Source organism: Pristis pectinata, chromosome 1 (genome assembly GCF_009764475.1).
Source record: "Pristis pectinata isolate sPriPec2 chromosome 1, sPriPec2.1.pri, whole genome shotgun sequence".
Classification (NCBI taxonomy): Eukaryota; Metazoa; Chordata; class Chondrichthyes; order Rhinopristiformes; family Pristidae; genus Pristis; species Pristis pectinata.
Window position 1 is genome coordinate 49,185 of NC_067405.1, and position 437,834 is coordinate 487,018.

At 45.2% G+C, this 437,834-nt stretch overlaps 4 protein-coding genes across 8 annotated transcripts; 2 read left to right on the forward strand and 2 right to left on the reverse strand.

Moving 5' to 3' along the window:
* Nucleotides 1–29,433: 29,433 nt before the first annotated feature.
* tmem169b (transmembrane protein 169b) lies at nt 29,434–55,536 on the reverse strand. The gene is made up of 3 exons (XM_052025980.1): nt 55,484–55,536; nt 41,218–41,607; nt 29,434–30,882 (listed from the first exon to the last, which is right to left on the reverse strand). The coding sequence occupies exons 2-3, from the start codon at nt 41,486–41,488 to the stop codon at nt 30,260–30,262; spliced, it is 894 nt and encodes a 297-aa protein (XP_051881940.1). The 5' UTR covers nt 41,489–41,607; nt 55,484–55,536; the 3' UTR covers nt 29,434–30,259.
* xrcc5 (X-ray repair complementing defective repair in Chinese hamster cells 5) lies at nt 55,515–252,717 on the forward strand. 5 transcript variants are annotated; one of them, XM_052025894.1, is made up of 22 exons: nt 55,591–55,723; nt 58,611–58,722; nt 75,445–75,558; nt 84,297–84,480; nt 88,960–89,008; nt 112,724–112,846; nt 129,398–129,574; nt 137,420–137,534; nt 141,752–141,890; nt 145,819–145,931; nt 148,919–148,981; nt 153,649–153,786; nt 154,083–154,173; nt 160,766–160,893; nt 165,823–166,019; nt 177,923–178,007; nt 186,197–186,266; nt 219,444–219,553; nt 229,590–229,685; nt 243,799–243,866; nt 250,514–250,582; nt 252,513–252,717. In XM_052025894.1, exons 2-19 carry the CDS (start codon nt 58,693–58,695, stop codon nt 229,674–229,676), a joined length of 2,013 nt encoding a protein of 670 aa, XP_051881854.1. In that variant the 5' UTR covers nt 55,591–55,723; nt 58,611–58,692; the 3' UTR covers nt 229,677–229,685; nt 243,799–243,866; nt 250,514–250,582; nt 252,513–252,717. The 5 variants fall into 5 exon arrangements, with proteins under 5 accessions (XP_051881863.1, XP_051881873.1, XP_051881854.1 ...); XM_052025903.1 differs by lacking the exon at nt 58,611–58,722 and having other exon boundaries at nt 55,515–55,723; XM_052025875.1 differs by lacking the exons at nt 55,591–55,723; nt 58,611–58,722 and adding an exon at nt 61,174–61,499.
* Nucleotides 252,718–285,745: 33,028 nt separating this feature from the next.
* On the reverse strand, nt 285,746–355,716 carry LOC127575824 (E3 ubiquitin-protein ligase MARCHF4-like). Its single transcript, XM_052025967.1, has 4 exons — nt 354,574–355,716; nt 343,698–343,853; nt 306,161–306,353; nt 285,746–286,365 (listed from the first exon to the last, which is right to left on the reverse strand). The coding sequence occupies exons 1-4, from the start codon at nt 354,958–354,960 to the stop codon at nt 286,043–286,045; spliced, it is 1,059 nt and encodes a 352-aa protein (XP_051881927.1). The 5' UTR covers nt 354,961–355,716; the 3' UTR covers nt 285,746–286,042.
* An 11,847-nt stretch (nt 355,717–367,563) lies between these two features.
* smarcal1 (SWI/SNF related, matrix associated, actin dependent regulator of chromatin, subfamily a-like 1) lies at nt 367,564–429,119 on the forward strand. Its single transcript, XM_052025861.1, has 15 exons — nt 367,564–368,170; nt 374,087–374,137; nt 382,723–382,998; nt 384,248–384,298; nt 389,216–389,399; nt 389,938–390,088; nt 390,455–390,616; nt 391,975–392,040; nt 397,432–397,572; nt 398,561–398,779; nt 408,941–409,011; nt 412,410–412,512; nt 423,145–423,327; nt 423,803–423,903; nt 428,967–429,119. Exons 1-15 carry the CDS (start codon nt 367,633–367,635, stop codon nt 429,073–429,075), a joined length of 2,406 nt encoding a protein of 801 aa, XP_051881821.1. The 5' UTR covers nt 367,564–367,632; the 3' UTR covers nt 429,076–429,119.
* The last annotated feature ends 8,715 nt before the right edge of the window (nt 429,120–437,834 follow it).

The following is a 437,834-nucleotide window of genomic DNA, read 5'->3' on the forward strand; positions in this document are numbered from 1 at the left end:
AGGAGTACAAGGCTAAAAGGAAGGAACTTAAGAAAGAGATTAGGAGAGCTGGAAAGTGACATGAGAAGGCCTTGGCGGGCAGGATTAAGGAAAACCCCAAGGCGTTCTGAAAGTATGTGAAGAGTAAGAGGATGAGATGCGAAAGAATAGGGCCTATCAAGTGCAGCAGTGGGAAAGTGTATATGGATCCAGAAGAAATAGCGGAGGTACTTAATGAATACTTTACATCAGTATTCACCATGGTAAAGATCTGGGGGATTGCAGTGGGGACTTGCAGTGGCCTCAAAAGCTTGAGCATGTGGATATTAGAAAAGATGTGGTGATGAAACTTTTGGAAAGCATCAAGTTAGATAAGTCGCCGGGACTGGATGAGATGTACCCCAAGTTGCTGTGGGAGGCAAGGGAGGAGATTGCAGAGACTCTGATGATGATCCTTGAATCGTCAATGGAGACGGAAGAGGTTCCAGAAGATTGGAGGGTTGCTGATGTTGTTCCCTTGTTCAAGAAGGGGAGTAGGGATAGCCCAGGTAATTATAGACTGTTGAGTCTTACCTCAGTGGTTGGTAAGCTGATGGAGAAGATCCTGAGAGGCAGGATTTATGAACATTTGGAGAGGTATCATATGATTAGAAATAGTCAGCATGGCTTTGTCAAGGGCAGGTCCTGCTTTACGAACCTGATTGAATTTTTTGAGGATGTGACTAAACACATCAATGAAGGGAGAGCAGTAGATGTAGTGTATATGGATTTCAGCAAGGCGTTTGATAAGCTACCCCATGCGAGGCTTATGGAGAAGGTGAGGAGACATGGGATCCAAGGGGACATTGCAGTGTGGATCCAGAACTGGCTGGCCCACAGAAGGCAAAGAGTGGTTGTTGAAGGGTTGTATTCTGAGTGGAGGTCAGTGACCAGTGGTGTACCTCAGGGATCTGTACTGGGACCCTTACTCTTTGTGGTTTTTATAAATGACCTGGATGAGGAAGTGGAGGGGTGGGTTAGTAAATTTGCGGATGACATGAAAGTTGGGGGTGTTGTGGATAGTTTGGAGGGCTGTCAGAGGTTACAGAGGGACATAGATAGGATGAAGAGTAGGACTGAGAAGTGGCAGATGCAGTTCAACCCAGATAAGTGTGAAGTGGTTCATTTTGGTAGGTCAAATATGTTGGCGGAATATAGTATTAATGGTCGGACTCTTGGCAGTGTGGAGGATCAGAGGGATCTTGGGGTCTGAGTCCATAGGACGCTCAAAGCGGCTGCGCAGGTTGACTCTGTGGTTAAGAAGGCATATGGTGTATTGTCCTTCATCAATTGGGGGATTGAATTTAGGAGCCGTGAGGTATTGTTGCAGTTATATAGGTCCCTGGTCAGACCCCACTTGGAGTATTGTGCTTAATTCTGGTCGCCTCACTACAGGAAAGAGGTGGAAGCCATAAAGAGGGTGCAGAGGAGATTTACAAGGATGCTGCCTGGAATGCGGAGCATGCCTTATGAAAGCAGGTTGAGGGAACTCGGTCTTTTCTCCTTGGAGAGACGGAGGATGAACGGGGACCTGATAGAGGTGTATAAGATGATGAGAGGTATTGATGGGGTAGATAGTCGGAGGCTTTTCCCCAGGGCTGAATTGGTGGCTACAAGAGGACATAGGTTTAAGGTGCTCGGGAGCAGATATAGAGGAGATGTCAGGGGTAAGTTTTTTCCTCAGAGAGTGGTGAGTGTGTGGAATGGGCTGCCGGAAACGGTGGTGGAGGCAGATATGATAGGGTCTTTCAAGAGACTGTTAGATAGGTACATGAAGCTGAGTAAAATAGAGGGCTATGGGTAAGCCTAGTAATTTCTAGGGTAGGGACATGTTCGGCACAGCTTTGTGGGCCGAAGGGCCTGAATTGTGCTGTTGTTTTTCTATGTTCTATGTTACCATAGAACCATAGGACAGTACAGCACAATGCAGGCCCTTCAGCCTACCATGTTGTGCCAACCTTTAAACCACGCCTAAGGCGATCTAACCCCCTTCCTCCCACATATCCCCCTATTTTAAATTCCTCCATGTGCTTATCTGACAATCTCTTGAACTTGACCAACGTATCTGCCTCCACCACCACCCCAGGCAGCGCATTCCATGCCCCAACCACTCTCTGGGTGAAAAACCTCCCTCTGATAACTCCCTTGAACTTCTCACCCATTACTTTAAAACCATGCCCTCTTGTATTGAGCATTGGTGCCCTGGGAAAGAGGCGCTGGCTGTCCACTCTATCTATTCCTCTTAATATTTTGTATACCTCTGTCATGTCTCCTCTCATCCTCCTTCTCTCCAAAGAGTAAAGCCGTAGCTCCCTTAGTCTCTCCTCATAATGCATACTCTCTAAACTAGGCAGCATCTTGGTAAATCTCCTCTGCACCCTTTCCAATGCTTCCACATCATCCCTATAATGAGGTGACCAGAACTGGACACAGTACTCCAAGTGTGGTCTCACCAGAGTTTTGTAGAGCTGCATCATTACCTTGTGGCTTTTAACTCAATCCCATGACTTATGAAAGCTAACATCCCATAAGCTTTCTTAACTACCCTATCCACCTGTGAGGCAACTTTCAGTGATCTGTGGATATGAATCCCCAGATCCCTCTGCTCCTTCACACTCCCCAGAATCCTGCCATTAACCTTGTACTCCGCCTTGGAGTTTGTCCTTCCAAAGTGTACCACCTCACACCTCTCCAGATTGAACTCCATCTACCACTTGTCAGCCCAGCTCTACATCCTATCAATATCCCTCTTCAAGCTTCGACATTCCTCCACACTATCCACAATACCACCGACCTTTGTGTTGTCTGCAAACTTGCCAACCCACCCTTCTACCCTCTCATCCAAGTCATTAATAAATACCACGAAAAGTCGAGGTCTCAGAACTGATCCTTGTGGGACACCACTAGTCACAGCCTTCCAATCTGAATGCGCTCCCTCCACCACAACCCTCTGCTTTCTACAGGCAAACTAATTCTGAAGCCACAGGGCCAAGCCTCCCTGGATCCCATGCCCTCTGACCTTCTGAAGAAGCCTACCATGTGGAACCTTGTCAAACGCCTTACTAAAATCCATGTAGACCACATCTATTGCACTACCCTCATCAATCTTCCTGGTCACCTCCTCAAAAATCCTTATCAGACTTGTGAAACATGATCTTCCCTTCACAAAGCCATGCTGGCTGTCCCTAATCAGTCCATGATTCTCTAAATGCTCATAGATCCTATCTCTTAGAATCCTCTCCAACAGCTTGCCCACCACAGATGTAAGGCTCACTGGTCTGTAATTCCCTGGACTATCCTTACTACCTTTTTTGAATAAGGGGACAACATTTGCCACCCTCCAATCCTCCGGTACCATTCCCATGGACAAGGAGGACTCAAAGATCCTAGCCAATGGTTCGGCAATCTCCTCCCTCGCCTCGCAGAGCAGCCTGGGGAATATTCCGTCAGGTCTCGGGGACTTATCTGTCCTAATATTTTCTAACAGCTTCAACACATCCTCTCTCTTTATATCTACATGCTCTAAAACATTACCCTTACCAACACTGTCCTCAGCGTCATCAAGACCCTGAAGAGAAGTATTCATTGAGAACCTCACCCACTTCCACAGATTCCAGGCACAGCTTCCCACCTTAGTCTTTAATCGGTCCTACCTTTACACTCGTCATCCTTCTGCTCTTCACGTACATGAAAAAAGCCTTGGGATTCTTTTAACTCTACTCGCCAAAGCCTTTTCATGTCTCCTTCTTGAACTCCTTAGCCCCTTCTTCAGTTCCTTCCTTGCTACTCTATATTCCTCATGAGCCTTATCTGATCCTTGCTGCTTACACCTTATGCATGCTGCCTTCTTCCTAACTAGTTGTTCCACCTCTCTTGTCACCCATGGTTCCTTCACCCTGCCATTCTTTCTCTGCCTCACCGGGACAAATTTATCCCTAACATCCTGCAAGAGATCCCTGAACAACGACCACATCTCCAGAGTACATTTCCCTTCAAAAATGTCATCCTAATTTACCCTCCCAAGTTCTAGCCTCATAGACTCATAATTTGACTTTCCCCAATTAAATATTTTCCTGTTCTCTTTGCTCCTATCCTTGTCCATGACAATGCTAGAGGTTAGGGAGCGGTGGTCACTGTCCCCCAAATGCTCACCCACCGATAGATCTGTCACCTGTCCTGGTTCATTACCTAATACTAGATCTAATATGGCATCCCCTCTAGTCGGCCTGTCAACATACAGTGACAGGAATCCGTCCTGGACACACTGAACAAACTCTGCCCCATCTAAACCTTTGGCACTAAGCAGGTGCCAATCAATATTTGGGAAGTTGAAGTCTCCCATGATAACAACCCTGTTATTCTTGCACCTTTCCAAAATCTGCCTCCCAATCTGCTCCTCAGTATCCCTGCTGGTACTGAGGGGCCTATAGAATACTCCCAGTAGAGTAACTGCTCCTTTCTTATTCCTAACTTCCACCCATACTGACTCTAGAGAGGATCCTTCTACATTATCCACCCTTTCTGCAGCTGTCATAGTATCCCTGACCAGTAATGCCACCCTCCTCCTCTTCTCCCCCCTCCCTATCCCTTTTAAAACACTCCATTCCTGCCCTGGTGACAGCCAAGTCTCTGCAAAAGCCACAATATCATAGTCCCATGTACTTATCCAAGTTCTCAGTTCATCACCCTTATTCCTGATACTTCTTGCATTTAAGTAAATGCACTTTAGCCCATCTACCTTTCTACTTTTATACCCTGTACTCTGCTTCTCCTTCCTCAAAGCCTCTCTACATGTTAGATCTGACTTTTCCACATCCACTTCTTCCTCTGACCTACCCCTCTGGTTCCCATCCCCCTCGTAAACTAGTTTAAACCCTTCCAAACCACCTGGGCAAACCTGCCTGTGGATATTGGCCCCTCTTGGTTTCAGGAACCCATCCTCTCTGTACAGATCCCACCTTCTCCAGAAGAGATCCCAATGATCCGAAAATCAAAAACCTTCCCTTCTGCACCAACTCCTCAGCCACGCATTTATCTGCCATCTCCTCCTATTCCTACCTTCACTATCGCATGGCACTGGCAGCAATCCCGAGATTGCTACCCTTGAGGTCCTGTTCTTCAGCCTTCTGCCTAGCTCCCTAAACTCACTTTTCAGAACCTCATCCCTCTTCCTAACTATGTCATTGGTACCAACATGTACCACGACTTCTGGCTGTTCTCCCTCACTCTCAAGAATACTGTGGACCCAATCAGAGACATCCCGGACCCTGGCACCTGGGAGGCAACGTACCATCTGGGATTCATGGTCACTTCCACAGAACCTAATTCTATACATGCAATGACTCATCTGGGCGAGGAGGGAATGGTGGGAGTGGCACTACAAACCTGGTGGCACCCTAATCTGAGGAAGGAGGCACAAAGAAGGGCACAAGAATGTAATATTTGCCAGAAAAATAATCCTGGTAAAGCAGTTAAGTGGCTTCTGGGTAAGACAAGAATGCCTACGGGCCCATTTGAGTGCATACAGATTGATTTTATAGAATTGCCTGGAGTGCAGGGCTACAAGTACTGTCTTGTTATCATTGATCTTTTTAGTAGATGGACAGAGGCAATACCAACAGCAAACGCCACAGCAGAAGCGACGGTAGGAATCATACTGCAGGAAATAATACCTTGGTTTGGGCTCCCAACCATTGATAGTTCAGACAACGGGCCACATTTTACTGCCAAAGTAGATAGAACATAGAACAACTACAGCACAATTCAGGCCCTTCGACCCACAAAGCTGTGCCGAACATGTCCCTACCCTAGAAATTACTAAGCTTACCCATAGCCCTCTAGTTTACTCAGCTCCATATATCTAACAATCCCTTGAAAGACCCTATCATATCCGCCTCCACCACTGTTTCCGGCAGCCCATTCCACGCACTCACCACTCTCTGAGTAAAAAACTTACCCCTGACATCTCCTCTATATCTACTCCCGAGCACCTTAAACCTATGTCCTCTTGTGGCCACCATTTCAGCCCTGGGGAAAAGCCTCCGACTATCTACCCCATCAATACCTCTCATCATCTTATACACCTCTATCAGGTCCCCCCTCATCCTCCGTCTCTCCAAGGAGGAAAGGACGAGTTCCCTCAACCTGCTTTCATAAGGCATGCTCCGCATTCCAGGCAGCATCCTTGTAAATCTCCTCTGCACCCTCTCTATGGCTTCCACCTCTTTCCTGTAGTGAGGCAACCAGAACTGAGCACAATACTCCAAGTGGGGTCTGACCAGGGACCTATATAGCTGCAACAATACCTCACGGCTCCTAAATTCAGTAGATGAGGATTACCCCGCATATTAGCAGTTATTTGGAAGACCGCTGCACACACCTTGGGCTGCAGATAAAAATATAGAAGTGTGTCTCAACCTACATGCCCTTAGTGAAAGGATGATTAGTTATGTACAAAAACTACCCAAAGTTCTTGAGACTCTACACTCGCAGGTACATAACACTCAGAGAAAAGTTAAAGGACAACCACAGAGGATACATCATTCTGATTGTAAGAGGATTGGACCTAGGAAAGGACACCATGCCATGACAGAGGACAAGCAAGACCCCTGATGAGACTTCTAAGTGGCGAGAATGGACAATTTGTTTTGGGCATCCTTGTAATGAATACCTTGATGCAAGGGGGAACGTGTTCAAACCATGTAGCTAAACGGGAGTGGCATGACAATACTTATCTACGCATGTCCTTAATGTATGCATGTACCAACTTATCGTTGTCAGAGGATCCTTGTGGTAGCAATACCCTTTAATGACTCTGAACATAAGGCATGGAAGTGTCACTCTAACAGGACCCAGAGAAGCATCGGGACACAGGCATGTCAGCCTGTGGCACACATATTTACTAAGTGGTATAAGCCCAAATATAATCAGTCCAGAGAGCCCCTGCATTTTACACTGACCAAGTTTACCAAGGGAGGAACATGTGTGGAATATCACCCATTTAGCAAACCACATCAAGGAACAAATAACTGAGGTACAGGAAATAGGAGAACAGTTTCTCAATTGCAATTCCCCAAGACCATCTTGGTGTCCTTTTAAGGGATGTTGGACAACATTTATCCAGGGTATATGCGTCCTCGCTGTTGTTTTGTTGATAATATTGCTTTTACAGTGCTTTTGTATGCTACACTCCTGTCTTAAGTTAAATTTGCTCCAAGTGGTTATCATGGAATGATAAAAGGAGGGAATGTAAAAGTAACTGAGAATGTAAGGGTTAATGTTGTTCAGCTTGTTGCGGCCTAACTATAGTTGAGATGCAAGATGTCCAAGTGTCTTGTGTAAATCAAAGAAGTAGTTAGTTGAAGGAATATCCTGTCTTTGTGATAAGTGGTTATCCTTGGAGTCTAGAGCAGTCTGTGACTTTAGATTGTAACATGATTAACTGCTGCTGAGTTACAGAGTGCTTAAAGATAAAGAAAAATAATGGATAATGAGGCAAAGAATAAATCATTCTAATTAAGCAAAAATAAATCGTTAGAATAGCTTGGTGTGTGAAACTTAGCATGTAGGCTTCTTTGTTTTAAGTATAAAAGGGGGACCCTGGCGTTGGATCTTTGAGTGAGCCTAATACAGAGCTCAGGTTACACTGTTTACTCTTTCTCTGTATCCCTCACTCCTGCTAGCATTAAAAATAATAAAACATTAATTGTAAGTTCTTTGGTTCTGCAGTTGTCTGATTTATTACAGAGCGCGGGTTGACTTTTACACACCACCCTTTCTGTAAAAAGACAGCTCCCCCAAACTTTCCTCCACTCACCTTAAATGGATGTCTTCTGGTATTGGCCATTGCTTCCCTGGGGAAAAGGTGCTGGCTGTCCACTCTATCTATGCCTCTCATAATCTAATACACCTCCATCAAATCGCCTCTCATCCTCACTAAAGAGAAAAGCCCTACTTTGCCCAACTTCCTCAAAAGACATGTTCTCCAATCCAGGCAGCATCCTGATAAATCTCCTCTGCACCCTCTCTAAAGATTCCACATCCTTCCTACAATGAGGCAACCAGAACTGAACACAATACTCCAAGTGTGGACTATCCAGAGTTTTATGGAGCTGCAACATTACCTCGCAGATCTTGAACTAAATCTCCTGACTAATGAAGGCCAGCACACCATATGCCTTCTTAACCACCCTATCAACTTGTCTGGCAACCTTGAGGGATCTATGAACATGGATCCCAAGATCCCTCTGTTCCTCCACACTGCTAAGAGTCCTGCCATTAACTTTGTATTCTGCCTTCAAATTCGATCTCCCAAAGTATATCACTTCACACTTCTCCGGGTTGAACTCCATCTGCCACTTCTCATGAGGTCTGCATCCTATCACTGTCATGTTGTAATCTACAGCAACCTTCTACACCATCCACAACACCACCAACCTTTGTGTCATCAGCAAACTTACTCACCCACCCTTCCACATCCTCATCCAAGTCATTTATACAAATCATAAAGAGCAGGGGACCCAGAACAGATCCTTGCAGAACAGCACTGGTCACCGACCTCCAGGCAGAATATGCTCCATCGACCACCACCCTCTGCCTTGTGTGGGCAAGACAGTTCAGAATCTGTAGACAAGTCTCCATGGATCCCATGCTTCATGACTTTCTGGATGAGCCTACCATGGGGAACCTTGTCAAACCCCTTACTAAAGTCCAACTACACCACATCCACTGCTCTACTTTCACCAATTTGTTTTGTCACCACTTTGAAAAACTAAGTTAGGCTCATGAGGAATGACCTGCCCCTCACAGGCATAAGTTCCCTCCTTTGTCCTTACTAACTCACCCATCTACATTTTCATCCAGGTCATGGAGTCAAAGAGTGAAACAGCACAGAAATAGGCCCATCGGTCCAACTGGTCCATGCCGACCAAGATGCCCCATCCAAGCAACTCCCATTTGCCAGCATTTGGCCCATAACCTTACAAACTTTCCTATTCATGCACGTGTCCAACTGTCTTTTATTTTACTTGCCTCAACCACTTCCTCTGGCAGTTCATTCCACATACATACCACCCTTTGTGTAAAAAAGTTACCCCTCAAGTTCCCCTCTTACTTTAAACCTATGCTCTATAGTTTTTTGTTCCCCAACCCTTGGAAAAAGACATTCACCTATGGTCTTCATGATTATGTACACCTCTATAAGATCATAGAACATAGAGCAGTACAGCATGAGCAAAAAGGTGCATCCAGCTGCAACTCCTGGCAAACGGTGTTAGGGAACTGGAGCTGGAGCTGGATGAACTTCGGATCATTCGGGAGGTGGAGGCAGACATAGATAGAGGAGTTTCAGGGAGATAGTTACACCTAAAAGTCAGGAGGCAGGTAGCTGGGTGACTGTTAGGAAAGGGAAGGGGATTAGGCAGAAGGAGCAGAGCAACCTTGTGGCCGTTCCCATCTACAATAACTAGATCCTGTTCAAATCAACAAATCCTGTCAAGAATTTTATTCTTCTTTATACTAATCAGAATCCCCTGAGGATCCTACATCAACGTATGAATTTTTAAGAGATCTGAAGATTCCCCAACTATCTTTAAATGAACGTTCTACATTAGATGCTCCCATTTCGGAGGAAGAAATAAAGAAAGTAATATTTTCAATGAACTCGGGTAAAGCACCCGGCCCTGATGGATATACAGCTGAATTTTTAAAATCCTTTTCTGATATTCTTGTTCCCTGGTTAGCCAAAATTTTTAAAGATGTCCTATCAGTGGTTAAACTACCACAATCTTTCTATGAAGCAACTATTTCTTTAATTCTTAAAAAGGATAAAGATCCCACTGATTGTGCATCTTATAGACCTATTTCTTTATTAAATGTAGGTTCAAAAATATTTTCCAAAATATTGGCCTTTAAGAGTGGAAAAGGTTCTCGTGTCTGAAGACCAGACAGGATTTATTCAGAATCATTATTTACATTTTAATATCAGGAGATTAATGAATATTATATATACCCCTTCATCCCAAATTCCAGAATGTGTTATTTCACTAGATGCTGAAAAGGCATTTGACAGAGTCGAATGGGAATATCTATTCACTACACTTCAAAAATTTAATTTTAGCCCTAAATTTATATCTGTGATTAAAATGATTTATTATACACCTATGGCTTCAATACTTACTAATAATCAAAGATCTCCTTTGTTTAGGCTTTTTCCAGGTACTAGACAAGGTTGCCCATTAAGCCCTTTATTATTTGATATTGCTTTAGAACCCTTGGCTATTGCACTTTGGGACTCTTCAAATGTATGTGGCATTACTCGCGGACAGAAGATTCATAAGATATCTCTCTATGCCGATGACCTGTTACTTTATATTTTTAATCCGGACGAATCTATCCCCGCAGTACTATCACTACTAGATCAGTTTAGTGTTTTTTCTGGCTATAGATTAAATCTTAATAAGAGTGAATTTTTTCCTTTGAATATGCAAACTCCAATTTATAGCCAATTACCTCTTAGATTGGTAACTGACTATTTTATGTATTTAGGTGTTAAAATTACCAAGAAACATAAGGATGTGGCGACTCACCGTCTAGTTGGGCGAACCGGCTCGGCAGTCGGGTCGCGCGGCGTCGGAGCGACGAGGCCCAAGATGGCGGCGGGCCTCGTCTTTCCGAGCGACGGGGAGAACCCGCGCGCGGCAAAGTCCTGATGACGTAGGACTTATGTCATTGCTGTTTTTTTGGGCGGGAACATTCTCCCTTAAAGGGCCCGCGGAAGGCGGGAAAATAAACCAGTTCTGTTTGGCAATCCTCTGAGTAGAGTCTTGTTTTATTCCGCGGTAGCAACCACTACAAGGACTTATTTAAAGCTAATCTATTGCCTTTAATTGACCATGTTAAACAATTATTTACTAAGTGGTCTCCACTGTCTTTATCATTGGTAGGCCGAATTAATACGATTAAGATGAATATTTTACCAAAATTTTTATATTTATTTCAAGCGATTCCAACTTTTGTCCCGAAATCTTTTTTTGACACTATTGAATCTAAAATTCTTTCATATATTTGGCAGAATAAAAACCCAAGGTTAAGTAAGAAGTATTTACAAAAATTAAAAAAGGATGGTGGTTTGGCCTTGCCTAACTTTAGATTATTGTTACGGACTCAGTGAAAGTCCCTTTAAGATAGAGAGTGTGTATGTATGTGTGTGTGGGGCGTGCTTACGTCAATAGAAGATAAAGGACGTAATGACGTTGTTGAAGAAGTCAGAAGGAGAAGAAGAAGAAGAGAGAGAGAGAAGGGAGAGAGACACCAGCCTGCTTGTTTTCTCTGTCGATGGATGAGAAACAATAACTGTGTTTGCCACTGAAATCCATGTATGGAAGTTGGAAGTAATCTGGTGGAGTTCACTTTGTTGCTGACCTGTAGAAGGAAACAGGTACTTGTGTGTGGACGACCACGATTCGGATGCTTTTCGGGGTGAGGAAGTCACTACCGAGTAAACACTGAAGTGTCGTTTGGGTTCCATCGTGGAACATTTGGATTTCGTATTTACTCTCTCTATGTTTCTCTACGTCTACGTCTTATCTTCAGACAACGGTGGTTGTTGAAGAAGCCCTTGCTCATGTTTCACCTTATGGCTTGCGGAACTGAACTTTAAGAACCATTCCGGAACTGGGAGTTTTGGACTTTGTCACACACACACACACGACGAGTTTAGTTTTGGGGTTAACGTTCGAGGTTTAACATTTTTGAATTCTAACATACTAGCATTTTTACTTTTATTTTATGTATTATCATAAGTAGTGATTAATAAAATAGTTTTTAACACTAAATCATGCTCAGTGTGTTTCTTTTGTTGCTGGTTTGTGACAAAATACTGTTGGGCAATTAATATTAGATATTTAATTTTTTGGTTACAAGATTCTGATGTAATTCAATGCCCAAAATGGGTATGCCTTAAGCACCAATCAGTTCTTGACTTTTCATTAGTTTCTATTTTATGTGCGTCACTCCCTTTTGCACTTACCAAGTTAAGAAACATACGACTAACCCAATTGTCAAACATACAATACGAATATGGTTTCAATTTTGTAAATTTTTTGGACTGAATAAATTTAATTTGTCAAGTCCCATTCAATCTAATTTTTTCTTTCATCCATCTAGAGTTGACTCAGCTTTTTCCATATGGAAAAGGAAGGGAATAGTATGTTTTCGGGATCTATTCATTGATAACTGTTTTTCATCTTTTGAACAATTGTCTGATAAATATAATTTGCCTAGATCACACTTCTTTCGATATTTGCAGATTAGAAATTTTTTAAAAACTACTATACACTTTTTTCCAACACCTTACAAAATTGAAACTACAGAAAAAATTTTAGGTCTTAATCCTTATCAGAAGGGCTTGATAGCAATAATTTATGATTTAATTATGAAAATACGTCTAGAATCATTAGACAAAATTAAGAATGAATGGGAAAGTGAACTCCAGACATCTTCACCTATAGAGACTTGGAAGAAAATTCTTCATTTAGTCAACACATCTTCAATGTGTGCCAGACACTCGTTGATACAGTTTAAGGTAGTCCACAGGACCCATATGTCCAAAGATAAGTTAGCTCGTTTTTATAACCATATAAATCCTATATGTGATAGATGTAAATCGAATGTGGCTTCTTTGACACATATGTTTTGGTCCTGTCCTCTTCTGGAAAAATATTGGAAAGACATTTTTAACATTATTTCAAACGTATTGAAGATTGATTTACAACCTCACCCTATCACTGCAATTTTTGGATTACCAAGGATAGAGTCTGGCCATTTATCTGCTTCCACTAACCGTATGATTGCTTTTGTTACATTAATGGCCAAACGATCAATTTTGCTTAAATGGAAGGATCCAATACCCCCTACTACTTTTCAATGGTTTTCTCAAACTATATCATGTTTAAACTTGGAAAAAATTAGGAGTGGTACTGTTGATCCTTCGCTTAAATTTGAAGATATTTGGAGTCCATTTATTCAATATTTTCACATGATGTAGTTCCCCTTTCAATAACTTTCCAACTTGGAGGAATGGACTTGACGACATAATATTGCTCTGTTTCTACTGAGAAATTTTAGCCCAGTTATTTTTTATCTTTTTTTTTGTTGTTTGTTTTTTTTTGTTTAGTTTATATTGTTTATAATTTTTTTATTGATTTGGGTTTTTTTTGTTAAATTTATATAATAAATCTTTTTCTTTCCTTTATTTTATATTATATTCATTTACTAAGAGATCGTTGGGTCTACAGATTTTTTTTATATTTTATTGTTCTTTATGATTACATATGCTATGATTGTTATCCTGATCTCTTTGTATTACATGTACAAATATTGATGATATATATCAATCTGTATTAATCTGAAAACTAATAAAAAGATTGAAAAAGAAAGAACAATAAGTATATTGTTCTGGATACTGCTGAAGGGGACGACCTACCAGGGACAAGTTGTAGTGGTCGAGTCTCTGGCACTGAGATGGGACCCTCATCTCAGAAAGGAGGGAGGGTAAAGAGGAGAGCAGTAGTGATAGGGGATTCGATAGTTAGGGGGACAGATAGGAGATTCTGTGGGAGAGATCGAGAATCCCGGATGGTCTGTTGCCTCCCTGGTGTCAGGGTCCGTGATATCTCAGATCGAGTTCTTGATATTCTCAGGAGGGAGGGTGAGCAGCCAGATGTCGTGGTCCATGTTGGGACCAATGACGTGCATAGGAAGAAGGAGGAGGTCCTGCAAAGATAGTTTAGGGAATTAGGTGCAAAGTTAAAAGACAGGACCTCCAAGGTTGCAATCTCAGGATTGCTACCAGTGCCACGTGCTAGTGAGGCTAGAAATAGAAGGATCATGCAGCTAAATATGTGGCTAAAGAATTGGTGAAGGAGGGAGGCCTTCAGGTTTCTGGATAATTGGGCTTTGTTCCAGGGAAGGTGGGATCTGTTCCGAAGGGACGATTTACACCTGAACTGGAAGGGGACTAAGGTACTTGCGGGTAGGTTTGCTAGTGCTGCTCCGGTGGGTTTAAAGTAGATTTGCAGGGGGAGGGGAACCAGAGTGTTAGAGAAGAAAGTGAGGAGGAAAATGATCGTGCAAGGTCTGCAGGTATGGACAGAAATCAAAGGTTTGTATATGATAGTAATGTTCTCAGGTGCATCTATTTCAATGCAAGGAGTATTGTAGGTAAAGCAGATGAGCTTAGGGCGTGGATTGGCACGTGCGAGTACGATGTTATTGCTATTAGTGAGACATGGTTGAAGGGGGGGCAGGACTGGCAGCTTAATGTTCCGGGCTTCCGTTGTTTCAGACGAGATAGAGGGGGAGGGATGAAAGGGGGAGGAGTGGCATTACTGGTCAGGGAACAGATCACGGCTGTGCGTAGACAGGACAACCTGGAGGGCTCGTCTACAGAGGCCATATGGGTGGAGCTGAGGAACAGGAAAGCTGTGGCCACACTAATAGGGTTGTATTATAGACTGCCCAGAGAGAATTGGGGGAACAAATCTGTAGGGAGATAGCAGACCGATGTAAGAAACAGAAAGTTGTGATAGTAGGAGATTTTAACTTTCCACATATTGACTAGGACTCCCACACTGTGAAAGGGCTGGATGGCTTGGAATTTGTCAAATGTGTTCAGGAAGGTTTTCTAAATCAGTATGTAGAGGGACCAACGAGAGACAATGCAATACTTGATCTCCTATTAGGGAACAAGGCAGGTCAGGTGACAGAAGTATGTGTAGGTGAACATTTTGGGTCCAGTGACCATAATGCAATTAGTTTCAAGATAATTATGGATAAGGATAGGTCTGGTCCTCGAGTGGAGGTTCTAAATTGGAGAAAGGCCAATTTTGTGGAAATGAGAAAGGATCTAGGTAGGGTGGATTGGGATAAGTTATTTTCTGGCAAGGATGTGCTCAGTAAATGGAAAGCCTTCAAAGACGAAATTTTGAGAGTGCAGAGTTTGTATGTCCCTGTCAGGATTAAAGGAAAGGGTAACAAGCAGAGGGAACCTTGGTTTTCAAGGGATATTGGTGAGCTGGTTAAGAAAAAGAAAGAGGTGTATAGCAGGTATAGGCAACTCGGAACGGATGATGTACTTGAAGAGTATAGGAAATGTAAGAAAATACTGAAAAAGGAAATCAGGAAGGCAAAAAGAAGACCTGCGGCTGCTTTGGCAGCTAATGTGAAGGTAAACCCAAAGGGTTTCTACAGGTATATTAAGAGCAAAATGATAGTAAGAGACAGAATTGGTCCCCTAGAAGATCAGAGTGGTCGTATATGTGTGGAGTCTCAGGAGATGGGGGAGGTCTTAAACAGTTTTTTTGCATCAGTATTTACTCAGAAAACTGGCAGCGTGGATATGGAAGGAAGGGAAACAAACACAAGTGTCATGGAACATACAGAGATTAAAAAGGAGGAGGTACTTGATGCTTTACAGTGAATAAAGGTGGATAAATCCCCCGGGCCTGACAAGATATTTCCTCAGACCTTGAGAGAGACTAGTGTAGAAATTGCAGGGGCCCTGGCAGATATATTTTAAATGTCCTTAGCCACGGGTGCGGTGCAGATGACTGGAGGATAGCTCATGTTGTTCCATTGTTTAAGAAAGGCTCGAAGAGTAAACCAGGTAATTACAGGCCAGTGAGCCTAACATCAGTAGTGGGTAAATTTTTGGAAGGTGTTGTGAGAGATAGGACATATAAGTATTTGGACAGCGAAGGGTTGATGAAGGATAGTCAGCATGGCTTTGTGCGTGGTAGATTGTGTTTAACGAATCTTGTGCAGTTTTTTGAGGAGGTCACTAAGAAAGTAGATGAAGGTAAGGCTGTGGATGTTGTCTACATGGACTTTAGTAAGGCCTTTGACAAGGTCTCACATGGGATATTAGTTCAGAAGGTTCAATCAATGGGTATCCATGGAACGGTTGTAAACTGGATTTGAAATTGGCTGAGTGGGAGAAGACAGAGAGTGGTTGTGATGGTTGTTTCTCAGATTGGAGGCCTGTGACTAGTGGTGTGCCTCAGGGATCTGTGTTGGGGCCATTCTTGTTTGTTGTATATATCAATGATCTAGAAGATAATGTGGTAAATTGGATTAGTAAGTTTGCGGATGACATTAAGATTGGAGGTGTAGTGGACAGCGAGGAAGGCTTTCAAAGCTTGCAGAGGGATCTGGACCAAATGGAAAAATGGTCCAGAAAATGGCAGATGGAATTTAATGCAGACAAGTGTGAGGTGTTGCATTTTGGGAGGACAAATTAAGGGAGGACATACACAGTAAATGGTAGGGCACTGAGGAGTGCGGAGGAACAAAGGGATCTGGGAGTTCAGATACAGAATTCCCTGAAAGTAGAGTCACAGGAAGACAGGGTTGTAAAAAAGGCTTTTGGCATCCTGGCATTTATAAATCAAAGTATTGAGTATAGGAGTTGGAATGTTTTGGTGAGGTTGTATAAGTCATTGGTGAGACCAAATTTAGAATATTGTATGCAGTTCTGGTCGCCAAACTACAGGAAGGATGTCAGTAAGATTGAAAGAGCGCAGAGGAGATTTACAAGAATGTTGCCGGGTCTTCAGGAGTTGAGTTACAGGGAAAGACTGAGCATGTTAGGTCTTTATACCTTGGAGCGGAGAAGAATGAGGGGAGATATGATAGAGGTTTACAAAATGATGAGGGGCATAGAGAAAGTTAATGCAAGTAGGCTCTTTACACCTAGATTAGGAGAGATAAGTACGAGAGGACATGGCTTTAGGGTGAAAGGGGAAAGGTTTAGGGGGAACATTAGAGGGAACTTCTTCACTCAAAGAGTGATGGGGGTGTGGAATGGGCTGCCATCTGATGTGGTAAATGTGGGCTCACTTAACTTTTCAGAGTAAATTAGATAGATACATGGACAAGAAAGGTCTGGAGGGGTATGGGCTGGGGGCAGGTAAATGGGACTAGCAGAATAATGTTTCAGCACAGACTAGAGGGGCCGAATGGCCTGTTTTCTGTGTTGTAGTTTTCTATGGTTCTATGGTTCTTGCATAGGAACAGGCCCTTTGGCCCACAATGTTGACAGGGATGTTAAGAAGATGTATGGTGTGTTGCCCTTTGTTAGTTGGGGTTTTGAGTTCAAGAGCTGTGAGGTAATGTTGCAGCTCTATAAAACTCTGGTTACACCACACTTGGAGTATTGTGTTCAGTTCTGGTCACCTCATTATAGGAAGGATGTGGAAGCTTTGGAGAAGGTGCAGAGGAGATTTACCAGGATGTTGCCTGGATTGGAGAGCATGTCTTATGAGAACAGGTTGAATGAGCTAGGGTTTTTCTCTTTGGAGTGAAGGAGGGTGAGAGGTGATTAGATAGAGGTGTACAAGACAATAAGAGGCACATAGATCGAGTGGACAGTCAGAGACATTTCCCCAGGTTGAAAATGGCTAACACGGGGCATAATTTTATGGTGATTGGAGGTAGCTATAGGGGGGATGTCAGTGGTAAGTTTTTTACCCAGAGAGTGGTGGGTGTGTGGAACGCACTGCCGGCAGAGGTGGTGGAGGCAGATACATTATGGACATTTAAGAGACTCTTGGATAGGCACATGAATGATAGAAAAATGGAGGGCTATGTGGGATGGAAGGGTTAGATAGATCTTAGAGCAGGATAAAATGTGGACACAACATTGTGGGCCGAAGGTCCTGTCCTGTGTTCTGTGTTGTGTAAAAAAACTTTGCCCTGCACACCTCCTTTGAATTTACCCCCTCTCACCTTAAATGCATGCCCTCTGCTAATAGATACTTCAACCCTGCGAGAAAGATACCGGCTAGCTAATCTACGTATGCCTCTCATAATCTTATAAACTTCAGTCAGGTCTCCCCTCAGCCTCTGCCACTCCAGAATAAACAACCCAAGTTTGTCCAACCTGTTTCTTATCACACATGTCCTCTAACCCAGGCAGCATCCTGGTAAACCTCTTCTGCACCCTCTCCAAAGCCTTAACATCCCTCCTGTAATGGGGTGACCAGAATTGAATGCAATACTCTAGAATGGCCTAACTGGAGTTTTATAAAGCTGTAAAATAACTTCCCGACTCTTGATCTCAAATCCTCGACTAATAAAAGCAAGTATGCCATACACCTTTTTTTAACTACCCTATCAACCTGTGTAGCCATTTTCAGGGAGCACAGTAGTGTAGCAGTTAACGTAATGCTATTATAGCACCAGCAATCCAAGTTCAATTCTGGCTGCTGACTGTAATGAGTTCGTATGTTCTCCTCGTGACTGCGTGGGTTTCCTCCAGGTGCTCCGGTTTCCTCCCACATTCCAAAGATGTCCGGGTTAGGAAGTTGTCGGCATACTATGTTGGCACCGGAAGCATGGCGACACTTGCGGGCTGCCCCCAGAACATTCTACCAAAGGTGCATTTCACTGTGTGTTTCGATGCATATGTGACTAATAAAGAAATCTTATCTATGGACTTGAACCCCAAGATCCCTCTGCACATCAACAGTGTTAAGGGTCTTTCCATTCCTAGCTTGTCCAACCTCTCCCTATAACTCAGTCCCTGAAATACTGGGAATATCGTTGTAAATCTTTCTTGCACCTTTTCCAGTTTAATAACATCTTTTGTTTAGCAGGGAGAGAAAAAGTGAACACAATACTCCAAGTGTGGCTTCAGCGGCATCTTGTACAACCACACCATGGCCCCCCAGCTCCTCTAGTCAATGCCCCAACTGACGAAGGCCAGCATGCCAAAAGCCTTCTTCGTCCTGTCTCCCTGTGACTCCACTTTCAGGGAACTATGTACTTGAACTCCAAGGTCCTTCTGTTCTACAACACTCCCCAGGGCCCTTCCATTCACTGTGAAAGTCCTACCTGGATTTGACTTTCCAAAATCTAACACCTCACACTTATCCAAATTAAACTCCATATGCCATTCCTCAGCTTGCTTACTCAGCTGATTGAAATCCCCCCATAATTTTTTATAACCTTCGTCACTGTCCACTATATCACCTATTTTAGAGAAACAAAGGACTGCAGATGCTGGAATCCAGATGAAAAACACTATGAGCAGCGGCCTGAAAAGCTTGAGCATGTAGATATTAGAAAAGAGGTGGTGCTGAAACTTATGGAAAGCATCAAGTTAGATACGTCGCCGGGACCAGATGAGATGTACCCCAGGTTGCTGTGGGAGGCGAGGGAGGAGATTGCGGAGCCTCTGACAATGATCCTTGCATCATCGATGGAGACAGGAGAGGTTCAGGAAGATTGGAGGGTTGCGGATGTTGTTCCCTTGTTCAAGAAGGGGAGTAGGGATAGCCCAGGTAATTATAGACAGTTGAGTCTCACCTCAGTGGTTGGTAAGCTGATGGAGAAGATCCTGAGAGGCAGGATTTATGAACATTTGGAGAGGTATCATATGATTAGGAATAGTCAGCATGGCTTTGTCAAGGGCAGGTCCTGTCTTATGAGCCTGATTGAATTTTTTGAGGATGTGACTAAGCACATCGATGAAGGGAGAGCAGTAGATGTAGTGTATATGGATTTCAGCAAGGCGTTTGATAAGGTACCCCATGCGAGGCTTATGGAGAAGGTGAGGAGACATGGGATCCAAGGGGACATTGCAGTGTGGATCCAGAACTGGCTGGCCCACAGAAGGCAAAGAGTGGTTGTTGAAGGGTCGTATTCTGCATGGAGGTTGGTGACCAGTGGTGTACCTCAGGGATCTGTACTGGGACCCTTACTCTTTGTGATTTTTATAAATGACCTGGATGAGGAAGTGGAGGGGTGGGTTAGTAAGTCTGTGGATGACACAGTTGGGGGTGTTGTGGATAGTTTGGAGGGCTATCAGAGGTTACAGAGGGACACAGATAGGATGCAGAGTTGGGCTGAGAAATGGCAGATGCAGTTCAACCCAGATAAGTGTGAAGTGGTTCATTTTGGTAGGTCAAATATGATGGCAGAATATAATATTAATGGTAGGACTCTTGGCAGTGTGGAGGATCAGAGGTATCTTGGGGTCCGAGTCCATCGGATGCTCAAAGCGGCTGCGCAGGTTGACTCTGTGGTTAAGAAGGCATATGGTGTATTGTCTTTCATCAATCGTGGAATTGAATTTAGGAGCCGTGAGGTATTGTTGCAGCTATATAGGTCCCTGGTCAGACGCCACTTGGAGTATTGTACTCAGTTCTGGTCGCCTCACTACAGGAAAGATGTGGAAGCCATAGAGAGGGTGCAGAGGAGATTTACAAGGATGCTGCCTGGAATGCGGAGCGTGCCTTATGAAAGCAGGTTGAGGGAACTCGGCCTTTTCTCCTTGGAGAGACGGAGGATGAGCGGGGACCTGATAGAGGTGTATAAGATGATGAGAGGTATTGATGGGGTAGATAGTCAGAGGCTTTTCCCCAGGGCTGAAATGGTGGCCACAAGAGGACATAGGTTTAAGGTGCTGGGGATCAGATATAGAGGAGATGTCAGGGGTAAGTTTTTTCCTCAGAGAGTGGTGAGTGCGTGGAATGGGCTGCCGGAAACGATGGTGGAGGCAGATACGATAGGGTCTTTCAAGAGACTGTTAGAAAGGTACATGGAGCTGAGTAAAATAGAGGGCTATGGGTAAGCCTAGTAATTTCTAGGGTAGGGACATGTTCGGCACAGCTTTGTGGGCCGAAGGGCCTGAATTGTGCTGTAGTTTTTCTATGTTCTATGACGCTGGAGGAACTCAGCAGGCCAGGCAGCATCCAGGAAAAGAGTGCAGAAAAAATTTACAAGGATTTTGCCAGGGCAAGAGGGCCTGAGTTACAGGGAGAGGTTGACCAGGCTCAGTCTTTATACCTTGGAACATTGGAGAATGAGGAGTGACTTTATAGAAATGTTTAAAATTATGGGAGGCATAGAAAGGTGGATGGTAACAGTCTTTTCCCCAGGGTAGGGGAGTCCAAAACTAGGGGGCATAGATTTAGGGTGAGAGGGGAAAGATTTAAAAGGGACCTGAGGGGCAACTTTTTCACACAGAGGGTGATGAGTATATGGAATGAGCTGCCAGTGGAAGTGGTTGAGACAGGTACAACAGTATCACTTAAGAAACATTTGGATAGGTACATGCAGGGGTGAAGTTTAGAGGGATATAGGCCAAATGCAGGAAATTGGGACATATTGGGTGGGCGCTGTACTCGGCATGGACATTGGGCTGAAGGGTCTACATCCATGCTGTATTGCTTTATGACTCTAACTGAGGTCCCAGTACTGATCCCTGTGGAACACCACTGTCATGGACCCTCAGCTCGGTAACATGCTTCCACCTTTACCCTATTTGTTCTATGGGCAAGCCAATTCTGAATCCAAGCTATAAAGTCATCTTGATTAAGTCATCCTGTGCATCTTAACTTTCTGGATCAGCCTGCTATGAGGCACCTCGTCAAATGCTGACACTCAAGTCCATGTCGACAAAATCCACTGCCCTACCCTCATCAATTACCTTTATCACTTTCTCAAAAAACTTAATCTAGTTGGTAAGACATGACCTGCCCCGCACAAAGCCTTGCTGAGTGTCCCAAGTCACATGTGCATAAATCCTGTCCTTAAGAATTCCCTCCAGTAGCTTCCCTTCCACTGATGTGAGGCTCACCAGCCTATAATTTCCTGAATTATTCCTATTTCACTTTTTTGAACAAAGGAACAACACTGGCTACTCTTCAGTCCTCCAGGACCTCCCCTATTGCTCATGAGGACACAAAGATCTTCGTCATGGCCCCAGCAATCTTCTGTCTTGCCTCTTTCAATTACTTGGGATATATTCCATCAGGCCCTGGGGACATACACCTTGATGCTCTTCAAAAGACTGAGTATCACCTCCTTCTTGATCTAAAAATGCCCTAGCACATTAGCATGCTCCACACTACTCTCATTATCTGCCGTTACATGGAACAGTACAGCACAGGAGCAAGCCCTTCGGCCCATGATTGAACACAATGCCAAATTAAACAAAATCTCTTCTGCCTATACATGATCCATATCCCTCCAATCCCTGCATGTTCATCTGTCGAAGCGCCTCTTAAATGCCAATATCGTATCTGCTTCAACCACTACACCTGGATTCCAGGCACCTACCACACTCTGTATAAAAAAACTTGAGTGGTTATGTACATGCTTTTCATGCATGTATAAAATGCCTTAAAATTCTCTTTAATCCTATTTGCCAAAGACATTTCATGCTTTCTTTTAGCCCTCCTAATTCTCTGTTTAAGTTCTCTCCTGTTTCCTTTATATTCCTCAAAGGCCCTCTCTGATTTCAGCTTCCTTAACCTTTCATATGCTTCTTTTTCCTTTTTGACTAAATTTGCATCATCTGTTGTCATCCAAGGTTCCCTTAACTTGCCATCCTTATCTTTCTTTCTGATAGGAACATGTTGATCCTGAATTCTGACCAGCTAGTATTTTGTCTAAGTTCCAACTCTCTAACTGCTCCTATTCACTCATTTACCAAATAACTCTATGTACAGCTTATTCCCTTGATCACCCCAGTTTTACCGTATCAGAGACATATGCCTTCCCCACCCTCCCTGTAGCTTTTTTTGTCCCGCACTAGGTTCAAGAACAGCTACTTCCCTTCAACCAACTGGCAAAACCCTAATCACTGCAGCTTTGCAACTCTATGGTATTAGCTCTATGATTACTTTGCACTAAAATGGGCTTTGTTTTTTTGTTCTCATTGTGTTGTTTCTTGTAAAAATTGTATATAATTTATGTTTAATTGATGTTTTTCTTGTGAATTCTGTTTATATAGTACGATGTCCCTGTGATGCTGCTGCAAGTAAGTTTTTCATTGCACCTTCCCACTTCTGATGAAGGATCTTTGACCTGAAATGTTAATTCTGTTTCTCTTCCCACAGATGGAGCCTAACCTGCAGAGAAAAGCAAGCATATTAAAAAAGATATTACATGTGAGGGTTAAGCCCACTTGACATCATCCTCCATCAACCCATTGCAGCTGCATTTGTCTACATTAGCAGTAACAGGAGTGACAACTGGATTCTTAGAGATAAGATCTATGGGCATTTGGAGAATCGTGGTCTGATCAGGGACAGCCAGCATGGCTTTGTGAAGGGCAGATCATGTCTCACAAGCCTGATAGTGTTCTTTGAGCAGGTGACCAGACAGATTGATGAGGGTAGTGCAGTAGATGTGGTCTACATGGATTTTAGTAAGGCATTTGACAAGGTTCCACATGGTAAGCTTCTTCAGAAGATCAGATGGCATGGGATCCAGGGAGGCTTGGCTGTGTGGATTCAGAATTAGTTTGCCTGTAGAAAGCAGAGGGTTGTGGTGGAGGGAGTGCATTCAGATTGGAGGGCTGTGACTAGTGGTGTCCCACAAGGATCAGTTCTGGGACCTCTACTTTTCGTGATTTTTATTAATGACTTGGATGAGGGGGTAGAAGGGTGGGTTGGCAAGTTTGCAGATGACACAAAAGTTGGTGGTGTTGTGGAGGGTGTAGATTGATAGGACGCAGAGCTGGGCTGAGAAGTGGCAGATGGAGTTCAATCCGGAGATGTGTGAGGTGGTACACTTTGGAAGGACGAATTCCAAGGCAGAGTACAAAGTTAATGGCAGGATTCTGGGTAGTGCGGAGGAGTAGAGGGATGGGGGGGTCCATATCCACAGATCCCTGAAAGTTGCCTTACGGGTGGATAGGGTAGTTAAGAAAGCTTATGGGGTGTTAGCTTTCATAAGTTGAGGGATCGAGTTTAAGAGCCGCGAGGTAATGATGCAGCTCAATAAAACTCTGGTTAGACCACATTTAGATTACTGTGTCCAGTACATTGGTCAAATTCAAGAGATTACTAGATAAGCATATGGAGGAATTTAAAATAGAGGGATATGTAGGAGGAAGGGTTTAGATAGACTTAGGTGTGGTTTGAAGGTCAGCACAACATTGTGGGCCAAAGGACCTATATTGTGCTGTACTGTTCTATGTTCTATAATACTTGCGGAGTTGGCAATACTTAATTTAAGGCCTTTGATTACCATTGTAAAGAGATCAGGCGACAATTCCCCTGCCTGATGCATCACACAATCTTGGGTCCAATTCATCAACTCTGTGCCAAAGGTCCTTGAGCTACAGATATTTACTGATGGTAATCGTGGATCATGATGATTTCCATCAATTCTCACATATTCCTGCCTCAATACATGACCTGCTTTCCCATGTCTATTTAGTTGTCCAATGCCTTTCTTCCCTTTCCTTTATTGTCTTTCCCCCTTTTCTCTCTACAACTCTTACTGCTCCCCTCTCTCATTCTGTCTTCCTTTTGATCTCTAACTTTCTACCACTGTTTCTTCCTCTTTCCGTAAAGATTGAAAGTGTTTAAGTTAAATCTGAACCTGGAGTCTGAAATCTGAGCAAAGCAAATTACAAGGGCATAAGACGTGAGTTAACCAGGGTAGATTGGAAAGCTACTTTAACAGGTATGACCAACAATGATTGAGTTTTGAAGAATTAATACATAGTTGAAATGGTTGCAAGAAGTGCAGGACTGTTAGTCCAGGGTATAGAAGCTTCAGGTATAACCAGAGAAGTTTTCTATACAGCCAGCCATCCACAGAACACCTTCTACAAGTGCCGCACTGCCAGCCACCACTCAGCAAATGACCAGAAAATTTGTGTTACAGCTGTGTATACACTGCTGGACAATGACACTGCCACAATTAGTACTGGTTAAAAAACAATTAGAAAGGGGAAAATTGTAATTGTAACCAGAAGGTGCGTTCTTCACTGTAAACCAAGAAAATGTTGTACCAGGTGATGGTTCCATAGCAAAAAGACACAACAAAAGACAACAGACCATGTGGGGATGCTACGTTAGTGCCAGAAGCGTGGCGACACTTGCGGGCTGCCCCCAGAACACTCTACGCAAAAATGCATTTCACTGTGTGTTTCGATGTACATGTGACCAATAAAGATATCTTATCTCTTATCTTATGGTGGAGACCATCATTGTAAAGATGAGAGAGGATGTCTGAGAGGGTCTTCAAATGACACCATTAGTGTAGAGCTTAGTGTAGAGAAATAAAAAAGGGAAATCACTTTGCTGGGGGTGTGCTACAGGCCTCCTGTTAGTTGGTTGGATATAGAAGAGCAGATATGGAGGCAAATCACAGAGAGATGCAAAAGCGATAAGATTACAGGAGTAGAGAAATTCAATTTCTTCCGTGTTAACTGAGATTGCTGAAGTGTTAAAGGATTATCCAGGTTAGAATTTTTAAAGTGCATTCAGGAGAGCTTTTTGAGCTAAATATTTGGATGACCTTATGACAGAAGGGGAAGCATCTATTGATACTAATCCCATTTACAAGTACTTGGTCTTCAACTTTGTGTCTGGGCAATTTAAGTGCTTGTTCAGATCCTCTTTAAATGCTTGTGAGAATTCCTGCCTCCACCAGAGTCAGATGCTGGGTATTCTGCAGTGAGTGACTCATCTCCTGAGATTCCAAGGAGTTGCTACGATCCACAAGACACAAGTCAGGAGTGTGATGGAATACTCTTCACCAGTCTGGATAAATACAGTGCCACAACCATCAAGAAACTTGGCACCATCCGGGACAAAGCAGTCTGTATGACCAATACTCCTTGAACCATTCTGAACATTCATTCTCTCCATTAATGGCAGTGACTGCAGTGTGTATCTTCCACAAAATGCACTTCAGTTACTCACCCTAACTCCTCCGACAGCACCGCCCAAACTGCTGAACCTTACCACAAGGCCAAGGGCAGCAGGTGCAACACCACGACCAGCGTCATCTTGACTTGGACGTATAAGACCATAAGACATAGGAGCAGAATTGGGCCATTCAGCCAATTGAGTCTGCTCTGCCATTCCATGATGGCTGTTTTATTTTTTTCCCTCTCAACCCCATTCTCCTGCCTTCTCCCATTCAAGAATCAAGAACCTGCCAACCCCTGCTTTAAATATATCCAGTGACTTGGCCTCCACAGCCATCTGTGGCAATGAATTCCACAGATTTACCACACTCTGGAAAAAAATTCCTCCTCATCTCAGTTCAATAGGGATGTCCTTTTATTCTGAGGTGGTGCCCTCTGGTCCGAGACTCTCCACCACTGGAAACATCCTCTCCACATGCACTCTATCCAAGCCTTTCAATATTCAGTAGATTTCAATGAGATCTCCTCTCTTTCTTCTAAACTCCAGCAAGTACAGGCCCAGAGCCATCAAACGCTCCTCAAAATTAACCCTTTCACTTCCAGAATCATTCTCATAAACCTCCTCTGGGCCATCTCCAATGCCAGCACATCCTTCCTTAGATCTGCAGCCTAGAACTACTCACAATACTCCAAATGTGGTCTGACCAACAACTTATAAAGCCTCAGCATTACATGCTTGCTTTTATATTCTAGTCCTTTCGAAATTAATGCCAACATTGCATTTGCCTTCCTTACTACTGACTCAACCTGCAAGTTAACCTTTAGGGAATCCTTCACTAGGACCCCCAAGCCCCTTTGCATCTCCGATTTCTGAATTCTCTTCCCATTTAAAAAAGTCTACACCTTTATTCCTTCTACCAAAGTGCATGACCATACACTTCTCTATGCTGTATTCCATATGCCACTTCTTTGTCCATTCTCCCAACCTGTCCAAGTCCTTCTGCAGATCTCTGTTTCCTCAATACCACCTGCCCCTCCACCTATCTTTGTATCATCCGCAAACTTGGCCACAAAGCTATTAAGTCCATCATCCAGATGATTAACATATAACATGAAAAGTAGCGGACCTAACACTGACCCCTGAGGAACACCACTAGTAACTGGTGGCCAACCAGAAAAGACCCCCTTTATTCCCACTCTTTGCCTTCTGCCAGTCAGCCAATCTTCTATCCATGCTAGTACCTCTCCTGTAATACCATGGGCTCCTATCTTGTTTAGCAGCCTCATGTGTGGCACCTTGTCAAAGGCCTTTGAAAATCCAAGTGAACATCCACTGACTCACCTTAATCTACCTTGCCTGTTACTTTCTCAAAAAATTCCAACAGATTTTTCAGGCAAGATTTCCCCGGAAGGAAACCATGCTGACTTCAGCCTATTTCATCATGTGCTTCCAAGTACCCCAAAACCTCATCCTTAATAATGGACTCTAAAATCTTAGCAAACACTGAAGTCAGGTGAACCGGCCTATAATGTGCTGTCTTTTGCCTTGCTCCCTTCTTAAAGAGTGGGGTGACATTTGTGATTTTCCAGTCCTCTGGAACCATTCCTGAACCAAATGATTCTTGAAAGATCACTCCCAATGCCTCCACAATCTCTTCAGCTACTGGTAGGCTCGACCACAAGCTGCTCTAAAAAGTCATCTCGTAAGCATTCTACAAATTCCCTCTTGGGATCCAGTGCCAACCTGATTTTCCCAGTCTATCTGCATATCAAAGTCCCCCATGACCACTGAAACATTGCCTCTCTTACCTGCCTTTTTTTAATCTCTTGTTGTAATTTGTACCCAACATCCTGGCAACTATTCAGAGGCCTGTGTATAACTCCCATCAGGGTCTTTTTACTCTTGCAGTTTCTTAACTCTACCCACAAGGATTCTACATCTTCTGATCCTATATCACTTCTTGCTAAGGATTTGAATTCATTTTTTACCAACAGAGCGATTTCACTCCCTCTTCCCACCTGTCTGTCTTTTTGATAGGACGTGTATCCTTGGATGTTATCTTCTTTCAGCCACTTTTGTGATGGCTACAAAGTGCCAATTTCTAACTGTGCTATAAGCTCATCTACCTTGTTTCATTTACTGAGTGCATTCAAATATAACACCTTCAGTCCTGTATTCACCACCCCTCTTCTCAATGCCATCATTAATTTATTATAATGGATTATATCATCATATGATGCCATGATTATTTGCTGTTGGGCCTAAATCCCAGAGTCCCCTCCCCAACAACACTGTGCAAGTGCCAGAGGAATGTAGCATTTCAATGTAGAAACTCACCATCACCTTCTCAAGGGTAATTCAGGATGGGAACTAAATGGTGGCTTTACCAGCAACACCCAGATCCCAAAATTCAATTACAAAAAAAATACAGCAGGGAAGGTTAATGAGCACATCAGATCCATGCTGGCCAAAGTTAGGTTACTCTCATTTCTTAATTCTCAACCCACAGCTTTGTTGGTTATGTCTAACTGTTTAAAACATTCCTGGATGAACCTGCAAGGGTCCTGACCCGAAACGTTGACCGCCTGCTTTTCTCCACAGATGCTGCCTGGCCTGCTGAGTTCCTCGAGCATCATTGTGTTTTTCATCTAGATATCTTCAGTCCTATATTTCTCCAATGTTTCAAATGTGATGAGTTTCTGCCTTCACCACTCTTCCAGGCAGAGAGTGCTAAATCTTCACCACTCATCAGATGTAAATGAACTTTCATCAAATCCCATTAAAAAATTTACAGATGATCTTAAGTCTCTGTCCACTTGTTATCAACCTCTCTACTGAGAGAAATAGATACTTCCTGTCACCTTGCCTTTATAATTTAGCAAGCAACAAGTAATATAATTTTACAGAATCTTAGGGCTGATGACTTACCTAGTGTGGTGGAAGGTAACTATGCCAGACTTTAATTTCTGTGATGTATTATCAAATTAAACCCAAATCAAGCTTTGATAGTATATGAATGAAGCTTCTATGTACATGCTGTTGTCTTTACTCTGTTATGAACTCAGTGAAAGTCCCTTTAAGATAGAGAGTGTGTGTGTATGTGTGTGGGGCATGCTTACGTCAATAGAAGATAAAGGACGTAATGACGTCGTTGAAGAAGTAAGAAGGAGAGAGAGAGAAGGGAGAGAGACACCAGCCTGCTTGTTTTCTCTATCGATGGATGAGAAATAATAACTGTGTTTGCCACTGAAATCCATGTATGGAAGTTGGAAGTAATCCGGTGGAGTTCACTTTGTTGCTGACCTGTAGAAGGAAACAGGTATTTGTGTGTGGACGACCACGGTTCGGATGCTTTTCGGGGTGAGGAAGTCACTACCGAGTAAACACTGAAGTGTCGTTTGGGTTCCATCGTGGAACATTTGGATTTCGTATGTACTCTCTCTCTGTTTTTCTACATCTACATCTTATCTTCAGACAACGGTGGTTGTTGAAGAAGCCCTTGCTCATGTTTCACCTTATGGCTTGCGGAACTGAACTTTAAGAACCATTCCGGAACTGGGAGTTTTGGACTTTGTCACACACACACACACGAAGAGTTTAGTTTTGGGGTTAACGTTCGAGGTTTAACATTTTTGAATTCTAACATACTAACATTTTTACTTTTATTTTACGTATTATCATAAGTAGTGATTAATAAAATAGTTTTTAACACTGAATCATGCTCAGTGTGTTTCTTTTGTTGCTGGTTTGTGACAACTCCATGATCTGTTATCCAATGACATGAATGAAATTAATTAACAGTTAATACATACATGATACTTTTAATGTATAAAAATGATCCAAAATGCTCAGTGCCAGAGTTTGAATGTTCAAGGCTTTGAGGTTGCATATGAATGGTATTGCAAATCTTTACCTTATTATATTTACAGAAACCATACAAAATCTGTCACTGGACATGCCCATTTTTCATCCTGCTGATATATCCAGATCAACGTGAAATAAAATGATAGTGCAACAGATGTTAAATCTCCCTTAAATTTGTCTTAGAGCATGTACCGAACACTGTATACTTAACTTGCAGTATTGACTGAAGCCTTTTATCAATTAAACAGTAAACAATGTTCATTTATGTTTTACTTGAGAGTGCTAAAAGATATCTAAGCTACATTTAAAAAAATGGTAAGCACTCAGATTATCAATGTTAAAATAAATAAATAAATAAATAGTGTCCAATGCCCATAATTTCAATCTGTCCCCAAACCATCATTTACACCTTCCTTCCATGGTGAAGGTTATTTGTAAGAAAGGCACAGTTCCGACTAGGGGAGATAGTTTGTTTCATTGAACTGCATATTAGAGGGAAATGACAACTCGGGTATTAGGCTCACTGTGATTTAACTCAGACGAGTCTTGCAAATGTATAAATAGTTCAAATTAGTCACATGCATGTAATCTAAAAGTAATTCCAAGCAAAGTCTGAATTGAAGGGAATATTCTGCATTCATTTTGTTTCTTCTCATAATCTTCAGCAGCTTCATGAGGAAGCTTCCTTCTTTAAGCACCGGCTAAACAGCAGAAGTTTGCTCTCCTGCTGGTGCTGGTTTCCCTGACAAGCTACCTGAAACATTGTCAGACTCAAGTAGCTCTACAACGCTATACGGGGAGCAATCCTCCAGTCCAAGTTTTCCAGACAGCCAGCCACAGAAGCCCTTCTCCAAGTCCCGCACTGCCAGCCACCACTCAGCAAATGACCAGGAAATTTGTGTTATGGCTGTGTATACACTGATGGACAATGACACTGCCACAATTAGAACTGGATAAAAAACAATTAGAAAGGGGCAAATTGTAATCTTATGCCAAAAGGTGCGTTCTTCATTGTAAACCAAGAAAATGTTATACCAGGTGATGGTTCCATAGTAAAAGGACATGACAAAAGACAACAGGAAGACCACTGGAGAACATAGCAGGCTCCAGAACACAACATGAGGACCCCAGTATAGTCCAACATCACATGGCTGTTTCTTCCTTTCTTCCTCTGGCTGTGGGGTCTCCTTGGACTTGGCTAGTTCCTGGAGCTCCTTCTCTGTTAGTGTCACATGGATATCCACCATCTGTCCCTTCTTCTTCCCCCGGGTGATTGTGCCAGTTAGTGTCACATATCTGCTGTCAGCAGGCAAGCTCCAGCCACCTATTCAGCAAAAGTTTTTTTTTAATAAAATCAGTCGCATAACGTAAACATTTACTCATCTCTCATTTTTAACCTCAGATGGTGATAATATGCACGCCAATGTTTTTTTGAAGTATTCCTTCAGTGATGGTAAGCTAGAAGCAATGGAGGTCAAAATTTACACTCAAAACTGGCCCTTCAGCTAACTTGTCCATGCCAACCAAGGTGCCTTCCTCAGCTCATCCCACTTGCCTACATTTGGCCCTTAACTCTCTACTCCTTTCCAATGCATGTAACTGTCTAAACATGTATTTTAAACACTGCAATTGTACCCATGTCTACCACTTCCTCTGGCAGTTTTTTCCATTTCCACACTTCACCCTGTGTGAAAAACTTGCCCCTCAGGTCCCCTTTAAATCTTTTACCTCTCAACTTAAACCTATGCCCTCTAGTTTTAGAGCCCCCTAGAAAGAATGTGACCATCCACCTTATCTATGCCCCTCATGATTTTATAAACCTCTACAAGGTCACCTTTCAGCCTCCTTTGCTTCAGGGCACCAGTCCCAGCCTGCAACATCTCTCCTCATAACTCAAGGGAGTCCAAGCAGCATCCTCGTGAATCTTTCCTGCACTCTCTCAAGCTTAATCACGTCCTTCCTGTAGCATGGCGACCAGAACTGCTCAAAATACTCCAAGCGCATTCTCACCAACATCTTGTACAGATGCAATATGATATCCAAACTCTGGTATTCACTGCTTTGACCAATGAAGGCAAGTGTGCTATACACCTTCTTCACCACTGTGTCACCACCTTCAGGGAATGATGTACTTGTTCCTCTAAGTCTCTGTTTAACAACACTCCCCGGGGCCCTGTCGTTCACTTTGTATGTCTTGCCTGGTTTAACTTCCCAAAATGCATCACTTTGCACTTGTCAGAGTTAAATTCCATCCGCCATTTGTTGTTATCCTCCTGAATCTGGAATACTCCCCCAATTTTATTCTGATGTATTTATAAAAATTGTGAAGAGATTCCAGCACTGATATTTGTTGAACTGTACTTACAAAATTATGCCTCCCTGAATATCCTTTACCACTTCTCTCTTCTTGACTTTATGCCAACAGCTATTCACTTTGCTCTTTGCTGCCTGATGGGATTAAATAGGTTAAATTGAGATGAACTGTTTCCATTATTGGATAGCTCAAGGACCAGTGAACAAATATTTCAGGTGATTGGCAAGAGATCTGGAGCTGATGCAAGGGATGGGTTACAATGGAACTTGAGAGGGACCAATGTCCTTGTTGGCAGGTTTGCTGGAGCTGCTGGGGAGGGTTTAAACTAGGTTGACAGGGGATGGGAACCAGAGTGTTAGGTCAGATGATGGAGCAGTTGGTGTAAAGGTGGATGCAATGTGCAGAGAGACTGTGAGGAAGGATAGGCAGTGGATAGGGCATAAACACAGTCAGTTGGATGGGTTGAAATGTGCTTACTTTAATGCAAGAAGTATTAAGAATAAGGGTGATGAACTCAAAAGCACGGATACGTACGTGGAATTACGATGTTGTGGCCATTACAGAGACTTGGCTGTCGCAAGAGCAGGATTGGCTGCTTTATGTTCCAGGGTTTAAATGTTTCAAAAGTGATAGGGAGGGAGGTAAGAGGGGGGAGTGGCATTGCTAATCAGGGATAGTGTCACAGCTGCAGAAAGGTAGGACGTCGTGGAGGGATTGTGCACTGAATCAGTGTGGGTATAAGTCAGAAACAGGAAGGGGGCAATCATTCCACTGGGAGTATTCTATTGGCCCCCCATAGCCACCGGGACACTGAGGAACAGGTAAGTAGGTAGATTGTGGAAAGGTGCAAAAATAACAGGGTTGTTGTCAACTTCCCTGATATTGATTGTCACCTCCTTAGTGCAAAAGGTTTTGATGGGACAGAATTTGTTAGGCTCACTAGAGGAGAGGTCATACCGGATCTAGTACTAGGCAATGAACCTGGTCAAGTGACAGACCTTTCAGTGGGCGAGCATTTCGGAGATAGTGACCACAATTCCCTGACCTTTAGTATAGCCATGGATAAGGATAGGAGCAGACGATATGGAAAAGTATTTAATTGGGGGAGGGGGAATTATGATGCTATTAGGCAGGACTGTGGGAGCATAAATTGAGAAGATGCTCTCAAGGAAATGCACAGCAGAAATGCAGAGGTTGTTAAGGGAATATTTGCATGAGGCTCTGGATAGGTTTGTCCCACTGAGACAGGGAAAGGATGGCAGGGTAAAGGAACCACAGTTGACAAGAGAGGTGAAACATTTAGTCAAGAGGAAGAAGGAACCATACAAGGTTTAGAAAGCAAAAATCAGGCAGGGCTCTTGAGAATTCTCAGGTAGCTTAAGGTGGTACTTAGGAGAGCTAGAAGGGGAATGAGAAGGCCTTGGTGAGTAGAATTAAGAAAAACCCCAGGACATTCTGCACAAACGTGAAGAAGAGGAGGATGACTAGAGCGAGGGTAGGATCACTCAGGCATAAATGGCGAAACATTCCTGGAGGTGGAGGAGGTAGGGGAAGTCCTTAATGAATACTTTGCTTCAGTGTTCATTTGGGAGAGCGACTCTGACGAAAGTGAGGTTAGAGTAGAACAAGCTAATGTGCTGGAGCATGTCAAGGTTAAGAAAGAGGTAGTGTTGGAGCTTCTTCAAAACATTAGGATAGATAATTCCTCGGGGCTGGACAGGATATGCCCAAGGTCACTATGGGAAGTGAGGGAAGAGATTGCTGGGGCGTTGATGATGATAGCTGCATCCTCCCTGGCCATAGGAATGGTTCTAGAGGATTGGAAGATTGCAAATGTTCCCTTGTTCAAGAAATGTAATAGAGATAATCCAGGGAATTTTAGACCAGTGAGTCTTACGTCAGTGGTGGACAAGCTATTGGAGAAGATTCTTTGGGACAGAATTTACGAGCACTTGGAAAAGCATAGTCTTATTAGGGATAGTCAGCATGGCTTTGTGAGGGGCAAGTCGTGCCTCATGAGCCTAATTGAGTTTTTTTGAGGAGGTGACAAATAGATGAAGGTAAAGTGATGGATGTGGTGTATATGGATTTTAGTAATGCGTTTCACAAGGTTCCATGGTAGGCTCATCCATAAAGTTATGAGGCATGGGATCCATGGAGACTTGGCTGCATAGATTCATAATTGGCTTGCCCACAGAAGGGAGAAGGTGGTTGCAGATGGTGAGTGTTCTGCCTGGAGCTCGGTGACTAGTGGTGTTTTGCAGGGATCTGTTCTGGGACGAAGTGATGGGTTCGTAAGTTTGCAGATGACATGAAGGTTGGAGGTATTGTGGATACTGTAGAAGGTTGCCGTAGGTTACAACGGGATATAGACAGGGTGCAGAGTTGGGTGGAGAAGTGGCAGCTGGAGTTCAATCTGGAAAAGTGTGAAGTGAGACTAACCGGTCGATAGTTTCCATGATTATCGCTATTTCCCTTCTTAAACAGTATTAGCTACTTGCCGGACCTCAACCTGTAGCAAGGGAGGACACAAAGATCTTGATCAAGGGCTGAGCAATCTCATTTCTTGCCTCTCTCAATAACCTGGGTTATACCCCATCAGGCCCAAGGGAGTTATCCACCTCAATGTTCTTCAAGAGACCAACACTACCTCGTTCTTTGTCTCAAAATGCCCCAGCATACTAGCATGCTCCACACCAATCCCATATCCTTCTCCTTGGTAAATACTGATGCAAAGTACCCATTTAGGCCCTTGCCCACATCCTCCATCTCCAAGCACACGTTCCCTCCGTTATCCTTGAGTGGTCCAACCCGATCCCTAGTTATCCTCTTGTTCTTAATGTATGTATAGAAAGCCTTGGGATTCTCTTAATCCAACTTGCCAAGAACTTTTCATGGCCCCTCCTGGCTCTCCTAATTCATTTGTGTTCTTTTCTAGCTTCCTTATAATTCACAAGGGTTCTGTTTGATTTTAGCTTCCTAAACCTTACATATGCTTCCTTTTTCTTCTTGACTACATTCACCACCTCTCTCATAATCCAAGGTTCCCTTACCTTGCGATCCTTGCCCTTCCATCTTACTGGAACATACCAGTCCTGAACTCTGATCAACTGTTTTTTTTAAACAACAACTCCCATATGTCAGTTTCTCTTATCACAAAGTTTTGTTTTAGACTACCCTACCTTGGGAAAAAGAATATGACTATCTGCACTGTCTATGCCCCTCAATTTTATAGACCTCTTTAGGTCACCCCTCAGCCTCCTTCACTCTAGGAAAAACAGTCCCAGCTTATCCAATCTTTTTTTTAAAAATCACTCAAGCCCTCCAATCCAGGCAACATCCTTGTGAATTTTTTTCTGCACTTTCTCTAGCTTGATCACATCCTTCCCAGAGCACTGCAAGCAGAACTACACATAATACTCCAAAGTGCAGTCTAACCAACATTTATACAACATGATGTCCCAACTCCTATACTGACTTCCATACCTGATGAAGGCAAACGTGCCATACGTCTTCTTCACCACCCCGTCTACCTGCATCGCAACTTTTAGGAAACTATGTACTTGTACCCGTAGGTTTCTCTGTTCAACAGCACTCCCCAGGGCCCTTCCATTCACTGTGCATGTCCAGGCTTGGTTCAACAGACCAACCTACCTCATCTTGGCCCTTGCACTTTACTTATCTACCTGCATTGCACTTTCTTTGTAACTGCAACACTATATCACGAGATCACAAGGCAAAGGAGCAGAAGCAGGCCATTCGGCGCACTGAGTCTGCTCCATGAGCTAAACTAAAACTATTCCTATCTAGCCCCAATTTCCAGCCTTATTCCCATATCCCTTGATACATTGACTAATTAGATACCTATCAATCTCCTCCTGAAACACCAATGATTGGGCCTTCACAGCTGTATGTGGCAAAGAATTCCATAATTTTACTACCTTCTGGCTAAAGAAATTTCTCCTCATTTCTGTTTTAAACCAGTACCCTCTAATTCTAAGATTGTGCCCTCTAGTCCTGGACTCACCCACCAAGGGAAACAGCTTAACCACATCTACTTTGTCCAGTCCTTTCAACATTCTAAATGTTTCTATGAGGTCCCCTCTCATTCTTCTGTACTCCAGTGAGTGAAGAGCCGACAAACGCTCATCATAAGTAAGCCCTTTCATACCGGGAATCATCCTCGTAAATCTTTTCTGAACCCTCTCCAACATCAGTACATCCTTCCTAAGGGGCCCAAAACTGCATACAGTATTCCAAATGAGGCCTCACCAGTGCCCCATAGAGCCTCATCAGCACTTCCTTACTTTTATATATTATATCTTTTGAAATGAATGCCAACATAGTATTCGCTTTCTTTACCACTGACCCGAACTGGTGGTTAACCTTTAGGGTATCCTGCACGAGTACCCCCAAGTCCCTTTGTACTTCTGTACTTTGTATTTTCTCCCCATCTAGATAATAATCTGCCCGTTTATTTCTTTTTCCAAAGTGTACAACGGCACATTTCTCAACATTGAATCTCATCTGCCATTACTTTGCCCGTTCTCCTAAACTATCGAAGTCTCTCTGCAACCTTCCTGTTTCTTCAATGCTCCCTACTCCTCCACCTATCTTGGTGTCGTCTGCAAACTCAGCCACAAAACCATTTACTCCATAATCCAAATCATTAATGTACAAAGTAAAAAGAAGTGGCCCCAACACTGACCCCTGTGGAACACCACCAGTAACCAGTAGCCAAGCAGAATAGGATCCCTTTATTCCCACCCTTTGCTTTCTGCCAACCAGCCAATGCTCCACCCATTCTGTTATCCTACCTGTAATTCCATGACCTCTCATCTTATTAATCAGTCTCTTGTGTGGCACCTTGTCGAAGGCCTTTTGAAAGTCTAAATACACAACATCCACAGCCTCTCCCTTATCCACCCTACCTGAGATTTCCTCAAAAAACTCTAATAGGTTGGTCAGGTAGGACCTTCCCTTCATGAAACCATGCTGGCTTGGACCTATCTTGCCTTGCACCTCCAGGTATTCCATAACCTCATCTTTGAGGATCGATTCCAATAACTTTCCCACCACTGATGTCAGACTAATAGGTCTGTAATTTCCTTTATGCTGCCTCCCACCTTTCTTATACAGCGGAACTACTTTTGTGACCCTCCAGTCCTCCGGAACCATGCCGGAGTCTACTGATTCCTGGAAAATTATCACCAATGCCTCTGCAATCTCTAAAGCCACCTCCTTCAGAACCCGGCGGTACACCTCATCCAGTCCGGGAGACTTATCTGTCTTTAGTTTATTTAGCTTCCCTAGCACCTTCTCTCTAGTAATCTTAACTGAACTCATTTCTATCCCGAGACCCTTGACTCTCAGGTATATTGCTGATGTCCTCCACAGTGAAGACCGATGCAAAATACTCATTTAGTTCCTCTGCCATCTCTTTGTTATCCATTATAATCTCCCCCTGCACCGTTTTCAATTGGTCCTATATCAATCCATGTCTTTCTCTTCATATATTTAAAAAAGCTCTTAGTATCTTTTTGAATGTTATCTGCCAACTTCCTTTCATAATTCATCTTTTCTTTCCTAATGACCTTTTTAGTTTCTTTCTGTAAGTTTTTAAAAGTTTCCCAGTCTTCTGTTTTCCCACTAATCTTTGCTTCCTTGTATGCCCTCCCTTTTGCTTTTATTTTAGCTTTCACCTCTCTCGTTATCCACATTTGTGCCATTTTTCCATTCATAATCTTTTTTCTTGGAATATATCTATCCTGCATTTTCCTTATTTCTTGCAGAAATTCCATCCATTTCTGCTCTGCCGTCCCTGCAACTAGCTTACTCTCCCAATCAATTTGGGCCAGTTCCTCTCTCATGCCACTGTAATTTCCTTTGTTCCACTGAAATATTGACACATCTGATAACAGCTTCTCCTTTTCAATTTAAAACTGAACTCAATCATATTGTGATTGCTAGTTCTTAATGGTTCCTTTACCTTTAGTTCCCTAATCACCTCCAGTTCGTTACACAGCACCCAATCCAAAACAGCCGATCCCCTGGTGGGCTCATCAACAAGTTGCTCCAAAAAGCAATCCCGTAGACATTCCACAAACTCGTTCTCCTGAGATCCACTGCCTTCCTGGCTTTCACAATCCACCTTCATGTTAAAATCCCCCATAATTATCTTGATGTTGACACTTCTATTTCTAGCTGTAACTTATAGTTCACATCCCAGCTGCTGTTAGGGGGCCGAAATATAACTGCTACTATTGTCCTTTTACCCTTGCCATTTCTTAGCTCCACCCATAAGGATTCCACTTCTTCTGACCCTATGTCCCTTCTCTCTATTGATTTTATATTATTACTAACCATCAGGGCCACACCACCCTCTCTGCCTATCCACCTATCTTTCCTATACACTGTGATCCCCTGGACGTTCAGTTCCCAATCACATCCGTCATTAAGCCATGACTCGTTAATTGCCACAATGTCATATTTTTGAATCTGTAGCTGTGCCACTAGGTTATCCACTTTATTTCTAATGCTACATGCGTTTAAATATAGTACATTCAGACCAGTATCTGCTACCAGACTTAAGGACAGCTTCTACCCCACTGTGATAAGACTATTGAATGGTTCCCTTATACAATGAGATGCACTATGACCTCATGATCTACCTTGTTGTGACCTTGCACCTTATTGCACTGCACTTTCTCTGTAGCTGTGACACTTTACTCTGTACTGTTATTGTTTTTACCTGTACTACATCAATGCACTCTGTACTAACTCAATGTAACTGCACTGTGTAATGAATTGACCTGTACGATTGGTTTGTAAGACAAGCTTTTCACTGTACCTTGGTACAAGTGACAATAATAAACCAATACCAATTTCGCTGTATATCTATTGTTCAGCAATTATCCTGTCTTTTCATCTGCTTGTCCTTCTTTCCATCTTCACTGCACACTGTATATTCTGCATTCTGTTTTCTTTTTACTACCTTAGTATAATTATGTCTGGGATGATCTGTCTGGATGGCACACAAAACAAAAGCCTTTCAGTTTATCTCAGTGAATATGACAATAATAAACCAATACTCTCCGCCCCCCAGTTGTACACTTACTCACCTCATCCCTCTGTCAAATTAGTTCAAACTCTTCCCAACAGCACAAGCAAACCTCCCAAAAAGAATATTGGTCCTATTCTGGTTCAGAAACAACCCATCCTGCTTGTACAGTTCCAACGTCCAAATGATCCAAAAATTTAAAGCCCTCCAACGCCCCTACAACCATCCCTTTCATCATTTAGTCTGAGGAAGAGAAAAATGGTTCCAAATTTCATATTTTATACTTAAGTAAGAGCACTCGAGGGAATGAAAACAGAGAGCTAGCCAAATGGGTAAATTAGGTTAAGGGACTGGTCAATTGAGATGCTGTAGCATACTAGGAATGAGATTTTTCAGAATACACAGAAAAGATGAATTCTAACAAGAAAGAAAAATTCCAAAGATACCTGCAATTAACTAAAAACTGTTTAAGATAGTATCAGACTTAAAGGAAAAATACATAATTGTGTAAAAATAGGTGACAGGTCAGAAGATGGAGAGAATACAAGTAGCAACAATGATAAGATAACATAGAACAGTAGAGCACAGAACCAGGCCCTTTGGCCCATGATGTCTGTACTGACCACGATGCCAATTTAAACTAATCCAAACTGCCTCACATGATCTAAATCCCTCCATCCTTAGCCTGTTCACATGTCTGTCTAAATGCCTCTTAAACGTTGCTACTGTATCTGCTTCCCCACCTCCCCTGGCAGCAGGTTCCAGGCACCTATCACTCTCTGTATAAAAGAACTTAGCTTGCAAATCTCCTTAAACTGTCTCCCTCTTTCCTTAAATCTATGCCCTATAGAATTTGACATCAATGCTTTTCATAATTTTATATACCATCAGGACCAAAAAGTTAGTAATGTTGGAAAAATTAGAATAAAAGGCAAAGTTATCAAGAAATGCAAGAACTGTTAAGAGTTTGAAAAGATATTTAAAGAGAATTAAAGTAAGCTTTGGTCCTATGGAAAGTGAAACTGGGAATTAATTACAAATAATAGAGTTGGCAGATGAATTAAACAGGTATTTTGCATCAGTCATCAATGGTTATCACAGGGAATATGAGGGACATTCCAGAAATAGCTGTAAATCGGGAATTGTAAGGAAGGGAAGAACTTCCTTGAATGATGGGCCAAGGGACCAAATATATCATTGCTAAGTTTTTTTGTAGGAATAGTGATTGTTTATGCAGACTCGATGGGTTGAAGGGCCTGGTTCCGTGCTGTATCACACTGGGACTCGAAGATACAAAGAAAGGTTGGAAAACTGTCAATAACAGGACATGAGGAGACTAAAAATACGTACAGACAGGCGAAGCGAATGGTTAAAGATTGGTAAGTGGAATATATTGTGTGAAAATGTGAAGCTGCCCAATAACAGCTTTCAATCCTATTAATTTCTCATGTACCTGTCTTTACTTTCCTCTAAAGCCTCCTTTTTTGATTCCACAGCATATTCTCCTCCACAAAAGCAGAACTAAAGTATTTCGTTGATTTGTCATTTCTTTGTTCCCCATAAATTCTCCCATTTCTGACAGTGAGGGACCTACATTTGTTTTCATTCTCTTTTTCTTTTTATAGACTTGCAGAAGCTTTTACTGTAAACTTGTATTGCTTGCAAGTTTACTCTCATACTCTACTTTTCTTCTCTTGACCCAACACTTGCTTTTCTTTTGCTGAAGTTTAAACTGCTCCCAATCCTCAGACCTGCTATGTAACATATGTAAAAGAAACTGAAATATAAACTTGAGTTAGGAGATATTGGAAACACTAGTACCACCCCTGTACATTAGTACAACTCCACTCTTTGAGCTTGAAGGAATCCTTTATCTCTTGTGCAGGCAGATGAACCATTTAGTTTCAGATTTGAACAAAAGGTGGAACTGTTTTGACAATCCACATTCCATCACTAGTACACAGTTTGCCTACAGTGTATCCAAGTTTAAATCCGCAACTCTGACTTGGGATACTAAATCTGCTAAATTGAGACCCGACTCCACAATTTCTTGTTTTTAGCTGGGCAAGTGGAGGTTTAGACTTGGGTGTAACACTCACTCTGACTCACACTGGCTCACAGAGAAGAATGACTACATGACCCCAGCAAAAGTCACCCTACCCAATGGCTGTGAATCAAACACCAGCAAGAAAATAATGGGAACAGAAAGTAATGAAAAAGTAATCAGGAACATTTGAAGTTTGGAGTTGTGGGGCCATCCTGTGGTAATCATATATCTCTTGTACCTTCTGCAACTGGAGGACACAGAAAGTTTGTCCCTTCTTCAGTGTTCTTGGCTGTGGTATCTGAATCTTGCTGGTCTTCCTCAATTTTCTCGCTCCCAGTGCGGTAGATTATAATTGACTCTGGCCTTGGCTCCTTTTTCCTCTTTTTTTTCCGCTCCAAGGTAAATTCACCATCTTTCTCAAAAATGCCAGCTATATGACCAGCTTTGTGTGGGGAGCCTTGATGTGTTACCTGAGCTGCTTGCTCCATGCCAATGTTGTTTTGAGGCATTTTGGTGTGTATTTGTTGAACAGTGTTCACTTTACGCTGGAGATGTTTCTGCTTCTGACAGTCCACCCACAATCTCCTCTCCACTTGCCTTGGACACAGAACTCCTGTTATTAAAACATCTAACACACAAAACAATTATTAAATTCAGTATGAAAAATAACAAAACATAAACAACAGCTTGAAGTTCCTCCCTTTCTCTTGGCACAGGGAACTTCAAAAAATAGCAGAGAATCAGCTGCCATCCTTGCTCAGCTATCAGCCGTCATTCTTCAGCAGGATGGCACTTAGCACTGATGACCCAGCAATGAGGTAGAGAAAGGGGGGGGGGGGGGGGGGTTTGCCCCTTCCTCATCTGGCTGGGAGAGATGCAGACCCAATACTGAATCTTATTTTACGGAATGAGGATGGGAAAGTGGTGCAAATGTCTGTGGAGGAATCCTCTGCAAACTGTAACCACAATTCTGTAATCTTCAAGGTGGTCATGGAAAGAGACAAGGTTGGACCTAGAGTTACAGTCTTAAACTAGGGGAAGTCTTGATTTCATTACTATAACCCAAGGAAAGTAGATTGGGACCAGTTGCTAGAAGGAAAAACAACATCTTATAAGTAGGAGGCACTTAAAAGCAAAATAGTAGGAGCTTGGAGGCAGCATGTCCCCACAAGGGTAACAAGCAAAGATGATAAGATTAGGAAGCGTTTGAAAGGTATGGGAAATTGTTATCAAGTGAGTCCTTTGAGGATAAAGGAGATCTCTTAAGAGAGTGGTTATGAGTCAAAAAGGGGACATGAAGTGGCCCAGGCCAACAGAATTAAAAAGAATTGCAAAACCTTTGATGAATATATTAGAGGCAAGATAGTAGTTAGGGAGAGAATACGTCGCCTGAGGGACCAAAAGGGAAGCCTGTATGTGGGGCAAGGAGATATGTGTGGCATCCTGAATAAATACTTCATCTCAGTATTCACCAGGGAGAAGGATAGGGAGAATGGAGAGTTAGAGGAGGTGAACACAGATAGCTTGGAACATTAGAAAATCAGGAGGGCAATTTGGAAATCAGGAGGGCAAAAAGAGGGTATGAGATGGATCTGGCAAGCAGGGTTAGGGAAAATCCCAAAAGATTCTACAGGCATATTAAGAGTAAAAGGGTGGCTAGGGAGAGAACAGGTCCCTTAAAGATCAGCAAGGCTGTCTGTGTATGGATGGACAAGATTTTATAGAAAATAGAACATTACAGCGCAGTACAGGCCCTTCGGCCCACGATGTTGTGCCGACATTTTATCCTGCTCTAAGATCTATCTAACCCTTCCCTCCCACATAGCCCTCCATTTTTCTATTATTCATGTGGCGATCTAAGAGTCTCTTAAATGTCCCTAGTGTATCTGCCTCCACAACCTCTGCCGGCAGTGCATTCCATGCAGCCACCACTCTGTGTAAAAAAAAACTGACCTCTGACATCCCCCATACCTTCCTCCAATCATGTTAGCCATTTTTGCCCTGGGAGTAAGTCTCTGACTGTCCATTCGATCTATGCCTCTTATCATCTTGTACACCTCTATCAAGTCACCTCTCATCCTCCTTTGCTCCAAAGAGAAAAGCCCTAGCTCACTCAACCTATCCTCATGAGACATGCTCTCCAATCCAGGCAGCATCCTGGTAAATCTCCTCTGCACCCTCTCTAAAGCTTCCACATCCTTCCAATAATGAGGTGACCAGAACTGAACACAATACTCCAAGTGTGGTCTAACCAAACTTCTATAGAGCTGCAACGTTACCTGGCGGCTCTTGAACTCAATATCCCAACTAATGAAGGCCAACACACCATAAACCTTCTTAACAACCCTATCAAACTGCGTGGCAAGCTTAAGGGATCTATGGACATGGATCCTAAGATGCCTCTGTTCCTCCACACTGTCAAGAGTCCTGCCATTAACCTTGTATTCTGCTTTCAAATTCAATCTTCAAAAGTGTATAATTTCATACTTTTCCGGATTGAACTCCATCTTCCACTTCTCAGCCCAGCTCTGCATCCTATCAATGTCCTGTTGTAACCTACAGCAACCTTCCACACTATCCACAACACCACCAACCTTTGTCAGCAGCAAACTTACTAACCCACCCTTCAACATCCTCATTCAAGTCATTTATAAAAGTCACAAAGAGAATGGGACCCAGAACAGATCCCTGCGGAACACCACTGGTCACCGACCTCCAGGCAGAACATGCTCCATCTACCACCACCCTCTGTCTTCTATGGGCGAGCCAACTCTGAATCCACACAGCCAAATTTCCCTGGATCCCATGCCTCCTGACTTTCTGAATGAGCCTTCCATAAGGAACCTTATCAAACACCTTACTAAAATCCATGTACACCACATTCACTGCTCTACCTTCATCAATGTACTTTGTCACATCCTCAATTCAATCAGGTTCATGAAGCATGACCTGCCCTTCACAAAGTCATGCTTGACTGTCCCTAATCAGCCTATGCTTCCCCAAATGCCCAAAATCCCTGTCTATAAGAATCTTCTCCAGTAATTTGCCCACCACTGAAGTAAGACTCACTGGTCTGAAATTCCCAGGGTTATCCCTACTCCACTTCTTAAACAAAGGAACAACATTTGCCACCCTCCAATCATCTGGCACTACTCCTGTGGCCAGTGAGGACGCAAAGATCATCATCAAAGGCGCAGCAATCTCTTCCCTCGCTTTCCATAATAGCCTTGGATATATCCCTTCCAGCCCCAGTGACTTATCTATCCTAATGTTTTTCAATAGTTCCAGCACATCCTCTTTCCTCATGTCGACATGCCTTAGCGTATCAGCCTGTTGTACACCATCCTCACAAATGTCAAGGTCTCTCTCACTGGTGAATACTGAAGCAAAGTATTCATTAAGGACTTCCCCTACCTATTTTGACTTCAGGCACGTTTCCTCTTTTATCCCTGATCGGGATAAGTCACTCTAGTCATCCTCCTATTCTTCACATACATGTACAATGCCTTGGGATTTTCCTTAATCCTACTCACCAAGGCCTTCTCATACCCCCCCACCCAGCTCAGGAGAGTCCTAAGTCCATTCTTAAGGTCCCTCCTGGCTACCTTGTAACTCTCCAGAGCCCTGTTTGATCTTTGCTTTCTAAGCCTTAAGTAAGCTTCTTTCTTCCTCTTGACAAGATATTCTACATCTCTTGTCAACCATGGATCCTTCCCTCTACCTACCTTACCCTGCCACACTGGGACAAACCTATCCAGTATCCCATGCAAGTACTCCCTAAACAACTTCCACATTTCGTGCACTTCCCCAAGAACATCTGTTCCCAATTTAAGCTCCCGCCTAATAGCATCACAATTCCCCCTCTCCCAATTAAATACTTTCCCATATCATCTGCTCCTAACCCTCTCCAAGGGTATGGAAAAGGTCGAGGAGCTATGGTCACTGTCTCCAAAATGCTCTCCCACCGAGAGATCTGAAATCCAGTTAGGCTCATTGCCTAGTTGCAGGTCCAGTATGGCCTCCTCTAGTTGGCCTGTCCACATACTGTGTCAGGAATCCTTTAGACACACGAAACAAACTCTGCCCTATCTATCCCCTTTACACTTAGGAGGTGCCAATCAATATTTGGGAACGTTGAAATCAGCCATGACAACAACCCTGTTATTTTTGTACCTCTCCAAAATCTACCTCCCGATCTGCTCCTTGGTGTCTCTGCTGCTATTGGGTGGGGTCTGTAGAATATCCCAATAGAGTGATCGCTCCCTTCCTGTTTCTGACTTCCACCCACACTGACTCAGTAGACGATCCCTCCAGGACATCCTCCCTTTCTCCAGCTGTGATACTGTTCCTGATCAGCAAAGCCACTCCCCCAACTCTTTTACTTCTGTCCCTGCCCCTTTTGAAACATCAAAACCCTGGAACATCCAGCAGCCATTCCTGCCCTAGTGACAGCCAAGTCTCCGTAACGGCCACAATGTTGTAGTTCCATGTATTTATCGATCCTGTAAGTTCATCACCCTTGTTCCTGATACTTCTTGCATTAAAGTAGACACACTTCAGCCCACCCAACTGACTGCAATTTTGCCCTTTCAACTGCCTATCCTTCATCATAGTCTTTCTGCACGCTGCATCTAATTGTACACTAAATGCACCAATTAATGAATATTTCTCATCAGTTTTTACTGTGGACAAAGATATCTTTATTAGCCACATGTACATCGAAACACACAGTAAAATACATCTTTTGTGTCAAGTGTTCTGGGGGTAGCCCGCAAGTGTTGTCACGCTTCTGGCGCCAACATAGAATGCCCACAACTTCCTAACCTGCATGTCTTTGGAACGTGGGAGGAAAACGGAGCACCCGGAGGAAACCCACGCAGACACGGGGAGAATGTACAAGCTCCTTACAGTGTTGCATTTGGGGAAGTCAATTCCGGCCGGAATTGAACCCAGGTTGTTGGCGGTGTAATAGCATTATGCTAACCGCTACACTACCATGCCTGCCTTAATGACTGATGGTAAAGAAATGAGGGAAATAAGTGATGATGTCTTCGACCACAAACAAATTACCTTAAAGTGCATTACAGTGGACAAATCCCCAGAGCCTGGCTGAGTGCATCCTCAGACCTTGTGGGAAGCGAGGGAAGAAATTGCAGAGGCCCTTGCAGAGGTACTTATTTCATCTTTAGCCACAGGTGAAGTTCTGGAACACTGGAGGGTGGCTGATGTTGTACCATTATTTAAGAAAGGCAGCAAAGACAAGCTAGGTGAATGTTGTGTATATGGACTTTAGCAAGGGCTTTGACAAGGTGCCACATGTCAGGCTAATCTGGAAGGTTAGATCACATGGGATCCAGGGAGAGATAGCTAATTGGATTCATAATTGGATCTATGGTAGGAAGCAGAAAATGATGATCGAAAGTGGTTTCTTGGACTGGAGGCTTGTGACTCGTGCTGTGCCACAGGGGTTGGTGCTGTGGCTTTATTGTTCATTATTTATATAAACGATTTGTATGTACATGTACAAAGCGTTGTTAGTAAGTTGCAGATGATATTAAAATCGATGGAAACGTAGACAGTGAAGAAGGTTATCAAAACTACAGGGGGGATCTTGATCAGCTAGGTAATTGGGCCCAGGATTGGCAAATGTCTTTCAACTCAGATAAGTGCCAAGTGTTGCATTTGGGGAAGTCAAACCAGGGTAGGACTTTTATAGTGCATTGTCGGTCTCTGGGGAGCATTGTGGAACAGAGGGACCTTGGACTACAAGTACATCGTTCACCAGAAGCAGCAGAGTTAGGCAGGTTGGTGAAGGAGTCTTGCATGCTGGCCTTCATTAGTCAGGACATCAAGTATTGGAATCAGGATGTTATGTTGCAGTTGTACAAGATGTTGGTGAGATTGCACTTGGAGTATTGTGTACAGTTTTTATTGCCCTGTTATGGGAAAGACATTAAATGGGAAAGAGTGCAGAGAAGATTTATAAGGATGCTGCTAGCACTCGAAGGGCTGAGTAAAAGGGAGGTTGGGAGGGCTAGGACTTTATTCCTTGGAATGTAGGGGTTTGGGGTTGGCCTTTTAGAGGTGTATAAAATCATGAGGGGTACATATAGGGTGAACAGACATAGTCTTCCCTCAGAGAAGGGGAACAAAAAACTAGAGGACATAGGTTTAAGATAGGAAGTGAAAGATTTAAAAGAGACCCGAGGGGCAACTTCTTCATGCAGAGGGTGGTGCGTATCTAGAATGAGCTGCCAGAGAAAGTGATTGAAGCAGGTACAATAACAACATTTAAAGGACATTTGGATAAGTTCATGGATAGGAGGGGTTTAGAGGGATATGGGCCAAATGCAGGCAAATGGTACTAGCACCATGGTCAGCATTGACAATTTGGGCTGAAGGGCCTATTTCTATGTTGTATTACTCTATAACACTGAGTGCGTATCAGGAAAGACAATGCAAGTTAGAGACATCGATGCACATCAATCTGGTCAAATCCCCAGGACTAATGAAATCTATACCAGAGTATTATGGGAAACAAGGGAGGAGATTTCTGGGGCTCTGGCAGAGATTTTTGCATCATCTTTTGCCATAGGTGAGGTACTGGAAGACTGGAGAGTAGCCAATGTTATTCTCACATTCAAGAAAGGTGGTAGAGCTAAGCCAGGAAACTACGCCAGTGGGCCTATGCTAGTAGGAGGGAAATATTGGAAAAAAATTCTTAGTGATTCTAGTTAAGATTACTTAGAAAGGCAGGGACTGATTTGGGGGAATCAGCATGGTTTTGTGCATGGGAAATCCTGCCTTACAAATCTGATTGTTTTTTTTTGAGGTTACTGATAAAATTGATGAAAGCAAGGTGGTAGGTAGGCAGGCATGGTATACATGGGCTTTATCAAGGCTTTTGACAAGGTCTTGCACAGTAGGCTGGTCCAGAAAGTTAGGGCACATGGGACCCAAAGTGTTTTGGCAAATTGGATACAAAATTGGCTTGATGATAGGAGGCAGAGGGTATGGTGGAGGGTTGTTTTTTTGACTGGAAGTCTGCGATCAGTGGTGTACCGCAGGAATTGGTGTTGGGTCCTTTGTTGTTTGTAATATCTGAGAATATCCATGGTCTGAAAAGCTGATGACACAAATATTGTAGATAGTGAGGATGGTTGCCTAAGGATAAAGATGAACATAATCAGCTGTAAAGTTAGGTGAAACAGTGGCAGATGGAATTTTATTCAGACAAGTGTGACGTAATGTATTTTGGCCAGACATAAAGAGTAAACTATAGGGACCTTGTAGTGCAACTTCATACCTCCCTGAAAATGGCAGCACAGGTGGATAGGCTAGTGAGGAAGGCATTTAGCTTGGCCGATTTCATTGGCAGGGGTATTGAGTATAAGAGTTGGGCTATCATGCTGCAGCTGTACAGGACATTGGTTAGGCCACACTTGGAACTTTGTGTGCAGTTCTGGTCACCACAACACGGAAAGGATAAGGTAGCACTAGAAAAAGTGCAGAAGAGATTCACTAGTATTTTGACTGCAATGGCAGGCTTCAATTATAAAGAGATATTAGATTGACTGGGATTGTTCTCAGTGGAGTGCAGGAGGATGAGGGGTCACCTGATCAAGATTTATAAATTTATAAGGGGCACAGGTATGGTACTGAGTTACAGTCCTTTTCCCAAGGGTAGGGGAGATTAAAACTAGAAGATACAGCTTTAAGGTGAGAGCGGAATTACTTAAAGGAGATCTGAAGGGCAAGTTTTTCTACACAGAGGCTGGTGGGTATATGCAACAAGCTGCCAGAGGTGGTGGTAGAGGCAGGCACAATCACAGTGTTTGTAAAGCATTTGTACAGGGTATATAGATAGGAAAGAAATCGAAGGATATGGGCCAAATGCAAAAAAAAAATGGGATTAGCACAGAAGGGTATCTCAGTCGGTGTGGACAAGTCAGGCTGAGGGCCTCTTTCTGTGCTACATGACTCTATTTCATCCAGCCTTGGGGCCGATGATCTTGTGAGATGTAATTGGTCTGCTGACACTCTGAAATCTCCACAGGTAGTTTATTGTGGTTGCTGCTTTCCTTCCTCTCAAATAGATGCTGACTTCCTAACTCAGGGCTGTGTGCACTCCCCTCACAAGCCCACACACACTTTGCCTCTACTGAGTCTCTCACTCTACTTTCCAGATCTTGGGAACACCTACATCTTCCAGTTTTGATCCAAGATGCATCCTTCCAGCACCTATAGTTTGAACCCCATAAAGAATTTTGGGATTCACTTATATCATCTCAATCTTCTAAACTCAGAGCAACATAAGCTCAGTCACAAACTCACAGAATCTGTGAAACTTACAACAATGAACACACTCAATTGGTCAAAAATTGAATAAATTAATCCCATTCCCCTGCTCTTGGTCCACTGTCTTAGTTATAGCTCTTCAAATTCTTACCTCAATACTTTTTAAATGTTGTGAAGGCTTCTGTCGTCACCACCCTATCAGGCAGTGAGTTCCAGATCCCTATTGGTTGTTGAATCAGAGAAAATTCTTGAAATCAGATGCCATTTGGCTATATTCTAAATAAATGCTTCTCATTGGTATTCACCAGGGAGAAGGATGTGGAGACTGCATATGTTGTAATCTGGAGCAAAGAACAAACTGCTGGAAGAACTCAGCAGGTCAAGCAGCATCTGTGGAGGCAAAGGCATTGTCAATGTTTCAGGTCAAGACCCTGCATCAGGACTGAGTGTTAATGGGAAGATAGCTAGCCTATATAAGGGAGAGGGATACATGAGACAGATGCTTGTAGGTGACAGGTGAAATCAGATGGAGGTGGGGTGGGGGGAATGGGCAGGAAGAGCCTGTTGGGGGACAGTAAAGGGCGGGGGGGGGGCGTGGTGAAGTGTTGAGACAGATATTGGTAGGTCATAGAGCAATACAACACAGATACAGGCCCTTGAGCCCAACCAGTCCACGCTGGCCACAGTCCCCACCCAGATAGGCCCAATTTCCTGCGTTCGGCCCATATCCCTCTAAGCACTTATCCGAGTGCTTCTTAAACATAAAACAATACAGCACAGCACAGGACCTTAGGCCCAAGATGTAGTGCCGACATTTTATCCTATTCTAAGATCTACCTAACCCTTCCCTCACACATAGCCCTCCATTTTTCTATCATTCATGTGTCCCTAAATGTATCTGCCTCCACCACCTCTGCCAGCAGTGCGTTCCATGCAGCTGCCACTCTGTGTAAAAAAAACTTACCTCTGACATCCCCCTATACCTTCCTCCAATCACCTTAAAGTTATGCCTCCTCACGTTAGCCATTTTCACCCTGGGGAAAAGTCTCTGACTGTCCACTCGACCCTTGCCTCTTATCACCTTGTACACCTCTATCAAGTCACCTCTCATCCTCCTTTGCTCCAAAGTGAAAAGCCCCAGCTCACTCAACCTACCTCATAAGACATACTCTCCAATCCAGGTAGCATCCTGGTAAATCTCCTCTGCACCCTCTCTAAAGCTTCCACATCCTTCCTATAATGTGGCGATCAGAATTGAACACAATACTCCAAGTGTGGTCTAACCAGTTTTTTTAGAACTGTAACATTAGCTGTCGGCTCTTGAACTCAATACCCCGACTAATGAAGGCCAACACACCATATGCCTTCTTAACAACCCTATCAACCTGCGCGGCAAGCTGGAGGGATCTATGGACGTGGACCCCAAGATCTCTCTGTTCATCCACAAGAGTCCTGCCATTAACCTTGTATTCTGCCATCAAATTTGATCTTCACACTTTGCCAGGTTGAACTCCATCTGCCATTCTCAGCCCAGATCTGCATCCTCTCAATGTCCTGTTGTAACCTACAGCAAACTTCTACACTATCCACAACACCACCAACCTTCGGGTGATTTGCAACCTTACTAACCCACTCTTCCACATCCTCATCCAAGTCATTTATAAAAATCACAAAGAACCGGGGACCCAGAACAAATCCCTGCAGAACACCACCTCCAGGTAGAATACTCTCCATTCTAAAACCACCCTCTATGGGCGAGCCAATTCTGAATCCACACAGCCAAGTTTCCCTGGATCCCATGTCTCCTGACTTTCTGAATGAACCTTCCACTTCGAACAATATCAACCACCTTACTGAAATCCATATACACCAAATCCACTGCTCGACTTTCATCAATGTGCTTTGTCACATCCTCAAATAATTCAATCAGGCTTGTGAGGCACAACCTGCCCCTCACAAAGCCATGCTGACTGTCCCTAATCAGCCTATGCTTCTCCAAATGCGGTGATTTTGGGAAATCAGACCACCAGGCTGTGCTCCTCCTCCCTGCATACAAACAGAAACTGACACAGGAGGATCTGGTACGGAGAGTCATGCAGTGCTGGTCTGAGGAAACAGATGAGCTCCTACATGACTGCTTTGAGACAGTGGACTGGTCCATGTTCAAAGACTCAGCTGCCAGCCTTGATGAGTATGCCACCACCATCACAGACTTGATCAGCAAGTGTGTGGCGGACTGTGTACCAAAGAAGACAATACGGGTGTTCCCAAACAGAAAACCATGGATGAACCAAGAGATCCACTCCCTACTGAAGGCGAGGACTGCTGCACACAAATCTGGTGATCCTGATCTGTACAAGAAATCGAGGTATGACCTTCGGAAAGCTATCAGGGATGCTAAGAGGCAATACCGACTCAAAATAGAGTAACTGACCAGCTGTCAATTATGGCAGGGCTTACATGCCATAACAGGCTACAAGACGGAGTTGGGCTGCATAGCTAACAACAGCACATCCCTTCCAGATGAACTTAATGCATTCTATGCGCGTTTTGAGCAGAAGGGAAGTGGATTGTCACCATCCACACTGACAGCCACCAATGAAGCTGAACCTGTGATCACAGTGGAGGACGTAAGATCAGTCCTCTGGAGAGTGAACACGAGGAAAGCACCTGGCCCAGATGGCGTCCCTGGCTGTGTGCTCAGATCTTGTGCTGATCAGCTGGCAGAAGTATTTGCGGACATATTTAACCTCTCCCTGCTTCACACTCAGGTTCCCACCTGTTTTAAGAAGACTACCATCATCCCGGTACCGAAGAAAAGCAAGGTAACATGCCTCAATGACTACCAACCAGTGGCTCTGACATCCACCACCATGAAGTGCTTTGAGAGGTTGGTCATGGCACGCATCAACTCTAGCCTACCAGACAACCTGGACCCATTGCAATTCACCTGTCGCCGAAACAGGTGTACAGTGGATGCCATCTCCCTGGCCCTGCACTCAGCTCTGGAGCATTTGGACAGTAAAGACACCTACGTTAGACTATTGTTTATTGACTACAGCTCTGCCTTCAATACAATAATCCCAAGTAAGCTTGTCACCAAACTCTGAGACCTAGGACTCAACACCTCCCTCTGTAACTGGATCCTTGGCTTTCTAACAAACAGACCACAATCAGTGAGGATAGGCAGCAATACCTCCGGCACAATTGTTCTCAACACTGGTGCCCCACAAGGCTGTGTCCTCAGCCCTCTACTCTACTCCCTGTACACTCATGACTGTGTGGCCAGATTCTGCTCTAACTCCATCTACAAGTTTGCAGATGATACCACTGTTGTAGTTTGTATCTCAAACAGCGATGAGTCGGAATACAGGAAGGAGATAGAGAGCTTAGTGGAATGGTGTCATGACAACAACCTTGCCCTCAATGTCAACAAAAGAGCTGGTCTTTGACTTCAGGAAAGGGGGCGGTGTACATGCACCTGTCTACATCAATGGTGCTGAGGTCAAGAGGGTTGAGAGCTTCAAGTTCTTGGGAATGAACATCACCAACAGCCTGTTCTGGTCAAATCACGTAGAAGCCATGGCCAAGAAAGCTCACCAGCACCTCTACTTCCTCAGGAGGCTAAAGAAATTTGGTTTGTCCTCTTTGACTCTCACCAACTTTTACAGATGCACCATAGAAAGCATCCTATCTGGATGTATCATGGCTTGGTACAGCAATTGCTCTGGCCAGGACCACAAGAATCTGCAGAGTTGTGGACACAGCCCAGCGCATTACGGACACCAGCCTCCCCTCCTTGGACTCTGTCTTTACCTCTCACTGTCTTGGTGAAACAGCCAGCATAATCAAAGACCTCACCCACCCAGGACATTCTCTCTTCTCTCCTCTTCCATCGGGTAGAAGATACAGGAGCCTGAAGGCATGTACCACCAGACTTAAGGACAGCTTCTACCCCACTGTGATAAGACTATTGAACAGTTCCCTTATACAACGAGATGGACTATGACCTCACAATCTACCTTGTTGTAACGTCACACCTTATTGCAATGCACTTTCTCTGTAGCTATGACACTTTACTCTGTACTGTTATTGTTTTTACCTGTACTACATCAATGCACTCTGTACTGACTCAATGTAACTGCTTTGTGTAATGAATTGACCTGTACGATCGGTTTGTAAGACAAGCTTTTCGCTGTACCTTGGTACAAGTGACAATAATAAAGCAATACCAATACCAAATGCTCATAAATCCTATCTTGAAGAATCTTCTCCAGTAATTTGCCCACCACTGAAGTAAGACCCACTGGTGTGAAATTCCCAGGGTTATCGCTATTTCCTTTCTAGAACAAAGGAACAACATAGAGAAATGGAGGGCTACATGGGAGGGAAGGGTTAGATCGATCTTAGAGCAGGATAAAATGTTGGCACAACATCATGGGCTGAAGGGCCTGTACTGTGCTGTAATATTCTATGTTCCATATGTCACCTGCCAATCACCTGGCACTACTCCTGTGGCCAGTGAGGATGCAAAGATCATTGCCAAAGGTGCAGCAATCTCTTCCCTCGCTTCCCGTAATAACATTGAATATATCCTTTCTGGCCCTGGTGACTTATCTATCCTAATGTTTTTCAAAAGTTCCAGCACATTGTCTTTCTTCACGTTGACATGCTCTAGCGTATCATCAGCTTGTTGTACGCCATTCTCACAAACGTCAAGGTCTCTCTCACTGGTGAATACTGAAGCAAAGTATTCATTAAGGACCTCCCCTCCCTCTTCCAACTCCAGGCACGTTTCCTCTTTTACCCCTGATCGGTCCTACCCTCACTTGAGTCATCCTCTTATTCTTCACATATGTGTAGAATGCCTTTTCCTTAATCCTACTCACCAAGTCCTTCTCATGCTCCCTTCTAGCTCTCCTAAGTCCATTCTTAAGCTCCCTCCTGGCTACCTTCTAACTCTCCAGAGCCCTGTCTGATCCTTGCCTTCTAAACCTTAGATAAGCTTCTTTCTTCCTCTTGACAAGATATTATATGTCTCTTGTCAACCATAGTTCCTTCACTCCACCATCCTTACCCTACCTTAAGTGATACTATTGTACCTGCGTCAACCACTTCCTCTGGCAAGTTTTGGACTCCCCTACCCTGAGGAAAAGATTGTTACCATCTGTCACACTTACCTATATTGAAATTTATTTGCCACTCCTCACCCCCCCCACCAATTGATCAACATCCCCCTGCAATCCATGATAACTTTCTTCACTAGCAACAACACGTCCTAATTTTGTGTAATCCACAAATTTAGCAATCAAGCCTCATGCATTTGCATCCAAATCATTTATATCAATAATGAACAACAAGGAACGCAACACAGACCCCTGCGGCACACTGCTAGTCATTGGCCTCCACTCCAAAAAACATGATTAGTAAAATTGCAGATGACACCAAAATTGGTGGTACAGTGGACAGTGAAGGTCACCTAAGACTGCAATGAGATCGCGATGAACTGGGGAAGTGGGCCAAGGCATAGCAGATGGAATTTAACTCTTGAACCAGGACTCACCAGTCCCAAGGTGTGGGCCATTCAGGATAGAGGTGAGAAGACATTGCTTGACCGGTGGTGGGGTGGGGTGGGGTGGAGGGTTGTCAAAACTAGATAATTCTCTAACCAAAGAGGCTGTGAGGACTCTGCCATTGAACACATTCAAGGAAAAGAGCGCCACATCTTTAGGTAATGCCAGGGATACGGAATTAAATAAGATAAATTACAACTGGAAAGTGGGGCTGTAGTGAAAAATAAGTTACGTTGTTGTTCAGTGGCACAACGTTGGTATAGACGGGTAGTTTATAACACAGTGGGCTGAAGGGCCTGTTCCTGTTCCCCGCCTCCTAGTTCCATTCCTTATCTTCCTCTCTCGCTCTTTCTTTACCGCGCATCGGCCCCAGCCCCCGGCTCACACCCCCCAACCACTCTGCCTTCACCCCGGCCCCGCCCCCACTCCACAGCCTTTACCCCGGCCCCCCTGCCCCCACTGCCCCCACTCCACCCTACCCCACTCCACAGCTCCCCCGGCCCCCCTGCCCCCACTCCACAGCCTTTACCCCGGCCCCCCTGCCCCCACTGCCCCCACTCCACCCTACCCCACTCCACAGCTCCCCCGGCCCCCCTGCCCCCACTCCACCCTACCCCACTCCACAGCCTTTACCTCGGGCACCGGCCACATCCCGTTCACTTACAGCGCGGCCGCGACAACTTCGGGGTCAGTGCGTCACATCCGGGTAGCGGAGCCGGAAGGCGCCGCCGAGTGGGCGGGTGTGGCCGTGCGGCGTCTCTCTGCACCATCCCGTGTCCGTGTAATACCGGAGTCCTGTGTCTCCGCAGCACCGGTCTCCCTGTCTCAACACCAATTCCGCCCACTGCAAAGAGCATGGCGCCGTCAGCCAAGGTACTTTTACAGCAACAAGGGATTGGAGTGATCGGTACAGAGAAGGCGCGGGAAGCGGTTGAGGCAGTCGGGTTTGTATGTGGGCTGTTGGGGGGGAGGCTGTGGGGGGGGAGGGGTGGGTCTGTGGGCTGTAGGGGGGTGGGGCTGTTGTGGGGGGGAGTCTGTGGGCTGTGGGGAGGGGTGGGTCTGTGGTCTGTTTGGGGGGGCTGTGGGGGGGTGGGTCTGTGGTCTGTTTGGGTAGTCTGTGGGCTGTTGGGGGGGAGGCTGTGGGGGGGGGGGATGTCTGTGAGCGGGTGGGTGGTGGTGCAGGTTTGTGTGAGCGGTTGGGTGAGAACATAGAACAATACAGCACAGGAACAGACCCTTTGGCCCACGGTGTTGTGCCGATTAAAGTAAATTAGTAATCAATGCCCAACTAAAGTAATCCTGCCGACACAATTATCCATATCCTTGCGTGTTCCACACATTCATGTGCCTCTTTAAGAGCCTCTTGAATGCTCCTATCATATTTGCCTCCACCACCACTCCAGACACCCACCACTTTCTGTGTAAAGTAAAATCTTGCCCCACACATCTCCTTTGAATTTACCCCCCCCTCACCTTAAATGCATGCCCTCTGGTATTTGACATTTGAGCCCTGGGGAAAAGATACTGGCTGTCTGTGCCTCTCATAATCTTATAAACCTCAATCAGATCTCCCCTAAGACTCCACCGCTCCAGAGAAAACAACCCAAGTTTGTCCAAACTCTACTTAAAGCACATGTCCTCAATCCCAGGCAGCATCCTTGTAAACCTCTTCTGCACCCCCTCCAAAGCCTCCACATTCTTCCTATAATAGGGTGACCAGAACTGAATACAATACTCCAGATGCGCCAAAACTAGAGTTTTATAAAGCTGCCGCATAACTCCCTGACTCTTGAACTCAGTGCATTGACTGATAAAGGCAAGCATGCCATATGCTGCCTTTACCACACTATCAACCTGTGTAGCCAATTTTTGGGAGCTATGAACTTGGACCCCAAGATTGCTCTGCTCATCAACACTTACTGTTCTTGCTGTTAACAGTGTACCGTCTCTTTACATTTGATCTCCCAAACGCAACACACCACATTTGGCCAGGTTAAGCGTTTAGCTTAACACTATTACAGCGCCAGTGACCCAGGTTCAATTCCGGCCACTGTCTGTAAGGAGTTTGTACGTTCTCCCTGTGTCTGCGTGGGTTTCTTCCGGGTGCTCTGTTTTCTTCCCACACTCCAAAGACGAACGGGTTAGGAAGTTGTGAGCATGCTACGTTGGCGCCGGAAGTGTGGTGACACTTGCGGGCTACCCCGGAACACGCTATGCAAAAGATGCATTTCACTCTGTGTTTCAATGTACATGTGAGTAATGAAGATTTTAATCTTAAACTCCATCTGCCATTTCTCTGCCCATATCTGCAACTGATCTATATCCCGCTGTATCCTTTGCCAGTCTTCTATGCTATCCACAACACCACCAATCTTCGTATTACCTGTAGCTCAGGTAATCACCTGTGAAAGGGTGTTATTAAGCTAGAGAGGGTGCAGACATGATTCACCAGCATGTTTCCGGGACTAGAGGGCTTCAGTTAAATGGAGAGACTGGATCGGCTGGGAATATTTTTCCCTGGAGTGAAGGAGGCTGAGGGGTGACTTTGTAGAGGTTTATAAAACATGAGGGGCACAGATAAGCTGCATGGACACAATCTTTTTGCCAGAGTATGGAAGTCTAACACCAGATGGCATTGGTTTAAGGTGAGAGGGGAAAGACTTGAAGGGGAAATGAGGGGCAGATTTTTCACAAGGAGGGCGGTGAGTATATGGAATGAACTGCCAGAGGAAGTGGTAGATGCAGGTACAATTGCAATGTTTAAAAGACATTTGAACAGGTTCATGGAAATTAAAAGATTAGAGGGATATGGGCCCAATGCAGGCAAATGGGACCAGCTGAAGAAGGCATCTTGGTTGGCATGGACAAGATGGACCGAAGGGCCTGTTTCCATGCTAAATAAATTTATGACTTTATTTATGAAACTTACTCACCCACTTGTCTACGTTTCCTGGTCATTTCTATACAGTATATCACAAACAACAGAGGTCCCAGTACGGATCCCTGTGGAATACCACTAGAAACAGACCTCCAACCAGAATAAGTCCCGTCGACCTCTACCCTCTATGGGCAAGCCAGTTCTGAATCCAATTTGCCAATTCACTGTGGATTCCATGCATCTTAATCTTCTGGATGAGCTTCCCATGAGGAACCTTGTCAAACCCCTTACTAAAATCCGTGTAGACAACTTCCCTACCACCGACATGAGACTCACCGGTCCATAGAGCACAGAACAGGCCCTTCTGCCCACAATGTTGTGCCGACATAGCTAATCCCTTCTACCTACAGAATGCCTATATCCCTCCATTTTCCTCACATTCCTGTGCCCATCCAAGCCCCTCTTAAAAGCCCCCAATGAATTTGCCTCCACCAGCCTATCAGGCAATGCATTCCAGGCATCCACCACTCTCTGAGTAAAAAAACATACCCCTGATGTCTGTTCTGATCCTACCCTCTCTCACCTTAAATGCATATAGTTTCCAGGATTATCCCTGTTTCCCTTCTTAAATAATGGAACAACGTTAGCTGCTCACCAGTCCTCCGGGACCTCACCTGTGGCTAGAGAGGTCACAAAGATATTGGTCAAGGCCCCAGCAATTTCATCTCTTGCCTCTCTCAATAACCTGGGGTATATCCCAACAGACCCTGGGGACTTCTCCACTTTAATGTTCTTTAAGAGGCCCAACACTACCTCCTCCTTTATCTCAAAATGCCCTAGCAAATTAGCATGCTCTGTACTGATCTCCATATTCTCTACCAGGGCAAGAGATCACTGCAGATGCTGGAATCTAGATAAAGAAACAACAAGATGCTGGAGGAACTCAGCAGGCCAGGCAGTGTCCATGGAGAAAAGCAGATGGTCAACATTTCAGGTCAGGCCCCTTCTTCGACTGAAGATAGGGAAAGGGGAAGCCCAGTATTTGTGTTGGGGGGGGTGGTGGGGGGAAGAAACAGGTCAGTGATAGGTTGACAAAAGAAGGGAGGTGGGGTGGGCACAAGGTGGTGATGGGTTGATGCAGGTAAGAGATAGTGATAGGCAGGTGTGGAGGAGGAGGAGGGGAGAGCAGATCCACTGGGGGATGGGTCAAAGGTGTGAAGGCAGGCACCCCATGGGGAGAGGGGAGGGAAAAAAGTAGGTGAGAAAAAAGAGAGAGAGAGAGAGGCTAGGAAAGGAAAGAAGAAGCATGGTGGGGATGGAGGCGTGAATTCGGTGTTCATGCCATGAGACTGGTGTTTTGCCAGTAATTTTCACCCGGTTCTCCAATTCACTTGGACTATTTCTGATATCTCTCTCTTCTTTCTCGATCTCTCCATCTCAGGAGATTCTTTATCCACTGACATCAACAAACCCACTAAGACCCACAGCCACCTTGATTACAACTCCTCTCACCCTGTCTTTTCCAAGGACGCTATCCCTTCCTCTAAATTTCTCTGCCTTCACCGCATCTGCTCCCATGAAGAGGCTTCCACTCCAGGACATCTGAGATGTCCAACTTCTTTACGAAATGTGGCTTCCCCCCTACTGTGGTCGAGAGAGCTTGCACCTGCATCTCTGCCATTTCCCGCACCTCTGCTCTCACCTCACCCCTGCCAGACCCAACAGTGATAGGGTCCCCCTTGTCCTTCACATGTCATCCTATCAGCCTACGTATGCAACACAACATTCTCCGCCACTTCCGCCATCTCCAACGGAACCCCACCACCAAGCATATCTTCCCCTCCCCACCCCTTTCTGCCTTTCGCAGGGACTGCTCTCTGCGACACCCTAGTTCACCTCCCCCTCCCCACGCATCCTGCTCCCACGCCGGTGACTTTCCACTGTCCCCACCATAGCTGTAACACCTGTCCCTAAACCACCTTCATCCAGGGACCCAAACAGTCCTTTCAGGTGAGACATAAATTTACCTGCACCTCCCTTAATGTCATCGACTGCATTTCGTGCTCCAATTGTGGCTTCCTCTACATTGGTGAGACCAATGCAGACGAGGTGACCATTTCGTGGAGCACGTGCACTCCATCCGTAACCATGATCTGCATCTCTCTGTTGCCAGTCACTTCAACTCCCCCTCTGACTTCAGCACTGATATCTCAGTCCTCGGCCTCCTCCACTGCTAGATGTCCAAACGCAAACTGGTGGAACATCACCTCATTTTCTGTCTTGGGACCTTACAGCCTAATGGCATGAGCATCGAATTCTCCCACTTTAAGTAAACCCAACATCCCCCCCCATGCCTCTTTTCTTTCCTTCCCTAGCCCATCTCTCTTTTTCTCCTCGCCTTTTTTTCCTCCCTTCCGTCCATGGGGCACCTGCCTCCATACCATCCCTTGGTGGATCTGCTCTCCCCTCCTCCCCCACATCTGCCTGTCACTCTCTTACCTGCATCTACCTGTTACCACCTTGTGCCCACCCCACCTCCTCTCTTTTGTCCACCTATCACTGGTCTGTTTTTTCTCTGTATATTAGGCTTCCCCTTTTCCTATCTTCAGTCCTGAAGAAGGGTCCTGACCCGAAACATTGACCGTCTGTTTTTCTCCACAGATGTTGTCTGGCCTACTGAGCTCCTCCAGCATCTTGTTGTTTTTTCATCCCTATCCTCCATGTCCTTCTCCTTGGATGCAAAGTACTCTTTTAGGACCTCACCCACATTCTCCACCTCCAAGCACAGGTTCCCTCCTTTATCCTTGAGTGGTCCTACTGGCTCCCTAATTCCCTTCTTGAGTTCCTTTCTGCCTTCTTTATAATCCTCAAGGGCTCAGTTTGATCTTAGCTTCCTAAGCCTTCCTATTAAAATTTTCCCCTGTAGGGACTAGCTACACTATTATAGAATAAAAACATGGAGTCTGTTGCTTGGAGTCAGAAGTTGATTGCTCGACAGGGGCCCGGTGCGCCTTTTAATACCGAAACTCGTCCCGTGCTTCAGTTCCCATGCTGATGTCACGCGCGGGTCACCTGACCTTCCCACGTGTGGGCTTTCCTAGCCCAACGATGGAGTTCTTCTCCACCAAGAGGGCCCCGCGCTACCTTGGGTCGGGGCCTCCGACGCTCGCGATCTCGGGAGCCAGTTCAATACCGGTAAGGTGAGTTGCCGCATAACTCCCCCCCCCAAAACCAGCGATACCGTCGCGAAAAGCAGAATTAAATAAACTATGACTTGGGTGGCCTGCCCCTGCGTCAAGCTCGCTGGACCACTACCGGTTGGTCCAGGTCTAAATGAGCCGGCTTCAGCCAGTCAATTGTAAAAACCTCCTTGCGCCCTCCCCCCCCCCCCCCCCAGTGTCCAGCACAAACGTAGACCCATTGTTCTTGACGACCCAGAATGGCCCTTCGTACGGCTGCTGCAGCGGTGTTCGGTGCATGCCCCTCCTGACAAAGACAAACTTACGGTCTTGGAGGGATGTCAGCATACGGGTCAGGGCCTGTCCGTGTCGCAAGGTATATGAAGACGAAGTCAAGGTCACGCCCGACCGCGTCCATCAGTCGTTGGAAGGACAGAGCAGCATTCTTGAGGCCAAAGGGCATCCAGACAAATTCAAAGAGGCTGAAAGGTGTGATCAGCGCTGTCTTTGCAATGTCGTCCGGATGCACCGGGATCTGGTGATAGCTGCGGATGAGGTCGACCTTGGGGGAAAAAATGAACCTCCTGTGCAGGTTGGCAGCGAAGTCTTGAATATGCGGCATGGGGTACTGGTCCGGGGTAATTATGTCGTTCAGGCGTCGGTAATCGCCGCAGGGTCACCAACCTCCGGCTACCTTGGGGACCATGTGTAGCGGAGAGGCCCGTGGGCTGTCCAACCTGCGGATGATCCCCAACTCCTCCATCCTCTTGAATTCCTCCTTCGCGAGGCGGAGCTCGTCCGGGGGTAGCTGTCAGGTGTGGGTGTGGAGGGGTGGGTCCTGGGTGGGGATGTGATGCTGGATGCCGTGCTTGGGCAAAGTGGCGGAGAACTGGGGCGTTAGTACAGATGGGAACTCTGCCAGGACCCTGGCGAACTTGTTGGTCGACATGATGACGGAGTCGAGGTGTGGGGCCGGTAGCTTGGCCTCACCCAACGAGAATGTTTGGAAGGTCCTGGCATGTACCAAACGCTTACCCCGCAGGTCAACCAGCAGACTGTTGGCGCGAAGGAAACCTGCCTCGAGGAGTGGTTGCGCAACGGTAGCCAGGGTTAGAGTCGCCACACCCCTCTCACCTTAAACTTATGCCCTCTAGTTCTTGATTCTCTTGGTAAAAAGACTGTGCACATTGTCTATGTCCCTCATAACTCCATACACCTCTCTAAGATCATCTCTCATTCTTCTATGCTCCAATGAAGAAAGTCCCAACCTGCTTAACCTTTCTGCATAATTCAGTCACTCGAGACCTGGCAATGTCCTTATAAATCTCCTCTGCACTCTTTCCAGCTTAATGGCATCTTTCCTATAGCAGAGTGACCAAAACTGACCACAATATTTCAAATGCAGCCTCACCAATGTCTTCTACAGCTGCAACATAACATCCCAGCCTCTATACTCACTGCCCTGACAGATGAAGGCCAGTGTATCAAAAGCTGCCTTCACCACCCTGTTTACTTGCAACGCCACTTTCTGGGAACTATGAGCTTGTACTCGTTGGTCCCTACTGTTCACTGGATAGAGTCATATAGTTATACAGCATGGAAACAGGCCCTTCGGCCTAACTCATGTATGCCAACCTAGACAGAGTCCCAGTCATACAGGAGGGAAACAGACCCTTTGGCCCAAGTGGTCCATGCCGACCAAGATTCCAATCTCAGCTAGTTCCATTTGCCCACATTTGGCCCATATCGCTAAACCTTTCCTATGAACGCACCTGTCCAATGTTGTTAAATGTTTTAAAAGTTGTTAATGTACTTGCCTCAACCACTTCTTCTGGGAGCTCATTCCATCTACTGGAAAAGGTTGCCCCTCGGGTTGCTATTAAATCTCTCCCTTAACCTATGCCCTCTAGATTCTCCAACCTTGGGGAAAAAGACTGTGCATTGACACTGTTTTTGCCCCTCATGATTTTATACACCTCTATAAGATCACCCCTCATTCTCCTCTACTCCAGTGAAAAAGTCCCAACATGCTTAACATGTCTCGAGTGACTGAATTATGGAGAGCTGGCAACATCCTCTTAAATCTTCACTGCACTCTTTCCAGCTTAATGACATCTTTCCTATAGCATGGTGACCAAAACTGAACACAATATTTCAAATGTGGCTTCACCAACGTCTTCTACAACTGCAACATAACATCCCAGCCTCTATTCTTACTACCCTGACTGATGAAGGCCAGCATGCCGAAAGTCACCTTCACCACCCTGTCTACCTGCGACGCAACTTTCAGGAAACCATGTACCTGTCCTTGTAGGTCCCTCTTTCTACAATCCCCAGGGTCCTACTGTTCACTGTGAACACTACCCAGGGCCCTGCCATTGACTGTGAATGTCCTACCCTGATTTGTCTTTGCAAAATGCAACACCCTGCACTTATCTGAATTAAATTCCATTTGCCTTTCCTCATCCCACTTACCCAGCTGATCAAGATCCATCTGCAAATCCTGATAACCATCTTCACTGTCGATGACACCATCTATTGTAGTGTCATCTGCTAACTTACCAGCCATGCCTTGTATCTATCCAAGCTACACACAAGATGCTGGAGGAATTCAGTGGGTCAGGTTGCATCAATGGAGAGAAACGGACAGTCACCGTTTCAGGTTGAGACCCTTCATCTTGTTCCAGATTCCAGCATTTGCAGTCTCTTGTGTCTCCATCTATCCAAGCTAGTCCCATTTGGCCTGTATTGCTCTAAACCTTTTCCTTGCATGTACCTGTCTAAATGTTTTTTAAACATTGTAATTGTACCTGCCTTTACAGTTTCCTCTAGCAGCTCATTCCATATACCCACCATCCTCTGTGAGAAAGTTTCCCCTTGGGTCCCTTTTAAACCTTTCCCCTCTTCCCTCTATGTCCTCTAGTTTTAGACTTCTCTACTCTGGGTAAAAGACTGTGATCATCCATCTTATCTACACCCCTCATTATTTTATATACCTGTACAAGGTTACCCCTCAGCCTCCTGTGACCCCCACCTTTCAGCCCACTAAGGTATCAAAAACCTCCTTTATTTGTGGAGACCTACTAGAATTTCACCTTGCTGAATCTTCCAACTACAAAGTCTGTTTTCTTTGTGAATACCAATGAGAAATATTCATTGAGGACCTCGCCTATGCACAGATTGCTCCTGTTGTCCCTAATGTACCCTACTCCTTGTTTTTTTTGCCCTTACGATACTTGAAAATTGCCTTTGCGTTTACCTTAATCCTGTCTGCCAGTGATATTTTGCTGCCTTAATTTAGTTTTCTAGCGCCCCTGTACACTGTATACAATTGAGAGCCCTCCCTGTCTTTAGTTCTCTATATATGACATGTGCTTTTTTCCCTCTTTATCCAACTCTCAATCTTCCTTGACATCCAGGGATCCTTGTACTTTGACTTTCCCTTGAATTTCATCCTTACAGAAATATGTTGGCTCTGAATTGGTAAATTCACTATTTCTCCTTTGAATTCATCCAACAGTACAGATGTAGAAGCAGCCAGTCTACCTTTGCCAGGTCTTATCTTAATTTAATGAAATTGGCCTTCCCCTTGTTTAAGATCTTTATTCTTAGCCCATCTCTATATTTTTTATTAATCACTTTGAAATATAAGGAGTTATGGTTACTATCTCCCAGGGCACCAATGCTCAAAACGAGAGGACATGGCTTTAAGGTATTGGGTGGGAAGTTCAAGGGATATGTCAGAGGGAGATTTTTCACCCAGAGAGTGGTTGGTGCGTGGAATGCGCTGTCTGGGGTGGTGGTGGAGGCTGATACATTGTTAGATAAGCATATGGAGGAATTTAAGTTAGAGGGATATGTGCGAGGAAGGGGTTAGATAGTCTTAGGTGTGGTTCGAAGGGCGGCACAACATGGTGGGCTGAAGGGCTTGTATTGTGCTGTATTGTTCTATGGTTCTATCTCAAAAATGCTCAACAACTGACACTCCCTCCACTTGACTACCTATATTCCCCAAGGTAATACCCCTTCCCTCATTGGTCGATCTGTATACTGTGCCAGAAAGCTCCCCTGGACACACTCAAAACATCTGCCTCCTTGGTTTTTTTTTTGCTAAGGCAATCCTAATTAATATTTAGGAAACTGAAATTCCCTAGTACTGTAATCTGTTATTACTATATTGCTCTGCTGTTTGACTAGATATGTCCCTTTATTTCCAGTTGACTGTTAGGAGGTCTGTCATACACCCCCAGCAAAGTAACAAAAGATTTTTGTTCCTAATCCCCAGCAATATGGTCTTGTTTGAGGGGCCTTCTAGGATATTCTCCCTCAACATTTTTGGTATTGAATTGGTGTCTTTGTACCAGACTAATTAAATGAGTAATTAATAGCCTAACTAAACTAATCCCTTCTGCCTACACAAGGTTCATATTCCTCCATTCTCTGCACATTTATGTGCCTATCTAAGGGCCTCTTAGACACCTCTGTCATTTGCCTAAATCCATCACCCCTGGCAGTGCATTTCAGGCACCCACTATTCTGTGTATGTAAAAAAAAGTGCCCAACACATCTCCATTGGAATTGGTTTATTGTTGTCACATGTACCGAGGTACAGTGAAAAGCTTGTCTTCCATACCTTTCATTCAGATCAGTTCATTACACATTGCATTGAGGTAGATGGGCTCTTGACCCACAATAACCGGGTAGATTGTGAGGTCAAGAGTCCATCTTGGCGTACTAGGGAACTGTTCAATAGTCTTATAACAGTGGGGTAGAAGCTGTCCTTGAGCCTGATGTTACCTGCTATCTGGCTTTTGTATCTTCTGCCTAATAGGAGGGGGAAGAAGAGAGAATGACTGGGGTCTTTGATTATGTTGGCTGCTTTACCAAGGCAGCAAGAAGTATAGGCAGAGTCCATGGAGGGGAAGGCTGGTTTCTGTGATGTGCTGAGCTGTATCCATAACTCTCTGCAGTTTCATGCAGTCATGAGCAGAGCAGTTGCCATACCAAGCCGTGATGCGTCCAGATAGAATGTTTTATATGGTGCATTGATAAAAATTGGTGAGGGTCGATGGGGACATGCCAAATTTCTTTAGCTTCCTGAGGAAGTGGAGGTGCTGGTGAGCTTTCTTGGTTGTGGTGTCTAGTGGTTGGGCCAGGACAGGCTATTGGTTATCACTCCTTGGAACTTGAAGGTCTCAACCTTCTCAACCTCAGCACTGTTGATTTGCCCCCTTGTCACCTTAAATGCATGCCCTCTAGTATTAGATGTTTCGACCCTGGTGTGCTTCTCATAATGTTATAAACTTCTATCAGATCTCCCCTCCAATCCATGCAGCATCCTGATAAACCTCTTCTGCACCCACTCCAAAGCCTGCACATCCTTCCTTTAATGTGTCCATCAGAATTGAATGCAGTACTCCAGGCAGCTGCAGGTGTTTGGTAGTTGTTATGGTCGTGGTGGGCCAAAGGCCTGCTTATGTACTCTCTAACTCTCTGAATGCTCAAAAGCACAAGGAAATAGTAAGAATAGGCCACCTATCCCTCAGGTCTGCCCCACAATTCAATATAATCATGGGTGATCTACGCTGGCTTCATCTGGCTTCTGTGCCAGTTCTCCATTGCTCTCATTTCCGCAATTCTTCAAAAATCTATCTACCTCCACCTTAAATACTTCTAATGATCGAGCTTCCACAATTCTCTGGTGTAGAGAATTCCAGAGGTTCACCACCCTCTGCAAAAAGAAATTGCTGCACACCTGTTTGAAATGACCAGCCCCTTATCTTGTTGCCACGTCCCCTCATTTGGTATTCTCCCACGAGAGAAAACATTTCAACATCTACTCTCACTTACTCCCTCAAGATCTTGTATGCTTAGAACAAAGAACAGTATAGCACAGGAAGAGGCCCTTTGGCCCACGATGTATCTGCTGAGCATGGTGCCAAATTAAGCCAATTCCTTCTGTCTGCGCATGATCCATCTCTGTCCATTTCCTGCATATTCATGTCTTATCTTAACTATCTAAAAGTCTCTTGAATGTTGTTATTGTATCTGCTTCAATATGGTCACCCTCATTCTTCTAAGCTCCAAAGAGTATAGCCGTGGTTTGTTTTTTGAGCTAAACAGGTTGGGTCTGTTGTGTGATCATATGGCGTGAGGTTGTAACGTTAGACCCACCAAACCTCCTTTGCACACTTTATGTAGGAGAGTATAGTCTGTGGTGTTTTTCTAGTATATATGAGATTGCACAATGTATAATTTATGAATACATAGATTCTAAATATGTGAAACTTAGTTGTGATTTCTATGAACCATCTATGACATATTTTTCTATAGTTTTTTGTTTATAAAATAAAGATGTTTTGTGATGCTTAATGGCACAGCAGTACAAGAGTTGATGCTGCTACCTCTGCTCCAGAGACCATGGTTTGATTCTGACCTTGAGTGTTGGCTGTGTGGAGTTTGCACATTCTTCCTGTGGGCACATAGCTTTCATGTAAATTAATTTGGTAAATTGGTTTATTATTGTCACATGTACTGAGGTACAGTGATAAACTTGTCTTGCATACTGTCCATATAGGTGCATTACAACAGTGCATTGAAGTAGTACAAGGTAAAACAATAGCAGTAAATAAGTTTATTTTTTTTAACTGTAACAGAATGAAGTGTTACAGTTACAGAGTGCAGTGCGGGTAGACCACAAGGTGCAAGGCCATAACGAGGTAGATTATGAGGTCAAGAGGAGAGGCTGTGCTTGATTTGGTGTTGGGAAATGAACCTGGTCAGGTGTCAGATCTCTCAGTAGGTGAACATTTTGGTGATAGTGATCATAATTCTATCTCCTTTACGTTGGCACTGGAGAGAGATAGGAACAGACAGACTAGAAAGGCGTTTACTTGGAGTAAAGGGAATTATGAGGCTCTCAGGCAGGAAATTGGAAGATTAGATTGGGAACAGATGTTCTCAGGGAAAAGTACAGAAAAAACGTGGCAAATATTCAGGGGATATTTGTGTGGAGTTCTGCATAGGCATGTCCAATGAGATAGGGGAGTCACGAGAGGATACAGGAACTGTGGTGTACAAAGGCTATAATAAATCTAGTCAAAAGGAAAAGAAAAGCTTACAAAAGGTACAAAGAGCTAGGTAGTGTTAGAGATCTGGAAGAGTATAAGGCTAATAGGAAGGAGTTTAAGAAGGAGATTAGGAGAGCCAGAAGGGGGCATGAGAAGGCCTTGGCGGGCAGAATTAAGGAAAACCCCAAGGCATTCTACAAGTATGTGAAGAGCAAGAGGGTAAGATGTGAAAGAATAGGGCCTATCAAGTGCAGTAGTGGGAAAGTGTGTATGAATCCGGAAGAAATGGCAGATGTACTTAATGAATACTTTACATCAGTATTCACTACGGAAAAAGATCTGGGGGATTGTAGTGGGGACTTGCAGCAGGCTGAAAAGTTTGAGCATGTAGAATTAGGAAAGAGGAGGTGCTGAAACTTTTGGAAAGCATCAAGTTGGATAAGTCACCGGGACTGGATGAGATGTACCCCAGGCTGTTGTGGGAGGCGATGGAAGAGATTGTGGAGCCTCTGACAATGATTTTTGCATCGTCGATGGAGACGGGAGAGGTTCCGGAAGATTGGAGGGTTGTGGATGTTGTTCCCTTATTCAAGAAAGAGAGTAGGGATAGCTCAGGGAATTATAGACCAGTGAGTCTCACCTCAGTGGTTGGTAAGCTAATGGAAAAAATCCTGAGAGGCGGGATTTATGAACATTTGGAGAAGTATAATATGTTTAGAAATAGTCAGCATGGCTTTATCAAGGGCAGGTCCTGCCTTACGAGCCTGATTTAATTTTTTGAGGATGTGACTAAACACATCGATGAAGGGAGAGCAGTAGATGTAGTGCATATGGATTTCAGCAAAGCGTTTGATGAGGTACCCCATGCAAGGCTTATTGAGAAAGTAAGGAGGCACGGGATCCAAGGGGGCATTGCAGTGTGGATTCAGAACTGGCTGGCCCACAGAAGGCAAGGAGTGGTTGTTGAAGGGTCGTATTCTGCATGGAGGTCGGTGACCAGTGGTGTACCTCAGGGATCTGTACTGGGACCCTTACTCTTTGTGATTTTTATAAATGACCTGGATGAGGAAGTGGAGGGGTGGGTTAGTAAGTCTGTGGATGACACAGTTGGGGGTGTTGTGGATAGTTTGGAGGGCTGTCAGAGGTTACAGAGGGACATAGATAGGATGCAGAGTTGGGCTGAGAAGTGGCAGATGCAGTTCAACCCAGTTAAGTGTGAAGTGGTTCATTTTGGTAGGTCAGATATGATGGCAGAATATAGTCTTAATGGTAGGACTCTTGGCAGTGTGGAGGATTAGAGGGATCTTGGGGTCCGAGTCCATAGGACGCTCAAAGCGGCTGTGCAGGTTGACTCTGTGGTTAAGAAGGCATATGGTGTATGGTCCTTCATCAATCGTGGAATTGAATTTAGGAGCCGAGAGGTATCATTGCAGCTATATAGGTCCCTGGTCACACCCCACTTGGAATACTGTGCTCAGTTCTGGTCACCTCACTACAGGAAAGATGTGGAAGCCATAGAAAGGGTGCAGAGGAGATTTACAAGGATGCTGCCTGGAATGCAGAGCATGACTTATGAAAGTAGGTTGAGGGAACTCGGCCTTTTCTCCATGGAGCAACAGAGAATGACCTGATAGAGGTATATAAGATGATCAGCGGTATTGATCGGGTAGATGGTCAGAGGCTTTTCCCCAGGGCTGAAATGGTGGCCACAAGAGGACATAGGTTTAAGGTGCTGGGGAGGAGGTATAGGGGAGATGTCAGGGGTAAGTTTTTTTACTCAGAGAGTGGTGAGTGCGTGGAATGGGCTGCCGGCAACAGTGGTGGAGGTGGATACGATAGGGTCTTTTAAGAGACTTGGATAGGTACATGGAGCTGAGAAGAATAGAGGGCTATGGGTAAGCCTAGTAATTTCTCGGGTAGGGACATGTTCGGCACAGCTTTGTGGGCCGGAGGGCCTGAATTGTGCTGTAGTTTCTCTATGTTTCTATCTTATCGTACTAAGAGACTGCTTAATGGTCTTTTAACAGTGGGATAGAAGCTGTTCTAGAGCCTGGTGGTATGTGCTTTCAGGCTTTTGTATCTTCTGCCTAATCGGAGGGGGAAAAGAGAGAATGACTGAGGTCTTTGATTATGTTGGCTGCTTTACTAAGGCAGCAAGAAGTGAAGGCAGAGTCCATGGAGGGGAAGGCTGGTTTCCATGATGTGCTGAGCTGTGTCCATAACTCGCTGCAGTTTCTTGCGGCAGAGCAGTTGCCATACCAAGCCATGATGCATCCAGATAGGATGCTTTCTATGGTGCATCGATAAAAATTGGTGAGGATTGACAGGGACAAGCCAAATTTCTTTAGCCTCCTGAGGAAGCAGAGGCACTGGTGAGCTTTCTTGGCCATGGCTGTTTTCATAGAGTCTTTTAGCACAAAAACAGGCCTTTCAGCCCACCATGTCTATGTTGACCTTTTTGCCCATCTGCACCAATCCCAATTGCCTGCATTATGATCCTTCTCTGCCTTGACAAGTTTGAGGCATTTCCTCCCAAATGCCAGTATGTGCTGATTGGCAGGTTAATTGTCCACTGTAACTTACCCTTTCATGTAGGTATATGACCAAAGAGGGAGAATCTAAAATTGGATGTATCGGTATTACAGTTGAGTAAAGGTAACTACAGAGGCATGAGAGAGGAAATGGCCAAAGTTGATTGGAAGTGGACCCTAGCAGGGATGACAGTGGAGCAGTAATAGTGGGAGTTTCTGGGAGTAATTTGGAAGATGCAGGATCATTTCATCCCTAAGAAGAAGTATTCTAAAGGGATGATGAGGTAACCATGGCTGATGAGGGAAGTTAAAGACAGCATAAAAGCAAAAGAGAGGGCATACAATATTGCAAAAATTCATGGGAAACTAGAGGATTGGGAAGCTTTTAAAAACCAACAGAAGGCAACTAAGAAAGCAATAAGAGGAGAAAAGATGAAATTTGAATGTAAGCTAGCTAATAATATAAAAGAGGATACCAAAAGTTTTTTGAGATGTATAAAGAGTAAAAGAAAGGGCAAGAATGGCCTTTGACAAGGTGCCACATATGAGGCTGCTAAAAAAGATAGGAGCCCATGCTATTACAGGAAAGGTACTAGCATGGATAAAAGATTGGCTGACTGACAGAAGGCAAAGAGTGGGAATAAAGGAGGCCTTTTCTGGTTGGCTGCTGGTGATTAGTGTTGTTCCTCGGGTTGGTGTTGGGTCTGCTACTTTTCACGTTATTTGTTAATGATCTGGACAACTGAATTGATGGCTTGTGGCCAAGTTTGCAGATGAAACAGAGATAAGTGGAGGGGCAGGTACTGATGGGGAAGCAGGGTGTCTGCAGAAGGACTTGGACAGGTTGGGAGAATGGGCAAAGAAGTGACAGATGGAATGCAGCATAGGGAAGTGTATGGTCATGCATCTTGGTAGAAGGAAAAATTGCGTAGACTATTTTCTAAATGGGGAAAGAATGCAGAAATTGGAGGTGCAAAGGGACTTGGGAATCCTAGTGCAGGATTCCCCAAAGGTTAACTTGCAGGTTGAGTTGGTAGTAAGGAAGACAAGTGCAATGTTAGCATTCATTTCAAGAGGACTAGAGTATAAAAGCAAGGATATAATGCTTGGTCAGACCACATTTGGAGTATTGTGAGTTTTGGGCCCCATATCTAAGGAAGGATGTGCTGGTGTTGGAGAGGGTCCAGAGGAGGTTCACCAGAATGATCATGGGTATGAAAGGGTTAATGTATGAGGAGCGTTTGATGTCTCTGGGCCTGCGGTTGCTGGTGGTGGGGTGGGGGTGGGGTCCTCACTGAAACGTACTGAATTTTGAAAGGTCTGGATAGAATGGACGTGGAGAGGATGTTTCCAGTAGTGGAACAGTTTAAGACCAGAGGGCACAGCCTCAGAATAGAAGGACGTCCCTTTAGAACAGAGATGAGGGGGAATTTCTTTTTCCAGACGGTGGAGAATCTGTGGAATTCATTGCCACAGATGGCTGTGGAGGCCAAGTCATTGGGTATATTTAAAGCGGAGGTTGATAGGTTCTTGATTAGTAAAAGTATCGAAGGTTATGGTGTGAAAGATAGCTGGGAACGCAAGGGTTAACAACTGGCAGTGTAAGAGTTAATAGTATGCTTCATAGTTTGCTTCTCATAGTCAGTGGGTTCCCAGAGTACAGAATGATCTCAGGCATGGTGTGATATTAGTTTTGTTTAGTTTTAAGGCCAGGTACAAGTGGGAAAGAAGTAGTTTTTTTAGACATATCTTGTTATGCTAGAAACTTTATGTAAACAATTGCCTGTGTAAGTGTAACTTCCCACCTAGCTTTCCCACGAAAACGAGTATAAAGATATGCTGTAACCGAGTCTTCTTTGAGGATCTATTACTGAGCTAGGGTTACATTGTTTACTCTTCCTCTGTATTCCCCCACTCCCACTAGCATTTATCGTAAGTTCTTTGCTTCTGCTGTTGTCTGATTCTTCAGAATCAGAATCGACTTTAACATTGGCATAGTGAGTAGCACTCGAAAGGGGCCTTTCCGCCTTGGTGCCAATTTCTTACGCTCCCAATTTCTTATCAAGACGTAATATCCAGGCTGGATTCTCGATTCCTCTGTGTTGTCCTCTTTCTCTGAGCGTTACGAACCTGTGAATGTAGAATCTTAAGAACATCAGTTAATTTCTGTACATAAGTAATCATTCTCTCACTAAGGGCATGAAAGTCAAGACATGCATATATGTTTTTATCTGCAGCCCATGGTGTGTGCAGCGGTTTTCCAAATAATACTTCTGCTGGAGTTAGTCCTGTACTAGTATGTGATGTAGTTCGTATTTCAAAGAGGGCCAAAGGCAGTACCTTCAGCCAATTTAATCCTGTCTCCTCAGTTAATTTGGCCAATTTATTCTTTAGTGTACCATTTACTCTCTCCACAATCCCAGCTGCCTGTGGATGATGGGTGCAGTGAAATTGTTGCTTTATTTTGAAATGTTGGCATAACTCCTCATTTATCTTAGCAGTAAAATGTGGTCCATTGTCTGAACTAATAACGGTAGGAAACCCAAATAGGGGTATTATTTCCCGTAGTATAATTCCTACTGTCGCTTCTGCTGTGGCATTTGCTGTTGGTATTGCTTCTATCCATCTGCTAAAAAGATCAATAATAACAAGACAGTACTTGTAACCCTGCACTCTTGGCAATTCTATAAAATCAATCTATATGCATTCAAAAGGACCCGTAGGCATTTTCCTCCTACCTGGAGGACACTTAACTGCTTTACCAGGATTATTTTTCTGGCAAATATTACATTCTTGTGCCTTTCTTTGTGCCTCCTTCCTCAGTTTGGGGTGCCACCAGGTTTGTAGTGCCACTCCCACCATTCCCTCTCTGCCCAAATGAGTCATTGCATGTATATAATTCAGTAAAGTAGGTAAAAATGCATCTGGTACACAAACTTGTCCGGCAGGGGTGTGTCAGGATTTCTAGTGCACCCCTGCTGTTTCCATAGTTCAATTTGATTTGCAGGGGCGTCCCTCTGAAGTTTCACTACACTCCCCATGTCAGGCAGGGCCATTCTATTCAAGAGTTGTTTGCTTTCGTCTGAATAAACGGTAGGGGTCCCTAGATAGCAGTGGCCTTCGCGATTGTATCCGTGTAGGCATTTCCCAGGGAAATGGGATCTTGGTCTTTAGTGTGTGCATCACACTTAATTATTGCTAGGTGGGACGGTTTGGACAGGGATGCCAGGAGGTTTGAAATAAACAAAGCATTCTTAATTGGAGTGCCTGATGAAATCAAAGATCCACGATGCTGCTATAATGCACCAAAGCCGTGGGCAACCCCAAAGGTATATCGCGAAACTGTGTAAATGTTAAGGGAAATACCATTTCCTTTGATGCAGGCACGTGTTAAAGCAAAAAGCTCAGCTCGTTGTGCAGAGAGAGGATGTTGAAATGCTGCGGCTTCTATTACTTTATCAGTTCCCTGTACGATTGAATAACCAGATCGTCGCCGGCCTTGGTCGTCTAGAAAGGATGAGCTATCTACAAACCAGGTTACGGCTCCATCAATCAGATAGTCCTTTAAATCCTCATGAGCTGAAGTTAGAAGATGATTTCTCTGTAGACAATTATGATCAGGCTCCGAGATCTCTGAAGGTGGCTGTGTCAGAAAAGAAGCTGGATTAACAGTTACACAGTTGTGGAAGGTCAAGTATGGATTGGCCAACGGGGAGACCTTGTATCTCCCTAATTGTGCTTGAGTCAAGTGACGAGATTGTTCTGATATCATCAGGGCAGCGACTGAATGTTGTGTGTGAACCTGAACTGGCTGGTGTAGGGTAGTATTAGCAGCTGCAGAAACAATGTCATGTAAAGCCGGTAAAATTTGTGTACACGGAGGCATTCCTTGTGCCATGGTCCAGTTTGACAGAAAAATAGGCTACAGGTCTCCGGACATCACCATGATATTGGGTAAGCATAGCTGGAGTGCACCTTTGCGTAACTGTAACGTAAAGTTGGAATGGACGGTCATAGAGAGGTCGTCCAAGCGCAGGAGCAGAGCGCAAGGCTCCTTTCAACTCCTCAAACACTGTGAGCTGTTGAGTAGAAAGAGTAAAGTGCTGTGGCGCATTAATGGAGGCCAGAGGGGAAAGTTCCTTAGTCAACGTCGCTACGTTAGGAATCCACTGTTGACAGAAATTTACCAACCCCCAAAAAAGGCTGGCATTTGTTTCAGTGTTTGAGGGGCAGGGTAATTAATGATGGGGGTAATGCAAGCTGGAGTGAGTTTTCTTTCTGTGGCACTTAACATGATTCCCAAGAATTTTACCTCCTCTTTACCCTGCGTTACCTTCCGTCAGGGAATGATATATCCCCATTCATGCAAGCGACTCAGTATCTTTGTCATTCATCTCTTTGTCCGGTCTGGCCAGCAACAGGTCATCCACATATTGAATGACAGTGGAACCACCAGGAAGAGTTAGTGATGTCAGCTGTTCCCGAAGGGTCTGTGAGAACAATGTAGGTGAATCAGTAAAGCCTTGCAGAAGTTGCGTCCATGTATATTGCTGTCCCTCATAAGTGACTATGAGAAGCATACTATGAAGCATACAATTAACTCTTATGCTGCCAGTCGTTAACCCTCGCGTTCCCAGTTATCTTTCACAATGGGGAGAAGGCAGGAGAATGGGGTTGAAAGGGAAAAATAAATCAGCAATGATCAAATAGCAGAGTGGATTCGATGGGCCGAATGGCATAATTCTGTTCCTATGTCTTCTCGTCTTAAAAGAATTAAAGGAGCATGTGAGAGAGAATGAGCTGCAGGGAAATAATGAGACGGGGAATGCTCTGTTTATAGTCACCATGGACTGAATGGGTTGAATGGTACACTTCTGTGTTGTAAAAAGTAAGTAAAGTAATTTTGTTTTTAAAGAAGTATTTGCTGTTCTTGCAGAGTGCCGTCGTTCTGTGCTGGGATGTGGGACGTACAATGAGCATGGCGTTACCAGGGGAAGAATCTTCATTTGAACAAGCAAAGAAAGTTGTGCTGCTGTTTATCCAACGTCAAGTAAATAATTTTACTATGTATAATTTTTCCACTTTTCTCAATTTCTCGTTTATGGTAAAGTTACGAGGGGACCAGCTTTATTCCTATTCCTTGCCCAAGGGCTGAGACATTTTGCATCTTGTAGGTTTTGGAAATGCTCACTATAAAGCTATATTGACCTCACTGCCTGGATTGAAACACGTAGATTGCACAGCATGGCCTATGTAACAATCCAAGTCTTCACAAGAGGAGATGATGCAAACATTCAAATGTTGATATTGAGGAAGAATGGATGCAATGAGCCAGATGAAGCTTAGAGCTCGAGATGTAATGGGTCTTTATTCAGCACAAGCAAATTCGCAAGAAAGAGTAGGTGAAAGAATCTCCCTGAACTCAAAGTACATCATGTTTTTATACATTTTACCTACAAAGGTAATAGCAAGTAATTAAATACAATTTCAGTGGACAAATGATTGCATAGAATTATACAGTAAATCAAAATTTAAAATAAACTACAGGTGCTGGAAATCTGAAAATAAAACAAAGTGGTGGAGAAACTCAGCAGGTCAGCCAGCATCTGTGGAAAGAGAACCAGTCAATGTTTTGAGGCTATGACCCTTCATCTGAAATGGAAAAGAGAGAAAGTTTTCAGTAGGAGAAGAGGTACATGGAACATTACAACACAGAACAGGCCCTTTGGCCCACGATGTTGTGCTGACATTTTATCCTGCTCTAATATCTATCTAACCCTGCCCTCCCACATAGCCTTCCATTTTTCTATCATTCATGTGGTATCTAAGAGTCTCTTAAATGTCCTTAATGTATCTGCTCCCACAACCTCTGCTGGCAGTGTATTCTGCGAACCCACCACTCTCTGTAAAACAAAAAAAACTTACCTCTGACATCCCCCATATACCTTCCTCCAATCACCTTAAAATTATGCCTCCTCGTGTGAGCCATTTCCGCCCTGGGAAAAAGTTTGACTGTACACTAGATCTATGCCTCTTATCATCTTGTACACCCCTATCAAGTCACCTCTCATCCTCCTTCACTCCAAAGGGAAAAGCCCGAGCTCACTCAACCTATTGTCCTAAGACATGCTCTCCAATCCAGGCAGCATCCTGGTAAATCTCCTTTGCACCCTCTCTAAAGCTTCCACATCCTTCTGATAATGAGGCAACCAGAACTGAACACAATACTCCAAGTGTGGTCTAACCAGAGTTCTATAGAGCTGCAACATTAGCTGGGGGCTCTTGAACTCAGTACCCCAACTAATGAAGGCCAACACACCATACCCCTTCTTAACAACCCTAACAACCTGCGCAGATAGGGGAGGGGTGTTCTTTTTTGTCTTAATGGCTCCTATACTTTAAACTTCTATGGCTGCTGTTACCTAACAAAGTATTAGAATGGTAAGCAAAGTGAGGAAGAACATGTTAAAGAATCTAGCATCATTAAGGGTGGATAAATCTTCAGGCTGGATAAAATGTATCCAATGGTCTTCAAAGAAACATGAGGAAGTAGTACAGGCTCTGGCTATCACTTTACTGACTTATATAGCTGCTAGCTGGTTTGCATGTTTGATGTAGTTTGTGTGGGCTTCAGCAAGACTTCAAATGGCAGTATGATTAGGAAAGTAAAAGTCTATGAAATTCCAGGGAAAGTGGCAAGTAAAATTAAAAATTATGGCTCAGTAAGTTATCATGAATGATAATGGTTAGATAAGTACAAGAGGACATGGCTTTAGGGTGAAAGGGGAAAGGTTTAGGGGGAACATTAGAGGGAACTTCTTCACTCAAAGAATGGTGGGAGTGTGGAATGGGCTGCCATCTGATGTGGTAAATGCAGGCTTGGTCTTAACTTTTAAGAGTAAATTAGATAGATACATGGATGAGAGAGGTCTGGAGGGGTATGGGCTGGGGGCAGGTAAATGGGACTGGCAGAATAATGTTTTGGCACAGACTAGAAGGGCCAAATGGCCTGTTTTCTGTGCTGTAGTTTTCTATGGTTCTCTGGTTTCTATAGTGGGAGTTTGAGTGATTGGGGGTACATGTGCAGTGGGGTTCCATTATCAGTTTATTAGTTTCTAGGGGGCTATTGTGTTAAATTAATTGAAAGAAGGATAGAGGGGAGTTGAGAAGAAAACTGTCGCCCCCAGTGACTGGTGAGGGTCTGAAACTCTGTGGCTAAGAGGTGGTGGAGGCAGAAATGCTCAAAGTACTGGATGAACACTTGTAGGATCATAAGATGCAAGTCTCTGGTCCAAGAGCTACAAAGCAGAAGGAACATAAATGACTCCATTAATGGGTGGTATGTATATAGAACAGAACAGTACAGCACAGGCCCTTCAGACCGTGATGTCTGACCAGATCATGAAGCCAAATTAAATTAAACCTATCTGCCTGCATGTGATCTGTATCCTTCCAGTACCTTCATGGTGTGTGTCTAAGTGCCTCTTAAATGCCATATTGTGTCTGCTTCTACCACAATCCCTGGCAGCGCATTCCAGGCACCCACCATTCTGTGTTTTCAAAAAAAAAAATTACCCCCCACATCTCCTCTAAACTTTCCCCCTCTCATCTTAAAGCTATGTCCTCTGTATTTGATATTTCTACCATGGGAAAAAGATTCTATCTATGCCTCTCAAATTTTATAAATTTTTATCAGGTCTTTCCTCAACCTCCAACGTCCAAACACCTTTTAAACATTGTAATATTATGATTCAGTAATTCATTCCACTCACTGTTGCCCCTGTTCCTGTAAATTTTACCTTTTTAAACATTATCCTATTTTTTTTTGCAAGTTCCCTGTTGAATTTATTTGTCTCCACTTGTGCTGGAAAATACAATCCATGAGCTGCCAATGTTATGCATGACCTAACTTATGGAAGTCCTATTTGAAGCAAGTTCTCTCGTACATTTTTTTAAAGCATCTTTCAAGCTAAGAATAGTACTAACAAAATGTTTCATGGTATTAGTGACTGGACACAGTATATTTTCCATAAGTTTTATTATGTGTGTGGTGTTAGTCTGTTCATTGAATGAAATGAAAGAATTGCAGCAAGTGTATGTGGTGTGAAACAAGATGGGTTACTATAGAAAGCAGACTTTTCTGACTTGTAGATAAATCAACTTGCAGACAGTTCTTATTAACGGATCCCTTATGTAACCTGAGGGCTGATGGTACTGCTGAATTTGGTATTTCACAGTTATTTAGGGATGGTTTCTACGTAAAAGAACATAGAGTGCAGAAGCTGTGGTAGCAATAGAGGGAGTGCAGAAAAGATTCACCAGGATTTTGCCTGGAATGGAGGGCAGTAGTTAATAAAGAGAGGTTGGATAGGCTGGGTTTATTCTCACTGAAATACAGGAGGCTAAGGGATTATAGAGGTTTATAAAATCATGAAGGGCATAGCTAGAGGAGATAGTCAGTGTCTTTTTCCCATGGCAGGTCAGTCTAAGAGTACAAAGCATAAGTTTAAGGTGAGAGAGGAGAAATTTAAAGGCGTTCTGAGGTACAAGTATTTCAACACAGTGGTGGTTATCTGGAATGAGCCAGAAGAGGTGGCAGAGGCGGAGACAATTTGAACGTTTGAAATGTGTTTGGACAGGTGGAATTGGAATTGGTTTATTATTATCACTTGTACTGAGGTACAGTGAAAAGCTTATCTTGCATACCATTTATATAGATCAATTCATTACCCGGTGCATTGAGGTAGTTCAAAGTGAAACAATCAAGAATGCAGAGTAAAGTGTGACATGAATGATAGAAAATAGGGGGCTATGTGGGAGGGAAGGGTTAGATGGATCTTAGAGCAGGATAATATGTTGGCACAACATTGTGGGCTGAAGGGCCTATACTGTTCTGTACTGTTCTATGTTCTATAGAGAAAGTGCAGTGCAGGTAGACAATAAGGTGCAAGGTCATAATGAGGTATATTGTGAGGTCAAGAGTCCATTTTAGCGTACTAGGGAACTGTTCAATAGTCTTATAACAACGGGATAGAAACTGTCCTTGAGCCTGGTGGTAAGTGCTTTCAGGCTTTTGTATCTTCTGCCTGATGGAAGAGGGGGGAAGAGAGAATGTCCCAGGTGGGTGGGATCTTTGATTATGCCGGCTGCTTTACCGAGGCAGCAAGAAGTATAGACCATGGAGGGGAGGCTAGTTTCTGTGATGTGCCGAGCTGTGTCCACAACTCCCTGCAGTTTCTTGCTGTCCCAGGCAGAGCAGTTGCCGTACCAAGCTGTGATGCATCCAGATAGGACGTTTTCTATGGTGCATCGATAAAAGTTGGTGTCAAGGGGGACATGCCAAATTTCGTTGGCCTCCTGAGGAAGTAGAGGTGCTAGTGAGCTTTCTTGGCCATGGCGTCACTGTGGTTGGACCAGGACAGGCTATTGGTGATGTTCACTCCTTGGAACTTTAAGCTCTGGACCTCAGCACTGTTGATGTAGACAAGAGCATGTACACCACCCCCCTTCCTGAAGTCAATGATCAGCTCTTTTGTTTTGCTAACATTGAGGGAAAGGTTGTTGTCATGACACCATGTCACTAAGCTCTCTAGCTCCTTCCTGTACTCTGACTCAATGTTATTTGCCCCACTACAGTGGTATCATCTGCAAACTTGTTGATGCCGTTCGAGCAGAATCTGGCCCTGCAGTCATGAGTGTACAGGGAGTAGAGTAGAGTAGAGGGGCTGAGGACACAGCCCTATGGGGCACCAGTGTTGAGAATAATTGTGCAGGAGGTGTTGCTGCCTATCCTTACTGATGGCGATCTATTGGTCAGAAAGTTAAGGATCCAGTTGCAGAGGGAGGTGTTGAGTCCCAGGTCTTGAAGTTTCGTGATGAGTTTGCTTGTAATTATAGGATAGAAGGTGGAGCTGTAGTCAATAAACAATAGTCTAACGTAGGTATCTTTACTGTCTAGATGCTCCAGAGATAGGTGCTTGGATAGGAAAGGTGTAGAGGGAGATGGGCCTAACACAGGCAAGTGGGACTAGCATAGATAGGCATCACAGTTGGCATATACCAGGTGGGTTGAAAGAGCCCATCTTATGCTGCATGATTCTATGATTTAATGTCAGTATAACATTTCAGTGAGGTTTTCTATAACTTTTCTAAACATACTGATGCAATCATGGTTCCATCATGCTCTTCCATTGAAACATCTTCCACTTCACTCAATTCTTTCAAAACAAGGCAGGTACTGATCAATTCTTGAAAAATCAAAAATTGTAGATGCTGGAAATCTGAAATAAAAGATGGAAAACCCTGGAAGCACTCAATAGGTCAGTCTGTGTCTGGAAAGAGAAACAGTTCATGTTTCAGAACTGGGAAGGAGAGTTTTGGCTGAGCTTTTCTTTCTATTTGTATAGTCTGGCCTGTTTGGCACGTCCCACAGCCTTAAAATTAGCTGCATATTACACACACCAAAAGCATTATCTGCTACTTACCTGCCATGTTGTCATTTTGTTTCCTTAGTTTTCAGATCTAGGTCCATTTATTCCATTTAAATGTGAACCAATCGATATCATTGATAAGATAAAATTTCTTTATTAGTCACGTGTACATTGAAACAGACAGTGAAATGCATCTTTTGCATAGTGTGTTCTGGGGGCAGCCTGCAAGTGTTGCCACGCTTCTGGTGCCAACATAGCATGCCCACAACTTCCTAACCCATACGTCTTTGGAATGTGGGAGGAAACTGAAGCACCCGGAGGAAACCCACGCAGACACGAGGAGGATGTACGAACTCCTTACAGACAGCAGCTGGAATTGAACCTGGGTCACTGGCACTGTAAATCGTTACGCTAACCACTACACTACTGTGCCTGCTGGCTCAGTGTGGACTCAGCATGAATCAGCATGGAAACAAGCTCTTTGGCCCAAGATGCCGACCAAAGTTGCCCACCTAAGCTAGTCCCATTTTCCTGCACTTAGCCCTTATCCGTGTAAACCTTTCCTGTCGACATACGCATTCCAAGCTCTTTTGTCAAGATTGTAATTGTACCCACTTCTACCATTTCCTCTGGCAGCTTGTTTCACATATTCTTCACCCTCTGTGTGGATGAAGTTGCATCTCAGGTCCTCTTTAAATCTTTCTCCTCAACTTAAATCTATGTCGTCTTATTTTAGACTCCCCTACCTTGGGGTGGGGTGGTTGGGGAAACACTGTCATTTCATCTTATCTATGCCCCTCATGATTTTATGTACCTCTATAAGGTTACTCCTCAGCCTCCTAAAGAAAAGGCTCAGCCAATCCAGTCTCCTTATAACTCAAGCCCTCCAGTCCTGGTAACATCCTTGTGAATCTTTTCTGCATCCTTTCCAGGTTAGAGATATCCTTCTCATAGCTAGGTGATCAGAGCTGCACACAATACTCCAAGTGTGGCCTAATCAACATCTTGTACAGTTGTAGCATGATGTCTCAACTCTTGTACTCAAGTGCCCTGACTGATGAAAGCAAGCATGCCAAACACCACCTTTACCACCCTATCTATCCATGTCATTACTTTCAGGGAACTATGTACTTGTACCCCTTTGTCTCTCTGTTCTACAACATGCTCTAGGGGCCCGCCATTTACTGTGCAAGCCCTGCCTAGTTTAAATTACCAAAATGCAACACTTTGCATTTGTCCAAGTTAAATTTCATCTGTTCTTCGGTCCTCTTTCCCAGTGTGTACTTAGTACTTCCAATCTGATTCCAAATTTATTCATATATTTCGTAGGTTCCCTTTAAATCTTTCCACTTTAACTTAAACCTATGCCCTCTAGTTTTAGATTCCCATACCCTGGGAAAAAGACTCTATCTACTCAATCTATGTCCCTCACAAATTTATAAACCTTAATAACGTAACCCCTCATCCCCCTTTTGCTTCAGGTAAAACAGACCCAATCTATTCAATCTCTCTTTAAAACTCAAAACCTTCAGTCCAGGCAACATCCTTTTGAATCTTTTCTTTACTCTTTTTAGCGTAAATAAATCCTCCCGAAAGTGTGGTGACTAGAACTGTAGATTACTTGACATTTTTCCACATAGTCATCGAGTAATGCAGCTTGGAAATAGGCCTTCCAGCACAACTTCTCCATGACGACATGGTGCCCATCAAGCTGGTCTCATTTGCCCATATCCCTCCAAACCCCTCTTGTCCATGTATTTGTGCAAATGCCTTTTGAATGTTGTTATTGTACCTGCCTCAACCACTTTCTCTAGCAGCTCATTGCATATTCGCACCACTCTCTGTGAGGAGGTTGCCCCTTGGGTCCCTTTTAAATCTTTCACCTTTCACCTCAAACCTGTTCCCTCTGGTTTTTAATTCCCCTTCCCTGGGAAAAAGACTGCATTCAGCTTACATAAAGCTATCATTATCTTATAAACCTGAGTGGTCACGCCTCAATCTTCTACATTCCAAAGAATAAAGTCCTAGCCTGCCCAACCTTTCCCTATAACTGAGGAACTCGAGTCCTGCAGAATCCTCAAATCTTCTCTGCACTGTTTCAAGTTTAATGATGAATTTCAAGTTTAATGACGAACAGGGTGACCAAAACTGTACACTATACTCCAAATATGGTCTCACCAGTGTCTTGTACAACGGCAACGTAATGTCCCAACTCTTATACTCAGTGTCCTGACTGATGAAGGCCAGAATGGCAAATGCTGCCTTCACTACCCTACCTAGCTGTGACGTTTCCAGCAAACTATGTACTTGTGCTCCGAGATCTCTCTGTTCCACAACACTCCCCAGGGCCCAATCATTCACAGTACAAGTCCTATCCCGATTTGAGTTCCCAAAATACAACACTTGTCAGTTATCCGAATTGAAAGCCATTTGCCAATCCTCGGCCCACTTACCTAGCTGATCAAGAGTCCCCTGTAATTTTTGATAATCTTCTTCACTGTCCATAATACCACCTAAAACTAGAGGGCACAGATCTGCAAACTTAATAACCATGCTTATACATGTCCATTCAAATCCTTAATGTAACTAATGAACAACAAAGTTCCCAGCACTGACCCATATGGCACACCACCAGTCACAGGCCTCCAGTCCGAGCAATAACCTTCCACCATCATTCTCTATTTCCTATCATCAAACCAGTTATGTATCTAATTAGCTATCTCTTCCTGGATCCCATGTGATCTAACCTTCTAGACTAGCCTGCCATGAGGGACTTTGTCAAAGGCCTTGCTGAAGTCCATATGCACAACATCCACTGTCCTATCCTTGTCTATCCTCTCGTTACCTCTTTGAACAGAATCACATTGAACTGAATCAGTGACCAACCTGCCTATACTGCTTGTCTTGTCCTCTAGCAGCCTTTCATGACCCCTTTAACAGTTTACTTTGTTCCAAATTTAACTGCAAAGTGATATTTTATTCCCTTTGGCCCCAAGTCCTGATCATGTGCAGGTATGTAATAAATAAGTAATGTTCTCTAGAGGGCAAAGTGTCATAGAGTAATATAGCAAGATAACAGGCCCTTCGGCCCAACATCCATGCCGACCATGGTGCCCACCAATCTAGTCCCATGTTTGGCCCATATCCCTCTCAACCCTCCTATCCATGTACTTATCCGAATGTCTTTATAAGACTTGTCAATTCTGTCATTCCAACAGAGATTTCAACCATTTCTCTATTGACTTGTTCGACTGAATCCTGGGTAAATTTTGAATCGTCCATAAAAACAAACTAATAAAAATTGCTAAGCTTCTGTATGCTGTGCGGTTTAACCAGTCTTTGTGGTTTTTTGCTCTAGGTTTTTGCTGAGAGTAAAGATGAGACAGCTTTAGTCCTATTTGGGACTGATGGAACCTCTAACCCTCTTGCGACATCAGACCAGTACCAGCATATTATTGTGCACAGAGGCCTGATGATCCCTGATTTTGACCTCTTGGAAGATGTTCACAGCGGCATCAAGGCAAGTGATGATCAAGCTGACTGTATCCTTTTAGCCAAGGTTGCATGAAGAAAGTGAGCACAAAAGTATCCAAAGGCATTTATATTATTGAGGAACACCATTATATTACACAGACAGACATCGGTCATTGATGGAAGGAGAAATATTTTGACAAATCTATGAAATGAGGAAAAGCCACAGAATGGTAACCATTGGAGATTTGGATTACAATGATGTGGAGAAATGGAAGTGGAGTTAACCCTAACTTGTGGGCCTTTCCTATTCTTTTCCATCACTATCTTAAAAATTATAGAATTATGGTCACTAGAGCCAAAGTGCTTCCTGACTGCCACTTCAGTTATTTGCCCTGTGTCATTCTCTGAGAGGAGGTCCAGTATTTCACCCTCCTGAGTTGGGCCTATATATATTGACTTCCACTGGGTTGCTTAGCAATATGGAAGGTTTTGCTTTGCAATAGGTGTGCCCACTTGATTGACAAATAGGGAAACTCAAGAAGGACGGATGGCTTTATCAAGTGGTTTGTTTGTCTTTCAATAATAGATTCCCAGCAGCTATGGGAGCTGCTGCTGGCAGGACATCAGAAGATCTTCCTCAATGACAGTAACTCCACTGTGTTCAAAATTTACTAACCTTGGCATTGGGTACATCCAGCAATTACCAGCTTACCATGTCAAATGTTCTAATTTTCCACAGCTTGCCTTTTTGCAGCTTTGTTAACCTTTCACATTGTGGCTTTCTAATACCATAGATTTTGCTCAAAGCACACGACCCTACTCACTTAACATGTCCCATCAGGATTATATGCTGTTTAGAAATTCCTTTTTGAGGCATTCTGTTTGTGTCATAGAATTGTAAGATTATGAGGGGCATAGATAGGGCAGATAGTCACATTCTTTTTCCCAGGGTAGGCGAATCTAAGGGCAAAGGTTTAAGATGAGAGGGCAGAAATTTAAAGGAAATCTGAGGGCAAGTTATTCACACAAAGGATGGTGGTCCTCTGAAATGAGCTGTTGGAAGTGGTGGTAGAGAAAGATACAATTACCATGTTTAAAAGGCATTTGGAGTGGTATTTAGGAAAGACACTAAGGGAATTCTCAAGTCTCCTACGCCTCACCAGACAACATCGTGGTGAATCTCCTTTGTGCTCTTTCCAATGTAATCACATCCTTCCTATAGTGTGGTGACCTGAACTGCATACAGAACTCCAGTTGTGGCCCAACTAATGTTTAGAACCATAGAACACAAAACAGGCCCTTCGGCCCACCATGTTGTGCCGTCCATCAAACCACCCTCACACTATCTAACCCTTTCCTCCCGCATATCCCTCTATCTCACATTCCTCCATATGCCTATCCAACAAACTCTTGAACCTGTCCAATGTATCTGCCTCCACCACCACCCCAGGCAGTGCATTCCATGCACCAACCACTCTCTGGGTGAAAAGCCTCCCCCTGACATCTCCCCTGAACCTCCCACCCATAACCTTAAAGCCATGCCCTCTTGTCTTGAGCAATGGTGCCCTGGGAAGGAGGCAGTGACTGTCTACTCTATCTATTCCTCTCAATATTTTATATACCTCTATCATGTTTCCTCTCATCCTCCTCCTTTCCAGTGAATAAAGCCCTAGCACCTTAAGCCTCTCCTCATATTCCATACACTCTAATCCAGGCAGCATCCTGGTAAATCTCCTCTGCACCCTCTCCAACGCCTCCACATCCTTCCTATAATGCGACGACCAGAACTGAACACAGTACTCTAAGTGTGGTCTAACTAGAGTTTTGTAAAGCTTCATCATCACTTCGCGGCTCTTAAACTCAATCCCACGATTTATGAAAGCTAACATCCCATAGGCCTTCTTAACTGCTCTATCCACCTGTGAGGCAACTTTCAGTGAACTGTGAATATGAACCCCCCAGATCCCTCTGCTTCTCTACACTGCCAAGTACCTTGCCATTTACCTTGTACTCTGCCCTGGAGTTTGTCCTTGCAAAGTGTACCACCTCACACTTCTCCGGATTGAACTCCATCTGCCACTTGTCAGCCCAGCTCTGCATCCTATCAATATCCCTCTGTAAGCTCCAACAGCCCTCCACACTATCCACAACACCGCCGATCTTAGTGTCGTCCGCAAACTTACTAACCCAGCCTTCCACCCCCTCATCTAAGTCATCTATAAATATCACAAAAAGTAGAGGTCCCAGAACCGATCCCTGCAGGACACCACTAGTCACTGCCCTCCAATCCGAGGGCACTCCTTCCACCACAACCCTCTGCTTTCTACAGGCAAGCCAATTCCTAATCCACACAGCCAAGCTTCCCTGGATCCCTTGGCCTTTGACCTTCTGAAGAAGCCTACCATGAGGAACCTTATCAAACGCCTTACTAAAATCCATATAGACCACATCCACTGCACTACCCTCATCAGTCCTCCTCGTCAAAGAACTCTATCAGGCTTGTGAGGCAAGATCTTCCCTTCACAAAGCCATGCTGGCTGTCCCTAATTAGTCCATGATTCTCTAGGTGTTCATAGATCCTATCCCTTAGAATCCTTTCTAATAGCTTACCCACCACTCACGGGTCTATAATTCCCTGGACTATCCCTACTACCTTTTTTGAAGAAGGGGACAACATTCGCCACCCTCCAATCCTCCGACACCATGCCCATGGATAACGAGGACTCAAAGATCCTTACCAGCGGTTCAACAAACTCTTCCCTCGCCTCTCAAAGCAGCCTGGGGAAAATCCCGTCAGGCCCCGGAGATTTATCTGTCTTGATATTATTTAACAACTTCAACACATCCTCTCTTGATATCTACAACCTCGAGAACATTACCCTTACCAGCACTCCCTTCCGCGTCATCAAGACCCCTCTCCTTGGTGAATACCGAAGAGAAGTATTCATTGAGAACTTCTCCCTCTTCTGCCGCCTCCAGGCACATTCTCCCACCTTTGTCTTTAATCGGACCTACCTTTACCCTAGCCATCCTCCTACCCTTCACGTACATGAAATAGTTAAAATAGGTCTGTCATGACATCACTGTTATATTTACTCTCAGCAAAAGAAATATCCAAGATATAAAAATAAAGTGCTGGAAACACTAGGGGGTGGTTGGGGGGAACAGTTAATGTTGTCTGAGACACTTCGGCAGAACTGGGAAAGAGTTTTATGTTGCAGTGAAGGTGGGGAGGGATGGATAGGATTAAGGGAATATCTCTTGATGGGGGATGCTAAATGGGTTAATGTGGCAAATAGATGCGGATTTTTTTTCCTGTTGTGTGTTGCTATTCACAGTGCTGTGGTACATGCCCTAGGTTAGGCAGTAATAATGGAGAGAGAAAAACTCAGCCAAAATTACAGATGGATGACTTAGAGCAGAAAGAGCCAGTTCTGATGCACTCAGAGGGGGAAAAAAAGCAAGTTACCTGAAAGTGGAGAATTTGGTAGTGAATCTGGAAGACTGTAACGAACCCAGATGGAAGGTGAAGTCTTGTTCTTCAAGCTTGCTTTGGGCCTCATTGTAACAGAGCAGGAGACAACAGACACAAAGGTCAGAGTGAGAATGGGGTGGACAAGTTAAATAGAACACAGGTGCTCTGCAAAGTAATCACCAAATATGCATTTTGTTTCTCCATTGTAGAGGAGACCACATTTTGAACTGTGTAGTGCTTGGGTCCTTGTTTGTTGAGAATGGAAGATGTGAAAGATCAGCTGTTGCATCTCCTGAGGTTGCAAGCATCTTGGACACCTTTTAACTACCTTATCAACCTGACCTGTTACCTTCAGGGATCCTTAGACATGACATCAAGGTCTCTCTGTTCCTCAGTATTTCTATGATCCTGCGAATCATTGTGTACATAAGTTCTCCCCAAATGCATTATCTCACATTTTTCAGGGTTAAATTCCATGTGCAATAACTTGGGCTATTTCACCAACGTGTCAATATCATCCAAGGGGTGCAGGTACAAGGTCCCTTGAAAGTGGCAATGTATACAGTGGTGAAAAAGGCATTTGGCATGCTTGCATTCATCAGTAAGGATACTCAGGACAGGAGTTGGGACACCATGTTACAACCATACAAGGCCTTGATAAGGCCACATTTGGAGTACTGCGTACAGTTCTGGTCGTCCTGCCATATGAAGAATGTAATTAAACTGGATAGGGTACTGAAAGGATTTACATTACAGGGCCTGGAGAGTTGAGTTGTAAGGAGAGGCTGGATTGGTTAGGACCTATTTTCTCAGTAGCATATGAGGCTGAGGGGTGATCTTTTTGAGACTTATAAAATCCCCTCCCTCACCCCCTCCCCCCCCCCGCCCAAAAGCGTCCTTATCTTCTGTTGTCATAACCACGCCAACACACACACACCACTATGCTCTATCTTAAAGGGATATTCACCAATAGTAACCTAGTCCGTAACAATAAGATACAGTTACTGAATAGATGATATAATGTAAAGCTAAATTTATTTTTGTTGATGCTTGAACCTTAACTCTCCTCCAGTTCTCGATGCCCTAATTGTCTGCATGGACTTGCTTCAGAAACAGACCTTGTAAGTATTCACGCAATTTGTTGGTTATATTGGATTTGATGATGGGCTGGAGAAATTAACATTAGGAACAGAAACAGGATTAGGTTACATGAGCTCGTATACCTGCTCCACCGTTCACAATGTTAAAGCTAATACCATTGCCCATCCGCTTTCCTGCTGGATCACAACAGCTGATTCTCTTGGTGTCCAAAAATCTTTTTGATATCTATTTTAGTTATCAAAAAGACAACTTTGATATCTGAGCATACGTAACTGAGCATCTACAAACTTCTGAAGTAGAGAATTCAAGGTGTCATTGGGGAATCACTTTGGGACCAGTGACCATAGTTCTATCAGTTTTAAATTAGTTATGGAAAGGGACCAATCTGGTTCATAATTAAAATTCTAAATTGGGCAATACAAATTTTGACAGTATCAGACAGGAATTTATCAAAAGATTGAAGTAGGTTGTTTGCAGACAAATGGACATTTGGCAAATGAGAGGCTTTTAAAAGTGAGATAGAGAGTTTAAGATATGCATTTTGCTTTTAGAGTATCATACTCATACAGCGCGGAAACTGGCCCTTCAGCCCAATTGATCCATGCTAACCAAGATACCCATCCAAGCCAGTCTCATTTGCCAGCATTTGGCTCATAACCTTTTAAATCTTTCCAATCCATATACCTGTCTTATAAAGTTATTGTACCTGACTCAACCACCTGCTCTGGAAGCTCCACATAGATACCACCCTTTGTGTAACAAAAAAAGTTGCCCCGCGATTTCCTATTAAATCCTTCCCCTCATACCTTAAACCTATACCCTCTAGTTCTTGATTCCCCAACCCTGGGAAAGGGAGTGAGTGCATTCACCCTATCTATGCCCCTCATGATTTTATGCACCTCTTTAAGATCACCTCACTCCCCTACGCTTCAAGGAATAAAGTCCTAGCCTGTCCAACCTCTCCCTATAACTCCGTCCCTCAAGTCCTGGCAACATCTTGTAATTTTTTTCTGCACTCTTTCCAGTTTAATAACATCTTTCCTATACCATGGTGACCAAAACTGAACACAGTACTCCAAATGTGGCCTCACCAGCGTCCTTTGCAACCGCACCATGACCTCACAACTTTTATACTCAATGTCCGGACTTCCAAAGGCCAGCATGCCAAAAGCCACCTTCACCACCCTGTCTACCTGTGATTCCACTTTCAGGGAACCATGTACTTGTACTCCAAAGTCCCTCTGTCCTGCAACACTCCCCAGGGACATGCCATTCACTGTGAAAGTCCTACTTGGATTTGACTTTCCAAAATCCAACATCTCGCACTTATCCAAATTAAACGCCATTTGCCATTCCTCAGCCCACTGTAATCTTTGATAACCTTCTTCATTGTCCAACTACTTTAGTATCATCTGCAAACTTACTCGCCAGAGGTTTAGAAAGACAGGGCTCTGGAGAGTTACAAGGTAGCCAGGAGGGAGCTTAAGAGTGGATTTAGGAGAGCTAGAAGGGGGCATGAAAAGTCCTTGGCGAGTAGGATCGAGGAAAACCCCAAGGCATTCCACAGGTATGTGAAGAATAAGACTATGACTAGAGTGAGAGTAGGACCGATCAGGGATAAAAGAGGAAACGTGCTTGGAATTGGAAGAGGTAGGGGAGGTCCTTAATGAATACTTTGCTTCAGTATTCAGTAGAGAGAGAGAGGGAGATCTTGATGTTTGTGAGGATGACGTACAGCTGACTGACACACTAGGGCATGTTGACATGAGGAAAGAGGATGTGCTGGAACTATTGAAAAACATTAGGATAGATATGTCACCAGGGCCAGACGGGATATATCCAAGGATAGTATGGGAAGCTAGGGAAGAGATTGCTGCGCCTTTGGCGACGATCTTTGCATGCTCACTGGCCCTAGAAGTAGTGCCAGATGATTGGAGGGTGGCAAATGTTGTTCCTTTGTTTAAGAAACGGAGTAGGGATAACCCTGGGAATTACAGACCAGTGAGTCTTCCTTCAGTGGTGGGCAAATTACTGGAGAAGATTCTTAGAGACATGATTCATAGGCATTTAGAGAAGCATAGGCTGATGAGGGACACTCAGCATGGCTTTGTGAGGGTTGGGTCGTGCCTCACGAGGCTGATTGAATTCTTTGAGGATGTGACAAAGCTCATTGATGAAGGTAGAGCAGTAGATGGATTTTAGTAAGGCATTTGATAAGGTTTCTCATGGAAGGCTTATTCAGAGAGTCAGGTGGCATGGGATCCAGAGAAACTTGGCTGTGGAATCAGAATTGGCTCACCCATAGAAAAGAGAGGATCTATTCTGGGACCCCTGCTCTGTGATTTTTATAAATGACTTGGATGAGGATGTGGAAGGGTGGGTTAGTAAGTTTGCTGATGATACAAAGGTTGGTGGTGTTGATAGGGCAGAAGGTTGCTGTAGATTACAACAGGACATTGATAGAACCATAGATCAATACAGCACAGAAAACAGGCCATTTGACCCTTAAGGTCTGTGCCAAAACGTTATTCCTCTAGTCCCACTTCCCTGCACCCAGTCCATAACCCTCCAGATCTCTCCCGTCCATATATCTATCCAATTTGTTCTTAAAGCTTAAGAGTGAGCCTGCATTTACTACATCAGATGGCAGCCCGTTCCACACTCCCACCACTGAGTGAAGAAGTTCCCCCTAATATTCCCCCTAAAGCCATGTGCTCTTGTACTTATCTCATCTAATCTAGGTAGAAAGAGCCTACTCGCATTAACTCTGTCTATGCCCCTCATAATTTTGTAAACTTCTATCAAATCTCCCCTCATTCTTCTACGCTCCAAGGAATAAAGTCCTAACATGCTCAATCTTTCCCTGTAACTCAACTCCTGAAGACCCGGCAACATTCTAGTAAATCTCCTCTGCACTCTTTCAATCTTACTGATATCCTTCCTATAGTTAGGTGACCAGAACTGCACACAATACTCCAAATTTGGCCTCACCAGTGACTTATACAACCTTACCATAACATCCCAACTCCTATACTCAATACTTCGATTTATGAGTGCCAGGATGCCAAAAGCCACCTTTATAACCCTGTCTACCTATGACGCCACTTTCAGGGAGTTATGTATCTGAACTCCCAGATCTCTTTGTTCCTCCTCACTCCTCAGTGCCCTACCATTTACTGTGTATGTCCTACCTTGATTTGTCCTTCCAAAATGCAACACCCCACACTTGTCTGCATTAAATTCCATCTGCCATTTTCTGGCCCATTCTTCCAGTTGGTTCAGATCCTTCTGCAAGCTTTGAAATCCTTCCTCGCTGCCCACTATGCCTCCAATCTTAAGGTCATCAGCAAACTTGCTAATCCAATTTACTACATTATCATCTAGATCATTGATATAGACAACAAACAACAATGGCCCCAGCACAGATCCCTGAGGCACACCATTAGTCACAGGCCTCCAGTCTGAGAAACAATCGTCCACTACCGCTCTCTGTCTTCTCCCACACAGCCAATTTCGAATCCAGTTTACAACCTTTCCATGGATACCTAGTGACTGAACCTTCTGAACTAACCTCCCATGTGGGACCTTGTCAAAGGCCTTACTAAAGTCCATGTATACAACATCCACAGCCTTTCCTTCATCTACTTTCTTGGTAACCTACTCAAAAAACTCTACAAGGTTCATTAAACACCATCTACCATGCACAAAACCATGCTGATTATCCTTAATCAGCCCTTTGTTATCCAAATACTTGTATGTCCTATCTCTCAGAACACCTTCCAATAACTTACCTACTACTGATGTCAGGCTCACTGGCCTGTAATTACCTGGTTTACTTTTGGATCCTTTTTTAAACAACGGAACAATATGAGCTACCCTCCAGTCCTCCGGCACTGCACCCGTGTCTAAGGACATTTTAAATATATTTGCCAGGACCCCTGCAATTTCTACACCAGTCTCTCTCAAGGTCCGAGGAAATATCTTGTCAGGCCCGGGGGATTTATCTACCTTTATTCGCTGTAAGGCAGCAAGCACCTCCTCCTCTTTATGTTCCATAACCCTACTGCTTATTTCCCTTCCTACTATATCCCCTATGCCCATTTCCTGAGTAAATACTGATGCAAAAAAACTATTTAAGATCTCCCCCATCTCCTGAGGCTCCACATATAGATGTCCACTCTGATCTTCTAGGGGACCAATTTTGTCCCTTACTATCCTTTTACTCTTCATATACTTGTAGAAACCCTTTGGGTTTACCTTTACATTATCTGCCAAAGCAGCCTCATGTCTTTTTGCCTTCCTGATTTCCTTTTTTAGTATTTTCTTACATTTTCTATACTCTTCAAGTACCTCATTTGTTCCTAGTTGCCTATACCTGCTATACACCTCTTTTTTTCTTAACCAGAGCACCAATATCTTTTGAAAACCAAGGTTCCCTATGCTTGTTAACTTTGCCTTTTAATCCTGGCAGGAACATGCAAACTGCACTCTCAAAATTTCACCTTTGAAGGCCTTCCACTGACTGAACACATCCTTACCAGAAAATAACTTATCCCAATCCACTTTTCCTAGATCCTTTCTCATTTCCACCAAATTGGCCTTTCTCCAATTTAGAACCTCAACCCGAGGACCAGACCTGTCCTTATCCATAAGTAACTTGAAACTAATGACATTATGGTCACTGGACCCAAAATGCTCACCTACGCATACTTCTGTCACCTGACCTGTCTGGTTCCCTAATAAGAGATCAAGTATTGCATTCTCTCTTGTTGGTACCTCTATATATAGATTTAGAAAACTTTCCTGAACACATTTGACAAATTCTAAGCCATCCAGCCCTTTCACAGTGTGGGAGTCTCAGTCAATATGTGGAAAGTTAAAATCCCCTACTATTACAACTTTCTGTTTCTTGCATCGGTTTGCTATCTCCCTACAGATTTGTTCCTCCAATTCTCTCTGACTATTGGGTGGTCTATAATACAACCCTATTAGTGTGGCCACACCTTTCCTGTTCCTCAGCTCCACCCAAATGGCCTTTGTTGACGAGCCCTCTGGGCTGTCCTGTCTACTCACAGCTGTGATATTTTCCCTGACTATTAATGCCACTCCTCCCTCTTTCATCCCTCCCCCTCTATCACATCTGAAACAACAGAATCCTGGAACATTATGCTGCCAGTCCTGCCCCTCCTTCAACCAGGTCTTACTAATAGCAATAATGTCGTAATCCCACGTGCCAATCCACGCCCTAAGCTCATCTGCTTTACCTACAATACTCCTTGCATTGAAATAGATGCACCTTAGAACATTTCCATCACGTACAAACCTTTTGTTTCTGTCTATACCTGCAGTCCTCGCATGTCCATTATCTTCCTCCACCTCACTATCTGCTCTAACACTCCGGTTCCCCTCCCCCTGCAAATCTAGTTTAAACCCCCCGGAGTAGCACTATCAAACCTACCCGCAAGTATGTTAGTCCCCCTCCAGTTCAGGTGCAAACTGTCCTGTCGGAACAGGTCCCACCTTCCCTGGAACAAGACCCAATTGAAGCCCTCCCTCCTGCACCATCTCCTTAGCCGTGTATTTAGCTGTATGATCCTCCTATTTCTAGCCTCACTAGCACGTGGCATGGGTAGCAATCCTGAGATTGCAACCCTGGAGGTCCTGTCCTTCAACTTTGCACCTAATTCTCTAAATTCTCTCTGCAGGACCTCCTCCTCCTTCCTATCCACGTCATTGGTCCCTACATGGACCATGACATCTGGCTGTTCACCCTCCCTCCTAAGAGTATCGAGAGCACGATCTGAGATATCGCGGACCCTGGCACCAGGGAGGCAACAGGCCATCTGGGATTCTCGATGTCTCCCACAGAACCTCCTATCTGTCCCCCGGCTATCGAATCCCCTATCACTACTGCTCTCCTTTTTTCCCTCCTTCCTTTCTGAGCTGAGGGTACTGTCTCGGTTCCAGAGACGTGACCACTACATCTTGTCCCTGGTAGGTCGTCCCCACCAACAGTATCCAAAACGGTGTACTTATTGTTGAAGGGAACGGCCACAGGGGTGCTCTGCTCTTTCTGTCTATACCCCTTCCCTTTCCTGACAGTCACCCAGCTACCTGTCTCTTGACTTTTAGGGGTGACTATCTCCCTGAAACTCCTGTCTACATCTTCCTCTCGAATGATCTGAAGTTCATCCACCTCTTGCTCCAGCTCCCTAACTCGGTTTGTTAGGAGCTGCAGGATAGGATGCAGAGCTGGCTCAGAAGTGGCTGATGGAGTTCAACCCGGATAAGTGTGAAGTGATACACTTCGGGAGATCGAATTTGAAGGCAGAATACAAGGTTAATGGCAGGACTCCTAGCAGTGTGGAGGAACAGAGGGATCTTGGGGTCCACATCCATAGATCCCTCAAGGTTGCCACGCATGTTGATAGGGTTGTTAAGACGATGTATGGAGTGTTGGCCTTCATTAGTTGGGGTATTGAGATCAAGAGCTGTGAGGTGATGTTGCAGCTCTATAGTACTCTAGTCACACCACACTTGGAGTATTGTGTTCATTTCTGGTTGCCTCATTATAGGAAGGATATGGAAGCTAGAGGGTGCAGAGGAGATTTACCAGGATGTTGTCTGCATTAGGGAGTAGGTCTTATGATAGGTTGAGTGAGCTAGGGCTTTTCTCTTTGGAGAGGAGGATGAGAGGTGACTTGATAGAGGGGTACAAGATGATAAGGGGTATAGACCGCGTGGACAGTCAGACTTTTTCCCAGGGCAACAATGGCTAATACAAGGGGACATAATTTTAAGGTGATGGATGCGTGGAATGCACTGCCATCAGAGGTTGTGGGGGCAGATACATTTGGGACATTTAAGACACTCTTAGATAGACACATGAATGATAGAAAAATAGGGGGCTATGTAGGAGGGAAGGGTTAGATAGATCTTAGAGCAGGATAACATGTCGGCACAAATTTGTGGGCTGAAAGGTCTGTACTGTGCTGTCGTGTTCTATGTTATCTGCTGCTCAGTGTCCCGATAGCTATTTGGGAGCTTACAGAATACTTCCAATAGAGTGAAGACGAGGGTGGTGGTTGAAGGGACCTGTTCGGGCTGGAGGCCTGTGAGTAGTGGTATTCTGCAGGGATCTGCACTGGGAACTCTGCTGTTTGTGATGTACATAAATCACCTGGATGGATGGGTTAGTAAGTTTGCAGACGACACCAAGATTGTTGGAGTTGTGAATAGTGTAGAAGACTGGCAAGGGATACAGTGTGATATAGATCAATTGCAGATGTGGGCAGAGAAATGGCAGATGGAGTTTAACCTGGATAAATGTGAGGTGTTGTCAAGAGACAGTACACTCTTAAGGGTAAGACCTTTAACAGTGTTGAAGAGCAGAGACACCTTGGGGTGCAAGTCCATGGCTCATTGAAAGTGGCTACACAGGTAGATAGGGTGGTTAAGGAGACTTATGGAATACTTGTTTTTATTAATCGAGGTATTGAGTATAGGAGTCAAGAAGTTATGATCATCTCTTCAGAACTCTGGTTAGGCCACATTTAGAGTATTGCATGCAATTCTGGTCACCTCACTACAGGAAGGATGTCGAGGCTTTAGAGGGGGTGCAGAGGAGGTTTACTGGGATGCTGCCTGGATTAGAGGGCATGTGCTATCAGGAGAGGCTGGACAGACTTGGGCTCTTTTCTCTGGAGTGGCAGAGGCTGAGGGGTGATCTGTTGGAAGTGTAAAAAAAATTATGAGGGGCACAGATAGGGTGGACAAGCAATATCTTTTTCCCCATTACTGAGCGATTCAATACCAGAGGGCATGCATTTAAGATGAGTGGGTAGGTTCAGAACAGACGTGAGGGGTATGTTTTTTTACTGAGAGTGGTGGATGCCTGAAATGTGTTGCCTGATTGGAGGCAAATTCATTGGGGGTTTTTAAGAGGGGCTTGGATGGGCACATGAATGAGAAGAAAATGGAGGGATATGGGTATTCTTTAGGTAGAAGGGATTAGCTATGTCGGCACAACATTGTGGGCAGAAGGACCTGTTCTGTGCTGTACTGTTCTATAGAAACATAGAAAACTTACAGCACAATTCAGTTCCTTTGGCCCACAAAGCTGTGCCAAACATGTCCCTACTTTAGAAATTACTAGGCTTACCCATAGCCCTCTATTTTTCTAAGCTCCATGTACCTATCCAAAAGTCTCTTAAAAGACCCTATCATATCCGGCTACACCACCGTTGCCAACAGCCCGTTCCACACATTCACCTGAGTAAAAAACCTACCCTTGACATCGCCTCTGTACCTACTCCCCAGCACCTTAAACCTGTGTCCTCTTGTGGCAACCATTTCAGCCCTGGGAAAAAGCCTCTGACTATCCACACGATCAATGCCTCTCATCATCTTATACACCTCTATCAGGTCTCCCCTCATCCTCCATCGCTTCAAGGAGAAAAGGCCAAGTTCCCTCAACCTGTTTTCATAAGGCATGCTCCCTAATCCAGGCAGCATCCTTGCAAATCTCCTCTGCACCCTTTCTATGGCTTCCACATCCTTCCTGTAATGAGGTGACTAGAACTGAGCACAGTTCTCCAAGTGGGGTCTGACCATGGTCCTGTACAGCTACAACATTGTTCTATGATTGCTCCCTTCCTGTTTCTGACTTCCACCCACACTGACTCAGTAGATGATCCTTCTTTGATGTCCTCCCTTCTATCAGCTGTGATATTATCTCTGATTAGCAATGCCAACCCACCCCTTCTACCCCCTTCCTATCCCTTTTGAAACATCTAAACCCCAGAACCTCAAGCAGCCACTCTTGCCCTTGTGACGGCCGAGTCTCTGTAACGGCCACAACGTCATAATTTCATGTAATGATCCATGCTCTTAAGTTCATCAATCTTACTCTTAACACTTCTCACATTACAGTAAATACATGTCAACCCATCTAATTGATTGCATTTATGCCCCGTCACCTGCCTATCCTTCCTTACCTTTTCTGTACACATTGCATCGACTTCTGCACCAACTGATCCATCCTCTAATCTGATGCTCCTGTTCCCATCCCCCTGCCAAATTAGTTTAAACCCTCCCCAATAGCTCTAGCAAACCTGCCCGCAAGGACATTTGTCCCTCTCCAATTTAGGTGTAACCTGTCCTTTTTGTACAGGTCATACCTACCCCAGAAGAGATCCCAACTCTTTAACCACTCATAAGTCTGCCATACCTTCCTATTCTCTCCCTCCCTGGTGTGTGGCACAGGCAGCAATCCAGAGATTACTACCCTTGAGGTCCTGCTTTTTAGCTTTCTTCCTCACTCCCAATACTCGCTCTTCAGGACCTCATCCCTTATCTTACCTATGTCGTTGGTGCCAATGTGCATCACGACTTTGGCTCCTCCCCTCTCCCCCCTTAAGAATTCTGTGCACGCGATCTGAGATGTCCCTGACCCTGGCACCTGGGAGGCAACATACTATCTGGGAGTCCCGTTCTTGTCCACAGAATCTTCTATCTGTCCCCCAAACCAATGAATCCCCTATCACTATTGCACTCCTCTTCCTTCCCCTTCCCTTCTGAGCCACAGCATTGTGGGCTGAAGGGCCTGTTCCTGTGCTGTACTGTTCAATGATCAGAACTGTGCACAATACTCCAAGTGCAGTCGAACCATGCTTTTGTAAATTTGCAATACAGCAGGAGCCTTGGACAACCTCCCTCACTATCTAGAGCACCATTAACTTGTGTCTTCCGCAAACTTAATCTTACCTCCTACCTTCACATCCAAGTTGTTAATAAATATATTAGTCCTAGCACCAATACCTGAAGCACACAACAGATGACAGATTTCCAATTTACAAAGCAGTCTTCCACAACTACCCTCTGCTTCATATTGCAAAGCCAATTTTGGATCCAATTATCCAGCCCACAACTGTGAAGGGTCTTCAACCTGAAATATTAACACTGTTTCTCTACGTAGAGGTGCAGCCTGACCTGCTGCACATTTTCAGTTTTTCCACTTTAAATTTCCAGCCTTTGCAGATTTTTGATTTTCATGAGAGAATTCCCCTGTACAAAGCTATGCTGACCATTACTGATCAGCCCTCATCTTTTCAAATGTACATAAATTCTATCCATTAGAATTTTCTGCAATAATTTCCATATGTCTCACTACCCTACAGTTGCCTGACTTTCCTGCTGCTCTGGGTGGAAGGGAATCCTGAGGCATTCTACACATACATTGGTATTGGTTTATTATTGTCACTTGTACTAAGGTACAGTGAAAAGCTTGTCTTACAAACAGATCGTACAGGTCAATTCATTACACAGTGCAGTTACATTGAGTCTGTACAGAGTGCATTGATGCAGTACAGGTAAAAACAATAACAGTACAGAGTAAAGTGTCACAGCTGCAGAGAAAGTGCAGTGCAATAAGGTGCAAAGTCACAGCAAGGTAGATTGTGAGGTCATAGTGCATCTCATTGTATAAGGGAACCATTCAATAGTCTTATCACAGTGGGGTAGAAGCTATCCTTAAGTCTGGTGGTATGTGCTCTCAGGTTCCTGTATCTCCTACCCGATGGAAAAGAAAATGTCCTGGGTGGGTGGGGTCTTTGATTATGCTGGCTGCTTCACCAAGACAACGAGAGGTAAAGACAGAGTCCAAGGAGGGGAGGCTGGTGTCTGTGATGTGCTGGGCTGTGTCCACAACTCTCTGCAGTTTCTTGCAGTCCTGGGCAGAGCAGTTGCCATACATCCAGATAGGATGCTTTCTGTGGTGCATTGGTAAAAGTTAGTGACAGTTAAAGGGGACAAACCAAATTTTCTTAGCCTCCTGAGGAAGTAGAGGTACTGGTGAGCTTTCTTGGCTGTAGCATCTGTGATTTGACCAGGACAGGCTGTTGGTGATGTTCACTCCCAGGAACTTGAAGCTCTCAACCCTCTCGACCTCAGCACCATTGATACAGACAGGTGCATGTACACTGCCCCCTTTCCTGAAGTCAATGACCAGCTCTTTTGTTTTGTTGACATTGAGGGCAAGGTTGTTGTCATGACACCATTCCACTAAGTGCTCTTTCTCCTTCCTGTACTCTGACTTATTGCTGTTTGAGATACGGCCTACAACGGTGGTATCATCTGCAAACTTGTACATGGAGTTAGAGCAGTCTGGCCACACAGTCATGAGTGTATAGGGAGTAGAGTAGAGGGCAGAGGATGCAGCCTTGTGGGGCACCAATGTTGAGAATAATTGTGCCGGAGGTATTGTTGCTTATCCTCACTGATTGCAGTCTGTTGGTTAGAAAGTCAAGAGCTTGAGGATAACTAGGGAGAGGGTAGGACCACTCAAGGATAAAGGAGGCAGAGGATGTGGGCGATATCCTAAATGTCTCCTTTGCATCACTGTTTACCAAGGAGAAGGATGTAGCAGATAGTAAGATCAGAGTGGAGCATGCTAAGAGATTTTGTGATTAGGAAAGAGTTAGTGTTGGATCTCTTGAAAAACATTAAGGGCATGATGAGATATACTCCAGGTTAGTGAGAGATGAGATAATTGAAGCCTTGAATCAAGATCTTTGTATCTTTGCTAGCCACAGGAGTGGTGCTGGAGGTCTGGCGGGTAGCTAATGTTGTTCCTTCCTTCAAGAGGGAAATAGGGATAATCCTGTATATTATAGACCAGCGAGTCTCACGTCAGTGGAAGGGAAACTAGTGGAGAGGATTCTTCGGAATAGGATTTATGAGCATTTTGAAAAGCATGGTCTAATTAGGGACAGTTGGCATGGCTTTGTGCAGCATAGGTCATGTCTGACTGATCTGATTGAGTTTTGAGATGACAAAAGTAGTTCACAAGATCACAAGATAAGGGAGCAGAAGCAGGCCATTCGGCCCATCGAGTCTGCTCCAAGGAAAAGGGAAAAAGAAATGGGGTGGGAAAAAAGAGAGAAAAAAAACTATTCTAATCCCATTTGCCAGCCTTATGGCCATATCCCTTGATACCCTGACTATTTAGATATCTGTCTATCTCCTCCTTGAATACCCCCACTGATCTGGCCTCCACTGCTGTGTGTGGCAAGGAGTTCCACAATTTCACCACCCTCTGGGTAAAGAAACTTCTCCTCATCTGTCTTGAAACTGTACCCTCTAATTCTAAGATTGTGCCCTCTGGTCCTGGACACGCCCACCAAGGGAAACAGCCTAGCCACATCTACTCTATCCTTACCTGTCAACATTTTAAATGTCGCTACGAGGTCCCCTCTCATCCTTCTGTACTCCAGCGAGTACAGTCCAAGAGCCGACAAACGCTCATCATACTTAAGCCCTTTCATTCCTGGAATCATTCTCGTAAATCTCCTCTGAACCCTCTCCAACGTCAGCACATCCTTCCTAAGATGCGGGGCCCAAAACTGCGCACAGTATTCCAAATGAGGCCTCACTAGCGCCCCGTAGAGCCTCATCAACACTTCCTTACTTTTATACACTATACCTCGAGATGAATGCCAACATAGCATTCGCTTTCTTAACCACCGATCCAACCTGGTGGTTAACTTTTAAGGTATCTTGTACGAGTACCCCCAAGTCCCTTTGTACTACCGCACTATCAATCTTCTCTCCTTCTAGATAATAATCTACCCGCTTATTTCTACTTCCAAAGTGTACAACTGCACATTTCTCAACATTGAATCTCATCTGCCATTTCCTTGCCCATTCTCCTGAACTGTCTAGGTCCCTCTGCATTCTTTCTATTTCCTCTATGCTCCCTACTCCTCCACTTATCTTGGTGTCATCCGCAAACTTAGCCACACAACCATTTATTCCATCATCCAAATCATTGATGTACAAGGTAAAAAGGAGAGGCCCCAACACCGACCCTTGCGGCACACCACTAGTAACCGGTAACCAACCAGAACTAGATCCTTTTATTTCCACCCTTTGCTTCCTGCCAACCAGCCAATTCTCCACCCATTTTGCTACCCTGCCCATAATTCCATGACCTCTCATCTTATTAATCAGTCTCTTGTGCAGCACCTTATCGAAGGCCTTTTGAAAGTCTAAATACACAACATCTACCGCCTCTCCCTTATCCACCCTACCTGTGATTTCTTCAAAAAACTCCAATAGGTTGGTCAGACAGGACCTCCCCTTCACAAAACCATGTTGACTAGGTCCTATCTTGCCTTGCGCCTCTAGGTATTCGGTAACCTCCTCCTTGAGGATAGACTCCAATAATTTTCCCACCACTGACGTCAGACTAATAGGTCTGTAATTGCCCTTGTGCTGCCTCCCACCTTTCTTATACAACAGAACTACATTCGCTACCCTCCAGTCCTCCGGAACCATGCCAGAATCTATCGATTCCTGAAAAATAATCGCCAACGCCTCCGCTATCTCCACAGCCACCTCCTTCAGAACCCGGGGATGCACCTCATCTGGTCCGGGAGACTTATCAGCCTTAAGCCCCTTTAGTTTTCCAAGCACCTTCTCCCTATTAATCTCAATTGAACTCAGCTCCAATTCGTGAGACTCCTGACTAATGGGCACATTGCTTATGTCCTCCACGGTGAAGACCGATGCAAAATATTCATTCAATTCCCTTGCCATCTCACTATCATCCATTATAATACCTCCTGCACCGTTATCAATTGGTCCTATGTCAACCCGTGTCTCTTTTATTCCTTATGTATTTAAAAAAACTCTTAATCCTTCCGAATGTTGTCCGCCAGCTTCCTTTCGTAACTCATCTTTGCTTTCCTAATGACCTTCTTAGTTTCTCTCTGCAGATTTTTAAAATTGTTCCAATCTTCTGTTTTCCCACTAATTTTTGCTACTTTGTACGCCGCCCCTTTTGCTTTTATTTTATCCTTCACCTCCCTCGTTATCCACATCTGTGCCTTTTTTCCATTCAAAACCTTCTTTTTTCTTGGAATATATCTGTCCTGCATTGTCCTTATTTCCTGTAGAAATTTCTTCCATTTTTCCTCTGCCGTCCCTTCAGCTAACTTACTCCTCCAATCAATTTGGGCCAACTCATCTCTCATACCTTTGTAATTTCCCTTATTCCACTGAAATATCGATACACCAGTTATCAGCTTCTCCTTCTCAAACTTGAAACTAAACTCAATCATATTGTGATCACTTGTTCCCAGTGGTTCCTTTACCTTTAGTTCCCTAATCACCTCGGGTTCACTACACAGCACCCAATCCAAAACAGCCGATCCCCTGGTGGGCTCCTCAATAAGTTGCTCCAGAAAAACATCCCTTAGACATTCCACAAACTCACTCTCCTGAGTACTACCACCTTGCTGCATTTCCCAGTCCACCTTCATGTTAAAATCCCCCATAATTATCTTCACATTGTCACTCTGACATGCTTTTTCTATCTCAATCTGCAATTTATGGTCCACTTCCTGACTGCTGTTCGGGGGCCTATATATGACTGCTATTATTGTTCTTTTACCCTTGCTATTTCTCAGCTCCACCCATAAGGATTCCACCTCCTCTGACCCAATGTCCTTCCTTTCTATTGATTTTATATCGCTACTAACCATCATGGCCACACCTCCCCCTCTGCCTACCCTCCTATCCTTCCTATATACTGTATACCCCTTGACATTCAGTTCCCAATCACATCCATCATGAAGCCACGACTCAGTGATTGCAACGATGTCATATTTATTAACCTGTAGTTGTGCCACTAGGTCATCTACTTTATTCCTGATGCTACGTGCATTTAAATATAGTATGTTTAGACTGGTATCTGCTATTGATTTTATTGTACCTCTATTGATCAGCAGATTATCCTGACTTTCTACCTGTCCATCCTTCTTACTATCTTCGCTACCTACTATCTTAGACATGTTCGTGTAGACCTCATCCCCTATCCTAACATTCGGTATCCGAATATCCTCATCCCCGATCCTAACATTCTGTATCCTAACATCCGAATTTGTTGTACTTCTATTATTCAGTAAATTATCCTGACTTATCACCTGCCTGTCATTCTTGCCATCCTCAATGGATTCGTTTCTATACACTTTCTCCCTCACCTTAGCATCTTGTAACCTAGCATCCTGGTTACCATCCCCCTGCCAGATCAGTTTAAACCCTCCCCTACAACTAAATTAAACATTCCCGCCAGGATATTGGACCCTTTGGAGTTTAGATGCAACCCATCCTTAGCAAATAGGTCTTGCCTCCCCCAAAAAAGGTCCCAGGTATCCAAGAATCTGAAGCCCTGCCCCTTGCACCAGTCATTCAGCCACGCATTTAACTGCCAGAGCTTTCTATTCTTCCTGTCATTGATACGCGACACGGGTAGTAGTCCTGAGATTACTACCCTTGAGGTCCTACTTTTCAACCTTCTCCCTAATGCCTTGTATTCCTCCTTCATGGAGTTGATGGAGGTAGAGCAGTGGATGTTGCAGATATGGATTTCAATAAGACATTCAATGAGGTCCTGCATGGTAGGGTCATTCAGAAAATTAGGATGCATGGGATCCACAATGACTTGGCTGATTGGATCCAAAGTTGGCTTGCCCATGGAATTCAGGGTAGCAGTGGATGGGTCTTATTCTGGATGGAGATCTGATTGGTGTTCCTCCACAGGAATCTGTACTGGCACCTCTGTTGTTTGTCATATATATGTGTGTATGTATGTGTATATGACTTGGATGAAAATATGGTAGGATGAGCGAGTCTGCAGACAGCATGAAGTTTGGTGGCATTGCATAGAAGATTGCCAAAGGATACAGAGGGATCAGTTTAGAAACATAGAAAATCTACAGCACAATAGAGGCCTTTCGGAATACCTCTCAGGATCTTCTTCATCAACTTACCAACCACTAAAGTAATACTCACTGGTCTATAATTTCCTGGGCTATCTCTACTCTAGAAGAGTAAAGGAACAACATCTGCAACCCTCCAATTCTCCAGAACCTGTCCTGTCCCCATTGATGATGCAAAGATCATCGCCTGAGGCTCTGCAATCTCCTCCCTCACCTCCCACAGTAGCCTGGGGTACATCTCATCCGGTGCCAGCAACTTATCCAACTTGATGCTTTCCAAAAGCTCCAGCACATCCTCTTTCTTAATATCTACATGCTCAAGCTTTTCAGTCTGCTGCAAGTCATCACTACAATCACGAAGATCCTTTTCCGTAGTGAATACTGATGTAAAGTGGTCATTAAGTACCTCTGCCATTTCCTCTGGATCCACAGACACTTTCCTACTGTTGCACTTGATGGGTCCTATTCTTTCACATCTCATCCTCTTGCTCTTCACATACTGTAAAATGCCTTGGGGTTTACATTAATCCTGCACACCAAGGCCTTCTCAATGCCCCTTCTGGCTCTCCTGTTATGTACCAGCAACCTAGAAACACAGCGAGCCACGTATAAATGTTAATAAGACACATGGGCTAGGAAGTTGTGGGCATGCTCTGTTGGTGCCGGAAGTGTGGCAACACTTGTGGGCTGCCCCCAGAACACTATGCAAAAAGATGTATTTCACTGTGTGTTTCGATGTACGTGTGACTAATAAAGGGCTCTTATATTGTTGCACTTGATAGGTCCTATTCTTTTGCATCTTATCCTCTTGCTCTTCACATACTTCTAGAATGCCTTGGGGTTTTCCTTAATCCTGCCTGCCAAGGCCTTCTCATGCCCCCTTCTGGCTCTCCTAATCTCCTTAAGCTCCTTCCCATTAGCCTTATACTCTTCCAGATCTCTAACATTACCTAGCTCTCTGTACCTTTTGTAAGCTTTTCTTTTCCTTTGACTAGATTTATTACAGCCTTTGTACACCACTGTTCCTGTATCCTATTGTAACTTTGTCTCATTGGAACATGCCTATGCAGAACTCCACACAAATATCCCCTGAATATTTGCCACATTTCTTCTGTACTTTTCCCTGAGAACATCTGTTCCCAATTTAAGCTTCCAATTTCTTGCCTGAGAGCCTCAATTCCCTTTACTCCGACTAAACACCTTTCTCGTCTGTCTTCCTATCTCTCCAATGCTATTGTAAAGGAGATAAAATTATGATCACTATCTCCAAAATGCTCTCGCACTGAGAGATCGGACACTTGACCAAGTTCATTTCCTAATACCAAATCAAGCACAGCTTCTCCTCTTGTACACTTATCTACATATTGTGTCAAGAATCCTTCCTGAACACACTTAAACTCCACCCCTTCTAGGCCCCTTGCTGTATGGAGATGCAAATCAATATTTGGGAAATTAAAATCTCCCATCACAACAACTCTTATTATCACTCCTTTGTACGATCTGTTTCCCTTTCTGCTCCTCGATATCCCTGTTACTATTGGGCAGCCTATAAAAAACACCCAGTAAAGTTATTGAGCCCTTCCTGTTCCTAACCTCCACCCACAGAGACTCTGTAGACAGTCCCTCCATAACGTCCACCTTTTCTGCAGCCGTGACACTCCCTCTCCTCTTTTGCCCCCTTCCCTGTCCTTTCTGAAAAATCTAAAACCTGGCACTTGAAGTAACCGTTCCTGTCCCTGAGCCATCCAAGTCTCCATAATGGCCACCACATCATAGCTCCAAGTACTGATCCATGCTCCAAGCTCATCCGCCTTGTTCACAATACTCCTTGCGTTAAAATAGACACATCTCAAACTGTCGGTCTGAGCACGTCTCTTCTCTATCACCTTCCTATCCTCCCTCTCGTACTGTCTACAAGCTTTCTGTTTGTGAGAGAAACACCTCTTCCCCAGTCTCTCCAGTTTGGAACCCTCCCAACAATTCTAGTTTAAACTCTCCCCAGTAGCCTTAGCAAACCTCCCCGCCAGGATATTGGTCCCCCTGGGATTCAAGTGTAACCCGTCCTTTTTGTACAGGTTATACCTGCCCGAAAAGAGGCCCCAATTATCCAGAAATCTGAATCCCTGCCCCTTACTCCAATCCCTCAGCCACACATTTAACCTCCACCTCATTCCATTCCTATACTCAGTGTCATGTGGCACAGGCAGTAATCCCGAAATTACTACCTTTGTGGTCCTGCTTCTCAACTTCCTTCCTAACTCCCTATAGTCTTTTTCAGGACCTCATCCCTTTTCCTACCTATGTCATCAGTACCAATATGTACCTCAACCTCTGGCTGTTCCCTTCCTCTGCAGGATATCTTGGACGTGATCTGAAACATCCTGGACCCTGGCACCTGGGAGGCAAACTACCTTCCAAGTTTTCTTCCTGCATCCACAGAATTGCCTGGCTGCCCCCCTAACTAGAGAGTCCCCTATCACTACTGCCCTCTTCTTTCCCTCCCCTTCTGAGCCACAGGGCCTGATTCTGTGCCAGAGGCACTGCCACTGTTGCTTCCCCCAGGTAGGCTGTCTCCCCCAACAGTACTCAAACAGGAGTACCTATTGTCAAGGGGTACAGCCACAGGAGTACTTGCTAGTACCTCTCTTGCCCTTCCCCCTCTTGTTGTTGACCCACTTGCCTGTCTCCTGTGGCCCCGGTGTAACCACCTGCCTATAACTCCTATCACCTCCTCATTCTCTGACCATACGAAAGTCATCAAGCTGCATCTCCAGGTCTGTAACACGGTCCCTTAGGAGCTGCAGCTTGACACACCAGGTGCAGATGTGGCAGTCCTGGAGGCTGGGAGACTCCAGGACCTCCCACATCCAACACCAAGCACAGGAAACCACACTCATACTACTTCCTTTCCTCAAATCACCTTCCTCGCCTTGCCCCATTACGGCCAAAGCCCAATCACTGCTACCTCTCACTCAGCCGCCCGCTCCGAATGCTGCCCGCTGGATATGGTGGTCTTCTTTCTAAACAGTTTGCGCGCTGCCAACTGACGTCATGCGGCTGCGCAGTCTATCCCCGAACTGTTAGAAAAAACTTTTTGGAAGCCTCGGCTGATTCCGATTGCTCGCCTCTCACTCCCGATACTTATAGAATGTCCTGGAGTTCTCCTTAATCTTGCCAAGGATATTTTATGGAGTCAGAGCTATAAACCACGGAAAGAGGCCCTTTGGCAGAACTCGTCCATGCTCTCCTGCCAGATACTGACTAGCTACATTCCCACAAAAAAGGATAAGTGAATTGAAGGCAGAGCTCTCTGGATGAGAAAGATGGAGAAGATAATGACAGAAAAGGTGTTTGCCAGATGAGTAACTCTGAGACTAAGGCTGAATGTAGTAATATGAGAGGGAACGTGAAAGCAAAAAACAGAATGAGAGCAGAGTAAAGACTCATTCAACAGGTTCCAAGATGACAGGTTTTCTGTACGAGGAGATGGAGTAAAATAGGGAAATGAAGTATGAAAAATTGTATATTGCAGTGTTCACCAATCTCAACAGTCCCTTCTGGATTCCCTTGGGTTTAGAAGATGTCATTGACACTTATAAAACTCTTACAGGGTTCAGCAGGCTGGAGGCAGGGAGGATGGTTCTCCTAGGTGAGTAGATCAGAACCAGGAGCCAGAGTCTCAGAAAAAAAGCATAGGACACTTCATAGAATCAGAACAGTACAGGACAATATAGGCCCTTCGGCCCACAATGTTGTGCCGACCTTTAAACCTCGCCTAAGACTAAGCCCTTCCCCCCAACATATCCCTCTATTTTAAATTCCTCCATGTGCATATCTAGTAATCTCTTGAATTTGACCAATGTACCTGCCTCCATCACTGCCCCAGGCAACATATTTCATGCCCCAACTACTCTGGGTAAAAAACCTTCCTCTGATATCTCCCCACCCATTACTTTAAGGCCATGCCCTCTTGTATTGAGCATTGGTACCCTGGGAAAGAGGCACTGGCTGTCCACTCTATCTATTCCTCTTACTATTTTGTATACCTCTATCATGTCTCCTCTCATCCTCCTTTTCTCCAAAGAGTAAAGCCATAGCTCCCTTAGTCTCTCCTCATAATCCATACTCTCTAAACCAGGCAGCATCCTGGTAAATCTCCTCTGCACCCTTTCCAACGCTTCCACATCCTTCCTATAATGAGGCGACCAGAACTGGACACAGTACTCCAAGTGTGGTCTAATCAGAGTTTTGTAGAGCTGTATCATTACCTCGTGGCTCTTAAACTCAATCCCACGACTTATGAATGCTAACATGCCATCAGCTTTCTTAACTACCCTATCCACCTGTGAGGCAACTTTCAGGGACTTGTGACAACAACCTTTCCCTCAGTGTCAAGTAAACAAAAGAGCTGGTCATCAACTTCAGGAAAGGGGGCAGTGTACAGGCACCTGTCTACATCAATGGTGCTGAGGTCGAGAGGGTTGAGAGTTTCAAGTTCCTGGTTGTGAACATCAACAGCCTGTCCTGGTCAAGTCACGTAGATGCCACAGCCAAGAAAGCTCACCAGCACCTCTACTTCCTCAGGAGGCTAAAGAAATTTGGTTTGTCCCCTTTGACTCTCACCAACTTTTACTGATGCCCCATAGAAAGTGTCCAATCTGGATGTATCACGGCTTGCTACGGCAACAGCTCTGCCCAGGACCGCAAGAAGCTGCAGAGAGTTGTGGACACAGCCCAGCGCATCACAGACACCAGCCTCCCCTCCTTGGACTCTCATTGTCTTGGTGTAGCAGCCAGCATAATCAAAGATCCCACCCACCTGGGACATTCTCTCTTCTCTCCTCTTCCATCGGGCAGAAGATACCACCAGACTCAAGGACAACTTCTACCCCACTGTGATAAGACTATGGACTGGTTCTGTTATACAATGAGATGGACTATGACCTCATGATCTACCTTGTTGTGACCTTGCACCTTATTGCACTGCACTCTCTGTAGCTGGGACACTTTACTCTGTATTATTACTGTTTTTACCTGTACTACATCAATGCACTCTGTACTAACTCAATGTAACTGCACTGTAATGAATTGACCTGTACGATCGGTTTGTAAGACAAGCTTTTCACTGTACCTCAGTACAAGTGACAATAGTAAACCAATACCAATATGGACCCCCTCCCCCACCAGATCCCTCTGCTCCTTCACACAACCCAGAATTCTGCCATTAACTTTGTACTCTGCCTTTGAGTTTGTCCATCCAAAGTATAGCACCTCACACTTCTCCCGATTGAACTCCATCTGCCACTTCTCAGCCCAGCTCTGCATCCTATCAATGTCCCTCTGCAATCTTTGACAATACTCTGTACTATCCACACCACCACGATCCTTGGTGTCGTCTGCAAACTTGCTAACCCACCCTTCTACCCCCTCTTCCAAGTCATTAGTAAAAATCACGAAAAGCAGATGTCTCAGAACAGATCCTTGTGGGACACTGCTAGTCACAGCCCTCCAATCTGAATTCACTCCCTCCACCACAACCCTCTGCTTTCTACAGGCAAGCCAATTCTGAATCCACATGGCCAAGCTTCCCTGGATCCCATACCCTCTGACCTTCTGAAGAAGCCTACCATGTGGAATCTTGTCAAATGCCTTAGTAAAATCCATGTAGACCACATCTACTGCACTACCCTCAATCTGTCTGGTCACCTCCTCAAAGAACCCTATCAGGCTTGTGAGACACGATCTGCCCTTCAAAGCTATGCTGGCTGTCCCTAATCAGACCATGATTCTCTAGATGCCCATAGATCCTATCTCTAAGAATCTTTACCAACAGCTTGCCCACCACTGACGCAAGGCTCACTGGTCTATAATTCCCTGAACTATTTATACTACTTTTTTTTGAATAAGGGGACAACATCTGCCATCCTCCAATACCATTCCCGTGGACAACGAGGACTCAAAGATCCTAGTCAAAGGTTCAACAATCTCCTCCCCTCGCCTCACAGAGCACCTGAGGAATATTCTGTCAGTTTCTGGGGACTTATAGACAATAGGAGCAGAAGTAGACCATTCGGCCCTTCGAGTCTACACCACCATTTTGAGATCATGGCTGATCCTCAACAATCAATATCCTGTTCCTGCCTTGTCCCCATATCCCTTGATTCCCCTATGTATAAGAAACCTATCTAGCTCCTTCTTGAAAGTGCCCAGAGAATTGGCCTCCACTGCCCTGAGGCAGTGCATGCCACAAATTCACAACCCTCTGGGAGAAGTTTTTCCTCACCTCTGTCCTAAATGGCCTAGCCCTTATTCTTAAATCATGCCCCCTGGTCCTGGACTTCCCCAACATCTGGAACATATTTTCTGTCTATCTTGTCCAATCCCTTAATAATCCTGTATGTTTCAATCAGATCCCCTTTCAATCTTCTCAATTCCAGCGTGTACAATCCCAGTCTCTCCAACCTCTCAGCATAAGACAGTCCCGACCTCCCCGGAATTAACCTCGTAAACCTACGCTGCACGCCCTCTATAGCCAGGATATCCTTCCTTAACCCTGGAGACCAAAACTGTACACAATACTCCAGGAGTGGTCTCACCAGGGCCCTGTACAAATGCAAAAGAATCTCTTTGCTTTTGTACTCAATTTCTCTTGTAATATAGATGTTCTATACATCTGTCCTAATATTTTCTAAGTTCCAACACATCCTCTTGATATTAAGATGCTCTCGAACATTAGCCTTACCAACACTGTCCTCAGTGTCAAGGCCCCTCTCCTTTGTGAATACTGAAAAGTATTCATTGAGGAACTCATCCACTTCCACAGCTTCCAGGCACATTTTCCCACCTGTGTCTAATTGGTCCTACCTTTCCTCCTGTCATCCTTCATCATTCTGTCATCATTTAGGATTGATTGAAGAGAAATTTCTTTATGCAGAGGATGGTGAATCTTGGTAGTTTTCTCATCCAGGCAGTCATGGAGTCTCAATCATTGAGTTCATTCAAAATAGTGATTGATAGATTGCTGGATGTTAAGGGAATCAAGGGATTTGGGATAGTGAAGGTAAGTTTTAAGGTGATTGGACCAAGGTATAAGGGGGATGTCAGAGGTATGTTTTTTTTGCAGAGTGGTGGGTGTGTGGAATGTCCTGTCGGCAGAGGTTGTGGGGGCAGATACATTAGGGACCTTTAAGAGACTCTTAGATAGCCCTCCATTTCTCTTATTCATGTGGCTATGTGGGAGGAAGAGTTACATAGATATTAGAGCAAGGTAAAATGTCAGCCCAACATCATGGGCTGAAGGGCCTGTACTGTGCTGTAATGTCCTATGTTCTATAAGAGGCTCTTAGATAGGCACATCAATATGCAGAATGGAGGGATATGAACCATGTGTGGGCAGAATGGATTAGTGTATTTCAGTGTCATGAGCTTAATTAGTTTGGCACATTATGGGCTGAAGGGCCTGTTCTTGTGCTGTTCTACAAGATGTGTCTTGATGAATAGCAGAGTGTACTCAAAGGGCCAAATGGTCTACTTCAGCTCCTATTTGCTACGTTCTCATTGGTGACTATGTTTTCAGCCACTTAGAGCCGTTTAATTTTTGGATTTTATACAAAGCAGTTATGTTGAGAATTTTGGCTCTCCCACCACTGGCTCTGGAATAATATTAAATTAAAATTAAATTTTATTTACAGCATGGTAACAGGCCCTTCTGGCCCAACGAGTCCGCGCTGCCCATTTTAAACCCAAATTAACCTACCTGTATGTCTTTGCAATGTGGGAGGAAACCAGAGCACCTGGAGGAAACCCACACAGACATGGGAGAACATACAAACTCCTTATAGACAGCGATGGGAATTGAACCCCGATCGCTGGCGCTGTAATAGTGTCATGCTAACCGCAATGCTACCGTGCCGCCCAGGAGAATGTTACTATTTGTTTAATGTTATTGCCTTTCAGGGGGAAGAAGTATGAGAAATTACACATTGCAGTGTTCACCGATCTGAGCAGTCCTTTCAGTTCCGACCAGTTGGATGTCATTATAGACAACATGAAAAGAGCTGGAATCACACTGCAATTCTTGTGAGTGCGAATCCCCATTCATTTCAGCTCTAGGGTAGGCTTGATCCTTGTCAAGATTGGTCTAGAACTTAATGGAAAGTGAAAGGCAATATGCTTAGTATTTGTGAACATTCCACATTCTTCACTAGTCTCTCTCAAGGTCAGAGGAAAAATCTTGTCAGGCCCTGGGGATTTAGCTACCTTTATTCGCTGTAAAGCATCAAGTACCTCCTCCTTTTTAATCTCTATATGTTCCATGACACTAGTGCTCGTTTCCCTTCCTTCCATATCCACGATGCCAGTTTCATGAGTAAATACTGATACAAAAAAAACTGTGCAAGACCTCCCCCATCTCCTGAGGCTCCACACATACGACCACTCTGATCTTCTAGGGGACCAATTCTGTCTCTTACTATCCTTTTGCTCTTAATATACCTGTAGAAACCCTTTGGGTTTACCTTCACATTATCTGCCAAAGCAGCCTCATGTCTTTTTGCCTCCCTGATTTCCTTTTAGTATTTTCTTACATTTCCTATACTCTTCAAGTACCTCATCTGTTCCTAGTTGCCTATACCTGCTATACACCTCTTTCTTAACCAGCTCACCAATATCCCTTGAAAACCAAGGTTCCCTATGCTTGTTACCCTTTCCTTTAATCCTGACAGGAACATACAAACTCTGCACTCTCAATTTCATCTTTGAAGGCTTTCCATTTACTGAGCACATCCTTGCCAGAAAATAACTTATCCCAATCCACCCTACCTAGATCCTTTCTCATTTTCACAAAATTTGCCTTTCTCCAATTTAGAACCTCCACTCGAGGACCAGACCTATCCTTATCCATAATTATCTTGAAACTAATTGCATTATGGTCACTGGACCCAAAATGCTCACCTACACATACCTGTCACCTGACCTGCCTTGTTCCCTAATAGGAGATCGAGTATTGCATTGTCTCTCATTGGTACCTCTATATTGATTTAGAAAACCTTCCTGAACACATTTGACAAATTCCAAGCCATCCAGCCCTTTCACAGTGTGGGAGTCCTAGTCAATATGTGGAAAGTTAAAATCCCCAACTATTACAACTTCCTGTTTCTTACATCGGTCTGCTATCTCCCTACAGATTTGTTCCTCCAATCTCTGATTATTGGGCAGTCTATAATACAACCCTATTAGTGTGGCCACACCTTTGCTGTTGTTCAGCTCCACCCATATGGCCTCTGTAGATGAGCCCTCTGGGCTGTCCTGTCTACACACAGCTGTGATCTGTTCCCTGACCAGTAATGCCACTCCTCCCCCTTTCATCCCTCCCCCACTATCTCATCTGAAACAATGGAAGCCCGGAACATTAAGCTGCCAGTCCTGCCCCTCCTTCAACCATGTCTCACTAATAACAATATCATAATCCCACATGCCAATCCACGCCCCAAGCTCATCTGCCTTACCTACGATACTCCTTGCATTGAAATAGATGCACCCGAGAACATTACTATCATGTACAAACCTTTGATTTCTGTCCATACCTGCAGACCTCACACGATCATTTTCCTCCTCACTTTCTTCTCCAACACTCTGGTTACCCTCCCCCATGCAAATCTAGTTTAAACCCACCAGAGCAGCACTAGCAAACCTACCTGCAAGTATGTTAGTCCCCTTCCAGTTCAGGTGTAAACCGTCCCTTCGGAACAGATCCCACCTTCCCTGGAACAAAGCCCAATTATCCAGAAACCTGAAGCCCTCCCTTCTGCACCAACTCCTTAGCCACGTATTTAGCTGCATGATCCTCCTATTTCTAGCCTCACTAGCACGTGGCACTGGTAGCAATCCTGAGATTGCAGCCTTGGAGGTCCTGTCCTTCAACTTTGCACCTAATTCTCTAAACTCTTTGCAGGACCTCCTCCCTTTCCCTATCCACATTATTGGACCACGACATCTGGCTGCTCACCCTCCCTCCTGAGAATATCGAGAACTCGATCTGAGATATCACGGACCCTGGCACCAGGGAGGCAACAGACCATCCGGGATTCTCGATCTCCCACAGAATCTCCTATCTGTCCCCCTAACTATCGAATCCCCTATCACTACTGCTCTCCTCTTTACCTTCCCTCCCATCTGAGATGAGGATCCCGCCTCAGTGCCAGAGACTCGACCACTACAACTTGTTCCTGGTAGGTCGTCCCCACCAGCAGTATCCAGAACAGTATACTTACTGTTGATGGGAATGGCCACAGGGGTGCTCTGCTCCTTCTGCCTAATCCCCTTCCCTTTCCTAACAGTCACCCAGCTACCTGCCTCCTGACTTTTAGGTGTAACTATCTCCTTGAAACTCCTATCTATGTCTGCCTCTACCTCCCGAATGATCTGAAGTTCATCCAGTTCCAGTTCCCTAACACGGTTTGCCAGGAGCTGCAGCTGGATGCACCTTTTACAGGTGTAGTCATCAGGGATGAGCATCCTGTCCCTAACTTCCCACATATTGTATTCGGAGTACACAACTGCCCTAGCTGCTGCCTTCATTGCCCAATCCGACTTTAATTAGCTTAAAGGAACTTACCAGCCTTACCTCTCAGGATGCTAGCTCTTCCTCAGCCTCTGCTCGCCAAAGCCTCTTGAGCCCAAGCCTCAAGGCTCCACTCCTACCCTGAGCCACTCACACACTGGCCATTCCTCTTAGTTACCCCTCCTGATATTCTACTTAAATATTTATCACAGATAACAGGTAATCTTACTTTTGCCTACCTACCAGCTACTCACCTACCTTACCCCTTTTTGCCGAAGCCCCTTGAGCCAAAGCCCAGAACACTCTGCTCCCACTCACTCCACTGCCCACTCTGACGCTGCCACTCTATAGGCGGTTGGCTTTTTAAACTGCCCACGCCGTTCCTGCGCAGTCCAGCCCCCACTCGACCACTAAAAACTTTTAAAACACTTATAAAAAAAATACTAACCCTAGTAAAAACTAAGCCTTATACTTATAATGCATGATAAAGAGATGGCAGAGGAACTCAATGAGTATTTTGCAACAGTCTTCACTGTGGAGGACATCAGCAATATACCAGTTAGTCAGGGGTCTCAAGGAATGGAACTGAGTTAAGATTACTAGAGAGAAGGTGCTAGGAAAACTAAATGGACTAAAGACTGATTAGTCTCCCGGACCAGATGAGGTGCATCCCCGGGTTCTGAAGGAGGTGGCTTTAGAGATAGTGGAGACACTGGTGATAATTTTCCAGGAATTGATAGACTCCGGCATGGATCCGGAGGACTGGAGGGTTGCAAATGTAGTTCCGCTGTATAAGAAAGGTGGGAAGGAAATTACAGACCTATTAGTCTGATGTTGGTGGTGGGAAAGTTATTAGAATCAATCCTCAAGGATGAGGCTATGGAATACCTAGAGGTGCAAGGCAAGATAGGTCCAAGCCAACATGGTTTCATGAAGGGAAGATCCTGCTTGACCAACCTATTGGAGTTTTTTTTGAAGAAATCACAGGTAGGGTGGGTAAGGGAGAGGCGGTAGATGTTGTGTATTTAGACTTTCAAAAGGCCTTCGACAAGGTGCCGCACAAGAGACTGATTAATAAGATGAGAGGTCATGGAATTACAAGTAGGATAACAGAATGGGCAGAGCATTGGCTGGTTGGCAGAAAGCAAAGGGTGGGAATAAAAGGATCCTGTTCTGATTGGCTACTGGTTACTAGTGGTGTTCTGCAGGGGTCGGTGTTGGGGCCACTTCTTTTTACCCTGTACATTAACGATTTGGATGGTGGAGTAAATGGTTTTGGGGCTAAGTTTACAGATGACACGAAGATAGGTGGAGGAGTAGAGAGTATTGAGACAGGAAGGTTGCAGAGAGACCTAGATAGTTTAGGAGAATGGGCAAGGAAATGGCAGATGAGATTCAATGTTGAGAAATGTGCAGTTGTACACTTTGGAAACAGAAATAAACGGGCAGATTATTATCTAGAAGGGGAGAAAATTCAAAGTACAAAGGGACTTGGGGGGTACTCGTGCAGGACACCCTAAATGTTAACCACCAGGTTGGATCGGTGGTAAAGAAAGCGAATGCTATGTTGGCATTCATTTTGAGAGGTATAGTGTATAAAAGTAAGGAAGTGTTGATGAGGCTCTACGGCACACTAGTGAGGCCTCATTTGGAATACTGTGTACAGTTTTGAGCCCCATATCTTAGGAAGAATGTGCTGATGTTGGAGAGGGTTCAGAGGAAATTTAAGAGGATGATTCCTGGAATGAAAGGGCTTACATATGATGAGTGTTTGTCGGCTCTTGGACTGTACTCACTGGAGTACAGAAGAATGAGAGGGGACTTCCTAGAAACATTTAAAATGTTGCAAGGACTAGACAGAGTAGATGTGGCCAAGCTGTTTCCCTTGGTGGGAGTCCAGGACCAGAGGGCACAATCTTAGAATTAGAGGGTACAGGATTAAAACAGAAGAAATTTCTTTAGCCAGAGGGTAGTGAATTTATTGAATTCCTTGCCACGTACAGCAGTGGAGGCTAGATCATTGGGGGCGTTTGAGGAGATAGATAGATAGATATCTAAGTAGTAAAGGTATCAAGGGATATGGGGAAAAGGCCAGAAAATGGGGTTAGAATAGTTTTTTTCCTCTCATTGACCCCCCCCCCCATTTCTCTTTTCCCCCCCTTTTCTTTGGAGCAGACTCGATGGGCTGAATGGCCTACTTCTGCTCCCTTGTCTTGTGATTGCATGCCCACAAGTTCGAAACCCGTATGTCTTTTGGAATGTGGGAGGAAACTGGAGTACCCGAAGGAAACACGCGCAGACACGGAGAGAATGTACAAACTCCTTACAGACAGTGGCCGGAATTGAACCTGGGTCGTTGCCGCTGTAATAGCATTATGCTAACTGCTACACATAATATTCAACATTACTTTCAATGATTAGCATATTAACATTGCACTCAAGTGACCAGAATACCTGAGAAATTCAGTTGTCAGAAATATTGGGGGAGAAATTAGTTTTTGGTTTTGGCCAGATAGGTCACTACCTGGAGAACACAGGACACTACAGCACAGTGTAAGCCCTTCAGCCCACAATGTTGTGCCGACATTTTATCCTGCTCTAAGATATATCTAACCCTTCTCTCCCACTTAGCCCCCTGTTTTTCTCTTATCATTCATCTGTCTGAGACTCTTAAATGTCCCTAATATATCTGCCCCCACAACCTCTGCCAGCAGTGTGTTCCATGCACCCACCACTAAAAAACTTACCCCTGATATCCCCCTTATACTTTCCTCCAATCACCTTGAAATTATGTCCCCTAGTGTTAGCTGTTGTCACCCTGGGAAAAAGTCTGACTGTACACTCAATCGACACCTCTTATCATCTTGTATGCCTCTCATCCTCTCTCCAAAGAGAAAAGCCCAAGCTCGCTCAACCTATCCTCATAAGACATGCTCTCCAATCCAGGCAACCTCCTGGTAAATCTCCTGTGCACCCTCTCTAAAGCTTCCACATCCTTTCTGTAAGGAGGCGACCAGAACTGAGCACAATACTCCAAGTGTGGTCTGACCAGAGTTCTATAGAGCTGCAGCATCATCTCGCAGCTCTTGAAGGCCAACACTCTAGACACCTTAACAACCCTATGGACCTGCGTTGCAATCTTGAAGGATCTATGGACGTGGACCTCAAGATCCCTCTGTTCCTCCACACTGCTAAGAGTCCTGCCATTAACATTGAATTTGAAGGCAATACAATCTCCCCAAGTGTATCACTTCACACTTATCCAGGTTGAACTCCATCTGCCACTTCTCAGCCCAGCTCTGCATTCTGTCAATATCCTGTCGTAATCTACAGCTACCTTCTGCACTCTCCACAAAACCGCCAACCTTTGTATCATCAGAAAACTTACTAACCCACCATTCCACATCCTCATCTAAGTAATTTATAAAAATCACAAAGAGCAGGAGTCCCAGAACAGATCCCTGCAGAACACCACTGGTCACCGGCTGCCAGGCAGAATATGCTCCATCTACCACCACCTTCTGTCTTCTATGAGCAAGCCAATTCTGAATCCACACAGCCAAGTTTCCCTGGATCCCATGCCTCCTGACTTTCTGAATAAGCCTTCCATGAGGAACCTTATCACATGCCTTACTAAAATCCATGTACACCACATCCACTGCTCTACCTTCAATGTGCTTTGTCACATCCTCAAAGAATTCAATCAGGCTTGAGGCACAACCTGCCCCTCACAAAGCTATGCTGACTGTCCCTAATCAGCCTATGCTTCTCTAAATGCCCATAAATCCTGTCTAAGAATCTTCTCTAGTAATTTACCCACCACTGACATAAGACTCACTGGTCTGTAATTCCCAGGGTTATCCCTACTTCCTTTCGTAAACAAAGGAACGACATTTGCAACTCTCCAATCATCTTGCATTACTCCTGTGGCCAGTGAGGATGCAAAGATAGTCACCAAAGGCACAGCAATCTCTTCCCTTAGCTTCCCGTAATAACCTTGGATATATCCCGTACGACCCTGGTGACTTATCTATCCTAATGTTTTTCAATAGTTCCAGCACATTCTCTTTCCTCACAGCGACATGCTGTAGCATATCAGTCTGTCGTATGCCATCCCTCACAAATGTCAAGGTCTCTCTGGTGAGTACAGAAGCAAAGTATTAAGGACCTGCCCTACCTCTTCCAAGTTCAGGCACATGTTTTCTCTTCTATCCCTGATTGGTCCTACCCTCACTCTAGGCATCCTCTTATTCTTCACGTGTAGAATGCCTTTAGGTTTTCCTTGATCCTACTTGCCAATGACTTATCATGCCCCCTTCTAGCTCTAAGTCCATTCTTAAGCTCCCTCCTGGCTCCAGAGTACTGTCTGAACCATGCTTTCTGAACCTTGGGTAAGCTTCTTTCTTCCCCTTGACAAGATATTCTATGTCTTGTGTCAACCACTGTTCCTTCACTCTACCGTCCTTACCCTGCCTCAATGAGACAAACCTATCCAGATCCCCATGCAAGTATTCCTTAAACAACCTCCACATTTCTGCTGTGCATTTGCCCAAGAACATCTGTTCCCACTTTAGGCTCCAAAGTTCCTGCCGAATAGGATCATAATTCCCCCTCCCCTAGTTAAATACTTCCCCATATTGTCTGCTCCTATCCCACTCCAAGGCTACTGTAAAGGTCAAGGTGTTATGGTCACTATCTCCAAAATGCTCTCCCACCAAGAAATCTGAAACCTGATCAGGCTCATTGCCTAGTACCAGGTCCAGTATTGCCTCTCCTCTAGTCGGCCTGTCCACATACCGTCATGAATCCTTCCAAGAGCACAGAACAAACTCCGTCCCGTCTATCCCCTTTACTCTAAGGTGGTGCCAGTCAATATCAGGGAAGTTGAAATCACAGATGACAACCCTGGTATCTTTGCACCTCTCCAAAATCTGCCTCCCGATCTGCTCCTCAGCATCTGCGCTACTACTGGGGGAAGGTCTGTAGAATACTCCCAATAGTGATTGCTCCCTTCCTGTTTCTGACTTCCTCCTACACTGACTCAGTGGATGATTCCTCCAGGACATCCTCCCTTTCTACAGCTGTGACACTGTCCCTGATCAGCAAAGCCACTCCCCCACCTCTTACCTCCATCCCTTTTGAAACATTGAAACCCTGGAATATGCAGCAGCCATTCCTGCCCTGGTGACAGCCAAGTCTCTGTAATGGCCACCATGTCATAGTTCCATGTACTTACCCACGCTTTAAGTTCATCACCCTTGTTCCTGATATTTCTTGCATTGAAGTAGACACTTCAGCCCATCCAACTGACTGCAATTTTGCCCTTTCAAATGCCTATCCTTCTTCAGTCTTTCTACACTCTGCATCTACTTGTACAGTAAATGAACCAAGCTCTGACCTATCACCCTGGTTTCCATCCCCGTCAAACTAGTTTAAACCCTCCCCAATGGTTCCAGCAAACCTGCACGCAAGAATATTGGTCCTCCTCCAGTTCAGGTGTAACCCATCCCTTTTGTACAGATCATACCTTCCCCAGAAGAGATCCCAATGATCAACAAATCTGAAACCCTGCCCCCTGCACCAGTTTCTCTGGCACGTGGCACAGGCAGCAATCCAGAGATTACTACCATTGAGGTCCTGCTTTTCTGCTTCCTATCTAACTCCCTATATTCCCTCTTCAGGACCTCATCTCTTTTCCTACCTATATCATTGGTACCAATATGTACCACGACCTCCGGTTGTTCACCCTCCCCCTTCAGAATGCTGTGGACCTGATCAGAGACATCCCTGACCCTGGCACCAGGGAGGCAACATAGCATCCAGGAGTCTCTTTCATGTCCACAGAATCTCCTGTCTGCCCCCCTTACTATGGAATCCCCCATCACTACTGCTCTCCTCTTCTCCCCCTTCCATTGTGCACCACACAACCAGGCTTAGTGTCAGAGACGTGGTCACTGTGGCTTTCCCCTGGTAGGGAAATTTGATCCAAATTTCAGAAGTCAGGCACAAGTAGTGGTAGATGCTTCCCATCAATTTGACACTAATGACCTAATTACTCCCCCAACGTGCTGTATCATTTCTTGGTCATTTTAAAATGCAGTATATGGTAGATTTTTTTTTTAAAAACTTCTTCACTGGGAGTAATTATTCCTACAATAACATGAAGGCACTTTTTCTTCTGGTTTCATTGCTAACCTTGTTATGAATACAGATTGAGATCTACACAAACATTGTCACATTTAATCAAAAAGGTCTTTCGAGATTTCAATATTTGGGGGTGTAGTAAAAGGGCAACATTCCATAAATGTTACCATACCACACTACAATATGAACTGACACATTATGTACAAGACTGAAATTCTTTCAAAGTGAAACGACCGTCTTCAGTGAGGGAGTGCAACACTTCAATGAAAGAAAATAATGTGCAAAATATGTTGATGAAAATGTCAGCTAGAAAGTTGGGCAGAGCAATGACCTTAAGACATTTACATTAACGATTTGGAAGAGGGGACCGAGTGTAGTGCATCTTAAGTTTGTTGGTGACACTAAATTGAGTGGAAAAGCAAATTGTGCAGAGGATGTGGAGAGTCTGCAGAGAGATAGATAGGTTAAGTGAGTGGGCAAGGGTCTGGCAGATGGAGTACAATGTTGGTAAAGGCAAGGTCATCCACTTTGAAAGGAAAAATAGAAGATCCGATTATTATTTAAATGGTGAAAGATTGCAGCATGCTGTTGTGTAGGGGGACTTGAGAATGATTGTGAATAAATTGCAAAGGGTTGGTTTGCAGGTGCAACAGGTTATCAAGGTGGCAAATGGAATGTTGGCCTTCATTGCTAGAAGGATTGAATTTCAGATTAGGGAGGTTATGCTGCAATTGTACAGGGTACTGGTGATGCTGCTCCTGGAGTTGTGTGTGCAGTTCTGGTCTCCTTACTTGAGGAAAGATATACTGGCTTTGGTGGCCCTGCAGTGGAGGTTCACCAGATTGATTCCAGAGATGAAGGGGTTAGTATATGAGGAGAAAGTGAGTTATCTGGGACTATACTTGCTGGAATTCAGAGAATGAGAGGGGATCTTATTAGAAAGATCAGGATGAGGGTAGACCTGAGAGGTATACAAGATGAGAGGTATTGATTGGGTAGATAGTCAGAGGCTTTTCCCCAGGGCTGAAATGGTGGACACAAGAGGACATAGGTTTAAGGTGCTGATTCGTAGGTATAGAGGAGATGTCAGGGGTAACTTTTTTTTAAACTCAGTGGTGAGTGTGTGGAATAGGCTGCCGGCAACAGTGGTGGAGGCGGATACGATAGGGTCTTTTAAGACACTGTTAGATAGGTACATGGAGTTGAGAAAACTAGAGGGCTATGGGTAAGCCTAGTAATTTCTAGGGTAGGGACATGTTCGGCACAGCTTTGTGGGCCAAAGGGCCTGAATTGTGCTGTAGCTTTTCTATGTTCTATACATAAAATTATGAAAGGGATAGATAAGGTAGGGGCAGGAAGGTTGTTTCCACTGGTAGGTGAGATTAGAACTGGGGGACATGGCCTCAAGATTTGGGGAATAGATTTAAGACAGATGAGGAGAAACTCCATTATGAGAGGAGTGAATCTGTGGAATTCTTTGCTCAGTGAAGCAGTAGAGGCTACCTCAAAATATGTTTAAGACAGTTAGAATTTTGCATGGTAGGGGAAATTAAGGGTTGTGGGGAAAAGGCAGATAGGTGGACCCAGGTCCACAGCTAGATCAGCCATGATCTTACTGATGGCCTACTCCTGTTCTTTTTTCTTAAGTTGTCAGAGCAGAATTAAGCCGTTAGGCCCATTGTGTCTACTCCACCATTCAATCATGTGGATTTTTTTTTTAAACCCCATTCTCCTTCCATGTAGACAACATGCACAGCTCCACCTTCATCAATCACCCTCGTCACCTTGTCAAAAAAACTCAAGTTAGTAAGGCACAACTTGCCCTGCACCAAGCCATGTTGACTGCCCTTAATTAGGCCATAGTTTTCCAATGCTCATAAATCCTATCCTTAAGTATTCCCTCCAGTAACTTCCCTACCACAGACATGAGACTCACCAGTCTATAGTGACCAGGATCATCCCAGTTTCCTTTCTTGAATAATGGAACAATATTAGCTACTCACCAGTCCTCTGGAACCTCATCTATGGCTAGAGAGGACACAAGGCTATTGGTCAAGGCCCCAGCAATAATGTGGGGACATCCACATTAATGCTTTTAAAGGAGGTAGTGTCAGGTCTCTTAATCTCAAAATGCCCAAGCATATTAGCATGCTCCACACTGATCTCTGTAGCCTCCATGTTCTTCTCCTTGGTAAGTACTGATGCAAAGTACTCAAGGACTTCATCCACCACCTCTGCTTCCAAGCATGTGTTCCCTCTAACCTTGAGTGGTCCTACCCTCTCCCTGTTTATCCTCTTGCTCTTGATGTACAATGGCATGCAAAAGTTTGGACACCCCAGTCAAAATTTCTGTTACTGTGAATAGCTAAGTGAGTAAAAGATGACCTGATTTCCAAAAGGCATAAAGTTAAAAATGACACATTTCTTTAATATTTTAAGCAAGATTAATTTCCATTGTCACAAACCAGCAACAAAAGAAACACACTGAGCATGATTCAGTGTTAAAAACTATTTTATTAATCACTACTTATGATAATACGTAAAATAAAAATGTTAGTATGTTAGAATTCAAAAATGTTAAACCTCGAACGTTAACCCCAAAACTAAACTCTTCGTGTGTGTGTGTGAGACAAAGTCCAAAACTCCCAGTTCCTGAATGGTTCTTAAAGTTCAGTTCCGCAAGCCATAAGGTGTAACATGAGCAAGGGCTTCTTCAACAACCACCGTTGTCTGAAGATAAGATGTAGATGTAGAAAAACATAGAGAGAGTACATACGAAATCCAAATGTTCCACGATGGAACCCAAACGACACTTCAGTGTTTACTCGGTAGTGACTTCCTCACCCCGAAAAGCATCCGAACCGTGGTCGTCCACACACAAATACCTGTTTCCTTCTACAGGTCAGCAACAAAGTGAACTCCACCGGATTACTTCCAACTTCCATACATGGATTTCAGTGGCAAACACAGTTATTGTTTCTCATCCATCGATAGAGAAAACAAGCAGGCTGGTGTCTCTCTCCCTTCTCTCTCCTTCTTCTGACTTCTTCAACAACGTCATTACGTCCTTTATCTTCTATTGACGTAAGCACGCCCCACACACACACTCTTTATCTTAAAGGGACTTTCACCGAGTCCATAACACCATCTTTTCCTTTTTTGTTATTTTGACACTGTAAAAGGGCCCCAAGCAAAAGTTTGGGTACCCTGCATGGTCAGTACTTAGTAATATCTCCTTTGGCAACTATCACAGCTTGTAAACACTCTGTAGCCAGCTAAGAGTCTTTCAATTCTTGTTTGGGGGATTTTCACCCCGTTCTTCCTTGCAAAAGGCTTCTAGTTCTGAGAGATTCTCAGGCTCTTTCATGCACTGCTCTGAGGTCTATCCACAGATTTGCGATGATTTTTAGGTTGTGGGACTGAGGCCCATGGTAAAACCTTCAGCTTGTGGCTCTTGAGGTAGTCCATTGTGGATTGAGGTGTTTAGGATCATTATGCTGTTGTAGAAGCCATCCTTTTCATCAGCTTTTTTTTTAAAAAACAGACTGATGTTTGCTTCCAGAATTTGCTGGTATTTAATTGAATTCATTCTTCCCTCTACCAGTGAGATGTTCCCTGTGCCACTGGCTGCAACACAAACCCAAAGCATGATCGATCCACCCCCATGCTTAACAGTTGGAGAGGTATTCTTTTCATGAAATTCTGCACCCTTTTCTCTCCAAACTTTCCTGTGTCCTCACCACAAAATTCAGTGTCAGAAGTTTACAAAGGAACATCTAAACAAGCCTGATGCATTTTAGAAACAAGTCCTGTGGACTGATGAAGTTAAAATAGAGTGTTTTGGCCAATGAGCAAAGGTATGTTTGGAGAAAAAAGGGTGCAGAATTTCATGAAAAGAACACCTCTCCAACTGTTAAGCATGGGGGTGGATTGATCATGCTTTGGGTTTGTGTTGCAGCCAGTGGCACAGGGAACATTTCACTGGTAGAGGGAAGGATGAATTCAATTAAATACCAAGCAAATTCTGGAAGCAAACATCACAGTCTGTAAAAAGGCTGAAGATGAAAGAGGAGGGCTTCTACAAGATAACAATCCTAAACACACCTCAAAATCCACAATGGACTACCTCAAGAGGCACAAGCTGTAGGTTTTTCCATGGCCCTCAGTCCCCCAGCCTAAACATCATTGGAAATCTGTGGACAGACCTCAAAAGAACAGTGCATGCAAGATGGCCCAAGAATCTCACAGAACTAGAAGCCTTTTGCAAGAATGGGTGAAAATCCCTCAAACAAGAATTGAGACTCAGCTGGCTACAGAGTGTTTACAAGCTGTGATACTTGCCAAAGGGTGACACTAAGTACTGACCATGCAGGGTGCCCAAACTTTTGCTTGGGCCCTTTTCCTTTATTTTGAAACTGTAGAAGAGGGAAATAAAGTAAATCTTGTTTAAAATATTAAAGAAGTGTCATCTTTAACTTTATACCTTTTGGAAATCAGGTCATCTTTTACTCACTTAGCTACTCACAGTTTTGACCAGGAGTGCCCAAACTTTTGCATGCCACTGTATGTCTAGAATGCCTTGGGATTCTTTGATCCTTCTTGCCAAGGACTTTTCATGGCCCTTCCTGGCTTTCCTAATTCCCTTTATTTTCCTTTCTGGCTTCTTTGTAATCTTCAAGTGCTCTGTTTGATCTTAACTTTGAGCTTTACATAACTTTTCCTTTTTCCTGAGTAAATTCATGACATCAGAAGTTCTCTTACTCTGCCACTCTTGTCCTTCCTACAGGAAGAAACCTGTCCTGTACTCCGTAGTTGGTCTTTAAACACCCTCCACATGTCAGATGTGGACTTGCCCAAAAACAGCTGTTCCCAATTAATTTTCTAGTTCCTGCCTAATACACCTGTAATTTGTCCTGCTCCAATTTAATACTCCCTCAAGATCCATACTTATCCTGATCTATATCTATCTTAAAACTTGAGTTGTGGTCACTGTTCTCCCACTGAAAGGTCGGTCAGCTTGGCCTGTTACTCAACACCAGGTCTTGTATGGCCCCACCTCTTGTTGAACTATCAACAAATTGATTTAAGAAACTGTCCTGGATGCACCAAACAAACTCTGCCCTCTAAACCTCTTGTACTAAGGAGGTCCCAGTTTATACAAGGGAAGTTGAAGTCCCCCCACGACAACAATTAGTTTTACACCTTTCCCCAATGTCCCGGTGGCTATTGGGGGTGGGGGGGGGGTGTTACGAACCAGCAGCAAAAGAAATACACTGAGTCATGATTCAGAGTTAAAACTACTAATAACTACTTATGATAATAAGAAAAATAAAAGTAAAAATGTTAAACCTTGAACATTAACCCCAAAACTAAACTCGTCATGTGTGTGTGGCAAAGTCCCAAACTCCAAGTTCAGGAATGGTTCTTAAAGTTCAGTTCCACAAGCCATAAGGTGAAACATGAGGAAAGGTTTCAACAACCACCATTGTCTGAAGATAAAGTGTAGATGTAGAGAACAGAGTAATTACAAAATCCAAATGTTCCACAATGGAACCCAAATGACACCTCAGTGTTTACTTGGTAGTGACTTCCTCACCCCAAAAAGCATCTGAATCGTGGTTGTCCACACAAATACCCATTTCCTTCTACAGGTCAGCAACAAAGTGAACTCCACCAGATTACTCCCAATAATCCATATGTGGATTGTAGTGACAGTTATTGTTTCTCATCCATCAATAGAACTAGCAGGCTGGTGTCTCTCTTTTCTCTCTCCCCTGACTGACTTCAACAATGTCATTAAGTCCTTTATCTTCTGTTGATGTAGAAACATAGAAAAACTACAGCACAATTCAGGCCCTTCAGCCCACAAAGCTGTGCTGAACATGTCCCTACCCTAGAAGTTACTAGGCTTACCCATAACCCTCTATTTTACTCAGCTCCATGTTCCTATCTAACAGGATCTTGAAAGACCCTATTGTATCAGCCTCCACCACCATTTCTGGCAGCCCATTCCACGCACTCACCACTGAGTAGAAAAAAAACTTACCCTTGATATCTCTATATCTGCTCCCCAGCACCTTAAACCTATGTCCTCTTGTGGCCACCAATTTAGCTCTGGGGAAAAAGCCTCCATCTACCCTATCAATACCTCTCATCATCTTATATACCTCTATCAGGTCCCCCCTCATCCTCCAAAGGCCGAGCTCCCTCAACCTGCTTTCATAAGGTATGCTCCGCATTCCACGCAGCATCCTTGTAAATCTCCTCTGCACACTCTGTGGCTTCCACATCTTTCCTGTAGTGAGGTGACCAGAACTGAGCACAATACCCAGGTCTGACCAGGGACCTATATAGCTGCAATAATACCTCTCAGCTCCTGAATTCAATTCCCCGATTGATGAAGGACAATACACCATATGCCTTCTTAACCAGAGTCAACCTGCGCAGCCGCTTTGAGCGTCCTATGGACTTGGACCAAGATCCCTCTGATCCTCCACACTGCCAAGAGTCCTACCATTAAGACTATATTCTGTCAACATATTTGACCTACCAAAGTGAACCACTTCACACTTATCTGGGTTGAACTGCATCTGCCACTTCTCAGCCCAGCTTTGCATCCTATCTATGTCCCTCTAACTTCTGACAGCCCTCCAAACTATCCACAACACCCCCAACCTTCATGTCATCTGCAAACTTACTAACCCACCCCTCCACTTCCTCATCCAGGTCATTTATATAAAAAAACCAAAGAGCAAGGGTCCCAGTACAGATCCCTGAGGTACACCACTGGTCACTGACCTCCACTCAGAATATGACCCTTCAACAACCACTTTGCCTTCTGTGGGCCACCCAGTTCTGGATCCACATTGCAAAGTCCCCTTGGATCCCATGTCTCCTCACCTTCTCCATAAGCCTTGCATGGGATACCTTATCAAACACTTTGCTGAAATCCATATACACTACATCTACTGCTCTCCCTTCATTGAAACTTTTTTTGAGAATGTGACTAAGCACATCAATCAGTGTAAGCACGCCGCTATGCTTTATCTTAGAGACATTTACCCAGTCCATAACAGGGGTCTGTAGTATATTCCCATCAGTGATTGCATTTTTCTTTTTTTGAGTTCTACTCATTTTGACTCTGGATGAGCCTTCCATTATGTGCCCTCTGATTGCAGCTGTGATATTGTCCCTGATTGGTAGTGCAGCTTATGTCTGTTATGGCCACAATGTCATATTTCCATGTACTGATCCATGCTCTATGTTCGTCACCCTTACCCATAATACTCCAAGCATTCAAGTACACACACTTCAACCTGTGTCCTATCATGTCTATTACTTTGCTCCTGCCTGTAACTGGAGGTAACTGGTGCCTAGGAACTAGAGGTCACAGGCATAAAATGAAGAGAAAGAATTAATAGTGAAAAGAGAACTTGTGTTTGTTTGAACTGGAAGACACTATCTGCAGATGTGCTGGAGGAAGATTCCATTGTAGTTTAAGATGGAATTTTGAAAAATATATTATACAATGAGATGGACTATGACTTCATGATCTACCTTGCTGTGACCTTGCACCTTATTGCACTGCACTTTCTGTAGCTGTGACACTTTACTGTACTGTTACTGTTTTTACCTGTACTACATCAATACACTCTGTACTAACTCAATGTAACTGCACTGTGTAATGAATTGACCTGTACAATCGGTTTGTAAGACAAGCTTTTCACTGTACCACAGTACAAGTGACAATAGTAAACCAATATGCAAGACCATGGAGAAGGGGTTGGGCTTGGATGGTGGCTCACTAACATAACTAGTAAGTTATTGTGTTAGTGAGCCACTGCATACATGATAGGACAAATGGCCTCCTATGCAGATACCATTCCATTATTCTACAAAGTTTCTTCTAACACCTCTGTCCGCAGCTTGCCCTTTGCACTGGATGCGACTGGCATGAGAGATAGTGGAGATACTGCAGAAAGACGAAGCAATATTTCACAAGGGAAAGGTCTAACTGCACAACAGAAAGAAGGAATAAGAATGGTGAGGAGAGTTATGCTGTCTTTGGATGAAGGAGGACTAGATGAAGTCTTCACATTCAGGTGAGAAAATCACAAATGGACATGAAGATGACTGATGCTTTGATCAGGGAAGAAATAGTTCCTTGTTTAGAGAAGCTAAATGCAATCAAACCAAGCCAGTGTGGTTTCATGAAAATATTTGTTAAATATGCTGGAATTCTTTGAGAATATAACAAGCAGATTCAATAGAGGGGAACCTGTAGATACAGTGTATTGTATTGGATTTCCAGAAGGCAATTGATGTGCCATGTAAAGGGCTGGTGCACAAAGGCTCAAGTTATAGCAGGAATTATGTTAATATGAATTTAAAAAGTAACCCACAATTCAGCAGGTCAGAGATCTTATGGAAAGGGAGACATTTAATGTTTTAGGTAAAGGATCCTTCATCAGATCAATATAGATAGGAGACTGAAGACTGTAGAAAATGGAGTCTGAATATGGAACTTTTCATACTGGAAAGATGCCCAAGGATCAATTTATAGACCTCATCTACTTATTATATTGACTTAAATGAGGGGGCAGACTACAAGGTATCCAAGTTTATTGATAACATGAAAAATAGGAGGGAGGGCATGCTGCAATATGGATAATTGGATTCTGCAACACCACATTGATAGATTGAGCGAGTTCATGAAAACTTGGCAAATGGAGTTTAATGTGGGAAAAATGTGAAGTCATGCACTTTGGTTGGAGGAATCAAAAGGCAGAGCATTACCCAAATTGACTCAGGAAACCTTCCTGGACATTTATCAAATTCCACCCCATCCATACCCTCACTCTGGGTGGCTTAGTCAATACCAGGGAAATTAAAATCTCCCACTAATACAATTCTATTATTCTGACAACTGAGCAATTTCTCTACACACCTGCTCCAAGTTCCTGCTACTTTTGGGGGATCAATAATACTGCCCCACTAGAGTGACACTCCCCTTCTTGTTTCCAAGTTCTACTCACATGGCCTCACTGGACTGTCCCAAGAATGTCATCTCTAAACACCGCTATTCCATCCTCACTTATCAAAATGGCAACACTCCCCTCCTCACTTACCTTTACCTCTGTCACTACTGCATTCTGGAACACTGAGCAGCTAGTCCTGCCCTTCTCTCAGCCATCTTTCTGTTATGGCTATGACATCCCAGTCCCCAGAGCTAATCCATGCTCTGAGTTTGTCCACCTTACTTGTTAAACCTCATGCATTGAAATAAATGCAGTTTTATGCAAGTCAGTTTAGTTTTGCAAGCCATCCATACAAATCATTTCAAAATGCAAGTACATTTAGGCAGTACAAGGGAAAAGCAATAACAAAATGCAAAGTATAGTGTTATAATTACAGGGAAAGTGAAGTGCAGGTCTTAATGCAGGCCTTTTATAAAAGTGCAGATAGAGCAGGGGTCCCAGAACAGATCCCTGTGGAACATCACTGGTCACTGACCTCCAGGCAGAATACATTCCATCTCCTACCACCCTCTGTCTCCTATGGGTGAGCCAATTCTGAATCCACACAGCCAAGTTTCCCTGGATCCCATGCCTCCTGACTTTCTGAATAAGCCTTCCATGAGGAACCTTATCACATGCCTTACTAAAATCCATGTATACCACATCAACTGCTCTACCTTCACCAAATGAGCTTTGTCACATCCTCAAGGAATTCAATCAGGCTTGTGAGGCACAACCTGCCTCAAAGCCATACTGACTGTCCCTAATCAGCCTGTGCTTCTCCAAATGCCCATAAATCCTGTCTAAGAATCTTCTCTAGTAATTTGCCCACCACTGAAGTAAGACTCACTGGTCTGTAATTACCAGGGTTATCCCTACTTCCTTAAAAAGAGGAAGGAACAACATTTGCCACCCTCCAATCATCTGGCACTACTCCTGTGGCCAGTGAGGATGCAAAGATCAAAGGTGCAGCAATCTCTTCAAGCTTCCCATAATAACCTTGGATATATCTTGTCTGGCCCTGGTGACATATCTATCCTAATGTTTTTCAATAGTTCCAGCACATCCCCTTTCCTCACATCAACATGCCCTAGCATATCAGTCTGTCATACACCATCCCTCAAATGTCAAGGTCTCTCTCTCTCTCTGGTGAATACAGAAGTATTCATTAAGGACCTGCCCTACCTCTTCCAACTTCAGGTACATGTTTCCTCTTCTAACCCTGAAGAGTCCTACCCTCACTCTAGTCATCCTCTTATCCTTCACATGTGTAGAATGCCTTTGGGTTTCCCTTGATCCTACTCACCAAGGACTTCTCATGACCCCCTTCTAGCTCTCCTTAGTCCATTCTTAAACTCCCTCCTGGCTACCTTGTACTTCTCCAGAGCCCTGTCTGATCTTTGCTTTCTAAAGCATAGGTAAGCTTCTTTTTCCCTCTTGAAGAGATAATCTACACCTCACGTCAACCACTGTTCCTTCACTCTACCATCCTTACCCTGCCTCAATGGGACAAACATAACCAGAGCCCCGTGCAAGTATTCCTTCAACAACCTCCACATTTCCACTGTGCACTTCCCCAAGAACATCTGTTCCCAATTTACACTCCCAAGTTCCTGCCTAATAGCATCATAGTTCTCCCTCCCCAGTTAAATACATCCCCATTTCATCTGCTCCTATCCCTCTCCAAGGCTATGGTAAAGGTCAAGGAGTTATGGTCACCATCTCCAAAATGCTCTCCCACCAGGAGATCTGAAACCTGGTCAGGCTCATTGCCTAGTACCAGGTCCAAAATGGCCTCTCCTCTCGTCAGCCTGTCCACATACTGTGTCAGAAATCCTTCCTATACACACCAAACAAACTCTATCCCATCTATTCCCTTTACACTAAGGAGGTGCCAATCAATATTAGGGAAGTTGAAATCACCCATGACAACAACCCTGTTATTTTTGCACCTCTAAAATCTGCCACCCATTGTCTCCTCAGCATCTCTGCTGCTACTGGGGGGGTGGGGGGTTCTGTAGAATACTCCCAATAGAGTGATCGCACCCTTTCTATTTCTGACTTACACCCACACTGACTCAGTGGACGATTCCTCCAGGACATCCTTTCTACAGCTGTGACACTGTCCCTGATCAGCAAAGCCACCTCTTACCTCCACCAGTCCCTATTGAAACATCGAAACCCTGGAATATCCAGCGGCCATTCCTGCCCTTGCAACAGCCAAATCTCTAATGGCCACCTCGTCATAGTTTCATGTACTTACCCATTCTCTAAGTTCATCACCCTTGTTCCTGATACTTCTCACGGGAAAGTAGACACACTTCAGCCCATCCAACTGACTGCAATTCTGCCCTTTCAACTGCCTATCCTTCCTCTCAGCCTTTCTACACTCTGCATCTACTTGTACACGAAGTGCACCAACTTCTGACTTATCACTTGGGGTCCCATCCCCCGCCAAACTAGTTTAAACCCTCCCCAACAGTTCTGGCAAATCTGCCCGCAAGAATATTGGTCCCCCTCCAGTTTGGGTGTAATCTGTTCCTTTTGTACAAGTCGTACCTTCCCCAAAAGAGATCCCAGTGATCAACATCTGAAACCCTGCTCCCTGCACCAGTTTCTCAGCCACACATTGATCTGCCAAATCATCCTATTCTTACCCTCACTGGTACATGGCATAGGCAGCAGTCCCGAGATTACTACCCTCGAGGTCCTGCTTTTCAGCTTCCTACCTAACTCCCTATATTCCCTCTTCAGGACCACATCTCTTTTCCCACCTATGTCAATGGTAGGAATATGTACTACAACCTTTGGCCGTTCACCCTCCCCCTTCAGAATGTTGTGGGCCAGATCTGAGACATCCCTAACCCTGGAACCAGGAAGGCAATATAGCATCCAGGAGTCTCTTTCACATCCACGGAATCTCCTCTCTGCCCCCCTTACTATGGAATTCCCTATCACTACCACTCTCCTCCCTTCCCTTCTGCACCACACAACCAGGCTTAGTACCAGAGACCTGGTAACTGCAGCTTTCCTCTGGTAGGCCACACCCCCACCCAAACAGTATCCAAAGCAGTATAACTGTTATTGAGGGAAACAGCCACAGGGGTACTCTGTACTATCTGCCTATTCTCTGTCCTTCTCCTGACAGTCACCCAGCTACCTACCTCCCACAGCCTCAGAGTGACTGCCTCCCTGTGGCTCTTGTCTATGTACTCCTCAGTATCCCATAGGAGCCATAAGTCCTAACACAATCTGTAAGGAGCTGCAGTTGGATGCACCTTGTGTAGATGTCATTATCAGGGAGACTGGATGTCTCCCAGAACTCCAACATCTCACAAGCTGAACACACCACTAACCCTGGAGCTATTCTCACTACTCTGCACTACAGGGAACACCAAATCAAAGAAAGAAAGGAACTTACCGGACACTTACCTTTGCCTCTTCTCACAGAAGCCTCTTAAACCAAAGCCTTAACTCCCCACTCCAACATTGGTCCACTCACACAATGGCTACTCTACTTATACTTGCCTTACCTTTATTTGCTGCTGTTGATAAGCCAATCAGCAGGTAACAATTTACAAATGTGCCTTGTTTAGACTCTTGCAACCAGCTCAGGCACAGACACTCACCTTTTTTCAAGCGTCCTGCTCCAAATCTCGCCCCAACTCCCGATTTTGCACGTGAAACTCACCCTTTTATACCTGCATTTTTATAAATGACTTGGATGAGGATGTGGAAGGGTGGGTTAGTAAGTTTGCTAATGATACAAAGGTTGGTGGTGTGTGGATAGTGTAGAAGGTTGCTGTAGATTACAACAGGATATTGATAGAATGCAGAGCTGGACTGAGAAGTGGCAGATAGAGTTCAACCCGGATAAGTGTGAAGTGATACATTTTGTGAGATTGAATTCGAAGGCAGAATACAAGGTTAATGGCAGGCCTGTTAACAGTGTGGAGGAACAGAGGGATCGTGGAGTCCATGTCCATAGATCCCTCAAGGCTGCCGCACAGGTCGATGGGGTTGTTAAGAAGGCATATGGAGTGTTGGCCTTCATTAGTCAGAGTATTGAGTTCAAGAGCCATGAGGTGATGTTGCAGTTCTATAGAACTCTGGTTAGACCACACTTGCAGTATTGTGTTCAGTTCTGTTTGCCTCATTATTGGAAGGACGTGGAAGCTTTAGAGAGGGTGCAAAAGAGATTTACCAGGATGCTGCCTGGATTAGAGAGCATGTCTTAGGAGGACAGGTTGAGCGAGCTAGGGCTTTTCCCTTTGGAGTGGAGGATGAGAGGTGACTTGATCGAGATGTACAAGGTGATACGAGGCATGGATCGAGTGGACAGGCAGAGACTTTTTTCCAGGGTGTCAATGGCTAACACGAGGGGACATAATTTTAAGGTGATTGGAAGAAGGTATAAGGGGGATGTCAGGGGTAAGTTTTTTTTTTACAGAGAGTGGTGGGTGCGTGGAATGCACTGCTGACAGAGGTTGTGGGGGCAGATACATTAAGGACATTTAAGAGACTCTTAAATAGACACATGAATGATAAAAAAAAGGGGGCTATGTGGGAGGGAAGGGTTAGGTAGATCTTAGAGCAGGATAAAATGTCAGCACAACATTGTGGGCCAAAGGGCCTGTACTTGTGCTGTAGTGTTCTATGTTCTAATAAGGTGCAAGGGCCATGGCGAGGTAGATTATGAGATCAAGAGTTCACCTTTAACATACAAGAGGTCCGTTCAAAAGAGTCTTACAACAGCAGAATAAAGCTGTACTTGAGCCTGGTGCTGTGTGTTTTCAAGTTTTTGTATCTTTTGCCCAATGGAAGGGTGAGAAGAGGGAAGGGTCTTTGATTATGCTGGCTGCTTTTCTGAGGCAGAGAGAAGTGAAGACATGGAGTGGAGGCTGGTTTTCATGGTGGACTGAGCTGTGTCCACAACTCTCTGCAATTTCTTGCCACCTTGGGCAGAGCAGTTGCCATACCAAGTTGTGATGTGTCTGGACAGGATGCTTTCTATGGTGCATTTATAAAAGTTGGTGAGGGTCAACTGGGACATGCCAAATTTCCTTAGCCTTCTGAGGAAGTAGAGGCAGTGGTGTGCTTTCTTAGCCAAAGCGTCTTCATGATTGGACCAGGACAAGCTAGGAACTAAAGCCCGTTACACCAAGGAACTGAAGCTCTCAACCATCTCCACCATTGATGCAAACAGGAGCATGTGCACCGCCCGCCTTCCTGAAGTCAATTACCAGATCTTTTGTCTTGCTGGCAACTGTCCGTATTCCCTCAGCTTTTTCATATCTTGTTGAAGCCTTTTTGCATCATCCTGACTCATCACCACCCCACTTAATTTTGTATCATCAGCAAACACAAAAAAAAATGACATTTGGTCCTCACAACAGCTAAACTGGAATGGAACCAATAATCTTGCAGGGAGGTTTGCTTATGTTGTTCAGGAGGGTTTAAGCTAATTTGGCAGGGGGTTGGGAGCAGTAGCAGTGTGGCATTTTGAGAGATTGATCTGAAAGTAGAGGATAAATCAGGCAAGTCCAGTGGGCAGAGCAGACAGAGGCAGGTTAAGGAGGTGTTGGGAGGTGGAAGGGTAGAGGGCTGGTTGGCACATTTGTATTTACTTGAATTCAAGGAACCTCACAGGTAAGTCATATGAGTGTAGATCAGCACATGAAATTATGATATTATTGTAATCACAGAAACATAGTTGAGTGAAGGTTGGGACTGACAGCTTAATGTTCTGGAGTAATAGAAGATTCAGGTAGTCATAATTCAAGGTAGTTATGGAAGAGAAAAGGTTGGTCTTCACATTAAGTTCTTAAATTGGGGGAATGCTGATTTCGATACCGCAAGAGAGAACCTGACAAAAGTATATTGTGAGCAGATGTTGTGTGTTCTACTAGAGTGGGCAAAACCTGACCTACTCTTGGAAAATAGGACAGGACAAGTGACTGAGGGGGTGGAGGGCACTTTGGTCATTGAACACAGAACAGTACAGCACAAGAACAGGCCTTCTGACCAAGATATTGTGCCAAGCTAATTAAGCTAATGACACCTAATCCCTCCTGCCTGCACATTATTCATGTGCTATCTAAGAGCCTCTTAAATGCCTCTATTGTATCTGCCTCCACCACCACTACCCCTGGCAGTGCATTCCAGGCACCCACCACTCTCTGTGGTTAGACTTCCCGAAATGCTGGCACGGGATAGCTTGACAAGTAGAATATTGTGTGCATTGCTGGTTACCACACTATAAGAAGTCCATAATTGCATTGGAGTGGGTGCAGAAGAGATTCACCAGGATATTGCCAGGGAAAGTGTGTTTCTGTTGGGGGAGACTGGATAGGCTGGGTTTGTTTTTCTTTGAGCAGTGGAGGTTGAGAATAGATTTATGTGAGACCCTCCCCAACAGGACCAGCAAATTTCTGTAGGTGATATTGAAACAACTCTGTCTGGTTTATGCAAATTCCAGAACCACCAAATTGGATCCAAAATTGGCTTGGTAACAGGAGAAAGAAGATGGTGGAGGGTTGCTTTTTTAATTGGAAGCCTGTGACCAGTGGTGTACCACAGGGTGTTGCCAGGGGTCATGGTGGAAGCAGGTATTCAAGAGGCTTTTAGATAGGCATGTGAATGCAGGGAATGGAGGAATATGGATCATGTGCAGACAGAAGGGATTAGTTTAATTTGGCATCATGCTTGGTACAGACGTCATCAGCTGAAGATCCTATTCCTGTGCTGTACTGTTCTATGTAGCAGAAGTGTTACCTGGAATCTGTAGGTGAGTAGATCCTTTTCTAAAGAATCCTCAACAGCCAAACTGTCACCTGCACCATTAAACAATTGTATTTGAAATCCAGTTCTGTGAATTTATTGTATAATTTAGTTTTAATTTAAATAAACATAATTTTTTCTCTGAATTAGGGAAAGTGTTGAACAATTGTCCATATTTAAGAAAATCGAAAGGAAGCCTATGGCATGGCCATGCCAACTCACCATTGGCTCCAAAATCACCATTAACATTGTGGCATACAAAGCAGTAAGTTGTAACTTTTATACTGAAATCAAGGAAGTAAAACATATTTCATAATGGATGAGAGTTTGGCAATGAAGCGATCTGGGGAACAATGGGAGTGAAGGGCAATATGAGTGGAGTGGATCAGGATAAGAAGTGCAGGAGCATGGGTATAGTGGGAGTGGAGAGCATGGGGGCAATGGGATTGTAAAGCTTGTGCGGACATAAGAAAATAGGAGCAGCAGTAGGCTATTCAATCCCTCAGCCTGCCCCACCATTCATCATAATTATAAGATTAGATATCTTTATTAATCACATGTACTTCGAAACACAGTGAAATGCATCTTTTGTGTAGTGTTCAGGGGCAGCCCGCAAGTGTTGCCATGCTTCCGGCACCAACATAGCGTGCCCACAACTTCCTAACCCGTACGTTTTTGGAATGTGGGAGGAAACTGGAGTACCCAGAGGAAACCCACGCAGACATGGGGAGAATGTACAAACTCCTTACAGGCAGCAGCTGGAATTGAACCAGGGTCTCTGGTGCTGTAATAGTGTTATGCTAACCGCTACACTACTGTGCCTACCCTTTACATTCCCTTGTCTGCCCTCTATGCTACCATGCCTGATCTGCCACAGGCATCATCACCTCTTCTGTGCAAGTCCTCTATAGCCCTCAGTTTCCTGATCTATCAAAAATCTATCTACTTTCTATTTAAATACTGCCAATGATCTAGCCTCCACAACCTTCTGGAGTACAGAATTCCAGAAATGGACCAAACCTCTGAGAACAAATTCCTGTGCACCCTAGTTTTAATCTTGTAACTATGTTCCCCAGTTTGAAATTATTCCATGAGTGGAAACATCTTGCCATCTGTTATGCCCGCTCACGGTTTTAAATGTCTCAGTAAGATCATTCCTCATTCTTCTACACTTCCAAGAGTATAAATTTAATTTCCTTAGCTGCTCATGATAGGACAACTCTCTCATCCCAGGAATTGGCTTGGTGAATTTCCTTTGAGCTGCTTCCATTGCCAGGATATCCCTTCTTAGATAAAGGGACTAAAACTGTGCACAGTACTTCAAGTGTGCTCTCATTAATACATTGTGCAATTGTAGTAATACTTCTAAATTCCAACTCCCTTGCAATAATAGACAATAAGTCCTTTGTCTCCCCAACCACTTGCTGCACCTGCCTCAAATCTTTTTCCATTTAGATAATAGTCTGCATATGGATTCCTTGTACTGAAGTGCATAACCTCACACTTTCCCACATTAGAACATAGAACAGTATGGCACAGGAACAGGCCCTTCAGTCCATGATACCTGTGCTGACCATGATGCCAATCCAAACTAATCCCATCTGCCTGCACATGATCTATATCCCTCCATTTCTTACCTGTTCATGTGCTTGTCTAAGTGTCTCTTAAACATTGCTATTGTATCTGCTTCTGCCACTTCCCCTGGCAGCCTGTTCCAGACACCACCACTCTGCAAAAAAAAGTCTTGCTCTGTAAATTGCCTTTAAACTTTCCTCCTCTCACCTTAAAGCTATTCCCCTTGGTATTTGATATTTCCACCCTGGGGAAAAAGGGTAGAAGTGTCAAATACCCTATCTATGCCTTTCATAATTTTATATAATTCTATCAGGAACCCCCTTCAGCCTCTGATGCTCCAGAGAAAACAATCCATGTTGGTCCAACTCCTTTATAGCTCATACCCTGAAATTCAGTCAATTCTGGTAAACCTCTTCTGTACCCAGTACTCTGTACCCAGTACTCCAAATATGACCTAACCAAAGTTTTAAACAGCTGCAACGTGACTTAACGACTTTTATACTCAACACCCCGACTGATGAAGGCAAGCATGCCATAAACCTTCCTTACCACCCTATCTACTTATGTTACCGCTTTCAGGCAGCTGTGGGTTTGCACCCCAAGATCCCTCTGTACATCAATGCTCCTGAGGGTCCCGCCATTGAGTGTATACTTTCCTCTTACATTTGCCCTCCCAAGTGCAACACCTCATCCTTGTCTGAACTAAGCTCGGTCTGCCATTTCTCTTCCCATATTTGTAACTGGTCGATATGTTGCTGAATCCTTTGACAACATTCCTCACGATCCACAACTCTGCCAATCTTCATGTCATCTGCAAACTATATATCAGCCCACCTATATTTTTGTCCAAATAATTTGTATATTATATATAACACACAAAAGGTCCTAGTACTGATCCTTGTAGAACACCACTGGTCACATTCCTCCAGACAGAATAACACCCCTCCAACCACTACCCTCCTCATCTTCTATGGCCAAGCCAATTTTGAGTCAAATCTAGCAGTCTATATGGATCCTACATGTCTTAATGTTCTGGAATAAGGGACATTGTTGAAAGCTTTACTAAAATCCATGTATACAACAATCATCTTTGTCATCTCCTCAAAAACATAATCAAGTTTGTGAGACATGTCCTCCCCTGCACATAGCCGTGCTCACTATCCCTAATATGTCCATGCTTTTCCCAATGTGAGTAGGTCCTGTTCCTAAGAATCCTCTGCAATAATTTCCCTACCACTGATGTAAGGATGACTGGCAGTTAATTTCCTGGTTTGTCTCTATTGCCCTTAAACAGAGGTACAACATTGGCTATTCTCCAGTCTGCTGAGCCTCACTTGTGGCTAGAGAGGATACAAATAACTCTTTTGAGGCCCTAGCAATCCCTTCTCTTACCTCTCTCAATTACTTGGGATAGATCCCATCAAGCCCTAGGGACATCCACCTTAATGTTCTTCAAGAGACCTGCTACCACCACCTTTTTGATATCAACATGCCCTAAAATATCAGCATCTCTCCCTAATCTTGCTGTCCTCCATGTCCTTGTCCTTGGTGAACACTGATGCCAAGTGCTCATAGAGTAATATAGCATGCAAGCAGAGCCTTCGGCCCAACTTGGCAATGCCAATCATCTGGCCCAACTGAGCTAGTCCCATATTCCTCTAAAGCTTTCCTATCCACATAACTGTCCAAATGCCTTTCAAATGTTGTAATTGTACCTGCCTCTGCCACTTCCTTTGGCAGCTTGTTCCCTACCCTTACCACCCTCTGCATGAAGAAGTTGCTCCTCGGGTACCTCGTAAATCTTTCCCCTCTCACTTTAAGCCTTGGCCCTCTAGTTTTAGATTCCGCTACACTGGGGAAAAGAACTTGGCTATTCATCTTATCTATGCCCCTCCTGGAGAAGGGTCCTGACCCGAAACATTAACTGCCTGCTTTCTCCATGGATGCTGTCTGGCCTGCTGAGTTCCTCCAGCACCATAGTGTTTTTCATCTAGATTCCAGCATCTGCAGTCCTTTGCTTCTCTCGTTTAGTACCTCGCCCACTTCCTCTGGCTTCAGGTTTAAATTCCCTCCATTGTCCTTAAGTGGCCTTTGCTTTCTCCCTCTTTACCCATTTACACTCATTCTTCCTGCTGCTGTCCAAAATATCCCCATTGCAAAATGCTGCCTTCTCCTCCTCCCCCCCCACCCCCCGCACATTTTCTTGTCATCAGCCAACTGGACACAATGCCCCTCCTCCAGGTCATTAATATGAAATCATAGATAATAATGTAGCAAAATATGAGCTGTTGGAGGATGGAAATGGACAGTAGACATTTTAGCTCGAGACGATGCTTGTACCTGAAACGTCTCCTATAAGCCCATAAGATATAGAAGCATAATTAGGCCATTTTGCTCAGAGTCTGCTCCACCATTCAATCACGGCTGATTTTTTCTAACCGACCCCATTCTCCCACCTTCTCCCTGTAACCCTTAACCCCCTTACCCATCGATTTCTACCTTAATACACCCAATGACCTAGCCTACACAGCCCTCTGTGGCAACAAATTCCACGGATTCACCATCCCCTGGCTGAAGAAATCCCTCCTCATCTCAGTTCTAAAGGGATGTCCCTTTATTCTGAGGCTGTGCCCTCGGATCCTAGACTCTCCAACTAATGGAAACATCCTCTCCACTCTATCCAGGCCTTTCAGTATCCACTGGGTTTCATTGAGATCCTTCTGAACTCCATTGAGTACAGGCCCAGAGACACAACTCCCATTGTCACATTACTGTTTTCCCCTTTGATTAACCTCGCTTGATCTTTTTATCTCATTGAAGTTATCTCCCTACCAATTACTCTACATTCCATCCATCAAACATCTGGTGAATTCCACTGGTGAATCACATTCAAAACTCTTCAAACAGATAACCGAGGAAAAGATTAAGAAGAGCTGGATATCTGTTGATGCCAAAACTCTGCGCAAGGAGGATGTGAGGAGAGAGACTGTTTACTGCTTAAATGATGACAACGAGACTGAAGTTACAATGGAGGACACTATTCAAGGTACCTTGTTCAAATCCATAGTCAGTTTTGTTAGTTCCCCTTCTCTAAACTGCACATTAATAACCTGACCCTACTTTGAAACAGTTTTCTTCTGGGGTGAGGGGATCCTGCAGGGATGAGGTCCGAGCAGCCAGAGTTTGTGAGAGGCATCATGAGGTACGAGGTCAGAAAGGCTGTGGTGTAGGCATCTGTTAGACTTGTCAAAGTGGTAGAACTCTCATCCCAGGAGAAGTGATCAAGCTGGGAACCTCAAAGAGAATTTAGGATAGGGAGAAGCAAAGGATAGGGAGACCCTTAGCAGTGTGGAGGAACAGAGGGATCTAGGGGTCCACGTCCCCAGATCCCTCAAGGTTGTCGTGCAGGTTGATAGGGTTGTTAAGAAGTCATATGGTGTGTTGGCCTTCAGATAAGATAAGATCTTTATTCGTCACATATACATCGAAACACACAGTGAGGTGCATTTTTTACGTAGTGTTCTGAGGGGCAGCCCGCAATTGTCGCCATGCTTCCAGCGCCAACATAGCATGCCCACAACTTCCTAACCTGTACATCTTTGGAATGTGGGAGGAAACCGGAGCACACGGAGGAAACCCACGCAGACACGGGGAGAACATACAAACTCCTTACAGACAGTGGCGGGAATTGAACCCGGGTCGCTGGCACTTTAAAACGTTACGCTAACCGCTACACTACCGTGCAGTACCATACCGTGCGGTAGTCGGGGTATTGAGTTCAAGAGCCACAAGGTGATGATGCAGCTCTATAGAGTTCTGGTTAGACCACACTAGGAGTATTGTGTTCAGTTCTGGTCGCCTCATTATAGGAAGGATGTGGAAGCTTTAGAGAGGGTGCAGAGGAGATTTACCAGGATTTTGCCCGGATTGGAGAGCATGTCTTATGACGATAGGTTGAGTGAGCTAGGGCTTTTCTCTTGGAGAGGAGGAGGATGAGAGGTGACTTGATAGAGGTTTACAAGATGATAGAAGGCATAGATCGCGTAGACAGTCAGACTTTTTCCCAGGGTGACAATGGCTAACATGAGGGAACATAATTTTAAGGTGATTGGAGGAAAATATAAGGGGGAATATCAGGGGTAAGTTGTTTTTTTTTACACAGAGAGTGGTGGGTGTGTGGAACGCACTGCCGGCAGAGGTTGTGGGGGCAGATACATTAGGGACATTTAAGAGACTCTTAGATAGACATATGAATGATAAGAGAAATGGGGGGCTATGTGGGAGGGAAGGGTTAGATAGATCTTAGAGCAGGATAAAATATCGGCACAATATTGTGGCCCAAAGGGCCTATTTCCATGCTGTACAACTCTGTGACTCTCTCTGATGGTGGACTGGTAATGATTGCAATTAATGGAACAATGTATAATTTGCAGAAATACACATTTCTTCATGGCACAAAGACTCAAAAGGAAATTTAACTCATTCATGTCTGACAAAAGATTGGGTTAAATCCAAGAAAGATTAATAAATTGGCCCGAAATAGTAGGACTGAGGAGAGAGAGGACTTTAGAATAAAGGAGGACCAAAAATTTTTAAGCAAAGCTGAGGAGTTGGTGCAGGGGGCAGGGTTTCAGATTCAGAACATAGAATCTGAACACTGGAGCACAGTACAGGCCCTTCGGCCCACGATGTTGAGCCGGCATTTTATCCTTCTCTATTATCTATCTAACTTTTCCCTCCAACATAGCCCTCCATCCTTCTGTCATTCATGTAGCTATCTAAGAGCCTCTTAAATGTCCCTAATATCTGTCCCCACAACCATTGCCAGCAATGCATTCCATGCACCCACTATTCTGTGTGTAAAACAAAACTTACCTCTGACATCCCCCTTATACCTTCCTCCAATCACCTTAAAATTATGCCCCCTCGTGTTAACCATTTCCAACCTGGGAAAAAGTCTCTGACTGTCCACTCGATCTATGCCTTTTATCATCTTGTACACCTCAATCAAGTCACCTCTCATCCTTTCTCCAAAGAGAAAGGCCCTAGCTCACTCAACCTATCCTCATAAGACATGTTCTCCAGTCCAGGCAACATCCTGGTAAATCTCCTCTGCACCCACATCCTTCCTGAACCAGATCAGAACTGAACACAATACTCCAAGTGTGGTCTGACCAGAGTTCTATAGACCTACAACATTACCTCGCAGCTCTTGAACTCAATACCCTGACTAATGAAGGCCAACACTCCATATGCCTTCTTAACAACCCTACCGACCTGCACAGCAACCTTGAGGGATCTATGGACATGGATCCCAATATCCCTGTTTCTCCACACTGCTAAGAGTCCTGCCATTAACCTTGTATTCTGCCTTCAAATTCGATCTTGCAAAGTGCATCACTTCACTTTTATCCAGGTTGAACTCCATCTGCCACTTCTCAGCCCAGCTCTGCATTCTACCAATATCTATCAATATATTCCATCAATATCTACAGCATCCTTCGACACTCTCCACAATACCACCAACCTTCATGTCATCAGCAAACTTACTAACCCACCCTTCCACATCCTCATCCAAGTCATTCGTATATATAAAACAAAATCACAAAGAGCAGGGGGTCCCAGAACAGCTCCCTGGGGAACACCACTGGTCACCGACCTCCAGCCAGAATATGCTCCATCTACCACTACCCTCTGTCTTCTATGGGTGAGCCAACTCTGAATCAACACAACCAAGTTTCCCTGGATCCCATGCTTCCTGACTTTATGAATGAGTCTTCCATGAGGAACCTTATCAAATGCCTGACTAATATCCATGTACACCACATCCACTGTTCAACCTTCATCAATGTACTTTGTCACATCTTCAAAGAATTCAATCAGGCTTGTAAGGCATGACCTACCCCTCAGAAAGCCATGCTGACTGTCCCTCATCAGCCTATGCTTCTCTAAATGCCCATGAATCATGTCTCTAAGAATCTTCTCCAGTAATTTGCCCACCACTGAAGGAAGACTCACCTGTCTGTTATTCCCAGGGTTATCCTTACTCCCTTTCTTAAACAAAGGAACTACATTTGCCACTCTCCAATCATCTTGCACTACTCCTGTGGCCAGTGAGGATGCAAAGATAATCGCCAAAGGCGCAGCAATCTCTTCCCTCGCTTTCCATAATAACCTTGGATATATCCCGTCCGGCCTTGGTGACTTATCTATCCTAATGTTTTTCAAAAGTTCCAGCACATCCTCTTTAAACTTTCCCCCTCTTACCTTGAAGCTATGCCCTCTAGTATTTGACATTTCTCTACTGGGAATAAGATTCTGGCTGTCTGTCTGATTGGAGGGTATGAGCTACAAGGTGAAATTGGACAAACTTGGGATTGTTTTGTCTGAGGCTGGAGGCTGAGGAGTGACATGTTCGAAGTATATAAAATTATGAGAGGCATAGTCAGTCAGAATCTTTTCCCCAGGATAGACATGTCGAATACTAGAGCACGTGCATTTAAGCTGAGAGGGGTAAAGTTTAAGGGAGATTTTTTTTTAAACACAGAGCAGTGGGTGCCTAGAACAGGCTGCCGGGGTGGTGGTGGAAGCAGATACGACAGTAGTGTTTAAGAGGCTTTTAGATAGACACATGAATATGCAGGCAACGGAGGGATATAAATCATGTGCAAGCAGAAGAGATTTAATTTCGGCAACAGACATTGTGGGCTGAAGGGCCAGTTCCTATGCTATACTGTTCTGTGGTTTTTAAACAGACAGGGGTTGAAGGGATATAGACCATGTGCAAATATATTAGTTATTTTTTGTAAAAATTGGCATCATGTCAAGAGGTCTGTTCCTGTGCTGTGTTCTTCCTTGTTCTATCTTCTAAAGTTCACGTAGACTACATCAATTCAATGCCCTCATTAATACATTTTTTTTTACCCGAGAAAAATTCAATCAAATTGGTCAGGTGAATGTTCTTTATTTTGCAGGGTTCCGTTATGGGAGTGACATTATCCCATTCTCACAAGTGGATCAGGAGCAGATGAAGTACAAAACCAATGGGAAATGCTTCAGTGTACTTGGATTTACAAAGTCAGTACAAGTAAGTGCCGATATAAATGTTTGTTTAGCCTGTTCTTTACAGTCCCTGTAGACCATATTCTATTCAGTTGACATTAGTTTTGCTCCACAGTAACTGTGCTCAAGCTTATTAGTCCCCATTGTGGACACAGAAAATCACCCATTATTCAATGTAAATCAACCTTCACTATCCACATCTCTGTTAATTTTTGTGTCGTCTGCAAACATATGAACCAACTCATCTAAGTTTTTGTCCAAATGAACACCACTGGTCACAGACCTCCAGCCAGAATAACATTACCACTACACTTTGTTTTCTGTGGACAAACCAATTCTCAATCCAAACTACCAAGTCACCATGGATCCTGTGCATCTCAATTTTCCTGATCAATCTGCCATGAAGTTGTGGGCATACCATGTTGGCGCCGGAAGCGTAGCAACATTTGTGGGCTACCCCCAGAACAATCCATGCAAAAGATGTATTTCACTGTGTGTTTCGTTTACATGTGACTAATAAAGATATCTTATGAGGAACCTTGTCAAATGCCTTACAAAAGTCCATATAGACAACATCCACTGCCCTGTGCTCATCAGTCAACTTGGTCACCTCCTCAAAAAATTCAATCAAGTTTGTAAGACATGACCTGCCCTGCACAAAGCCATGCTGACTGTCCCTAATTAGCCCATGTTCTTCCAAATGTTCCTCAATCCTATCCCTAAGAATCCTCTGTAATAGCTTCCATACCACTGATGTGAAGCTCACAAGCCTATAATTTCCTAGATTATCCCAATTTCCCTTAAATTTAGGAACAACATTGGTTACTCTTCAGTCCTCTTTATTCTTTGCTGCTTTCAGTGCTACGATAGATGGCTTTGCTCCTTCCGTTCAGACCTCAAAGGTTGTAACCTCCAACAGCTCTTGCATTTGGTCCAGATCTTTCATCCCTTTCACTTTCCTGAAACCCCATCTCTCCCCACGGTCCCATCCTTTGCTGAATTTTCACTATCATTTCTGATCTACTCCTCCTTCATCTTGAAAGATTTGTCCTTGTTAGAGGCATCAGCTTCATCCCCCTACTTCCCCATCATAATGAATTCCAAGCTTGATGTAATGTTTCTTTCATCAAGAATAGTCAGCATGGCTTTGTTAAGGGCAGGTCCTGCCTTACGAGCCTGATTGAATTTTTTGAGGATGTGACTAAGCACATAGATGAAGGGAGAGCAATAGATGTAGTGTATATGGATTTCAGCAAGCCGTTTGATAAGGTACCCCATGCGAGGCTTATGGAGAAGGTGAGGAGACATGGGATCCAAGGGGACATTGCAGTGTGGATCCAGAACTGGCTGGCCCACAGAAGGCAAAGAGTGGCTGTTGAGGGGTCGTATTCTGAGTGGAGGTCGGTGACCAGTGGTGTACCTCAGGGATCTGTACTGAGACCCTTACTATTTGTGATTTTTATAAATGACCTGGTGGTATTGTTGCAGCTATATAGGACCCTGGTCAGACCCCACTTGGAGTACTGTGCTCAGTTCTGGTCACATCACTACAGGAAGGATGTGGAAGCCATAGAAAGGGTGCAGAAGAGATTTACAAGGATGTTGCCTGAAATGCGGAGCATGCCTTATGAAAACAGGTTGAGTGAACTCGGCCTTTTCTCCTTGGAGAGACGGAGGATGAGAGGTGACCTGGTAGAGGTATATAAGATGATAAGAGGCATTGATCGTGTGGATAGGTCAGAGGCTTTTTCCCAAGGCGGAAATGGTTAACATGAGGGGAAATAACTTAAGGTGATTGCAGTATAACGGGGATGTCCAGGGTAAGTTTTTTACACAGAGAGTGGTGGGTGCGTGGAATGTACTGCCGGCAGAGGTTGTTGGGGCAGATACATTAGGGACATTTAAGAGACTCTTAGATGGACACATGAATGATAAAAAAAAATAGGGGGCTATGTGGGATGGAAGGATTAGGTAGATCTTAGAGCAGGATAAAATGTTGGCACAACATTGTGGGCCAAAGGGCCTGTACTGTGCTGTAGTGTTCTATGTTCTTTTGTGGGCCCAAGGGCCTGTTCCTGTGCTATACTCTTCTATGTTTTATTTCAGATTTTCAGCATCTGCAAGGTTTTGATTTTCTATTAGTGTTATGTTTAGAAGTGTCCGTGATGTGAAAGAAAACCAGAAATGCTGGAAAAACTCAGCAAGTCAGATAGCATCTGTGGAAAGAGAAAATGCTAACATTTCACATCTGTAATCTTTCCTGTACTAGGAAAGAAAGAGATACAAGCAGGTGTTCAAATGGAGGGAAGTTGGTGTAGGGATGTGTTGAACAAAGGGAATGTATGTGATAGGATAAGTCAAATGGCTTAATGGAGACTGTTATCAGCACACTGACCACTAGGCCTGTGTAATGAGTTGCTACTGATAAGGTGGTGGCATTTCTCTGCCAGGCTCACCTTGAGTGTAGAATAATTAAAAAAAGCAAAATGAAAAATGCTGACAAAGCTTACCAGGTCAGGCAGTATCTGTGGAAAGAGAAACAGTTAATATTTCAGATGGGTGACCCTTCATCGCTATGTTTTATGGTCATCTGACCAGAGAAAGAGAGAAGCAAGTTAGGCTGATTAGCAGCAAAATGTGGGTGAAATTGATAATGATAAAAACTGATAGAGGGAATTTCTCTAATAGAGTGGACACGTGGCAGATGGAATAAGATGCTACGGTTGTGTAACTTGTGGTTGCTGTGGTTCTGGCATACTGGAACACGGTCAGCAAACCAGACTACATAGAGAGAAGAAACGTTAAAGATGGTAGGTGGAAAAGGTTCTGATATAGACAGGAAGAAAGAGCATATTTAGAGAATTTGATGTAAAATCTGGAAGGCTTTATTGTGCCCAGGCAGAAGATGATTTGGTTTTAATTGTCTGTGATGTTGTATGTTTTGTAAATTCATCTCTCAGTTTCTCCTTAATTGGGTAAATATCACTGTTCTGTGTTTTCTGTGATTTACAGGTCTTGCGGCATTATTATGTTGGACGGCAGGTGCTGAAAGTCTTTGCTGCAAAAGATGATGAGGTGAGGAGCATGTATGTCATTGCAATTAGCAGTTGAACTTCGATCTGTGTTCTCAGGCATCATCCTGTGATATTTCTCCTGGACTTGGAGTCATACCCTGTAAATTTTTTTGACACATTTTTAGGGATCATGTAATGCTGATTGAGCCCAGAGCTATGATGTGTATTTCATGTGATTAAAATACCTGACCTCTGTTCCGGAGGAGCAGTACTTTTTCTTTCAATCATCCAGTAACTGATTCAGGGAGTATCGCACATTCTGATGAGGGGTCATTGCTGTGAAATGTTAGTGCTGTTTCTCTTTCCACAGATGCTGCCTGACCTCCTGAGTATTTCCAGAGCTTTCTGCATTTCTATTTCAGATTTCCAGCATCTGCAGTGTTTTTGCTTTCAGAGCACTTGAAGGTAGCTTGGCATTGTTAGTTGGAGGATGCCATGTAATGAGAGCAGTAAGGCCGAGAATAACACACAAATATTGGAAAGAAAGGTTGACATGGGGTGCTTTAGAAACAGGGGAAGACTGTTCAGGTCCATTGACCTATTCACTCAGCTCATGACTGGTTTATGACCTCCATATCATCATACATTTTCTCAGGGCATAAAAGGCCGTTTGGGCTATCTAGTGTGTGCTGGTTCTCAGAGGATTGACATCAGTACCATTCCCTTGCTTATTTCCTCAGTTTCCTACAAACTTGCCCCAAATTTTCCTGGCACCTAACTATACTGTGGTCATTTACAGCAGCTATTTAACCTACCAGCGTGTCTTTGGGATGTAAGAGAAAAGTGGAGCACCCAGGGGAAACCCACATGGCCACAGGGAGCAAATGCAAAATCCATACAGAAAACACCCGAGCCCAGGATCAAACCAGAGTCAATGGAGCTGTGCAGCAGCAGCATTAATTGCTACACCACAATGTCCCTTGAGCTCCTCCCTTTCCCCATGTTTTTTCAAACCTTTGGTTAAGGTAAATCTATAAATATCAGTTTTAAAATTAATCAACTGACCTAGCATTAATTGCTGTTTGCAGAAGAGATTTCCAAACATTTGCTACTCTTTGCATTTGGAAGTGTTTGTTCAGTTTAGCCTGACATGATTATTATGTGAGGATTGAGCTGAGTCAGCGTGGATTTATCAAAGGGAAATTATGTTCTGAGGAACTGATTGTGGACTTTAGGAAGGGTATTGGTATTGGTTTATTATTGTCACTTGTACTGAGGTACAGTGAAAAACTTGTCTTACATACTGTTCGTACAGATCAATTCATTACACTGTGCATTGAGGTAGTACAGGGTAAAAACAATAACAGAATACAGAATAAAGTGTCACAGCTACAGAAGAAGTGCAGTGCAGGTAGACAATAAGGTCAAAACAAGGTAGATTGTGAGGTTAAGAGTCCATCACATCGTGTAAGGGAACCGTTCAATAGTCTTATAACAGTGGGATAGAAGCTGTCCTTGAGTCTGGTGGTATGTGTCCTCAGGCTCCTCTATCAGGAAGTCAGGAGAACACACAGCAGTCCTCTGAGGAGTCAGCGGTGGAAAGGGTGAGCAGCTTCAAGTCCCTGGGCGTCAACATCTCAGAGGATATATCCTGGGACCAACACATTGATGCAATCATGATGAAGGCACGCCAGTGGCTCTACTTCATTGGGAGTTTGAGGAGAATTGGTATTTCACCAAAGGCTCTTACAAATTTCTGTAGATGTATGGTAGAGAGGATCCTGACTGGTTGCATCACAGCCTGGTATGGGGCCTCCAATGCACAGGATCACAAGAGGCTGCAGAGGGTTGTAGACTTGACTAGCTCCATCACGGACACAACCGTCCCCACCATCGAGGACATCTTCAACAGGTGGTGCCTCAAGAAGGCGGCCTCTGTCATCCAGGACCCTCACCATCTGGGACACACCCTCTTCTCATTACTACCATTAGAAAGGAGGTACAGGAGTCTGAAGACCCAAACTCAACGATTCAGGAACAGCTTCTTCCCCTCCGCCATAGATCTCTGAACAACCCATGAACCCTGCCTCATTATCCCTTTTTGTTTGCACTATTTATTTGTAACTTAAGATTTTGTCTTGGCACTGTACTGCTGCCACAAAAACAACAAATTTCACGTCATGTGAGTGATAATAAATGTGATTCTGATTCCGATGTTTCGTTAAGTGACAATCAGCATGGCTTTGTGCAGGGCAAGTCATTGTTTTATACATGGATTTTTACATATTTGATAAAGTCCTTCATGGGAGGCTCATGGGAAGTGCACAGTGGAAATGTGAAGGTTGTTTTGGGAGTACTTGCTTGGGGTTCTGGATAGGTTTGTCCCATTGAGACAAGGTAAGGATGGTAGAGTGAAGGAACCGTGGTTGACAAGAGACGTAGAATATTAAGGCACGAAACCTTGTTTTTTTAGGTACTAGGATGATGGAAGCCTTCTTAAAGCAGGTGGGAACCTCAGATTGAAACAGGGAGAGGTTAAAAATGTCTGCAAATACCCCTGCCAGCTGATCTGCACAGGATCTGAGGACACAGCCAAGGACACCATCTGGGCCAGATGCTTTCTGCGGGATTAGCAATGCCACTCCTGAACCCCCCCCCCCCGACCCCCCCCACACCTTTATCTCCCTCCCTATCCCTTTTCCCTCCCACCCTATCTCTTTTCAAACATCTAAATCCCAGAACATCAAGCAGCCAATCCTGCCCTTGTGACAGCCAAGTCTCTAAGTCTCTGTAATGGCCACAATATTGTAATTCCATGTACTCATCGGTGCTCTAAGTTCATTATCTTATTCTTGATACTTCTCACATTAAAGTGAACATGTTTCAACCCATCCAACTGACTGTGTTTATGCCCTATCCACTGCTTATCCTTTGTCACAGTCCCTCTGCACATTGCATCTACCTTTATACCCACTGCTCCATCATCTGGTATTGGTATTGGTGTATTATTGTCACTTGTACCAAGGTACAGCGAAAAACTTGTCTTGCATACCGATCATACAGGTCAATTCATTACACAGTGCAGTTTCATTGAGTTAGTACAGAGTGCATTGATGTAGTACAGGTAAAAACAATAACAGTACAGAGTAAAGTGTCACAGCTACAGAGAAAGTGCAGTGCAATAAGGTGCAAGGTCACAACAAGGTAGATCGTGAAGTCATAGTCCATCTCATTGTATAAGGGAACTGTTCAATAGTCTTATCACAGTGGGGTAGAAGCTGTCCTTAAGTCTGGTGGTACGTGCCCTCAGGCTCCTGTATCTTCTACCCGATGGAAGAGGAGAGAAAAGAGAATGTCCTGGGTGAGTGGGGTCTTTGATTATGCTGGCTGCTTCACCAAGACAATGAGAGGTAAAGACAATGAGAGTCCAAGGAGGGGAGGCTGGTGTCCGTGATGCGCTGGGCTGTGTCCACAACTCTCTGCAGTTTTTTGCGGTCCTGAGCAGATCTGTTGCCATACCAAGCCATGATACACCCAGATAGGATGCTTTCTGTGGTACATCGGTAAAAGTTGATGAGAGTCAAAGGGGACAGTCCAAATTTCTTTAGCCTTCTGAGGAAGTAGAGGCACTGGTGAGCTCTCTTGGCCGTGGCTTCTACGTGACAGGCTGTTGGTGATGTTCACTCCCAGGAACTTGAAGCTCTCAACCCTCTCAACCTCAGCACCACGATGTAGACAGGTGCATGTACACTGCCCCCTTTCCTGAAGTCAATGACCAGCTCTTTTGTTTTGTTGACTGAGGGAAAGGTTGTTGTCATGACACCATTCCACTCAGCTCTCTGTCTCCTTCCTGTACTCCACCACATCACTGAGATACGGCCGACAACGGTGGTATCATCTGCAAACTTGTAGATGGAGTTAGAGCAGAATCTGACCACACAGTCATGAGTGTATAGGGAGTAGAGGGCTGAGGACACTCTGGTTCCCATCCCCCTGCCAACCTAGTTTAAGTCCTCCCCAACAGCTCTCGCAAACCTTCCTGCAAGGATGTTGGTCCTCCTCGAGTTCATGTGCAACCAGTCCCTTTTGTACAGGTCATACCTTCCCCAGAAGAGATCCCAATGATCACAAATCTGAAACACTGCCCCCTGCACCAACTCTTCAGCTACTCATTTGTCTGCCATATCTTCCTATTCTCATGGTCACTGGTGCATGGCACAGGCAGCAGTCCAGAGATTACTGCCTGCTTTTTAGCTTCCTTCCTAACTTCCTGCATTCACTCTTCAGGACCTCATCCCTTTTCCAATGCATAACACGACTTTTGGCTGCTCACACTCCCCCTTAAGAATTCTGTGGACTCGATCTGAGATGTCTCTGGCTCTGGCATATGGGAGGCAATATACCATCTGGGAGTCTCGTTCTTGCCCACAGAATCTCGTGTCTGTGCCTGTAACCAATAAATCCCCTGTTACTATTGCCCTCCTCTTCTCCCCCCTTCCATTCTGAGCCACAGAGCTCAGAATTCATTTAAGTTAGTCACACAAGGCCTTCCCTTATCAAATCCATACTCATTCTCCTTGATTAATCTGACTCTTACAATGCTGGTTGCTATCCCAGGCTGCCTGTCCTGTTGTAACTGCCTTTCCCTTCTCCCTTAATAAAGATTGCAGCAATTTAGCATTTGTAGAATTCTGTTGTGTTGACTGCAGTATTTTTCTTGCTTCCCAGCATGCTGCGGTGGCTTTGTCTGCACTGATTCACTCATTGGAAGAACTGGAAATGGTGGCAATAGTTCGTTATGTTTACGACCGGAGATCAAACCCACAAATTGGAGTGGCCTTTCCTTTGATTAAAGATAAATATGAGGTAATGAGCTGGGATTTTGTTAGATATATCGATTATATTACTTTGGCCTGAATGGGAAGGGGGAAATGATGAAATTTTCTGCAAGTGGAAGCATTTTTAAGGCTTCAGCAGAAATTTTGTAAATCTGCCAAGAAGATACAGTATATTTGGGAATCAGACCTGAGACTGAATCTGAGTTTGCTGCATATCTCCGGCACTTGTGGATCTATCATTTTGATGTTGCAACAGAATTAAATTGAGACTATATCACTTGCAAACTCCAAACTAATGTGTTGTCATGGCTCTTCTCCCATCAGTGTTTGACCTACGTCCAACTCCCATTCATGGAGGATCTCCGACAATTTACTTTCACTTCTCTGAAGAACAATAAGAAAGCTGCAGTTTCAGGTGGGTGGGGATTGTGGAGAGAAATTCGCACATGAAGATTTGATGATTTACATGACCTTGGAAATGGGGGCTGAAATAAAACTTAACAAGGATGCTGCCTGGATTGCGGAGCATGCCTTATGAAAGCAGGTTGAGGGAACTCGGCCTTTTCTCCTTGGAGAGACGGAGGATGAGGGGGGACCTGATAGAGGTGTACAAGATGATGAGAGGCATTGATCGGGTAGATAGAGGCTTTTTCCTTGGGCTGAAATGGTTGCCACAAGAGGACATAGGTTTAAGGTGCTGGGGAGTAGGTATAGGGGAGATGTCAGGGGTAAGATTTTTACTCACCCCTGAGTGCGTGGAATGGGCTACCGGCAACAGTGGTGGAGGCGGATACGATAGGGTCTTTTAAGAGACTTTTGGATAGGTACATGGAGCAGAGAAAAATAGAGGGCTATTGGTCTCTAAGGTCAGGACATGTTCAACACAGCTTTGTGGGCTGAAGGGCCTGAATTGTGCTGTTGTAGCCGCACGCAACGTGCTACTCAAGGAACACACGGAGGCAGAGAGTACTGAACTCAAAATCCTTTAATGGTTCTCCAAAGCGTGCGAAAACTCCCCACCCATGGGCCCCTGCGACCCGCGGGGCAGGAGTGACGTCCGACTGTCCCCCGGAGGGTCCGACCCGAGCGAGTAGTTCAAAACGTACTACCGCATGTCTGCCCGTGGCTCCCGATGGCAGTTCGAGTCCCACGTGTGCGGGCCGCCACACCCCCCCCCAAGAAACGTCCATCGGGGGAGTGGAGCCCCCAGTCCGTGTGGCTTGCCTGGTTGGCCGGCCATGCCGACGCTGTGCGGGTACCCTCACTGGTTGCTCAATGTCCAAGTGCGCCGGTTTGAGGCGGCCCACTGTAAAAGTCTCTTCACGGCCACCCACCTCCACGACACACGTGGATCCGTTGTGCTGGATCACCTTGAAGGGTCCTTCGTATGGCCGCTGTAGAGGTGACCTGTGCATGCCCCTGCGAATAAAAACGTATTCACAGACTCGGAGGTCTTTAGGGGTGAAGGATGGTGTGGGACCATGCCTGGAGGTCGGGACCGGTGGCAGGGTCCCTACCTTGTCCCGCAGCCTCGTTAGTACCGCTGCTGGAGTTTCTTCCGAACCTCAGGCCTCTGGTATGAACTCGCCTGGGACCGTCAGGGGGGTGCCATAGACCAATTCCGCTGAGGAGGTGCCCAGGTGCTCCTTGGGGGCTGTGCGTATGCCCAGTAGGACCCAGGGAAGCTCATCTGTCCAGTTGGGGCCCCTGAGGCGCGCCATCAAGGCTGACTTGTGATGCTGGTGGAATCGCTCTACCAAACCTTTGGACTGGGGATGGTACACTGTGATGTGATGCAGCTGGGTGCCCAGGAACTGCGCCAGTGCTGTCCGCAAACCAGACGTGAACTTCACCCCTCTGTCGGAGGTGATGTCCGTTGGGAGGCCGAACCTGGCAATCCAGTTTGCAATGAGCGTCCTGGCGCAGGACTTAGTGGACATGTCTGCAAGTGGTACGGCTTCCGGCCATCTGGTGAACCTGTCTACCATGGTAAAGATATACCCCTGCGCCCCAGGAGACCGGCAGGGGGCCGACGATGTCCACATGGATGTGTTGGAACCTCCTGTGCATCAGCTGGAACTGCTGGAGGGGAGCCTTCACGTGCCGCTGGACTTTGGCGGTCTGGCAGTGTACGCAGGTCCTGGCCCAGTGTCCGACCTGTTTGTGCAAGCCGTGCCAGACGAATCTGTCCGCTACCAGCTTGATGGACGCCTGGATGGACGGGTGGGCCAGGTCGTGCAGCGTGTCGAACACCTGGCGCCTCCAGGCTGCTGGTACCATGGGTCGGGGTTTGCTAGTAGACACGTCGCACAGGAGTCGATCTGCTGCCGGGCCAATGGGGACGTCCTCCAACGGGAGCCCCAAAACGGCGGTGCAGTAAGCCGGGATCTCGGTGTCCGACCATTGTGCTTCCGCAAGTGCCACATAGTCTATTCCTGAGGACGATATGCCCGCTGAGTGGAGGCTGGGGCGAGACAGTGTGTCGGCGACGACGTTGTTCTTCCCTGTGATATGGCGGACGTCCGCGGTGAATTCTGAAATAAAGGACAGGTGCCTCTGCTGCCGAGCCAACCATGGGTCCAATACCTTGGCCAGTGCGAAGGTGAGGGGCTTGTGGTCTGTATACACGGTGAACTCCCTTCCCTCGAGGAAGTATCGGAAATGCCGGACAGCCAGGTAGAGCGCTTGCAACTATCTGTCGAAAGCACTGTACTTCACCTCTGGTAGCCGTAGGTGCCGGCTGAAGAAAGCGAGTGGTTGCCACTGGCCCTCGACGAGCTGCTCCAGGACTCTGCCAACCGCCGTGTCGGAAGTGTCAACTGTGAGTGCCGTGGGTACATCAACTCTTGGGTGCACTAGGAGGGCCGCCTTTGCCAGCGCCTCCTTGGCCTGCTCGAACGCCCCCATGGACTCCGCTTCCCATGCCACCTCTTTGGCCTTGCCGGCCACCAGGCTGAACAAGGGTCTCATGATGCATGCCGCCGCCGGCATGAACCGATGATAAAAGTTGACCATCCCTACGAACTCCTGCAGGCCCTTGACCGTGCTGGGCTTGGGAAACTGGCGGATGGCCTGGGCATTGTCTGGTAGGGGAACTGCGCCATGTCGGTTGACTCTGTGGCCCAAGAAGTCGATCTCCATCAGCCTGAACTGGCACTTCACCAGATTGACTGCTCAGGCATTGCAGGGCTGGCACAAATGTGCCGTGTGTTCTTGGTGTGAACTGCTGGCCACCAGGATGTCGTCCAAGTAAATGAAAACGAAATCCAGGCCGCATCCCACTGAGTCCATGAGCCTTTGGAAAGTTTGGGCTGTATTCTTGAGACTGAAAGGCATCCTCAGGAATTCAAACAAATTGAACGGGGTGATGAGGGCTGTCTTGGGCATGTCGTCAGGGTGCACTGGGATCTGATGGTATCCCCTGACCAGGTAGATTTTCAAGAAGATGGTTGCTCCGTGCAGGTTCACCGTGAAATCCTGGATGTGGGGTACCAGGTGTCTGTCAGTGGTTGTGGCGTCGTTGAGTCTTCTGTAGTCTCTGCAGGGCCTCCATCCTCCTGCGGACTTGGGCACCATGTGCAGCGGGGATGCCCACGGGCTGTCTGAGCGGTGTACGATTCCCATCTCTTCCATCTTATGGAACTCCTCTTTGGCGAAGTGGAGCATGTCGGGTGGGAGCCTGCGAGCTCAGGCGTGCAGTGGCGGTCCTTGCGTGGGGATGTGGTGCTGCACGCCGTGCTTGGGGTTGGCTGTGGAGAACTGCGGGGTGACTATGGAGGGGAATTCCACCAACACCCTGGCGAATTCGTTACCCAAGAGGGTCATGGAATCCAGGTGAAAGGCCGGTAGCTTGGCTTCTCCTAGCTGGAAAGTCTGGAACGTCTCGCCGTGGACCAAACACCGGCCTTTTAGGTCGACCAGGAGGCAGTTGGCTCGTAGGAAATCTGCCCCTAGTAGTGGCTGTGACACCACTGCCAACATGAAAGTCCAAGTGAAATGGCTGGACCCGAAACGCAGTGGGATAGTTCGCGAGCCGTACGTCCGAATACTGGTGCCATTTGTAGCGGTGAGTTCGGGGCCTGGGACCACGTTACGAGTGTCCCATGTTCGAAGGGGGAAGTACGCTGACTTTGGCTCTCGTGTCTACCAGGAAGCACCATGCGGAGTGTCGGTCCCAGAGGTACAGAAGGCTGTCTCGGTGGCCAGCCGTCGTAGCCATTAGAGACGGCTGGCCCCAGCTTTTCCCGGAAAAGCACATGGTGGACGACAGCGGCATGCGCCTGAACCCCGTCTTTGGTGATAGAAACACCATTGTTCCGAACCTTCGTCCTTTTCCCCCGTGGGTCTTGACGGCTTTGGTTGTGGGGCCTGGGCTTTGGGGCACGCGCTCGTGGCTAGGCCAATGGAGGCTGCTCCACGTCACTTACTCTGCCAAAGGATGTCTGTTTTAGCCGCGACGCTGTGTGGGTCGCTGAAATCCTCACTCACGGGGTGTAGGCGAATGTCCTCTGGCATTTGCTCGAGGAACAACTGCTCAAATAAGAGGCACGGCTTATGGCCGTCCACGAGCGCCAGCGTATCATTTGTGAGCCCGGATGCCATGCGGTCGCTCAGACCGTCCACGTGTAGGAGCCGCGCAGCTCGTTTGTGGCGGGAGAGTCTGAAGGTACAGATCAGGAGCACCTTAAGCTTAGTGTACCTGTCCTCCGTTGGTGGCTGGTGAAGGAAGTTGATGATCCAGCCTGCTGTGTCCTGGTCGAGTGCGCTGACCACATAGTAGTACCGCGTGGCGCCAGCTATAATGTCTCTGATATTGAACTGGGTCTCAGCCTGCTTGAACCAAACATGAGGCTGAGTGGCCCAGAAGGTCGGGAGCTTCAGAGAGACCGCGCTGTGCAAGTTGCTCGAACTCATGGCTGGTCGCTGAGTCGCCGGCTCCAGATGCCGTCTGGAACGTGGGGGTCACCAATGTAGCCGCACGCAACGCGCTACTCAAGGAACACACAGAGGCAGAGAGTACTGAACTCAAAATCCTTTAATGATTCTCCACAACGCGCGAAAACTCCCTACCCATGGGCCCCTGCTACCCATGGGGCGGGAGTGATGTCCGACTGTCCCCCAGAGGGTCTGCCCCGAGCGGGTAGTTCAAAACGCGTTACCGCATGTCTGCCCGCAGCTCCTGATGGTGGTTCGAGTCCCGTGTGCGCGGGCTGCCACACTGTAGGTTTTCTCTGTTCTATGTTCTATTAACAAGTTAATTAATGATAGCAAACTTAACGCAGTAGAAAATAAGCTGATCACATATTAATGGGCCTGGATTGGGAGCTGAGCTGAGATGTGAAGTTACAATTGTGTGGTCTGATGCCAAGTTATGATAAGATTTCTTTATTAGTGACATGTACATCAAAACACACAGTGAAATGCATCTCTTGCGTAGAGTGTTCAGGGGGCAGCCCGCAAGTGTTGCCACGCTTCCGGCGCCCACATAGCATGCCTACAATTTCCTAACCCGTACACCTTTGGAATGTGGGAGGAAACCGGAGCACCCAGAGGAAACCCACACAGACATGGGGAGAACGTACAAACTCCTTACAGACAGCAGCCGGAATTGAACCCAGGTCGCTGGCGCTGTAATAGCGTTACGTTAACTGCTACACTACCGTGCTTGCTCATTGTGATGAACAGTGCTAAAGCGAACTGTAATGTGCAGTATGTAGCAGCAGTAGTAAGAACAAATTGGATTGTCAGAATGTACTGATTCGTAATAGCTATACTCTCAGACTCTTAGCAGCAGCATCTGAATGGATCTTACATTTATTTTTATTATTACTGGGGAGCAGCTTTATTTTACTCTCTTGTTGGCCACCAGCTGCTGCACATTTTCTGGGTCTGGAAATTAGGTTTCTGCCTCAATCCTTGTCAGAGCCCTGGGGAATGTTGTGAAACAGAAAGACCAGGGGATACAAGTACTTAGTTCCCTGAATGTGGCAACACAGGTAGACAGGGTGGTGAAGGAGGCGTACGGCATGTTTACCTTCATTGGCCGGATTGGAAGTGGTTTATTATTGTCACTTGTACCAAGGTACAGTGAAAAGCTTGTCTTGCATACAGTTCATACAGATCAATTCATTACACAGTGTATTGAGGTAGTATATGGTAAAAAAATACGGAATGCAGATTAAAGTGTCACAGCTACAGAGAAAGTGCAGTGTAGGTAAACAATAAAGTGCAAGGTACTTATGAGGCTGAGGGATGACATGATAGAGGTGTATAAAATTATGAGAGGCAAAGATAGGGTAGACAGTCATGATTTTACAAACCTTTATAAGGTCATCCCTCAGCCTCCTTTGCTCCAGGGAAAACGGTCGTAACCTATTCAGCCTCTCCTCATAACTGAAATATTCCAGACTTGGCAACATCCTTGTGAATCTGGACACACAAGAGACTGCAAATGGTCTTTTTGAAGTGCATTACGTCATACTTATCAGGATTGTATTTCGTCTGCCATTGTTTTGCCATTTCACCAACTGATCAATATTATTCTGTAGCCTATGACTATCCTTCTCATTATCAACACACACCTCCAATTTTTGTGTATTTGGCAAGCTTATTAATTCACACCACCTACATTCATATCCAAATTGTAAATGTGTATGACAAACAATGAGGGTCTCATCGTTGATCTCTATAGTACTCCATTAGTCACAGGTTTCCAATCACAAACACAGCACTCTATCATCACCCTCTTTTTTCTATTACCAAGCAAATTTTGGATCAATTTTGCCAACTTGCCATGGATCCTATGGGCTCAAATCTTTTGGACCGATTTCCCATGTGGGATCATGTCATCATTATTAATAGATTCTATTTTCCCAAAGCCAAACATTTTTTTTCCTCTCAGGCACTTATCCAGTTCTTATCTGAAAATTTCTGATGGGTCTGCTTCTAATACATACCTACGTAAAACCAGATCTCCTTATCTCCCCTGTGGATTCTTTTCCCAACAGAGGAGCAGTTATCAGCTGTGGATGCTCTGATTGACTCAATGAACTTAGTGATGGACGATGGGGAAGAATTGGAGGATCTTTTCAAAGTCAGTAAAATTCCTAATCCTCACTTTCAGAGGCTGTTTCAGGTAAAGTATGACGTCATCCAGAATACCCATAACTTGAACGTAATTGACTTTAATAAAATCACAGTACTTCAATTTTTTTATATTTCATTTTTTGTGAGCTGGATTTATTGCCCATTACTAACTGCCTTTGAACTAAGTGGCTTGCAAGGCAATTTCAGATGGCATTAAGAGGGAATCATATTGATCGGTCTGGAGTCAATTATACACCAATCTGGATTTTTAAAAAAACTGTTGGTGGACCTCAGAATAAAGATGGCCAATTTCCTTCCCTGAAGAACATGTGAAGCAGATAGATTTGTACAACAATCCAGTAGTTTTGTGGTCATTGCGGTTAATTACTTTTTTTAATAATTCCAAATTATTGGCTGAATTCAAATTCAGAAGCTATTATGGTGGTATTTGAAATTGGGTCTCTAGATTTTGTATCTTCTGCCTGGTGGAAGTTGGGGGGGGGAGGGTGAAGAGAGAATGACCGGAGTAGGAAGTGTATCAGTGTCAATGGAAGGGAGCCTGGTTTCCATGAAGGCCTGGTTGTGTTAACTCTCTTCTTGCAGTCTCTGGCAGAGCAGTTGCCATTACGAAGATGCGATGCATCCAGATGGGATACTTTCTATGGTGCATCTATAAAAATTGTTGAAGGTCATCAGTGATATGCTGAATTTCTTTTGCCTTTTGAGGACATGGAGCTCTGGCGTGCTTTATTGACTGCAGTGTCTATGTGGTTGGACCAGGAGATATTGAAACTCTCAACCATCTCCACCTAAGCACCATACATTCAGGGGCACGTACTCCACCCCACTCCCTGAAGTCAATGATCAGCTCTTTTGCTGACACTGAGGGAAACGTTGTTGTCTTGACAGCATGCCACAAGGCTCTCTTAATCTCCTTCCTCCACTGCGTCTCATCATTGTTTGATGACACTATAGTGGTGTCATTTGCAAATTTCTAGCTGTTCTTTGTTCCTTTATAGTTCCTATGTTGTTCAAGAAGGGAAATAAGGATAGTCCAGGAAATTATAGGCCAGTCAGCCTCACATCAGTGGCAGGAGAGGATTCTTCGGGATGGGATTTGTGCACATTTTGAAAAACATGGCCTGATTAGGGACAGTTACTATGGCTTTATGCAGGGCAGGTCATGTCTTACGAACTTGATTGAGTTTTCTGAGGAGATGACGAAGATGATTGATGAGGGTAGGGCAGTGGATGTTGTCTATGTTGATTTTAGTAAGGCATTTGACAAGGTCCTCCATGGTGAGCTGATCTAGAAGACTAAGGTGCATGGGATCCCCAGTGACTTAGTGGTTTGGATTCAGAATTGGCTTGCACAAAGAAGACAGAAGGTAGTGGTGGTGTTGCACTTCGGGAGGTCAAATGTAAGGGGAATGTATACAGTTAATGGCAGGACCATTAACAGCATTGATGTACAGAGGAATCTTGGGGTCCAAGTCCATCTCACACCAAAAGTGGCTATGCAAGTAGATAGGGTGGTAAAGAAGGCATATGGCACCCTTAGCTTCATTAGTTGGGGCATTGAGTGTAAGAGTAAGAAGTTATGTTGCAGTTATATACAGCTATATAAAACATTGATTAGGCCACATTTGGAGTACTGTGTGCAGTTCTGGTTGCCCCATTACAGGAAGGATGTGGAGGCTTTGGAAAGGGTGCAGAAGAAGTTTATCAGGATGCTGCCTGGATTAGAGGGAATGAGATATTAAGAGAAGTTGGACAAACTTAGGTTGTTTTCTCTGGAACATCGGAGGCTGAGGGGAGACCTGATAAACATAAAATGATGAGAGGCATAAATAAGGTAGACAGTCAGAATATTTTTCCCACGGTAGAAATATCGAGTACTGGATCATAGAACAGTACAACACAAGAACAGGATCTTCGGCCCACAATGTAGTGCAGAACTAATTAAACTATTAATTAAATGCCTGATTTAAATTAATCCCTTCTGCCTACACAAGTTCCATATCTCTGCACATTCATGTGCCTCTCTAAGAGCCTCTTAAACGCCTCTATCACATTTGCCTCCACTACCACCCCGGCAGTGCATTCCAGGCACCCACCACTCTCTGTGTAAAAAAAAACTTGTCCACACATCTCCTTCGAACTTTTCCCCTCTCACCTTAAATGTATACCCTCTAGTATTAGACATTTCAACCATGGGGAAAAAGATACTGGCTGTATCTATGCCTCTCATAACCTTATAAACTTCCATCAGGTCTCCCTTCAGCCTCTGCCACTTAAGAGAAAACAACCCCAGTTTGCCCGACCTCTCTTCATAGCACATGCCTTGTAATCCAGGCAGCATCCTGGTAAACCTCTTCTGCGCCCTCTCCAAAGCCTTCACATCCTTCCTATAATGGGATGACCGGAATTGAATGCAACACTCCATATGCGGCCAAGCTAGAGTTTTATAAAGCTGCAACATAACTTCCTGACTCTTGAACTCAATGCCTCAACTAATAAAGGCAACCATGCCATACACTACCTTTACCACCCTATCAACCTGTGGAGCCACTTTCAGGGAGGTATTGACTTGGACCCCAAGATCCCTCTGTACATCAAAGGTGAGAAGGGGAAAGTTTAAAGGAAATGTGCAGGCAAGTTTCTCACAGTGAGTGTGTTAGGTGCCTTGAACGGGCTGCCAGGGGTAGTGGTGGAAGCAGATATGATGGTGGTTAAGAGCCTGTTAGATAGACACATGAATATGTGGTGAACGGAAGGATATGGATCATGACCTTCAGCTCCTACGGGAGAACGAGGAGTTCATAGTTAAGAGTTACAGAGAGGCAGTCACTCCTAAGCTACAGGAGGCAGGTGCTGGGTGACTGTCAGGAGAAGGAAGGAGAATAGGCAGGTAGTGCAGAGTACTCCTGTGGCCACTCCCCTGAAGAACAAATATACCGCTTTGGATACTGTTGGGGGGGTGGGGGTGGGGGGGGGACCTACCAGGGGAACGCCGCAGTGACCAGGTCGTTGGCATTTAGCCTGGTTGTGTGGCGCAGAAGGGAAGGGGGGAGAAGAGGAGAGCGGTAGTGATAGGAGATTCAGTAGTAAGGGGGGGCAAACAGGAGATTCTGTGGACGTGATAGAGCCACCCGGATGATATGTTGCTTCTCGGGTGCCAGGGTCTGAGAAGTCTTGGATCGGGTCCACAACATTCTGAAGGGGGAGGGCGAACACCCAGAAGTCGTGGTACATATTGGTACCAATGACATTGGTAGGAAAAGAGATGAGGTCTTGAAGAGGGAATATAGGGAGCTAGGTAGGAAGCAGAAAAGCAGGACCTCAAAGGCAGTTCTCTGGATTGCTGCCTGTGCCACTTGTGAGGGTAGCTGCCAGTGAGGGTAAGAATAGGATGATTTGGCAAATGAATGCATGGCTGAGGGGTTGGTGCAGGGATCAGGGTTTCAGATTTGTGGATCATTGGGATTTCTTCTGGGGAAGGTATGACCTGTACAAAAGGGACGGGTTACACCTGAGCTGGAAGGGCACCAATATTATTGTGGGCAAGTTTGTTAGAGCAGTTGGGGAGGGTTTAAACTAGTTTGGCGGGGGTGAGAACCCAAGTGATAGGTTAGAGGTTGTTGCATTTAGTGTACAAGTAGATGCAGTGTGTAGAAAGACTGTGAAGAAGAATAGGCAGTTGAAAGGGCAAAATTGTAGTCAGTTGGATGGGTTGAAGTGTGTCTAATGCGAGAAGTATCAAGAACAAGGGTGATGAACTTAAGAGCATGGGTAAGTACATGGAACTATGACATTGTGGCCATTACAGAAACTTGCCTTCATCAATTTTCTTAATCAGACAGATCTTCCCTGCGCAAAACTATGCCGACTCCTAATCAGTTCCTGCCTTTCTAAGTGAGCATGAATTGGCCCCCTCAAAAATCTTCTCCTACCACTAATGTAAGGCTCACTGGCCTATCGTTTCCAGCCTTATCCCTACTGCCCTTTTTGAACAAGGGGACAACATTAACTATTGTTTGGTTTTCTGGTACATAGCATGTGGCTAATGAAGATGCAAAGATCTCTGTCAGAGTCCCAGCGATCTCCTCCCTTCCTTCCCTTTGCATCCTGAGATATCCCGTCAGGCCTTAGGGTTTTGGGATTCTCCTTAATCTTACTTGCCAAGGTCATTGCATGACCTCTTTTTGCCCCCCCCCCCCAAAAACACTCAATCAAATTAATGATTTCCCCTGCACAAAACTTGCTGACTATCTCTAATCAGTCCATACCTTTCCAAATATACATAAATCCTATCCCTTAGAATTTCTCCAATAATTTCCCTGCACTGATGTAAGACTCAACAGCCTATAGTTACATGGTTTATCTCTGCTTCCCTTAAATAAAAGAGCATCATTAGCTATCCTCCAGTCTTCTGGTATCTTGCCTTTTGCTAACGGAGATGCAAAAATCTGCATTTGGACCCCAGCAATATCTTCCCTTGCTTCCCATAGTAATCTGGAATAGATCTCACCTGGCCCTGGGGATTTATCTACTCTTAATACTCCACTTTCTTAATACTGATGTGCACTACACTATCAATGTGTCCTTCCGTAAAATCACTATCCTCCACATCCTTCCTCTTGGTGAATACAGACGCATATATTGATTTAGGGCCTCATTCACATCACTGGCTCCACAGATGGATTACCCTTTTGATCTCCGAGTGGCCCCACTTTTTTCCTGGCTCATAATATACTCATAGAATGACCTTGGGTCCTCCTTAACCTTACCTGCCAAGAATATTTCATGACATTTTGCCCTCCTGATTTCCTTTTTAAATACTCTCCTACACCCTCTATATTCCACAAAGGACTTGCTTGATTGTAGTTGCCTGTCACATGCTTCCTTTTTCCCTGATGAAGCCTGCAATAACTAAATAACTGAAGGATTTTAAAATTATTGTTGTGCTTTCTTTCAGTGTCTTCAGTGGAAAGCATTTCAACCAGATGATCCTCTGCCTCCCCTGGACCCTCACCTGAAAAGTATGTTAGACCAACCCCAGGAGGTAGCTGATTCCAGCCTGGCATCCTTGGAGCAATTAAAGAAACTTTTCACTCTGCGAGATTCGGGCAAGAAAAAAGAGCAGAAGATGGCACAACAGATCTTCAAAAACAAGTATGACAGGCCAGGGTTTTAGGCAAACAATTTCAAACTGAGTGTTTCGTATTTTGATGTCCAAGGTAGAAGTCAGTCCTTGTGGACGGATCCATTATGGAGGTAGAATTCCAGTGGATTTCCCAAGAATTTTTCAACAACAGATGATGAACTAACAGGGCAGTGGTTACCATTTCGTCTTGTTTCCCGCTTGTTTCTGAAATGTGATACAGTTTTCTCCTTGGAGGAAAGGAGATTTACGTAGGTATACAAGATCCTGACAGGTTTAGGTCAGATGGAGTAAGAAAAGTCATTCACATTGGCTGACAGTATAAGGATTATAAGGTTATTGGTGCATGGGGATCAGCAGAACTTTTTTTTAATACAGTGAATGGTAATGACCTGGAGAAACAAACAATCTGCTGGAGGAACTCAGCAGGTCGAGCAGCATCTGTGGGAGGAAAGGAATGTCGACATTTCATGTCAAAACCTTGCATCAGGACTCTGTAATCACCTGGAACTTGCTACTTAGATGGGTGGTACAACTGGAGAGGTTCAGTGATTTTAGAATGGATATTAGATAGGTGCTGGAGGGAAATAAATTTGTAAGGGATACAGAGGGGAAAGTAGCGTGGTTGCAAAGGATGTGAAGGCAATTTTCTTCACCTTCAATGTAGTTTCACTACGAGAGGCATATTTTCTTCCCCCCCTTCAGCAGTCCAAATAGACCATTTCCTTTGCAAATCCCCGCGCCTCTCTAACATCTCCACCAACAACTTCCCTTTTTACAACACTTTCCCATGCAACTGCAGGAACATAGAACAGTGCAACACAAGAACAAGCCCTTTGGCCCACAGTGTCTGTGCTAACCAGGATGCCAATCCAAACTAATCCCATCTGCTTGCACATGGTTTCTATCCATCAATTCCTTGCATATTCATGTGCATTTCTAAATGCTTCTTTAACATTGCTATCTTATCTGCTTCCACCTCTTCCCCTGGCATCGTGTTCCAGGCACCTACCACTCTCTGTGTAAAAGAAAAACCTGCCTCATAAATCTTCTTTAAACTTTCCCCTCTTAAAAGCTAGGCCTTCCAGTTTTTGACATTTCCACCCTGGGGAAAAAAACTCTGACTGTCAACCCTATCTGTGCCTCTCATAAGTTTGTATACTTCTATCGGGTTGACATTAACCAGTTATTCACCACTGTACCTGTCCTTGATATGAAGGACCTTCCAGTTTATTTAAATGGATAGTTCACTGTAGAATAGTGCCAAGGATACTCATATCAAGTATAGTTTCTAGTATTTGCTTTTCCATCCTGGGAGAAAGACTATCTACCCCATCAATACCTCTCATAATTTATTCTATCAGGTTGCCTCTCAGCCTCTGACGCTCCAGAAAAAAACAATCCAAGTTTGTCCAACCTCTCTTTATCGCTAATACTCTCTAATCCAGAACTACACAGTACTCAAATGTGGCCTAATCAAAGTTTTATATAGCTGCAACATGACTTCCTGACTTTTATACTGAACACCCCGACTGATACCCGACAATCTGCATTCTTTACCACCCTGTCAACTTGTATTGCAACTTTCAGGGAGATGTGGATTTGCACCCCAAGATCCCTCTGTACCTCGATGTCCTAAGGGTCTTGCCATTTACTGTATACTTTCCTCTTACATTTGACCTCCCAAAGTGCAACACCTCACACTTGTCTGGATTAAACTTCATCTGCCATTTCTCTGCCCACATTTCCAACTGGTCTTTACCATGCTGAATCCTTTGACAATGTTCCTCTTTATTTACAGCTCCACCAATTTTTGTGTCCTTTGCATACTTACTAATCACCCCACCTGCATTTTCATCCAAATCATCTATATATCTAACAGTTCCAACATATAGAGAGGCTTTGAGGAAGGAGAAGCAGAGTACAGGGTACAAAAGTAGGAAGGTGGATGGGCTAAAGTGCATTTACTTAAATGCAAGAAGTATCAGGAATAAGGGTGATGAACTGAGAGCTTGGATAAGTACATGAGACTATGAAATTGTGGCTCTTGCGGAGACTTAGCTGTCACCAGGACAGGAATGGATATTGAATATTCCTGGATTTCAGTGTTTTAAAAAGGATGGGGGGGTGGGGGGGAGGAGAGGAGGATGGGTGGCGTTACTGGTCAGGGATACTATTACAACTGCAGAAAGGGTGGATATTGTAGAAGGATCCTCTCTAGAGTCAGTATGGGTGGAAGTTAAGAACAAGCAAGGAGCAGTTACTCTACTGGGAGTATTCTATAGGCCCCCTGGTAGCAGCAGGGATACTGAAGAGCAGATTGGGAGGCAGATTTTGGAAAGGTGAAAGAATAACAGGGTTGTTATCATGGGAGATATTGATTGGCACCTGCTTAGTACCAAAGGAATAGACAGGGCAGAGTTTGTTAAGTGTGTCCAAGACGGATTCCTGTCACAGTATGTTGACAGGCCGACTAGAAGGAATGCCATACTAGATCTAGTATTAGGTAATGAACCGGGTCAGGTGACACATCTCTCATTGGGTGAGCATTTGGGGGACAGTGACCACCGCTCCCTAACCTTTAGCATTGTCGTGGACAAGGATAGGATCAAAGATATTTAATTGGGGAAGGGCAAATTATGAGGTTATAAGGCTAGAACTTGCAAGTGTAAATTGGGATGATATTTTTGAAGGGAAATGTACTATGGAGATGTGGTGGTTGTTCAGGGATCTCTTGCAGGATGTTAGGGATAAATTTGTCCCAGTGAGGCAGAGAAAGAATGGCAGGGTGAAGAAACCATGGGTGACAAGAGAGGTGGAACATCTAGTTAGGAAGAAGAAGCAGCGTATATAAGGTTTAGGCAGCAAGGATCAGATGGGGCTCACGAGGAATATAGGGTAGCAAGGAAGGAACTTAAGAAGGGGCTGAGGAGAGCAAGAAGAGGACATAAAAAGGCCTTGGCGAGTAGGGTTAAGGAAAACCCCAAGGCTTTTTTCACTTATGTGAAGAGCAGAAGGATGACAAGAGTAAAGGTAGGTCCGATTAGAGACAAAGGTGGGAAGATGTGCCTGGAAGCTGTGGAAGTGGGTGAGGTTCTCAATGAATACTTCTCTTCAGTATTCACCAAGGAGGGTGGCCTTGATGACGCTGAGAACAGTGTTGGTAAGGTTAATGTTCTAGAGCATGTAGATGTCAAGAAGGAGGATATGTTGGAGCTGTTAGAAAATATTAGGACAGATAAGTCTCCGGGGCCTGACAGAATATTCCCTACACTGCTCTGCGAGGCGAGGGAGGAGATTGCTGCACCATTGGCTAGGATCTTTGAGTCATCGTTGTCCACGGGAATGGTACCGGAGGATTGGAGGGTGGCAAATATTGTCCCCTTATTCAAAAAAGGTAGTAGGGATAGTCCAGGGAATTATAGACCAGTGAGCCTTATGTCTGTGGTGGGCAAGCTGTTGGAAAGGCTTCTTAGAGATGGAATCTGTGGGCATTTAGAGAATCGTGGTCTGATCAGGGACAGCCAGCATGGCTTTGTGAAGGGAAGATCATGTCTCACAAGCCTGATAGGATTCTTTGAGGAGGTGACCAGGCAGATTGATGAGGGTAGTGCAGTAGATGTGGTCTACATAGATTTTAGTAAGGCATTTGACAATGTTTCACATGGTAGGCTTCTTCAGAAGGTCAGAGGGCATGGGATCCAGGGAGGCTTGGCTGTGTGGATTCAGAATTGGCTTGCAGGGAATGCATTCAGATTGGAGGGATGCGACTAGCGGTGTCCCACAAGGATTGGTTCTGGGACCTGTACTTTTCGTGATTTTTATTAATGACTTGGATGAGGGGGTAGAAGGGTGGGTTGGCAAGTTTGCAGATGACACAAAGGTTGGTGGTATTATGGATAGTGTGGACGACTGTCGAAGATTGCAGAGGGATATTGATAGGATGCAGAGCTGGGCTGACAAGTGGCAGATGGAGTTCAATCCGGAGAAGTGTGAGGTGGTACATTTTGGAAGGACAAGGCGGAGTACAAAGTTAATGGCAGGATTCTGGGTAGTGTGGAGGAGCAGAGGGATCTGGGGGTTCATATCCACAGATCACTGAAAGTTGCCTCACAGGTGGATAGGGTAGTTGAGAAAGTTTATGGGATGTTAGCTTTCATAAGTCGTGGGATCGAGTTTAAGAGCCACAAGGTAATGATGCAGCTCTACAAAACTGTGGCTAGACCACACTTGGAGTAATGTGTCCAATTCTGGTCGCCTCATTATAGGAAGGATGTGGAAGCGTTGGAAAGGGTGCAGAGGAGATTTACCAGGATGCTGTCTAGTTTAGAGAGTATGTATTATGAGGAGAGACTAAGGGAGCTAGGGCTTTATTCTTTGGAGAGAAGGAGGATGAGGGGAGACATGATAGAGGTGTACAAAATATTAAGAGGAATAGATAGAGTAGACAGCCAGCGCCTCTTTTCCAGGAGAAATTTCTTTAGCCAGAGGGTGGTGAATTTCTGGAATTCCTTGCCAGGTACAGCAGTGGAGGCCAGATCATTGGAGGCATTTAAGAAAGAGATAGATAGATATCTAAATAGTCGGGGTATCAAGGGATATGGGGATAAGGCCAGAAATTGGGGTTAGAATAGTGTGTGTTTTTTTTTGTGCCTGCCCCCCCCAATTTCTCATTTCTTTTTCTTTTTTCCCTTTTCCTTGGAGTGGACTCGATGGGCCGAATGGCCTACTTCTGCTCCCTTGTCTTGTGATCTTGTGACCTGTTTAGCAATCCCGAGTGATTAGGATTGTGCCGGCTGGTTCAAGAACCAAATGGTTGAAGGGAACCTTCAGGCTTCTGTATCTCCTGCCCAATGGTAGCTGTGAGAAGATGGCATGGCCTGGATGGTGGGGATCTTTGATGATGGAAGTTGCCTTCTTGAGGCAATGCCTCCTGTCGGTACTTCCAATGGTGGGGAGGGATGTGGCCTTGATGTATTGGGCTGAGTCCACTACTCTCTGCAGATTCTTGTGTTCCTGTGCATTTGAATTGCCATACTAGACCATGATGCAACCAGGCAGGATACTTTCAACAGTACATCTGTAGAAGTCTGTTTGAGTGTTGGTGACAAGCCAAACTTCCTTAACCTCCTAAGAAAGTAAAGACGCTGGTGCACCTTCCTTGTAATTGCATCTGTGTGTTGACCCAGGACAGGTCATTCAATATGTTAAAGCTGCTGACCCTCTCCATCACCGAGCCCCCACTGTAGACTGGCGCATGTTCACCTTCCTTCCCTTTCCTGAAGTCAACAATTGGCTCTTTAGTTTTACTGACATTGGGTGAGGTTGTTGTTGTGGCTCCACTCAACAGGTGTCCTTGCTCACTCTGGTAAGCTGACTCATCATCACCTATGATTTGTCCAACAACATTGGTGTCATCGATGAATTTGTATAAGGCCTTGGAGCTGTGCTTAGCCGCACAGCTGCAATGATAAGTGCGAGGTGATACATTTTGGGAGAACTAATAAAGGTGAGATATACGCAGTGAGTGGTAGGGCATTAACAAGCATTGAGGAACAGAGGGATGTTGGTGTACAAGTCCAAGGAACCCTGAACATGGCAGTTCAGGTAGATAAGGTGGTGAATAAGTGGTATGGGATAGTTCCCTTCATTTGCTGGGCATAGACTCATAGAGTACGAGGTTATGGTACAATGTTATAAAACATCGGTTAGACTATAGCTGGAGTACTGTGTAGTTCTGGTTGCCACACTATAGGAAGAATTCAACTGGGCCCAGAGGAGATTCACCAGAATGCTGTCTGGGATAGAGCGTTTCAATTATGAGGAGGTGCTGGATAGGCTGAGTTTGGTTTTTTTGGAGCAGAGGAGGCTTGAAGTGGACGTAGAAAAATGCTGCTCTTGCCCTTCCCCCTTGCCTCACTCTTTTATTCAAGCTTCTCCCCTCTTTCTTTCCAGTCCTGCTGAAGGGTCTTGGCCCGAAACGTCGACTGTTCATTTCCCTCATAGGTGCTGCCTGACCCGCTGAGTTTCTCCAGCATTTTGTGTGTGTTGCATCAGATTTCCAGCATCTGTAATCTCTCTTGATTTAAATCAAGTCAATTTTCCCAGGGCGACAATGGCTAACATGAGGGGGCATAATTTTAAGGTGATTGGAGGAAGATATAAGGGGGATGTCAGAGGTAAGTTTTTTTACACAGAGAGTGGTGGGTATGTGGAATGCACTGCCGGCAGAGGTTATGGGGGCAGATACGTTAGGGACATTTAAGGTACTCTTAGATAGCCACATGAATGATAGAGGAATGGAGGGCTATGTGGGAGGGAAGGGTTAGATAGATCTCAGAGCAGGATAAAACCTCGGTACAACATTGTGGGCCAAAGGCCCTGTACTGTGATGTAATGTTCTGTGGGTGATCTTCGACCCATCAGCACCATGCCGGCCACAGGACAGTAATCACATTGCGCGCCCCCCCCCCCCCCCCCCATCTCCTTATTAGACCATAAGACATGGGAGCAGAATTTGGCCATTTGACCCATTCAATCATGGCTGATTTATTTTTCGCCCTCAACCCCATTCTCATGCCTTTTCCCCGTAACCTTTGATGCCCTTGCTAATCAAGAACCTATCAACCTCCGCTTTAAATATACCCAATGACTTGGCCTCCACAACCATCTGTGGCAATGCATTCCACAGATTCACCATCCTCTGGCTAAAGAAATTCCTCCTCATCTCTGTTCTAAAGAGATGTCCTTTTAGTCTGAGGCTGTGCCCTCTGGCCCTCGACACTCCCAATACTGGAAACATCTTCTCCACGTCCAATCTATCCAGGCCTTTCAATATTCAGTAGGTTTCAATGAGATACCCCCTCATCCTCCATAACTCCAGCGAGTTCAGGCCCAGAGCCATCAAACACTCCTGATACATTAACCCTTTCATTCCTGTGATCATTCTCGTAAACCTCCTCCAGACCCTTTCCGATGCTAGCGCATCCTTCCTTGGATATGGGACCCAAAGCTGCTCACAACACCCAAATGTGGTCTGACCAATGCCTTATAAAGCCTCAGCATAACACCCTTGCTTTTATATTCTAGTCCTCTCAAAATGAATGCTAACATTCGATTTGCCTTCCTTACTACCGACTCAACCTGCAAGTTAAACTTTAGGGAATACTGCACTAGGACTCACAAGATCACAAGACAAAGGAGCAGAAGTAGGCCATTAGGCCCATCGAGTCTGCTCCATGAGCTAAACTAAAACTATACCTATCGAGCCCCAATTTCTGGCCTTATCCCCATACCCCGTGATACCTTGACTAATTAGATACCTATCAGTCTCCTCCTTGAACGCCCCCAATGATTGGGCCTCCACAGCTATACGTGGCAAAGAATTCCATAATTTCATTACCCTCTGGCTAAAGAAATTTCTCCTCATTTCTGTTTTAAACCGGTACCCTCTAATTCTAAGACTGTGCCCTCTAGTCGTGGATTCACACACCAAGGGAAAAAGCTTAACCACATCTCCGCATCTACTTTGTCCAGTCCTTTCAACATTCTAAATGTTTCTATGAGGTGCCTCTCATTCTTCTGTACTCCAGTGAGTGAAGTCCAAGAGCCGACAAACACTTATCATAAGTAAGCCCTTTCATTCCGGCAATCATCCTCGTAAATCTTTTCTGAACCCTCTCCAACATCAGTACATCCTTCCTAAGATAAGGGGCCCAAAGCTGCACACAGTATTCCAAATGAGGCCTCACTAGTGCCCCATAGAGCCTCATCAACACTTCCTTACTTTTATACATTATACCTTTCGAAATGAATGCCAACATAGCATTCGCTTTCTTTACCGCTGATCCGACCTGGCGGTTAACCTTTAGGGTATCCTGCACGAGTACCCCCAAGTTCCTTTGTACTTCTGTACTTGAATTTTCTCCCCATCCAGATAATAATCTGCCCGTTTATTCCTTTTTCCAAAGTGTACAACGGCACATTTCTCAACATTGACTCTCATCTGCCATTTCTTTGCCCATTCTCCTAAACTATCTAAGTCTCTCTGCAACCTTCCTATTTCTTCAATACTCCCTACTCCTCCACCTATCTTGGTGTCATCTGCATACTTAGCTGCAAAACCATTTACTCCGTAATCCAAATAATTAATGTACAAAGTAAAAAGAAGCGGCCCCAACACTGACCCCTGTGGAACACCACCAGTAACCAGTAGCCAACCAGAACAGGATCCCTTTATTCCCGCCCTTTGCTTTCTGCCTACCAGCCAATGACCCACCCATTCCAATATCCTACCTGTAATTCCATGACCTCTCATCTTATTAATCAGCCTCTTGTGCGGCACCTTGTTGAAGGCCTTTTGAAAGTCTAAATACACAACATCCACAGCCTCTCCCTTATCCACCCTACCTGAGATTTCCTCAAAAAACCCCAATAGGTTGGTCAGGTAGGATCTTCCCTTCACGAAACCATGCTGGCTTGGACCTATCTTGCCTTGCATTCTATAACTTCATCTTTGAGGATCGATTCCAATAACTTTCCCAGCACCAATGTCAGACTAATAGGTCTGTAATTTCCTTTATGCTGCCTCCCACCTTTCTTATACAGCGGAACTACATTTGCAACCCTCTAGTCTTCCGGAACCATGCCGGAGTCTACTGATTCCTGGAAAATTATGACCAATGCCTCTGCAATCTCTAAAGCCACCTCTTTCAGAACCCGGGGGTGCACCTCATCCAGTTTGGGAGACTTATCTGTCTTTAGTCCATTTAGCTTCCCTAGCACCTTCTTTCTAGTAATCTTGACTGAACTCAGTTCTATCCCCTGAGACCCCTGACTATCGGGTATATTGCTGATGTCCTCCACAGTGAAAACCGATGCAAAATACTTTAGTTCCTCTGCTATCTCTTTGTTATCCATTATAATCTCCCCCTGCACCATTTTCAATTGGTCCTATATCAACCCGTGTCTCTCCTTTACTCTTCATACATTTAAAAAAACTCTTAGTATCTTTTTGAATATTATCTGACAATTTCCTTTCATAATTCATCTTTTCTTTCCTAATGACCTTCTTAGTTTCTTTCTGTAAGTTTTTAAAAGTTTCCCAGTCTTCTGTTTTCCTACTAATTTTTGTTTCCTTGTATGCCCTCCCTTTTGATTTTATTTTAGCCTTCACCTCTCTTGTTATCCACATTTGTGCCATTTTTCCATTCATTGTCTTCTTTTTTCTTGGAATAGATCTATCCTGCATTTTCCTTATTTCTTGTGAAATTCCATCCATTTCTGCTCTGCCGTCCCTGCAACTAGCTTACTCTCCCAATCAATTTGGGCCAGTTCCTCTCTCATGCCACTGTAATTTCCTTTGTTCCACTGAAATATTGACACATCTGATATCAGCTTCTCCTTTTCAGATTTGAAACTGAACTCAATCATATTGTGATTGCTAGTTCCTAATGGTTCCTTTACCTTTAGTTCCCTAATCACCTCTGGTTCATTACACAGCACCCAATCCAAAACAGCCGATCCCCTGGTGGGCTCATCAACAAGTTGCTGCAAAAAGCCGTCCCGTAGACACTCCACAAACTCGCTCTCCTGAGATCCACTGCCTTCCTGGCTTTCCCAATCCACCTTCATGTTAAAATCCTCCATAATTATCTTGACGTTGTCTCTCTGACATGCTTTTTCTATTTCTAGCTGTAACTTATAGTCCACATCCCGGCTGCTGTTAGGGGGCCTATATATAACTGCTACTATTGTCCTTCTACCCTTGCCGTTTCTTAGCTCCACCCAAAAGGATTCCACTTCTTCTGACACTATGTCCCTTCTCTCTATTGATTTTATATCATTACTAACCATCAGGGCCACACCACCCCCTCTGCCTGCCCGCCTAATTTTCCTGTACACTGTGTGCCCCTGGACATCCAGTTCCCAATCACATCTGTCATTAAGCCATGACTCGGTGATTGGCACAATGTCATATTTTTGAATCTGTAGCTGTGCCACTAGGTCATCCACTTTATTTTTAATGCTACATGCATTTTCAGACCAGTATCTGCTACCGATTTTGCTGTATTTCTATTGTTCAGCAAATTATCCTGTCTTTTCATCTGCCTGTCCTTCTTACCATCTTCACTGCATACTGTCTTGGACTTGTTCCTATATACCTGTTCCTCTATCCTAACATCCTGGTTTCCCTCTCCCTGCCAAATTAGTTTAAACCCTCCCCAATAGCTATATTAAACATTCCCGCCAGGATATTGGACCCCTTCGAGTTCAGGTCTAACCCATCCTTTGTGAATAGGTCATACCTCTCCCAAAAAAGGTCCCAATGGTCCAAGAATTTGAAGCCCCGCCCCCTGCACCAGTTACTCAGCCACACATTCATCTGCCTGATCTTGCTATTCTTACTTTCATTAGCACATGGCACAGGTAGTAATCCTGAGATTAATACCCTAGAGGTCCTGCTTCTCAACCTTCTTCCTAGCTCCTTGTAATCTTCCTTCAGGACCTCCTCTCTTTTCCTACCTATGTCATTGGTACCTACATGTGCCAAGACTTCTGGCTGATCAGCCTCTCCCCTCAGAATATTCTGGACCCGGTCCGAGATATCCTGTACCCTAGCACCAGGGAGGCAACACGCCATCTGGGTATTGTTGTTGGGTTCGCAGAATCTCTTATCTCCCAAGTCCCTTTGCACCTCCGATTTCTGAATTCGCTCCCCTTTTAGAAAATAGTCTACGTCATTATTCCTTCTGCCAAAGTGCATGACCGTACACTTCCCTACGCTGCATTCCATCTGCAACTTCTTTGCCCATTCTCCCAACCTGTCTAAGTCCTTCTGCAGACTCCCTGCTTCCTCAACACTACCTGCTCCTCCACCTATCTCGGTATCATCTGCAAACTTGGCCACAAAGCCATCAATTCTGTCACGTAGATCATTAACATATAATGTGAAAAGTAGTGGACCCAACACTGACCCCTGCAGAACACCACTAGTCACTGGCAGCCAACCTTTATTCCCACTCTTTGCCTTCTGCCATTCAGCCAATCTTCTCTCCATGCTAGTACCTTTCCTGTAATACCACGGGCTCCTATCTTGTTCAGCAGCCTTATGTGTGTCACCTTGTCAAAGGCCGTCTGAAAATCCAAGTGAACAATATCCACTGACTCAGCTTTGTCTATCCTGCCTGTTACTTCCTCAAAGATTCCAACAGATTTGTCAGGCAAAATTTCCCTTTAAGGAAACCATGCTGACTTCAGCCTATTTTATCATGTTCTTCCAAGTACTCCAAAACCTCATCCTTAGTTATGGACTCTTAACATCTTACCAACCACTGGTCAGGCTAACTGGCCTACAATTTCCTGTCCTCTGCTTTGCTCCCTTCAAGAAGTGGAGTGACATTTGCGATTTTCCAGTCCTCCAGAACCATTCTTGAATCTAGTGATTCTTGAAAGATCACTACTAATTCCTCCACAATTTCTTCAGCTACCTCTTTCAGAACCCTGGGATGTTCACAATCCAGTCCAAGTGATTTGTCTACTTTCAGCTTCCCAAGCACTTTCTCCTTCATAATAGTGACCTGGATTTCCTGGAAGTCCTGCAATTTATTCTCTCTCATAACCTGATCAATTCTCCTTTGATTCTTTTACAACTTGTCCACACGAAAGGGTAACTTATAGGAGTCAAATAATCTACCGGCATGCCTTTGGGATGTGGGAGTAAGCAGGAGCACCTGGCAGAATCCCAGGCGGTCACAGGAAGAATGTGCCAACTTCATGTACAGATCATCAAGATTTGTTTGAACTACCTTAATTTCATGGCCCAAGACAAATTAAAATGATTTTGCAGACCCAACACCAAAATGCTTGGTTAGATACACAACCAGACTAATTAATGTAATTGATTCTCCTTTAGTGATCCAGAAGAACAAGATGCAAAGAGAGCACGTTCTGATGATGATTTCAATATTGTCTCATTAGCTGAAGGCACTGTGACAGCGGTGAGTAATGACTGAATCCTTTAGACTATAAGTCTTGTCATAACTATATGATTACATGTACAAAATATACTTGTGTAATCCAGAGTTTCTGGAGGTATTTGGATTGAAGTTTTCCTTCACTTTACCTTTACTGTTTAAGATAATAACCCGAGGTTTGGTGCCACAGAGCTTTGCGTTGTCAGTGCTGTCACTGCAGGAGCCCTGGAATGGGTGCAATTGGTTCTGCAACTCCGATTCACAAAAACATAAGAATGTAAGAGAAAGTAACTGGAATAGGCCATCTAGGCCTTGCAATCTGTCCTGGAGAAACCCCAGAGGATGCACTCCCAGTCCAGTACCATTTGTTCCCCCTTCATCATAACTTCAAAGAATTTCAGTGGATTAGTCAAACATAGATTACTTTTCATAAATCTATGTTGACTCTACACGCTCCCATTACTTTTCAGTTGTTCCATTATTGCATCTTTTACTTTAGATTCCAGCATTTTTCCCACTACTGACATCAGGGTTAGGGTTGTTCCCTATTCTCTATCTCCCTCCTTTGTTAAATAATGGGATCAAGTTTGCTACCCTCCAATCCATAGGAACAATTTCATTCTCTTTGGAGCCTAGAAGATGACAACCAGACCATTCACTTTCTCAAAAACCACCTCCTTCAAAACTCTGAGATGCAGATCTTCCGGTCCTTGGGATTTATTAGCTTTCAAGTTCACCAACTAGTTCGCTAATACTGTCTTTCGACCGAGAGTTAGTTCCTTCAGTTCCTTGTTCTTGCTGAACCCATGATTCTCAAATATATCTTGCAGATTTTGAATAACTTTTGTGGATGCAGTTATATTTAATTCCTTTACATTTTCCTTACTTCCCATTATAAATCCTTCTCTGTCTGTAAGGTGCACACATTTGCTTGTCTTTTCCATTTTGCATACCAATAAAATTGCTAACATTCCATTTTAATATTTCCTGCTGGTCTACTGTCATATTCCATCCTGACTTTCTTTATCAATGTAGTGCTCCTCTTTTGTCCTGAAATACTCCCAATCTTCTGGCCAGCTGCCATTTTTGCCAACCTTACAAACCACTTCTTTGGTTTAATACTACTTTTAATTTCTCTTTTTAGTCATGAATCACTCTTCTGACTTTTGTCCCATTACCTTCTCAACCTTTCCAATCCATGTACCTGTCCAACTGTCTTTTAAAAGTTGTTAGTGTACCTGCCTCAACCACTTCCTCTGGCAGCTCATTTCATTTACATACCACCCTCTATGTAAGAAAAAGAGTTCCCCCTCAAGTTCCTATTAAACCTTTCCCCTCTTACCTTAAACCTATGTCCTCTAGTTCTTGATTCCCCAACTCTGGGAAAAAGCCTGAGTGCACTCACCCTCATGATTTTATACACCTCTATAAGATCACCTCTCAGTCTCCTACACTCCAAAGAGAAAAGTCCTAGCCTGTCCAACCTCTCCCTATAACTCGTCCCTCAAGTCCTGGCAACGAACTTGTAAATCTTTCCTGTACTCTTTCCAGTTTAATAACATCAGGGTGACCAAAACTGAACATAATACTCCAAGTATGGCCTCACCAGCGTCTTGTCAACTGCACCGTGACCTCACAACTTTTATACTCATTGCCCTGACTGAAGGCCAGAGTGCCAAAAGCCAACTTCACCACCCTGTCTAACTGTGACTCTACTTACTGATTTCCAAGGTCCCTCTGTTCTGCAACATTCCCGAGGGCTCGGTCATTTACTGTGAAAGTCCTACCTTGATTTGACTTTTCAAAATGCAACACATTTCACTCAGAATTGTACAGCATTAAGCTCCATTTGCCATTCCTGGGCCCTCTTACTCAGCTGATCAAGATCCCCCTTAATTTTTTGATAACATTCTTCACTGTAAACTCTACCACCTATTTTAGAACATAGAACAGTACAGCACAGAACAGGCCCTTTGGCCCACAATGTTGTACCGACATAGCTATTCCTCCCTACCTACAGAATACTCATATCCATCTATTTTCCTCTCATTCATGTGCCCATCCAAGCCCCTTTTAAAAGCCCCCAGTGAATTTGCATCCACTAGCCTATCAGGCAATGCATTCCAGGCATCCACCACTCTCTCAGTAAAAAAAACTTACCTCTCATGTCTGTCTTAACCTACCCCCCTCACCTTAAATGCATGCCCTCTGGTATTGGATCTTTCAATAATGGGAAAAAGATATTGCTTGTTCACCCTATGTCCCTTATAATTTTATACACTTCCAACAGATCACCCCTTAGCCTCCGCTGCTCCAGGGAAAAGAGCCCAAGTTTGTCCAACCTCTCCTGATAGCACATGCCCTCCAATCCAGGCAGCATCCTAGTAAACCTCCTCTGCACCCTCTCTAAAGCCTCGACATCCTTCCTAGTGAGGTGACCAGAATTGCACGCAATACTAGAAATGCAGCCTAACCAGAATTTTACATAGAACATTACAGCACAGTGCAGGCCCTTCGGACCACAATGTTGTGCCGAAGAAAAAGAAAGTTCTTTTGAGATGCATCATAACTTCTTGACTCCTATACTCAATACCCCGATTAATAAATGCAAGCATTCTATAAGCTTTCTTAACCACCCTATCTACTTGTGTAGCCACTTTCAATGAGTCATGGACTTGCACCCTAAGGGTCTTGCCCTTAAGAGTGTACTGCCTCTTGACATTAGTCCTACCAAGGTGCAACACCTCATATTTATCTGGGTTAAACTCCATCTGCCATTTCTCTGCCCACATCTGCAACTGATCTATCTCGCACTGTATCTGTTGCTAGTCTTCTACACTATTCACAACTCCACCAATCTTGGTATCATCTGCAAACTTACCAACCCACCCATCAACATACTCATCCAGGTCATTTATGTACATCACAAACAGCAGAGGTCCCAGTACAGATCCTTGCGGAACACCAGTACTCATAGGCCTCCAGCCCGAATACGTCTGTTCAACCACCACCCTCTGTCTTCTACGGGAAAGCCAGTTCTGGATCCACACAGCCAGTTCTCCACTTGACCCCATGAATCCAAACATTTGGATTAACCTATTATGTGGGACCTTGTCAAATGCCTTACTGAAGTCCATATAGATGACATCTTGTGATGGGGTACCTTATCAAATGCCTTGCTGTGATCCATATACACTACATCTACTACTCTCCCTTCATCGATGTGTTTTGTCACATCCTCAAAAAATTTTCAGGATCGTAAGGCAGGACCTGCCCTTGACAAAGCCATGCTGACTATTCCTAATCATATTATACTTCTCCAAATGTTCATGAATCCTGCCTCTCAGGATCTTCTCCATCAGCTTACCAACCACTGAGGTAAGACTCACTGGTCTATAATTTCCTGGGCTATCTCTACTCCCTTTCTTGAATAAGGGAACAACATCCGCAACCCTCCAATCTTCTGGAACCTCTCCGGTCTCCATCAATGATGCAAAGATCATTGTTAGAGGCTCCGCAATTTCCTCCCTTGCCTCCCACAGCAGCCTGGGGTACATCTCATCCGGTCCCGGCGACTTATCCAACTTGATGCTTTCCAAAAGTTTCAGCACCTCCTCTTTCCTAATATCTACATGCTCAAGCTTTTCAGCCTGCTGCAATACCTCACTACAATCCCCCAGATCTTTTTCTGTAGTGAATACTGATGTAAAGTATTCATTAAGTACCTCCACTATTTCTTCTAGATCCATACACACCTTCCCACTGCTGCACTTGATAGGCCCTATTCTTTCGCATCTTATCCTCTTGCTCTTCACATACTTGTAGAATGCCTTGGGGTTTTCCTTAATCCTGCCCGCCAAGGCCTTCTCATGTCCCCTTCTGGCTCTCCTAATCTCCTTCTTAAGCTCCTTCCTGTTAGCCTTATACCCTTCCAGATCTCTAACATTACCTAGCTCTCTGTACCTTTTGTAAGCTTTTCTTTTCCTTTTGACTAGATTTATTATAGCCTTTGTACACCATGGTTTCTCTATCCTGTCGTGACTCCCCTGTCTCATTAGAACATGCCTATGCAGAACTCCACACAAATATCCCCTGAATATTTGCCACATTTCTTCCGTACTTTTCCCTGAGAACATCTGTTCTCAATCTAATCTTCCAATTTCTTGCCTGAGAGCCTCATAATTCCCTTTACTCCAAGTAAACGCCTTCTAGTCTGTCTGTTCCTATCTCTCTCCAATGCTATTGTAGAACATAGAAAAACTACAACACAATTCAGGCCCTTCAGCCCACAAAGCTGTGCCGAACATGTCCCTACCCTAGAAATTACTCGGCTTACCCAGAGCCCTCTATTTTTCTCAGCTCCATGTACCTATCCAACAGTCTCTTAAAAGGCCCTATCGGATCCGCCTCCACCACTGTTGCTGGCAGCCCATTCCACGCACTCACCACTCTGAGTAAAAAACTTGCCCCTGACAGCTCCTCTATACCTACTCCCCAGCACCTTCTATCTCCAAAATGATCACTGTCTGCAAAATGCTCTCCCACTGAGAGATCTGACACCTGGCCAGGTTCATTTCCCAATACCAAATCAAGCACAGCCTCTCCTCTTGTAGGCTTATCTACATATTGTGTTAAGAATCCTTCCTGAACAGACTTAACAAACTCCACCCCATCTAAACCCCTCACTGTATAGAGATGCCAATCGATGTTTGGGAAATTAAAATCTCCCATCACAACAACTCTGTTATTTTCACACCTTTCAAGATCTGCTTCCCTCTCTGCTCCTCGATATCCCTGTTACTATTGGGCGGCCTATAAAAAACACCCAGTAAAGTTATTGACCCCTTCCTGTTCCTAACCTCCACCCGCAGAGACTCCGTAGACAGTCCCTCCATGACGTCCACCTTTTCTGCAGCCGTGACACTATCTCCGATCAACAGTGCCACTCCCCCACCTCTTTTGCCTCCCTCCCTGTCCCTTCTGAAACATCTAAAACCCAGCACTTGAAGTAGCCATTCCAGTCCCTGAGCCATCCAAGTCTCTGTAATGGCCACCACATTGTAGCTCCAAGAACAAAGCTCATCCGCCTTGTTCACAATACTCCTTGCGTTAAAATAGACACACCCCAAACCGGTCTGAGTCCGTCCCTTCTCTATCAACTGCCTCTCCTCCCTCTTGTACCTACTACTAGCTTTCTCTATTTGAGAGCCAAACACCTCTTCCCCAGTCTCTCCAGTTCGGATCCCATCCCCCAACAATTCTAGTTTAAACTCCCCCCAGTAGCCTTAGCAAATCTCCCCACCAGGATATTGGTCCCCCTGGGATTCAAGTGCAACCTGTCCTCTTTGTACAGGTTATACCTGCCCCAAAAGAGGCCCCAATGATCCAGAAATCTGAATCCCTGCTCCTTACTCCAAACCCTCAGCCACGCATTTAACCTCCATCTCATTCTATTTCTATACTGTCACATGGCACAGGCAGTAATCCTGAAATTACTACCTTTGTGGTCCTGCTTCTCAACTTCCTTCCTAACTCCCTATAGTCTTTTTTCAGGACCTCATCCCTTTTCCTACCTATGTCGTTGGTACCAATACGTACCACCACCTCTGGCTGTTCTCCCTTCCTCTGCAGGATATCTTGGACGCGATCTGAAACATCTCGGACCTAGGCACCTGGGAGGCAAACTACCTTCCGAGTTTCTTTCCTGCATCCACAGAATTGCCTGTCTGCCCACTAACTATAGGGTCCCCATCACTACTGCCCTCCTCTCTCTTTCCCTACCCTTCTGAGCCACAGGGCCGGATTCTGTCCCAGAGGCACTGCCACTGTTGCTTCACCCAGGTAGTCTGTCTCCCCCAACAGTACTCAAGCAGGAGTACTTATTGTCAAGGGGTACAGCCACAGGGGTACTTTCTAGTACCTAGCTATTCTTTCCCCCCTCCTGACTGTGACCCACTTGCCTGACTCCTGTGGCCCCGGTGTGACCACCTGCCTATAACTCCTTTCTATCATTTCCTCATTCTTCCTGACCAGACTAAGGTCATTGAGCTGCATCTCCAGTTCCCTAACACGGTCCCTTAGGAGCTGCAGCTCGACACACCAGGTGCAGATGTAGCTTTCCTGGAGGTAGGGAGACTCCAGGAACTCCCACATCTGACACCAAGCACAGAAAACCACACTCATTCTACTTCCTTTCCTCAAATCCCCTACCTCGCCTTGTCCCTTTACGCCTAAGGCCCTTGAGCCAAAGCCCAATCACTCTGCTCCCTCTCACTCCACTGCCTGCTCCAACGCTGCCCGCTGGATCTGGCAATCCGCTTTTTAAACTGCTTGCGCTCTACCTGCTGACGTCACACGCCTGTGCAGTCCTGCCCCACTATTCCCAATGAGAATTATTTAAAAAACTTAGCTGTTCCGAAGTCCCAAAGCCTGCCGAAACAAAACCAACGAAACCTCCGAAGTTTTTTTCACCCGCTTTTTAAACTGCCCGTGCGCTACCTGCTGACGTCACGCGCCTGCGCAGTCCTGCCCCACTATTCCTGATGAGAATTATTTTTAAAAAGTTCCTGCCTAATACCATCGTAATTTGCCCTCCCCTAATTAAATACTTTCCCATAAGGTCTGCTCCTATCCTTGTCCATCCTTGGAACATAGGAGAATGAGGGGTGACATTATAGAAGTGTTTAAAATTGTGAGAGACATTGATAACGTAGATGGTAACAGTCTTTTCCCCAGGATAGGGGTGTTCAAAATTAGGGGGCAAAGGTTTCGAGTGAGAGGAGAAAGATTTAAAAGGGAAAGACATCATTGGGCTGGAAAGAATGCAAAAAAGATCTTTGCATTCTTTCTAGCTTAATAATGTCTTTTCCTATAACATGGTGACCAAAACTGTACACAGTACTCTAGATGCGGCCTTATCAACATCTTGTACAATTGCAACACAACATCCCAAATCCTATACTCAATGCCCTGACTGATGAAGGCAAGTGTGCCAAATGCCTTTTTCACCACCTACCTGTGACGCCACTTTCAGGGAATTATTACTTGTACTTCTAGATCCTTCTGTTCTAGGTTACTCACGTTCACTGTGGAATTGCTACCCTGGTTTGACTTCCCAAAATGCAACACCTTACTTATCTGGATTGAATGTCATTTGCCATTCCTCAGCCCACTTACCTATCTGATTACGATCCCCCTGTAATTTTTGATAACCTTCTTCACTGTCTACAACACCACCAATTTTAGTGTCATCTGCAAACTTACAAACCATGCCTTGTATATTCTCATCCAAACCATTTATATAAATGACAAATACCAATGGGCCCAGCACCGATCCCTGTGGCACACCACTGCTCTAGGGCCTCCAGTCCAAAAATCAACCTTCTACCATCACCCTCTTCTTCCTGCCATCGAGCCAATATGTCAGCTAGTTTTCCCTGGATCCCATGCGATCTGACCTCCCAGACTGGCCTTCCATGCGGGACCTTGTCAAAGGCCTTGCTTAAGTCCATATAAGCAACATCCACTGCCCCGCCCTCATTGATCCTCTTCATTACCTTTTGAAAAAACACAACTGTGATAGGATACTATATCTTTATTAGTCACATGTACATCGAAACACAGTGAAATGCATCTTTTTTGCGTAGAGTGTTCTGGGGTCAGCCCGCAAGTGTCGCCACGCTTCCGGCACTAACATAGCATGCCCACAACTTCCTTACCTGTACGTCTTTGGAATGTGGGAGGAAACCAGAGCACCCGGAGGAAACCCACGCAGAAACGGGGAGAACGTACAAACTCCTTATAGACAACGGCAGGAATTGAACCTGGGTCGCTGGCACTCTAATAGCGTTGCGCTGACCGCTACACTACCGTGCCTGCCTGAGACACACACAAAACAGTGCTGACTATCCCTAATCAGTTCTTGTCCATCCAAATGTTATTGGATATAATTCCTATAAATACCCCAAAGCACTAGCAATTCACTTTTTTTTAGATGTTACATAGTGTCCCAAATGTTTCAATGTACCTCAAATGGAGTGAGGGAGACAGGGCACTGGTGAGTTGAAAGGGAGCACAGGAACTGAGACCCTGATAAGCCAGATGCTGATCCGTTGGGATTTCCACGTTGTCAGATAACAGATTATCTAGGTTTTACTGTGAAATACATTTTGATTTGTGTGCTTAAACTAAATTTATCTATTTCTGGGTTATAGGTTGGCAGCCTCAATCCAGCAAAAGATTTCCAGGCTTTGGTGCAGCAAAAGAATGTCAATTTCGGAGAAGGTACATAATCTTAAACAAAGGATAAAGTAACTAAGAAGTCAGAGCAGTATTGAGCCTGTGTATTCAAGATGCTCTGCCAGCATATTTTACAGGAGGTATTTGGCCAGCTGGGGTACTGGGGGAGGAGTACTCAGCCAACATACCTGGTGGGGGTGGGGGGCAGTGATGCCCTGGGATGGCTTGCCCCACATATTTGTGGGGGTTGGGGAAATTACTAGGTTATGAGTTGGTGGGGAGGTCAAGTCATTGAGGGTTCATGTGGTAGGATGTGTATTTCAGGAAAGTTGGGGTGGTGAAAGCTTATTTGGGGAAGGGGAGCTGGACCAGTACATTTTTCTGGGCCTGTGAGGATATATTTGGTTGGGGTGGAGGTGGGAGCAGGCAGTGGGGTTGGGTGATGGGTGTGAGTGGACCAATGAGCGTTTATTTGGTTAGGGATTGGTGGGTGGTCCAGTGATGGTTGATACAGGGCAGCTGGGGCTGGATTGTTGGCAGTCTACATACTGAATTCACAATAAACACAATTGTGTGGGAGTACCTTCACCCAGAAAGACTGAAGTGGTTGAAGGACATAGCTCACCACCACCTTCAAGTGTAGTTAGGAATGTGCAATAAATGCTGCACATACCAGCAACACCCATATCACAAAAAAAATTCTTTACAGAAATATACTGTGGGAGGAACTAGGCCACTGCATTTTCATTCATAGACACTACACTTTCTCTGTAACTGCAACTATACTCTACATTCTGTTTTCTTTTTACTTCCTCTGTGTAATTATGTATGGAATAATCTGCCTGGACGCCACACAAATAAAAGCTTTTCACTGTATCTCGGTATATGTGACAATAATAAACGAATATCATGAAAATCAATACCAATTCATTGATACATAAGAGTTAAACAGCATGGAAACAGGCCCTTGAGCCTAACTTGTCCATGCTGACCACGGTGCTTATCTACACTGAACCCATTTGCCTGCATTTGGGCCATATCTCTCTACAGCTTTTCTTTCCATGTACCTGCCCAAGTGTCTTTTAAACATTGTAATTGTACCCACCTCTGCCACTTCCTCTGACAGTTCATTCCATATAACAGGTAACGAAAGCAAGGAAGAGATGTTGCCTTTTTGAAAAGGGAGGACGTAACAGCAGTGCTTAGAGATGATATTGTTGGGTGATCATCCAGTGATGCCATATGGGTAGAAACAAGAAGGGGAGGGTCACTCTCGTGGGGCTGTATTATAGACCCCCCACCCCCCCAATAGTCAGCAGGAACTTGAGCAGGTCTGCAGCGAAATTGCTAATAGTTGTGAGAATAATAAGGTATAGTGGGAGGTTTTAATTCCCCAGTATTGACTGGGCCACCCAGAGTGTCAAGGGCCTGGATGGAGTGGAATTTGTGAAATGTGTCCAGGAAAGTTTCCTGAGTCAATATACAGAGGGGTGTACTCGGGAGGGTGCAATACTGGACCTCCTTTTAGGGAACAACACAGGGCAAGTAACTGAGGTGGCAGTCAGGGAGCACTTTGGCTCTAGTGACCGGAATTCTATTTGTTTTAAGATGGTGATGGAAAAGGTTAGGACAGTATCTTTGTGTCCTTTCCAGCCACAGGCAAGGTCCCGGAGAACTGGCAAGTAGCTAACATTGTTCCATTATTCAAGAAGGGAAATAGGGATAATCTTGGAAACTATAGGCCAGTGAGTCTCACGTTGGTGGCAGGGAAGTCACTGGAGAGGATTCTTAGGGATAGGATTTATGAGCATTTGGAAAACCATGGCCTAATTGGGGGCAGTCAGCATGGCTTTGTGTGGGGCAAGTCGCATCTTACTGACTTGACTGAGTTTTTTGAGGAGGTGATGAAGGTGATAGATGAAGATAGAGCTATGGATGTTGTCTACAAAGATTTTGGTAAGGCGTTTGACAAGCTCCCTCATGGGAGGCTCATCCAGAAGATTAGGAGGCATGGGATCTACAGTGAGTTGGCTGTTTGGATTTAGAATTGGCTTGCCCATAGAAGACAGAGGGTAGTGGTCAACGGGACTTATTCTGGGTGGAGTTCTGTGACTAGTGGTGTTCTGCAGGGATCTATACTGGGACCTCTGCTGTTTGTGATATATGTAAATGGCCTGGATGAAACCGTAGATGGGTGGATTAGTAAGTTTGCAGGCGATACGAAGATTGGTGGTGTTGTGGATAGCATAGAAGACTGGCAAAGAACACAGCGGGATATAGGGATGCAGGTATGGGTGGAGAAATGGTAGATGGGGTTTAGCCCGGCAAATTGTGAAGTGTTGCACTTTGGAAGATCAAATGTAAAGGGACAGTACACTGCTGATGGAAAGACCCTTAACAGTGTTGATGTACAGAGGGATCTTGGGGTCCAAATCCATAGCTTCCTGAAAGTGGCTACGCGGTTTGATAGGGTGGTAAAGAAGGCAGATGGCATGCTCGCCTTTATTAGTTGAGGAATTGAGTTCAAGAGTCGGTAAGTTATGTTGCAGATTTATAAAACTCTCGTGAGGCTGCATCTGGAGTATTGCAGTCAATTCTGGTCACCCCATTACACGAAGGATGTGGAGGCTTTGGAGAGGGTGCAGAAGAGGTTTACCAGGATGTTCCCTGGATCAGAGGACATGTGCAAAAAGAAGAGGTGGACAAACTTGGGTTGTTTTTTCTGGAGCGGAAGAGGCTGAGGGGAAATCTGGTAGAGATTTATAAGATTATGATGAGGACAACTGGTATCTTTTATTCCCAGGATTGAAATGTCTAATACCAGAGGGCATGCATTTAAGGTGGGAGGGGGTAAGTTCAAAGGAGATTTGCGGGGCAAGTTTTTTTTACACAGAGAATGATGGATGCCTAGAATGCACTGCCGGGGTGGTAGTGGAGGCAAATACAATAGAGGGGTTCAAGAGGCTCTTAAATAGGCGTGTGAATGTGCAGGAAATGAAAGGAAATGGACATTGTGTAGGTAGAAGGGATTAGTTTAGTTGAGGCATTTGATTACTAATTTAGTTAGTTTCAGCACAACATTGTGGGCCAAAGAGTCTGTCCTGTGCTGTACTGTTCTTTTCTATGTTCATGTTCTGTGACAGGTTCACAGGTTAGGGGCCTAACTTGGAGAAGGGCTAATTTGGGGGGAATTAGGCAGGATCTAGCAGAAGCCGATTGGGTGAGCCTGTTTGAAGGGAAAGGAACGAATGGTAAGTGGGAGGCTTTTAAGAGTGTGGTATCAAGAGTCCAGGGGCAGCATGTTCCTGTTAGGGTGAAGGGTAAACCTGGCAAGTTAGGGAACCCTGGCTGATGAGAGATTATGAGGCTCTGGTCAGGAAAAACAGGAAGCATACATTGGATTTAGGAGGTTGGGGACGAGTGCATCCCTTGATGACTATAAAAGATTAGGAATGCACTTAAGAGGGCAAAGAGAGGGTATGAGATGGATCAGGCAAGTAAGGTTAAGGAAAGTCCCAAGAGGTTCCGTAGCTATATTTTGAATAAAAGGGTGGCTTGGGAGATTGTAGGTCCTCTTAGAGATCAGCAGGGCTAACTATGTCTCGAGCCACAGGAGGTGGGTGGAATTTTTAACAAATAGTTCTCCTTGGTGTTTACTGAGGAGAAAATCATGATTGCTTCATTGTTAGCCACTGGTGTTCCTGAAGGCTGGAAGGTGGCTAATGCCATTCCGTTGTTTAAGAAGGGTAGCAAGAACAAGCCAGGGAACTACAGGCCGGTCAGTATGACATCAGTAGTGGCGAAGTTACAAGAGGGAATTCTGAGCGACAGAATCTACCAGCATTTGGATAGACACAGTCTGATAAGGAGGAATCAGTATGACTTTGTGTGTGGAAAGTCGTGCTTAACGAATCTTTTACAGTTTTTTGAAGAGGTAACCAAAAGGGTTGATAAGGGTAGGGCATTGGATGTTGTTTATTTGGACCTTAGCAAGGCCTTCGACAAGGTCCCGCATGGCAGGGTGGTCTGGAAGGTTAGGTCCCATGGAATCCAGGGAGAGCCAGTTAGGTGGATTCAAAATTGACTCGGAGGTAGGAAGCAGAGGGTGGTGGTTGAAGGTTGTTTCTCGGAATGGAGGCCAGTGACTTGTGGCGTGCCGCAGGGGTTGGTGTTGGAACCCTTGTTATTTATTATTTATATCAATGATTTGAATGCGAATGCACAAGGCTTGATCAGTAAGTTTCCAGTGACATGAAATTATAGGAGGTATTGTTGCTAGTGAAGAAGGTTATTGCAGATTATGGCTGATCTTGATCAGTTAGGGAAGTGGACCAAGGAGCGGCAAGTAGATTTCAATACTGCTAAGTGTGAGGTGATGCACTTTGGAAAGTGAAACCAGTGTAGGACTTATACTATGAACGAATGGGCACTAATGGAACAAAGGGACCTAGAAGTACAAGGGCATAGTTTGTTGAAAGCTGTGTCACAGGTAGACAAGGTGGTGAAGAAGGCTTTGTCAGGGCATTGAGTATAAAAGTTGTGAGGTCATGGTGCGGTTGTACAGGATGCTGGTGAGACCGCACTTGGAGTATTGTCTTCAGTTTTGGTCACCCTGCTACAGGGAAGATGTTATTAAACTGGAAAGAGTGCAGAAAGGATTTAGAAGGATGCTGCCAGGACTTGAGGGACGGAGTTATAGGGAGAGGTTGGACAGGCTAGGACTTTATTCCTCAGAGCATAGGAGACTGAGGGGTGATCTTATAGCGGTGTATAAAATCATGAGGGGCATAGATAGGATGAATGCACTCAGTCTTTTTCCCAGAGTTGAGGTATCAAGAACTGGAGGGCATAGGTTTCAGGTGGGAGTTGAATTATAAGACAGGTACATAGACTGGAAAGGTTTAGAAGGTTATGGGCCAAACACTGGCAAATGGGACTAGCTTGGATGGGGCATCTTGGTCAGCATGGACCAGTTGGGCCAAAGGGCCTGTTTCTGTGCTCTATGACTCCACAGTTTTGGTCACCCTCTTACAGAAAAGATATTAAACTAGAAAGAGTGCAGAGAAGACTGACAAGGATATTGCCAGGACTGGAAGGCCTGAGTTACAGGGAAAGGTTGGCCAGTCTGGTTAAGTCAGGCATAGTAGTGTAGCGGTTAGCATAATACTGTTACAGCACCAGCAACCTGGGTTCAATTCTGTCCACTGCATATAAGGAGTTTGTACGTTCTCCCCATGTCTGCATGGGTTTCCTCCAGATGGTCTGGTTTCTTCCCACATTCCAAAGACGTACAGATTAGGAAGTTGTGGCCATGCTATGTTGGCACCAGAAGCATGGCAACACTTGCGGGCTGCCCCCAGAACACTCTACACAAAAGATGCATTTCACTGTGTGTTTCGATGTGCATGTGACTAATAAAGATATCTTCCTTGTGACATCAGAAAATGAGGGGCGACGTATAGAAGTGTTTAAAATTATGAGAGGCATAGATAAGGTGAATGGTAACAATCTTTTCCCCAGGATAGTGGAGTCCAAAACTTAAAGTGCATAGGTTTAGGGTGAGATGGGGAAAGATTTAAAAGACACTTGAGGGGCAACTTTTTCACACAGAGGGTGGTGAATATATGGAACAAGCTGCCAGAGGGCAGTGGTTGGATAGGTACATGGAGGGGTGGAGCTTGGAGGGATATGGGCCGTAGGCAGGAAATTGGGACTAGCTGGGTGGGCACAGTGGTCAGCATGGACTGGTTGGGCCGAAGGGCCTGCATCCTTGCTGTATTGCTCAATGAAGATATACCCACCACCGTCTGTCTAAAAAAAGTACTTGCCTCGCATATCCCCTTTAAACTTTCCCCCCTCTCACCTTAAACCATTTCTATTCTGAGAAAAAGACTCTATCTGGGCTGAGAAGTGGCAGATGCAGTTCAACCCAGATAAGTGTAAAGTGGTTCATTTTGGTAGGTCAAATATGTTGGTGGAATATAGTCTTAATGGTAGGACTCTTGGCAGTGTGGAGGATCAGAGGGATCTTGGGGTCCAAGTCCATAGGACGCTCAAAGCGGCTGTGCAGGTTGACTATGTGGTTAAGAAGGCATATGGTGTATTGTCCTTCATCAATCAGGGAATTGAATTTAGGAGCCGTGAGGTATTGTTGCAACTATATAGGTCCCTGGTCAGACCTCACTTGGAGTATTGTGCTCAGTTCTGGTCGCCTCACTACAGGAAAGATGTGGAAGCCATAGAGAGGGTGCAGAGGAGATTTACAAGGATGCTGCCTGGAATGCGGAGCATGCCTTATGAAAGCAGGTTGAGGGAACTCTGCCTTTTCTCCTTGGAGAGACGGAGGATGAGGGGGGACCTGATTGAGGTGTATGAGATGATGAGAGGTATTGATCAGGTAGATAGAGGCTTTTCCGCGGGGCTGAATTGCTGGCCACAAGAGGACATAGGTTTAAGGTGCTGGGGAGTAGATATAGGGGAGATGTCAGGGGTAGGTTTTTTACTCAGAGAGTGGTGAGTGCGTGGAATGGGCTGCCGGAAACAGTGGTGGAGGCTGATACGATAGGGTCTTTCAAGAGGCTGTTAGATAGGCATATGGAGCTGGGTAAAATAGAGGGCTATGGGTAAGCCTAGTAATTTCTAGGGTAGGACATGTTCGACACAGCCGAAGGGCTTGAATTGTGCTGTAATTTTTCTATGTTCTATCCTAATCCTCTCATATTTTAATATCATAGAATCATAGAAAGTACAGCACAATACAGACCTTCGGCCCACAATGGTGTGCCGACTTTTAAACCACGCCTAAAAACTATCTAAACCCTTCCTCCCACATATCCCTCTATTTTAACTTCCTCCATGTGCTTATCTAGTAATCTCTTGAATTTGACCAATGTACCTGCCTCCACCACCGCCCCAGGCAGTGCATTCCATGCCCCCAACCACCTCTCTGGATAAAAAAACCTTCCTCTGATATGTCCCTTGAACTTCCCACCCATTACTTTAAAGCCATGCCTTCTTGTATCGAGCATTGGTGCCCTAGGGAAGAGGCGCTGGCTGTCTACTCTATCTATTCCTCTTAATAGTTTGTATACCTCTATCATGTCTCCTCTCATCCTCCAAAGAATAAAGCCCCAGCTCCCTTAGTCTCTCCTTATAATGCATATATACTTGTATCAAGTCATCCTTCGGCCTCCAGAGAAAACAATCCAAGTTCAGAACATAGGACAGTACAGCACAGGAATGAGCCCTTTGACCTACAATGTCTGCGCTGAACCTGGTGCCAGATTAAACTAAATCTGTTCTGCCTGTACGTGATCCATATCCCACCACTCCCTGCATATTCATGTATCTACCTGAGAGCCTTTTAAACGCCACTATCGTATCTGCTTCCAGCAGCCCATACCAGTCACCTGGCACTCTCTGTAAAAAAAAACAAAAATTGCCCTGCCTATCTCCTTTAAACATGCCCCCTTTCATCTTAAATGCATGTCCTCTAGTACTTGACATCTCTACCCTGAGAAAAAGATTCTGACTGTCTCCCCTATCTATCTCTTATAATCTTAGAAACCTCTATCTGGACTCCCCTCAGCCTCTGACACTGCAGAGAAAACAACCGAAGTTAGTCCAACCTCTCCTTGTACCTCATACCTTCTAGCGCTCCAGGGAACATCCCGGTAAACCTCTTCTGCACCCTTTTTCAATGCCTCCACATTCTTCCAGAATTATGTACACTACTCCATTTGGAGTAGTGTACACAATTAGAACCAGAGAAAACTACAACACAGAAAACAGGCCATTCGGCCCTTCTAGTCTGGGCCGAAACATTATTCTGCTAGTCCCATTTAACTGCCCCCAGCCCATACCCCTCCAGACCTCTCTCATCCATGTATCTATCCAATTTACTCTTAAAAGTTAAGAGCGAGCCTGCATCTACCACATTAGATGGCAGCCCATTCCACACTCCCACCACTCTTTGAGTGAAGTTCCCTCTAATGTTCCCCCTAAACCTTTCCCCTTTCACCCTAAAGCCATGTCCTCTCGTACTTATCTCTCCTAATCTAGGTGGAAAGAGCCTACTCGCATTAACTCTGTCTATGCCCCTCATCATTTTATAAGCCTCTATCATATCTCCCCTCAGTCTTCTCCGCTCCAAGGAATAAAGTCCTAACATGCTCAGTCTTTCCCTGTAACTCAACTCCTGAAGACCCGGCAACATTCTTGTAAATCTCCTCTGCACTCTTTCAATCTTACTGACATCCTTCCTGTAGTTCGGCAACGAGAACTGCATACAATATTCTAAGTTTGGTCTCACCAATGACTTATACAACCTCACCAAAACATTCCAAGTCCTATACTCAATACTTTGATTTATAAATTGCCAGGATGCCAAAAGCCTTTTTACAAACCCTGTCTACCGGTGACTCTAATTTCAGGGAATTCTGTATCTGAACTCCCAGATCCCTTTGTTCCTCCGCACTCCTCAGTAGCCCTACCATTTACTGTGTATGTCCTCCCTTGATTTGTCCTTCCAAAATGCAACACCTCACACTTGTCTGCATTAAATTCCATCTGCCATTTTCTGGACCATTTTTCCATTTGGTCCAGATCCCTCTGCAAGCTTTTGAAAGCTTCCTCGCTGTCCACTACACCTCCAATCTTAGTGTCATCCGCAAACTTACTAATCCAATTTACCACATTATCTTCCAGATCATTGATATATACAACAAACAAGAATGGCCCCCAACACAGATCCCTGAGACACACCACTAGTCACAGGCCTCCAATCTGAGAAACAACCATCCACAACCACTCTCTGTCTCCTCCCACTCAGCCAATTTCAAATCTAGTTTACAACCTTTCCATGGATACCACTTGACTGAACCTTCTGAACTAATCTCCCATGTGGGACCTTGTCAAAGGCCTTACTAAAGTCCATGTAGACAACATCCCACAGCCTTACCTTCATCTACTTTCTTAGTGACCTCCTCAAAAAACTCCACAAGATTCGTTAAACACGATCTACCACACACAAAGCCATGCTGACTATCCTTAATCCACCCTTGGTTGTCCAAATACTTATATGTCCTATCTCTCACAACACCTTCCAATAATTTACCCACTACTGATGTCAGGCTAATTGGCCTGTAATTGCCTGGTTTACTCTTCGAGCCTTTCTTAAACAATGGAACAACATGAGCTATCCTCCAGTCCTCTTTAACCGCACCCGTGGCTAAGGACATTTTAAATATATCTGCCAGGGCCCCTGCAATTTCCACACCAGTCTCCTACAAGGTCCGAGGAAATATCTTGTCAGGCCCTGGGGATTTATCCACCTTTATTCACTGTAAAGCATCAAGTACCTCCTCCTTTTTAATCTCTGTATGTTCCATGACACTAGTGCTTGTTTCCCTTCCTTCCATATCCACGCTGCCAGTTTCCTGAGTAAATACTGATGCAAAAAAACTGTTTAAGACCTCCCCCATCTCCTGAGGCTCCACACATATACGACCACTCTGATCTTCTAGGGGACCAATTCTGTCTCTTTACTATTCCTTTTGCTCTTAATATACCTGTAGAAACCCTTTGAGTTTACCTTCACATTATCTGCAAAGCAGCCTCATGGTCTTCTTTTTGCCTCCCTGATTTCCTTTTTTAGTATTTTCTTACATTTCCTATACTCTTCAAGTACCTCATCTGTTCCTAGTTGCCTATACCTGCTATACACCTCTCTCTTTTTCTTAACCAGCTCACCAATATCCCTTGAAAACCAAGGTTGCCTATTCTTGTTACCCTTGCCTTTAATCCCTGACAGGAAACATACAAACTCTGCACTCTCAAAATTTCGTCTTTGAAGGCTTTCCATTTACTAAGCACATCCTTGCCAGAAAATAACTTATCCCAATCCAACCCTACCTAGATCCTTCCTCATTTCCACAAAATTGGCCTTTCTCCAATTTAGAACCTCCACTCGAGGACAGACCTATCCTTGTCCATAATTATCTTGAAACTAATTGCATTATGGTCACTGGACCCAAAATGCTCACCTACACATACTTTCTGTCACCTGACCTGCCCTTGTTCCCTAATAGGAGATCAAGTATTGCATTCTCTCTCGTTGGTCCCTCTATATAATGATTTAGAAAACTTTCCTGAACACATTGACAAATTCCAAGCCATCCAACCCTTTCGCAGTGTGAGAGTCCCAGTCAATATGTGGAAAGTTAAAATCCCCTACTATTACAACTTTCTGTTTCTTACATCGGTCTGCTATCTCACGACAGATTTGTTCCTCCAATTCTCTCTGACTATTGGGCGGTCTATAATACAACCCTATTAGTGTGGCCACACCTTTCCTGTTCCTCAGCTCCACCCGTATGGCTTCTGTAGACGAGCCGTCGGGCTGTCCTGTCTACGCACAGCTGTGATCTGTTCCCTGACCAGTAATGCCACTCCTCCCCCTTTCATCCCTCCCCCTCTATCTCGTCTGAAACAACGGAAGCCCGGAACATTAAGCTGCCAGTCCTGCCCCTCCTTCAACCATGTTTCACTAATGGCAATAACATCGTAATCCCACGTGCCAATCCACGCCCTAAGCTCATCCACTTTACCTACGATACTCCTTTGCATTGAATATAGATGCACCTGAGAAACATTACTATCATGTACAAACCTTTTGATTTCTGTCCATACCTGCAGACCTCGCACGATCATTTTCCTCCTCACTTTCTTCCCTAACACTCTGGTTTCCCCCTCCCCCTGCAAATCTACTTTAAACCCACCGGAGCAGCACTAGCAAACCGACCCGCAAGTATGTTAGTCCCCTTCCAGTTCAGGTGTAAACCGTCCCTTCGAAACAGATCCCACCTTCCCTGGAACAAAGCCCAATTATCCAGAAACCTGAAGCCCTCCCTCCTGCACCCAACTCTTAGCCACGTATTTAGCTGCATGATCCCTCCTATTTCTAGCCTCACTAGCACGTGCCACTGGTAGCAGTCCTGAGATTGCAACCTTGGAGGTCCTGTCCTTTAACTTTGCACCTAATTTCCTAAACCCTCTTTGCAGGACCTCTTCCTTCTTCCTATGCACGTCATTGGTCCCAACATGGACCACGACATCTGGCTGCTCACCCTCCCTCCTGAGAATATCAAGAACTCGATCTGAGATATCACGGACCCTGGCATCAGGGAGGCAACAGACCATCCGGGATTCTCGATCTCTCCCACAGAATCTCCTATCTGTCCCCCTAACTATTGAATCCCCTATCACTACTGCTCTCCTCTTTACCCTCCCTCCCATCTGAGATGAGGGTCCCGCCTCAGTGCCACTCCATAATACTCCATAATTGTGTAGACTACTCCTCAGTTGTGGAGTAGTGTGCACAATTATGGAGTATTAACTTTGGTTACTACTCCATAATAATAACCAAAGTATTATGTAGCTACATCATGACTTTCTCACTCTTATACTCAGTGCCCCGACCAGTGAAGGCTAGCATGGCACACGCCTTCTTTACCACCCTATCTACATGCGTGACTACTTTCAGTGAGCAATGGACTTGGACCCCAAGATCCCCGACCAATAAAGATAAGCATGCCAAATGCCTCCATGCCTATCAAGATGTCTCTCTGAACTAGTCCCATTTGCTTACATTTAGCCATATTCCTCTAGGCCTTTATCCATTGATTTGGAGTGGGACCTTTGAAAAGAGGTGAGTCTCTGTGTGTGTGCTTATGAGTTTCACCTTGCAGAGTCTGCAGTTAGAGCCAGATTTGGAACAGGACCTTTGAAAAGAGGTGATTCTTTGTGCCTGTGCTTGCGAGTTTCAACTTGAAACAGTCTAAACGAGGCATATTTGCAAATTGTTACCAGTTGATTGGCTTATTAACAGCAGCAAATAAAGGGAAGGCAGGTATAAGTAGAGTGGCCATTGTTGTAGTGGACTGGTGAGAGTTTTTCTTTGATTTGGTGTTCCCTGTGGTGCAAAGTAGTGAGAATGGCTCCAGGGTCAGTGGTGTGTTCAGCTTGTGAGATATGGGAGCTCTGGGACACATCCAGACTCCCTGATAACTACATCTGCATGAGGTGCATCCAGCTGCAGCTCATTACAGACTGTGTTAGGAAACTGGAGCTGCAGCTGGATGACCTATGGCTCCTATGGGAAAATGAGGAGTACATAAATAAGAGCCACAGGGAGGTGGTCACTCTGAAGTTGCAGGAGGCAGGTAGCTGGGTGACTGTCAGGAGAAAGAAGAAGAATAGGCAGGTAGCTGGGTGACTGTCAGGAGAAAGAAGAAGAATAGGCAGGTAGTGCAGAGTTACCCCTGTGGCCATTCCCCTCAATAACAGGTGTACTGCTTTGGATACTGCTGGGGGGAATGACCTACCAGAGGAAAGCTGCAGTGGACCAAGTCTCTGGCGGCACTGACCCTGATTGTGTGGTGCAGAAGGGAAGGGGGAAGAGGGGAGCTAGTGATAGGGGATTCCCTAGTAAGGGGGGCAGACAGGAGATTCTATGGACATGAAAGAGACTCCTGGATGGTATGTTGCCTCTTGGGTGCTAGGGTCAGGATATCTTGGGTCAGGAATATCTTGGATCAGGTTCCACAGCATTCTGATGGGGGAGGGTGCATAGCCAGAGGTCATGGTACATATTGGTAGCAATGACATAGGTAGGAAAAGAGATGAGGTTTTGAAGAGGAAATACATGGAGCTAGGTAGGAAGCTGAAAAGCAGGACCTCAAGGGTAGTGACTTCTGGATTGCTGCCTGTGCCACGTGCCAGTGAGGGAAAGAATAGGATGATTTGGCAGATGAATGTGTTACTGAGAAATTGGTGCAGGGGGCAGGGTTTCAGATTTGTTGATCATTGGGATCTCTTCTGGTGAAGGTACGACCTGTACAAGGGACGGGTTACACCTGAACTGAAGGGGGACCTATATTCTTGTGGGCAGATTTGCTGGAACTGTTGGGGAGGGTTTAAACTAGTTTGTTAGGGGGGTGGGAACCAGAGTGACAGGTCAGAGGTTGGTGCATTTAGTGTACAAGTAGGTGCAGAGTGTAAAGGATTGTGAGGAAGGATAGGCATTTGGAAGTGCAAAATTGGAGGCAGTTGGATGTGCTGAAGTGTGTCTACTTTAATGCGAGAAGTATCAGGAACAAGGGTAATGAACTTAGACCTGGTACTAGGCAATGAGCCTGATCAGGTTTCAGATCTCTTGGTGGGAGAGCATTTTGGAGATAGTGACCATAATTCCTTGACCTTTACCATAGCCTTGGAGAGGGATAGGAGCAGACGATATGGGAAAGTATTTAACTGGGGGAGGGGGAATTATGATGCTATTAGGCAGGAATTTGGGAGTGTAAATTGGGAACAGATGTTCTTGGGAAGCATGAAGTGGAAATGTGGAGGTTGTTTAGGGAGTACTTGGATAAATTTGTCCCATTGAGGCAGGGTAAAGATGGAAGCATGAAGGAACCACGGTTGACAAGAGATGTAGAATATCTTGTCAAGAGGAAGAAAGAAGCTTACCTGAGGTTGAGAAAGCATGGATCAGACAGGGCTCTGGAGAGTTATAAGGTAGCCAGGAGGGAGCATAAGAATGGACTAAGGAGAGCTAGAAGGGGGCATGAGAAGTCCTTGGCTAGTAGGATCAAGGAAAACGCCAAGGTGTTCTGCACATATGTGAAGAATAGGAGGATGACAAGAGTGATAGTAGGATGGATTGGGGATAAAAGAGGAAACGTGCCTGCAGTCGGAAGAGGTAGGGGAGGCCCTTAATGAATACTTTGCTTCAGTATTCAGCAGGGAGAGAGACCTTGATGTTTGTGAGGATGACATACGACAGGCTGATATGCTAGGGCATGTTAATGTGAGGAAAGGGGATGTGATGGAACTTTTGAAAAACATTAGGATAGATATGTCACTGTGGCTGAATGGGGTATATCCAAGGTTATTACAGGAAGTGAGGGAAGAGATAGCTGTGCCTTTGGCAACGATCTTTGCATCCTCACTGGCCACAGGAGTAGTGCCAGATGATTGGAAAGTGGCAAAGACGTACAGATTAGGAAGTTGTGGGCATGCTATGTTGGCACCAGAAGTGTGGTGACACTTGCAGGCTGCCCCCAGAACACTATACTAAAGATGCATTTCACTGTGTGTTTCAATGTACATGTGACCAATACAGATTTTATGTTGTTACCTTGTTTAAGAAAGGGAGTAGGGATAACCCTGTGAATTACAAACCAGTGAGTCTTACTTCAGTGGTGGGCAAATTACTGGAGAAGGTTCTTAGACAGGATTTAGGGGCACTTGGAGAAGCATAGGCTGATTAGGGACAGTCAGCATGGCTTTGTGAGGGGCAGGTCGTGGCTCACGAGCCTGATTGAATTCTTTGAGGATGTAACAAAGCACATTGATGAAGGTAGAGCAGTGGATGTGGTATACATGGATTTTAGTAAGGCATTTGATAAGGTTCCACATGGAAGGCTCATTCAGAAAGTCAGGAGGCATGGGATCCAGGGAAACTTGGCTGTGTGGGTTCAGTATTGGCTCGCTCATAGAAGACAGGGTGGTGGTAGATGGAGCATATTCTGCCTGGAGGTCGGAGACCAGTGGTGTTCCGTAGGGATCTGTTCTGAGACCCCTGCTCTTTAATTTTTAAATAACTTGGATGAGGATGTGGAAGGGTGGGTTAGTAAGTTTGCTGCTGATATAAAGATTGGTGGTGTTGTGGATAGTGTAGAAGGTTGCTGTAGATTACAACAGGATATTGATAAAATGCAGAGCTGGGCTTAGAAGTGGCAGATGGAATTCAACCTGGAAATGTGTGAAGTGATACACTTCAGGAGATCGAATTTGAAGGCAGAATACAAGGTTAATGGCAGGACTCTTAGCAGTGTGGAGAAACGGAGGGATCTTGGGGTCCATGTCTTGTGAGGATAGGTTGAGTGAGCTAGGGCTTTTCTCTTTGGAGAGAAGGAGGATGAGAGGTGACGATGGAGGTTTACAAGATGATAAGAGGCATAGATCGAGTGGACAGTCAGACTTTTTTCCAAAGTGACAATGGCTTACATGAGGGGGCCTAATTTTAACTTAATTAGAGGAAGCTTTAAGGGGTATGTCAGGGGTAAGTTTTTTGAGTGGTGGGTGCGTGGAAAGCACTGCTGGCAGAGGTTGTGGGGTCAGATACATTCGGGACACTTAAGAGACTCAGTAATGATAGAGAAATGGAGGGCTTATGTGGGTGGGAAGGGTTAGATAGATCTTAGAACAGGATAAAATCAAGGCCTGTACTGTAATATTCTATGTACGTGTCCAAAGGTCTTTGAAACATTGTAATTGTTCTTGCCTCTACGGCTTCCTCTGGCAGCTCATTCCATGTACCCACCTCCCTCTGTGTGGATAAGTTGCCCCACTGTTCCCTTTTAAATCTTTCCCCTCTTGCCTTAAACCTGTGCCCTCTAGTTTTAGACTCCCCTACCCTGGGGAAAAAGACTGTGACCCATCTACCTTATAAGATATCTTTATTAGTCACATGTACATTGAAACACAGTGAAATGTATCTTTTGCACAGTACTCTGGGGGTAGTCCGCATGTGTCACCACACTTCTGGTGCCAACATAGCATGCCCACAACTTCCTAACCCATACATCTTTGGAATGTGGGAGGAAACCGGAGCACCCGGAAGAAATCCATACAGACACACGGGGAGAAAGTACAAACTCCTTACAGACAGCGGCCAGAAGTGAACCCAGGTCACTGGCACTGTAATAGTGTTATGCTAACCTTGACACTGCTGTGCCTGCCCTTTATCTACTCCCCTCATGATTTTATAAACCTCTATAAGGTCATCCCTCAACCTATTGAGCCAATCCTTATAACTCAAGCTCTCCAGTACCTGTAACATCCTCATGAATCTTTTCTGTACCTTTTCCAGCTTAATCACATCCTTCCTATAGCTGGGCGACCAGAACTGCACACAATACTCCAAGTGTAGTGTCACCTACTACTTGTACAGTTGTAACATGATATCCCAACTTCATTACTCAATGCCCTGACTGATGAAGGCAAGAATGCCAAACTCCTTCACTACCTGTGTCACCACTTCCAGCAAAGTATGTACCTGAACCCCAAGATCTCTCTGTACAACACTCTCCATGGCCCTGCCATTTATTGTGCAAGTCCAGCCCTGGTTTTACTGACCAAAAGGCAATACCTCTCACTTGTCGGAGTTAAATTGCATCTGCCATTCCTTGGCCCACTTTCACAATTCATCTAGATCCTATTGTGATCTTAGATATCCTCCTTCACTGTCACTATATCACTCATTTTCATCTGTCATCTGCAAACTTACTAACCATGTTAACAACAGTGTCATCCAAGTTGTTCCTATAGATGACAGACGAGTGGACCCAGCACCAATTCCTGCACAGACCACTGGTTATAAGCCTCCAATCTGAATAACAGCCCTCCACTACCACCCTCTGACTCCTTCCACTAAACCAATTTTATGTTTAATTGGCTAGCTCACCCTGGATCCCATGTAATCTATTCTTCCATGCAGGACCATGCTAAAGTCCATGTCGAGAATGTCTTCTGCACTGCCCTCATCAATCCTCTTGGTCACCTCTTCAAAAATCTCAATTAAATTTGTGAGACACGATTTATCACACACAAAGCCAGGCAGACTATTCCTGATGATTTTCAAATGCTGGTAGGTTGTGTTCCTTAGAATCCCTTCTGGTAACTTTCCCACCACTGATTTAAGGCTCACTGGCCTGTAATTCCTTGACCTCCCCACTGCCCTTTTCAACAAGTAAACCACATTAGCTATCCTCCAGTCTTATGGTATCTCATCAGTGATTAACAAAGATGCAACAATCACCATCAGAGCCCCAGCAATCTCCACACTTCCTTGCCTTGGTATCCTGGGGCAGGTCCTGTCAGGCCCTGGGGAATTATTCACCCTGATGTGCACCATTATTTTTAACACTTCCTTCTTCCTGATATTGACATGCTCCAGAATATCAGTGTACCACCCTTTGAGTGAAGAAGCTGCCCCTGATGTCCCTTTTAAATCTCTTGCCTCTGATTTTAAACCTATGCCGCTTTGTTTTTAGCAACCCCTCCCTGAGGAAAAAGACCGTGTCGTCCATCTGCCACTTCTCTGCCCAAATCTGTATCCTCTTGTAACCTACGACAACCTTCTACACTATCCACAATCCTTCCAACCTTCATGTCATCTGCAAACTTACTAACCCATCACCCCACTTCCTTATCCAAGTCATTTGTAAAAATCACAAAGAGCAGGGATCCCAGAACAGATCCCTGCTGAACATCACTCATCACCACCCTCCAGGCAGAATATTCTCCATCTACTACCACCCTCTGCCTTCTGTGGGCAAGTCAATTCTGAATCCACACAGCCAAGTCTCCATGGATCCCATGCCTCCTAACTTTCTGGATGAGGCTACCATGAGGAACCTTGTCAAATGCCTTACTAAAGTCCATATACACCACATCCACTGCTCTACCTTCATCAATTTGTTTCGTCACTTCCTGAAAAAACTGAATTAGGCTTGTGAGGCATGACCTGCCTTTCACAAAGCCATGCTGACTATCCCTAATAAGACTATGCTTCTCCAAATGCTTGTAAATCCTGTCCTTAAGAATCCTCTCCAATAGCTTGCCCACCACTGATGTAAGACTCACTGGTCTGTAATTCCCAGGATTATCCCTATAACCTTTCTCGAACAAGAGAATAACATTTACCTTCAAATTTGACTTTCCAAAGTGAATCACTTCATTTTTCTAGGTTGAACTCCATCTGCCACTTCTCAGCCCAGTTTTGCAACTTATCAATGTCCTGTGGTAACCCTTGACAATCTTCTACACTATCCACACCACCACCAACCTTCATGTCATTTGCAAACTTTCTAACCCACCCTTCCACTTCTTCATCCGGGTCGTTTATAAAAATCACAAAGTGCAGGGGTTCCAGAATAGATCCCTAGGGAACACCACTGGTCACTGACCTCCTGGCAGAATACGCTCCATTTACTACCACCCCTCTGCCATCTATGGGCAACTCCAAATCCACACAGCCAAGATTCCCTGGATCCCATGCCTCCTGACCTTCTGAATGAGCCTATCATGGGGAACCTTATCAAACGCCTTAAAGTCCATATATACCACATCCACTGCTTTACCCTCGTCAATGTGTCTTGTCACATCCCCAAAGAGGGATCTTGGGGCCCACGTCCATAGATCCCTCAAGGTTGCCACGCAGGTCGATAGGGTTGTTAAGAAGGCGTATGGAGTGTTGGCCTTCATTTGTTGGGGTATTGAGTTCAAGAGCTGTGAGGTGATGTTGCAGCTCTGTAGAACTCTAGTTAGGCCACACTTGGAGTATTGTGTTCAGTTCTGGTCACCTCGTTATAGGAAGGATGTGGAAGATTTAGCAAGGGTGCAGGGGAGATTTACCAGGAAGAAACAGCACTGACCCTGGATCGATTGTCACTACTTTAGCTAGGCACTAATAGACAAAAAGAGAGAATGAAACTTACTGTAGCCTCTTCTCACTGAAGACTGTTGAGCCAAAACCTCAGCTCCCCACTCTTAACACTGGTCCACTGTCAAAATGGCCACTCCAAAATGCCTGCTCAGCTTGACCTGTCTTTTTATTGGTTGTTGCCAACACTGATGTAAGACTCACTGGTCTGTAATTCCCAGGATTATCCCTATAACTTTTTCTAAACAGTATTTCCCGGCTTTAGACTCACTCAGGGGAACCCTATTCCCTGCATCTAGTCGAACAAGCAGATGGTAAATTTTATACATTTCAATGAAGTCACCTCTCATTCTCTGAACCCTATAAAGAATGCAGTCCCAGACTGTGAACCTCTCCTTATGGGGAAAAACATGCCATCCCTGGTACCATAGAAACATGGAAAACCTACAGCACATACAGGCCCTTAAGCCCACAAAGTTGTGCCAAACATGTGCCTACCTTAGAAATTAGTAGGCTAACCCATACCCCTCTTTTTCTAAGCTCCATGTACCTATCCAAAAGTCTCTTAAACAACCCTATTGTATCTGCCTCCACCACCGTTGCTGGCAGCCCATTCCACACACTCACCACTCTCTGAGTAAAAAAACTTACCCCTGATATCTCCTCTGTACCTACTCCCCAGCACCTTAAACCTGTGTCCTCTGTGGCAACCATTTCAGCCTTGGGAAAAAGCCCCTGACTATCCACATGATCAATGCCTCTCATCTAATACACCTGTCAGGTCACTTCTCATCCTCTGTCGCTCCAAGGAGAAAAGGCTGAGTTCACTCAACCTGTTTTCACAAGGCATGCTCCCCAACCCAGGAAACCTCCTTGTAAATCTCCTCTGCACCCTCTCTATGGCTTCCACATCCTTCCTGTAGTGAAGGCAATCAGAACGGAGCACAGTACTCCAAGTGGGATCTGACCAGGGTCCTATATAGCTGCAACGTTACCTCTCAGCTCCTAAATTCAATTCCGCGATTGATGAAGGATAATACACTGTATGCCTTCTTAACCACAGTCAACCTGTGCAGCTGCTTTGAGCATCTTATGGACTTGGACCCCAAGATCCCTCTGATCCTCCACACTGCCAAGAGTCTTACATTAATACTGTTCTGCCATCATATTTGACCTACCAAAATGAACCACTTCACACTTGTCTGCGTTGAACTCCATCTGCCACTTCTCAGCCCAGTTTTGCATCCTATCTATGTCCTGCTGTAACCTCTGACAGCCCTCCACACTATCCACAACACCTCCAACCTTTGAGTCAAGAGCACACTTACTAACCCATCCCTCCACTTCCTTATCCAGGTCATTTATAAAAATCACAGAGTACGGGTCCCAGAACAGATCCCTGAAGCACACCACTGGTCACTGACCTCCATGCAGAATATGACCTGTCAACAACCACCAGTTCTGGATCCACAAAGCAATGTCCCCTTGGATCCCATGCCTCCTTACTTTCTCAATAAGCCTTGCATGGGGTACCTTATCAAATGCCTTGCTGAATCCATATACACTACATCTACTGCTCTTTCTTCATCAATATGTTTAGTCACATCATCAAAAAATTCAATCAGGCTCGTAAGGCAGGACTTAACCTTCACAAAGCCATGCTGACTATTTCTAATCATATTATACCTCAACAAATGTTCATAGATCCTGCCTCTAAGGATCTTCTCCATCAACTTACAAACCACTGGTTTATGATTTCCTGGCTATCTCTACTCCCTTTCTTGAATAAAGGAACAACATCCGCAACCCTCCAATCCTCTGGAACCTCTCCCGTCCCCAATGATGATGCAAAGGTCATCGCCAGAGACTCAGCAAACTCCTCCCTCACCTCCCACAGTAGCCTGGGGTACATCTCATCTGATCCCAGCGTCTTACCCAACTTGATGCTTTCCAAAAGCTCCAGCACATCCTCTTCCTTAATATCTACATGCTGAAGCTTTTCAATCTGCTGCAAGTCATCACTGCACTCACCAAGATCCTTTTCCATAGTGAGTACTGATGTAAAGTATTCATTAAGTACCTCTGCTATTTCCCTTGGATCCATACACACTTTCCCACTGTTACACTTGATAGGTCCTATTCTTTCGCATCTTATCCTCTTGCTCTTCAAATACTTGTAGAATGCCTTGGGGTTTTCTTAATCCTGCCCGCCAAGGCCTTCTCATGTCCCCTTCTGACTCTCCTAATTTCCTTCTGAAGCTCCTTCTTGTTAGCCTTATACTCTTCCAGATCTCTAACATTACCTAGCTCTCTAAACCTTTTGTAAGCTTTCTTACTTTCATACGAGGACTCGAGGGCTTCGGTTCGGAGGACTTCGGAGCAGCTAAGTTTTTTCTGTTTATCATTTTTTATTAGGGTTTTAAGTGTAAGGTTAGTTTTTGTTAGGGTTTTAAGTGTAAGGTTTAGATTTTTATAGGTTGCTTTTGTAAGTGTTTTAAAAGTTTTTTCTAACTAGTCGAGTGGGGGCTGGACTGCGCAGGCGTGGCGCAGGCAGCTTAAAAAAGCAAACAGCCTATAGAGCGGGCAGCAGAGTGAGAGGGAGCAGAGTGGTCAGGCTTTGGCTCAAGGGGCTTTGGCGTGAAGGGGCAAGGAGGGTAAGTAGCTGGTAAGTAGGTAAAGGTAAGGTTTACCTGTTGTCTATTATAGATTTGTAGGTGGGATTAACTAGGGGGAGAAAAAAGGTAGTCAGATGGAGGACATGGTCATGTGCTGCAGCTGTTTGATGTGGGAACTCGTGGACCTTGCTGCGGTCCAAGATGGCCACATCTGCAGTAAGTGCTTGAGGCTGGATGAACTTCGGCTCAGAGTTAATGAGCTGGAGTCGCAGCTACAAGCACTGCGCAGCATAAGGGAGGGAGAGAGTTATGTAGACACAGTCCATCAGGTGACAGTCACCCCCCCTTAGAGCAGGTACATCTGAGGTTCAGGATGCAGATAGAATGGTGACTGTCAGGGGAGGAAAGAGGAAAGAAGTCAGGCAGGCAGACAGAGCAGGGAACCCCGGAGGCTGTTCTCCTCAGTAACAGGTTTTCCACCTTGGAGGCTGTTGATGGGGATGACCTGCAGGGGCCTAGCTGCAGTAACCAGGTCTCTGGCACTGGGACTGGTACTGCTGCTCAGAAGGGAAGGGTGGGAAAGAGACATGTGGTAGTGATAGGGGACTCGATAGTCAGGGAAACAGATAGGAGGTTCTGTGGCAGTGAGCATGAATCCTGGATGGTATGTTGCCTCCCAGGTGCCAGGGTCCGGGATGTCACTGATCGGGTCCACAGAATTCTTGAGCGGGAGGGAGAGCAGCCAGAATTTGTGGTCCATGTTGGCACCAATGACATAGGTAGGAAGGGGAATGAGGTCCTGAAGAGCGAGTTCAGGGAGCTAGGCAGAAGACTGAGGAACAGGACCTCAAGGGTAGCAATCTTGGGATTGCTGCCGGTGCCATGCGATAGTGAAGGCAGGAACAGGAGGAGGTGGCAGATAAATGCGTGGCTGAGAAGTTGGTGCAGGAGGGAGGGTTTTAGATTTATGGATCATTGGGATCTCTTCTCGGGAAGGTGGGACCTGTACAGAGAGGACGGGTTACATCCGAACCAGAAGGGGGCCAATATCCTTGTGGCTAGGTTTGCTAGGGTGGTTCAGGAGGGTTTAAACTAGTTTGTGAGGGGGAAGGGAACCGGAGGAGTAGGTCAGAGGAAGAAGGGAATGGGGAAAAGTTAGATCAAACAGGTAGAGAGGCTTTGGGGAAGGAGAAGTAGTAAGGTAGATGGACTGAAGTGTGTTTACTTAAATGCAAGAAGCGTCAGGAATAAGGGAGATGAACTGAGGGCTTGGATAAGTATGGGGGACTATGATATTGTGGCTATTACTGAGACGTGGCTGACGTCAGGGCAGGAGTGGATATTGAATATTCCTGGTTTTTGGTGTTTTAAGAGGGATAGGGAAGGGGGGGAGAAGAGGAGGAGAGGTGGCGATACTGGTCAGGGACACTGTTACGGCTGCGGAAAGGATGGATGTTGTAGAAGGATCATCTCTAGAGTCTGTATGGGTGGAAGTAAGGAACAAGAAAGGAGCAGTTACTCTACTAGGAGTATTCTATAGGCCCCCTGGTAGCAGTAGAGATATAGTGGAGCAGATTGGCAGGCAGTGTTTGGAGGGAAGCAAAAATAACATGGTTGTTATAATGGGAGACTTCAACTTCCCAAATATAGACTGGAACCTGTTTAGTGCCAAAGGTTTAGATGGGACGGAATTTGTTAAATGTGTCCAGGAGGGATTCCTGATGCAGTATGTCGACAGGCCGACTAGAGGGAATGCCATGTTAGATCTAGTTTTAGGAAATGAACCGGGACAGGTGAAGGATCTATTGGTGGGTGAGCATTTGGGGGACAGTGACCATTGCTCCATAACCTTTAAAATTATCATGGACAGGGACAGGTGCAGAGAGGACAAGAAGATATTTAATTGGGGAAGGGCGAACTATGAGGCTATAAAGAGAGAACTTGGGAGTGTAAATTGGGTTGTTTTTTTTGAAGGGAAACGTACCATGGAGATGTGGTTCGATGTTCAGGGATCTTACGCAGGATGTTAGGGATAAATATGTCCCAGGTGAGGTAGAGATGGAATGGCAGGGTGAAGGAACCGTGGGTGACGAGAGAGGTGGAACAACTAGTTAGGGAGAAGAAGGCAGCATACATAAGGTATAAGCAGCAAGGTTCAGACAGGGCCCGTGAGGAATATAGAGTAGCGAGGAAGGAACTTAAGAAAGGGCTGAGGAGAGCTAGAAGGGGACATGAAAAGGCGTTGGCTAGTAGGGTTAAGGAAAATCTCAAAGCTTTTTTCACGTACGTGAAGGGTAGGAGGATGGCTAGGATAAAGGTAGGTCCGATTAAAGACAAAGGTGGGAGAATGTGCCTGGAGGCAGCAAAAGTGGGAAAAGTTCTCAATGAATACTTCTCTTCGGTATTCACAAAGGAGAGGGGTCTTGATGATGTGGAAGGGAGTGCTGGTAAGGGTAATGTTCTCGAGGTTGTAGATATCAAGAGAGAGGATGTGTTGAAGTTGTTAAATAATATCAAGACAGATAAATCTCCGGGGCCTGACGGGATTTTCCCCAGGCTGCTTCGAGAGGCGAGGGAGGAGATTGTTGAACCGCTGGTAAGGATCTTTGAGTCCTTGTTGTCCACGGGGATGGTGCCGGAGGATTGGAGGGTGGTGAATGTGGTCCCCTTGTTCAAAAAAGATAGTAGGGATAGTCCAGGGAATCATAGACCGGTGAGTCTCACGTCTGTGGTGGGTAAGCTGTTAGAAAGGATTCTAAGAGATGGGATCTATGAACACCTAGAGAATCATGGACTGATTAGGGACAGCCAGCATGGCTTTGTGAAGGGAAGATCTTGCCTCACAAGCCTGATAGAGTTCTTTGAGGAGGTGACGAGGAAGATTGATGAGGGTAGTGCGGTGGATGTGGTCTATATGGATTTTAGTAAGGCATTTGATAAGGTTCCTCATGGTAGGCTTCTTCAGAAGGTCAGAGGCCAAGGGATCCAGGGAAGCTTGGCTGTGTGGATTAGGAATTGGCTTGCCTGTAGAAAGCAGAGGTTTGTGGTGCAGGGAGTGCCCTCGGATTGGAGGGCAGTGACTAGTAGTGTCCCGCAGGGATCGGTTCTGGGACCTCTACTTTTTGTGATATTTATAGATGACTTAGATGAGGGGGTGCAAGGCTGGATTAGTAAGTTTGCGGACGACACTAAGATCAGTGGTGTGGATAGTGTGGAGGGCTGTCGGAGCTTACAGAGGGATATTGATAGGATGCAGAGCTGGGCTGACAAGTGGCAGATGGAGTTCAATCCGGAGAAGTGTGAGGTGGTACACTTTGGAAGGACAAACTCCAGGGCAGAGTACAAGGTACATGGCAGTGTGGAGGAGCAGAGGGATCTGGGGGTTCATATTCACAGTTCACTAAAAGTTGCCTCACAGGTGGATAGAGCAGTTAAGAAGGCCTATGGGATGTTAGCTTTCATAAGTCGTGGGACTGAGTTTAAGAGCCAGCGAAGTGATGATGCAGCTTTACAAAACTCTAGTTAGACCACACTTACTGTGTTCAGTTCTGGTCACCGCATTATAGGAAGGATGTGGAGGCGTTGGAGAGGGTGCAGAGGAGATCTACCAGGATGCTGCCTGGATTAGCGCGTATGGAATATGAGGAGAGGCTTAAGGTGCTAGGGCTTTATTTACTGGACAGGAGGAGGATGAGAGGAGACATGATAGAGGTATATAAAATATTGAGAGGAATAGATACAGTCAGTGCCTCCTTCTCAGGGCACCAATGCTCAAGACAAGAGGGTGTGGCTTTAAGGTTATGGGTGGGAGGTTCAGGGGAGATGTCAGGGGGAGGTTTTTCACCCAGAGAGTGGTTGGTGCATGGAACGCACTGCCTGGGGTGGTGGTGGAAGCAGACACATTGGACAGGTTCAGGAGTTTGTTGGATTGGCATATGGAGGAATGTGAGATAGAGGGATATGCAGGAGGAAAGGGTTAGATAGTGTGAGGGTGGTTTGATGGACGGCACAACATGGTGGGCCGAATGGCCTGTTTTGTGTTGTATGGTTCTATGGTTTTCTCGACTAGATTTATTAAGGCCTTTGTACACCACGGTTCCTGTACACTATCATAACTTCCCTGTCTCATTGGAACGTACCTATGCAGAACTCCACACAAACATCCCCGAACATCTACCACATTTCTTCCGTACATTTCCCTGAGAACATCTGTTCCCAATTTAAGTTTCCAATTTCCTGCCTGAGAGCCTCATAATTCCCCTTACTCCAATTAAACGCTTTTCTAACTTGTCTGTTCCTATCTCTCTCAATGCTATTGTAAAGAAGATAGAATTATGATCACTATCTCTAAAATGCTCCCCCACTGAGAGATCTGACACCTGAACAGGTTAATTTCCCAATACCAAATCAAGTACAGTCTCTCCCCCTTGTAGGCTTATCTACATATAGTGTCAAGAAACCTTCCTGAACACACCTAACAAACTCCACCCCATCTAAGCCCCTTGCTGTAGGGAGGTGCCAATTGATATTTGGAAAATTAAAACTCCCATCGCAACTACCCTGTTATTATCACACCTTTCCAGGATCTGCTTCCCTATCTGCTCCTCGATATCCCTGTTAATATTGGGCAGCCTATAAAAAAAAATACCCAGTAAAGTTATTGACCCCTTCCTGTTCCTAACCTCCACCCACAGAGACTCTGTTGACAATCCCTCCATAACGTCCACCTTATGATGCTATCTCTGATCAACATTGCCACGCCCCCACCTCTTTTGCCTCCCTCCCTGTCCTTTCTGAAACGTCTAAAACCTGACACTTGGAGCAACCATTCCTGTCCCTGATCCATCCAAGTCTCCGTAATGGCCACCACATCGTAGCTCCAATTACTGATCCATGTTCTAAGCTCATCCACTTTGTTCACAGTACTCCTTGCGTTAAAATAGACACATCTCAAACAGTCAGTCTGAGCGTGTCCCTTCTCTTTCACCTGCCTATCCTCCCTCTCCCACTGTCTAAAAACTTTTTCTGTTTGACAGCCAACTGCCTCTTCCCCAGTCTCTTCAGTTTGCTTCCCACTCCCCGACAATTCCAGTTTAAATTCTCCCCAGTAGCCTTAGCAAACATTCCCACCAGGGTATTGGTCCCCTGGGATTCAAATGCAACCCGTCCTTTTTGTACAGGTCACACCTGTTCCAAAGAGGTCCCAATGATCCAGAAATCTGAATCCCTGCCCCCTGCTCCAATCCCTCAGCCACACGTTTATCCTCCACCTCATTCTATTCACAAGATCACAAGACAAGGGAGCAGAAGTAGGCCATTTGGCCCATTGATTCTGCTCTAAAGAAAAGAAAGGGAAAAAGAAAAAAGAAATGAGAAATGGGGAATGTCCATGAGAAGAAGTAAAAAAAAACTATTCCTTTCTCGCCCCAATTTCTGGCCTTATCCCCATATCCCTTGATACCTTGACTAATTAGATAACTATCTATCTCCCCCTTAAACACCTCCACTGCTGTACGTGGCAAAGAATTCCATAAATTCACTACACTCTGGCTCAAGAAATTTTCTCCTCAACTGTTTTAAACCTGTACCCTCTAATTCTAAGATTGTGCCCTCTGGTCCTGGACTCCCACCAAGGGAAACAGCTTGGCCACATCTACTTTATCTCGTCCTTTCAACATTCTAATGTTTTCTGAGGTCCCCTCTCATTCTTCTGTACTCCAGTGAGTACAGTCCAAGAGCCGACAAACGCTCATCATATGTAAGTCCTTCCATTCCAGGAATCATCCTCCTAAATCTCCTCTGAACCCTCTCCAACATCAGCACATCCTTCCTAAGATATGGGGCCCAAAACTGCGCGCAGTATTCCAAATGAGGCCTCACTAGTGCCCCATAGAGCCTCATCAACACCTCCCTACTTTTATACACTATACCTCTCAAAATGAATGCAAACATAGCATTCGCTCTCCTTACTGCTGATCCAACCTGGTGGTTAACCTTTAGGGTATCCTGCATGAGTACCCCCAAGTTCCTTTGTATTTCTGTATTTTGAATTTTCTCCCCTTCTAGATAATAATCTGCCCGCTTATTTCTGTTTCCAAAGTGTACAATGGCACATTTCTCAACATTGAATCCCATCTGCCATTTCCTTGCCCATTCTCCTAAACTATCTAGGTCTCTCTGCAACCTTCCTGTCTCCTCAATGCTTCCTACTCCTCCACCTATCTTGTGTCGTCTGCAAACTTAGCCACAAAACCATTTACTCCATCATCCAAATCATTAATGTACAAAGTAAAAAGAAGGGGCCCCAACACCAACCCTTGCAGAACACCACTAGTGACCGGTAGCCAACCAGAACAGGATCCTTTTATTCCCACCCTTTGCTTTCTGCCTACCAGCCAATGCTCCACCCATTCCAATATCCTACCTGTAATTCCATGACCTCTCATCTCATTAATCAGCCTCTTGTGTGGCACCTTGTTGAAGCCTTTTGAAAATCTAAATACATAACATCTACAGCTTCTCCCTTATCCACCCTACCTGAGATTTCTTCAAAAAACTCCAATAGGTTGGTCAGGCAGGATCTTCCCTTCTCAAAACTATGCTGGCTTGGACCTATCTTGCCTTGCACCTCTAGGTATTCCCTAACCTCATCTTTGAGGATCTATTCTAATAACTTTCCCACCACCAATGTCAGACTAATAGGTCTGTAATTTTCTTTATGCTGCCTCCCACCTTTCTTATATAGTGGAAACTACGTTTTCAACCCTCCAGTCCTCCGGAACCGTGCCAGAATCTATCGATTCCTGGAAAATTATCACCAATGCCTCTGCAATCTCTAAAGCCACCTCCTTCAGAACCCGGAGATGCACCTCTTCCGGCCCGGGAGACTTATCAGTCTTCAGTCCATTTAGCTTTCCTAGCACCTTCTCTCTAGTAATCTTAACTGAACTCAGTTCAATTCCTTGAGACCCCGACTATCCAGTATATTGCTGATGTCCTCCACAGTGAAGACCGATGCAAAATGCTCATTTAGTTCCTCTGCCATCTCTTTATCATCCATTATAATCTCTCCCGCACCGTTATTGTTTGGTCCTATATCAACCCGTGTCTCTCTTTTACTCTTCATATGTTTAAAAAAACTCTTAGTACCCTTTTGAATGTTATCTGCCAACTTCCTTCCATAATTCATCTTTTCTTTCCTAGTGACCTTCTTAGTTTCTTTCTGCAGGTTTTTAAAAGTTTCCTGGTCTTCTGTTTTCCCACTAATTCTTGCTTCCTTGTATGCCCTCCCTTTTGCTTTTATTTTAGCCTTAACCTCCCTCAATATCCACATTTGTGCCTTTCTTCCATTCAAAACCTTTTTTTCTTGGAATATATCTATCCTGCATTTTCCTTATTTCTTGTAGAAATTCCTTCCATTTCTGCTCCGCCGTCCCTCTAGCCAGCTTACTCTTCCAATCAATTTGGGCCAGTTCCTCTCTCATGCCACTGTAATTTCCTTTGTTCCACTGAAATATCGATACACCAGTTATCAGCTTCTTTCTCAAATTTGAAACTGAACTCAATCATATTGTGATCACTAGTTCCTAATGGTTCCTTTACCTTTAGTTCCCTAATCACCTCCGGTTCGTTACACAGCACCCAATCCAAAACAGCCGATCCCCTGGTGGGCTCATCAACAAGTTGCTCCAAAAAGCCATCCCGTAGACATTCTAAAAACTCACCCTCCTGAGATCCACTGCCTTGCTGGGTTTCCCAATCCACCTTCATGTTAAAATCCCCCATAATTATCTTAACGTTGTCACTCTGACACACTTTTTCTATTTCTATCTGTAACTTATAGTCCACATCCTGACTGCTATTCGGGGGCCTATATATAACGGCTATTATTGTCCTTTTACCCTTGCTATTTCTTAGCTCCACCCAAAAGGATTCCACTTCTCCTGACCCAATGTCCTTCCTTTCTATTGATTTTATATCATTACTAACCATCAGGGCCACACAACCCCTCTGCCTACCTGCCTATCCTTCCTATACACTGTGTACCCCTGGACATTTAGTTCCCAATCACATCTGTCATAGAGTCATAACTCGGTGAATGCCAAAATGTCGTATTTATTCATCTGTAGTTGTGCCACTATGTCATCCACTTTATTCCTAATGCTACGTGCATTTAAATATAGTACACTTAGGCCGGTATCTGCTACTGATTTTGTTGTACTTCTATTGTTCAGCAAATTATCCTGACTTTTCACCTGCCTGTCATAGAACCATAGAACAATACAGTACAATACAGGCCTTCAGCCCACCATGTTGTGCCACCCTTCAAACCACACCTAAGACTATCTAACCCCTTCCTCCCACATATCCCTCTATCTTAAATTCCTCCATATGCTTATCTAACAATCTCTTGAACTTGTCCAATGTATCAGCCTCCACCACCACCCCAGGCAGCGCATTCCACGCACCAACCACTCTCTGGGTGAAAAACCTCCCTCTGACATCACCTTTGAACTTCCCACCCAATACCTTAAAGCCATGCCCTCTTGTTTTGAGCATTGGTGCCCTGGGAAAGAGGCGCTGGCTGTCCACTCTATTTAATCCTCAATATCTTGTATACCTCTATCATGTCTCCCCTCATCCTCCTTCTCTCCAAAGAGTAAAGCCCTTGCTCCTTTAGTCTCTCCTCATAATCTATACTCTCTAATCCAGGCAGCATCCTGGTAAATCTCCTCTGCACCATTTCCAATGCCTCCACATCCTTCCTATAATGAGGCGACCAGAACTGGACACAGTACTCCAAGTGTGGCCTAACCAGAGTTTTGTAAAGCTGTGTCATCACTTCACAGCTCTTAAACTCGATCCCCCGATTTATGAAAGCTAACATCCCATAAGCTTTCTTAACTACCCTATCCACCTGCGAGGCAACTTTCAGTGATCTGTGGATATGAACCCCCAGATCCCACTGCTCCTCTATACTGCCCAGAATCCTGCCATTTACCTTGTATTCCACCTTGGAGTTTGTCCTTCCAAAGTATACTACCTCACACTTCTCTGGATTGAACTCCATCTGCCACTTGTCAGCCCAGCTCTGCATCCTATCAATACCCCTCTGCAAGCTTTGACAGACCTCCACACTATCCACAACACCACCAATCTTTGTGTCATCTGCAAACTTGCTAACCCAGCCTTCCACCCCCTCATCTAAGTCGTTAATAAATATCACAAAAAGTAGAGGTCCCAGAACTGATCCCTGCGGGACACCACTAGTCACAGCCCTCCAATCCGTATGCACTCCCTCCACCACAACCCTCTGCTTTCTACAGGCAAGCCAATTCTGAATCCACACGGCCAAGCCCCCGGATCCTTGGCCTCTGACCTTCTGAAGAAGCCTATCATGTGGAACCTTGTCAATTTAAGAAAGCTTATGGGATGTTAGCTTTCATAAGTCGTGGGATCGAGTTTAAGAGCCGCAAGGTAATGATGCAGCTTTATAAAACTCTGATTAGACTACACTGTGTCCAGTTCTGGTCGCCTCATTATAGGAAGGGTGTGGAAGCGTTGGAAAGGGTGCAGAGGAGTTGCTGCCTGGTTTGGAGAGTATGCATTATGAGGAGAGACTAAGGGAGCTATGGCTTTACTCATTGGAGAGAAGGAGGATGAGAGGAAGCATGATAGAGGTACACAAAGTATTAAGAATAGATAGAGTAGACAGCCAGCGCCTCTTTCCCAGGGCACCAATGTTCAATACAAGAGGGCATGGCTTTAAAGTAATGGGTAGGAAGTACAAGGGAGATATCAGAGGAAGGTTTTTCACCCAGAGAGTGGTAGGTGCATGAAATAGGGGTACCTGGGGTAGTGGTGGAGGCAGGTACGTTGGTCAAGTCCAAGAGATTGTTAGATAAGCATATGAAGGAATTTGAAATAGGGGGATATGTGGGAGGAAGGGGTTAGTTAGTCTTAGGCGTGGTTTATAGGTCGGCACAACATGGTGGGCCAAAGGGCCTGTATTGTGCTGTATTGTTCTACGTGACTTAAGCTCATCAATTCTGAGTCGAAGTTCCTCCAGCCTCAAGCACTTACTGCAGATGTGGTCACCGTGCACCACAGCAGGGTCCTCTAGCTCCCACATCAAGCGCTGCAGCACATCGCCTTGCCCTCCATCTGAACTATTATTTTCCCTTCCTAGCTGTAGTCTACTTAAAAGTTATAACAATAACAGTAAACCTTACCTTTACTTACCAGCTACTCACTCATGTTGTTTGCAGTTGGCCTCTGCCTCTTGATGCCGAAGCCTGTTGTGCCAAAGCCACTCACTCTCACTCTGTCCACTCCAACAATGGCCGCTCCACTGGACACGACCTCCTTTTTATTGGCCCTTCTAATCAATCTAGTCAATTGACCAGTCTAGTAAATCTTCACTGCACTCTACTGGTTCAAGTGCTGGAAAATACTTCCCCAAAGAACTCTAATGTATTTGTCAGGCATGATTTCCCTTTCACAAAGCCATGCTGCTCGTTTCTATTTCAGAGTTCCAACATTGAATGAAAGTGATTAGGGGGAGAAAATACAAAAGTCATGAGGAACTTTTTTTATATGCAGTTAAGTGATTAGAATCTGGAATGCACTTCAAAGGTGCGGTGAGTGATGGAGGCAGTTTCAGTCAAAGAGTCATACAGCACAGAAACAGGTTTTTTGGCCCATCTGGTCCATGCCAACACAATCAACACAGGCATGGTAGTGTAGCGGTTAGCGTAACGCTTTACAGTGCCAGCGACCCAGGTTCAAATCCAGCAACTGTCCATGAGGAGTTTGTACTTTCTCCCCATGTCTGCGTGGATTTCCTCCGGGTGCTCTGGTTTCCTCCCACATTCCAAAGATGTACAGGTTAGGAAGTTGTGAGCATTCTATGTTGGCACTGGAAGCGTGGCAACACTTGCCGGCTGCCCCCAGAACACTACGCAAAAGATGTATTTTACTGTGTTTCGATGTACATGTGACTAATAAAGATATCTTATGGGTGCTGCATAATTACTTGAAAAGGAAAGAAATTGCAGAATTATGGGGAGAGGGACTAACTGGATTGCTTATGTTGAAACTACATCAGCCCAATGGGCAAAATGGCCTCCTTCCCAGCTATAACCTTCATCCTGTGAATTAGAAACATAGAAAATAGGAAAAGGAGTTGACCATTAGGTCTTTAAGCAACACATAAAAAGCTGGTGTAACTCAGCGGGTCAGCTGTCATCTATGGAGGGAACTGACCTTTTCTATCATTAAGTATGATCTTGGCTGATCATCCACTTTCCCTGTCTTTTCCCATATCCCTTGAGCCCCTGGGAATTAATAAATATATCTACCTCCCTCTTGAATCTATTTAATGACTTAGCCTCTACTGTCTTCTGCAGTAATAATTCCATGGATTCACCATCCTCTGAGTGAGAACATTTCTCCTGATCTTGGTTATAATGGCATACCCTGTATCATGAGGCTGTGACCACTGGTTCTGGACTCTCCAGACATTGGAAACATCCTCCCCGTATGTAGTCTACTCAGCCCAGTTAGAATCTCATGGGTTTCTATGAGATTCTCTCTCATTCCACCATACCTCAATGTATATAGGCCTAACGTACCCAGTCTGTTCTCATACATCGGTCTTGCCATCCCTGGAATCAATCTGGTAAACATTAGTTGTTTCCCTCCATGGCAAAGGTGTCATATAAGGAGATCAGAACTCCAGATGGGGTCTCACCAAGACTCTATGCAGCTGCAGTAAGGCATTTTTTTCTCTTGGACTCAAAAGATGGAAACCGATTAGCATCCATACAGTTTTGTGTAACAGGAGAGGTGGCCGGCAGTGTCTGCAAAAAGACAGACATCCTTGGTCTCATATGACTATAAATTTGGTAATGCCAGGTACAAACTAAATAAAGATAATAATTTTGGTCAGATGGAGAAGGGTGATCGCGGATGGAGATTGTCATGGCCTGAAGCAGAGGCTAAACTGGAGCATGATGGGGGTTTAGTAACTTTGCACCAACCGTGAAAGAAATGTGGTTTGTAAAGAATAGAAGTTCTAAGAGTTCTGTCTCCACACAGTGACCAAGCAACTGATGGAGCGTGTCTACCAGTTTTTAGAAGTCAAGAATCATCAATATTACATGAAAAGCTTGGATTGTGTCAAAGTCTGCAGGAAGGAAGCTGCAAAGGTGAGCAGAGAATGTAATTTACTCTTTTAGATCTCAAAAGTTTCTTCTATATGGAGCAAATGTTTTAGAACATAGGTAGGACCTGAAATGAATTGTGCAGAGAAATTTACAACCTTTTGTTGATCTGCGTCCACTGTAGCTACAGGGCAGACTGCTACTGTGCATGCTTGATAATCATAACCTATGGTGATACTCTTAAACTAGATACCTTTTAATGTTTTTCCCTAATTCTTTTATTGGGTTAACATCCTCAGGGATGGTCCTCAAATGGAGTTGGCGATGCTTCACTGCACTACACAATTGACATCATTTAACCCAGTGTCGACAGCAAAGTTCATTCAGCTTGCTTATGTGCATGATTCTGAGGTCTAGTACAGTAGCTGAGGGGTTAAGTTCCCAGAGCAGTAACCAGAGTTCTAGATCATTGATCCAAAGACATAAGTTCAAATCCCACCATAGCAGTAAATACAAATAATAGGGGCAGGCACGGTAGTGTAGCGGTTAGTGTAACGCTATAACAGCACCAGCAACCTGGGTTCAATTCCAGCCACTGTCTACAAAGAACATAGAACACTACAGGCCCTTCAGCCCACAATGTTGTGCTGACATTTTATCCTGCTCTAAGATCTGTCTAACCCTTCCCTCCCACATAGCCCACTATTTTACTATCATTCATGTGTCTATCTAAGAGTCTGTTAAGTGTCCCTAATATATCTGCCCCCACAACCTCTGCCGGCAATGCGTTCCATGCACCCACCAATCTCTGTGTAAAAAAAACTTACCCCTGACATTCCCCTTATACCTTCCTCCAATCACTTTAAAATTATGTCCCCTCACATTAGCCATTGTCACACTGGGAAAAAGTTTCTGACTGTCCACTTGATCTATGCCTCTTGTCAACTCAATCAAGTCAACTTTCATCCTCCTCCTCTCCAAAGAGAAAAGCCCTAGCTCACTAAACCTATCCTCATAAGACATGCTCTCCAATCCAGGCAACATCCTGGTAAATCTCCTCTGCACCTTCTCTAAAGCTTCCACATCCTTTCTATAATGAGGCAACCAGAACTGAACACAATACTCCAAGTGTGGTCTGACCAGAGTCCTATAGAGCTGCAACATCACCTCGCGGCTCTTGAACTCAATACCCCGACTAATGATGGCCAACACTCCATACGCCTCCTTAACAACCCTACCGAACTGTGTGGCAACCTTGAGGGATCTATGGACATGGACCCCAAGATCCCTCTGTTCCTCCAAACTGCTAAGAGTCCTGCCATTAAATTTGTATTCTGCCTTGGAATTTGATCCCAAAGTGTATCACTTCATACTCATCCGGGTTGAACTCCATCTGCCACTTCTCAGCCCAGTTCTGCATTCTATCAAAATCCTATTGTAATATGCAGCAACCTTCTACACTATCCACAACAACACCAACCTTTGTATCATCAGCAAACTTACTAACCCACCCTTCCACATCCTCATCCGAGTCATTGATAAAAATCACAAAGAGCAGGAGTCCCAGAACAGATCCCTGCGGAACACCACTGGTCACAGACCTCCAGGCAGAATACGCTCCATCTACCACCACCCTCTTGTCTTCTATTGGCGAGCCAATTCTGAATCCCCACAGCCAACTTTCCCCGGATCCCATGCCTCCTGACTTTCTGAATGAGCCTTCCATGTGGAACCTTATCAAACACCTTACTAAAATCCATGTGCACCACATCCACTGCTCTACCTTCATCAATGAGCTTTGTCACATCCTCAAAGAATTCAATCAGGCTCGTGAGGCATGACTTGCCCCTCACAAAGCCATGCTGACTGTCCCTAATCAGCCTATGTTTCTCTAAATGCCCATAAATCCTGTCTCTAAAAATCTTCTCCAGTAATTTGCCCACCACTGAAGTAAGACTCACTGGTCTTTAATTCCCAGGGTTATCCCTACTTCATTTCTTAAACAAAGGAACAACATTTGCCGCCCTCCATTCATCTGGTACTACTCCTACAGCCAGTGAGGACGCAAAGATTGTTGCCAAAGGCGCTGCAATCTCTTCTCTAGCTTCCTGTAATAACCTTGGATATATCAGGTCCCACCCCGGTGACATTATCTATCCTAATGTTTTTCAATAGTTCCAGCACATCCTCGTTCCTCACATCAACTTGCCCTAGCGTATCAGCCTGTTGTACGCCATCCTCACAAACATCAAGGTCTCTCTCTCCGGTAAATACCAAAGCAAAGTATTCATTAAGGACCTCCCCTACCTCTTATGACTCCAGAAACGTTTCCTCTTTTATCCCTGATCGGTCCTACCTTCACGCCAGTCATCCTCTAATTCTTCACGTACGTGTAGAATGCCTTGGGGTTTTCCTTTACCTACTCGCCAAGGACTTCTCATACCCCCTTCTAGCTCTCCTTAGTCCATTCTTAAACTCCCTCCTGGCTACCTTGTAACTCTCCAGAGCCCTGTCTGATCCATGCTATCTAAACCTTAGGTAAGCTTCTTTCTTCCTCTTGACAAGATATTCTACATCTCGTGTCAACCACGGTTCCTTCACTCTACCATCCTTACCCTGCCTCAAAGGGACAAACATATCTGGAGCCCAATGCAAGTATTCCTTAAACAACCTCCACATTTCCTCTGTGTACTTCCCCAAGAACATCTGTTCCCAATTTATGCTCCCAAGTTCCTGCCTAATAGCATCATGATTTCCCCTCCTCCAGTGAAATACTTTCCCATATCATCTGCTCCTATCCCTCTCCAAGGCTATGGTAAAGGTCAAGGAGTTATGGTCACTGACTCCAAAATGCTCTCCCACCGAGAGATCTGAAACCTGATCAGGCTCATTGCCTAGTACCAGGTCCAGTATGACCTCTCCTCTAGTCGGCCTGTCCACATACTGTGTCAGGAATCCTTCCTGTACACACTGTCCCGTCTATCCCCTTTACACTAAGGAGGTGCCAATCATCCATGTCAACAACCCTGTTATTTTTGCACCTCTCCAAAATCTACCTCCCAATCTGCTTCTCAGCATCTCTACTGCTATTGGGGGGTGGGATCTGTTGAATACTCCCAATAGAGTGATCGCTCCCTTTCTGTTTCTGACTTACACACACACTGACTCAGTGGACGATTCCTCCAGGACACCCTCTTATTCTTCAGCTGTGACACTGTCCCCGATCAGCAAATCCACTCTCCCACCTCTTTTACCTCCACCCCTGTCCCTTTTGAAACATCTAAACCCTGGAATATCCAGCAGCCATTCCTGCCCTTGCGACAGCCAATTCTCTGTAATGGCCACCATGTCATAGTTCCACGTACTGACCCTCGCTCCAAGTTTATCACCCTTGTTCCTGATACTTGTATTAAGTAGACACACTTCGGCCCATCCAACTGACTGCAATTTTGCCCCTTTGACTGCCTATCCTTCCTCAGTCTTTCTACACTTTGCATCTACTTGTACAGTAAATGAACCAAGCTCTGATCTATCACTCTGGTTCCCATCCCCCTTCCAAACTAGTTTAAAACCTCCCCAACAGTTCTAGCAAACCTGCCCGCAAGAATATTGGTCCCCCTCCAGTTCAGGTGTAAGCCTGTCCCTTTTGTACAGGTCATACCTTCCCTAGAAGACATCCCAATGATCAATATATCTGAAACCCTGCCCCCTGCACCAATTTCTCAGCCACGTATTCATCTGCCAAATCATCCTATTCTTACCCTCACTAGCTTGTGGTACAGGCAGCAATCCAGAGATTACTCCCCTTGAGGTCCTGCTTTTCAGCTTCTGACCTAACTCCCTATATTCCCTCTTCAGGACCTCATCTCTTTTCCTACCTATGTCATTGGTACCAATATGTACCACAGCTTCTGGCTGTTCACCCTCCCCCTTCAGAATGCTGTGGACCCGATCCGAGACATCCCTGACCCTGGCACCTGGGAGGCAACATAGCATCCAGGAGTCTCTTTCACGCCCACAGATTCTCCTGTCTGCCCCCCACCCTTACTCTGGAATCCGTTGTCACTACTGCTCTCCTCTTCTTCCTCCCACCCCTGGCCCCACCACCTCCCCCCCCCACCTTCCCTTCTGCACCACACAACCAGGCTCAGTGCCAGAGACCTGGTCACTGCGGCTTTCCTGTGGTCGACCATTTCCCCCCCCACCACCCCCACCCCCTCAACAGTATCCAAAGTGGTATACCTGTTATTGAGGGGAACGGCCACAGTGGTTCTCTGCCTATTCTCCGTCCTTCTCCTGACAGTCACCCAGCTACCTGCCTCCTGCAGCCTCAGAGTGACTGCCTCCCTGTAGCTCCTGTCTATGTACTCGTCGGTATCCTGTAGGAGCCGAAGGTCATCCAGCTGCAGCTCCAGTTCCCTAAAATGGTCTGTAAGGAGGTGGACATTCTTCCCGCGTGTGCGTACGTTTCCTCTGGCTGCTCCCACGTTCCAAAGACGTAGGGGTTAGGAAGTTGTGGGCATGCTATGTTGGTGCTGGAGGTGTGGTGACACTTGCAGGCTGCCCCCAGAACACTCTATGCAAAAGATGCATTTCACTGTGTTTCAATGTACATGTGATGAATAAAGATATCTTAACTAATAACAAAGATTCACAAAGACATTGTTATAGAGGCCCTTTGGCCCAATTCATCCATGCCAACCAAGGTGCCTACCTGAGTTATCCCATTTGCCTGCATTTGGACCCTATCCTTCGAACCTTTCCTATCCATGTACCTGTCTAAATGCCTTTTATAGAACAAGCTGCCAGAGAAAGTGATGTACCCACTTACATCACTTTCTCTGGCAGCTTGTTCTATACACGCACCACCCTCTGTGTGGGGGAAAAATTTACCCCTCAGGTCTCCTTTAAATCTTTCCCCTCTCATCTTAAACTTATGCCCCCTGGTTTGAGACTTGCCTATCCTGGAAAAAAAGACTGACCATTCACCTTGTCTATCCCCTCTTGATTTTTATTTACCTCAGCCTCCAACATTCCAGGGAAAACAGCCCCAGCCTATCCAGTCTCTCCTCATAGCTTAAACCCTCCAGTCTGAGCAACATTCTTGCAAGTCCTTTCTTCACCCTTTCCGGCTTAATGACATCCTTCCTATAGCTAGGTGACCAGAAACTGCACACAATGCTCCAAGTGAGAACAGAGAACATACAACATAAAACAGTACAGCACATAATAGTCCCTTTGGCCCACAATGTTGTGCCAACATAGCTAATCCCTCCTTCCTACAGAATGCCCATATCTCTCCATTTTCCTCTCATTCATGTGCCCATCCAACCTCCTCTTAAAAGCCCCCAATGAGTTTGCCTCCACCACCCTATCAGGCAACGCATTCCAGGCATCCACTACTCTCTGAGTAAAATACTTACCCCTCGCGTCTGTTCTGAACCTACCCCCCTCACCTTAAATGCATGCCCTCTGGTATTGGACTGCTCAGTACTCGGAAAGAGATGTTGTTTGTCCTCCCTATCTATGCCCCTCATAATTTTATACACTTCCAACAGATCACCCCTCAGCCTCCACCGCTCCAGAAAAAAGAGACCATTTGTCGAGCCTCTCCTGATAGCACATGCCCTCTAATCCAGGCAGCATCTGAATAAACCTCTGCACCCTCTCTAAAGCCTCAACGTAGTGAGATGACCAGAATTGCACACGATACTCTAAATGCGGCCAAACCAGAGTTCTATAGTGAATGCATCATAACTTCTTGACACCTGTACTCAGTACCCCTCGGTGCAAAAGCAAGCATTCCGTAAGCCACCTTAACCATCCTATCTACCTGTGTAGCCACTTCAATGAGCCATGGACTTGCACCCCAAGGTCTCTCTGCTCTTCAACACTGTTAAGGGTCTTGCACTTTAGAGTGTACTGCCTCTTGACATTAGTCCCACCAAGGTGCAACACCTCACATTTATCTGGGTTAAACTCCATCTTGCCATTTCTCTGCCCACATCGTCAACTGATCTATATCACGTTGTATCTGTCGCCAGTCTTCTACACTATTCATAACTCCACTAATCTTGGTATCGTCTGCATATTTACTAACCCACCCATCAACATACTCATCCAGGTCATTTATGTATATCACATACAGTAGAGGTCCCAATACAGATCCCTGCAGAGCAACACTACTCACAGGCCTCCAGCCTGAATAAGTGCCTTCAACCATCACCCTCTATATTCTATTAGGCAAGCCAGTTCTGGATCCACACAGCCAATTCTCCACTGACCCCATGCATCCAAACTTTCTTGATTAACCAATTACGTTGGGACCTCGTCAAATGCCTTACTGGAGTTCATACAGATGATATCCACAGCTCTACCTTCATCCGTCTCTCTCGTCACCTTGTCAAAAAACTCAACCAGGTTAGTAAGACATGACTTGCCCCACACAAAGCCCTGCTGGCTTTCTCTGATCAAGCCATTGGATGCCAGATGCTCATATATCCTATCTCTTGAGAATTTTTTCCAGCAATTTCCCTACAACTGACGTGAGACTCATCAGTCTATAATTCCCCTGATTTTCCCTTGTTCCTTTTTTAAATAGAGGAACAACATTAGCCACTCACCAGTCCTCCAGGACCTCACCCGTGGTCAAAGAGGACACAAAGATACTGGTCAAGGCCCCAGTAATTTCCTTTCTCGCCTCCCTCAGTAACCTGTGGTATATCCCATCGGGCCCCGGGGAATTATCCCACCTTAATACTGTTTAGGAAACCTAACCCTACCTCCTGCTTGACCTCAAAATGCCCTAACATGTTTACACCCTCAGTTACAATTTCTGCATCCTGAATGTCCCTTTCCTGGGTAAATACTGAAGAGAAATACTCATTCAGAACCTCACCCACATCCTCTTGTCTCCAAACATAGATTCTCCTTCTTTATCCTTAAGTGGTTCCTACTCTTTCCCACAATATCTTATTCCTGACTTGGGTATAGAATGCCTTTGGATTCTCCTTAATCCTACTTGCTAAGGACCTTTCGTGGCCCCTCCTGGCTTTCTTTGCTAACAGGTCTTGCCAACACCTTGAACAATGTCACCAATTTTCATGCCATCCAGAGGGCTCTAAATTTGGCAATCCCACCCTTTTTTGGAGGAATGTATTTATTCTGAATTTTCTGAATCATTTTCTTGGCTGATCCCTATTGTTCTGCTACTGATATTGTTCTGAGACGGCACAGTAGAGTAGCAGTTAGTGTACGCTATTACAGTGCCAGTGACCCAGGTTCAATTCTCACCGCTGTCTATAAGGAGTTTGTACATTTTCCCTGTGTCTGCGTGGGTTTCCTCCGGGTGCTCCAGTTTTGTCCCACATTCCAAAGACGTACGGGTTAGTTGAGGGAATGCTATGTTGGTGCCGGAAGAGTGACAACACTTGCAGGCTGTCCACAGCACATTCTCAGTAATGAGAAAAGACACATTTCACTGTGTGCTTCGATGTACGTGTGACTAAATAAATAAATGTCTTGTGTCTTAGCTTCAATGAGTTTCCCATCCACTATTGCTAAGTTGTTTCTCAGTTAAGTAAAATTGGCCTTGCCACAATAGCAAAACTATTTTGTCCTTTCATATAACTGTGCTAAATCTAACTGAACTTTCCACATAATAATGTTTATTCCCTAAACTAAGTCCAATGTCACCACCCACCCCAACCCCACCTTTTGGGCCTGCAACATACTGATTTAAAAATGAATATATTTCAGGAATTGAGTTCCTTTCTATGCACTTTACTGTTGGTACATTCATTTAACGTTAGGGCAATTGAAAACCCCAATTTACTGCTTTGTTATTTTTAGACATCTCATAAATTTGATTGTTTACTTTCTCTTCAATCTCCCTCTGACTGTTTTGTAGTTTTTAGAACAATCCCAGCAGTGATCTTTCCAGCTTTCTTTATAGCTGTTATTGAAAACTTAATACATATTGCTACAATTCCACCCATTTCAACTTGTTTATCCAGTTTGAAAACTTTAGTAACTGAACCTATTTGTTTACAATGCTTCCCATCCACAAGCAATCTTTCATTGCTGAACCTTTGGCTAGGATCTTGGAGTCCTTGTTGTCCACAGGAATGGTACTGGAGGATTGGAGGTGGCAAATGTTGTCCCCTTATTCAAAAAAGGTAGTAGGGATAGTCCAGGGAATTATGGACCAGTGAGCCTTACATCTGTCGTGGGCAAGCTGTTGGAAATGATTCTTAGAGATAGGATCTTTGGGCATTTAGAGAATCATTGTCTGATCAGGGACAGCCAGTATGGCTTTGTGAAGGGTAGATCGTGTCTCACAAGTCTGATAGTGTTCTTTGAGGAGGTGACCAGACAGATTGATGAGGGTAGTGCAGTAGATGTGGTGTACATGGATTTTAGTAAGGCATTTGACAAGGTTCCACATGGTAGGCTCCTTCAGAAGGTCAGAGGGCATGGGATCCAGGGAAGCTTGGACATGTGGATTCAGAGTTGGCTTGCCTGTAGAAAGCAGAGAGTTGTGGTGGAGGGAGTGCATTCAGATTAGAGGGCTGTGACTAGCGGTGTCCCACAAGGATCGGTTTTGGGACCTCTACTTTTCGTGATTTTTATTAATGACGGATGAGGGGGTAGAAGGGTGGATTAGCAAGTTTGCAGATGACACAAAGATTATTGATGTTGTGGATAGTGTGGAGGACTGTCGAAGATTGCAGAGGGACACTGATAGGATGCAGAACTGGGCTGAGAAGTGGCAGATGGAATTCAATCTGGAGGAGTGTGATGTGGTACACTTTGGAAGGACAAGGCGGAGTTCAAGGTTAATGGCAGGATTCTGGGTAGTGTGGAGGAGCAGAGGGATCTGGGGATTCATATCCACAGATCACTGAAAGTTGCCTCACAGGTGGATAGGGTAGTTGAGAAAGCTTATGGGCTGTTAGCATTCATAAGTCATGGGATCGAGTTTAACAGCCACAAGGTAATGATACAGCTCTACAAAACTCTGGTTAGACCACATTTAGATTACTGTGTCCAGTTCTGGATGCCTCAGGAAGGATGTGCAAGCATTGGAAAGGGTGCAGAGGAGATTTATCAGGATGCTGCCTGGTTTAGAGAATATGCATTATGAGGAGAGACTAAGGGAGCTAGGGCTTTATTCTTTGGAGAGGAGGAGGATGAGAAGAGACATGATAGAGGTTATAAAATAGTAAGAGGAATAGATGGAGTGGACAGCCAGCGCCTCTTTCCCAGGGCACCAATTTTCAATGCAAGAGGGCATGGCTTTAAAGTAATGGGTGGGAAGTTCAAGGGAGATATCAGAGGAAGGTTTTTTACCCAGAGAGTGGTTGGGGCATGGAATGCGCTGCTTGGGGCGGCAGTGGAGGCAGGTACATTGGTCAAATTCAAGAGATTGCTAGATAAGCATACGGAGGAATTTAGAATAGAGGGAAATATGGGAGGGTTAGATAGTCTTAGATGAGGTTTAAAGGTCGATACAACATTGTGGGCCAAAGGGCCTGTATTGTGCTGTACTGTTCTATGATTCTATGATAATAGCCACTATCATAGTCCAATTATAGAACATAGAACAGTACAGCACAGAACAGGCCCTTCGGCCCACAGTGTTGTGCCGACATTGCTATTCCCTCCTACCTACAGAATGGCAATATCCCTCTATTTTCCTCTCATTCCTGTGCCCATCCAAGGCCCTCTTAAAAGCCCCCAGTGAATTTGCCTCCACCACCCTATCAGGCAACAAATTCCAGGTATCTACCACTCTCAGGAAAAAACGTACTCCTCATGTCTGTTCTGAACCTACCCCCTCTCACCTTAAATGTATGCCCTCTGGATTGGATCACTCAATAATGGGATATGTTCATCTCTAATAGTTCATCAGTTTTATTTCCTACTCCTTGAGATGAAGTATAAAAACAAAGCACTAACAAATGATTATCTCCTTTTTCCCAATTTTAGTTTCCTCTTAATGAAACTCAGTTTGCATAGATTTAGTTCATATTGTGATTATTACTATTTGTAACCTTGTACTTTCTTCCTGTATTTCAAGGTAGGAGAATCCCAACATTTCAACACAATACTGAAAACATTGAAAGAGAATGTGGAACAAAAGGGCTGCAAGATTTCTGGGAGCTGATTGTACAAGGTGGGAAACACTTTATTAACAAGTGGCTGGTTTTTGAGAAGAGTCTTGAGTGACAGAGAAGTAGTAGATTACAGAGCTTTGGGTCCAGGCCACTGAAGGCACTTCCAATAATGTTAGAGCTATGAAAAGTAAGAGGTCAGAATTGGTGGATCTTGAAACATTCTAAGACTGGAGGCTGACTAGAGGAGAGGCCATACTGGACCTGGTACTAGGCAATGAGCCTGATCAGGTTTCATATCTCTCGGTGGGAGAGCAGTTTGGAGATAGTGACCATAACCCTTTGACCTTTACCATAGCCTTGGAGAGGGATAGGAGCAGACGATATGGGAAAGTATTTAACTGGGGGACGGGGAATTATGATGCTATTAGGCAGGAACTTGGGAGCATAAATTGGGAACAGATGTTCTTGGAGAAGTGCACAGTGGAAATGTGGAGGTTGTTTAAGGAATACTTGCTTGGGGTTCTGGATAAGTTTGTCCCATTGAGGCAGGGTAAGGATGGTAGAGTGAAGGAACCATGGTTGACAAGAGAAGTAGAATATCTTGTCAAGAGGAAGAAAGAAGCGTACCTGAGGTTTTGAAGCATGGCTCAGACAGTGCTCTGGGGAGTTATAATGTAGCCAGGAGTGAGCTTAAGAATGGACTTAGGAGAGCTAGAAGGCAGCATGAGAAGTCCTTGGCGAGCAGGATTAAGGAAAATCCCAAGGCGTTCTACATGTATGTGAAGAATAGGATAATGACTAGTGAGAGTAGGACCGATCAGGGATAAAAGAGGAAACGTGCCTGGAGTGGGAAGAGATAGGGGAGGTCCTTAATGAATACTTTGCTTCAGTATACACCAGAGAGAGAGACCTTGACATTTGTGAGGATGGCGTACAACAGGGCTGATATGCTGAGCATGTCGATGTGAGGAAAGATGTGCTGGAACTTCTGAAAAACATTAGGATAGATAAGTCACTGGGGCCAGACGGGATATATCCAAGGTTATTACGGGAATCGAGGGAAGAGATTGCTGCGCCTTTAATCTTTGCGTCCTCACTGGCCACAGGACTAGTGCCAGATGATTGGAGGGTGGCAAATGTTGTTCGTTTGTTAAGAAAGGGAGTAAGGATAACCATGGGAATTACAAACCATAGAACCATACAGCACAAAACAGGCCCTTCGGCCCACCATGTTGTGCCGTCCATCAAACCACCCTCACACTATCTAACCCTTTCCTCCCACATATCCCTCTATCTCACATTTCCTCCATATGCCTATCCAACAAACTCTTAAACCTGTCCAATGTATCTGCTCCACCAGCACCCCAGGCAGTGCATTACATGCACCAACAACTCTCTGGGTGAAAACCTGCCCCCTGACATCTCCCCTGAACGTCCCACCCATAACCTTAAAGCCATGCCCTCTCGTCCTTGAGCATTGGTGTCCTGGGAAGGAGGGTGCTGGCTGTCTACTCTATCTATGTGAGTCTTACTTCAGTGGTGGACAATTATTGGAGAAGATTCTGAGACACAGGATTTATGGGCATTTAGAGAAGCATAGGCTGATTTAGGGACAGAGAGTCTGGTTTTGTGAGGGGCAGGTCATGTCTTACGAGCCTGAATTGAATTCTTTGAGGATGTGACAAGCACGTTGATGAAGGTAGAGCAGTGGATGTGGTGTGCATGGATTTTATTAAGGCATTTGATAAGGTTCCTCATGGAAGGCTTATTCAGAAAGTCAGGAGGCATGGGATCCAGGGAAACCTGGCTGTGTGGATTCAGAATTGGCTCGCCCATAGAAGACAGAGGGTCATGGTAGATGGGGCATATTCTGCCTGGAGGTCGGTGGCCAGTGGTGTTCCGCAGGGATCTGCTCTGGGACTCCTGCTGTTTGTGATTATTATAAATGACTTGGATGAGGATGTGGAAGTGTGGGTCGGTAAGTTTGCTGATAATACAACGGTTGGTGGTGTTGTGGATAGTGTAGAAGTTTGCTGTAGATTACAACAGGACATTGATGGAATGCAGACCTGGGCTGAGATGTTGCAGATGGAGTTCAACCTGGATAAGTGTGAAGTGATACACTTTGGGAGATCAAATCTGAAGGCAGAATACAAGGTTAATGGCAGGACTCTTAGCAGTGTGAAGGAACAGAGGGATCTTGGGGTCCACGTCCATAGATCCCTCAAGGTTCCTGCGCAGGCTGATAGGATTGTTAAGAAGGCGTATGGTTTGTTGGCCTTCATTAGTCGGGGTATTGAGTTCAAGAGCTTGGAGGTAATGTTGCAGCTCTGTAGAACTCTGGTTAGACCACACTTGGGGTATTGTCCAGTTCTGGTCTCCTCATTATAGGAAGGATGTGGAAGCTTTAGAGAGGGTGCAGAAGAGATTTACCAGGATGTTGCCTGGATTGGAGAGCATGTCTTGTGAAGGTAGGTTGAGTGAGCTAGGGCTTTTCACTTTGGAGAGGAGGAGGATGAGAGGTGACTTGATAGAAGTGTACAGGATAAGAGGCATAGATCGAGTTGAAAATCAGACTTTTTCCCAGCGTGACAATGGTTAATACAAGGGGACATAACTTTAAGGTGATTGGAGGAAGGTACAGCGGGGGATGTCAGGGGTAAGTTCTTTACACAGAGTGGTGGGTGCATGGAACGCACTGCCAGCAAAGGTTGTGGGGGCTGTTACATTAGGGACATTTAAGAGACTCTTAGACATATAATGATAGGGCTATGTAGGAGGGAAGGGTTAGGTAGATCTTAGAGCAGGATAAAATGTCGGCACAACATTGTGAAGGGCCTGTACTGTGCTGTTATGTTCTATATGTTCTAACTGGAAATAGGGTTGAGCCTTGAAAGAATTGAATGGGTGTTTTAGTACCCGAAAAGCTGAGTTAGGGACAATAGACCAATAATGGAAATTGGTGGTATCTGAATGATCCATGAACACTACTTCATTATTTCTTTTTCATTGCACTCTTTATTTATTTATTTTTGTGATTCATAGATTTTTCTCTTTGCTCTGTACTGCTGCTGCTAAACAACAAATTTCACGTCATATGTCAGTGATAATAAATCTGATTCTGATTATGAAACAGTCTGTTTGGTTCATACATTTGCAAGGGAAAGAGATGGAGTTATTGGCTGGGGACAAAAGTTTGTAGCATGAATTGAAGACAATGTCTTGATATTTCCAATGTTTAGTGCCTTGAGAAATAACATAAGAAATAGAAGCAGAGTAGGCCATTCAGCCCTCAGGCCTGTTGTCCAGGAATCAATCTGGTAAAATTATGCCAAACTCCTTCTATTGCATATATTCTTTCTTAGCTTGGGAGAACAAATCTGTGCTCAATATTTCAGAGGTTCTATAATAGTGGAGCAACAAATTTCACATCATATATGAGTGATGATAAATTTGATTGTGAATTTGTCTCTGCTGTTTCACTCATTCTCTTTCAATAAAGGCAATATACCATTTGGTTTACTAATTTCTTGCTGAACCTGCATTAATTTTTTGTGATTCATGTAGGATACCAAGCCCTGTTTCTCCTTTTGCAAATGGAGCTAGCCCTTATCATCCTTGTTTGCTCTGTTGCAAACTGAGCTACTCCTTTTCTGGGAGCCTCACTCTAAATATCTCTCTTTCTATTGCCATTAGTTTTTGGTTCAGTGAAGCAGTCCTTTAGATGGTTAAATTCTTCTGTTGTCTGAGCAGCTAAAAATATAGATCTATATTCTCTGGCCTCTGTTCTACAACACTCCCCAGGGCCCTGCAGTTCACTGAGAAATTTCTACCTGGATTTGACTTTCCAAAATCCAACACCTTGCACTTATCCGAATTAAACTCCATTTGTTATCCAAATTAAACTCCATTAAACTGGATTAGTAAATTTGCAGATGATACTAAAATTGGAGGTGTAGTGGACAGTGAGGAAGGCTTTCAAAGCTTGCAGAGGGATCTGGACCAAATGGAAAAATGGTCCAGAAAACGGCAGATGGAATTTAATGCAGACAAGTGTGAGGTGTTGCATTTTGGAAGGACAAATCAAGGGAGGACATACACAGTAAATGATAGGGCACAGAGGAGTGCAGAGGAACAAAGGGATCTGGGAGTTCAGATACATAATTCCTTGAAAGTAGAGTCACAGGAAGACAGGGTTGTAAAAAAGACTTTTGGCATCCTGGCATTTATAAATCAAAGTATTGAGTATAGGAGTTGGAATGTTTTGGTGAGGTTGTATAAGTCATTGGTGAGACCAAATTTAGAATATTGTGTGTAGTTCTGGTCGCCGAACTACAGGAAGGATGTCAGTAAGATTGAAAGAGTGCAGAGGAGATTTACAAAAATGTTGCCGGGTCTTCGGGAGTTGAGTTAAAAGGAAAGATTGAGCATGTTAGGACTTTATTCCTTGGAGCGGAGAAGAATGAGGGGAGATATGATAGAGGTTTATAAAATGATGAAGGGCATAGACAGGGTTAATGCAAGTAGGCTCTTTCCACCTAGATTAGGAGAGATAAGTACGAGAGGACATGGCTTTAGGGTGAAAGGGGAAAGGTTTAGGGGGAACATTAGAGGGAACTTCTTCACTCAAAGAGTGGTGGGAGTGTGGAATGGGCTGCCATCTGATGTGGTAAATGCGGGCTCGCTCTTAACTCTTCAGCGTAAATTGGATAGATACATGGATGAGAGAGGTCTGGAGAGGTATGGGCTGGGGGCAGGTAAATGGGAATAGACGAATAATGTTTTGGCACAGACTAGAAGGGCCGAATGGCCTGTTTTCTGTGCTGTAGTTTTTCTATGGTTTCTATGCCATTACTCAGCCCACTTACCCAGCTGACAAAGATCCCTCTGTAATTTTTGATAACCTCCTTCACTGTCTACGATACCGCTTATTTTAGTATCATCTCCAAATTTACTAACATGCCTTGTGCATTCTCATGCAAGTTGTTGATATAGATGACAAACAACAATGGGCCCAGCACTGACCCCTGAGGAACACCACTGGTCACGGGTTTCCAGTCCGGGGAACAACCTGCCCTCATTGACCTTCTTGGTCACTTCATCAAAAAAATTCAATCAAGTTTGTAAGCTGTGATCTCTTACTCAGTAAGACGTGATCTCTCATGCACAAAGCCATGCTGACTACCCCTAATCAAGCCCCGTCTTTCCAGATGCATAGGCTCATATAGAAACAGGCCCTTCAGCCAACTTGTCCATGCCAACCATGGTGCCCATCAAGAAACATAGAAAAACCTACGGAACAATTCAGGCCCTTCGGCAAACAAAGCTGTGCCAAACATGTCCCTACTCTAGAAATTTCTAGGCTTACCCATAGCCCTCTATTTTATTCAGCTCTATGTACCTATCCAACAGTCTCTTAAAAGACCCTATCATATTTGCCTCCACCACTGTTGCTGGCAGCCCATTCCACGGACTCACCACTCTCTGAGTGAAAAAACTTACCCCTGACATCTCTATACCTACTCCCCAGCACCTTAAACCTATGTCCTCTTGTGGCCACCATCTCAGCCCTGGGGAAAAGCCTCAGACTGTCAACATGATCAATGCCTCTCATCAGCTTATACACCTCTATCAGGTCCCCCCTCATCCTCCGTCGCTCCAAGGAGAAAAGGCCGAGTTCCCTCAACCTGCTTTCATAAGGCATGCTCCACATTCCAGGCAACATCCTTGTAAATCTCCTCTCTACCCTTTCTATGGCTTCCACATCCTTCCTGTAGTGAGGCGACCAGAACTGAGCACAGTACTCCAAGTGGGGTCTACCCAGGGTCCTGTATAGCTGCAACAATACCTCACGGCTCCTAAATTCAATTCCCCGATTGATGAAGGACAATACACCATATGCCTTCTTAACCACAGAGTCAACCTGCACAGCCGCTTTGTGCGTCCTATGGACCCAGACCCCAAGATCCCTCTGATCCTCCACACTGCCAAGAGTCCTACCATTAAGACTATATTCTGCCACCATATTTGATCTACCAAAATGAACCACTTCACACTTATCTGAGTTGAACTGCATCTGCCACTTCTCAGCCCAACTTTGCATCCTATCTATGTCCCGCTGTAACCTCTGACAGCCCTCTATACTACCCACAACACATCCAACCTTTGTGTCATCCGCAAACTTACTAACCCATCCCTCCACTTCCTCATCCAGGTCGTTTATAAAAATCGCAAAGAGTAAGGGTTCCAGAACAGATCCCCGAAGCACACCACTGGTCACCGACCTCCATGCAGAATACGACCCCTCAGCAACCACTCTTTGCCTTCTGTGGGCCAGCCAGTTCTGGATCCACATTGCAATGTCCCCTTGGATCCCATGCCTCCTTACTTTCGCAATAAGCCTTGCATGGGGTACCTTATCAAACGCCTTGCTGAAATCCATATACACAACATCTACTGCTCTCCCTTCATCGATGTGTTTAGTGACATCCTCAAAAATTCAATCAGGCTTGTAAGGCAGGACCTGCCCTTGACAAAGCCATGCTGACTATTCCTAATCATATTATACTCTCAAATGTTTAAATCCTTCCTCTCAGGATCATCTCCATCAGCTTACCAACCACTGAGGTAAGACTCACTGGTCTGTATTTCCTGGGCTATCTCTACTCCCTTCCTTGAATAAGGGAACAACATCCGCAACCCTCCAATCTTCTGGAACCTCTCCGGTCTCCATCAATGATGCAAAGATCAGCATCAGAGGCTCTGCAATCTCCTCCCTCGCCTCCCACAGCAGCCTGGAGTACATCTCAACCGATCCTGGCAACTTATCCAACTTGATGCTTTCCAAAAGCTCCAGCATCTCCTCTTTCCTAATATCTACATGCTCAAGTTTTTCAGCCTACTGCAAGTCCTCACTACAATCCCCCAGATCTTTTTCCGTAGTGAATACTGATGTAAAGTATTCATTAAATACCTCCGCTATTTCTTCTGGATCCATACACACTTTCCCACTGCTGCACTTGATAGGCCCTATTCTTTCCTATCTTATCCACATACTTGTAGAATGCCTTGGGGTTTTCCTTAATTCTGCCCGCCAAGGCCTTCTCATGTCCCCTTCTGGCTCTCCTTTTCTCCTTCTTAAGCTCCTTCCTGTTAGCTTTATACTCTTCCAGATCTCTAACATTACCTAGCTCTCTGTACCTTTTGTAAGCTTTTCTTTTCCTTTTGACTAGATTTATTATAGCCTTTGTACACCATGGTTCCTATATCCTCTCATGGCTCCCCTGTCTCATTGGAACATGCCTATGCAGAACGCCACACAAATATCCCCTGAATATCTGCCACATTTCTTCTGTACTTTTCCCTGAGAACATATGTTTCCAATTTAATCTTCCAATTTCCTGCCTGAGAGCCTCATCATTCCCTTTACTCCAAGTAAACGCCTTTCTAGTCTGTCTGTTCCTATCTCTCTCCAGTGCTATTGTAAAGGAGATAGAATTATGATCACTATCTCCAAAATGCTCCCCCACTGAGAGGTCTGACACCTGACCAGGTTCATTTCTCAATACCAAATCAAGCACAGCCTCTCCTCTTGTAGACCTATCTTCATATTGTGTCAAGAATCCTTCCTGAACACACTTAACAAACTCCACCCCATCCAAACCCCTCAGCTAGTCCCATTTCCCCTTGTTTGGCTCACATCCATCTAAACTCCTGCTATCCACATACTTATCCAAATATTCTAACTGTTTTATCTTTTCCCTCAGAATTGTCTCCAGTAACTCCAGTTCGGCATATAGTTTATAGTTTGAGGGGCCCTATTCTCTCTTGTGACTCTTTTTCTCTTAATATGCATGAAATCGCTTAGGATTCTCCTCTGCTCAAGCTTTCTCATGCCCCCTTTTTGCCCTCCTGATTTCCTTCTTGAGTACACTCCTGAATCCCCTATATTCTGGATGGGCCTGATGGCATATATCCCAGAATACTGAAAGAAGCAAGTGAGGAGATTGTTAGGGCCTTTGACTAAGTTCTTTGTGTCTTCACCAGCAACAGGCGACGTCCCAGAGGACTGGAGAGTAGCAGATATTGTGCCTTTGTTCAAGAAAGGAAATAGGGATAATCCAGGTAACTGTAGGCCAGTGAGCCTCATGTCAGTAGTAGGGAAGCTATTGGAGAGGATACTGAGGGAAAGGATTTATTCACATTTGGAAAGTCATGGCCTGCTTTTAGGAACAATCTGCATGGCTTTGTTTGGGGCAGGTCATACCTTACAAACTTTATCAAGTTTTTTGAGGAGGTGACAAAGGAGCTTGATGAGGGTAAGGCAGCGGACGTTATCTATGTGGACTTTAGTAAGGCATTTGATAAGGTCCCTCATGGCAGGTTGATTCAGAAGATAAAGATGCATGGGATCCAGGGTGAATTGCAATTCAGGTTGCAGTTTTGGATTCGGAACTGGCTTGCCCGTAGAAGACAGAGTAGGGGTGGAAGGCTGTGATTCTGGCTGGAGGTCTGTGACCAGTGATGGTCCACAAGGATCGGTGCTGGGACCTCTTTGTTTGTGATATGTATCAATGATTTGAATGAAAATGGGTGGATTAGCAAGTCGCAGATGACACCAGGATTGGTGGAGTTGTGGATAGTGTAAAGGACTATCAAAGAATACAGTGGGATATAGATCAGTTACAGATATGGGCAGAGAAGTGGCAGATGGAGTTTAATCTGGGCAAGTGTGAGATGTTGCACTTTGGGAGGTCAAATGATGGGAGAAAGTATACAGTTAATGTAGGCCCCTTAATAGTACTGAGGTACAGAGGGATCTTGGGGTCCAGGTCCATAGTTCACTGAAAGTGGCTACGCAAGTGGATAAGGTGACTTTAAAAGAAAAGGCGTATGGCCTGCTTGTCTTCAATGCTAGAGATGTTGAGTATAAGAGTAAGGAAGTCATGCTGCAGCTGAATAAAACTTTAGTCAGACTGCTCCTGGAGTATTGTGTGCAGTTCTGGTTGCCCCATTATAGAAAAGATGTGGAGACTATGCAGAAGAGGTTTACCAGGATGGTGCCAGGATTAGAGGGTATGAGCTATAAGGAAAGGTTGAACAAACTTGGGTTGTTGTTCTTAGAGCGTCGGAGGCTGAAGAGAGACCTGATCGAGGTTTTTAAAATTTTGGGAGGCATAGATAGGGTGCTCAGTCAGAATCTTTTCTCCAGGGTAGAAATGTAAAACACCAGAAGACATGCTTTTAAGGTTAGGGGGGAAGTTTAAAAGTGATGAGGGGCAATTTTTTTGCACAGAGTGGTAGGTGCCTGGAATGGGTACCAGGGGTAGTAGTGGAAGCAGGCAGTTCTGTGGAGTTTAAGAGGCTTTTAGACAGACACATGAATATGAAGGGAATGGAGGGATGTGGATGATACACAGGAGGAGAACATTTAGTATAAATTATAAAAGGTCAAATATGTTGGTGGAATATAGTATTAATGGTGGGACTCTTGGCAGTGTGGAGGATCAAAGGGATCTTGGGGTCTGGGTCCATAGGACGCTCAAAGCAGCTGTGCAGGTTGACTCTGTGGTTAAGAAGGCATTTGGTGTATTGTCCTTCATCAATCGGGGAATTGAATTTAGGAGCCGTGAGGTATTGTTGCAGCTATATAGGACCCTGGTCAGACCCCACTTGGAGTATTGTGTTCAGTTCTGGTCGCCTCACTACAGGAAAGATGTGGAAGCCATAGAGAGGGTGCAGAGGAGATTTACAAGGATGCTGCCTGGAATGCGGAGCATGCCTTATGAAAGCAGGTTGAGGGAACTCGGCCTTTTCTCCTTGGAGAGACGGAGGATGAGGGGGGACCTGATGGAGGTGTATAAGATGATGAGAGGTATTGATGGGGTAGATCGTCAGAGGCTTTTCCCCAGGGCTGAAATGGTTGTCACAAGAGGACACAGGTTTAAGGTGCTGGGGAGTAGGTGCAGAGGAGATGTCAGGGGTAAGTTTTTTACTCAGAGTGGTGAGTGCATGGAATGGGCTGCCGGAAACGGTGGTGAAGGTTGATACGATAGGGTCTTTTAAGAGACTTTTAGATAGGTACATGGAGCTGAATAAAATAGAGGGTTATGGGTAAGCCTAGTAATTTCTAGGGTAGGGACATGTTCGGCACAACTTTGTGGGCCGAAGGGCCTGAATTGTGCTTTAGTTTTTCTATGTTTCTTGACATCAAGATTGGCACAACATCGTGGGCTGATTGGTCTGCCCAGTGCTGTTCTGTTCTTTGTTCTATGTATTCCTGTAGGGATTTACTTGATCCCAGCTGCTTGTACCTGACCCATGCTGTTTTGGCCCGGACTTCAATATCCCTCATCATTCAGGGTTCCCTACTCCTACCAGCCTTGCCCTTCACGGTCACAGGAACATACAGACCTTGAGCTCTCACTACTTCACCTTTAAAGCCTCCCACTTGCCTGTGGTCCCTTTGCCAGCAAACAAGCTGCTCCAATCAACCTTTGCAAGCTCCTGTCTCATATTGTCAAAATTCACCTATATATCCATCTTCCTTTTGAATGCAATGTCTGCCTCCACTTTTCCCCAGGTGTGTATTCAAAACGCTAACCACTTCTTGTGTCAAAAAAATCTTCAAGTCACATTTGTTTTTTTTGCCAATCATATTCATTCTTTGTTGAGAATCAGATGGATATCTGAAATAAAAGCAGAATACCAGAAACACTTAGCAGGTGAGGCAACATCTGTGGAAAGAGCAACAATCTGAACAACATTTCAATGTGCAGACCCTTTTATCAGAACTGGGAAATGGGAAAACAAATTAGTTTGAAGTTGTACAGGGAATGAGGAAGGGAAGACAGAATAAAGGAAATAATTCTGATAGGATCAGCCCAGGGTTGCTGAGGTGATTACTTTGTTTACATAGCATATGGTTAATAAATTAATGAAGGCTGTTGTAGAGAGGAAAAGCAGGCAAAGAGCAATAAGGTGCTGAGTCTTTCCAGCATTTTCTGTTTTTATTTCATTCTCTGTTTTCTTGGTCAGAGGGAACAGCTTCTCTCTGGTATTCAAAAATCAAAAAACTACAGATACTGGAAATCTGTAATAAAAACAGGAAATGCTAGAGACACTCGGTCAGCAAAGTTAATGTTTCAGGTCAATATGTAGACTAAAGATCCCAGCAGTAATGTATTAACTTGTTACATGTGACTCAGAATCAGGTTTATTAACACTGACTTACATGATGTTACTGAAGGAGAGGACTGCTGCACACAAATCTGGTGATCCTGATCTGTACAAGAAATCGAGGTATCGCCTTCAGAAAGCTATCAGGGATGCCAATAGGCAATACCGACTCAAAATAGAGACCCTGACCAGCTGTCAGTTATGGCAGGGCTTACATGCCATAACAGGCTACAAGATGAAGTTGGGCTGCATAGCTAACAACAGCGCATCCCTTCCAAATGAACTTAACACATTCTATGTGCGTTTTGAACAGAAAGGAAATGGATTGTCACCATCCACCCTGACAGCCACCAACGAAGCTGAACCTGTGATCACAGTGGAGGACGTAAGATCAGTCTTCCGGAGAGTGAACACAAGGAAAGCACCTGGCCCAGATGATGTCCCTGGCCATGTGCTCAGATCTTGTGCTGATCAGCTGCCAGAAGTATTTGCGGACATATTTAACCTCTCCCTGCTTCACGCTCAGGTTCCCACCTGTTTTAAGAAGACCACCATCATCCCGGTACCGAAGAAAAGCAAGGTAACATGCCTCAATGACTACCAACCAGTGGCTCTGACATCCACCACCATGAAGTGCTTTGAGAGGTTGATCATCAGCTCTAGCCTACCAGACAACCTGGACCCATTGTAATTCGCCTATCGCCGAAACAGGTCTACAGCGGATGCCATCTCCCTGGCCCTGCACTCAGCTCTGGAGCATCTGGACAGTAAAGCCTATTGTTTATTGACTACAGCTCTGCCTTCAATACAATAATCCCAAGTAAGCTTGTCACCAAACTCCGAGACCTAGGACTCAACACCTCCCTCTGTAATTGGATCCTTGACTTTCTAACAAACAGACTGCAATCAGTGAGGATAGGCAGCAATACCTCCGGCACAATTATTCTCAACACTGGTGCCCCACAAGGCTGCGTCGTCAGCCCTCTACTCTACTCCCTTTACACTCATGACTGTGTGGCCAGATTCTGCTCTAACTCCATCTACAAGTTTGCAGATGATACCACCGTTGTAGGCTGTATCTCAAACAGCGATGAGTCGGAGTACAGGAAGGAGGTAGAGAGCTTAGTGGAATGGTGTCATGACAACAACCTTGCCCTCAATGTCAACAAAACAAGAGTTGGTCATTGACTTCAGGAAAGGGGGTGGTGTACATGCACCTGTCTACATCAATGGTTCTGAGGTCGAGAGGGTTGAGAACTTCAAGTTCCTGGGAGTGAACATCACCAACAGCCTGTCCTGGTTAAAGCACGTAGAAACCACGGCCAAGAAAGCTCACCAGTGCCTCTACTTCCTCAGGAGGTGAAATAAATTTGGTTTGTCTGCTTTGACTCTCACCAACTTTTACAGATGCACCATAGAAAGCATCCTATCTGGATGTATCACGGCTTGGTACGGCAACTGCTCTGCCCAGGACCGCAAGAAACTGCAGATTTGTGGACACAGCCCCTCACATTACGGACACTAGCCTCCCCTCCTTGGACTTTACCTCTCGCTGTCTTGGTGAAGCAGCCAGCATAATCAAAGACCCCACCCACCCGGGACATTCTCTCTTGTCTCCTCTTCCATCAGGTAGAAGATACAGGAGCCTGAGGGCATGTACCACCAGACTTAAGGACACCTTCTACCCCACTGTGATAAGGCTATTGAACAGTTCCCTTATACAGTGAGATGGACTATGACTTCACGATCTACCTTGTGACCTCACACCTTATTGCACTGCACTTTCTCTATAGCTGTGACACTTTACTCTGTACTGTTACTGTTTTTACCTGTACTACATCAATGTACTCAATGTAACTGCACTGTGTAATGAATTGACCTGTATGATCAGTTTATAAGACAAGCTTTTTACTGTACCTCAGTACAAGTGACAATAATGAACCAATACCAATTTGTTGTTTTGCAGCAGCAGTATGGTGATTTCCTGATTTATTCTCTTCCCTGCATTATCATACAGATAACTCCTACAGATAACAGCTACAGATAACTCCTGCCAACATTCTCTGCCTCTTGCTGTTTCTTAACCAAAGCTGAATCCACTTCCTGATTTTCTGAGCTAGGATTCTATCTCTCTACTGCCTTTATCCCATCTTTTATTATCTGGGCTAACCTTTTTCCGTTTTGCTTATCTCTTCTAAAAGTTAAGTATCCTGGAAAACTTAATTCCCATCCTTGATCACTTCGCAACTGTAGCTCTGTAATAGCTATAAGGTTGTACCCATTTATTTCTTTGTGTCATTAATTCATCCTGTTATGAACACGGTATGCATTGAACTAAGAGCTTTCAGTTTATCTTTTTACCATTTTTCCCAGCTCTGACTCTAATTGGAGATGCATTCTTTAAGAGCAATTGGTTGTTTATTCAAGGATTTAGGGAGTACGTGGAATCGAGTGATACAGCATGGAAACAGGGCCTCAGCCCACTGAATCCAAGCCAACCATGATGCAAGCATCTTACAGAATCCCATTTTATTCTCCCTACATGCCCAATAACTCTCCCCAGTTTCTACCATTCACCTAATCACTAGGGGCAATTTACAGTGGCCCATTAACCTGCACATCTTTGGGATGTCGGAGGAAATCAGAGCATCCGGGGGAAACCCACGTGGTCACAGGGAGAACATGCAAACTCCACATAGGACCCGAGGTTGGTATTGAACCTGGATCGCTGGAGCTGTGAGGCTGCTAACTTCATCAGTGTGTCACTTGTAGTTGAAATAGACTGCATGACCAACAGAGAGGGACACTGGGACAGATGTGACTAAATTATGTTTCTCACCTGTTTCATTGTTTTTTTATGAAGAATGGCATTAGATTTTCTAGAATCATCTCCTCTATAAGTTTTAGTGATTTTAGGTTTTTGTACATTTGTAGTTAATCTATGTAGAATGTGCTATCAAATGGTAACCTTTGCGACCTTTCCCTTAAATACAGATGCTGTCTCTCTCATAACAAAAAATGAAGATGCAGAAAGTACAGTGACCAGTGATGAAGCCAAACAGGTAAAACTTCCCATTTGTGATTGCTTGTATCCTAGTCAGTCACATGGTTGCTTGGTTCTACAGGACTGCAACTGCTGTTCATTATAGATTTGAGTACAATCCTGTTCAGGCACAACTATATAAAGCAGACCTTTAGAGATGTGATTTCCCTTTGATCCAGTTGTAGCACCAACAGTTTGATAATTCAAAGGGGGAAACAAGGATAGAGACAGAAAACCAAAGGGTAGAAGACAGAGGGATTGGAATGACAGTTGAGCCATGGTGTAAAATCATGCCAAGATAAAATCATGCCAAGATGACTAAAAATGTTGAAGGGGCAAGCAAGTGCAAGTTGTGGCAATGAGTGTGAGGAGTTGCATTTTGGGAAGTCAAACCAGGGTATGACTTTCACAATGAATGGTAAGGCCCTGGGGAGTCTTGTAGAACAGAAGGACCTAGTGGTATAAGCACATAGTTCCCTAAAAGTAATGTCATAGGTAGACAGGGTGGTGAAGAAGACATTTGACACACTGGCCTTCAACAGTCAAGGTACTGAGTATAAGAGTTGGGACATTATGTTGTAGTTGTACAAGACATTGGTGAGGTTGAACCTGGAGCACTGCGTACATTTTGGTTACCCTGTTATAGCAAAGACATCATTAAACTGGAAAGAGTGCAAAGAAGATTTACGAGAATGTTGCCAGGACTTGAGGCTCTGAGTTATTGGGAGAGGTTGGACAGGCTAGGACTTTATTCCTTGGAGCATAGGAGAATGAGGGGTAACTTTGTAGAGGTGTACAAAATCATGAGGGGCATAGATAGGGTGAATGCACTCAGTTGTCTCCCCAGGGTTGGGGAATTAGGAACTAGAGGGCATAGGTTTAGAGTGAAAGGGGAAAGATTTAAAAAGGACTTGAGGGGCAACTTCATGTAGAGGGTGGTACCTATGTGGAATGAGCTGCCAGAGGAAGTGGTTAAGCCAGGTACAATAACAACACTTAAAAGGTATTTAGAGACGTATATGGATAGGAAAGACTTAGAGGGATATGGGCAAATGGGACTAGCTTGGATGGGCAACCTGGTCGACATGCATGAGTTGAGCAGAAGGGCCTTTTCATGTGCAGTTTTTACTTTCTGATTCTATGACCTGTCAAAATGTCTTTCATACGCTGTGAGTGTACCTGCCTCGACCACTTCCTCTGGCAACTTGTTCCTTATAGATACCACTGTCTGTGTGGAAAAACTTGCCCCTTCGAGTAAAAGTGGCTGAGGGGTGACTTAATAGAACTATATAAGATTATGAAATGCATAGGGTAGAAGATCTGAGTCTTTTTCTCATGGTAGGTTATCAAAAATAACAGGGCATGAGTTTAAGGTCAGAAAGAGTTTTAAAGTGGATCTGATGCATTTAAAAGGCAGTTAGACAGACACTTAAATAAGCAAGGCATTAGAGGAATAGAGTCCAACTGCAGACATATGGGATTAGTACTGATGGGCAAAAGAAGTTGTCATGGACATGGGTAGGCAGAAGGGCCTGTTTCTGTGCTGTACAACTCTATGAAGGGGCATACGTTTAGGATGAGAGTTAGGAAGTTTAGAGAAGATCTGAGAGGAAATTTTTTCAAACAGATGGTGGTTGTAGTCTGGAATGCACTGCCTGAGGAAACTGAGAAGGTAGATACACTCTTGACATTTTAGAACTATCTAGAAACATGAAACATCAAAGCATGAGGCTAAGGAGCTGGTGCGTGTGTAATGCAGTTCGAAATAAATTACATCTGCCATTCCTTTACCCAATTTCCCTGATCTAGATTCTCCTATATCTGCTCTGCCAGGGATATTTCATGGACCCTTTTGCCCTCCTAATTTATTTCTTAAGTGTACTACATTCTTTCTACTCCTCAAAGTACTTGCTTGATCACAACTGCCTACATATGACACATGACTCCTTTTTCCGTACCAGAGCCTCAATATCCCTCACCACCCAGGGTTCCCTGAACCTGCCAGTCTTAATCTTCTAGCTCATAGGAAGATGCTACTCCTGAATTCTTCTTATCACACCTTTAAAAGCCAGACATCCCTTAACCCGCAAGCAGTCTCTCCCAATCAACTTTTGCGAGTTCCCGTCTGATGCCGTTGAAATTAGCCTTGCCCCAATTTAGGTCTTTGACTTGAGGGCCAGTCCTATCTTTTTCCATGACTATCTTGGAATAGAATTATGATCACTGGTCTCAAAGTGCCCCCTGACCAAGACAGCCACTTGCCTTGCCTCATTTCCAAAGGGGAGGTCTAGTGTAGCCCCTTCTCTAGTAGGGCTATCTACATATTGCATGAGAAAACTTTCCTGGGCACACTTAACAAATTGTATCCATCTAACTAAGAGCTTGGATAAGTACGTGGAACTATGATATTGTGGCTTTTGCAGAGACTTGGCTGTCACCAGGGCAGGAATGGATATTGAATATTCCTGGATTTCAGTGTTTTAAAAGGGATAGGGAGGGGGGAGAAGAGGAGGAGGGGTGGCGTTACTGGTCAGGGATATTATTACAGCTGCAGAAAGGGTGGATAATGTAGAAGGATCCTCTCTAGAGTCAGTATGGGTGGAAGTTAGGAACAAGAAAGGAGCAGTTACTCTACTGGGAGTATTCTAAGGCCCCCCGGTAGCAGCAAGGATACTGAGAAGCAGATTGGGAGGCAGATTTTGGAAAGGTGCAAGAATAACAGGGTTGTTATCATGGGAGACTTCAACTTCCCAAATATTGATTGACACCTGCTTAGTACCAAAGGTTTAGATGGGGCAGAGTTTGTTAAGTGTGTATGTTGACAGGCCGACTAGAGGGAATGCCATATTAGATCTAGTATTAGGTAATGAACTGGCTCAGGTGACAGATCTCTGTGGGTGAGCATTTGGGGGACAGTGACCACCGCTCCCTAACCTTTAGCATTGTCATGGACAAGGATAGAAGCAAAGAAGACAGGAAGATATTTAATTGGGGAAAGGCAAATTATGAGGCTATAAGGCTAGAACTTGCAAGTGTGAATTGGGATGACATTTTTGAATGGAAATGTACTATGGAGATGTGGTCATTGTTCAGGGATCTCTTGCAGGATGTTAAGGATAAATTTGTCCCGGTGAGGCAGAGAAGGAATGGCAGGGTGAAGGAACCATGGGTGACGAGAGGTGGAACAACTAGTTAGGAAGAAGAAGGCAGCGTACATAAGGTGTAAGCAGCAAGGATCAGACAGGGCTCGTGAGGAATATAGAGTAGCAAGGAAGGAACTTAAGAAGGGGCTGAGGAGAGCAAGAAAGGGACATGAAAAGACTTGGCGAGTAGGGTTAAGGAAAACCCCAAGGCATTTTTCACATACATGAAGAGCAGAAGGATGACGAGAGTAAAGGTAGGACTGATTAGAGACAAAGGTGGGAAGATGTGCCTGGAAGCTGTGGAAGTGGGTGAGGTCCTCAATAAATACTTCTCTTCAGTATTCACCAAGGAGAAGGGCCTTGATGATGCTGAGGACAGTGTTGGTAAGGGTAATGTTCTGGAGCATGTAGATATCAAGAGGGAGGATGTGTTGGAGCTGTTAAAAAATATTAGGACAGATAAGTCCCCGGGGCCTGACGGAATATTCCCCAGGCTGCTCTGCGAGGCAAGGGAGAAGATTGCCGAACTGTTGGCTAGGATCTTTGAGTCCTCGTTGTCCATGGGATGGTACCGGAGGATTGGAAGGTGGCAAATGTTGTCCCCTTATTCAAAAAAGGAAGTAGGGATAGTCTAGGGAATTATAAACCAGTGAGCCTTATGTCTGTGGTGGGCAAGCTGATGGAAAAGATTCTTAGAGATAGGATCTATGGGCATTTAGAGAATCATGGACTGATCAGGGACAGCCAGCATGGCTTTGTGAGGGGCAGATCATGTCTCACAAGCCTGGTAGGATTCTTTGAGGAGGTGACCAGGCAGATTGTTGAGGGTAGTGCAGTAGATGTGGTCTGCATGGATTTTAGTAAGGTATTTGACAAGGTTCCACATGGTAGGCTTCTTCAGTAGGTTAGAGGGCATGGATCCAGGGAGGCTTGGCCTTGTGGATTCAGAATTGGCTTCCCTTTAGAAAGCAGAGGATTGTGGTGGAGGTAGTGCATTCAGATTGGAGGGCTGTGACTAGCAGTGTCCCACAAGGATTGGTTCTGGGACCTCTACTTCTCGTGATTTTTATTAATGACTTGGATGAGGGGGTAGAAGGGTGGGTTGGCAAGTTTGCAGACGACACAAATAGTGGTGTTGTGGATAGTGTGGAGGCCTGTCAAAGGTTGCAGAGGGACATTGATAGGATGCAGAGCTGGGCTGAGAAGTGGCAGATAGAGTTCAATCCGGAGAGGTATGAGGTGGTACACTTTGGAAGGATAAACTCCAAAGTGGGGTACAAAGTTAATGGCAGGATTCTGGGTAGCGTGGAGGAGCAGAGGGACCTGGGGGTTCATATCCACAGATCCCTGAAAGTTGCCTCACAGGTGGATAGGGTAGTTCATAAAGCTTATGGCATGTTAGTATTCATAAGTCGTGGGATCGAGTTTAAGAGCTGCGAGATAATGATGCAGCTTGACAAAGCTCTGGTTTGACCACTCTTGGAGTACTGTGTCCAGTTCTGGTCGCCTCACTATAGGAAGGATGTGGAAGCATTGGAAAGGGTGCAGAGGAGATTTACCAGGATGCTGCCTGGTTTAGAGAATATGCATTATGAGGAGAGACTAAGGGAGCTCGGTCTTTACTCTTTGGAGAGGAGGATGAGAGGAGACATGATAGAGGTGTACAAAATATTAAGAGGAATAGATAGACAGCCAGCGCCTCTTTCCCAGGGCACCAATGTTCAATATAAGAGGGCATGGCTTTAAAGTAATGGGTGGGCAGTGCAAGGGAGATATCAGAGGGAGGTTTTTTACCCAGAGAGTGGTTGGGGCATGGAATGTGCTGCCTGGGGCGGTGGTGGAGGTAGGTACATTGGTCAAATTCAAGAGATTGCTAGATAAGCATATGGAAAGATTTAAAATAGAGGGATATGTGGGGGGAAGGGGTTAGATAGACTTAAGCGAGGTTTAAAGGTCAGCACAACATTGTGGGCCAAAGGGCCTGTATTGTGCTGTACTGTTCTGTGATTCTATGATTCTCATCCCTTGACACTAAAGCAGTCCCATGCAGTTTTGCTGGTGTTCCCCAGGAATATCCTGTGAAGTTGTCCCTAATCAGAAATGCAAACCGCGCCCCCCTCCCTCCCTTACCTCCACCTCCATCATGCTTGAAGCATCAATAGCCTGGAACATTGAGCTGCCAGTCCTGGCCATTCCTCAACCTCATTTCTGTAATAGCTATAATATCACAATCCCATGGGGCAATGCATGCCTTACATGGTGAGGCTTCTCGCATTAAAATAAATGCAGTTTAGCCTATCAGACTTTCTACACTCCCTGCCCTGCCCCTGCCAGGCCTGCCTACTGAACTTGCTTGCTTTAACCTCTCTATTTGCTTCAACTTTATCATCTGTTACACTACAACTTTGGGTCCCACGCCTCTGCTAGGCTAGTTTAAATCCCCCTGAGTAGCACTAGAAAATCTCCTCCGTAAGGATATTGGTACCCTCCAGCTCAGATGTAACCCGCCCTTCTTGTACGTGTCACCTTTTCCCTGGGAGAGATCCCAATGGCCACCCTCTTACCTGAAGCAGCTCTTCAGCCACGCATTCATCTGCCCTATCCTCCTATTCCTACTTTCACTAAGGGTACAGGAGGTAACCTAGGGGTTACAACATTGTGGTCCTGCTTTTTAATGTTCTACCTAACTCCCTATATTCACTTTGCATGACCTCATCTCCCATTCCGCCCATGTTATTGGTACCAATATGCATCATGACCTTTGGCTGCTCACCCTCCCTTTTCGGAATGTTTGGTCCCACTCAGAGACATCCTTCACCCAGCACCAGGGAGGCAACACACCATCCTGTAGTCTTGTTCACAGCCACAGCAATGCCTATCTGTGCCCCTGACAATAGATTCCCCTATCACTACTGCTCACCTAGACTTCTGACCTTCCCTGCTGTACAACAGGGCCAGTCCTAGTGCTGTTGATCTGGCTGCTGCTGTTGCTTTCCCCTGAGAGGCCATTCTCCCCACCCCCTCCCCCCAAAAGTATCCAAACAGTATCCTTGTTAAAGAGGGGAAAAGCCACAGGAGACTCCTGCACTACCTGCCTTCCTCTCAGTCACCCATCTATCTGACTGAACGTTGGTGAGACCACCATCCTGAACCTCCCATCTATAACATTCTCTGCCTCCTGTCTGCTCCTCAGTGAGTCCAACTGATCCAGTGGTCTGAGAGGACACACATCCTGCAAATGTAAGTGTTAGGGATACTTGACTTAGCTTACCATAAAACTATGATTGTCATCGAAAGGTTCATTCAGAAAATGACATCCACCATCCTTACCTACATTAGCCACGTAAGTCTTAACTGTCTTCTGAAATGGCTCAGCAAGGCACTCATTTCAGAAGCAGTCAGTGGAAGACAATAAATGCCAGCCTTGCTAGTGGCACCTACATCCCGTAAATGAATAAATAAGAATATATTCCATTTATTACATTTTCTTGTTGTTCTGAAGTTGTTTCTGTCTCATCTTCAGTTTCTGGTACCAGAAGTGTCCACGGAAGAATTGGCAGTGACCAAGGATGAAGGCGATGTGGATGATCTGGTTAGTGCTGTGATCAACACCATTACAATTTTTGTTCACATTCCCAAGATATACAGTTCAGGTCCTATATGTTACGTGGTAGTCTACCACCCACTAAAGTCAATAGCACTTTCTACTATGATAATAATAATGCCTGATGTTAATAATTAAGCATAGTAATAATGTGTGCGCAACAATGGGTTAATTGGGGTTGTTAATAACTGGTACTATCACAGAATGTGGATGATAGGTCAGGAAATACACCTTGAGGTCATCATTGACCAGGACCTTCACAAACTGCATAAATATTGTGGCAACAAGAGCAAGTCAGAGACTGGGTATCCCAAAGCAATTTAGTCACTTCCTAACACCCCAGTACTGTTGTGCCATATCCAAGCCACAAATCAGGAGTGTGATGGAATACTTTCCATTTGCCTGGATGAGCTTAGAGCATAGAATATCACAGCCCAGTACAGGCCCTTCGGCCCACGATGTTGAGCTGACATTTTATCCTGCTCTGAGATCTATCTAACCCTTCCCTCTCACATAGCCCTTCATTTTGCTATCATTCATGTGTCTGTCTAAGAGTCTCTTGAATGTACCTAATGTATCTTCCCCCACAACCTCTGCTGGCAGTGTGTTCCATGCACCTACCACTCTGTGTGAAAAAACTTACCTCTAACATCCCCTTTATCTTTCTCCATTCACCTTAAAATTATGCCCCCTCAGGTTAGCCATTTTCACTCTGGGAAGAAGTCTCTGACTGTCTGCTCGATCTACGCCTCTTATCATCTTGTGCACCTCTATCAAGTCACCTCTCATCCTCCTCGCCAAAGAGAAAGGCCCGAGCTCACTCAACCTATCCTCATGGGACATGCTCTCCAATCCAGGCAGCATCCTGGTAAATCTCCTCTGCAAAAGCTCCTTTCTGAAGCTTCCACATCCTTCCTATAATGAAGTGACCAGAACTGAACACAATACTCCAAGTGTGGTCTGACCAGAGTTCTGTAGAGCTGCAATATTACCTCGTGGCTCTTGAACTCAGTACCCCGACTAATGAAGGCCAACACACCATATGCCTTCTTAAGAACCCTATTGACCTGCTCAGCATACTTGAGGGATTTATGGACGTGGACCCCAAGATGCCTCAATGCCTCCGCACTGCTATGAGTCCTGCCATTAACCTTGTATTCTGCCTTCAAATTCGATCTCTCGAAGTGTATCACTTCACACTTTTCTGGGTTGAACTTGATACCTTACAGGACAAAGCAGCCTGTGTGATTGGTACCCTATCCAGTGCAAACATTGATTCCATCTGCCATGAGTGCACATTGACTCTCTGGAGTACTGTCTACAAAATGCACCACAATTAGTCACCCAGACTATTATGACAGCACCTCTCAAACCCTTAATCCCTCTCATGATAAAGAACAAGGGATTTGGATGCTTGAGAATACCATATGCAGGTTCTCTTCAAGTAGTACACAGTCCTGACTTGGAAGTATATCACCCTTCCTTCATTGTCACTGGGTCTAAATCCTGGAACTCCCTCCTCAATAGGACTGTGGGAATACCTTCATCACAGGGATTGTAGTCCTACAAGAAAGCAGCTCAGCAACCTTCGAGAGCAATTCGGGATGGCAGTAAATGCTGACTTTACCAATGATGCCCATATACTTTAAATGAATATCTTAAAAAGAGTTGTATAAGAAAATACTATTAAAATTTCCTTAATCTGCCATCACAATCACATTGATTTAGGTGACATTTGTCATTCTAGTTTTCAAAGAATTAGAGATGGTAAGAAAAGGAAATTGATTGTAATTGAAAAATAATCAAATGAGGTGTAGGTGAGAGAAGTTAGAATTTTAAAAGATGAGCCAAGTTTCAGAATTGGATCCAGCTTTTAACTAGTTCTGTTTATTCTAATTTTCGCTCTGTGTTTTTGTAGCTTGATATGATGTAAGGTGAATCCGTCGAAATGCAGTAGAGGACTATGGGAACTGAGAAGACGATGTCATGGTCAAGCTACAAGAAGGCATTAATCTCCTCAGCCACAGATGTTCACATTTTTAAATAAAAACAGATCACACATTCATTGTGTTCATGTAGTTGCTCATCAATCTAAAAATGAGAAAATAAAACATAATTTTGAATGATTGGCATAGTTTCTTGCTGTTTGTATTCACTGATGTACTTTAGCAGGTGCCAGACTGAAAGGAATTAAACCAACATGGTGCAATGGTGAATATGTAAAATTTGAGACCAAAGTGGGGAACAATGGATTCATAAGTAGGATGTTTCCAGTAGTGGGAGAGTCTAGGACCAGAGGGCACGGCCTCAGAATAGAAGGATGTCCCTTTAGAAATGAGGTGAGGAGGAATTTCTTTAGGTGAACCATTGCCACAGACGGCTGTGGAGGCCAAGTCATTGGGTATATTTAAAGCGGAGGTTGATAGGTTCTTGATTAGTGAGGGCGTCAAAGGTTATGGGGAGAAGGCAGGAGAATGGGGTTGAGAGGGAACAATAAATCAGCCATGATCAAATGGTGGAGCAGACTCGATGGGCCATATGGCCTAATCCTGTTCCTATGTCTTATGGTCTTATAAAATGGTTGAAAAGATATGAAGTAAATGAAGCAAATAGCACCAAATTAGAAAGGGAAGGAATAGTCAGAGTCATAGTCATACAGCACAGAAACAGGCTCTTCAGCCCACTGACACCTTCAAGTACCTATCTATACTAATCTCATTTATGAGCACTTGGTCGTAGAGTTGTACAGAAAGAGGCCTTTTGGCCCACCACGTCCATGCCAACCATTGCACTTATTTATTCTAGTCCCATTTACCTGCATTTGGGTTTGTAAACTTGTATGACTTGTCAATTCAAATGCTCACCTAGATATTTCCTAAATGTTGTGAACCACCCCCTCAGGCAGAGCTTTCCAGATTTCGCTGCAATCTTTGTGCAGAGAATTCCAGATTCACAAGGCAGACCAGTGAAGCAGTAAGCAAAGGCCAATGTTACAATATGGAATGTTCTGGCTGTTTGCCATGACATTCTAGCCAGCTTCCAGGCCAGGTTCACCATTGCTTTTAAGTTAAAGTGGTAGGTGATAAATAATAAAATTATAGTTACAGGAAAGATGGTCTGATTTAGGATCAAAAGGATCAGCTTCTGGCAGCAAAGAGCGTGACTAAGAATGGATGACATACTGGAAACAGCAACAAATAAGGCTAAAAGTAAAGCAGTGCAAATGCTAGAGATCTGGAAATACGAAGGTCAGCCGGGGCCTTCAGAGGGTCACATATTTAACAAGATAAAACAAGGTTTGAGATGTAAAGAATTTGTAGGTGGGGGAAGAGGGTTGCAGGGAGGACTGAATTCAAAGGAAGGTGAAGAGCAAGTGGGATTAAATGACAAAAGAGGTGATGGTCCAGATGAGCATGTGCTACGTGTTTGGGGAATAACAAAAATAGGTTCAGAAGAGTTATTAGTAGAATTGGAATAAAAATCTGGAATCACCTTAAGAACAAAACTATGAATACCAGAAGTGTGAAAAGGCAAAAACTAGAATTGCTTATCATCTGACAATTCCGAATATCGGCATCTCTAAACCACTTATTTCACACTGAATAGAGTTGTGAAAAGATTATCTTCAAACGGTCGAGAATTTGTCCAGAAAAGCAGATAATTGTTGATGCTGGAAATTTGGAATAAGAACAGAAAATGCTGAAAATGCTCAGCAGGTCGGGCAGCATCTTTGAGTAGAGAAATGTACTCTCTCCACTGATGCCACCTGACCTGCTGAGTATTTGCACCAGTTTTTATTTCAATTATTATCTTTGAAAGGAATCTGAAGATCGGCAGCAAATACAAATGAAGAATGAGACATGCCATTCCAATGCCTTCCAAATATTCACCCTTCAGCTGTTGTTAACTGTGACATTACTTGAACCTGTGCTGTACGGCATATACCTCTAAAGAAATCAGCCTCAATCCTTTCTGCCGGTGCCTAACCTGTCCAAGCTCTGAGGTTCCAGGACTTGAAATAATTTTAAGGGTATTGTGCCAGAGAATGTATTTTATCAGCTGTGAGGGAGATGCAAAGAGGCCTTTCGGGTTTACAAACAGATTATGTAAACAGGTGTGACGGATGGAATATTGTATGGACAAGTCCCCGGGGCCTGATGGAATATTCCCCAGGCTGCTCCGCGAGGCAAGGGAGGAGATTGCTGAACCGTTGGCTAGGATCTTTGAGTCCTCGTTGTCCGCGGGAATGATACCAGAGGATTGGAGGGTGGTAAATGTTGTCCCCTTATTCAAAAAAGGTAGTAGGGAATTACAGACCAGTGAGCCTTACGTCTGTGGTGGGCAAGCTGTTAGAAAGGATTCTAAGAGATAGGATCTATGAGCATTTAGAGAATCATGGACTGATTAGGGACAGCCAGCATGGCTTTGTGAAAGGAAGATCATGTCTCACAAGCCTGATAGGGTTCTTTGAGGAGGTGACCAGGAAGATTGATGAGGGTAGTGCAGTAGATGTGGTCTACATGGATTTTAGTAAGGCATTTGACAAGGTTTCACATGGTAGGCTTCTTCAGAATGTATTGGTATTGGTTTATTATTGTCACTTGTACGAAGGTACAGTGAAAATCTTGTCTTACAAACCGATCATACAGGTCAATTCATTAAACAGTGCAGTTACATTGAGTTAGTACAGAGTGCATTGATGTAGTACAGGTAAAAACAATAACAGTACAGAGTAAAGTGTCACATCTACAGAGAAAGTGCAGTGCAATAAAGTGCAAGGTCACAACAAGGTAGATCATGAGGTCATAGCCCATCTCATTGTACAAGGGAACTGTTCAATAGTCTTATCACAGTGGGGTAGAAGCTGTCCTTAAGTCTGGTGGTACGTGCCTTCAGGCTCATGTATCTCCTACCCGATGGAAGAGGAGAGAAGAGAGAATGTCCCAGGTGGGTGGGGTCTTTGATTATGCTGGCTGCTTCACCAAGACAACGAGAGGTAAAGACAGAGTCCAAGGAGGGAAGGCTGGTGTCCATGATGCGCTGGGCTGTGTCCACAACTCTCTGCAGTTTCTTGCGGTCCCGGGCAGAGCAGTTTCCATACCAAGCCATGATACATCCAGATAGGATGCTTTCTATGGTGCATCGGTAAAAGTTCGTGAGAGTCAAAGGGGACAAACCAAATTTCTTTAGCCTCCCTAAGGAAGTAGAAGCGCTGGTGAGCTTTCTTGGCCGTGGCATCTACGTGATTTGAACAGGATAGGCTGTTGTTGATGTTCACTCCCAGGAACTTGAAGCTCTCAACCCTCTCGACCTCAGCACCATTGATGTAGACAGGTGCATGTACACTGCTCCCTTTCCTGAAGTCAATGATCAGAGGGCATGGGATCCGGGGAGGCTTGGCTGTGTGGATTCAGAATTGGCTTGCCTGTGGAAAGCAGCGGGTTGTAGTGGAGGGAGTGCATTCAGATTGGAGGGCTGTGACTAGTGTGTCCCACAAGGATCAGTTCTGGGACCTCTACTTTTCGTGATATTTATTAATGACTTGGATGAGGGGGTAGAAGGGTGGGTTAGCAAGTTTGCAGATGACACAAAGGTCGGTGGTGTTGTGGATAGTGTGGAGGACTGTTGAAGATTGCAGAAGGACATTGATAGGATGCAGAGCTGGGCTGAGAAGTGGCAGATGGAGTTCAATCCAGAGAAGTGTGAGGTGGTACACTTTGGAAGGACAAACTCTAAGGCAGAGTACAAGGTTAATGGCAGGATTCTGGGTAGTGTGGAGGAGCAGAGGAATCTGAGGATTCATATCCACAGATCACTGAAAGTTGCATTGCAGGTGGATAGGGTAGTTAAGAAAGCTTATGGGATGTTGGCATTCACAAGTCGTGGGATCGAGTTTAAGAGCCGCGAGGTAATGATACAGCTCTACAAAACTCTGGTTAGACCACACTTGGAGTACTGTGTCCGGTTCTGGTCGCCTCATTATAGGAAGGGTGTGGAGGTGTTGGAAAGGGTACAGAGGAGATTTACCAGGATGCTGCCTGGATTAGAAAGTATGGATTATGAGGAGAGACGAAGCAAACTAGGGCATTACTCTTTGGAGAGAAGGAGCATGAGGGGAGACATGGTAGAGGTATACAAAATATTAAGAGGAATAGATAGAGTAGACAGCCAGCGCCTCTTTCCCAGGGCACCAATGCTTAATACAAGAGGGCATAGCTTTAAAGTAATGGGTGGGAAGTTCAAGGGAGATATCAGAGGGAGGTTTTTCACCCAGAGAGTGGTTGGTGCATGGAATACGCTGCCTGGGGTAGTGATGGAGGCTGATACATTGGTCAAGTTCAAGAGGTTGTTAGATAAGCATATGGAGGAATTTAAAATCGGGGGATATGTGGGAGGAAGGGGTTAGATAGTCTTAGGTGTGGTTTAAAGGTCAGCACAACATGGTGGTCCTGAATTGTTCTATGGTTCTAAATGGGAGGTCATCCACTGTGGAAGGAAGGCAAAGTAATTACTGAGGGATCGGAAGACATCAGTTTTCAGAGGAGTCTAGATGTCTGTGCACAAATTATTGGCAGTTAACATGCTGGTACAGCAAATAATTATGAAGATAAATAATATGTTGTCCTTATTGTAGGAAAACTTGAGGGAATGTTGTATAGGAGCCTGTTAAGACCACATCTGAAATAGTATGTCCAGGTCTGGACTCCTTGCCTAAAGATGGAAAAGCTTGCAATAGAGGGAATGGAGCAAAAGTTCACCGGATTAATTCCTAGCGTTGCAAATTTGTTATATGAGAACTTATTGGGTAGAGTGAGCCTATACCCATAGTAAGTCATAGAGCACAGAAACGCCCTTCAGCCCACGATGGCCATGCCAACATCAAGTATCTATCTACAGTGGCGTGCAAAAGTTTGGGCACTCCCAGTCAAAATTTCTGTTACTGTGAATAGCTAAGTGAGTAAAAGATGACCTGATTTCCAAAAGGCATGAAGTTAAAGATGACACATTTCTAATATTTTAAGCAAGATTACTTTTTTATTTCCATCTTTTACAGTTTCAAAATAACAAAAAAGGAAAAGGGCCCAAAGCAAAAGTTTGGGCACCCTGCATGGTCAGTACTTAGTAACATCTCCTTTGGCAAGTATCACAGCTTGTAAACGCTCTCTGTAGCCAGCTAAGAGTCTTTCAATTCTTGTTCGGGGGATTTTCGCCCATTCTTCCTTGCAAAAGGCTTCTAGTTCTGTGAGATTCTTGGGCCATCTTGCATGCACTGCTCTTTTGAAGTCTATCCACAGATTTTCGATAATGTTTAGGTCGGGGGACTGTGAGGGCCATGGCAAAACCTTCAGCTTGTGCCTCTTGAGGTAGTCCATTGTGGATTTTGAGGTGTGTTTAGGAAGGTTGTAGAAGCCATCCTCTTTTCATCTTCAGCTCTTTTACAGACGGTGTGATGTTTGCTTCCAGAATTTGCTGGTATTTAATTGAATTCATTCTTCCCTCTACCAGTGAAATGTTCCCTGTGCCACTGTCTGCAACACAAGCCCAAAGCATGATCAATCCACCCCCGTGCTTAACAGTTGGAGAGGTGTTCTTTTCATGAAATTCTGCACCCTTTTTTTTCCAAACATACCTTTGCTCATTGCAGCCAAAAAGTTCTATTTTAACTTTATCAGTCCACAGGACTTGTTTCCAAAATGCATCAGGCTTGTTTAGCTGTTCCTTTGCAAACTTCTGATGCTGAATTTTGTGGTGAGGATGCAGGAAAGGTTTTCTTCTGATGACTCTTCCATGAAGGTCATATTTGTGCAGGTGTCGCTGCACAGTAGAACAGTGCACCACCACACCAGAGTCTGGTAAATCTTCCTGAAGGTCTTTTGCAGTCAAATGGGGGTTTTGATTTGCCTTTCTAGCAATCCTACGAGCAGTTCTCTCAGAAAGTTTTCTTGGTCTTCCAGACCTCAACTTGACCTCCACCGTTCCTGTTAACTGCCATTTCTTAATTACATTACGAACTGAGGAAACGGCTACCTGAAAACGCATTGCTATCTTATAGCCTTCTCCTGCTTTGTGGGCATCATTTATTTTAATTTTCAGAGTGCTAGGCAGCTGCTTAGAGGAGCCCATGGCTGCTGATTGTTGGGACAAGGTTTGAGGAGTCAGGGTATTTATAAAGCTTTGAAATTTGCATCACCTGGCCTTTCCTAACGATGACTGTGAACAAACCATAGCCCTAATAAGCGAATGAAGGTCTGAGACATTAGTAAAAGTTATCTGAAAGCTCAAATCTCTTGGGGTGCCCAAACTTTTTCATGGTGCTCCTTTCCTTTTTTCACTCTAAAATTGTACAAAGCAAAAATAATACATTAATCTTGCTTAAAATGTTGAAAAAAATGTTTCATCTTTAACTTTATGACTTTTGGAGATCAGTTCATCTTCTATTCACTTTTCACAGTAACAGAAGTTTTGACCAGGGGTGCCCAAACTTTTGCACGCCACTGTAAACTAGTCCTATTTATCAGCACCTGGTCCAAAGGCTTCTGTGCCTTGGCGATTAAATGTTGTCAGCAAACCTGCCTCCATCATCCAAGTAGGCATTACGTTCCGGATTCCAACCATCCTCTGGGTGAAAAGTTTTTTTTTCAGATCCCTTCTACACCCCTGTTCTCTTACCCTAAACCTATGCCCTCTAGTCTTAGATATCTCAGCTTTCAGGAAATGTTTCTTGCTATCTTGCCTATCAGTGCCTCTCATAATTTGTCTACCTCAATCATGTGCCCATCCCCCTCTCCCCCTAGCCGCCTCTGCTCCAGGGAAAAGAAGCCCAGCCTATTCAATGGCTCCTCATACTGAAACATTCCATCCAGACAACATCCTCTGCACCCTCTCCAGTGCAATCAGATCCTTCCTATGGGGTAGCATACACAACTATACACAGCTTAACCAATGTTTTATAAAGTCATGCCATAACCTCCCTGCTCATATTCTATGCCCAGGCTGAAGAGGCAAGTATCCCATTTTCCTTCTTCACCACATTATCTGCTTGTGCTGTGATCTTCAGCGATCTTTACAGAATCAGGGGCTTACAATCTCAAAATTAGGATCTGGCCATTCAGAACAGAGAAATTTCTTCACCCAGACAGTAGTGGAATTATCTAACCAAGAGGGTCGTAAAAGTTCAGTCACTTAGGACATTCAAGGTGGAGATTGATAAATTTTTAGCTATTAAAAGAATCAAAAGATATAGATACAGGAAAGTGGTGCCAGGGTAGAAGATACATGTTCTTATTGAATGAAGCAGCAGCTTGAGGAGTTCAGTGATCTACTTTTATTTCTTATCATGTGAAATAAGAACAAAGTTTCAACCCAGTTCCCAGCCCTTGACCTTTATGCTCCTTTCTCACTATTATGAATGAGAGGCCTGTTTTTGCTGCTTATGCAATAGTTCCAGTTAGAATTGAAATACTGATGTGGCAGCCAGAGAGATCTGGTTCTGGGAGGACATTGTTGGCTGGGAAGAGATGTTGGGATCTACAGAACAAAGAAACAGTGAAGGAAGGTCATGTAATCGACACCTGGTCAGTATCAACTAAGAACACAGCTGAGACACATTTACAGCCCTGTGAATTATCCCATTGTAAGCATTTGATTGTGAGCTATCCGGAGGACAGAAGTGAATGTGAATGTTTAGGAATTGACATCTTGCGGAAAGGATGATTTGGTAAATTACAAGATCACACAAGATCACAAGACAAGGGAGCAGAAGTAGGCCATTCAGCCCATCGAGTCTGCTCCAAAGAAAAGGGGAAAAAAAAGAAAAAGAAATGAGAAATGTGGGGGGGGGAGGCAATGAGAAAAAAATCTATTCTAACCCCAATTTCCAGCCTTATCCTCATATCCCTTGATACCTTGACTAATTAGATATTTATCTATCTCCTCATTAAACGTCTCCAATGATCTCGCCTCCACTGCTGTACGTGGCAAGGAATTCCATAAATTCACCACCCTCTGGCTAAAGAAATTTCTTCTCATCTCTGTTTTAATCCTGTACCCTCTAATTCTAAGATTGTGCCCTCTGGTCCTGGACTCATCCACCAAGGAAAACAGCTTGGCCACATCTACTCTGTCTAGTCCTTTCAACATTTTAAATGTTTCTAGGAGGTCCCCTCTCATTCTTCTGTACTCCAGTGAGTACAGTCCAAGAGCCGACAAACGGTCATCATATGTAAGCCCTTTCATTCTGGGAATCATCCTTGTAAATGTCCTCTGAACCCTCTCCAACATCAGCACATCCTTCCTAAGATAAGGGGCCCAAAACTGTACACAGTATTCCAAATGAGGCCTCACCAGTGCCCCGTAGACCCTCATCAACACTTCCTTACTTTTATACACTATACCTCTCAAAATGAATGCCAACATAGCATTCGTTTTCTTTACCACCGATCCGACCTGGTGGTTAACTTTTAGAGTATCCTGCACGAGTACCCCCAAGTCCCTTTGTACTTCTGTACTTTGAATTTTCTCCCCTTCTAGATAATAATCTGCCTGCTTATTTCTGTTTCCAACGTGTACAACTGCACATTTCTCAACATTGAATCTCATCTGCCATTTCCTTGCCCATTCTCCTAAACTATCTAGGTCTCTCTGCAACCTTCCTGTCTCCTCAATACTCTCTACTCCTCCACCTATCTTGGTGTCATCTGCAAACTTAGCCCCAAAACCATTTACTCCATCATCCAAATCGTTAATGTACAGGGTAAAAAGAAGCGGCCCCAACACCGACCCCTGCAGAACACCACTAGTAACCAGTAGCCAACCAGAACAGGATCCTTTTATTCCCACCCTTTGCTTCCTGCCAACCAGCCAATGCTCCACCCATTCTGTTATCCTACCTGTAATTCCATGACCTCTCATCTTATTAATCAGTCTCTTGTGCGGCACCTTGTTGAAGGCCTTTTGAAAGTCTAAATACACAACATCTACTGCCTCTCCCTTATCCACCCTACCTGATATTTCTTCAAAAAACTCCAGTAGGATGGTCAGGCAGGATCTTCCCTTCATGAAACCATGTTGGCTTGGACCTATCTTGCCTTGCACCTCTAGGTATTCCATAACCTCATCCTTGAGGATCTATTCTAATAACTTTCCCACCACTGACGTCAGACTAATAGGTCTGTAATTTCCTTTATGCTGCCTCCCACCTTCCTTATACAGCGGAACTACATTTGCGACCCTCCAGTCCTCTGGAACCATGCCAGGGTCTATCGATTCCTGGAAAATGATCACCAATGCCCCCGCTATCTCTAAAGCCACCTCCTTCAGAACCTGGAGGTGCACCTCATCCGGTCCAGGAGACTTAGCAGTCTTTAGTCCATTTAGTTTTCCCAGCACCTTCTCTCTAGTAATCTTAACTGAACTCAGTTCCATTCCTTGAGGCCCCTGACTAACCTGTATATTGCTGATGTCCTCCACAGCGAAGACCGATGCAAAATACTCATTTAGTTCCTCTGCCGTCTCTTTATCATCCATTATAATCTCTCCTGCACCGTTATCAATTGGTCCTATATTAACCCGTGCCTCTCTTTTACTCCTTATATATTTTTAAAAACTCAGTATCCTTTCAAATGATATCTGCCAACTTCCTTTCATAATTCATCTTTTCTTTCCTAATGACCTCCTTAGTTTCTTTCTGCAGGTTTTTAAAAGTTTCCCAGTCTTCTGTCTTCCCACTAATTTTTGCTTCCTTGTATGCCCTCCCTTTTGCTTTTATTTTAGCCTTCACCTCTCTCGTTATCCACATTTGTGCCTTTTTTCCATTCAAAACCTTTTTTCTTGGAATATATCTATCCTGCATTTTCCTTATTTCTTGTAGAAACTCCTTCCATTTCTGCTCTGCCGTCCCTCCAGCTAGCTTACTCTCCCAATCAATTTGGGCCAACTCCTCTCTCATGCCACTGTAATTTCCTTTGTTCCACTGAAATATCGATACACCAGATATCAGCTTCTCCTTCTCAAATTTGAAACTGAACTCAATCATATTGTGATCACTAGTTCCTAATGGTTCCTTTACCTTCAGTTCCCTAATCACCTCCGGTTCGTTACACAGCACCCAATCCAAAACAGCCGATCCCCTGGTGGGCTCATCACAAGTTGTTCCAAAAAGCCGTCCAGTAGACATTCCACAAACTCACTCTCCTGAGATCTAATGCCTTGCTGGATTTCCCAGTCCACTCTCTACCTGTTTGATCTAACTTTTCCCCATTCCCTTCTTCCTCTGACCTACTCCTCCGGTTCCCTTCCTCCTCACAAACTAGTTTAAACCCTCCTGTACCACCCTAGCAAATCTCGCTGCAAGGATATTGGCCCCCTTCTGGTTCGGGTGTAACCCGTCCTCTCTGTACAGGTCCCACCTTCCTGAGAAGAGATCCCAATGATCCAGAAATCTAAAACCCTCCCTCCTGCACCAACTTCTCAGCCACACATTTATCTGCCACCTCCTCCTATTCCTACCTTCACTATCACATGGCACTGGCAGCAATCCCGAGATTGCTACCCTTGAGGTCCTGTTCCTCAATTTTCTGCCTAGCTCCCTGAACTCACTCTTCAGGACCTCATCCCCCTTCCTACCTATGTCATTAGTGCCAATATGGACCACAACTTCTGGCTGCTCTCCCTCCCACTCAAGAATCCTGTGGACCCGATCAGTGACATCCCGGACCCTGGCACCTGGGAGGCAACATACCATTCGGGATTCATGCTCACTGCCACAGAACCTCCTGTCTGTTTCCCTGACTATCAAGTCCCCTATCACTACTGCATGTCTCTTTCCCACCCTTCCCTTCTGAGCAGCAGTACCAGTCCCAGTGCCAGAGACCTGGTAACTGCAGCTAGGCCCCTGCAGGTCATCCCCCTCAACAGCTTCCAAGGCAGAAAACTTGTTACTGACGGGAACAGCCTCCGGGGCTCTCTGTCCTGTCTGCCTGCCTGACTTCTTCTTCCTCTTCCCTCCCCTGACCGTCACCATTCTATCTGCCTCCCGAACCTCAGATGTACCTCCCCTAAGGGGGGTGACTGTCACCTGATGCACTGTGTCTACATAACTCTCTCCCTCCCTTATGCTGCGCAGTGTTTGTAGCTGTGACTCCAGCTCATCAACTCTGAGCCGAAGTTCATCCAGCCTCAAGCACTTACTGCAGATGTGGCCATCTTGGACCGCAGCAAGGTCCACGAGTTCCCACATCAAACAGCTGCAGCACACCACCATGTCCTCCATCTGACTACCTTTTTTTTCCCTAGTTAGTCCTACCTACAAATCTATAATGAACAATAGGTAAACCTTACCTTTACCTACTTACCAGCTACTTACCCTCCTTGCCCCTTCACGCCAAAGCCCCTTGAGCCAAAGCCCAGAACACTCTGCTGCTACTCACTCCGCTGCCCGCTCTCTAGGCTGTTTGCTTTTTAAGCTGCCCGCGCTGCGCCTGCGCAGTCCAGCCCCCACTTGACTACTTAAAAAACTTATTAAAAAATCTAAACCTTACACTAAAAACCCTAACAAAAACTAACCCTTACACCCAAAAATCCTAATAAAAGTGATAAACAGAGAAAACACTTAGCTGGTCCGAAGTCCTCCGAACCGAAGCCCGAGTCCTCCGAAGTTTTTTTTTCTCTCCTTTTTAAGCTGCCCGCGCAGCACCTGCGCAGTCCAGCCCCCACTCGACTACTTAAAAAACGTATTAAAAAATCTAAACCTTACACTAAAAACCCTAACAAAAACTAACCCTTACCGAGTGGGTAATATCTGAATACAGGTAGTGGGTCTGGAAGTTGTGAAACAAAACTGAAGAGTTGTGTAACTGAAAGAGTTGTGAAACTAAAAAGTTAATGAGTTTTGTTTGAAACAACAGTGAATCTTTGAGTTGTTTGAACCAATCATGATTCATAAAGAAATATAGTTGTTGGGCACAGTCATTGTCAGATGTGTTTTATCATGTGCTGCATTTAATTGGCAACACTGAAATGTTTTCAAGCTGAATAAATTGTTGAACTATTCTAGAAAATGTGGCATCCTATTTCAGTTTTACACATTGCATTTATCTTGATTTACAGATATACCAGGAATTTTATTGGTATTGGTTTATTATTGTCACTTGTACCAGGGTACAGTGAAAAACTTGTCTTGCATAGCGATTGTACAGATCAATTCATTACATAGTGCATTGAGGTAGTACAGGGTAAAAACAATAACAAAATACAGAGTAAAATGTCATAGCTACAGAGAAAGTGCAGGTAGACGATAAGGTGCAAGGTCATAACAAGGTAGATTGTGAGGTCAAGAGTCCATCTCATCGTATAAGGGGACCATTCAATAGTCTTATACAGCAGGATAGAAGCTGAGACACAAGAGATTCTGCAGATGCTGGAATCTGGAGGAATACACAAAAAGTGCTGGAACTCAGCAGGTCAGGCAGCATCCATGGAGGGAAATAAACAGTCAACGTTTCGGGCCGAGACCCTTCATCAGCACTGGAAAGGAAGAGGGCAGAAGCCAGAATAAGAAGGTGGGGGGAGAGGAGGAGCGCACGCAGGCAAGGGATAGGTGAGTTCAGGTGATAGGCGAGTCCAGGTGAGGGGGGAAGGTAGCAGGTGGGGGAGGGGGAGGAGATGTAAGAAGCTGAGAGGTGATAGGTAGGAGAGGCCAAGGGCTGAAGAAAGAGGAATCCGGTGGAAGAGGGCAGTGGACCATGGATTAAAGGAGGGGGAAGGGAGGAGAGGAGATGGGCAGGTCATCAGGCGAGGAAGGAAGCCATGGGAATAAGGGAAGACAGGGTAGTGGTGGGGGGGCAGGGAGTGGGAAGAAAAAGAAGGGGTGGGGTTACCGGAGGTTAGAGAAATCGATGTTAGGGCCATCAGGTTGGATGGAAGCCGTCCCTGAGCCTGGTGGGACGTGCCCTCAGGCTCCTGTATCTTCTGCCCGATGGGAGAGGGCAGAAGAGAGAATGTCCCGGGCGGGTGGGGTCTTTGATTATGCCGGCTGCTTCACCAAGGCAGTGAGAGGTATAGACAGAGTCCATGGAGGGGACTGAAGTCAATGACCATCTCTTTAAGCACAGTTTCCCTTTCACAAAACCATGTTTTACTCTTTTCTGAATGCACTGTTCACAGCATTTTCATGACAACCAATGTTAGGCTAACTAGCATTTCGTTCCATGAACCCTCTCTGTTTCCTTTATTAAATGGTGGTATGCCATTTTGTTTTCCAATGCATCGTGCATTTCTAGAATCTAGGAAATGTTGGAAGATCATAACCATCTCTGCAGCCACCTCTTTTTGAACCCTAGGATGCAAATAGAGTCACAGAGTCATACAGCACAGAATCAGGCTCTTCAGCCCACCATCTGGTCCAGTGGCTTTGTGAGGCCTTGATACCCTGCCCCAGTCTAGACCAACCCAGCCAGTATAAACACCATTTATTTATCTTTCTATTCATTTATATATTTCCTAACCGAATGTGGGCAATTCCAGCAAGGTCAATATTCATTGTCTACTCCTCATTGCCATGAGAAGTTGGTGCCAAGCTATCTTTTTGAACCATTGCAGTCCTGCTGAAGGTGCTCCCACTTTAATGTTCCAGGCTCAACAAAAATTAAGGAATGGTGATATATTTCCATGTCAGGAAGGCGTGCAGCTTGGAAGGAATGATGTTCACATGCACCTTTATCTTTTATGATGATGGCAGTCACAGGTTTGGGAGGAGCTGCTGAAGTAGTTGAATGACTGGTCCATTTTGCAAATGGTGTATATTTTTGCTAGCTGTACATCACATTGTCTTCCTTTATATTTGTCCTAAGTATAACTTGTTCTTGGATATGAAAGTGATCAAATCAGTTTTGCAATTCTGGTTTAAGCTTTGATTTTAATTAAAGATTGTTAAATCTCAATAAAAACCGAGATTCAACCTTACTGGAAGATAGTATCATACATACACATACATATGCCTATAATGCTGGGACTCAACTGCCATACACGTTAACCTGATATCTATTGCCTATATTGCAATAGAAATAAAATATGTTCCAATTTAATGGAAACCAAATTGGTGAACTGTTCCTCAGAATTGTCTTCCCCTTTGTTTGAACTAATCACTGATTTTCACACTTGGCCTTAGTTGGTATGTTATCAGTTTCCTTAGGAAAGCCAAGCACTTTCCATAACAGCCCACTCCTCTTCAGGACCTTCTGACCTGTATGAGAACAACAACTTACCTCACAGGCCAGTGAATCCATTCCAGGTCTTCCAAGTCTGTTCTCAAGCAGTCACTTACCTTCCAGTCCAGGTGATATCACTCCAGGTCTTCAAGGTATGTCCTTAAACAATCACTTACCAGGTGCCTCCACTCAAGGACTTCCAGGACCGACGAGTCACAGCCACTTACCTCAGAGTCATGGTAAGGGGGCTGGGCTGCAGGTGAGGCTGAAACAGTGTGGGTACAAGACCCTCCTCCCCAGCATACTACTAGCTAACATCCAGGCCATTGAGAACAAAGCTGATGAACTGAGGGCAAGACTGACCTACCAAAGAGAACTGAGGGACAGCTGTGTGCTATGTCTCACCAAAATGTGGCTTACATCTGCTTCACCTGACTGTGCCATACAACCCGAGGGATTCTCATTCTACCGAATGGACCATACAGCGTCCTTGTGCAAAGTTAGAGATGGAGAGGTCTGCTTCTTAATAACTCGCGGTGCTCGGATGTGACGGTCCTGGCGAGCTCCTGCTCACCCAGCCTGGAATATCTAACGGTGAAGTGTCACCCATACTACCTGCCATGGGAGTTCCCTTCAGCTATCCTGATGGCAGTCTACATCCCACCCCAGACGGACAAGAAGCCTGCACTCAATGAACTATACTCTGTAGTCAACAGCCTTGAAACAGGATACCATGAGGCCCTCTTCATTATTGCAGGTGACTTCAACCAGGCCAACCTCAAGAGTGTGTTAACAAAGTACTACCAGCATGTCTTCTGTCCCACCAGGGGCCCTACACCCTTGACCATTGCTACACAACCATCAAAGATGCATTTCGAGCCACCTCTCCCCATCACTTTGGGAAATCAGACGACCAGGCTGTGCTCCTCCTCCCTGCATACAAACAGAAACTGAAACGAGAGGATCCGGTACAGAGAGTCATGCAGTGCTGGTCTGATGAAACAGATGAGCTTCTATGCAACTGCTTTGAGTCAGTGGGCTGGTCCATGTTCAAAGACTCAGCTGGCAGCCTTGATGAGTATGTCACCACCATCATGGACTTTATCAGCAAGTGTGTTGAGGACTGTGTACCAAAGAGGACAATACGGGTGTTCCCAAACCAGAAACCATGGATGAACTGGGAGATCCACTCCCTACTGAAGTTGAGGACTGCTGCATTCCAATCAAGTGACCTTGACCTTTACAAGAAATCGAGATACGACCTCCATAAAGCTATCAGATATGCCAAGAGATAATATCAGTTGAAAATTGAGTCCCAGACCAGCCGTCAGTTGTGGCAGGGCTTACATGCTATAACGGGCTACAAAATGAAGTCGGGCAGCATCGTCAAGAACAGCGCATCCCTTCCGATGAGCTTAACGCAGTCTATGCACATTTTAAACAGAAGGGGAGTGGATTGTCACCACCCACCCTGACAGCCTCAAATGCACCTGAACCCGTGGTCACCATTGGGGATGTAAGGTCAGTCTTCCAGAGAGTGAATCCATGGAAAGCATCAGGCCTGGAAGGTGTCCCTGGCCGTGTCCTCAGATATTGTGCTGATCAGCTGGCGGAAGTATTTGCAGACATATTTAACCTCTCCCTGCTTAAACCTGAGGTTCCCACCTGTTTTAAGAAGACCACCATCATCCCGGTACCTAAGAAAAACAAGGTAACATGCCTTAATGACTACCGACCGGTGGCTCTGACGTTAGACTATTGTTTATTGACTACAGCTCTGCCTTCAGTACAATAACCCCAAGTAAGCTTGTCACCAGACTCCGAGACCTAGGACTTAACACCTCCCTCTGTAACTAGATCCTTGACTTTCTAACCAACAGACCGCAATCAGTGAGGATAGGCAGCAATACCTCCGGTACGATTATTCTCAACACTCGTGCCCTACAAGGCTGCGTCCTCAGCCCTCTACTCTACTCACTATACACTCATGACTGTGTGGCCAGATTCTGCTCTAACTCCATCTACATATTTGCAGATGATACCACCATAGTGTGCTGAATCTCGAATAATGACAAGTTGGAGTACAGGAAGGAGATAGAGAGCTTAGTGACATGGTGTCATGACAACGACCTTTCCCTCAATGTCAGCAAAACAAAAGAGCTGGTCAGGGACTTCAGGAAAGGGAGTGGTGCACATGCGCCTGTCAACATCAATGGTGCTGAGGTCGAGAGGGTTGAGAGCTTCAAGTTCCTAGGAGTGAACATCACAAATAGCCTGTCCTGGTCCAACCACATGGACACCATGGCCAAGAAAGCTCACCAGCACCTCTACTTCCTCAGGAGGCTAAAGAAATTTCTCATGTCCCCTTTGATACTCACCAACTTTTATCGAAGCACCATAGAAAGCATCCTATCTGGATGCATTATAGCTTGGTATGGCAACTGCTCTGTCCGGGACCACAGGAAACTCAGAGAGTTGCGGACACAGCCCAGTGCATCATGGACATCAGCCTCCCCTCCTCCCCTCTTTACCTCTCGCTGTCGTGGTGAAGCAGCCAGCATAATCAAAGACCCCACCCACCTGGGACATTCTCTCTTCTCTCCTCTTCCATCAGGTAGGAGCCTGACAGCATGTACCACCAGACTTAAGGACAGCTCACTCTTCTACTCTCTTCAACCCACCCTCTTCACCAGTGCACTGAGTCCCTTCATCTGTGTCATTACTATAGGTTATAAGTAGGTGAATCCCAAGCACCAATCCCTGTGGCACCACACTAATTATTGACTCCCAATCTGAAAATGACCCATTGGTCCTGACTTTCCGAATTCACAGCAACTGTAGTGTTCTGTGTTCACAGTTCCAGCAATTCTTTTCGTACTCTCTCCTTGTCCTCATTCACCTCCTTCCATTGGCATCTTCTCTGTTCAGATCGTTTGCAAATTCCCATCACATCACATCACATCTCACCATGCGCCTCCAGTATTTAGAACCATAGAACACTACACAGAAAACAGGCCATTCGGCTCTTCTAGTCTGTGGTGAAACTTTATTCCGCTAGTCCTATTGACCTGCACCCAGTCCATAACCTTCCAGACCTCTCCCATCCATGTATCAATCCAATTTATTTTTAAAACTTAAGAGTGAGCCCGCATTTACCATGTCAGATGGCAGCTCATTCCACACTCCCACCACTCTCTGAGTGGAAAAGATCCCCCTAATGTTCCCCCTAAATCTTTCCCCTTTTACCCTAAAGCTGTGTCCTCTCGTACTTATCTCACCTAATCTAGGTGGAAAGAGCCTACTCGCATTTACTCTGTCTATACCAACTGATAATTTTGTAAACCTCTATAAATCTCCCCTCATTCTTCTGTGCTCCGAGGAATAAAGTCGTAACCTGTTCAATCGTTCCCTGTAACTCAACTCTTGAAGACCCGGCAACATTCTAGTAAATCTCATCTGCACTCTTTCAATCTTACTGATATCCTTCCTATGGTTAGGTGACCAGAACTTCACACAGTACTCCAAATTTGGCCTCACCAATGACTTATACAACCTCACCATAATATCCCAACTCCTCTACTCAATACTTTGATTTAGGAATGCCAGGATACCAAAAGCCTTGTTTACAACCCTGTCTACCTGTGACACCACTTTCAGGGAATTATGTATCTGAACTCCCAGATCCCTTGTTCCTCCGCACTCCTCAGTGCCCCACCATTTACTGTGTATGTCCTACCTTGATTTGTCCTTCCAAAATGCAACACCTCACACTTGTCTGCATTAAATTCCATCTGCCATTTTCTGGCCCATTCTTCCAGTTGGTTCAGATCCCTCTGCAAGCTTTGAAATCCTTCCTCGCTGTCCACTACGCCTCCAATCTTAGTATCATCAGCAAACTTGCTGATCCAATTTACCACATTATCATCTAGATCACTGATATAGACAACAAACAACAATGGCCCCAGCACAGATCCCTGAGGCACACCACTAGTCACAGGCCTCCAGTCTGAGAAATAACCATCCACTACCACTTTCTGTCTTCTCCCACACAGCCAATTTCGAATCCAGTTTACAACTTCTCCATGGATATCTAGTGTCTGAACCTTCTGAACTAACCTCCCATGTGGGACCTTGTCAAAGGCCTTACTAAAGTCCATGTAGAGGACATCCACAGCCTTTCCTTCATCTACTTTCTTGGTAACCTCCTTGAAAAACTCTACAAGATTTGTTAAACATGATCTATCACGCACAAAGCCATGCTGACTATTCTTAATTAGCCCTTGGCCGTCCAAATCTCTCAGAACACCTTCCAATAATTTACCTACTACTGATGTCAGGCTCACCAGCCTGTAATTACCTGGTTTACTTTTAGAGCCATTTTTAAACAACGGAACAACATGAGCTACCCTCCAGTCCTCTGGTACTGCACCCATGTCTAAGGACATTTTAAATATATCTACCAGGGCCCCTGCAATTTCTACACTAGTCTCTCTCAAGGTCCGAGGAAATATTGTCAGGCCCAGGGGATTTATCTACCTTTGTTTGCTGTAAGGCAGCAAGCACCTCCTCCTCTTTAATCTCTATATATTCCATAACACTACTGCTTGTTACCCTTCCTTCCATATCTACTATGCCAGTTTCCTGAGTAAATACTGATGCAAAAAAACTGTTTAAGATCTCTCCCATCTCCTGAGGCTACACACCTAGCCGACCACTCTCATCTTCTAGGGGACCAATTTTGTCCGTTACTATCCTTTTACTCTTAATATACTTGTAGAAACACTTCGGGTTTACCTTCACATTATCCGCCAGAGCAACCTCATGTCTTCTTTTTTTTTAAGATTTTATTTACAGCATGGTAACAGGCCCTTCTGGCCCAATGAGTCCGCGCTGCCCATTTTAAACCCAAATTAACCTACCCGTACGTCTTTGCGATGTGGGAGGAAACTGGAGCACCCGGAGGAAACCCACGCAGACAGAGGAGAACATATGAACTCCTTACAGACAGCAACGGGAATCGAACCCCGATCGCTGGCGCTGTAATAGCATCGCGCTAACCGCTACGCTACCGTGCCACCTCTGATTTCCTTTTTTAGTATTTTCTTACATTTTAGTCAGAGGCTTTTCCCCAGGGCTGAAATGGTGGCCACAAGAAGGACATAGGTTTAAGGTGCTGGGGAGCAGATATAGAGGAGATGTCAGGGGTAAGTTTTTTACTCAGTGAGTGGTGAGTGCATGGAATGGGCTGCCAGAAACGGTGGTGGAGGCGAATACGATAGGGTCTTTCAAGAGACTGTTAGGTAGGTACATGGAGCTGAATAAAATAGAGGGCTATGGGTAAGCCTAGTAATTTCTAGGGTAGGGACATGTTTGGCACAGTTTTGTGGGCCGAAGGGCCTGAATTAGAAACATAGAAACATAGAAAAACTACAGTACAAGGTCTTCTCATGTCTCCTTCTGGCTCTCCTAATCTCTTTCTTAAGTTCCTTCCTTTTAGCCTTGTACTCTTCCAGATCTCTAACATTACCTAGCTCTCTGTACCTTCTGTAAGCTTTTCTTTTCCTCTTGACTAGATTTATTATAGCCTTCGTACACCACGGTTCCTGTATCCTTTCATGACTCCCCTGTCTCATCGGAACATGTCTATGCAGAACTCCACACAAATACACCCTGAATATTTGCCACATATCTTCCATACTTTTCCCAGAGAACATCTGTTCCCAATTTAATCTTCCAATTTCCTGCCTGAGAGCCTCATAATTCCCTCTACTCCAACTAAACGCCTTTCTAGTCTATCTGTTCCTATCTCTCTCCAGTGCTAACGTAAAGGAGATAGAATTATGATCACTGTCACCAAAATGTTCACCCACTGAGAGATCTGACTTCTGACCAGGTTCATTTCCCAATATCAAATCAAGCACAGCCTCTCCTCTTGTAGGTCTAGCTACATACTGTGTCAAGAACCCTTCCTGAACACACCTAACAAACTCCACCCCATCTAAACCCCTCACTGTCTGGAGATGCCAGTCGATGTTTGGGAAATTAAAATCCCCCATCACAACAACTCTGTTATTCTCACACCTTTCTAGGATCTGCTTGCCTATCTGCTCCTCAATAACCCTGTCACTATTGGGCAGCCTATAAAAAACACCCAGTAAAGTTATTGACACCTTCCTGTTCCTAACCTCCACCCACAGAGACTCCGTAGACAATCCCTCCACAACGTCCACCTTTTCCGCAGCCATGACATTATCTCTGATCAACAGTGCCACTCCCCCACCTCTTTTGCCTCCCTCCCTGTCCTTCCTGAAACATCTAAAACCCGGCACTTGAATCAACCGTTCCAGCCCCGGAACCATCCAAGTCTCTGTAATGGCCACCACATCATAGCTCCAAGTATCGATCCAAGCTCGAAGCTCATCCGCCTTGTTCACAATACTCCTTGCGTTAAAATAGACACATCTCAAGCCTGTCTGAACACGTCCCTTCTCTATCACCTGCCTATGGTACTTACTCCTAGTTTCCTCTATTTGAGAGCCAAACACCTCTTCCCCAGTCTCTCCAGTACGGATCCCACCCCCCGACAATTCTAGTTTAAACTCCCCCCAGTAGCCTTAGCAAACCTCCCCGCCAGTATGTTGGTCCCCCTGGGATTCAAATGCAACCCGTCCTCTTTGAACAGGTCATACCTGCCCCAAAAGAGGTCCCAGTGATCCAGAAAACTGAATTCCTGCTCCTTACTCCAATCCCTCAACCATGCATTTAACCTCCTCCTCATTCTGTTCCTATACCCACTGTCTCTTAGCACAGGCAGTAATCCTGAAATTACTACTTTTGAGGTCCTGCTTCTCAACTTCCTTCCTAATTCTATATAGTCTCTTTTCAGGACCTCATTCCTTTCCCTACCATTGTCGTTGGTACCAATGTGTACCACGACCTCTGGCTGTTCTCCCTCCCCCTTCAGGATATCTTGGACGCGATCCGAAACATCCCGGACCCTGGCACCTGGGAGGCAAACTACCTTTCGAGTTTCTTTCCTGTGTCCACAGAATCGCTTGTCTGCCCACCTAACTATAGAGTCCCCTATCACTAGTGCCCTCCTCACTCCTTCCCTACCCTCCTGAGCCACAGGGCCGGCTCTGTGCCAGAGACACTGCCACCGTTGCTTCCCCCAGGTAGGCTGTCTCTCCCAACAGTACTCAAACGGGAGTACTTATTGTCAAGGGGTACAGCCACAGGGGTACTCTCTAGTACCTGACTCTTCCCCTTCCCCTTCCCCCTCCTGACTGTGACCCAAATGTCTGATTCCGATGGTCCCGGTGTGACCGCCTGCCTATAGCTCCTCTCTATCATCTCCTCACTCTCCCTGACCAGACGAAGGTCATCGAGCTGCATCTCCAGTTCCCTAACATGGTCCCTCAGGAGCTGCAGCTCACACACCGGGCGCAGACGTAGCCTTCCCAGAGGCAGGGAGACTCCGGGAACTCCCACATCTGACACTTACAGGAAACCGCACTCATACTCCTTCCTTAACTCAAGTCACCTCCCTTTCCTCGCCCCTTTACGCCGAAGCCCTTTGAGCCAAAGCCCAAAACACTCTGCTCCCTCTCACTCCACTGCCCGCTCCGACGCTGCCCTCTGGATATGGCAGTTTGCTTTTTAAACTGCCCGTACCGCGCCTGCGCAGTCTAGCCCGCACTCTACCGCTTAAAGCTTTTAAAATACTTATAAGAATACCTAATAAAAAATCTAACCCTAGTAATTACAACCCTATTAAAAACTAACCCTTATAATTAATACCCTAATAAAAATGATAAAAAAGAAAAACTTATCTGCTCCAAAGTCCTCCGAAGCGAAACCCACGAAGCCTCCCAAGTTTTTTTTGTGCTGTAGTTTTTCTATGTTTCTATGTTCCTATTTTCTATACTCTTCAAGTACCTCATTTGTTCCTAGTTGCCTATACCTGCTATACACCTCTCTTTTTTTCTTAACCAGATCGCCGATATGGGGGATCTGGGAGTTCAGATACATAATTCCTTGAAAGTAGAGTCACAGGTAGACAAGGTTGTAAAAAAGGCTTTTGGCATCCTGGCATTTATAAATCAAAGTATTGAGTATAGGAGTTGGAATGTTTTGGTGAGGTTGTATAAGTCATTGGTGAGACCAAATTTAGAATATTGTGTGCAGTTCTGGTCGCCGAACTACAGGAAGGATGTCAGTAAAATTGAAAGAGTGCAGAGGAGATTTTCAAGAATGTTGCCGGGTCTTCAGGAGTTGAGTTACAGGGAAAGACTGAGCATGTTAGGACTTTATTCCTTGGAGCGGAGAAGAATGAGGGGAGATATGATAGAGGTTTACAAAATGATGAGGGGCATAGACAGAGTTAATGCAAGTAGGCTCTTTCCACCTAGATTAGGAGAGATAAGTACGAGAGGACATGGCTTTAGGGTGAAAGGGGAAAGGTTTAGGGGGAACATTAGAGGGAACTTCTTCACTCAAAGAGTGGTGGGAGTGTGGAATGGGCTGCCATCTGATGTGGTAAATGTGGGCTCGCTCTTAACTTTTCAGAGTAAATTGGATAGATACATGGATGAGAGAGGTCTGGATGGAATGGGCTGGGGGCAGGTAAGTGGGACTAGCCGAATAATGTTTTGGCACAGACTAGAAGGGCCAAATGGCCTGTTTTCTGTGCTGTAGTTTTCTACGGTTCTATGGTTCTATCCCTTGAAAACCAAGGTTCCCTATGCCCATTAGCTTTGCCTCTAATCCTAGCAGGAACATGCAAATTCTGCACTCTCAAAATTTCGCCTTTGAAGGCCTTCCACTTACTGAACACATCCTTACCAGAAAACAATTTATCCCAATCCACTTTTCCTAGACCCTTTCTCATCTCCACAAAATTGGCCTTTCTCCAATTTAGAACCTCAACTCCAGACCTATCCTTATCCATAATTAACTTGAAATTAATGACATTATGGTCACCGGACCCAAAATGTTCACCAACAGATACTTCTGTCACCTGACCTGTCTGGTTCCCTAATAGGAGATCAAGTATTGCATTCTCTCTTGTTGGTACCTCTATATGTTGATTTAGAAAACTTTCTTGAACACATTTGACAAACTCCAAGCCATCCAGCCCTCTTACAGTGTGGAAGTCCCAGTCAATATGTGGAAAGTTAAAATCCCCTACTATTACAACTTTCTGTTTCTTATATCGGTCTGTTATCTATCTACAGATTTGCTCCTCCAATTCTCTCTGACTATTGGGCAGTCTATAATACAACACTATTAGTGTGGTCACACCTTCCTGTTCCTCAGCTCCACCCATATGGCCTCTGTAGATGAGCCCACTGGGCTGTCCTGTCTACACACAGCTGTGATATTTTCCCTGACTATTAATGCCACACCTCCCCCTTTCACCTCTCCTCCTCTATCACGTCTGAAACAACGGAACCCCAGAATATTAAGCTGCCAGCCCTGCCCCTCCTGCAACCAAGTCTCACCAATAGCAATAATGTCGTAATCCCATATGCCAATCCACGCCCTAAGCTCATCTGCCTTACCGACAATACTCCTTGCATTGAAATAGATGGACCTGAGAACATTTCTATCACGTACAAACCTTTGATTGCATCAGAACATGCCATCCTCGCTTGACCTTTAACCTCCTCCACTTCACTATCTGCTCTAACACTCTGGTTCCCCTCCCCTTGCAAACCTAGTTTAAACCCCCTGGAGCACCACCAGCAAACCTACCTGCAACAATGTTAGTCCTCCTCCAGTTCAGGTGCAAACCGTCCTGTTGGAACAGGTCCCACCTTCCCTGGAACATTTGCACTGCAGTCTCTTTTGGTTGTTTCCTGATCACAGACATTTGTTTGTTCCATCCACCCCAGTCTCTGCAATCTGAAATGTGCTGGTTTTTATTTTAACTTCGCCCCCAGTTTTGAAGGAAGGTTCCCCATCCCTGTTTTTCTCTCTCCACAGATGCTGTCTAATTTTCTGAGTGTTCCCAGCATTTATTGTTTTTATTTAAGTTTTAAGTGGCAGCTTAAGTAATGAAAAATTTGGAGTCAAAGGGTTTCAGTAGGTGAATTTCAAAGCTGAGGGCCTTGGCAACTCAAGGTACACAAGCCACCAAAAGCAGATTGATTGATTAGTGAATGCTTGAGAGGCCAAAACCGGAGGAGTAGAACAATCTCTGATAGTTGTAGGGCCAGAAGTGAACATGATAGAGAGGAACGGGGTCCAGGAAAATTTTGAAAACAAGAATTTTAAAATTGAAGCAACCCAAAAAAGATGAGCGATCTCCAGGCAGATGAGTGATGAGGACAGATTGGTATTGGTATTGGTTAGCCAGGACAGAAAAATAAGAGTTTTGCTGAGCTCTGATTCATTTAGGGTGAAAGATGGAGGAGGGAGGAGTAGAGGGGTCAGCAAGTAGTTCATTTTAACAGTCAAAGTTCAGAAGTAACAAAGGCTTGGATGAGGCTTCAGGTAGGGACATTTGGAAATGTAATGGTGGTGCAAATAAGCAGTCTTTTTGTGTTGGTAACTCACTACAAAGTCAAATACACTGCTGACTGATCTGGTTAACTCCATTGTAGGGACAGGCAAAGCAAATATGGTGCAAAAATACAAAATGCTGGAGATGCTCCAATCTGGAGTTTCACCTTGCGGAGTCGGGAGTTGGAGCCAGACTTGGAGCAGGATCTTTGCAAAGAAGTGAGTCTATGTGCCTGAGTTTGAGAGTTTCACCTTGTAAGAGTCTAAATGAGGCACATTTGCAAATTGTTACCAGTTGATTGGCTTATTAACAGCAGGAAATAAAGGTAAGGCAGGTATAAGGAGAGTGGTAATTTTGGGAGCAGCCATTGTATGAGTGGCTAGTGTTAGAGTGGGGGAGCTGAGTCTTTGGTAGAAGAGGTGAAGGTAAGTTCCTTTCTTTGCTGTGGTGTTCCCTTTAGTGCCAGGACAGAGCAGTGAGAATGGCTCCAGGGTCAGTGGTGTGTTCATCTTGTGAGATGTGAGAGTTCTGGGAGACATCCAACCTCCCTGATAACTACATCTGCATGAGGTGCATCCAGCTGCAGCTCCTTATGGATTGTGATGGGGAACTGGAACTGTAGCTGGATGACCTTTGGCTCCTATGGGACACTGAGGAGTACATAGACAAGAGCTACAGGGAGGCAGTCACTCCAAGGCTGCAGAAGGAAGGTAGCTGGATGACTGTCAGGAGAAGGACAGAATAGGCAGGTAGTGCAGAGTACCCATGTGGCTGTTTCCCTCAATAACAGGTCTACCACTTTGGATACTGTTGGGGGGTGGGGGGGAAACGGCCTATCAGAGGAAAGCCACAGTGCCCAGGTCTCTGGCACTGAGCCTGGTCGTGTGATGTGGAAGGGAAGGGGGGAGAAGAGGAGGGCGGTGGTGATAGGGGATTCCATAGTAAGGGGGGCAACAGGAGATTCTGTGGATGTGACAGAGACTCCTGGATAGTATGTTGCCTCCCTGGTGCCAGGGTCAGAGACATCTCAGACCAGTCCCACAGCATTATGAAGGGGGAGGATGAACAGCCAGAGGTTGTGGTACATATTGGTACCAATGACATAGGTAGGAAAAGAGATGAGGTCCTGAAGAGGGAATATAGGGAGTTGGGTAGGAAGCTGAAAAGCAGGACCCAAAGGGAGTAATGTGTGGATTGCTTACCACATACCAGTGAAGGTAAGAATAGGATGATCTGACATGAATGTGTGGCTGAGAAATTAGCGAAGGGTGCAGGGTTTCAGATTTATTGATCATTGGGATCTCTTCTGGGGAAGGTATGACCTGTACAAAAGGGATGGGTTACACCTGAACTGGAGGGGGACCAATATTCTTGCGGGCAGGTTTGCTGGAACCATTGGGGCCTGTTTAAACTAGTTTGGCAGGGGGATGGGAACCAGAGTGATAGGTCAGAGGTTGGTTCATTTATTGTACAAGTAGTTGCAAAGTGTAGAAAGACTGTGAGGAAGGATAGACATATGAAAGGGCAAAATTGCAGTCAGTTGGATGGGCTGAAGTGTCTAATGTGAGAAATATCAGGAACAAGGGTGATGAACTTGGAGTGTGGGTAAGTACATGGAATTATGACATGCTGCCCATTACAGAGACTTGGCTGTCACAAGGGCAGGAATGGCTGCTGGATATTCTGGGGTTTTAATGTTTCAAAAGGGAGAGGGACTGAAGTAAAAGAGATGGGGGAGTGGCTTTGCTGATCAGGGACAGTGTCACAGCTGTAGAAAGGGAGGATGTCCTGGAGGAATCATCCACTGAGTCAGTGTGGGTGGAAGTCAGAAACAGGAAGGGAGTGCTCACTCTATTGGGAGTATTCTACAGACCCCCCCCCCCCCCCCATTAGCAGCAGAGACACTGAGGAGCAGATCAGGAGGCAGATTTTGGAGAGGTGCAAAAATAACAGGGTTGTTGTCATGGGTGATGTCAACTTCCCTAATATTGATTGGCACCTCCTTAGTGTAAAAGGGATAGATGGGATGGAGTTTGTTAGGTATGAACATAGAACATTACAGCATAGTACAGGCCCTTTGGCCCACAATGTCATGCTAACATTTTATCCTGCTCTAAGTTCAATGTAACCCTTCCCTCCCACATAGCCCACTATTTTTCTATCATTCATGTGTCTATCTAAGAGTCTTTTAAATGTCCCTAATATATCTGCCTCCACAACCTCTGTCAGCAGTATGTTCCACACACCCATCACTCTCTGTGTAAAGGAAAAAAAACTTACCCCTGACATCCCCTTTATACTTTCCTCCAGTCACCTTAAAATTATGTCCCCTCATGTTATTTATTGTCACCCTGGGGAAAAAGTCTCTGACTGTCCACTCAATCTATGCCTCTTACCTTCTACACCTCTATCAAGTCACCTCTCATCCTCTTCCTCTCCAAAGAGAAAAAGCCCTAGCTCACTCAACCTATCCTCAAAAGACATGCTCTCCAATCCAGGCAACATCCTGGTAAATCTCCTCTGCACCCTCTCTAATGTTTCCACATCCTTTCTATAATGAGGTGACCAGAACTGAACACTAAGTGTGGTCTGACCAGAGTTCTCTAGAGCTGCAACATCACCTCGCAGCTCTTGAACTCAATATCCCAACTAATGAAGGCCAACACTCCATACGCCTTATTAACAACCCTACTGACCTGCATGGCAACCTTGTGGGATCTATGGACTTCACACTAATCTGGGTTGAACTCCATCTGCCACTTCTCAGCCCAGCTCTGCATTCTACCAATATCCTATTGTAATCTGCAGCAACCTTCTACACTATCCACAACACCACCAACCTTTGTATCATCCGCAAACTTACTGACCCACCCTTCAACATCCTCATCCAAGTCATTTATAAAAATCACAAAGAGCGGGAGTGCCAGAACAGATCCCTGCAGAACACCACTGGTCACTGACCTCCAGGCAGAATACACTCCATCTACCACCACCCTCTGTCTTCTATGGGTGAGCCAATTCTGAATCCACACAGCCAAATTTCCCTGGATCCCATGCCTCCTGACTTTCTGAATGAGCCTTGCATGAGGAACCTTATCAAGTGCCTTACTAAAATCCATGTACACCACATCCACTGCTCTACCTTCATCAATGTGCTTTATCACATCCTCAAAGAATTCAGTCAGGTTCATGAGGCACGACCTGCCCCTCACAAAGCCATGCTGACTGTGCCTAATCAGCCTATGCTTCTCTAAATGCCCATAAATCCTGTCTCTAAGAATCTTCTCCAGTAATTTGCCCACCACTGACATAAGACTCACTAGTCTGTAATTCCCAGGGTTATCCCTACTTCCTTTCATAAACAAAGGAACAACATTTGCCACCCTCCAATCATCCAGCCGTGTTCCTGCATCCAGTGAGGATGCAAAGATTGTTGCCAATGGCGCAACAATCTCCTCCCTCGCTTCCCGTAATAACCTTGGATATATCCTGTCCGGCCCTGGTGACTTATCTATCCTAAAGTCTTTCAATAGTTCCAGCACATCCTCTTTCCTCACATCAACATGCCCTGCGTATCAGTCTATTGTACACCATCCTCTCAAATATCAAGGTCTCTCTCTTCAGTGAATACCGAAGCAAAGTATTCGTTAAGGACCTCCCACCTTTTACAACTCCAGGCACATGTTTCCTCTTTTATTCCTGATCGGTCCTACCCTCACTCTAGTCATCCTCCTATTCTTCACATACGTGTAGAATGCCTTGGGGTTTTCCTTGATCCTACTCACCAAGGACTTCGCATGCCCCCCCTTCTAGCTCTCCTAAGTCAATTCTTAAGCTTCCTCCTGGCTATCTTCTAACTCTCCAGAGCCCTATCTTATCCATGCTTTCTAAACCTTGGGTAAGCTTCTTTCTTTCTCTTGACAAGATATTCTACATCTCATGTCAACCATGGTTCCTTCACTCTACCATCCTTATGCAGCCTCAATGGGACAGTCTTATCCAGAGCCCCAAGCAAGTATTCCTTAAACAACCTCCACATTTCCACCGTGCACTTCCCCAAGAACATCTGTTCCCAATTTACGCTCCCAAATTCCTGCCTGATAATATCATAATTCCCCCTCCTGAATTTAAATATTTTCCCATCTGCTCCTATCCCTCTCCAAGGCTATGGTAAAAGTCAATAAGTTATGGTCACTATCTCCAAAATGCTCTCCCACCGAGAGATCTGAAACCTGATCAGGCTCATTGCCTAGTACCAGGTCCAGTATGGCCCCTCCTCTAGTCGGCCTGTCCACACACCGTGTCAGGAATCCTTCCTGTACACACCAAACAAACTCCGCCCCATCTATCCCCTTTACACTAAGGAGGTGCCAATCAGTATTAGGGAAGTTGAAATCACCCATGACAACAACCCTGTTATTTTTGCACCTCTCCAAAATCTGTCTCCTGATCTGCTCCTCAGCATCTCTGCTGCTATTGGGGGTCTGTAGAATACTCCCAATAGAGTGATCGCTCCCTTCCTGTTTCTGACTTCCACCCACACTGACTCAGTGGACAATTCCTCCAGGATGTCTTCCCTTTCTACAGCTGTGACACTGTCCCTGATCAGCAAAGCCACTCCCCCACCTCTTTTACCTCCTCCCCTGTCCCTTTTGAAACATCTAAACCCCAGAATATCCAGCAGCCATTCCTGCCCTTGTGACAGCCAAGTCTCTGTAATGGCCACCACGTCATAGTTTCACGTACTTACCCACGCTCCAAGTTCATCACCCTTGTTCCTGATATTTCTCACATTAAAGTAGACACACTTCAGCCCATCCAAATGACTGTAATTTTGCCCTTTCAAATGTCTATCCTTCCTCAGTCTTTCTACACTTTGCATCTACTTGTACAGTAAATGAACCAAGCTCTGACCTATCACTCTGGTTCCCATCCCCCTGCCAAACTAGTTTAAAACCTGCCCAACAGTTCTAGCAAACCTGCCCGCAAGAATATTGGTCCCCCTCCAGTTTAGGTGTAACCCCTCCCTTTTGTACAGGTCATACCTTCCCCAGAAGAGACCCAATGATCAATAAATCTGAAACCCTGCCCCCAGCCATGCATTCATCTGCCAGATCATCCTATTCTTACCCTTACTGGCATGTGGTACAGGCAGCAATCCAGAGATTACTCCCCTTTGGGTCCTGCTTTTCAGCTTCCTACCTAACTCCCTATATTCCCTCTTCAGGACCTCATCTCTTTTCCTACCTATGTCATTGGTACCAATATGTACCACGACCTCTGGCTGTTCACCCTCCCACTTCAGAATGCTGTGGACCTGATCTGAGACGTCCCAGACCCCGGCACCAGGGAGGCAGCATACCATCCAGGAGTCTCTTTCACGTCCACAGAATCTCCTGTCTGCCCCCACTTACTATGGAATCCCCTATCACTACCGCCCTCCTCTTCTCCTCCCTTCCCTTCTGCATCACACGACCAGGCTCAGTGCCAGAGACCTGGTCACTGTGGCTTTCCTCTGGTAGGCCGTTTTCCACCCCCCCCCCAACCCCCAAACAGTATCCAAAGTGGTAGACCTGTTATTGAGGGAAACAGCCATAGGGGTAACTCTGCACTACCTGCCTATTCTGTCCTTCTCCTGACAGTCACCCAGCTACCTTCCTCCTGCAGCCTTGGAGTGACTGCCTCCCTGTTGCTCTTGTCTATGTACTCCTCAGTGTCCCATAGGAGCCAAAGGTCATCCAGCTGCAGCTCCAGTTCCCTAACACAGTCCATAAGGAGCAGCAGCTGGATCCACCTCGTGCAGATGTAGTTATCAGGGAGTCTGGGTGTCACCCAGAACACTCACATCTCACAAGCTGAACACACCACTGACCTGGGAGCCATTTTCAGTACTCTGCACTACAAGGAACACCAAATCAATGAAAGAAAGACACTTACCAGAGACTTCGCCTCTTCTCACCGAACCAAAGCCTCATTTCCCCTCTCCAACACTGGCCCACTCACATGATGGCCCAATCTCACACACAGTTACAAGGTAGCCAGGAGGGAGCTTAAGAATGGACCTAGGAGAGTTAGAAGGGGGCATGAGAAGTCCTTGGTGAGTAGGATCAAGTAAAACCCCAAGGCGTTCTACTCGTATGTGAAGAATAAGAGGATGACGAGAGTGAGGGTAGGACCGATCAGGGATAAAAGGAAATATGTGCCTGGAGTTGGAAGAGGTAGGCGGAGGTCCTTAATGAATACTTTGCTTCAGTATTCACCAGTGAGAGAGACCTTGACATTTGTGAGGATGGTGTACGACAGGCTGATACACTAGGGCATGTTGACATGAGGAAAGAGGATATGCTGGAACTTTTGAAAAACGTTAGGATAGATAAGTCACCAGGGCTGGATGGGATATATCCAAGATTATTATGGGAAGCGAGGGAAAAGATTGCTGTGCTTTTGGTGATGATCTTTGGATCCTCACTGGCCACAGGAGTAGTGCCAGATGATTGGAGGTGGCAAATGTTGTTCCTTTGCTTAAGAAAGGGAGTAGGGATAACCCTGGGAATTACAGACCAATGAGTCTTACTTCAGTGGTGGGCAAATTACTGGAGAAGATTCTTAGAGACAGGATTTGTGGGCATTTGGAGAAGCATAGGCTGATTAGGGATGGTAAGCATGGCTTTGTGGGGGCAGGTTGTGCCTCACAAGCCTGATTGAATTCTTTGAGGATGTGACAAAGCACATTGATGAAGGTAGACCAGCGGATGTGGTGTACATGGATTTTAGTAAGGTATTTGATAAGGTTCCTCATGGAAGGCTTATTCAGAAAGTCAGGAGGCATGGGATCCAGGGAAACTTGGCTGTGTGGATTCAGAATTGGCTCGTACATAGAAGACGGTGGTGGTAGATGGAGTGTATTCTGCCTAGAGGTCGGTGACCAGTGGTGTTCTGCAAGGATCTGTTCTGGGTCCCCTGATCTTTGTAATTTTTATAAGTGACTTGGATGAGAATCTGGAAGGGTGGGTTAGTAAGTTTGCTGATGATACAAAGGTTGGTGGTGTTGTGGATAGTGTAGAAGGTTGCTGTAGATATTGATAGGATGCAGAGCTGGGCTGAGAAGTGGCAGATGGAGTTCAACCCAAATAAGTGTGAAGTGATACACTTCGGGAGATCGAATTTGAAGGCAGAATACAAGGTTAATGGCAGGACTCTTAGTAGTGTGGAGGAACAGAGGGATCTTGGGGTCCACATCCATAGATCCCTCAAGCTTGCCGCTTGGTCGATAGGATTGTTAAGCAGGCTTATGGAGTGTTGGCCTTCATTAGTTGGGGTTTTGATTTCAAGAGCTGTGAGGTGATATTGCAGCTGTATAGAACTGTGGTTAGACCACACTTGCAGTATTGTGTTCAGTTCTGATCACCTTATTATAGGAAGGATATGGAAGCTTTAGAGAGGGTGCAGAGGATATTTACCAGGATGTTTCCTGGATTGGAGAGCAGGTCTTATGAGGACAGGTTGAGAGAGCTAAGGCTTTTTCTCTTTGGAGCAAAGGACGATGAGATATGTGACGATAAAGGTGTACAAGATGATAAAAGGCATAGATCCAGTGGACAGGCAGATACTTTTTTCTGGGGCAGAAATGGTTAACACGAGGGGACATAATTTTAAGGTGATTGGAGGAAGGTATAAGGGGGATGTCGGGGGATAGTTATTTTACACAGTGGTGGGTGCATGGCATGCACTGCCTGCCGAGGTTGTGGGGGCAGATACATTAGGGACATTTAGAGACTCAGATTGACACATGAATGATAGAAAAATAGGGGGCTATGTGGGAGGGAAAGGTTAAGTAGATCTTAGATCAGGACAAAATGTCGGCACAACATTGTGGCCTGTACTGTGCTATAATATTCTATGTTCTGTGCTGGAAATCCTGCTGCAATTACTTCGCAACACAGGCAGCATCCAGAGAGAAAAACAGGATTAATGTTTTCGAAACAGTAAAACTCCGGTAATCTGGCACATAAGGACTTCAATGGTGTTAGGCTACAATTCGATGTTATTTCTACTACTACCCCAACAAACCATTAATTCACGTTTTTTGGTGATGTTACACAGTAATAATCAATCTTCCAGCAAACCTGGTGAAGAACCCAAGGAAGTGCAGGACACAAAACCATTGTGAGTTTTAAGGGAACACGGGATCTAGGTCCTGGTGAGTTTCAAAGGAGCACAGCAGCCAGTATCCCAGTTAATTTAAAGGGAATGTGGGAAACTCCATCTGGTGAGCCAGACGCCAAACCATTGGGATTTCTGAATAGTTGGATAGCAGATTATTGGAGTTTCACTGTACCAGAAACATCTGTTTCACTCCAGATTCTGCATCATATTATTCAAATATTTTAATGGATAAGAATCTCATTTCAATGGTATTACAGTACATAAACTTTCTGGTGAAACACTCAGAACCAGAGTTAAAAGAATAGTAGTGTTCAGAGAATTGCTTAACCATTATGGCCATTTTATGTCATTTCATGTGTGTTCAGATTATTTAGTGACAGTAATTTGAGAAGTGGAAGAATATCCATTCCACCATTCAGTTCCAGATGTGATCTAATTCCACAGGCAGCATTGGTCCAACCATGGAGTTTGGTGTGGACCTCTACCATCCAAATCTCAGTCTTGGCTTCTTTGTTCTTCCTCCTGAAATCATTGCAAATTTAACAATGACTCATCATGCAGTTCTTGGCATCACACTGTAGTCACCCTCATCACCAATTCTCGGCCTGTACTTGTTTGGTGCCTCTGTTCGTTAGGCCTTAGATGGTTGAGAATGTGCAGGATAGTGTATGCACAGTAATGATTGGACACAGATATCATTGGCCGATTGCCTTGGCTATTATTTTGTGTGCTGGAAGAGTGCTCAGTCCCTGAGTTCCTGTTCTGGTTTGTGTTATCTTTCTGATCCTCAATGTCCTTGGATTTTTCATAGTTCAGAACTTTCCACTGCTGGTTAACAGCTTGCCAGCGTTTAAATATACGATAAACGGATGGTCCTTCATGAATAATCAGTCCTGAAAAGTACAAAAAAAAGACAACTCAAAACTTTTGTCATCATTACTGGATGCCAGCCCCATCCGAGCTCATATTTGTCCCAGAGTCAGGGCAGTATGAGCCAGAATGGTACTGGAATACAGCTCACTTCCAGCTGGTATTAGAACTGGAACCCTCACTAATGAAAATCAAAAACCTCCAGATGCAGTAAATCTGAAGTAAACTTCAGACCTAATGAAGCTTCTTCAACCTGAAATGTTAACACTGTTTTTTCTTTCTACAAATGCTGCCTGACCTGTAGAGTGCTTCCAGCATTTTCTATTTCAATCCTGGTCAGTATGAGTAGATGAACCCAGCTTAATTCTAGCCTCTGTTACTACCCTAGTCAGTAGAGAAAGAACATCTTACACATAGGGTCTGGAATGCAATGCCCAGGGAAGTAGTAGAGGCAGATCCAGTTACAGTGTTCCAAAGGAAGCTGAGTAACTATCTGACAGGAAGAGTTTACAGGATTATGGCAGAGGTTAGTGCAGTGGGACTAGCTGGATTGTCCTTTCGTACAGCCTCTTCAGGTAAGATATCTTTATTAGTCACATATACATCGAAACACACAGTGAAATGCATCTTTTGCGTTAGTGTTCTGGAGGCAGCCTGCAAGTGTCGTAACACTTCCGAGTGTACTGACCATTTTATGATTACAGTCATGGAGCTATTCAGCAAGGAAATGTGCCCTTCAACCCAACTCATCCATGCTGACCAAGTTGCCTACCTGACCTAGTCCCATTTGCCTGTGTTTGGCCCACATCCCTCCAAATGTTTCCTATCCATGTACCTGTCCAAATGTCTTTTAAATGTCATAATTGTTCTCTGAGTCAGTGTTAGTAAAGAGCAAACCTAGTTCCAGCTATTGTTACTACTGGAACCAAACTATAGCCAGCACATTTTTATTCAGTTTCAGCATCTGTGTTGCTGGCAGGACCAGAATTTATTGCCCATTCTTAATTGCCCTTGAGAAGTTAGGTGTGTGCTGTCTCAATGGACTATTGCAGTCATTCAGAGAAGGTGCTCCCACTGTGCTGTTGGGGAGGGAATTTCAGATGATATATTTTCCTTGTCAAGATGGCATGTGACATGGATGGAAACCCGCAGGTGGCAAAGTTTCTGTGCAGCCATTGCCGTTGTCTATCGTGGTGGTAGAAGTTGTGCATTTGGGAGGTGTTGTCAGGAGTAGATTATTTTTTAGCCAGAATTAGTATAGCAACAAATAAGAAATAAATATTGAGAACTATAAGATCTGAGGGGGCATGATATGATTGATATTGAGACGTTTTCATTTTTGGGAGAGTTTCAAACCAGGGGACATAGTTACGAGATGAGGGGTCAGTTATTTAAAATGGACTCATAGAAATCTCTTCTTGCGGAGGGAATCCTCTGCCCCAGTAAGTTGGAGGCTTGATCATTAGATTCAGTTTAGTTTATTGTTATATGCAATGGAATTCCTTGTATTAAGATTCATTCCTCGTATTAAGATGAAGTTAAATAATTTTTTGAAAAATTGGGGAGTTGAGGGCTTTGGGGATTTGCCACAGATGAGGTGTTAAGGGTTGGGGTAGACCAGTCATGATCATGTTGAATGGTGGGGCAGGTTTGAGGGCCCTATTGCTCCTGTTTTCTTGTGTAAAAACAGAAGGTACTGGAGAAACTCACCACCTCATGAAACATCAGTGGTGAGAAAAACATTTAAAGTTTCAGGTTGAAGAGCTTTCCTCAGAAGGTCATCAATGAGAGTTAATATTACAGATTGATAAATTTCAGCAGAACATCATTGACCTGAAATGTTGCCTCTGTGTCTCTCTCCCCAGATATTACTGGCCTGTTGAGTAATTCCAGTATTTTCTTTTCCCCAGATTTCCAGCTCCTGCAATTTTTGCATTCAGTTCAATTCCAATCAGAATTAGTATTGGAGCACAGCTCATTATTAGTACAGAACTCCACTTGAACTTTAACTGTTATGAACCAGATTAATTTTAGCCAGTATTAGTCATTCAGAGCAGAAACAGCCCTTCAATTCACCTTGTTCCTGCCAACCTATGTATACACGTAATCCCATTTACCAGCACCTCATCCGTAGCCACTATGCCACATCGACTCAAATGTTCTTCGAGATGCTTCTTACACGTTATGAGAGTCTCTGCCTCCACTACCTTCTCAGGCAGTGCATTCCAGATTCCAACCTCCCTGTGTGAATCACATTCCCCTTCAGAGCCTTTCTAAACCCACCCTCTCACCTTATACCTTTGCCTTTTTTAGGCATCCACAACATGGGAAAAAAATTCCTACTATCTATCCCATCTATCCCCCTGATAATTTTGTGAACTGGTCACCCTTCAGCCTCCCCTGTTCCTCCTCAGATTGTCCAATCTGCACAATGTACTCCACAGCTGTGGCCTAATTCATGTTTTAGGCAGGTAAACCATGACCTCCCTGCTCTTATATTTCATGCCCAGTTAATGAAGGCAAGTATCCTATATGCCTTCTTCTCCACCTTATCTACCTATGCTGTCTCTTTCAGGCATCCTTGAACCTGTTCCTGAATACTCTTTAGGGCAACACCATTCATTATGTATGTCCTATCATTTACAAGGACATAAGAAACAGGAGCAGGAGATCTAGCCCGTCAAGCCTGCTCCACCATTCAATAAGATCATGGCTGATCTGGCCATGGACTCAGACCCACCTACCTGCCTTTTCTCCATAACCCTTAATTCCCCTACTATGCAAAAATGTATCTATGTCACAACGTCAAGCAAAGAGAAAGATCACAGAGAACCCCACATGCAGTACACTGGTACAAGACTGGAGTCGGGATGCTTCCTCAGAACCAAACACAAGCAGTGACCAGAAGGAATCTTGCCTCAGGGCTCTGAGGCAGAGTCCCAACACAGAAACGGGATATCCGAGGGGAAACAGCAAAACTGGGACTGCTCTAGAGTTGCTTGCTCTAGAGTTGCCAGCTCTAAGCAGCCAGGAGACAAAGTACACCCAAAGGTTGACCAATACTCTGGCAACTAGTACTAGTGAAACCAGGGTTCTTATGCTAGTCTCCTGATGGGGCTCAGGTGTGTGTTGTTATGTGATCAGTAGCGCATGGACTCCATGTGCTGCACAACAAGGCAACATCAATGGAGCTGAATCGAGGGCCAGCACTCGGAACCATGACAATCTAACTGTATCTTAAATATATTTAATGAGGTAGCCTCTACTTTCCTTCTGGAAATCCAAGTATACAACATCCACCTGTTCCCCTCTATCCACTGCACTCAATACATCCTCAAAGAACTCCAGTAAGTTTGTCAAACAGGACCTGCTCTTCCTTAATCCATGCTGTGTCTGCCTGATGTAACCACTTCTATCCAGATGTCTCACTACTTCTTCCTTAATGATAGCTTCAAGCATTTTTCCAACTACAGACGTTAAGCTAACTGGCTTATAGTTACCTGCCTTTTGCCTACATCCTTTTTTAAACAGTGGCGTGACACTCGCTGTCTTCCAATCCGCCAAGACCTGCCCAGAGTCCAGAGAATTTTGGTAAATTATCACAAATGCCTCTACTATAATTTCCGCCATTTCTTTCAGTACCCTGGGATGCATCCCATCAGGACCAGGGGACTTGTCTACCTTTAGGTCCACTAGCTTGCTCATCACTACCTCTCTAGTGACAGTGATTGTATAGAGGTCCTCACCTCCCATCACATCCATAACATCTCTCTTCGGCGTGTTAGACGTGTCCTCCACAGTGAAAACTGACACAAAATAGTCGTTCAAGGACTCAGCCATTTCCACATTACCCAATATCAATTCCCCCTTCTCATCTTCCAAGGAACCTACGTTCACTTTAGCCACCCTTTTCTGCTTTATATAATTATAAAAACTTTTACTGTCTGTTTTTATATTTTGTGATAGTTTACTTTCATAATCTATCTGCTCTTTCCTTATTGCTTGCTTTTTAAAGTTTTCCCAACCTTCTAGTTTCCCACTACTCTTGGTGACTTTGTATGCATGAGCTTTTAGCTCGATGCTGCCTTTTATTTCCTTAGTCACCCAAGGCTAGCTCTCCCCACCCTTACTTTTAACTGGAATATACTTTCGTTGAGCACTGCGAAAAACATCTTTGAAAGTCTTCCACTGTTCCTCAGCTGTCCCACCATATAGCCTGTGTTCACGGTCCACGCTAGCCAACTCCTCCCTCATCCTATTGTGGTCTCCCTTGTTTAGGCATAATACATTGGTTTTAGATCAAACTATTGCACCCTCCATTTGCATGAGAAATTCAATTATACTGTGATCACTCTTTCCAAGAGGATCCCTAACTACAAGGTTATTAATTTTACCTGTCTCATTGCACAGGACCAGATCTAAGATAACATTTTCCCTTGTAGGTTCATTAACATGCTGTTAAAGAAAGCTATCAAGGATGCATTCTATGAAGTCCTCCTCAAGACTGCCTTGTCAACTTGATTCACCCAATCTATGTGGAAGTTAAAGTCCCCCATGACAACTGCCATTACATTCTCACATGCATCAAATATTTCTTGGTTTATTGCCTGTGCCACTGTAATATTATTATTTGGTGGCCGAGAGACAGCACCCACCGGTGATTTTTTTCCCTTTACTATTCGTGATCTTTACCTGGATGGACTCAACATTCTGCTCCCTAGATCTTATATCATCTCTCACTATCGCCTTGATCTCATTCTTAATTAAGAGCGCTACCCCACCTCCCTGCCTATCCTTCCGAATTACCTGACACCCTTGGATATTTAATTCCCACTCATCTCCACCCTGCAACCATGTTTCTGTAATGGACACTAAATCACACCCCTTTGTAGTGATCTGTGCTACAAGTTCACTGACCTTGTTTCGAATACTATGGGCATTCAGATAAAGTGCCCTTACACTCATTGTCCTTTTAGAATCTAGTAACCTTTGTGTCCTTTGCATTGGACTTTTCTGTACTCCACTCTTACTCTTCTATTTTCTAACTTTTGGTCTGGTCTCTGCTTTGTTTCCCTCTGTCTTTCTGCATGGATTCCCATCCCCTTGCCACATTAGTTTAAACCCTCCCCAACAGCACTAGCAAACAATCCCCCTAGGACATTGTTCCCAGTCCTGCCCAGGTGGTCCCACCTTCCCCAGAACCAGTTGCAATGCCCCATGAATCTAAAACCCTCCCTCCTGCACCACCGCTCAAGCCACATATTCATCCTAACTGTGCTGCTATTCCTACTTTGACCAGCATGTGGTACAGGGAGTAATCCTGAGATTATAGAACCATAGAACAATACAGCACAATACAGGCCTTTGGCCCACAATGTTGTGCCGACCTTCAAACCTGAACTAAGCCTATCTAACCCCTTCCTCCCACAAATCCCTCTATTTTAAATTCCTCCATATGTTTATCTAACAATCTCTTGAACTTGACCAATGTATCAGCCTCCACCACCACCCCAGGCAGCGCATTCCATGCACCAACCACTCTCTAGGTGAAAAACCTCCCTCTGACATCTCCCTTGAACTTCCCACCCATTACCTTAAAGCCATGCCCTCTTGTATTGAGTATTGGTGCCCTGGGAAAGAGGCGCTGGCTGTCCACTCTATCTAATCCTCTTAATATTTTGTATACCTCTATCATATCTCCCCTTATCCTCCTCCTCTCCAATGAGAAGAGCCCCAGCTCCTTTAGTCTCTCCTCATAATCCATACTCTCTAATCCAGTTAGCATCCTGGTAAATCTCCTCTGCACCCTCTCCAACGCCTCCACATCCTTCCTATAATGAGGTGACCAGAACTGGACACAGTACTTCAAGTGTTGTCTAACCAGAGTTTTGTAAAGCTGCATCATTACTTTGCGGCTCTTAAACTCGATCCCACAATTTATGAAAGCTAACATCCCATAAGCTTTCTTAACTACCCTATCCACCTGTGAGGCAACTTTCAGTGATCTGTGGATATGAATCCCCAGATCTCTCTGCTCCTCCACATTGCCCAAAATCCTGCCATTAACCTTGTATTCCACCTTGGAGTTTGTCCTTCCAAAGTGTACCACCTCACACTTCTCCAGATTGAACTCCATCTGCCACTTGTCAGCCCAGGTCTGTATCCTATCAATATCCCTCTGTAAGCTTCGACGTTATTAGGATATTGAGATTATTAGATGGAGCTCAACTCAGAGAAGTGTGAAGTGATTCATTTTGGTAGGTCAAATATGATGGCAGAATATAGCATTAGTGGTAAGACCCTTGGCAGTGTGGAGGATCAGAGGGATCTTGGGGTCTGAGTCCATAGAACGCTCAAAGCAGCTGCACAGGTTGACTCGGTGGTTAAGAAGGCATATGGTGTATTGTCCTTCATCAATCGTGGAATTGAATTTAGGAGCCGAGAGGTAATGTTGCAGCTAAAATAGGACCGTGGTCAGACCCCACTTGGAGTATTGTGCTCAGTTCTGATCGCCTCACTACAGGAAGTATGTGGAAGCCATAGAAAGGGTGCAGAAGAGATTTACAAGGATGTTGCCTGGATTGGGGAGCATGCCTTATGAAAACAGGTTGAGGGAACTTGGCCTTTTCTCCTTGAAGCGATGGAGGATGAGGGGAGACCTGATAGAGGTGTATAAGATGATGAGAGGCATTGATCGTGCGTATAGTCAGAGGCTTTTTCCCAGGGCTGAAATGGTTGCCACAAGAGGACACAGGTTTAAGGTGCTGGGGAGTAGGTACAGAGGAGATGTCAGGGGTAAGTTTTTTTCTCAGAGAGTAGTGAGTGCGTGGAATGGGCTGCCGGCAACAGTGGTGGAGGCTGATACAATAGGGGCTTTTAAGAGACTTTTGGACAGATACATGGAGCTTAGAAAAATAGAGGGGTATGGGTAAGCCTAGTAATTTCTAAGGTAGGGACATGTTCGGCACAGCTTTGTGGGCCGAAAGGCCTGAATGTGCTGTAGGTTTTTTCTATGTTTCTATTATATGAGGTCCTACTTTTCAATTTATCTCCTAGCTCCCTAAATTCTGCCTATAGGACCTCATCCTGCTTTTTTCCTATAGTTGGTACCTACATGCACCACTACAACTGGCTGTTCACCCTCCCCTTCCGGAATGCCCCGCAGCAGCTCTGAGACATCCCTGACACTTGCACCTGGGAGGCAACACACCAATGTTTGTGGCCAGCAAAGCTCCTGTCTATTCCCCTTACCGTGGAATCCCCGACCACTATAGCTCTGTCACTCTTTTTCCTGCCCTCCTGTGCAGCAGAGCCACTCACGGTGCCATGATCTTGGCTACTGCTGCCTTCCCCTGATGAGCCATCTCCCCCAACAGTCTCCAAAGCTGGACATCTGCTTTGGAGGGAGATGATCACAGGGAACTCCTGCACTACCTTCCTGCTACTGCTCTGCCTGTTAGTCACCCATTCCCTATCTTTGCCTCGGCCTTTAAACTGTGGTGTGACCAACTCACTAAATGTGCTGTCCACAACGTTCTCAGTATTGCAGATACTGTCCTGCTTCCTGTTAGTCCTGCTTCACTACACAGTTATCAGAATGAAGCAATCTGCCATTGCTTCATCCATTTTACCAACTGATCAATGTGTTCTGGCACCTGAGACTATTCTCCGAAACTATGAATGATTCCACAATTTTTTCTGTCATTTGTGAACTTGTGAATCAAATTTCCTACATTCATACTGTATCTAAATCGTTAACGTATATAACAGGCACACTGATCACTGGCTTCAATAATAACCCTCCCATCTCCTCCCTTTCACATACTTATCCAGCTCACTTTTCTATGCTACAATCCTGCAAGGATGAAAGGTCGGGAAGCATGAATCCTGGATGGTATGTTGCCTCCCAGGTGCCAGGGTCTGGGATGTCCCTGATCGGGTCCACAGGATTCTTGAGCAGGAGGGAGAACAGCCAGAAGTCATGATTCATGTTGGTACCAATGACATAGGTAGGAAGGGGGATGAGGTCCTGAAAAGTGAGCTTAGGGACCTAGGTAGAAGGCTGAAGAACAGGACCTCAAGGGTAGCAATCTCGGGATTGCTGCCAGTGCCACGTGATAGTGAAGGTAGGAATAGGAGGAGATGGCAAATAAATGCGTGGCTGAGAAGTTGGTGCAGGAGGGAAGGTTTTAGATTTATGGATCATTGGGATCTCTTCTGTGGAAGGTGGGACCTGTACAGAGAGGACAGGTTACACCCGAACCTGAGGGGGGCTAATATCATAGAAACCATAGAAAAACTACAGCACAGAAAACAGGCTATTCAGCCCTTCTAGTCTGTGCCAAAACATTATTCGGCTAGTCCCATTTACCTGCCCCCAGCCCATACCCCTCCAGACCATTCTCGTCCATGTATCTATCCAATTTACTCTGAAAAGTTAAGAGCGAGCCCACATTTACCACATCAGATAGCAGCCCATTCCACACTCCCACCACTCTTTGAGTGAAGAAGTTCCCTCTAATGTTCCCCCTAAACCTTTCCCCTTTCACCCTAAAGCCATGTCCTCTCGTACTTATCTCTCCTAATCTAGGTGGAAAGAGCCTACTTGCATTAACCCTGTCTATGCCCCTCATCATTTTATAAACCTCTATCATATCTCCCCTCATTCTTCTCCGCTCCAAGGAATAAAGTCCTAACATGCTCAATCTTTCCTTATAACTCAACTCCCGAAGACCCGGCAACATTTTTGTAAATCTCCTCTGCACTCTTTCAATCTTACTGACATCCTTCCTGTAGTTCGGTGACTAGAACTGCACACAATATTCTAAATTTGGTCTCACCAATGACTTATACAACCTCACCAAAACATTCCAACTCCTATACTCAATACTTCGATTTATAAATGCCAGGATGCCAAAAGCCTTCTTTACAACCCTGTCTACCTGTGACGCCACTTTCAAGGAATTATGTATCTGAACTCCCAGATCCCTTTGTTCCTCCGCACTCCTCAGTGCCCTACCATTTACTGTGTATGTCCTCCCTTGATTTGTCCTTCCAAAATGCAACACCTCACACTTGTCTGCATTAAATTCCATCTGCCATTTTCTGGACCATTTTTCCAGTTGGTCCAGATCCCTCTGCAAGCTTTGAAATCCTTCCTCGCTGTCCACAACGCCTCCAATCTTAGTGTCATCAGCAAACTTACTAATCCAATTTACCACATTATCGTCTAGATCATTGATATATAAACAACAATGGCCCCAACACAGATCCCTGAGGCACACCACTAGTCACAGGCCTCCAATCTGAGAAACAACCATCCACAACCACTCTCTGTCTTCTCCCACTCACCCAATTTCGAATCCAGTTTACAACTTTTCCATGGATACCACTTGACTGAACCTTCTGAACTAATCTCCCATGTGGGATCTTGTCAAAGGCCTTACTAAAGTCCATGTAGACAACATCCACAGCCTTACCTTCATCTACTTTCTTAGTGACCTCCTCAAAAAACTCCACAAGATTCGTTAAACACGATCTACCACGCACAAAGCCATGCTGACTATCCTTAATCAGCCCTTGGCTGTCCAAATACTTATATGTCCTATCTCTCAGAACACCTTCCAATAATTTACCCACTACTGATGTCAGGCTCACTGGCCTGTAATTACCCGGTTTACTCTTCGAGCCTTTCTTAAACAATGGAACAACATGAGCTTATCATCCAGTCCTCTGGCACCGCACCCGTGGCTAAGGACATTTTAAATATATCTGCCAGGGCCCCTGCAATTTCTACACTAGTCTCACTCAAGTTTCGAGGAAATATCTTGTCAGGCCCTGGGGATTTATCCACCTTTATTCACTGTAAAGCATCAAGTACCTCCTCCTTTTTAATCTCTGTATGTTCCATGACACTAATGCTTGTTTCCCTTCCTTCCATATCCACGCTGCCAGTTTCCTGAGTAAATACTGATGCAAAAAAACTGTTTAAGACCTCCCCCATCTCCTGAGGCTCCATGCATATACGACCACTCTGATCTTCTAGGGGACCAATTCTGTCTCTTACTATCCTTTTGCTCTTAATATACCTGCAGAAACCCTTTGGATTTACCTTCACATTATCTGCCAAAGCAGCCTCATGTCTTCTTTTTGCCTTCCTGATTTCCTTTTTTAGTATTTTCTTACATTTCCTATACTCTTCAAGTACCTCATCCGTTCCAAGTTGCCTATACCTGCTATACACCTCTCTCTTTTTCTTAACCAGCTCACCAATATCCCTTGAAAACCAAGGTTCCCTATGCTTGTTACCCTTGCCTTTAATCCTGACAGGAACATACAAACTCTGCGCTCTCAAAATTTCGTCTTTGAAGGCTTTCCAATTACTGAGCACATCCTTGCCAGAAAATAACTTATCCCAATCCACCCTACCTAGATCCTTTCTCATTTCCACAAAATTGGCCTTTCTCCAATTTAGAACCTCCACTCGAGGACCAGACCTATCCTTATCCATAATTAACTTTAAACTAATTGCATTATGGTCACTGGACCCAAAATGCTCACCTACACATACTTCTGTCACCTGACCTGCCTGGTTCCCTAATAGGAGATCAAGTATTGCATTCTCTCTCGTTGGTCCCTCTATATATTGATTTAGAAAACTTTCCTGAACACATTTGACAAATTCCAAGCCATCCAACCCTTTCATGGTGTGGGAGTCCCAGTCAATATGTGGAAAGTTAAAATCCCCTACTATTACAACTTTCTGTTTCTTACATCGGTCTGCTATCTCCCTACATATTTGTTCCTCCAATTCTCTCTGACTATTGGGTGGTCTATAATACAACCCTATTAGTGTGGCCACACCTTTCCTGTTCCTCAGCTCCACCCATATGGCCTCTGTAGACGAGCCGTCCGGGCTGTCCTTTCTACGCACAGCAGTGATCTGTTCCCTGACTAGTAATGCCACTCCTCCCCCTTTCATCCCTCTCCCTCTATCTCGTCTGAAACAACGGAAGCCCGGAACATTAAGCTGCCAGTCCTGCCCCTCCTGCAACCATGTTTCACTAATAGCAATAACATCGTAATCCCACGTGCCAATCCACACCCTAAACTCATCCGCCTTACCTACAATACTCCTTGCATTGAAATAGATGCACCTGAGAACATTACTATCATATACAAACCTTTGATTTCTGTCCATACCTGCAGACCTCGCACGATCATTTTCCTCCTCACTTTCTTCTCTAACACTCTGGTTCCCCTCCCCCTGAAAATCTACTTTAAACCCACCGGAGCAGCACTAGCAAACCTACCCGCAAGTATGTCAGTCCCCTTCCAGTTCAGGTGTAAACCGTCCCTTCGAAACAGATCCCACCTTCCCTGGAACAAAGCCCAATTATCCAGAAACATGAAGCCCTCCCTCCTGCACCAACTCCTTAGCCACGTATTTAGCTGCATTATCCTCCTATTTCTAGCCTCACTAGCACGTGGCACTGGTAGCAATCCTGAGATTGCAACCTTGGAGGTCCTGTCCTTTAACTTTGCACCTAATTCCCTAAACTCTCTTTGCAGGACCTCTTCCTTCTTCCTATGCACGTCATTGGTCCCAACATGGACCACGACATCTGGCTGCTCACCCTCCCTCCTGAGAATATCAAGAACTTGATCTGAGATATCACGGACCCTGGCACCAAGGAGGCAACAGACCATCCGGGATTCTCGATCTCTCCCACAGAATCTCCTATCTGTCCCCCTAACTATTGAATCCCCTATCACTACTGCTCTCCTCTTTACCCTCTCTCCTAACTGAGATGAGGGTCCCGCCTCGGTGCCAGAGACTCGACCACTACAACTTGTCCCTGGTAGGTCGTCCCCACCAGCATTATCCAGAACGGTATACTTACTGTTGATGGGAATGGCCACAGGGGTGCTCTGCTCCTTCTGTCTAATCCCCTTCCCTTTCCTAACTGTCACCCAGCTACCTGCCTCCTGACTTTTAGGTGTAACTATCTCCTTGTTACTCCTATCTATGTCTGCCTCTACCTCCCGAATGATCCGAAGTTCATCCAGCTCCAGTTCCCTAACACGGTTTGCCAGGAGCTGCAGCTGGATGCACCTTTTACAGGTGTAGTCATCAGGGATAAGCGTGCTGTCCCTAACTTCCCACATACTGCATTCGGAGCACACAACTGCCCGAGCTGCTGCCTTCATTACCCAATCCGACTTTAATTAGCTTAAAGGAACTTACCGGCCTTACCTCTCAGGGTGCTAGCTCTTCCTCAGCTTCTGCTCGCTGAACCCTCTTGAGCCAAAGCCTCAAGGCTCCACTCCTACCCTGAGCCACTCACACACTGGCCATTCCTCTTAATTACCCCTCCTGATATTCTACTTAAATATTTATCACAGGTAACAGGTAACCTTACCTTTGCCAACCTACCAGCTACTCACCTGCCTTACCCCTTTTTGCCGAAGCCCCTTGAGCCAAAGCCCAGAACACACTGCTCCCACTCACTCCACTGCCCACTCCGACGCTGCCCGCTCTGTAGGTGGTTGGCTTTTTACACTGCCCGCGCCCTGCCTGCGCAGTCCAGCCCCCACTCGACCACTAAAAACTTTTAAAACACTTATAAAAAATAAAAAATACTAACCCTAGTAAATTCTAACCCTATTAAAAACTAAGCTTTATACTTTAAACTTAATACAAAGAAAAACTTATCTGCTCCAAAGTGAAGCCCACGAAGCCTCCGGTTTTTTTTCTTTTTCTTTCCTCCCCTTTTTTAAACTGCTCGCGCCGCGCCTGCGCAGTCCAGCCCCCACTCGACCACTAAAGCCAGGTTTGCTAGGGTGGTTCAGGAGGGTTTACGCTAGATTGCGTGGGGGATGGGAACCGGAGGAGCAGGTCAGAGGAAGAAGGGGATGGAGAAAAGTCAGATCTGACAGATAGAGAGGCTTTGAGGAAGGAGAAGCAGAGTACAGGCTATAAAAGTAGTGAGGTGGATGGGCTAAAGTGCATTTACTTAAATGCGAGAAGCATCAGGAATAAGGGAGATGAACTGAGGGCTTGGATAAGTACATGGGACTACGATATTGTGGCTATCACAGAGACATGGCTGACGTCAGGGCAGGAATGGATATTGAATATTCCTGGTTTTCAGTGTTTTAAAAGGGATGGGAGGGGGGGGGAGAAGAGGAGAAGGGGTGGCGATACTGGTCAGGGACACTATTACAGCAGCAGAAAGGGTGGATAATGTAGAAGGATCCTCTCTAGAGTCAGTATGGGTGGAAGTTAGGAACAAGAAAGGAGCAGTTACTCTACTGGGAGTATTCTATAGGCCCCCTGGTAGCAGCAGGGATACTGAGGAGCAGATTGGGAGGCAGATTTTGGAAAGATGCGAAAATAACAGGGTTATTATAGCGGGAGACTTCAACCCAAATATTGATTGGCACCTGCTTAGTGCCAAAGGTTTAGACGGGGCAGAGTTTGTTAAGTGTGTCCAGGACGGATTCCTGACATAGTATGTTGACAGGTCGACTAGAGGAGATGCCATATTAGATCTAGTTTTAGGTAATGAACCAGGACAGGTGACAAATCTTTCAGTAGGTGAGCAGTTGGGGGACAGCGACCGCTGGTCCATAACCTTTAGCATTGTCATGGACAGGGATAGGAGTAAAGAGGACGGGAAGATATTTAATTGGGGAAAAGCAAATTATGGGGCTATAAGGCGAGAACTTGAGAGTGTAAATTGGGGTGACATTTTGGAGGGGAAATGTACAAAAGAGATGTGGTCGATGTTCAGGGATCTCTTGCAGGATGTTAGGGATAAATTTGTCCCAGTGAGGCAGAGAATGAATGGCAGGGTGAAGGAACCATGGGTGACAAGTGAGGTGGAACAACTAGTTAGGAGGAAGAAGGCAGCATACATAAGGTGTAAGCAGCAAGGATCAGACAGGGCTCGTGAGGAATATAGAGTAGCAAGGAGGGAACTTAAGAAGGGGCTGAGAGCGAGCGAGAAGGGGACATGAAAAGGCTTTGTCAAGTAGGGTTAAGGAGGATCCCAAGGCTTTTTACTCGTATGTAAAGGGCAGAAGGATGGCTCGAGTAAAGGTAGGTCCGATTAAAGACAAAGGTGGGAAGCTGTGGAAGTAGGTGAGGTTCTCAATGAATACTTCTCTTCAGTATTCACCAAGGAGAGGGGTCTTGATGACGCTGAGGACGGTGTAGGTGAGGGTAATGTTCTAGTGTATGTAGATATCAAGAGAGAGGATGTGTTGGAGCTGTTAGGAAATATTAGGACAGATAAGTCCCCGGGTCCTGACGGAATATTCCCCAGGCTGCTTCGTGAGGCGAGGGAAGAGATTGCTGAACCATTGGCTAGGATCTTTGAGTCCTCGTTGTCCATGGGGATGGTACCGGAGGATTGGAGGGTGGTGAATGTTGTCCCCTTGTTCAAAAAAAGGTAGTAGGGATAGTCCAGGGAATTACAGACCAGTGAGCCTTACATGTGTGGTGGGCAAGCTGTTGGAAAGGATTCTTAGAGATAGGACCTATTAGCATTTAGAGAATCACGATTAGGGACAGCCAGCATGGATTTGTGAAGGGAAGATCTTGCCTCACTACCCTGATAGGGTTCTTTGAGGAGGTGACCAGGAAGATTGATGAAGGTAGTGTAGTAGATGTGGTCTACATGGATTTTAGTAAGGCGTTTGACAAGGTTTTGCATGGTAGGCTTCTTCAGAAGGTCAGAGGCCAAGGGATCCAGGGAGGCTTGGCTGTGTGGATTCAGAATTGGCTTGCCTGTAGAAAGCAGAGGGTTGTGGTGGAGGGAGTACATTCGGATTGGAGGGCTGTGACTAGTGGTGTCCCACAGGGATTGGTTCTGGGACCTCTACTTCTTGTGATATTAATGACTTAGATGAGGGGGTGGAAGGTTAGCAAGTTTGCAGATGACACAAAGATCGGTGGTGCTGTGGATAGTGTGGGGGGCTGTCTAAGCTTACAGAGGGATATTGATAGGATGCAGAGTTGGGCTGACAAGTGGCAGATGGAGTTCAATCTGGAGAAGTGTGAGGTGGTACACTTTGGAAGGACAAACTCCAAGGCGGAATACAAGGCAGGTGGCAGGATTCTGGGCAGTGTAGAGAAGCAGAGGGATCTGGGGGTTCATATCCACAGATCACTGAAAGTTGCCTCACAGGTGGATAGGGTAGTTAAGGAAGCTTATGGGATGTTAGCTTTCATAAGTCGTGGGATCGAGTTTAAGAGCCGCGAAGTAATGATGCAGCTTTACAAAACTCTGGTCAGACCACACTTGGAGTACCATGTCCAGTTCTGGTCGCTTCATTATAGGAAGGATGTGGAGACATTGGAAGGGTGCAGAGGAGATTTACCAGGATGCTACCTGGATTAGAGAGTATGGATTATGAGGAGAGACTAAAGGAGCTAGGGCTTTACTCATTGGAGAGGAGGAGGATGAGGGGAGACATGGTAGAGGTATACAAAATATTAAGATGAATAGATAGAGTGAACAGCCAGCGCCTCTTTCCCAGGGCACCAGTGCTCAATACAAGAGGGCATGGCTTTAAGGTAATGGGTGGGAAGTTCAAGGGAGATGTCAGAGGGAGGTTTTTCACCTAGAGAGTGGTTGGTGCATGGAATGTGCTGCCGGGGGTGGCGGTGGAGGTCGATACGTTGGGCAAGTTCAAGAGATTGCTAGATAAGCATATGGAGGAATTTAAGATAGAGGGATATATGGGAGGAAGGGGTTAGATAGTCTTAGGAGTGGTTTGAAGGTTGGCACAACATGGTGGGCCGAAGGGCCTGTATTGTGCTATATTGTCCTATGGTTCTATTTCACTAAAGCCAGAAATTGCTGGATCACAAGGAGAATATGGTGAAACAAAAAGGCAAGTGAACATCAGGCTGGTGAAGCTCTCCTGAACACAATAGAATTAGGAGCAAGGGTCCCTCAAACCTGTTTCACCATCCTATAAGATAATGGTTGATCTAACCCTGATCTCATCTCCACTTGCCTCCTTATCCCTACTAACCTTTGATCCCAGTATTCACTGCTCCCTGGGGTAGAAAATCCTAAAAGTCCACAAACTTCTGGGAAAAAATAAATTCCTGCTCATCTCTGCCTCAAATGGAATCCTCTATTCTGAGACACTGTCCCTGGTTCTAGCTATCACCCCCACCTGAAACATGCCGCCAGGCCACCTTAGAATTGTATAGCAATAAAATCATTTGTTCTTCTTGACTCTGGAAAGTACAGGCCCATTCTACTCAATCTTTCCCCATAAACTCTTCACCCCAAGAATCAATCTGGTGGATCTCCTCTGTACTCTTTCCAAGGCAGATATATTCTTCCTTAAATAAAGAGATACAATAAGATAGGAACAGGAGTAGGCACCCGGTCCCTCAAACCTGTCCCACCATTTAATATAACAATGATTGATCTACGATGTCCTCAACTGCTCTTCTGTGTCAGTTCCTCATAACCATCATTCCTCGATCCTTCAAATATTTATCTATCTCCACCTTAAATATTTCTAATGATCTGGCCTCCATCACCCACAGGGACGGAGAATTCTAGAAATTCACTACCCTCTGAGAGAAGAAATTTCTACCTTGGTTCTAAATGACCGACCTCTTAACTTGTAACCATGTCTCCTTGTTCATGACTCTCCCACTAGCAAAGTATCTAACCTGTCAAGCCCCTCCCCTTAGGCTCTTATATGTTTGAATAAGGCAACCCATCGTTCTCAACAATTCAACAAAGTCCTATGCATTTGTTACTCTATCTGCCTTACCACACAGACCAAAATTGGATTTGTCTTCCTCATTATTATATTAACTCTCTCTGTTTTGTGAAGGAGGACACTCTGAACACAAACATTCATTAGTCTCATACCATTTAAACGATAGAACATAGAACAGTACAGCACAGAATAGGACCTTCGGCCCAAAATGTTGTGCCGACATAGCTAATCCCTTTACCTACAGAATGCCCGTATCCCTCCATTTTCCTCACATTCATGTGCCCATCCAAGCCCCTCTTAAAAGCCCCCAATGAATTTGCCTCCATTAACCTATCAGGTAATGAATTTCAGGCATCCACCACTCTCTCAGTAAAATATGTACCCCTCATGTCTGTTCTGATCCTTCCCCCTCACACCTTAAATGCATGCCCTCAGGTATTGGATCACTCAATAATGGGAAAAGGATATTGCTCGTCCACCCTATTTATGCCCCTCATAATTTTATGCACTTCCAACAGATCACCCCTCAGCCTCTGCTGCTCCAGAGAAAAGAGCCCAAGTTTGTCCAGCCTCTCCTGATAGCACATACCCTCTAATCCAGGCAGCGTCCTAGTAAACCTACTTTGCACCCTCTCTAAATCCTCGACATCCTTCCTGTAGTGAGGTGACCAGAATTGTATGCAATACTCTAAATGCAGCCTAACCAGAGTTCTATAGAGATGCATCATTACTTCTTGACAATACCTCGGTTAATGAAAGCAAGCATTCCATACGCCTTCTTTACCACCCTATCTACCTGTGTAGCCACTTTCAGTGAGCCATGGATTTGCACCCCAACGTCTCTCTACTCTTCAACACTGTTAAGGGTCTTTCCCTTAAGAGTGTACTGCCTCTTGACATTAGTCCCACCAAGGTGCAACACCTCACATTTATCCGGGTTAAACTCCATCTGCCATTTCTCTGTCCACATCTGCAGCTGATCTATATCACACTGTATCTATTGCCAGCCTTCTACACTATTCACAACTCCACCAGTCTTGGTATTGTCTGCAAACTTACTAACCCACCCATCAACATACTCATCCAGGTCATTTATGTACATCACAAACAGCAGAGGTCCCAGCACAGATCCCTGCAGAACACCACTACTCACAGGCCTTCAGCCCGAATAAGTCCCTTCAACCACCACCCTCTTGTCTTCTGTGGGCAAGCCAGTTCTGGATCCACACAGCCAATTCTCCACTGACCTCATGTATCCAAACTTTCTTGATTAACCGATTATGTGGGACCTTGTCAAGTGCCTTACTGAAGTCCACATAGATGACATCCACAGCTTTACCTTCATCAGTCTCTCTCGTCACCTTGTCAAAAAACTCAACCAGGTTAGTAAGACACGACTTGCCCCACACAAAGCCATGCTGGCTTTGCCTAATCAAGCCATTGGATTCCAGATGCTCGTATATCCTATCTCGATTTTCTGCTTTTTTTCAATTCTTCCATAAATTTAATCTTTGCATCAAATTATTCATTTGTGCCAGTCATGAATGAGATTGTGGCAATGACAGATGCATGCAATATTTTTTGTAATACTGGACCAGATGTTTTATAAACAATACCTTGCAACTCTATATTTGCATAGACTATATTTCTTTTCCTCCTTCTTGGGCAGTCCCTCGGTCTTGAGGTTGACTTGCTTCCATGCCAGTTTTGTGGGTTCTGAGGTGAATGGTGAAACCAATGTGGGAGCTGCAGATTCTTCCACAGATGGTGCAGGAGGTGCCGGACAGGATGGGTGGGTGGGTAGTTTGTGAGGTGGTGAACACCTTCAGCTATATTTCACGGGGCTTTTTCCACATGATCTTGAGGTTCTCATTGCAATGTCAAAAGCTCATTCCTCACTTGGGCCAAAGATTCCTGGGAATCAGGGGGCTGTTATACCTTGAGTCTTTGGGGATTTCCTTGAAGCTTTTCCTCTGCCCACGGCAGAACCAAGTGTCTGTTTCAGAAGTCTGGGGTCAGGCATGCAAACAAAACCTGCTCAACATTAGGGACAATAACAGGCAAAATACTGCACAGCTGTGGGGTGCGTTCTTATTTATTCATCTTTCAGGATCTGGTTGTCACTGGCAATGCCAACATTTATTGCTCATCGCTAAATGAAGTTGATAAGGTGGTGGTGAGCCACCTTCTTGAACTCCCTCTGGTGGAAGTACAGCATAATGCTGATGGACAGGGAGATCAAGGCCTGAACACTGAGACAATGACGGAGCAATGATAAATTTTCAAGTCAGGATGCTGTGCAACATGGAGTGCAACCTGCAAGTGGTGGTGTTTCCTGCACCAACTACCCCTGTCCTTCTTGGCGATAGATTTTGAAGGTTTGGGGGGTTTATCTCAGATCATCAAATGGCTGCTTTCTGGTTAGAGAGCTCCTTGCAGTACCTAATCTAGCTAACATGCAAGTTTGGTCCCCAGCTTGTGGTTGATTCCTAATGCTCCTGTGAAGTAGTAAACATATTTTCAGAGATAACCTGACAAACATTGGTTACAATCCTCGTGAGTTAAACTACTTATTATGAACAATAGATCAATGGTTAATGGACCAATGTTGAGATCAAACCTTCCTTAAATTACTTCATGTTTCCTCACGTTCAGAGCTCTAGATCTTTTTCCCCATCCAGTGCAAATCTCATTCTCAGAACACATCCCTTCTAGTCTATTGTTGGAATCACATGCATAACATAAGGAATAGATGGAAGAGCTATCTATGGTGGATCTTTTAACTCAGCTCCACTTTCCCTACAAAGCCTATATCCCTTGATTCCCTTAATATAGAAAATACTCAGCACCGTGCTACCATGGCCGTCATGTAAAGAGAATTCCAAAGAAGAAATTTCATGTCACCTCAGTTGTGAATGGCTGAGTTCTTATTTTGAGATTGTGGAGCCCCCCCCCTCCCAATTCTAGACCCCAGCCAGAGGAAACATCATCCCTGCATCCACCCTGTCAAGCCCCATAAGAATTTTGTATGTTTCAAGAGATTCATTGATTAGGACCTACCAATGCAGACAATGTCCATGAATCCATACATTCCATAGCAGATCTGGAAGAGGAGGTCCTGTCTCTGCCACTTTGCTGATGGGCTGATAGTTGACCAGACCAACCAAGAAATACTTGCGATGAGGAACAAGGAGCCAAGGATTGCAGCTGCAATCTGTACTCTCTCAATCACTGTCAGGGATATTGCCTGCCACTGAAGGGGGAGCAGAAAGAGATGAAAGTCTTTATTAAAGGAGGACTCTCTGCAGAGTAATGAGGGCCTTTTTAATTTGACCGTGTAGTTGACAGTTTGCTTACATAACATAACTAATGTAAAAGCTGCACATTAGGGTTTGACAATGAATATTCACATAGCAATCAATGTAAATGAATGTAACCCTGAGGAGAAATATAAAGGCAGAGAAGGATAAAGGATAAAGGAGACGGAGGTGGAGATACTTATGGAGGGAATTCCTGAGGAAAAGACAGCTGCAAACACAGATACCCAAGGCTGGACAAATGGAGGTTAATGTGGGCTATAGGTAAGAATCAGAGCAATCCATAGTTTGTGGTAAGTTGAGTTCTTCAGAACATAAGAAGCAGAAATGGGAGCAGGCTCATGACCCCTTGAACCTGCTCTGTCATTCTGTAAGATCGTGGCTGGTTCTGAGCTCCACTTTCCTAGCTGATCCCAGAAATCCTCTGATTTCCCTGCTGTCCAAAATTTGATTTCAGCCTTGAATATACTCAATAACCTAGCATGTGTGCCCCTCTTGAGGCAGAGAATTCCAAAGATTTATAACCCTCTTCACACGGAAATTCCACCTTATCTCAGTCCTAAATAGCCAGCCCTTTTTAGAATCTGTACCCACTTTCCAGACTCTCCATTTGAAGAAACACCGTCTCAGCATCCACTCAGAATCCAGTCCAGATGAAGGGCTTTGACCCAAAACATTGACTGTCCATTTCCCTCCACAGATGCTGCTTGACCCACTGAGTTCTTCCAGCAGTTTGATTTTTGCTCCAGATTCCAGCATCTGCAGTCTCTTATGTCTCAGAATCTTCTCTGCCTCAACAAGATCACCTCTCATTCTTCCCAACTCCAGCAAATACAGACCAGTTTTACTCATCCCAAGAATCTAATGAGTGAATCTCAGCTGCACAGGTGCCAAGACAAGTGCCTTGTGCAGACATCAAAACTGAATACAGTACTCCAACGAGATCTCAGTGACATTCTGAACAATTTCACCAAGACTTCTAAATTGTTGTACTTTAATCCTCTTACAATTAAAACCAATATATTCTTTTCGTTTTCTAAGTGTTGCTATATTTGCCTGTTTACTTTCTGCATCTCATGAACCATCTCACTCAGGTCCCTTTGTTAAGAATATTCTATTTTTCTACTCTTACCTCCAATATGCATAACCTCACATTTTTCATATTTTCCATATTATATTCTGCTACCTCTCCCTACTTCCTTCAATAGCAGTGTTAGATTTAGAATTTATGCTTGGAGTCAGAGGATGTGGGTGACATACTAAATTAGAACTTTGTGTCAGTATTCACCAAGGAGAAGGACATGGAGAACAGAGAGAGCAGGCTGGGGTATGATGATGTGCTGGGGTATGGTGAGATCAGGAAGGAGATGATGCTGGTCTTTTGAAGAGCATCAAGGTGGATAAATACCCAGGGTCTGATGGGATATATCCCAGTTTACTGAAAGAGGCAAGAGAGGAGATTGCTGGGGCATTGACAAAGATCTTTGTGTCCTCACTAGCAACAGGCGAGATCCTAGAGGACTGCAGAGTAACCAATGTTGTTCCTTTGTTCAAAGGAAAGTAAGAATAATCCAGGAAATTATAGGCTGGTGAGCCTCACATCAGTGGTAGGGAAACTACTGGAGAGGATTGTTAGGGATAGGATTTATTCACATTGGAAAAGCCATGGGCTAATTAGGGACAGACAGCATGGCTTGGTGCAGAGCAGATCACGTCATACAAACTTGAATGAGGTTTTTGAGGAGGTGACAAAGATGATTGATGAGGTTAGGGCAGTGCATGTTGTCTATATGGATTTTAGTAAGGCACTTGACAAGCTCCCTCATGGTAGGCTGAACCAGAAAGTTAAGGTGAAGGGGATCCATTGTGACTTAGTAGTTTGGATTCAGAATTGGCTTGCCCATAGAAGACAGAGGGTAGTGCAGAAAGGGTGTTATTCTGGCGACAGGTCCCTGACTGGGGCCTCTGTTGTTTGTGCCACATATAAATAACTTGGATGAAAACAAAGATGGATGGGTTACCAAGTTTACAGCCGACATAAAGGTTGGTGGAGTTATGGATACAGCAGGATATAGATCAGTTACATATATGGGCGGAGAAGTGGCAGTGGAATTTAATCTGAACAAGTGTGAGGTGTTACACTTTGGGCGGTTTAATGTAAAGGGAAGTATATACTTAACAGCAGGACCCTTAACAGCATTAATGTACAGAGGTATCATGGGTTCCAAGTCCATAGCTCACTAAAAATGGCCACACAAGTAGATAGGGTGGCAAAAATGGCATATGGCATGCTTGCTTTCATTGGTTGAGGCATTGAGTATAAGAGTCAGGAAGTCATATTGCAGCTGTATGAAACCTTACTTAGGCCACACTTGGAATACTGTGTGCATTTCTGGTTGCCTCATTACAGGAAGGACATGGAGGTTTTGAAAAGGGTGCAGAAGAGGTTTACCAGGATGCTGCCTGGATTAGCGGGTATGAGCTATCAGGAGAGGTCGGACAAAACTTGGGTAGTTTTCTCTGGAGCATCAGAGGTTGAGGGGAGATCTGACAGAAACATAAGATTATGAGAGGCATAGACAGGGTAGATAGCCAGAATCTTTATCCCAGGGTAGAAATGTCAAGTACTGGAGAACATGTATTTAAGGTGAGAGGGGGAAAGTACAAAGGAGATGTACAGTGCAGACGCTGTGGGCTAAAGGGCCTGTTCCTGTGCTGTAATGTTCTATTTTCTATGTATGTTCTATTGTATCCCTACAGCCACTTTAGAACATGGAACAGTACAGCATAGTACAGGCCCTTCAGCCCACAATGTTGTGCTGACCTGTGTAAACCGACTCTATGATCAATCTATCCCTTCCCTCCGACATAGCCCATTTTTCTTACATCCATGTGCCTATCCAAGAGTCCTTTAAATGTCCCTATTGTATCAGCCTCTACCACGGCCCCCGGCAGTGCATTCCAGGCAGCCACCACTCTGTGTAAAAAAAACCTACCTCTGACATCTCCCTTAAACTTTCCACCCCTCACCTTAAATGGATGTCCTGTGGTATTGGCCATTAGCACCCTGAGGAAAAGGTGGTGACTGTCCATTCTGTCTATCCCTCTATCCCTCTCAATCTTATACACCTCTATCAAGTTGCCTCTCATCCTCCATCGCTCTAAAGAGAAAAGCCCTAGCTCACTCAAACTTTCCTCATCAGACGTGTTCTCTAATCCAGGCAGCATTCTGGTAAATCTCCTCTGCACCCTCTCTAAAGCTTCCACATCCTTCCTATAATGAGACGACCAGAACTGAACACAATACTCCAAGTGTGGTCTAACCAGAGTTTGAAAGAGCCACAACATTACGTTGCAGCTCTTGAACTCAATCCCTTGATTAATGAAGGCCAGCACACCATATGCTTTCTTAACCATCCTATCAACTTGTGTGGCAACTTTGAGGGATCTATGGACATGGACCACAACATCCCTCTGTTCCTCTACACTGCTAAGAATCCTGTCATTAACCTTGTACTCTGCCTTCATATTCAATCTTCCAAAGTGCATCATTTCACACTGTTTCGGATTGAAGTCCATCTGCCACTTCTCTGCCCAACTCTGCATCCTGTCTATATCCTGTTGTAATCTACAGCAACCTTCTACACCATCCACACCTTTGTTGCACTATCTCCAATCTTTGTGTCATCTCCAAACTTACTGACTCACCCCTCCACTTCTTCATCCAAGTCATTTATAAAAATCAAAGAGCAGGGATTGCAGAACAGACCCCTATGGAACACGACTAGTCACTGACCTCCAGGCATCTACTACCACCCTCTGCCTTCTGTGGGCAAGCCAATTCTGGATCCACACAGCCAAGTCTCCATGGATCCCATGCCTCATGACTTCTTGGATGAGCCTACCATGGGGAACGTTGTCAAACACCTTACTGAAGTCCATATACACCACATCCACCGCTCTACCTTCATCAATTTGTTTTGTCACCTCCTCGAAAAACAATTCAGCTCATGAACCACGACTTGCCCCTCACAAAACCATGTTGACTATCCCTAATAAGAATATGCTTCTCCAAATGCTCGTAAATCCTGTCCCTAATAATCCTCTTCAGTAGTTTACCCACCTCAGACATAAGACTCACAGGTCTATAATTCCCAGGGTTATCCCTTTTACCTTTCTTGAACAACAGAACAACATTTGCCATCCTCCGATCTTCTGGACCCACTCCTGTGGCCAGAAAGGATGCAAATACCATTATCAACACCCCAGCCATCTCTTCCCTCACCTCCTTTGGTAACCAGCACATTAGCTGGTTCTACGCTGACTTCAAATTTGTCAAATTCCTTCTCCCTGGTGAACACTGAAGCAATGTATTCATTAACAACCTCCCCTACCTCCTCTGCGTCCAGGCACATGTTTCCCCCTTTATCCCTGAGTGGTCCTATCCTTACTCTGGTCATCCTCCTGTTCTTCATATACATATGGTATGCCTTGGGGTTTTTCTTAATCCTACTCACCAAAGCCTTCTCATGCCCCCATCTAGCTCTCCTAAATCCCTTCTTAAGCTACTTCCTGGCTACCTTGTAATTCTCAAGAGCTCTGTCTGATTTTATAACATAGAACAGTACAGCACAATACATGCCCTTCGGCCTACAATGTTGTGGCAAACTTTAAACCTCGCCTAAGACTATCAAAGCCCTTTCCCCCACATATCCTTCTATTTTAAATTCCTCCATATGCTTATCTAGTAATCCCTTGAATTTGACCAATGTACCTGCCTCCACCACCGCCCCAGGCAGTACATTCCATGCACCAACCACTCTCTGGGTAAAAAACCTCCCTCTGATATCTCCCTTGAACTCCCCACCCATTACTTTAAAGCTATGCCCTTAAGTTCGCTTCCTTCTTCCTCTTGACTAAATGTTCCTCCTCTCTTGTCAACCACGGTTCCGTCACCCTACCACCCTTTTCCCATCTTAGAGAGGGACAAACCTATGTAGAACCCCATGCAAGTCGTCCCTAAACAACGTCCACATTTTTACTGTGCATTTCCCTGAGAACATCTGTTCACAATTTATGCTCCCAAGTTCCTGCCTAATACCATTGTAATTCACCTTCCCCCAATTAAACACTTTCCCATATTGTCTGCTTCTCTCCTCTTCTATGGCTGTTAAAGGTCAGAGAGTTGTGGTCACTATCTCCGAAATGTTCGCCCACCGAGAGCTCTGTCACCCGACCAGGATAATTGCCTAGTACCAGATCCAGTATGGCCTCTCCTCAAGTTGGCTGTCTACATACTACATTGAACATAGAACAGTACAGCACAGGAACAGGCCCCTTGATCCACAATGTTGCGCCAAAACAATTACATTGATAATAAAATGCCCAACTGCACTAATCCCTTCTGCTGACACAATGTCCATATCCTACAATTTCCCTCGCATTCATGTGCCTATCTAAGAGCTTCTTGAACACCCCTACTGTATTTTTCTCCACCACCACCCCAGGCAGCACATTACTGGCACCCACTACTGTGTAAATAAAAAAAACTTGCCCCACACATCTCCTTTGAACTTTCCCCCACTCACTTTAAATGCACGCCCTCTGGTATTAGACATTTCAACCCTGTGGAAAAGACTCTGGCTATCTATGCCTCTCACAATCTTTTAAAGCTCTATCAGGTCTCCCCTCATCCTGCGCTGCTCCAGAAAAACAACCCAAGTTTGTCCAACCTTTCCTCATAGCACGTGCCCTCTAATACAGGTGGCATCTTGGTAAACCTCTTCTGCACCCTCTCCAAAGCCTCAACATCCTTTCTATAATGGGGTGACCAGAACTGAATGCAATACTCCAGATGTGGCCTAACTAAAGTTTCATAAAGCTGCAACATAACTTCCTGACTCTTGAACTCAATGCCTCGACTAATGAAGGCAAGCATGCCATATGCCTTCTTTACCACCCAATTGCCCCGTGTAGCCACTTTTAGGGAGCTATGAACTTGGACCCCAAGATCCCTCTGGTCATCAACACTGTTAAAAGGGTCCTGTCATTAACAGTGTACTGTCTCTTTACATTTGATCTTCCAAGGTGCAAAACTTCACACATGGCCGGGTTGAACTCCATCTGCCATTTCTCCACCCATATCTGCAACTGATCTGTATGCCGTTGTATTCGTTGCCAGTCTTCTACACTATCCACAACACCACCAATCTTCATATCATCTGCAAATTTACTAACCCACCCATATACATTTTTATCCAGGTCATTTATTCAGTGTATATCATGAACAGCAGAGATCCCAGTACAGATCCCTGAGGAATGCCACTAGTCACAGACCTGTCTTCTACGGCCAATTCACCTTGGATGCCATGCATCTTAATTTTCTGGGTGACCTTGTCAAACGCCTTACTAAAATCCATGTGGACAACATCCACAGCTCTACCTTCATCAATCACCCTCGTCACCTCGTCAAAAAACTCAATGAAGTTAGTAAGACACAAATTTCCCTGAACAAAGTAATGCTGACTGTCCCTAATTAGGCTAGGGTTTTAGTGTAGTGGTTAGTGTAATACTTTACAGTGCCAGCGACCTGGGTTCAAATCCGGCCACTGCCTGTAAGGAGTTTGTATGTTCTCCCCGTGTCTGTGTGGGTTTCCTCCGGGTGCTCCGGTTTCCTCCCACATTCCAAAGATGTACAGGTTAGGAAGTTGTGGGCATGCTATGTTGGTGCCAGAAGCATGGCATGCGGGCTGCCACCAGAACACTACGCAAAAAGATGAATTTCACTGTGTGTTTCGATGTACATGTGACTAATAAAGAAATCTTATCTTATAATCCTATCCCTAAGTAACTTCCCTAGAAGTGACGTGAAATTCACCAGTCTATAGTTACCAGGATTATCCCCGTTTCCCTTCTTGAATAATGGAACAACATTAGCTACTTGCCAGTCCTCTGGGACCTCGCCTGTGGCTAGAGAGGACACAAAGATATCGGTCAAGGCCCCAGCAATCTCATCTCTTGCCTCTCTCAACAACCTGGGGTATATCACATCAAATCTCAGGGACTTATCCACCTTAATGCTCTTTAAGAGACCCAACACTACCTCCTCCTTTATCTCTAATGCCTAGCATATTGGCATGCTCCGCACTGATCTCCCTATCCTCCACATCCTTCTCCTTGGTAAGTACTGATGCAAAGTACTCATTAAGGACCTCACCCACCTCCTCTGCTTCCAAGCACATGTTCCTTTCTTTATCCTTGAGTGGTCCTACACTTTCCCTTGTTATCCTCTTGCTCTTGACATACAGTATGTAGAGAATGCCTTAGGATTCTCTTTAATCCAACTTGCCTAGGACTTTTCATGGCCCCTCCTGGCTTTCCTAATTCCTTTCTTGAGTTCCTTTCTGGCTTCTTTATAATCCTCAAGTGCTCTGTTTGATCCTAGCTTCCTAAGCTTTACATACTTTTCCTTTTACTTCTTGACTAAATTCACCACCACCACCATACTGTGTCAGGATTCCTTCCTGGACACACCTAACAAATTCTGCCCCATCTAAACCTTTTGCACTAAGGAGGGAAGTTGAATTTTTGGGAAGTTGAAGTTTCCCATTACAACAACCCTGTAATTTCTGTACCTTTCCAAAATCTGCCCACTTATCTGCTCCTCAGTGTCCTGTTGGTTATTGGGGGTTCTGTAGAATACTTCCAGTAGAGTGATTGCTCCCTTCCTGTTTCTGACTTACACCCACACTGACTCAGTAGACGAGTCCTCCACAGTCCTCCCTTTCTGCACCTGTAATACTTTCCCTGATTACTGATTAGCAATGCCGCTCCCCCCTCCCCTCCCATTTTACCTCCGTCCCTATCACTTTTGAAACATCTAAAACCTGGATCATCAAGCAGTCATTCCTGCCCTTGTGACAGCCAAGTCTCTGTAATGGCTACAACATCGTAATTCCTGTACTGATCCATGCTCTGAGTTCATCACCCTTATTCTTAAAACTTCTCACATCAAAGTAAACAGATTTCAACCCATCTAACTGACTGTATTTATGGCCTATCCACTGCCTATCCTTCCTCACAGTCTCTCCACACGTTGCATCTACCTTTACTACAAATGCACCATTATCTGACCTAACACTCTGGTTCCCATCCCCCTGCCATCTTAGTTTAAACCCTCCCCAACAGCTGTAGCAAACCTGCCCAAAAGGACATTGGTCCCTCTCCAGTTCAGGTGTAACTCGTCCCTTTTGTGCAGGTCATACCTTCCCCAGAAGAGATCCCAATGATCCACAAATCTGAAACACTGCCCACTGCACCAACCCTTCAACCCTGCATTCGTCTGCTATACCTTCCTATTCTTACTCTCATTAGCATGTGGCACAGGCAGCAATCCAGAGATTACTACCCTAGAGGTCCTGCTTTTTACCTTCCTTCCTAACTCCCTATATTCACTCTTCAAGACCTCATCCCTTTTCCTATCTATGTCATTGGTACCAATGTGTACCACAACTTCTGGCTGCTCCACCTCCCCCTTAAGAATGCTGTGGACTTGACCCGAGACATCTCTGACCCTGGCACCTTTGAGGCAACGTACCATCCAGGAGTCTCGTTTTCATCCACAGAATCTCCTATCTGTTCCCCTGACCAATGAATCCCCTATCACTATCACACTCCTTGCCTCCCCCATTCCCTTCTGAGCCACAGAGTCAGACTCAGTGCCAGAGACCTGGCTTTCCCCTGGTAGGTCATTCTTCTTTAGAATCTGATCTACAGTATGTTAATCCAGGGAATTTTTCTGGTTTTAGTCCCCTCAATTTTAGTCCCACTGCAATTCACCTACCACCAAGACAGGTTTATAGCAGACGCCATCTCCCTGGCCCTACACTCATCACTGGAGCACCTGGACAGTAAAGACAGCTACGTTAGACTATTGTTTATTGACTACAGCTCTGCCTTCAATACTATAATTCCAAGCAAAATCATCACCAAACTCTGAGACCTGGGACTGAATGCCTTCTTTTGAAACTGGATCCTTGACTTCCTGACCAACAAACTGCAATCAGTGAGGATAGGCAGCAACACCTCTGTCTTGATTATTCCCAACACTAGTGCCCCACAGCCCCCTACTCTACTCCCTATATACTCATGACTGTGCGGCCAGATTCTGCTCTAACACCATCTACAGGTTTGCAGATGATACCATCGTAGTGGAGCGTATCTCAAATAACGATGAGCCAGGGTACAGGAAGGAGATTGCAAGCTTAGTGACATGGTGTCATGACAACAACCTTTTCCTCAATGTTGGCAAAACAAAAGAGCTGGTCATTGACTTCAAGAAGGGGCGGTGCATGTGCTCCTGTCTACATCAATGGTGCTGAGGTTGAGAAGGTTGAGAGCTTAAAGTTCCTTGGAGTGAACATCACCAATAGCCTGTCCTAGTCCAACCGCGTTGACACCACAGTCAAGAAAGCTCACCAGCACTTCTACTTCCTCAGGAGGCTAAAGAAGTTTGGCATGTCCCTGTCGACCCTTGTCAATATTTATCCTATCTGGATGCATCACAGCTTGGTATGGCAACTGCTCTGCCCATGATTGCAAGAAATTGCAGAGATTTGTGGACAGCTCAGCACATCACAGAAACCAGCCTCACCTCCATGGACTCTGTACTTCTCACTGCCTCAGTAAAGCAGCCAGTATAATGAAAGTCCTCCCCCCCCCCACCAAAATCCTGAAAGTACGTACCACCAGGCTCAAGGATAGCTTCTACTCTGCTGTTATTGAATGGTTCCCTAGAACGATAAGATGGACTCTTGACCTTACAATCTACCTTGCACCTTATTGCCTAACTGCAATTTCTCTGTAGCTGTTACACTTTATTCTGCACTCTGTTATTGTTTTACCTTGTACTACCTCAATACACCGTGTAATGAATTGATCTGTATGGACAATATGCAAGACGTGATAATAATAATAAACCAATTTCTCTGGATTTTCTATTTAATAATATTAATAATTTGAAGTTCCTTACTGTCATTAGACCTTCTGTTCTCCTCAATTTCTTTAATATTTATTGCTCTTTCCACAGCAAAGTCAACTATAAAATATTTGCTTGGTGCTCTAGCTATTTTTTTATTCCTAATAACAACTTCTCTTCTCATTGCATCTATTTTAACACTTACCTTTGGCACTCTTTCCTTTTTACATTGTTCTAGAAGCTCCTGCAAGCTATTTTACACTGCTTGCTGGCTTATCACAAAAACCTACTTTCTCTGTTTGCATTTTTAGGCATTGGTTGCTGCTTCTTTATTATCATTCTTAATAAAATGATAAGCTTCTTTCTATCTAATAATCACCATCAACCTCCTTAGTTAACCATGAATTGATCACTTTCCTCATGAAAATGTAATTTCACAGTGGCTTTCAATAGAATATTAATTTGTTGAGAGATTTCTTTAAATGCTTGCTAATATTTTAATCTAATTTCCCTATTAACCAAACATCCTTCATTCTGGTTTTAAATTCAGGATTCTATCTTCCATCTGAATTGTGAATCTCTCAAACCCCTTACAACATTCTGTTATATTCTGATTACCTCCCCTGAGGATCCCTTACTCTGAGAGAACAAATTAACTTTGTCTCCTTGCACAAGATAGTCTGTTCTCCAATTGACTCCATGGACCACTCCAGGTAATGACCCAAAACTCACTGCTTACAAAGGTGTGGAAGGACAGATGATCAATAATTTCAAAAAGAAATTCAATAGACACATGAGGGAAATAAATGTTCAGGGCTCAGGAGTAGAGTAGGGGAATGGGGTGGACTGGATGGCTCTCCAGAGAGGCAACATGGACCTAGATAGAGAGAATGGTGTCTGCCCAGTTTTGACTATGACTAGAGAAAACAGGTATAAAACTTTAAATTGGGAGAAGATCAACTTTACTGGGCTGAGAAATGAGTTAGAAGTGGATGGGAAATAATGACTTGAAGGTAACAGAGTGAGAACAATAAGAGGCACGTACAGCTGTCGAGTAACACAGCGCAGAAACAGGCCCTTCAGACTGAATCGTCCATGCTGATCAAGTGCCTCCTGAAACTAGTCCCATTTGCCCGTGTTTGGCCCATATCCCTCTAAATCCTATCCATGTACCTGTCCAAGTGGCTTTTAAATGTTGTTATTGTACCTGCCTCAACCACTTCCTCTGGCAGCTCATTCCATATATGCACCATCCTCTGTGTGAAGAAGTTGCCCCTCAGGTCCCTTTTTCAAGAAGGAAATTCAAGGGGTTCAGGGTAAATGTTGCTACAGAAGGAAATAGGACTGCTATCTCTTGACCCCCCCCCCCCCCATAACAATGGGCATAGAGGATAGGATATGGCAAAAAAGGGAAGTTTATGTCAAACATAGAGCTTAATACTGCAGAAAGCCAAATTAAAAGGGAAACTAGGATAAGAAAGGGTTGATGTGAAAGAATGCAAATAAAATATGTCTGGATTTCATTGGATTTTAAGAATGCAAAAACCAGGAGTTTAAATAAAGAAAGAATAGGGCTGATTAGTGACCAAATATGGGTAGTGTCCTAAATGAAAAATTTGCGTCTGTCTTCACAATAAAGGGGTCAATGGCAGTGTTAAACAAATGATTTCGAGCAGGAAAAGGCCATTCAGCCCCTCAAGCCTCCTCTGTCATTTAATAAGATGGTGGATGATCAGATTGCAACTTCAACTCCACATTCTGTCTTGGGTTATAAGGAGAGGCTGGATAAATTGGGACTTTTTCCCTGGAGCAAAGGAGGCTGAGGGCTGACTTTATAGAGGTTTATAAAATCACGAGGGGCATAAATAAGGAGAATGGTCACAGTCTTTTTCACAGGGTGGGGGAGTCTAAAACTAGAGGGCACAGGTTTAAGGTGAGAGGGGAAAGATTTAAAGGGGACCTGAGGGACAACTTTTTCACACAGAGGGTACATAGAACATAGAACATTACAGCACAGTACAGGCCCTTCGGTCCATGATGTCGTGCCCACCTTTTAACCTACTCTAAGATCAATCTAATCATTCCCTGCCACATACCCCTCCATTTTTCTATCATTCATGTGCCTATCTAAGAGTCTCTTAAATGTTCCTAATGTATCTGCCTCTACCAGCACCCCTGGGAGCACATTCCACGCACCCACCACTCTCTGTGTGGAAAAAAAAACTTACCTCTGATATCCCCCCTGTACTTTCCTTCAATCACCTTAAAATTATGCCCCCTTGTGTTAGCCACTTCCATCCTGGGAAAAGGTTTCTGGCTGTCCATTCAATCTATGCCTTTTATCATCTTATACACCTCTATCAGATCACAGCTCCTTCGCTCCAAACAGAAAAGCCCTAGCTCGCTCAACCTATCCTCATAAGACATGCCAAGGACTTCTCATGCCCCCTTCTAGCTCTCCTAAGTCCATTCTTAAGCTCCTTCCTGGCTATCTTGTAAATCTCCAGAGCCCCATCTGCTCCTTGCTTTCCAAACTTTAATTAAGCTTCTTTCTTCCTCTTCACTAGATATTCCACATCTATTGTCAACCACGGTTCCTTCACCCTACCGTCCTTTTCCTGCCTCAATGGGACAAGCCTTTGCAGAAACCCATGAAAAGTGATCTCTAAACAACCTCCACATTTCCATTGTGCATTTCCCCGAGTACCCAGTCTGCTCCCAATTTACACTCCCAAGTTCCTGCCTAATAGCATCATAATTCCCCCTACCCCAATTAAATACTTTCCCATATCATCTGCTCCTATCTTTCTTCAAGGCAAGGGTGAAAGTCAGGGAGTTATGGTCACTGTCTCTGAAATGCTCACCCACCGAGAGATCTGACATCTGACCAGGTTCATTGCCTGGTACCAGATCCAGAATGGCCTCTCTGCTAATTGGCCTGTCTACATATTGTGTCAGGAATCCTAGCATAATGCTATTACAGTGTCAGCGACCCAGGTTCAATTCCAGCTACTGTCTCTATGGAGTTTGTATACTCTCTCCGACAGCCGTTTTACCTGGAATTTTACCCTTGCCGCCGTCGCCCAGCCACTCCTGGGAGCCAATTTCCTTCGGGCCCACAGCCTGTTAGTTGACCTGCGAGGGAAGTGGCTAGTGCACTCCAGAACTTTCCAAACCTACCCCCTGGGAGAAGCCAGCCTACCAGCCCCGCGCCTGGACTCCATTTCCCTGTCTGGCAACGAGTTCACCAAGCTCCTAGCCGAGTTCCCATCGGTTTTGGCACCTTAGTTTACAAATTCGATGCCCAAACACGGGGTGCGGCATCACATCATTACCACAGGGCCACCCCTTCATGCCTGAGCACGACGACTACCTCCAGACAAGCTCTGCCTGGAAAAGGAAGAGTTCCACCGCATGGAGGAGCTGGGGATTGTTCGCAGGTCAGACAGCCCCTGGGCCTCCCCCCTGCACATGGTCCCCAAAGGCACTGGCGGGTGGAGGCCCTGCGACAACTACCACAGGCTGAATGATGCCACCACCCCGGACCGCTACCCCGTCCCTCACATCCAGGATTTTGCGGGGAACCTACACGGTGCCCACATCTTCTCCAAGGTGGAGCTCGTCCAGGGATACCACCAAATCCCGGTCCACCCTGACGATGTCCCCAAAACTGCGCTTATCACTCCATTCTGCCTCTTCAAATTCCTCGAATGCCGTTCGGCCTTAAGAACGCCGCGCAGACTTTCCAGTGGCTGATGGACGTGGTAGGCCGCGACCTGGACTCCGTGTTCATTTACTTAGATGACATACTAATCGCCAGCCGTGATCGCCAAGAACACCTTTCCCACCTCCGCCAACTGTACTCCCGTCTCCGTGATTTCGGCCTCGCTATCAACCCGGTCAAGTGCCAATTCGGACTCGACTCTATCGATTTCCTCGGCCACAAAATCACCAGCGAAGGAGCAACACCCCTACCCGCCAAGGTAGACGCTATCCGCCATTTTGCCCGTCCCAACACGGTCAAAGGCCTGCAAGAAATCCTGGGGAAGGTCAACTTTTACCATTGGTTCATCCCTGCAGCAGCCCGTATTATGCGCCCTTTGTTCTCGCTGATGTCTGGCAAGGACAAGGACATCGCCTGGAACGACGAGGCCGCGGCTGCCTTCATTAAGGCCAAGGACGCCCTGGCAGATGCCGCGATGCTGGTACACCCTAGGACAGATGTCCCAACCGCCCTCATGGTGGACGCATCCAACACCGCAGTTGGTGGGTTACTGGAACAACTAATCGAAGGCCGTTGGCAACCCTTGGCATTTTTCAGCAGGCACCTTAGACCACCCGAACTGAAATACAGCGCTTTTGATCAGGAACTTCTAGCGCTGTACCTGGTGGTCCGGCATTTCCGGTACTTTTTAGAAGGCAGGCCTTTCACCGCTTCCACTGACCATATGCCTTTGTCCTTCGCCTTCTCCAAGGTCTCCAATCCCTGGTCAGCTCATCAGCAGCGACATTTGTCCTACATTTCCAAATTCACAACAGATATCCAACATGTCTCCGGAAAGGACAATGTCGTTGCTGACACGCTTTCCAGAACAACCATCCACAGCCTGTCCCTGGGTGTAGACTTCACGGCCCTGGCTGACGCACAGCAAGCCGATGACGAGCTGCCCAGCTACAGAACTGCAGTCTTGGGCCTGCAGCTCCAAGATTTCTTAGTCGGTCCAGGTCCCCAGACCCCCCTTTGCAACATTGCAACAGGTCAGCCCCACCCTATAGTTCCTGCAGCCTGGCGGAAATGCGTTTTCGACGCGGTACACGGGTTGGCGCACCCATCCATCAGATCAACTGTCCGACTGGTCGCCAGCAAGTTCGTCTGGCATGGCCTGCGCAAACAGGTCAGTGAGTGGGCCAGGACTTGTCCACACTGCCAGATATCAAAAATCCAACGACACACCAAGGTCCTGCCACAGCAGTTCGAGCCTACCTGTAGAAGGTTCGACCACATCCACGTCGACCTCATTGGTCCTCTGCTAGTTTCAAGAGGAGCCCGGTACCTCCTTACTATCATGGACCAGTTCATGAGGTGGCCAGAGGCAACCCCTCTATCCGACATCACGACTGATTCCTGCATCCGGGCGCTGCTCACAACTTGGATCTCGTGTTTTGGTGTTCCGGCCCACATCACTTCAGACAGGGGTGCCCTCCAGCCTCTGATCTGCATTAGTGAACATGCTAGGGACACAGCTGCACACCACCAAGGCCTACCACCCTCAATCAAACGGGTTGGTGGAATGTTTCCACCACCATCTGAAATCAGCCCTGATGGCCCACTTGAAAGGTCCTAACTGGGTCGACGAACTGCCTTGGGTCCTGCTCAGCATACGCACTGCCCCCAGGGATCTCCACACTTCGTCAGCTGAACTCGTGTACGGTGCACCCCTGGTCGTCCCAGGGGATTTCATACCCGCCCTTCAGGGCCAAGAGGAACAACCCACGGCAGTCCTGGAAAGACTGCGCGAGAGGCTCGGCAGCTTGGCACCGATTCCCACTTCGCAGCATGGTCAAGCCCCATCCTGTGAGCCCAAGGAACTACGAGACTGTAAGTTCGTTTTTGTTTGCAGGGGCACGCCCCGGGCACCGTTGCAACAACTATACGAGGGGCCATTCCGGGTCATCAGGAATAATGGATTTACCTTTATTTTGAACACTGGGGGCAAGGAAGAGGTTTTCACGACAGACCGCCTCAAACTGGCCTATTTAGATCTACAACAACCGGACAAGGTCCCAACACCGCGACACAGAGGCCGACCTCCTAAGCAACGACTAGCACAGCCCGCGAACCTTGGGGACTGTGTCACTGGTTCTGTGGGGGGGGGGGGGTTATGTAGCGACTCACCGTCCGAGCAAGCGTACCAACTCGGCGGTTGGGTTGCGCGTTGTTGGAGCGGCGAGGCCCAACATGGCGCTGGGCCTTCGTCTTCCCCAAGTGACGGGGAGAACCCGCGTGCGGGGAAGGTTTGATGACGTAGCGTATCCATCATTTCCGTTTTCGGTGGGCGGGAACCGTTCCTCTTAAAAGGCCCGCGCAAGGTGGGAAAATAAATCAGTTTTGTTCTGCAGCTCATCGATTAGTGTCTTGCTTTCACATCGCGGTAGCAGCCGCTACAGCACAACATTAGCTGCTCGCCAGTCCTCCAGGACCTCGCCTGTGGCTAGAGAGGACATGAAGATATTGGTCAAGGCCCCAGCAATATCACCTTTTGCCTCTCAATAACCTGTGGTATATCCCATCAGGCCCCAGGGTCTTATCCACCTTAATGCTCTTTAAGAGACCCAACACTACCTCCTCCTTTATCTCGAAATGCACTAGGAAATTAGCATGCTCCACACTGATGTCCCAATCCCACATGTCCTTCTCCTTGGTAAATACTGATGCAAAGTACTCATTAAGGACCTCATCCACCTCTTCCACTTCCAAGCACATGTTCCCTCCTTTATCTGAGTGATCCTACCTTCTCCCTTGTTATCCTCTTGCTCTTGATGTATGTATACAGGAAGTCCCCGACTTACGAACGCCCATACTTACGAACCGACTTCGTAAGTGGGCCCAGTCCCGATCCTACCACGGCGGCGGTAAACCTTCTTTGGCCCAACCCCGGGCCAAGTGTGCACATGCAGCTGGGGAACCCCGGGCCAAGTGCGTATGTGTGGCTGGGGCCATGTGCAGCTGCAATCCCTGGGCCAAGTGCACATGCGCGGCCGCAATCCCCGGGCTAAGTGCTCATGCGCGGCCGTGATCCCTGGGCCAAGTGCACATGCGCGGACACTGTTCCGAGTTACATACAAAATCGAGTTACGAACAGTCTCAAAAACAGAACCTGTTTGTAACCCGGGGACTTCCTGTAGAATGCCTTGGGATACTCCTTAATCCTACTTGCCAAGGACTTTTCATGGCCTCTTTTGGCTTTCCTAATTCCCTTCTTGAGCTCTTTTCTGGCTTCTTTATAATTCTCAAGTGCTCTGTTTGATCTTAGCTTCCTAAGCTTTACATATTTTTCCTTGATCTTCTTAACTAAATTCACCACATCTATCGACATCCAAGGTTCTCTTCCCCTGCCATCCTTGTCCTCCTCCTTACTGGAGCATCCCTGTCCTGTACTCTGTGCAGTTGGTCTTTAAACACCCTTCTCATGTCAGATGTGGACTTGCCCAAAAACAGCTGTTCCCAAGTAATTCTCCCTAGTTCCTGCCTAATGCTCCCATAATTTGCCCTGCTCCAATTTAATACTCTCCCGTGAAGTCCATACATATCCTTATCTATAGCTATCTTAAAACTTAAGGAGTTGTGGTCACTGTTCCCTAACTGTTCTCCCACTGAAAGGTCAGTCACCTGGCCAGGCTGGTTACCCAACACCAGGTCTAGTACACCCCTCCTCGTTGGACTATCAACAAATTCATTTAAGAAACCCTCCTGAATGCATCTAACAAATTCTGCCCCATCTAAACCTCTTACCCTAAGGAGGTCCCAGTTTATATTAGGGAAGTTGAAATCCCCATGACAACAACCCTATTAGTTTTACACCTTTCCTTAATCTGCCTGAATATCTGTTCCTCAATGTTCCTCCTGGGGGGTCTGTAGTATAATCCCATCAGTGATTGCACCTTTTAGTATTTTTGAGTTCTACCCATATAGGCTCGATGGACGAGCCCTCCATTACGTCCCCTCTGAGTGCAACTGTGATATTGTCCCTAATTAATAAAGCAACTCCCACCCCCCTCCCTTTACTTCCCTTTCTATATTTTCTAAAACATTAAAACGCTGGAACATTAAGCACCCATTCCTGTCCCTCTCTTCACCAAGTTTCTGTTATGGCCACAACATCACAGTACCATGTACTGATCCACGCTCTAAGTTCATCACCCTTACCCATAACACTCCCAGCATTCAAATACACACACTTCAGACTGTCCGTCCCATCGTGTCTGTTACTTTGCTCCTGCCCGCTTTTACTGGTCCTGACATCAACCTTCCTCTCAATCCCTCCACTTTCTGACCCAGTGCTCTGGTTCCCATCCTCCTGCCAAACTCGTTTAAACTCTCCTGAGTAGCACCAGCGAACCTCCCGGCCAGGATATTGGTTCCCCTCCAGTTGAGGTGCAACCCGTCCTTCTTGTACAGGTCACCCCTGCCCCAGAAGAGGTTCCAATGATCCAAGAACCTGAAACCCTGCCCTCTGCACCAGTACCTCAGCCACACATTCATCTGTTCTATCATCCTATTCCTGCCCTGACTGGCACGTGGCGCCGGGAGTAATCCAGAGATTACTACCTTGGAGGTCCAACCTCTTTCCTAACTCCCTGTACTCACTGCACAGGACCTCTTCCCCCTTTCTACCTGTGTCATTGGTGCCAACATGCACCACGACCTCTAGCTGCTCACCCTCCCCCTTGGGAATATTCTGCAGCCGCTCTGAGACATCCTCGACCCCAGCACTTGGGAGGCAACATACCATCCTGGTGTCTCTTTCGCGGCCACAGAATCTCCTGTCTGTCCCCCTAACTATCGAGTTTCCTATCACTATCGCTCTGCCTGACTTTACCCTTCCCTGCTGAGCCACAGAGCCGGCCACAGTGCCACTGACCTGGCTGCTGCTGCTGTGCCCTGATAGGTCATCCCCCCAGCAGTATCCAGAGGGGTATACTTGTTGCTGAGGGGTATGGCCACAGGGGAAACCTGCACTGACTGCTTACTCCCTTTACTTCTCCTGGTGGTCTCCTATCTATCTGAAGCCTGTAACCTGGGTGTGACCACCTCGGTAAAAGTCTCATCTGTGAGGTTTTCAGCTTCCCGGATGGTCCTGAGTACATCCAACTCCAGCTCCAGTTCCAGGACCTGGTCAGTCAGGAGCTGCAGCTGGGTGCATTTCCCGTAGATGTAGGGAGAGAGTGAGGTTCCTTGACATCCCATATCTTACAGGAGGAGCATTCCACTGCCCTAACTGTGTCCATTTCTGGTTGCCTCGTTATAGGAAGGATGTGGAAGCGTTGCAAAGGGTGCAGAGGAGATTTACCAAGATGCTGCCTGGTTTAGAGAGTATGCATTATGAGGAGAGACTAAGGGAGCTAGGGCTTTATTCTTTGGAGAGAAGGAGGATGAGAGGAGACATGATAGAGGTGTACAAAATATTGAGAGGAATAGAAAGAGTAGACAGCCAGCACCTCTTTCCCAGGGCACCAATGCTCAATAAAAGAGGGCATGGCTTTAAAGTGATGGGTGGGAAGTTCAAGGGAGATATCAGAGGAAGGTTTTTTACCCAGAGAGTGTTTGGGGCATGGAATGCACTGCCTGGGGTGGTGGTGGAGGCAGGTACATTGGTCAAATTCAAGAGATTACTAGATAAGCATATGGAGGAATTTAAAATAGAGGGATACGTGGGAGGAAGGGGTTAGATAGTCTTAGGTGAGGTTTAAAGGTCAGCACAACATTGTGGGCCGAAGGGCTTGTACTGTGCTGTACTGTTCTATGATAACTGCCCTCCTGCCTACACTGAATCAAGGACTAAGGATTACAGAAAACGAAATAAAGACCTTACCTGTTCTTACCTGTGCCTTCTTACTGAAAGCTTTCTTTGAAAGAGCTGCTTGCACTCCTGTCACCAGGTCACTTACTCAGCCTCTTCTCACCAAAGCCTCTTGAGCCAAGGCCTCAGTCCACTCCCCACCCCACCCCCGCCCATTCCAAGTCCTGGATCCTGCTCACTGGAAATGAACACCAAGCACAGAGACTCACCTCTTTTGAAAACTCCCACCTTTTGTTCCCAGATCCAGCTCACTGGAAATGAACACCATCCACCACTTCCGCTGGCAGCTCATTCCACACTCGCACCATCCTCTGGGTGAAAAAGTTCCCCCTCAGATTCCCTTTATCTATTTCACCTTTCACCCTGAACCTATGTCCTCTCGTCCTAGTCTTATGCAACCTTAGGAGAAAAAGCCTGCATGCAGTCACCCTATCTATACCTATTATAATTTTGTATACCTCTATAAGATCTCCCCTCATTCTCCTGCGCTTCAGGGAATAAAGTCCTAACCTGTTCAATCTTTCCCTGTAACCTAAGTCCTCAAGTCCCTGCAACATCCTTGTAAAATTTCTCTGCACTCTTTCAAGGTTATTGATATCTTTCCTGTAGGTAGGTAAGTGGAACTGCACACAATACTCCAAATTCTGCCTCACCAATGTCTTGTATAACTTAAACATAACATCCCAACTCCTGTACTCAATACCCTGATTTATGAAGGCCAAAGTGCCAAAAGCTCTCGTTACGATCCTATCTACCTGTGACACTACTTTCAAGCAATATGGATCTGTATTCCCAGGTCCCTTTGTTCTACTGCACACCTCAGAGCCCAACCATTCACTGTGTAAGTCTTACCCTGGTTTATCCTCCCAAAGTGCAACACCTCACACTTGTCTGCATTAAATTCCATCTGCCATTTTTCAGCCCATTTACTTAGCTGGTCAAGATCATACTGCAAGCTTTGATCCCTCATCATTTTATACATGTCTATCAGATCTTTCCTCAGCCACCTCATCTCCAAAGAAAACCACCCAGCCTCTCCAATCTATCCCTGTAACCGTGGTCCCTCATTCCAGAAACCAGTCTCATAAATCTCCACTTCTCCCTCTCCAATGCCTCTGCAATGAGACAACCAGAACTGAACACAATACTTCAGCTGAGGTCTTTATTTTTAAAGGTACAGCATAACATCTCTAATTTCATGCTCTATGTCACTGTTGATAGAGTCCGGGATTGCGTATGCCTTATTATCATCCTGCTCTGCCACTTTCAACAACATGTATCCATATTCCAAGGTCCCTCTGCCCCTGCACCTCTTTCAGACCTGTGTCCTCCATTCTATATTACCCCTCTTCATTCTCTATACCCTACATAAATGAAGAATAACCTCTTCTTTTGTATCCAGTTCACCTAGCAATAAGGAATAAAATTTTTTGGTTGAGGCATTGAGATAAGAGTAAGGAAGTTATGTTGCCTTTATCAATTTTCTTAGTTGCATTCTCACAAAACTTCTCACTGAGACATGCCTACTCTCAGATCAGCCTCTGCCTTTCCCAACATACATAAATCCTACCCCTTAAGATTTTCTCCAATAATTCCCCTATCACTGACATAAGGCTCACTGGCCTGTAGTTACCTGGCTTATCCCTGCTGCCCTGCTTTGAAAGGAACAACATTAGCTATCCTCCAATCTTCTGGCACCTCACCTATGGGTAATGAAGATGCAAAAAATATTCATTAGGATCACATCTACCAACTCTCTTGTTTTCCATGGCATCCAGGGATAGATCTCATCTGTCTCTGGGAGTTTATCAATGCTCATACATTATGTGACTTCTAACATTTCCTCCATGAATTCCACAGATTCACCACCCTCTGGCTAAAGAAAGTCCCCCTCATCTCTGCTCTAAAGGGACATCCTTCTATTCTGAAGCTGTGCACTCTGGTCCTAGATTCTCCCACAACCAGAAACATCCTCTCCAAGTCCACTCTATCCAGGCATTTCAATATTCGGTAGGCTTCAATGAGATCTCCTCTCATCTTTCTAAACTCCAGTGAGTACAAGACCAAAGCCATCAAACGCTCCTCATACGTTAACCTTTTCATACCCGGGATCATTCTCGTAAACCTCCTCTGAACCCTCTCCAATGCTACCATGTCCTTCCTTAGATATGGGGCCCAAAACTGCTCACAATGTCCCAAATGTGGTCTGACCAACACCTTGTCAGAGGTTACAAGGGGACATCAACAGATGTGGCAGATGGAGTTTCGTCCAGAAAAGTGAAGTGATGCACTTTGGAAGATCAAACTTGAAGGCAGAGTACAAGGTTAATGGTAGGATTCTTAGCAGTGTGGAGGAATAGAGGGATCTTGGGGTTCAAGTCCAGAGATCCCTCAAGGTTGCTGCACAGGTCGATAGGGTTGTTAAGAAGGCGTATGGTGTGTTGGCCTTCATTAGTCGGGGTACTGAGTTCAAGAGCCACGAGGTGTTGTTGCAGCTCTATAGATCACACTTTGGCTAGACCACACTTGGAGTATTGTGTTCAGTTCTGGTTGCCTCATTATAGGAAGAATGTGGAAGCTTTAGAGAGGGTGCAGAGGAGATTTACCAGGATACTGCCTAGATTGGAGAACATGTCTTATGAGGAAAGGTTGAGCGAGCTAGGGCTTTTCTCTTTGGAGTGATGCAGGATGAGAGGTGACTTGATAGAGTTGTATAAGATTATGAGGGCCATAGATAGAGTGGACAGCCAGCACCTTTTCCCCAGGGCAGCAATGGCTAATACCAGAGGACATCCATTTGAGGTGAGTGGAGGAAAGCTTAGGGGAGATGTCAGAGGTAGGTTTTTTACACAGTGGTGGGTGCCTGGAATGCACTGCCAGGGGTGGTTGTAGAGGCTGATAAACTAGGGACATTTGAAATACTCTTAGGCACATGGATGTAAGAAAAATGTTATGGGCTGTGTAGGAGTGTAGGGTTAGATTGATCATGGGGTGAGTTTATAACCATAGAACCATACAGCACAAAACAGGCCCTTCGGCCCACCATGTTGTGCTGTCCATCAGACCACCCTCACACTACCTAACCCCTTCCTCCCGCATATCCCTCTATCTCACGTTCCTCCATATGCCTATCCAACAAGCTCTTGAACCTGTTCAATGTATCTGCCTCCACCACCACCCCAGGCAGTGCATTCCATGCACCAACCACTCTCTGGGTGAAAAACCTCCCTCTGACATCTCCCCTGAACCTCCCACCCATAACCTTAAAGCCATGCCCTCTCGTCTTGAGCATTGGTGCCCTGGGAAGGAGGCGCTGACTGTCTACTCTATCTATTCCTCTCAATATTTTATATACCTCTATCATGTCTCCTCTAATCCTCCTCCTTTCCAGTGAATAAAGCCCAAGCACCTTAAGCCTCTCCTCATATTCAATACTCTCCAATCCAGGCAGCATCCTGGTAAATCTTCTCTGCACCCTCTCCAATGCCTCCACATCCTTCCTATAATGAGGCGACCAGAACTGAACACAGTACTCTAGGTGTGGCCTAACTAGAGTTTTGTAAAGCTGCATCATCACCCCGCGGCTCTTAAACTCAATCCCGCGACTTATGAAAGCCAACATCCCATTGGCCTTCTTAACTGCTCCTTCCACCTGTGAGGCAACTTTCAATGAACTGTGAATATGAACCCCCAGATCCCTCTGCTCCTCCACACTGCCAAGTACCTTGCCATTTACCCTGTACTCTGCCCTGGAGTTTGTCCTTCCAAAGTGTACCACCTCACACTTCTCCGGATTGAACTCCATCTGCCACTTGTCAGCCCAGCTCTGCATCCTATCAATATCCCTCTGTAAGCTCCGACAGCCCTCCACACTATCCACAACACCGCCTATCTTAGTGTCGTCCGCAAACTTACTAACCCAGCCCTCCACCCCCTCATCTAAGTCATCTATAAATATCACAAAAAGTAGAGGTCCCAGGACCGATCCCTGCGGGACACCACTAGTCACTGCCTTCCAATCCGAGGGCACTCCTTCCACCACAACCCTCTGCTTTCTACATGCAAGCCAATTCCTAATCCACACAGCCAAGCTTCCTTGGATCCCTTGGCCTCTGACCTTCTGAAGAAGCCTACCATGAGGAAACTTATCAAACGCCTTACTAAAATCCATGTAAACCACATCCACCGCACCGCCCTCATCAATCTTCCTGGTCACCTCCTCAAAGAACTCTTATCAGGCTTGTGAGGCAAGATCTTCCCTTCACAAATCCATGCTGGCTGTCCCTAATCAATCCATGATTCTCCAGGTGTTCATAGATCCTATCCCTTAGAATCCTTTCTAACAGCTTACCCACCACAGACGTGAGACTCACTGGTCTATAATTCCCTGGCCTATCCCTATTACCTTTTTTGAACAAGGGGACCACATTCGCAACCCTCCAATCCTCCGGCACCACCCCCGTAGACAACGAGGACTCAAAGATCCTTACCAGCGGTTCAGCAATCTCCTCCCTAGCCTCTCGAAGCAGCCTGGGGAAAATCCCGTCAGGCCCCGGAGATTTATCTGTCTTAATATTATTTAACAACTTCAACACATCCTCTCTCTTGATATCAACAACCTCAAGAACATTACCCCTACCAGCACTCCCTTCCGCATCATCAAGACCCCTCTCCCTGGTGAATACCGAAGAGAAGTACTCATTGAGAACTTCTCCCACTTCCGCCCCCTCCAGGCAAATTCTCCCACCTTTGTCCTTAATTGGACCTACCTTCACCCTAGCCATCCTCCTACCCTTCACGTACTTGAAAAAGGCCTTGGGATTTTCCTTAACCCTACTAGCCAAAGCCTTTTCATGTCCCCTTCTAGCTCTCCTCAGCCCTTTCTTAAGTTCCTTCCTCGCTATCCTATATTCCTCACGGGCCCTGTCTGAACCTTGCTGCTTATACCTCACGTATGCGACCTTTTTCTCCCTAACAAGTCGTTCCACCTCTCTCGTCACCCACGGTTCCTTCACCCTGCCATTCCTTCTCTGCCTCACTGGGACATATTTATCCCTAACATCCTGCGTAAGATCCCTGAATATCGACCACATCCCCATGGTACATTTTCCTTCAAAAAGGACATCCCAATTTACACTCCCAAGTTCTCTCCTTATAGCCTCGTAGTTAGCCCTTCCCCAATTGAAAAACCTCTTGTCCTCTCTGCACCTGTCCCTGTCCATGACAATTTTAAAGGTTATGGAGCAATGGTCACTGTCCCCCAAATGCTCACCCACCAATAGATCCTTCACCTGTCCCGGTTCATTTCCTAAAACAATATCTAACATGGCATTCCCTCTAGTCGGCCTGTCGACATACTGCGTCAGGAATCCCTCCTGGACACACTTAACAAATTCCGTCCCATCCAAACCTTTGGCACTAAGCAGGTTCCAGTCTATATTTGGGAAGTTGAAGTCTCCCATTATAACAACCCTGTTATTTCTGCTTCTCTCCAAACACTGCCTGCCAATCTGCTCCTCTATATCTCTACTGCTACCGGGGGGCCTATAGAATACTCCTAGTAGAGTAACTGCTCCTTTCTTGTTCCTTAATTCCAACCATACGGACTCTAGAGATGATCCCTCTACAACATCCATCTTTTCCACAGCCGTAACAGTGTCCCTGACCAGTATCGCCACCCCTCCACCTCTTCTCCCCCCTTCCCTATCCCTCTTAAAACACCGAAAACCAGGAATATTCAATATCCACTCCTCTCCTGACGTCAGCCACGTCTCAGTAATAGCCACGATATCAGAGTCCCCCATACTTATCCAAGCCCTCAGTTCATCCCCCTTATTCCTGACACTTCTTGCATTTAAGTAAACACACTTCAGTCCATCTACCTTACTACTTTTACAGCCTGTATTCTGCTTCTCCTTCCCCAAAGCCTCTCTACCTGTTTGATCTAACTTTTCCCCATTCCCTTCTTCTTCTGACCTACTCCTCCGGTTCCCTTCCCCCTCACAAACTAGTTTAAACCCTCCTGAACCACCCTAGCAAATCTCGCCGCAAGGATATTGGCCCCCTTCTGGTTCGGGTGTAACCTATCCTCTCTGTACAGGTCCCACCTTCCCGAGAAGAGATCCCAATGATCCAGAAATCTAAAACCCTCCCTCCTGCACCAACTTCTCAGCCACACATTTATCTGCCACCTCCTCCTATTCCTACCTTCACTATCACGTGGCACTGGCAGCAATCCCGAGATTGCTACCCTTGAGGTCCTGTTCCTCAATTTTCTGCCTAGCTCCCTGAACTCACTCTTCAGGACCTCATCCCCCTTCCTACCTATGTCACTGTTGCCTATATGGACCACAACTTCTGGCTGCTTTCCCTCCCACTCAAGAATCCTGTGGACCCGATCAGTGACATCCCGGACCCTGGCACCTGGGAGGCAACATATCATCTGGGATTCATGCTCACTGCCACAGAACCTCCTATCTGTTTCCCTGACTATCGAGTCCCCTATCACTACCACATGTCTCTTTCCCACCCTTCCCTTCTGAGCAGCAGTACCAGTCCCAGTGCCAGAGACCTGGTTACTGCAGCTAGGCCCCTGCAGGTCATCCCCCTCAACAGCCTCCAAGGCAGAAAACTTGTTACTGAGGGCAACAGCCTCCGGGGTTCTCCACTCTGTCTGCCTGCCTGATGACTTCTTCCTCTTCCCTCCCCTGACAGTCACCATTCTATCTGCCTCCTGAACCTCAGATGTACCTACCATAAGGGGGGTGACTGTCACCTGATGCACCGTGTCTACATAACTCGCTCCCTCCCTTATGCTGCGCAGTGTTTGTAGCTGTGACTCCAGCTCATCAACTCTGAGCCAAAGTTCGTCCAGCCTCAAGCACTTACTGCAGATGTGGCCATCGTGGACTGCAGCAAGGTCCACGAGTTCCCACATCAAACAGCTGCAGCATACCACCCTGTCCTCCATCTGACTACCTTTTTTCCCTAGTTAGTCCCACCTACAAATCTATAATGAACAACAGGTAAACCTTACCTTTACCTACTTACCAGCTACTTACCCTCCTTGCCCCTTCACGCCGAAGCCCCTTGAGCCAAAGCCCAGAACACTCTGCTGCCTCTCACTCTGCTGCCCGCTCCGATGCTGCCCGCTCTATAGGCTGTTTGCTTTTTAAGCTGCCCGCGCTGCGCCTGCGCAGTCCAGCCTCCACTCGACTACTTAAAAAACTTATTAAAAAATCTAAACCTTACACTGAAAACCCTAACAAAAACTAACCCTTACACCCAAAAACCCTAATAAAAGTGATAAACAGAAGGCGAAGGCGTACTGTTCTATGCTCTATGTTCTATAGTGTCATGTTGTGGAAATAGACCTTCCAATTCACCACATTGTGCCTGCCATTCAGTTACTGATCTACAGAAATCCTGTTTGACAGCACTTGGCCTTTGATGCCATAGGATTTCAACATCTTATCTGAATATTTATTAAGTGCTTTGAGAGCACCTGCCTCCACTACCCCCTCAATCCTGCCTTTGTAAGGCTACCATGTTAAATAGATAATTTTTCAAATATTGAAAGTATCAAATAATCTGGGGTAATGTAGGGAAAATAGCACTGAGGAAAAGATGATCTATGATTTTACTGGATGCAGGAACAGGCACTGAGGTTGAATGACCATCTCCTGTTTCTGTTTATGTTCTTGTTTGTGACATCAGTATTTCTTTTTATGAAATATTTTGTGCATTTAGTTACATCATATTTAATTTTATCCTTTTTACCAATTCTCTTTGCACTAACTTTGTCTACAATATTATCATTAAACTCTTTTCCCTTAACATCTCATTTGCTTGTCTTTCTTCAAGCTGCTACTTGGCTCTGTACTTTCATCCTTCCTTCTTCTAAGCCTGCCACCACCTCTTTTATTAGTTTCAGGTCCTCTCTGCAACCTGGTTATCCAATTCATCAGGACCAGTCCCAGCCTGGATTAATGTAGACTGTCCCAACAGAATAGCTCAATATTTTCCCCCCCATACAAGTATCTCATGAGTTGCAACTCACTGTAACTCTCTGATCTCTTCCAATCTTTTCCACTTGCCTGTGGTTCAGGTAACAATTCCAGAATTCTCTTAGTTGAATCTCATTGCTCCAAAAGATGGAGAGTAAAATCACCATGAGAAAGACTACACAAGAGATGCCAGGTTGTTAACATGGATGAGAACCAGGCTGATTACAGAAAGTTCAGAGGAGAAGTGAAAATGCAAACAAGAGGACAGAGAACATAAGAGAACACTGGCAGCAAAATATAAAAGGGAACGCAAAAATATTTTGCAGACATGTGAACAGGAAAAGGATTGTAAGAGGAGAAATGGGACCAATCAAAGCAAACTTATACATTGAGGTGGAGGCACAGTTGAGATATTAAATGAGTTCTTTACATCAGTCTATACTAAGGAAGACAATACTGCGGGACTCTAATGAAAGGAGATATAGTTGATATTCTGGATGGGTTAAACATTAACAAAGACAGGGTCCCAGAAAAGCTAGCTGTACTTAAAAAGGATAAATCTCCTATCCAGGTTTGATGCATCCTAGATTATTGACACAAGTAATTGCAAAAGCCCTGGCCATAATCTTCTAAAGATCTATAGATCTATAGAAGCAGGGTTGTACCCAAGGGCTGGAGACTTGCAAATGTTACACCTTGTTCATAATCTAGTAACTACAGGGCTATCAGTTAACCTTGGTAGTGGGGAAAGTTCTAAAAGCAGTAACCAAGGGCAGAGTTAGCAGTGTCTTGGACAAGTGTGGATTGATTAGAGAAAGTTAGATATTGTTAAAAATAAATCATATCTTACTAATTTGATAGTTTTTTTGATGAAACAACTGAGGGTCAATAATGGGGATCCAGCTGATGTGGTATTTTTGAACTTCCAGATGATATTTGATAAGAAGAAGATGGTAATAGATTTCAAGATACCAACAAGCTGGAGGAATGTGCAGGTAGCTGGCAGGTGACGCTGACAAATGCATGCTGCTGTGTTTTGGTAGGAAGAATGAGAAGAGGCAATATAAACTAAAGAGCACAATTCTAACAGAGGTACAAGAACAGTGAGGTCTAGGAATATATGTGCATAGTTCATTGAAGGTAGTTAAAATTTTTACAGAATCTTGTATTCTATAAATTGAGGCATAGAACACAAGAGCAAGGAAGACCTGATTATAAAACATCACCACACTTATCACTGGAATATATTTTCCAGTTCTGGCTGCTGATCTTTGGAAAAAGCTTTGGAGAGGGTGCAGAATAATTTCACTAAGTTGATTCCGGGTATGAGAGACTTTAGTTCTATGATGGACTGGAGAATGTGGGGTTGTTCTTTCTGGAACCAAGGAGGTTTGAGGGGACCTGATATTTGAAAATCAGCAATCCAGTTTCATCCTGACCTCCGGTGTTGTCTGTGAGGACCTTGTCTATTCACCCTGTGACCATGTGGGTTTCCCCTCCGTGCTCTGGTTTCCATCCACATCCCAAAGACAAGGTGGTTAGTAGCTGAACTGACTGCTGTAACTAACCCCTAGTGTAGGTGAGTGGAGGAGAATCTGAAGGGTATGAACGGGCCAGTCATTTAAAATTGAGGTGTGTAGAAATTTCTTCTAGAATTATCTACCCCAGAGAGTTGCGGAGACTAAATAATTATAAGTTGGAGTAGAAAAGTTTTTGAAAAATTAGGGAATTGAGGGCTATGGGAAAGAGGCACAGAGGAGGAGGAGTTGTGGCTGGATTAGATCAGCCATGGTAGGTTAGACTTCAGGAGCCACTTTCTTGTGCTTTTGTGCCATCTAGAAACACCTGAGCACTTCTCATGTCACTGAGTGACTGAAGAATATTCTGGAGAGGAAGTTTAAACAGCCACAGGTCTGGGTTCACATTGGTAGAAGAATTAATTAGGTTCTGTGGTCAGAGTTTTAAAAAGTAGGGAATAAATTTAAGATGAACCTCAAATGTAGTAATCTCCAGGTTACTTCACGTGCCAGGGAGCATATAAACAAGACAGTAATGCAGATGAATGTGTGGCTGAAGAGGTGGTACAGGAGAGAGGACTTTAGATTCCTGGGTATTAGTACCAGCTCCAGGAGGATTGGGACCTGTATGATTTGTCCAGGCCACACCTCGATGATTGGGACCAATGTCCTCATGGAGTTCTTCAGTAGTTTTGGGGGAAGAATTTAAAATAATTTGACAAGAGGATGGTCAGGAAGATGTAACATTGAAAAGGAGAAAAAAGGTTCACAAAAGATTTGGAGAGTTATAAATAGTATGGTTTTAGATAGGAGCAGAGTAAGAGAATGAGAAGGTTGAAGATCAATTTACTGCACATGGATGTGAACACACAAACTGTACAGAACAAAATGCAATCAACCACACAGGATTGATATTGTGGCATTAATGCAGACAGTTCAACAAAAAGGGCAGGAATGGGTACTAAATATTCCTGGCTACAAGGTGTTCAGAAACGAGAGGGAAGGAAAGAAGGGGAGTAGCATTATTGATTAAGGAGAATTCTGGAAAGGATATCCTGAAGTGCTTGGGACAGAATCCATTTGGCTAGAGCCAAGAAAAACAAAGGAGCCAGTGCACTTATGGGAGTTTTCTGTGGACAACCAAGTGGTGGGAAAGATTTGGAGGAGCAGGAAATTTGTGAAAGCCATGGCATACTAATAAGAAGAGAATTCAACTATAGACGGTGATAGTAAAAAAAATCAGGCAATGAGGGGCGTGAAGATTTGAAGTGTATTCAGGAAAACTCTCTTCACCCAACAAGGAAGGAAGCATTGCTGGATTTGGTTCTGGGGAATGAGACAAGCCAAGTGAAGAAAGTGAAGGGGGAGCATTGAGGGAACAACAGTCATATTGTTATAAGGTTTAGAAAATGAGGGAGAATCTAAAATTCTTCTGTGGGCATATAAAGAGCAAAAGGGTAGTAAGAGGAGAGGTGGGGCTAATCAGAGACCAAAAGGAAGGTGTACTCCTTGAGTCAGAGGCCTTGGCTGAGGTTATGAATGCATACTTCACATTAGTCTTTATCTAAGAAGAGGATAGCTAAAGACTGATAAAAAGGTACAAAAAAGACTGGCTGTAGAAATGGATCCATCACCTGGTATAGACAGGAAGCTTTCCAGGGTGCTGAGGGAAGAAAGGGAATTGTGGATGTATTGGCCGTAATCTTCCAAGTGTAAATATGTAGGGATGATGTCTGTGGACTGGAGAATAGCAAATGTTACTTAAATAAATGGTGTAAGAACAAACTCAACAACCACAGGCCAGTCCTGGGTGGTGAGGACATTTTGAAACCTGTAATCAATAACAGAATTAACAGCCACTTGGGCAAGTGGTATGCACCAGGGGTTGGTATTAGGACCATTGCTTTTCTTAATATGTACTAATGACTAGTGTGTAGAGTACAATTTCCACATTTGTAGAGGATGCTAAACTTGGAAGTATTGTGAAATGTAAGGAGGGTAGTAATAGACTCAAGGAAGTTTAGGCAAGCTATTAGAATGCATAGGTAGGTGGCAGATAAAGCAGAACACAGAAAATGCAAAGCATTTCATTTCAGCAGGATGAACAAGAAGAGGTGATATAACCTGGTTGTAAAAAGGGTTCAGGAACAGAGCCATCAAGACTCTATGTGCATAAATCATTGAAAGTGCAAGGGCAGATTGAAAGAAGCGGATGGGGTCCTGAACTTTATAAACACAGACATGGAGCATAAGTTTGGTCATTCATGACAGAGACGAGAAGAAACTTCTGCATCCAAGGGGAAGCAAATCCTTTGAATTCTCTAACCAAGGCTTAGAGGCTCTATAACTAAGTACTGTATTTTCAAGGCAGATTTTTAAATATTGAGGGAATCGAGAAGTTTGAGGTTAGTGCAGGAAAGTGACATTGAGGTAAAAAAGTCATGAACTTATTGAATGGAGAAGCAGGCACCAGGGGCGCAGTGGTCCACTACTGCTTCTATTTCTTATATTTTATATTTTTAGTAGATAAGGAGAACCTGTTCCCACTGGTGGAAGGATCGTGAACCAGTGGACAGAGAAAGATGATGATTGGTAAAAGAACCAAAGTGAGGTGAGGACAATTGTATTATGCAGCACATGGTTAGAATCTGAAACTGCCAGAGGGGAGAGGAGGTGGATTGAATTGTGATGTTGTGGATCTGAAAAGAAAACATTTTCAGGGCTTTGAGGAGAGAACACGGGAGCAGGACTAACAGGATTGTTCTTGACATTAAAACAATGGCTTGAATGGACTTCTTCCTTGCTATAGTCTATTTGGGATTCTGTAGTTTGGAATTAACTGGTAGAAGGATTATGGGGAGTTGAGGATATTCTTTTTCACTCGACATGCAGTTGGGATCTGGAAACCACTGCTTGCAAGGATAGTAGAGACATAAATCTTCATAGCATTTTAAAAAACGTCCTGATCAGTATTTGAAGTGCCTTAATCCACAAGGCTATGGAGCAAGAACTGGAGAGTAGAATTAATCTATTTTTGGCTAGAATGGACACGATGGCCCAATGGCTTCTAGCTGTACCTTAAATTTCAATGATTCACCAACAGTGGGTATAGAACAAGGATAACACAGATGAATTCACAACAGAAGAGATGGAAGCCACAGGAAGATTTTAGATCCTTTGAACTGTTGGACCAGTTTGTAGAAACGTTAAGGAGTTTAGTATCCATAAAAGTAGAAAAATTGCCAAGTGTCAAAAATGGTTATTGTAGGCTCTTAAAAGAAGCAAGGGAGGAAATAGAGAAGGCTCTGACTATAATTTTCCAATCTACAAACACGCAGCAGAGGACGGGAAGGTGACTGGTGTACTGTTGTATCAAAAAGGAGAGAGGAATAGAACAAATATCCTTAGACTTGTCGGCTAAACAGTGATGGTGGGAAAACTATTGGTTAATAATTCTGAGGGACAACAGAAGCAATATTTTGAGAGGTTCAGTTTAATCAAGGATAATCAGCATGGGGTCATTAATGGAAAGTCATGTTTAACTAATGATTGAATTTTTTGAGGAGGTTACAAGCAGGGTTGATGGTGGTAGCACGTTTAATGAAGTCTACATTTACTTTAGCAAGGCGTTTTTCTTGGCATGATGGTTAGGAAAGTAAAAGCCCACAGGGTCCAAGAAAAGATGGCAAATTGCATGAAAGTTTACTCAGAGAAAGAAAGAAAAAGATAATAATCACCTGATCTCAGACATTTACTTGGATCTCTCCACCCTCAACCTTCTCTGCAACTTAAAACATGCTTGATTTATAACTTTTTTTTCAGTTCCAATGAACTCTGTTTGTTTGGTCCAATCCCTTCCCACCTATGTCCTTGACACTCTTCCATTCTTCCACTCATCCAACTCTTCCATTGCTTTAAGTTCTAAGGCACACAAAACCTCATCTTCACCATGGATGTCCAGTGCCTATACACCTCCATTCCCCATCATGATGACCTCACCGCCCTCTGCTTCTTTCTTGACCAGAGACAGAACCAGTCCCCTTCCACTAACACTCTCCTCCGCCTGGCTGAACTTGTCCTCACCGGAAACAACTTCACTTTTGATTCCTCTCACTTTCTATGGACCAAGGGTGTAGCCATGGGCACTCACAAGGGCCCCAGCTATGCCTGCCTCTTCGTTGGCTATGTTGAACAGTCTCTATTCCAAGACTACTCTGGCCCCATTCCTCAATTCTTTCTCCGCTATATTGATGACTGCATTGGTGCCACCTCTTGTACCCGTGCAGAACCCAACAGTTTCATTAATTTAGCCACAAATTTGTACCCTGATCTCCAATTCACAGACTATCTCTGACTCCTCTCTCTCCTTCCTTGACCTTTCCGTCATCTCAGGAGATTCCTTATCCACCCACATCTTCTACAAACCCACTGACGCCCACAGCTACCTTGATTACAGCTCCTCCCACCCTGTCTCTTGCAAGGATACTATCCCTTTTTCTCAATTTCTCTGCATCCACCACATCTGTTTCCATGATGAGGCTTTTCACTCCAGGATATCCTAGATGTCCAATTGCTTTTCTAACCGGGGCTTCCCCCCTACTGTGGTCGAGAGAGCTCGCACCTGCATCTCTGCCATTTCCCACACCTCTGCTCTCACCCCCACCCCTCCCAGACCCAACAGGGGTAGGGTCCCCCTTGTCCTCACATTTCATCCCACCAGCCTAAGTATCCAACACATCATCCTCCGCCACTTCCACCATCTCCAACGGGACTCCACTACTAAGCATATCTTCCCCTCCCCACCCCTTCTTGCCTTTCTCAGGGACCGCTCTCTCCGTGACTCCCTGGTTCACTCCTCCCCTCCCATCCATCCCGCTCCCACCCTGGGAACTTTCCACTGTGCCCACCATAGGTGCAACACTTGCCCCTACACCACCTCCATCACCTCCATCCAGGGACCCAAACTTTCCTTTCAGGTGAGACAGAGATTCACCTGCACCTGCCTTAATATCATCTACTGCATTTGGTGCTCCAAGTGTGGCCTCCTCTACAAGGGTGAGACCAAACGCAGACCAGGTGACCGTTTTGCAGAACACCTGTGCTCTGTCCATAACTGTGATCTGCATCTCCCTGTTGCCAGTCACTTCAACTCTCCCTCCCACAGTATCACAGATTGTCAGTCCTCGGACTCCTCCACTGCCAGGAGAATTCCAAGTGCAAACTGGAGCAACAGCTCCTCATTTTCCATCTTGGAACCTTGCAGCCTAACGGCATGAACATTGAATCCTCCCACTTTAAGTAATCCCCTCACCCCCCACCTCCATATCTCCCCCAACCAAGTTTCTTCTTTTCTTCCCTTTCCTAGCCATCCTCTCTTTTTTCTACCCCATTTTTTATCCTTTCTCTCCTTACCTGATATGCATCGCCCGGTGGATCTGCTCTCCCCTCCTCCCCTGCACCTGCCTATCACTATCTCTTACCTGCATCTACCTATCACCACCTTGTGTCCACCCCACCTCCCCCCTTTTGTCCACCTATCACTGCTCTACTTTCCCTCCTATATATATGGGATTTCCCTTTTCCTATCTTCAGTCCTGAAGAAAGGTCCTGACCCAAAATGTTGTCCGCCTGCTTTTCTCCACAGATGCTGCCTGGCCTGCTGAGTTCCTCCAGCATCAGAGTGTTTTTCATCCATTTCTGTTTTCACAGACGCTGTCTGATCAGCTTGGCTTTTCCAGCATTCTGGTTTTATCTCAGATTTGGTATTGGTATTGGTTTATTATTGTCACATGTACTGAGATACAGTGAAAAGCTTTTGTTTGCATGCCATCCCCATCCAGGCAGATCATGCTATATAGAAGTACATTGAGGAAGTAAAGAGAAAACAAAATGTAGAATATAGTGTTACAGTTACAGAGAAAGTGCAGTGCAGGTAGACAAATAAAGCGCAAAGGCCATGACGAGGTAGATTGGGAGATCAAGAGTTCATCTTTAGTGTATGAGGGGTCTGTTCGAGTCCGATAACAGCGGGATAGAACTGTTCTTGAATCTGGTGGCATGTGCTTTCAAACTTTTGTATCTTCTGCTGAACAGGAGAGGGGAGAAGAGAGAATGACTCAGGTGGGAGGTGTCCCTGGTTATATTGACTGCTTTCCCAAGGCAGTGAGAAGTGTAGAGGGAGTCAATGGAGAGGAGACTGTTTTGTCTGATGGACTGGGCTGTGTTCACAACTGCGGTTTCTTGCAGTCTTGGGCTGAGCAGTTGCTGTACCAAGCTGTGATGCATCTGGATAGAATGCTTTCTATGGTGCATCTGTAAAAATTGGTGAGGGTCAATTGGGACATGCCAAATTTCTTTAGCCCTCTGAGGTGGCCGAAAGGACCCATTTCTGTGCTGTACAATTCTATGATTCTAATTGTCAGGAAGATCAATGGGAAATTGAGAAAAGATGTACCACTCAGTGTGTGGTGAGGGACCTGGAGCTCATTGCCTGAAAGGATTGCAGAGGCAGAAATGTTCACCACACTTAAAAAGTATCTCAGTGAGCACTTGAAGAGCCATAACCTGCAGGGCTGCAGAGCAAGAGCTGGTATTAATCGGGTCCACTTTTGGCCTTCATGGACACAATGGCCTCCTTGTAGGACATGATATGGACATTCCTGTAATATTGACCCAAACTAAAAATTAATAAATAACCCCTCAACCTTGTTTGTTATAACTACTCTGCTGAAACATGGATCTTGTGTGCAGAGTGCAATATGGGAAATCATGCACAAAACTCAAACAGCCAAGCAAATATCTTCAACAGCGCAGGATAATCTCTTCATGAAGATCTTTGTTCATTGAAGCTTTCCTTTTAGCGAGACATTCCAGTGTGCATCAGAGGCTGATCCAGGTGTCTCAACCTGTCCTTAACTAACATCAATGCAAACAGCTTAATTGGAGTTTATTCATTTACTGTTTGTGGGATCTTGCTTTAAATGCATTTGCATACAATATGACACTGATTGTGTGAAGAATTCTAGTTATTCCGATAGAGGAGAGTACAGAGGGGGTTTACTAGGATGCTGCCTGGATTAGGGGGCATGTGCTATCAGGAGAGGCTGGACAAACTTGAGCTCTTTTCTCTGGAGCAGCGGAGGCTGAGGGGTGATCTGTTGGAAGTGTATAAAATTATGAGGGGCATAGATAGGGTGGACAAGCAATATCCTTTTCCCATTATTGAGTCATCCAATACCAGAGGGCATGCATTTAAGGTGAGAGGGGGTAGGTTCAGAACAGACGTGAGGGGTATGTTTTTTACTCAGAGAGGGGTGGGTGCCTGGAATGTGTTGCCTGATAGGGTGGTGGAGGAAAATTCATCGGGGACTTTTAAGAGGGGCTTGGATGGGCACATGAATGAGAGGAAAATGGAGGGCTATGGGCATTCTGTAGGTAGGAGGCATTAGCTGTGTCGGCACAACATTGTGGGCCGAAGGGCCTGTTCTGTGCTGTACTGTTCTATGTTCTATTATTAACTTGTGGATTATTTCAAGCATTTATTCTTGGATTGAATAGTAATAACTGGGATTATTGATCATGGCTGAGGTGACACTTCCCTGGTTTTAGCAAAAAAATATCAACCAGGTTTCCTATTTCACAACACTACTTTATGAAGCTCAAAGGAACTCACTTTATGAATCTCAAAATAAATGCCTTATAACAATACAGCGAAGACTACTTGACCTATTGGGTTCATGCCAGCTCCCAAGGGAGCAATCCCAGCAGGTCCATTAGCTCCTCCTCATTTCCCTGCATCCTTACAACTTATTTTCTCTCACCATGCCCATCAACTACATTTTGATTTTTTTTGTCATTAACCTACACCAAGGGGCAAGTTACAGTGGCCAATTAAACCACCAGCACATCTTTGAGATATGGGAAGAAACCCAAGCACATGGAGGAAATGCATGTGGTCACAGGGAGAATGTGTAAACTCCACACGTTGGAGGTCAGAATGGAACCTGAGTCACTGCAACTGTGAGGCAGCAGCACTAACTGCTGCATCATTATGCTCTTGCATGACTGTTCCACCTATTAAACGGGGACTGCCACAGGGTCTGTGTTCTCTGTAAGAGAGTTCCTAGTGCTGTCTGAAAAAGTTAGAGCTTCTGTGAAAAAGGAGGAAAATAAAACCAAAGCAGAAAGAAAATGTATGTACCTGGAGAGGGTTCTTGGCACTGATAGCGATGACATGGTATTTATAGTAACACAGCTCACAACTCCAGGATCCTCGCTCACTTATCCATTTTATTAGGCACGGTTGGTGTGTACAGCGAACAGAACCAGCACAGCGACATGGACTCAGCAGATCCCCCTAAAAGGTAAAAGGCACAATGGTGGTGTATCCATAGGACAGCAATGTAATACATGACAATATAGGCATGATAAATCCGTTCAATGGAGGCACACATCACCCTTTAATCACTGCACAGTTTACCCCCGATTCCCATTCACTTTAATTTTGCTAGCAGTCCTTGATTTGGTAAAATGCTATTTAAATGCTGAGGACAATCTCTCAAAATTTACCTCTGTAAAATGGCTCTTTTGTTAACAATTTGTGCAAGTCCACAATAACCTCTGATGTCTCATGGCCCTGATAAAACTATTAGTGAGCAGGTCAGTGTTAAACGGCCCTTGATAATACTGTTAATGACATCTTCCTTCACTTTGCTGACAGTTGAAAGAAGTCTGATGGGGTAAAATTAGTCTGGTTGGATATGACCTGTTTTTTCCCATCATCGTAACCTCTAATTAATTTCAGTGGAATCATCAGAAGAGGTTGCATGCAACTTGATAATTTTGTTTTTGTGGGCGAAGTCCTAAATGAATGCCCATCTGTATGTATCAAGGAAAAAGACATGGAAAATAATGAGTTCAGGGAATGGTATGTGGATAATCTGGAGCAGGCCATCATTTAGAAGAAGGAGGTGTTGGACGCCATGGGATGCACAGGGTTTGATAAATCCCCAGGGCCAGATGAAATCTATCGCAAGTTGCTATGGGATGCCTGCATCTTCTTTTCTTTTTCAATCTTTTTATTAGTTTCCAAATTAATACAGATTAATATATAACATCGATGATCGTACATGTAATACAAAGAGATCAAGAGAACAATCATGGCATAGATAATCATAAAGAATAATAAAATATAAAAAAAACTTTAGATCTCATGATCTCTTAGTAGATAAATATAATATAAAAGAAAGGAAAGAAAAAGATTTATTGTGTATATAAAAGAAAAGAAAAAAAAATCCCCAAATCAATAAAAAGTTGTAAATAATATATCAAACCAAACTAAAAAGAAAATTTCAAAAAAAAACTGGACTGAAATTTCTCAATAGAAACAGAGCAATATTATGTCGTCAACTCCGTTCCTCTAAATTGAAAAGTTATTGAAAGGGGATCTATCATATGAAAGTATTGAATAAATGGACTCCAAATATCTTCAAATTTAAGCAAAGGATCAACAGCACCACTCCTAATTTTTTCCAAGTTTAAACATGATATAGTTTGAGAGAACCATTGAAAAGTAGTCGGGGGTATTGGATCCTTCCATTTAAGCAAAATGGATTGTTTGGCCATTAATGTGACAAAGGCAATCATACAGTAAGCGGAGGCAGATAAATGGCCAGACACTATCCTTGGTAATCCAAAAATTGCAGTGATGGGGTGAGGTTGTAAATCAATATTCAATACAGTTGAGATAATGTTAAAAATGTCTTTCCAATATTTTTCCAAAAGAGGACAGGACCAAAACATATGTGTGTCAGAGAAGCCACATTTGATTTACATCTGTCACATATAGGATTTATATGGTGATAAAAATGGGCTAGCTGATCTTTTGACATATGGGTCCTGTGAACTACCTTAAACTATATCAAAGAGTGTCTGGCACACGTTGAAGATGTATTAACTAAATGAAGAACTTTCCTCCAAGTCTCTGTAGGTGAAGATGTCTGGAGTTCACTTTCCCATTCATTCTTAATTTTGGATCCCATGTTGGATGCCATGGGATGCACAGGGTTTGATAAATCCGCAGGGCCAGATGAAATCTATCGCAAGTTGCTATGGGATGCCTGCATCTTCATTATCCACAGGTGAGGTACTAGGAGACTGGAGGATGGCTAATGTTGTTTTATTTAAGAAGGGCAACAGGGATAAGCCAGAGAACTACAGGCCAGTGAGCGTTATGTCAGGGGTTGGGAAGTGATTTGAGAAAATACAAAGGAAGGGTTAGGATTTATGTACATTTGGAAAGGCAGGGGCTGATGAGGGGTAGTCAGCATGGTTTAGTGAGGAGCTTCTTGAGGAGGTAACCAAGAAGATTGATGAAGGATGAGCAGGGGGTGGGACACAAAGCAGTAGTGTAGCAGATGAAAAAGTTGAGGCAAATATAGAAGTTAAAGCAACCAAGTTCAGTAGGCAAGACAAATAGGAGCAGGACAGGGAGCAAAGAATGTCTAATATTTCTAAACTGAGTCACAGAGTCATACAGCACAGAAACAGCCCCTTCAGGCCAACTGATCCATGCCGACCAAGATGTCTGTCTGAGCTAGTCTCATTGGCCTGCATTTGGCCCAAAGCCCTCTAAACTTTTTCTATGCATGTACCTGTCTAAATGTCTTTTAAACATTGTAATTGTACCCACCTTGACAGCATTGTCTGGAAGCTCGTTCCATATACCCACCACCCTCTGTGTGAAAAGGTTTCCCCTCAGGTCCTTTTTAAATCTTTCCCCATCACCTTAAATCTATGTCTTCTAGTTTTAGGCTCCCCTACCTTGGGAAAAAGACTGTGACCATCCACCTTTTCTATGCCCCTCATAGACAAGTTTTTAAGACAAGTTTTTCACTGGACCTCGGCACAAGTGACAATAATAAACCAACACCAATACCAATTTTATATATAAAGTCACTCCTCAGTCTCCTACACTCCAGGGAAAAGAGCCCCAGCCTAACCAGCCTCTCCTTACAACTCAAGCCCTCCAGTCCCGGTAACATCCTTGTGAATCTTTTCCAGCTTATTTTATTTTACTCCAAGAAGCCTGACAGGTAAGGCAGATGAACTCAGGCATGGATAGGTACATGGGACTGGGAGATTATAACCATAATAGAAACATGGTTGAGGAGTGGGCAGGACTAGCGGCTCAATAATCTGGGGTACAGACGGTACAGGCACGATAGGAGTGAAGGCAAGAGACAAAAGGGAGTTGTGTTTTTGTTCAGGGAGAAAAATAACGGCAGTGCTTACAGATATTCCTGGGGGATCATCCAGTCGGGCTACACGGGTGAAATTTAGAAATGAGGTGGGGCTGACCACTTCGAAGGGATATGCCTCCTTCTACTCTTCCAAGAAAAAGAAGGAGGCATACGTCAAGTATAGTCAGCTGGGATTCAGCAAATCTCATGAAGAATATAAGGGGTGTAAGAGTACACTTAAGAGGGAAATCAGGAGGGCAAAAAGAGGACATGAGGAAGCTCTGGCAGATAAGGGAAAGGAGAATTCTAAGAGATTCTACAAGTATATTAAGAGCAAAAAAGTAACTAGGAAGTGAATAGGGCTCCTTAGGATCAGTGTGCTCATTTATGTGTGGAGCTCCAGGAGATGGGTGAGGTCTTAAAGAATATTTCCCATCTATATTTATGGTGGAGGAGGTCATGGCAGCTAGGGAATTCAGAGAAGAAAGTAGTGATGTCTTGAAACATATCTACATTACAAAAGAGGGGGTGTTTAACCAAGTGTAGCCTAAGACATTGTGGGAAGCAAGGGAAGAAATTGCTGGAGCTCTGACAGATATTTGCATCATCTTTCACCATGGGTGAGGTACCTGAAGACTGGAGGGGGGTTAATGTTGTGGCTTTATCTAAGAAGGGCTGCAAGGACAAGCCAGGGAACTACAAGCGGTGAGCCTGACATCAGTGGTGGGGAATTTACTGGATGGGATTCTGAGAGATGGGATCTACCTGTATTTGTAAATGCAAGGACTGACTAGGGATGGTCAGCATGGGTTTGTGTGTAGGAAATAATGTCTCACGAATTTGATTGAGTTTTTTGAAGAGGTGGCTGAGCAGATTGATGAAGGCAGGGAAGTGAACATTGTCTAAGTGGACATTGTCTAAGTGGACTTTGGCAAAGCCTCTAATAAGGTCTGCATGGCAGGTTAGTTTGGAACGTTAGATCACATGGGATCCAAGACGAGCTAGCCAATTGTATACAAAATTGGCTTGGTAGTAGGAGTCAGAGGGTGGTAGTGGAGGGTTTATTTTAAGACTGGAGGCCTGTGACCAGTGGTGTGCCACAGGGATCGGTGCTGGGTCCCCTGTTGTTCATCATCTATATTAACAATTTGGATGAGAATGTAGATGGCAGGGTTAGTAAGTTGTAGATGACACAAAAGTTGGTGGTATAGTGACAGTGAAGAAGGTTACAAGATTACAAGAGTCTAGAATCACTGGGAAATTGGGGTAAGGAATGGCAAATGGAATTAAACTCGAATGGGTGTGAGGTAATGCATTTTGGGAAGATCAACCGGGGAGGGACTGACACAGTAAGTGATAGGGCCCTGGGGAGTGTTAGGAACAGAGAGACCTAGGGGTGCAGGTACATAGTTCGCTGAAAGGGGCATCTTAGGTAGACAGCGTGGTGAAGAATGTGTTTGGCACTCAGTCATGATACTGAGTACAAGAGTTGGGATGTCATGTTACAACAGAATAAAATGCTAGTGAGACCACACTTGGAGTATTGTGTGCATTTCTGGTTCCCGTGCTATATGAAGTATGTCATTAAGCTCAAGAGGATACAGAAGAGATTCACAAGGATATTGCTGGGACTGGAGGGCAAGACATAGAAGAAGCCTGTCTAAGCCTGTTGGAGCCTGCCAAGTTATGCTTCTTTTCCTTTCATTAATGGTGCCTTCGTACTCCTTTCTTGAATTCTGAAAGTTTATCAGTACTCAGGTTTATTGTATTTTGGCAATACGACAAGCCTCTTCCCTCGATCTAATGCTATCCTTAACTGCTCTTGATAGGATTTAATTTTAAATGGTGACAAGCCTAACATGTGACACTTGATTCAACAGCTGATGTAAGTTCAACATCTGATTCAACATCAACATTGGTAGGAGGATGGGAACCAGAGCAGCGGCTCAGAAAGTGGAGGGATTGAGAGGAAGGTAGATGTCAGGGCCAGTAAAAATAGGCAGAAACAAAGTAATATACACAATGGGATGGACAGCTTGAAGTGTGTGTATTTGAATGCTAGGAGTATTAAGGGTGATGAACTTAGAGCATGGATCAGTACATGGAACTATTATGTTGTGGCCATAACAGAGACTTGGTTAAGAGGGGAACAGGAATGGGTGCTTAAAGTTCCAGGGTTTTGATGTTTTAGAAAATATTGAAAGGGAGGTAAAAGGTGGGGGGGGTGGGTTGGTGGGAGATGCATTACTAATCAGGCTTTAAAGTAATAGGTGGGAAGTTCAAGGGAGATATCAGAGGAAGGTTTTTTACCCAGAGAATGGTTGGAGCGTGGAATGCACTGCCTGGGGCGGAAGATAACCTTGGATGTTGATAGAGCTCGTGAATTTAGTCAAGAAGAAAAAGGAAAAGTATGTAGAGCTTAGGAAGCTAAGATAAAACAGAGCACATGAGAATTATAAAGAAGGGAATTAGGAAAGCCAGGAGGGGCCACAAAAAGTCCTTGGCAAATAGGATTAAAGGGAATCCCAAGGAATTCTACACATACATCAAGTACAAGAGGATAACTTGAGAGAGGGTAGGACCACTCAAGGATAAAGGAGGGAACATGTGCTTGGAAGTGGAGGATGTGGATAAGGTCCTCACGGAGTACTTTGCATTAATATTTACCAAGGAGAAGGATGTGAAGGATAAGGAGATTGGTGCCGAGTGTACTAATATGCTAGGGCATTTCAAGATGAAGGAGGAGGTAGTGTTGGGTCTCTTAAAGAGTCTCTTAAGGTGGATGTCCCCAGGGCCTGATGGGATATGTCCTAGGTTGTTGAGAGAGGCAAGGGATTAGATTGCTGGAGCCTTGACGAATATCTTCATGTCCTCTCTAGCCACAGGTGAGGTCCCGGAGGACTGGCGAGTAGCTAATGCTCTTCCATTATTCAAGAAGGGAAACAGGGATAATCCTGGTAACTATAGACTGGTGAGTCTCACATCAGTGGTAGGGAAGTTACTGGAGAGGATTCTTTGGTATAGGATTTATAAGATTTGGAAAACCATAGGCCAATTAGGGACTGTCAACATGGCTTTGTGCAGGGCAAGTTGTGCCTTACTAACTTGATTGAGTTTTTTGATGAGGTGACGAGGGTGATTGATGAAGGTAGAGCTGTTGAAGTCATCTACATGGATTTTAGTAAGGTGTTTGACAAGGCTGTTTGTATTCAGAACTGGCTTGCCCGTAGAAGACAGAGGGTAGTGGTTGATGGGACTTATTCTAGCTGGAGGTCTGTGACTAGTGGTGTTCCTCAGGGATCCATACTGGGACCTCTGCTATTTGTGATTATATAAATGGCCTGGATGAAAATGTACATGGGTGGGTTAGTAAATTTGCTGATGATACAAAGGTTGGTGGTGTTGTGGATAGTGTAGAAGACTGGCAAAGGATACAGCGGCATATAGATCAGTTGCAGATATGGGTGGAGAAGGCAGATAGAGCTCAACCCAGCCAAGTGTGAAGTGTGGTACCGTGGGAGATTAAATGTAAAGAGACAGTACACTGTTAATGGCAAGACCCTTAACAGTGTAGATGTGCAGAGGGATCTTGGGGTCCAAGTTCATAGCTCCCTGAAAGTGGCTACACAGGTTGATCGGGCAGTAACGAAGGCATATGGCATGCTTGCCTTCATTAGTCAAGGCACTGAGTTCAAGAGTCAGGAAGTTATGTTGCAGCTTTATAAAACTTTAGTTAGGCCTCATCTGGAGTACTGCATTCAGTTCTGGTCACCCCATTATAGGAAGGATGTTGAGGCTTTGGAGAGGGTGCAGAAGAGGTTTACCAGGAATAACAGGGCATGTGCTATGAGGATAGGTTGGACAAACTTGGGTTGTTCTCTCTGGAGCGGCGAAGGATGAGGGGAGATCTGATAGAGGTTTACAAGATTATGGAGAGGCAGAGGTTGTGTGGGCAGGTAGAGTAAACAGGTGAAGGCAAATATGATAGGGGCATTCAATAAGCTCTTAGATAGGCACATGAATGTGAGGCAGATGGTAGGATATGGACATAATGTAGGCAGAAGGTATTAGTTTAGTTGGGCATTTTATTACTAATGTAACTGGATCAGCACAACATTGTGGGCCAAAAGGCCTGTTCCTGTGCTGTAATGTTCTGTGTTCTATGTTCTATGTTCTATCTGATGTAAGTTCATGCCTACATCAACTGCCCTCTCTGTTACCTTATCAAAAAACTCCAAATTACTCTGATGTGATTTGTCCTTAATAATTCTGTGCTGGCTCCTGTTTGGTAGCCCATACTTTTATAATTTGCTTGTCATAGAACATAACACCATAGTACAGGCCCTCCAGCCCACAATGTTGTCCTGACATTTTCTCCTGCTCTAATATCTATCTGTCCTTTCCTTCCCAAATGTTAACCCTTCCCTCCCATTTCTCTATCATTCATGTGGCTCTCTAATAGTCTCTTAAATGTCCCATGTATCTGCCCCCACAACCTCTGCTGGCAGTGCGTTCCATGTGTAAAAAGCTTACCTCTGGCATCTCCCTTATACCTTCCTCCAATCACTTTAAAATTATGTCCTCTCATGTTAGCCATTGTCGCCCTGGGAAAAAGTCTCTGACTGTCCACTCGATCTATGCCTCTTATCATCTTGTGCACCTCTATCAAGTCACCTCTCATCCTCCTTCTCTCCAAAGAGAAAAGCCCTAGCTCACTCAACCTATCCTCATAAGACATGCTCTCCAATCCAGGCAACGTCCTGGTAAATCTCCTCTGCACCCTCTCTAAAGCTTCCACATCCTTCCTATAATGAGGCGACCAGAACTGAACACAATACTCCAAGTGTGGACTAACCAGAGCTGCAACATTACCTCGTGGCTCTTGAACTCAATACCCCGACTAATGAAGGCCAACACATCATACGCCTTCTTAACAACCCTATCGACCTGCGCAGCAACCTTGAGGGATCTATGGACGTGGACCCCAAGATCCCTCTGTTCCTTCACACTGCTAAGAGCCTCTCTGAACCTCTCCTCTCTGAACTCTGTTCCTACAGTTTAATATTACACATTATTGCCAGCAACATCCTCCCAAGTGAACTATTTAACCTGTCCATAAGGATATTGGTCCCAACTCTGCTCAGCTGAAACCTCTCTATCCTGAATCCTTTCTGCTTCAGAAATGGTACCAATGTCCCTGAAATATTGCCTTGAATACTGAAGGGCCTGGATAGAGTGGACAGGGAGGGGATGTTTCCATTAGTAGGGGAGTCTAGGATCCGAGGGCACAGCCTCAAAATAAAGGGATGTCCCTTTAGAACTGAGATGAGGTGGAATTTCTTCAGCCAGAGAGTGGTGAATCTGGGGAATCATTGCCACAGAGGGCTGTGGAGGCCAAGTCACTGGGTGTACTTGAGATGGATAGGTTCTTGATTGGTAAGTGGGTTAATGGTTGGAGAAGGCAGGAGAATGGGGTTGAGAAAAATAGTCGATTAAATGGCGGAGCAGACTCAATGGGCTGAATGGCCCAATTCTGCTTCTATATCTTATGGAAATCTGCAGCACTCCCTCCTGCAACTTGACTCCTGCCCCCACCACACAATAATCAGCCTACGTATGCAACACATCATTCTCTACCACTTCTGCCATCTCCAACGGGACCCCACCACCAGGCATATCTTCCCCTCTCCACCCCTTCCTGACTTTCACAGGGACCTCTCTCTCTGAGATTCCCTCGTTCACTCCTCCCACCCTACCCATCCTGCTCCCACCCCGGACACATAGAACATTACAGCACGGTACAGGCCCTTTGGCCCACGATGTTGTGCCGACCTTCTATCCTGCTCTAATATCTATCTAACCCTTCCCTCCCAAATAGCTCTCCATTTCTCTATAATTCATGTGGCTATCTAGGAGCTATCTAGGGAACTTTCCACAGCCCCCTCCATAGGTGCAACACCTGCCCCTAAACCACCTCCATCCAGGGACCAAAACTTTCCTTTCAGGTGAGACAGAGATTCACCTGCATTTCCCTTAATATCATCAACTGTATTCAGTGCTCCAAGTGTGGCCTCCTCTACATTGGTGAGACCAAACGCAGACTAGGTGACCGTTTCACAGAACACCTGCGCTCTGTCCGTAACTGCAACCTGCATCTCCCCATTGCCTGTCACTTCAACTCCACTCCCACAGTATGACTGATATGACAGTCCTCGGCCTCCTCCACTGCCAGGAGAATTCCAAGTGCAAAATGGAGGAAAAGCACCTCATTTTCCTTCTTGGAACCTTGCAGCCTAATGGCGTGAATATTGAATTCTCCCAATTTAGGTAATCCTCACCCCCCCCCTTCCCCACAACACCCCCCCCCCTTCCCTTTCCTAGCCTCTTTTTTTCTACCCTTTTTTCCCTTTATCTCCTTACCTTTGACCCATCCCCCGGTGGATCTGCTCTCCCCTCCTCCCCCACCCCTGCCTATCACTATCTCTTACCTGCATCTACCTATCACCACCTTGTGTCCACCCCGCCTCCCCTCCTTTGTCCACCTATCACTGCTCTGCTTTTCCCTCCTATATATTGGGCTTCCCCTTTTCCTATCTTCAGTCCTGAAGAAGGGTCCTGACCCGAAACGTTGACCGCCTGCTTTTCTCCACGGATGCTGCCTGGCCTGCTGAGATCCTCCAGCATCACTGTGTTTTTCATTCACCAGTGAATGGCACTGCAAGTAACCTGGAGATCATTTTTCTAATATAAGCTTGTGTCTTCACCATGGGCTGCACTGCCCTCTCTGTTACCTCATCGAAAAACTCCACCAAGTTACTCAAATAAGATTCACTCTTAACAATTCTGTGCTAGTTCCCCTTTGTTAGTCCATGCAGTTTAAATTGCCCGCCCTCTCTCCAATTGCCCTGTTTCTGCAATTTAATGCTTAAGTCCCTTCTGAATTCCTGATGTTTTCCCAGAAATCTCAAACTTCTTTCTTCATTTGACAGTGGTTCTGACATGGACCATGGATTCTGGCTATCACTGTACCCAAGTGGGTGTGTGTGTGTGTGTGTGTGTGTGTGTGTGTGTGTGTGTGTGTGTGTGTGTGTGTGTGAGAGAGAGAGAGAGAGAGAGAGAGAGAGAGAGAGAATGAATGTAGAATGTTTTTGATGTTTTTGTGTTGCAGGCGGGGGGGGGGGTCATAGAACATAGAACAGTATGGCACAGGAACAGGCCATTCAGCCCATGGTCACTGTGCCAACCATGATGACAATCTAAACTAATCCCATCTGCCTGAACATGGATCTATATCCCTCCATCCCCCATCTGTTCATATGTCTGTCTAAATGCCTCTTAAATGGCCTCCTGTGTTGTACTCAGTATATGAAACCTACACAACTATAACAGGACCAAAGTGACGAGAGACAGGAGAATGTCCAGAACAGCCTCAGTACATAGGGGATGTCATTTAGAACCAAGATAATGAGAAATTTCTACACCCGGGGGGGGGGGGGGGGCGAACCTGTGGAATTCTCTACAAAGTAGGTCAGTTTCTTTATGTTTAAGGGATCAAGAGATAATGGGGAGAAGGTGGGAACAGGATATTGAGATGGATGATCAGCCTTGATGGTATTGAATAGTGTCTTCGTGAACAAAGATTTGACTACTTAAAAACCAGTAAGCAATCCAATGACATCAACATATCAAAATTATTATCATTTCCAGTCATGTTATCCCAGTCATCCCTCCCAAGGGTGTGAACATTTCCTTATGCGGATACCGTACTTGGAAGCTGAAAAGAAATGGACTGAGGTTCAAAGGTGGGAAGGGCTGTCGGAAGTGTTCACCACTCACCTGCTCGGGGCCCTGGAAGCAGATGCGGCACTGGGGGGACCTGCAGCCACTGGCGATGCTGCTGCTCAGGGACACTCTGTCTTCACCTTTCCTGCGATAATACTCCTCTTCCGAAGAACTCGCCATGGCAGTGGCCTGCTCGTAGCTGCTGGAACCTTGCTCCTGACAACAGTCCTCCGCCGGCGCCGCGTCGCCTGATCTCCACTTGTTCCCCTTAACAGCCGGCAACAGAATGTTGTTGTTGGACGGGAGTCCATGGGTGGTCGGCCGTGAAATATGGTCGTAATTCATCACAGGAAGCAGAGGGACAGGTCGCCGGAGCGGCAAAACCTTCAAGTCACTGAACAACATGTGGCAGCGGCACTTAAGCCGGAGTTGGCGCAACATCTGTGTGGTGTGACCCAACAATGAGTAACAGAAGAAGCCCTGACCCGGGCTCCCGGACAGTCGGATCCAAGCCGGGACCCTAGGACAACCAGATCTAAATGTGGACAAATGGATCCAGCCCAGGATCCCAGGTCAACTGGGTCCAACCGGGAACGCTGGAACAGGCGGGTCCGACCTGGAACAATCCTGACTCAGCTGGGTCCGAGTGCAGGTCCGTGATGCAGACGGATCCAAGCTAGACTCCCTCCGACAGACCGATCACACAGGGAGAATCCCGGGACAGAATTACGTTAGCCCCGAATGATCCTAGCTGTGTAGGAGCTGAACCTGCCCCAGATCATTGAACGATTTGTCGGTGAATTTTCGTCCCAGCACAAACAGAATCCATTCTGGTCTGCAATACCGAGCAAATTTCAGCAGTTCCACCCGGCTGAGAACCGATAAACGGGTGTGGGGAGGAAGGGAGGAAGAAGCTCTGCTCGGTGAACGAAGGCGGCGGCTCTGGACCCGAGCTGTCGGGGGCTGGCCCGGCTTGGGCCCGGCTTGGGCCCGGTGCAAGGATCCCTCTCAGTTTCTGTCGCAGCTCCGCGCCGCTCCTAGTTCTGTTGATCGGGATCCTGCCCCTCCCTCCCAGCGCCGCTTCACATCGAGTCTTCGGCCCACCGAGCGCTCTCCGACTCCAAGCTCGCCTCCCAGGGCTGACCGGGACTAACCATCGAGCCGACCGCTGGAGCTCCGGACAAATTCAGCACTAAGGCGGCGGAGAGCTCCCGCCCCTCATCAGCGCCTTAAAGTGGCTTCTCCCGGCTCTTCCCCAGAAACACCGCTTCTTAAAGCGGCTTCTCCCGGCTCTTCCCCAGAAACACCGCTTCTTAAAGCGGCTTCCCCTCAACCTGCCAACCCCACGACGCAGCTGAGAAATGCAGGTGCTGATTCTCCGTTTCTCTGCCTGGACTTTCTCATTCAAGAAATAATTGGGAGAGTGTTCTGGGAGCTTTAATCCAAAATTAAGAGGGTCATGGTCAGGGTAAATAGTGAGAATCACAGAACCGTAAAAGAGACTGGGTGTTACCTCCTGCTCTACAGGAGATCAGTGAGCATCTTCTGAGTCTTGGCGGCAAAATGAAGGGACAGGACCGAAGTGACCAACAAGTTCCACAACATGGAGGCTGCCGGTTGGTTTAATACTAGTGCTGGGCGATAGCCCTAATCAAGAGGTGACTTTCATTTCCAATTCTTGCCAGTTTGCTGGCCTGGCTTCCTTAACAGAGGAGGCAGAGGTGCTAGCTCTGGTGGACTCCCAGATAGAGGAGGTGCCTTACAAGAAAAAGATCTTATCTCTACAGGAAAGGAGTCCACCTACCACTGACTCACCAGGAGTTCAGAGCATTTCTTTCAATTGGCACTCACACATTCTCCACCTATTAGGTTAGGTTCCTCAGTAAGGATAGGCGGTTAAACCTCCACCACGATTACTCTCATCACTGGTGCCCCACAAGGCTGCGTCCTCCACCCCCTACTTGACTCCCGATACATTCATGACTGCCTGGCCAGATCTTGCTCTAACTCCACCTACAAGTTTGCATATAATACCACAGTAGTGGGCCGTATATCAAATAATGATGAGTTGGAGTACAGGAAGGAGATAGAGAGCTTAGTGACTTGGTGTCATGACAACAACCTTTCCCTTAATGTCAGTAAAACAAAAAAAGCTGGTCATTGACTTCAGGAAGGGGTGTGGTGCACATACACCTGTCTACATCAATGGTGCTGAGGTCAAGAGCTTCAAGTTCCTAGAAGTGAACATCATCAATAGCCTGTCCTGGTCCAACCATGTAGGCACCATGGCCAAGAAAGCTCACCAGTGCCTTTACTTCCTCAGGAGGCTAAATAAATTTGGCATGTCCCCCTTGACGCTCACCAACTTTTATTGATGGACCATAGAAAGCATCCTATTCAGATGCATCACAGTTTGGTACGGCAAATGCTCTGCCTGTGACCACAAGAAACCCAGAGAGTTGTGGACACAGCTAAGTACACCATGGAAACCAGCCTCCCCTCCATGGACTCTGTCTACACTTCCCGCTGCCTTGTTAAAGCAGCCAGCATAATCAAAGGCCTCACCCACCCCAGAAATTCTCTCTTCTCCCCCTCCCATCAGGCAGAAGATACAAAAGGCTGAAAGCACGTACCACCAGGCTCAAGGACAGCTTCTATCCTGCCGTTATAAGACTGAATGGTCCCCTAATACGATAAGATGGAGTCTTGCCCTCGATCTACCTCATTATGACCTTGCCCTATTGTCTGCCTGCGCTGCACTTCCTCTGTAACTGATACACTTTATTCTGCATTCTGTTATTCTTTTACCTTGTACTGCCTCAATGCACTGTGTAATGAATTAGTCTGTATGGACGGTATGCAGAACAAGTTTTTCACTATACCTCAGTACATCAGAGTCAGAGACAGGTTCATTATCACTAACATATGTTGTGAAATTTGTTGTTTTGTGGCAACAGTACAGTGCAAGACATAAAAATTACTATAAGTTACAAAAATAAGTAAATAGTGCAAAAGAGGAATAATGAGGTAGTGTTCATGGGTTCACAGACCATTCAGAAATCTGATGGTGGAGGGGAAGAAGCGTTGAATGTGGGTCTTCAGGCTCCTGTACCTCCTCCCCGATGGTAGTAACAAGAAGAGGGCATGTCCCGGGCGGTGAGGGTCCTTAATGATGGATGCCGCTATTGATGGATCCCTGCCAAGTGGACCATCAGGGCCTGACGCCTTGCAAGGGTTCACCATCTCCCTTTCAAACCATGCATAAAAGACATTAAGCTTATCAGGGAGTGAAGCATCACTGCTATTTATGCTGTTAGGTTTCACCTTACAGGAAGTAATGGCAAGCAAACCCTGCCACTGCTGTCATGCATCTGACTGTGTCTCTAACTTCACACGGAATTGCGTTTTTGCTCTCACTATGGCCTTCTGTGGGTTGTACCTGGACTTCTTGTAGGGTTCTGGATTGCTGGTCTTGAACGCCACAGATCTAGCCCTCAGCAGACTGCAAATCTCCTGGTTCATCCAGGGCTTCTGGTTTGGGAAAACTTGGTATGTTCTTGATGGCACATACTCACCCGTGAGACAATAATAAACCAATTTACCAATTTATTAGTTCTAGTAAAATAGTTGGTATCATATACACTGAAGAAATTACAGGGGGGTCTTGATCAGCTGAGTAAGCGGGCTGAGGAATGGCAAATGGCTTTCAATTCAGGTAAGTGTGAAGTGTTGAATTTTGGGAAGTCAAACCAGGGTAGGACTTATACAGTGAATGGTCGAGCCCTGGAGAGTGTTATGGAACAGAGGTACCTAGGAGCAGAGGTACATAGTTCACTGAAAGTGGTGTCACAGACAGACAAGGTGGTGAATAAGGTGTTTGGAATGTTGGCCTTCATCAGTCAGGACATTGAGTATAAGAGTTGAAATATTATGTTGCAGTTGTGCAGGACGCTGGTGAGGCCACACTTGGAGTATTGTGTATAGTTCTGGTCACCCTGTTATAGGAAAGATATCAGTAAACTGGATTGAGTGCAGAGAAGATTTACAAGGATGCTGCCAGGACTCGAGGTCCTGAGTTATAGGGAGAGGTTGGGCGGCACGGTAGTGTAGTGGTTAGCGCAATGCTATTACAGCGCCAGCGATCGGGGTTCGATTCCCGTCGCTGTCTGTAAGGAGATTGTATGTTCTCCCGTGTCTGCGTGGGTTTCTGCCGGGTGCTCTGGTTTCCTCCCACATTCCAAAGACGTACGGGTAGGTTAATTTGGGGTTTACAATGGGCGGCGCGGACTCGTTGGGCTGGAAGGGCCTGTTACCACATTGTAAATAAAATTTTAAAATTTTTAAAAAATGCTAGGACCTTATTCCTTGAAATGTAGGAGATTGAGGGGTGACCTTATAGAGGTGTATAAAATCATAGGGGTATATATAGGGTGAATGCATATAGTCTTTTTCCCAGGAAAGAAGAACTGAAAAATAGAGGACATAGATTTAAGGTGAGAGGTGAATGATTTAAAAGGGACCTGAGGGGCAACTTCTTCATGCAGAAAGTGTTGCAAATAGGACTAGCTTGGTGGGCACCATGGTCAGCATGGACGATTTAGACAAGTTGAGAAGAATAAAGGTATAGAATACTTTCTAAATGGAGAGAAAATTAAGAAATCAGGTTGCAATGGGACTTACATAGATGTACAGCAGAGTATGGGCCCTTCAGCCCACAAAGTTATGCCGAACTATACAAGAACATGACACTGGAGCAGGAGTAGGCCATCTGACCCATTGAGCCTGCTCTGCCATTCAGTAAGATCATGGCTGATCTGGTCATGGACTCAGATCCAGCTACCAGCCTTTTCCCCATAAACCTTAATTCCCCCACAATGCAAAAATCTATCTAACTGTGTCTTAAATATATTTAATGAGGTACCCTCTACTGCTTCCCCAGGCAGAGAATTCCACAGAAAAGCAGTTTCTCCTCATCCCTGTCCTAAATCTATTCCACTGAATCTTAAGACTATGTTGCCTAGTTCGAGTCTTACCTACTAGTGGAAACTACCTTCCTGCCTCTGATCTATCCCTTTCATAATTTTATATGTTTCTATAAGATCCCCTCTCATTCTTCTGAATTCCAGCGACTACAGTAGCAGACGACTCAATCTCTCCTAATAGGCTAACCCCCTCATCTTCAGAATCAACCTGGTGAACCTCCTCTGCACCGCCTCCAAAGCCAGTATATCCTTCCGCAAGTAAGGAGACCAGAACTGCATGCAGTACTCCAGGTGTGGCCTCACCAGTACCCTGTGCAGTTGCAGCATCATCTCCCTGCTCATAAGTTCAATCCCTCCAGCAATGACGGCCAACATTCCATTTGCCTTCTTCATAAACTGTTGCACCCGCAAACCAACATTTTGCAATTCATTCACAATCACTCCCAAGTCCCCCTGCACAACAGCATGCTGCAATCTTTCACCACTTAAATAATAATCGGATCTTCTATTTTTCCTTCCAAAGTGGATGACCTCGCATTTACCAACATTGTACTCCATCTGCCAAACCCTTGCCCACTCACTTAACCTGTCTATATCTCTCTACTGAATCTCCGCATCCTCTGCACAATTTGCTTTTCCACTCAATTTAGTGTCATCAGCAAACTTAGATACGCTGCACTCGGTCCCCTCTTCCAAATCGTCAGTGTATATCATGAACAGTTGCGGGCCCAGCACTGACCCCTGTGGCACCCCGCTCACCACTGATTGCCAACCAGAGAAACACCCATTTATCCCAACTCTCTGCCTTCTATTGGTTAACCAATCCTCTGTCCATTCTAGTCCATTACCCCCAACTCCATGCATCCTTATCTTATGGATGTCTTTTATGTGGCACCTTACCGAACGCCTTCTGGAAATCCAAGTATACAACATCCACCTGTTCCCCTCTATCCACTGCGCTCATTATATCCTCAAAGAACTCCAGTAAGTTTATCAAACAGGACCTGCCCTTCCTGAATCCATGCCGTGTCTGCCTGATGGAACCACTTCTATCCAGATGTCTCGCTATTTCTTCCTTAATGATAGCTTCAAGCATTTTCCTGACTACAGACGTTAAGCTAACTGGCCTATAGTTACCTGCCTTTTGCCTACATCTTTTTATAAACAGTGGTGTGACATTCACTGTCTTCCAATCTGCTGGGACCTGCACAAATGCCTCTACTATAACTTACACCATTTCTTTCAGTACCCTGGGATGCACCCCATCAGTACCAGGGGATGTCTATCTTTAGGCCCTCTGGTTTGCTCATCACTACCTTTATAGTGACAGCAATTGCATCGAGGTCCTCACCCCCTATTGCAACCATAACATCTCTCTTTGGCATGTTAGATGTGTCCTCCACTGTGAAGACCGACAAAAAATAGTCGTTCAAGGCCTCAGCCATTTCCGCATTACCCAATATTAATTCCCCTTCTCATCTTCCAAGGGACCTACGTTCACTTTAGCCACCCCTTTCCACTTCATATAATTATAAAAACTTTTACTGTCTGTTTTTATATTTTGTGCTAGTTTACTTTCATAAGCTACCTTCCCCTTCCTTATTGCTCGCTTAGTAGTTCTTTGTTGCCTTTTAAAGTTTTCCCAATCTTCCAGTTTCCCACTACTCTTAGCGACTTTTTATGCATGAGCTTTTAGCTTGATGCCTTCTTTTATTTCCTTAGTTATCCAAGACTGGCTATCCCCACACTTACTGTCCTTGCTTTTAACTGGAATATACTTCTGTTGAGCACCATAAAAAAATCTCTTTGAAGTCTTACACTGTTCCTAAACTGTCCCACCATATTTCCACATGAGCCAAATCCTCCCTCACCTGTTGTAGTCTCCCTTGTTTAGGCATAATACACTGGTTTTAGATCAAACTATTGCACCCTCCATTTGCATGAGAAATTCAATCATACCATGATCACTCTTTCCAAGAGGATCCCTAACTACAAGATTGTTAATTCTACCTGTCTCATTGCACAGGACCAGATCTAAGATAGCATTTTCCCTTGTAGGTTCATTAATATCATTAAGGATGCATTCTATGAAGTCCTCCTCAAGACTGCCTTGTCAACTTGATTCACCCAAACTATGTGGAAGTTAAAGTCCCCCATGACAACTGCCATTACATTCTTACATGCATCAAATATTTCTTGGTTTACTGCCTGTGTCACTGTAATGTTATTATTCAGTGGCCGATAGACAGCACCCACCAGTGATATTTTTCCCCTTTACTATTCCTAACCTCTACCCAGATGGACTCAACATTCTGCTCCCTAGATATTATATTGTCTCTCACTATCAGCCTGATCTCATTTTCAATTAAGAGCACTACCCCACCTCCTTTACCTTCTTGCCTATCCTCCAGTATTATCTGATACCCTTGGATATTTAATTCCCACTCATCTTCACCCTGCAACCATGTTTCTGTAATACCCACTAAATCACACCCCTTTGTACTGATTTGTGCCACAAGTTCAATGACCTTGTTTCGAATACTATGGGCATTAGATAAAGTGCCCTTATACTCATTGTCCTTTTAGAATCCAGTAACCTTTGTCTCCTTTGCCTTGGACTCTTCTGTACTCCACTCTTATTCTTCTCTTTTCCAACTTTTGGTCTCATCTCTGCTTTGTTTCCCTCTGTCTTTCTGCAAGGATTCCCATCCCCCTGCCATATTAGTTTAAACCCTCCCCAACAGCACTAGCAAACAATCCCCATAGGATATTGATCCCAGTCCTGCCCAGGTGCAGACTGTCCAGTTTGTACTGGTCCCACCTCCCCCAGAAATGGTTCCAATGCCCCATGAATCTAAAACCCTCCCTCCTGCACCACCGCTCAAGCCACATATTCATCCTAACTCTGCCGCTATTCCTACTCTAACATGTGGCACAGGTAGTAGTCCTGAGATTATTACCTTTGAGGTCTTACTTTTTAATCTATCTCCTAGCTCCCTAAATTCAACTTGTAGGACCTCATTCTGCTTTTTTCCTATATCGTTGATACCTACATGCACCACGACAACTGGCTATTCACCCTCCCCTTCCAGAATGCCCTGCAGCCGCTCTGAGACATCCCTGACCCTTGCAACACACCAACATTTACGGCCACAGAAGCTCCTGTCTATTCCCCTCACCATGGAATCCCCTACCATTATAGCTCTGTCACTCTTTTTCCTGCCCTCCTGTACAGCAGAGCCACTCACAGTGCCATGATCTTGGCTACTGCTGCCTTCCCCTGATGAGCCATCTCCCCCAACAGTCTCCAAAGCGGTATATCTGTTTTGGAGGGAGATGACCGCAGGGGACTCCTGCACTACCCTCCTGCTACTGCTCTACCTGTTGGTCACCCATTCCTAATCTTTCCTTAGGCCTTTAAACTGTGGTGTGACCAACTCACTAAATGTGTTATCCAGAACATTCTCAGCCAATTTGGAAGTTTTGTGATACCATTGGCTCTACCCCCTCAGGGCTAAGTTCTACAATCAAATAAATGTTACCAAACTATTCAGCACTATTAAATACAAACCTAAACTTCTTCAGAACAAGTTACTACATAGCTTTATTGTAGCAAGTGGCAATGGAATGTATTGATGCAGTCTCCATTGGAAACATCACAGATGCTGCAAGTAAATCCACGCGCAGCTCCAGTGCTGTCATGTGGTCTGTCAGGAACAACAGCTGGACACAGTTCCTGCACACGTAGTCATCAGGGACACTGGCAGCCTCCCTGAGTTCCCACACAAACCACCTCTACAATCAATCTAACCCTTCCCCCCTACCCTCCATTTTTCTTACATCCATGTGCCTATCCAAGAATCTTTTAAATGTCCCTATTGTACCACCACCCCCGGCAGTGTGTTCCAGGCACCCACCACTCTCTGTAAAAAAAACTTACCTCTGATATCCCCCCTGTACTTTCCTCCAATTACCTTAAAATTATGCCCCTTCGTGTTAGCCATTGTCGCCTTGGGAAAAAGTCTCTGACTGTCCACTCGATCTATGCCTTTTATCATCTTGTACACCTCTATCAGGTCACATCGCATCCTTCTTTGCTCCAAAGAGAAAAGCCTTAGTTCGCTCAACCTATCCTCATAAGACATGCTCTCCAATCCAGGCAGCATCCTGGTACATCTTTCCCTTTCTAAAGCTTCCACATCCTTCCTACAGTGAGGCGACCAGAACTGAACTCTAAGTGTAGTCTAACCAGAGTTTTATAGAGCTGCAACATTACCTCATGGCTCTTGAACTTAATCCCCCAATTTAAAAAGGCTAGCACACTATACACCTTCTTAACCACACTATCACCTTGGGACTCCTAGTTCAGGATTCCCTCAAGGTTAACTTGCAGGATGAGTCAGTAGTAAAGAAGGCAAATGCAATGTCAGCATTCATTTCAGAGGACTAGACTATAAAAGCAAGGATGTACTGCTGAAGCTTTATGAGGCATTGGTCAGACTGCATTTGGAATGTTGTCAGCAATTTTGGGCCCCCTATCTAAGGAAGCCCTGGTGAGGCTCCAAAGGAGGTTCACAAGAATGATACCAGGAATGAAAGGCTTAACATATGAGGTGCGAATGATGTCTTTGGGCATGTACTTGATGAAGTTCAGAAGGATGAGGGGGGATCTCATTGAACCCTACCAGATACTGAAAGGCCTTGGATAGAGTGGACTTGGAGAGGATGTTTCCATCAGTAGGAGAGTCTAGGATCCATGGGCACAGCCTCAGAATAAAGGGACATCCCTTTATTTCTTCAGCCAGTGTGGTGAATCTGTGGAATTCGTTGCCACAGAGGGCTGTGGAGGCCGAATCATTGGGTGTATTTAAGGCAGAGATTGATAGGTTCTTGATTGGTAAGGGGGTTATGGGTTACAGGGAGAAGGCAGGAGAATGGGGTTAAAAAAATCCACCATGATTGGCAGATTGGACAATGGGCCAAATGGCCTAATTCTGCTCCTATATTTTACGGTCTTATAATCTTAAGTCTTATGAACCAAAGGGCCTGTTTCCATGCTGTATTACTTTATGGCTCTATGACTCTGTTCAGTGGGTTCACAGAATCACAGAATGGTTGCAGCATGAAGGAAGCCATGAGTACCCGCCCTAAGTAAGAGGAATCCAACTGGTCCCACTCCTTCCACCCTATCCAACATTTGAACATTTCCACTTAACCTACCCCTAATACTCCCCTTGGCCATGCATTCCAGGCCCCTACCATTTGCTGTGTAAAAATGATTTTTCTCTTGCCATGTTTTCTTCTTTTGCAAATTATCATTCTATGTTTCTTGACCTTTCCACAAACTGGAACACCATCAACTATGTCCATATTCTTCATGATCATAAATAACCCAACAGATCCTCTTGTGACATCCTACGTTCCAAGGAGAACAACCCCAGCTTGTCCAATTTATCCTCATAACAGAAATTCCTTATCCTTGGAATTATTCTGTTTTTTTTTTCTGCAAAGCCTTCACATCTTAAAGTACGGTGTGCAGAATTGGACAAAAAGTTCCTGTTGTTGCCGAACCACTATGTTATAAATGTTCTTCATGCCTTTCTGGATCTTGCCTCTGAGGAAGTAAAGGGTTAAAAACTGTCACCATACCTGTCACAAGCAACAGCACACAAGCTGCTGACTCAATGGATAAGGTGTTAATTACTTTGTCCGGAACCTTGGTTTCAGTCCCGTTATGCTAGACAATAGGAGCACTGGGTGCAATAAACAACGAGTGGGAAGCTCGTCCTAAACAATGAGGGTGATATCTGTCTTTGAATTTCTTGATTATAACTCAATTATGCTGGACAATAGATGTGACGTCTGTCTCGGGATCTCTGTGGCTTGACCGAAACTAGTGGCGCCGCATGCATTAAGTGTGCATGACAATATCTGTATAAATTTCTGTCGGCTCCATTGTATGGAGAGACCTTGGGAAGCAACTCTTAACAAGTGCTGAAGAGACCTCTCCTTAGCGGTGCACTGCTAATAAACGCGTTTTATCGAATCAACCTCATGGCACTGTGTTACTTTACAGCGAACTGAAGTGAGAACTTAATTCTGAGACGACAATTTGGCAAGACAGCCAGGAGTCCAAGACGAGGTTTCAGAAGCGGCGTGAGCCATCAACAGGGATAACGACTGCTTGAGACAGAAGGGCCCACAAGGTACGATTCACCTTGATTCCTCTCAGGGAGTCGGACACCTGATCGATCCCTTCGCTTGTCGAATATCCTCTGACGGGCTCCTCACGAACCTGTCTGAGTGCCACAGGTAAGAAGGGTTCGAGTCCCCAGTTAAGTTAATTTCATGTTCGGGGTTTGAGTCCCCACTTAAGGTAATTTCATGTTCAGGGTTCAAGTCCCCAATTAAGGTAATTTCAGGTTCGGGGTTCGAGTCCCCAGTTTCGTTAGTTTCAGGTTTGGGCTTCGAGTCCCCAGGTTTGGGTTTTAAGTTTGTGAATTTCAAGGTTTTGAGCTCTAAGTTTTGAGATCGGTTCCCCAGTACTACCACCCTGCCTTAGACCGGTTCTTAAAAGGGAATCCCCTACGGAAAGGTCAGGAACCTGAAGTGGGTGAAGGAAAGAGACCGATCTTACAGGCAATCGCAGCGATTTGTACCATATGATCGGGAAGAAAACAAAATAGGACAAACTGTCGATAAGTCTGGGTCCAATACCCCACTATCTAAGTTATGTAAAGACGATCCGAAGAATGAGAGTAACTTGCGCAAATTATCAGCATGCCTCAATAAAAAATTGGGAAATGAAATATGGCCATTGGGGGGAACATGGGATGTGGATAAGTGCCCAAAAGCAGAAAGGGCGATTTGGGAGCGCAATACGGGGGAAAAATGGAAAATATTAATGTCTATTTGGAGAAAAATGGATGAAGACCTAACAAATAAATCTAAACAGAATAGTTGGGAACATAATGCGCACAGAAGGGGGATTAGTGTATGTGATGAAAAGGGAAATCCGAAGAGTTGGGAAGTCCTGAAGTCTCAGTGCGGAGACCACGATGCTGAGAGAAACAGAAGGGAGAGAGAAGGGTAGATCAGGAGAATAAAGAAAAACGTAGGAATAAAAATAAAAGAATAAGGATAAAGTGGAGGTACCTCCCGACATGTCTGTGTGCCCCTGTTGTTCCAAAAGTAGGGATACCGACCTCCCCGCCCCACCCCTCCCCCACCGACTGCCCCGCCCCCACCGACCTGCCCGCCCCACCCCTCCCCCCACCGACTGCCCCCGCCCCCACCGACCTGCCCGCCCCACCCCTCCCCCCAACGACTGCCCCCCACCGACCTGCCCCGCCCCACCCCTCCCCCCACCGACTGCCCCCCCCCACCGACCTGCCCGCCACCACCCCTCCCCCACCGACTGCCCCGCCCCCACCGACCTGCCCGCCCCACCCCTCCCCCCAACCGACTTCCCCCCCACCGACCTGCCGCCCCGCCCCTCCCCCCACCGACTGCCCCGCCCCCACTGACCTGCCCGCCCCGCCCCCCCACCGACTGCCCCTCCCCCACCGACCTGCCCGCCCCGCCCCTCCCCCCGCCAACTGCCCCGCCCCCACCGACCTGCCCGCCCCGCCCTCCCCCCACCGACTGCCCGCCCCGCCCCTCCCCCCACCGACTGCCCCTCCCCCCACCGACCTGCCCGCCCCGCCCCCCCACCGACTGCCCCGCCCCCACTGACCTGCCCGCCCGCCCCTCCCCCCACCGACTGCCCCGCCCCCAATGACCTGCCCGCCCCGCCCCTCCCCCCACCGACCTGCCCGCCCCGCCCCTCCCCCCACCGACTGCCCCGCCCCCAATGACCTGCCCGCCCCGCCCCTCCCCCACCGACTGCCCCGCCCCCAGCGACCTGCCCGCCCCGCCCCCACCGACCTGCCCGCCCCGCCCTCCCCCACCGACTGCCCCGCCCCCACCGACCTGCCGCCCCGCCCCACCGACCTGCCCGCCCCGCCCCTCCCATCCCCCCACCGACCGCCCCGCCCCACCGACGCTGCCCGACCTGCCGAGTTCCACCAGCATCATCGGGTCTTTTCTCGGATCGCCTCCTTTCCATGGTTACCGCATCACGTGGGGCTAAATGATACCAGTGATTGGTTGTCAGCCTGTCGATCACGACTGGGCTCCCGCCCCCTGCGGCCTGTGCGACCGAAAGCCTGGTCGTTGCGTAGCGGGGAGCTGGTTTGTGTGCTCAGCGCTGGTAGCGGGAGCACTGTCCGCCCCCGTGTGGCGAGTGGTTGACCCGGGGGCTGCTACCGAGCTGACGATGGCGGCCGGCCTTAGCGAGCAGCAGAAGCGGCGGATTGAGGAGAACCGGCAGAAGGCGCTGGCCCGCCGGGCCGAGAGGCTGGGCCTCCTGCGGCAGCAGGGCCTGGCCACGGCCGCCGCTCCCCAGGAGGCCTCCGCCGGCCCCGAGTTCCAGCATCGCGCTGCTGCCGACACAGACGCCGCCGCCCTGGGCAGCGGGTGGGAGCGACCGGCCGGGGCCTCGACCGGGAGCCGGCGAGGCCTCCACAGCGGCGGGTGCGTTAGGCACGGACCGCGGCGCTTCCGAGTGGAGGTCGGCTTCGATCCCGCGCTCCTGGCCGTCTTCCAGAGCATCCCGAGCAAGCATTACGGTGAGGGAGGGGGTGGGGGATCGGGGAGGGGGTGGGGGGAGGGGAGGGGAGGGGGTAGGGGATCGGAGAGGGGGGGAGGGGGTAGGGGATGGGGGGGGTGGGGGGAGGGGGTAGGGGATCGGGGGTGGGGGGAGGGGGTAGGGGATCGGAGATGGGGGGGTGGGGTAGGGGATGGGGGGTGGGGGAGGGGGTAGGGGATCGGAGAGGGGGGGTGGGGGAGGGGGTAGGGGATGGGGGTGGGGGGAGGGGGTAGGGATCGGAGGGGGGGAGGGGTAGGGGGATCGGGGGGTGGGGTGGGGAGGGGGTAGGGGAATCGGAGAGGGTGGGGTGGGGGAGGGGGGAGGGGATCAGAGAGGTGGGTAGGGAATCGGAGAGGGGGGGGTGGGGGAGGGGGGAGGGGATCAGAGAGGGGGGGTGGGGGGGGGAGGGGATCAGAGGGGGGGAGGGGGGATCGGAGAGGGGGGGGGGGGGGGGGGTGGGGTAGGGGATCGGAGAGGGGGGGAGGGGGAGGGGGGGGGGGGGGGGTGGGGGTAGGGGGATCGGACGGGGGGTGGGGGAGGGGGATCGGAGAGGGGTAGGGGGATCGGGGAGGGGGAGACGAACGGGGTGGGGGTCGGCTTGGGGCCGAGGGTGTAAACGCGGGGGTGGGCTCGGGGCTGAGGGGGGGGGGGGTAAAGGGTGGGGGTGGGCCCGTGGCTGAGGAGGGGGGGGTGTAAAGGGTGGGGGTGGGCCCGGGGCTGAGGAGGGTGGGGGGTAAACGGTGGGGTGGGCCCGGGGCTGAGGAGAGGCTGTAAACGGAGGAGGTGGGAGGTCGGCTCGGGAGATGAGGATGATTCCATAATTTTCCAGAATTACTGCAGACTCAAGGACAGCTTCTGCCCCAATGCTATCAGGCTTGCGTCTTAGAGTCAGAATTACGGAATCATACAGCACAGAGACAGGCCCTCCGCCCAACTGGTCCATGCCAGCCAATATTCCCATCAAGCTAGTCTCATTTGCCTGGCATTTGGTCCATATCCCTCTAAAGCTTTCCAGTACCTTGTTCAAGTGTCTTTTAAATGTTAATGTACTTGCCTCTCTTACCTTAAACTTGTGCCCTTGAGTTCTTGATTCCTCAGCCCTGGGGAAATGACTGTACCCATTCACCCTTTCTATGCCCCTCATGATTTTATACACATCTATAAGATCACCCTTCATTCTCCTGCACTCCAATGAAAGAAATAGTCCCAACCCTGCTTAACCTCTCTCATAAATCAGTCCCTTGAGTCCTGGCAACGTTCCCGTAAACCTCTCTTGATAAGATATCTTTATTAGTCCTATGTATATCGAAACCACACAGTGAAATACATCTTTTGCGTGGGGTGTTCTAGGGGTAGCCCACAAGTGTTTGCCATGCTTCTGGCACCATCATAGCATGCCCACATCTTCCTAACACGTAGGTCTTTGGAATGTGGGAGGAAACCAGAGCACATGGAGGAAACCCATGCAGACACAGGGAGAATGTACAAACTCCTTACAGACAATGGTGGAAATTGAACTTGGGTCGCTAGTGCTGTAATAGCGTTATGCTAACCGCTACACTACCATGCGATACTCAGTCGCTTGACTGATGAAGGTGAGCGTGCCAAACGCCTTCTTCACCCACCCTGTCTACCCGCAATGCCACTTTTAGGGAACTGTGTACTTGTACCCCTAGGTCCCTCTGTTCTACAACACTCCCCACCTACCGTTCATTGTGAAAGTCCTACCCTGATTTGTCTTCCTAAAATGCCACAGGCACCTTGCACATTGGAAATTAAGCTGCATTTGCCATTTTTTGGCCAACTTACCCAGCTGATCAAGATCGCTGTAAATCGTGACAAGCATCCTTGCTGTCAACACCACCACTTTATTTTAGTGTTATCTAACGTTAATTGAAATATAACAATATGTTGAAACCTATTTCTAGTATCTTCTGTATTTTTGGATTTCTAGCATTTCTAGCAATTTATTTGAAAATCATTTTTGGAAGTAGAATTAAGAGTTAGGACATCATGTTGTAGTTTGTACAAAGCATTGGTTAGGTCAAATTTGGAGTATTGTATACAAATTTGGTCATCATACCACAGAAAGGACATGTAAGCAATAGAGAGTGCAGAAAAGGTTCACCAGGATGTTGCCTGGAATTGAGGGCTGTAGTGTAAGACAAGATTGGATAGGCTGGTTTATTCTCACTGGAACATAGGAGGCTGAGGGGTGACCTTTATAAAATTATGAGGGGCACAGATAGGAAAGATCGAATCTTTTTCACAGAGCAGTGGAGTCTAGAACTATACTGCACAGGTTTAAAGTGAGAGGGAGAAATTTCAAGAGATATGAGGTATAGGTTTTTCACATAGAAGGTGGTGAGTATCTGGAATGAACTGTCAGAGGACACGGTGGAAGTATGTACAATTGCAATGTTTAAAAGGCATTTGACAGGTACTTCGTGATAGCAAAGGAATAGAGGCATAAAGGAATTATCGTAAGATAGGCATTGCAGTTATTGATGAGATGGGATGTAAGGGTCTGTTTCTGTGCTATACATTTCTATGATTCTAAATAAGGTTCTGAAGGGGCTTGACAGGATAGATTTGAGAGGATTTTATTATGGTGCTATGAAGCTAGAAGAAAGTATTAGTCCAAGTGGTGGGATCACAATAACTTAAAACTGTGGAAGCAGGCTGGTATATTGGTTGGATTGTCTTTGTGATCCACGTTGTCTACATGGACTTTAGTAAGGGCCTTTGACATGGCCTTACTAAAGTCCATGGGAGGCTAGTTCAGAAGGTTCAGGCACTAGGTATCCATGGAGAGGTTGTAAACTGGATTCGAAATTGGCGTGTGTGGGAGAAGGACAGTGGTATGGATGATTGTTTCTCAGACTGGAGGCCTGTGACTAGTGGTGTGCCTCAGGGATCTGTGCTGGGGCCTTTGTTGTTTGTTGTCTATATCAATGATCTAGATGATAATGTGGTAAATTGGATCAGCAAGTTTGCTGATGATACTAAGATTGGAGGCGTAGTGGACAGCAAGGAAGGATTTCAAAGATAGCAGAGGGATCTGAACCAACTTGGAAAAATGGGCTAGAAAATGGCAGATGGAATTTAATGCAGACTCTTCAGTATTCACCAAGGGAGAGGGTCTTGATGATGCTGAGGACAGTGTTGGTAAGGGTAATGTTCTAGAGTACGTAGATATCAAGAGAGAGGATGTGTTGGAGCTTGTTAGAAAATATTAGACAGATGAGTCCCTGGGGCCTGACAGAATATTCCCCAGGCTGCTCGTGAGCTGAGGGAGGAGATTGCTGAAACCGTTGGCTAGGATCTTTGAGTCCTCATTCTCCACGGGGATGGTACCAGAGGATTGGAGGGTGGCAAATGTTGTCCCCTTATTCCAAAATAGGGATAGTCCAAGGAATTATAGATCGGGTGAGCCTTATGTCTGTGGTGGGTAAGCTGCTAGAAAGGATTCTAAGAGATAGGATCTATGAGCAATTTAGAGAATCATGGACTGATTAGGGGACAGCCAGCATGGATTTGTGAAGGGAAGATCTTGCCTCACTAGCCTGATAGGGTTCTTTGAGGAGGTGACCAGGAAGATTGATGAGGGTAGTGCAGTAGATGTGGTCTACATGGATTTTAGTGAGGTGTTTGACAAGGTTCCTCATGGTAGGCTTCTTCAGAAGGTCAGAGGCCGAGGGGTCCAGGGAGGCTTGGCTGTGTGGATTCAGAATTGGCTTGCCTGTAGAAAGCAGAGGGTTGTGGTGGAGGGAATGCATTCAGATTGGAGGGCTGTGACCAGTGGTGTCCCACAAGGATTGGTTCTGGGACCTCTACTTTTTGTGATATTTATTAATAGATGAGCAGGGTGGAAGGGTGGGTTAGCAAGTTTGCAGATGGCACAAAGATCAGTGGTGTTGTGGATAGCGTGGAGGGCTGTCGAAGCTTACGGGAGGGATATTGATAGGATGCAGAGCTTGGGCTGACAAGTGGCAGATGGAGTTCAATCCAGAGAAGTGTGAGGTAGTACACATTCGGAAGGACAAACTCCAAGGTGGAATACAAGCTTGCTGTATTACAGGACTTCCTGTATTGAAATACGCATAAACAAGCTAAGTGGCAGGATTCTGGGCAGTGTAGAGGAGCAGAGGGATCTGGGGGTTCATATCCACAGATCACTTAAGTTGCCATGCAGGTGGATAGGGTAGTTAAGAAAGCTTATGGATGTTAGCTTTCATAAGTCGGGGATCGAGTTTAAGAGCCGCAAAGTAATAATGGTTAGACCACACTTAGAGTACTGTGTCCAGTTCTGGTCGCCTCATTATAGGAAGGATGTGGAGGCGTTGGAGAGGGTGCAGAGGAGATTTACCAGGGTGCTGCCTGGATTAGAGAGTATGGATTATGAGGAGAGACTAAAGGAGCTAGGGATTTACTCATTGGAGAGAAGGAGGATGAAGGGAGACATGGTAGAGGTATGCAAAATATTAAGAGGAATAGATAGAGTGGACAGCCAGTGCCTCTTTCCCAGGGCACCACTGCTCAATAAAAGAGGGCATGGCTCTAAGGTAATGGAGGGGAAGTTCAAGGGAGACGTCAGAGGAGGTTTTTCACCCAGAGAGTGGTTGGTGTCTGGGGTGGTGGTGGAGGCTGATACGTTGGTCGAGTTCAAGAGATTGTTAGATAAGCATATGGAGGAATTTAAGATAGAGGGATATGTGGGAGGAAAGAGTTAGATAGACTTAGGTGTGGTTTGAAGGTCGGCACAACATGGTGGGCCGAAGGGCCTGTGTTGTGCTGTATTGTTCTATGGTTCTACAAGTGTGAGGTATTGCATTTTGGAAGGACAAATCAAGGTAGGACAAATCAAGGTAGGACATACACATTAAATGGTAGGGCACTGAGGAGTGTGGAGGAACAAAGGGATCTGGGAGTTCAGGTACATAATTCCCTGAAAGTGACATCACAGGTAGACAGGGTTTAAAGAAAACTTTTGGCATCCTGGCTTTCATAAATCAAAGTATTGAGTATAGGAGTTGGGATGTTATGGTGAGGTTGTATAAGTTATTGGTGAGGCCAGATTTAGAGTATTGTGTGCAGTTCTGGTCACCTAACTATAGGAAGGATATCAGTAAGATTGAAAGAGTGCAGAGAAGATTTAGTAGAATGTTGCTGTGTCTTCAGGAGTTGAGTTACAGGGAAAGATTGAACAGGTTAGGACTTTATTTCCCTGGACTATAGAAGAATGAGGGGGGATTTGATAGAGGTTTACAAAATTATGAGGGTATAGGCAGAGTTAATGCGAGTAGGCTCTTTCCACCTAGATTAGGTGAGATAAGTACGAGAGGACATGGCTTTAGAGTGAAAGAGGAAAGGTTTAGGCGGGAACATAAGGGGGGAACTTTCTTCACTCAGAGAGTGGTGGGAGTGTGGAACAAGCTGCTATCTGACATGGTAAGTGTGGGCTCACTCTCAAGTTTTAAGAATAAATTGGATAGATACATGGATGGGAGAGGTCTGGAGGGTTATGGACTGGATGCAGGTCAATGGGACTAGTGGAATAAAGTTTTGGCATAGACTAGAAGGGCTGAATGGCCTGTTTTCTGTGCTGTAGTGTTCTATGGTTCTACGATTAAAAGTCCCAAAATATGGGAAAGATAAAGTGTGTCATCTTGTGATTGATTGGTGATTGTGATGTAACCATTTCCAGGGCTCCATGGGGAATGGTAGTTAATCATTATTCATTGATTTGATTTCCAGCATTTTTGGTTTTGCCTTCCAATTCCGTTATTACTTCCTGGGGCTTCTGGGGTGCAGGGACTGTTCGTCTTCACCTGGCAGTTTTGTGTTGATAATGTCAACATCAGGATTTGGCTTCATTTTAATTCTTTGATTTCAGATGTAGCCACCAAGATGTGGAACTTCAACATGGATGATTATAACAAATTGAGTGAGTATTGAGATTTATTGGAATTTCATAGTGTGGATGGAGACCATTCAGCACATTACTGACTCTGACAGTGATACGATTGAGCCATTGTTCCAGGGTGGGGCTATTTCTGGTTAGGCTTGTTACTTGACAGAAAGTACTGGGTTCCATATCAATGCCATTGTTTATTGCCAATGCTATTTCTTCTTTAAACATTGTGTTTGTTCTCCAAAGATTTCCTTCATCAGCTTCCTTGTGTGCCTGCTCTTGCTCACCCCTTATTGTGTGTAATTTCTGAGAAAGTGTTTGCCTATGCAGAGGGACATCAAGACAAGACTACAGATGCCTGAATCTGAAGTGAAAAAAAAACAAACAGCTGGAGGAATTCAGTGGGTCAAGCTTCAGATTCGGATTAGTTATTGTATGTAACACCAGTTACTCCTAATCATCTAGCCCTCCAAAATTCAGTCCTGTTTGATTTTGCAGCTATGTGACCTCCGTTTAAAAAAAAATTCTTCCATAAATGGAAAGCTCTCAATATTTACCCTGTCAGGATTCCTAAATATCTTCTATATTTCAATAAAATCACCCCTCATTCTGTTAAACCAGTGGGTTTGGGAGGGATGTTGGATGGAGGTTTTATATCAGGGAGGTGGCATTGGGTGGTTTTGGCAGATAGTCATAGAGTTATACGGCACGGAAATGGCACCTTCGGCTCACTGTGTCCATGCCAATCTTTTCGCTCATCTACACTAATCCCATTTACCTGCATTAGGTTCAAATCCTCTTATGCCTTGCCTATTCAAGTGCCTGTCTAAATGTCTCTTAAACGTAATGATTATATCTGATTCCACCACCTCTTTTGGCATGAAGTTCTAGGTATCACCAATCTGTGTTTTATAAAAAAAAAGCCCTCCAATCCCTTTATTACCAAACATGCAGCTCTTGTTTTTGCTACCCATACCACGGGAGACAATTCTGATCAACAATTCTCTCTGTGCCTCTTACAACTTTAGATGCCTCTGTCAAATTACCCCTTAGCCTCCTTTGTTAAGGGAAAACAAACTACTCAATCTCTTCCCATAACTAGCCTTCCAATCCAGTCAACATCCTGGTGAATCTTCTCTGCACTCTCTCCAGTGCATCCTTGCTGTAGAGTCATAAAGTACTACAGCAGAGAAACAGGCCTTCAACCCATCTAGTCCATGCCAACCTGATCTCCTGCCTAGTCCCATCTACCTGCCCCCAGACCATATGCCTCCAAACCCCTCCCATCCATGCTCCTATCCTAAACCTCTCATATGTTACAATTGAACCCTCATCTACCACTTCTGTTGGCAGCTCGTTCCACACGTCGCACTACCCTCTGATTGAAGAAGATCCCCTCAGATTCCCCTTAAATATTTCACCTTTCACCCTAAACCTATTGCTTCTAGTTCTAGTCTCACCCAACCTTGGGGGAAAAAGCCCATATGCATTCACCTTATCTATACCCATCATAATTTTGTATAAGATCTCCCCTTATTTTCCTGCACTCCAGGGATGTGGCAACTGGAACTGCACACAGTAGTCCAAGTGTGGCCTAACCTGTGTTTTATAAAGTTGCAATATAAACTTCCAACTTTTAGATTCAATGTCCCAATCTATGAAGGCAAGCATGTCGTATGCCTTCTTTACTACTCTATCTACTTGTGTTGCCACCTTTGTGGAACTATGGATTTGATCCCCAAGGTCCCTCTTTTATCAACATTTCTTTGCACTCCACCATTTACTGTATATGTATCCTACCCCTATTTGACTTCCCAAAATTCATCAGCTTGCACGTCAGAATTAAATTCCATCTGCCAACATTCCACCTATCTTTCTATCTGATCTATAACATGTCGTAGCCTTAGACAACATTCCTTGCTATCCACATACCACTAACCTTTCTAATCATACTGATCAAACTTGCTAATCATATCTTCTACATTCACATTCAAGTATCACAAACAATTAACGTCCCAGCACAGATCCCTGTGGTATACCACTAGTTACGGTATTCTAATCAGAAAAACAGTCTTCCACCACTACCCTTGCTCTCCTATCGGCAATCCAATTTTGCGTCCAAATAACTGGCTCACCTTGGATTCCATGTAATTTCCATGGACCAGCCTACCATGCCTTACTAAAGTCCATGTAAGCAACATCTACCGCTCTGCCTTCATCAATCTTCTTAATTATCTCATCAAAAACCTCAATGAAATTATTGAGACAGAATTTGACCCACACAAAGCCATGCTGACTATCCTTATCTGTCCCTGCCTTTCCAAATCTATGTCAAATCCTACCCCTTAGGATTTTCTCCAATAATTTGCCTACCACTGATGTAAGGCTCATAGGTCTGGAGTTATCTGGATGTTGAAGGTTCAGGAAATATTAGGAAGGTTCTAGAGGATATTTTGAGGCTTGGAGAATTTTGGGAGTTAGACCATAAGACATAGGAGCAGAATTAGGCCATTCGGCCCATTGAGTCTGCTCTGCCATTTGATCATGGCTGATTTATTTCTCCCTCTCAACCCCATTCTCCTGCCTTCTCCCTGTAACTTTTGATGCCCTTGCTAATCAAGAACCTATCAACCTCCTGCTTTAAATAAGATCAATGACTTGGCCTCCACAGCCGTCTGTGGCAATGAATTCCACAATTTCACCACCCTCTGGCTAAAGAAATTCCTCCTCGTGTCTGTTTTAAAGGGATATCCTTTTATTTCTGAAGCTGTGGCCTCTGGTCTTAGATTCTCCCACTACTGGAAACATCCTCTCCACGTCCACTTTATTCAGGCCTTTCAATATTCGGGCGGTTTCAATGAGATCCCCACCTACAGGCCCGGAGCCATCAAATGCTCCTCATACATTAACCCTTTCGTCCCTGGGATCATTCTTGTAAACCTTCTCCAGACCCTCTCCAATGCCAGCATATCCTACCTTAGACATGGTGCCCAAAACTGCTCTCAATACTCCAGATGTGGTCTGACCATCACCTTAAGAAAGCTCAGCATTACATCCTTGCTTTTGTATTCTAGTCCTCTCGACATTAATGATAACATTGTGCTTCCTTAATACCGACTCAACCTGCAAGTTAACCTTTAGGGAATCCTGCACTAGGACTCCCAAGTCCCTTTGCACCTCTGATTTTTCTCCCCGTTTAGAAAATAGTCTACACCTTTTGTCCTTCTCCCAAAGTGCATGACCGTACACTGTCCTATGCTGTGTTCCATCTGCCACTTCTTTGCCCATTCTCCCAACCTGTCCAAGTCCTTCTGCAGACTCTCTGCTTCCTCAACACTACCTGCCCCTCCACCTATCTTTGTATCATCCGCAAACTTGGCCACAAAGCCATCAATTCTGTCATCCAGATCGTTAACATATAATGTGAAAATTAACAGACCCAACACCGACCCCTGCGGAACACCACTAGTCACTGGCAGCTAACCAGAAAAGGCCCCCTTTATTTCCACTCATTGCCTTCTGCCATTTCAGCCAATCTTCTATCCCTGCTAGTATTTTTCCTGTGATACCATGGGCTCCTGTCTTGTTTGGCAGCCTCATGTGCAGAGCCTTCTCAAAGGCCTTCTGAAAATCCAAGTAAACAACATCCACTGACTCTCCTTTGTCTATCCTGCTTGTTACTTCCTCAAAGAATTCCAGCAGATTTAGAACATAGAACGTAGAAAAATTACAGCACAATTCAGGCCCTTCGGCCCACAAAGCTGTGCCGAGCATGTCCCTACCCTAGAAGTTACTAGGCTTACCCATAGCCCTCTATTTTATTCAGCTCCATGTATCTATCTAACAGTCTCTTGAAAGACCCTATCGTATTTGCCTCCACCACCGTTTCCGGCAGCCCATTCCACGCACTCACCACTCTCTGAGTAAAAAAACTTACCCCCCGACATCTCCTCTATATCTACTCCCCAGCACCTTAAACCTATGTCCTCTTGTGGCCACCAATTCAGCCCTGGAGAAAAGGCCTCTGACTATCTACCCTATCAATACCCCTCATCATCTGATACACCTCTATCAGGTCCCCCCTCATCATCTCTCCAAGGAGAAAAGGCCGAGTTCCCTCAACCTGCTTTCATAAGGCATGCTCCATATTCCAGGCAGCATCCTTGTAAATCTCCTCTGCACCCTCTCTATGGCTTCCACATCTTTCCTGTAGTGAGGCGACCAGAACTGAGCACAATACTCCAAGTGGGGTCTGACCAGGGACCTATATAGCTGCAACAATACCTCTCGGCACCTAAATTCAATTCCCCGATTGATGAAGGACAATACACCATATGCCTTCTTAACCACAGAGTCAACCTGCGCCGCCACTTTGAGTGTCCTATGGACTCGGACCTCAAGATCCCTCTGATCCTCCACACTGCCAAAAGTCCTACCATTAATACTATATTCCGCCAACATATTTGACCTACCAAAATGAATCACTTCACACTTATCTGGGTTGAACTGCATCTGCCACTTCTCAGCCCAACTTTGCATCCTATCTCTGTCCCTCTGTAACCTCTGACAGCCCTCCAAACTATCCACAACACCCTCTTTGTCAGGCAAGATCTTCCCTTAAGGAAACCATGCTGACTTTGGCCTATTTTATTATGTGGTTCCAGGTACCCCGAAACCTCATCCTTAATAATGGACTCTTAACATCTTTACCAACTAATGAAATCAGGCTAACTGGCCTATAATTTCCTGTCTTTTGCCTCTCTCCCTTCTTAAAGAGTGGAGTGACATTTGTGATTTTCCAGTCCTCCGGAACCATTCCTGACTCTGGTGATTCTTGAAAGCTCACTACTAATGCTTCCACGATCTCTTCAGCTACCTCTTTCAGAACCCTGGGGTGTAGTCCATCCAGTCCAGGTGACTTGTCCACCTTCAGATCTTCCAGCTTCCCATGCACCTTCTCCTTAGTAATAGTGACTACACTCACTTCTGCCCCCTGACTCTCTTGAATTTCTGGCATGTTGCTGGTGTCTTCCACAGTGAAGACTGACACAAAATACTTATTCAGTTTGTCTGCTATTTCTTTGTTCCCCATTACTACTTCTCCAGTGTTATTTTCCAGTGGTCCGATTTCCACTCTTGCCTCTCTTTTTCTCCTTGTATATCTGAAAAAACTTCTGGTATCCTCTTTTATCTTATTGACTAGCCTACCTTCATATTTCATCTTTTTTCCCTTTCATTGCTTTTTTTTAGTTGCCTTCTGTTGGTTCTTAAAAGCTTCCCAATCCTCTAGCTTCCCGCTAATTTTTGCAATATTGTATGCCCTCTGTTTTGGTTTTATGCTGTTTTTGACTTCCATTGTCAGCCACAGTTTCCTCATCCTGCCTTTAGAAATCTGCTGTTTCTTCGGGATGAAATGATCCTACGTCTTCTGAATTACTCTCAGAAACTCATGCCATTGCTGCTGTACTGTCGTCCCTTCTAATCAACTCTGGCCAGCTCCTCTCTCGTGCCTCTGTAGTTACCTTTACTCAACTGTAATACCGATGCATCCGATTTTAGCTTCTCCCTCTCAAACTGGAGGGTGAATTCTATCATATTATGATAGCTGCCTCCTAAGTGTTCCTTTAACTTAAGCTCCTTAATCAAATCTGGTTCATTGCACAACACCAAATCCAGAATTGCCTTTTCCCTAGTGGGCTCGACCACAAGCTGTTCTAAAAAGCCATTTTGTTGGCATTCCACAAATTCCTTCTCTTGGGATCCAGTGCCAACCTGATTTTCCCAGTCTACCTGCATATTGAAATCCCCCATGACCAGGCAGTTAGGCAGGCTCCAGATGCGGGAACAGCTCTTCCTCTTCTGGTTGTTATGACATTTAAAAGGTTTCAGTGATCTAGTCAACAAATTGGCTGTTTTGAAGTGCCATCTCCTTTTTATCAGACGTTCAGATATTTACCTGCTTTCTGTTTAAAAGTTATCATTGTCAAAAATCTGCTAATGGAGGAAATCTTGAATTAAAAATTATGGATTAACTCATCATGTCAAGCACCATATCAAAAGAGGAAAAAAAAACAGCTTACATTTAAAGTTGATAACACTTCATCTGAAGGGTTATAGATGCTGCCTGCCTCGGTATTCCCAGGGTTTTATTTCAAAGGTCCAGTCTCATAGAGTCACACAGCACAGAAACAGGCACTTCCATGCTAATTGCATCCAGTGCTCCCAGAGCAGCGGCCTCTACATCAGTGAGACCCAATGCAGATTGGGGGACTGCTTTGTTGAGCACCTTCGCTCCATCCGCCATGCCAGCTGGGATCTCCTGGTGGCCAGCCATTTTAATTCCACTTCCCATTCCCTCACCGTGCACAGCCTCCTCCACTGCCAAGTTGAGGCTAGATGCAGATTAGAGGAACAACATCTCATATTCCTCCTTGGTAGTCTCCAAACTGCTCCCCTTTTTTTCTTGATCCCACTGGCCCCCATCACCCTATCCTTCCCCCCCCCGCCCTCTCCATCTGCCCATCGCCCACACACTCCTCCCACTGGTTCCCCTCCCCACCTCCCTCCCTATATTCCATGGTCCACTATCCTCTCTTCATCCCTTTGTCACTTCCACCTATCACCTCCCAGCTTCTGACACTGTTCCCACTCTTCCCCTCCCTCATCTGCCTATCGCCCCCTTCACCTGGATCCACTTATCAACCAGCTCTTTCCCCTTCCCCCACCTTTTTGTACTGGCTATCTTCCCTTTTTCTTTCCAGTCCTGATGAAGGGTTTCAACCCAAAATGTCAACTGTTCACTTCCCTCCATTGATGCTGCCTGACCCGCTGAGCTCCCCCTGCTCCTTTTGTGTGTTTACTCCTATAGTTATCTTTATTTATCTATACTAATCCCATTTTCTAGGCCTTGGCCCATTACCTTCAATGCCTTGGCATTTCAAATGCTCATCTAAAAACTACTTAAATATTGTGTGTGTGTGTGTGTGTGTGTGTCTGCTCTGAGGAAAAGTTTCTCACTATCTGTGTCCTCATAACTTTCAATATCGCTCTTGTTGGCTCCAAGAAAAACAAACCCAGTCTGTCTTGGGTTTTGAATCTGAAAAGTTAGTGCTGTTTCTGTTTCCACAGATGTTGCCTGTCCTATTTACTAATTCCAACATTTTCTGCTTTTATTCCAGCCTTTCCTGTCTCTCCTCCTACTTCAGTCAGTTCTGACATTAATTCTGTTTCTCTTACCATAACATAACTAATTCTGCAGGAGGTTCAAGTGGTAGGGAAGCTATTGGAAAGGATTCTTAGGGATGGTGTTTATGAACATATGGAAAAGCTTGGCATAATTAGGGAAAATCAGCATGGCATTGTGTGAGACAGGTCACGTCTTACTAACATGATTGAGTTTTTCAAGGAGGTTTTGAAGGTGATTGATGAAGGTAGAGCAGTGTGTGTTGTCTATGTAGATTTTATTCAACATGGTAGGCTCATCCAGAAGATTAAGAAGCATGGGATCCACGGTGATTTGACCGTTTGGATTCAGAATTGGTTTGCCCATAGAAGACAGAGGGTAGTGGTCGATGGGACTTATTCTGGCTGGAGGTCTATGACTAGCGGTGTTCTGGAGGGATCCATACTAGGGCCTCTGCTGTTTGTGATGTATATAAATGACTTGGATGAAAATGGTGGGTGGGTTAGTAAGTTTGCAGATGACACAAAGATTGGTTCACGTTATGGACAGTGTATAAGATTGCCAAAGGATACAGTGGGATATAGATCAGTTGCAGATATGGGTGAAGAAATGGCAGATGGAGTTTAATCTGGGCAAGTTATGTTGCAGCTTTATAAAACTCTGGTTAGGCTGCATCTGGAGTATTGCATTCATTTCTGGTTGCCCCAGTATAGCAAGGGTGTGGAGGCTTTGGAGAGGGTGCAGAAGAGTTTCACCAGGATGCTGCCTGGATTAGAGAGCATGTGCTATAAGGAGAGGTTGGGCCTACTAAGGTTGTTTTCTCTGGAGACTGAGGGGAGACGTGACAGGTTTATAATATTATGAGAGGCATAAATAGAGTAGACAGCCAATATCTTTCTCCCAGGGTTGAAATGTCTAATACCAGAGGGCATGCATTTAAGGTGGGGTGGGGAGGGTTGAAAGGAGATGAGTGAGGGAAGTTTTTTTTTAAGAGCGGTGGGTACCTGGAATGCGCTGCAAGGGGTGGTGGTGGAGGCAGATATGATTAAGAGGCTCTTAGATAGGTACATGAAAATGGAGGGGTATGGACTATGTACAGGCAGAAGGGATTAGGTGTCATTAGCTTCATTAGTTCAGCACAACGTCATGGCTGAAAGATCATGAAGGTGCTGTACTGTTCTATGTTCTGTAAAAAGATACCAGTAAATTGATGGCTAAAGAAAAGTCACTAGTGGATGTTGCTTCCCAATAGGGGGAACTAAGTTGCCTTTTCTGTGTCAAATTGCAGAACTTGTAAGTCTGAGCAGGAGAGGTCAATGGAGGTTAGAGGATGTCAGAAGAGAAGATGAACAGGGGAGACCTGTTATGGTGTAGCATGATGTGATCTTCCTTGTACAGAGTTGTAATGAATATCCATTCTTTGTCTTTGTTGCAGTGGACCAGGTAAAGCACATTCCAACAGTTATGTTGAAGCCATTAGATGGAGTGCTAGAAACAGATGTTGGCACCAGCGATACACCAAAAACTAGGAGACAGCGCAATTTGGCACTTACTGTAAGCAAGCTGGTGATGGCAGGAAAGAACTGGAAAAAACCTGGTGCAGGGATACAAGGGCGATTCATCCTCATCTCCAGATCCCGCTGTGAGGTGGAGATCGCTTTTCATGCAGAGGTTCTGAATGTCTTCAAACGGGTGAATTCCAGGAATTATGGTGAGTAATTCCATCTCTTGGTTTCTCCCAACCCCAGTGACGCCCACTCTCCCTCCCCACCCTGATCATTTCCATCCCATGCTGTATCGCTACTTCTCTAACTTTCTTCCCCCTTCCCACTCCCCCCACAACCCATCTCAGTCATTTTAGGGAATAGGTGTTGGTGTAGAAGTGCTGCAAAGTGCAGGTTTTGGTGAGCATCAGACTCCTGTGTGACCCCCATAGAGCAGTTGGAGCTGGGGTTGGACTCTCTATAGAGCATCCACAATGTGGAAAATGTCATAAATGATACATTTAGCGAATTAATCACACCACAGGTACAGAAAGAAGGGAGATGTGACCAGGAAGAGCAGTAAGTGCAGACAGGCAGTGCAAGAGTCCCCTCTCAAATGGGTATACTGTGTTGGATACTGTCGGAGGAATGGTCTCTCAAAGGAAGGTGGCAGTGGCAGGCAAGTTTGTGGCACGACGGTTGGCTCTGATGCACAGCAGGGGAGGGAGGAGTGTAGGCAAGCAGTAGTGGTGGAAGGGGAGTAAGTATTCATGAGTAAGAGGAATAGACAGGTGTTTCTATGGACTTTGGGATGGTATGCTACATCTCTAGTGCAGGGTCAGGGACGTCTCGTTCAGGGTACAGAACGTTCTAAAAGATGAGGGTAGATCAACCAGAGGTCACTAACAACATAGGTAAAAAGAAGGATGAGGTTCTAAGCTGGGGTTGTTTTCCCTAGAGTAAAGGAGGCTGAGGGCTTACCTGAAAGAGGTGTATAAAATTATGAGCATAGATAAGGTAGGTGATTAAAATCTTTTTCCTAAGGTGGGGTATCAAAAACAAGGGGGCATAGGTTTAAGGTGAGAGGTAGGAATTTTTGAGGGGAAAGTTTTTTTTCCATAGAAGCGGGGAATGTGCTGCCAGAGGTGGTGGACAGAATCTGATATGATCACTACATTTAAGAAGCATTTAGACAGGCACTTGAATAGGCAAGGCGTAGAGGATATGGATCTAATGCATGCAAATAGGATTAGTGTAGTTGTGTAAAAAAAAAATGGACGGCATGGACATGCTGGGCCAAAGGGCCTGTTTCTGTCTTGTACGACTATCCATGCTTTGGAAATTTCAATCTATGTGTGAAGTTGTTATAGCTCATTTTAAATGCTCCTTTCTCTCTGCGTCATTGAGGTTCTGAAGGTTGTTCTTAAGGTCGTTTTGAATCAGGAACCGATAGCTATCAATTTTATTGCATCATAGATATGAAAATGAGAAAGTGGAGTTTCCTCTTGGAAGATTACAGAGTGCTGGGTGAGTACCACATGTTGACCTGTTTTCTGCTTTATCCACTCCTTTATCTCCAATACCTCCTCCCTTCCCCTCTGTGTTGTCCTATTTTATTTTTCCCAGTCGACCCCCTTGTACCTTGTAGATAGTGGAGAGGGCAATAGATGAAGTGCTTATCAGAGCATGGAGCATCTGACTTGTGGTTGTGTACCACTGATGGGACTGCAGAAATCTAGCTTCTGGTGAATGCCCAGCCTAGGGTGCTGATAGTCGTCCAGCATGGTCATAGAGTTGTATAGGATAGAAATAGGTTCTTCGGCCCACTGCGTCTAATCTGACCACAGGGCCTATCTACACTAATTGCATTTGCCTTGCATTAATTTCATATCTCTCTATTTATGTCTTGTTCATTCAAGTACCTGTCCAGATGCCAAGTGTTGTTCCTGTTTCTGGCTTCCATCACCACCTCTGACAGCTCATTCCAGATACAAGCTATCTTTGCGGAAAAACGTAGCCCTCAGATCCCCTTTTAAATCTCCTTCCTCTTACTTTAAACCTATGCCTTCTAGCCTTAGACACCCCTACCATGGGAAAACACACTGGCTATCTAGCCAGTCTATGCTTTTAATTTTTCTATAATTTTTATATACCTGTATCATGTCATTTATCACCCTCCTTTGCTGTAGGGAAAGAAGACCAAGCCCTATCCAATCCAGGCAACATCCTTGTGAATCTTTTCTGTACCCTGTTTAGCTAAATCACGTCCTTCCTGTAATGTGACCAGAACTGCATACAGTTCTCCCAAGTCAGCCTAACCAACATTGTGTACAACTGTAACATGATGTCCCCAACTCTTGTACTCAATGCTTTGGCCGATGAAGGCAAGCATTGCCAAACAACTTCCTCACCACCCTGTCTACCCTGTGTTTCCATTTTTTAGGGAACTATGTATTTGTACTCTAAGGTCTCTCTGTTCAGCAACGCTCTCCAGGGTCCAGTTATTCCACGTGTATGTTCTGGCCTAGTATAACTTCCCTAAAATGCATCACTTTGCACTTTCAGTTAAAGTCCCATCAACCATTTCCTTGCCTACTTTCCCAGTTGCTCTACATCCAGTTATAATCTTGGACAATCCGCTTCACTGTCCACTATAGCATTAATTAGTGTCGTTTGCAAATTTACTAACCATGCCACCTACAGTCATACAGCATGGGAACAGGCCCTTTGGCCCAAGTGGCCAATGCTGACCAAGATGCCCATCTAAGCTAGTCCCATTTGCTGGCATTTGGCCCATATCCCTCTAAACCTTTCCTATCCATGTACTTCAACTTCTAGAAATTGTTATTGTACCTGCTCCAACCATTTTCTCTGGCAGCTCATTCCACATACATACCAATGTGTGTATGTATGTATATCTATTTTAAAAAAAAAAGTTACCCCTCAAGTTTCTATTAAATCTTTCCCCTCTCACCTTAAACCTGTGGTCTATTCCCCAACCCTGGGAAAAAGAGTGCATTCACCCTATCTATGCCCCTCATGATTTTACACAGCCTAAGATCACCCCTCAATTTCATAGAACATGGAACATTACAGCATAGTACAGGCCCTTCGGCCCACAATGTTGTGCTGACATTTTATCCTGCTTTAAGATCTACCTAACCCTTCCCTCCCCCATAGCCCCCACCCCCCCCCAACCATTTCTCTGTCATTCATGTGTCTATCTAAGAGCCTCTTAAATGTCCCCAATTTATATGCCCCCACAACCTCTGCCGGCAATGCATTCCACACACCCACCACTCTGTGTTTTTAAAAAAAAAACTTGCCTCTGATATTCCCCCTGTGCTTTCCTCCAATTACCTTAAAATGATATCCCTCGTGTTAGCAATTATCGCCTTGGGAAAAAGTCTCTGACTGTCCACTCGATCTATGCCTCTTATTGTCTGGGTACGCCTCTATCAAGTCACCTCTCCATCTCCTTGTCTCCAAAGATAAATGCCTTAGCTCACTCAACCTATCCTCATAAGACAGGCACTCCAATCCAGGCAACATCCTGGTAAAGCTTCTCTGCACCCTCTCTAAAGCTTCCACACCCTTCCTATTATGAGTGACCAGGACATGAACACAATACACAAAGTGTGGTCTAAGCACAGAGTTCTATAGAGCTGCAACATCACCTCGCGGCTCTTGAACTCAATACCCCGACTAATGAAGGTCAACACTCCATACTCCATACACCTTTTTAACAACTTTATCAACCTTCGCGGCAACCTTGAGGGATTTATGGACGTGGACTCCAAGATCCCTCTGTTCCTCCACACTTGCTAAGAGTCCTGCCATTACCATGTATTCTGACTTCAAATAATGGTATCACTTAACACTTTTTCTGGGTGTGAACCTGATCTGCCACTTCTCAGCCCAGCTCTGCATCCTATCAATGTCCTGTTGTAATCTACAGCAACCTTCTACGCTATTCACACCACCACCAACCTTTGGTGCAAACATACTAAACCCACCCTTGCCTCATCCAAGGTCATTTATAAAAATCACAAAGAGCAGGGGTCCCCATAACAGATCCCTGTGGAACACCACTGGTCACCGACCTCCAGGCAGAATATGCTCCATCTACCACCACCCTCTGTCTTTTATGGGCGAGCCAATTCTGAATCCACACAGCCAAGTTTCCCTGGATCCCATACCTCCTGACTATCTGAATGAGACTTCCATGAGGAACCTTATCAAACGCCTCAGTAAAATCCATGTATACCACATCCACTGCTGTAACCTTATCAATGTGCTTTGTCACATCCTCAAAGAATTCAATCAGGCTCGTGAGGCACGACCTGCCCCTCACAAAGCCAGGCTGACTGTTCCTAATCAGCCTATGCTTCTCCAAATGCCCATATAATCCTGTCTCTAAAGAATCTTCTCCAGTAATTTGCCCACCACTGAGTAAGACTCACTGGTCTGTAATTCCCTAACTTCCTTTCTTAAACAAAAAGAACAACTGCCACCCTCCAATCATCCGGCACTATTCCTGTGGCCAGTGAGGATGCGAAGGTTGTCGCCAACGGTGCAGCAATCTCTTCCTTCGTAACTGTAATAACCTTGGACATATCCCGTCCGGCCCTGGTTATTTATCCTAATGTTTTTCAAAGATTCCTCACGTCGACATGCCCCTAGCGTATCAGCCCTGTTGTATGCCATCCTCACGACGTCAAGGTCTCTCTCTCTGGTGAATACTGAAGCAAAGTAATTCATTAAAGATCTCCCCTACCTCTTCGGAATCCAGGCACATATTTCCTCTTTTATCCCTGATCGGTTCCCTACCCTCACTCTAGCCATCCTCTTATTCTTCACATACGTGTAGAACGCTTTGAGGTTTCCTTGTCCTACTCGCCAAGGACTTCACATGCCCCTTTCTAGCTCGCCTAAGGCCATTCTTAAGCTCCCACCTGGCTACCTTGTAACTCTTCAGAGCCCTGTCTGATCCATGCTTTCTCAACCTCAGGTAAGCTTCTTTCTTCCTCTTGACAAGATATTCTACATCTCTTGTCAAAACCACGGTTCCTTCACTTGACCATCCTTACCCTGCCTCAATGGACAAACCTAGCCAGAGCCCCATGCAAGTATTCCTTAAACAACCTCTACATTTCCGCTGTGCACTTCCCCAAGAACATCTCTTCCTAATTTACGCTGCCGTTCCTGCCTAATAGTAGCATAATTCCCCCTCCCCCAGTTAATACTTTCCATATCGTCTGCTCCTATCCCTCTCCAAGGCTATGGTAAAGGTCAAAGAGTTATGGTCACTATCTCCAAAATGCTCTCCCACCGAGAGATCTGAAACCTGAGTAGGCTCATTGCCTAGTACCAGGTCCAGAATGGTCTCCTCTAGTCAGCCTATCCACATACTGTGTCAGGAATCCTTCCTGTACACACCTAACAAATTCTGTCCGATCTATCCCCTTTCCTCTGCTCCAAGGAAAAAAAAAGTCTTAGCCTGTTCAACGTCTCCCTGTAACTCAGTCCCTCAAGTCCTGGGAACCTCCTTGTAGATCTTTTCTGCACTCTTTCCAGTTTACTAACATCTTCCCTGTAGCAGAGAGACCAAAATTGAACACAACATTCCAAGTGTGGCCTCAGAGTTTTGTACAACAGTATCATGACCTCCCAGCTTTTATACTTGATGCCCTAACTGATGAAGGCCAGCATGCCAAAAGCCTCCTTCACCACCCTGTCTACCTGTGACTACGCTTTCAGGGAACCATGGACCATTCTTACCCATTATCATTAATGGAAATGATAATGTAGATCATTAATGTAGATGTATGCTTGGTCTCCTCTTCAAAACAAAACCCCTATCATAAAAGGCACTTGGACAGGTGCATTGGATAGGAAAGGTTTAGAGGGATATCGGCCAAATGTTAGCAAATGGATCTGGCTTAGATGGAAATCTTGGTTGACGTGGACTGTTTGAGCTGAAGGGCCTGTTTCCATGCTGTATGACTCTTGAAACACTGCAGTGTAATCATGTCCTTGTGTGAATCCTGTACATAAAATGGCTGTTTAACTAACTAATTAAATGTAGTTAACAAACTAAATGTAGTTCATGTAATTTATTTTAACTAACTAAATGTAGTGGCCTCACTTCAAATTATAATTTGTCTGCAAAGTAACAAACAATCTGCTGCAGGAGCTCAGCAGGTTGAGTGGCATCTTTCGAGGGGAAAGGAATTGTTGATGTTTTGGGTTGAAACCCTGTATCATTTCCTTTATCCTGACAGTTCCTCCAGCAGATTGTTTGTTGCTCCAGATTCCACCATCTGTGGTCTCCTGTATTTCCATTTGCCTGTGAAGTGCTTTGAGGTGTCCTGAGGTTCTGGAAAGTGGTGCTTTGTTTTATACAGCTGCATGTTTCCCTTATGTTTTTGGTTTGTTTTCCAGTTGAGGAGCTGTTGAAGATCTCTGCTGTGCAGGTGGAGCCTTTGCCCCGTGGAGTGTTGGAGGTATTCTTGCCCCAGTTTGAAAAGACCTGTCAAGAGCCTTTGGTGATCCCAGATGCTGATCTGTCTGATGTCGATTCTAAATTGGTTCAGAGCCTAATGCCTTTCCAGAGGGATGGAGTGAAGTAGGTTTCAGTCTTCGGTTCAAGTAAATTCCATCAAAGGGTAGCAGTAGTCAGCATCTGGGTGGGGTGAGTGGATGGATCCAGTAAAGGTAAATCTTCAGTCGGCCCTTGAGGCAGCATGAAGAAGGGAAAAGAGGAGGCAAACTCATTCTTGGGGAAATGGCACACTAGGTAACAATGCAGTTGTGGGAAGAGAAGCCATCGCTAGTGGTTCTTTGACTCCTGATCCCAGAGGGTGGTTGGAATCTGGAATGCACTGCCTGAGTTACTTGCCAACACGCAGAGTGCTGCGGACTGTGCTCGTAAGTGGGGTTAGTTTAGAAAGGGCCTGTTTCTATGCTGTGTAAATCTGACTTTGTCGGTTTCTCACCTTGAGTCAGCATAAAAGTTTGACCCCTGACTCTGGGAGAGTGTCGGAGGCCACGGTGGTTGTTGCTGGACAAATAGGCCGAATGGGCTCATGCATACGTGATTACCTTCTCATAAATTCTGCAGACTTTCCTGGCGAATTGTGTATTGGTACTTTATGTTTTGACAGTTGTGCCATTTCGCGAGAAGGTCGTTTGCTGCTCGCTGATGACATGGGGCTTGGGAAAACTCTGCAGGCTATCTGTATCGCTGCAGTTTATCGTAAGGAGTGGCCAGTGCTTGTGGTGGCTCCATCCTCAGTCCGATTCACCTGGGCACAGGTATATGCCATTCTTCAGTGGATTAGGCATTTCAATAAAATGAGTCCAAGACTCACAATGTGATGTCTCAGAGTGAGAGGAAAAAAAAATCAATATTTTTATTGATGGTGGAGTCTCTGAGTGTATCTCCGTAAGCCTAATGATATAAAGTGTATTGGGATTTGTGGGGATTTCCTGGGCATGTCAGTTTTTAGTAATGGATCCCTGAGATCAGGACTGTCTGTTGGGCTCATTATTATGTGAGCATCTGGCTGGGGACTGAGGTTTGGGGTGGCATCATGTGCTGCATGTTGAAGGCTGAAAATACCTGGTCCAGGAGCAGTTTGTAGAGTGAATGTTCAGATGAGCATTATTGTCATTTGACAGGCTTTCAGCTATTGGCTGCCCTCCGTGAACGCTGAGACCATCAATGTGGTGAAGACAGGGAAAGATCGACTCTCCTCTTCCAACATCAACATCATCAGCCATGACCTGCTTGCCAAGCTCAGCAAGCAGCTGATGGAGAGACGGTTTCAGGTCATTATTGTGGTAGGTGGATTTAATTGTTCTTCTCCACCCAGAGATTCACTTCAATAGCACCCAGCCAGATGCCTAGCACATCTACTGTGCAAACTGGACACGCATCCTGACCCCAGATCACATGATATCCACTGTGAATTATTTTGAGGTACACTGGCTGCTGCAATTTGCTCACTGATAATGTCTGCACAGTGGGATCCCCACACAGTGAATTCCCTGCAGTGTGATTCATGTAATAACCCACAGGAGAAGGCCACCTAGCACATGTATTTTTTGGGGGTGGTATCTCCTGAGTTTGTCTCAAAGAGTTGGCTTTTAGTAAGAGCTCTCCAATTAGTCTCCATCATCTTAAAAATACCAGAAGGAGAAGCAAGAGCAGGTCATTTGGGTTCTCAAACCTGCTCCACCATTCAATAAGATTATGGTTGTCTTCTACCTCAGCATCACTTTTCTGCAGAAATCCACATCCTATGATTTCCATAATGTGTGTTCTAACAACCAGATGGTGGCTGGAACCTCGGTGCATTGTCTGAGGGGATAGTGGAGTTAGAGATTCTAACAACGTTGAAGTAGATGGACACTTGAATCATCAGGGCATAGAAGGCTACAGGACAATGGCATTAGTGTGGCTAGGTATTCGATGGCCCACTGTGTCCATGGCAACCAAAGGGCCTATTTCTGTGCTGTGGTTCTGATTCCATGGCCTACTCCTGCTCCTATTTATATTTATAAGATTATGAAGGGCATAATAGCTAATACCAGAGATGTCCTCTGGTATTGGCTATTACCGCCCTGGACAGCCAGCACCTTTTCTCCAGGGCAGTAATAGCCAATACCAGAGGACATCTGTTTAAGATCAGAGGAGGAATGTTCAGGTGAGATGTCAGAGGTAGGCTCTTTACACAGGAAGTGGTGGGTGCCTGGAACGCACTGCCAGGGGTGGTTGTAGAGGCTGGTACAATAGGGACATTTAAAAGACTCTTAGATAGGCACATAGAAGTAAGAAAATCGGAGGGTTATGGGCTGTGCAGGAGGGAAGGGTTAGATTGATCATGGAGTAGGTGTTCATATAGTTTGGCACAACATCGTGGGCCGAAGGGCCTGTACTGTTCTACATTCTCAAATTTCCAATGTGCAGTTTTTGATTTTTATTTTGCTTACAAACCATGTTGAGTTTACTGAGGCTGTATCCCAACTTGCTCCTTCATGCAGAAGGCACAATATTCCATATATTCTTTCAAAAGTTGAGGGTTAGTCTAATTACATCTGGTTTGAGCTCTGGCACAAACCTCTTTTGTCCTGCACTCCACCTTGCACAAAGATTCTGCTGTTTGAATTTGACATTGTTTTTCTTTCTTGTGTTTTAGGATGAATCTCATTTTCTGAAGAACATGAAGACTGCTCGATGTAAAGCTGCTCTTCCTCTTCTCCAGGTATGTTCCCAACCACCTTCTCCCTTGGGAACTGACTCCTCTGAAGATTCTTGGCTTTACCTTTTTCTCTTGCCCACTTTTCCATTGCCACAACCTTCCTCATGGTTCATCCCTACTTGACCCCCTCCCTTTGTCTCTCTTGTGAGGTTTAGTGGTTTTTTTTAAAAAGCAAAGTTAAAAAAATAAATGCTACACCTGTTGCCTTGTGGTGGGTTATCGTATTGAGGGCAGCAGCTTCTGTGTGAGCCTTGGATTTCATGAGTCACATACAGCGAGAAGCTGAAACAACCCTCTGAAGCTTCAAGCTTTGTTCCAGTTTCCCAATATAACTTCCATCTTCAAAGGCTGTAAGCAGTCTATTCCCAGCAAATGAATTTAGTGTTAAAATCAGAGATGAGATTTTTCAGTGTTACGTTTCACTTCACTTTACAAATTAGTTAAAGTCTAATTTGCTGCATTTTGCTGAAGTATCAACACCCTGGTCCAGGCCAGATGGTCCTTGCAAATCTTCATTTATATACCAGCCAGGTATTTGGTGGAGATCTTTCTTCTTTCTATTCAGTGGTAACATTTACTTCTCCATGGTATTGGTTTATTATTGTCACTTGTACCAAGGTTCAATGGAAAAACTTGTCTTGCATACCATTCGTACAGATCAATTCATTGCATAGTACATCGAGTTAGTACAGGGTAAAAACAATAACAGAATACAGAGTAAAGTGTCACAGTTACAGGGAAGTGCATTGCAGGTAGGCAATTAGGTGCAAGGTCATAACAAGGTAGATTGAGATGTCAAGTGTCCATCTCATTGTATAAGGGAACCGTTCAATAGTCATATCACAGTGGGATAGAAGCTGTCCTTGAGCCTGGTGGTATGTGGATTCAGGCTCCTGTATCTTCTGCCTGATGGGAGAGGGGAAAAGAGAGAATGACGCGGGTGGGTGATTATGCTGGCTGCTTCACCAAGCCAGTAAGAGGTATAGTCAGAGTCCATGGAGGGGAGGCAGGTTTCAGTGATGTGCTGGGCTGTGTCAACAACTCTCTCTGAAGTTTCTTGCAGCCCTGGGCAGAGCTGTTACCATACCAAGCCATGATGTATTCAGATAGGATGCTTTCTCTGGTGCATTGATAAAAGTTGGGGGGTGTCAAAGGGGACGTGCTGAAACTTCTTTAGCCTCCTGAGGAAGTAGAGGTGCTGGTGAGCTTTCTTGGCTGTGGTGTCTATGTGGTTGGGCCAGGACAGGCTATTGGTGGTGTACACTCCAAGAAACTTGAAGCTCTCAACTCTCTCAGCCTCCACCATTTATATAGACAGGTGCATGTACAGTGCCTCCTTTCCTGAAGTCAATGACCAGCTTTTTTGTTTTGCTGACATTGAGGGAAAGGTTGTTGTCATGACACCATGTCACTAAGCTCTCTATCTCCTTCCTGTACTCTGACTCATCGTCATTTGAAATACGGCCTACCACGGTGGTATCATCTGCAAACTTGTAGAGCAGAATCTGGCCACGCAGTCATGAGTGTATAGGGAGTAGAGTAGTGGGCTGAGGATGCAGCCTTGTGGGGCACCAGCGTTGAGAATAATCGTGCTGGAGATGTTGCTGCCTATCCTCACTGATTGCGGTCTGTTGGTCAGAAAGTCAAGGATCCAGTTGCAGAGGGAGGTGTTGAGTCCCAGGTCTCAAAGTTTGGTGATGAGTTTGCTTGGAATTATTGTATTGAAGTCGGAGCTGTAGTCAATAAACAATAGTCTAACGTATGTGTCTTTACTGTCCAGATGCTCCAGAGATGAGTGTAGGGCTAGGGAGATGGCATCCACTGTAGACCTGTTTCGGCAGTAGGCGAATTGCAGTGGGTTGAGGTTGTCTGGGAGGCTGGAGTTAATTTTTGCCATGACCAGCCTCTCGAAGCACTTCATGGTGGTGGATGTCAGAGCCACTGGTCGGTAGTCATTAAGGCATGTTACCTTGTTTTTCTTAGGTACTGGGAGGATAGTGGTCTTCTTAAAACAGGAGGGAAACTTAGATTGAAGCAGGGAGAGGTGAAATATGTCTGCAAGTACCTCCGCCAGCTGATCAGCACAATATCTGAAGGCATGGTCAGGGACACCATCTGGGCCTGATGCTTTCCACAGGTTCACTTTCTGGAAGACTGATCTTACGTCCTCAGTGGTGACCACGGGTTCAGGTGCATTTGAAGCTGTCAGGGTTGGTGGTGAAAATCCACTCCCCTTCTGTTTAAAATGTGCGTAGAATGCGTTAAGCTCATCAGGAAGGGATGCGCTGTTCTTGACGATGCTGCCCGACTTAGTTTTGTAGCCCGTTATAGCATGTAAGCCCTGCCACAACTGATGGCTGGTATGGGACTCAATTTTGGACTGGTATTGTCTCTCGGCATATCAGATAGCTTTACAGAGGTCGTATCTCGACTTCTTGTAAAGGTCAGGGTGACCTGATTGGAATGCAGCAGTCCTCAACTTCAGTAAGGAGTGGATCTCCTGGTTCATCCATGATTTCTGGTTTGGGAACACCCTTATTGTTCTCTTTGGTATACAGTCCTCAACACAACTGGCTGATAAAGTCCATGATGGTGGTGACATATTCATCAAGGCTGGCAGCTGAGTCTTTGAACATGGACCAGCCCACTGTCTCAAAGCAGTCGCATAGAAGCTCATCTATTTCCTCAGACCAGCACTGCATGACTCTCTGTACGGGATCCTCCTGTTTCAGTTTCTGTTTGTATGCAGGGAGGAGGAGCGCAGCCTGGTGGTCTGATATATCAAAGTGAGAGCAGGAGGTGACTCGAAAGACATCTTTGATGGTTGTATAGCAATGGTCAAGGGTGTTAGCACCCCTGGTGGAGCAGGAGACATGCTGTTAGTACTTTTGGTAACACGTTCTTGAAGTTGGCCTGGTTGAAGTCACCTGCAATGATGAAGAGGGCCTCAGCATATCCTGTTTCAAGGCTGTTGACCACAGAGTATAATTCATTGAGTGCGGGCTTCAAGTCCGTCTGAGGTGGGATGTAGACTGCCATCAGGAGAGCTGAAGTGAACTCCTGTGGCAAGTAATATGGTCGACATTTCACCATTAGATATTCCAGGCTGGGTGAGGAGGAGCTCGCCAGGACCGTCATGTCCGAGCAGCAGGAGTTATTGATTAAGAAGCAGACCCCTCCACCTCTAACTTTGCCTGAGCACGTTGTATGGTCCATTCGATGGATTGGATAGCCCTCAAGTTGTATGGCACAGTCAGGTGAAGCAGGTGTAAACCACCTTTTGGTGAGACATAGCACACAGCAGTCCCTCCGTTCTAGAGAAATGGAGGATGCTGGAATCTAGATGAAAAACATGATGGAGGAACTCAGCAGGCCAGGCAGCATCCGTGGAGAAAAGCAGGCGGTCAACGTTTCGGGTCAGGACCCTTCTTCAGGACTGAAGATAGGAAAAGAGGAAGCCCAATATATAGGAGGGAAAAGCAGAGCAGTGATAGGTGGACAAAAGAGGGGAGCTGGGGTGGGCACAAGGTGATGATAGGTAGATGCAAGTAAGAGGTAGTGATAGGCAGGTGTGGGGGAGGAGGGGAGAGCAGATCCACCGGGGGATGGGTCAAAGGTAAGAGAGAGGGGGGGGAAAAAGGTAGAGAAAAAGACGCTAGGAAACGGAAGAAGCATGTTGGGAGGGGGGGGTGGTGTTGTGGGGGAAAGGGGGTGGGGATTACCTAAAGTGGGAGAATTCAAAGCACGGTAGTGTGGCGGTTAGTGTAATGCTATTACAGCGCTAGTGACCCAGGTTCAATACTGCTGTCTGTGAGGAGTTTGTACGTTCTCCCCGTGACTGCATGGGTTTCCACTGGGTACTCTGGTTTCCTCCCACATTCCAAAGATGTATGGGTTAGGAAGTTGTGGGCATGCTGTTTTAACGCCAGAAGCGTGGCGACACTTGCGGGCTGCCTCCAGAACACTCCACGCAAAAGATGCATTTCACTGTGTGTTTCGATGTAGACGTGACTAATAAAGAAATCTTAAAAATCTTAATCTTAAGGTTCTGAGGACTGGCATATCTGTGATAGTGTGGGAGGGGGAATTGAAGTGACTGGCAATGGGGAGATGCAGGTCACGGTTATGGACAAAGCACAGGTGTTCTGTGAAACGGTCCCTCAGTTCTCTTTGATAGGTCAGTCTGGCACTTAGTTCATCAACTTCATTCTCAATGGCCTGGACGTTAGTTAGTAGTATGCTGGGGAGGAGGGTCTTGTACCCACGTTGTTTCAGCCCCACCTGCAGCCCAGCCCTTTTACCTTGCTTCTGAGGTAAGTGGCTGTGACTCGTGGGTCCTGGAGTGGAGCCACCCGGTAAGTGATTGCTTAAGGTCAGACCTGGAAGACCTGGAGTGGATTCACCTAGACTGGATGGGAAGTGATTTCTTCTGGGCAGAGTTTGAAGACCTAGATCTGATTTATCTGGACTGAAGGTGAATGACTGCTTGTGACCAGACTTGGAAGACCTGGAACGGATTCAGCTGGCCTGTGAGGTAATTTGTTTCCATACAGGTCTGAAGAGGAGTGGTCTGCCCCAGCAGGTAAGTGGGGCCGTCTAGGGGGGCCTCAGCGTTGGGACTTGGCCCTGCATGCTCCATAGGGTCGGGCTTCTGATCTGGAGCGGCCCTGGTCGGGCCCCGGCATCGGGCATTCCCACAGGTCGGGTCGGGCCTGGGGACTCTGCCTCTGCAGGTATGCTTAATTAACTAAAAACACACTCCAGGTCATGTTGTGCTAATCTATTTTCATTGAGTCCAACAGAAGCAAAACTGTTCTGTATATCTGACCGAACACTGGATCTGAGTCTTTGATCTGTTTTTGAGTGCTGCAGCATGGAAAGAGCTCTGACCCAGTGGATATGCACTTACCATCAAACACCATTTTATTCTCTCAATGAAAATGTGGGGAGAATAAAAAGAAGAAGGGGATTAAAGTAGGATTAGTGTGAATAGATGGTTGATGGTGGGTATGGTCTCAGTGGGCCAAGGAGCCTGTTTATATGCTGTAAGACTTTATGACACATTCCCATCAGGTTCCCCAGATTCTACCACTCATGAGGCAATTTGTAGCTGCCATTTAACATACCAAACCTCGCATGTTTGGGATGCAGGAGGAAAGCAGAGCACTCAGGGTTAACCTACACAGTCACAGGGAGAACATGCAAAGTCTACACAGACAGCATTGGAGGTCAAGATCGAACCCAGGTCACTGGAGGTGTGAGGCAGCAGATCTATTAGCTGCACCGCTGTGCCACCCTGGTTCTCTCTAATTTCTCTCCATTGGTTTGCTCTGGAAGCGAATGTCATGGCACAGGAGTGATGCTGCCATTAATCTTTGTATTTCTCTTTCCCAGGCTGCCAGGAGACTCGTGCTATTGTCCGGGACACCAGCCTTGTCAAGACCTGCTGAGCTATACAGCCAGATTGCTGCCATTCGTCCCTCCCTCTTCCCCAGCTTCCACCAGTTTGGAATGCGTTATTGTGCAGCCAAGCAGGTGAGGAGGTTGGATTAATTCACAATAATAAAAGAAATAGAAGCAGAAGGAAGCCGCTTGCGCCTTTATGCCTGCTTTGCTATTCAGTAAAATGATGGCTGATCTATAGCTTCAGCTCTACTTCCCTGTACTAACCCCATATCCTGTAATTCCCTTAATATCTTAAAATCAATCAACCTCTGTCTTCAATAATTTCTTCTCTCCTTTGTCTTGAATTCTAGGCACCCTAGCCAGGGACAACTTTATCCTTGCACCAATTATCTCCTTAACATTAAACAATTAACATTTAGCCTTTTGCCTAGTTGGCTCCTCCACCGAGTGATCGAGAAAATAATCTCTCGTACACTCTGTGAATTCATCCTCCACACTATTACTGCTCATTTAGTTTGCCCAGTCCATATGCAGATTAAAGTCTCCCATATTTAATGTATTGTCCTTGTTGTATGCTTCTCTAATTTTCTGAGTTATACAATGCCCTACATCAGCACTGTTCAGATATCTTCATATAACTCCCATTGTGTTTTTTTCCCGTGCTATTTCTTAACTCCACCCAAACTGATTCTGTTACTTGATTTTTACCTAATATCCTTCCTGTTTACTACTGTTTACCTATAAATCTTAGAATATTTAATTGCCAATGTTGATCACTTTGCACCCAGGTCTCTGCAATGGTTATTAAATCATACTTGTTTGTTTTGACTTATGCCATTAATTTACCTATCTTCTTGTAGATGCTCTGTGCATTCAGAAAGATATAAATTTGTCATTTAACTTTTTCCCTGCACAAACACTAATTGGAAGTATACTCTACTCCCGCCCCCTTCTACAGCCACTCACTGTATCCTCCATGGGTGCCCCTGCATCTCCCAAATCTTCACTTAGCATCCCTCCCTTCTCAGTTCACACCCCCTTATCACCTAACTACAGCCCTCCCTTTTCCCCCACCCAATAAGAATCTGCCTCATTCTTTTGCTCCTTTGATTGGCAGTTACCCTGGGGATGGGACTATTCTGGATCATCTAATCTACTGGAACTACGACTCCTTCTGCTGGAGTCATTGATGGTGAGACGACTGAAATCTGATGTTCTGTCGCAGTTGCCCGCCAAGCGACGGAAGGTAATACTTGTCGAGCCCGAGGGTTTGAGTGTCAGAGCCAGGGTGGCATTGGAGGCAGCTGCAAAGGAGGTGGCCAGAGGCCAGAAAACGGTGGGTGTTATTTTGTTTGATAGCACTTTGCAGTTCCTGATGGACATAGAAAAGATCACCACCATAGAGCACAGAAACGGGCCCCTCCACCCAACTCGTCTGTGCTAACCAAAGTTCCCATCTCAGCCATTCCCATCTACCCACATTTTAGAATCAGAATCAGGTTTAGAATCAGAAAGGAGCAGTTACCCTCCTGGGAGTATTCTATAGGCCCCCGGGTGGCAGTAGGGATACTGAGGAGCAGATTGGGAGGCAGTTTTTGGAAAGATGCGAAAATAACAGGGTTATTATAATGGGAGACTTCAACTTTCCAAATATTGATTAGCACCTACTTAGTGCCAAAGGTTTAGATGGGGCGGAGTTAAAGTGTGTCCAGGACGGATTCCTGACACAGTATGTTGACAGGCCGACTACAGGGAATGCCATATTAGATCTAGTTTTAGGTAATGAACCGGGACAGGTGACAGATCTACCGGTGGGTGAGCATTTGGGGGACAGTGACCATTGCTCCATAACCTTTAGAATTGTCACGCATAGGGATAGGAGCAAAGAGGACAGGAAGATATTTAATTGGGGAAAGGCGAATTATGAGGCTATAAGGCGAGAACTTGGGAGTGTAAATTGGGGTGACATTTTTGAAGGGAAATGTACTATGGAGATGTGTTCATTGTTCAGGGATCTTCTGCAGGATGTTAGGGATAAATTTGTCCCGGTGAGGCAGAGAAGGAATGGCAGGGTGAAGGAACCGTAGGTGACGAGAGAGGTGGAATGACTAGTTAGGAAGAAGAAGGCAGCATACATAAAGTGTAAGCAGCAAGGATCAGGCAGGGCTCGTGAGGAATATAGAGTAGCAAAGAGGGAACTTAAGAAGGGGATGAGGAGAGCGAGAAGGGGACCTGAAAAGGCTTTGGTGAGTAGGGTTAAGGAGAATCAAGGCTTTTTTCTCGTACGTAAAGAGCAGAAGGATGGCTAGAGTAAAGGTAGGTCCGATTAAAGACGAAGGTGGGAGGATGTGCCTGGAAGCTGTGGAAGTAGGTGAGGTTCTCTCAGTATTCACCAAGGAGAGGGGTCTTGATGATGCTGAGGACAGTGTTGGTAAGGGTGATGTTCTAGAGTATGTATATATTAAGAGAGGATGTGCTGGAGTTGTTAAAATATTAGGACAGATAAGTCCCCGGGGCCTGACGGAATATTCCCCAGGCTGCTTCATGAGGCAAGGGAGGAGATTGCTGAACCGTTGGTTAGGATCTTTGAGTCCTCGTTGTCCACGGGGATGGTACTGGAGGATTGGAGGGTGGCGAATGTTGTCCCCTTATTCAAAAAAGGTAGTAGGGATGGTCCAGGGAATTACAGACCAGTGAACCTTGCGTCTCTGGTGGTTAAGCTGTTAGAACAGATTCTAAGAGATAGGATCTATGAGCATTTAGAGAATCATGGACTGATTAGGGACAGCCAGCATGGCTTTGTGAAGGGAAGATCTTGCCTCACTAGCCTGATAGGGTTCTTTGAGGAGGTGACCAGGAAGATTGATGAGGGTAGTGCAGTGGATGTGGTCTACATGGATTTTAGTAAGGCATTTGATAAGGTTCCGCATGGTAGGCTTCTTCAGAAGGTCAGAGGCCAAGGGATCCAGGAAGGCTTGGCTGTGTGGATTCAGAATTGTCTTGCCTGTAGAAAGCAGAAGGTTGTGGTGGAGGGAGTGCATTCGGATTGGAGGGCTGTGACTAGTGGTGTCCCACAGGGATCGGTTCTGGGACCTCAACTTTTTGTGATATTTATTAATGACTTAGATGAGGGGGTGGAAGGGTGGGTTAGCAAGTTTGCAGATGACACAAAGATCGGTGGTGTTGTGGATAATGTGGCGGGCTGTCAAAGCTTATAGATGGATATTGATAGGATGCAGAGCTGGGCTGACAAGTGGCAGATGGAGTTCAATCCAGAGAAGTGTGAGGTAGTACACTTTGGAAGGACAAACTCCAAGGTGGGATATAAGGTAAATGGCAGGATTCTGGGCAGCGTAGAGGAGCACTGGGATCTGGGGGTTCATATCCACAGATCACTGAAAGTCGCCTCACAGGTGGATAGGGTAGTTAAGAAAGTTTAGGGGATGTTGCTTTCATAAGTCATGGGATCGAGTTTAAGAGCCGTGAAGTAATAAGGCAGCTCTACAAAACTCTGGTTAGACCACACTTGGAGTATTGTGTCCAGTTCTGGTCGCCTCATTATTGGAAGGATGTGGAAGCGTTGGAAAGGGTGCAGAGGAGATTTACCAGGATGCTGCCTGGGTTAGGGAGTATGGATTATGAGGAGAGACTAAGGGAGCTAGGGCTGTTCTCATTGGAGAGAAGGAGGATGAGGGGAGACATGATAGAGGTATACAGCGCCTCTTTCCCAGGGCACCAGTGCTCAAAACAAGAGGACGTGGCTTTAAGGTAATGGGTGGGAAGTTCAAGGGAGATGTCAGAGGGAGGTTTTTCACCCAGAGGGTGGTTGGTGCATGGAATGCACTGCCTGGGGTGGTGGTGGAGGCTGATACATTGATCGAGTTCAAGAGATTGTTAGATAAGCATATGGAGGAATTTAAGATAGAGGGATATGCAGGAGGAAGGGGTTAGATAGTCTTAGGTGTGGTTTGAAGGGTGGCAGAACATGGTGGGCCGAAGGGCCTGTATTGTGCTGTATTGTTCTATGGTTCTATCACTGACATACAGTGGCATGCAAAAGTTTGGGCACCCCAGTCAAAATTTCTGTTACTGTGAATAGCTAAGCGAGTAAAAGGTGACCTGATTTCCAAAAGGCATTAAGTTAAAGATGACACATTTCTTTAATATTTTAAGCAAGATTACTTTTTTATTTCCATCTTTTACAGTTTCAAAATAACAAAAAAGGAAAAGGGCCCCAAGCAAAGGTTTGGGCACCCTGCATGGTTAGTACTTAGTATCACCCCCTTTGGCAAGTATCACAGCTTGTAAACGCTCTCTGTAGCCAGCTAAGAGTCTTTCAATTCTTGTTTGGGGGATTTTCGCCCATTCTTCCTTGCAAAAGGCTTCTAGTTCTGTGAGATTCTTGGGCCATCTTGCATGCACTGCTCTTTTGAGGTCTATCCACAGATTTTCGATGATGTTTAGGTCAGGGGACTGTGAGGGTCATGGCAAAACCTTCAGCTTGTGCCTCTTGAGGTCGTCCATTGTGGATTTTGTGTTTAGGAAGGTTATCCTGTTGCAGAAGCCATCCTCCTTTCATCTTGAGCTTTTTTACAGATGGTATGATATTTGTTTCCAGAATTTGAACCATAGAACCATACAGCACAAAACAGGCCCTTTGGCCCACCATGTTGTGCCGTCCATCAAACCACCCTCACACTATCTAAACCTTTCCTCCCGCATATCCCCCTATCTCACATTCCTCCATGTGCCTATCCAACAAACTCTTGAACCTGTCCAATGTATCTGCCTCCACCACCACCCCAGGCAGTGCATTCCATGCACCAACCACTCTCTGGGTGAAAAACCTCCCCCTGACATCTTCCCAGAACCTCCCACCCATAACCTTAAAGCCATGCCCTCTCGTCTTGAGCATTGGTGCCCTGGGAAGGAGGTGCTGGCTGTCTACTCTATCTATTCCTCTCAATATTTTATATACCTCTATCATGTGTCCTCTCATCCTCCTCCTTTCCAGTGAATAAAGCCCTAGCACCTTAAGCCTCTCCTCATATTCCATACGCTCTAATCCAGGCAGCATCCTGGTAAATCTCCTCTGCACCCTCTCCAACGCCTCCACATCCTTCCTATAATGTGGCAACCAAAACTGAACACAGTACTCTGTGTGGTCTAACTAGAGTTTTGTAAAGCTGCATCATCACTTCGCGGCTCTTAAACTCAATCTCACGACTTATGAAAGCTAACATCCTATAGGCCTTCTTAACTGCTCTATCTACCTGTGAGGCAACTTTCAGTGAACTGTGAATATGAACCCCAAGATCCCTCTGCTCCTCTACACTGCCAAGTACCTTGCCATTTACCCTGTACTCTGCCCTGGAGTTTGTCCTTCCAAAGTGTACCACCTCACACTTCTCCGGATTGAACTCCATCTGCTACTTGTCAGCCCAGCTCTGCATCCTATCAATATCCCTCTGTAAGTTCCGACAGCCCTCCATACTATCCACAACACCGCTGATCTTAGTGTCGTCCACAAACTTACTAACCCAGCCTTCCACCCCCTCATCTAAGTCATCTATAAATATCACAAAAAGTAGAGGTCCCAGAACCGATCCCTGCGGGACACCACTAGTCACTGCCCTCCAATCCGAGGGCACTCCTTCCACCACAACCCTCTGCTTTCTACATGCAAGCCAATTCCTAATCCACACAGCCAAGCTTCCTTGGATCCCTTGGCCTCTGACCTTCTGAAGAAGCCGACCATGAGGTACCTTATCAAACGCCTTACTAAAATCCATATAGACCACATCTACTGCACTACCCTCATCAATCTTCCTGGTCACCTCCTCAAAACTCTTATCAGGCTTGTGAGGCAAGATCTTCCCTTCACAAATCCATGCTGGCTGTCCCTAATCAATCCATGATTCTCCAGGTGTTCATAGATCCTATCCCTTAGAACCCTTTCTAACAGCTTACCCACCACAGACGTGATGCTCACCGGTCTGTAATTCCCTGGACTATCCCTACTACCTTTTTTGAACAAGGGGACAACATTCGCCACCCTCCAATCCTCCGGCACCATCCCCGTGGACAACGAGGACTCAAAGATCCTTACCAGCAGTTCAGCAATCTCCTCCCTCACCTCTCGAAGCAGCCTGGGTAAAATCCCGTCAGGCCCCGGAGATTTATCAGTCTTGATATTATTTAACAACTTCAACACATCCTCTCTTGATATCTACGACTTCGGGAACATTACCCTTACCAACACTCCCTTCCGCGTCATCAAGACCCCTTCTCCTTGGTGAATACCGAAGAGAAGTATTCATTGAAAACTTCTCCCACTTCCACCGCCTCCAGGCACATTCCTCCACCTTTGTCTTTAATCGGACCTACCTTTACCCTAGCCATCCTCCTACCCTTCACATAGGTGAAAAAGGCCTTGGGATTTTCCTTAACCTTACTAGCCAATGCCTTTTCATGTCCCCTTCTAGCTCTCCTCAGCCCTTTCTTAAGTTCTTTCCTTGCTACTCTATATTCCTCACGGGCCCTGTCTGAACTTTGCTGCTTATACCTTATGTATGCTACCTTCTTCTCCCTAACTAGTCGTTCAACCTCTCTCGGCACCCACGGCTCCTTCACCCTGCCATTCCTTCTCTGCCTCACCGGGACATATTTATCCTTAACATCCTGCATAAGATCCCTGAACATCGACCACATCTCCATGGTACACTTCCCTTCAAAAAGGACATCCCACTTTACACTCCCAAGTTCTCTCCTTTATAGCCTCGTAGTTTGCCCTTCCCCAATTAAATATCTTCTTGTCCTCTCTGCACCTGTCCCTGTCCATGACAATTTTTGCTGGTATTTAATTGAATTCATTCTTCCCTCTACCAGTGAAATGTTCCCCATGCCACTGGCTGCAACACAACCCCAAAGCATGGTCGATCCACCCCCGTGCTTAACAGTTGGAGAGGTGTTCTTTTCATTCTGCACCCATTTTCTCCAAACGTACCTTTGTTCATTGCAGCCAAAACGTTCTATTTTAACTTCATCAGTCCACAGGACGTGTTTCCAAAATGCATCAAGCTTGTTTAGCTGTTCCTTTGCAAACTTCTGATGCTGAATTTTGTGGTGAGGATGCAGGAAAGGTTTCCTTCTGATGACTCTTCCATGAAGGTCATATTTGTTCAGGTGTCACTGCAGAGCAGAACAGTGCACCACCACTCCAGAGTCTGCTAAATCTTCCTGAAGGTCTTTTGCAGTCAAACAGGGGTTTTGATTTGCTTTTCTAGCAATCCTACGAGCAGTTCTCTCAAAGTTTTCTTGGTCTTCTAGACCTCAACTTGACCTCCACCAGCAACAAAAGAAACACACTGAGTCATGTATAAGTGTTAAAACTATTTTATTAATAACTACTTATGATAATAAGAAAAATAAAAGTAAAAATGTTAGATGTTAAACATTAACCCCAAAAACTAAAATCGAAGTGGCAAATTCCCAAACTCCAAGTCTAGGAATAGTTCTCAAAGTTCAGTTCAGCAAGCCATAAAGTGAAACGTGAGCAAAGGCTTCTTCAAAAGCCACCGTTGACTGAAGAGAAGATGTAGAGAGAAAATAGAGTAATTACAAAATCCAAATGTTCCATGATGGAACTCATATGACACCTCAATCACTGATGATCTCCATTCCTTTATTCCGAAGCATCTGCCACCCCGAAAAGGCATTCGAGACGTGGCCGTCCACACAAGTACCTGTTTCCTTCTACAGGTTAACGACACAGTGGACTCCACTGGATTATTCCAAAAATCCATACGTGGATTGTAGTTATTGCTTTTCATCCATCGATACAGAGACCAGCAGGCCTCCCCCTCCCCCTGCTCCAAATGCGTCATCACGTCCTTATCTCCTGTTGTTGTGGTAATCACGCCACACGTGCACACTACTGTACTATGTCTTAAGGGGACATTCACCAATAGTAACCTAATCCGTAACACTGTTAACTGCCATTTCTTAATTACACTACGAACTGAGGAAAAAGCTGCCTGAAAATGCTTTGCTATCTTCTTATAGCCTTCTACTGCTTTGTGGGCATCATTTATTTTAATTTTCAGAGTGCTAGGCAGCTGCTTAGAGGAACCCATGGCTGCTGATTATTGGAGCAAGGTCTGAGGAGTCAGGGTATTTGTAAAGCTTTGAAATTTGCATCACCTGGCCTTTCCTAACGATGGTTGTGAACAAGCCATAGCCCTAACAAACTAATGAAGGTCTGAGACCTTGGTAAAAGTTATCTGAGAGCTTAAATCTCTTGGGGTGCCCAAACTTTTGCATGGTGCTCCTTTCCTTTTTTCCACTCTAAAATTGTACAAGTCAAAGATAATACACTAATCTTGCTTAAAGATGAAAAGAATGTTTCATCGTTAACTCTGACTTTTGAAGATCAATTCATCTTCTACTCACATAACTATTATTGGTATTGGTTTATTGTTGTCACTTGTACCAAGGTACAGTGAAAAACTTGTCTTGCAAACCAATCATACAGGTCAATTCATTACACAGTGCAGTTACATTGAGTCAGTACAGAGTGCATTGATGTAGTACAGGTAAAAACAATAACAGTACAGAGTAAAGTGTCACAGCTACAGAGAAAGTGCAGTGCAATAAGGTGCAAGGTCACAACAAGGTAGATCGTGAGGTCATAGTCCATCTCATTGTATAAGGGAACCTTTCAATAGTCACAGTAACAGAAATTTTGACCAGGGGTGCCCAAAATTTTGCATGCCATTGTATGTTGTGAAATTTGTTGTTTTGTGGCAGCAGTACAGTGCAAGACATTAAAAATTACTATAACTTACGAAAATAAATGTTGCAAAAGAGGAATAATGAGGTAGTGTTCATGGGTTTGCAGACAGTTCAGAAGTCCGATGGCGGAGGGTAAGAAGCTGTTCCTGAAACGTTGAGTGTGAGTCTTCAGGGTCCTGTACCTCCTCCCCGATGGCAGTAATATGAAGAGGGCATGTCCCAAATGGTGAAGGTCCTTAGTGATGGATGCCGCCACCTTGAGGCTCTGCTTCTTAAAGATGTCCTCAATGGCCAGGTGGGGGGGTGTGCAGGTATTGTGCCTGTGATGGAGCTGGCTGAGTCTGCAACCCTCTGTAGCTTCTTGTGATCCTGCTTTGGAGCCTCCATTACCAGGCAGTGATGCAACCAGTCTGAATGCTCTCCACTGTACATCTGTAGAAATTTGCAGGAGTCTTTAGTGACATACCAAATCTCCTCAAACTCCTAATGAAGTTTGGCCATATCCCCCTCAACCTTTTCTATTCTAGTGTCTTTCAAGTGTTGTTATTGCACCTGCCTCAACCATTTCCTCTGGCAGCTCGTCCCATATACGTACTACCCTCTGTATGGAAAAAGTTACCCCTCAGGTCTTTATTAAATCTTTCCCCACTCACCTTACACCTATGCCCTCTAACTCTTGATTCCCTAAGACAGACACAACTAGGGCACAATGTGTTACATATTCAGAAACCTGACAATCATTTTGTGCACGGTGTGATCCTACTGGTAAATTGGTTTATTATTGTCACATGGACTGAGGTACAGTGGAAAAACTTGTCTCGCATACCGTCCATACCTTTCAATCCATTACAGCAGTACATCGAGGTAGTACAAGGTAAAACAATAACAGTGCAGAATAAAGTGTTACAGTACAGAGAAAGTGCAATGCAGGTAGACAATACTGACAACTGAAAAAAGTGACTTGTTGCTCTTGTTTGATCCTCTACTCCTGACTAGTGTAGTCTGCAGAATGTGCTGTGTTGGACCGCGTCAACCTTCCCACCTTGGGCTCTGTTGTTCCTTCATGGGGAGTTTGGAAAGTTAAATAAAATGAAGTGAAAGGGTTAATCCTGGGAATTATAAACCAGTGAGTCCCACATCAGCGGTGGGCAAACTATTGGAGAGGATTCTAAGGGACAGGACTTATGAGCATTTGGAGAAGCATAGTCTTGTTAGGGATAGTCAACATGGCTTTGTGAAGGGCAGGTCATGCCTCATGAGCCTAATACAAATTAGGAAGTGACAAGACAAATTGATGACGGTAGTGCAGTGGATGTGATATGTGGATTTTAGCAATGTGTTTGACAAGGTTCCCCATGGTAGGCTCATTCAGAAAGTCATGAGGTATGGGATCCATGGAAAATTGGCTGTGTGGATTTGAAATTGGCTTGCTCATGGAAGGCAGAGGGTGGTTGTAGAAGGGGAGTATTCGACCTGGAGGTTGGTGACTAGTGGTGATCTGCAGGGATCTGTTCTGGGACCCCTACTCTGCGATTTTTTTATAAATGATTTGGATGAAGAAGTAGAAGGATGGGTTGGTAAATTTGCGGATGACACAAAGGTTGGTGGTGTAGTAGATAGTGAAGAAGATAATTGTAGGTTGCAACGGGATTTGGACAGGATGCAGAGCTGGGTGGAGAAGTGGCAGATGGAGTTCAATCCGGAGAAGTGTGAAGTGAAACACTGGAAAAACGGACTTGAAGGCAGAGTGCACGGTTAATGCACAGGATTCTTAGCAGTGTGAAGAAACAGAGGAATCTTGGTGTCCAAGCACATAGATCCCTCAAAGCTGCTGCACATGGATAGGGCAGTTAAGAAGGCGTATGGTGTGCTGACCTTCTTTAGCCGGGGGACTGAGTTCAAGAGCTGAGAGGTAATGTTGCAGCTCTGTAAGACTCTGGTTAGACCACACTTGGAATATTGTGTTCATTTCTGGTCATCACATTATAGGAAGGATGTGGAAGCTTTGGAGAGAGTGCAGAGGAGATTTACAAGGATGCTACCTGGGTTGTAGAGCATGTCTTGTGAGGAGAGGTTGAGCGAGTTAGGGCTTTTCTCTTTGGAGCGATGGCGAGTGAGGGGAGACTTGATAGAGGTGTATAAGATTATGAGAGGCATAGATAAAGTGAACAGCCAGCATCTTTTACCCAAGGTGGCAATGGCCAATACTAGAGGTCACCGGTTTAAGGTGAGTGGAGGAAAGTTCAGGGGAGATGTTAAAGTAGGTTTTTTTTACACAGTGGTGGGTGCCTGAAATGCACTGCCGGGTGTGGTAGTAAGGGCCAATCCGAGAGAATTGTTTAAGAGTATATTAGATAGGCACATGGACGAAAGAAAAATAGAGAGTTATGGGAGGTGATAGATTGAATGGGGATAAGGTTTATATTGGTCCGCACAACATGGTGGGCCGAAGGGCCTGTACTATGCTGTACTGTTCGATGTTCTAGAATCCCCCTATCTGCTTATCCTGCTGCTTCAGCTGATGAGTTTGCAAAGTGCAGTAGGCTCAAGTTCTGTCCCTTGCCCGGGGTTACAGGGGACAGAGTTTGAGTGTGAAAAGGAGCTTCACTGTAGGAATTAGCTCCGATTCCGGTGCAACGTCAATGGACACATAGAAAAGATTTTTGGTGTTTATTCCAAAATGATTCTCTTCCTTTTATAACAGAAACGTGAGCAAAAGGAGGCACTGCTACTTTTCTACAATCGCACAGGAGAAGCTAAAGTTCGATCCATTGTGTGAGCAAGCGAGTATCCATTTATTAACCTCCTCCCTTATTTGTGACCTAACTCTATATACTTGGCTTTTTCCTTATTACCGTTAAAGATAGTGTATGACTGGGAGATCTTGCATGTGGTGATATCCTTCTGCATCTGCTGGCCTTAACGTGGCTACCACAAGAAAATGAATAGAAGTAGAAGCATCCCAAATGACCCCTCTAATGACTCAACATCCACAGCTTTGGGATGGAGAATATCTAAGGTTCACTGCCCTGTGGCAAATTTCTGATCATCGGTCTGAAGTGGCCAACCGCTTACTCTGTGTCTCTGCCACTGAGTTCCAAACTTCTACACGCCACCTTCACTTCTACTACCTCCACCACCCTTCTCTGAAATCACGAAATATCCTTGTATCTACCTTGTAGGTACTCAGAATGTTGTTTGCCTCAAGGGGAGGCACAGTGGTGTGGCTAATAGAGCTACTGCCTCGCAGCTTCAGTGACCTGGGTTCAATCCCGACCACTTGTGACTACGTGGGTCCCTTGCTGCACCCCCCCCCCCCCCCCCCCCCCCGGTGTTCCAGTTTCCTCCCTCTTCTCAAAGACATGCAGGTTGGTAGGTTAATTGGCCATTGTAAATTACCCCCATTGTATAGATGAATGGTGGAGTTAGGAAAGTTGATGGGAATGTTGTGAGAATAGGTTATAGGGAAAGTTAGTGGAAAATGGGATTGCTCTGTGAGTTGACATAGAATTAATGGGCCAAATGGTCTCCTATCTCATAAGGAAATATGAGATTGTTCATCATTTTGAAAGAGGTAGCTGAAGAGATTGTGACAGCATTAGTAGCGACCTTTCAGGAATCACTGGAGTCAGGGAGCGTCCCAGAGGACGGGGAAATTGTAAATATAACTCCCCTGTTTAAGTAGGAAGGGAGGCAAATGACAGGACAATGTAGGCCAACAGGACTGACCTCGGTGGTTGGTAAGATTTTGGAGTCCATTATTAAAGGTGAAATTTCAGAGTACTTGGAAGTACATGATAAAATAGGGTGAAGTTGGCACAGTTTTGTTAAGGGAAGATCTTGCCTGACAAACCTGTTAGAATTCTTTGAGTAGGTAACAAGCAGGGTAGATAAAGGAGAGACAGTGGATGTTATTTACTTAAATTTTCAGAAGGCCTTTGACAAGATACTGCACGTGAGGCTGCTAAACAAGAGCCCATGGTGTTAGAGGCATGGATAGAAGACTGGCAGATCAGAGAGTGCGAATAAAGGGGTCCTTTTCAGGATGCTGGTGGTGACTGGTGAAGTTCTGCAGGAGTCGGTGTTGGGACTGCAACTTTTCCCTTTATACATTAATGATCTGGATGAAGGAACTGATAGCATTGTGGCCAAGTTTCCAGATGATACCAAGATAGGTGGAGGGACGGGTAGTGTCACAGAGACAGAGAAGTGGCATGGAATACAGAGCAAGGAAGTGTGGGGTTATGCACTTTGGTACAAAGAATAAAAGTGCAGACTATTTTCTAAATGGAGGGAGAACTCAGAAACTGGAGGTGCAAAGGGACTTTGGAGACCTAATTCAGGATTCCTTTAAGGTTAACTTGCAGGTTGAGTTGGTAGTAAAGAAGGCAAATACAATGTCAGCATTCACTTAGAGGACTAGAACATAAAAGCAGTGGTGTATTGCTGAGGCTTTATAATGCATTGGTCAGACTGCATTTGGAATATTGTGAACAATTTTAAGCCCCATCGAAGGAAAGATCGCCCAGCAGAGGGTCCAGAGGAGGTTCACAAGAATGATTGTGGAAATGAAAGGCTTGACACAGGAGGAGCGTTTGATGGCTCTGGGCCGGTACTTAATGGAGCTCGGAAGGATGAGGCAGGAAATCTCATTGAAACCTGCGGATACTGAAAGGCCTGGATAGAGTGGACGTGGAGAGAATGCTTACATTAGTAGTAGAGTCTAGGATCTGATGGCACAGCCTCAGAATAAAGGGATATCCCTTTAAAACTGAGATGAGGAGGAATTTCTTCAGCCAGAGGGTGATGAATCTGTAGAATTTGTTGCCACTGAGGCCTGTGGAGGTCAAGTCAGTGGGTGTATTTAAGGCAGAGATTGATAGGTTCTTGATTGGTAAGTGGGTCAAGGGCTACGGGGAGATGGGAGAATGGGGTTTGGGGGAAAAAAATCAGCCATGATTGAGTGGCAGAGCAGAGTTGATGGGCCGAATGGCCTGATTCTGCTCCTATACTTCAGGGTCTTACTCTCAGTAAAGTAAGTACTCTCAAGTAGCGTGATGAAATACTCTGTAGTCTTCTGCGTGAGCGAAGCACCAATAATTCTCTAGAAGCTCAACACCATCCAGGGATAGTCAGCCTCAAATTGTCATCCCATTTACTTCATTCCCTCCACCACTAGGACACAGTGTGTAGCATCCATAAAATACTCTACGGTTACTCGGGCTACTCTCAAAACCTCCACAAAGGTAAGTGGGAAAGTAAATTACGAAGCAGATACAAGAACATTGCAAAGAGGTATGGATGTTAAGTGGATGAATACTTGATGCAAGGGATCTGAGGCAGGTTAATAAACTGGATCCAAAATTGACTTGTTGATACAAGGCAGAGAGTGGTAGTGTTATTGTTCATTACAAGGGGAGTTGAATGTAAAAATAGGGAGGTTATACTTCATTGATACAGGTGTTGGTGAGACCACACCTGGAGGAGGGTATACAGTATTTAAGGAGCAGTGTTGGAAGCAGTTGAGAGAAAACCCCTAGAACGGGGGTTTTTGAAGAAAGATTTGACAGGCTAAGCTTGAATCTGCTGGACGCGGGAGAATGGAATTGATTGAAACACGTGATCCTGAAGAGTCTTGACATTGGATGTAGAGAGGATGTTTCCTCTTGTGGGATGATCCAGGGGTCATCCATTTCAGATAGACACAGTGCTATTTTTTTCTGAAGTCATGAGTCTTTAGAACACTATGAAGAGGCAGGAGTAGGCCACTTGGCCCCTTCAAGCCTGCTCAACCATTTTATAAGATCTTGGTGATCTGATTGTAACCTCGAGTTCAAATTTCCATCTACCCTAGGTAGCCTTTTATCCTTTTGCTTGTCAAGTATTTATTTACCTCTACCAATTGACGCAACCTTCTGAGAATGATTTTGATCTGCCCATTTTAAGGGGACCTTTTAGTCTTACCAGTAAGCCCAGTATAAAAAGAAATCACATGAACTGAAGCTAGTTACTTGATTCCTTACACTGGTCAGTTTTATTGCTGTCCAAGGTAGGAGTAAAGTCTGTCCTAAATCCTCCAGCCCTAGTCAGGATGTCTGTCTGATAAACTCTCCATCTGGCAGGAAGTCATGATGTGTCCACTCCATAAGCAAACTGTGATGACTGTTTTACAGAGAATATGTGTGTGATTTGCTCGAAAGCGGTCGGGAAAAGTTCTTAGTATTCGGACATCATCGTTTGGTTCTGGATGCAATGTGTGCAGCTCTGGAAGAAAAGGTAACATCAGCAACTAAAAGTCATAGAGTTATACAGCATGGAAACGGGCCCTTCGGCCCAACCCATCCATGCCAACCATGGTGCCTACCAAGCTAGTCCTATTTGCTCGTGTTTGGCCCATATCCCTCTAATCCGCTCCAATCCATGTACTTATCCAAATGTCTTTTAAATATTGTTACTGTACATGCCTCAACCACTTTCTCTGGCAGCTCATTCCATATACACATCACCCTCTGCATGAAGTTGCTCCTTGGGTCCCTTTTAAATCTTTCACCTCTCACCCTAAACCCATGCCCTCTAGTTTTTAATTTCCCTTCCCTGGGAAAAAAGACTATGTGCATTCACCCTATTTATACACCCCTATAAGGTCACCCCTCAATCTCCTGCATTCCAAGGAATAAAGTCCTAACCTGCCCAACATCTCCCTATTACTTGGGTCCTTGGGTCCTTGAGTCCTGGCAGCATACTCATAAATCTGCTCTGCTCTGCAAATGTGCCTGTGATGCTGCAGCAAGTAAGTTTTTCACTGCACCCGTGCATGCATGTACTCGTGCATATGACAATAAACTCGACTTTGACTTTGCACTCTTTCTAGTTTAATAATGTCTTTCCTATAACAGGCCAACCAAAACTGTGCACAATACTCCAAGTGTGGTCTCACCAACATCTGGTATAGTTGTAACATAACGTCCCAATTCCTATCTTCAGTGTCCTGACTGATGAAGGTCATCATGCCAAACATCATCTTCACCCTGTCTACCTGTGATGCTACTTTCAATGAACTAAGCACTTGCACTCCAAGTTCCTCTGCTCCACAACAGTCCCCAAGGCCACTTGGCCATTTGCCAATCCTCTGCCTACTTACCCAGCTGATAAGATCCCCCTGTAATTTTTGATAACCATCTTCACTGTCTATGATACTACCTATTTTTGTATTATCCATCAATTTGTGAGGTTCCAAATCATGAGAACAAATTTCCATGGCAGGAGGTTTGCTAACGAGATCTGATGTAATTGGCAGGAAAAAAGAGGTGGAGACTTTCATCTTAAGCAGCAAATTGTTGTTGGGAATGCAGTGCCTGAAGTGCAGTGGAAGGAGATCCAGTAGTTATTTTCAAAATTGAATTAAATGGAATTGGAATTTGAACAAGTTTGGAGGAGAAACCGAGTATGATAATTGGATAGATCTCTTATTAGAAACAACACAGGAGGGCAGAATGCCATTTATAGATCCAGAAGATGGTCATTTAGTCCCCAAAGTCCACGCTTGCTCTTTGTAGAGCAATCGGTCAGTTCCATTCTCCCTCAAATACTAGGTAGACCTTTCCCTCATGATAGCTTTGACTACTGTTTCCACCAACCTTGCTGTTAGTAAGTTCATATCATAATGCATTGATTTAAAGACCATAAGACATAGGAGCAGAATTGGGTCATTTGGTCCATCGAGTTTACTCCACTATTCAGTCATGGCTGATTTTTAAAAATTTTCGCTCAGCCCCGTTCTCCCTGTAGCCTTTAACCCCCTTACCGATCAGCAACCTATCAATCTCTGCCTTAAGTGCATCCAATGACTTGGTCTCCACAGCCCTGTGTGGCAATGAATTCCACAATGTGATCTCCCCCCGCCCCATAATTCTGAATCCATTGAGTACATAGAACATAGAATGGTACAGCACAGGAATGGTGCCTTTGGCCCACAATGACCACCTTATTCTGGCTTCTGCCCTCTTCCTTTCTAGTCCTGATGAAGGGTCTCGGCCTGAAACGTCGACTGTTTATTTCCCTCCATAGATGCTGCCTGACCTGCTGAGTTCCTGCAGCACTTTTTGTGTATTGCTCCAGATTCCAGCATCTGCAGAATTTCTTGTGTCACCTCTCATCCTCTGTCACTCTAAAGGAAAAACCCCTAGCTTGCTCAACCTTTCCTTGTAAGACATATTAGGCAGCATCCTGGTAAATCTCTTCTGCATTCTCTCTAAAGTTTCCACATCCTTCCTATAATGAGGCAACCAGAACGGAATACAATACTCGAAGTGTGGTCTAACCAGAGTCGCAACATTACTCTTGAACTCAATCCCTCGACTAATGAAAGCCAGCACAGCATATGCCTTCTTAACCACCCTATCAACGTGCGGTGACCTTGAGAGATCTGTGGACTTGGACTCCAAGATCCCTTTGTTCCTCGACACTGTTAAGAATCCTGCTAGTAACCTTGTACTCTGCCTTCAAGTTTGATCTTCCAAAGTGTATCGCTTCACACTTTTCTGGACTGAACTCCATCTGCCATTTGTCCGCCAACTCTGCATCCTGTCTATATCCCATTGTAACCTACAGCAATCTTCTACAGTATCAACAACACCTCCAAACTTCGTGTCACCCCTCCACTTCCTCGTCTAAGTTATTTGTAAAAACCACAAATAGCAGGAGTCCCAGAACAAATCCCTGCAGAATGCCACTAGTCACCGTCCTCCAGGCAGAATACTCTTCATCTACTGCCACTCTCTGCCTTCTGTGGGCAGGCCAATTCCGAATCCACACAGCCAAGTTTCCATGGATCCCATGTCTCATGACTTTCTGGATGAGTCTACCGTGGGGAACCTTGACAAACGCCTTACTAAAATCCATATACACCACATCCACCGCTCTACCTTCATCAAATTAGAGTCATAGAGTACTACAGAAGAGAAACAGGCCCTTTGGCCCATCTAGTCCATGTCGACCTGATCTTCTGCCTAGTCCCATCTATCTGCACCCAGACCATATCCCTCCAAACCCCTCCCATCCACGAACCTATCAAAACTTTTCTCAAATGTTACAACTGAACCCGCATCCACCACTTCTGCTGGCAGCTTGTTCCACACTTGCACCACCCTCTGAGTGAAGAAGTTCCCCCTCATATTCCCCTTAAGTATTTCACCTTTCACCCTAAACCTATTGCTTCTCGTTCTAGTCTCACCCAACCTTAGGGGGAAAAGCCTGCATGCATTCACCCTATCTATACCCCTTATAATTTTTTTTATACCTCTGTAAAACCTCCCCTCATTCTCCTGTGCTCCAGGGAATGAAGTCCTAACCTATTCAATCTTTCCCTATACCTCGGTTCTCGGCAACATCCTTGTAAATTTTCTCTGCACTCTTTCAAGCTTATTGATATCCCTTTTATAGAGAGGTGACCAGAACTGCACACAATACTCTAAATTTGGCCTCATCAATGTCTTGTACAACTTCAACATAACATCCCAATTCCTGTACTCAGTGCCCTGATTTATGAAGGCCAAAAGCTCTCTTTACAACTCTATCTACCTGTGATGCACTTTCAAGGAACTATGGACCTGTATTCCCAGGTCCCTTTGTTCTACCATGGTAGCATAGCAGTCAGCATAATGCTATTACAGCACCAGCGACCTGGGTTCAATTCCCGCTGCTGCCTGTAAGGAGTTTGTATGTTCTCCGCGTGTCTGCATGGGTTTCCTCCGGGTGCTCCGGTTTCCTCCCACATTCCAAAGACGTACAGGTTAGGAGCTGTGGGCATGCTATGTTGGCGCCGGAAGAGTGGCAACACGTGGGCTGCCCCCAGCACATTTTTAGCAATGCAAAAAGCCATATTTCACTGTTTTGATGTACATGTGACTGATAAATAAATATCTGATATCTTAATATCTCAGAGCCCTACCATTCACTGTGTAAGTCTTATCCTGGTTTGTCCTCCCAAAGTGCAACACCTCACACGTCTGCATTAAATTCCATCTGCTACTTTTCAGCCCATTTACTTAGCTGGTCAAAATCATGCTGCAAGCTTTGATAGCCTTCCTCACTGTCCATTATGCCCCCAATCTTGGTGTCATCCGCAAATTTGCTGATCCAAATTTACCACGTTATCATCCGAATCATTAATACAGATGATAAACAACAACGGACCCAGCACTGATCCCTGCGGCACACCACTAGTCGCAGGTCTCCCATCAGAGAGACAACCATCTCCTACCACTCTCGGGCTTTTCCTGCTAAGACATTGTTGAATCCAATTGACTACTTCATCTTGAATAAGGTCAATTGAATTAATCCATTTAAGATCTCCCCCATCTCTCTCTCTCTCTCTCTGCTCCATACTGATCTTCAAGGGGATTAACCCTTGGGATTCTCTTTCACCTTGTCTGCCAGAGCAACCTCGTGTCCTCTTTTTGGCTTCCTGATTTCTCTCTCAAGTGTTCTCTTACATTTATTATACTCCTCAAGCACCTCATTTGATCCTGACTATGCCTGATGTGCGCCACCTTTTTTTTCTTTACCAGGCCCTCAATATCCCTAGATAACCAAGGTTCCCTAAACCTGTTAGCCTTGCCTTTTATTCTAACAGGAACATATAGATTCAGTACCCTCAATGTTTCACTTTTGAAAGCCTCCCACTTACCAAGTGAACTGTCCATGTCTGCCAGATCCCTTCTGATGCCATCAAAATTGGCCTTACTTCAATTTAGAATCTCAACCAGAGGACCAGTCCCATCATTCTCAATAATTATCTTGAAACAAATGGAATTATGATCACTAGATCCAAAGTGTTCGCCTACACACACTTCTGTCATCTGCCCTGTCTCGTTCCCTAAGAGGAGATCCAGTATTGTGCTCTCTCTAGTTGGGACCTCTACATATTGATTGAGGAAGTTTTCCTGAACACATTTGACAAACTCTATCCCATCCAATCCCTTTACAGTATAGGAGTCCCAGTCGATATGTGGAAAGTCAAAATCACCTACTGTCACAGCCTTATTTTTCTTGCAGCTGTCTGCTATCTCTATACAAGTTAGTTCTCCTAAATCCCGCTGACTATTGGGAGGTCTATAATATAGTCCCATTAACGTGGTCATCCCTTTCTTATTCCTCAGTTCCACCCATATTGCCTCAATAGACAAGCCCTCCAGCATGCCTTCCCTGAGCACTGCTGTGACATTTTCCCTGATGAGTAATGCCACCCCTCCCCCTTTAATACCTCCCCCTCTATCATGTCTAAAACATCAGAACCCTGGAATGTTGAGCTGCCAGTCCTGCCCCTCCTGCAACCAAGTCTCACTAGTGGCTACAACATCATAATTCCACGTCCACGTGCCAATCCATGCTCTAAGTTCATCTGCCTTACCCACAATACTCCCTGCATTGAAGTAGATGTATCTCAGAACATTAGTCCCACCATGCTCATCAACCTGTCAATTTCTGCCTTTCCTTGTGGGCTGACCATCTACTTTCCCCACAGCAAACTTTCCACTTTCCACTCGCTGCCCTGCCACTCTGGTTTCCAACCCCCACCCCACCCCTCAATCAGCACGAGCAAACTTTCCCGCACGGGTGCAAACTCCCATTTATACAGGTCCCACCTGCCCTGGTCCAATGATCCAAAAAAATCTGAAGCACCTGCACTGTCTTCTTAGCCACGTGTTAAACTGCACTATCTTACTATTTCTTGCCTCACGAGCATGTGGCACTGGTAGCAATCCTGAGATCATCACCACCCTGGAGGTCCTGTCTTTTAACTTAGCACCCAACTCCCTGAACTCACTTTGCAGGATCTCATCACCCTTCCTGTCTATGTCATTGGTGCCAATGTGGACCACAATTTCTGGCTGCTCACACTTCCCCTTAAGAAGGCTGTGATCTCGATCCGAGACGTCTCTGACCCAGGCACCTGGGAGGCAACGTATCATCCGGGAATCTTGTCCTGGTCCACAGAATCTAACCAATGAATCTCCGATCACTACTCTTTCTACCCCTTCCCTCCTGAGCCTCAGTGCCAGAGATCTGACTGCTGTGGCTTTCCTCTGGTAGGTCATCCCCCTCCCCCCCCACAACAGTATCCAAAACGATATACTTGTTATTGGGGGGATTGGCCGCGGGGGTACCCTGCATTGACAGTCTCCCCTTTCCCTCTCCTGACGATCACCCAGCTATCTGTATCCTGTAACCTAGGTGTGACTGCCTCCCTGTAACTCCTGTCCATCATCTCCTCAATTTCCCAAAGGATCCGGAGTTCATCCAGCTCCAGCTCCAGTTCCCTCACATGGTCTGTAAGGAGCTGCAGCCGGATGCACTTCTCGCAGGTGTAGTTGTCAGGGAGACCAAAGGTCTCCCTGACTTCCCACATCCTGCAAGAGGAGTATACCATCGCCCTGACTGCCATTTTCACTGCTCTAACTGGGGAATAAGAGGGAAAAAAAGACCTTGCCTGAATCTCACCTTGGTCTCTGCTCATTAAAGCCCCCTGAATCAAAGCCGAATCTATACCAACAATAAAATAAAATAAATCCCTTCCCTGTTTTTACCTCTGCCTTCTCTCTGAAGTGTTTTTTCCTTAAAGAGCTGTTTTCGCTCTCCAATCCAAACTTGGGCCACTTACTCCGCCTCTTCATGCCGAAGCCTCTTGAGCCAAAGCCTTAGTTCCTCACTCTAACACTGTCTACTCACACAATTTGTTTTGTCACCTCCTCAAAACTCAATTAGACTCGTGAGGCATCACCTGCCCCTCACAAAGCTATGCTGACTATTCCTAATAAGACTATGCTTCTCTAAATGCTCGTAAATCCTGTCCCTAAGAGTCCTCTCCAGTGGTTTGCCCACCATTGATGTAAGACTCATTGGTCTATAATTCCCAGGATTATCCCTATTAACTTTCATGGTGGGCCGAAGGGCCTGTTTTGTGCTGTATGGTTCTAATAACGAAATAACATTTGCCATTCTCCAATCCTCTGGTACCACTTCTATGGCCAGGGAGGACGCAAAGATCATCATTAAGGCCCCGGTAATCTCTTCTCATGCTTACCGTAGTAACCTGGGGTATATCCTGCCCTGCCCTGGGGACTTAATCTTTTCCAGAAGCTCCAACACTACCTCTTTCTGAACCTCAACATGCTCCAGCACATTAAGATATTTATTTGTCACATGTACATCGAAACACACAGTGAAATGTGTCTTTTTTGCGTTACTGAGAATATGCTGGGGGCAGCCCACAAGTGTTGCCACTCTTCTGGCGCCAACATAGCATGCCCACAGCTCCTAACCCGTAAGTCTTTGGAATGTGGGAGGAAACCCATGCAGACATGTACAAACAACATACAGACAGTGACGGGCATTGAACCGGGGTCGCTGGCACTGTAATAGTGTTACACTAACCGCTACGCTACCATGCCGCTCTCTATTAGCCTATTCTATGCTAACCTCACATTCAAGTGGTCCCACCCTCACGTGCAGAATGCTTTGGGGTTCTCCTTAATCGTACTCGCCAAGGCCTTCTCGTGTACCCTTCTAACTCTCCTAAGTCCCTTCTTAAGCTCCTTTCTGGCTACCTTATAATTGTCAAGAGCCCTCTGTTTTGCTTCCTAAACTTTAAGTATGCTTCCTTTTTCCTCCAGACTAAATGTTTCACCTCTCTTGTCAACCATGGTTCCTTCACCCTACCATCCTTTCCCTGTCCCAGTGGGACAAACCTATCCAGGACCCCATGCAAATATTCCCTAAACAGCCTCCACATTTCTTCTGTGCATTTCCCCGAGAACATCTGTTCCCAATTTACTCTCCCAAGTTCCTGTCTAATACCATCATAATTAGCTCACCCCCAATTAAAAACCTCCCCATATCGTCTGCTCCGATCCTTGTCCATGGCTATGCTGAAGGTCGGGGCGTTGTGGTCAATATCTCTGAAATGCTCGCATACTGAGAGGTCTGTCACCTGACCAGGTTCATTGCCTAGTACTAGATCCAGTATGGCCTCTCCTCTAGTTGGCCTGTCCACATGCTATTGTCAGGAATCCTTCCTGGACACAGCTAATAAATTCTGCCCCATCACTGGCAGTAGTTTGCTCCTCTTGCAGGATGATGGAAATCAGGGAGACCTTCAGTGTCCCTGATGACTACACCTGTGAGGTGCATCCAGGACAAGTGGGTGGGTGACTGTTAGGGAAGGGAAAGGGAATAGGCAGTCAGTGCAGGGTACCCCTGTGGCTGTTCCCCTCAATTGCAAGTATATCATTTTGGATTCTGTTGGGGGGGAAGCAATCTACCAGAAGAAAGCCACAGTGGTCAGGTTTCTGGCACAGTCTCTCACTCTGTGGCACAGAAGGGAAGTGCAGTAGTGGTAGGGGATTCATTGGTTAGGGGAACAAATAGATTCTGTGGATGAGAACAAGACTCCAGGATGGTATGTTGCCTCTCAGGTGCCAGGGTCAGAGACGTCTCGGATTGAGTCCACGGCATTCTTAAGGGAGAGGGTGAGCAGACAGAAGCCATGGTACATATTGGTACCAATGACATAGATAGGAAAAGGGATGAAGTCCTGAAGAGGGAATGTAGGAAGTTTAGGAAGGAAGCTAAAAAGCAGGACGTCAAGGGTAGCAATATCTGGATTGCTGCCTGTGCTACACGCCAGTCAGAATAGGAAGATATGGCAGATGAATGCGTGGCTGAAGAGGTGGTGCAGGTGTCAGGGTTTCAGATTAGGAAGCTAGGTCAAACAGAGCACTTGAGGATTATAAAGAAGCCAGAAAGGAACTCAAGAAAGGAATTAGGCAAGCTAGGAGGGGCCATGAAAAGTCCTTGGCAAGTAGGATTAAAGAGAATCTCGTATTAAACACATTTCAACCCATCCAACTAACTGCTTTTATGACCTATCCACTCTGTATCCTTCCTCACAGCCTCTCCGCATAACGCATCCACCTTTACACCAACTGCTCCATCATCTGACCTAACACTTCGGTTACCATCCCCCTGCCAATCTAGTTTAAACCCCCTCCAACAGCTCTAGCAAACCTGCCCACAAGGACATTGGTCCCTCTTGAATTTAGGTGTTACCTGTCCCTTTTGTTCAGGTCATATCTTCCCCAGAAGAGATCCCAGTGGTCCACAAATCTGAAACCCTGCCCCCTGCAACAACTCTTCAGCCACTCATTTGTCTGCCATATCTTCCTATTCTTGCCCTCACTGGCACATGGCACAGACAGCAATCCAGAGATTATTACACTTGCAGTCCTGCTTTTTAGCTTCCTTCTTAACTTCCTATATTCACTCTTCAGGACCTCATTGCTTTTCATATCTTTCCCTTCTCACCTTAAATCTATGCCCTCTGGTTTTAGACTCTCGAACACTGGGGGAAAAGACTGTGTCAATCCATCTTATCTGTGCCCCTCGTGATTTTGTAAACCACAATAAGCCCTCTGCCTTCTATGCTCTAGGAGAAAAAAGCACCAGCCTGTGTAGTTTCTTATAATTCAAGCCCCCTACTCCCTGTAACATCCTTGTGAATCTTTTCCAGTTGTAAGCTTGAAACGGTGCAGAAGTGCACACAGAGACTGACGATCAGACCAAGTGTGGTCTCACTAATGCCTTGTATAGTTGCAACATGACGTTCCAACTAGTGACCTGAGTGATGAAGGCAAGTGTGCCAAATGGTACCTTCACCACGCTGTCTACCTGTGTTGCCAATTTCAGGGATCTATCTATTTGTACCCCTAGGTCTCTCTATTCTACCAAACTCTGCAGGGCCCTGCCATTTAATGTGCAAGTCTTGTCCTAGTTTGCCAAAATTCACCACTTCACACTTGTCCAAGTTAAATTATATCTGCCAATTTTGACCCACTTTCCCAGTTGATCTGTACCATGTTCTAATCTTAGACAACCTTCTTCACTGTCCACTATAGCACCAATTCTGGTGTCATCCGCAAACTTAGTAATCCTGCCAACTACATTCTCATCCAAATCGTTAATATAGATGACAAACAACAGTGGACCCAGCACCAATCCCTACAGCACAGGCCTCCAATCTGGAAAAACAATACCACTCTCTGACTCCTACCACCGGGCCAATGTTGTATCCAATTGGCTCGATCACCCTGGATCCCATGTGATCCAAACTTCCAGACCAGCCGACAATGCGAGACCTTTTAGGAGACCTTTCTGAAGTCCATGCAGACAATGTCTATTGCTTTGTGGTCACCTTTTCAAAACAAATCGAATTGGTGAGGCATGGTTTCCCATGCACAATGCCATAGACTATTGCTGATCAATCCTTGTCTTTCCAAATGTAGATAGATCCTGTCCTCGGAATCCCCTGCTGTAACTTTCCCACCACTAACAATTCAGCTCACCAGCCTGTAATTCCCTGGCTTATCCTTCCAGCTCTTCTTGAATAAAGGCACAACATTAGCCACCCTCCAGTCTTCCAGTACCTCACTCATGGGTAACAATGATGCAAATATCTCTGCCAGGGCCCCATCAACTTCTTCCCTAGCTTTCCACCTCAGTGGAGCCTCATTGGATGATTCCCCCAGGAATAGTCTCTTTTATACTTGAGTCTTATTCTTGACAGTTCCCTTGGATTTACTGCTACTTCCTCCCTCTGCTGATTGTAACGCCACACAGTTGGTCTTTTTAAGTTTTGGATTGGTCCCTATCCTACTACAGATCTCTGTTCTTTGGGTGCACCTTATACCGTTCTCTGGCTTTGTCTAGAGGTTGTCAGACCACTGCTTCGCTCCGTTCTCATTCATGGTTCAGGCTGCTTCTGGGTCTGTTTTATACTGTTACTCCATTCCTGCTCTGTACTGAGCAGTATGAATCCAAGCTTTAATGATAGAAAGTTTGGTTTATCCACAGGGAATTGCATTTATCCGTATTGATGGCTCCACTTCTTCGTCTGATCGTCAGTCTCTGTGTGACCACTTCCAGTCTTCTCAGACACGCTGTATCGCTGTGCTCTCCATCACTGCAGCCAACATGGGCCTGACTCTCTCCTCTGCTGATCTGGTTGTCATCGCTGAGCTTTTCTGGAATCCTGGTGTAAGTGAAAGTGTAGCCCAGAAGCAGTTTACTTGCTTCCACTTAGGGTTTACTAGAGTCATTGTTGCATTTTTATTCAGTGATATTTACACATCAGATGAGGGCATTCATGAGAAGAAGACTGAATTCACGTCTGGTGTAGAATGAATTGCATTGCAGTGAAGAATATGTAACGTGAAGCCATTTGACACAGCATGTTGGCGTTGTGGCTTGGTATTATGGCTTGTGTCTGGAGTGGGTTTTGATCCCCTGGTTTGAAACTGACTCCTGATGAGCAGAGATAATAAACACCATTGGAAGCATGGTCTGAATGTGCTGAGACGTGAATATGAGATTTGAATACACCTGCTGTTAACATGGGTTGTTAACCTGGGTTGTGACCCTGCTGATGGCCAGGGCAGTCTGTGACCCCAGACACAGGAGTTTGGGACTGTTAACTTCATTCTCTGCTGAGTTGCACTTTTTCTGGTTTCAGACCCTCTTTCAGGCTGAAGACAGAGTGCACCGCATTGGGCAAACAAACTGTGTGGAGATTCACTACCTGGTGGCCAGAGGCACTGCAGACGATTATCTTTGGTGAGTGGTTTGGACAGTAGCCTATCTTAGTACCATCCAGACTGAGAAACGTTGATCTTTCCCCAGCATTAACTTCATGAAAACATAAGAATGTGAGAAATAGGAGCAGGAGGAGGCCATCTGACCTGTCGTGCCTGCTCCGCCATTCAATAAGGTCATGGCTGATCTGGCTGTGGACTCAGATCCACCTACCTTCCTGTTCCCTGTAACTCTTAATTCTCTTACTATGCAAAAATCTATCTAACTGTGTCTTAAATATATTTAATGAGGTAGTCTCTACTGCTTCCCTGGGCAGAAAATTCCACAGATTCACTACTCTCTGGGAAAAGCAGTTTCTCCTCATCTTCATCCTAAAACTATTACCCCAAAGCTTGAGGTTATGTCCCCTAGTTCTAGTATCACCTACAAGTGGAAACAACCTTCCTACCTCTATCTTATTTATCCCTTGCATAATTTTATGTTTCTAGAAGACCCTCTCTCATTCTTAAAACCATAGAACAATACAGACCCTTCGGCCCACCATGTTGTGCTGACCTTTAAACCACGTCTAAGACTATTTAACTCCTTCCTCCCATATATCCCTCTATTTTAAATTCCTTCATATGCTTATCTAACAATCTCTTGAACTTGACCAATGTATCAGCCTCCACCACCCCAGGCAGCGCATTCCATGCCCCAAACACACTCTGGGTAAAAAAAACCTCCCTCTGATATCTCCCTTGAACTTCCCACCCATTACCTTAAAGCCATGCCCTCTTGTATTGAGTATTGGTGCCCTGGGAAAGAGGTGCTGACTCTCCACTCTATCTATTCCTCTTAATATTTTGTACACCTCTATCATGTCTCCTCTCATCCTCCTCCTCTCCAAAGAGTAAAGCCCTAGCTCCCTTAGTCTCTCCTCATAATGCATAATCTCTAAACCAGGCAGCATCCTGGTAAATCCCCTCTGCACCCTTTCCAATGCTTCCACACCCTTCCTATAATGAGGTGACCAGAACTGGACATAGTACTCCAAGTGTGGTCTAACCACAGTTTTATAGAGCTGCATCATTACCTCGCGGCTCTTAAACTTGATCACTCGACTTATGAAAGCTGATACCCCATAAGCTTTCTTAACTACCCTATCCACCTTTGAGGCAACTTTAAGGGATCTGTGGATGTGAACCCCCAGATCCCTCTGCTCCTCCACACTACCCAGAATCCTGCCATTAACTTGGAGTTTGTCCTTCCAAAGTGTAGCACCTCACACTTCTCTGGATTGAACTCCCATCTGCCACTTCTCAGCCCAGCTCTGCATCCTATCAATGTCCCTCTGCAATCTTCGACAATCCTCTACACTATCCACAACACCACCAACCTTTGTGTTGTCTGCAAACTTGCCAACCCACCCTTCTATCCTCTCATCCAAGTCATTAATAAAAATCACGAAAAGCAGAGGTCCCAGAACCAATCCTTGTGGGACACCGCTAGTCACAGCCCTCCAATCTGAATGCACTCCCTCCACCGCAACCCTCTGCTTTCTACAGGCCACGTGGCCAAGCTTCCCTGGATCCCATGCCCTCTGACCTTCTGAAGAAGCCTACCATGTGGAACCTTGCCAAATGCCTTACTAAAATCCATGTAGACCACATCTACTGCACTACCCTCATTAATCTGTCTGGTCACCTCCTCAAAGAACACTATCAGACTTGTGAGACATGATCTTCCCTTCACAAAGCCATGCTGGCTGTCCCTGATCAGACCATGATTCTCTAAATGCCCATAGATCCTATCTCTTAGAATCCTTTCCAACAGCTTGCCCACCACTGACGTAAGGCTCACTGGTCTGTATTTTCCTGGACTACCCCTACTACCTTGTTTGAATAAGGGGACAACATTTGTCACCCTCCAATCCTCTGGTACCATTCCCATGGACAACGAGGACTCAAAGATCCTAGTCAAAGGCTCAGCAATCTCCTCCCTCGCCTCACAGAGCAGCCTGGGGAATATTCCGTCAGGCCCCGGAGACTTATCTGCCCTATAATTTTCTAACGGCTCTAACACATCCTTTCTCTTGATACCTACATGCTCTAGAACATTAACCATACCAACACTGTCCTCAACGTCATCAAGGCTCCTTTCCTTGGGGAATATTGAAGTGAAGTGTTCATTGAGGACCTCACCCACTTCCACAGCTTCCCCCCTTTTATCCCTAATCGGTCCTACCTTTGCTCCCATCATCCTTCTGCTCTTCACGTAAGTGAAAAATGCCTTGGGGTTTTCCTTAACCCTACTCACCAAAGCCTTTTCGTGTCCCCTTCTTGCTCTCCTCAGCCCCTTCTTAAGTTCCTTCCTTGCTACCCTATATTCCTCAAGAGACCTATCTGATCCTTGCTGCCTAAACTTTATGTTCGCTGCCTTCTTCCTCTTAACTAGATGTTCCACCTCTCTTGTCACCCATGGTTCCTTCACCCTGCCATTATTTCTCTGCCTCACCAGTGCAAATTTATCCCTAACATCCTGCAAGAGATCCCTAAACAACGACCACATCTCCATAGTACATTTCCCTTCAGAAATGTCATCCCAATTCACACTCCCAAGTTCTAGCCTTATAGCCTCATAATTTGCCCTTCCCCAATTCAATATTTTCCTGTTCTCTTTGCTCCTATCCTTGTCCATGACAATGCTAGAGGTTAGGGAGTGGTGGTCAGTCCCCCAAATGCTCACCCACCGATAGATCTGTCACCTGTCCTGGTTCATTACCTAATACTAGATCTAATATGGCATTCCCTCTAGTCGGCCTGTCAACATACTGTGACAAGAATCAGTCCTGGACACACTTAACAAACTCTGCCCCATCTAAACCTTTGGCACTAAGCAGGTGCCAATCAGTACTTGGGAAGTTGAAGTCTCCCATGACAACAACCCTGTTATTCTTGCAGCTTTCCAAAATCTGCCTCCCAATCTGCTCCTCAGTATCCCTGCTGGTACTGGGGGGGCCTATGGAATACTCCTACTAGAGTAACTCTCCTTTCTTGTTCCTAACTTCTACCCATACTGACTCTAGAGAGGATCCTTCTACATTATCTACCCTTTCTGCAGCTTTAATAGTATCCCTGACCAGTAAGGCCACCGCACCTCCTCTTCTCTCCACCCGCCCCATACCTTTTTAAAACACTGAAATCCAGGAATATTCAGTATCCATTCCTGCCCTGGTGACAGCCAAGTCTCTGCAAGAGCCACAATATCATAGTTCCATGTATTCAAGCTCTCAATTCATCACCCTTATTCCTGATACTTCTTGCATTTAAGTAAATGCACTTTAGCCCATCCACCTTTCCACTTTTATACCCTATACTCTGCTTCTCCTTCCTCAAAGCCTCTCTATCTGTTAGATCTGACTTCTTCCACTGACCGATCCCTCCGGTTCCCAACCGCTTTGCAAACTAGTTTAGACCCTCCCGAACCACACTAGCAAACCTGCCTGCAAGGATATTGGTCCCCCTCAAGTTCAGGTGTAACCCATCCACTCTGTACAGGTCCCACCTTCCCTAGAAGAGATCCCAGTGATCCAAAAATCTAAAACCTTGCCCCCTGCACCAATTCCTCAGCCACGCATTCATCTGCCATCTCCTCCCATTCTTAGCTTCACTATCGCGTGGCACTGGCAGCAATCCTGAGATTGCTACCCTTGAGGTCCTGTTCTTCAGCCTTCTGCCTAGGTCCGTAAACTCCCTTTTCAGGACCTCATCCCCCTTCCTACCTATGTCGTTGGTACCAACATGTACCATGACTTCTGGCTGCCTTCTCTCCTGCTCAAGAATGCTGTGGTCCAGATCAGAGACATCCTGGACCCTGGCACCTGGGAGGCAACATACTATCTGGCATTCTCATTCACGTCCACAGAACCTCCTGTCTGTTCCCCTATCACTATTGCCCTCCTCTTCTCCTTCCTTCCCTTCTGAGCAGCAGGACCAGTGCCAGAGACCTGGCTACTGCCGCTTGATCCCTGTAGTCATCCCCCTCAACAGCATCCCCTGTTACTGAGGGGAACAGCCTCTGGGGTCCTCTGCACTGTCTGCCTGTTACCTTTCTCTTTCTCTGCCCTGACAGTCACCCATCTATCTGCCTTCTGGACCCTAGAAGTACCTGCTTTAGTGGGGGGGGGGGGTGACTGCCTCCTGATGCACAGCATCTACATAACTCTCCCTCCCTCCCTGATGCTCTGCAATGTTTGAAGCTGCGACTCCAGCTTATCAAGTTGTACGTCATAGAAACAGGCAACCAATACCAATACGCTTCAGTCCTCCTGCATCTCTACCATCATCTCTCTCGATACTGATCCCACTCACCTGCATTAATTCCATATCTCTCCATGCTCTGCCCACCTGTCCAGATGCCATTTAAATGTTGTTACTGATCCTTCCTCCAAATGGACATTTTCTTCCTTCTGTATGTTTGTTCTCCCTTTCTCTTTCTCACACATTTTATGTTTTATTCATCACTAACCAGATTGACCATTCTTGTCCCTCTCGAGGATTGAGCTCCTGACTGGGGCCTTCACACTAATTGTCTCGCATTAATTGTCATTTGTGTCTTGTACTTCAGTGGTAAGACCCTTTTGGATGTTTAAGCCCCTCCATTGCTGTTTGTCTTAAATGGGGTTCTGCCCCTAATTTACTAGATTTGAGTACCATGCTTCATTACCACATTGCTGGTAGGTTTCATTATTCTATCCACAGTTATCTCTTTGTTTCAAATGTAATAGTGCTTCAGCACATTTTTACAGTTGGCATCAGTTTTGACTTAATTGACTGTTGCCTTAAAACTCGAACTTGCACCATATTATTAGAGTGAAAATGTTGTAATTCCTTTAACTATCTTTAAAACACTGTTCTATAACAGTAACAATATTAGAATACGGAGGCTTTTTAAGAAAGGTTGTTGAAGTGCATCTTTTGGGTGGGGAGGGCCCAGGGTAAAGGATTGCAGTGATCATTACAGAGTACAAATATGTCTTGATTGCTGTGAGATCATTTTGTTACCACTGCAACTCTCACCTTTCCTTTTTAACATCTGCACAGGCCCATGATTCAGGAGAAGCTGAAGGTTCTTGGACAAGCTGGATTATCAGGAAATAATTTTTCAGAGTTTGAAACCACTGATTATTTTCACCAGGTAAATAACAGATAGGTTACCTGACATTTTCTACATCACAATCGTGCTGCAACTGCCCTGGCTCTGGGAAGGTAAAGGAAATAGTTTTTTTTTCCAGAAAGTAACCTATTTTAAAAGCAAAACTTTGCAGCAAATTGAAATGTTGCTTTCCACGTTTGCAAAGAACTCTAGCCTCCACAATGCCAACTTGATCTGGACAACTTCATATCCTACATTATTCTCCATTTGCCAGATCTTTGTCCATTCACTTAATTTGTCTATATCCCTTTGTGGCTTCCATATCTCCTCTGCACACATACTATCTATTTTTGTCATTAATGTAAAGTGTAAAAAGTTGATCATAGCACTGATACCCCGGCACACCACTCGTTACATCTTGCCGACTGTTTCCTATTAACCAGTCGATAGAACATAGAATATTACAGCACAGTACAGGCCCTTCAGCCCACAATGCTGTGCCAACATTTTATCCTGCTCTAAGATCCCATTTCTCTATCATTCATGTGTCTATCTAAGAGTCTCTTAAATGTCCCTAATGTATCTGCCCCCACAACCTCTGCTGGCAGTGCATTCTATGCACCCACCACTCTCTGTGTAAAAAAACAACAACACCCCTGACATCCCCCTTATATCTTCCTCCAATCACCTTAAAATTATGCCCCCTTATGTTAGCCATTGTTGCCCTGGGAAAAAGTCTCTGATTGTCCACTCGATCTTATCATCTTGTACACCTCTGTTGTCACCTCTCATTCACCTTATCTCCAAAGAGAAAAGCCCTAGCTCACTCAACCTATCCTCATAAGACAAGCTCTCCAATCCAGGCAGCATCCTGGTAAATCTCCTCTGCACCCTCTCTGAAGCTTCCACATCCTTCCTGTAATGAGGCAACCAGAACTGAAAACAATACTCTTAAGTATGGTCTAACACTTTAAGTGTGGTCTTAAGTGTGGCAGGGGGATGGGAACCAGAGTGATAGGTCAGAGCTTGGTTCATTTACTGTACAAATAGATGCAGAGTGTAGAAAGACTGGGAGGAAGGATAGGCAGTTGAAAGGGCACAGTTGCAGTCAGTAGGTTGGGCTGAGTGTGTCTACTTTAATGTGAGAAGTGTCAGGAACAAGGGTGACGAACTTAGAGCATGGGTAAGGACCTGGAACTATGGCGTGGTGGCCATTACAGAGACTTGGTTGTTGCAAGGGCAGGAATGGCTGATGGATATTCTGGGGTTTAGATGTTTCAAAAGGGACAGGAACGGAGGTAAAAGAGGTGGGGGAGTGGCTTTGCTGATCAGGGACAGTGTCACAGCTGTAGAGAGGGAGGATGTCCTGGAGGGATCGTCCACTGAGTCAGTGTGGGTGGAAGTCAGAAACAGGAAGGGAGCGATCACTCTATTGGGAGTATTCTACAGACCCCCCAATAGCAGCAGAGATGCTGAGGAGCAGATCGGGAGGCAGATTTTGAAGACGTGCAAAAATAACAGGGTTGTTGTCATGGGTGATTTCAGCTTCCCTAATATTGATTGGCACCTCCTTAGTGTAAAGGGGATAGATGGGGCAGAGTTTGTTCGGTGTGTACAGGAAGGATTCCTGACACAGTATGTGGACAGGCCAACTAGAGGAGAGGCCGTACTGGGCAATGAGCCTGATCAGGTTTCAGATCTCTTGGTGGGAGAGCATTTTGGAGATAGTGACCATAACTCCTTGACCTTTACCATAGCCTTAGAGAGGGATAGGAGCAGACGATATGGGAAAGTATTTATTTGTATTGGTTTATTATTGTAACTTGTACCAAGGTACAGTGAAAAGCTTGTCTTACAAACTGATCGTAGAGGTCAATTCATTACACAGTGCAGTTAGTACAAAGTGCATTGATGTAGTACAGGTAAAAACAATAACAGTACAGAGTAAAGTGTCACAGCTACAGAGAAAGTGCAGTGCAATAAGGTGCAAGGTCACAACAAGGTAGATCGTGAGGTCATAGTCCATCTCGTTGTATAAGGGAACCGTTCACAGTGGGGTAGAAGTTGAACTTAAGTCTGGTGGTACGTGCCCTCAGGCACCTGTATCTTCTACCCGATGGAAGAGGCGAGAAGAGAGAATGTCCCGGGTGGGTGGGGTCTTTGATTATGTTAGCTGCTACACCAAGACAATGAGAGGTAAAGACAGAGTCCAAGGAGGGGAGGCTGGTGTCCGTGATGTGCTGGGCTGTGTCCACAACTCTCTGCAGCTTCTTGTGGTCCTGGGCAGAGCAGTTGCCGTACCAAGCCATGATACATCCAGATATGCTTTCTGTGGTGCATCGGTAAAAGTTGGTGAGAGTCAAAGGGGACAAACCAAATTTCTTTAGCCTCCTGAGGAAGTAGAGGTGTTGGTGAGCTTTCTTGGCCGTGGCATCTATGTGATTTGACCAGGACAGGTTGTTGGTGATGTTCACACCCAGGAACTTGAAGCTCTCAACCCTCTTGACCTCAGCACCATTGATATAGACAGGTGCATGTAGACCGCCCCCTTTCCTGAAGTCAATGACCAGCTCTTTTATTTTGTTGACATTGAGGGCAAGGTTGTTGTCATGACACCATTCCACTAAGCTGTCTATCTCCTTCCTGTACTCCGACTCATCACTGTTTGAGATACAGCCTACAACGGTGGTATCATCTGCAAACTTGAGGATGGAGTTAGAGCAGAATCTGGCCACCTAGTCGTGAGCGTATAGGGAGTAGAGGGCTGAGGACACAGCCTTGTGGGGCACCAGTGTTGAGAATAATCGCGTCGGAGGTATTGCTGGCTGTCCTCACTGATTGTGGTCTGTTTGTTAGAAAGTCAAGGATCCAGTTACAGAGGGAGGTGTGGAGTCCTAGGTCTTAGAGTTTAGTGAGGGGGAGGGGGAATTATGATGCTATTAGGCAGGAATTTGGGACCGTAAATTAGGAACAGATGTTCTTGGAGAAGTGCACAGCAGAAATGTGGAGGTTGTTTAAGGAATACTTGCATGGGGCTCTGGATAGGTTTGTCCCATTGAGGCAGGGTAAGGATGGTAGAGTGAAGGAACTGTGGTTATCAGGAGATGTAGAATGTCTTGTCAAGAGGAAGAAAGAAGCTTACCTAAGGTTTAAAAAGCATGGATCAGACAGGGCTCTGGAGAGTTACAATGTAGCCAGGAGGGAGCTTAAGAATGGACTTAGGAGAGCTAGAAGGTGGCATGAGAAGTCCTTGGCGAGTAGGATCAAGGAAAACACCAAGGTGTTCTACATGTATGTGAAGAACAAGAGGATGAGTAGAGTGAGGGTAGGACAGGACCGACCAGGGATAAAAGAGAAAACAGGTACCTGGAGTTGGAAGAGGTAGGGGAGGTCCTTAATGAATACTTTGCTTCAGTATTCACCAGGGTGAGATAGACCTTGATGTTTGTGAGGATGGCATACACAAAGAGCAGGGGTCCCATGACAGATCCCTGTGGAACACCACTGGTCACCGACCTCCAGGCAGAATATGCTCCATCTACCACCATCCTCTGTCTACTATGGGTGAGCCAATTCTGAATCCACACAGCCAACTTTCCTGGATCCCATGCCTCCTGACTTTCTGAATGAGCCTTCCATGAGGAACCTTATCAAACGCCTTACTAAAATCCATGTACACCACATCCACTGCTCTACCTTCATCAATGTGCTTTGTCACATCCTCAAAGAATTCAATCAGGGTCATGAGGCACAACCTGCCCCTCACAAAGCCAAGCTGACTGTCCCTAATCAGCCTATGCTTCTCCAAATGCCCATAAATCCTGTCTCTAAGAACCTTCTCCAGTAATTTACCCACCACTGAAGTAAAACTCACTGGCTTGTAATTCCCAGGGTTATCCCTACTCCCTTTCTTAAACAAAGGAACAATATTTGCCACCCTCCAATACCATAGAACAATACAGGCCCTTCGGCCCACCATGTTGTGCCGATCTTTAAACCTCGCTTAAGACTATCTCCCACATATCCCCCTATTTTAAATTCCTCCATATGTTTATCTAACAATCTCTTGAACTTGACCAGTGTACCTGCCTCCGCCACTACCCCAGGCAGCGCATTCCATGCACCAACCACTTTCTCGGTGAAAAACCTTACTCTGATATCTCCCTCGAACATCCCACCCATTACTTTAAAGCCATGCCCTCTTAGAACATAGAACAATTACAGCACAATTCAGGCCCTTTGGCCCACAAAGCTGTGCCGAACATGTCCCTACCCTAGAAATTTCTAGGCTTACCCATAGCCCTCTATTTTACTCAGCTCCATATACCGATCTAACAGTCTCTTGAAAGACCCTATCATATCAGCCTCCACCACCATTTCCGGCAGCCCATTCCATGCACTCACCACTCTCTGAGTAAAAAAACTTACCCCTGACATCTCTATATCTACTCCCCAGCACCTTAAACCTATGTCCTCTTGTGGCCACCAATTCAGCCTTGGGGAAAAGCCTCTGACTATCTACCCTATCAATACCCCTCATCATCTTATACACCTCTGTCAGGTTCCCCCCTCATTCTCCGTCTCTCCAAGGAGAAGAGGCTGAGTTCCCTCAACCTGCTTTCATAAGGCATGCTCCGCATCCCGGGCAGCATCCTTGTAAATCTCCTCTGCACCCTCTCTATGGCTTCCACATCTTTCCTGTAGTGAGGCGACCAGAACTGAGCACAGTACTCCAAGTGGGGTCTGACCAGGGACTTATATAGCTGCAACAATACCTCACGGCTCCTAAATTCAATTCCCCGATTGATGAAGGACAATATACCATATACCTTCTTAACCACAGTCAACCTGCGCCGCCACTTTGAGTGTCCTATGGACTCGGACCCCGAGATCCCTCTGATCCTCCACACTGCCAAGAGTCCGACCAACATATATTCCGCCAACATATTTGACCTACCAAAATGAACCACTTCACACTTATCTGGGTTGAACTGCATCTGCCACTTCTCAGCCCAACTCTGCATCCTATCTATGTCCCTCTGTAACCTCTGACAACCCTCCAAACTATCCGCAACACCCCCAACCTTCGTGTCATCCGCAAACTTACTAACCCACCCCTCCACTTCCTCATCCAGGTCATTTATAAAAATCACAAATAGTAAGGGTCCCAGTACAGATCCCTGAGGTACACCACCAGTCACCGACCTCCATGCAGAATACGACCTTTCAACAACCACACTTTGCCTTCTGTGGGCCAGCCAGTTCTGGATCCACACTGCAATGTCCCCTTGGATCCCATGTCTCCTCACCTCCTCCATAAGCCTCACATGGAGTACCTTATCAAACACCTTGCTGAAATCCATATACACTACATCTACTGCTCTCCCTTCATCAATGTGCTTAGTCTCATCCTCAAAAAATTCAGTCAGGCTCGTAAGGCAGGACCTGCCCTTAACAAAGGCATGTTGACTATTCCTAATCACATTATACCTCTCCAAATGTTCATAAATCCTGCCTCTAAGGATCTTCTCCATTAGCTTACCAACCACTGAGGTAAGACTCACCAGTCTATAATTTCCTGGGCTATCCCTACTCCCCTCCTTGAATAAGGGAACAACATCCGCAACCCTCCAATCTTCCGGAACCTCTCCCATCTCCATGGACGACACAGATCATCGTCAGAGGTTCTGCAATTTCCTCCCTCGCCTCCCACAGCAACCTGGGGTACATCTCATCCAGTCCCGGCGACTTATCTAACTTGATGCTTTCCAAAAGTTTCAGCACCACCTCTTTTCTAAAATCTACGTGCTCAAGCTTTTCAGGCCGCTGCAAGTCCCCACTACAATCACCCAGATCTTTTTCCGTAGTGAATACTGACGTAAAGTATTCATTAAGTACCTCCGCTATTTCTTCCGGATCCATACACACTTTCCCACTGCTGCACTTGATAGGCCCTATCCTTTCGCATCTCATCCTCTTACTCTTCACATACTTGTAGAATGCCTTGGGGTTTTCCTTAATCCTGCCTGCCAAGGCCTTCTCATGTCCCCTTCTGGCTCTCCTAATCTCTTTCTTAAGTTCCTTCGTTTTAGCTTTGTACTCCTCCAGGTCTCTAACATTACCTAGCTCTCTGTACCTTTTGTATGCTTTTCTTTTTCTTTTGACTAGATTTATTATAGTCTTCGTACACCACGGTTCCTGTATCCTATCATGACTCTCCTGTCTCATCGGAACGTGTCTGTTCAGAGCTCCACACAAATATCCCCTGAATATTTGCCACATATCTTCCGTACTTTTCCCAGAGAACATCTGTTCCCAATTTAATCTTCCAATTTCCTGCCTGAGAGCCTCATAATTCCCTTTACTCCAAGTAAACGCCTTTCTAGCCTGTCTGTTCCTATCCCTCTCTAATGCTAACGTAAAGGAGATAGAATTATGATCACTGTCACCAAAATGTTCACCCACTGAGAGATCTGACACCTGACCAGGTTCATTTCCCAATATCAAGTCAAGCACAGCCTCTCTTCTTGTATTGAGCATTGGTGCCCTGGGAAAGAGGCACTGGCTGTCCACTCTATCTATTCCTCTTAATATTTTGTACACCTTTATCATGTCTCCCCTCATCCTCCTTCTCTCCAATGAGAACAGCCCTAGCTCCCTTAGTCGCTCCTCATAATCCATACTCTCCAAACCAGGCAGCATCCTGCTAAATCTCCTCTGCACTGTCTCCAATGCCTCCACATCCTTCCTATAATGAGGTGACCAGAACTGGACACAGTACTCCAAGTGTGGTCTAACCAGAGCTTTGTAGAGCTGCATCATTACCTCGCAGCTCTTAAACTCGATCCCACGACTTATGAAAGTTAACATCCCATAAGCCTTCTTAACTACCCTATCCACCTGCGAGGCAACTTTCAGTGATCTGTGGATATGAACCCCCAGGTCCCTCTGCTCCTCCACACTACCCAGAATCATGCCATTAACCTTGTACTCCGCCTTGGAGTTTGTCCTTCCAAAGTGTACCACCTCACACTTCTCCGGATTGAACTCCACCTGCCACTTCTCAGCCCAGCTCTGCATCCTATCAATATTGCAATCTGCTACAGCCCTCCACACTATCCACAACACCTCCGACCATTGTGTCGTCTGCAAACTTGTCAACCCATCCTTCTACCCCCTCATCCAAGTCATTAATAAATATCACGAAAAGTAAAGGTCCCAGAACCGACCCTTGTGGGACACCACTAGTCACAGCCCTTCAATCTGAATGCATTCCCTCCACCACAACCCTCTGCTTTCTACAGGCAAGACAATTCTGAATCCACTCGCCCAAGCGTCCCTGGATCCCATGCCCTCTGACCTTCTGAAGAAGCCTAACGTGGAACCTTGTCAAACGCCTTACTAAAATCCATGTAGACCACATCCACTGCACTACCCTCATCAATCTTCCTGGTCACCTCTTCAAAGAATCCTATTAGGCTTGTGAGGCATGATCTTCCCTTCACAAATCCATGCTGGCTGTCCCTAATCAGTCCATGATTCTCTAAATGCTCATATATCCTATCTCTTAGAAGCCTTTCCAATAGCTTGCCCACCACATGTGTAAGGCTCACTGGTCTGTAATTACCTGGACTGTCCCTACTATCTTTTTTGAATAAGGGGACAACATTTGCCACCCTCCAATCCTCCGGTACCATTCCCATGGACAATGAGGACTCAAGATCCTAGCCAACGGTTCAGCAATCTCCTCCCTCACCTCGCGGAGCAGCCTGGGGAATATCCCGTCAGACCCCGGGGACTGATCTGTCGTAATATTTTCTAACAGCTCCAACGCATCCTCTCTCTTGATATCTACATGCTCTACCTTACCGACACTGTCCTCTGCGCCATCAAGTTCCCTCTCCTTGGTGAATACTGAAGAGAAGTATTCATTGAGAACCTCACCTACTTCCACAGCTTCCAGGCACATCCTCCCACCTTTGTCTCGAATCAGTCCTACCGTCACTCTTGTCATCCTTCTGCTCTTCACATAAGTGAAAAATGCCTTGGGATTCTCCTTAACCCTACTCGCCACGGCTTTTTCATGTCCCCTTCTCGCTCTCCTCAGCCCCTTCTTAAGTTTCTTCCTTGCTACCCTATATTTCTCCTGAGCCCTATCTGATCCTTGCTGCTTAAATCTTATGTATGCTGCCTTCTTCCTCCTAACTAGTTGTTCCACCTCTCTTGTCACTCATGGTTCCTTCACCCTGCCATTTTTTTCTCTACCTCACCGGGACAAATTTATCCCTAACATCCTGCAAGAGATCCCTGAACAACCACCACATCTCCATAGTACATTTCCCTTTGAAAGTGTCATCCCAATTTACACTCGCAAGTTCTAGCCTTATAGCCTCATAATTTGCCCTTCCCCCAATTAAATATCTTCCTGTCCTCTTTGCTCCTATCCCTGTCCATGACAATGCTAAAGGTTATGGAGCAATGGTCACTGTCCCCCAAATGCTCACCCACCGAGAGATCTTTCACCTGACCCGGTTCATTACCTAGTACTAGATCTAGTATGGCATCTCCTCTAGTCAGCCTGTCAACATACTGTGACAGGAATCCGTCCTGTACACACTTAACAAACTCTGCCCCGTCTACACCTTTAGCACTAAGTAGGTGCCAATCAATGTTTGGGAGTTGAAGTCTCCCATGATAACAACCCTGTTATTCTTGCACCTTTCCAAAATCTGCCTCCCAATCTGCTCCTCAGTTTCCCTGCTGGTACTGGGGGGCCTATAGAATACTCCCAGTAGAGTAACTGCTCCTTTCTTGTT

Bases quoted from the DNA above. Each gene is read 5' to 3' on its own strand.
- tmem169b (XM_052025980.1), bottom strand. From the start codon at position 41,488: ATGCCTCAAAACAACATTGGCATGGAGCAAGCAGCTCAGGTAACACAT. The intron at 30,883-41,217 runs GTACAAGAGATA...TTTGCTGAATAG, and splicing joins GTGTCCTCCAGTTGCAGAAG to GTGGCTGGAGCTTGCCTGCT.
- xrcc5 (XM_052025875.1), top strand. From the start codon at position 61,206: ATGCCCCTCCTGACAAAGACAAACTTACGGTCTTGGAGGGATGTCAGC. The intron at 154,174-160,765 runs GTGGGTGGGGAT...TTTTCCCAACAG, and splicing joins TAAGAAAGCTGCAGTTTCAG to AGGAGCAGTTATCAGCTGTG. The intron at 160,894-165,822 runs GTAAAGTATGAC...GCTTTCTTTCAG, and splicing joins ACTTTCAGAGGCTGTTTCAG to TGTCTTCAGTGGAAAGCATT.
- LOC127575824 (XM_052025967.1), bottom strand. From the start codon at position 354,960: ATGTTGCGCCAACTCCGGCTTAAGTGCCGCTGCCACATGTTGTTCAGT. The intron at 343,854-354,573 runs GTGAGTGGTGAA...TTTACCTTTTAG, and splicing joins GCTTCCAGGGCCCCGAGCAG to GGGGATCTGCTGAGTCCATG. The intron at 286,366-306,160 runs GTAGGTCCTAAT...TGTACTTTTCAG, and splicing joins CATGGACATTGTCTGCATTG to GACTGATTATTCATGAAGGA.
- smarcal1 (XM_052025861.1), top strand. From the start codon at position 367,633: ATGATACCAGTGATTGGTTGTCAGCCTGTCGATCACGACTGGGCTCCC. The intron at 398,780-408,940 runs GTGGGTGTTATT...CTTTTATAACAG, and splicing joins TGGCCAGAGGCCAGAAAACG to AAACGTGAGCAAAAGGAGGC. The intron at 423,904-428,966 runs GTGAGTGGTTTG...ACATCTGCACAG, and splicing joins ACTGCAGACGATTATCTTTG to GCCCATGATTCAGGAGAAGC.